The sequence below is a fragment of the Neolamprologus brichardi genome, chromosome 5, assembly GCF_056152115.1.
Source record: "Neolamprologus brichardi isolate AB-2024 chromosome 5, ASM5615211v1, whole genome shotgun sequence".
Taxonomy (NCBI): domain Eukaryota; kingdom Metazoa; phylum Chordata; class Actinopteri; order Cichliformes; family Cichlidae; genus Neolamprologus; species Neolamprologus brichardi.
The window spans coordinates 23,048,156-23,613,912 of NC_142108.1; the positions used below are offsets into that span (position 1 = coordinate 23,048,156).

The window sequence follows — 565,757 nt, forward strand, 5'->3', positions numbered from 1 at the left end:
CAGGAAGATGGCCACAACCGATCATGTGCTCAGCGAATAGCTCAGGCACCAGAAACCTGAGAAGGAAGAGCAGTAAGGAGGGGAACCATCAGAGTCAGGAGCCAAATTCTACTAGTGGCTGAGGCTGGACAAAGCTAGATTGCAAGACAGCACAGAGACACTAATCATGGCAGCACAGGAATAAGCTTGATTGTTACTGTAGACTGCACCGCATAGCTTATGGTCTTTTTCCTGGGAGTAACAGCAAGTAAATTTGTAATGTTTTACAACTGTAATTAGAATTAAAATCTTAAAATATATTAAAAACATGTTTGTTCTTGCAACATGCCTCAACAGTCTCGCTATGGATGAACACCTATCTCAGTCTCTTTGAAACAGCATGTGCTATAAAACTTCAAGGTAAACGACTGACTCAGCCTTGTGACCATGTCTGAAGGGAAATGTGTGTATCTCCATTAGTGTATATGTGTGTACCTTTTTGATGGACCTGAATGTAGTATGGCAGGTGTTCCTGCCAGAGGTGCTGGAAAAGAAGGACAGATCAGAACAGCTTTCACAGAAACACCCTGAAACTTGCTTGGATATTGCAAGGCTTTGTAAGGTTTCGGGCATTTGTGTGTCTGTTGTGTCATTCATGTGCGTTATCTACGGTTAGGTGTGACAAGGACACATTCTCTGTTTCACATTCTTTCAGAGAAGCTTAATTCTACAGGGTGGGCCATTTATATGGATACACTGTAATAAAATGGGAATGGTTGGTGATATTAAAGTCCTGTTTGTGGCACATTAGTATATGTCAGGGGGCAAACTCCTCAAGATGGGTGGTGACCATGGTGGTCATTTAGAAGTCGGACATCTTGGATACAACTTTTGTTTTTTTCAATAGGAAGAGGGACATGTGACACATCAAACTTATTGCCCACCCTGTATTTAGACAAGAGAATAACTAAAGTTGTTTTTTTGTTCTATAAATACATTTTTGGCTCCCATCAGCTTTGTTTTTAAATGTGAAGTAAATGCAAATAATATTTATTCTGGGGACTGAACCCAAATGTGATATTGTATAACCCTTTAATAATCTCAAAGGGTGATGTAGGTGTACCAAAAGGAATTATGTTACACCAAATATGAATGAGTAGGAGGTTAATTGTATATATCCTCTTCTGTGTGTCACAGTGTTAGAAATGACAGAGTTAGAGAATGAAACACACAAGGAGGTCCAGATTATGCTGGCTCCTGTAAGAGTGTACTGAAAAGAAAATGCATCTAGCACAAAATATGTAAAGCAAAGGAGCTGAGCTGGAATCTTTCAAGAGCTGTGGGGAGCTTGTAGGCAGCCACCTATTTAGATTAAAAGAGGAAATGTAATTAGCACAAAAAAAGTAAGAAAGATAAGGAAATTTATGTTTGGTCAATTATCTATTTGTTGTAACGATGCATCTTGGCAATAAATCTTATACTGTGGGAGAGACTGTTCATTTCTTCTTAAGTGGTGCCACATTTGTAATGAAAATGTATTTGTTAGTTGAGTAGCAAAGTTGAGCATGTAGGTTGCACTAATCTCCTCTGCCAAGGCCAAACAGCTTCTGCTGTTGACTCTTATTTTCAGCTTCTGCAGCTGATTACCAGCACCTGCACTGACATAGACAGACAATCTGGAACAGACTGGACTGAAAGGATGCCTATCATATCTGCCCTTCACTGGCAGGCCCACTTGCATTGGTGTTGGCAACATGTGCACTGGGACCTGAACATGTGGACGAATGTTATGGGTTATACTTGTGTACTGAAAAGCCATGCGACAGGCAGGATTAGGACCCAGAATTCAGGACTTGAGAAGCAAAGCTGGCCTTAAAATGAAGCTTTTGTCGCTGGCAACTTACAGGTTAAGGAAAATAAACATACCAAATCCCACCGGGTGGGGTGAGAGGGAGATTTTTTTTTTTAGCAAGCTGTATGCCAGGAGTGAGCTAGACATTGACTCACTGATCCACCAGGATCTACATTGAGGACACTGAGACACTGTCATTCGGACTAGATATGTGCGGTCAGATGATTACATTTTGTGTGTAAAAGCAAATCAAAATTTAAGCCATCAATACATATGCTCAACCAGCTGAAATAATGAGCTGATTTTTGTAAAACAAAACTTGTTGTTAGTGCTTGTGTAATGTGTGTCTGATGGAGTGACCACTGGAGATTATATATGTTAATTAAATAAATAGTCCCCTAACACCATTATACAATTGCTCTCATGTGACAAAAAAGTTAATGCATTAATAATGCATGATGTCCGACGATGTAGCAATAAGGCCAAACAGGCTCTTGCATGTGACTGTGTTTGTTGTGCTGCCCATCTGCTGCTCCATTTGAAATTCTGCTTGTTCTGAACCAAAGTCTTTCCATTGTCATGCAGACTGGTGTCACAATACACAAATGCATTGATTTAGTCCAGGGACACACATGCTTAAACCACATTTGCCATTTATTTTGATACAAATTCACTCACTTTGTCACTATTTTGAGTCATCTCATGTCAGGACACAGAGAGACAGAAGTAAATGTTTTTACAGAACTTACTAAGAATTTTTTTTTTTTTTTTAATTTACTGTAAAGTACACGACACACACGGTGATTGTGCTCACGAGTATTGTGTTTTATTGACCGTTCTGCATTCAAGGGAAACAGTCCGTTCCAGTCCAGCTCTTTCTCTTCCCGCTCGACTCGGCCTTCACTATATAAAGAAACGGAAAGAGACACTGTCATCAGTCAGTCGCCACCACCTGTGGCTCACTTGCCTCCCGGTACCGCCCCCTTGAGCTCACTACATCACTCGTCCCCTGCAGCTGAGCCAGGGACCACACCTCTGCCACATTTACCTTTACATGTGTCCCCAAGTTCAATATAACAACAACAAACACAATGGAAGCCCATTTTACAGAAGCCACTTCAGCTGCAGCCCAGAGGCTCATGTACAAAGGCCAAACCTGACGCACAGCCCATTTAAAATTTATTTTGTAGAATTAAAGTATTAGAGTGAGACTTTTCGAGAGGAACATGTGTACTTTTAAACAACCTTAATGATAATACTTTGTAATAATCAAGAAAAGAAAAGAAAAAGCAAAGGCAAATCACCGTCCTTCAAAAAACCCTTCTTTTGAGTAATCACATATTATGATGTCATCATATTGCTTGGTAACCACCTAATAACTGGCCAAAATCACCAAGTGGTGTATTTACCTATAATACTTTAGAAAATCATTGTAACATTTTATTTTATGACAGTAACATTTAATTTATAGTCACAAAATGTCCAAATATTATTTGAATTAATATGCTAAATGCAAAATAAAACTGGCTTTCAAAATTTATGTAACAATATCTTGTAATTGACAGTATAAGAGGGCTTTCTCAGGTCTAAAAATACTCCTCCTACTACTTTAATACGATCTAGATATCCCTTAATAATTTCTGTAAGATAATATGTTGCCATTTATGTTTAGTCATATAAATAGCCTAAACATTGCTTATTAAGCCAAATTGTTTTGGCTTAATAAGCAATGCACAAGGCTGTCTGAAAGCTGATGAGGAGGTGACTTTAGTTTGACTGTTCTGTCTGGATCTGGAAGGACATACTGTCATACGCAATGATACCAAAATAAGTTTGGTCTTTTCACTTTTAGAAAAATGGACTGACCATGAGCTCTTCAATAACATTACAAAATGCAGGAAGAACTGAAGTCAGTCAGTAAATACAAATTTCTAGTGAAACAGTGTAAATATATGTTCCTTACAACACCTATTTATCAAAAACAAACAGTGCTGTGGTTTGCACAACCAAAAATTTGGTGTTGAGGTTTCTTTCATTAAAATGGGAAAAGTGAATAACCAGTGCATAATAATTATGTAGTGCTGTTAGGTAGTACTACCTAGAATGCTTTTGTTATCCAGTGACTGACTAGGCATATTTCATATGCATGTAAAAGAAATATGTATACAAAAAACACATTGTATTGATTGAGGGACTCAGCCAATAACACAGTGTTTCTTTAATTTCCTTCTTCTGTCATCATCCACCCCTCTTCCAACCCAACATGTAAATGTGTCCATAATGTCTGTTTAAACGCTTTTCTGTGATTATTTTCCTGCTGGCTTAAAATAAAATGTCTCCCTCTCCTGTAACTGCTACTTACTGCAACTTCTGCATGTTTGGAGCGACATGTCCAATGCACACTTTGCCGTGATATCGGGTTGCCTCCTCGGCTACTATAAACTGTCTTCAGTTATGCAATCATTCACCCCATTATATACTGTTTATACTACCCTGCCTCCCTTTATTGCCTGCCACATTGTCTGTTTTATTTTCTCGGTTTTCCATTGTTTCCTCATTACATTCCTTCTCTGTGGCTTTTTGTCTGTTTTGAGATTTTTGCCTCCAGCTTCATTTCATTTTATTCTTTCTTTTTCACAAAGACAGACTTCCAGCAAATAACCTCTCATCTTATGCTATAGTTTAGGGTTTTGAATTTTTACTGTCTCTATCCCATGTTCTTCCACGTAAACCCCTGTACATGTTGGTAGATATGTTGTTACTTATATCTCTGTAGACTGTAGTAATTGTTTGTCTATAACCATACACACATACACACACACATGCATGTAAACTTTCACCAATAACACCTGTTAGAGCAGTTTAAGCTTTCCATCTGTGCCTTTTTCCTTCTTTCCCTCTTGTACCTGATTCTTGCAGTGTAGACATCATCCAGGCAGCCTGGAGGATGCAAAGGTTGGTGCCCACCTGGCTCGGTGCCTTGTGACTATTGAATACATACATTGTCTGACAGAACTTTGGCTGGCAATGTGCATGTGTTTTTACGTCCATGAAAGCCTAACAGGCAGGATGGAGAAAGACCTCTGACAGTGATCGGACACTTCTCAACAATTTGTACAATACACACACACTCATATGGCCTTGTGGGTTTCATGTTTTTGTTACTCCTACAAACACTTGTAGATTGTGTCAAATTTTCCCACAAAGTCTAAGCTTATGTGGGTATTTGCAGGGTAGAAAGACAAATTTATGTCTATTATGTTTGTGAGGCCTATGACCAGTGTACACGTGTGGTGGTGCACATCCACTAACAATGGTGGATACAGGGCATAAAGCTGTGTTTCTGTTGAGAACTCAGCAAAAGTAATTAATTATCATTTAGGGTCTGAGGGCCCAGAAATTTCTAATTAAAAACAAACAAACATAGAATAATTACAATTTACAATATCTAGTTTAATGGAAACTGTCATTTTACAAGCCCATTAACAATACAATGAGCACCATCTAATTTTCTCCTTGAGTCTTTTTTTGTAATTTTCCCTTTCCAACTTGCTTTTATCTCTCAGCCCCTTTCAGCCCAAGGCTACAGCAGTATGTAAGCAACCCTGGCTGAAAAACCAAAGGGTGGAAACTTTTACAAAATGCTATTTTTCATGAAAAATGTGTTGTGTGTATGGCTGAACATTAATGACCTATATCTGTAGACCTAATATGTTTGTCACTCAAACCCTGTGATGAGTCAAGAAACAAGCTGTAAAAATAAAGTTTATAGTTGGTTAATTTCCTTAGAGTCTTGAATATAATAATAAATAAATTCCAATGACAAACTCTTCCGTTGGATTGTTCAGCAACATGTTTAAACCCTAAAGCAATAATGGACAGTGGTGCTTGTCTGTATATCTGTGTGTTTTAACAGTGGTTGTCGTTATGCTTACCAGCTATAATGTGTATGCTCAGTATCTTATTTTAGCATGTTTAGAGGTAAATACTTGCAATTTAATTATATATTTTCTTAAGGACAAAGTGCAGTTTTGGCTTAAAAGTTAGAGTATTTCAAAAATGACAGTGCATCCTTAGGACACTGAAACTCACATTTATTCCATCTGATCTAAACTAGAAGCTGATCATCAAGTTCAGCATGACTCATTCTCTTGAGCTCATGACCCGAAATACCTTTGCAATCCCACCTAATACTGAATGTTTAACAAATCATGGGAGTTCTATTTATGGTTATGATAGCACCACAAAAATCATATGGAGTTTAAACCCAGATCCAACAATAGGTTGTCCCATTCTTCATCCTGGAGTGTGCTTACATGGAAAACCAGACAGAGACAGAACAGCAAAACAAAGAAAGTAGCTATCAGTGATAACAAATGCAATGTGACACTCATAAGGAACTGGGGTGGGCGTGGATTGCAAATCAGCTTGCAAATGTGGAGCAATTTCAGTCAATCTAAACAAGTTAAAGTGCATATCCTATGTTACATTTGCCATATGTTGGCAGTGATACCAGCTCAGGATTTTAGGATTAGAGACTGAGGTCAGTTTTTGCTAGGAAAACATGGAAATAGGTAAATTCCAAAAATTGGAATTGTAATAACCTTGAATATCTGTATTTAGTATGACTGCCTTTATTCTTCAACAGCCTGAACTCTCTCAGGGAAGCTTTCTTCTTTCAATTTATTTAAGTAATCAGTGATGTTGAGACCATGACTAATAGTGTTCCATTTTATGTTTTTCTATTCAGACATACACTGGAAGTTTGTATAATCTGACTGTACTTTTCTGTTTTCATTAATTAGTTCATCAATTTAGACATAATCCCGAACACTGGTAAAACTAGCCCCCAGGCATGACAGACTCTGCACTGTGTTTTAGAGATGGTGCTGATAATGAAAAGATAGAATTTACTTTTTTTTGATAAATTGCTTTACTCAAATATCCTGCATTTAAAAGTTATTTGTGGAGATTCCCCTTTTAACCCTTTATAAAACCATGTGCATTATTATAAGATCATAGGTTACTCACAGGTTACTCTCAAAAGTAACAGATCCTTCGGGCCTAGACAGACAGCAATACAAACTTAAAACCTAAATTATAAGCAGGCTTTGAAATGTTTTCCAGAGAAAACATCATGCAACCTGGGACTTTGCCCCTCAAATTAATAATAATATAATCACCTTGTCAACATAAACATAAACATACAGATAATGCAAATATCAACATAGTTGAATTTTACAGGAACGCACACAAACACATGCACACACATTGTGAGTGGTAGGGTGCCTCATTATTCCTGGTTATTAAAGTGTAAAAGATTTTCATTAGTGCTGACAAGCCAGCTGGCTGAGGAAATAGCTGACTGACAAGAGGTCAGACAGGAAGAGGAGAATAGATGATACAGGGATTAGGGGAGTAGAGGGAGAAGAACAAACACAAAGAGGTAAGTTTGTTTATGAAGCACTTATAGAAGAATGGCAATGAGTATAAAAGTAAAAAGCAGGAAATTAGGAGAAAAAAACTTACTATGTTGTTAAGCAGACAAGGTGGAGAGGGGGTGGGGTGGATGAACTATAAAGAAATATAGTTTAAAGAGAGAGAGAATGTGGAGAAAGAGATTGTATTGGAAGGCATGTAATTTTGAAAAGGATGGGGTTGCAGAGAAGGATACATCCATAAAAAGTCATGAGATTGAGTGAATGATGAAAAGAGAGAGAAAAGGTGATAAAAGTGAGACAGAACAGAAAAAAATTCAAGCTTGCTTAACCCTTTAAGACCTACCATAGAACCAAGTCCGCCAGAGCTTATATTATATTTTTACATGCTGTGGAGCCATCTTTGGGAGCATTTCAAGTTGATATACATCAATACAACCATTACAGCCTAAATTTTAATAATATGTATGCATTAAGTGCATAGTAATTACATAAATTGCAAGAAAGTGCAATAAACTACAAAAAAATTGAAAATCGTTTTTGTTTTTTTAACATATATTTCTAGTTAGAGAAATTTAAGAGGCTTATCCCTCAAAACTGTAAATACAAAAAAGTTGCACAAAATAGTTTCCCACCACAGGAAATTTATTTTGAGTGTCTTCATAGTTTTATTTTTGAAATACACCAATTTTTATATACTGCAGGAAAAACGAAAATAAATATTATAGTGCAAATTTGCAAAAAAGCAGCATATGCATCAAAATTTCCTATTTCCTAACTATTTCCAGCAGTGCAACATGAGTCCTAAGCATCCCAGAAACGACACAGAAAGTCATAAAGTCAAACATAACTTTTAAAAACACCAGTATAGGCTCATGAGGCCTTGATGGTAAAAAACTACATTTCCGCAAAATGACATCACTTCCGGTTTCGGGCAGGTCATGGAGGACATGCAATAGATCGCACTGATGGATGTAGGAAGTGTTACGAACCACTGATCGGATCCGCAAAGCGTGTTTCTGGAATATTATGTTTTTGTTGCTGCAAGTGCTTTTTATGCAGTTTTTGCAAAGCTATATGTGGAAGGAAACTGTGACCGAGGACAAGCTGATGGCATAAGATGTAAGTACAACTCCTCCGGTTTCATATGCAAAAAAAAATTATTGCGCTAGCTTACGTGGTTGCAGAGCTACCGGGATTTAAAAATAGTTACGCAAAACGGAGCGTGGCCGCTCTGACCGGTTTTAAAGGGTTAAACTATAAGTTACAGAAGAGTCTTTTAAAGTCTTTGAATAAGCCAGACTCCAAAAGTCATCACAAATTGAACACCATAGAAGACTGAAAGATTCAGTCGAACCACTTTTTGTTTTTTTAAAACCAATCTTTTTAAAAATATAATAATAATAATAATAATAATAATAACCAAACAAACAAACAAAAACAAACAACAATACAACATTAACAATATGAAATGACCCACTGCACTAAGTGAGAGACAAGGTATAAAACATTACATTAACACATAGAATGATTGAATGAATGGTTGGACAGACTGATGAAAGCACAGTATGTGTTTTTAAAACTCATTATTATATTGAGAATGAATAAAAGAATTTTAAACCTTTTCTGTTATTGTCATTTTTCTCCATTTGTGGCACTTTGGATATAGTGTGATGACGGCTCAATACATACCATGAGCTGTTCCTCATTTCTTCTTATTTATTTAAATTATTTAAATAATTTCTAATCCCAATGCTTTTATCTAACAATCACTATCCAAAAAAGTGACATGGCAGTGCTTTATCGCATTCTATTCAGTATTTTCAATACTTTCCATGCTGCACCACACAATGAATGTAATGAATTTAATGAGTTTATAAGAAATATATCAGTCCCAAAGTATTCAGAGATTACATTAATTATAATGGATGTAATTTGACTTGCAACAAATAAGTTATGCCTTGTCTAAAATTAATATTAACTCTGAGTTTTTCTTTCTGGTCGTCTAACATTAATGTATTGAGTATAGTACATTTAAAAATGAGATGAACAACATGCATCTTTGTTATTGGCATTCAGGGTTGACACTTTTCAGTTTGCCAAGGCACACTAAGAGACAGTGTGTGTGTACACATGTGTATCATTGGGAATGACAGTATGTCCTTCCAGATCCAGACAGAACAGTCAAACTAAAGTCACCTCCTCATCAGCTTTCAGACAGCCTTGTGCATGTGTATGTGTGTGTGTGTTTGCTTGAATATTTGTAAAAGGTTTTGTGTAAGTTTATGTGAGTATGTGTTTCCCACATCATATACAGAATGACATTATGTGCACTGCGGTGCACAAGCTCATACATCTGAGGTTGCAGTGGGAGTTGCAAAAAGCTGCAATCAATGTTAAAGTGGAAAACATAATCAAGAAACGGGAAAATTAAAGCAAATATTATAAACCCAGTTTGCAGCTGCTGTGGCATCCACACAAATATTGACTTGCAGAAATCTTTTCTGGGACTTTGAATCCAGGCAGAAGAGGACATACCGTAATGTGAATTTAACCACGCAAGTTTTCAAGAGATTTGTCTCTCTCTCGTCTCCAATACAGTTTTTGGCCTAAGCTTGTTTCTCTGTTTTGATCTGTGGAATTACTTTATCTATATTTAATGGCCAGTGTTCCTCTGCTATTTTCTGGGTGCTCCAGCTTCCTCCTACAGTTCAAAGACATTTAGGTTAGGTTAACTGGTGTGAATATGAGTCTGAATGGTTATGCATGTTAGTTCTGTGAAAGACTGGTGACATATCCAGGGTGTAGGACAGCTGGGCTCCCACCATGACCATGTGTTATGTCTGATAAATTTTGTTGGTTTTCTGGTTAGTTTGCTTTTCACAGTTTTTATAGTGGTCTAGTTGTAATTACTATTGTTAGACTAAGTTTTCTTTTTGTTTGTTTCTAATTATGCTAACATTCCGAGTTCTGTTTTCTGTTGAATTATAATTATGGGTTAGTTTTGGAGTTTGATTAAAACCAGCATTGAAAGTCCACAATCCAGTGAACTCCTTGTAGTGCTCCTGGTGCCAGTTCCAAACCCTGATAAATGGGGAGGGGTTGCATCAGGGAGGGCATATTGCATTGAAAATTTTCCAAATCAAACATGCAGATAACCAGTAAGATTTCTCTAATAACTGGGTGAGGGCTCAGGTTACAACATTGTCCAACAGGGTTGTAGTGGAAACTGTGCTACTGTTAGCCAAAGACAAAGGAAGAGGAGAGGGGGAATTCGTGGACTTTTAGTGTAGGAACTATGACTGGTAAATTAAGAAAGCTGACTGAAATGATTGAGAGAAGGAAAGTGGAAGACCAGGTGGAAGAGAAGCAAGTATGGCAGCATCAAAGGTGGATTTGAAGTTTGGAGCTGGAAATTGAATGGGGTGATGTTTAATGTTGTCACTGCTTATACACCAGATGTTGGGTGACAGAAGACACAGATGTATTATGGAGTAAGTTGGATGAAGTAGAGAATGGTGGAAGTTACAGATGTTAGAAGGCTAGGGCAGGGAAGGTAGGGAAGTTACTAGATGACTGCACGGGAGATAAAGACAGTAGATAGGACTACTGGAAAGTTAGGTGTACTACAAAGGAAGAGGAAAGAAAAGGGTTATGACGAGTTGAATTTGAGGCACTAAGGACTGACAAAAAGACTGTCTTTAATTGGCTAGACAGAGAGGTCAAGCTTGAAAGGATGTGCAGCAGGTTATGGTGATTGTGGAGAAAGTGAACTATTAATAGAGAAAAATATAAACACAAGTGAAAACATGTTGAGAAGGTGGAAGCAGTACTTTGAAGAGCAGGTGAATAACAAAAATATGAGAGATCAGAATCAGAATACTTTATAATACTTTATAATTAAACATACTAGAATCCCCCACCCCCCCCCCCCCCACCCCACCCCCACACACACGTACTTCACTTGTGCTCATCCATTATTTAAAACAAATATCTCCCATTCAGCAGTGTAGAGATATGGGGTAGAGACACTGAGACTGAACACTCTAATTAGCACAGTGAATGGTAAGCTTGTTTTTGGAAGAAGAAGGCAGTGTAACACTGAGAGTTTTGACATATTCAGCTGGGAGACGAAACAAAGACAGAAACATTGCTTGGAAGAAAAAAACGCAAGGAGAAACCAAAGTTCAGTTTATAGTCTTTGGATGTTTTTCAATAATTGCTTCCAATATATTACAGACATTAGAGCATGGAATAGGCATTGAAGGTACTGTGCTGCAGTGGTTAAAATCATATCTATCTACATGACAACAATTTATTCATACTGTGTAAATGTGGAGTATTCCTCATATTCTCATGTTAATTATGGAGTTCCACAGGGTTCTTTGCTAGAACTTATTCTGTTTACATTATGCTTCTCTTACCAACCAGATTGGATTCGGGAGATAGACACCCACTCTACTTTTAATATTATACATGGGGTGTTTCTTCTTCACTAATCTTTTTTCCCTCACTATGTTATCATACACTACTTTGCATTTAGTCATTTGTTATTTTTATTCTCCGTCTCTCTTCCACAGTGTGCTTTTTGTCCTGTCTTCCTCCCTTCACCCCCAACCAGTTGGGCAGAAGGCTGCCCCTCTCTGAGTTTGGTTCTGCTGGAGGTTTCATCCTGTCACCAAGTCCTTGCTTATAGGGGCTAGTTTGATTGCCGGGGTTTTCTGTATTATCCTAGGATCTATATGTTACATATAAATATAAAGAACCTTGAAGTGACTTTTGTTGTGTTTTGGCACTACATAAATAAACTGTACTAAAATTGGATTGAATTGAAATCCTGTACTGTCAGATAGAAAAATCAGATATTTGTTTAAATTGAAACTTGGAAAAAAAGTAAATAAACAACAAAAAAAGTCAAAATTCACAAAACTTAGATTTCTGAGGTGGACTGTACAATTTATGTGAGTACGTGCTTCTCTGTGTGTAATTGTACAGCTTGTGGGAATCACATATAATGAATAGGGTCAGCTGTAAATGTGTGTGCATGTAGTTCTCATTGTATGGTGGCTGAGAGCTGCTATGATTTACAGAGAGACAGAGAGGTTAGAGGTCACAGTATACTGCTGCTCTGACCCTGAGAAACACTGCCAGCAAGAAGTGCTGTTTGCACACACAGACACACACAGATGAAGATGTGTGTTGCGTGAGTAACATCTGTAAAAACACGAGTAAAAAAAAAACATCTCCACAAGATTTGTTTCTCTAACTCTGGAATGACATGCCGGTTGGAAAAGATGTTAGGCTTCTGTGCACAAGTGTGTATGAGTATGTGTAACTTGCTTACTGTGTATTTGTGCTACATGAACATTATTAGCTTAGTAAAAAGGCAGAAGACAACAGAGGTTGGTCCCCTCACCTTTACCACTTTCAGTAATATAATTAACTCAGGATGAGGAGAGTTATTCCTATGTTTACTTGTGTTGCTGATGTTGTACGGGCATAATCGCATTATGGCAACTTTTTTCCCTTTAAAGTAAATTTTGTTGTTTAGGGAAGGCATATGAAGCAATTTAATGTTGCATTTTAATTTAAACTAAGGTCATTTTTCTCCAGAAGTATTTGCTAAGATGCTAAGGTACATTTTCTTTGTCCTCCTCTACTTGCCTGAGAATCTTTTTAACCCTTTTTGAGACTCCATGATTAAGTGTTTGCAGTTGCCTCACCCACCAGTGAAAGCAATGGCTTTCTTTAATATTCCACACTGCAACAGCAGTGTGGAATATTAAAGAAATACTGTTTCTATACTGTTGTCTCAGTGTTAAAAGATGTAACACGGTTGTATGATGATGTTTTTTATATAACAGTTTAGGGACATAGAATAGTCTCTTGAGGTTAGTAGAGATTAAAACACTGGGTTTGGCCTGCTCCGCATGAGACGTTTGCATGCTGTGTTTTAATTGGCTATTATATATTTTTGTCATTTATTTTTAACTTATCAAAACCAATAAGCATTATTTTTTATATTCTTTGTATAGTTTCAGCACTTGTATGGAAGTGTTTTTCCAATAAAAGTTGTGTTTTGGTGTGTTTTACTCATTTTTGTTGTGATCTTACTAATGTATACACACAGAAACATGTCATTACGTTCTCTTTATTAGCTTGCATGGTTGCATGGTTACTCTTCTACCCCAATTTTTTTCTTTTCTATCAATTTTTCATTCCTCTTGCTGGGTTTTCAGCATGATTTTATATTGATTTATCCCAGCTGTCTTATTTTAGCACTGCTGCTGCACAGCAAGAAGGTCCTGAGTTCAATTCCGCAGTCAGGCCGGGGTCTTTCTGTGTGGAGTTTGCATGTTCTCTCTGTTTGCGTGGGTTCCCTCCGGGTACTCCGGCTTCCTCCCACTGTCCAAAGACATGCAGTTTGTGGGTATAGGTTAATTGATTAATCCAAATTGCCCATAGGTGTGAATGCGGGAGTGAATGTGAGCGCGAATGGTTGTCTGTCTCTGTGTGCTAGCGACAGACTGGCGACCTGTCCAGGGTGTACCCCGCCTCTCGCCCTATGACAGCTGGGATAGGCTCCAGCACCCCCCGCGACCCTGAAAAGGATAAGCGGAAGCGAATGGATTGGATGGATGGATGACTGATTTATTGATTCACAGTTTTCACATTCCTTTGATTTACAAAAAATAAAAAAATAAAATAAAATAGTCATCACGCCAGTCCACTAGTCTGCCAGCTGTGTCAGAACCTTTTTTTTTTCCCTCAGCCGATCACATCACCACCAACTCAGCTCAACGCATAATATTTCTTTGTTGTTGGAATGAGCATTTATAGATAGTGTTATCAATCTTAAAACAAGGCTTTTGTTTAAAGAACAATTGCTACAGTGTTCTGTTAATATCATAGAACTGCCTATCTCACATTCTGGAAGACATGTCTATGCAGTTTCATATTTAATAATTTTTGCATCATATTTTATATTGTTATATCACACACCGGGTCGGGGACGAGTTCCTGCCCCAAGTGGAGGAGTTTAAGTATCTCGGGGTCTTGTTCGCGAGTAATAGGAGAAGGGAAACGGAGATCGACAGACGGATTGGTGCTGCGGCCGCAGTGATGCGCACCCTGCAATGGTCCGTCATGATGAAGAGAGAGCTGAGTGTAAAAGCGAAGCTCTCAATTTACCGGTCAATCTACGTCCCTACCCTCACCTATGGCCACGGGCTGTAGGTATAGTGACCGAAAGAACGAGATCGCGAATACAAGCGGCAGAAATGAGCTTCCTTTGAAGGGTGGCTGGCTTCTCCCTTAGAGATAGGGTGAGAAGTTCAGCCATCCGGGAGGGGCTCAGAGTAGAGCCGCTGCTCCTCCATATCAAAAGGAGCCAGCTGAGGTGGTTCGGGCATCTGACAAGGATGCCTCCTGGGTGAGGTGTTCTGGGTGTGTCCCACCGGGAGGAGATCCCGGGGCAGACCCGGGACACGCTGGAGAGATTATATCTCTTGGCTGGCCCGGATAAGCTACAGGAGGTGGCTGAGGAGAGGGAGGTCTGGGCTTCTCTGCTCAGGCTGCTGCCCCTGCGACCCAGTCCCGGATAAAGCAGAAGATAGATGGATGGATGGATGGATGGATATCACACACGGCTACTCAAATAGGGAATGCGTGATTAGATGATGGAGGCCAGCTTTGTGGGTCAGCCTCACCTAACACCACACCCTGAACCCACTGCTCCCCTGCAGCTGAGCCGCAAATCACACCCCTGGCACCCGAGGAGAGGAAATCAGCCACAACCATCTGCGCATTGGGCCTATGGAACACCTTGATGCAACACCTTGACCTTAAAAGGCTGGAGAGTCAGATAGCAATGGGTGATCTGGGTGTTGGCATCCTTCATATGTTGGAGTTACTGCAGTGGGGCATGACCTGAGAGTGAAAGAGTGGCCCTTGAGGTAATGGTTGGCCAGGCATTACTTTTTCACAGTACTTCCACTGCAAGATATTGTCTGAAAACCTGTTACTAGTGTTGATGTAAACCCTACCAGAAAAAAGGATGATGGGTGCCGACCCATCAAAACACCAAGACATGTAGAAATTAGGCATTAGGTCATCTTAAGGATTGTACTCCTCTCTTACTGTTCTCTGTCTGCTGTTGTTGTTTTCTCTCCCTCACTCTCTTTGCATGCACACATGCATCTCTGTATGTACTGCTACCAGTTAGTTGTTTCTGCACTCTGGGGGATCAGAATGAGACATGGGCATAAGGAGCTAACATTTTCCCACAGGGCTTCTCATGCCAAAACTCCTTCATATGTATGAGATTTGCTGTAAGCCAAGTGTGTATTAGTGAGTGTTCATGCATGTGTATATCTGTGTAGAGCATTAACATATTTCCACCTCTAGATTGCACTTTTTTTAAAGTATGACTTTATAAGTAATGTGTACATGTCTCTTGATTAAAAATCTTATGCTAATTTATATGCATACTTATATAGATCTATCTATATGTCTAGGCTGGTGTTTTCAGTTGCTCTTACTGATTAATCCTCCTTCAAGTTGCAGCTGGGATAGGCTTAGCTTGAATCAGCTGACACCAATAATATAACGAAAAATATAACATCTTGGTAAGTTAGCATTACAATTAACCCACTTTACCATGTCATTGTGTTTACAATCTGAATTCCCAAATGGTAGGTAACCCTACAATAAAATATAGGAAGCATATCAAGTTTTTACATTAAGGGTATAATCCATCCATCGGACTATCCTGTTTCCATATCCAAGTGGCAGGGGTACACTCTGGACAGCTAGCCAGCCTGTTGCAGGGTTAACACAGAGATAAAGAAAAACCATTTAGACTCACACTTACGGGAAATTTAGAATCATTAATTGATCCAGTGTTCCCAAAGTGGGGGGCACAGAGCCATTGCAGCAGTGGGGGGTGGGGGGGTGCATGAATATAAAAAAAATTTAAAAAACATGCTTGGACACTGCTAGCATAATGGACAGGTTATTTCACGGGCTCCCACACAAATGGAAAGCAGCGGTTGAAGCATCACCAGATATGCTTCCAAGCCAAAGACTAGAACATATGATGAAGCATATGTTGGCTTTGTTCTTCACCTGCACAACAGCTGTCATGCCAATTTTCCGTTGTAACCCTCAAACTGAATGGAAATATAACAACACTTGTTTTTCACTTTTTCACAAAACTAAAACATCACTACTTCCACGTCTAATTATCTGTAATGGAGGTGGAGTAAACTGGATCTGCACTCTGTGCCCAGCGAATGCTTGCAACACAGGGAGAACAAATTTTGTCAGGGATACCTATCTTGGTACAACACTGATCCTGCCACAGTATCCCACAGTTTTTTATGTTTTTACACCCATTTTGCACAGAGAGACATTTTTTGAAAAATGTACTGATAGCAGTGTTGAATTAAATAGGAGTGAAGAAGTTAAAGAATTTAAAACAAGGAGGGAGGGAGGGTGGGGCACGTAAACGAGAATGAACAGCTTGAAGAACTGGGGGAACCTATATAGATGACAACAAGGAGCGTGTTTGGAGGCGTGGTCGCTCCTGAAATTCCAATACATAATCTCCAAAATATAATTAAAGATGGTTTGTTTTTCTGTGTTTTTGTTTTTGTTTTTTTTTTAAAGAGAGTGGTTTTTTTAATTGCAACCTGTAATTTGTTGCAGTTTTATTTGTTTACAAAAGGTTTGAGGTGTGGAATAAACTCCAATGGAGTTTGAAAACAAAATATGTGTGTATGTGGTTGGAGGATGTGTTTGTGCGGCAGGGGGTGCACGCAACGATTTTCTTGTAAAGCAAAGGGGGGCCTAGCAAAAAAAGTTTGGGAACCACTGAATTAATCTAACCCCACTAACTGCATGTCTTTGGACTGAAGAAGCCAGAGTTCATGAAGAGAACCCACGCAGACTTGGGGAGAACATGTAAACACCACACAGAAAATTGTGTGGATTCAAATCCGTTCTTGCTACTACCTTTTTGCTCTAAGGCAACAGCACTAACCACCATATCACCGTGTTGGTCTGAATGTATTAAGAAAAAAACAAAAAAAGGTCATTTTGAATTTGATGGCAGCAGAAAAAAGTATCAAATAAAGTTGAGACAGGGCCATGTTTACCATTACTTTTAGCATCCATTCTTTTTAACAACAGCTCAATAAGGAAATGAAGGAGAGTAACATGGGAGAGGTGGAGATGGGGAGGAGGTGGGTTGCACAAAGGTGTCTGCAAGGGAGAATAACAGATGTGCTGTGAGATTTGAAGCGCACAAAGTTGAGGCAGAAAAGCAGGGAGAAAGATGACTGGACTAGACAAGTGATGTCAGCAATGAGCTTGACAGTGTGGGAAAGTGGAAGTGATGTAAAGCCTGCTGCAATGGCCCTTGTGATTACAGATTTTCCTTATTGAGCTTACACATAAACTTCATTTTATAAATGTTTTGGGAATTGAGACGATCGGTTGTTTTATATAGGGTTCTAGCTCCACAACAGTCTTGGTTCTTTGTCATATTTTTAGTTTTATGATATGCCGAGTGTTTTCAATTAGTGAAAGGCTATACCATGGGCAAGCCAGTTCAGCAACCACATTCATCTACTCTGAAGCCATGCTGTTGTAATAGATGCAATATGTAGGTTAGCATTGTCTTGATGACATGTGTGTATGAATGTTTTTTCTACTTTTTTTTTTTTTTACAAATTTAAACAACAAGAAAATGCAATATATGTAGCTTTCAATTAATAGACTGTTTCACACAAGTGAAAGTGTTCCTGCTGTCACTGTTGTCTACAGTGAGAATTAAAAATCTGCCTCAGAGAGGGGGAAAATAGATGTCAGAGATGGGGGACTGATTCCAGCTGTGTAATTACAACAAATGAATTTGTAACAGTATCAACATGGGTATCAAGTGAGAGTGTTGCAGCTCAACAAAATCAGGTGAATAAAAAAATAATGTCTGCCAAAGATAAGCTGTGAAACAATAAGACTGAGAAAAACATTTAGAGATTTTAGTACCTGTGTACAACTAGCAAGAGGGATCTGTCTGCATCTTGGAAATGCTGCAACATGGAGGCATTTTATTTTTACATGACATGCACTATCCATAGAGCTACATGTAAAGAGTATGCAGGCTGACCTTAATATAACAAAAACGCTCTTTGCAGTCCATTGTGAACATTTCTAAAACAATACATTAAATACATTTTGTGAAGCTTCTGCTGCTTGCATATGTTGTTTTAGGGGGGTCCTTTTATTTATATTTGAATTAGTAAGTGCAAAGCACAACCCACATTGACACAGTAGCCACGCTTATGTGTTGTGCCAGACTGAAATAAACCAAAATTATCCTTAAGCTCATAATAACATTGAATTATAAGCTGAAATATACTCAATGTGTTTGTCTTCTTGGATTTCACAAGCAGTAATGGAAATGAGCTCTGCAAAAATCTGTTTTGCAGCTTTACAACATGAGGCAATTTGGCATTTTGAAATAAGTACCCGCCTGTACAACGTGCAACAGTTCCTGCTCCCAATTTAACTCTTATAATTACATGCCTTTGGAATTTGGATTGCACAGTGGCTGCATGGTGTGTGCTTTTGGAAGCAATATTGGATATGTTGTTGGTTTGGGGGCCAGAAGAGTGCAGAAAATGTAGGCTGGTTCTGGCTGCGAGTGGAATCCACTGTGGTTTACCTCTATCTCCCCTCATGCAGGGCTCTGTCTTTCTCAGCCTCACTGTGTTTTGTTTTCTTTAGGGGATTTGGAGGTCTCTAACTCTGCCATCCAAATCCATTGTATTTGCCATACACTCTCCTTCAGTCCCCCTGTATCTCCTCTGCTTCTTCTCATGCCTCCCTACTCTTCATTTCTCCTCAGACTTTCTCTACTTGCTTCTTCTTTTCTTCTCCCCACATAATAATAATAATAATAATAATAATAATAATCACATTAATAAAGTGCTTTTTGGGGCCCTCAAAGCACTGTACAATTCCACTATTCATTCACACACACTGGTGGAGGCAAACTACAGTTGTAGCCACAGCTGCCCTGGGGCAGACTGACAGAGGCTGCCATATCGCGCCACCGGCCCTATTTCTACTTTTTTCCCCCCTCATCATTACTTCTTCTACCTGATCTTAACTTTTATTATCATCTCCTTATTTATTTAATTATATTTATTTATTGTCCCTCCTCATCCTACTAATATTTGCTTAATTTCTTGTTTCCTGTATCTTTCACACCCTCCCAATTTCATTATTTTCGTGTGCCAGGGAATAAAATGCTGGTCTGTCAGATCAGAGGGATCAGAATTGATAAGCGTCTAATGATTCAGATTCCATAACCAGCATCACTTATCAATTCAGTTAGTTGTCAAACAGCTAACAGATCATCTAACAGATCATCTGCAGAGGAATGGTTTATTTGAAGAGTTTCAGTCAGGTTTCAGAGCTCATCACAGCACAGAAACAGCTTTAGTGAAGGTTACAAATGATCTTCTTATGGCCTCTGACAGTGGACTCATCTCTGTGCTTGTCCTTCTTGACCTTAGTGCAGCATTCGATACTGTTGACCATAATATTCTATTAGAGCGATTAGAACATGCTGTAGGTATTACAGGTATTGCACTGCAGTGGTTTGTATCATATCTATCTAATAGACTCCAATTTGTGCATGTAAATGGAGAGTCCTCTTCACACACTGAGGTTAATTATGGAGTTCCACAGGGTTCAGTGCTAGGACCAATTCTGTTTACATTATACATGCTTCCCCTAGGCAGCATCATTAGAAGACATAGCATACATTTTCACTGCTATGCAGATGACACCCAGCTCTATCTGTCCATGAAGCCAGATAACACACACCAATTAGTTAAACTGCAGGAATGTCTTAAAGACATAAAGACTTGGATGGCCACTAACTTTCTGCTTCTCAACTCAGATAAAACTGAGGTCATTGTACTCGGCGCTGAAAAGCTTAGAAATTTGGTATCTAACCAGATTCTTACTCTGGATGGCATTACCTTGGCCTCCAGTAACACTGTGAGGAACCTTGGAGTCATTTTTGACCAGGATATGTCCTTCAACGCACATATTAAACAAATATGTAAGACTGCGTTCTTCCATTTGCGCAACATCTCTAAAATTAGAAATATCCTGTCTCAGAGTGACGCTGAAAAACTAGTTCATGCATTTATTACTTCCAGGCTGGACTACTGCAATTCATTATTATCAGGATGTCCAAAAAACTCACTGAAAAGCCTTCAGTTAATCCAAAATGCTGCAGCAAGAGTACTGACAGGGACTAGAAAGAGAGAGCATATTTCTCCTGTTTTGGCTTCCCTTCATTGGCTTCCTGTTAAATCCAGAATTGAATTCAAAATCCTGCTCCTCACATACAAGGTCTTAAATAATCAGGCCCCATCTTATCTTAATGACCTTGTAGTACCATATCACCCTATTAGAGCACTTCGCTCTCGCTCTGCAGGCCTACTTGTTGTTCCTAGAGTATTTAAAAGTAGAATGGGAGGGAGAGCCTTCAGTTTTCAGGCCCCTCTTCTGTGGAACCAGCTTCCAGTTTGGATTCGGGAGACAGACACTATCTCTACTTTTAAGATTAGGCTTAAAACTTTCCTTTTTGCTAAAGCATATAGTTAGGGCTGGACCAGGTGACCCTGAATCCTCCCTTAGTTATGCTGCAATAGATGTAGGCTGCCGGGGGATTCCCATGATGCATTGAGTTTTTCCTTTCCAGTCACCTTTCTCACTCACTATGTATTAACAGACCTCTCTGTATTGAATCGTATCTGTTATTAATCTCTGTCTCTCTTCCACAGCATGTCTTTATCCTGTCTTCCTTCTCTCACCCCAACCGGTCGCAGCAGATGGCCGCCCCTCCCTGAGCCTGGTTCTGCCGGAGGTTTCTTCCTGTTAAAAGGGAGTTTTTCCTTCCCACTGTCGCCAAAGTGCTTGCTCATAGGGGGTCATATGATTGTTGGGCTTTTCTCTGTATCTATGAAGCGCCTTGAGGCGACATTTGTTGTGATTTGGCGCTATATAAATAAAATTGAATTGAATTGAATTGAAAATTCAGTTTCTTGTTAATTCTCATTGGGTCCGCTTTGAGAGCCACCACCATCATTAAGCAGCATATCAAAGACAACATGCGTTTAAATGAATTTACTCCGCTTTAACACCACTCTGGGTTCTTCGCTAACTTAGTGTTAGAATGTGTCATGGTTAAGTTAGCATGCATCACTATTACACAGATTTTATTTACGTTATCTCACAAAAAAAATGATAACAATATCCACAAGAATGAAAGCACTATAATTTATAAGCAACACACATCTCATATCACCTGGTTTTGTTCAAAAGAGTTAGAAGGTAAAGATTCTGAGGCATATTCACCACAGAGAGGGTGCGATATTTTAGTGAGAAGTGCTTGCCCTTTTCTTACTGCTCAGGGCTCAGAAAGATGTATCAAGGTATGTTGCTGTTGATCTTCAATGTATCCCACTGTCATATTTACAATCGTTGTTTAAACTCTCTAGAAAAGTGTGTCTCTCCATGTCAAAGTGTTATTATGACAGTCAGTAGAGGAAGAGAATTCGAACACAAGATACACATAAAAGACCATAATTCAGCCTTTCCTACTAAAAACCGGTGATAGTCATACACGGAGAACAGTGATGATAAACAGTTCCAATGAGAAGTAGGCCAAAGTCAAGGTCCATAAAACACCCTGATGGTCACATACAAAGAAATAAACACGCAAGGGATAAAAACAAGAAAAACATGAGCAAAACAAAGAAGACTATATAAGAAAGGCCTGGGTGACTTTACTGTCGGAGGAACAGTGCAATATGACAAGTAGAAGTGAACAAGTGGAGTCATTTTCACTGAGAGTGATGGTTGAAATGGAAACAAGTGACACTAATATTGGTTGAGCAATCATGAAGGAGAGAAAACTAATAAAGAAAATAAGTAAAAATGGCAACAGTGTAAACTGACTAAAAAAATAAAGCAGGAAGAAATATCTTGAATAATCAGGCCCCATCTTATCTTAAAGACCTCACAGTACTATAAGACCCTAATAGAGTACTTCACTCTCAGGCTTCCTTGTGGTCTCTAGAGTAGTTAAAATAGAATGGCCTTAAATAGAAAAGCCTTCAGCTTTCAGGGCCCTCTTCTGTGGAACCAGCTCCCAGTTTGGAGCCATCTCTAATTGGGTGTAAAACGTTCCTTTTTGACAACACTTATAGTTAGGACTGGGTCAGGTGACCCTGAACCCTCCCTTAGTCACACTGCAATAGGCCTTGGCTGCTGGACGCTTCCCATGAGGATTCCCATGAGTGTTTCTTCTGCACTCTCTCTTTAATCATTAGTTAATATTAATCTCTGACTCTGTGTCTTTTGTTCTGTCTTCTTCCCCTCTCCCCCAACCAGTAGCAGCAGATGGCTGCCCCTCCCTGACCCTGGTTCTGCTGGAGTTTTCTTCCTGTTAAAGTAGAGTTTTTCCTTCCCACTGTCACCAAGTGCCTGCTCACAAAGGTGGTGTAATTGTTGGGTTAGTTTTTGTAATGTTTTAGAGGCTTTACGTTACAACATAAGGCACTTTGAGTTGATTGTTGTTGTGATTTGGTGCTATATGGGGGCAGGGATAGCTCAGTAGGTAGAGTGGTGGCCCCATGATCGGAACGTCGGTGGTTTGAATCCACTGAATGGCTACCCTGAGGTATCCCTGAGTAAGGTCCCGTCCCTACACACTGCTCCTCAGGCGCCCAATGGCTGCCCACTGAGTGAATGGGTTAAACGTAGAGAGGAATTTCCCCATAGGGATCAGCAAAGTTTTCTTTCTTCTTCTTTTATATATACCGAATTGAATTAAATTGAATTGACTTACTAGAAGCCTAACATCTTGGCAGTCTTGGCTTCTCCATGAAGTAAAATTGTTGCAACCCTTTCTCATAAATGCTAATTCTTTATATTCTATGACAATTTTTCATCAGTCACTTTTGCTGGGCACAAATGTTCTGCTGTGATACAATGATTAGGTTTAGAAACCAGAAAATTACTTGGTTAGCTTTTGGGTTAATTGTTAAATGGTTAGCCTATGGAAAATAGAGCACTTTTGGTTTGAATATGCCGCTTGACAACATTAAATCAGCATGAGGAAAAGTATCCAGCAAATTTCACTGTGACACCAAAGAGTTTTCCACAAGCCATCATACATAATAATTAATCTCTTCTGGCAGCATTTCTTTTTATTTCCATCTCCAGAATCAGAGGCAGGTTTGGTCTCTTTAAGTAAACTCTTAATATTTCATTTTAAGAGTTTATTAATCCATCAAATTTAAGATAATCCAAAAATTGGATTTTGCTTTCTTTTGTCTGCTGCTGATAATTTTGTAAAGAAAATGGGCAAATTTGCAACTGGGCTGTTGCAGTTAAAATAGAAAAAGGGATCCTTAGAGAATTGAGAAGAATAGGCAGCTAGAACTGGAAAGCATTATCTATTTATTATAAGTGCCCATTATAGCTCTTGGCTTGAGTTTTCTTCTCCAACAACTCGTTCCTATATGCTTGACATCGCAAGGAGTGGCTCTATTAAAATCAGTGGTCAACACTAAAACAGCTCTTCAAAAATTTAAAGCATTTAAAGAATTTGTGTGTTTTTTATTTGTGCATTTAATGAGAAAGAAGCATGTAATCAAACAGTAGTGAAGAAAAAAGAAGAGATCCTGTGAGGTTGGTGGTTGTGTGTTGGTTTTGAGGAGGCCTGCTGCTTCTTTCCTGCAATGCAAAACAGCTTTTTGGGATTAGCTTCTATGGTCCCCCGTGGCAGAAAATCTGTGGAGGAAAGGGGATGGATTGGGATAAGAAGAAATGAGGAAGTGTGGGAGGAAAAAATTAAGCTAGAAAAGAGAACTAAACAAAATCAGCAAGGAAATGAAAAGGCAGTGTCAGTGGGAGATGATGGGGTTGAGAAGAGAAACGTTTAAAGAAATGGAAGGAAAGGAACTGAAGGGTTGGAGAAGAAACTGAAAGGAAAGTTGATCCAGGATAGTTGAAGAAACCTCTTTAAACATCTCTGGACCTCTTTACAGATGTTAATAAAAACATTGCAATGATTGGGAAATTATTTAAATCCTATACATCAAAAAAAAAGTTTTACTTTGGTATCAGTTTGTCTTTTGTGCTTTGTATGTAGTTTTACTTTCCTTGTCCTGTTTTCTGTGATTAGTTTCAGCTGTGTTCCCCTGGTATTGTTCTTTTCTGTGCTGTACCATCTGAAGTTGTCCCATTGCCCTCCCATCATGTTCCTATTAAAGTCCCTGTCATATATTCAGTTTAGATACTTGGACTTTGTGATCTGCTGCTGTTGGGGCAACTGCTGCGCCTAAATAAAGTTTAACTTTTTCTACATCAATCCTGTACTCTGAGTCTGTGTTTGAGTATGCATCCACACACATTACGACAACATTGTTGGATTATTTGTCCACCCCATTATTCACAAAGTAAATAGCTTTGTGAATGACTATGTTTGTTTATAGACTTCAGCATCTACAGTAGATTATATATCATTAAAATAATTATTGCAAAATCTCTGCAGGGCAGGGACAAGATTGAAAAATAAGATTGAATGGATGTCATCCTTGGGCCATTTCAACTAGGGGTATGCAATAATAACGGACATCTAGTAAAAATCACTGCATGGGCTCAGGGACACTATTTAACATCTGGAAATATGAGTGAACGCTCGGCAACAAGAAACAAAACAACAAAGACTAAAGTCCAGATATTTCATCCATTGAAAATCCTGTACTTTATGAAACAAAAACTACAATAAAGAAGACATCATATTTTTGCACAGCTGAAAATGATCTCAAGTAATGAGTAATCTCTGCTTTCTGAGCTATAGAAGTTGGGATTATCACTTATTAACCAACCCTCTATAAGTGGGATTAACACTTATAGAGGGTTGGAAACTGCTATGTTATATCAGTATCTCCTTCATGTAATCGTTTTATTATATTATTCATTTTAAGTCCCTATATGTATTGACCAATGGGGACAGGACTCAAGCTGCCACTGGTTATTTAAGTAGAAATGTAAACCTGCATGGGTATTCATTGTACTGTACACTGACAGCTTTTCACAGGAACTTGTGGTTTCAAAAATTAGTTAGCAATGCGCTCCAAGATTGCAACCCTAGAGTTAGTCTACTAGTTTTCACATCACATCATTAAATGTGCTGTTTCTCACTGCTTTTCTTGTGCGTGGGAACATAATTCAAATTCAAAGTATGTCTGCTACTACATACAGGGACAAATTATTTTTTGCTCAAAGTCCTGCCCATAATTGAATTCTTAGGGATTATAACATAAATCATATTTCACTGCTTGAAAAAGCAACTGCATGTGTGCTAAAGGTTTGGACATTCATAACTGAATCAAAATTAAAACATTTTCTAACTACAGTACACATTTCAAAAAGTCTCTTCATATGCCAGTTTCTCCTTTGTTTTCTGATGGCAGCAGTCTCAAAATCCTAATCATTTTGGATAGAATGCAGATACGTGGGAAAGGAAGTGTAAGAGCATTTCATTGCAAGGTGTATTTTTTTTAATCTCTATTTCACATACCTACCGTCCTTACATGTCCCACTCTATCCAGTTCTGCATGCAGCTCTGCGATATGCTTCTGCCATCAGGTTTCTGATGAGATTAGGCACCGATTTCTAGTGAGGATGGAATCTTTGCAGATGACAAGTCTCCTGAGCAGAGGTACTCTTCACATCCTGAAAGACTTGCTAATGAGTTTGTGCATAAAGAGACCACTGCGATGGCTGGCAGTGACACTGGATCAGATTCCAGCCATGGTATGTCTTAAAGACTCGTATAACTTGTATAATTCATTTAGCATTCCACGTATGTTATGAATGGAGTATAATAATAAACAGATAAAATTATATGGTAATAATAAGAAGAAGAAGAAGAAGAAGAAGGAGGAATGGATACTTTTTAATAAATAGTAGTGGCTATATTATTGTAAACTAGGAATAGCTTAAAACTGTATAACAGCTGCGACTGATCCAGCCATCTTTAGCAGCATAAACATTGTTAGGTGTAATTTACAGCTGAATCTCGATGATTTCAGCACATCTCTTCTCTGGTGTTAGTAATATGACCTGAATCATTTGAATTATTTTGTGTGGTTTCTTCAAAAAATTCAGCTATAAGGAAGAATTAGGTCTATAACCCTGAAAATGTGGAGCATATGCATTAGAAGAAAGTGTACGGGTGCCTGTGTCTGTGAGTGTGTGTGTATGAAGCTTTTCTGATTTTCACCATTAAATATTAAATATCACCGTTAATATTTGATAGTGAGACCTACCTCTGGAGTTTCTGGATGAGTTCACAGTTGAAGTTCCCTTTTATTTCTTACATTTCCACATCTGTTCTTGTTTTCTTGTGATTGATACTATTACAGTGTTCTTCTTAATCAGCTTATTACATCTTGCTTTTTTGTGCTTTCCCTTTTTCTAATATTTTCTCCATATTTTAAAAACTTTGTCTGAGCTATCTCAGTCTGAGATTGAAGCATGTCTTCAAAATTCAGATTCAAGTTTGGAATAAAATTTGGTAAAGACATCACTGGTTCTTAGACAATAATGACTGATTTAACCTAGCATTCCTACAGGGTTTATCTTTATCTAACTATTTAATGTGCTGCCATCCATCCATCTATCCTACACAGACTGGAAAAGTCAGGGATCAAACCACAAACCTTCTGATTAGTAAATGGCCTGTTCTACCTCCTGAGCTACAGCCACCCCACTGACAAAGCAAAGTATGCCTAGAAAGGGACCCAGGATCCTTTTGCTGTAATGCAACATTGCTAACCAGTGCAATTCCATACAACCCTGGATGCAATTCCATTAATACAAACATTCATGACTCCCTTAGGAAGATTTAGAACTCTGGTGCTTGTGGTACTGTTAACAGGCCAAAACATTTTCTTTTTTCTCTTACTCGTCCACTTTTGCTATTTTTCTTTTTTTTCTTTTATACCTTGCTTCTGTTATCTGATTTGCTTTTGTTTTTCCCTTTAATATTTAATCTTTATCTCCTCTTTCATACATTTGTGCCTTTTCCAATTTTCTCCTTTTCTTTCATCATTATGCCACTGTTTCCCTTTCTTTTTTGCTCCGTTTTTTGCAGGCAATTTCTATTATTCCCTTGCTTCTTTATTACATCCCCTTCATTTGTCAAATGTATTTCCTTCTTTATTTTATTCCATTCTTCAATGTATGTTTGTAATTTAGTCCATCTTGCATGAATGTGCGCACTTTTTATTGGCTGTTGGTTTTCAGTGTAACAGTAACAATTTTCTTATTTCTTATGTTGCTGTGTATTAGCATTTAGTGATTCTGCTTTTATTTCCAATTATATGGTCAACATGTCACTTATCTTCGAATGTGGTATCTGTTGTTGTTTCTAAGGAGGTCGAGCTATGTATGATCTAAGTATGATCTGTGATAAATTCAAATGTGAGGCTTTATATCCACTTCAGGATTGTAACAGTGCAGGATGCAGAATGGAATAAGAAAATGATCATGAACATGAATAGATGTTCTTGGCTACAACTGCCACTTACAGTTGATGCTAATATTTCTTTTCTAATCACCTATGATAACCAGAATGCCAAAACTCCATTGGCATACTCAAAACAATAGTCAAGGCACATTCCAACTTTCTTTCTCTCCTCAACTTGATTCATGAAAATAGATTGCAAACACATGTACAGGGACAGGTACACAGACAACTGCCTCTGCCCTTCTTCTCAGTTCTGCTTGTGTTCTGTTTATGAGTGGTAATAAGATGCATCAAGCTTCTGTGTCAGATGAGAGACATGACAGCCGACATGAGCAAGCTCGCATGACACAAAGGCAACAAGAGTTGCAGAAAGAAACATGCTACCTCTCCTCTATACTTCCCGATCCCCTCTCTCATATGTGACCCAGTTGGAACTGATGTGTAAGGGCTTCACAACAATAAAAACCAAAGACACAAAAGGAGAAGTACGTGGAGGAGGCAGGGTTATCAAAGTAGGGAACAGGGGCATGTAGGTGGGGGTCACCAAAGTAATCAAAAGTCTAATCTTGCACTGTCTTGCTCTAGATTTTGATCTTTAATTCTGAGTTTTCTGTTCTTTTCATAACAGAAAACTTAAACCTCAGGCTGCTTACTGCTTTTCCTTCTGTATCCGTATTGTTGTTTGTGCGGTAGTGGTGTTTTTTCTTCTTCTTTCAAAGCACACAAAGTGAGAAAGAATTTAAAAAGAAACCCTTGCAGAAGCGGCTTGTAATATTCGTCTCTGCCTCCTGGATTTCTACTCTCCTCTCTCTGTTGTTTTATTGCAGTTTATTGCTTGTCTAATTTGTCTCCATATTTAGATGAAGTTAAAACATTTCACACAAAAACCTGCGCTGACAACCCATTATATTAAAGCACCCCACTCCATTTGTAAATTGGTATGAACACCATCATCCAGGCTCAAAATTGTTGGACTCTTGGATTGAAATTTTTTTAATAAGATACCAAAATAGCTTGAATAAATTCCCTAAGGGGTGGACTGCAAAGCAAAACTAATGGGTTTCGGAGGTATATCCAGGAGAAGGTCAAAGTTTTCAATGTCATAAAGGTACATCTCTTTTAGCAACTTATACAACATAGCAGCTTGTGATGAATATACAACCAGAATTGGACCTGTAGTTTTGGTTCAAAATAAGATGTTCAATATAGATCATCTGCTTAAGCAATACATATTGATCAATACCACCAATTGATGCTCCATGTAAAGTTACAGCCACACAAATGGTATAATCCATTGTACAGACAATTTATATTTATACACTTGGTGCAGAATTGTAGAAAATGTTTTAATGTTTTTTAAAGGTCCTAATCGGATACTAAACTGTGATCTAAACAGATGTGTTCCTCAGAGAACATTTCAAACTGGACAAGGCTGGCTTAACCATTTTATGCCGAAAAAGAATCAAGTGATGTATAAAATTCACCTTTTTAAGCAGAAAGCCTTGGTTAACAAATAAATGTCATAACCACCCATTATCTCTGAATGGGGTTTTAGGTTTTGCAAAACCAGCTGAAGCAAATGTATATTTTAAAAATTGTTTAAAATCATCACATATCACATCAGAGCGACAATTTCTATTAAAAAAAGAAAAAAGAATTAACAACGCTACAAACTGCTGAAAATGATTCAGAGATTGTCAAAGCCAGGACACTGGTAAGTGGGAGTGGTACCAAGTGCAGACACAATACAGAGCTGCAATAAGATCTCACAAGTTTTTACAGAATAAACAATGGCAAGGCATGAATACATGGTGGGGGAATCTCTGACATGGGACACTGAAAACCGAGGGAAAGGATGGTTAGAATCTGGTCGGGGAAGTGGGAGTGACACTGGTTTTAAGTACCATCCTGGTGATTGCCAGAGATGAAAAACAGGTGATGAGGTCTAGGTGTGGCACCAGGACTCTGCTCCAGTTGGGTGGATGCAGAGAAGCAGAGCCAGCATGAAAAAACACTGGAAACTCACCCAAATCATGACAGAGATGCTTTTCTGCATACCTTCAGCCATCCCAACAATGGACTGTTCTCTCTGTTGAGGTCAGGAAAACCATTCCGCTCCCTGAAGACCAACACAGAGAGACTGAGGAGGAGCTTCTTCCCGCTGGCGATACGGTCTCTCAATCACACCACCACATAGTACTGACCCACACATATGGTTTTTACACACACACACTGGACATTCTGGACATTTGTTTACACTAGTGGCCACTGCACAACTACACTGCGTGGTCATCAAATCGAATCACTTTATCACAAGTCACTTAAATAAATCACTTTAAGCATATTTGCACTGCACAAGACAAAACACATGTGGATTGCACAACCCTGGACATTATATTTCTTCGTTACCATTTAGTACTTGTACAGCTGCTGTTATTGTTCTACATTTCTTCATATATTCTTATATATTTCTATATTGTGTATTGTGTATTTTGTTGTACAGTTATTGTATTTTTAACTTTAATTTTTTATATTTTATTTTATTCCTTCCTAGTTAAACTTACCCTTCATTTTAATTTGTTGTTGTACAGTTATTTTATTTTTAACTTTAAATTTTATATTTTATTTTATTCCTTCCTAGTTAAATTTACCCTTCATTTTAATTTTTATATTTATTTCCTATCCTATTCATAGTCTTTTTTCTTTAGGTCACGAGCCGTTGTCTAAGCATTTCACTGCATATCGTACTGTGTATGACTGTGTATGTGACAAATAAAATTTGAATTTGACATTGGTTGTAAAAAGTGTTTTTTTGAGTTACACTATACTAGCTTTAAGCAGTCTGGCCATTCTCATCTGACCTTTGGCATCATCAAGGTATGTTCATGAGAGAACTGCTGCCCTTTCTATTTTTTCCTTTGGTGTTGGAAAATCTCAGTAGATCTTTAGTAGATTCTCGATTATTCAGACCAGTCAGTCCAGCAACCATGACACATTCAAGGTCACTTAAATGACCCTTCTTCCACGACAAGTATGTTTATTTTCACCCTTGGTTAACTAAAGGGAAATGTGAATTAGCCCTTTTTTTCTTTGTCATTTTTTCATTTGTTTAGTGTTCAGGTGAAATACGCCAAAGGCAATGATTATGTTTGGATTTTGGAATGAACTGTTAATTAGGTAAGTAGAAGTACGTATATTATTCAAAGAAGAAACAGCTTTCTAAACCTTCCTTTTTTCTTTTACTCTGGAAGCTGAAGCCAATGATTCTAGCAAGAGATGATCGTATGAAAGATCAAATCCCAGAAAAGTAAAGCTCAATTAACTTACTTTTTATTTTATTTGTTTATTTATTTATTTATTTTATGTATAATTATTTTGATAAAAGTCAAAACAAGTAGAAATGATTTGTCAAGGAGACCAAATTCCTAAAAAATTAAAAATCATTATTATAGTGCATCAGATTTACAGTACTCTTCTTTGATTCAAAACCCATCACAGAATTTTTTTTTCTCAGGCTGATTTCCCTTTCACTTTATTCTGTGTGCATAAAGGTTGCTGTGTTTACCATTACCAATAGGTGCCAGCATTGTTACATCAAGCTGTAAGTTTTCTGCGCTGGCATCTGCTAAGTGTTGAAAGCCAGCACAGAGCGGCTGGATGGCACACACTCAGCTACAGCTCAGACTGATAAGGGAATACACCAGACTCCGTCCGGTACTTTCTGTTGGAATACACACAAACTGGTTTTGACTGGAGTGGATGGAGGAGGAGGTTGGGTGAAAGGAGGAAAGACAGAGGGATTTGCATCTAATAGGGAAGAAAACTAGAGAGGGGGGAGGAAAAACATCGGGAAGTGATGCTAAAGTGGAAATGGTGAGAGGAATGACATATATACATAGGGTAGGTGAAATTAAGAAATGGGGGAATACAATAAGTAGGATAATGTTGGAGATGTAAGACAAAATAGGGATTCAGAGAAAGAGAAGCACTTAAAAACAAACTTTGAGAAATTAGAGATCATAAATCTTTAAAGATGATGAGGTTAACCTTTTCTCCTTGTTTCTCTCCTCCCTCCTTTGTTTTCAGCTCCATTTCTTTGCTTGCTTTCTCTTTTCCCACATTCCCTTTATCTCATCCTCTCCTCTTCCCCTTTTCTTCACACATTTTCATTGACTTTCTTCCTCTTTTTTCATGCCTTTTCAATCGTCCTCTTTTCGCCTTCCTGCAAACCCACTCTTTCAGAGCGCTGGAGGTAGACAGTAATGAGAGGAGTGACAGATTGCAGCAAGTTATCTGCTTCCTAATGCTACTTACATGGGGACAGCTTGCCATGTTCCCTCGATGAAGAGATGGAAAAATAGGGAGACGGAGAGGAGGGAGAAGGAGAGCTTACCATTCTTCCTCCAGCTTCCTTGGATTTTGTTCTTTCTTTTCTGTTTGCATGTCTTTTTCCAAACTTTCTTCCTGGTCATTCTTCTTTGTACCAGGACATTAAATGATTGATAGGTATCATTTTGAGGAACCTAGAAAGTGTCATACAAGTTGTATAGATTTAATTAATGCTGCTGTTCCATCATTCCTCTTACATAGTGGCACATAGAAATTGGTCAGTTTAAAACTTTGTTTGTTGTATATTTGCTACTATGACAATTCAATTTCCCGCTGGGATTGCTGCTGCTGAACTATTCCTTCTGTACTAAAGAAATAGTTTTAATATATTATATTTATGTTTGGTATTTCAGCTGGACAGTAGCTAATCAGAAAACTCTACCGTGGGTTGTGTCAAGAGTCCAGAAGATCACTAGGTTGCAACTTTGAACCCTACAAGATGTTTACAGCAGTCACTGCCTCAGGAAAGTCTCCAACTACAAGGACACTACACACCCATGCCACAATCTATTTGAACTTCTGCCATCCAGCAAATTCTACAGAGCTTTTCATGCACTGACTAAATCACTGGCTCAGGGATAGTTTCATCCCAAAACCCATAAACACATTTGATCTGTCCATCAAGCAGAACTTTTCAGACTCACAATTATCTCAAGACAAATTTAAACTACGACTGTAATTGGCTAACTTGAACTATTTTCTTGATGCACATCATGTATTTATATTTTCCTCAGTGACTGTAGAATGAATAAGACAGCACAGATGTCTGTATGGGATGTTAGCATAGACCAAGGACTGAGAGTCAGACTTTATGGTAACTAGGCAACTCAAAATATGAGTTCAACCCTTGAATTAAAGCAAAGAGCAGGCACTTCTGTTGTATTAAAAGGGTTTCATTTCCAATTTGTTGTGATTTGACATCAGTCCATTTAATTACGCTTATCCATTTCAGGGTCACAGGGGAGCTGGATCCTATCCCAGCTATGGCACTGTTTGGACAAGTTGCCAGTCTGTCACAGGGTTGACACTGAAACAGACAACCATGCTCACATTAACACCTACAGACAATTTAGAATCACCACTTAACCTATGTTCCCTGTGGGATCAAGCCAGAGTACCCAGAATGAACCCATGCAGGCATGGGGAGAACATCCAAATTTCTTATAATGACATAATGAGAAAAAATTGGAAAAAATTATGCTACCCAAACATGGGTACTGGACTATCTCTATTTAAATATAGAGGAAAGGAAGGAAAATCACAATGATTTATCAAGCAAAATGTACATTAAGGTGTAACCTTTTATGGTGTGGATTTTCTGTAATGTGGAAATAAAAAATGATGACTTAGAGGCAGTGATTTTTCTTTCAAATCCAAAATGAATATATGGAACATTTTAAGTAAATATCTTGTCGGTTCTGTGAAGATCAGCTTATGCCTTAATGTGCTGAATGTGTTATCTTTTAATTCCACAACAGTTCATTCATTTCACATTTGAGAACTTATTTCCACTGCCTGAATCTGTTGCAGATGTAACAGAGTGTGGTGAATGTAGATTTACTCAGCTTACTATAAACATGCACTATATGATAATGCATGCAGAAACTCCTGGTGGACTTTCTGCATCCCAAGAAGAACATCAGTAGAGAAGGAGGAAATTGTGGCGGTTTTTTTTTTTGTGTGTGTGTGTATTTGTTTTTTTCATTGTTGAATGGATACATATAGAAAAGTCTTAATCTTTGAATTTTTTATATATATACAGTGGGGCAAAAAAGTATTTAGTCAGCCACCGATTGTGCAAGTTCCCCCACTTAAAATGATGACAGAGGTCAGTAATTTGCACCAGAGGTACACTTCAACTGTGAGAGACAGAATGTGAAAAAAAAAATCCATGAATTCACATGGTAGGATTTGTAAAGAATTTATTCGTAAATCAGGGTGGAAAATAAGTATTTGGTCACCTCAAACAAGGAAAATCCCTGGCTCTCACAGACCTGTAACGTCTTCTGTAAGAAGCTTTTCTGTCCCCCACTCGTTACCTGTATGAATGGCATCTGTTTGACCTCATCATCTGTATAAAAGACACCTGTCCACAGCCTCAACCAGTCAGACTCCAAACTCCGCCATGGCCAAGACCAAAGAGCTTTCGAAGGACACCAGGAAAAGAATTGTAGACCTGCACCAGACTGGGAAGAGTGAATCTACAATAGGCAAGCAGCTTGGTGTGAAAAAATCAACTGTGGGAGCAATCATCAGAAAATGGAAGACATACAAGACCATTGATAATCTCCCTCGATCTGGGGCTCCACGCAAGATCTCATCCCGTGGGGTCAAAATGATCATGAGAACGGTGAGCAAAGATCCCAGAACCACATGGGGGGACCTGGTGAATGACCTGCAGAGAGCTGGGACCAAAGTAACAAAGGTCACCATCAGTAACACACTACAACGGCAGGGAATCAAATCCCGCAGTGCCAGACGTGTTCCGCTGCTGAAGCCAGTGCATGTCCAGGCCCGTCTGAAGTTTGCCAGAGAGCACATGGATGATACAGCAGAGGATTGGGAGAATGTCATGTGGTCAGATGAAACCAAAGTAGAACTTTTTGGTATAAACTCAACTCGTCGTGTTTGGAGGAAGAAGAATACTGAGTTGCATCCCAAGAACACCATACCTACTGTGAAGCATGGGGGTGGAAACATCATGCTATGGGGCTGTTTTTCTGCCAAGGGGACAGGACGACTGATCCGTGTTAAGGACAGAATGAATGGGGCCAAGTATCGTGAGATTTTGAGCCAAAACCTCCTTCCATCAGTGAGAACTTTGAAGATGAAACGAGGCTGGGTCTTCCAACATGACAATGATCCAAAACACACCGCCCGGGCAACAAAGGAGTGGCTCCGTAAGAAGCATTTGAAAGTCCTGGAGTGGCCTAGCCAGTCTCCAGACCTCAACCCCATAGAAAATCTGTGGCGGGAGTTGAAAGTCCGTGTTGCTCGGCGACAGCCCCAAAACATCACTGCTCTTGAGAAGATCTGCATGGAGGAATGGGCCAAAATACCAGCTACTGTGTGTGCAAACCTGGTAAAGACCTATAGTAAACATTTGACCTCTGTTATTGCCAACAAAGGTTATGTTACAAAGTATTGAGTTGTATTTTTGTTATTGACCAAATACTTATTTTCCACCCTGATTTACGAATAAATTCTTTACAAATCCTACCATGTGAATTCATGGATTTTTTTTTCACATTCTGTCTCTCACAGTTGAAGTGTACCTCTGGTGCAAATTACTGACCTCTGTCATCATTTTAAGTGGGGGAACTTGCACAATCGGTGGCTGACTAAATACTTTTTTGCCCCACTGTATATATATATATATATATATATATATGTATATATAAAATCAACTGATACTCTACGCTATTTAAGGTGCTTCAGCCTGCATACAGTGGCTGCGGCCTTTGCAAGCTGTTTTGCAAACCCACCTCCAACCAAGCTCTTCAATTCCAATTTTTCTGACTTAGTCAATGTCATGTTCATTGTCAGTGGTGCCTACTCTGTTCTATGAGGTGCCTACTCTGTTTTGCAAGGAGGTCCTGCTTCTGCACTTAGTGATTTCTGTCTTTCCACATACTGTATGTACATGTCAGCTCATACCTCCATACAAAGGATTGTTGGTTACTTAAGAATCCTGTAGTGATTTCAAGCAAACTGTTAGCCCATCCACTTTGTGTTCCTATGCTACATGACCACAATACTTCTCGCTTCTTTAGTTTTCATTGTTATAATTTATTAATGTCGTGGACGTAAAATCAAATAGTCAAAAACTCAACGTACATGTAATGTAAAGACCATTCGTTCAAAAAGCAAATAATTGGGACTGAAGCATACTAGATATTAGCTGTTTTTATGTTATCTTATTACACAAGAATTGGACTGATATAAAAATAGAAAAGAAAGAAAAACAGCAAGAGCCATAATTCAAAGTAAAGTTATAGGTTAACTGTACTACATGCAATCTTTGATTGACAGATGATTTCTGATAAATATACTGCAATGAAACCAGAGTAAAACAGTAATGAGCACTTAGCAGCACACGTGGAAGCCAGAAAAAAAAACGCCTGCCCAGCCCCCCCCCCCAAAAGAGAAAGAAAGACAGGAATAAAAAGGATCATGAGGATTATCACTTTGAGGTTACCAGTGCAGGATCCAGATTTAGTCTCTCTCTGGAGCCAGGTTCATTAAAACATGCCAGTATTGCTGTCATATGAGAAAATACCTGATATAAAGCTCAGCCTGTGACCCATTTTGTTATATAGCAGGAATGTACACTAATGGACACAGTGTTTGACATTTTACACACTGGCAGTTCTGCAATATTTTGTTTTTGCATTAATGCAAACACTGCCACTGGAAAACAACTTAATCTCACATGCTGTTTATAAGCGCAAACACAAAACATGTATTGTCACACAATTATTCTCATGCTCAGCCTTTCAGATGATGCACAGCATTTCTCAGTCTCACACACACACACACGCTTCCACTAACCCCTTGCAGTCACCCTGCCTGTTTGGTACGGCACTGCACTGTGGTGGAAGCTGTCACCAACTAGTCTCACTGGACAATTCATTGTCACACAAAAGTTTGACTGGTTGACAGATCGACAGACAGACTTATGAAAAGCCTGCAAGACATGCTGCAAGAAAGAGAAGGAGTGGCAGAGAGAGAGTGAGGCAGAGAGAGGAGAGGGAGAGAGTGGGAGGCAGGGAGAGAAAAAGGAGAGAGACAGAAATGGAGACAGAAATGATTTAAAGTTATTAATAGAGAGGACAAAACAAAGGCAAGTAAAGAAGAAGAAAAAAGTTCAAATCAGCATCGTTTGAGTAAAATTGCGCTATTTCTTCAGAAATACACCTGCTTGTGTTAATTACAGAAGTCATTAAAATCAGCCATTAAAAATACTCATTTTTGAGTGCATTGAAGAAGTAATTACATCAAATGGATGTTGACAACACTGGGACATTCATTAAGGTCTTCAAATGAATGATCCATAAAAATTAAAAATGATACCAGTAACTGTCACTATTAGCTTGACACACTCTCCTTTCTCTTGTGCTTCAATCTTTTTTTCTCCCAGAAAGCTTCTACATTTAAATGCTTTTTTGAATCCATTAGGCAGTGAAAACATACAGAGGACACGGGGTTATGGACACTTTGATTGCATACTGCTGCATATATTGACAAAAATATTAATAATTACACAATTTCAAAACGTGTTTAACCATGTGTTAATAACGAAATGCTAATTAGGAATCATGCAGCCAAAATAAGGCACCCCAACTATCCAATAGAGGTCTTTCTGAGTCCAGAAAGTTTATTCTTTGAATGAAAAAATATCTAAATATCCCATTAAAGTTTTTGTAACATATCTAATATCAGTGATTGAAATAAAAATAAATGCCATTAAGTAGAAAACATGCCATGCCCAATTTAGGTCCTGGCTTGGTTCACTGTCCAGAAAAACTTGCAGACAAGATTCAATAACCAACTCCATTTGGTCATATTATTTAATTTTAGAAACTCGACTGCTGAATAAAATGAAAACAAACAAACAGACAAAAAAAACAAAAACAAAACATCATCAGAAGCATAAGAAGGACAGCGTGTTTAAAGTTCATGCTGGTCTCAAAACATTTACACGCAAAATGTTACATGGACCTACATCCAAGAGAAAATAAAAGCTAAGGTCTGCACACACATAAAAGACTGCTGTAACAAGCCTTACCACAGTGGATGCTGCTGTTAAATCCATTTGTTTGGCAAGAGTACATAACTTGAAAGGTGTTTGAAACTGGTTTTGTTTGGGGGGGGTTTTGGTTTTTTTGCAAAAACATATTTTAAAATATTCTCATGTAAATTTACCAGCAACTGGTTGTGTATCTCTAAGCGTCTGTTATATGTGTTTGGTGGGGTGTAAATATACCCACAACATCAAAACTATTAATGAAACCCATACACACATGTTCCACAGCTTCTCTTTCTCTCTCTCTCTTTTACACATAGACACACACACATACACACATAAGATAGGCAGCCACAGGGCATGAGTGGGTGTCTGGTTTAAATAAGCTGTCATAAATTTATCTGATTGAGCGACTGCCTGTCATACATGGCTGTGATTAGCTGACAGGTACTAGTTAGATATTCCTTGCTGTCCAGAGGGGGTAGTCCATACCAGAATCATTACATGAATTCCAATCTGCTCAGCATACTGCTTATATATGAAAGCCTGTGTATATTCCTTAAATGGAACTGGGGAATTTCACCAGTCAGTGGAAACAATAAATTTATAGCTTACACTGCATGCAGTAATAGCCAGTTGACCATCAGTGAGGTATCACAATGTTGACTCATCTATCATTAAGTTCAAATTGATCAGGAGAGACACAATCAGTCACTGCCTAATCAGTTTAACCTTTAGCACTGCAATATGACAGGGTCAAATACCACCCCACATGGACGTGTGCGCTCATACATGCATGCACTTAGCATAAAACGGTCATCTGGGCATAGCTGAGTGACACATTACAGCTGAGACCATAGCAGTAGTAATATATTGGATGCCAGTGACTGTGTGTGTGTGTGTATCTGAATTATGATTAGTTGGTGCATGTGGTGAGAGCAAAATAGAGGTATGTGTGTGTGTTGGTCTGTCTCTGCATATTATAGATTGCTGTAGAGAGCAGGGAACTAAAATGTGCGTGTGTGTGTAATTACTAATGTGAATTTCTGACTTATGGTTCTCATGTGTGAGCACGTAATAACTAATGCTTGCAGGCTAGATGGGTGCAGAGCAGAGCAATGATTATGGAGTCATTCCTCAGCTCAAGGTTGGCAGAGTGGACACACACAAACACACATACACCAGAAGAGATAAATGATTACTCGGCTGTGATTGTCCTGCCACACCCAAAAAATTCTCATCGCTTACTACAACTGAAAAACGTTGCAAATACATATTTGTATTCCTGAACTTGTGAAGTGGTTCAAAACAGTTTACTCATTGCTTTTGTTGTTGTCTTCATCTAAAAGAAAAACTGATTCATCTGCACAGTAGTGATATCTGTGCTGGATGTTCTTGTCAGTTTTATGTGGGTATGTGGTTACAGTAAAGCAGGAGCTTCATTAGCGAACAGAATTTGGGGAATTTCTTGGGTTTTCGGAAAAACAGATTGATCTGTTTTTCATACATTATAGGGAAAAAATGTATATATACTATGTATTGAAAACTAGGTTGTCATATGAAGCATGTAGCCTGAAACTAGCTACTAGCATTAATAGCTGCTAGCTTTAGCAGCTAGGTCTTAAAGTCTTTAAAAAAACACGTTTCTTAGTTTGACCCTTTTGATATAGTGAAACGTATATTTACCGGTCCAAAAGGATGTGTCACTGCATGTACATTGCATGTGTACCTATAATACACTACTAAGTTCTAAACAAAAATAGTTACTTTCTTATTTGTTCTTCCTGTTCTTCTTTATTATTTCCCATATGCTGTTTTGTGACATTTTATGTTTCACAGACACACACACACACAGCTCTGTTAAGTTAGTAAAGGTCATCAGGATCCTCTGAGGATTGTGGTTAAGTCTGTGTTTATCCTATTTGTACCCAAGCATAGAGGACAGTGGAGAAATAGTTTTTCTTCTAGTTCTCATTACCACGGGTGTCTGTATGTGTGAGTGTGCATGTGAGTGCGGAATTAAAAATAAATTATAAAAAACAAAATTTGACACTCAAAAAAAAAAAATCTGTACTTTCTTACTATTTTACTTCATAATGAGCCTTTTAAAATCTACTGCATAATCTGAAAAAAGTAATTGTTAAGGAAAGTGGTAAATATATTACTCATCCAAAGTTATGTTTGTAATTTACTCCATATTTAAATTTGTGTCAGAAATTCCATCATCTGATTGTCCTGTGTATTTATTTTCCAGCATAATACCCATTAAATGAACATACGGTGATCCCGGTAAAATGAATTGGATCATGAAATGTCTTGAACTTTGTTGATTTTCTTGAATAGTTTGTTGAATTCTGCACAATGACTATTTGTGGGAATTCTGTGAGTTGTTCTTTTGTCAGCGGTTCCAGTTCATGTTCATCAAATATTAAGTACAACTGTGTGTTTGTATTTTTCTTGTCATCTTTTAATGATAAAAAGATGACAGTGTAAGGCTTGATTTTCTGTGTCTGTGTTTGTAGGTGTGTGTGTGTGTGTGTGTTATGGATATAGGCAATGAATTACTGCATATATCAAATCGTGTGCAGTGACCTTAGCTGTCACCTGTTCTCACACAGAAACAGACACAGACATGCATGAGCACAGACACACATGCATGCATTATAAATTACTCACTATATTCGGGTTCTTGTTAGTGTAATGACCTAAGTCAGTATCGATGTACCCTATCATTTGTGGGTGTGAGTAAGCAAGCGTAAATTATATTAGATGTTTAAATATTCATTGGTCTTTCCTCAAAGACTCACAGTTGGAAGGGAGCTGGTCATCAAACTATAGCACACTGGGTCACACAAACAGTCTATGTGCATTCTAATCCACAAAATAATTTTAAACTATTCATGGAAAAATTCTGTGTGTTCCAGCACATTTTGTTCTACTAACTGTTGTATGTGTGAATGTCGTAACTGCAGCTTATTGGAAGAAATACTGCACTAGAAATTAACAGGACATATACTAGTGATGTGCGGATCGATCCTGAAATATCGATTCCTCCGATACCAATCACTTATATTCTAGAATCGATTCTCACATTAAAATATCGATATTTTAGTAATTTAGGGTAAATTTGTAGTTTATCATTAACAGGAACACAGTGGAAAGAAACTATAACATTCAGATTGTCTACAATCAAAGGAACTACTTCTTCTTCCGCCTTTCATAGTCATTTGCGAAATAGGCTGTCTGTCTCGCAGCCCCTTGGCGTGCGCACTCACAACAATAGCGTAATTGGAGTCATATGCGAACCTATTTTACCTCCACAAAAACTGAGACGTGGTTTGCGATACATGTGGCAAAAACATGAGGTGTTGTGGGCACACTAGGGAGACATTAAAAAAGGCTGTTGGGGGGATTAATACATTTTACAGTGTTTATTTATTGGATAAAATACATTAAATGTCCGGATACAGCGGGGGTGTCCAAATTCAGAGGCTGCTTCCACCTGAGGACCCAGGCCTTCGCGGTCTAAAGAAAGCCGGGTATACAGCACGAGCTCCCTCAGTGGAGTGAAACTGCCGTCTGCTCCTTGCTATCTAAAATATAACTGGGCGCTGGCGTAAACTCTCGACCGTCTCACACTTCTGTTTAATTAGTTTTCTGTTTGACGTTTATTCAGCTGTGTGAAAACCCCGAGGAACCCTCCTGATGGATTAATAAAGTTACATTTTATTTAATCGAATCTAATAACTTTAATCTCAGCCAAACTGATTTACTCACGAACAAATAAAACACCGAAAAAGCCAAACAATAACATTTTTAAGTTATCTAAGTGACTTATATATCATGTTTAACCCGGGTAGCGAAAGACCGCGGGGGTTTGAAAACGACGTGTTGGTCGGCTCAGATATTTGAAGTTTACACAGCTACATTCTCACCTGAAAATATGTTAAAAGTTTTTTTGCGACCCAGAAAGAGAAATAAGAGTAATATTAAAACTAAGCAGCTGCCGTCATTGTTGGAAACAAGTACTCTGATGTCTTGTAATCATTCTGATGCTATAATTTGAGATACAATAAATAAAATATGTTTTTGTACAAAGTATCGGTATCGGATCAGTATCGTCGATACCACCCTGAATATTACTTGGTATCAGATCGGAAAGGAAATCAGTGGTGTCGCACATCACTAACATATACATGATCATCATGTTGATCACAACAGCTGTTGTGAATAGAATAGTGGGGGTGGCTGTAGCTCAGGAGGTAGATCTACTAATTGATAGGTTTGTGGTTTGATCCCTGTCTGCAACCCTAAATTGCTCTGTGATGCCTCCGTTCTGACATCGCTTATACAGGAAAAGTGTTTGGTGAATGAGGGCTCGGGTTGAGTTGAAAAGTGTTATATAAGAACCAGTCCATTTAGCATTGCTAAATGGACTGGTTGCAGCAATTTGAAAATTTCAAGCTTAATGGTTTCCTGTAGCATTTTTTCTTGTCTTATTTGCAGCTATGTTGCATATTAATGTTTGTTTTTTAATGTCTTTTATAGATTTTGTGATGATCATCACCTGATAACAATTCTGATGGAGTAGGCTGCACTCATTTTGTGTGGAAGTAGACTCATCTGATGAAAGCCTGAAGTAGAAAGCCCGTCTGAACAGAGAAACCTGCTAACTGCCGTCATGCTTCAGTGATGTTATTTTTTCGGTCACTACCCACAGCTTGTGACCATAGGTGAGAATAGTAATGTAGATCAACCAGTAAATCGACAGCTATGCTTTCATGCTCAAATCTCTCTTCACCACAGCAGATCAATCAGCATCTGCATCACTGCCAATGCTGCACCAATAAGTCTGTCAATCTCTCACTTCAGTGGTGAACAAAACTCCAAGATACTTGAATTCCTCCGCTTGGGGCAGTAACTCTTGCCCAAGCTGAAGTGTGCACTCTACCCCTTTATGGCCACAAAGTTTGGAGACTTGGAGATGCTCTAATCCCAGTGTGATATGGTTTCTTCTGTCCTTCAAAGCTGACCATTTTTATCTTTTTGTGCCCTGCTCATCTCTCTTTTTTACTCTTTCTGAATCCCCCTGTGTTTGTAAGTCGTTGGTGGCACACATACAGCCAATTAATTGATTACTCAACAGCTATTATAATATGATCGGCTTTTGTCTCATTAATCACCAGATCATCCCATCAATATTGTAGTAAGGTTGCTAGTGATTTTCAGGTATGATATTATCAGTGTTTTTGAAACATAATGTGCCATTTCACTCTCGGTTTTATCCTGCCTCTCCAAGCTGTTGGCTTTAGCCAACAGAACTGAACTGAACCCAGACCCCACTATCTCTTGGCCTCGGTGCCCAAACCTAGAAATTCTGTCCATAACCAGATTGATGGGGTAGATTAACGGAGAAAGGGCAGCCCTTGTAGATTCTGATTATCTGACTAGGAATTAATTTGACTTAAAATGAACCAAGCCCTCGCTAGAGTTGGACAAGTACTAGAACAAAGCACTATCTCAGGCTCAGAGAAGTGATACTCCATCTACATTAACCAGTTGACTGCCCCTAGAGCCCATCATGCAGATTCTGCGCTCGTAGGAAAATTGACACATGAACTTTTTTAGGCTTGGCCCAGTTTTTTAAGGCCCTGTCCTGGGCAGATTAACTTCCTAAATCTTGTGCTGAAGATTCATCTGAATCATTCTTAGTCTGGAACATTTCCCAGGACCAACTGCCCTTGTGACACCCTGTCAGGGGGTGAATTGCCCAGATACACTGGGTCACAAAACCCTTTCACCACTTTGAGGTGGTGATCCAAAAAGGGTTTTTTTTCCCTGAGTGCCCCATATATGCATGTAGTGTCTTTAAAATGAAAACAAGAGATGCTTTTAATCCCATTCTTTTTAAAATATGCATGAATAACTTTTCTCTTCAAACCTAATTGATTGCTCGAATCTGCCGAAAGCTTGTTTAAGGTCACATCTGTTTGCATGTTTCAGATGCACCGTTTGTCAAAATAAACCCAACCAAAGAGAAAAACGATAGTTATTAAGCGACAGCTATTATCACATCCAAGGCCCTAGAGAGATGCAGCATGCCACTTAAAGGACAAAACAGAATAATTCTCCACAAATTATAGGCTGTAAGGCAGCACAATTACAACGTCTCCTGGAAGAAATGTGGTGTATTTACGTCTAGATAATGTTTGTGAAAGGAGCAGGTTTGGGTTTTTTCCTTAACCTTCTAGGACCTGGCGTCCACACACGTGGACATCATATTTTGGGTTATTTAGACCAAAATACTCAATTTTGCTCTACAAGGGCCTGATATCCACTTAAGAGGACATTATACTGCTACTGTTCTATCAAAATTTTAAACGAATATCCTCATATGTGACTCTTATTTTTCTTAATAACAAAAATAAGGTAAAAAAAAGAAATTCTGGTAATTCTTTGTTTTTACGTTCATCGTGCCCCAATATGCCCAAATATCAAAGAGAAATTAAAAATGCATGCCGTGGAAGAGTTTGGGTCTTAGAAAGTTAACTCTACAGAGTATCATATGAGAAAGAAAGGAGACAAGTTTAAACTTACTCAGATTTAAGAATTAAAACAAAGAGAAGTTGCTTGTGACTAGGGTTGGGTATCATTTAGGTTTTATCCGATACCAGTACCAAACCGGTACTTTTGAAATGGTGTCGGTGCTTAAACGGTGCTCGAACCGGTGCTCGAACCGGTGCTTAAAGAATGGAGAACACAAAATTGGTCCAAAAACCTCTCATGTTCAGCTGTTTTTTTGTAAAAAGATAACAATGTTAGCCTTTTCTGCAGCTATAGGGCATATATGGTATCACTCTTGGCTGGAAGCAGTGTTTAATCAATGGAAAAAACACCAACTTTGTCCAAAAACCTCTCATGGTTAGCTGTTTTCCACTTTTTCTTTGGTCATTTTAGCCTTTTTGGACAGGGTGAAGGGAGTATCTGCCATCAAACAAGAAGACAGACGCATGTAACTACGATGGTGTTTGCTAGTTCACCTTAAATGCATTAATTTAATAACGTGGTTAGCCTACTCAACGTAAATTACACACGAACAACATTAAGCTACTCACGCAGAGAAGAACGGCTGCTGCCATCATCATCCGTCATCATTTCTGCTACACTGGCAGAGCTAGGGGCCAGGACTCTACTCTTGGGGGATGTGTGGGGATGTTGCTAACTCCGGGTCCGATAACAGGCAACCCACCCGCAGTAGATGTGCATGGTGTGAGGTCTCGCAACAAGTTATCAAATACGGCGCATTTCTCGGCTTTTAACAAAATGCTATGTGTCGCCAGGTGTTTCATCAGATTCGAGGAGTTACCTCCTTTGCACAGTATCACCTTAAAGCACTTGTTGCAGGCTGCTGAGTTTGCATCTTTTGCTGTGAAGTACAGCCAGATTTTTGACCGCTTCGCCTTGGGCATTTTTAATCTGTAGCTCTGCTCTAAAAGAACCTACCTACTTACCTGGGCCCGCCTACTATCCTCGGAAAGGTAAAATGATTGGCTAGAATCCAAAGTGTATGACCTCAGGAAAAAAAAGCACCGAAATAAAGCACCGAAATAAAGCACCGAAATAAAGCACCGAAATGTGCGCTGCTTTTCGGTCTGGTTACTACCATTTATGTCAGAACCGCTACTTGTAACATAGTGATGTAAAAATGAGATGACAAGAGATGAAGGAGAAACTAGAATGTAAACTGGGGTAATTCTTTTTTCCCTACTTAGGAATTAAGTTAAAACTTTCAGGGAGGTGTGTGAAGAACACTAACCACTGGACGCTAAGTTGATAATATGGAGATGTGGAATATTTGTGATTACATTCCCAGCCGGGGGATCTGGCTGTGCTAATCAGCATAAAGTTTTAAACAGGGAGCAGGTATACAAGGCAGATGAAAACAGTTTCATTAGTTTAGCTGCATCACTCCATATAGACATGACTGATCATCTTAACAAGAGGTGAGATGACATAGCCTAAAGTAAGTATTTCTAAGTATCTCCTTCATGCATGCACTTTTTACTGATTTGGATTTATACATTAAAGTATCTAAATCTCCCAGGCATTTATATATCTGTATTAGGGGTGCAATGATACACAAAATTCGGTTCGGGTCACGGTTCAATATTTTTTCAATACAAAAAAATGTTCATGCCTTTTTAATTTGTCATTTATTAAAATTATAAATAGATATTTTAACTCAAAAGTACAGTTTTTAAATAATTTAAAGAAAAACAAATCTATCTGATTGAGAAATCACTCATCTTTGGAAAAGAGAGTTTATTAAAGAGAAATGGCTCTTTCCAAAATAAAAGCTATACTATACGCTTCTTCTGGGCTATATTCTCAGCAGCATATTAAACATATCAGGTCCCCATAAGGAGAATCATGTGCTAACAGCTGTCTAAATGACTCGGGTAAAGTTTGTAGCATGCGTGCTTGTTGTTTTTGTCTGCTTCCACTTGTCTTTGCACTAGGATAATGTCAGAATAAATGTGCAGTCATATTCGTTGTGTTCCCACTAGTGCTGTCAGCGTTAATCTCGTTAAAATTACATTAATGCCATATTGCGGCAAATCTCCGCTAACGAGTTACCGTGGATCGCCCTGTGCCTGGGGCTGGATGGCGTAAACACGTTAACGACCTAACTGCGCTAACGCACTAGTTCCCACCAATGTAATTGAGCATTGCGTGGCACATCCGGCATACCGTTTTACTTTTGCCCATGATGCGCTTACCATCAGGGTCATACTTCACATGAAAACCAAAATAGCGAACCGTACCGAACCGAAAGCACTGTATCAAACGGTTCAATACCGATACGAGTATTGTTGCACCCCTAATATATATATATATATACATATATATATATATATATATATACACATATATATATTTCACCCCAAGTCCAGCACCCTGAGGCTGTACGCTAAGCGGAAGGAAGGGGGCTGGGGACATCCAAGAATACATCACGAAGATGGCCCCAACTGACAGCGTGCTCAGTGAATACCTCAGGCAGCAGAAACCCAAGAAAGAGGAGGGAGACGAGGAACCATCATGGAAGGACAGGCCCCTGCACGGTATGTACCACCGGCAGATAGAGGAGGTGGCTGATATCCAGAAATCCTACCAGTGGCTGGACAAAGCTGGACTGAAAGATAGCACAGAGCCACTAATCATGGCAGCACAAGAACAAGCTCTGAGTACAAGATCCATAGAGGCTGGGGTCTATCACACCAGGCAAGACCCCAGGTGCAGGCTGTGTAAAGATGCCCCAGAGACAATCCAGCACATAACAGCAGGGTGCAAGATGCTAGCAGGCAAGGCATACATGGAACGCAATAACATAGTGGACATAGTGGTGGTAGACAAACAGAAGAAGACGGTCGTAGTGATCGATGTAGCGGTTCCGAATGACAGCAATATCAGGAAGAAGGAACACGAGAAGCTGGAGAAATACCAAAGGCTCAGAGAAGAGCTCGAGAGAATGTGGAGGGTGATCCCCGTGGTAATCGGAGCACTAGGTGCGGTGACTCCCAAGCTAGGCGAGTGGCTCCAGCAGATCCCGGGAATAACATCGGAGATCTCTGTCCAGAAGAGCGCAGTCCTGGGAACAGCTAAGATACTCCGCAGGACCCTCAAGCTCCCAGGCCTCTGGTAGAGGACCTGAGCTTGAAGGATAAAACCGCCCGCAGGGGCGTGCTGGGTGGTGTTTTTATATATATATATATATATATATATATATATATACACACACATATACAATCCAAATCTAAGTCCAAAATATGAGATATAACATACTGCTGTTTGAATAGACAGCTTACACTGCCACACTTATGCCAAGCTGTTAAAGCCTTTGTCAGTATGTTACATCCTTTGACGGCGCACACTGAGGATCCAGGGGGTTCGTCAGTGCGTTGTGCCACACCCCAGTGGCTTTCTTTAACAAAGTTTTTATTTCCATTTATTTACTTCAATTTATTTATTTATATTTTAGCAAGGATTTTAGGAATTCTATTAACCTTTTGGAGCTTTGTACTTTCTTAAATGTGTTCTTAGAGCTGTTGACCAAAGTTTTGATAAGCTATTTTCACAGCCTTTTGAGCATTTATCAATATGTCAAGCCATTTTGAAGAATTTGCATGTTGATGAGGTCTTTGTGTTTTGATTTAAAAATCTTTGGGCTACTATTTGCATGAGACTTTGCCTTTTCTAAAGTGAACATCTCGAAATGTCACCTTAAATAGACATAAACACGGGGACCAAGATATGTCCTTCAGTGTGCATATTTAACAAATGTAGTACTGCTATCTTGCTTTTCAACATATCTCTAGAATTAGAATGTCCTGCACCCAAGAATGTCCTGACTTAGATGAGATGCTGAAAAACTAGTTCATGCATTTAAAACTTCTAGACTGACTGACTATTGTAATTAATCATTATCGGGCTGTCCTAAAAACACTCCCTGAAAAGCCTTCAGTTGATCTAAGCTACCACAGCAAAAGTATTGACAGGGACTAGAAAGAGAGAGTTTTATATTGACTTCTCCTCTTTGGTTCCCTTTTAAATCAAGAATTAAATTTAAAATCCTTCTCCTCACATACAAACTCTTGAATAATGAGGACCCATCTTGTCTTAAAGATTACCGCAATGGAGTACTTCACTATGTGCAGCCACTAAACAGGACAGGAGCAGACTGCAGCGGACTGTACGGGCAGCAGAAAGGATCATCGGCGCCCCCCTGCCCTCCATCCAGGATCTGTACCTCTCAAGAACCAGGAAACGGGCAAGGAAAATCATCACAGACCCCTCACACCCTGGACACAGACTTTTTGATCTGCTGCCCTCTGGCAGACGGTACATAAGCCTGCAGACCAGGACCACCCGACATAGGAACAGTTTCTTTCCCCTCGCCATCTCCCTTCTAAACAGTTGACCTGTCACACTGCTCCCACTGCCAGACTGCAACTGCACCTTATGTACATTCTGTAGTAGAGCTGGGCGATAGAACAATAACGATATGTATTGCGAAATAACTTTTTCTCGATAGAAAAGTTAAACTATTGCGATAGGCCTCATCTCTCTTGTCTTCTTAAAAAAAAATAAAAAAAGAAGAAGAGCCAATCCAAATTAACTAGCGCAGAGCCGAACCAATCACAGCCGCAGTGTCACGTCACGTGACTTGTTACGTATAGCACAAGTGCCAAGCCGCACATGTGTATTTGTTTGGGAAGCAGCCAGCCGCCGTGCCGCCCGGGTAATGGAGGAAATGAGTTTGCTGACTAGAGAAAAATCAACCGAGCGTGACCCAAGGTTACCAAAGAGAAAACACATGATGGTTCCAATGCCGGAGAGATTGTCGAACGGAAGAGCCATAGAAGTTCCGTAGTGTGAAGGTATTTCGGCTATTTCAAGTCTGACAAAAAACAGAGTAGCGCGCACTGTAAATTGTGCCGAAAGCAAGTCTGGAAATACAATAAAGTGGTGCATGCTCAATCTCTGACTGAAAGCGCTAATTCGTCATTCGGCTTTTGTCAGATTAAAGTAACTGTTAAAACGGTTTGAAAAGCTAAGATATACAACAAGGGGAGATTGAGAATTTCCTTTTAGTTCTCAGTTTATTTGATATTGACAAAAGTTAGTCAATTTTGTCTGTTCTTCTGTAAAACAAACTAAGATTTATTTTTAGAATTAATATTTTGTTTCTAAGTGGAATTGACAATTTAGTAGTCTGTTTCATTTGTTCTATTTTGAAACCTAAATGCTTTAGCGGCTGCCTTTTGTGTAGTTTGCAATATTTGCCTTTATTTATCTGAAAAAGTCTCATGTTCCTTCAGTACATCTACCCTGTTGAACTTATTATGGGAAATAAATATTTAAATCAAAACAAGCTGCTGATTATTTCACATTTTACTTGTGAGCAATGGCACATTTAAATCTTACAAACATAGTTATTTGGCTTATATCGTGATATATATCATTATCGCCTGAAATGAAAAAAACATATCGTGATATGAAAAAAATCTTATATTGCCCAGCTCTATTCTGTAGTATTCATTCCACCTCATTTCATTTCTGTATTTTATGTATACAGAAATGTTTATGTTTAGATTAGTTATTTATAGTTGGTTTACACAGCTTGTGTATGTATGTGTATGCATGTGTAATGTATATATAGACACGTGTGTGTGTGTGTGTGTGTGTGTGTGTGTGTGTGTGTGTGATTTACATTGCTGTGCTTGAGAGCCACCATCTACCGGAACCAAATTCCTTGTATGTGTCTGCACATATACTTGGCCAATAAACACGATTCTGATTCTGATATCACACTGCAGGGTTATTTGTGGTTCCTAGGGTATTTAAAAGTAGAATGGGAGACAAAGTCTTCAGCTTTCAGGCCCCTCTGCAGCTCCCAATTTGGATTTGGGAGACAGACACACTCACTACTTTTAAGATTTGGCTTAAAGCGTCTTTTTTTTTTTTTTTGATAAAGTGTATAGTTAGGGCTAGATCAACCTTCAATCCTGCCTTAGTTACTCTCCAATAGACTTTGACTGTTGGGAGGTTTCTATGAGTATTTCAAGAGCATTTCTTTTTCACTCACCTCCTTTCACTCTCTGTGTGCTCATACACCACTCTGGATTTAATCAGTTATTTTTAATCTCTACAGTGTGTCTTTTGTTATAAGATATTGCAGGGTAGTTTGGGATTTATACTGATTTTGACCCTTTTAGTCTTTTGTTCCTGAAGATTATGTCAGTTTGTGACAAAAGGCTTGAGCAAACTCAACTAACCAGTACCTCTAACTCACCATGTTATTGTCTACTGTTTTTGTATGTGCTGGCTTGCATGTTTTAGAAGTAACTGACCTGGTTTACCATAGTAAAAATGTTCACCATCGTCTCATAGCTACTTGTCATCACCGGCACAGCACGAGCTCTCCCTGGTATACTTTGTTTCCTCCAATCCCATTGGAGCATTACAGCTGAATGCCTCCTGCTTTGCCTGTGTGGTTTTCAAGCAAAAGCCATATTGACAGGGCAAATATCAAACAATGTTTTTCTCTTGGCCTATTTACTCACTGGCAACAATAGGGGGCTCTTTCAAAACTTTTTATCCTTGTGTCAAGTCCATCTGTCTTCCAAAGTTTATCTGTCAACACAGTGTAAATGTAAGCAACATCTCATCTTTCTTTTACATTTTGGAACGCTTTAAATTTGACTGATATTGATATTGAAGATTGTGATTGATGGTTGACTGGCATACATATGTAATGTAGCAGAGATACAATAATGATACACATTTGAGCTATTTAGGAGCACATTTTCCTGTAATAACTGAAAATTATTTCATGAACAGTACAAACTTTAAATAGTGGAGGGGTCAACCATCAATAGTTGCAGATGTCTGATAACTTTTACTTATCATTTATGGTAAAAAGCAAAGTATATAAATACATTGAATAACATGGATTCTGCAGTACTCGGAAGTAGAGTACAAAGAGGTTCAAATTTATTGTGCTCACCTTACTTATTTAAAAGTATATTTAATTCAAGTAAATGCCATACCTTATGGCTTTTGCCTACTTCTCCTTTAATTTAGTAGTGCTATTCTAGCTTCTGATTGGTTAAGTTAATCACATGTCTGATTAAATCCAGGAAATGGTATTGGAATGGAACTCATGAAATATGAACATCCATGTCTGTTCATGATCATCCTGTTCTTCTCCTTCTTCTTCAGAAAGACCCAGCAATCTTACATGTTTCTACATAAAGTCTTTCCACCACTAGAGAAGCATCAGAGAGTCACTGAAAGCAACAAAAGAGGTCAGCTCGGTAGCAGGTAGGTCAAAGTAAGAAAATTGTTTGGGGCTTGAAGGTAATACACTAAAGTAGAGTTAGTTTCCGACCTGCAAGCAAGGCTTGAATTAACCTCTTGTTTCAAAATGAAATTACTGCTTTCTGGTTTTCAAACTTTATACCTAAAGACTGCTCTACGTTTTTGTAGCATATCAGTAGTAAATCTGACCTTCGTTATGTTTTGATAAATGAGTTTTAGGCAAAACAGAATCCAAATGAATTATTTCACTGTTAAGACATGTCATGTTCACACTGGTGAATTTGGATGATTTAGGAAAAGGATTCCAAATGAATCTAACTGGCTAGGACTGAATATTTGTTTATTGGTATCAATACTGTTTCCTATTAAATGATCAATTCAAATAAGTGAGGTGGATAGGCAGGTGTTAATTTCTTTATCTCTCATCCTCTTTTAAATACACTGAGGGCTGTACTGAACAAATGCATATTTCCTACTTTAAGAGAAAGTTGCTTGTGTCAGATTTTGTTGTTGTTGTCATTTACAGGTTTTATGTTATCTGTGTTGTTGTACAGTTTAAGGGGAAAAAGAAGCCGGTTATATTGCCCATTATTGCTAATTGCAGTAGTATATAAAGTCATTTATTTCAGTTATAGTTCAAGTTTAGATGTTCCGTGGGGGCTAGATTTTAACGTTAACTTGAGGAAAGCTTTAATTGGTCATCTCTTAATACTTGTTAATAATGTTTTGTTACTTATTTATCCTAGTAAAATAATATTGAGCCCCCCCCCCTAATGTCACTTTTAAATCTTCTGAAGTCCAAGAGCTCCCCCCACCTTGTTTGAAAACTGGTCTTTTTGTTTAGTAGGTTTTCCTCAGTCACTTTTTCCAGTGTGCACCATTTCAGTTACCTCCATTAATTTCCCAGGAGATTTATCACGCAAGTGGCAGACAAAATTGCCCAGTAAACAGTGAGCCATATAGTGGAACAATTTAAACACAATTTTTGTGCAATTAAGATTTTGTAAGGCATATGTTTAAGTTAATGTTCCAGTTTTACTGCCTTATAATATTTCAAGTTGACTTAGTAAAGGAGTTGTTCCGGTAATTGTGACTTCTTTTATTCATCAGGGTTAAATGGTTTGACCGTGGAGATTATAACTTTGTGCAGTTGCCTAAACTTGTTTAAAAGGAATTGTAACACTAACAGTGATCTCCTGCATTACTTTTAGTAAATGTATTATTCTTCTTATAATTATTATTGTTACATGCAATCAGATCATTTGCATTCTGAAGTGTCAGAAGATGGTTTCTATGTCATATATATAAAGCAAACATAGATGATCCACTTCATTCCTTATACTGAAGAGTGCATTTAGCAATAAACGTACATTTTATGACTTGTATTTAACAAGTAGGGTCAGGACCACTGCCATATTGCTAATGTGCTTGTGTAGCCTCAGCAGTGCCCCGTAAAGAGAGAGCTGATCTGTTACTGTTGACTGATAGAGAAGACAGATGCTATTTGCCAGTCTATCACTCAATCAGTTACACTCTCTTAAATACACACATACACACTAGGAAAGATTTAACCATAGACAGAGATATCTGTTGTTGACACAAGCAGAATTAAAGCCTCTGCAGCACTCATCAACTTTGGAGAATTTGGGCCTGATGCCAGTGCGCCATCCTACCATCACTAGAAAATCAAAGATAAATATTTGATGTCTGAAAGACTTTTGTGTGTGTGTGTGGGAAACAAAACTCTGTATTGATCCACTCATCATTTTATGCAGCTTGGCTTTTTGGAATGACATATACAGCAGTGTGTTACTGTACTGACAGTCTCCAAGGGTATGGCAGTGACAACTTCACAGTGTCACCTTGGTGATGGTTGCTTAATGATGAAGGAGGGTGGTAAGTGGAGTGGACGTGTGATACTGACACAGCAGGGAATAAAGCACAGGATGCCAGTGTCCTGCCAGCTGTTTTCCAACCTTCTAATGCCAGGTGAAAAACTCCTATTGCTTATAATTACATCCTGCAGAAGTCAAAAGTATTTTTGCACAAGTTAAAAAAAATACATTTTTAAACTTAGCCATAAGCCACTGAACTGTTCTTAAATAATTGTTAGTAAGCATCTGAGAGTTTCTTTTTTTCTTCTTTATGGGCTTGCTATACCAAATATTACCCATCTTTTTTTTTTCAATAAAATATGTGTTTTACAGTGCAACCAGTATTTTAACACATCCTTCAGTCTTCAGTAGTCATTCAGAAGTTTTTATCAGCCCAATTGCTTGGATAAGTCCCTCTGTCTGCCTTTCCAACTATATTTTTCTTTCATCCATCCATCTCCTACCTGCAGTGACTTTTCTGTTGCAGTGCGCCGACTGTGTTGCTGCTAATCACTCTCTTTCAGCTTTGCCTCCAGCAACGATTAATGGGTTTCATTTTCACTCATTTGGAGCCAACACCTGTGACCAATGAGAGAAAAGCAAGGAGTAATTATACCCATATTTGAAATGAATATGCGTGTTGTGTGTATGTGTACGAGAGGGGAAGAGCAAACACAGCAAAGTCATAATAAATCTAACTTTACTTGATCTCTGTTTGTGTGTGTGTTGTTTGTGTACGACTCCCACCTGAGGTTAAAGTCATTACACTGTTGCAGCAAGTGAACTTGGTGTGTGTGAAATACAGAGAGATGGCAAGCAAGGGATGTGGGATGAGATGGGGGGGGAAAAGAATCATCCTCCAGTGCCCGGTGGTACACCTCATCACTCAGATGTATCATATGAGCTCTGCGTGTGTGTGTGTGTAATTACTCTGATACATCACCTGAACTAGATGTGAACTCTGTCAGGAGCTACCTCTCAGCCCCAGCAGAACCTTTAGGCTCTGCATGTGTATGTCCCCATTTGTGCACATGCAGGTTGACTAACTTATGCAGGAGAGATATGCACATGCGTGTGCAAGACTGGGCCTGCCCCAAACTATGGAGCATTTTGTGCATTTGTGTAAGCAGTATGCATAAATCCTCTCATGTAAGCTGTGTATTTGCTTTGTGAAGCACTTTGTGTCTCTCGTTTGTAAAAACCACTATACAATAACATTTTGGTTGTCCGTTTGTATATTTTTCTGAATTTGTATTAACTTCTGGTTCATGCCAATCCAAAATTCTATTTTGGCATTTAAAAAAAAAATACTTTCGGGGTTTACTAAAAGGGTCAATTCTGAAAGATATCTACTAAAAACTAAAAGATATTTACAACGGTTCTGTACTTTTTTTGTTTTATGAGAATTGCTTTTAAAGCTTGAAATTTTGGGAGGAGATTATTAAAGTGAATCCTACAAATATCATGCACTGAAGTTTGCAGCAGACAAATGACTGCAAATTGTGTCAAATTTAACACTGGAAAAAATATGATTTTTTTTTTCAGCGTTTCTGCTAGGAGCTTTTATTTATGTGGAATGCCAGTGGAAGATGTTATCAGAACTGGTGTGAAACTGGCATAGCCGGACGGCTCAAAGTTGTAAGCTTAACACAAACTTCTAATGGCAAGGTCATCACATTTCTGGCTATCAGTAATACTAGTATTTAGTTGACTCTCAACTAAGAACATACTAACACATTTTTTATGTATGATTGATATAACAGGCATATGGCATTGTCTCAATAAATCTGTCCCATATCTGTCTCTGTAAGTACTCTTTCAACTCCAGCAATTACACTGGATTTACTCTATGTCAGTGCTACATTTGTCTTTAACACTGTATTTGCTCCCACACCTTTAATTCCTTTGTGATGACCCACCATGTTATTTCTCTTCCCCCTTTCCTGTTTTTTTTTTATTGCTTTGGTGCTCTTTTTTTCCTTTCTGGTTTTGCTCCATCTTTTCTGAACTGGTTTCTTTTGTGAAAAATATCTACATTATTAAAAAAAATATTTTCTTTTTTTTAACCTTTATCTGCCCTCTTTCTTTCTTGGCCTGTCTTCCTCTAGCTCTTTGATCATTTGATTTTCTGGGCTTGGCTCTCAGTTCAGCCTCTTTTTTTGTACAACCTTGTAATAAATATTTCATTCATGTTCTTTGATCAGACTGGGCAGAATCTAATTGGCAGGTGGAATTTGGGCATCTTGTACGGAGGCTGTATTTACACTACTGCTGTTTCCAAACAATTACATTTAACAGGAACATGCTGATGTAAATTAAGTTCAGGATTTTATAGACCTAGAATCAATTCACTCGCTTTACAGTATCCAATTTACGGCTCTATCCAAGCCTCAATCTTCAATTTTACCACTTTCATCTTAAACCCTAACACCACTAGGATTCTGTTCTGCCATGACGGGTCATCAGAGTCTAATCACCAAATGCAGTGATTAATATATTGATCAATATATCAAAAAATCGTGTTCATTTCTTCCAAATCTTTTTGAAATAAAGTAAGGACAACATGCTCATTTAAAAGTTAGGGGAAAAAAATAATGTCAACTTCAATTATATTGTCTTGTTGAGATGTTGTGGCTCACTTTGGAATCAGGTATTAGTTAAGTAAGCAGCAAACCATCAAATACTCTCTGCCCTTACTATCTCAGGAATGATGTGCTAAAGTTTTCCGCAAAGTGAAAATACACCCTTTAGAAAATTTAGGTAAAATGTTGGGTTTTTTTGCAAAGTATGGCATCTTGGCCATCATAATAATGATGTAAACAAATGTAACATGGAAATATATAATATATAGAAATATAGATAGATATATATATAGATATATGCATCCACAGCATACTACATATTGGATTATTCGCTCTAGTTCTTCCACAAGCTCTTTGCAGTGAAGTCTTTGTAGTGAAGACGAAGCCTTTCTGTTTCCAGCAGAGATGCAGGTAAGAATCTCTGAGGATTTAAATAAAGAGGAGTTGAATCAAAATCAGCTGTTGCCTCTGGGTTGTATAGCCGCAGGCTCAGTCCTGGGGGGATTTGGAGTGTGTGTTTCCTTCTGGAACCCGTCATGTTGGATGATTGAACTTGTATATGTGTGCTGTGTTGCTCTCATGAGACTGAATGTGCAAGTGCACAGCTCCACAGGTAAAGGTGTGCAAGTTAGTGAGGCTGAGGAAATGACCAGGAAATTCACTTTAAAATAAAGGCTGATGTTGTTTTAGTTGTGTTTTTTTTTTTCAGTGAAACCAGTAAATGATAAACATCTGGTTAACATTTGACAATATTCAATTCACAGATCTTTGGGGGGTTTTTGTTTTGTTTTGTTTAACAAAGAAAGAAAACCTTAGGGACTTGCTGAGGAAACATAGGAGGAAACATTGGCCTGATTACTTGAACATTCTGGAGTGTAGCCCAGGATTTACATATATAAATATCAGAAAAAATGTGACTTGCTTCATTCCATGTTGTTAGAAATATTTTTTTAAATGGGAAAAAAAGACAATTTTTAGTACACTGTTTTTGTTGAGGACCTTACAGGAGGTGACAGTAGGAAGTTACGCCTCTTTTAAAAAAAATTCTTTTTAACAACAGTAATTATTCCATAAATTTTGTGGGCAAATATGTATTTGTATCTTTTTTTAAATTGATGTATACAGTGAACTAAAGAAATGGCCTGTGTCTTCAGTGTTGTATGTCATGTGTCATCTGTGTCATTTTGGGTCTCACAGATTATCTCAGGATGAAGTAATGTTTCACTTGAAAAATGCCAAAATAACATTAATTCATTTAAAAACATTATGAAATTCAATACAACTTTCTGATTTAAAAACTTTACCTGGAAAGTTTTAAAGTCCAGGGCGAAGTTTCAGTCTGTCAGCAAAGACTATGAAAGTTTAAAAGGAGTGCATGTTGGTGTGTGGGGGGAGTGGGGTTTTTGTGTGTGTAGAGACTTGAAAAGGATTTAAAGATAGATACTGAAGTTACGGATTGTCCCCTGCAGTGCAATATTCTATACCACACACACACACACACACACACACACACACACACACATTAGGTAGCAGCTATCCCCCACCGAGCTATATCTTCTTCTGTATCTGACATTCTATGGCTGGATGGGCAGAAAGCTACACACCCACCCACACACACACAGTTGACTTGGGTCTTTCGCAGTGTCATCATCTTCACTGTGAAAACGTGTGATCCTTCTCTCTCTCTTCTGTGTATCACACATTCGCCCCCAAAGATCAATTTCTGGAAATAAATGGTAAAGCTAAATGGAAGGATGGCAATCTGGCAGAGAATCTGGACCAAATGCTGTAGTCAGAGAAAAAAGGTTCCCGGAAACTTTTGAAAACAGCACTTTCTTGCCCCTTTCCTTTGTGAGGAAATAGGTTGACTGCCACCATAGGGCCAATCTAATCCTAAGTGCTCTCTAAAATAGCTTTTTACAGGACCTGCTGTCTTGAATTTCCAAGTAGATGTGGAACAAATCCTCCAGCTTTGCCTGAAGGGCCTTTTCAGGGCTTTCACTGAAGGCAAAGATGACACTTTGTTCATTAAGTTTCACCTCAGCACGATTCATATGAACCTTGCAGACATGCAGTTGTTGTTGTATTTGTACTATGTCATTGTAAAGTGAGTGATATTTTTGCTTAGGTTCTGTTTTGAACTGTCAGTAGGAGTTTAAAGTAGTTTCATTTCTTTTGTTATTTGTTTCATAATAAATTAATTCAAACCTTATACATACCAGATCCCATGCACATAGTTTCTAAAATGACAGAATTTTCTGCTGGGGTCATAACCTTTTTTGTTTGTTCTCCCTCTTTCTTTTTCACCTTGTGCCTCTTCTTCTTAGTGTTCCTTGTCTTCTCATTTTATAGAAAGCTTGGTAGCTAGTTTTATGAACTGAATTCCCTAAAACTGCATTTTTCTGAGACCAGTTAACAAGACCTAACTGGCTGACAACATGTCATGACTTTAAAAACTATTTAATATATTTAATAAATGCTCACAAAAATGAAGTATTGTCTTGTGAAAATTTCTAGCTATGTGTAAAGCTGACGTATATTACCTGGCCCTGCAGTCGGAAAACCAAGTAGTCACATTTCTTTCTAGAGTTCTTTCTATTACAGTTTTAATATACAATGCTGTCCTTGCCCATTAGCTATGATGAATGTCTTGGATTCCTAGTTATGGCAGAGAAAGAGAAGAAACGAGAGCATTCACCTCAAATTACTGTCATCCAGATAAATCGCTTACGGCACGCCAACGAAACTGGCGCAGTGCCCTTTTAACAAGCTTAAATCAATTAAGACAAAATGATCAATTTACCTCAGTAATTAGCCCATGCATTAGTGGTTATTACCAAGAAACACATTTATTCATCAGTTTTTCTGCTCTCCTTCTCAACCTCCATCACTTTCCTTATCAAGACCATACGTGACGCTAAACGGGAAGTGTGCAATCAGCTAAATTGAATTTAATTGATTAAATAATTAGACAGCTTTAAATGAGTCAATTAATGAGTCAATTATAGAAGAACAGGCAGGTGGGGGGGTTGGAGATATCCCATGGGTTTCGGGGGTTTATTAATAATAACTAGGATTTTAACATCTTGGCACCAGGGAAACGTAATCCCTCATTGTCTGTAACCCAGAAAAGCTTCACTCCAAGGAGACTCAGTCACTCAGAAAACTCAAACACACTTCAAAACTTCAAATACAGCAGTACAGTGGAAAAGTGTGAATGGCTTTATTTCTGACTTTGCAAACATGCACAGTTTTGTGGAATATTTCTCATATTGACATATTACCAGCATAAACCTTTATAACCACTGCTCAGGGTTGTCTAACTTTTTTGGTGCCCTTTGGGGAGAGCCCTCAGATGTACGGGTAATTCGGCCATCAGAGATTTTGATAAACTGTCAATTTTGAGTAAGTGGATTCAGGTGAGTTGTAATTGACCTAGTTACAGCAGTTTTAAGAAAATCAAATGTGTTTTTTGTGTCTAGGATGAAGATCTAAACAGACAAGACTTTTAGTAATATTAGAAGAAAAGAAAAATGTCTTCACCTGTGATGGAGTTCAGGACTCAAACATCAAGTCTTTGTCCAAGAGACACCATGGTCATTTCAAGAACTGACATGACCTTTCATGTTAGAAGTCTCTCATCCATCTTCTTTACTGTCTCAAATATTGGCAATAAATGTTCTTGCTTTTTTACTTTAACTTTAAACCTAACTTTATTTAAAAAAAAAACTTACTGCAATAGAAAAAGGTTAATAATACACTGACAAGAAATATTTAGGGGTCCTTGAAGCTTTATTTCTGCCTTAGATACCATGAGCTATGGTATGAATAAAAAGAAAACCACAAGATGTTCATAATATGAATATAGTGTCCACTTAATACTACACCATATAACTTTACAACACTTATTGTTAATAAAAAGCATAGCATTATTGAGGCACTGCAAATGATTTAATTCCAACAAGATGATTTATATATCTACCACTGATCTGACATGACACAATGTATTCATCCCACAGTGTTATACCTTGACTTGTTCCAAAATTTTACAATTCAGGGCAGTAAAAGGGAACACGGGTAGATAAGAATCTATGCAGCTGTATTTAGCAACGCTGACTGGATGAAACTGTTCTTTTAAAAACAAAACACAGACAAAAAAACATGAACAACATGAAAAATTGGTTTCAAAACTTGTTTCCATCCCATTGATTCTTTGACTTTTTTTCTCAGAAAACTCATACTCTTTCTGCTCTCAGATTGATTACAGTCTCCAGTAATGAGACAGCCGGGTTTAGAGATTTTCTCTTCACAAAATGACAAGGTAAAAAATATGAAGGACACCCTCAATCAGTCACTCATATGGACTGTGTCAGTTTGAATAACTGCAGAGCAATTGGGTAAATATGAGTGCCTGGCTATGGTAATGGTAACTGATTGATGTTTGAAGTAGCAATGAAACAGTCCTGGTGCCATGCAAACTAATGTGTACAACTTGAGCCAAGTAAACAAAATAAAAAAATACTTTGTTATACAAAGGCTTTATCAGTGTGAATTACAGTTGGAGAACATAGTGAGTAATATATATATGGCTCACATTAAAAGCCATATCAAATCCTAACGTGGCATTCTACTGGGACCCCATTATTTCAGTTTGAAAAAACTGCTGCTTGAAAGCGTGGCTAAAAATGTTATAGCATGCAAGCAATTCACATTTAGTCTTATTGGTTATATCCTCGTAAGGATATGACCTTACAATAGAATAGAGGGAAACCCAACAAATGTTATAAGAAACTTCAGAAACCAGTTGTTTTATCTGCCATCCAGTGATTGTTTTTTCTCTCATTCTTATTAACCTGATCTCTCCTCCCCGATTAATTCCCGGTGCTGATGAATTGTAGAGGCTAACCTGCATGCAAATAAAGCTAGAGAAGGTGGAGTATGGTTCCTCATTCTCAGCGTCAGCATTCTCCTCCATCACCAGCTTTTATTGTATCCTATTGTTGCATCAGTGAATGGCTACCCATATGGAAAAGAAATAGAAAAAACTTATAAAAGACTTGCATCAAATGTGGCCTACTTCATATACATTCACATACATACATGGACTCTTCACCCTCCTGCCCTCTAGGAGGCGCTACAGGAGCCTCCGGACTAAGACCACCAGGTACCAGAACAGCTTCTTCCCCACAGCTGTCAGACTCCTGAACTCTGCCTCCTGACATCAGATCCACGTTAAACTCATGGACTGAACATACACACACCCAAACCACCTACACACACAATGGACAACTGTACCCTCAAACACACAATAATAACATGGACTGAACCACCACTCACAACCACTAGCACTTTATATAGCCTCTGTAGAAATTATCCACATATATCACTTATCTTAACTGCACTACTGTATAGTTCACTGTAAATAATCATTCTGTACATACAATAATTTTTAATCCTACAACTGTTTATAACCTGCGTAGTTCACATTTCTGTATAACTGTATATCTCAGATTTCTGTATAGTTTTTTTTTTCATATTTATATCCTGTTCATAGCCTGTACATAGCTTGTACTCACTACAGCCTGTACATACTTATAGTTATAGAATATTCATAACATACTTCTTACCGTGTACATTATAACATACCATAATAGACCCATTTCAGTAATATACTTACATATCTATATTATTGTTAATATATATTGTAATATATCTATATCATGGCTAAAGCACTTCTGGATGGATGCAAACTGCATTTCGTTGCCCTGTACCTGTGACATGTGCAATGTGCAATGACAATAAAGTTGAATTCTATTCTATTCTATATAGTGAATCATATAAGACTTATATGATTTACTCATGAAAGTGGCCACTTTCATATATTGTTTTTGTAAGTATCCAAAACATACAAGTTTCATTTATATATTTTTTCTAGGGATCTTATATCTGTTTTCACTCTTTTATACTTTTCATACAAGTTTCACACAAGACAGATACAAACTTTATAAGATTTATATATATCTTTTCCATATGGGTAGATTTCTTATTTCATGTCTATTTGTAATCATTTTGGTTTGGCTGTTTGGAGACCTTATTAAAAACGTTTTTGTTTTAATAAGGTCCCTTTGTTCCTGTTAGGCAATTTTATCTTCCCACTCTCATTAAGTGCTCACTCAATAGGAGAGCGAGCACTCTCCTATGATTGTTGGGGTTTTCTCTGTGTTATTGTACGGTTTTTAACTGACCGTATAAAGTGTCTTGAAGTTCTTATTCTTAATTAAAATAAAAGTGTGGTCAGTATTTTACCACTTTGTGATTATCATGAGGCTACCATAAAAAAAGTCTCTTAAATAAAAAATATCTTAGGAACAAAGATTAACGGTAATAATTTTACATTAAAATGGTTTACGTGAACTGATCACAGCTAGCTACAGAATGCAAAAAACACAACCATTATGATTTTATGTCCAAAAAATATTTCTAGCATTATATTAAATTGTCTTAATGCAAAATAAATTAATGAAATATACATATACATAAATCCCTAAATGTGCAGGAGGGAATATGATGCAATATCAATTTGTACTAGAAGATAAAAAATGTGGTATCTCCTCTGCCCTTAGTCCAGTAGAAGAAAATGTTCCCCACTTGCTAATATCCAGTGTTACCACGATCAATATAAATTCTATTTTATATTTTATTGACACAGTTTTAAGGCAAATATGTTCACTTAAAAGTAGTTCAGTCCATTTAAAAAACAAACATGACATTATTTTCACCCACAGATAGTCTATCTTTTTCAACTAAAACAGCTTCTGATGAGCTTGTGCCATTTACATAATGTATTTAAAATGAAATGGAAAGCTTCTGGATCAGCAGTCAGACATCTATCTTAAAGACTGACTTGGGGAATAAATTATCTTTGTAATGCTTTCCCCATTTACAGTCATGTCATGCTTTCTTCTCTAATGGAAAAGTTGAATGGGGAAAATAGCATTGAGAGTGTTAAGTGAGACTTTTTGAAACCTTTTTCTATTATTAATAGAAAAAACATTGGAAATGAATTTATCAAAGGCAATGAGAGTAAAAATGGTGTAGAAAAGTTCTATGTCCAGTTATTTTAAAGTTCTGACAAACACAGGAAACGGCTTTGTCAGACAGTAAAGTGCAATTTGGAGTAAAAGTAAGCCTACGACATACATTACAATGGCTTTTAGGCTGCAAAGATACAAAGGGAGACGCAGATATTGACCTACAGATACATAGAGAAATTAAAAATCCATGTCATCAAAGACTTTTGACATTGTTTAGGGTTAATATATAGAGAATATATCTAAATTAGCAATAAAACAGATCTTTTGAAGTGTAATCATCAATCTACAAAATGATCTATTCATTTCTGACTGTGCAGCGTCTGCTATGCTATGTGATTTTGTTAAGTTTCAGTGTATCAGTCAGTCAGTGTCGAGTTACCTGATTCAGATGAGACAAGGTATACTTATTTATCCGTTATTTGAGAAATTAATTTGTTATATCAGTTAATATAATTTTATTAAAAAACATTATCAACATTTTTGGTAATAATCATTTTGAAATCAACAAACCAATTTTAAAATGGCAAAAAAATAAGAGATGGCAATCTGTGGTGTTGCCCTTGATGTATTGTAGATTGATATCGTATGAGATGTCAAAGATTTCCTGTATTTGTCCAAATGACATATAGTCATTTGGACAAATACAGGAAAAGCAAAAACAAAATTTTAATTAATCTTTAAGTCTTTAAGTTTTTAAGTGTAATCCCAAAGTGAAAGCACACTGGTTGAACAGATGTTTGCATTTGGATGTTCTCACTAGGTGGGAATAATACACCACTTCACTGTCCATCTCCTTCTCAAGATACGGACAAATATACCGGACGTCCTCCACCGTGGGATACCCTGTCTTTTACTCTCCCATCCCCTCAGCCACTCTCCCTCAAATGAAATTTGCTAGTTTATTTGGTCACAAACCCAGAGTATCCTGCATCTCATGCTTAAGGGTGTGTGTGTCTGTGTGTGTATTTATGTGCGTACGCACAATTCTCATAACCTTGAACCTGCCCGTTGCCACAAGCACCTCTTGGGAAGTTCAAATTCTTGGCCCAGTCTAATGCAGACTGTCATTGGTTCAGCCAAGATTGCTGTGCAAATGAACAAACTCTGATTGGTTTACACGGTGTTGAGGGACACTGGAGGTGCCAGAGGAAATAAGAGGACAAGGAGAATGAAGGAGAAATAAAAAGAAAACATTACAAAAACAGAAGGGAAGATGGAGAGAAAAGGGCATGTGATTTAGAAAGTAATAAGCTTGAAAAAGGTCTGAAGAGACAGGGAGCAGAACTGTAGAAAAGAGGGGAGCCAGAAATGAGAGGGATAAATGTGGACACTTAAAAAGGTTGTAAGATGAAGTATAACTCTTCAGTCGAGATTAGAAGTCACCCATAGGAAAGTAGTTGTCTTTTTTTTGGTTTTCTTTTTTGTTTACCAAACAGCAAGGCCATTACACACCACTGGTTTGCTTTACCAACTTTTTCTTTTATGGGATCAGAGCGATGCCACCTTGAAATGAAAGCAAAAAAAATATTGAACCCAAAAAAAAAAGTTTTTTTCAGTTTCAATTTTTTTTCCACCCGTTTTTTTTCTCCTGTCCTGTGTAGCTGCTTTTGCAATCAGAACTATGATCTGAATGCACTGTTGTGCCAAACACTTTTTGCTTTTCCAAGATCAGCTCTATAAATTCTGTATAGGTTCCACTTGTTCATGTGTTTTATCTGTTTATTCATTCATTTCTATTTGTGTTTTATTTTTCAGTTACACACTGCAGACATTATATGCAGTATAGTATGACAATGTCTAAGCTGTCAGGCAGGTGAAAAGGGAATAGCAGAAAATATAATAAAAGGATAGAGCATAAATAGAAATGTGCAGTGTATCACCAACTACTGCACCTGCAAGAAAAACCAAACATACAGCACCTGGAACAATCTTACTGTGTGTGTGTGTGTGTGTGTGTGTGTGCGTGTGCGTGTGCGAGTGTGTGTGAGAGAGAGAGAGAGAGAAAGAGAGAGAGAGACTGTCTGTGTATGTGTCTTTGTCACAACATGTACTTGATGATGGTGGGAAGCGCAATAACACCCCCCGGAGCCAAAGGCAGGCCCAGGTGATTCGGGCCATCTGCAGATACCCAAGAGTACCGAAGACCTAAGGCCACACATCTGAGTAACATCTGTGCATCCATCCCAGGAGGAGAAGAAGGAAGGCCTCAGATGGGACACCCAAGGCCACAGGGCAAGAGTCCTAGAGAACCAGAGGCAATGGGCAAGCATTCCAACTTCCACATTTTCTTTTTTTTGAAAATTTGTCCTCAAATAAACATCCTCTGAGGAAAAAATTAAGTTGATGTCAAGCAATGATGAGCTGGTTCTGATGGTTCCAAACAAGAAAAGGAAACAAATTGAGATTTTAGGTTCATCCAATTCTCAAGAGAAGGCAGCAACAGGGAAAATTTTGTGGCTTGATCCAGACGTTTTAAGCTGTATATCAACATATTTCAGGATATGAGTGGTACAGTTTGAGCTCTTGTTGGCAGAGTTGGCAGCACATCTGAAGAGACAGAGAAATCATTTCAGAAAGCTGAATGACCTGGAGGAGTGTCTAGCTATGTGTCTGGGGTACTATTATTTTACTTTTACCATATCCATGTATATTCAGTATGGGTGCCTATTTTGAGCTACGAGCACACTTGTTGCCAAATGCAGTACTGTGATTGGCCATATCTGTTTATTTTGATCAGAAAAATCAAACTCGTTTATAAATAATAAATGCTGCAAATTTGTCCAGAGAAATTATGTGGTCGGCATGAATGACTGCATTAAAAATAGGTGAATCGTAAAAATATTTTTAACACAGAAAATATTTGCATGGATTTTATGTGTCTGGTGTGTAAAGGGCTTTACTGTTAACTATCTGAATCAACTTTATTGACTAAGTATGTGTACAGAAACAAGGAATTAGGCTTCAGCTAAGATCATATGTATTGTTGGAGGTCCCAAAACATAATTTAACCATATCCACAATGTTTGCCCAACTTCTTATTTTCCTAAACAATAACAAAACATTCTAATTAATTTTCATTAATATTTGTTAATGACAAAGTGGCAGTCTTGGGAAATAAGAGTTTCTTAGATAATTGTTTTGTTTTCAAGTATAGTGAATCTAGTAATTTTGTGACTGTCCACAAGAACAAACCTAGAGTTGACTCCTGGAACCCAACATGTGTGGCATAAACATGGATTTATTGGAAGAACGAGATAGTGTTCCAATATCCAGCTCATTTATTGAAGGCTGCTCACTAGCTGCATATTGGCAAGACAGAAAGATGACATGGGGAAAAGTGTAGTTTAGGGTAGATGACAAGGACTGAGAAATGAAGTGAAGCACAGGTAAGAAAAGAGTTTAATTAGCCCTTACAATCCAACTCTCTTTCCTGACATTCTCCTCTCTTTCATTTTTAGTTCTTGCTTGTCTTTGAGTTTTGATCTATTTCATTTTCCTCCTTTGTGACTCCTGTTCACATTTATCCTACTATTTTGGTATTTCTCTGTCTCTTAACATCTCTTCTGTTCTATGAAAGTGAGTTGATGGGTCTGTCTACCACAAACACCTCGCTGGAACAATCAGAGACAATTCTACTACAGTGGCAAAAAGCATTGGACACCAGGCAGAACTCTTTGTGTGATCTCGTGCACGAGGGAGATGCCTGAGACGAGCGCTGTTCCTGCCGCTTGAACCCCAGTCACTCTCCATTAGCCCGATACCCCAAACACCCTCCGCACACACTCCTCGACCTTCACAGACATACATACACCACATACAGAGAAAAAGCACATTTTTCCTATATTGGCTCCTCTTCATTTGAACCCTGTTAAATCCACAATGAAATCTGAAATTGTTCTCATATACAAGGTCTTGAATAATTTGACATCATAATACCATATCACCCCAACAGAGCACTTCACTCTCAACTTGTAGTTCGTAGGATATTTAAAAGTACAATGGAAGGCAAGGCCTTCAGCTTTTAGGCTTAAAAACTTATAGTTAGGGCTGGATTAGGAGGCTCTGAATCCTCCCCTAGTTAGACATAAAAAAGGTTCTGAGAGCTTCCCATGATGCACTCAGTGACATTTCTTTACACTGACTATGTATGTATTGTCCCGCTCTCTTCCACAGTGTGTATTTGTCCTGTCTTCCTCCCTTCACCCCCAGTCTATTGTGGCAGATAGCTATCCCTCCCTGAGCCTGGTTCTGCTGAAGATTTCTTCTTGTTGTCTGCTTCCACTTTTGCCAAGTACTTGTTTATAGAGGGTCGTCTGAATGTTGGGGTTTTCTCTGTTTTATTGTAGGGTCTTTACCTTACAGTACAAAGCGCCATGAGACATGTGTTCTTGTGTTCTCATGAATTAAACAGAATCTGTGGTCAGTATTTTACCACTTTGTGAGACAGTATAAAATGCCTCGAGCTGACTGTTGTGATATAAATAAAACTGAATTGATTTAAATATTCATTAAAAAAAAAAACAAAAAAAAAAAAATCACAGAACCCACCACTTTTCAGCTGGCACATACAAAAAAATGCTAAAAGTAATAACCTCAGTCAGTCATTTCAAATTGAGCTTTGAGAATGGAGAAAATACAAGGCACAATGAGACTGACAGAAAAAGAAAGCTAGGAGCTGATGGAGAAGAAACTGGAAAGGCAAATGCCAAGGTAAGGATATGGAGTATGTCCCTGTGATCGTATCCAAATGTAACACCCATCCCACATTCTATTGAGAGGGGCCCTGGGTTCCTGTTGTTACTTTCCTATTGATACTCCCTTTTTAATGCTTATGGTATTAAATATGCAATAAAACTACACTATATGGAAACAAACCACACACAAGCAGGTCAATTATAAAGTTAACTCCACTTTAGTGAATGCTTAATTAACAACACAGAAGAAAATAAGTAAAACCAATAAAGTTTGTTAAACAATGGTAAGGTATCTACCTCAACAGAAACAAAATAATCAAATAATATTGTGGGCCCACACCATTGACTGTAGAAAACATGGACGACACGACAGCTCCCCAAAAATGAAGCCAAAACGTCTCTATCGCCCCCTGGTGTCTGGCTGCAGTATAGGTCATAAACCCCGCCTCCTCCATGTTAGCGGATGGGACTGGGGTCAGACTAAAATAGATTAATTCTCCTTAGATAATTTTTTTCCAAAGATTCTCTCTTTTGTTTTCAATAGTTCTCATCACGCTGATTGATGTTCAAGGGGTCTCCTTTCCCATAAGTTTGATTCTAATTCCTATCGCGGTGATGTTAAATTGGGGTGAAACGTCACCATAAGAGCTTTGACTGACAGCTGCAGTCATGGAGAAACTTGCGTATCTCGTTCGCGAATAGAATAGAGCGTAGGCTCTGAGAGGACGCCCAGTGTTTACGCTACGAAAACACGACAGAGTGTTTTAACCTGACAGCCTGAGGTGTTCTTCAGTAAACTGGACTACCCGACAGAAGGACCCGAGGCCCTGCTGCACTTTTTCGGTAAGTTAAACGTGTTTGCAAGCTAATCCGTAGCTACCGTCCTTAGCTAGCTCCTGAGACCTAACTAGCTAAAATGAGCACCCAGCTGTCAGGGTTCATTTAGCTAACCCGTGCAGGTGAATGAATTTACTAAAGAAATCAAGAGAAACGCCCCGGGCTGCTCAGTCACTACTTACTGTACTTTTAAGTATTATACTGTAAAAACAACAGGCTGCACCCTGCTTCAGCTCCTGTGCAGAGCTGAATATTAAATATGTGCAAAAAACAGCATGTTTTCAGTCTCTTGCCACATCTGTAAAGACAGTAACATTTTTTTAAAGGCTTGTACTTTAGTAACTCCTCATTAATCAGGAACTATGGATTAAAGTACTGTAGCGTACTGTAATACTGAAAAAAATGTAAGAGAAGAACTTCAGATCCTGAGTGTGTTAGGACAGAAGAATCAGCTTTATTTCAATATTGAGGGATAAAATTTATATCTGAGTTTGTGATGGTTCTGTTGTCTTTGTGATTACAGGAGCTGCCCTCAGATTCAGACCTCAGCCCCATCGAGTGACAGCAGACAGATCATCCAACATGTTCACATGTTAACTGCAAAATGAACTGATGAAAACAGTACAAAGGTTAAAGTACCACACGTGCTGTAGTGAAAGCTGCAGCTGTTTTATTGATGAAGTTGAAGACAAAAAAACAAAAGGATTAATCACTCATGTAACTGTGTCACTATATATCAGCATTAACAGGACCTCAGTTTGGTGTTTCACAAAGCTGCTGATCTCAGACCTGCACAGCTTCCGTTTTAAACACTTGATGTACTCAGCTGCATGAAGAGCATATGAGATTTTCTCTAACACAATTAAATAAAACCTGATGAAGGTCAAAGGTCGTCACTTGTATGTTGAACTACAAACTTGTCATCTGGAATTTTTTTCAGGTTTTTTTTTTTTTTTTTTTTACACATAGTGTGTTATTTACCATCAAGTGATTCAGAGTTATTCATACCAGAGTAACCAGAGAGGATCACATATTTTTCAATATATAACTTTCTACAGGACTGAATATAATATCTTTATGTAAAAGTCCGGAGCCTCTGGGGAGTATCTGAGTATTTATAACATTACACAAACCAAAGGTCTCATCACAGCGTTGATGAAATGCTGGGTTTATCCATCTCCTGGGGCGGGCCTACGGAGGAGTGCTGAAGATTTCCCTGTGAGGGAGCTGCTGGTGAAGATCATGAGTCCTGCTTGATCAATGCCATGAGCTTCAGTCTTCCTGGTGTTTCTTAAATGATGCCTCTTACAGCGGGTCAACAGAACTTATGGCACAGGACAGCTGTGATGAAAGAAAGGGAGGAAGTTTCTCCAAACCTCTGGACCCAGGAAACCCAGCTTGGTCCTGATGGTCTTCCTCACTAGTTTCTCTCCAGGGTGAATGTAGCTGTTGATATAATATGGACTCTATTATTAAATGAAAAGAACAAATTAGACTACACTACTGAAACATTCTGCTGATGTTTTTAAAAGTCTCCATGTTACCAGGCTGTAGAGGGCTCTGAAGATTTAAACAGTTTTAGATCCATTACACTCAGTCTTATGTTAAAATCTCACAGGACAGCATTATATTTTTGATATTAACAGTAACTCTGGGCCTCTGTAGAGTGTGCAGCTGATCTCATCGCTGTCTAAAAATGGATAAAAAAAAACATAAGTGTTGAAGACTATTAAGAGTAGCAGGTGTGTAGCATCGCTAACTAGCTAGCAACAAGCCTCCAACACAGTGCGTATGCTAGCGGCTAATCTAACTAATAAATTAACAACAGAGTGATTTTAGAACTATAAGATGATAAGCTGTGTGTCTTTTTTTTAATAACAGCGACATGGTTGTATTTACCTTAATTAAACGAGTTGTCAGTCGCGGCAAACCAGCAAAAAAACTCGAGCAGCCGGGCTACGTAAAAAGTGTAGGGGGGCGTGTTTGCGGTCACGTCCAGCAGGTGTGTGGGCGGTAGCGTTACACAGTCGCTCCACCTCAAGTCAATACTGCGCAGACTCTGGCTCCAAATTTGCAAGATGGCAGCCTCCACAAGCGGGGTATTTTGGCTTCATTTTTGCACAATGGTAGGAGGCGGGGTCGCGTCGTCCATGTTTTCTACAGTCAATGGCCCACACGCACTCTCACCAAACACACACACACCTCAAGTGCTACAGTCTTTCTGCTAGGAAACCCCTCGTTGCAGGCCTGAGTCGTGGCTCGGGTGCGTTGGGACACCTCCAGGCAGTTCAAGGGGATAGCGGGGAAACTGGGTCACGGCTACCAGCAGGCCGCGGCAGCAGCACTCACAGTCGTCCTTTCCACGTGCTCCCACGTGAACACGTAACTTCAGCACACCAGCAGAAGGGACCTCTCTGACACGCCAGCAAGACGTCCGTCTCCTCCTACTGAATCACACAACCCCGCTAAATGCCAGTTCACATGCGATAACATTCAATCTTAGCATTAGCTTAATAAATAAAAACAGAGCAGAACAAGAGCTTAGCGAATATGCTAGGCTACGCTAGCGGCTATGTTAGCAGTTGTGCTAGCGGCTAATCGCGGTTAGCAGTTAGCCCGTTTTACACAATAACATTGGGTACAAGTGTCAGCCAAAATTCACATTTACCTCACAGTAGGGTACAACAGTTCTCGACTCCAGTTAACTATCGGTCAACCCGAAAATACGTCTGTCGCCCTTCTATGAACTCTGCGTTCACTCGACACTGTTCAGCTCTCGTCTCTCTCGCTTCCTGCAGAGTGCACACGGCTCCCCACTTACTCCCACCCCTCTACCTGAGACTACTTCAGGGTTTACTGGACCTGTAGTACATATCAATACCATATCAAAAATAATGACATAAACCTCAAAATACAAATAAAAAGGTTGTGCATTTAACTGACACACATCACATACTTTGCAGGCATTTGTATACATTATTGAACACATTAAACATTTGCAATTAACTATCAATATTAATGAACAAATTTAAATAATGAGCTACTTATATAGCCAGGGCTACACAAATAATGTAAGTCTAATTGCAACAGACAGATATGTTCTTTACTGTTGATCCTATGAGCTCAGTTTTTAGGAACAACACTAGCAACTGTAGCATATTTATAGTGTCAAAACAGGTCTCGGATGAGTCAACTAATGGGGAGCATGAAATGAACAGGAAAAAATGCAGTGTTAAAAGTTGAGAAATAAGAGGGGAGGGGAAACAGGCTACAGAAAGTATGAACAGAAAAATGATGGTTGTTGAAAAAGAGAGAAGAATCCAATAAATCCTGAAATGTTTTTAGTCTCCGAAATGCAAAAATATTGAGGAAAAATGGAAAATAGAACAGATCTGATGTCTGTATTAACTTTGTTTTTAATCCCTGATCTCTTTCTCTCTCTCTCTCTCTCTCTCTCTCTCTCTCTCTATCTGTCTGTCTGTCTATCTATCTATCTATCTGTCTCCCTCCACTGTTACCTCTTTCTACCTCTGTCTAATTGCAAACAGTCCATTTAGGCCACTGATTGTCCTTTCAGTGCCATGTGCCACAAGATAGTTTCTTAACATTGTTGTGTCCATTATTATCTACCCACAAGGCAACACTCCAGTGTGAGCAAAAGCCATTTAGCACCTTTTAATGCAAAGTGTTTACCAATGTGTAGGAATGAGCCTAGATCGATAGCACATTGCTGTTTCTCTAAACATCTTTTAACACCAGACTCCCTGCGTTGCTTTCAGGCCCATAATTGTTTCTCTCTGTTTTGTAAAAAAGAAAAAGAAAAAAAAGAAAATCAATCCAGCAATGATTGGATTCCCTTACCCACCTCACCCCAACTCTGTCCTTCCTTAAAGTCCCATTATTCTTTGGCTGATACATATTTTTTCATTTTAGTTAGTATTTTTTTTAATTCACTTGTTCCTGAATTTGTCAATCAATCAGTTAAGGTCACCAGTCAAAGGAAAGTTAACTCAGTCACTCAAGTTTACAAGGTATACAAGGTCAATACAAGATACTTTTTTTTTTAACTTACTAAATGGGGACTAAAAATAAGGATATCTTTAAGGTCCCAAATTGTTTCTGCAACTCCAGAATTATCTTACCAATTCAATATAAAACTACTTTTAATTTCAAATGTATCTGACAATAAATTACAATAAAAACAAATTTTAGTATGACTTTCTAGTAGGCTATGTTTAGCCTTGTGAAATATTGTCACCCTTTTTCAGCTCAACAGTCACAGTATTATGGATATGCCAAAACATAGAAGTCCAAATATATAGTAAAACACAGAATCACTGTGAGAAAAATAAATCAATTAAATTATGGTGAGGGATCTTAGAATAAAACCAATTTATGTTTTTTTTTTCTTAGTAAATCATGACCATGAAGTGATGAGCACTTATTATTAAGTAAGGCCATAGTGCTAAATTAATACATCATTAGAAGTCCTCTACTTGGCAAATTGCAAACAAACAAACAAGTAAAAACTTTTAATCACTGATGATTCTTACTGGCTTACTTTTTGTATGTAGATGTATTTGACCAGATGTATATGCATTTGACCATATTGGTCAAATGCATATACATCTGAGCATTTCCCTGCACAGCCACTGTAAGAGCTTGGTCCACCCTGCTGGCAATAAGTCCCACTTATTCTTGGTGGGTGTTGGACTCTGCCAGGGCTGCACTTTGTCATAAAGTCTTTATATATATTTATAGACAGAATTCCATACTACGTTCACCTACTGGCTTTGGATACTGACCAAAAGAATGGGATACAAGCAGTGGAAAGTAGCTTTCTCTGTAGGGAGGCTGACCTGTCCTTCATATTGAAAGAATCCATATTTAAAGAAGCCTGTTGAGGTGGTTTGACCATCTGACAAGGACGCCACTTGGGTGAGGTTTTCTGGGCATTTCACACTGGGAAGAGGCTCTAGGGAAGATTCATGACACAATGGAGCGATTCCATCTCACAGCTGGCCTAGGAATACCTCGGTGTTCCCCTGGATAAGCTGGAGGAGGTGGCTGAGGAGAGGGATGTCTGGGCTCCTCTGTGAGACTACTACTGCTGCAAATCAGAATAAAAGGATGGTTGGGTGGATTTTATGAAAAAGGTCTTTGTTTTATATTATTTGTATTGCTGTGCTGTTGCAACCTTTCTTGTATTTGTATGCTTAAGTATCGCTAATGTTTTCTCATGCCAAGTGAACATGCACACACAGCCATACTTCCTGAGTTTCTGTCCTCTGCTTATGCTGCCTCTTCTATAGTCTTCATTTCTCACTTCACACTTCTCAGCATTGTCCTCCAAGACTTCTCTTTGAATTCCTTACATCAAATAAAGTCTTTGTAACATCTATCTAGCTCTGTATCTGTTTTTTTGCTGCCTTTCTTCCAGCATCTAAGTAAGGGTCTTAGGATGTGTAAGGGGGTCATGATTTAGAGGAGTTGAAAGAATCTGGCAGAAATCTAATGAATACAGAAACTGAATGTCTCTTCTCTTGTGATTATTAGGTCATTTTGGGTGTGAGAGGGGGAAGGTATAAAATCTTCAAATAAGTTTTGCTATGACTGAAACATGTATTTACTATCCTAATTCTAAAATGGTTCCCAAGGCAAGAAAAAACATAATAAGTACAACAACACTCTTGAAACACATTAAGAATAATCCTTCATTATCTCACCAATTTCCTCTGTTTTTGGTTAAAAATTTAAAAAATACTTCCTCCCAGACTGTTGAATTATAGATACCAATATAATTTAACTGCAACTCCTTCATTTGTCATTTTGCATGTGTGTGTGTGTTTTAACTCATTACTTCCTTTCTGAAGACAAAAAAATGATTGACAATATGCTCAGTTTCCCTTTTCTCCCCTCAACCCCAACTTGAGATTTCATTCTATGAGTCAGAAAACCAATTATTTATTTCCTCTCTCTAGTGTGGAGAATGTAGAGGATTTTCTGTCTTCCTACCAACATGACCTTCTTTCACTCCACGATTGCCACTGCAAGCTCTGAACACAGCCATTGTAGGCCTTTCAAGGGAGTTTTAATACAAAGCTCTGGAATAATGCTTGTAAAATAAGTATTTTCTGTATGAATCATTTCTGAGGATGGAAGACCTAGGAGTGGACCAAGTACTGCAGTGTAATTGAAGGATACCCTTGAGGACTTTTATAAAAAATGAAAACCAAGGCTCCTGTGGCTGGTGGAATTGTGATTTCTCAGGACTTGAAGTATGTCCTTTAAAAAATGAGCATGTAATTTCTAGTTAATGCCGTAAGCACAGGGCTTACAAGGGTACAGGTCTGAATTTCCATATTGCATGCTTTAATTGATTCATTAGTGTAAAAAAAAAAAAAGTTTACTCTTACATAGACAAAAAAGGAAGTTTATGTGTTACGTAAACATGTTAACTTGAAGTTTACAATGAATACATGAACTTTGGACTTTGATGCCAAAATTAGTAGGCTTTAAGGTTTCCCCATTATTTCAGTTTGCTGTGGATCCAAACACTCCAAATTGTGCTGGATTTGACCTAATTTATGCAAGAATATATTAGATTATATTAAGAAAATATTTATCAATTTTAATATGCTTTTAAGGTTGTTATCTTTCATTTAAAAATGACAGCTATCAAAGCTAAAAGAGAAATATTATGATTGTTTATTGTTTGCATATGTGAGAATTGTCTAGCCTCTCTAGCGATAACAAGCTTGTGCAACATAATTATGTCTGTGTAAGTTCTTGGTCATCCAGGTTATGGTGGTTTAAGGAGCTTGAAAAGAAAGTGACTGGAGTGACTTTAAGTTTTTTGAAGACGTCTCCCTATGACTGCTATGCTTTTTGGGGGTTTATTTCTTTTGTTTTGATTGTTGTTTTTTGTGGGGTGGGTTTATGATATATGCTAGCCAAAACACCCAACCTTGACAGAAGTGGTATATCTGGATGTAGACTAAACAGAATGATTGGTACATAGGTGTGAATTAGGCTGGTCACCGTGGTGCTCAAAATTTTCTCAGTTGTGAAGCTGTAAAGTCCCGATTGGGAAGATTGTGTTTTGCATGTTGTTTCCTTTTTTTTTCACTTGCTCATTAATTTCACTTTCACTTGGTTTTTACCTTTGATTGAAGTTTGTAATTTTGATCGTAGATTGTGGTTTAGATTAAATTATACCCTCTCATAACATTATGACATAAAACTACCAAAAATGTTCTGGAGTCTTTGATATGAGAAAGATGAAGGCTCATATGCTGATGTGAGTGCAATGCACAATTTAACTTTGTTTCCTTTTTCCCCCTCAGACGTAAAAGGCTGATCGGGTATTGTCGTCACTCCAAAAAGCAGGCAGGTGGTGTAGAGATCCAAGTTTATGAATGCAATAGCTTGTCTAGCAGTTGCCAGAATTTTTTTTCTTGTTGTTGTTGATGTTTTTATTTTTACTAAAAGTATGAGGAAATATGTCTGTCAAGGTTTTCAGTCATCCAGGTCATCGTGGTTCCAAGCTCCCTAGACCAGCGGTCCCCAACCTTTTTTGCGCCACGGACCGGTTTATGCCCGACAATATTTTCGCGGACCGGCCTTTAAGGTGTTGCGGATAAATGCAACAAAATAAAACTAGTACCAGTACCGAAAAAAAGAAGATTTATTCATAACACACGTGAAAAGACCCAGGAAAACCGAGTTAACAATAAAAACGATAACAAAATAACGCTGAAAACCGATAAAAACCCTGAAAACCATACATTTCACACCTGAGCCTCTACTGTCGCAGCCCGGTACCAAACAACTCACGGACCGGTACCGGTCCGAGGCCCGGGGGTTGGGGACCGCTGCCCTAGACTATGAGGAAATAATAGTTTTGTACCACGTATGCAATATAAAAAATTCCTGTAAATAGTTTTCTTGCTGATCAGTTTTTTCCCCAATAGAACACGTGTCTATCCCTTCCTTCCTCTCATTATTTGTTCACCCTCCCACTCTACTCCTCCTTCTGGCTGATTGCTGGGCATTAACAATTTAAATTGTTTGCCTTTTTAGTCACACCAATTGTAATATTGCTCTCGGAGAGGGAGAGTAGTTAATGAGTTTCTACTTTGGGGTCCTCCCGCTGAGACAACACAGGAATAGATCTTTTCCCTTTTCCCTTTTACTTTCTCTTCCTTCCTCACTTGCTGCATGACAATTGCCCTTTTGTTCTTTTTATGTGCAAAAAACATATCACAATGTCAATTTTCAGCATGTATGTATATGCCTTTGTCTGAATTTCATTGTGGATGTTTGCCTTTGAATCCCCCTGTGAGCATGTGTAAAACCATTTTTCCCATTGTGTGCGTGTACGTATGTGTGCGTTTATATGTGTGTGTGCGTGTGTACATGCACGTGTGTGTGTGTGTGTGTGTGTGTGTGTGTGTGTGTGTGTGTGTGTGTGTGTGTGTGTGTGTGTAAGTGTGTGTGTAGGTGTGTATGTCTACCCTGAGGACTTTGCAAGTGTGGAATGGGTTCTTAATGCTTAATGAGAAAGCAGTGAGGTAGAAAACTACATATGCTTACTAATATCTCTCTTTCTATCTCTCTCTGTTTCTGTCTCTCAAAGTCAAATATAAAGGTGCTTTACTGGCATAATAATTTCTAAAAACAATATTGCCAAAGTAAGAGTTAAGAAAAATCAGTAAAGCTATTACAATAAATGCACAGAACTTTTTGAAATCAGTTGACTCACAGCCTTGTAGAGTATTAATAAATATTTCCATCAATCATCAGGCACGTTGTAATAAAGTTTTTAGCAAACTGACAAACACTAAAAATAAGACTACGTCCTCTGTTTTCTAAAATCATTTTAATTAATTAATTTTATTTTTATTTTACTTAACTAAAATATTTTTTCATATCTAGTTTTAGTATAATAACCTTGCCTAGGACTCATTTTAATTTTGAGATCATTTTTAGACCACTGAAATTTGGTATTGCAGAGCTGATACTTTCAAAATAAATGCATCTCCATTTCAGCTTCACCTGTCAACACTGATAACATATTCTGCTGTCTCTCTCTCTTTGTTGCTCCCTCTCCCTCTCTCTCTCTCTCACACACACACACACGCACACAGACACTTTTATTTTATATCAAGGTTGTACTTACTGTGACTAAACCACATACCACAACTACTTATCTCTTTTTTAATATTTCTCACTGAAAACTCAAAACATGGCTTTGTAATCATCAGCATAACAACAACAACAGCTTTTGTGCCAACTCCTGAAGCATTCTATCAATATGCCCTCTGTCTCCATCTGCTTCTTCTAGTATTATTAAAAGGTCTAGCATTACAAGCTTTAAAAATTTCTCTTAAGTGCAATTTGAAATGTGCATTTAAGTTCATCTAATATAAAGTAGTTGAACTTTAAAAAAAGATGATTTACAGAAAATAACACAGATAGTTGGAAATAGCACAGGTAAAGAAAAATGCAAGAATTATATTGATCATGATAACTATATAAAGGTAGGGTCCTTGGCTCAGCTGCAGTGTTTTCAAGGTGCAGTGCCAGGGAGGTTGGTGGGACAGGTGCACAGAATTAACTAATGAGGTTTCTCCCTTATACATTGTGAAGCTATAGGCGGTGTGTGTGCTGGAGTCCAGCTGAAAAGCTGCGGGATGCACGTGCCTTACCTTAAAGAACAGCAAACAGTGTTTTCACCAAATAATAACTGACAAATAAACACGGAACGGTGTGTCGGATCGTCTTACTTGTCTACAACACCATGGTTTTTTATTGCTAGGACAACTATACTTGAAATAGTTGCCATTTCTCTTTTCTGTATGTAAATAAGACAACAATAATGTTACAAAATATTATGTAGTTTAAAGAAAAAGGAAGTGAAATTGACCGAATAGTGGAATGCGAACAAGAGACAAAAAGATGAAGAGATATGAGGGTTTAAAAATGGTGAGAAAGTAGCAGGGAGAAAGCAGAGATTAAAAGAGACAGCCGAAAGAACAGCACAGATAATACAGGGAATATATCACTCATAAAAGAACAGAGAGGATAAAAGACAAGATGAACATGTCTCACTCGTCTTGTCAGTGATTTGCACTGTCAGTCAAAGTCGACTCAAAACCCAGGCCTTTGAAAACATTACAAACAGATCAAGGTTCCTAACTAGCTAACACTCAACGCTTTTTATCCTGGGTGTAATAGAATGTCCTTTTCAATTGTGTGTTGTGTTTTTTTTTTTTCCTATTTCTCTGTCAACTATAGTTATAGTTATATTTAAGGTGACTGTCTGCAGAAAACAGCTTTAAAAAAGGAGGCATCCATATTGCAAACAAGGGCCTCATAAATATTTGGTTATCATTAGTCATAAGAGTTATGTTTTAACCTTTTTGATTCTAATTTCACATTTCTAATTAAAATTCCACTAGCTTTTAACAGTTACAAATGTGCTTCGAGTCATATTTCCTATGTATCATCAAATGATTGTAATTTTAATTTAATTAATAAGGGAAGTTACATTTTTTATTATATATGCAACATTAATTTTGTGTAATAATACCTAATTTATTCAAGATATGCAGTGCCACAAAAAAAGCTTAAGTCCTCTTCCTGATTTCTTAGGGGATTTATTTTGTTTTATTTTTTACATACAGTACCTGTCACATTCACATGCATCCTTGTCATAGACAAAGATAGGGGATGTAATCATTTAAAAACTACATTTGACATGTTCACAAATTATCTTTACACTTTACACTTCTTCTCCTATTGATCTTTCTGAGTTAACTAATAATTACTTCTTCTAAACCATCAACATTTTTTAGGCCTCCTTCCTATAAGACTTCTCAAAGAAGTCCTACCATTAATGAATGACTCATTCTTAAATGTGACCAACCTATCTCCATTAATGGGTTGCCTACCACATGCAGCACTTAAGCTGTTACTTAAATAGCCATTCCTTGACCCAGGTTGTCTTGGCTAATTATAAGCCAATCTCCAACCTTCCTTTTATCTCAGAAATTTTTTGATAGAGTAGTTGTACTCCAAATATCTTCTCATCACAGTAAAGAAACGGTTTTAGTAACAGTTATAAATGATCTTCTTATGGCCTCTGACAGTGGACTCATCTCTGTGCTTGTCTTGCTAGACCTCAGTGCAGCGTTCGATACTGTTGACCACAGTATTTTATTACAGCAATTAGAGCATACCATAGGAATTGAAGGCACTTTGCTGTATTGGTTTGAATCATACCTATATAGCAGAGTATAATTTGTTCATGTAAATGGAGAGTCCTCTTCACACACTAACGTTAATTGTGGAGTTCCACAGGGTTCAGTGCTAGGACCAATTCTGTTTACATTATACATGCTCCCACTAGGCAGTATCATTAGAAGGAATAGCACACAGCTTTATCTATCCATGAAGCCAATAACACACACCAATTAGATAAACTGCAGGAATGTCTTAAAGACTTATTTTCGGCGTCTAAATTCAGATAAAACTGAAACTATTTTTTCTGGCCCTAAAAATCTTAGAAATATGGTATCTAACCAGATGCTTCAGTAACACTTTGAGGAAATTTGAAGTCGTTTTTGACTAGGATATGTCCTTCAGTCTGCAAATTAAACAAATATCTAGGGCTTCTTTTTTTTCCATTTGCACAATATCTCTTAAATTAGAAACATCCCATCTCAGAGTGATGCTGAAAAACTACTTCATGCATTTATTACATCTATGCTACTGTAATTCACTATTATCAGGATGTCCTGAAAAAGTCCCTGAAAAGCCTTCAGTTGAGCCACAATGCTGCAGCAAGTATACTGACAGGGACTAAAAAGAGAAAGCATATTTCTCTTATATTGGCTTCTCTTCATTGCCCTCATTTCCTGCTCAATCTAGAATCAAATTTAAAATCTTTTCCATTACATACAAGTTCTTGACTAATCAGGCTCCATCCAATCTTAAAGACCTCATAGTAGCTTATGAGCCCGGACTGCAGGCTAACTTTTAGTTTCTAGGGTATTTAAAATTAGAATTAGAGGCAGAGCCTTCAGCTTTCAGGCCTCTCTTCTGTGGAACCAGCTTCCAGTTTGGAAACAGCTTCCCGTATTTCTTCTTCTCTCGCTTTTTTCACTCATTATGTGTTTATACACCTCTCTCCATTTAATCATTAGTTATTTTGAATCTCTGGCTCTCTGCTGCATTGTGCTTTTGTCCTGTCTATCTCCCCTCATCCCCAACTGGTTGCAGCTGATGGCTCCCTGAGCCTGCTTGTCCCAGAGGTTTCTCCCTGTTAAAAGGGAGTTTTTTTCTTCCCATCTTCGCCAAAGCACTGGTTTGAAAGTGTCATGATGCTAGGGTTTTCTTTGTTTTCTTTGTATTATTGTAGGGTTACTTTACAATATAAAGCGCTTTTAGGCAACTGTTGTTGTGATTTGTGAGTTGTGATTTATTTTGGTGTAAATAAATCTAAATTTAAATGAAGTAAACAATTAAAGGTAAGAATAAGCAAAAATAATAATAATGAAAGGAGCATTTATTTTCAAACCACTATATTTTCACAGCAGGTTACAAAATTTAAGTTTGATCACTTTTCTGTAAGAGTCACTAAAGCCATGTTTCTACATCAAAACCTAATAATTTACATTTTGCTCTCCAAATGGACCAAATCTCAACTGTATGTAACCTAATTAACACCAGTAACATCTCTGTAAAATTTTATTTCACCATTTACACATTTAATTGCGTTACTACTTCCCCTTACTAATTCCATCCCAATTACAAGGCATGTGTGTGCGAATGGCAAGGGTAATTCTCATGGCATGAGCTCTTTCCGTCTTATTGGAAGTGGAGCACAACTACAAACTTTATTAGGAAGAAGAGGTACATATAGATATGTGTATTTTGCTTTTTCATATGTGGTTTTGGTATATATATCTAGGAACAAATGGGAACAGAGCAGTTAAACTTTGAGTTTATGCTATTATAGTCTCCAAACCACCTAAATGAAGCAAAACGAAGAGATTCTGTGACTAAGAGAAATCGAGGTAAATATAAAGATAAATGGAGTTTGTGTATGAATTAAATAGTTAGAGAGAGATAAAGTGTGTGTGTGTGTGTGTGTGTGTGTGTGTGTGTGTGTGTGTGTGTGTGTGTGTGTGTGTGTGTGTGTGTGTGAAAGATAGCTCACAGGGCAGATTTTCTGTGATTCGTCTCAGTGATTGTTCACATCTGTCTGCATCTAATTGGTGGAACGTACATTTTTATCCTGACAAGAGAAGCTCGCCATTTTCTCTTTTCTTCCCTACATTCTGCGTTAGTCACACTATATTGAGTGGTTGTGTTCAACCTGAATGAAGGGGAGGCCTATTGGTAGATATGATCACACCTTCATACATATAAAGACTCTTAGATCACACACAAAAAATAATTTGAAATGGATGTTCAGGTTTCTTCTAATTAATGCATTTCTTGTTTACACTGTATCCATTTCATACAGATGCATCACAGCACACGCTGGTTTTGTTTTAAGAGGTAACAAAGCAAATAGGATTCTGTCACTTTATGTCTTTGAGATTTCTGTAACAGAAAAAAAAAGGATTGATTGATCAGCTGTGAAGTCTCAAAGAGCTCTTTTCCATAGCTCTGCCAATCCATATTCTTGTCATCTCTCTTTTTAATATTATTTATAATAATTTTAACATTAGTCCCAGTTGGCTAAAGAAACTTAAGTAACAATTTTTTGGCAGCTGAGAGACAAAATCTCTCCAGTGAGTGCTTGGTCTACCCTGGGTAGGACAGTAGTACAGATCTGGAACACCTTACAGGAGGCACCCAGGAGCCATCCTTGTCGGATGGATGAACCACCTGTCAGTGTGGAGTAACCGCTCTACTCTGAGCCCCTCTTGAATGACTGATCTCCTAACAATACCTCTAAGCCTGGAACCCTTCAAAGACAGCTGTTTTCTTTTGCTTTTATCCACAGTCCCATCCTTTTGGTCACTACCTAAAGCTGACCATTGGTGAGGTAAATTAATACTCCACTCTTTCTTCAGCACATCAGATCGATACAATGTCCACATCACTGCAGTTGTGGGTCCAATCTGTCTATCTCCCACTTCCCTCTCTCCTCACTTATGAGCAAGACCTCGAGATACTTAAACCCCTCCACTCAGGGTAGCAGAGTGGGAACTCCATATACTCTGGCTGAGGCCCATGACGTCAAAATTGGAGATGCTAATTCTCACAATGCACCCTCAACAGGCTCAGTGTCCCCAGCTGATAGGTTCGTAACATAAACCTATTCGCTGGAACGTTCAAGACAATTCTACTACACAGCAAGAGCATTGAACATCAAGCAGGCGAAGTTCTTTGTGTTACCCATATATGAGGGAGAGAACCACGACAAGCGCCGTTCCTTCACTTGACCCCAGTCACTCTCGTCTGCTCCCTCGTAACACTGCTCTTTTATTGAAGTTACATGAATATGCATAGGCTCATTAACACATGACGTCTTACATAGGTATACACGTGAAACAAAGAGTACCATCTGTGTGTGTGTGTAGGTATGTGTGTGTGTGTGCGTGTATGTGACCCCATAAACGACTTCCCTAAACCTGCTGGTCTGGAAGTCCTGCAGTTCATCTAAACAAAAGGCACTTATACTAAAACAGATATACTTGTTTTTGCTATACCATAAAACAATAAAAGAAGGTACGACCTCTCCTCGTGACCCCAGGATGTGAGTGTGTATGCCAGAACACTCTGGAAGGCACACAGAGTCTTTATAGACTGCTAAGGATCAAACCTCTATCAACATGCGATTGATTATAAAACTCTAAGCATATATGAGTAAATATTTCTAAGCATAAATGACAATCAACCATATAAACCTAACACCAGCCTCTCTGGGAATGCTGTAGATGTTCTGCCAGAAATGAGAGTCGAAGATCTCACCTACTGGGGCCTCTGCTAGGTATTCCGAGCACAGGATCACAATACATTTTGTATTGGTATATAGGCATGCCAGGCCAGTCCAGCATCTCACCACACACCACCTGATCCAAGTAACAACCAGGTGGTAATCAGTTAACAGCTTAGCTCCTCTCTTCAGCCCTAATGTCTAAGACAAATGGCCTCAGAATGATGAACTGATCATCAACCTGCGACTGAGAGTGTGCTAGTGCCACATGCACTTATGAACAAACTTTTGCTCAAACATGGTGTCCATTATGGACAAACTGTGATTTGTAAAGAAGTCCAATAACTAACACCTCTCAGGTTCAAATCAGGCAGGCCATTCCTCCCAATTGTGCCATTACAGATCTCACTGTTATTGACCATGTGAGCACTGAAGCTCCCAGTAGGACAAAGGAGTTGCACAATTAAGCATCATACCCAGTGAATCCAAGAAGGCCGAGTACTGTGCAGAGGCACAGCAATGGCCAGGACCCATTCCCTGATGCAGGGAGGTAACGCTCTCATCCGCTGGGGAAACCCCCAACGTGCAGGGTTAGGGTTAGCCAGCCACCTCTGACTGAGGGGCAACTCCAGATTGGAGCAGAGTCCAGCTCCTCTCCAGGACAAAAATAAAGGAGCCAGAGATTAAAAATGTCTAATAATAATAATAATAATAATAATAATAATAATTCGATGTGAAGTGGTCTATAAACTCACAGAGTATGGAAAAAGATGAATGAATGAATGAAGAGAGCTGAGTTGAAATTTCTCTACGCATTGAAATTTGGTTATTAGAAAATTTGCGTTGAATTAAAAAAAAAAAAAAAATTCTGCAGATTGTGACCCCTGGAGTAAAATTATAGATTCGTTGCATTTTTGTGCATCTCTAACACGCAGAGATCCTTTATCTGTCCCCTATCCGTTATTCTGTGATCTTCTCCCATCCATCTTCTTATCTTCTAATTCTTTTTTCAATTCAACTCCCAAGTTCTTCTTTTCTTTTTTCTTCCTAAACTGTCTCTAATAGCATGCCCTTCACTGCCTGACCACAATGGTCTCAGCATTTGGATTACTGTAATGGGGGTTTGCCTCACCCTTATATGATCAGCCATCTGGGGCTTTCTGCCTTTTAGCATTGAGTTAGTATCTTCCCAATAGGATTGACTGAGAAAGCTAAGCTGCAAAAGCACTAATCTCCCAGCACTTGCTATTGTTAGTGTCCCCGATGGCATCTGCACTAAAAGGGGGCTAATTGATGTTGCCGCCTGCTTATTGTAGGCCTTGAGAGAAAGTGGGTGATTATTGACCACTCATATGTAGAGGGAAGTGGGGTGAAGTGAAACTGCTCTGAGCTGGAGGTCATTATTTTGGGCCTTCAAATCACTGGCACATGGTAGAAAGTACAGAATTGAGACTGCTTTGATTTAGACATTTGTTTCAGTGTGGTTTTAAAAGATTTTCTGCATTATTCACCTGAATTTGTGAAGCCATTTTGGAAGGTCCAAACCATTATTGTACCAGACTTTTACATTATGCTTTGCTGGAGTGATGGAAACTGCAGTTATGTTAATGATATTGGCATTAGTTGACTTTTTTTTAATCCCTTCCGTGGGTCATTCCTCATAGTGTAAACATTTAAGTTACATGCTTTGGTGTCTGGTTATTAATGTGTGATTATTATATTCCAATTTTAATTTCAGTAATGATTTGTATTTGTAACAATTGTGAAAATTTAATTTGTATTTTATTTATTTAGATTAGACATTCAGAACAGGAGCTTAAACCCAACAGAGCCCTCATCAACCCAGCCACTCCAACAATAATGTTCAATCTGAGAGAGCCAAGCCTGAAAGAAACAGAGGACGTAATTAAGGCAACACGCTCAACCTCTGCTCTGCTCTGCTGGCACCTCTGGAAAAGATGACAGGGAGAAGGGGGGAAATTGCTGACCAGTGGAGGTGTGATAAGGGATTGTGGATCCCAAAAGAAGAAAATTCAAAGATAACTTACCAATCAAAGAAAAAAAACAAATGGATCATTACCTCATGAAAACAGCTAAAATATGTTTGCCATTTTTATGACATGTTGTTATTATAGTTCAACTATTTTTCAAGCAGGTTATCACCTACAAAATCCATTTTCACACCTATACAGGGGTAACAGCAGTGTGGAACAGTGAGTTTAAAAGCAAAGAGAATGAAGGAATGCTTTCTTATCTGTTAGCCTGCAGCACTGCCAGGCCAACTGATAACTCAACATGGACTCGCAAATAAACACATACCCACTGATATTTTTGTACTTACAAACGCAAACCCATGACTCAATACCGACTGCAGATCAGTTGCTTTGAAACAGGCAATCTGATGGTACAATTATCAAGAAACAAAATAATTATTTTCACCCAGCATCAGCCAATAATATGTGTGAATCTTTACTCTGTGTGAGTGTCTGCATTAGCCCGAGCCAAATTAACGAGTTTTTTTTTTTTTTTTTTTTAAATTATGACTTGTATGTGGTAATTTTTAAAGCAGTTGAAAACCCAGGACTTAAACCAACAAATATAACAATATATTAACAACAAAAACTAGATAAATAACAAGGCTTGGGCACTGTGTGGTATGAATACCTCTGAAAATATCAATGGGAACTAAATAATTTGTAGGATCTGCACCTGTTTGTTTGTTGGTACTATTTTTGTTAATCATAAACCAAAGATTCTGACTTTATTACGTACTATATATATTATACAGAAAGCGAGATCACTGATATATATATATGTATATATATATATATATATGTATATATATATATATATATATATATATATATATATATATATATATATGTATATATATATATATATATATATATATATATATATATATATATATATATATATATATACATGTGTATATATGTATGTATATATATATATATATGTATATATGTATATATATGTATGTGTATATATATATATATATATATATATATATATATATATATATATATATATATATATATATATATGTATATATATATGTATATATATGTATGTATATATACATATATATATATATATATATATATATATATATATATATATATATATATATATATATAGGCAACATTGCAGACATAGAGGACAGTTAAAAGTACCTGGGGATCCCGCAGGCGAATGGGAACCATGAAGAGGCCGCTAGAAAAGCTGCAACCACCAAGTACCTGCAGAGGGTCAAGTCCTGAGGAGTCAGCTGAACGGTAAGAACAAGATCCGGGCCATCAACACCTACACCCTGCCCGTGATCAGGTACCCTGCTGGGGTAATAGGCTTGCCAAAGGAGGAGATAGAAGCCACTGACATAAAGACAAGAAAGCTCCTTTCCATGCATGGAGGGTTTCACCCCAAGTCCAGCACCCTGAGGCTGTACGCTAAGCAGAAGGAAGGGGGCCGGGGACTGGTGAGTGTCAGCACCACAGTCCAGGATGAGACAACGAATATCTAAGAATACATTGGGAAGATGGCCCCAACTGACCGAGTGCTCAGTGAATACCTCAGGCAGCAGAAACCCAAGAAAGAGGAGGGAGACGAGGAACCATCATGGAAGGACAGGCCCCTGCACGGTATGTACCACCGGCAGATAGAGGAGGTGGCTGATATCCAGAAATCCTACCAGTGGCTGGACAAAGCTGGACTGAAAGATAGCACAGAGCCACTAATCATGGCAGCACAAGAACAAGCTCTGAGTACAAGATCCATAGAGGCTGGGGTCTATCACACCAGGCAAGACCCCAGGTGCAGGCTGTGTAAAGATGCTCCAGAGACAATCCAGCACATAACAGCAAAACAGCAGGGTGCAAGATGCTAGCAGGCAAGGCATACATGGAACGCCATAACCAAGTGGCCGGCATAGTGTACAGGAACATCTGTGCCGAGTATAACCTGGAAGTCCCGAGGTCAAAATGGGAGATGCCCCCAAGGGTGATGGAGAATGACCGAGCTAAGATCCTGTGGGACTTCCAGATACAGACGGACAAAATGGTGGTGGCTAACCAACCGGAGATAGTGGTGGTAGACAAACAGAAGAAGACGGCCGTAGTGATCGATGTAGCGGTTCTGAATGACAGCAATATCAGGAAGAAGGAACACGAGAAGCTGGAGAAATACCAAGGGCTCAGAGAAGAGCTCGAGAGGATGTGGAGGGTGAAGGTAACGGTGGTCCCCGTGGTAATCGAAGCACTAGGTGCGGTGACTCCCAAGCTAGGGGAGTGGCTCCAGCAGATCCCGGGAACAACATCGGAGATCTCTGTCCAGAAGAGCGCAGTCCTGGGAACAGCTAAGATACTGCGCAGGACCCTCAAGCTCCCAGACCTCTGGTAGAGGACCCGAGCTTGAAGGATAAAAAACCGCCCGCAGGGGCGTGCTGGGTGTATATATATATATATATATATATATATAGATATATATATATATATATATATATATATATATATACACATATGAGAGAGAGAGAGAGCAAGTTGTTCCTGTCACATTATAGCATTGTGAAAATACCACTGAGATGATCAGGAGCAACCAACAGTCACCTGAGCAATACATTTTGCATGTGCATCTCTTGGTAAAAAGCAAAGACTGTGACTAATGCTTTTGAGTTTGGGATTAACTTTTCCACCCAGAATATCATTCTCTTTAAACCTCCTGACACAATATGCTTTCTAGCACACAAACGCATACTCACATACATGCAACCAGTATGCAAATAGCTGACTTCTAAAATAGCAAATGTTGACTGAGATGAAAGGTTTGGCTTTTCTCCCTCTAAGAGGATCCAAGCCAAAATGAATAAATGCCAACAATTTCTGTTTGAGTGTGCACGTATGTGTGTGAATGAAAATTGGGCTTCTTTGTACCTTCACTATTCCTTGGCACGTCTTCAAACATTAGTGTGTAATCTAGGTCTATGTCATTGGCATAACAAAGAAAAATGTGCACTGGTAACATGTATTATTCTTTAAATCTGCTTCTTTTTACTTGTTAATGAAGTGCACAGAAAATATACTTTTTACAGATATTTGTCATCAGTTGTTCTCATTTCTGTCTTTTTGCAACCTAAGCCTTAATTTGTTTTCTTGCCTGGTGTTGAGTTTTAAGAATTAAGACTAGTTTTTAAAGGGTTTGGCAAGATTTGGTTCTTTTTTTCTCGATTAACAACCATTTACTAATTATTCATTTACTAAAATTTTATCCTTCTGGGCATATTCAAACTCATTAGAATTCCCAAGATTAACATTAATATGGTCGGATATGGTATTTAAAGAAAAAAATTCACACTGTGTGAAATCTTAGTCATCAGGTATGGCCGTCAGTCATTAAGGGACTACTTATTACATTCACTTGAGCATTGCACATATATTGCATCATGTCTGATGGAACCATTAAAATAGAAAGGAAATGCTCAGTGGTTTATGCATAGATCCCTCCTCAATCTGCTCAGAGTGTGTCTTTGTTGTACGCTTGTGCCTTACTTCTTAAAAGGTAAACCTCTGCGGTTTCTGAGTGACAAGATCACTTTCTTACGTCAGGTCTATAGGTTCTGTATAACACTTATCAGTTCACTTTTCTAACCATCTTTATAGTTTTGGATAAACAACAAGCAGAGTTCCTGGTTTTATGTCACAACATCAGAAAATCTGGTGTCCACTTTATGATAATACCACTTACAGTTAATTGTGGAATATCTACAGTGAAGATTTTTCAAGAACTCACGTGTTGCAATGGTGGCAATGTGTTAGAGTAGTACGCTCAAATTCAGTGATCTCTTTAGAATGACACTTTCCTTCACAAATGTTTGTAGAGGCAGACTGCATGACTAGGTGGTTGATTTTATATACCTGTGGCCGTGGGAGTGAAAACACCAAAATTTAACAGCTATTGCCCAACGCTTATGTCAATATGGTGTAAAAAATGTGGTTCTGGGAGCAACAATCACTGGGGAATTGCATAAAAGCATCTTTAACAATGCTTGTTGGAGAGGCGAGACCAAAATTTCTAGTCATAATGCACAGTGCCACAAGTGAAAAACAAATACAAGAAATCTACACAAACAACTCGTATCAACTATGAAACATGATAGTGGAGTGTTGATTATTTGGGTTCGATTTGAATAGTCTTCACAGGTTAGGTGCCACCACTTTATAACCCTATGCCCTTAGGTGGTTGCGTGTAGGGTTAAAACTTGTGCATTCTGCATATATTTTTATCCATTGCTGAATACAGTAAAATAATTATACTGTTAATGCCATGCTAGTGCTGTTGCTTTTCTCCACCAACTTATTGACAACTTAAGTTGCTCCAATATTCAAAAACACTCACTACTGCAAGTCCTCCCTCTCTTTCTGTCAGTCTCCTTTATGTGTCTTTATCTTACCCAGCCCCCTCACTTGTTTTTCTTCCCTGATATCCCTCCTGTCTCACTAGAATAAAATGAGTAGAACCGAGGTGAAGACAAAGAGCAATGGCATAATAAAATCAAAGGACACTCATTACTGAAGGTCTCCTGAAGGGGTGAGATAGGTATGTGTTTTTTCTACAAGTTATCCATTTCACTCAGGGTGTGATGTATTATGCTAAATTACAGCAAACCAGTAGTGTTTGCTAATGTCCCGCCTTGCCCAAGAGATTAGGCCTATTTATTTTGGCAGACTTTCAAAGGCAGTTTTGCCCTGTCACTGGTGAACAAATTTGTTACTAAAGAGTAATAATCATTATTGTATGTGGAGGACAGTATTTAAATATTTAGTTTAATTGAGGGCCATTTGGACTATACAGAATAATTAAGGGCCCTTAATGTCACATAGGTTCATTATAATATCTTTTTATTTATTTGTATGTATGTGCAGCATTGTTGCAGACCCCTCATAACTCTCCTATGGATTGTTTATTCCTCTCCTGCTCAGCACAGCAAGGCAATTTACATTCTTATAATGATGTATGCTACATACATTTTACATTTACATTGGGTTAGTTATCATTCTGTCTACTGTTTGACAGCTACTGGTACTATTAAAGTATTTTTGTACTACTGTAAAGTTTGTTTATACTATATTGTGTTATGTCTATTTTAACCCTCTCAGGCTCAAATTAAACTTTTTGTTGCTAATGCACAACCAAGTCCTGCAGTGGTACTTCTGAGTAAAAAAAAAATCATAAAATATGTATGTGGGGTAATCAGGTTGTTAGTTTCTAACTGTTGCAAATCTGCATCACCTGACTTGAGAGGGTTAAATACAAACACTGAGTCTGTTTCTTTGCACTTTATACTGTTAATTTTGCACTAAGGGTGTAACACTACGACAACCTGACTGCATGCTGCATCTCTGAATTTTGAATCTTCTGATATATGCCATAATGCTTGTTACAAAACAAATGAGATGGTTTTAGTACTAAGCTACTCGCATACATATGCAGATAAACTGACATGATATACTTTTTCTGCTTATTTTTAAAGTAGATAAATAAATGAAACTAAATCTTTCAGAGTAGCTTAAAGACAACCGTACAGTCCTGCTCATACATACACACACACACATACACACACACGCACACACACACACACACACACACACACACACACACACACACACACACACACACACACACACAAACCCAACAGTACATAAATAATGATGCTTACTCCCACCAGCCCCAACAGATGACTTTAAATACAGCTTAACACAAAAGGAATGTTTTTGGGTCAGATGTCCCTTAGAGTGGTGGACGGAGGCTTCAGTGACACAATATCCCTCTAACGACATCACAGAATGGATACTAGAAACACACTTTACAGCTTAGAGCGGCCTTTTTAACTGCTTAGACTAAGCTCCTTTGTGGCATTCCAAAGGAACAGTATGGAGTAAAAAAGGAGGGGGAGATTACACCATCCTCTTTAGATGATAGCCAGACAATAGCCACACGCTTAAAAGATTAGATGGTCATAAGGTTTTTGACGCACTTTAAACAATGCTAAGTGGAGGATTTTCACTTTCTCTATCTCTCTTTGCCCCCTTTTCTCTCCTCAGTTTACTCTTTCTTTGTTTGTATATTTATCCACTTTGCAGTTTACTTTGTCTTTCTCTTAATACTCAGTTGATCCCATGCCTGGGTTTTAAAGTGAATTCCAGTGCAATGAGCTCAGCTAAAATTATTCAGGAGGTTGTGGTTGTAAATGTCACTGCATACCCTTATGGGGATTCTGCTGGTGTTTTTTTTGTTTGTTTGTTTGTTTTTTTTCAAATGACACACGAGACAATCCCTGCTATTGTTTACCCCACCCCCACCTACTCCCACATGTTGTGCTGAAAAGGCTTGAATACAAACTGTGCATAAGGAGATGAAGGTCAAGATTGAAGTGATGAGTCATCATGTTTTTAAGATACTTATTGTTGTTGACAGAGATGCCTCATGGCTCTTGTTTGTACATCATTTAAATGGAGATCATTGGACAGATGATTTGTTTTTGCCTTGAGTGTCATTTATTAAATATTAAATATTACACACACAGTATTTAAACAGCAAGCTAACGGTACTGTGAAATTCAATATACTGGGCTTGGTCATATCTGCATTTCTTGACTGCGTCAGCATGGAATGTAATTATGAGTGAAAATTATGATACCTGTATAGTAAATATATGTTATTCACTGAGAGAGTAGAATCAAAACAAAATGAATTACCAACAGAATGCATCAACTTCTTCTAGTTTTCCGACTGGACATACTTTAAGGTTTTGTCCATCTCTACTTGTTGTAATGTCTGTGAAGGTTCTCAGTCATCCAGGTCATCGTAGTCTAAGGAGCTTGGAAAGAAAAAATGTCTGGACTTCTTTAAGTTGCTTGATGACCTTTCACCTCTCATCCGAGAAGCTTCTTCAGTTCTAGAGTCAAATGGTGGAGAGTCCCAGATTCAAGCATTTTGGGAGTAACACACCAAGAGGGACAATGGACCACCTAATGAAGGTGTGAAGACAGGTGTAGGTCACAATCAGCCAAGATTTCGGGTGAGCTCAGACACCAACTAGGGAGGATCAGAAAGACAAACGCAAAAACATTGTCATCTCAATGTAGTGTATGCTGTACAGTGTAGCGAGGAATGCCCAGACCTCTACATTAGAGAGACCATACAGCCACTTCATAAACGCATGGCACAACATAGAAGAGCCACCTCCACGGGACAAGACTCAGCAGTCCATCTGCATCTCAAGGACAAAGGTCACTCTTTCAAGGATGCTAATGTTCACATTTTGGACAGAGAGGACAGATGGTTTGAAAGAGGAGTGAAAGAAGCCATTGATGTCCACTGTGAATGACCATCTTTGAACAGAGGCGGTGGCTTACAACACTAACTGTCTGCCATCTATAATCCAGGACTGAGACCGCTTCCCAGGCGTCTTAACGCCCACTCACATCCTGGGCCATCTGACCTCAGGAAATCACATGATAGGGTGGAGTTAGGTTTCACAATGAGCTCACCCAAAACCTTGGCTGATTGTGACCTACACCTGTCTTCACACCTTGGTTCGTGTGATTAGGTAGAGGATTATTAGGGGCTCCATTGTCCCTCTTGGGGGGACACTTCCATAGGTCTTAAATCTGGGCCTCTCCACCATTTGACCTTAGAACTGAAGAAGCTTCTCGGATGAGAGGTGAAACGTCTTCAAACAACTTAAAGAAGTCCAGAAGCTTTTCTTTCCAAGCTCCTTAGACTACTTGTTGTAATGGCAATTCAGTATGAGAACACATAGTCACTGGATGTGCAGAAATTCTGCAGGTAAAACACAGATTGAGGATCATTGAACACATCGTGTTGTCAGTGCTGTGCAGGTTGCTGCTTTTCTGCTAGTTTTTCTGTGTCCTTGTTTGGCTTTTTAAAAGTGGTCGTTTGGGAAATGGTGTTTGTTGGTCTCATGTTACCTAGTAGTGCACTACACTTCAAGTAAATGTTTTTCACTTAAACTCTGCCTGGCTTTTGGAAAAGAGCCACAAATTCAAATTTTCATTGAAAAGAAGAAAACCAGACCAGTGCTTTGAAGACAGGCTCCCAGTGGGCCTGTACCAACAAACATTTTGGTTAGCTGCCATGTTTATTTATGGCCATTTGCAAAGTAAATAGAGAGAGAGAGGGGGGGGGGGGGTTCTCAGATCTTTATTTTTATTAATCTTCTTAATTCTTTAACACCTGCAATGTCATGCCCTAAAAATCTACTGTGCCTTTACTCGTGATAGTATAAAGTGACTTTATGTAACACCAAACACTATACACTTTAGATTATTTAAATTCCCCCTAGAACTTAAATCAGAATTAATTTTAGGTTTTGCCATCTTTAAATTTTGTGCTGTCAATAAGCAAGACTTGCCTTCGTAGGCGCATCTTAGTGTTACAGTTCACATATAGTACATGAAAATGAAGCCCAGCCATTACTAGTGCCAGTCCCAAGCCCATAAAAATTGGGAGGGTTGTTTCAGGAAGAGTATCCAGTGTAAAACGGTAAAGTCTTGGTCAAATCAAACATAGGGATCATAAAGAATGGGATTTTCGTGTGGGAAGTCAAGTAATAACAACTACCTCCAGTGTTGCTGGCCAACAGGGTGCTAGTGGAAATTGTGCAACTGCTGCAACTTGCTGCCTATAGCATATATATAGATTGCTAGAGATAGAGATAAATCATATTTATCTAGAGATACAAGTGAAGGTAATAACTGGACCTGGATTAATGGCATGTCAAATGGGCACATTGAGGGAGCTCGGCTGACTATGTTCTAATGGTGTCAATAGAGTAATGAAAGAAAACTAATAGAGCTTTTTCTTTGAAGATGAACCAGTGTCCCAAAGGATAGCTCCACTGAGGTATTAATATGGCTAGTGACTATAATTCTTTATGAAACATCTATAGATATCCATCATTCCATCATTTAATTTTTCATGAATAGGCAGTGTTGGGAAGGTTACTTTTAAAATGTATTCCACTACAGATTACACAATACATGCCCCTAAATGTATTTTGTAACGTATCCAGTAACGTAACAGAATACTTTGGATTACTTAATATATTATCATGCTTTTTACAACTGCATAAATATTCTATTGCTGTGTGATTTATTACTATTACTGAAGGCTACTCATATTACCAATACCAAGTAGACTGCCATACCATAATGGGTATGGCAGTCCATTCTTCCTGCAGCACAGACTACACCGCCCATGAGTGTACATTCTTTAGGGCTGTGCCTGTAACACTCTGCCTATTACCTTCATATTAAATAATTAAAAAAAAAAAATTATTTTTAAAGATATTTCTTCACATTATGCGGGCTGCAAGTAGAGGTGACATGGGCCGTGAGATTGAGACACAGGCATTAGAGCCTCTTCATGCATGTTTTGTTTGGGTTGCCACTGATGTGGAATTACCAATAAAGGAGAGGTCATAGCCTAATATGTGGAACAGGAAAGGACCGGCGTGTAATCCATTTATTTCAACAAAGTAACTGTATTCTGAATATCACCCTTTTAAATGGTAACTGTAACGGAATACAGTTACTCATATTTTGTATTTTAAATACGTAATGCCGGTACATGTTTTCCGTTACTCCCCAACACTATGAATAGGTTACAGTAAAAAAAAAAAAGTTAAAAATAATTTAATCACTATGAAGAAGAATGTAAATTATTAAAAGAAAAGAAAATGCTATGAACATTACTAGGTTCTTGCTTTAAAATACCAAGCAGTGGTATATGCACTCTTTCATTTAAACAACTGAAAATGTAATGAAATCTTGTTTGCTAAAAAGCTAGCAAATGCTTTTATCTAAAGTTGAAGCAACTCAATTCTATCTCAGAAAAATCTGTTAAAAGACCCACCCAGGCTTAAACAGTCTTACAGATTGTCAGTACAGAGTTTGTGACTCAACAGTGACTAAACGAAAACAAAAATACCAAAACTATACAAAAGCATTCTGAAGTAGTGAAAGAAGATTAAACTTCTACTTTTGTTTTCCTTTGTCTGCATTTGTATTTCAGTGCTTTCTGTGGTAACAAAAAAAGGAAAATTCTCATTATGATATTGAATGTGTTTTTAATAAAGCAGATATTATTACAAAAGTTTTCAAGAGGAAAAAAATTATATAAACAAACAGATCATTGGTGTTGCATCTTTAAAGAAAAAATAAAAATGAAATCACTGAGCCTCATAAAAGCTGAATGGCATTTTATCCAAACATTCAAATTTTTTCGACTAATTTGCTGTTTAAAACCTCATTCTTTTCGTAGTTAAACCTCAAACATTTTCTGTTTTATTTATTCTGACAGTCATATACATTTCAAAAATGCTATTTGTTCCACTTAAGTCTTTACTGACTTTGAGGCTGTACATGTATAAATATTTACTTTGTTGTTGTCAGTAGACAATATGTTGACTGTGATTGGTTCTAGATTCTTCTCTTGTGGCAGGGATTATTGGGTTATTGTAACAGATACATTATAACAATTATCTGCGAAGTGTAATGTTAACCTCACAGATGTTTACAAACACAGGATATTTGCTAATGTTGTCACACATTTGACATACTGCAGAAAATTAATTTTCTGTATTGCATTAATCAAACAAGATAAGTAGAAATGTGGAAATGTAGTTAAGTGGAGCAAGAATTGATGGAATGAAGGAGAGATTAACGGAATACCATAATTTAAGGGTAAGAAGTGAAATGTAAAATAGTTTGATATAAACCAAAAAAGTAAATGAAACATAAGGCTGTCGAAATGGAAGGACAAGATGAGGTATATTACACATCAGTAATTAATCATTACTGATGTGTAATGTAGACACAATAGATGGTAAAAGATTTCATTCATTTATTTCTGAAAATAGCAGTTTTAGAAATAAAATTATGGAATCTAAATACACGTAGATAAAAGTCATTTGCTTCATGAAAGTCTCGTTTAATACAAACAGCTGTCCAAAATGCCTTTAGCGTTGTTAGCACTTTCTTGTCACAAATACTCTTTTACTTCTAATATCTTTTTATTTCTTAATTTGTTTCTGGGTTTTTTGTGCTTTTGTCTACTTTCTGTTGTTTGCCCCAGAATTACTTTTTTCAGTACATTAAATACATATTTTATTTAAAATATTTTTTTCAGATTGCTGACAAATAATTTCACTAAAGAATTTTAGTAGAACTTGGACTTGTGGGTGTAGAATGTTTTATTCTTTTTTTCTTTTTTTATTGTTTTTATGTTAAAAACAAGCTTAAATTTATTACATTTGATTATATAGTACATTTGAGGTTTGCCAGGTGGTGCTGCATCTCACAATTCCCTCTGTAAATGCAGCAGATCTCATTCTGATTTCTCGAGCTCTGATCAATGGCAATAATGCTGACATACTCTGTAAGACAAAGAAATGAAGGATCTGATGATAAATGTGAAGAAATGTGTTTTAGTAGATGATAAGCCAGGTGGGGATCGCAGAGAATGAATACAATTTAGAGTGAGAAATTAGGGAGGAAAGAGAAGAAAAGAAGTAATAACAAATCTGTAATTTCAAACAGCTGGTGAATGCTTGGTTCAAACACTGGGAACATTCATGTATAAGATGCACTCTGCATTCTCATACATGCACACAAAGAATAAACTGTATACATACTGCATATTGTAAAGAACACTGAACAATTATTTAAAAGATAAACCAATAATTTAAAGAAAATAGAAACTACAAACATACACACCCGCACAAAACGTGCTGTATGGATGCATATACACATTCCTACTAATGCACATACACACTCACTTGCCAGTGCATCCCTGCAGACTTCCTCTTCTCCTTTTCAGTTGAGTTGACAGCCTTTAGATAAATCACTCTTTAGAGCAGCGTGCGAGCGAGTTGGCTGTTCTACCAATTATTTTAATGAGAACATAAGCTCGCCCAATTCATCTGAGCTCTGTTCAAAGTACCCCCCTCAGGGAAGACAAAATCCTGCTGCTTAAAGAGTTTTGTTGGCTCTTTTGTTTTGCCTCCGAAAATCAGTTATGAAAAAAAAAAAACGGTTTTGTTTACATGTCTGATTTACTGGGATGAAATTTGTGGTGTTGCTGCTTAAAGAAAAAGACATTCTGCATACGCGAGCTGCTGCCAAGCAGCTTGTTTGGTATATTAAGGAGCTATCATGAACACTGTTATAGATGTTACATAAAGATTCATGACTGAAATTTACTGTAAAATTTTAGGGAGCCTGGAATTTAAAAAGAAGACGACACTGGACCTCATTTACTAACAGTGTGTATAAATGTTTGACACACAAATCAGCGTTTGATTAATATTTTACCTGATACCTGATTTTATTTGTTCTACTTTAAAACTGAATCTCAGACTATGAAGATCAAGTTGAATACTACGACTACTATTACTACTACTATGACTAATACTACTAATAATACATTATTATTAGGTTAAAGCTAAAGTCTTTAACCCTTTTTATTTAAGCATATTGCTGACCTTATCTGAACTGATATTGTCTTGTCTTATTTTTATCATTCATGCTAAAAGGGCTTCCATGCTTGCTGGATTTTGTCACTGCTATTTTCTCTGTCTTCTTTCACATGAACTTTGATATCCTAACTACTCCAAACATTTTTAAGGTTACCAAAGTAGCTGGGAACACAATATTCAGGAAACCAGTAGTTTAGGCTCTAGCATTGCTTTCTCTACTTAACCTTGAGGTAAATGTTTTTCCTCTTTTAGAGAAATTGGGATATTGTATGCAAATTGCAGGCAGCAAACACAAGCTTGTGTAGTCTGATTCAATAACATGTAAACTGCAGTAAAAACAAAATTAGCTAGTGTGCGCGTATCATTAATCTGACTTGTGATTTTATTTGCAAGCTGTTTTTTGTGCAGGGTAAGAACATTTCTACGGACATGTTAGTGAATGAGGCCCTGTGACTGTCTGTCCTTTGAAGATTTTTGGATCAAGATATAATGCGGTTTAAATACTAGATTTCTCAGTTATCTGTCACTAGCTGTGGCTGCACTCAATGCTAATGCTCCAATCAAAGCTAGACAGATTATATCTGGTGACACACCTTAGAAGATGAAAATATGGTTGCATGCATGCTGTATTATATGTAAAACAGAGACATAACTTCACAGTTGGAGCAGTGCTGCCCAGAAATCAATGCAAGAAAACAAAGCTACTTGTGCTAGCACTGCTTACATTGCCCTCTTGTGATTCGTTAATAGTATAAAAGTACATAAACATTTATGACTGAAATTTAATTAATAATAAGGGTTAAGAAGCAGATACTGGATGTGTGTTTAAATAAACCTTATTTTTACATTTTGTAAATTTTACATTTGTTACTGATAGACAGTGTTAAAAAAGAAATATCTATTTAATTTCAAGGTAACATGGCCCAGTTCTAACACTGACATCTTAATATGAAATAAGCTTTTTATTTTGAGGTTATTAAAAATAAATAAATATTTGTATGGTATGCCAAAAACTTGACACTATTAAAGGAATACACCAATAAGCAACTTATTACCATTTTATTTAAGTTTTTTTGTTTGTTTGTTTGTTTTTTATGTTTCAACATAATATATTTGAAATTCTTCCTTTTCAGTCAAAAGATCCTACATAATTGATTTTTACAAGCACTGACAACCCTAAAAAATCACCCTCACATGGGAAACAGACAGACACAAAAAGTCCTGCCTGTCTCCAAGTATCTTGAGGAGAAGCAAAGATCAAACCAAAGCAGAAGGGGGAAAGGCTTACTATAAAACAGAGAAATAATGGATTCCTTGAATACCTCCTGCTTTCTGCTCCTCCCAGAAAGGAAATGAAGCAACATGAAAAGAGGAAAAACAGAAGGGCCACAAAAGAAAGCATGGAAGCAATGATAGTGATACTCAGAAACATAATTACAAAGGAACTCATGCAGGAAAGATAAGATATGAAAAAAGACAGAAAAGAGCTGCCAAACAAGCAAGATGAGAAAATTGAGAATGTTAGAAAAGAAAAGGAGCCTACCTTGAGAGAGGTAAAGACAAAGAAAGGGTGGAATAAAGTTTAGAAGGAGTTTTCTGTCCTGCTACTCATGAAGAGAGAATTAAGAACAGGGAAACTAGTATCAGATGGTTCATTAAATTCAAGATATTTTAAAGAATATTAAGTCTTTGACCTTCACAGGAAGAGCAACAAAGGGAAGACATAGAGGACCAAGAGAGCAAATCTGCTAACTCCTCTCATTATCTTTTCTCTGTTTATCTCCTTCCTTATGTCCCTTTTAGCTCTATCTTTTGTTCTGTTTTTTCTCTTCACTTCTCCCAACCTGTATAAATGTGTCTGCACCCTTGCCTCATCCTCATCTTCTCCCTACGTTGTCTTTTTCTATTCCTCCGTTCTATTTTTCTTTGTTCCCTTCTTTCTTCATCTTCACCCTTTTGATCTCTTTTGTTATCCTTTGTTGTCATCCTTTGCCTCCCTCTTCTCTCCTCATTTCCTTTTCACCCTTTTGCTATGACACTAACCTTCTTTATCATGTTCCCTTTTCATCTGCTTCTTTCCTTCCTCTTTCCCTCACACTCCTCCTCATTTGTCTCCTCTTTTTACTTCAGTCTTTCTTGTCTACCTCTACTCTATTTATCCCCACCTTGCTTCACATTCTCTTTAGCTTTTATAATCTGGACTCTTACAATGACAGTATGCAGATTCCCAAGGCCTTGCAGGCTTCATGCTGAATTAGCCAGCTAACTACACACAAAGAAGCATGTATAAATTAATGAACACACGGACACACACACACACACATACACACTCGTGCACTCAGATGTGTTGCCAGCTAACTAGGGAAATGCATCTGCTGCTAACGAGGAGCAAAGCGCTGACAACACCTTGTAGCTTAATGAAGTCTGCTAATCGTAAATGAAGGCTGGAAATACTCATGCGCAGGTTTGGTTTTATTATGAATTCTTTTGATTAGTGATTGTAATTGAAGGATCATGGTGGGTAACACTCAGTTAGTGTGATGGAGTGGGTGAGACAGAAAGAGAGGCAGAAGAGAATAAATATATATATACTAGGGGTGCAACAATACACAAAATTCATGGTTCGGTTCGGTTCGATACTTTGGTGTCACGGTTCAATATTTTTTTCGATACAAAAAAAGTTTATGCTTTTTTAATTTGTCATTTATTAAAATTATAAATATATATTTAAACTCAAAAGTACAGTTTTTATATTTAATGTTGCTGAAACAACAAAGTAATAAAAAAATAAATCTATCTGGTCGAGGAATCACTCATCTTTGGAAAAGAGAGTTTATTACAGAGAAATGGCTCTTTCCAAAATAAAAGCTATACTATACGCTTCTTCTGAGCTATATTTTCAGCAGCATATTAAACATATCAGGTCCCCATAAGGAGACTCATGTGCTAACGGCTGTCTAAATGACTCGGGTAAAGTTTGTAGCATGCATGCTTGTTGTTTTTGTCTGCTTCCACTTGTCTTTGCACTAGGATGATGTCAGCGTAAATGTGCAGTCATATTCGTTGTGTTCCCACTAGTGCTGTCAGCGTTAATCTGAAATGATGTTAACGCCACAACACGGCAAATCTCCGTTAACGAGCTACCGCGGATCGCCCCGTGTGTGGGGCTGGACGGCGTCAACACGTTAACGGGCTAACTGCGCTAACGCAGTAGTTCCCACCCATGTAACTGAGCATTGCGTGGCACATCCGACATACTGTTTTACTTTTGTCCATGACGTGCTTACCTTGAGGGTCATACTTCACATGAAGACCAAAATAGTTCCAAAGGCCAGATCTGAACGAGGGTGGGGGAGGTTCAATTTGCCATGTTGCAACGAACTTAGCTTCTGTCTTGCTAGCTTGCGCTGCCCTTAGTGGATCTGCGCTCGACAGTGCAGCTTAGGCGGAGTAGTCGAACGCAGATCCACTGAGCGCTCAACACAGACAGTATCGTCAGAAGAAAAGTTGATAAAATAAATTAAAAATTTTGTATTGTTCGATACATATGCATACCGAATACGGATACGAGTATCGTTGCACCCCTAATATATACATATATATACATATATATCAGTGAACCCTTGCAGTTTTCCTTTTCCTAGAGAGAACCCAGTGTGGTCTTCTGCATTCAGATGTGCTTTCTTTATACCTTGGTTGATTTTTTTTTTAAACATTTTTTATTACTATCAGTGGCAGTTGTTACATTACATTGCTTTTCAGGAATCTGTTTCTATTGAAATTCTATCAGATTCTATCAGAACATCTGAACATTTTTCTTTGTATACACAGGTGTGTGTGTGTGTGTGTGTGTGTGTGTGTGTGTGTGTGTGTGTGTGTGTCCACATGTTTGAGAAAGAGACAGATGCTATAGGTGGTTTAAAACCACTATCTCTTTACTGCAGCTGGATAGAACACAGATTGGACCAGACCTATAAATACTCTCTCTGAGACAGGCGTTCACACACACACACCATAAATACACTTTGTCGCTGAGCTTAAGCTCAGTCTGCTCTGCCAAACGTGATTAAACAGGAAATAAATCACAGCACCACACACTCACACACACTTTATAGTGCATGCATGTAAATATACAGATTTGTGTACCTGAAAGCATACACACAAATAGAAAATGATCACAGGAGCCAGACCTTTGCCTGGCTGTTAGATATTTAGTGGAAATAATTTAAACATTGGCAGCTGAAGTTGACATATGAACTTATAGATCAAACTTATTTTTAAGTAAATGTCAGTGCTATTTAGAAAGCATGTGCATCAATAATTCAGTAACTGAAAATTGACATAATGATAGTAAATTGATATCAATGTGGCAAAAATGCTGTAATGATATATGAGTGAGATAGCAATGTTTATAGAATTAATTTTCATTTATGCCAAAAATTTAACAAACAAGTGCAAAATCCACAGTTTTTAGGTAAATTAACAGCAGCACTAATTGTTTCCTTACTATTTTGAATCCTAATGCACAGAAAACTGTGTAATAGGGATGCATGTTACCATCAGTTATGCTAGAATAGTACTCATTTAATGCAATTTTAAGGTAGTAAGAAGGATTTATTTATTTAGACTAATGCATTGGAAAATATGAGAGGTCTAGTACAGGAGTGCTAAAAGAATGAGTACTGAAAGTACTGGAGTTGTATTTTCATTGAGTAAATATGAGATAAAATGAATAGACACTGTGAGACTTTGTGAGAGAAAAATGTGTCGTGAAAAGTTTCTCAGTCATAAATAACAATGTATTTAGAGATAATTTTAATCACTTCCAGTTTGTTTCCATGAGTGACCTTTTTAACTTTCCAACTTACGAGAAATAAACAATGGGACTGAACTTAGATGACTCAGTTGTGGTTTGGGGTGTATGTTCTCTTAAATCAACACATTGTTTACTGGTGGGACTGTCTTAGCCTCATTAGCCGCTGCCTGGCTGATTAGCATTAGGCTCTAGGGTACAAGGAAACAGCAATTACTGATCATTATCACTATTTATTTAAATAATGGAACAACAAGGGCTTTGTATTGGCAAACAAAAGGTCAGAAATTAGCAGAGAAGTGGCTGTATGTTTTGCTCTCTTTCTCCTGGGTGAGCACTGTTATATGTTTCCACTGAATCAAATATTTTATTGGTTACCCTCACAGTAAGAAATTGCTGTTGGAGATGTAATTTAATGGGAAGCCAAGAGAGATGGAATATAATTTATAATAATATTAATATTATTAATAATAATTATAATATTAATCTTTATTTGTACATGTGTACACATTTTTTCTTTCTGCTCCTGCTATTCCAGCTGGCATGAAAACAGTATAATTTGATATGTTAAATTCAGTTTTATTTATATATTACCAATTCGCAACAACAGTCACCTTACCAGTCTCCTTAGCAAGAACCTAGGCAGTGATGGAAATGAAGAACTTTCTTTAAATGGCAAGAGACCTCTGACATAATCAGGCTCAAACTACTGTGTCCAGTTGGAGAATGAGGAGAAGGGAAGATAAAAACAGCAAACATGGAGAGATGAAGGACAAAATGCAAACTATGCAAGACAGAAAACAAAAATACTGACATATAGCGGTATATGAACAGACAGGGGTAGAAAAGAAGCGCTCAGTGCATCATGTGAAGTCCCTCAGCAGTCTTCTTATCTAGCCTGAACTATAAGCTTTATAAAAAAAAGGACAATTTTAGGCCTCATTATAAAAGAGGGTGCCTGTTTTTCTGAACCCACACTGGGAAATGGTTCTACAGGAAAGAAGCCTGATAGCTGAAGGCTATAAGGAGGCTCGTGTTCTACACTCTAGGAACAACAAGTAAGCCTGGCAACTGAGACTGAAGTGCTCTATTGAGATAATACAGTTAGTTCCACTGACAAATTTGGACAGTTACACCTTTTTTGTGGTAATTCTGCCTCTGTATATCAGTGGTGTATTTGAAATCAAACAAGATGCTATTGAAGTGCTGTTTCAGCTTTAATTTAAGGGGGTTAACAAAAGTACTGCATTGACAGTTTTGGAATTTCAGACATTTTTAGATATGATACCTCATCTTCAGAGACTCAAAAGTAATTGTATAAAGTAACCATTCTAAATATGAGGGCAATTTTTAATACAATGAAAAGGGTTTTAGTGAAAATCATTTGTCTGATGTCTTCATTCTCTATTGGGTTGAGACCAAAAAAATATAATAAAGAATATCCTATTTTCCTTTTCTTGAGAAAGTCATGGGTTGCTTCAGCACAATGGGTCATTTCGCCCTTAAGGTGTATTGTGAATTACAGCAGGTGATATGGTATCCTTTGGATAATCAACTGTTCCTTTCCTGCTCTATACGTTTCTGTTCTCATCATTCTGATAAAGGTTAATCTTAGTTCATATGTCTATTTTGTTTCTAAAACTGGGAAGACTTCTCACTGCCAAAGTCCACAATCAAAAGACGCCATGGGGGTTGTACTGAACAAAAAGATTAAACAATTATATATTTATCTCTTTAAGAGTGATTTGAGTAGGTCAGATGTTATAAAGGTGCTTTTCTTAAAAAGGGAATGAATTCTGTAGTCAACCACCTTGGTGTTGCTGGAGTAACCTATGCACTTATCCTATGTAAGAATGGGACAGATTGTTAACTTCGTGACTCCTAAAGTTCCCGTTATTTCTTGCTCTGGTCTTTTGGATTAGATGAAAGGTTTTCAGCTTTCAGACTGAAAGAAAATGTAAAATATTATTACTTCTATAGTTAAATATATCTACTATATTATCAAAATGTATTTGCTATAAATTGAAAATGACAAGTGGTGGAGGAATTTTTCAAACCATTACTTTAGGAAAAGAAGCAATAAAATACCATGAAATCATCTCATTAGACATAAAGCTGTACAGGAATGACTATTCTGCAGAAAAAATATTGTCCATCAGTGTCAAATGGATTGTTATTACTGCAGCCCATTTTAAATACTTTATATCTTTTTTAATGTCAAGCATCATATTCGATAAACCCTATGTTTGCATTTGCTGAGGACCACATATCTCTTTTCTCATGTCCTCTTGTTTCTAATATGAAAGCTAACATTTTAATCTATGTGTAGTTTTAGATTTGACAGGGCAAGAACTGCTTGCTTTGCTTGTCCTAATGGAAAGCCACTATTGTATATGCAATCCAGCACTGCAAGGACTGCACAGATCTGTATGTAATGGACAAAAAAGAACAATTTCACTGGTACAAGGTCTTAAGAGAGTCAGCTCCTCAGGTCAAGAATCAACTATACAGCTACATCTAAGGGACAAGAGACACTCCTTTGTGTGCATCAATATGATCCGATTTTGGACAGAGATGGCACTATAATGTTAAACAGTGTTGTCCATCTTTAAAACAGGAGAGATGGCCTAATAACGTACCACCTAATATACATGCAAAATTAATTCTTGGCATTTATCCTGTATTACTACTATTATATCATAATTCCTTGACAGAATAGGTGCACCAGATGTGTTCTTTTGCATATTGGATTATCACAAAAGTACTCTAACAAGTAACTTTTTACAGTAAACTTTATGTTGAGAACGAGACTACTGTCACTGTATTATGTATTATCTCTTTATCGGAAAAATATACTCAGACTCCCAGAAAAGGATAATGACTATATATGATATATGTTTTGATAGTAAACGCTATAAGAAAACAGTGGTTGGAGAATTAATCCTCAGAAAAACAAAGTGAGCTCTAGACAAAATAATTGTAAAAAAAATAAATAAATAATAAATAAATATAACAAACTAAATACACACATAAAACCCACTATTAGGAGCAGTAATTTCCATTAAAAAAATAAAACATGCTAACTGTAAATTTGTCAGAATTAGTCCTGTAAACACATTAAACACGTGCCAAATCCTCAGCTTAACTCATTTAGAATGGAGACATCTCTCTAATATTTTTCAGAGATGAAGCTTTATTTTTGTTTGCATGTGTCACTGACTGGTGCTTTAGTATACGATTGCTTCTGCTGGTGGTGTTGTGGGGAATCACAGTGTTTCGGTGTGATAAGGGAACAGCAGCAGCTGAATACTGAAAACAGAATGATTGAAAATGGTGCTAATTACTGTCTTGTCTTTGGCTTGAAAATATATCTGTTATTTGTCACACACGTTTTTCTTTATGTTATGTGTTAGTGTGAGAGCATCAGTGTAAAGCCACAAGGTATGTTTGTCTCCATGTGTTCATGTAGATGAGTTCATCTGATGAGAATGAGTTTGCATACAGTATATGTGTATTTTTGTTGTGTGTTTAAAGCATATATGTACTGTGCACTCACATGAGATGGAAATTCAATGTTTGACATGCAGATCTTTCTGTTTCTGTTTCATCTCAGACACAAACACTAATCTCTTTTAAAATTTAAACCCAGATCATACACTTAGATATGTCAAGCAACTTATTGCTGTTGTGTACCAGTATTTAAATTAAGTTCTGAATTTTGGTCTGTGCAGTCGTGTGATTTTATTTTTTATGTTTGAATTCATTAATGACTTCAATTCCTGTTCATGGTGACAGGAATGATGAACACACATCAACAAACAAGATGAGAATTACCTAAAAACAGAATTGTTTGTAGCCATTAGGAAGAGGAACAATACTAAAAACAATTTATATACAGAAAACACTTTTGTTAAATTAAAGGAACAATAAACTGATGAGAAATATTTAGAATTCCATTTCATGATGACATTCATTATAAATATTAACAATTTCAGTTAAATATCTGTGTTCATATACAGACACACTAACGGTTACAACAAAGGTAGTATGGTCGATAGTTAAGCATAGAGTCCTGGAAGCTGACCTGGATGAGAAGAAGAAAAATATCTGTGACTGAGAAAGCGAAGCATAAGAAAAGACACACTGGACAGAGAAAGACTGAAAAATTGAATCACGGACAGATTAATATAAACGTAGAATAAATTGAAAAGATGCCAACTGCTTTTAGCATCGTATGGTCATGGTTTGGGAGTACTTTGGTGGGAGATCTAGACAAAAGAGACTTTTGAAAAAGGAATGTTATAGCTGCTTTTGTCAATGGCACCCCAGAGGTACTAAGTCAAGTGTAAGTACCATTAGTGTATTTGTTCCACTGGAACCTGTTTTTGTTCCTATTTGGTTTGTTGTATTGCCATCCAATATTGTACTGTCCATTTTGTGGAAAAATACAGTTTTTCATTTCAAAAAAGTCTGCTTGTTATACATGTTTAATCTTTCTCATCATATATTAGCATGTTTTTAACTATGGTAAAATCAAATGTAGTGTGTGCTGTATAACTGGTCACCTACTCATAGCCCAAACTTTCCATATCCTGATCTTTCATACTTATAAAATTGAAATTAAAATCCAAAACCTTTTACTAAAGGTTAAAAAGAAAATCTGCAAAAGCAAATGTTTTAGATAATTAAAGATAGCGATTTTTGTGACTATTAACATAATTCTGTCAGCAGTTTTTTGTCCACTAATTAACACAGTATTTTAAATGGTCATTGAAATCCCAATAATTTTCCATTACCTATTGAATTTGAAAACCTCTGACCTCAGCTATTACTGGCCTAACTTGGTTTGCACACAGGTGACATTATTTAACTACTTACATGTCCCTGAAAACAACTGGCTCAGATGTACCTTAATTCTACCTTCATTCTTTAAAATATCTTTATAAATAAACCTAAAAAAATATTATTTCTTTCTGTTCTTTGGGGGAAAGAAAAAGGGAAAAAAATCCAATAGATTGGCGCAATTTAAGCCCATCTAGTATGAACAAAATATGTTCATTAATAAAATCATTTAGTTACAATTACATGGACTTTATTAAATTATGTATGTAATCTAAGTATATATGTCCATTTGTTTCAAAAATATATGTATGTTTCAAGAATGCATAAGTTAGCTTGTTTGGGTGCAAGTTCATATTATATCGAGGTTTTACAGTTACTGATTAATTTCTAGGATGTATTTATTTATTTATTGAGGAATGTTGATAAAAACTCCCTTTCTCCAGCGATTATAGCTTCTGATAATTATCCATCTGCCAAAGGCCATACCTCATTTTGATCATACAGCTACTGTTTCACTTAATTATTTTTGTATATTGATCACTGCAGTGTTTTGCCTTCCCAACACTGAGTGCCAGGAAAAACCTTACATTATTTAAGCAATCAAGCAAATTACATGTTATGTTATTTAAAACAAACAAACAAAGTCATTAGAAAATAAAAACATTAGAAGCTTCATCATTAAGTAAGATGCCTAAAGTGCAATGGCGGACTCTTTGGCTTAGTTAAAGATTATCAGATAAGACCTTTGCGCATACTGAGAGCAAATGTCACATGCTAAGTGTTCTCAAGAAAAAATAACAATACACAGTCTTTATTTTGTGAGATGACAATAACTATATTTAAATGCACAAAATACAGTCCGGATCAAAAGTTGAAGACCCCTTGAAAAATGGCAAAAAAAAACCCCAATTTTGCATGGTTGGATCTTAGCAAGGTTTCAAGTAGAGCTTTAGCATACAACAAGAAGAAATGTGAGTGAGACAAAACATTTCTTTGAGCTTGCAATTTATTGAAAACAGTGCTTACATTGAAACAGGCTGCTTTATAGCTGATCAAAAGTTTAGGACCAAACCTGTTTTTGTTGTTGTTTCTAAGAAAAATGAGAGCCACATATGAGGATATTCGTTTAAATTTTCAATAGAACGGTAGCAGTATAATGTCCTCATACGTGGATATCAGGCCCTTGTAGAGCAAAATTGAGTATTTGGTCTAAATAACCCAAAATGTGATGTCCACATATGTGGACCCCAGGTCCCAGGAGGTTAAGTCTGACGTCATTAGCTGTGCCTGGGCCCAAACTCCGCTGCAAGTCACACGATCACTGCGGCATCACTGAGAGTTAAAAACTGTCTAAATCCTTTCATCTGTAATAAAATGATCAGCGTTGCTGCTCTACCAGGTGTAACAATTAAGTTTAACATCCAGGCATCCACGAAAACCGAATTTATGAAATTTAACGGAGTTAGAAGTTAGCAGGAAGTTAGCTCGCTAGTTTCCATCTAAATATTATAGTTAACGTGAGGGTTCCCGAAGGTTCGGGAGAAATGCAATCACATGGCAGGCTGCTGTAAAAGGACCAAACCTCAGTTGGGAGAACAACTGAGATAGTCCATCCACAATATGAGGTTAGTTATTAATATACTGCTGCATGGGCTGAGCTGTAGTTACATTGTAAGGTTTTAAATACTGAGCATTAAAATGATTAGCGGTAACAAAAACTGAGAGAGGCTGACAGTGATCACTGGCTGTTTTTAGGGGCTTGTTGAGATTAAATAGAACAAGATACAAAGCATTAACACGTAAAAAACACAAAAGCCTTATTAAACGTGGAGTCGTTTGGGCCTGGAAGCAGAATTCTTTGGGAAGCAGAATTTATCACGTCATCACTTAAAGACCGGATTGGATTTAGATCAGGGTGAATCGCCGGATGGTCCAGAAGAGTGATGTTATTCTCCTGGAAGAAGTCCCTTTCCCTGTGGGTATTGTGTACTGTAGCATTGTCCTGTTGAAAAACCCAGTCACACAGACGAGTCATGAGGGATGCGCTCTGCAACATCTGGACATAGCTAGCGGTCATTTGACGGCTCTGAAGCTCCATTGTTCAACTGAAGGAAAAAACACCCCAGACCATTATGGCACCCCCTCCACTTTGGTGGGTAGAAAACATCTCAGGTGGGATCTGCTTGTCATGGCAGTAATGTTGGAAACCATCAGGACCATCAATTTTAATTTTTTTTTCATCAGAGAATAAAACTTTCTTCCATCTTTTAGTGTCCCATGTTTGGTGCTCTCTTGCAAAGTCCAAACGGTCAGTTCTGTGGCGTTCAAGGAGACGAGGCCTTTGAAGACGTTTTTTGTTTTTGAAGCCCTTCAATCTCAGATGTTGTCTGATGGTTATGGGGCTTCAGTCGGCACCAATAACGGCCTTAATTTGGGTCGGGGATCGTCCAGTGTCTTGACGGACAGCCAACTGGATCCTCTGGCTCAGTGCTGGTGAAATTTCTGGGAGTCTTCCACTTGACTGTTTTGTTCCATAACCCTCAGGATCACTTAAGAAATTCCAAATGACTGTCTTACTGCGCCCCACCTCAGCAGCGATGGTGCGCTGCGAGGCACCCTGCTTATGCAGTTCAGCAACCTGACCACGTTCAAAAAAGGGAAAGTTTTTTGCCTTTGTTATCAGAATGTCATGACAATGTGACTACCTGATGGAAAATGACAATGAATCCACATTTTTGCACAGATTTGGCCTTTTAAAGGCATGTGGTCCTAATCTGTTGATCAGCTGTAAAACAGCCTGCGTTGATTTCAATAAATTGCATGCTCGAAAAGATGTTTTGTCTCACTCCCATTTCTTTTTTGTTTCATGTTGAAGATCTACTTGAAACCTTGTTAAGATCCAACCATGGGTTAGGGTGTTGTTTTTTGGGTTTTTTGCCATTTTTCAAGTGGTCTTAAACTTTTGATTGGGACTGTATATTGTTTCTTATTTTAAAAATTACAATTATCCTAACAAGCTTTAAGTTTTATAATATTACACTTTACGTGTATTTTTTCATCTTCCTACTTTTGACAAGGTTTGCACTGCTGTGCCATTTTGTTTCTTTTAATCAAAGATGGGGTTTGGGTTTTTTTGTTTTTTCAGTTTCCACTCGTGGTGGGCCTGTAAAAAATCTGTCCCTTCCATTCCTTCAAGTCCTTTCTTGAAATATTTATATTTTGAGATTTACTCATCATACATGTGTTTTTACTCATAATAATAAAAACTGGTCATTTTTAGGCTCAAGTCCATGGGGCCTTAAACCAGGGTCTTTCAAACCAAGTTCACAAGTGTTCTATCAAAGACATTTTGAACTCATTCCACTATGCATTTGAAGTCATGCAGATCATGCCCATATTGGGTCCGTCGGTCCATGACCAATTCTGGACATCAATATATTGTCAACATTGTTGTTATCAACATGATACATATCAATACAGGTTATTTAAAAGCGGTTATTATGTGCTTGCCTATTCATTTATTGAGTACATGTGGTTTCTTTTTTTATTTTACATTTTCCAGTTTTTCTCTAACTAGTTTATTTATTTCAATTAATCAACTTATTTGTTTGCAACCAGGGTAAAACTGTCATTTATTAAAATATGTTAACATATTAAAGACACTGACATCAATGTTAAAATGTAAAATAATAATGGTTAAAGTATTTTAAAAAATTGAATTTCTTTAAAGGTAGTAAAGTTAAAAAAGTAGGAAGTTTAAAAAGCATTTGCATTCATTTTTACAAGTATCCTGTTTTATTGTGAAGAGCTTTTTAAGAGGAAGTGAATGTGGTTGTGATCGTTAGCCTTCTGTGAGAGACGTTCTCGGAAAGGCAAAGAGGGTTGTGAAAGTGTGTATGTATGAACTGGACTATCTCAGCCAGAGATGCATACAAAAGTGTAAATAAAGCTACAGAAAAATTATCTATTGGCTTATAGAAAACATGTCCTCCATTCTCTGGAAACATGTGACTACAGAGCATATAAAATCAATTGTACCATATTCTGACAAATCTGTAAGTGTGAATGTAAATCATTCAATGGGAAAACATTGAAACACCCTGGTTAGCAGGGAGCATTAACACCTAGATAAAATCTCATTGTGGTCTGGGATGTTTTTCTTGGTCTGAACATGGAGTCTTAGTTCTAGTGGGGGAAAGGGGAATCTTAAAGTGCAATGGGATACTTCTAATAATCACATGCTTCAAAACTGTGAGGTGGCAGGTCATCACCAGATAAGGGACTGTTTTTAATGTCATTTTTTGTGTCATTTTTAGTGCTTTAGATACTGAAATATATTGTTTAATTTAGTCTCTCAGCCTATCCTTCTTAGCACTCACACAGGAGAGCTGAAGCTATAGAGTAGGAGCAAATTAAAAAATATTTTTGAGCCTCAATACAATTGAAATGTGTGTACAGAAGTGGAGTAGCCCCATATGAGAGTGGTGTTTCTACATTGACTGTAAGTCTCCAGTGAGTGTAGTCTGCCCACATCAGAGCACAGAGTTTGGTTATGTGTTTACTCTGAAAATCTCATCTCCTCTGAATCAATACTCCATTTACCACAAGCTCACACTGTGCTCCTCTGTCCTTTCGCTCTCCCATTTCTCTACATTCCTTCTCACCTGCTTGAAAGTGCTGTTGTTTTTGTGTCTCTTCTTCCTCTTTTGCATCTGTTCACAGTTCTTCGTTTTCCTATTTTCTTTTACCCCTCTTTTTTTTTCTTTTGCCCCCTATCTCCCTTTCCATCTATTCTACAGAGTGGGCCAGGGCCGTGCAGAGAGGTTTAAAGGGGCAGGTGCTCAAAGTTAAAAAGGGGCACATTGAACCAGGCTGAATAACAACAACACACATTCATCAAGAATCTAATATGGGAAGGGCAGGGCTGTGTTGATCTGAGACTGTAGACATTAAAAAGTCCATAGGAGAGATGGTAGCTGATTAAACAAGTGTCATGAGATAATAACAAAATGCAAAGATTGGTGACAGCGCTTGGAACCATAAGGCAACAAAAAACTGTGAGAAATAAATTAGGCTCTGCCTGTGAATCACTCTTTGCTTCTTCCTTCCATCCCATCATTTCATATATCACTCTCCACTTGCTGTCTATGTGAGAACAAGGCACAACTTGCTATTGCAATAAACTATAATCTAATTATCCACACCTAACAACTGTTGCACTTAATCTATAATAAAATGATGCCCTGCCTTTAGTAGCCTCACACAGCTCCTACTGTTTCCTCCTCATGTCCTTACCAGGCATGTCTGGACAATGTTATATCATGAGTAATAATTTTTAAAAATCCATATACATAAAACACACACATGCACGCACGCACAGTGACATTTTAGACCTTCTTCAGAATACTGTATATACTATGGGCATCGTGGTGCTGATCCAGAATCCTTACATTATTATTTATTACTAGAGCTACAATAATAAAGCAATGAGGAGGGGGAAGTAATAAATATGAAATTATGTATTTATGATGATTCCATTTGTTTCACTATCCACTCTGTGCATGGGCAAAGCTTATTACATTTTTAAACTGTAGAGATACAATAATTTTACTGCAGTAAAATCCAAATTTTGTCTTATTTAAAATATAAATCTAATATAATCTGCTTCTTAATGTATGTTCTTTAAAATACAGCGTGTGTTTTTTTTTAATATATTATAATTATAATACTGCATAATTATGTGGACATGCATATTAGATCGTTTTTTAGTGAAATATAATCCCCCCAGAAAGGCAGGAAAAGCCCGGAAACTTATTTTAAAACTAAATATGTTCTAAATACTTTAAAACTAAATATGTTCCCTAAAACGGTGGACAGAGCTACAGACCCATGACAGCCAGGTAGCCAGCAGCTATGACCAGCACTACTTGTACAGTTAATAAAAGGACAGGTAATGTTTGTCGCGCTGTTGCAAACACAGCACGCTCGTTTGTTTCAGTTCGTCAGTTGCCACAAGACAGCTTACCAACGTGTACATAATAAGCTAATACTCCTGGGTGCTATACACTACAGTGTACGCTGTACACCTACTTACTGGTTTTGTCATATCATTCTGTGTCTCTGAGTTAATTTGTGTTTCTCCTACAGGTCCGGACCGCTAAAAATGCGCGTGCTCTTTGTGAGCTCGTTCCCGGCTCGTAACCAGCGCGTTCTGCCGTCAAGGGCGATCATTGGTTAAATGTGATCATGTGACTGATGCAAGCCAGATCCTTTTATTTAGCAAAACTGTGATTAATAGTTAAATATTATTGTTGAGGGGCACAGACAGGACTCCGCACGCCCACACACATAAAAAAAATAGTGATAATTTTTTTTTTTAAAAAGTTGCCTCAACAAAAGGGCACTTTGGGCACCCATCAGGAAAGGGGCGGGTGCTCAAGCCCCTCTAGCTCCCCCCTCTGCACGTGCCTGGAGTGGGCAATTTATATGGATACACCGTAATAACATTGGAATGGTTGGTGATATTAAAGTCCTGTTTGTGGCACATTAGTATATGTGAGGGGGCAAACTCCTCAAGATGGGTGGTGGCCATTTAGAAGTCGCCATCTTGGATACAACTTTTGTTTTTTCAGTAGGAAGAGGGCCATGTGACACATCAAACTTATTGGTAATGTCACAAGAAAAACAATGGTGTGCTTGGTTTCAGCGTAACTTTATTCTTTCATGAGTTATTTACAAGTTTCTGACCACTTATAAAATGTGTTCAATGTGCTGCCCATTGTGTTGGATTGTCAATGCAACCCTCTTCTCCCACTCTTCACACACTGATAGCAACACCGCAGGAGAAATGCCAGCACAGGCATCCAGTATCCATAGTTTCAGGTGCTGCACATCTCGTATCTTCACACCATAGACAATTGCCTTCAGATGACCCCAAAGATAAAAGTCTAAGAGGGTCAGATCGGGAGATCTTGGGGGCCATTCAACTGGCCCACGACGACCAATCCACTTTCCGGGAAACTGTTCATCTAGGAATGCTCGGACCTGGCACCCATAATGTGCTGGAAAAACTCAGGGGACGTGCCAGCTTCAGTGCATAAAGAGGGAAACACATCATCATGTAGCAATTTCAAATATCCAGTGGCCTTGAGGTTTCCATTGATGAAGAATGGACCTACTATCGTTGTACCCCATATACCACACCAAACCATCACTTTTGTTGTTCCAACAGTCTTGGAGGGATCCATCCAATGTGGGTTAGTGTCAGACCAATAGCGGTGGTTTTGTTTGTTAACTTCACCATTCACATAAAAGTTTGCCTCATTACTGAACAAAATCTTCTGCGTGAACTGAGGGTCCTGTTCCAATGTTTTGCCCATTCTGCAAATTCTGTGCGCCAATCTGGGTCATCCTCGTTGAGATGCTGCAGTAGCTGGAGTTTGTAAGGGTGCCATTTGTGAGTAGCTAATATCCGCCGAAGGGATGTTCGACTAATGCCACTCTCCAGTGACATGCGGCGAGTGCTACGCTGTGGGCTCCTATGCTACAGTTAGCAGTTTGCAAACTGTAGCATGAGAGATGGGTGGTCTCGTAGGGTGAAATCTGCTACAATGACCCGGTTACTGCATTCACCAGATATCAACACAATTTCGATCCGCTCCTCACGTGTTAACCTCTTCAACATGTCAATGGCTGTGAACAAAGAGAAACTTGTAAATAAGTCATGAAAGAATACAGTTACGTTGAAACCCAGCACACCATTGTTTTTCTTGTGACATTACCAATAAGTTTGATGTGTCACATGGCCCTCTTCCTATTGAAAAAACAAAAGTTGTATCCAAGATGGCGACTTCTAAATGGCCGCCATACTCACCACCCATCTTGAGGAGTTTGCCCCCTCAAATATACCAATGTGCCACAAACAGGACTTTAATATCACCAACCATTCCCCTTTTATTACGGTGTATCCATATAAATGGCCCACCCTGTATTTCTTTAAATCATTAGTCCTTAGTTCCTCTTCTACAGTGCTGGGTGATGTTACTTTTAAAAGTAACGTGAACCATTACAGTGATAACTACCATAAAAAGTTACTTGTTAGAGTACTTTCCTTGTCCAGATGGCATGTGGCCTACTGTAGCATCTCTTGGACTGCATAAGGAGCAACAATATTGTAAAACTCTATGTTAACTTTCTATCCCATCCATTCCTTTTCTTTCACTTATCCCATTCAGGGTCACAGTTGGGCTAGAGCCAATCCCATCTGTCACAAGGGGAGAGGTGTGGTATGCCATGAACAGGCCAGCAATCTTTTGCAGGGCTAACACAGAGAGATAGACAACCATTCCAACTCATAGCAAATTTAGAATCGCTAATAAACTGAAGGTGCCTGTCTTTGGGAGGAAGTCAAAGTACATGGAGAGAACCCACACAGACATGGGGAAAAGATGCAAACTCCAGACAGATTGACCCCCAGCCAGCAGATTTAAGCCATTGACCTTTCTGCTGTGACACAATGGTGCTGACTACAACACCACCATGCTGCCATTAATGACTTTAACAGAACTAAAGGCTAACTGTTGTGCTAGCAGTAGCACCAAAGTCACTTACCTTAGCTTGACCAAAATCAGCGTAACAAAATTCATTGCAACAGTATCTCAGGAATGTTCATTCAAATGGTAAACACCTTACTGAGATCATAGGGAATTGCTGAATTTCCTCTTTTTATTTATTTTGACAGTCCAGAAGGAAAAGAAAACCTCTGTTAACTGTAAATTTAAAAAAAAGAAAGAAAACGAAAAAGAAAACTTCGAGCAGGACTGGGGAGGATGATCAGTCGACAGAACATAATGGGTGAGAGAGAAGTAAAAGTTAATGATATGCATTATTGGCAAAAAAAAAAGGATTAAGAGTCAAAAGTATCTACTTTACACACCAATTAAATGCTTAAGCCAGAACCTGGTTTCTCAGGCCAGGAGTCTGATAGCTGAAGCCTCTGGTTAGCATTCTACTTTTGGAAACTCCAGAAACCACAAGTAAGCCAGGAGTCTGAAAGCAAAGTGCCTCTTACATTTCAAGATTACTGCCATTCTACTCCTCAATGGGCCTCATTGTCATTGTTGTGGAGTTGTTCATAGCTTGCAGGTACTTCTTCAAATCTGAAATAGCTCTCTTTGCAGCTGAAAGACAATGATAATTACTATGATTATGATGTTATTCTTGTCCTTTTCAGCCACAATTTCAACATAATGTGAATACTTCCAGCATGTAAACTGTTAAGAAATCAGTTTCCCCCCGGTTCTTTTTTATTCCTCGAGGCATCCAGAGACGGCACCGGACTCAGTAGTCATTTTCACAAAACCTTTATTCATCTTCATTCATCTTCATTTAAGTATGCATCTTCTAGAAGGGGAGATGTGCAAGGCCGGTGCCCCTCTGCAAATCTTCCACTCCTTTGTTTGTTACAGTCAGCTTTATAGAAGCGACCCCATCATAAAACCCCCATGGTGTGCTGCAAACTCTGTATCTGTGTGTGTATGCACGAACACGTGAGTGCCTGTGTGTGCGCGTACCCATGTGTCTATGTGAGTGCATGTAGGTGTGGGTGCGTCGTAACAGTCAAAGCACTGTGTGTGTGTCTCTGTGTACGTGACTTCCTGCCGGTTTATAAAAGTAATCTCCTCACTCAAGCTATACCAAATTCCTCTAGACAACATACAAAACAGAGTTAACATATTACAAACACTGAGACCCCCACTCTGCATCCACTGGGCCATTGGCCTCTTATTGTCTTACATTTACATTTACATTTAAGGTGGAGAGGCTCCTGCAAACCTACTTCTAAGTTTATAACAATTATGAGTTTTTATTAAAGGTACCAGCATCAGCATCAGCAACCCCCAACTGTAGCTTCCTGTCTCCTTTTATGACAGGCAGACCCCCAGTGTCAATAAATTCCTTTCCCTCTAAACAATTACACACACTCGCAAGCCTACAGCTAAGCCAAACTGAAACACAGACAAATCCATCCCTATTCCTCTGATCTAAGCAAATTTAAAACATTATACTGTAATAATTATTTTCTTGTACTCACAAAAGGCTGCCCTCTTTTGATTCTCTCTATGTGATCGGTACTTCTTAAAAAGATTTTTATTTCTTCCCATTCTGCTTTTCTCTTTTCATTTTCATTCTCTTCTATTGATCTTTTATTTGCTACTTTTTCCTTTTTATTTAACTGATTATTCAATTTGTTATCAAATCAAATTAAAATTATTTTTATCTTGTTAAATTCAACACCCTTTTTCATCCCTTTTTTCTCTTCATTTTTCATCTGCATTTCTCTTTCTCTACTCTACTCTCCTTTCCTTTTCTCTCCTTTCCTTTCCTTTCCTTTCCTCTCCTCTCCTCTCCTCTCCTCTCCTCTCTAAAACCAATTTCCCAATAGGTCACATGGGGTCTCTTTGTGTGTGTGCACATGTTTATGCAAGTAAAGCCGCAGCTGTATTAAACACTTAGCCCTTTTCCACTCCTAAGCTGAGACAATTTATCCATCGCTCAGGGCGAGAGGAGTGAAATGGCTAAATCACATTGTGCCATTAATTTAATTAGCTTGTAATTGACATTTTAAATGCTTCACATTTAAATTAGCTGGCCTGGCATCGCATGGAAGTCACAGCAACTGAGGAATTGATTAAATCTCTGCAAAGCAGCGGAAAAGAAAATCCCAGCTCTAGCAGGAAAAGAGATGACATACTATAAGAGAGAATCATACTGGAGTATGGGCTATAAGTAAGAAAAAAGACATCAAGGGAAAAAATACACTTAGAAAATGAGATTATGAGGAGTAATGTGCAGAAGAGCTGTGACTGTAAGAGGTATTGGAAGGTAGGATTAAAAAAAAGAGAAGTCAGTGTATTAGATGAAGAAAAGCCCTTACCTGCCAGAAATGACACTGGCCAAAGGTCTGTCCACAACTCATTCATCACAGTGACATCTGCCATATGCTACTCTTTTAACTGTTGTTGGTGTGTACACCAGCACATCAAAAACCAACTGGTTCTTAAGAAAGAAATTAACCTAACAATGTTTCTAAGATGAAACATTGACTGAGAGAGTAATTTCCAGCAAGTGTTAAACATTAATATATTGCATCCGCTGGGTTAACTGGTTACTCTTTAGATAATAAAAGTCCTCTTTTCTAACAGTAATGACAAGCAATTTATCAAGCTTATAACACATCCAAATACCTATCATCTTGTGTTATTCAGCACATTCCATACTCGGTGACTGTCTAGATACTTTGTCTTGTGCATGGTATGTGTTATGCACATCAAACAATGAATGTGTTGCTATTCCCAGTAAATATTGTGTCTGAAGCTTTTTGTGTGTGTGCTTGCATTAAAAAGGAAAATGAAATTTATCAGTTATAAAAGCGTAGCATTAGTTGTTTATTGTCTGTGCACATGATCAGCCTGCTGCAGCTGATCCCTGTAGATGGTGAATATAGGCATACTTGTATAGCCTGTATAACTGTAAATTGCTGCTGTTGTTACATTTCTTGTCTGAGCTGACTGCCTGGAGTTGCTGATATGACAATATTGGTGATGTAACTCTGTTTTTGAATAATATATGGCTTAGCAAGTGCTGTGCAACAAAGCTGAGCTATATTGAACTGTATCCATGACAGCTGCAAGTAATCAGAATAGAACAATTCCACACTTAAATCACTGTAACCAACACTATTCATTGCATTTTACACATTTACATGTTGTTAACAATGATGCAATTTATAAGTATAATCTTTTAGTTGGAAGAGTACAAACAAAGCTTTGTTAGCATGCTAAAATATTAGGCTAACTTTGAGCTTGTTTTTTGATATGTTTGCAATATGTTATGACATTGGCTCCTGTGCTTTGTTACCATTAGCAGTGTTCCCATGGTAATTATGTGTAATAGTAAATAGCTTTTTTATTTTCTTTCTAATGTTCTAATTCCACCAGGATACATATGAATCAGATCTATTCTATCAAGTCAACAATTTTATCCGTAAGGCTAATTCATTACCAGCCTTTGTTTGCCCTTTGTGTACAAAAACAGGTGTATGTGTTGTAATTATGAAATTTAATGTTCAATAATAGTTAACATTAGTAGCATTAGTACCTTTTACCAAGTTTAAATGAGTACATTAATAATAAATAAATAACTGACACTTGTCTAATGCCCAGTAGTGAATACTGTGACTAAATAAGCTTTGGTGGCATAAGATGATAAGCTCCTCTCTGTCTGTACCTCCTCACAATATATTCAGTAAACCAGAAAAATGATTAGCACAGCTCTGATCAGATTCTAATCAATGTGTATTTTTGTGTGTGAGAGAGAGAAAGAGGAAAATATGCAAAAGTGTTGCATTAACAACATTCTCACCAGTGTTTGTAATATTTGTGGGTGAGAACAAAAGTGTATAAAGTATGTGAATGATAGACAGGATTAGACAGGACACAGTGAGAGTCATGAACTGATATGACTGGACATCAAGCAACAACAGCTAGAAGATGGAGAGAGCAGTCTATGTGACTGTGTGTCTGCATTGCATATTTAAGTATGTGTAGAAGAGTGCAGAAAGCCAGAATGACTGGCAATGTCAGCACTTTTCATCTATTTTTTAAAGGAGCTCTTCACATCCCAGCACACACTCACACATACACACTCACACTTACAGGCAGGTATCTGGCTGGTGCCTGATATCTCTTCCATGGTCTTTTAATATTCTTTCAGCTGCAGTTTTTCAAAGGGGTCCATCACAAAGACAATCTGTTTGATCTGCACACTGTCATCTGCAGACAGTAGAGGGACAGAGATCTAGACCAATCAGCCACAAGACTAAAACCAACTGCTTTGAGCCATCGTGACTTGGTGTTGGCGTCATTACTACAGAAAAGTACTGTATTACACATTACTCATTAATTTTCTTAAAAGTAATGCAAAATGTTGCATTACTTTTTCACAACTCTGCAAAATTACCTGAAACATACTGTCTCATAATTACCAGGTAATATAGACTAATAGGGTACAGCTGCGCACAACACAAATCTTTATCCTGATTAGGACAGACATAGAATCTTTCTTTTAGTGTTTATGTACGGACACAAACCTAACAGCAAAATGCAAAGATGAAAACCAGCGGAAAGAGATTTCAAAGCAATCACCACAGTCATAGAAACATGAACATTTAGAATTCACCTACAGGTAGATTTGTAAGTTGGTTCAACACTTGGGCTCTTCCTTTTCCTCAAGCTGTTTTTCATATATGTGAAGATATTTAAAATAATTTCTGAACTACAATAAAACATAACAGAAGAAGATAGGATAATATGTGATGTTATTTCATGTCATTATAAAGAGCAAGAAAGAAAAAGTCTTTTAACCAGTTATGTTACATGTCTTCAACAGTTATATATACACTGGTCATTTTGGTCCACCCGTTGCTCCCAAAACAGCCATGACCCATCAAGGCATGTACTCCCATAGACCCCTCAAGCTGAGCACGAAGCTGTTACCAACAGATCTTTTAAGTCCTGTAAGCTGTGAGGTGAGGCTTCCATTTTTCTCCAACACATTCCACAAATGCTCGATTGGATTGAGATCTGGGAAGTTTGGAGGCCAAGTTAACACCTCAAATTTATTGTTGTCCTCTTTAAACCATTCCCGAATTAGTTTTGCTTTGTGGCAGGACACATTATCCTGAAGAAAGAAGCCACAGGCATCAGAATACAGTTTCCATGAAATTGTGTACATAGTCTGCAACAATGCTAATGAGATGTTACATGTCAAAGTAACATCCACATGGATGTTACTTTGGCAGGACCCAAGGTTTCCCAGCAGAACATTGCCCAAATCATTACACTGCCTATATTGGTGTGGCTTCTTCCCATAGTGCATACTGATGTCTGATGTTCCCCAGATAACCGAGTAGTCATCCATGTAGTGTAACATAAAATGTGACTCATCAGGCCACAGTACCTCCGTCCATTGCTCCATGGAACATAGTCTCACCTGCGTATGTTGGCGCTTTCGTTTATCGACACGGGTCAGCATTGGCAGTCTGACTGGTACAGCTATGCATCCCTATATGCAACAAACTGATGCAATGTGTATACTGACACCTTTCTATCAAAACCAATATCAACTTCTTCGGCGGTTTGAGCACCATAGGGCAAGAGCTGGAGTACACCCTGGGCAGGTCACCGGTCTGTCACAGACGTAATGCAACCAATGACAGATTATTACACATACATACACACACACAGACACACACACACACACACACACACACATATATGTATACATATTTAATAGAGGGAGAGGCAATCTATCTTTTACCTTCTTAAACTTTTGTTTTTACTCTAGAATTCATTTTATTTCTTTTTTCACATTCCCCCCTCTTGCTGTGTTCATTTCCCCTTTGCCTCAGTGAAGATTTGAAAGGCCACTGACCCTCATCATCAAATGCATTACGATCGCGAACATGTGTGTGTGTGTGTGTGTATTGCTAACTCTTGCCCCTGAATCCATAGGCATCCATAGGATACTCCCTCAGGGTTTCCAGCTCCTTACCTGTTCTTTCCTCTGTGCAAAAGTCTGATTTTTTTTCTGGTGTGAAAGATTCTATTTTGGACCCTTGAGTGATTGGAGCTGGGGTCTCTTGGATTCACTAATGACATTTCCCAGCCTCAAAATTTTGTAAATAGCTCCTTGTCTTACTTGCACTGTGAATAAACTCACATTTGAGTTTGGCCTGTACTATTGGTTATGACACTGAGCCTTCAACCCAAAATCTGAAGCATATGCATTTCTTAGTAAAAACTTGTATATAAGATCAAATAAGATTAATAACAGTAATAATGTGGGGAAAACAGTGGTTAGGATTGTCCATGATGGATAACAGTTTTTTTCAGTGACGACCTCTAAATCCCACCTTCAAATTTGTCCAGTTTGCAGCCAATCACAGAGCCTCTCTTCCTGTTCAGTTTATTCATTCTGGTGTCACCAGAAACAGAGCCTACTCATCCCCTATATCTGTTATTCTTCCCTTTCAGCCTGTTATCAATCCACCTGCAACATCCTGTCCTAGGATCAATATGGGCACTGACTGTAGGTTGATTAATATTATTTAATATTATTGCTATATATGCAGAACCACATATGACCAGTAAATAAATAGTACACAAAATAAAAAGAGCATGATAATCAAAGTTATCAGAGACTGTTGCCTGTGGAAGTATTCTACATACTAGGGTGTTTTTGGTGAGGTCTCTCTGTATCTGAGAGACCTCAGTGTGTTCTCCTTGTAATGCTCTCTTGCAAATCACATATTTTTCCAGAAAACTTACATTGTTATCTTATTTGTTACTTTTGCTTAGTTTTTGTGAGCAAGATTCTGATTTCTCCTACAATACAGCTCAAGACGTCATCCAACAAAAGGATAAAAAAAAGTGTGTAATAATCTTGGTTATAATAACATATTTTTAAATTTCCTTTTTAATGGAAAAGACAGATATCCCTGGATGAAGAATAACCTCACGTCTCTAGTGTCCTTCACCATGTCAGTAAGTATTTAGACTTTCATCTGGTTTTAACAGCTAGATTCACCAAATTGCTCGGTCATTTTCATAGTAGTCACACTGTCAAAAATATAGGCAATCACATAATCCATTAGTGCTGGTAAGGTGGCAGCATTTTTAGTCATGGTCACAGTAAATATGGAGTCAATAATCCCCAACTGTCTCTAGAGACAAGGCTATTAAAGAGGCAACACATATAAATATGCTAAGTTTGCATTGCACACAATCTTCTGGAACTTATACCAAAATTAGTGTTATTGTTTGGAAAACTGTTGAATGGGAATTTATGGATTAGGATAATTGCTGTTTCAATCATTCTGAAGTTAAAAAAATATATTCTAGGAAGCTAAAACAAATCGGTGTTTATTAGTTTATATAACTGTATTTCCAAAATTATGTTGTTGGTTTTTTTTTTGGGGGGGGGGGGGGGGGGGGGGGGGGGCTTTTAACAAGTCACAGTTAAATTTAAAGCCTGTACCAATCAATGCTGGAGCAGAAAACGGCTGTTGTTAAAAACTGAAAATATAATCATTTTTATATTAATTTAAATAACAACAGCTGAAATTAAACAAGTTCCTGAGAAAATGAGGTTATATTTTGCTACTACTGAGTCAGTTCATTGAGCTACAAGTTCTTGCCAGTGCACCAGTATGTGCAAAAGATCTTTATGGGTGGATATTTATACCTTACTTTAAAATATCACAGTTTGTGTTTTGTAAAGTAACACAGAGCGTTACTTTATAAATAAATATTTTGTCCATGCAATTCATATCACTATAAGTCAGTTACATAGAGCAAACACTGCATGCTTAAGTTAAAATATGAAGATGTCCATATAGACATTGGATGAACTGTGTAAAAAGTCTAGTTCTGTAAAAACAAACTCAGAACAAATAGGTACACATCCTGCATTTTTAATAATATTTTTGTTTTGGGAGCTTATCAGACTCCAGTAAACCTTTAAAAAAACAACCTCAGAATAATAAAAATGTGGGTTGCAAGTGTTCTGCTTGCTTGTACTTTTTCAAGAAATTGATTATATGATGACGCTGTGTTGCAAAAAGAAAGATCTTTTGGGTCCGAAAACTTATGGACCTAACTATACATGTTTGTGTATTTGCAATTTACCTTTCCAGTGCATGCAGGCACAGGCTAGTGTACGTGCATCAAGTTTTGTATCTTGTTATATTTGTTGTTTCAGTTAAAACCTGGATCTGTGTGTGTATATGTGAATTTGTGTGGGTGCAAACTTGTCTGAGTGTTGGTTGATTGCAGTCAGATGGAAAAACAACTGGAAAGGCCTCCTTAACAGACTGAGCCATATAATCAGAGGTTACAAAGTAAGCTGTGTTCAGAATATCAATGTTTTTTTCAACACTGCTCGTTACCATATAGATAAGACTGACACATAATGCCTCCATCACTATATTTTTGTCCAACATTAAAATGCAATCAGCAGCCCACCCCCTCTTGACAGAAAGCTCTTCAGCTGAGCAGTTCCAGATTATTGACTGGAAGCAGCATTTAAGACGTTAAAAGTGTAATCAAAAGGCAAACAATTCTCAAAACATCACTTACACCAAGCAATACATTTCCTGCATGGGGCAGAGCTTCAACGAAAAGTGTTCCATCTCTGCAAAACCCAACTTACCAAGCAGTGACAGTTGTAATGGCAGAAAATTGTTAAAATGCATAATTCTTAAGACTATCATCTATATTATTTTACAAAACTGAACAGTACTGAGCTGTGCTGGGTCTGGTTTTGACACATGACTTCTGTTATCCTGGTTGTTAGGTTATCTACAAAAAAGGCTTTCCCACGGGGTTTTTCACTTCGCCAACTCAGGGATCCAATATGCTTCTAGTGAGTCTTTACAGATGCAAATGCAATGTGTTTTTTGCACTTATGAACTTTTTTCTCTTTTTTTTATCCTGTGTAAGAATGCATCTTGTGCAAACATAAACTTTAAAAACATGAGACAACTGAGACAAAACAAATCGTGAACTGTCCTACTATCCTATCATTTCTTTCTGATTGGACTGGTATGTTTGAACTTCCCATTTGTTCATCCTTATGTAGAAGTCAATTTTCAAAAACTCAGGCTTCCAAATAAAGTGGACAATCTGGGTGATATCAGAAGTGTGATAAAATGTCAGCACAACAGTGTGCTGCTGAATTAAACCTTCCACACTTTGGAAATACCTGAGAACTTGCTAATCCTACTGGGTATTCAGCAGTCTATTCAGTGGTCTTATTTTTCTTTCAATGAGAGCTGTATAGACGAACCTCACCAAGGACAGCAGAGGTCTACCATATTGTCATTCCCCAGACATGTGTCTGAGAGTACTCACATCAGTATATGGAGGAACTAATGTGTGTAGTTTCATGTTGCAGGAAGAGAAAGTGTTGCACAAAAGAGCCAAATGTGAGTAAAAGACGATAACACTGCATCTGTGTATGGGCATGTGTGACCTACCACCAAGCAACCAGAGGGTGGCCAGCATCCGGAAATCAGCACAAAGTCAAAAGTAAATTCTCTCTCTGTGTGTGTGTGTGTGTGTGTGTGTGTGTGTGTGTGTGTGTGTGTGTGTGTGTGTGTGTGTGTGTGTGTGTGCGTGCGTGCGTGCATGCGCGCGAGAGAGAGACAGAGCTCACCATTGTAGAACTGAGTTATCATTGGTGTAGTGACATATGTGCATATGTGCAGGGTTATACATATATTAGCATATTTGTGTACTCCTTGTGTGTTGTGATTCATGCAGTAGGATCAGGGGTCATGTTCCCACCCAGTGTGATGCTGCTGAGGAAATGTGTGTGGGTGTGTGTGCATTAGTATGGGCCACAAAGCACAAGGCAGGGGACCAGAAGGTGATAAGTCAGCCATATACCTAGAATTATAATGATGCTGCTCTGCTCCAGTTCCCTGCCGGACACCCTCCATCCTTCTACAGCTGCATCTTTACTGTAAAACACAGAACCTAAATACACACACCAATAGAACTATTGTAGTTGGCCCATCGTGTTACTGAAGTTGTTGTTTTTTCTGGACTTCTACTAAATCTTTCATAGGAGGGATTTTATTCAAAAAGTTTTGCCAGGTCAGCATTGACCACTTTCAAAAGGTAGTCAGTGCTGACTGACACTGCAATGGTCACCTGGAAAACCACTCAATAAAAGTGAAACAGTGGTATGCCACTCCTGGATTGTAGTATTTGGCCAGCACTTTGTTTGTACAGAGGATCCATTCTGCATGCCTGCTAATCTAATGGAGGGGTACTGAAAAATCAGCTTTTTAATAAGTGTCAGTCATGGCCAGTAAAAGTTAACCTTGTGTTAGCCAAAACATGTATTTAAAGTTATGATTGCAACATTCTATTTTACTGAATGTTAATAATGTTTTTCAATAACTTTAGTTTTCTTTTTTAAAGTAAATTTAAATTTTAACAGACACCGGTTTCAATCAGCATCTGTATCTTTGTGCACTGGTTGATTGGATCCCCATTAGCCGCTTTCTGAATAGACACTATTCTTAAATTCTTAAATTTGTAATTATTTCTTTAATAAAATAGATGATTTAGATTAATGGTGTTATTGGCCTGTGCTTATCTATCTAAAGGTTAGCTGACTACTTAGATGGCAATAACAATAAATAAAAAGCAAAGGAACTATTTCATAGCTTTGTGAGTCTGTGTATGTTAAAGTAGTTGATGTCACATACAGCAGTTTTCCAGTGTTTTCCACCACTCCACTTTACAAACACACATTCCTCACACAGGCCTAATGAAAGGTGCAGTTAAATTAGATCATGAGAGTTATACAATTAGGGCCATCTTTAACACTTGCAGGGCCCTAACTTCAAGGAAGTGCAATAAAGGCAGTCACCTTAGGTGGATTTATACTAAAAAGACTCCAATATTAGAAGGGAATCCCCAACAATCAGACGATCCTCTACGAGCAAGTGGTGACAGTGGTGAGGAAGAACTTTATTTTAACAAAGAGAAATCTCCAGCAGAACCAGCCTCAGGGAAGAACAGACATCTATCAATCAAGTTGGGGCTGAGGGAAAAGAGGAAAGATCAAAAAAAGGAAAGCGTAGGGAGACAAATAGTCCAGGAGTATGGATGGGTAGACAGCAGAAGGAATATTGAAGATCAGACTAAAACCGTATTCCTGCAAATTACACCTGTTTGGTAAAGACTTATTTCTTCTTTCTGCTACCACACCCCAAGCATCCACCATGTCTCTTTTCTCTCTTTCCTTTGTCTTATCTGTGCTTAAGTTTCTAATTCTGACTCTTGTCCTCTCATGCTCACTTGTCTCATCCACTAAGGTCTACCCGGTTTTGTACCTCATGTTTACTTCTGACTTTTTTTGCTTTTTTTTTTTTTTTTTTTATCATTTAACTGTTTCTTATCTTATTTCCACAACCTTTCTCTTTTCCTGCTTTTGCCACCTCTTTTCTCTTTTTTTCACCTCATACTAACAACTTCTTTTATATCTCTCCTGGCCGTCTACTTAAAAAAGAGAAATAATCTCCTTGGCATTTTGGTGAACTGATGCTTTCTGATGACCTAGCTGTGGCACCATGTTCCTCCCCAGGCAAAGAGCTAAATTACAGCAACCTTCACATGGAGCAAAGAGCATTGGAGAGAAAATTGTCTCTCCTTGAAAATTGTATCTCTATTTAGTCCTACAATAACACAGCAAGAAAGCCCAAGGGAAGAATCCCTCTATTCCACCTAAACATGGTTTTATAAAAGGGGGTCTTTTTGTGGTCCTATTGTTCCTCCTTGTGTACCTCCTCTACCCTCTTTCTTGTATTCATTTTCCTCTCCTTTGCTCTTGATTTTGTATAACTCTCTCTGCTCATTCTGTGAATATTCCATTTTTTTCTCACCTTGTTCATCACATCTATCATGCTATCTTTGACTGATGATGTCTCATTTGGTTGACTTTTTCTTTCCTCATCTAATCTCTGATGGATTTATTTATTTATTTATTTATTTATTTATTTATTTTTACAAATGCTGTCTTGTCCTCCTTTCCTTCTCCTACCCTTATGTACCATGAAATGTGTTGCACTTTCTTTTTCTCCCAACATTTTGACTTTGGCAAACAAAAATAAACTCCTGTTATTTAATACAGCTATTATAACAGCTATAATAGATCCAACCCATGGCTTCTCAAAAAGAAGCTGTAGGGCACCTGAAAAAATGGGATAATTATTCTGAAGCCAGATTGCTGTAGTCCTGGTATGCTTACACAGAGTACATTCCCTTTATCACTTACATGTAAAACATAATACTTCACAAGTACACAACAAATGAAATCATTACACTGACTAAAAGTTGCATGACTTCAAAAATGAAATGCATCCACATACAAACTCATTTACGAGCATACAAGAAACATACATTGTGGATAATGCGACATAGAGAAAGACAGAATGAGGGCAGGCTGATCTGACTGGAGAGGGAATGATTTCACCATACACTCATCTCAGTCTTCATGATTACGGCCATCGGTAGAAATGGCAAATAATGGCGGCAATGTGCTGTGAAATGAACACCATTATGTGCGCGTATGTGCTTGTGTGAATGTGAGAAAGTGGTAGAGCAGGAGTGAGAGACACAGGGTTGCACTGGTCTGGGCAATAAAGAGTAAGACAGTCCACAGAAGTTAGAGAGAGAGAAACAAGAGATAGAAGATGATGAGCCCACTGAGACAGAACAGCATGTGTGAAAGCATTCACGTTTGTGTGAGGGGGGCACAGAGGGAGAAAGTAAGCAGAGATATGATTGCTGGCAATCAGCCTCAACAATTTGATCAGGTCTTCCAAGTGTCAAGCTAACACATTACAGCCAGGAGACCCACATGTCGATTGATGCACACACACTCATAGTGTTTTCATCACTTTCAGTGGACATATCCTAACCTTAAACCAGCTCTCGGTGATATCATTTAAGGTTTTAAGGGTTTATATCATGGAGACTTAGTTGCTACCACACACACGTGCAGATTACACAGTCTACTTTAGTAAATGGACACACAGTGCAATTAGAAAACAAAAGGGCTTTTGCGTTTTACAAATTCAGTAGCAGGTTTGGGTACAGGAAGAGTGGTGTTTTTACAATATTACGGGGATATTGAAAAACATTAATTTTCTCTTGGGAATGCAGTTTTTAAATGTGTTTATAAATCACAGACAAAATTAATTGCATTGCATGTTGTTTTTCACATTGCTTAGCTTGTTTTTATTTTACTGGCTACCTATAAATGACCAAGGATATTTATTAGCTGAAGCTCAGGGTTTATAAAGTGCACTTATAATACCAAAAGTCAGCAAGAGACAAGAGACCCCAAGATACAGTGTGCTGTTCCCAAATTATGGTATGTGCTGAAGATGCAGTGGTTAACCTCTTGGGAAAAGTAACATCAAGGTGTTTGCTTGGTAAAAGTGGTCAGTGCTGATGCTGTAATGGTCAGCCTGTCAGTAAACCAATCCATCGCTGCTCCAGAGCTCCAGAGCAGTCTACTATTTTTTTCAGACAGTAAACCTGTGCAGTTTGGGAGTGGGCTTCGTTAGAAGGTACCTCTCTGTTAAAACTTTGTTTGTACTGACGGCATAAGGTTATCTGACTGTTTGTGTTATTTTGAATGCACGCAAGTCTGCAGAAGAAGGCAATAAAAAAATAGTTTTTGCAAACTGCATGTGATAAATTGGGTCAGAAAAAGTTAAAGTTACATTAAGTTAAATAATAATTACATAGTTACTTTTGTAACATTTTGTTTTACTGAATGAGTTTCTTGACCAGTTATGACCATCATGACCAGTTAAGTCACATAAAGTTTATTTCTATAGCACACAAACAACAGCGGTTGACCAAAATTTTGTATAGCTAACTGTTATGGCCCGGCTAGGCGCAGCCAGGCCAAAACATAAAGGGTGATCCATCCCCGTCCAACCCCAAGCAGCACGTCCACACACTTGATATTTTTGTGACAGTGATTTATTTACAAAGTGTGTTTAAACCAAGGAAGAGAGCACATCTTAACATCAGGGTGAACCCAAAGCCAAAACAACAAACAAAAGGGTAACCTATCTCAAAAATAAACAACTTACCTACCCAAAAGAACTAAACCAAATGACACTCAGTTCCCTCCCTGCCTAACAAAAACAGGAGAAAACTGGTCAAAAGAAAAGGCGGTCCACCCCTACGTGCTCTTACATCAAGTAACATAACACGGTGATGCAGTGAATGGTCTGCCAGTCGGGTTGGGCCGAGGATGAATCACGTAGAAGTCGCCGGCGGTCTCCTTTTGTCTGCTGCCTCCCGGTCCGCAGCCAATCGGTGCCAGCTATCCACCCGGACGCACCAATCCCGGAGGAGCACCTGGACACTTAGATTTGCATGTGATTAGGAGCAGGCCGTAACACCCCCTATCCCAAGAATTAACATTACCCCCAGAATGTTTAATTCAAGGAGAAAGTGCTCTAGACAGAGCATCAGCCAACACATTCTCTTTCCCTTTCTTGTAATGAATCTCCAAGTTAAAGTCTTGCAATAACAAGGACCAGCGCATAAGTCTTTGATTGGAGTTGCGCATTTGGGAAAGAAACACTAGTGGGTTGTGATCAGTAAACACCTGCACAGGCAGCACACTTGACCCGACATAGACCTCAAAATGCTGTAACGCAAGGAGTAGGGCAAGAGCCTCTTTTTCGATCGTACTATAATGGGTCTGGTGTCTGTTAAACTTTTTTGAAAAGTAGCAGACGGGATGATCTACACCGTGACCATCTTCCTGTAACAGAACAGCGCCCGCGCCACACGAGCTGGCATCAACTTCTAATTTAAAAGGGCGCTCAAAATTCGGCGCTGCTAGCACTGGTGCACTGCACAACAATGCTTTGGCGGACTCGAATGCCACCTGACACGCTGGAGACCAAATAAAAGGCTTTAAAGGGCTAACAAGATCAGTCAGGGGACTAACCACATCAGAAAAATTTCTGCAAAACCCTCGATAAAAACCGGCCATTCCTAAAAAACGACGCAGAGCTCTTTTTGTCTGCGGGACAGGAAAATCTACAATGGCCTGTACTTTCGCAGCCACAGGGCGCACTTGCCCCTGTCCGACCTGTTTCCCCAAATAAGTAATGGTGGCTTTACCAAACTCACACTTAGAGAGGTTTAATGTGAGAGAAGATTCACAAAACCGTCTGAACACCTCAGAAAGCGTTTCCAGATGTTCTGACCACGTTGGAGAATAAATGACAATGTCATCCAAGTAGGCCTCACAGTTTTTCACTCCAAACAATACCTTCTGCATCAGACGTTGAAACGTTGCAGGTGCATTTCGCAACCCGAAGGGCATTACAGTGTATTGGAGGAAATGATCTGGAGTTACAAAAGCAGAGACTTCAGAAGCTCTGGGGGTTAACGGAACTTGCCAATACCCTTTTAACAGGTCTAATTTAGTAACGAATGTAGCTGAGCCGACACGATCAATGCAGTCCTCCATTCTGGGGAGAGGAAAAGAATCAGGTTTTGTGACTGCATTAACCTTTCTGAAATCGGTACAGAAACGTGGGGTGTTATCTGGTTTAGGCACCAAAATACAGGGTGAACTCCACGCACTGTTACTGGGCTCAGCTAACCCATGTTTAACCAGGTATTCAACTTCCTGTTGCATTAAAATCCGCTTGGTTGGATTTAGTCTATAAGCATGTTGTTTTATTGGCTTATCAACTTCCACAACGATATCATGAAACAGCACAGACGTCTGCCGCGGATGGTCAGAGAAGAGTAGCAAATTAGCTTCAATCAGATCAAGGACATTTTTGCGGGCGGAATCTGACAAATGCGACAGAAAGGAATCCACGTCCTCTAACGCTTCTGAGTTTCGCAAACGGGCCACAGGCATACAACCGCTCTTGTCAATCAAGTCATCATCTTGCAAAACATACAATGGTGGTGCCGAACACACAGAGACAGGCGCTATGGGAGAGGTTTTTTCAGCTGCCGCGTCCTCTCTGGAAACATAGCGTTTAAGCATGTTAACGTGGCAAACCCTCAGTTTTCTCCTTCGATCAGGAGTTTTTACTACATAGCTAGTGTCACTTATCTTTTTGTCCACCTCATAGGGTCCGGAAAACTGAGCATGGAGGCTAGACCCAACTAAAGGAAGCAACACCAGAACTTTATCACCAGGAGCAAAATGTCGGACCACCGTCTTTTTGTCATACCGGGCTTTCATGTTGCCTTGAGTTTGTTCCAAATTTTCCACGGGCCAGCTGACATGCACGGAAAAGACGCTCTCTAAAACTGCAAACATAATCTAACACATTGTGTTCGGCTTGATGCGACTCAGACAACCACTTTTCTTTAAGTAGTCGCAGGGGACCGCGCACAGTGTGTCCAAAAACTAAGTCAGCCGGACTAAATCCAAGGGATTCCTGAGTGGTTTCTCTAACAGCAAAAAGCAAAAGCGGAAGTCCCTCATCCCAGTCTTTACCTGATTCAAGGCAGTATTTGCGCAACATGGTTTTTAGGGTTTGATGAAATCGTTCCAGTGCACCTTGACTCTCTGGGTGATAAGGGCTGGACGTTTGATGTTTAATTTTTAACTCCTTCAAAACCTGGGCAAACACCTTTGACATAAAGTTTGTTCCCTGATCAGTTTGAACAACTCTGGGTAACCCAAAAGTTGAAAAGAATTTTGTGAGGGCTTTCACAACGGCCTTTGCCTTTAATGTACGTAATGGAATTGCCTCTGGAAAACGAGTGGCAGCGCACATTACTGTTAACATGTACTGGTGGCCTGACTTTGTTTTTGGCAACGGGCCCACACAGTCCAACAGAACTCTCTCAAACGGCTCACCCAGCGCTGGAATCGGGTGAAGAGGCGCTGGCGGAATCGGTTTATTTGGCTTTCCCACTACCTGGCATGTATGACATGAGCGACAATATTTCACCACATCTGATTTTAGTCCAGGCCAAAAGAAGTTACGGAGTACACGGTGATACGTCTTTTTGACCCCAAGATGTCCAGCTAAGCTGGCATCATGCGCCAGACTGAGAATCTGGCGTCTATATTCCTTTGGCACCAGAACCTGATTTACTCTATGTAAATCAGTTGAGTCAGGAGACCAAGATCGCAACAGCACACCGTTCTCAAGGAAATATTTTACTGGAGCGTTAGATCCCTCTCTGTCCACAACAGAGGTAAAACAAGGCACCAGTGAAGGATCACCCTGCTGTGCTGTGATCAACATTTCTCTGGTCATTTTCAAGCTCTGATTAATGTCCTCAGGAATCATTTCAGGAACGTCACATGTGGAGATTCTTACAGAATCAATGGGTGACACGAAAGAGTCGTTTTCATCAAGCGTAGCCATAAACGACCCCGACAAATCCACAATCTCACCCATTTTACGAGCCTGCGCGCGAGTAATTGCGCACGCAGGAAACACCTCTGAAGCAGGGGAGCCTGAGTCAGCAGCAAGGGCAGGAACATCAACAACTTCTGGCGGGGGAAAAACATGCCCACCAGCTAGATCATTACCAAGAATGAAGGAAACTCCTTCGATGGGTAATCGCTGGCGCACAGCGACTTTAACGTAGCCCGACACTAACGGCGAATGCAGGTGTACCATATGCAGAGGGGCTTTGGTGACACTCATTTTTATTCCCCACACTAGTATGTCGGAACCACAGGCTGTTTTTTCAGACAAAGGCAGCACAGACTCTAGTAAGAATGAGTGGTACGCACCCGTATCTATCTAGGCGCAGCCAGGCCAAAACATAAAGGGTGATCCATCCCCGTCCAACCCCAAGCAGCACGTCCACACACTTGATATTTTTGTGACAGTGATTTATTTACAAAGTGTGTTTAAACCAAGGAAGGGAGCACATCTTAACATCAGGGTGAACCCAAAGCCAAAACAACAAACAAAAGGGTAACCTATCTCAAAAATAAACAACTTACCTACCCAAAAGAACTAAACCAAATGACACTCAGTTCCCTCCCTGCCTAACAAAAACAGGAGAAAACTGGTCAAAAGAAAAGGCGGTCCACCCCTACGTGCTCTTACATCAAGTAACATAACACGGTGATGCAGTGAATGGTCTGCCAGTCGGGTTGGGCCGAGGATGAATCACGTAGAAGTCGCCGGCGGTCTCCTTTTGTCTGCTGCCTCCCGGTCCGCAGCCAATCGGTGCCAGCTATCCACCCGGACGCACCAATCCCGGAGGAGCACCTGGACACTTAGATTTGCATGTGATTAGGAGCAGGCCGTAACACTAACCAAATAACATAAAACATAGGATAAAATGACAGTTTAAGAATGGAAGCACACATTGGGATAACCTGAGTAAAAACAACACAAACAATGAGTGCTCTGAACTCATTCCGATTTAAAGGTCATAGAGAAAGAAAATGGGTTTTCAAATGGGTTTTAAAAGTGTCTCTGTTGGGGAGGTCCTGATGTGAAGTGACAGTTTGTTCCACAGTTTCAAAGCAGCAATTGCAAAGGCCCAATCCCCTCTCTGCTTTAATCTGGACTTTGGGACAGCTAGGACCATTTGCTCAACAGACCTCAGTAATCTATAGGGAACGATCAAACTTAAAATATCAGAGAGGTAAGAAGGTCCCAACCCACACAATACCTTAAAAACAAATAACGTTCACATTTTAAAGTCAATTCAAAAACTGAGTGGCAACCAGTATAGAGTTGCTAATATGGGGGATATGTGGTTTTGTTTGCATTTGCCAGTTAATAATTACACTTGAGCATTTTGGACCAGTTGCAGGATAGGGAATGAACAAGGCGTGATCAAATGAAGCTTTCTCAACGTATCAACAGAGCAATGGCTTCACTTTTGCAGGCAGCTACAGATAAACAAAGCTAGTTTTAATGACAGCATTACATTGTTAAAGTTTAACTTCTTATGCATTAAAATCTAAAATAATGTATTTATATTAATTCATTAATATATTTTGTTTTAGTCAGTGTTAACAAAGAACACATTATGTGCTTTATTTTTCTTAACATTAAAAATGCCACAGTGTCCTTCAGTAGTCAAGAAAAAACCCTAAAAATTACCAAATGGGAAAGTCAACATTATTGTTATGTGAGTGTTATGATGTGATGTTAAAGCGTATTTTCTCTTCTCTTTTTTATTCTTCCTCCAAAACTGGTCACTCGGGGTTCTCAGTGGCATTCCACATGTATTTTAAGGCCACGTTTCCGAAGTTAATATTAGTATCAGTTGCACATATTTTGGCCTTGATCCCTTATTATATATAATCTGGATGTTATGTTCACTTAATAAGCCCTATCTGAATTTGTGTTTATCTCAACTGAATGAAGAATGTCTGCTGTCTTGCCCATGTCAGTCTTGAAAATATCATTTTTAGTTGTTTTTAGGCCTACTCTGTTATTGAATCAGTAGCTAATAGCTAGGTTAGCTTTTGCTAACATAGTTAGCCCAAAAGCCTACCAAGCCTGATTGATCAGATACTACAATTCAGAAGTAACATACCATTAGCCACTTTTACCAAGCAGTTTACCAACTGCAGCATCTGCACTGACCACTTTTACCAAGTGGTTGACCGATGCAACACTGGCAAATACCACTATTTACAAATGGCTTACCACTGGTCACTTTGACTGAGGGGGTTACCAAGCGGTTTCCAGCACTGGCAATAGCAACAATTCTGGGAGCGGCTTATTATTGGCCACTTATGGATCTTGGCAGTGCTCCAAAAGTATTGATCCATCTCTCGTGGCTTTACATGTTACTTCCAAGGAGTCAGTTTTGTTTTGTAATTTTTTTTTAAAGTCGCCTTGAACAGTACTCCTCTAGGCTTCCTGAAGTCTTTCCAAGTTTTATTGGCTGTTGTTTCATTCATCTTTAGCATAGTACTTGTACCTGAACAGTTTCAAAAGAATTTTGTCAGTTTGTTGGCTGATATTAAATTATAAAAAGGCACCTAATTCAAGGGATGAACCAGTGTTGTTTCCACACATAACAGACAAGTTAGCAAAGAACCCATTTTAAATTGTATCTTTAAGTGCTTTGTTATTAGCAGCCTGTTGCAAAAACATAAAAGTATTTTTGCACCAAGATGATTCCCAAACAGCTATTAATCAAAAATAGGAATTGCTTCCTTTTATCTTCTATTATCTTCTTAATAAATAAACAAACAAAACTGTTTAAATAAAACCAAAACACAAAAAAAATGAAAACAAAAGGAACAAAAAGGTAGGGACATCTACATATTAAAAATTTAAATTTCATTGATGCATTCTGGATAAACTGATGTGAATTTGGAGATAAATATTGCAAAACTTCCTCCAGTCTCACCCATCTCCACCAGGAATTGCAAACTTTTTCAGAATATTGAGCTTCTCACTACTCCCTCCCCTTGATACATATTGACAGGTGGTTTATTGTGTTTTATTAAACTGACATGTCTCCCAATCAGTTTGTCTATTTACGGAAGTAGACAAACTTGTTCTGTTCTGACAGTGAGAGACCCTTTTTTCTTTGCCTTTCTGCATTGGTCCAGTCTCTAGTTTATTTTGTAATTGCCCCTCTGTCTGTTATTTGAAGAAGGGAGGTTGTTACACTGCAACCACTCAGTGTTTTCTCCTTGTTTTCTGTCTTTTTTCATATCTTTGTCCCCAGCTAGCCTTCTGTGAAGTAAACTGTTTTTGATGTTGTCAAATTGGCATCACTGCTCACACTTTTATCTCTTTCTTTTTGTCTATAACATCTTCGGTCCTTACGATTTATTCATATTTTTTGTCCGGAGAAATTTGTTGATTTTGGAAGCAAAATTAGCATCACCTGTTTTGATCAAGAAGGCTTGTTACAGGCTATCAATACATGTATCTGTGTCTCCTATAAACTACATCAAACAACTATGTTTGGTATTTGATTTTTCAATATCCTACAATTTATTAACATGACAACAATGACATTTGTTGCTGATTGTTTTGAATTGGAAACCAAAAGATTATTGGCTTAAAGGCCTGCACACCAACTGTCTCTCCAGATGAACTGGAGATTTTATATTTTTTAGAACTGAACAAGAACAACATAGTTCAAAAGTATGCTGGGATCCAGGAAGGTATTCATTAAGGGTGCAGCTTTGATGTAGGCAAAGTAGTTGCAGCTTGTGCTATGTGTAGTCAAGGGCCAGAGGCAAAAAACCTCTGTTCAAAACTGTGCATCCAAAAATATCCATAGAAATTTTTTTTCTCAAAACTGTATGGATATATGGTCCTATGTTCGAAATCTCAGTTATTTTGAAATCATATGTACATGCATGTGCATTATTTCAACTCCTGGCTTCAGTGATGAGTAAAGCGATAAGATCAAACTATATGTAAAATGTTGGTGCATTATTCAACAAGCAATAAAAACAAAGAAAAAAGTTTGAAAAAGCTTAAATCTAAATGCACAGTTAGCTATTGCATATCCAAATTAACTCTTGATATGTTAATCATGTCAGAATCTACCTGTCTTGCAGCTTGTCATCCTGCCACGTATTCATTATTTTTACACACAGATCTCCATTAAATATGGAGGCACTCAGCCAAAGAAAATAAGCTTCTGCAAAATTCTTTTCTTTATTGTCTGTCTCATTCCCATGCCTCTCTCAAATCCAGCTTCATCAGAAAGAGTTGCTGTCTAGAGTGAAGATTTCAAACAAGTGCAGAGCATTAGATTAGGATTGTCTGATAAAAAATTCTCTCTAAAGTGATAGCAGCGCTGTGCATCTTTTCTCTTGCTGCTTTTGAAGCAAGTCAGTGTCATTTTGTCTGGCATTCTTCAAGTCGTTTAAGGAGACAAAATGCTCCGTGGTGCATTAACAGGCCCTCTGATGTTTGGTTCCCTATAAGGCATTCATTGCTCTACAGTCAGTATACACTTTCTGCCTTCTTTTCTTTTCTTTTCTGTTGTGTGTGTGTGTTTATATGAGTGAGTGAAGTCATTGTTAATGAATAGCGATAGAACTAGTGTCCAAAATTTATGGCTGCAGGTCTGGTGAAGCAATTACAAAACTGATCATCGACCTGCAGCCTAGAGCGTCCTGTTGCCACATGCACTTATGGACACTCTTATGTTCAAACGTGGTGTTCGTTATGGCCAGACTGTGGTTTGAACAGAAGTCCAACAACAAAACACCTCTCATGTTCAGATCCAGGAGGCCGTACTCTGAACCGCCACTTGGCACATAAGCGCAGACGACAGTCAGGGCCCGTTCCCCAACCCACAGGCGCAGGGAACAAACCCTCTCATCCACTGGGAGAAACCCCAACGTACAGGCAGCAAACCAAGGGGATTCTAGGATCTTAGTATCCTGGTATAATTAAAACCATTGGTCTCCTATATCTCTTAAGTGAATGATAAGTGACTAATGACATTCCGATCACTTTATGCAAACCTCGTTACACTATCAAACTGAAAACACACTGTATGTCTATTAATGAAGAGATAGAGAAATGAGACATGGAAATAAGCAACTGAGCTTTTGAAGGATCTTGAAGGACAGTTCTGTTCCCCTGAGCGAACTCCTGACAACAGTGCAGCAAATGAATAATTTGAAAGCTGTACTGTAAAAAAAATCTTTCATATAAGGGAATGATTCTGTTGTCCAGAAATATAGACAATTTTGCTGGTTAAGTCGGCATATTGTAGTGACAAAGAGTTTTGCTGCAAAACCATATTTTCAGCCAGGTTGTATTTTTCTTATCATATACATGTTGTTAGAATGCAGTTTCTTTCTTTCCAATTTCTTTCCAATTGTTCTCTTTCTTTCATAACTTCTACCTACTCACAGATCCGTTCTGATGCTTGAAAACACACACAGATAGACACACATAGTCTTCCAAAGCCACAATTACCACAGAAAGAATCCTCTATAGGCTAATATGCTCTGTTAAGCTTGGCAAGCCTAAGTAAGCACTCTGAAATTAGTGTTCAAGTCAGTCACACACATATACACCACACAATGGCTTCACTGTCAGTTCTCTGACACTGAATAACTCTGGCTCTATGTGCTCTGTGATACTGAGCGCCTTAATAGGAGTCAATGAACTCTGCCCAAAGCCCTGTCACGGAACTCCATTTTCAGATGTTTTGCCTGAATAATAATCATTATTGCTGTCAGACTCTAACAATGCAGATAACTAGAGAGTAGATACAATTTGACTGATGATAGCACAACCACTATTCACTACACCCGCAGTTACACTACAACTCAATTAGTGCTAGTATACTTACTATAGTTAGTTCCTCAAACTCTATGACTCACATAAACTATGTTTATGTCTTTGTCAGCTTTGCTCATATTACACATATTAAGGATTTGGGCTGAACCCTATTAAGTTTAATGTGATTCTTGAGGTGTCAAATAAAATCTACAAATTCAATTTATTAATTAAACACCATGTTGATATAGTATATCATGATTGAATGGAAAGTTAAAACTAAGAAAGAAAAACTGTCATTGTATTATTTTTTTCTTGTTTAAAAGTGCCATAAAAGAGAGATGCTAAAATTTGCAATCAAAATTGAGACAGGGATTCTGTGTGGTCTCCTGAAAAGAACTGCGTTTTGCATGGTGAATAACGAAAATTTAGCATGCAGCGCAGTCAGTCTGACATGTGTTTTCATACTGAATCAAAATCTGCACTGTTTTTTTTAATGCAAAACAGGATTAGGAGTTATCTTGCAGCTAAAGTGTTTTTTTTACCAGGAGAAATATTCGAGATAAAGTATTATCACTAGAGCTACGCTATATGAACAGTTTTGTACATGCACAGCTCTCCTTAGCAGGGTTTCAAGAACTTTTAATGCATTTCAACACTTTCAATAAGAGCTCTCACGTAGCCTGAGAGCAGAGTCGGGAAGTCAAAATCTACATAATGCGACTTTCAAAAAAGCAAAAGATCAAATACAAAAAAAAAAAAGTTGAAATCTGGTAAAAAAAATGCATTTGAGAGCCCCTGTATTAATAGCATTACCATGTTACTACACTAGTTGACGAATACTACAAATGAGTGAAACCCTGTTGATTAGCCTGTACTAGCCATTGTGCCTTAGGGCAACTATTGCTATGAACTGGCCCTATAGAAATTGAATTTAATCTTTACCCAAACCGAAAGCTATAGGCCAATTGTATTTTATTTTCAGCTACTTCTACAATCCCTCTAAAAAAATATGTAACCTGTGCAAAATATTTTTGTACTTCTTTTCTTGTGCAAGGAAATATTTCTGTGGGCATGGTTTGACCTATGATTTCAGGATAATGCTTAAAGATACAAATAACATAAATAACGTGAACATGGCAGTTCGTTGGAACTACTACTAAGAGTAGCCCCTGCATAGAGCATGCAGGACACAGGACACATGACACCCACTTGCTTGCTGTCCGTTTTCTATAAACAGTAATAGGAAATTGGTAGGGCGAAGACTGTCATATCATAATCATGTGAATGTTTGCATTTTCCTATGCAGTTTCCCCAGGTAATGTGTAAATCAGTTGTGCAGTCAATTTGTGAAAACTGCTTATGTCTCCTTTTTCTATAGAAGCAACAATGAAAAAAGACAATTGTATTACCCTGGATACTTGTCCATCTCCCCTCCTTTTGCACTGTCTTTGTTTGTTCATTATAGAAAGTTTTCTTGCTTTTCTCCTATTCTGTTGTTTTAATTGTGCTATATAAAAAATCACTTTGACTTTGACCTTTAGACTTGTCAACAGATACATTTTTCTATGAATTTACATTACAAAATATATGGTCTTTCAACTACTGACCTTTAAACCAATGTGCCATTGGCTTGAATTAGAACTAGGACCGTCCTTGTGTATTCAAGATGAAAGTATGTGAAAGTATTAGTTGATGCATGCATGCACATTCATTGCACACAATTTTAAAGTGATGCATTCTGACAGATAAGAAAATGAAGAAAGAGTCTTAAGAAAATAATTGCAAAGTGGACCCTCTGGACCCTCAGTCTCAAAGCAAGGATGGAGGAGGGCAATGAACCTAATGGTTTGCCCTCCTCCTTGAGATTAGAAAATGATCACATTTAATTGATTATTTGCAGACTCACCTGCTGGCTCTTATTATATTTATGAAACTAGCTGAACTGGGTGGCAGCAGTTATCCTCTTCTTTGTAAATGGCACTGGCACCTCATGGCTGATGCTCAAAAACTTGTTCAAGCATTTATTACTTCTAGGTTGAACTAATGTAATTCATTATTATCGGGTTATCCTAAAAACTCTTGGAAAGTTTTCATTTGATCCAGAATGCTGCAGGAAGAATACTAAAACATGATACACAACCTGAATACCTAATAAAGCAATAGACCTTTCAGCCCATGCCATGGGGGGTCCGGGGGTTTCTCTGTGAATTTCACATTCCTGTGGCAGCGTGCCAGGTGCTTGCTAAGATTTGAAATGAAATTTTTCACTGTCAAAAGAAGTCTTCTTCCCACGCAGAGTTCATTTTTTCCACTTTTTGCGAAATCAAACTCAACGTAATGTCAGTACTTCCAAGCTTTAAATGCTGCATGGTCGCACTTTCTCTTGCACTCCATATTATACGTTGTTGATTTACACACATGTGTTGCTGCCACGGATGTCACACGCTCATGAGACACTCTCACAAGCAAAATCACAATTTAGTAACTAAACGTGCTTAAGGAAAAGTAACAGTTATCCAATTACTTCTTTTGCAAAAGTTAACCCTAACTTTACTCGTTGCTTGAAAAAAGTAATCGGATTACAGTAACGCGTTAACGTTACTGTAATCCATACATGTAATTGATTTTCATCTTGATTTTGATTGATGGCAAATAACATAGAAATGCAACAGTCCCTTCTCCAGACAGCTGACAATGAGCCAGCTAAACAACATCAGGCGATTTTAAGCTAACATTATACCAGTGTCCTAAAAGTCACGCTGTTCTCTGATAAACTGCATCACATTCTCACATTGTAAGATCCCAAGTTCAACAATCCGCTTTTTAAAGAATCAAGTGGGGAGGTTTTACACACTGTAAGTCTTAATTACAGCCTGCATAAACATATGTTGTTTTACGGGGGAGAACCTTTTTGCACACGTGTGAAGTACTTGAACATATATCATGACGTTGTAAGTAAAAAATTCTCTGCAATGTTATTTTTTTCAGCAGGTTAATCAAAGAGAATAATAGCATCTGCTTAAAAAAATCTTTAAGGAACACTTTGTAGATATTATCGACATATCGATATTATTGTCTTGTGTTGTCTTACCAAAGAGAGACTACAGCATTTCAGAAATGTGCATGCACACACACACACACACACACACACACACACACACACACACACACACAAAGCAAACCTTAAGGTCATTTTGAGTTCATTTCTGTTTTAATTAATTGGCATGATGTAGGGTACAAAAATAGATCCCCTTGACCACTATGTCCTTTTTTTTATTTTGTTCTTTTTTCAGTTCCAGTGTCATTAGAGTGTGTAGTCAAAGCATCAGATGCTGGTTTGCTATTTAATTATTGTTATTCCATTAACAAGCTCATGTTTTTTTCTGGATGGCTAGTGGCAGCAAAAAGGCAAAGCAAATTTAAAGTCAGATAAAAATGATTCACAAAGTACCTAAAACAGTCAGGTGCACTTTGCAAAAGAATATTAATAAACCCAATTTTATATCAAAATGTAAAAAGGAAGCTTTGTGTGTGTGTGTGTGTGTGTGTGTGTGTGTGTGTGTGTGAGAGAGAGAGAGAGAGTATGTGTGAGTGTGTGTGTGTGTGTGTGTGTACATGTTTACACAACTTTGTGAGGACAGAAAATTGGAATGCAACTATGACCAACAGTCACTTAAGCGGCTAGGGGAACACATTATGTCACATGAATGTGCGTGTGTGTGTGTGCTTGCGTGTGTTTAAACATATAATTACTGTTATTTACATATGATCATGATAAACAAAGCATTTTTGCTTTAAAAAAGAAAAGAAATGAAATGACATTAGTATTTATATCATGGTCCCAGTATTTAGAGTTTTATTCTGGACTTTTTTACTCTGTAGCTTGCCTCCACCAGTGTGTGAATGTGTGTGTGAATGGGTGGATGACTGGGTGTGTAAAGCACTTTGGGGTCCCTAGGGGGGACTAGTAAAGGCACTATACAAATACAGGCCATTTACCATTACCATTTACTTGTGTACATCTTGGAAAGCTATTAGATAATTTAGGTTCTAGTTTCCGAAGATGTTATGTTCTAGTACCTCTGAGTTTCTTATTTATTGGTCTTGATTTCTTGTTTTATTTTAGTTCTTCTTTCGTGTCCAGTGTGTCCTCATCTCATCTCTTTGTTTCTGTCTTCAGTGCCTTTGTGTGTTTATCTTAGTTTCATTTCTGTGTGTCATCCTTTTCTCTCCCTGTCTCCATGTCTGTTGTTCCCCAGTCCCAGTGTCGAGTTCACATGTCTTATTCTGTGTTGCAGTGTGTGTTACTTCCTGCTTTATTTTGTTATGATCAGTTTTGTTTTATCTGTCTCGTTAGTAAGATTTAGGTCACCTGTATTTTGTACTGTGTTCCATCTCCCTGGTTACCTCATGTGTGTGCTTAAGCCCTTAGTTTCATTCTTCCCTTGTTGTGATCTCCCCTCATGTTCTGTCAATGTTAACTTTTAGTCAGTTTGTTCCAGCTCTGCTCTGCCTTATATTTTGTTAAAATCTGCCATTTGCCAGCCAATAAAACTGTGCTTTGCATTCATGTTTGTCTGTGGAGTCCCACATTTGGATCCACTCCCTGCCTGCTACACAACTTTCCCATGACAATTTAAAAAAACGTTAGAATTTATTATTTTTTTTAATGTGTTTGTTTTTTTCACTCAAGTTCAGTTAATTTCCTTTCACAATCAGTGTTATGGTAAACATGACTGAATAGCATCTTATCTTAGTGAAGTAGTAATTTCCTGTATAATTTTACTATGTCTCTGTTCAATAATCAAGTACAGGGCTCTACTACTCTACTACATAATCCTCTCTAATCCCCCATTACTCTCTTTTCCATAGCTGCCCTTACCTCCTTTCTTTTTAACTGCCTTTGTAATTTTTAGAGGCTAGTCAGCAGAAACGTTGCCTCCACTTGAAATTCATTACATCCAATTATGTGCTGTGTCCTTCATTAAATTTCAGAGGAGAGTGGAACTCAATTGCTGTCTTGAGTAGCAAATAATTCTATTGTATTATATTATATTTCATTTTATTTGATCTTCTTCATAGATCATTTTTATTGACCCTTGTTAATGTCTTGTTTTGGTAAATTTAAGTTTTGTTTGTTTGTTTTTTATTTGTCAAACATTAAAAATTGAAATGCATAAATTCAAACTATTATTATTATTATTCTTGTTGTTGTTGCTGCTGTTAATGACAGCAGATATAAAATAGACTATTCAGAATGACATCCATTCTCTACTATTTGCTCCTGTCCAAGCAAAACTGACAGCTAAGCAGAGCTGTTCAAATGTCCCTCTTCGCTGAAATATCTTCTAGCTCATCTTCCGAGGTCATTCACAAGCCAGATATCACACATGATCTCTGCAGGGTGTGCTAAGTCCAGTGTTGGGAAGGTTACTTTTAAAATGTATTCCATTACAGATTACAGAATACATGCCCCAAAATGTATTCTGTAACATATTCCGTTATGTTACTCAATGACAGTAACGTATTCTGAATACTTTGGATTACTTAATATATTATTATGCTGTTTACAACTACGTGAATGTACTATTGCTGTGATTTATTACTGTTACTGAAGGTCCGCGGCTCCGAGCCGTAGTAAACGGACCTCTGGCTAATACGGTGGGTTCTGTGTCGGGCTCGTAGCCGAAAAATAGCTTTACTTTGTTATCTGGGTCAACTTTGCTTGCGAGAGACAGAGAGAGGCGTTGAAAGGCTGCCCCAACGGAACTTATTGTTTCGGAGGAAAAGACGAACACAGTGTACAGTCGAGTCTTAATAGCTTACTTACAACTGGGCTCGTCAGGCACTCTTCTTGGCTGCAGTGGTAATTATTATATTTATATGCTTCCAGCTCCCGTTTTTGCTCAACTCGTACTTTGCCTTTTTCTCCCTCCCTCGCTCACAGACACATAACGGCTATGGCAGTCCATTCTTCCTGCAGCACGGACTACACTGCCTATGATGCTACATTCTTTAGAGCTATACCGGTAGCATTCTGCCTATTAGCTTAGCACAACAACAACAAAAAGGCCTCTCTCACCCAGGAAACACGCAGAGAGAGAGCGTCACCCTGTAACCATGGCAACCGTAACGCTGCCGCCTGGAACAAAGGAACGTAGCTGTCAAACAAAACCCAAACAGGCCTGACCCGCCACAACATGAAACAGGGAAGTACCGCCGTGTAATCCATTTATTTCAACAAAGTAACTGTATTCTAAATACCACCTTTTTAAACGGTAACTGTAAGGGAATACAGTTACTCATATTTTGTATTTTAAATACGTAACGGAGGTACATGTATTCCGTTACTCCTCAACACTGGCTAAGTCTGATTTAGTTATGCTCTGGACATAAGTAGCTGGTAATTCCTAGAACACGTCACCTGGTAGCTGACCAGAAGGCATCTCAGATAAATAAAACTTACTTTGTTTTCCTAAAAATCTAAACCTAAAATTTGAAAGTGAGTTCATATATCCATCAAAGGAAGCTCATGGAATATACCCTAGATCTTATTCTTTTGATCACAACCCACAGCTCATGACCTGAGGTGACAGTAGAAATACAGCGAGACCAGTAAATTGACAGTTTTGCCTTTAGGCTCAACTCCCTGTTCTTCATAACAGACCGGACTTCGACTACTGCAGATGCAGCGTTGAACTCCATGTCAGTCTACTGCGTCTGCCTCCCCCTAGTCATGATAAGACCCCGGAGGCTTCATGCCCATTTTTGAGGTAAGAACGATGGTTGCAAAGTTTTAGTTGCTAATCCACTTCCAATTTGTTGTGGCTTCAAACCATCCCAGTATATGAAGACAATTACAAGGTTAAGGCGTTAGGATCATACACAACAGCAAAGACATGATCCCGAACCCACTGACCTAGATTGTGTTAGGCACCCAAAAAGTTCAGTCAAATTACCTGTCATCATTCACTGTAGCTGTCTTCTATGGTCTTTATGGTCTTTTAACATTACTGAGCGGGTCAGTGCATTCTTTCTTTATAAAGAATCAGATTGTGAACATGGACACTGTTAAAGTTTTTTGCTGTTGCTCTGATAAGGTTATCATTTATTTATTTATTCATTCATTTTTTTCAGCCTAATAATGGCATATTTGGGCAGCGTATTTAAAATAACAAAGAAAACAAAACACTTTACTTAAGCTTTGGTTATTGTGTATGCCTCATTTGGCATGAAATAGCGTGGGTACAGAACTCACATTGCCATGAAAGTGCTTGCCAATGTATTCTCTGTTTAGTTTTGAGTCTCTGAAAATGGTATAATGTATAAAGATGGCTCTAATTCATAAACACATATTTAACAATTTTTATAAAGTCCTCGAATTCAAGATGAAAGTCAACTCATCAATCACATATTGACAGCATTACAATGTTGTAGGTACATAGTAACAATCCATGTCAGTTCAGTCAACAGCCTCGAAAATAAGAGGATGTCTGTGAGGAGCATAAGATGAGAGGAGCTCAGTTTTAAATTTAAGATTAGTCGGTACGTTGTGCTTTAAAATTCCATAAAAATATTGTTAAATGATGTATGAAAATAACACTCCCTGCAGCAAGCAACGTAGGAGGATACAGCGTGAGGAAAAGACATAAAATTTAACCAATAGGTAATACACTAAGTAAACAGCATTACCCCTAAATATTTACCATAATTTGCATTTGTGTGATGATCATTTAAAAAAATTATTAGTCTATTTGTAAATCTTGGGGCTGCATTAAAAGAAAACTTACAAGCTTTTGTAACATGAGCCTACAGTTAAATCAGTGTTTCATCTTAACCCTTTCCTTTCATTTCTAAGCATACTCTGTCCGTCAAATATAGTGATCAGCAGCATAATATAAATCTACAAATGAAAACCAGCATTTTAAAGGTTGAACCTTTACAGACGTATTGTGACAGTCTCAGAATTGACCTATTTTGTTTCACAGAAAAAAAGATTTCCCAAACGTCTTCATTTTGGGTTGGGTTTCACAGAAATCCAGCAGAAGTGAACGAGTGTGGAGCTGATAGATTGCACCTTAAGTAATGCATGACTTAGCATCTCGTTAGCTTCCCACTAGCAAAGAGAATGGAACAATGGCTCACTTTATACAGAAGAAAAAAAATGGTAAATGAGCCAACTGTTTGTGCTGGGATCACAGCTTTTGTGGAAAATGACACTCATACAAAAAAATACTAACACAGAGTAGCTACCCCACGTTTTTTACAACAGTATGCCATATTGATAAGGTCACATGTTGTAGTGGAGAGAAGTATGGTATGTGTGGTGCTGGAGATGTACGAAAAGCATACATCATGAATGTATAAGTTGAAGAATTTTGGACCCAAAACTGACCACAAGCAATGTCCATACATAAGGAGCAACCACCATTTAATTTCACAAACTGCTTCCTGTCACTTAAATAACTCCGGACCCAATTTAAAACTACCCCTCTGACACCATAATGTTCTCTTATTAATATATCATGATCTATAGTGTCAAATGCCTCAAGTCTATGTATAACCCAGCTACATATTGCTTTTGGTCTATGGAATTTGTGATGTATTCTATTGAATCTAATAGTGCCAATGATGTCGATCTGCTTGATCTTTATCCGTACTGACTCTCGGTGAGTAGTTTATGTTTATCTATAAATTTTTCCAGTCGGCGATATATTTTGTTCATTCAGCACACCACTGGCAAGTCCGACAGAACCAGGCTCAAACGTGTGTTTTATACACATGACAAGTTAAGATCAGGAGTATCTAAAACTAACTGATTATAATCTGTGTGCCACACAGTCACAATTCTGGGTAGGTTGTAGAAGATCAATACTTATTTCACTCAGTGACGTAAATCAATTTATAATATTTATGTAATGTGTTTTTCAGGATTTTTGGTATGCCCTGGGGAAAAAGGCCCCAGGACAAACCTAGGAATCACTGGAGAGATTATATTTCTTGGCTGGCTTAGGAATGTCTTTTTGACCCCCAGGATGAGCTGAAGGACGTGGCTGGGGAGAGGGAAGTCTGGGCTTCTCTGCTAAGACTGCTGTCCCCGCGACCTGTACCCGGATAAGGATGGATGGATGGAGGGATGGATAGATGGAGATGCGAGTGTCATTTTCCCAATTGGCTGTTCAGTCATGTAGTGTCTCTCATTCACCAGTACACTTACTGGAGTGGAAAGACACATGTTTTGCATTTGTGCTTGAGCATAATGAGAAAAGGGAGGGAGCAGTATGCTACTTTGGAGTTTGTTGAGACATTTTACAAACTTTTTATTGGATGAGCTCCTGCCAGCATAGTTTTTGTGTCATTGCACTGTTAAAAAAAGAACAAAAGTTATGTTCAGAAAAATCGTCAAAGTGCTTGCCATGTGCCAAACAAGTCTAAACCTATCGAGGAAAGAAATATTTGCACTGAAATTTATGTTGGAATGAATAAGACTCTAGCATTCAGCACAGAGAAATAATTTAAGCATGTTAAAAGCCTAAAGGGTATCTTACCACAGCTGTCACTAGTTGTATTACATACACAGAATAAATACAGCAGTGTTGACCATGGTAAACAAAGGGGATACATGCACGCGCACACACACACAGAATGGAAGAACAGTATATTACTGTACCAACATACTGTGCCAACAAGACCCCTCCTTCTTCCCGCAGATAATGACATTTCTGTGAGAGCAAATGAAATGGGCCAATTTTCAACCTCATTATGAAGTCTGTTCTGAAAAGTAGTTTAAAAAATATGAATCAGAAGAGAGACTAAGGGTGTAAGGAACATCAGATTAATAATAGACATTAACACTGATTATGTATCCATGTTTGTGTGTTTGTGAGAGACTGTGTGTGCATTTTGTGCTTTGCTTCTCCCTTTAGGTGTGCATATGCTTTGTGTTTGTTTCTGTTTGTGTTTCTCTTCCTGGGTGTGTGTAGATGCATGCAGACTTATGTGTGCGTTATGTATGCTTTGAGCGTACCTTTTTTATGTGTGTGTGCATACATCACCTCAGCCCAAAGCCAAGCTGACAGACAGCTTCCCTCTGAGGAGCCCCTTAGTGTTTCTGATTGATCGTCATAATGCCAAGGTACAGGCCCTGTCCTTGGTGCCTATGCTAATCTCAAGCTCATGCATATTTATGAGCTCCTTGGGAATCAACTAGCTAAATAAAGGATGAGGCTGTTGGCTTGGAGCTCCGTTCATCACTGAATCTGATTGATTAGAAAGAGTGGGGGAAAAAACAGCCTGTAAAGACCTGTGGTTTTTCTTACTTTTCCCTCAGCCTCAGTTCTGGGGTCACAGTGAGAGCTTGTGGCATGTATGAGACGAAACAGTGGAGACCTCAAGGTCAGATCCTTTATAGATGTTATAGGGTGACTTTTACATTTAATCATATATTTTATTTCCTGTTTTTTGCTCTTTCGTTCTGTTTTGTCAATCACTCATAGGCATAGGCAGGTTTTTGTTTTTATGCCAAACAGAGATTTAAACAAAAATTTCTAACCTCAAAGTCTGCTTTTGATTATGCACAAGGTTTTATGCATCTAGTCCCTGTTTGTGGATATTGGCTGTGTTTTATAATTTATCAGAAATAAGCATCACAATATGGACTTTAAAGGCGGGAATTTAAAAATTGGTAGGTTTAATATCCTTAATTCTTTTGACAGTTAAAAACGGTTAGTTCCTACTTGCCAAATTGACTGATCACCTAGGAAGAGAGAGAAAATGATCTAGTGAAGTGAAGTCCCTCAAACATGAAGAATGTCTCTGAAAGCTTTAGCGTAATTATTTCATACATCAAAATTAGAGGCTGTGAAGACAGAGACGACATCACATTCAACATTTTGGTCCCTTTATTTCATGTTAACCACATTTCAAACAACTAAACAACCAATGGTAATGGCATCACCAGATCTAAACAGCACTTTGCTAGACAAATAATCATCAGAATAATAATTATACAAAAGAAATGTACAAATTCAAGACAAAAATAATCTAAAAGAACGTTAAAAAATATATAATACATATGAAGGGCCATGATTCAAGTCAATAAAATAAAGCATCAGTGAACAAAAGGATCAAGATATCCAGCATTCACATTGTCTTCAATACAGCACTCTCACTATTTTGATAGGTCCATTAACGAGCCTGACTGGACTCCAGCGAAAAATAAGAATAAAAATAAATCAACGCAAGCACAGATCGAATAGTTTGCTACAACATTTAACTACAAGTATGTCAGCTCTTGCCATAAGCACTGAAATGTTTCCTAACAAAAGAAAAGTTCATCAGAAGCTGAACTTTATATGAAATCATTCTAAAAAATCTAATGCATCTAAAAATGTTCGTACTTTCTCGCATGGGAAAAAAGTAAATCAGGTAATTGGCGACAATTATGTATTTTTAATGCATTGGGATTTAAGATAATTCACTTCAGTAGTCTGATTTTTTGAGTGTTTGAAAATTAAGCCATCAGTCTGGTCCTTTTTATTAGAATGACAGTGTTTTAGAGAGAGGTAACAACAGATCTGAAAATAGTATCACCTTTAGATTCAACACATTTCAGAGGCTGTTCATATAAATACAGGTGGTGTATCTATAACATGAGATTCTGGTTTAGTCTTTTGGGATAAGGGGAAAATGGGATAGCATAGAAGAGTCTGACCAGATGAGTAGGAGATAATGAGAAGCTGAGGTCAATGCCATGCATAATTCTCATTAATTCCCATACTCCCACACGTTCTTTAAGGTGCAGAGGCATCTAAACTATTAGCCATGTTAACTGCCTTTCAACGTGGGGTCAAACACTAACTGAAATCATTTCCTGTTAGTGATTTTCTCAAATGTATTTTTAATATCTGTATATTTCAGCGGGCTTGACGTAAAACATTTGTTAATTATAACAGAAATGTAAATGTGGCCTGTCTCTTTGTTTTGTGATGTTCTTTTTAAATCATAGGTTATAGGGGAAACATGGGCCCAATCCCTTAGCTTGGATATTTATTATAGATAGAATTATACATAGAATTACTGAACTGTTTACCAGTCTGCTCTAAGTATCAAGGATTCTTAATTCCTTTCTTAATCTCAGCAGGTTTAACTCATTTCTTATCATTTGAATGATTATTTTTTAGATCCAAATAGTGGCCCAATATCAATGACTACTCGCAACACTGTTAAAATCAAATCATCAACACTAAAGTAGATTAATTTGTCTGTAAGCCACACTCAGTTATTGAACAATTTCACATTAAAGCAAATTGCTATAAAATGACCAAACACTGATTTCAGTTAAGAATTTACCCCAGGCTGTTCAATGTCAGTCTAAATGTTCCAAAATGGACAAACGTGCAAAAGTGCAAGTTATAGTTTATGTAGTTTTTAGAAGGGAACATTTTTTACTTCTTTTGGGGGAATTTGGGGATTCATTTTCAATAAATTATAGTAGTGCTGTTATCATATTAGAGACAAAGTATTATCTGGTTGTTTCATATTCTGTACCAAAAGTGTCACAATAAATAAATAATAAAAAAGTCAAATTTTATAAAAGTTATTCTGAATGCGGCGGCATTAGCTTAATGTGCAATATGCGAACAATATGTCGGCTTTTTTGACATTTCTGCAGAGACGGTCTGTGGTATGGTAACACAGTGACATTAACTTAGCTTTTTAGAGTTATAGTGTTTTGAAATCACATTAATTTGTAATGTACCAGTTGCTGATGTTTGCCTGTTTGTTTGTTTGTTTGATTGTGGTTGTCTTATCCTATTTACAGCAAGGGTGGATGCACACAATAAGATTTTAATTTTGTCTTTTTTAAAGCCTTCCAAAAGCATTTATGAAACCACCACTGTCCCAGTGAAAAAAAAAAAAAACTAGAACAGAGACATGACTTGACCTTAAATCTAAGGCAGGTTTCTTTTTTTTCCTTTTTTTCTACTGTTATTTTTTTTCACACTGTCCCTGACTCCACTTATTGTAGGTTATTTTTTTTTTCTTGTGTTTTTCTGACATTTGAACTCAGTGAAAGTAAAACTATAAAAAAGATACAACCATGCTAACATATTTTCTTTTCAGGCCAATTACAGAATTACGAGTATAATTAAAACAAACTTTTAAATTGGTAAAAGGGAATCAGCATGTAATTTGAAGAAAGAAAAAGTTAACTAAGCCGATTGAGTCATGGTCAAAAAAACGTACATTTCCGTTCCCTTTGAGAGTTACCAAAAAAAATCTTCCAGTGGGCATCCAGCCTTCAGAGGGAGACAACATTCAAGGCGTAGAATATATCTAAAAAGGAAATACTGTACAATAGTCACATCACAGCCCAGCAGAGAGGACAGAGAAATAGAGGAGTAAAAGTGGTGCGTCTTTTAAACATTTGTTTTTTGTTTGTTTACCATATTTTTTTTCTTTGTACAAGCATATAAAGTCCCCAGTCTTGCTGAAGCAAACAGACATTAAAATCACCAGTGTGCATGTTTGTTGCCTTTTCCCTCTTCTGTACAGGTTTGTTGTGTGTGTTGTTGCAGGCACGCATATAGATAAAGACTTCCTCAAATATGCAAGCATGCCCTCTCTTCACACACAGCCACGTGCATATGCACTCAAATACAAACACACACACGTGCGCGCACACACCCACACACAGGCACGCTCAGTCAGTCGGATTCAGGTCAACACAAAGCAGTATTGCCCTCCGTGTTTCCCAGTGTTGCGTTGAGAATGACAGGCATCGATAAATGGCCGATTGGGAATAGAGATGTTTAGCCCAAACCCAATCAGAAGGAGTTGAGCGCTTCCAGAGCCACTTCATAGCAGAATTTATACTGTTCCTGTGTAGAAATAAAACAACAAGCAAAGCTAAGTCAGAAAATTCTTGAAATTTTATAAATGTATAAATGTATAGCTGCACTCTCAGCTTGGCTTTAAACTTCAAACATGTATAATAAAACCAAACTCTACGCTCATAACTATTTACTAAATATTGACTTATTCATATAAAAAAAATGTACTGGAGCACTGTAATAAAAAACAAAAAATGAAATTTCGTGACATATAATTCACAACATAATATGCAACCGACGATGACGAGTATAGAACACAGTAACACAATTTCCATATATTTACCAATGAAAATGAGTCATAATTCATGAACTGAGAATCATAACATTATCAGCATAGCAGGTAATATTGGCCTCAGCCAGACAGCAAAGGATTGGATTGGCTGGCCTGCAGTATGTGGGTGAACTAATCCAATGCCACATCTTTATGAACAATTCTGTCATCATTCTCTAGCTGTGATGATGCGTGATGACAACTTTCAAATGTCCAGATGGTTTCATGGTTTGGGATGTTTGGCAAAGAATTAAGAACAATGAAACACTTTTAATCTTTGTTTGGGAATCGATGGGGTAATTGGGCAATAAAAAAAGAAAGAAATCATAAAAACATTGCAAATTTCATAGCTCTAAACAAGACTTCTGTACAACTAAAGAAATGTTTTTTTCTTCCTGCTCAAGTTGACCGACTGGTTCATTCTTCTCATACATTATATATGTTTTGGGTAATCACATGATTGGAGGAGCTAGATCATGTGGGTGCCATAGGCAACTCTCTGACATATCTCTGAATATTATGCCACTCCAGAACACTATGACAATGGTATCACCTCAAAGACATCTCAGTTTTACTTTTTTCTCCTTTAGGAATTTAAAGCCAGTTTTTAAAAAGTTTAGGGTCACCAGCACTTTTTACCCACATCTTTGCTTTATGGTGACAAAAACAAAACAAAACAAATAAAACCCCAAAAAACATATTCAATCACAATTAAATCTTCACTTATACCACTAAAGGACTAAAGCTTTGGCAAATACTGAACATTGCCTGTTATAATCCATTTACCTTGCATCTGTGAGCAGGTGTGCTTTAGTTCATGGGTGTGAGTAACAAATTGAGAAATTCTTTACAAAGGAGATGAGAAAAGCACTGAAACAGCTGTGACCTGTCTGTATGTGAATACAAATTTTTGGTAGTGTGGGAATACTTGCATGTTTGCTACCACAGAGACAAAAACAGAGTAAAGCTTTGATTCTATATTAATTTATGTAAATCTGTTCATACTATTTACTCACTGCTACCTTTTAATAACCTGTGTTTTTACCTTAGTTGAATTCCACTCTAAACTAAAAATGACAAGAAACTACCTTTTGATCCAATATCATAAAAGCAAAACATTTCAGTGGCACCATCACCCCATAAAATATACAAAAAAATATGTATGTATTGTGATTTCTTACCATAGTCTCCACCATGTTGGTCTTGTTGTTCCTCAGGGTTTTAACAGTGTGGAAAACATCTACAATATTCTGCTGCTGGATCATCTCATTGATGCTGCAGATGGCACAGAAAGTTCCAGAACGTCCACCACCAGTTCTGTAAAGGAGGAGGAACAAAGGAGTAGGACCAAGAAATGAGGAAAGAAAGGGAGACAGAGGCTCTTCAGTATTAAACATCATCACCATTTTGGAAACATAGCTGGAGGGCAAGAAAATCATAGTGAGGTCAAAAAGAAAGCAGGATGGAATGAGATGAAGGAAAGATACAGGTGTAGAGAGAATATTAGAAAAGTTTTGTGGGGTTTTTAGATGAATCTGTCTATTCTCCTAACTGCTTATCCAACCAAGTTGCAGGACAGCAATTGGATAATGTCCTGCAATTGTATGGGCCCTAAACACTAGTTGGAAATTTAATAAAGCTTATAAAACAGGCTATAGAGGTTAAATTAGTTTGCTTGTTGTGATGTATTTAACGAATGGTTTGTGTTTAGTACCCTGTAACATTTTAAGGGGATACAAGGAAAAATTATTAGGTTTGGTGTTATATGGTGTTATATTCCTTCTTGTAGCCTGTATAGATGACAGAATGTGGAAAAAAATTTACAAAGCTAAACAATGTTTTAATTAGCTCTCAAAAAAACAAGTCACTGCAGAGAGTAAATAGGATCCTGAAAGCCAAGTTGGAGATATTAGATGTCATTTTTAATGCTAAAGAAACAAGTATGACAATGCGAGTTGAGAAAAAAGGCTTTAAGGGACAGAGAGTGACAGCAAGTGACAGAGCGAGAATTCAGTACAAAGAAACCTGCCACTGTATGCAGAAAGAGGCCTACTAATGGATTTTAGAAATTTGAATAAATGTGTTTGACTTAAATCAAAATAATAATAAAAGCCTTTATGAACATTTTATACAGATGACAAAGTGCCATCTGTATAAAGTGATCCAGCAACACAAACATATTTATGTATACTATATATATATTGTGTGTTTACTGGCTATATGCCCCAATCAGCAGTCAGTGCTCTGCCAGTGAAAAGTCAGACCACCCACCATGAAAACAGCTCCAGACTTTCCCATCTCACTTGGTTCCAGCTGAATTCCTTCAGTATTGAGACTGAATAAAACATTTAGGTACTGCGAGGTGGAGTGACAGCCATCAGAAAAATCATCCACTGTCTACCTATTCTGCATTAGGAATGCCAAGGCTGCTACAGCTTGCAGTCTACTCGGAATACCTTTGCTAGTGATAGTGACTGAATTTTTTATAGAAAGTCTATAATCTAAGCTTTTTGGAAGCGCTTCAGAAGGTTAAAAATAAATATGGAAAGTTTTTGTTGCTGTCTCAGAACCACTTATACAATAATATCAGACTGCAAGCTTGCAATTCTTGCTTTTCATACATACACCCATTGGTTTGAATTTCATTAGTTATTAGGTAACTAAAAATTTAAAAGCAAAAGTATTGCTCATGCACTTCTTGATTTCATGTTAGATTAAAATTTCAAACAGTTGCTTCAGTGTCAGAAACTAATTTCTAGGGTAATGGTAAAAAAAATTAAAGCAAATACATTTTACATCAGTCCTGTCAAATACATCTTAGGGCTAAAATACATGAACATTATGAAGTACTGAACAACAACCAGAAAATGAAACTTTTCAGACTTGTCAGGACTCAAGTAGCAGTAACAGTCAAGGAAAGTGAGTAACCTTTACATCTTCATAGAAACATACCAGATATGAAAAGTGGTTCATCTCTGACTTCAAACAAAATTAAAAATTCAATTTAAAAGCCACTTCAACTGCAGTCACCTTATGTTGTGTTAGCTAGACTACAGGAGCCTTGTGTGAATATGGCCGATTTAAAAGGAATATTTGCTGTAATTTGTTACTAGACCCATGCTGGTGTTCGGATCAGTAAATGAATAAAACACTATTATGGCTCATCCCTCTTGGTTAATATGACACTGCACTAAATTTAATATGATAGATGAGAAGAGGGGTGTCATAATAATAATGATGATGATAATAATAATAATAATAATAATAATAATAATAATAATAATAATAATAATAGTATTGACTATAACTGTGATGGTCCAACTCCCTAAGGTGATAAGCCATCATCAGTGATGACCCTAACCACAACTGAACACTGTATATATTGTTTTTTACCTTTATGCTTTGTGTGAACAACTAAAGTGTGTTGCTTAAATCCATGAAGTGCTACAGAGAAAATTACATTTTATTTATGTAATTAACACGTTTTGAACTCTTAAAGAAATATAACAAAAGGAAAGACACCCAGCTGAACTAAAATGATCCAGCAAACAAAAACTGCTGTGAGCCGCCACCCTTATGTCGCCTTTGGGATTTTGGAGGCTTGACCTGACTTTTAAAAAATAATTGGAAAAAAAGCACTATGCTGCTAAAAAAATGAAAAATAGATATTTGCAAAATTCTGCCTAAATATGTATTTTACCTGGTTAATGTGTGTGGCGGGGCGTGGTCTGCGGCACCGCTGCAGGGGAGGCGTCGCACCTGAGCGGGACCCGACAGCACAGACGCCTTTACGTCTGTGCTGTCTGTGCTGTTGTGTTGGTGTGTGTCGGGCTGTGGGCTGCAAGGCTGCAGCCGGCTGTATGCGTACAGCAACCGTGTGTGAAAAGTGGTCAATAAAGAGATGCTGAAAAGCGTGTTCATGCGGACATCATCGGGTCTGCCGTGGTATGTTTACAGTGGGACTTCTGCTCCTGGGCCTCTGCGCGCGGCGTCTGGGGATCGGGGCTGTGCGAGGTCACTTTCATCTTTGCGCGGGACTGTGAGCTGTCATCTGTGAGGCGTGAGCGGTGTTTGTTTTTAACATAGTTCACAGTGGAGAATGGCTGCTGACATAATGTGGATCCGAAGATCCATAATTGGCCTACCTGGGGTTGAAAGTCTCGATAAATGCACGGTGTTTCGGCGGGTACACCGGTTTCCGCGAGTGTGACGCTTATTTTGAGAGATGAAAAAATAATAGAATATAATTTTATTTTTATATTTAACCCTAACCCCAAGACCACAATAATCTTCCAATTTAGAACTACAAGTTAAAAAAGACCTAACATAAATAAAATACACTTCAGCTAAATACTTCTAATTTATTTTCCCAAACCATGCGGAGCTGCACTATAAGGACTAAAGAGCCGCATTCGGCTCCGGAGCCGCAGGTTGCCGACCCCTGTCCTAGGCAATTAGAAAATTTTACTTTTGTTTTAATTGAATTGCCCAAAGTCTGGCCAATCAGGGGGCAAGGAAAATACTCATTTTGACTAACAAACATCAACAAGCATTCATTTTTCCTATAGATGTTCTAATTTTTCATTTTTCCAAACTATAAGTTTGAAATTGTAGCGTCACTCTTTGGCAACAGGCAAACTACATCTTCATAAAGTTTAAAACAAACTGAATTGATGAAAATATTAGGAAGAAAGTGACCTAGCTGTGCATCCAGTTTCTCTGAAGCGATGGGTTACTATAGTGGGTGGGTTAGCACTTCTTTTAAAGGTATTTAAAAATGGTTGATATTTGCTTGTTCGCCTTTGTGTATGGTATGTGATTTGAGCTTTGAAAAAATCATTTTAATATACTGGAGTTCAATTTCAAATTGTTTGGATGCCATCCCCTGTTTATCAGTTACTTTTAGTGTTTACTTCATCCACAGTTTCAGGTGAAATATTTAAAGCGGCCAAAACCAAAATCCAAAACATTACAACTAAATCTACTGCGAAAAGGATCTGACAGTCAGTGGTTGGTGGTTAAGTGGTTTGTAGGAGATACATTCCTATGTGATTTAAATGAATTGTGACATACTTGAAACCACATTAGTCTAGATATGAACTGCAGCATGCTGAATATAACTAATTTGTTAGAAAGAGGCACCTTATCTTTATTACTTCGCTTTATCTAAAAAATATATCTATATAACTCGAGATAAATACAGCAAACGCAGATTGCTGAATTAAGTGTGCTACTCCTCACTATTTTTCTAAAAGTTCCTCCCAGTGTGACTTGTTGAAAGTAAGACATGTGCTCAGTATTAAAGACGCATCAAATTCCAACCTTCAGGACAAGTGAAGAGCAGAAAAATAATCAATTTTCACCATCTACTGATGGAACCATCATGTTTCTACTTATCGCTAGTATTACTGAGTCTGTGAAATCAATAGCTGGGGTTGATTAGCCAGTGTAGCTGTCTTCAGCCAGAAGCAGAGACAGCTTACATCTCTGTCACTCACATTTACTGGATTTGAGCATAACTAAAGAATTTAGCCCCCAAATGGTCTTGCTATCTTAATTTATCTGCTAGTGTTTTAATTTCACAGAAATTAAACGGATTTCAGATTTAAATAGGATGTGTTTTAAAATACCAGTTTGAACATTTAATTTATAGTGATTGACAGAGTTTACTCAAATTAATATCATATCTATATCTATAGGTGACAGGTTTATTTGAAATGAAGGTCAAAGCATGTGATTACTAACATATATGACACCAGTTATTAAACTTTTATTCTCCATATAAGGGCTAATAGCTGAATTGCACATTGTTCTCTAGCAGTGTAGACTGTTACAAGCTTCAGCCTTAAACCATTTAGGCTTTCAGGCAGATAAAACATGACATTCATAGCCATGTACTGAGAGCTTTACAAAGTATTTGACAGTGACAGATTATTTTACAATGGACATTTATTTTTAAATGTTCAAAAATAACTTACAATCTGTAAATTTAGTTCAGAACTAGGATATGAATGTTATTCTTTTTTACGTCTGCCTCTTTTTATGTTACGTGAAGAAAGAAAAGGCTAATAAGCAAAAAACTGTTAAAAAAAAACCCCAAAACCCCCCAAATCAATACCTTATTGGTCCAATGAGCTGTTACACAGAGAGCTGATTGGATGAGCACCACAGATATGCAGTGTTTGGACTGTGTGTACACACGTTACTGTTAGCAGTTCTCTCTTCTATAGATTTTACAGCTTCTGTTTCCTTCCCTCATTATCAGCTTCATTTGCTCTGCTCAAATAGGGTGAATTCGTATCGAGCTGAGCTATGTTTTTATACTTCTACACCAACACACATTCATCTATGTAGTATAATAAACATTGTGTAGTGTTGTTTAAAATATATTTGGTAAAAACAGAAGTAGTAGTAGCACCGTACCAAACACTGAATAAACCTGGACATCTGAACGTAGCATGCACAAGCAGGCGTGTGGGCGATCCATAATGCATCAGCACAGCCAAACATAACAATAGAGATGAATGATGACCTCTTTAAAACTTGACACATTCCAGGCTTTTTAAGCCATGAGCCTCATTTATATTTAACGAAAATAATTCATAACAAGTCTCACAGCATTTATGAACCGACATTTCAGACGTTTTGACATCTATAGTGAAAGTATATGGCTTTCAAGCACAAGGTTAATGCTGAGTCTGAGGCATGTGTATATTTGACAGATAAGTGGAACAACATAAAGCATGAAATGGTACTCAACATGTACAAAAACTACAAAAAGTGTGTTTTTGTGTGTGAATACCTGTCTTAAAAGTGTGTATGTGTTCTTTTATAGAAGTGCACAGCTTACTTTATAATCATCTTCCCTCTCTGTCTGTCACAAACATACACTCTAAAGGAAGATTTGTCTTGCCATTTATGTTGAACTGTTATCTCACTGAGCAGTGACTGTTCCAGTCTACTATTTCATCACGTTTTCTATTATTTGTGTCTGCATGTGTCTGTGTGACTATACTTACAGGCAGTGTACCACAGTCCTCCCGTCTCCTCCGTCATATTGTTCCTGCCACTTAGCCAATCTCCTGACCAACTGCAGGATGGAGCGCTTGGAGAGAGGTGTGTCCCTGTAGGCTGGCCAGCCAATAAACTGGAAGTGCTGCACCAGGCGGTAACCATCTTGTGGCTAAGAAGAGAAATGTGAAGATTAGGGTTTTGATCACTGCTGACATAGCTGTTATCACAACAATCAACATCACGCTGTAATTCCATGGAACCATTTCAATTTCATGCACAGCGATATAGCTAAAGCTACCGTTTTTCAGAATTAAGACCAAAGTTGACCAATGAAACCCACTGGCTCACTTTAGAAAATATATCTGCATCTAACAGGTCTGTTTGTGCTTAAATGATATGGAAAGTTGGATGAAAAGCTGGTCAACTATAACAAATACAGAGTTGGTTTTTCAGTTGTGGTCTTATTTGGTAATATTATCCATCCATTCATTTTCTTAGCCACTTTTTTGGTTACAGACTATGAGGAAGCTAAAGCCTATCCCACTGGGCAAAGGGCAAAAAGCAGCATACCCTGCACAGCTTGCTAGTCATAATACCAATACAGAGAGATGGACACAAAATGAGTCGTTGGATCCAAACCCAGGACCTTCTTCCAGTGAGACACTGCCATCATCATGCCACCCAAGTAAGTATTTTGTTAAACTGATACATAAAACACATTTTGTATGTAATCAGGCTTTTGTGCTCCAATTAGTTTCTGGTTTTGAACAAATGTATTTTCAAAAGAAATAGGCTTGGATTCAACAAATACCTTAGCTTGTTATGTTTAATTCAATTTCATGGCAGACATGGCATATTTTCAGTCGTCTAGCCCAAGGCAAGTGGCATGCACCAAGTAAAATACCAAAACCCACCATCACTGTCAGACTGATTTACTGATGTTTGTCACAAATGCATATGCACATTGACATTTACACACAAACCAAACAAATTCAGCAGTATCATTTTTTATACCACTTTTCCTTCCTTGTCTTTTCAGTACACCTGCCATGTACTTTCTCCCCGTCCATCTCTCCTTTACTCTACGTCCATATTTCTCTAAATTACCCAGTCTCTTATACCAATTAACACTAATCTAAAATATTTTCTGTACCCTGCATTTATGTGTCTTCATTCTACTTTTCTGTTCCCCCTATTTCTTTGTATTGTCACGTATTTCTTGCAAACATTTTCTCCCTTCCACTTTTTCACTGTTCTCTGCTCATTTGATGGCTAAGCGATTGGCGATAGAGACTCGGCTAGGCTGGAGCTGCTCTCGCAGTGTGAGATGTGCTGTTATGGCAATGATATGAGCCATTTCACACTAGACCGCTGATGTGTTTGAGAGAAAGAGAGAGAGAATATAGATAGCAGGGTAGCGGGGAGTTCTCCAAGTGCTATACATAGGAACATGCAGATGATAAGGCACCACTAGAGTTGAGCGGTCATGGATGAGTTAGAAAATGAGATGAAAAGAGGGTAACAAGAAGAGGCAGGAAGATAGGAAGGAAAAGAAAAGGGAACAGAGGTGCATAGAGGTTGGAGAAGACAAGAAAAGGAAGAGGAGGATAAAAAGGTAGAGTTAAAAAAAACAATTGTCATTATTGTACCACATTCAACATCACTATCATTTTTTCTATGTAGTCACCAAACCAGGACTCAGGTAGCCTTGCTGCAAAAGAGAAGCCATAAATTGGTTTTCCAACATATCCTTTTGCCAACTGCCTACTGCGTAGTAAAGGTCGCATGCAATGAAAAAATGCCTTTGCTGTATTGTTATGGTGTGTTCCACGGTATACTGTTTCACTATCTATTGCTTTTATCTGAACTTTAAACACATTTTGTATTCCTAGTAAGTGTCAGGAAAGTAGTGCTTCATTTGTCAAACAACAGAGTCCCTTGAAATCCACAACACATATTTTATTAAGAAGAGGCCTTAAAACACAAAGGCGCTCCATGACTTTGAATTTAGCAATGCACCACAAAATCTAGCCATGAACTTGTAATTTGAAAACTGTCGAGGGGGGGAAGAAAAGACAAAAAAAGAGAAATTATCAAAGTGTGTTCCAGGACACCGACTAAAGACAAACTGAAGCTGTTTAGATGTTCTACATGCAAAACATCTAATCTTATCATTTTTTTCAACTTAACTATAAAATAAAAGAAGTACTGTATTAAATATGTAAACGTTTAGTACCCTAGCCATGTTGCAGATCCTGAAGATTCGGTTGATGATATCCTCGTCGATGTCTGCAGATATGAACTCCACTTGAATAGGGCCGTAGCAACATGAATTTTTTTCTGGCCAGTACTGCATACATAACTTTAGATAACAAACACAAAGGTTGGAAGAAAAAGACAAAATGCAGAAAATAAGAATGGGTTGGAGAAAATGAAGTCCACCAGTTAGAACAAGTACATTCACATGACATTTCTTTCCAGTAAGTGGGACAGGTTTTACTTCTTGGCCAGATCCATGAGCTAAGAATCCTTGCTATAGCCCATGTTACAAATCAGTTACAAATGGCAATAAATAGAAATAAATGGGAGAGACAAGTAATAGAGTAAATATGATACATTCATCAGGCTATCTGATAGTACAGTCAGTTTCAGGTGCTGATGTCTAGTGTCTTTTTGTTAGTTAGACAAAAATAAGTACAGAACATGTTTGTAGATTTGTGTGTGTGTGTACCTGTACCTGTGCTGCATCCATTTCATTGAGCATTACAATGGAGGAGCAGTTGTAGTCAAACACCAACCTCCAGAAGTCACCCATGGTGTTGGGCAAAGGATGCTGAGTAACTATGAAGGCCGCTGGCTGTTTGTGGCTCTAGAATGGTGAAACGAATAACAATCAAAAAGCACAATACAAACTATGATAAGCTTACACATACATAATCAGACATTTAAACAAAAACTTACATCCATTAATGCTGCATTAATGTAATTGGAGCTCTCTCCATCCACAGAAATCAGAAAAGGAAGGCATCGGTCTGCTGGTAGAACATCCATACTGCGGTTCTTGTCGTGGTTTCTGGGTAGCAAACCCACACTGCAGTCCTCTGGACGAACTCTAGGGGTCACTATGTTTAGAGTCTGATGGGCAGAAAAGCAATGATTTGAACCTTCAACCTAACTTGAACCCACACATTCACATTATCAGCTAGGGTGTTGTTCAAATGCACGTGTGGCGAGTGTTCCCAAAAATGACAAAAGACAAACGGGTGTGAATGTGCGTGCTCACCTGGAACTCATCTTTGATCTGGCTGGAGTTGGTCTGTGGGTCCAACCTGCTGATGTTGTAGTAAATGGCTCTGAACTCACACACTGGTATGGCTGTGTTTCCACACAGACAAGCTTCCAAGATGGCATCGTGAACAAACACATACTGCTCCTGCACCAAAGCAAAATGAGTTTTGGAGTCAAAATTTCTTTCACTGAAATACAAAACTCTGGCTTATGCAAGCAAACAGTGCTGAACCTGCCTGTAGCCCTTGGAATGGACCAAGGACCAGCCTCACAGTAGCTGTAAGCAATGACAGCTCTGGAATAGATGATGCAGTCGGGCAAAGCTGCATTAAGTCTTTTCAAGCTGACAACAAACTCAAACATTCCAGTGTGAACACAACTTTTGTTTGCTTTATGTATAAACATTATTTGCATGCTTGTGCTTTTGTGGGAGCCTGAAAGTGATTTAAAAGGGCACAGTGCTTTGCTAGTGGTGCCTCTGTGGTCTGGCTCAAGTATGTTCTTTGTCTTCCAAATCACTAGCTTGCGCTAAATGCATCAGCTACCATGAGCTACAGCAGCCACCGCGCATGCTAATTCACCTCTATCTCTCTTTCTGTCCCCCTATCGGAGCATTTTTATCTGGGGTTGGCTCCGTTTTTATTTCTCTGTTGCTCGTTTCCTCTCACACTTGTGTGTCTGCTGCCTCTCGCTTTTTCAATTTGCTTCTCGCTTTATCTCTCGGTCTCTCTCTGTTGAATGTTAATTGTTGCCCTTGGAGCAGAGAAGAGGCTTTAAAAGCATCACTGAAATGACCTCTCCTGGCCATTACCTATGCCAGTGACATGCACAGACACATTTGCGCGCAAAAACACATGTATACACACATGCACGTCACATACTCACTGAAACATTTACGCACACTCTTCTTTCCCCTGTGCCTTTTAAAAGATTAATTGCTTTGTGTTGTGTGGAGCAGGATTATAATAGCATCAAGCAGCTTCAACACTGACACAAATTGCTCCCACACATATTCAAAAGACAGGGCAGGATGCATTTAACTTGGTATCAAGAGGCATAAAAACACACGTGAATGTGCACAGGCAGACACACATACACAAAACTAGCTTTTATACCACTGCTGTCATTTGAAAACACTCAATGTGATGCCCTAGGTAACTTTTCTGAACCTGGCACTTCTAAAACCCATTCAAAAGTCAATTTCATACTCTGAGCTTGAGCTGTCAGTCTGAAAATGAGGCTGTTTTTCTTTATTCCTGGAAAAGTTGACTTTTTGGATATGCAAGGTTTTCATCAGTAACACAAATGGAATGCAGAGGCGGAACGGATTAGGTCGGCTTAAGGTAGCTTTAGAAAAGAAATGAACGCTGCTGTTCCAAAATGGAATACCCAACATTTGAAAATGCAGACTCTTTAAAACGTTTGATAGCACTAAATTAGAACAAATTACGACACCATGTAAAGGATAGTAACCCAAGTACTCAGCTAGCAAAGACAGAACGTTTTAGGAAACATCATCCGTATTTTGGGAATACTGAACAGTGCTGATTTATGCTTGGCCACTTCAAATCTTAACTTGTTGTATAGTTGTGACTACACCAGTACCAGACAATATACCAAATCTCTCCCGTGTCATCTGTTATAGAAATAATAAATTAATACAATCCATTTGACTGGGGTTTCACATCTCACCTCTGATATTCCTTACCAGCTACTGCATACACATATTGACACAAAACTCTCCTAAAATTGTCTATGTCTGAATTTGTGTTGAGTTTGGGTGCATACCATATCTGTTTGAGTTTTTGTAGTAGTTTTCATCTGATATTCAGGGAATGTTTAATGTTCAATATATAATAATCTAACTGTATTAAATCATAGATGACTGCTAGAAGTCCTGGGATACTCCATACTGTCTTACTTTTTGCGATGCTACATCTCAAACTTACAACTGCAGGCAACATGACATATGGTACTGGAAGGGAATAAACCTTAATGTTGTTTTTTTCTTAAGTGCAATGTATCTACATGCTTTGTTAATGTAGAAAATGTATCCAGTATGTGCTAATCAAAATTTGATGGAAAGCCTCTGTAGAACTCAAGTCAGTAATAATTACAATAGGTGCTGGTGATTTATTTTAACATGAACCAAAAATCTCCACACTTTATTTGAGAAATTGAAAATCCATAATGCATAAGTTTTCATGATTGTCTAAGCCAGCAGCCTGCCGTACCTGAACACCCACTTGTTTTGACCAACTAGACTCAACATCATCTGTGTTTAGTTATTATTTTGCCAATGCCCCAAAAGGTTGATTCTGTTCATGTGGACGTAGCATCTTCAATGTTTCGTCACTCATCCAAGTGACTTCTTCACTCTCAGCTGACTGCAGGTTTCTCCAATCTTATAAACGGTACATTTGCACAATAACTGAAACCAGCGCACTGAATGAACAATGGGCTGTGAGGTCAGTTGCTTGATCATTAATATGCAAATTGTCATGGTCATTGATATTTTGCCTATGATTTATATCTATTTTCCATGATTACACTTACCTCTGTCTGAACCATGTTGACTCGTTGTGACCTTAGTTCTCGGATGCAGTTGAAAATGTCCACCACGCCTTCATTCTCCGCCATGTCTAACATGATGTCCACTGCAATGAAACAGCCTGTTCTCCCTGCACCGGCACTGGAGACAATCATAAACAAACATGATACTCTCAATCTAACAAAATTGTAAAAATGAACAACTTAATTGTTTTATTCTTAACCTTTATTTATACAGATAGTCCCACTGAGACACAATATCTCATTTACAACAGAGACCTGTTCATATCCTTCAGTAAGACCAATCACTTTTAAGCCTTCAACACTGACATTTTGGGTAATGCAACTAATATACAGACTTATTTCTAATAATTTTTAGTGTCTTTCTTTTGTTTTTTTAAACGATGCAGTCAGATCTCTGGGTAGCCATATTGCATATGTATTTGTAGGAGCTTCCCTTTCACGGCACAAAAACTGGCAAAGGGCTGTTACACACAGATTTATGCAGTGGAAAAGATGAATCCCGCATCCAGAGAACGGCTTCTCAATTTTACTGAGCACTCCCTGAGTGAGGTCAGAATCTGACTGAAGATTTTGCCCTTGTATCAGAGCATATCATTTTGTCTTCCTGCGTCTCTCCCTGGTCTGAATATCTCTTTTGTTTTGGCAGCGAAATGTATGCTAAAACCTAAAGTTTTCCTATACTGTTAAAGTTATAAAGTGTTTCTGTGCTGTACGTTTGTGAAGTTAGCAGTCTCCCAGGCATCTCATTAGGATTAGTCTTGATAGGTTGCTTTGATCATTTTTTTAAAGAAACGAGTGCATCTGTGTTTATAAATTGCTGCACTAATTTTAATTCACCCGCACAACTTTCCACTCCGCGTCAAAGTTTTTTTAATTTTTTTTAATTGCAGCATCATGCTAATTTTCTTTTCTCAGTAAATCTGTCCATAAGAAGACTGACAAACTGGGGGGGGTGAAAAGTAAAAACAAAATCTTCTGTCTACAAGTATCTTGCAGTTTAGTAAATACAACTGTTATCGAGTCAATTATAAAGACAAATGAAAAAAATATGGCATGGTGGATTCATTTCTTTGCTAGATACAGTGACTTCACAGAGTCTAAGCTAAGCCACACTTGGGGTCTGTTCCAGCAGGTATAACACACTCAGAACCTCACCTTAAATTCTGAGTTTTCTCACCTCAAGATGGAAATTAGCATCAGCCAGGTAAAAAAACATATTTACATGTAGTAGTACAGGATGATATTAGTATGAGAAAGATCCATCTTCTTCCACTAATCCAATAGCGGAATAGGCTGGAGCCTATGCCTATATATAATTGTATAATTGCCTGTAATTGTAATAAATTGTTGATTTAAACTCTTTTCAGAAGAAAAGTAAAATAAATAGTAAAATAAATATAAAATACTAGTCTTTCCAATGAATGAGTACTCTGGGCTATTGTGTTCTTATCAGATCAGTAAATACTCACTTAAATGGCTGATAAAATTAAAATTAGGTATCCTATATCTTATTACTATATTTTAGAAATGCACTGTGAAACCTCTGAGTTTTGTAACTTAGAAAAACCTATTAACTTTGCAATCTCAGCAATGTTAATGGAGTTTAGTATGAAGGCAGAGTCTTTCTCTATTGCTCTCTTTTACTTTCTAACAGACAAGCATAAGTATGTGGAGACTTTAGTAGCACATGTCAGGTGTTGAGGCGACACATTCTGAACAGGAATGCCTGGAGGGAAGATATGGACAGACAAGCAAACCAACAGATGGATGGACTGAAAGAGCGAGGGGAAGAGGGATGGAAAGGGAATGGTTGGAAGAGTTTAGCGACTGGGAGTGATAGAAGTGGCCGTCACGGGGGAGATATCAAGGGAGGAAAGGAGGCACGGATGGAGGGATGTAGCGGAAACTGAGAGAATGAGGTGTAGAGGGAGGGGAAAAACCCATCTTTCAATTTACAATTCCGCTGACAGTTTTCAGAGACAGCTAAAAGAGAGAGAGCGAGAGAGCGTGCAAGAGAAGAAACAGAAAAGAAAGAAAGAGAGAGAGAGAGAGAGAGAGAGAGAGAGAGAGAGATAAGATGTGAGGGACGGAAAGATAGAAAGTTGAAGAGAGAAGAGGAGGGGGCGCCTCGGCAGATTACCTGTCAACCTCTGTGATTAATGTTGAGACCAGAATACTGCTGGGCCTCTATGTGTGTGTGCTTGTGCGTGTTTGAAAGCCTCATGACACAGGCCAATAGCATCAGAGTGCCCCCGGAAATTGGAAGTGACTGCCATAACTTCCTGCCTGTCTGTCCACATACTTTTACTGGCTGTCTTTTTATGTGTCTGCTCGCCTCATTTGTCCATCCAGTTTTTTTTTTTCATTCTCTATTTGTGTGTCCAATTTTGTTCTTTGAGTGTGTGTCTCTTTTGACTTTTCCATTATTAATAATCCCAAGTGGTTTTTTTTATTTGTAACACATCTTTCCCAAACCTTAGACAAGCTGATTTATAGTATTTGCTAAAAAGATGGCAAGTTGAGAATATACAGATAAAACAATATTCATGCATCATTTTACTGTCTAATGGCTAGTTTGGCAAGGGACTGCCAAGCAACCAGGTTTGCTGTTTGTTAGTGGGAAGCTCCAAAGACTTATCCAAATGGTTAGTTTTAGTTGACTGAACAAAAGCATCTTTCATGCTTTGCAAAAAAAAAAAAAAAAAATCTGTATTGTGCTCCACATACAATTTCTGGTTAAATTGTACCCATTCATCTCTGAATCACAATGGTGACTGTATAGGACTTTCTGTGTGGAGTCTGCATCTTCTGAGTTTCCTCCTGGTACTCCAGCTTCCTCCCACAGTCCAAAGACATGCATGTTTAGGTTAACTGGTCATTCTAAACTGGCCAGCTATGTGTGATAGCTAAAGTGCATAGAATAAAGGATGCATGATTAAATGTGGCTTGTAGTCTAAAGCACTCTGTGAGGTCTGTGAGATTAGAAAAAGTGCTATATAGTATGATGGTCCTTTGATTCCATTAAGCACTAACCATGGCAAGGTTAGTCATTTTATTCCCTTTGTGGGAATAAAACTCTAAAGCTATGTGTTGTATCAAGGTGGGCCATGAAATGAATAATTAAATTTCAATGCTTGAGACAAGATGAGGAATCTACTCAAAACCTTTTTTTCATAGCTTGTCAGAATGCTGACCTTTTAATGCCCGTGCCAGCTGAGCACCTGGCTCCAGAAGTGAACTGTTACATCCCATAAAGAACAGAACATTGAGGTTAAATATAGTATCACCATGGGGATCCTAATACTATCACTTTTTCCCCCTCCTACTTTTCATGGCGGTGTATGGGTGAAAGAAGATAGGAGATGAAATTCTTTTTTAACTTAAAACTTTTTATTCACTTTCTAAAAGTTAGCACTATTGATCTAAGCTACGGAAAAGAAAGGGTAACGTGTTTGAGAGATTACAGTAATCATACCTTGCCCTATTGTCTTAATTGACAAGGAAAAGGGGAACCTATAAAAAAGTTTTAAAAAAAGAGTACTGGAAGAAAAGCCTGTGGAAAGAACTGCTTCTTAGATTTAGGTTGAGATAAAGTCTTATATTTTGGGGCTTCTGACGAACTATCCAAACTGATTGTTTAGTCAGAAGCCTTTTAAAATGACTCATAAGACCACAAAAATAACACGTGGATATTTTCAGATCTGCCAAATCACAATCAGGCCAATGCTGTAAAACAATCCAAGGTTTATAAAGATGATTTTGTAACAGAAATACCAGTAGTCATGTGATCATTACTGTTTACCCAGAGCCTTTCCCTGTGATAAGCAAGAAATGTGAGCTATACATCTGAATGGCTGTTTGTTTGTCCTTGTCTTGCCCGTGCAGCCACTGACCAGCAGCGCCAGGGAATTAAGTTTATCTTCAGTACAAAACCTCTGTGTCCTCTATGTAAGTAGACCTACCTGCAGTGTACCACTATGGGTCCGGCATCTGGAGGGTTGAGGAACTTGACCTGTCGTATGAAGCCAAGCAGTCCTGTGGCGTAACACGGAACGCCGTGGTCGGGCCAGCTGGTGAAATGAAACTGACGGAGTTCACGGATCTCATGATGGCCCTTCTGAAAAACATGCACAGAGGGAGATGTTATGCTAAGTAGCATATTTCATAATGGCAGTTTCACGAAAAGAGTCTGTCTCTTCATGAAAAGTGTTGGCCATTTTGCCTCTTGATGATGACAAATGGCTGAATCTTACAAACTGTTTCATTGCTCTTTTGGGGAAGACTGACAAGAAGACATATCATGGTTCAGGACCCTAATTTACAGCAGGGATTTCAGGAATATGGGGGCCTTGATGCCTCTTCAGATGAAAAATAAATCAATCTCATCGTGGATGTCAAGATGGTACTTTGGGCCACTTCGGGGAATGAGAGGCAGGAAGACTTATTGTGGCTCATTTGCCTAATTTACAGGGGAGATTTGAGGAAACTGAAGGCCATCTCGCTCTACAAAAAGATTAATTGATTTCACAAATCTCATGATGGCCCTTTTGGGAAAGACTTGCAGGAAGAAATGCCACGGTTCAGTTCAGCTGCCCAATTTAGAAGGAGATTTTTGAATATCTAGCAATTATCTGACTGCTTGTTATTGTATGACGTGCTCAGCGATAACAGAAAACATTTAAATATGGAATGTGTTTTAATTAAACAACATTTGTTTCTGAGAAAAGTTTTGCTGCATGACAGACCAAATAAGTTTCAAATGTATAAACAAGATACCGTTGGTTATAAAAAGGATTAAGATAAAACATAATTTGGAAAATCTACTTCTTAGATATAAAGAGAAACAGTCTGCTATATAAAAGTGTAGATTACAAAATAACAAAATGACAAAACATGTGTGTGACAGGATCTTGACATTTTCATGATGTGCTTTCCAGAATATCTCCTCATCTTACAATTGGAGTATTAGGATGCTAACAATGACATATGATACTTAATAGATAGCAGTGAAGTCTCACATAACATTGCTTCCTTGAAACATGGACACACAGTCTCAGGACTGTGGTGTGCAGTAGGTTCATGCTTATCAGATAAAGAAACAGAATTACTTTAAGTCTGGATCCCCAGACAGGCTGCATTTGAGGGCTGGAAGTCAAAAAAATCTGTTATGACTCTATATATTGTCTCCAATATTGAGTTACGAAAGAAAACTGCCTATTAAGCAAAAAGTAAGGCCACAGACACCAATCCTACCCGAACAATTCAGAATAGCATTATACATTTTTCTCTTTTCCGCCCATTTCTTTTGAAATGTTATCATCTGATGACAACTCGAGCAAAGAACACATTGGAATTCTACAGTCAGGGGTTATTGGAAATGAAACCTTTGTGTCATTGTTACAGTGCCAACACGGCAATTCTTTCATCAATATGAATTCAAGTGAAAAGATTTTTTTTTTGTTTTTTTTTTAAATTTAGGAATATGATTCCAGGGAATCACACACCTTATACTAAAGCTTCAGGACTCCCCTGAAGGCATAATGTATTCTGACAGTGTATAACTTTGAAAGTTTATGCCACCTGCACGAGGCAATCAGAAGGCTAAGAGGGATCTTGCCTCAAGTTTCCTATTTTGAGTTCTGACCTGCATATCCTGGTGTTTAAACTGAATCTCTCCTCACTGGATATAGAAATGTATTTTTTAAATCCTTTCTTCAGCTTCGATCAGTTCAGTTTTCTATAATACTGCACTCCTCTGCTCTAATAATTCAAACCGATCAATTCTATTATAATATTCTAAACTAAACGGGGCTCAGTCACGTCCTCCCCAGTTCAGTTACTCTCTAAGAATAGAGTTGAAATGAAACTGCGTCTTCCATTCTGGCTCTGTAATATACAAGGTTGTATTGAATTATTTGTTGTGACAGACTATCTGATAATAACCCGAGAAGCACGGGTAACATAGGAAGTGGGGTTGGTGTTCAGATCCTGAGACTGAGTGGGAAAGAGCAGAGGTTAAGGAAGAGAGTAGGAAGTGGTGGGCTGAGGAAGGAGTGAGGACAAATATAATGAAAAAAGGACGAAGGAAAAGATCAAGGAGAGAAACATGGACACACGACATATGTGACAGAGACTTGAAGTGAAAAAGAAGGAAAAAAACTGAAGACCGCAAGGCGATTTGATAACTCGACTTTCCATTGATTTGCACTCCTGTGATGTTAAAATTACTTCTCTAAATCAATAGACAACAGTCCAACAGAGCTAGAGACACAGAGATGGGGAAAAGAAAAAAAATAAAAATAAAACACTGGTATTGACATGTTGGAAATTGGTGATGAGGATCACTTTAAAAGCTCTCCCTATTCCTCTAACCCTAACTTGCAATAGATACATAACATAAATGTTTTAATGGATTGAAATTATCCCTCATTTTCAAATGCATTTAAATCCAGTCTCCATTTTAGAAAGGTTTATTTGACATCAACAATCCTTACATATCTTTGTTTGTTAGGATTTGTTTTGGTGTCTGGAACAGCCTGTAATCACCGTAAGGGGAAGTTCATCCTGACACTGGAATTTGTTGTCCACAACAATCCCTTATGCTGTCATGTCCTCCTTATAATCACTTAAATATGAGTCCAGCACTTCAAACCCTCCATAGAAAATAAAAAATAGACTGTATGTTTAGCCTCAAAAGTTGAGGTTAAATGTCATGACGACATACCAGCACTGTGGAAATGTCTTGATTCACCCATCATTTCTTTATATTTTGCTAGTATATAAGGAAAAACAGATTTAATATAATTCTAACAAGTTTGAAAGTCAGTATTTGGCATGTCCACCGTTTTCTGAACTCGTTTAGGCATGCTTCTAATAATTTCTTGACGTAGTGTTCAGGAATAGTTTTCCAGTCTTCTTAAAGAACATTCCAAAGCTCTTCTTTGGCTGCTGTTTGTTCCATTCTCTGTCAAGATTATTCTGCACTGATTCAATAATGTTGAGGTCTGGGAAGGCTAGTCTATGACTGATAATGTTTCATTATCTTTTCTTCTGTCCTGGTAAGCATTGACTGCATTGACTGTGTATTTGGGATGGTTATCATGCTGAAATATGAAGCTGGTGCCAATCAGATGCTTTCCATATACTCTACTGTATAGAGTGATAGTATTGTATTCTAAATTAAAATCGGATCAGATAACTCAATTTTGATAAAATCTCCAACACAACTGGCTAAAACGCACTCCCAAACTCTGACAGAGCCTCCACTGTGTTTTACAGACGGTCGTAGACATTTACTGCAAACTGAAAGTGAAACTTTCAAAGTTAAATTGATCCCTTCACCACTGATTTTTAGTTCAGTTCTTGTGTAATACCCCTTTCTCCCCTGAATGGCTTTTGTCTCTGGCGAACAGAAAATGAATCAACTAAAAGCTTCTGTATTTCTCCTATTTTGCTATTTCTTAAGGACATGACTTTCAAATGCTTTTCATCTACTGAAGATTGTTTTTAGGCCTTCCGGTTTGTCCTACGCTTGTACAGTTTCCTCAAATTTTCAGCTAACAGGTCTTTGGAAATCACCTTGTTGGTGCAAAATACCTGCCAAATGCCTGTCAAGTTGTGTCTTCCTTGGAATTTTTCAACTCAAGAAATGCTGTTGTAACAGGCTTGTAGTAAGAACAATATGTGTAGAAACAGCACTGGCCTGAGAAAAGTCTAGAGAACTATTGCTCAAGACACTTTAAAAATGACAAGGTCTGATCCCTTGAAAGCAAAATTCAAGAAATAAGGAGCGACTTTTCTACAGTACTGTAACAACAAAATATCAGTGAGAAAAAAGTTCGAATTAAATTAATTACAAATACTGGGTTATTTTTCATGAAAAAAACTGATTAATGTTATACAGGATGGCAAATGATCAAAAAGTACCATAACTGATAGGGAAGAAATAAGAATGTATTTAATTTATTTGGCAGATTTGAAGTGCCGATCCTAAACTGTTTTTCTCAGCTAAGCTACGCAGAAGCTGGAAAAAAACATTCTGGGCAAAATATTGATTGTCGGGAGCCACTTGAGAAGCATCTTCTTGTTCATTTGAGGAGGAACACTTTGTTGTACTACTCCAACTGTGTTTAATCTCACAGACCAGTACAAGCCCTTACTACCCTTGTTTTTTTTTTTTTCAAACTGCTGTTTTCACTCTGAACGGCTGCTACAATTCATTACACTGGACTATAGTTTCAGTTGAAAAATGACTCATATGTCCTGTCTGATATGTGTATGCTGGTCTTCAAAGCAATTTTTTGTTAGACTTTAGTCTTGTGAGTCTTGAGTCCTGTTGAGTTTGGCCTTCAGTTTACTGCGGTCTCCTGACATGAGTGTCATTAATCTTATTTTGGGTGTTAGCACATTGGCGAACAAGCCCTTGTTGGCTTGAAAAAATTGATAAAATAAATAAATAAATAAAATAAAAAACCCACGTGTGTACATACAGTACTGTCTGTAGTACTCTTTCATTCCAGCTGCAGCTGTGACTACCTCTGGAAACTTTCTTGCTAACGTCAAGGCTGCACAGTTAAGAACAGAGACAGTAAAACTACTTTACAGTCCGCTTCACTTATAGCAAAATTTTCAACTTCACATAAAACATCAACACATGAAATGAATGCTGCTTAAGCTGCTGAGAAGAAAGTTTTATACTCACATATGCTGCTTCTTTCTTTCACAGCTGCTATCATCCTGACATTCAAAGATGAGCTACCTTTTGTCATCCTGCATCTTTAGCTCTTTTTCTCTCCCACTCACACGCACACATTTGCACACATTTTCTTTTAGTCTTACTTAGTCACCCTCTATTCCTCAGTGCTCAGTTAATCTCTTTGGATGTGCCATTAATAAACCTTTTCATTAAGCCCTTATTCTCATTATTCACTGCAACCGAGGCTATTTAGTTGTTACACAGACCCACATACCCTCTGTCTTGCTTTTTCTTTGTTTTTCACACTCACACACAGTGGAAAAAACCCCCTGAATTTTAAAGATGGAGAATTTGAATTAGCGAGTGTCTGATGTGTGTTTGTAAGTATTTATGCATACTGTCAAACGACAGGCGTTTAGAGATCAGCTTTCCTTTGAATTTTAACGCGCACGCGCACGCACTCAGAGGTGGTATGGATTAATGGCTTGCTAAATGAGCTGACAGCAAACACTTCAAGACTTGTCTTTATAAGCTGATTTTGCACGACTGAGGGGGGAAGGAAATAGAGGATAGAGGAAAAATGACACTGAGGTATAAAAAGAAGAAAAACGAATGGAAAACACACAGAGTAGTCAGGAACATGTATTATAATGTGTAATAACTGTAGAAGATAGGTATCTATTCTAAAAAATAAATAGTATTAAAATGGTAAAGGACCTAAAGATCAACCTCTGTCCCTTGACTCCCAAGTAAAATATTTATATAAGCAAGATTTGAGTGTTGTAAATACTTTCTATACTCAAATAAACAAAAAGAGGTAGAAAGTAAAATGAAGGAGAAAAGGAAAAACAATGGAACAGGCAAACAGAGACTGAGAATAAAAAAACAAGACTGAAAGTCGCTCGAAAGATAAAGGATTTTGGATCCCAGCCTCTGTCTTGTTGTAATGTGCATTTCTGCAGTTTTTGCGTTCAGTGTGCAGAGCCCTGGAGAACAACATCACAACAATGAAACTACATTCGTCGATCATCTATTCTCCTCTCAAATCCCTCCTGCCTGATTACAAGTGCCAAGATTATGCTTTCAAGATTCCTCTTAAACAGTGAGAAGCAAACAAGTAACAGAGCTCACTCGCCTTAAATCCCCCAAACACATATTGGCTGTAATGGTAATCTAGGTCTGGGCTTTACAAAATATGGAAGCAATACAAGCTACGATGGGGTGTAAATACGCTGCTAGAGAGCATGAGTGGGTTCAAATCCCATCACAGGCCTTGTGGGGCAGAGAAAATTGGTGTGACATCATGACTCAATGTTAAAATGCAGGATAAATACTATGACAAAGACATCAACAGCTTTATCCCTTTTTCAGAGCAGGAAAGTTAAATCTTTATATTTCCAATTAAAGCTGCTGGTAGAACTGGTATGTGAAGTCCTGAATGTGGAATAATTCTCACTTTTTAACAACTATTGTTTTCATTTTCATTACATTCTCAGTGGAATTGACCATGGCATACTTGATTCCTGGATTATAGAATAAAGAATTAAAAATATACTCTTGCCATTAAATATAAAGTTTACTTGTTTACCTTTTGAACAGTGAACGTCCGTATGACATATTCCGCCAGTGGTTCAGTCTCTATGAGGGTCACCTTGATGTCTCCGTACACCTCTGTCTCATCAGGCCAGTAACGAACACACTTCACCTGGAAAAGATCGTTTTTATTGTCATTGTGTTTTAAAATATGCCTTACATGGTGTTGATTATCTCCCCATGAGCATCAAGAGGCAGAGATGATACTGATTAGAAATCACTAGACGGCATCGCAAAGTAATTCAGTAGTGTGACTGGAGACAACCTAGAGCTCCAGGTAAAACAACAGTACATATAACTAGATCATACATATAGACACACACACACACACAGATATACATATACTTTATTTACTTCTAATACACACATTTTTGGAGCTGCTTGGATGATAAACTCACCCTTCCCACTTCCACAAGGTTTGTAACCATGACGATTGAGGCCGAATTCTCCTGCCACACCATTCTCCAGAAATCCCTCACAGTCTCTTGCATGGGCCCTGACAGACAAACACACACACACAGTGTAAACATTTTGATACACATAAACAAGCATACAGACATAGGTGTGTAAATAAGCATATGTTCATTCCAATGCCACGTAAAAATGTCAGCACTGGTAGCACAGACTTGCACAAACACACCCATACAGACACACACATGTATTTGAACACCATCAATCCCAGATAGTAGTTTGGGGGTTTGAGGTAATGGGGTCTTAAATTTGTCAGGGGGGTTTTATACGGCAGTTTAGATTTAGGAGGTTGTGGTAATAGCCTTCCAGTCCGAGAGGACGACATTTACCAGGTGGGTCCTACACGCATACACACACACGCACACAAATAGGATCACATGCACACATTCGTATCTACACAAATGTGGAAGCCCGCATTAGTGCTTCTCACACACACTTATCACGTCAGTTTAATTACCTTGTGTGGCGATGTAATGTCTGGGTCTATGGTACCCCTGCGAGACAGAAAAAAGGAAGCAATAAAAAAATATGTATCTCCACACTTTTGTCATATCCATTTTTCTCTTTATATTCTTTATTTTTCCTATCCAACACCCAAATTTCCTCTATTTTTAGCACATTGTTTTCCAAGAATTCTCATTCCTACTCACTATTTTTTCCAGGGAATCAGTCTTCACCCATCTCCTGCTATTTTGGCTGTTTTCCTTTTCACTCCCCAAAGTTAGATAAAGTGTTACATTTTGCATTTTTAAGCAAAATATACTAAAAAATTCCTGCCCTATTCTTTCATTCAGTTTTTCCCAATTGAGTTGCCTTTTCTCCACTTCATTTCTCCTCGTTGTTAGTCATCTTCTCATTCATTCATCATCTCTCACTCTCCTTCTTTGTCTTGTCTTCATGTTCAGTTTTTTTTCCATGTTTTATCCTTCATTTTTTTCCAGTCACTAAATTTTTCCTCTGTTGGATAAAAAGACACTGGCCTCCAACCAGCGATTATTTCTCTCTCTTGTCCTATCACGATTCCCTATAAGATGGATAACCTTGCTGAGATAAAAGCATTTATCATTTTCACTTTGCCATTAGAATCACTTTGTGAGCATGACGTTATCTTCACGGGGGGATGTGTTTTACTTTTTCAATTCTTTTCTTTTCTTCTTAAGAAACAATCTAGTCTGTGAGACTGATTTTGTACCAGATTTATTAAGACTACCATTACAACAGTAAGCTGTGAGCAGGAGATTAAATCAATAAGTGAAGCACAATACCTGCAGGGGAGAGAGGAAGGGAGTAAAAACGAACGATGGATGGATGGATAAGGAAAGGTAATAAGAGGGACACACAGTGGGAGGTGATGGAATGACTGATGTAATTAAAGGAGGAAAGGGTAAACAAGGAGGGGGGTATGTTTTCCCCCTTTTAATTTTTTTTATGTGCCCGTTGGTGAAGGAATGGAGTCCAAAGGGGGGGAAAAAACAACACTGATGGTTTTATCTGGTGTGGTAACCTTAACTAAGGACCTGATTCACTGGTACAAATTTAAAGCAATATTGTTTGTGTGCAGAGGCAGGTGTCTGCATCTGATTTAAAACTGAGAATATGACATCATCCATACTATTGATTGACTGACTGACTGACATCAATACTATTTGATATCCAGGGCATCCACGCAGAAAGAGACTATTACAACCTGTGAGGACATGTCAGTGAAACTCACATAAAAATACTATTTGTTAGGCAAAGGGTGTGGTTTCCATGTTAGATGTCTCTCAAGTTTCAACCAAGTGATAGAAGCAGCTACCAACAGGAGCAAATACTACAGCTGGCATATGATGAAGTTGTAAATACATTAGAGGGTTTCCTACACAAGACTCACTGTTTGGATCATCACTACAGTGTATGTGTGCATGTGTGTGTGTGTTCGAGTGTAGTTGTGTAAACACTCACGTCAATATAATTGGCATTGATGTAGTCAGAGTGGGGGTCTCCATCCAGCAACTGCAGTCGGACTCTGGTGTGATCGTCTGTGGGATCAGATAGCACAAAAATACAACAGGCCTAAAGTTACATTTACCCACAGATCGGAAAAACTAACTGACTGGAGGGGGAACTAACTAACCAGGCCCAAGGTTATGAGTCCAAACAACAAATGTAAGTGCACTTTTCCTGCTGCTGTTGCCTGTTCTTTGTAATTGTTGATGGATCAAGTCCTGTCTCCTGTTAATAGTCAGCATTGGCGTCTTTTACCTGAGTAGATAACCTTTAGTTAATCTTGACTAAGCAAGATAGTTAAAGTTAAAAAGTTAAATTGTGTCATCCAGAAACACCAAACATCCTCAGTTCCCTTGGTATAGTTTTATTTCAACACTTCATTTCAAATGTTTTTTTTTTCCCCACTTTAGTTCATTTGGTCTCAGAGCAGTTCCATTCAGATGATCTGAATGGGTATGACAGAAGCAAACACATAAAAGTATTAAAGTAACATTTTGTGCATAACTCCCCAGTGCAGATTTATGACAAATATCATTTGCATAAGTCAGGATGATGGGACAAATTCTGTTTCCATTACTTGCTGCTTCTGTCAGCAAATGCTATTGCATTTACTACCAAATGACAAGCAACACAGATTTATTTGTCTCACAGGCCTTTTCGGGTACTATGCAATGATTCCTTTTAGCTGTAAAAGCTGTTGAACAAATTGTTCAAATGAAATGTCTACTGTACCATTTGCAAACAGTGACATGTGATCACAAATGAGAAAAAAAGATGGCTTTGGACTTCTCTTCTGCTTTGAAATAGTTGCTGGAATAGCAAAATCAACAGAAATTGTGGACATAATCCAGAGCTAATAGTTCAAAGTGCAAGCAGCAACAGTCATAATAACTTAGTAATAGCAACTTCATAGTAATGTGACCCAGCAGGCACCATTTGTCAATAAAAGCCGCAATCTGTCCTCTTTTTCTATACCCGCTTGGATTTTATCCACGACTGTCTGAAGATCGCTAATGGTAACAGTGGGATCCAGAGTCATTTCTTTGGCAATTTCTCACATGTAATGTGTGTAAGATACATCTTAGTTGCTCTCGCTGGGATGCATCTCCAGTGATGTTTCTGAAGTCATGAGATGTTTTGGGTTTTTCAACATCAGACGCCCTCGCACAGATCAATTTCCAACTTTCATCCCATCAGCAGCCACCCATGGATTAGTCCATGGGTGGCTGCTGATAGGACATTTTTATTTCCAATTCCTTACTATTAGCGTATCTGTTTTTGTGTCCCATGAGACTTATATCTCCTCTTCTCTCTCAGTCACGGTTGTTAGAATGGAACTCCTTGTCTTTGTTGTTTGTTCTTCCTGCTTCTTTAGCATGTCAGCATCTCCTGTTTTCTGCAGGTATGTCCATTTTTTTGGACAATGACAGTAAGTGTCCAGAGATGGCACAGTTTTAAAAAGAGTTAAAAGAAATCCAGGTAGAGAAGTATCACATATTCAAATAGCACAAGCACATATACAAACACAAGTTGTTACATCTCAAGGAGTTTATGAAGTTAGAGTTAAGGTTCAACACACCAGACCCATAAGTCCCCAAAAACTAATAGTAATAAATAAAATTATAAATAAATAAATTGATAATCACAAGACTATTTTTACAATCTATAAGAATTTTAATATATCTTTGAATCTCAGAAATTATCTGTAATAATCATAACAGCAGAACCTCTCACCTCACTCACTGTTCACCCTCATTATCCAAGTCCATGTCACCATGATGAAATTGTTTTTTTTTTTTCTTTTTGAGTGTCAATTATTTTGTTCTTGGCTGAATATTAGCTATCTATAGCATAGGGACACATATGAGTTATTAAGTGTAATGGGAGGCACTGATTTTTTTTCTTTTTAAACTTAGTTGTAACATAGCAACAGCAGGTAATTGCAGATGATGGGGACAAATAAGAATGATTGCACTGCTTGAAAGTTTTTAATTTTTTGAAAAAAAGAAGAAAGCGAATACAGACTAAATGGAAAAGAGCCGGTTGGTAAATGTGAGATATTACAAAGAAAACAAGAAGACAAGAGCAGAAGAGAGGTAAAAATTATGTCACGTGTAGTTGGCAAGTATAAGATAAAGATAAATAACATAAGAGGTTAGGAGAAATGTGAAATGTTGTTACCTTTCAGTCTCTGAAATGGCATCTCATAAATATTTCTGTCTTCCTGGTCATCATCCTAGTATAAAATGACGCACATGTTTGGTTGTTGACCAGCCTAGACGTCTGAACTGTGGTAGCAATTGAGAATGCTTGGGATGGAACAACGTAACAACGTAACAACGCAACAACGTAACAACTGAAACCATGAATTAAACTTCTAGTATTTCTGAAGGATTTATCTTTTACTCATTTTGAATTGAGTTGTTAATTCAAATTGTAAATTGTTAAACAGCTTTCATGTTAGCAGATCTACTGTGTGGTTGATGACTCATGCATTCATGGAAACCATTTTCTCTGTGTTTATAGAGTTGCATGGGAGCGATCATTATGTTAAAAAGGCGTTAACATTTTTTTTGTTTTGATGACTATCTTAGAATTGATGTGTGAATTCATTTCCATTCATAGCTGGCACAAAATGAGGCCTGCAGCGGAGTAAACATACTCAGAAGTAGGATAAAATTGCAGAGACCGTTAACATTTTTTAACAAGCAAAATCATTTAGAACATACAGCATGTATTTGGATTTTCTATAATAAGGATGTTGCCAAGCAGCTGAACAATATCCTGGAAAGTATAAGAGTGTACTATTTATTTAGATGACGTTAAAGGTGATGTGACTTTTTTTAACTACTTTTTAAATTAAGAAGGTAACAAACACCATTTGTTGATAAAGATCATAAAATGGGTCCAAATCTTCAGTGAGAGCTAGGACATTTCTGGTGGTTCTGACAAAAGAAAAAAATAGGAAAATAAAGATCCGTACATTTTTCTTAAATTCCTATTCAATTACAATTCGAATGAGCCAAACCCATCTCTGATTCAGCAAGTGGCCAATCTATTGCAGGTCTAACAGAGAGAGACAAGATCTCAGAAACACTGTTTAACATACGTGTCCATGTCCAGCAGGTTTGAGCCTACACCATCAAAGTTTTTAATATTTTATTGTTTCATTAATCATTGCTGTAAATAATTCTCTACAGTCTCCAAAATGTAAATATGCAGTCTGTATGCTGAATTTGAGAAAAACGTTAATATTTCAGCAACTAAAATGTGTCATAGCTCACATCTATCACCTAACACCTTATTCTGTTAATTTTGTCACAGAGTAGAATAGAAAATTTGACATCACATGGACAGTCATTTTATATAATTTTTAAATGGAACAAAAACATTCGATAATTTTAATGGTGATTCAAGGTTCAAGTACCAAAAAAACATCACAAATAGCCCATTGCAGAATGGTCACACAGCCTATTAAGTATGTGATTCATACTTAATAGGCTTTATTATAAGGCTCAAATGTGCAGATGAGCTATGTTGCTCCAAGCACATTTTTTTCGTAAAAAATTTCTCAAAAATGGTGCTTTTAATAGCCAGACCATGGTGTAGATGTATTTAGCTCAAGTTCTTAGCTCTCAAATGGAATCAGTTGCTGGCCAACCTTTACATCTGTGATAAGCTGTTTATCTATGAGCTTAGTGCAGTCTCAGTAATGTTGAGAAGCTGAAACTTTGGAGTTTAAACCTTTCATGTAGACTCTTGCAGACATTTGTTTCAGTGCAGAAGAGTAAAAATGAAAATAAATGTAAGTATGAAAGCAAAGACATCTTTGACTGTACATGCTTTTGTTGATTTGTTATTTATTTTGTATTTTTTTCCAGAAATTAGGGACGCTTTAACGAGAAGAATGTGGGCTCGGCGTACGTAAACATTGCTTTAGACTGAGCCTATTCACTGATTATATCGTACATTAGACTGTGAAGTTTATATGTACTATTTAGCCTGTGTGTATAACATGTGGTGACTGAACAACATAAACTTAATAAACTAAGTGACATCTTGTGTAAAGATCTACAAAATGCTGCACTCGGGGTTATCCCTGAATTCTGTTGCATCCCTTGGCCAAATTACGATTACAGAACCAAGGGTTTCATGATCACTTAATATGAAAAGACGACCGCGTAGAAAGGTCATGACCGTCAGTAGGGATTACCCCAGGACTGCATTAAAACAGCCACTGCAAGTATGGCAAGCCTCAACTGCAGACTATTCATCCACACGGTCAGGTGAGTTAAAGCACAGAATACATTACAAATTCTTAGAATAACAACATATAACACCTTGATTATCACTTTTAGGATAACCTTGAGGAGAATTATTTGTATAACTGCTATCAGAGTAATATTGCAGCTCTGGCTGGACAGCAACAATGATGGCAGCATGACGCCACTCTGCTGGTACAAGATTCTGTCATCAGCTATCAGCGCACTCACACTCACACTCACACTCTCAACTCTCTCAGTCACTCAGTCAAACACACACACACACACACACACACACACACACACACACACACACACACAAATACACAGCATGTAAAAACAAACACAACAGGAGGTAGTCTGCCAGCCGTCTGCTCGTTCCCTCTCTGTCTTTTTCTTACTTCTCTTCTCCCTCTTTTACTCCGTTTCTCATCTGCCTGTTCGATTTCTATTCCTCCTTTTCTCTGCTGATCCTGTCCATTTCTGTCTACCTCCTCCTCTCCTCACTTCTCCCCCTCCACGGTCTTCTTTCAGCTACCTGTCTCTCCTCCTCCCCCCTCTCTCTCATTCCCCATGCCATCTTGCTCCTTCAGACAGCAGTAATTACGCAGGGCTAGTGTCAGAGGCTGTCATAACACACAAGCCACTGATATGAGGCTGGAGGAAAGAAGGGAGGGGCCCTTCCCACTAGCCTGCACGGGGAGGGGAACTTCTAATTGGGCTCAAATAGCAGGAGGTACTGGCTTGAAAACACTACAGATGTGGACATGGGGCACAGGCTTGAAAAGGCTGATGGGGTGTGTATCATTGAGTGTATGAGTGAGTGAGTGGGAGAAAAAGAATTGTAGACATCTTTTTGTTAGTATGATATACACTGTGTGCGCATACATGCAGGAGCAACTGATTCTGAAAGCAAAAGAAAGTCTTTTGTTAGAACCAAGACAATCTCAAATACACACTTCAATGATTACATTTGCAGGCACAGATATTACAGATATTTGTAGTTATTTCTCTTTTCATTCACGTAAAAGGTTTGCACAATTATAAAACCCAACAACTAGGTGAAGGAAGTCATTTTCACCCAACAACAACACATTTTATTAGATGAAATGCCCTGTTTGTAATTTAGGCTTCACTTCTTTACCAAATCTACATTAATTTCTGTTACGCTAGCATAATAACCAACTAGTGGCTAATTTGCTATTGTTCTCAAATAAGAATGCCTCTTGCACATGGCGAAACTTTTGTGGGTGAACTCCAGATTTTGTAAGCAATTGACATCTCTAAGGCAGCACTTCTAGCATCAGACCAGACTGTGCTTTTCTGAAGAAGGAGGCAAAAGTTTTTCAGACAGAAGGATGATGGTGTTAATGTACACTACGAGAATGACAGAAGCTTTCGATGCGCAAAATAAAATAATGAAATTGTGAAAAATATGTGAACTTTAACTGTAAAACTAAAACCTCACGCTCAGGCAACTCAGGCAATAAGAACCTAATACTAAATCCAGTATTATACAAAGTCTTAACCCCAATATAAAAATGTGTAGTTGATCAAGTCTTTGTAACTTACATCTAGATATGGATGGAGACATAAAATATAGAGAAGATATGTGCACTCAGCCTGATGTTGGTGTCTGTAGCATTGGAGTAACAACAAAGTCATCAGACGCTGTGGTGTCCAAGGGCAAAGTGTCACGAACCCATTACTCATTAATGAGCTCCACTCTTCTGCTGAGTCGCCCGATCTTCATAACCTTGCAACTCCCCTCTCTACTTTCCTCTCTTCTCATCTTCTCTCTACTCTCTGCTTTTAGTTTGGTTCCATTCTCTGTCTCATTTCTGTCTTCTATCTTCAAAATCATGCCATTATTCCAGCAGCCACTGCCAAAGTTTTGTTGGGGAGGACTTGTTAACTTGAGGGGGTAAGGAAAAGGCCAAACAATATAGACTTCTTGTTTTTTATCTCTAGCAAATTTACCAGGGCAGGAGAGAGCTGTAATTTGGAGACATCAGATCAGATGGTATGCACTGCACATGGGGGCTGTACACAAATAAAATGAGCAGGAGCCACCAGCCCTAATGACTGCTATTGTACCACAGCAAACACAAGCAGCTGTTTTTTGCTCTCTTCTATAAATCAAAGGTCAAGATACATTTTTTATTACTTACCACCAAAAGTAAGACCCATGAAATATACTGCAAATATCAGCAGGGGATAATCTATGAAGTCATTATTTTCCAGTTTCATGAATATATTGCCCTTTTATTGCTTTAAAAGGCCAGTGACCACCCTAAATTGTTCAGGCTTGATGAGGCAAAAAAATTATTCAGGTTATATAAGGCCACCCACCACTGAAAACAGTACCTCTGCTTTGCATGGTCTAACCTGGGGCACATTTGGAAACTAGAATAAACACATATCAAGATCACACATAAGATATTTTATTTAAACTTTCAAAGCCCTTTTGTCTTTTAAAACAGCAGCTCTCACAGATAACCCTGAGAATATTGCATTGTACAAAAGAATGGAACATTTTCTTCTGGTATTTGTATCCAGTAAGTGAGTTTTTTATGTTTTTTGTTTTACCTTCACTAACTCTGAAACAAGGCATCACACATAATTTGACCATGATATAATTTGGTTCAAAATTACAATTTAATTAAATGCCAATCAAAACGCACAATCTTGGACTGAATTGCTGTGTGATTAATTTGGGAAAATTAATTCAGTTAAAACAGATAAGACTCTTCTTTCTTGTGGGTTTGTTTTTGTTTTAAAGACAGGACGACAAAGTAATTACTGAGTTATTTATATTGAACAAAACTTTATTCACCTCCGGCAGATATTACATTACGGTCATTTGAGCACATGAGTTAGTAAAAACCTCTATACTGGCTCTTTAATATTCCAGTGTCTCTCCAGCTGCCTGAAGACAACTAAAAAATATAAAAGATCTTGCTGTTTGAGAATAAAGAGCGTTACGCTTCAGTATGCCCATTAGGTTATATTTTTCAATGCTGGAGAGATAAAGTGGCACTATTACAGACAAGAAGCATGAAAGCATGGAAACTTATGCTACATTCCATAACCTCTTTATAAAAAATATCCCCTTTTCCCTTTGATTCTTCTACTTCCTGTAATTGCTTTACCTGTTTGACACTCAAATACTTAAAAGAGAATTAAAGAGAAGCCTTAAGGTTATTTAGTGATATTACATTTTCATAAAAGGCAAAAGCAAATCAAACAAATGGTTTAAAACAAAGTCTAACACTTTAATACAACAAGTTACTTGTTAATTACACAGTTGAAAACAGGGAAACCTGTTAGGAATTATGGCCTCTTTAACAGATTGAACTGAGAAAAATACAAACATGCTCACAGTAGCAAGTTGAAACTGCTGAACAAGATGTTTTACTCTTCTGTCCTCTCCTTCCTTCCTTCCCTTCCCTTTCCTCTCTTCTCTTCCTCCTGCTCTTTTCAGTAGCTACTAAGCAGGGATTGTGTCTGTCACAGATATACTTAATCAGTTAACTCCCTATGGAGCTCAACTCACTCACGGAATACACTCCGCTGTCAGACCGGCTCAAGGCATTAGGGAATTTAATAGCATGTGTGATTGAGTGTAAGTGTGTATATGGGTTAGAGAGAGACTGAGCAGCTTCTAAGTGTGTGAACATCCGTCTCCCCTTTCTTCCTTAAATGTTCTATGTTCTGGTAAATTTTTTTGGGATGTATCCTGACAGGTTTGTGCATGAGCATTTTTAAAAGCAAATTTCGATAGGCTTTTTTGTGCTTAAATGATGTATTTGTTCCACTGTCAGCAACTTATGCATGTGTGTACCTCAGCATGGATGGAAAAGTGTGTGAGTGTGTTGGGGGGTATTATAGTGTGTAATAGCCTATTAAGACCAGAGCTCCCTGCAGCTGATGTGTCAAACAACACAGAATGCTGTCGACTTACACAAATACACACAAACACAAGCCTCGAGATGCTGTTTCCAGCTGTTTGAAGGCTGTCAGGTGCAAAAAAGATAGAGGAGAGAAAGATGGTGGAAGGAAAATCAGCTTTAAGTTGGACATGGTTCAATAAAGAGTGATACAAGAGATGATACATCAGATGTGGAAGAAATATATCTTGCAACCATGTTGTCCATGGGAAACATAAAAATTGCACCAGTCAATAACGGTTTAGCTAGTTCAGTAAATAAGCTAGCAAGAAATCAAACACTGTATATTTTAATTTAGAGAATTCAGTATTTGGCAATTTCTTAAGTTCTGCATCTCTGCTATTAAAAATAAATAAATTAAAATTTAAGAACCATACCTGAAGATTTGATTCTTCAACTTCCCTTCAAGGCTGCTTTAAGATTGGCTGGTATGTTTAAACTGCTCCCTGAGAGTCATGTTTTCTGCAATGCATGCTGGATGTGTATACACACAAACACAGACACACTCTTTTGCAAGTCTTCCTTCACTACATGCATGAATCTTCTCTGCGGTCGCCCTTTTTCCTCATGCCTGGCATAGCTCTATGTCCAGTATATTCACGCTCTCTCCTCTGCATATACGCAAACAAGTCTCTCAAACATCATCTTGAAACCATTGAAACTGAATGGTGCTAATGATCCTGTTCATCCTGGTCACTCCCAATGAAAATCTTAACTTCTGCAACTTTTCCGTCTCAAGCTCAGCCTACCATCTTTTTTGTCAGTGGCACCATCTCCAAGCCGTCCATCACGTCTCACTACCATCTTCTAAACCTTCCCTTTTACTCTCATTGCTATCTTTCCATCACAAATCACCCCTGACACTCATTTCCACCCACTCCACCACCCCTGGCTCTTTTCATCACCTCTCTTTGTGTACTGTTCATCCCTTTGGACAATTGACCTAATTTAAACTCACCTTCACTACCTCTGCTCCTTGCATTTCCACCTTTCTCCTTCTCATTCCCACCCATTTATTCCACGTTGCTTATACTTTCATTCCTCTTCTCTCCAATGCATACCTCCATCTTCTTCAGACTTCCACCTGCTCCTTACTCTCGTTATAGATTACAGTGTCATCTGCAAATATTGTCGTCCACAGAGACTTCCAGCCTGACCTCATCTGTCACCTTGCCCATCATCATGGCAAACAAGAGGGGGATCTGATCAGAGCTGGTCCCTAATGTAATCCCATTCACACCTTAACCCATCTGTCATTCTGATCGATACCTGTAGTGCTTTCTCACTTTCTCAAGCCGTACTGCTGCTCACTAACTGTCACCTCTACCTTCCTACAACTCTTTCCCATAGCTTCATGGTATGGCTAATCAACTACATCCCACCATAGTTACTGCAGCTCTGCACATGAGCCTTGTTCTTGAAAATTGCCACCAGTACATCATTTTTCCATTCCTCAGGCATCCTCTCTCGAGTAAGAGATTGTGTTAAACAATCTGGTCAAAAAGCCAAATGCAGTCCCCCCCTAGACATCTCTATACCTCCACAGCAATGTCATCTGGATCAACCACCGTTCCAGTCTTCATTCTTTTCTCAACTGCTCTCACGTTCTCCCTACTAATGCACCGCACTCACTGAATCACTAACTTTCCTCCATCTGTCCTCTCTTATTTTCTTCATTCATCAGATGCTCAAAGTACTCCATCCATCTTCTCAGCATGCTCTCTTCACTTGTTAGCACATTCCCATCTCTGTCCTTAATCACTCTTATCTAGTGCACATCTCTCTGCCTTGCCAACTTTACAAGTCTGTTTCTCCTTCCTTGATATCTAGCCTTACAAGACACTGTAAGTCTTTTCCTTTGTGACCTCTCTCTTTCCTGAAAGCCTAGTTTCCATTTACTCAGTCTACTTTTTTAATCTCCCCGACTATCCTGCGTTTTCTTTTCTAACATGTTCCTTTGAATACTTTCCTATATGGCCTCATTCCAACACCAAGTCTCTTCTCCTCTTCCCTCTGTCCAGATGATAACCAACCTTTTACTCAGCAGTACAGCTGTACTTTCCCAGTCATCTGGTAACCAACTCTTCCCTACCACCCAGAGCCTGTCTCAACTCCTCCCTGAATCACCCTTTTTCACCCAATGTTGTTCCCTCCTCTTCTGGTAGTAGCTTTGGCACTAATCAACAGCTACATAAAGCTTGTCAGCAGATTGAGACATGCCTGGTAGATGGCTCCACTTTGGGCTTAATAAAAGCAGGTGGACCAACTGCCACCAGCACCAGCACATGACATGGCACCCCAAATCATCACAAAGTGTAAAACTGTAACCTCACAGTAGATTTAAACACCTTGGATTCTGTGCCACTTCAAAAGAAATGCAAATTTTACCTTAATCTGAAAAGAGGACTTTGGACAACTGAATATGGTAAATGGCCTGTATTTGTATAGCGCTTTTCTAGTCCCTAAGGACCCCAAAGCGCTTTACACAACCTGTCATCCACCCATTCACACACACATTCACACACTGGTGATGGCAAGCTACATTGTAGCCACAGCCACCCTGGGGCGCACTGACAGAGGCGAGGCTGCCGGACACTGGCGCCACCGGGCCCTCTGACCACCACCAGTAGGCAACGGGTGAAGTGTCTTGTCCAAGGACACAACGACCGAGACTGTCCAAGCCAGGGCTCGAACCGGCAACTCTGATTACAAGGCGAACTCCCAACTCTTGAGCCATGATCGCCCCATATTTACATACAATATTTCATTTTCTCCTTTGCCCAGGAAAGACACTTCTGATGTAGTCTCTGGTTCAGGTGTGACTTGATATTAGGAATGCAGCAGTTGTAGATTAATCCCTGAAGACATCAGTGTATCGTGGCTCTTGATGCACTGACACCAGCCTCTGTCCTTGTTTAATTCTCTCAAGTTCTTTAAAAAACAACTTTTCCTATACTCCTCTCAAGGCAGTGATCATCCCTGATGCTTGTACAGTTTTTCCTGCCACACTTTTCCATTCCAGTTCCAGTTCATTCCAGTTTAATATGCTTTTATACAACACTCACGCCACCCATTTAAACAATGACCCTCTGTGGAGGGTGCCAATGATCATCATCTGAACAGCTGTGAAGTCAGCAGTCTTCCCCATGATTATGGTTATGTGTGCTGAAGGAAACCAAGAGATAAATGGTATTTACAATTTTTGCTTAGCAAATTTACTAAAATTTGAAATGAAATGTTTGATCATTTGTGGAACTGTTTTTATGATTTTCTATACACTATAAACGATCAACAATAAAGGTTTGAAATATTTCACTTTACAAGTAGTAAATGTAGAATATATGAAAGTTTACCAAGTTTAACAATTTTGTGAGATGCACTTGTATGGCTGTCTAGACAGCAGCACATCTCATTAAATCTGATTCATTCATCAACAATCAATTATCACACACTGTCAATGATCACAGCTCATCGTTGTTAGCTATCAACGAGTATCAAACTGCCAGCCCCCTGACGTTTTGGAATGATGAAATATAATCACTCATAATCCTCCACCTTCTAATTAAAAATACAATCATTGGTGAAACCATTACTTCAGCATCTCTTTCCACTACCTGATGATTTTGGGGGATAAACAGCAATCATTAAAAATCAGCATCACATTTGTACATGTTTTGTGATTACCATGTGATTCTTACCCCCCACTGCGTCTGAAGAGGAACAATGATTAACAGCAATCACCTTCAACAGTGTCAATAATACTGCCACTGGCATTAAAAATCAGACTAATTATTAACGTTATTTGTGCGCATCCCTCCTGGTGGGAGCTGCAAACGAAACCATTTCATTCTTTGGTAGCTCTGGGTTAAGCTGAAGCTGGTTTTAAGTAGCACATTAACACCAGTGGTTAACACTGGCTACTGTAAAGAACTTTGTAAAGGACCGCACTCGTGGCTCAAAGAGTTGGCAGTTCGTCTTGTAACCGGAAGGTTGCTGGTTCGAGCAACCTTCCCGGCTCAGACAGTCTCGGTCCTTGGGCAAGACACTTGCCCAATACCTACCGCCTACTGGTGTTGGCCAGAGGGGCCGATGGCGCAATATGGCAGCCTCACTTCTGTCAGTCTGCCCCAGGGCAGCTGTGGCTACAACTGTAGCGGCCTCCACCAGTGTGTGAATGTGAGAGTGAATGAATAGTGGAATTGTAAAGCGCTTTTGAGGGCCCTGAAAAGCGCTATATAAATACAATCCATTATTATTAGTGAATTTATCTAAAGTTGTTTAGGTCTATTCCATCATATATTCTAACATCTGTTTCTAAATATGACTTTTTTTAAAAAACATCACAGGTTATTTTTGAAATAAGAATGCATTTGCAAAATGCTCATCGTGAGAAAAGAAAGTGTTTCTGGAAAACACAAATCAAATTCATCTTACTGTACGTCTGTGGGTGGAATAATACTGCAGCAGTACTGCACTGCTACAAGCAATCAAGCACAAACCAGACTGCTGTGATCTGTACAAACCTGAGTAATATATATGTGTGCGTGCATGCGTGTGCGTGTGTATAGACTGCAGGTGTGGGACTCTCTCTCATTTGTTCAGAGCGTGTGTTTATTTGTATAACTGTGTGTGTGTGTGAGTATTTGTGACAGCTTGGAGGATGCTAATATTTGTTGTGGTTCTTTGGTCAAACACTTCAGAGGAGTTGTTGGCGTTCTGAGTTCAGAGCAGCTCAACAGACGTGTTGCGAATCTGAGCCAGAGAGGATAGGAAGAGGGGAGACACACTGTGTACAGCTGCATATAAAACTAACACGCACACAGTCACTCTCTCTCACACACATACACAGTTGTGCTTGTTTTTAAAACCTTCTTTGCCTGTTCACTTTGTTTTTTTTTCTCCGCGCAGAACCCCATACACACAATGCCCTTATCTTCTCTTGCATTCATTTTTCCCTTTCATACACACACACACACACACACGCACACATACACACTTACGTCACCTCTGCTGTAATGAGAAGCAACATGATGCAGGAGGGGATCCTGATTATGCCAGTGATGCTTGGAGGTGTAAAACCAGGTGAAGGGTGCCTGTGTATAGTAACAGTGTCTTGCAAAAGACTACCAGCCTGTGAAATGATTCTTATTCACTTTACGGACAATACATCAGTGAACAGAAGGAGTCAGAAAGAGATTCAAAAGATAAGAACAAGAAGTAGTGAGGTTAGGTTAAACGAAATGAAAGAAAATGTGAGAAAGGCTGAGGTACGATAGAATGACTGATGCAACACGGATAGATTAAGTTTAGACAAGTTAGTTAGCGACAGAGGGGAGATTCAGTTACATTTCAGAAAGAAAGGGAAGACAGAAAGAGGAAAAAAAAAGACCAAAATGTGGGGAAAAAATAGAAAAAGGAAGCCAGATGAAGGAAGATAAAAGGAAAAGCAAGAAAAGAAAATGACAGACTATGGAGCGGCACATTCTTACTTTGGCAATTTAAAATATTTAAGCATTTTGTCTACAGTGAGGAAACAGAGTCACGAAGCTTTTAGATGTAACTTGAGTCAGTTTTCGAAGTTAAGGAGCTAAACTATGCCTTTTTGTCTTTTTCACAATAAACATAAAATGGAAATAATGAGATTCAGGAAAAAAACATGAATGTAGTTGAGAAGAGAAAGTTTCCTGGTACAAAAAAATGAGACCGATACAACACAGAAATCTGCTTCCAACAGAACACATATCACTAATGAGTTACCTAAAAAAGTAAATGTTTTATTTTCAGCGTCCCTCTTGGGGAAAATGAAGTGCAGAAGGAGCTGAACAAAGAGAGTATAGATGTGTGTGTACGTCTATATTTGTATATTACAAACTGTTAGAGAGTTCTTACTCAGCATTACACACCGAGTAAACTCTCTATATAGTTAAATTACTTATTACAGCAACAGGTCTTTGTTTTGTTCAGTTTTGTTTTTTGCGTCAAACTTGTTTTCATTTTTGAGGTTTATAATACAGAATTCCCAGTGATGCAAAAAGCAATATAAAGAAATCAATAAGCAAATCAATGATCATTGATGTGTAGGTTAGACAGATGGTTTCTGAAATATATAAAGAAACACCACACTGACTTCTGACTTCGTTATTGATTCGATGCAGTTGGTGAGAAAATACATTTTCTCAGCAGTCAGGTAAAATACTGAGAGGCTGTCTTGCAAAATATAAACTGAATCCACAGATACCTGACTCTATATTTCTCTGAGTTTATAGCAATGGTGTCTGTGAAGGTTCTCAGTCATCCAGGTCATCGTAGTCAAAGGAGCTTGCAAAGAAAAGCGTCTGGACTTCTTTAAGTTACTTGAAGACGTTTCACCTCTCATCCGAGAAGCTTCTTCAGTTCTAAGGTCAAATGGTGGAGAGTCCCAGGTATAAACCTAGTGGGAGTATCCCCCCACAGAGGGACAAAAGGACCCCCTGATGATCCTCTAATCGCCTGAGCCAAGGTGTGAAACTGGGTGTGGGTCCCAATCAGCCAGAGTTTCGGCCCCACCTTATCATGTGAATTCCTGAGGTCAGATGGCCATCTGACCTCAGGTGGGGCCAGGTTTCACAATGAACTCACCCGAAACTCTGGCTGATTGGGATCCACACCCAGTTTCACACCTTGGCTCAGGCGATTAGAGGATCATCAGGGGGTCCTTTTGTCCCTCTGTGGGGGGATACTCCCACTAGGTTTATATCTGGGACTCTCCACTATTTGACCTTAGAACTGAAGAAGCTTCTCGGATGAGAGGTGAAACATCTTCAAGTAACTTAAAGAAGTCCAGACGCTTTTCTTTGCAAGCTCCTTTGACTATAGCAATGGTGGCATTTCTAATGCTCGAACTCAACTCTTGTGGAAACACCAATACATTTCCCTCCTGGGACTGCCTAACTTAACTAATAAGTTAAGTTAGGCAGTGTGTTGTACATTAAGTTTTTAATGTACAACACTATTTATTTTTTTTAGTTAGGCAGTGAGATTACTTTTAAATTATGAAGCAGTGTGAAAACAGACAGACCACAATTTATAAACAGTAACATTTGTAGCAAAATCAATTCATTAAAATCTACTAAAATTACCTTTAAATGTAATCCAGGGAATACACAAGCACAAACTGCCTGGCAAAATGCCATACAGAGGAGAAATAAACACTCCAAATATGATACAGGAGTGTGCATGAAGACTAATACTAGCAGTCAAAAGGAAATCTATCACGGCCTTTGCCGTACAACAGACTTGAGAATGCATCACCTCCTGCTTTCCTTTTTTTTCTCTTAGAGAACACAAAGACCTCAAAACGAAGGAAGGATGCTCAATGATATTATGCATTCCTTAGACTTTTACCATAAGCTCCACTATCACAGCTAAATGCCTAATCCTAACTGTAAACTAACCTTAACCCTAAAACCACATTCTGATCATCAAATAGCCTCTAAAGGTTTGTCTGAAAGTTAAGGCCATACAAAAAGCTTAAAAAATATAACTCTTTATTTTAAGGTCTGTTAATGAAGCTGTGCAAGGCTACACGGCATAATGCACAAGTACACACAACTCCTTTTTGCACATATGCATTTTAGTTTAAAGAAACGCCTCTGTTGAATTATGAATGACCATATGGGTAGAACTGAGAGCTAAGAGGGAAAAGAAAGGAAAAAGAAGCAAAGCGGAAGAGAAGGATGCAAAGGAGGGAGGAGGAAATAGAAGCAGACAGATGCCTATAATGAGGAAACACTACTGCGCCTTGCCTCAACCCATAAACTGTCAATGTTGATCAGAGAGGGTGAACAGATGGATAGAATCACGGGGAAAGAGAGGAAGAAAGGAAAGGTGAAAAAAGATGAAATGAGAAAAACATGACTGGATTAAAGAGAGAAGGCAGAGAAAAAGGGAAGTGAATTTAAATTGGAGATAAAAATATGGTTAAAATTTCCAAAAAAGAGAGAAAGGGTGAGGTGAAAGGAGACGACATGTCGAGAAAAGTGCAGTGGGAGGTGATAGATGGAGGGAAAGGAGTAAAGAAAAAGTAAAATGAAGAACAAGGAGGTGAAAAGAGGTTGATTGGTGAGAAAAGGGAAGAAAGGAAAAAATGAGATTGTAGAAGACAGATGAAAAGTGATTGGGAAGAGAGAAAAAGGAATTGCAAAAACCGAGTGTTGAGGAAAGGAAGTTATGAGAACAAGTGGGGAGAGGAGGGAAAGTGTTGAGTAGATGGGAGGACAGGAGGCTGGTAGATTAACATTTATTTAGTGTGCTGAAGGGATTTCAAACATGGCATCAACCGTTTGTGTTGGCAGATGGCCGGAGGAAGAGTGTGTTAACACTTCAACTCGAATCAGCCCTTTCCAAACTGTTCCAGAGAGAGAACGAGAGAGGAAAAAAGAGGTGGTAAAAGTACGCATTAGTGTGTGTATGTGGAAAGGAGAGAAAGTGCTGCTGAGAAGTCACACATAGGGAAACGTCCTCACAAGGATGGAACAATTATCACAGCTGCCTCAGAAGAGATTTAAAGGCTTAGAACTAGAATGTTGGCTTAAATCTCACAAAGCCAGACCGCAAACTTAGGCTCCATTCACAGTGATCTGTGAAGGTTCAATGGGCATTTGTTTGGGTTAGAGATGCTGTCACCGTGGTGACACCGAAACGACCTCTGAGACAATGAGATCAGATGTTAACCGATAAACATAGATGTCACTTGAACTCCTAATTTGGTGAGTCTTAACATAAACCCCTTCCTGCTGCCACTTATAGGGCTTCACTGAAAACTGATTGCTGATTGAGTTTGGAGTGGTGAATGCAGCGCTGCACAACTGTGCTAAAAAGCTGTCTTGTGGTCTCAGCATTATGTGTAATATAAACTATGTTTAGGTTTGAATGGATTCAAATTCAATCGAAGTCCAACAAGCAGAACTATATGTGTTTATGAACTTTGTTAAACTTGTGAGCTTCAAAGCAAAATGCAAATAATTGGTTTCAGAAGGCAAGTCAAAGTTTAAAATGACGGAAGAACCTTTTACTCGTTTTTAAAGTTTGATTGTTAGCCAGTTATTCTGTCTCTCAACACATTCCTTGTTCTCATAAAGATACAGAAAAAAGTCATTTCCCCTACGGCCTTTTGAAACATTTTCCCAAGAAAATGAGCCTTTGTATAATCACAGAAAGCAAGATGGACAGTTTCCATTACTAGGTCCTTGTAATTAAAGGATTTATACTAATAGCAAATTTATCATAATTCCTGTTGGCTATCAAGTCCTTGACAGGCTATTTCATTTCAGCACAGTGTTTCATTTTAAAGCCTTCAGGTTACAACAGTGTCTTTGCCTTGACATCTAAACCCCTGTAATGAGATATGTACGTGCACACTGATCTGAGTGGCCAACACACACACACGCGCACACACACACACACACGCGCGCACACACACGCGCACGCACACACACACACACACACACACACACATATGTGTGATCTTCTGGATCATACTGGCCATGTGGGTCAGGCAAAGCCACACATGCTAAAACATGTAGATACACACCCATAAGGAGCTTATTAAAACTTTAGCCAAACAATATGCTTCTCTTGTTCAAACCTAATAGAGGTCTGAGGTTGCCATGTACAATTTAACCAGCAAGCACACAAACACTCCTCTACAGAACATCCAATCAGACAAACATCATTCATGCACACACATTCACATGCTAACTCTAATGACCAAACACAATCACATTTACGTTACATATCGTATGGTCCCCAATCTGAATATCATTACAGCACTCTGTCTACGCTCCAAAATGAATGTTAAGAAAAAAAAACCTTCTCTCTGAATAAAATAGGGGCTGGTGGCTTTGATCATCAAGGATTGAAATAAATCCCTCTGCAAAGACTTATTTTTTACATGTGTATCAGACTTACCAAAGACGGGGATATGTTTTAGTCGACTTTGATATTGTGTTATTAAAAAAGGGGGGGCTGGCGATACGCCAAAAGATGGTTTTCTTTCTGCATAAACTTAAAATCAAAATTCTAAATTAATTTTTTTCTTTTAAAGATTATAAGCCTTTCCCCAATAATTTAGCATACATGAGCAAGAGCATCCAACAAAAGAAAAGCACCAATAGTGAGTTTATTATCCTTTCGCTTTATTATTGCAATGATAACAAGATAGCAGCACTTGCAATGGTTTCATGTTGTGTTATTTGGAAATTCTGAACAAAACAAAATGACACAAGTAAAATAAGGGACATGCTTACAATATCATATATTTTAAAATGGTGAAAGTGCCAGTGCAACACTGCCTTCTTCCAAGAGATTGATGTTAATAGTGTTAGAAAGGCATAAATGTTGCAAGGCTAGCAAGTGTTTTCATTTATAATCAAGCTATGTCGCATCCAGACACTGACAAAGATGACCAAAAAATATAATAAAAAATAAAAAAGCTATCATAAATGTTGAGTTTAAAAAAGACATGCTAAGAATCCAAGAAGATTGTTCTGCCTGACCAGAGAAACTGTAAGTATGTGACTGATAAATCTGATATTGGTTTACACAAAAAAAGCATCTTTTTTTTCCAAGTCTTTTTTTTTTTTTGGCGAAGCAGATGTTGAAAAAAAATAATAAAAAAAATTAAGTTGAAGTCCTATATTAACATGCAGTCTTGAGTTTCTTGTTTTTGTCTTAATTCCCTCATTAATTTAAATGGTTCTGCTGTCAGAGATCAATGTTTCAGTATAATTACAGTAGCGTATCATAAGTAGCATTTCTTAAAAGTGGTCTGGTCAGTGTGTTGACCCAAGTGGACATCTTTCAAAGCCCAGTTCAAAACCAAGTCACCAGATAATTCCATCCATTATCATCTACGGGTATGTCATCGATTCCATCGATGACATACCCAAAGTTTGGTGGAGTGAGGAATACTTGTTCATAGGTTTGATTGTTGAGGTTTCTTTATATTATTGTAGCGTCTTTACTTTACAATATAAAGCTCCGTGAGATGACTGTTGTTGTGAGTTGGCGCAATGAAAATAAAACTGAATTTAATTGCAAAAAAGGTAAAGGACACTTTAGGGGTGTATGTAGCCCCATAAATATGGACTTGAGTTCTGCAGCTAAAGGAGGGTGTCCTCCTTCATACTGCAGCATATTTTTGTACCTGTTTGTCTTCCTAATAATTTTAAAGATAATGAAAACTTGCTATTGATGTTATTCAAACAGTTTAGATGATGATGCATTTCAGCTACAAACAGAACCTCACAGCAGCCATAGAGGGAAGAGAATTTTCTGGCAATGCTTTAATACATCAAGCACACTCAATGCAATTAGTTTCACAGAGACAACTATTTGTTCAGATGTTTTGTTTCTATTTTTGTTTAATGCATGCATATGAGCCAATCCAAAAGCGATCACAGGAGACCACTTCCCAAAGTGGGAACTACAGGGGACCCATAGAAACCTGGCTCCTCTGCAAGTTACCCCTGAAAATATGACTTATGAAGTTATGGGAAATATAAATATTAACAATAGTCTCCTTCATCACCATGTATTTATATTTACTGTAATTGTAATTGGTATTGTAAAACTCTCTGCCACAAGTCACTGTGGTGCTGTGTGTACAGCAGTGTGTACTTTTTATCTGATTTCATAGAATTCATATTATTACTCAGGGCTTAATTTATAAATCAGGTGCTCTTATACCACAGAGAGGGTTCTGGTGGGCGAGCAGAGAGAAAAATTGATGGAATGCAAAAAAAAACAAAGCAAGACATATGCTTACTTATTAAACAAATCGAAACCAAAATGCCATCATGCAGAATTTATTATGATCATTATTATTATTATTATTATACACTTTACAAGTGCGCAAGTAGCAGAGATTTGCTCTGAAATGCACTGGAGGACACGTGTATGAGTGTGAGCAAGGTGTGTGAGGTGGAGCCGCAAGGTTGAATGCTTGATATTAGTATTTTACCAAATGGTTCATAAATGAAATCCTGTGGTTACAAATGAAACACAGCACACCAAACTAATGTGAAGCTTCAGGCTGGACAGTTAACGGAGAAACGTATTTGTACTGTAGAAAAATCCAACTGAAGAGACGGTTACATATTTAAGCCAATATTCAAACCAAATTAGTCAGTCAAAACAAACACCATGGTAAAAATGGCTAAAATAAATAAATTAAAATAAGCAGTATCAAATAAAGACTAAAATAACCACACTAAACCTCACAAGGCCAGATTACAGTTCAAACTTTACTAAATGCGTAACACAGCCACATTCAGCAAAAAGTACTGCAGGAGTATTCATTCCTGTCATTGCAGTACTCACAAGCGATGATGTTGCCATAGCGATTCTTGTTGCGGTTCTCATCCTTCTTGGCTGTTTCCCAGGGTGCTGTCTGTCCCTCTGCCAGGGCCTAAACATACACATGTCCACATGCATGTGCAGACAGACAGACAGACAGACACACACACACACACACACACACACACACAAATAGTTTCATATTCGAGTATGAACACACAGAAATATGCAAGCACATATGGTCTGATGCCTAGAGCTTGTATACTGACACATGGGCTGGCAGAAGTTGAAACAGTAAAATGAATATGAATATGAATGAAAAGACAATCAACAGTCCGTGGCTTAAACATAACTACACTCTCACAGAAACAAAGGATAAAGGCAGTGATTATTATTTGTCAACCTGGATATACAAAAGTTAGACTTTCCAGTCAGTAAACACACCACAGAACTTCTGGTTAGATATTTTCTAATGGCATAATACCAGATTTATCTGTCCCAACTGGATCACTACTTTAGCCAGGTAACTGTTCTGCCAAATTTCAGCTAAATATGAGATATCTAATCAACAGACCAACAGACAGGATTGAAAACATAACCTCATTCCAGCTTTACTGGCAGAGGTAATCTGCTTAAATTCCTACACTGAATTTAAAAAAGCAACTGCCAGCAAGCTGCAACTTTACAGAAGCGGGAAGATGTTCTTTTTTTATTTTTCTTTTTTTTCTTTTTTTAATATTTGAAACCAAAATGCACAGGTAAATAGACGAAAAGCTGAAAAAAAGACAAAAACTTTGAGTTCATTGTTCTGCTGCTTTGGTCTGAAAGACAATATCCTTTCAGCCCTTTGCTGGAGGAGAGAAGACAGATTGTTCTTACTCCCTGCTGTGATACTGGCCTATGTGACAAACCTTACAAACATGGCAAGGACAAAATCTGTATGTGTGTGTGGGTGTGCTTGTCATTGCATTTGTGCATTCTCATAACTGATTTGTCTATGCACACATTTGTTGAAATATTTGTATGTGTGAATGTGTACTATGATTTATTGAAAATGTGTGTGTGTGTGCCTGTGTCGGCGTGTGCACATGTATAAGATCACTCTCAAGCTTGCATTAAGCAACCAAACCCCAACTCCCAAAGGCTGCCATATGGACACTGAACTATTTTAGTACTGCTCATTCATATGGGCACACAAACACACATTCTCACTACAGGGACAAAAGGACAGTCCTTTTTTAGTCCAGTAACAGCTTAAGAACAGACAACAGCATTCACTTTTGAACAGCGTTATGACCTATATACACAGACATGCACATACACACACACACACACAAACTAGACAATACAAACACATTGTGACAGAAAGACAAACACCTAAACTTGTTGCTCAGTCAAGCAGAAAATGGATTGTTTCAAGTGGCATATGCGTCTGAGTCCAATATGTGTGTCTGTGCATGTGTGTGAGAATGTGTGTGTGTGTGGACTGTAAGTAGGACTTTCCACTGTTGCATAGTTCATGTTTATTTACCAAAAAGACAGAAAATTGTGTCGTCCTCTAATGTTAGTTAGAAGCTCCATGTGTGATACCATGTGAGAGCAAGAGAGTGAGATTGTGCGTGTGTGCATGTGTAAGAGAGAGAGAACATTTGCATGAGGTGTGGGTTGGCTGTATTTTCTTGACCTGAAAACATAACACAGTTTTAATCAGACTCTTCTTATTTGAATTCTATTGCTGATTGGGATTATTAGCATTTTGTATAAAATCACTGAGTGGGTGGACCACACACACAGTCTCTGTTGCACTGCTGAGTGGGTGTTTTAGGTTTTTCTGCAGTAAGAGTTCAATTAAATAAAATATTCTATTTACAATATAATTACGGTGGAATTAATTATTTACACTTTTGATCTGCATCATCCAAAAACTCTCCACCGAAATAGGTTCACTATATATTTTTGGACTGCATCACATGAAGGGTAAAGATATAATAGCTAGTTAACTCGTCCACCCTATGAGGTGTCAAACAATGTGGAATATTACTTTAGAAGTAAAAGGTGTAATCCCAGTGAGGAGCTAAATGTTGACAGTGTGGCTTCTGTTGGTGTTAGTGGGGTTAATGGGTTTCAACAATGGAGGTCACATCGCATGCAGAGACAAGGACAGGAAAGCTCCATATGGGTTGCGGTGACAGATGAAGACACACGCGTACACGGACACACACACAAACACACGCACACCCAAAATACTGGAGACAGCTGGAGAGAAATTGTCTGGGTTTAGTAGCTTCCTCTAGAAAACTCAATTTGCTATAGACGGTTATACGGTTGCGGGTGAAAGGACAAGGAATGATAGAAGAGGATGTTGGAGTTACTTATATATAAGTTTTGATTAACCGTAGGATTGACAGGACTAAAGTTGTTGTTACATTTAAATAACAAGAAACATACATTAAATGGGACATTGTCTTTTAAAACTACCTCAAAAGTAAATCAAACATCTGATGAAATGACTGAAAAAGTTAGAAGTGGGGCCCTCTATACTGTCTAGTGTCTCCTTTTAATCTCTGAGATTAAATAGATAGACCTGGTAGCTACCAGCTCTTTTTCTCTCTCTCCCTCTCTCTCTCGCTCTAATGCACACACACAGAGGCATACACACATTCAACAATAAATCACATTTGCTCTCCCCTGAAACGTATCAGTGGGTTTAAACCAAAATGACAGGAAGCAAATGAAAATATAACGTACGGTATCACGGAGGGACAATTTTCAACACGCAAGCAGAGTCAGTAATAGAAAATATTCATTCTTATGAGAGTGGGAGGTTGAAGGAGATAGAGGAAAAACAGAGTCTCTCTCATGCCTTTTCAAAGATTTATTTCTAGTGACAGAGATGAGGCAAATGAAGAGAAAATAAAATAAAGACAGTAAGGAAGAATAGATTGGTAGTGGAATAAATGAATGAAATCTGGAAATCTGGATTTGGGAGTAAAATGAGGGTATGGCAGAGCGCCAGTGACAAAGAATGATTATGAAAATGTCTATATGTGATAAACTGTGCTCTAAACAAACAGTCGGCAGAGACAGACAGATAATGCACCACTCGTGTATGAAGAGACCGCACAACAGAATGTCATTAAAAGAGAATTGATGGCAAAAAGTGAGGAACAGAAGTGAAAGAAAATGCTAAAAATTAAAGCATGGATGGTATTTCAAAGCAGAGCAATAAAGGAAAGACTGACAGTTTGAGTAAAAGAAAACTAAAGAAAAACTTGCTGAAAATGTAAGAGAAAAGATTAGGCATTGGTTTTCGCTAAGTAAAAAAAACAGAAAAAACTAATTAAAAAGAAAAGCAGCAGCAAATGCAAAGAAAAAAGTTTACTACAGCGTCTGCTTGTTTAATTTTCAAATATTGATGAGATGAAGAGTTAATAATTGATAGCTTGCCTTTGCATTAAACTAAATTCAATCTCACACTCTTATTCAGGAACAATAAAAGACCAACACACAGTTGTCGCACAACTTGGCAGCAACAACAGTGAGAGAACATTTAAGGCTACTTTTGCAAAAGAGGCCACTCATATTCCCAACTTACTGCTAAACTGCTACTGCTAAGCTACAGCTATGACCTTTGACATTATCACTACTAGAAGCATTACTGTCACTCTCAGTAAGTTCCTGTGTGTGTGTGTGTGTGTGTGTGTGTGTGTGTGTTCACCTCATATTCCTCCTTAAAACCATAGCCTTGGCCACATTTCATCTGGGTGATGTGTTGGAGGAGGTCTGCTACTCGAATAGCTGGTTGAAACTGGCCTGCTTGGAACTGACCTGCAGGAACAGAAACGTTTTACAGAGAGAGAGAAAAATGAGTGCATAAACACAAAGATGAATAACAAGTACGTGGGAAGGTGAGTGGGTGGGTGGATGAATGCATTAATGCAAGGATCCTGAAACTTGTTCTACCAAATTGCATTTCACTCTTTAGGAAGTTCATTCATTCTGATTCTGAGAAATTCCAATCCATTCTCTAAATTACCCTAAATTTGCTCAATGAACAAAAAATTACTCAAAAATACTAAACAGAACACACAGAACCAGAGCTACTGGCTAACTCCTTAACTCCTAGACGACTACATGGCTGAATGACTGCAATGTTTTTTCCTTCTTTTTTCTTTTTCAAATCTGAGATATATAGAATGTTCTACAAATTGTCAAATATATATATATATATATATATATATATATATATATATATATATATATTACCTGATATGTCAATGTTACACCTCCAAACAAAGAAAGGGACCACCTAACTGAGGGACTATTTAAAACAGTCCACATACCACTCTGGTAGGAGATCTCCACCGACTCGCATCCTCCATAGGGAAAACTCTGCAGGGTCAAAGAGGGCTGGGAAAGGGAAGGCTGGCTACTATCTGTTAGAGGGAGAGAGAGCCATAGATGGAAGTGAGACAGGCAGAGATATTAGCAACATTTACACCAAGTGCAGACATTCTGCCCTGTACCATATTGTAGACACTTAAAAAACAATCATTCCTCATTTAAGTGACAAGTTATGAAGTAAAGGTGTTAAAACTTATCCCTAATTGGTGAACAAAATGCTAGGACACTTAAATTAAACATCTGTCCTCATTAGGGGTAATGACAGAGTTCATTGGATGAATGTGTGGTGTCTAATAGTGAGCACAGGTGGAGGGATAAATGAGAGTTCAGGGGACTGAGCTGTGACTGGAACAAAAAAACAAACAATTTATATTTTCAGGTCGGGCATAATACATCTGCAAGGATGTGGGAACCTAAAACATAGCTGTTGTATTCATTTTTCACTAGAATAAACAAGCAGAATGCTCCGGTGTGACTACTTAATAGAACCTTTATTTGTTTTCAGCAGTTACTTCCTCATTTTAGAGCTGTACAAGTCACCTTTTGCACCTCAGCCAACCAAGTAAAATGTGATATTTTCTCTAAGGGAAAATTTACAAATGGACAAAACAGAAAGACACCAAAAGAGGGAGCAAAGAGAGAAGACTATCTGCAAACCCAACTCAGGAAATGTTGGGATAGTTGAATAAAAACAGAACGTAAAAATCTGCAAATTTCATAAATTCACAAAACGTATCAGATGTTTCAACTGTGGCATTTTACTATTTCGTGAAAAGTGCTTGCTCATTGTAAATTTGATGGTAACAACACATCTCGATTGATGTTTCCCACTGTCCCGACTCTTTTGGAATTGGGGTTGCATGTATACTGAGTGAAAAGCAATCGTGAGAGGAGTAAAGGACAGTATGAAAAAAAGCGAAGAAAGAAACTGAATTGGTTGTGTGACGTCTGTGTCAGATTATCTGAGCTGTGGTATCTTCTCACCATAGCTTTAATAAATAAACATTTTGTTGAGTGATGGGGTAACATGGCTTATATGCCGATACTTTCAGTCTCAACTGTTCTGTCTCACTTTTGTGGGTTGTAATGTGAAACAGCATGACTCTTCTTTTTCTGGCTGCTCCCTTTAGGGGTCACCACAGCAGCTCATCTTCCTCCATCATCCTATCCCTACCATCCTCTCTGTCACACCAGCCCTCTGCATATCCTCTACAACCAGGAGCCTGCTTTGAAGCCTTGCTCTTCTTCTCCCAGCTGGCAGCTCCATATGTAACATTTTTGTTCAATATATCCACTTTCCCTTCTCTGCACATGTTCAACCCATCTCGGTCTGATATACTAAGTTTTTAAGTTAGTGCCACTGTCTCAAAACCATAAATGATTACATGTCTCTCTACCATCTTGTAAAACTTCACTTTCACTCTTATCCTTCTGTCACAAATAACCCCAAATAACCTCTCTACCCACTCCATCCTGCCTAGCACCCTTCTTCACCTCTCTTGTCAGTTGCTTTGGACGGTTGACCCAAGTATTGACACTCATTTGCCTTGACTCTATTCTTTGCATGTGCACATTTCCACTCGTCTCTTTCCCATTCACACACACATATATTCTTTCTTGCTTCTACTGACTTTCATTCTAGGGCTGGGACCACGTGTCAACGTAATCGATTACATCGACACGTAAAATACGTCGACGTAAAAAAATGTGCACCGATGCGTCGTCACTTTCAAAACAGACATGGCGGCAGCGAGTAGCGGCAACACGAAACAGAAACGTGAAAAACGGCAACAAAATGGATTTTGTTTGTGAATGAAGAGCGCTTTTTTGCAGAAAGCAAAGTGAATGTTACATTTTGTTTGTTTAAAGACACCATTGCTGCTATTTATTTTAAATGTTTTGCTTTTAATTTTTCTAATTTTATATATGTTTGCATTTCATTTCTTGTTAAATGCTATCTCTAATATAAGATTGTACTACTACTACAACTTTATTTTGCAATGTTTTTATTAAAAGGTATTCAAATGAAGAAATTTGTGTTTTTCATTGAGATACATAAATTAGTAAATGTGAAATTACTATACAAGTCAAATAATGGGGAAATAATCGATAATCGATCAAATCAAAATAGAATCGGACTGAAAAATTAATCACTAGATTCATCAATTAGGAAAAGTCCTATTTCATTCCTCTTCGTAGGTGCATACCTTCACCCTTTTCCACCTGTTCCCTACTCAAATTACAGATCACAATGTCATCTGCAAACATCAAAGTCCATGGAGACTCTTTCCTAACCTCATCTGTCAACTTGTCCATCACCGTAGCAAACGAGAAGGGACTCAGAGCAGAGCCATGTTATCCCACCCCCACCTTACACCTATCTGTTACTCCAATCACACACCTCACCACTGTTTTGCTGTCCTCATCCATGTCCTGCACAACCCTCACATACTCTGCCATTCCTCACTTCCTCACAGTTCCTCTCTTGGCACCCTATCATATACTTTCTCTAGATCCTCAAAGACACAGTGCAACTCCATCTGACTTTCTCTGTATTTCTCTATCAACACTATCAAATAAAATGCCACATCTCTATTTCAGACAGGCAAAACAGTCACTGCCTTCTTTCCTAGACATCTCTGTGCCTCCACGGGTATGTCACCTATACCAACTGCCTTTCCCCTCTTCATAGCTGTCTTCACTCCCACCTTACGAATCCTTTCCACTTAATGATTTGTCGGCTGTGTTCCGTTATGTTTTTTATGGCCATGTTTTGAATATGTTTTCTTGAAATAACTATGTGCATGTTAATGTTTCACTTTAAATTTAATAATAGTTTTAAGGTTTTCCAGAAACTAAATAATGAAGACTGAACCTGCTGAGCAGGTCTTTCACAAGGTCGTATTTGGGTATGCGTGCTCAGGACAAAATAAAAGGTGGTGAAACAAGAAGTCTGCAAAGTGTTTCAAAATAGCTGAGAAATTCTGTTGCTTGAAATAAAAGACTACAAGGCACAATAAGAAGGTGACAAAATTATGGGGAATGAAAGAAGAGCTGTTGACTTGAGAAAAACACAGTGGTGGAGAAAATGGGAAAGGAAGCAGATAAGCGGGGGAGGGTGAAAGAAAGACAGGCGTAAGGAGAGGAGGGAACAAGGAGAAAGGTCAGGACAGACAGACTGTCTGCTCGCAGAAACAGAACTGGGGTGCACTACGTTTGCCTACTTTACACAATCATGTCAGAAAAGTCCAGTTGAGACTTTAGCACTTAAGTTAAAAGCTAAATCTGACTTACGCCTCTTTTAATTTTACACATTTAAGAATAAAATAATTAAGTTACTGTAACTCTGTGGTTGAAATAATTCCCAAATTTTCATAAATAGCTCTAAAAAGAAGATTTTTGGTAGCCAGGAGTAAATAATTTCAGTAATCTCTAAATTCAGAGATCATTTCATCAGTTTGACACAATGACTTAACTTCAATATAATTGCATGTGAAAATATGAATGATAGTTTTGGTACACTGAATTTTGTCCTGTCATGCGCCCCGGGCATGATGTTCCTCTACATAAAGAGAAATAGCTCATAGAGTGTAGTCCATCAATGCAGCTGAAATGAAACACACAGTTGTTCAAGCTCATACTTTCAAGCACAACATATTTTCAAATACAATCGGTGTGCTTTCGTTTGCCTCTCTTTTTCCCCCTCTCATCATTTTTTTTCGTAGCCACTATCCTGCTCTCTCATTTGTGTCTCTACAAGACACAAGAATATGTTTGTACGTTTTCTTAGTCTAGTCAGTTTAGTTTCTGACAGCCAAACGTAGCAATTTCATCCATCAGTTCGCCTCTTAATCACCATACTAACAGACACACGCAGTATGTTGCCAGTGAGTTAGTAAAAATACAACCAACGCAGGGGCCACATAAGTGTAAGTATCCGCACAGAATACTTTTTTTTGGCTAAATAACTCCCAAGCATGAAGGTCATACATGTGTTGTTGATGTGTATTATTTGTATGCAAATATTAATGTTTTTATATACTGTAAATGGATGTGTATGTACCTTTCAGTACTTGCTGTTTTGCATATGTGTGTGTGTGTCTGCAGGCGCATGCACGTGTGCGTACATGTTAAACTCACCAAGGTCAAATATGCATTAAGCCAGGCATGAAATAGAGTCATAGCAGTAGCTCCACAACACTGACTATGATGAAGACATCTCAATGCTAATGGGGAGATTTATTGACCCCACAGGCACAAGGTTGCATGTGTGTGACAGACAGATATAAGGACGGAGCTGGGTGTGCACAGCTAGTGTGTGTTGACAGTGTGAGAGAGAGGGATTGATTTGAGTGAGGTGTGTGTGAGTGCGTGTGTGTGAAGGCCGTTTATGCTGCCGGTGAGTGTGTATGTTAATGCAGTCCTTCATGCTTGGCAGTGTGCTATATAAAGTTCCCTCCTCCCACCCTGTGACTTTATTAAGACTCAGTTATGGATGACTTCGAGTCAAAGTATCACTGTGTTAGCACTTAACTCCATCTTCAAAACTAGTGTGCCCATCTTTCTGCCTTTAAATCTATATTGTATACCCTTTTTCAAAGGGAGGCAAAAGGTTCCCATTTAGCTCTGTAGTCTTCCAGGATTAAAAGCTTAGCCTTTTTGTTACAGTATATGCAATTAAATATCACAGGCATGACCACCACTATGTTCATTATATACTCCATATTATAAATTTAGATTGCTTTAAATTATATCTCACAGTCAGTTATGATTTTTTGTATGGCCGTGGTTTGGCCTCACAAAAATGCCTGACATCCACAATATTTTTTTCCAAGTAATATGAAAGAAGTGGCTTTATTAGCAGCAACCGAATATCTATATTTACAGAGAAATAACAAATCTAATTCTGCTTTTATTCATTCGGCATCCATCGGCCAACACAGGCACAGTCACTGTAATTAGAGTAGGCAAACTATTATTCAAACGGAAATTGAAATTATGCTAAACAATACACACTATAAAATATAACCATTATTTTCTACTTGGACATTTGTAGTTGGAAATAAGTGGCAGACATGCCATTCTTGCTTTATTCTATCCCTATCTTAGTCCACTGTTCCGCATTACAACGTAATAATGCAACTCATTTTACATTCATTAAATACAGCATTTCATTTTAAATATGCCTACCATCATTCAATCGCTTTCTTCTAGCTACACATCCTAGCATGAAGAAACATCTGTTATATCAGGCATGTCTTTGTAAATGCACAGTTTCTTAAAATGCAAATAACACATTCTGCAAATATTACAGCACTAAAGTTCAAGAGCTGGAAACACTCTCATGCAGCTTGGAGACAGAAATCTTAGCAGCGAGCATTTTAAAAAAGTGAGAAAGCTGTGGCTGGTAAGTTTATCTCTTTAGTTCTCTTCCTCTTTATGTCTTTCAATGAAGCACAAGGTCAAGTTCAACTCTATTTCACTGCTGCACAGCCTGGCCAGTGAAATTCTCTTCGGTATGGATGAAAAATTGCTCAGATATTTGAAACACATTATAGCCGGTAGAAGAACAGTAAGCCGTTAACATAAAAGATGGAAAATACAAGTGCAACTGAGCTGTCCAGGGGAGAAGGGATGAAATGGAAAGCAAAAAAAAAATGATAGAAATGCAGACAGCAATCAGAGGATGAAAGAGTGGAAAATGAAAAGAAATAAAGAGATCCCTTGAGCCCTAATATGTCTGCCAGTCAACAAACGATGTATAGTAAAATTGGCCTTCAAGAGAAGAGGGTACACATACAGTGGCTTGCTAAAGTATTCGGCCCCCTTGACCTTTTCCACATTTTGTCATATTAAAGCCACAAACATGAATCAATTTTATTGGAATTCCACATGAAAGACCAGTTATTTATTTGTAAAAAATGTTTGGAATTATGTATGATTTTCGTTCCAATTCTCACGTGTACACCACTTTGTGTTGGTCTTTCACGTGGAATTCCAATAAAATTAATTCATGTTTGTGGCTGTAATGTGACAAAATGTGGAAAAGTTCAAGGGGGCCGAATACTTTTGCAAGCCACTGTATGTTTGCCCAAAGGAGTCAGGTCTTTTACCATTACCTGCTGTTAAATGGTGCTAATATTTTCAAAAGAACAGAACACTTAATAGGTCTGGTCTTCACCTATTAAAAAGCATAAATAACACGTGAGATAATTATAGGCAACTTAATGCATCAATTGTGCTAGACTTGACCCATCTTATGATCTTGTTTACCACCTTAAAAAAATAAAAAATAAAAAAAGACTTTACAGTATTTTTTCTCTTTTGGTTGACACAATGGCAGAGTGGTTAGCACTGTTGTTATGTAGTTTACATGTGTCCCTGTGCAGGTTTCCTCCTGCCACAGTCCTCCTTCCAAACTGGCTCTTGGCATGCATGCGAGAGTCTGTGGTTGCCTGCCTCTCTATGTTAGCCCTGTGATGGACTGGCAGTATTTCCATGCCTTTCACCTTATGACATGCCAAGTGCGTGGATGCATACTTTTTTAAAGCCTTAGTGGGTCTGAGTGATGAACGACAAAGGATAAAAATGACAGGGGAGAAAAAAATTTAATATATTTCTTATATAAGCATCATGTCATTAATTAAAGTGCAGTTCGCTAATTGTGATTACAAAATCAGCTTAGAAGACTTTGAAATCCAGAAGAGAAGAGATGAAAAGAATGACAAAAAAACAAAAATGGAGAAGAAAAGGGAAATAAAGGGCGATAAATGACGGAAGAGAAAGAGCACCAGCAGAATGTATATCTACTGAGGGTCACAGAGATCAACTGGTCTAGACAGTATCCCAGCGGTTTACCTCATTTCACCTCCCTTCTCATGACACAAGGCCAGAAATCACTTATTCACAAACTCCTCATAACTGTGTGTGTATGTGCACGAAAGCCTGCCTCTTTGTAACATAGAGACACCATAGTCGAACAGAGATAACTGTGTGTGGGTGGGTGTTTGTTTGTACATGAGTTACTTAAACTGTGATCTGTGAAGTCAGCACACAGAATAGTCTGCTTCATGATAATTTCTTATTTAACAAAAATTGAGTCTTATCTTATCAAGTTAGCAACTGAGAGAGAAAGAAACAGGTGGCCAGAAAGCTTCTCCTACTTCTCTTTCCAGAAAAAGGAGCGTCAACTTCAGATTCTTGTTTGCCACAGTTTGCTGTGTACTGTTATTCAGTTTGTTAGTATTGATGACTTTTGCCTGATGCATTGAAATAAAAATTAAAGCTAATAATACGTGAGTACTATACTAGTTAAATGTCTCCATTTCAAAGCTGTCAAAAATCACATGTTTGTCAGTTACTCCTGATATAAGAAACCACTACTACTAATAATATTATTACTAAAAATAATAAGCCAACACATTCTTGAATTCAACCTACGAATCTGAAAATGCAATATGGCAGCAAAGAGGTTTGTTGGGGGGTTTTAGTATAAAAAAAAAATCAGATTTAATCTCACTGAGCCCTTTCTCTGTGGAGTTTGCATGTTCTCCACATGTTTGCGTGGGTTCTCTCCAGGTACTCCAGTTTCCTCCCACAGTCCAGACATGCAATTAGTGGGGTTAGGTTAATTGGTGACTATAAATTGCCCATAGCTGTGAATGTGAGTGCGAATGGTTGTCTGTATCTGTGTTAGACATGTACCATCATTGGTGACCTGTCCAGGATGTACCCCCTGATCCTGATAAGGATAAGGGCTCCAGACACCTCAACCTAGTTTACATGTCCCTATTTTTATCCGCACACTTTGATCGTCAGAATGCCAAGAAAAATAAATAAAATAAAATAAATCCTGGAGATATTCCTACTATGCATTTTCATTTGCTCATTGCATTTTCATCTGAAACCATTTTTTTTATATTGGTATTTTTAGTATGTTCCTATACCCTTTCACACTAAGCCTTACTGAACGAAGAAAAATAAACTGAAAAGGATCCCAGTCATTAAAGCAAAATGAGCCAACTAACTGCCAAAAAGGTCTGGTATGCTGGGTTTAGCTGTGGCTCCCCAGTCAAAAGGAAGTATGTCTGAGAGACCAGTAGACTTGAATATAAGCTGTGTAAGCAGGCAGTCAAGATGTGGCTGAAAAAGAGCACAGAGGTTCAATCTGCCTTAAGAGCATAAGGTTTAGAAAAGCCTTCTCTCAACCCTGCACTCACCTTCAATTACCCAGCAGTGCCACATTATGGCCAAACAAAATGACTACCATTAGCCATAATCACCTTACATGCAGCCTGATGCTATGCTGAACTGGACTGGGAAAATAATTGGCCCTCAGTAATATGGTTGGGAAAAAAAAGAAGAGATATTTCCAATACGAGCACGGCTGTGGATAGAAAATATGTGCTCTTTGCACAGGTGGTAACTCTGGACGATCATCAACTTTCATTGTGCCAGCAGCACAGTTGCTGTTAAGTGTTCTACTTACTTGCACTGCAAAATATTTTTTTGGAAAATGTCACATCAACAAGGTCTTTGGACTGAATCGTTTCTTTCAGTAAAACATGCACTGAAAAAAAAAATCAAGGATTCTCATCTTTTCATTATGTTAGTTTGCTCAAAATCTTTTCATCACTTTTCCTGCGTATCATTTTTTTGAACAAATGCACTTACATGCATGTAAAACCTTTTAACCAATAATGGTTGTCATAGGACACTGGCACTTGGATCGCCTGCAACTTATATCTTGTCCTTATTAGCAAATGTTTTAGCAGTAGTATATATATATATATATATATATAGTAAGAGTATAAAAGGTACTGATAAAAAATGCCCCAAAACCTGACATATTTACAGTTACCTATAGTAATGTGCTACTTCTACCAGGGCCCTGATCATGATTTAGGGGAGCAAATTAATATACTGAACAAATGATCCCTTTTAATGCACTTCTGCCTTCAGTCAAATTTAGTCAAACCCTTGAAAGTTTGAAGCTGTAACCTTCTGTTGATTTGAGTTTTCCCAACTTTAAGGTTTTTAAAGGCAAGCAGGAATATGCAGAGGGGAATTTAAAATACAGATTTTTATTGTCTTTTTCTTGAGCTCCTATGCGTCTGTGTTTTTCATAGTATTTGTGCAACTGTGTGTACCTAATTAACCGCAGAAAGCTCCTGATCCATAGAAAAACATGACTTCTGTGTTAACAGCAGCAAAGGATTGTCCTTGGCAGGGTATAAAAGGCTGACACTTCCTTTGTGAACTGACAGAGAACAGTGTTGCGTAACCTCTTAACATACATCAGTGTCTGACAAATTGATTTTTAGACAGAAACGTGTTTGCACATAAAATGCACACTATGCCGCTGTGGCTTTGTACTGATCCACAGGATTTATGTCGCATCAGTGTTAACACTGTGCTGGGTGTATGTGCATATGGATATTTGTGAGTGTGTACTCTGTGTATTTGTAACTTTGTGATGTGTTCTTGATTCTTAATCTATATATTTGCATTTTTGTCTATATTCTGCAACAAAAACTTAAGGAGAAAAACAACAAGGTTGTATGTGCATTTCTATGGAATACCTTTTGCGGAGCCAAAAAAAACGCCTGAGTCTAAACACACATGCCCTCCTGCTGCCCCAGAAAAAAACAAAACACAGCAAAAAAAAAAGGAAAAGAAAGAAAAAAAGCTTTTCTTTGCATAGTGGATTTATTCAAGCTCCTTTTACTTCCCTTTGATCTTTCAATCTGTATGTCTCTTTTACTGTCTTCTTAACTTTCTCTCTCTCTATCTCTCTCTGCACCTATCTCAGCTCTTCCTGAAAGCTATTGAAAAATGATCCTCACTAGCATCATTGAGGCTCCTGCTACTATTATCCATTTTGAAAAGCCAGAATGGCATTGAATGTATTTAAATGTAGGAATCTTACTTTTAAAGTAATATGATTTTTATCCATTTATTATAGATTGAAGTTCAGCTGCCTTTAGAAGTCACCTAGAAAAAAAGAACTCTTGAACTCATTAGAAATTAAAGTGTTAACATGATAATGTATGACTAGAAGAAAATTATTAAAAGGGTATTTTAACATTCAGGCTTGCAGTGATTGATATGTACTATTTGCTGTCTGCTTGGTCAAGTTGGTTCAAGCGTACATTTCACATTGTTTTCCTGTCTTGCAACAGAGGCTGTTTGGTTTGTATGGTCAATAGAAGACATCAAAAGTATGTGGATTTTTTTAAGTTAAGTTAGGGGTATTACAGACTGAAAATAATGAAAACACTGCCATTTTAAATATATTTAAAACGATCTTAGAAAGTTAGTAAAAGGATGGAAGTCTTCTGACCACTATGCTTACAATGTATAAATACATTGAGGTTATTATTATTGCATATTGTCTGGTTTATTTCCATTTTTAACATCTGTATTTCCTGTTCCTCTCTCTTTCCTCTTTTTTCTCTTCTACACTCTGCCTTGTTACCTTGGATAATGATGTTGATGATAATAACCTAAACTGTTATGCTTAGGATGATGTGCAACCAACACCTAGACTGCTGCTATATGATGACTACAGATGACATTTATGCAGGAAGAGATAAAACTTTATCAAATCCAGGAAACTTTTTTTTTCATTTCTTAGACCTTAAAAATATGTAAGCTCTGCTATTTATTTTTTCACTGGATGAAATCTATTTTTTTCTATATTTTGTGTATTAATTGTAGCGGATTTTTCTTTGAGTAATGATCCAAGTTTCATTTTGCATCCCTTGATTTTCGAACTGTAGTAAGAACAGATGGTTCCATAAAACACTAATGTCATAACATGAAGATGTATGACAGCAAATTTGTGCACAAATCGCTCAAGCATTTGTTTGCATTCTGCTTCATCATGCCTTGATGTTCATCGGCAAATGGCACAGAAACCTCTGTACCAACTGCATGAACTGCAGAAAAGAAGCTCAAATACATTAAAGTTGGATCACTGCTATAGAATAAAAGTTGTATTTTTCTACAATTGTCTACTTTGGTGAGTTTTTTTAGGGAAGGAACAACTCAAAAATGGGTGTTTATGACAGTGATTTTCCGACAGGCATAAAAACTGTCTACACAGATGTATCTGAAACTCATGTCCTTAAGAAATGAGGGTGGGGTGGACGGCTATCAAAGAACTGACATCATCCTTGATCAATCTACAGTTTGCTGAAACCTCATCAGAAATGGTCTCAATGGAATGGTGGGTGTAAATGGCAAATTACACAAAAACTGGGCTCAAAAGTGGCAAAAGGTTTAGGAGTGATAGAAAGGCATATAATGGAACAACATCAGTCATAGATTGGCCTCCCCAGAACTCAGACTTCAACAATATGGAAGAATTGTGGGACCATCTTGACATAGATTGGATCACGAGGCAGACAAAAAAAACACAAAACAAAACAAAAACCTTCAAGAAGTCTACTCTTTAAGACTACTTTGCGAAATTAGAAGAAGGCTTGAGGTGGAATAAAGGTGCTTATGCCAAATACTGACTTTTAAGCTTTTAAGCAACTTTTTTATTAAAAATTGTACAGAATTGGTTTTGGCTTGTATATGTTTATCTTTGGACATTTCGATAAATCACTGCACCCATTTGCAATCTTCCTAGCAAACCATAAAGAAATGGGAGAGGCTTTTGGACAGCACTGTGAAAAATGAAAAAATAGAAACAGTGAAAAGGAACGGAGAAACTCCACAATCAAAAGAAAGAGCGGAAAGTGGAAGTAGAACATTTGGAGAAAAACGAGAACACTGGCGAGAGGAGGTGTGGCAAGAAGAGGATGAGCTAGGAGCTGACTGATAACTATAATCACATAAAACAAACTTTCCTGTAAAATCCTTTGCATGTGCAGAATGTGTGAGACTGTGTGAAGTGGTTCACTTATGCAAAGACAAGCTATACACAGACGTCACACTTTGGCAGTGGCTTGAGCCAACCTTCTTGGCAAAGAATGTGTCAATCTGGCCAACAGAAGGGAAGAGAGGGAGGAAATGAAGAGAAAAAAACAGAAAGAAGGTACAGGAAAATGGTTTTGCAATTTCATTCTGTCCTTGTGTAAATGATGTGATTGTGTGTGGACACATTTCTCCTAGCGTTTGAGTACGAGCGGACTCAAGTTCATTTCAAGATCAAGCAGAAAAAATAAGACTTTAAGCTTCATGTATCAGTGCAATTAGCAATAAATTGCGTATTGCAAACATTAGTACATCCGATTTATGCCTTGAGAAAGGAAACTCATAGAAATCCAAATTCTTACCTATAGAAGTTGTGGCTGGAACTGGCTCTTTGGACACTGCAAAGATATTCACAGTCATAAATAAAAAAAAAAGGGTTCAGTTATGAATAGCATTCAATTCAATGTAAAATTACAAGACAGATAGACAGATAGTGTGTGAGGATGTGTGTGTACCTGAGTAGTAGGAATTCAGCAGGGATTTGCTCTGCAGCATCTTGCTTCCTTGCACTGAGAAGGAGCAGGGAGAAGGAGAAGCTGGGAAGGAGACAGAAAGGTGAAAAGAAGGTGAAAAAAAGAATTCAAAACAATAAAAACGGAGGAAGATGAAAAAGGAGGATGTGAGAGAGAGAGACAAAGAGAGAAGGAGGTTAGGGTGGACAAGGAGAAGTAAATGTAGACAGGAAAGAGCAAAAAAAATATATAAAATGAAAAGTTAAAGTTGTACAGTGAAAGTTTTACATGAAACAAGCATAAGAGTAAGAAAGTGAAACATGCAACACGAGAAGGAGAAGAGGTACAGGAATCAGGAGGTTGAAAAATAAGAGGGTCAGGTTTGATAAGAAAAGAAAAGGAAAAACAAAATATCATAGGACATGAAATTTAAAAAAAAATCCACATAAAGACAGATCAGTATGCTATATTCAGCAGTTCAGGGGGCAACTCAATAAAACTAATGGCACCATTATAGTTAACAATACTGAATTTTGAGGATAACAGGGCTTATATTCCAATAATTGTGCACTAAAATCTGGTGTAAAAACAAAACCGAAAAAGACCAATGGATAGGAAGATCACAATTTGTTTTAGAAAACACAATATAAGCATTCTGTAGGATTTATAATACCATACCAATGATATGTCAGTTTTGATTAAAACAACATTTTTAAAGAAGTCATTGATAAGAAGTCAGGGAAATTGTAAACACAGTACTTGCATGTGCTAATTTGACCCTTCCTGCCTTAGGTGCCACCCTTTTTGTAGAGCTGACTCTAATCAGCAATTAAGAGAGTACTTAAGGTGAGAGAGAAAGGTAAGGTCTAGAGCAGGGGTGGGAAGCTCCAGGCCTTAAGGGCCAGTGTCCTGCAGCTTTTAGATATCAACCTGGGTCAACACACCTGAATCAACCGATTAGTTCATTACCAGGTCTCTGAAGAACTTCAACAGATGCTGAGGACATCATTTAGCCATATAAATCAGCTGTGTAGGACACATCTAAAACCTGCGGGACACCGGCCCTTGAGGCCTCGAGTTTCCCCACCCCTGGTCTAGATCCTTGTTGGTTTTACAGATTGTGAGCTCTATCTGCGGTGGCTGTGTATTCCTGCTTTGTTGAAAGCAGTGTGTTTTGGTCATTTAGCTTTTTGCCTTTCTTTTCAGTTTAGTGAGCAACTCCTGGGTTTTGTTTTTTCTTCTTCTTTTTTTTAGTTTAATTAGTAATAGAAATTAATAAAAGCCTTTAATTTAACAATTTTGCCTCCCTGTCTCATTTTGTTTCAACCTGGACACGTTTTGTTACTTTCACACATCCCTTGGAAAGTAACAATATTATTCATGTAATTTGTCACTTATTAGTTGACAATTACATATGTCTCCTAGAAATACACAGAAATATGAACGGTGAGCTCGGGACACACAGTTTAACTCCAAATGAGAGTGACAGATCTGTCTCAGTATACCCTTAAATCCAGTGCATAACAGCCCAGTGCCAAACATTTTATGCCTTTATGTGAGATGCCAGCAGCACTGACAAAACTTCAGTATTTAATGCCCTTGAAATGATAAATTGGCTGAAAGTAGGACTCCAGAACAAAACAAGAACCATGAGCATTTGTTGAAGTGACTTAAGCTTGCATCTATTGTCACTTTTATGGTTATCGGAGATACAGATGGAACAAAAGCATTACAGTGTACTTTTTTAGTTTACTGAGTTTTATTTTACTGAAATTCTGTAACATTCTGTCTCATCAAGGTGGTTAGTCAAACTTGCTATTGCCAGTTCAAATTGGCCACCATGGAAATAAGATCAATGTACCAAAGCTGAAAGTAGTTTAGGAGATATGTCATTGGTAATAAATGTGACTGACGGACTTCGTTTATTAAACAGTGACTAAAAGCTATAAGTCCTTGCACATAAACTTTACCTCTCACATATACACATACCTCTAGGGGTCTATAAATAAATGATATCTGGGATAGACAGAGGCCCACATATAAACAAATACAATAAGACAAAACCTAAGGGGAGTGCTGGGAAACTGACAGTTTCATATTATATGCTACCTAGCCTGTTCAATAATCCACATTATATGACATAGCTAACCTACACATATTTATCTCTTAAGACCTGTATGCATATGGATGCACATGTTTACGCCCACTTAAAGGTAACTGTTCTTTGTCTGTAGCAACTTGGCTCATTTACATGTTAGCATAGACATCACTTATCAATGTGTTTGTTTTTTACTATCTGTGAATTTTGATGGTCTAAAGTAAAAAGGTTCCTTTTATGTTCACTGAGCAGATCACAAGATAATGTGCATTTGTTTTCCATCTTTTTCTCTCTCATGCCGGTTTTTTTTTTTCATCTCTACTTTGTTGCAGTTTCTCTTATTTTGATTTGGTTTCCCACATACATTCCATTTGTATTGTTTACTTAAGCATATAGTAGTTATATATTATATTTGTAATTAGTGCTAGTGTCAGACTCCATCCATCTTCCAGGGGGCTGGAGTGAGTAGAGCGAGAGGCAGGGTCTGGGCTCACACAAAGAGACAGACAAACATTCACACTCACATACACACCTAAAGGATATTTAGAATCACCTGAGTCCACTAATGGCATGTCTTTGGACTATGGAAGAAACCTGGGATAGCAAACCCACGGAGACACGAAAAGAACTCCACAACGTTTTTTTTTTTTTTTTTAACACAACAACAACAACAACAAAAAACCTCTGCTGTCATTTTGCGGTTTCAAATGGGTAAGGTGGTTTCAGGAATCGTCTCTTACTTTAGGAATATTGCTGATAACCAGATTACTATGTAATAATGAAAGTCCTCGTGAAACACCAAGAACAGATTCTATAACCAATGTGTGATATTCTCTCTTCCCAAATAAAAAGGAATAGTGTTTATTTAGAAAAAGCGGCAGTAGACTAATGTCCTAAAAAATGGATGGATGATGAATGCCCATTAAGCACACATGAGCGCGCACACACACACACACACACACACCACCAAACATCCATTCACCCGTCCCGCCTAATTGTTATTCAAACTATGATACTCTGTTTGTGTAACGTTTTCTGATACAATGGCCCAATTTCTCTACTGCTGATTATTTAAGTTTCGTCTTCTCTCTCCATTGTCCTCTTTCCTCTGCCTATTCTCTAGTCTCTTCCCTCTGCTCTCCTCTCCTAATACCCCCACACAACATATTTTCTCCTCTTCTATGATAAAATCCCTCACGTCTCATGTGTACCGGCACTGTATGCTAATGTGCCGGAGAAAGAAGCTCAACTTTAATACAGCGAGGAGTGTACCTGCATACAAAAAGAAATCTGCTTTGGCAGCAATGTCCTGTGAAGTAAGCTGGTGACTGGGTGAAAACACAATAACACAGAAAGGTTATTTGCCCTGTGAGGGTCCATTTCCGCAAATATTATTGGGTCCCCTATCTTGTGTCAGCATTTTTCTCTGTCTCATTAAGACTGAGCTTGAATTGGTGACTATGGTGTGTGTGTGTGTGTGTGTTTCCAATTTCTTTATTTCTTTTTCAAATATTCACAAGACACTGTAAGCACAGAACAAAAAAAGAGAATGAGTCATATTTTTATACGTGTAACCTTGACAAAGTTTTGTACCATTTTTCCAAAGCTCACAATGGGCAAAGTCAAGTCTCTTTTACATATCCAAATCTTCATTTCACATTTACTGAAAAATTGCATAAAGAAATTCAGTTTCAATGCTTTTGTTTGGCTACAGGGAAGGTCTAGTAAGTTCTAAAGAAGCACAGGATGTCAAGCTTCTGTCTTATACATTCAAAAAACATAAACATATTCATAGACCTGGGGTAGTTGTTTCTAATTGAAGAAAGGGAATTACAGTTTGGTCCATAAGTTTTTGTTTAACAACAAATTTCTTTGTATTTATTGACTCTGTGCAATGACTGCCAGATAGACATCACCAAATGCTATTTCTGCCTTTGAGATACTCTAACTGGTCTTTAGTGCATCCACCATCAGATGCTGCTTTTTTATGGGTCTTTCTGCCTTCAGTTTCCAGCTTCCAGATCAGGCCACTCACTTGGCCATTTAAAAGTATCCCATTTCTCTTCCTTGAGAAAATCTTTGGTTGTATTTGCATTGTGGTTTAGGTCATTATCTGTTTACACTGAGGTGCTCTCCGATCAGTTTTTCAGCATTTGGTTGAATCTGAGCAGAGTATAGCCATGTACGTAGACTTTAGAATTCATCGTGCTACTTTCATCACCAGTTAGATTATCAATGCCACAGCATGCCTCCACCCACCAGATAATGTGCTATGCATTGGGTTGGTATGATTCCACTCTGTTATTGGGTTTTTCACTCTAATGATGGGCTTCTTCATTTGCATCAACATCTCTTTGGACATTATACTGAAACAGCTACTAAATGCAAGTTAAAAAGTTGGAATCAACTGTAGAAGGTTTTTTCTCTTTCTCTTATATATTATATATCTTAACTTGTTATAAAGTAATGAGGGAACAAGCCTCACCTGGCCATAAAAACATTTAAGTCAATTGTCAAATTACTTTTGAGCTTTTGAAAAAGTGAGACTGTGTACGAATGGCTGCAATTCTTAAACAATTAATCCAAAGCATGTGTTTAATCCCTTGAATTAAAGCTGCCCTTCAATGTAATCTGATGAATTGTTTTAAGGTGTCAGTAAACTGGCAAAATTACAAAAAAATCCTTGTCATTGTCCAAAGACCTGTGGACTTATGGCTGATAAAACATTAAATGTCAAGATGAAGGTTAGCTCCTTTTTCTATATGTTGCAAATGCAAAAACGAATTGTAAGCTCTATTTGAAGGTAAGTAACCTGTCAAAATTAAAACATCACCTGCTAATTTTACAGTATATATAGGTCCTACACTCCAGATAAAAGTGGTCTGCTTTAAGTACTTTCAGTTCAAAAACATTATTTTACGTCACAACTGCAGCACGGACAGTTAGAAAAAGAGTGCAGGCAATTACGTCCAGCATTAGCTTGGTACTTAGTCCCTCTTCACCATCCCTGGCTTTCAGTGGTCAAGCACTCCCAAAAGGCCAGCATGACATTTTCAAGTGAAAATGCCCTCCTGAGAGGTCTTGTCTAATTACATCAGAATCACACACAGTTTTACAAAAAGCTGGGACTACTCCCCAACAAATCAAGACCTAGTTGAAATGTGTGGAATATGCTGTGAAAGAGGATATGCACACTTATATTGTACTTGTATAAAGCACCACATAAAGGGAAAAAATAGAGAGCTCAGCTGAAAATTGTTAAAACAGCACTAAGTACGATGGAGGCTAGTGAAGCAGCACAACACACTATGGGTGAAAGACGGCCATATGGAGAGTTTTATTATAAAAATGAAATGTCCACTATTTAAATAAATGAATGTGACAAAATGATTAATGGTACAGAGTCCTGGCATATGCATATTTTAGGGAGTGACAAGGGGAAAAGAAACTTTATAATGTGAAAGTTAACTTTAAGAGAAACAGCAAATGATTTCAATCTGTGGGGTTTTTGTTATTTTTTTTAACACTTTACAGAAAGAATACAATGTGGAAAGGACAATATAGTTTTATATTTTCTTGTAAAAAAACCCCCCATTATGGTGCCATTTACAGCTGATATCTTCTGGATGCACGTTAGGGCTAGAACTGCAGAGCATTTTGACTTACTGAACCCATTGAGGTCCTGGTTGGAGGTGGAAAAGGGGTCATCTTTGTGTAAGGTGCTGACTTTAGTGGTGCTCTTATCAGCTGTGGTAACCGGACCCATCTCCCTCTGCTGAGTGGAGCTGCTAGCAGTTTCCTTCTGCTTTTTTGCCAACTTTCTATAGAGGTTCAAAAACATAAAAACAAGGATACACAACGATGAATTATTCACATACAGAAATGCATGCAATTCCTTACATCCACATGCAGTGCGTAAACACAAAGGCACATATGCAAAGAAATATTCTTCACGGAACAACAATACTCTTTGGAAGATGAGTTATGGTGAGAACACTAAGAAAAGAGAACATTTTCTTTATTGTATGCAGTGACTTGAAACAAAAGAGAATAAATGGCAATATAAGAATGAACAGTGAGTTCTGTGCACAATAGTGTAGGCAGAGACACATTTCACAGCAAATATTATATAAAACATATATTTTTTTCTTTATGTCAAAATGACAAGGAATATGATTTTGATGATGTATAATGAGTAGTTAAACCCAATCAGGAAGTAAACATGTGCATCTGCAACATCTTTTTAAAAGGTGTGTTTTACCAACAATAAAAAAAGTTTCTCCATATCATCATTCTAAGGGGCTGTTTCCTGTTGAAAAATGAGCAAACTGCATAAAAAAGTATTTTTTTAAAAAAATGGCCTATGTATGTATAGAAAAGCCTTAGAAATTACAGGGTAAGCTGTTATTTTGTCCCCTCTTATATTACTACAGCAAGGGGGGGAAATACAGGTGATATGATTCAATGTGGAGAGGCTGATATTCAGTACTTCCAGAACATGTGGGGCTTCTAAACTGACTATATATAATGGTAAGGGTAGTTATGCAGTGACTGCTGATGAGATGCCCCTTGAGTGTGAATGTATCCTTTGATATTTTTTCCACTTATCTGCCACAACGCCCATCTGTTGGCCATTTTGCATAGACTATTTTGAGTTTTGCCTGAACCTTCAGTTTTGGGTCCGCTGAGAGACCAGATGGTAGAAGAGACAGAAAACCATTACAATCTGACATTGTCCAATAGATTCACCAGAACTAACAGAAATATCAAGATAAAGCATATTTTTACTATCATATTCTATACAAGGAGGCGGGCACGATAATATAGTGGTTAGTACTGTAACCTCAAAGCAAGAAGGTTTCTGGTTTGAACCCAAGCTTGGACCTTGTTGCGTGGAGTTTGCTGTGTGGGTTTCCTCCTGTTATGCCGGCTTACTGCCACAGTCCAAAAACTGCTTAAATTCATAGAATTTAGCACTATATAATATTTAATACAAAACTAAATACAGAATTAAATACAAAATTTTGTTGATGACTTATAAATTGCAGAACGGTCAGGCTCCAGAATATCTGTCTGGCTTACTGCAGCCTTATATGCACCCTAGAACTCTAAGATCAAGTGACCTCTTGCTCTTGGCCACTTCTAAGTCGAGGCTGGTTCACAGAGGTGACCGGGCATTTTTGGTTGTGGCGCCGAAAATGTGGAATTATTTACCTCTCCACATTAGCAAGGCCCCAACCGTCAGTCTTTTCAAATCCCATCTTAAAACACATTTTCACTCATTAGCTTTCAACATCGCATGAGAGTTACCTATCTACCCACGTGGTCATCTGTTACCAGATATCTGTTATTGATGATATTTGTTACCGTGTAATTGTTTTTATTATCTTTGTACAGCACTTTGGCCAACATTTTGTTGTTATTAAATTTGCTATATAAATCAAGTAAAGTAAAAGTAAAGTATATAACTGTACGGTTAAATGTGGCTTATTGCCTAAATGTTTTGACTAGTCAGTAAGACAAGAAAAGTGATAAGAGTGCCAGTCCATTCTAAACCTGCTCTCAAAAAATGACCGACGAACACAGAAGTGATAATTAACGTGCTACTTTTAAATATCAGTGTGACATATTGTTCTCTAGATACAGAACAGTTCGGCAGTGTGACTTAAATAAGCTCTGCAGTTTGACTCATCTCTATATGAGGAAACTCTGGGCTTGGACAACACCTTGACTAGACAGATGTGTCCAAATCCTGACCACTCGCCAGACGTTGTGTGTCATTAGGGGCCCACAAGGCTTGTCAAATTTTAAAGTGTGAAAAAGGCTAAAAACATGTAGTCTCATTTTGCCTGGATTTAAAAGACAAGAGCTTCACTATCGGAATAATTGGATACCAAAGGCTGCAGAACATAAGAAAATATATATTTCGCAGTATATGTTGCATTTTGCATGCATTTGCCTTTAAATGACCATGAACAATCGGTTCACATGAAGTAAAACAATAATACCGTTATTTAAAACAAAAAACAAACAAGTGCATTATGTTGATGTTAAATGCTCATTGTGCATTTCAATTAATGCACTGTATATTACTGGAAGTACTTATGATTAAAATTGAATAACTAAATGGTACATGGGTCAATCTGTATAAACTGAGAACAGTCTATTCATGGGAGAGTAGCCAGGTCTTCATTACCTGCTTGATTTGGATGATAATAGACCTTGGATGCCAATAGGCTCAGCAGAATAGCAGCCCTTTAATGTAGAAGTATACCTTTTTATATTCTTTTGATATACAAAATAACCTTGTGGATGCACTTTAAACCACAATTTAATGGAATTTACTTTGAAATCATAGGCCCAAGTGATCTACTGAGGGAAACCTGTAAATTGTCTGCACTCGTAAAAGAACCATTTAATCTTGCAAAACACTTACAGAGTGTGATATTTATTAAACTACTCACGTCAAATACTTACTGAAGAAGCTGCTACATGAGGTGTTCACCTGCAGTCAGGAGTCATATCCAAGGACACTTTGCCATGAAGAGGGACCAGGGATCATACACCCCACCCTGTAATTACTGGACAACCAAGTCTACCACCTGAACCACAGACTTACCACACTGTTTGCTTTTAGATCCTAAAAAGGATACTTTTTTTTTTTTTTAGCATATTCTTTTTTCCAATAGTGTCTTACAAAGACAGCAGAAATGACTCCATGCCATGTCATTGCTTCCACCATGGCTGACAGATGATATTGTATGCTTCAGATCATGAGTCATTACTTTCCTTCTTCATACAGTTCTCCTCATATATTTCTCAGTGTTTTCTAATCGGCACCTTAGTTTGCAAATGATCAACAAACTCTATCATTAATATGTATTTCAAAATAGAGTAAATATAAATACATTTTGCAGATTTGTCCTATAAAATTCGTCATACTTCTTTCTCTGAGTTTTTGAGGAGAAAAACCTCCTCCAGAATCCACCAACACAACTTTCTGCTTACTTTAAGTATCTGACATCTAGTCACGAATGGTATACAGTGAGCTGTGTACAAGAAATGGTTATAATAGTTGGATGTGTATGTGTGTTGTTGTTTCTATGAGTAAACACTTGATCTCCTTGATATCTGTGTATGCACTGCAGGTGCTGGACATTCAGTGTTTTTGGCTGTGTCTGAGTGTTACATGTGTCTGTTGTATTGGACTGTTGGTGTACACTGGGCAGTGAGTGGGTGTGTTCCTAAGTGACTTATCACGAATCCGCCTAATACGCCTGCTTACACGTGTCTCTGGAAAACCTGCAGTGTCTTGCACAGTCACTCTAAAAGGCAAATAGAGAAAACACAATGTCACTCATACCTATATCGAATAATCGTGAGTCTCTTAACACTTACTTGCTACAGGATTGTTTCACTACTATATGTTGTTAGTGAGACATGAAATTAAAACTATGTACTCCACAAAATATGTCAATAAACATCCAAAGGACACACTGAATCTGTTTCTTGGCTAAACAGCATCTAGAAAACATGAATTTAAAAAAAAATGTTGTTTGTGTGTGTGTGTGTTGCATTTGTTAAGCCCACTAAGGGTCAGGAAGCAATAAGTGTGAGGTCAAAAGCGAAAGCAAGATCCCTTTTCATCCCCATGATTCCATTGGCTGACAGAATAATACTAACAATAATGTTTGTTTGTGACTGAGAGAGATATGTAGAGATATGAAATTAAAGCAGTAAACACATTATAGTGTGCGTGTGTGTGTGTGTGTGTGTGTGTCCACATAGCAGGCAGGTCTGGCCCGGATCTGGTATCAAGCCAGCACTGCTGGCTGACTTCTGGCATGATAAGACGTATGTCATCCAGATATGGGCCGGGCCAGGCCTGGCATAGATGCTACTGTTTATGCGATGGCATGCCATATCTGGCTCGATTGTGGTTTGGTTCATGTGGCCCAGGTCCATAGAAAATAGGTCTGGCCCGGATCTGGCATCAAGCTGGCACTTCTGAATGACTGGTGTCATGGAAGAGTGTATGTCAGCCAGATGTGGGCCAGGTCTGGCAATGATGGCACTATTTATGTTCCTATTTTCCCATTTTAGTTAGAAGACCCAAATGCCATGTTGCAATACTATACTGCTATGGTAGCCAATGTTTCAAATGCAGGTTTGACAGGTTTGTGAGTGTACACTTTATCCAAAACCTAGTGACGGTTTACTTATCTTTGCCAGTGGGTGGCTATAGCTCAGGAGGTAGAGCAGGTCAACTACTGATCAGAAGGTTAGTGGTTTGATCCCTGGCTCCTCCAGTCCGCATGTCAAGAGTGTGAATGTGTATGAATGTAGTTAGGAAGCACTCAATTTAGAGAAAGTGTGTGAATGTGGCATGTTGTATAGAGCACTTTGAGTAATCTGGGAGACTAGAAAAGCGCTATAAAAGAGTCAGTCCATTCACTGAGTTTCGTCATGTTACTTTTGCATGTTCTGGCACATGTTGTTATTACATGGCTTGATTAAAGTACACATTAGGCTGACATCTGGGGCCAGAGTTGAAACTGTTCTGGCCCAGTACAGGGGAAGCAGTGTGTCTATAACTGGCCTTGTGCTGGCCCATGTATGGGCCATATCTGGCAAACCAGATCTGGGCCACCAAAGGGCCGTCATTCTTTGCGGTATGTGGGCCGTGTGTAAGCACATTGTGTGGGCAAGATCCAGGCCACACCAATTTTGCTATGTGTGTGTGTGTTTTTAAAAGCCTGGGATCAGATGATGAGCTGTAGTTGCCCTTAAGCACTTAAGCCAGGGAGAGAAAAGACAGATAAGTAAAAATCAAAGACAGATGATAAGACAGAGACAGAGCAGATGTGAAAAGTGAACATGAGAAAGGAGGAAGACGAATGAAACAGCGCATCAATAAAGAGGCAATAAATAAAAAACAACAACATAAAAACAAAGAGAGAGTGAGATGAATGATGTTAGAAAGAACATTTTCAGGAGAACTACAAGAGAAAAGAAGGAATGACCTTACAAAGTTTCTCCCATAATCATTTCCTTCCATCAACCCCAGGTTCAACCTTGCTATGCTCCACACCAATTTATAGGCGACAGAACCTCAAAACCTCCTGTGTGATTGGAGCTTAGAGTGGCCTATTCCTGACTATCTGACTGCACTTTGACAGAAAAGTGGGCAGAGATGAAGAGGAAGAGGAAGAGGAGAGCAAAGAAAGGAAAGCCAAATAAAAAAAAACTGAAGAGAAGGAGAAAAAAATAAGACACGGGAAGTTGAGGAGAAAAATGAAAGGAAAATAAAACCGGGATAGAGGCGGAAGATGAAGAAAGCGACAGAAGTAGAAACAATGCAGCAAAAGCAGGCATAGAGTGGAAGGAGAAGTAAAAGCAAAAGACAAAAACCTGTAACTTGTAGTGTGTGAAAGGCTTCCCCACTCTCCTCCCCGCTCTTTCACCAAACCTCGACCTAGCACACATTCATACCAATAATGGACTCATTTAAATGACAAATTCCTTGCATATTCTAAGTGGCACTGAGCACGACATAATCCTTCTTTAATGAATGTCACGGCGGCAGTTCATTAAGTACTAAGGTTACCCTGCTGGGTGCAACCACGGCAAAAATCATGGACTTCTTTGTGGCCAGAGCGACATTAATTGTAGGCTGTTTGATAGGTTGATAATGAGAGATTTTTGGCAGAAATGTCTTTTTTTTGTGTGTGAGTGTGAGAAAGGATACATTATAATAGAGAGACATGAGATGAGATGAAATGAGGTGAATCAATGCATCAGTAGATATGGTCAGGAAAAAATGTAATTCTTTCTAATTTGATGTATTAACCTGAGCACTTGATGGGTCCATTTCCAAAATGGTTTATATGTAAAATTCATTATCAAATATCATTACCAAAACTCCTTGCTAATTATATAATAAAATACAAAAGTTGCTATCCAGGGAGTTAAAGTTTATCTGAAGCTCAGGAGGTAGAGCAGGTCATCTACTGATAGGAAGGTGTGTGGTTTGAGCCCTGGCTCCACCACTGTGCATGCCAAATATCCTTGGGCAAGATACTAGCCCCAAGTTGCTCTTCGATGCATCCATCGGAGTAATAATGCGCGTAAAATGCTTGTGTAAATGGGTGAATGTGGCATTTTGTATAAAGCACTTTGAGTGCTCCAGGACAGTAGTAATGCTCTAAGATCTAAGAATCAGTCCATTTACCAGTATATTGTTTTCAAGATAAGTAGGACCATTAATTTGAAATCAAAATGGTAATGCAGTACAGCTGTTTCCTTCCTTCACCTTTTAGACATCCATGTCTATATTTCAGTAGCAGAGTTAATGTTTTGACTCCATGGAGGAGATTGCTGACACATAGAAAGATAATGGCCAAATTTTTTTAAAATCACCTTGTCCATTCTTATTCAAGTTTTTGTGGAAATGATTGATTCTTCAATTTTCAGAAAGCAAACTCTGAACTGAATTTATTTCATGGCAGCAAGTATGGCTTGTTGATACAAACTCATGCCAAGAGAACTGCATTCATTTTAGTTGAAGCTTGGCAAGTGATCACGGCAACCTCAAGGCGTCCAGTCAAACATGGGAGACGCCATTTGTTTCTTTTGTTGAGTGAGAACTTCTGTATTATGGCTAGAATGGCGTCAGCCATTTGGTTGGCAACTAGATAGCTCAAATATCCTTGAGCCATCCCCAGCCAGTGCTGAAGTCAGACAGGCAGTCAGTCACTTCAGGATGACAGCAGTAGCTCCAGAGGAGGCTGCAGGCGAAGCCCAAACAAACTTTCATCTGCGTATCACAGGATTTAGAGACAGACCCAACAAGGGAGGGAGAGATTGAGGGATATAAAGAGAGGTGAAGAGAGAGATAGAGGTTGAAAAGACAGAGTGAACCAAAACACACAAACACACACTACAGGATTGCAGGAGTCTTGTGCAAATTTAAATCCCCTTCTCATCTAACAGTAAACCTCCTTGGGCTATAACTGTGCATCTATGTATATATGGGTGAGACTGGCTGTGCATTACAACCAATTTTTAAAAGTGGGAAAAAATGTATGTGTATTTTCAGCTTCTTAATTATTAATTACACATTTTCTACATATTTAGTTTTCATATGTTATGTTTATTTGTATGTTTCCATTAGGGCTGGGGTATATGGCCTCAAATCCATATCGTGGTATAATTCGAAGCATGTGTCGTAACAATATATATCGCGTTATATTCTTTTCTTCTATATACCGTATTTTACACACTATAAGGCACATTTAAAATCCTTTAATTTTCTCAAAAATTGACAGTGCGCCTTATAATCCGGTGCGCCTTATGTATGCATTCTGGTTGTTCTTACTGACCTGACCCCAATTTTATGTGGTACATGGGGCTCAAAATCTGTCAAAAAATGGTTTAGTACAACTTTGGTAAGCTACGAAGCTGCACCACTTGATGGATTGTCGGAGCATTACGGCTATCATAGTCAGGAGCCTCGGGAAGTAATCTAGGTCCAAAACTCTGTCTGCTTCAGGTCCCAAAGTCAAACGAACACTGCAGCATCACTGAGAGTTAAAAACTGTCTAAATTCTTTCATCTTTAATAAAATCATCAGCGTTGCTCCTTTACCAGGTGTAACAATTAAGTTTAACATCCAGGCATCCATGAAAACAGATTTTATTGAATCTAACGGAGTTGAAAGTTAGCTTACTAGTTTCCACCTAAACATGAGAGAGATTTCTGAAAAAAATAAAACATACAGCTCTGCTGTCACTTCCAACATAAATGAAGACAGAAAACTAAACAGCAGTGACTTTTTTAGGGTTACTGAAGTTGGGCTAGCTGATATATAATGATGTGCTACGTGATGTTAGCATAACATAAACAGTGAAGCTGGAGGATGAATGCTAACTTTTTTCCACTCGATCAAACTTTACGGGAGGGTTCCTGATGGTTAGGGACAAATGCAATCGCATGACAGGATGCTGTAAACGGACCAAACTTCAGTCAGGAGAACAACTGAGATAATCCATCCACAATAGAGGTTAGTCATTAATATACTGCAACAACATGGGAATAGAGCAGCTGCGACAGAATTCAACATTAATGAATCAATGGTACGGAAGTGGATGAAGCGCAGTTTTTGGCTTTCCTCATATTCCAAAACATGCTTTGTCTCTTTGCTATTACTGTCATCTGGCATAATTTGCATATGATATTTCTTGCAGCTGCTGCGATGCTTTTGACCAAAAGAGGCGCAGCTTGATGACACCATCAACACAAGCTATCGCAGTAGAGCAGTATAGTCAAAATGTCTACCGTTGGCCAAATTCATATAGTTTCTACCGTATACCGTTTATACTGCCCACCCCTAGTTTCCATCATATCTTTTCTGCTTGTAATTGTATTTAAATTATGGAATTTTGGTCTTTAGAGGTACTGATAGTTATAGTCAAAAGAAAAATGCCAAGAACTATATTAGGTTGGTTTGAGAGAGACTTTTATCAAATTCAAATATTTCATATAAATCAAGGTCTTCATGCATTTGTGTCTATGTGTAATAATCCAAACAGTCATCTAAGGACATTCCTTGAGTTCATGCTTACTCTGTCAGTCTGTGTGTGAGCTGTACATTTGTCCAAGGCTGTTATTGTGGTGTGTTGGTGTATGATTTTGACTATTGTTACAAGGATTATTCTTAAGATGTCTGCTTGTGTCTCCACTGACATATTTATATGAGATTCAGCATGGCAGGTCATGCTCATTTTTTCTATGCCGAGACAAATTAAACACTGTCACGAGTGTGCAAAAGCAGAGAAACCACAGTGACGGCTGCTGTCTTTCTAATTGTGCCAGTTTCATATTATAAAAAAGCAATTTCCAGTGGGTCAACAAGCCTCAGGGGGGCTGTTTTAAAAAGAAGTGTTGGTATATGATGACTTTTCTACTCAGTAAGGAGCCTGCTGGAGATCTGGAGGAAATTTTCAAATGCTTTGAAGACAGCTGCAGAAGTGAAGAGTTGAAATTCTCAGCAAGGATTTGTGCAGGAGCTCGGGGCAACAGCGCGCATGTGACTGTGCAGGTATACTGGTGTGTGTGCGCGTGTGTGCGCGCCTGTACGTGTTTCTGCATGTATGAACAGAGAGCTATAATAGTGCCTCATTAGAACTAGTTAATAAGGAAATAGCCACTTGGTAGAGAAGATAATAGTGAATTACATTGACCTTTTAGGATGAAAACACTTTAAGAGACGGGCCGTGCAAACAATACAGATGAAGTCTGGCTGAAATTTACCCTCACTGCCAAACTCACACTGTAGTTAGTTAAGCCACCCAAAAATATATAATCAACAATGAGAAGAAGTCTTTTGATAAGGAGTACATATTTTGTATAGTGTTACTATTACATTAATTACACTATTACATTTGGTTAGTCAGTATAGCAGGTGAATATAACTTGAATGTAAAGCAAAATGGTCAGAAGTATTAGACTTCCTACATTCCAAATATTTAATAGCAAAGCTATTTGAGGGCAGTTACTATGCAAAATGTACATACACAGTAAACTGAGGTTAAAATGCATATATCTCCTTTAAGTGAACTTAATATTGATATTACACACTTTCCCCAATCTTTTTCTAATATGTCACATGCAGTTTATGTCACATGTAGTAAAGATTAAATGAATGAATACATTTTACCTAACATTTGTTTTTCCTAGCAGCTAAAGAGGGTCAGTATTTCTAATATGGCAGCGTAACACTGTAAATAATGTTGTATCTCTCCTGTGTTGCTGCAATTTTATTGGCAAGCTACCAAGTGCCTGCTTTTATCTTGCTCTAGACTTATGTTCAAGCCAAATAACATTATTGTGACTGCACGCTGCAGTGTTTGTGTACCAACCATCAAATAAGAATTTGTCTTTGGCAGGTAATAAAGTAGACATTTTATCATGCAGTGCAAATGACAAGCTGGCTCTTAAAAATAAATAAATAAGAAAGATTGATTCTACGATAACCATTTTTCTGAAAGCTGTGATGGCTTAGAGGATTTAAATGATTTGATAATTAAATACTTTATACTTAAATTTAGATACAGGTTTAACAGTATACATGAAAAAGGACAAAAATGTAACAACTCAAAAGGTAGCTATAAAAAAAAGAGTAATGGACTGAGAAAGGAATTTTTCTGATGTGAAATCTCTACTTACAGGTAATAAGAGTAGGAATAAGCATGTCTTCTGAAGCATGGTGAGGTGAGGCCGATGATGACAACAGAGCAAAACCCAGAAGAAGGACAAACACATTGGATTAGTTCATGAGTTAAATGAAAATGTAATTCTGACTGTATTTATTTTAAATTGATAAACGACCTGTTTTTCTTTCAACTGTTTTCCCCAACCTACCTGTACAACCTGCCTGTCTGAATCCTAAATTGGCTTTTCTATGTGTCCTCATCTGAAAACATTTGCTGTCATTTAACTTTGTTTTTACAGATGCTGAATGGGTTATTTTTTTGCTATGAAGTATGTATTAGTACATCTAGTTGCTGACGCATATAATATATAATTTTTCTCTACTGCATGTTGGATTAATATATTTTGCCATCGCAAAATCTCAAGAAAAAAGTTCATGCTGAGGCATAACAGAACATCCAAGCAATATTCTAGAGTGATGTCCAAAGATATATTTGGTAAAAAAAAAAAAAGCTTCATTGTAAGTCAGCTGTGAACCGGCCAGCAGTCAATCAAATAAATTGGATAAGAAGATCTATGACTTGTGAAATGATTACTTCACTCACCCAAAAAATTATACTTTTTTCATAAGAGCTTTACCAGGTCATTAACTTTAGAAGATAAAAACACATTTATTAATCCATCATTCAGTCTTGTACCCTGATGTTAAAACTTTAACTTTCACCCACACTATCAAATTATTAACTGAATGACTTTATAAAATTTGAAAATTAGATAAAAGAAATAAAACAAAACAGTTTCAATATACAAATCATTCTATTAATAGGATTTGAAATAATCGCATTGGACTTTTGACAACTCCAGTTAAGGAATTACTGAGCAATATTAGAATCTGACCAAGGTGTATGATTTGTGGGTAGTTGAAAGAAGAAGCATGGTACTTCAGAAAGAAGTACATTCATTTTGTGTTGTAGTTCACATTCTACAGTAAACAAAGACAAATGTAAGTCCAGTACTTAATTAGATGTATTTTTAAATGTTAAAAAAATAGTTCAAATTCCATTTAGATCTAGTCTTCAACACAGGTCTTACTTTGCTGACAGCATTAATGACCTACAACTTTTATTCAATGTAACATATGCTAATGTGCTAGCAATGGGCTCTGGTCTCCATTAATTTAACAGGGACTCAGGGGTATTTCATGGTCTATGCTGTCATTATGTTATATATAACTGAATGGCGTGCCCTGAAATATATTTTTAAACCTGTAGGCATGAATACTTAATTTTGGTTTACAGGTGAAAAAAAAGTAAATATAAATACATCACTGATGCCTCCATCACCATTTGGCAGGTAAGTAAATGAGATAGATCGAATGAGAAGTGACAAAACAAACCCAAAGGGAGAGGATGGAAGCTGGAAGAGTAACACACAGAAGCAAGGAGGTAAAGGTTGAATGAGTGTGGTTTGTAGCAATAATATCTGTACAAGGCCATAATTTTACTGTGGATTGTGTTTAAAATTGTTAATCACAGAAAACGTACTAATTATGTCTGAAATTTAATAAATTGTGAGACTAGTGAAAGTAATATTAAAAATCTAATTAATATTATAAGGACCAACATGTTAAAGCTAAGCCAAGAAAATCTTTAACCTTTTTTCTTCTCCTTTATCCTGTTTTCGATAATAAAGCCACAGGTTTATTCCACTTCACTGTACTTGACTAATATGACATATCCGTATGTGTATCAGTGTGTGTGTGTGTGTGTGTGTGTGTGTGTGTGTGTGTGTGTGCTCGTTCTGCTACTTCCTCAATGGTTTGTTGGTAACTTTGCCCCCCAGCATACATCCTTCATCTATGAGTGGCCAGAGATTGGGATCTCATAATATGTTTGGACACACAACACACACACACAAACATACACACTCATACTTCATCAGACTGAGTTGTTATAGCACGGGAAAGTCAAGCACAGTTCAGAAGGATCAATACTTCCATTCCACTTCACAGAGGTGCACATCTTACACAACTACTGCAGACTGCTTCAATCAGTCAATCTATCTGATATGCCATCTTAATTACTTACATAATATGAATTTTGTAAATGCTGACAAAATACTTACTATAGCTTTTCATGTGACAGAGAAGTTACTGGCCGTTAGTAGGGCTGATATACATGTGGAAAGCAAAATGTTATTAACTGTATTAACTTTTTACAGGCTTGATGTTTTTAATAAATGACTTCTATACTTTATACTCCTTCACTTTTTTCATCCACACCCTTTTTTTTGTTCTCATTCTGTCTGTTTTATTGTTCTATTCTTCTCCTTCTGCTCCTGTTTTTCATCTTCTGATAATAATGTGAATGATAAAATGAATAAATAAATAAGACAAAAAAAAAAGACTAACAAGAGAAGCATAGAGACTCTATAGTACTTCCTACCCCTCCCCCAAAAAAACATATTTCTAACACTAATAACACACTTATAAAATGGCATGGTTGGATAAAATGGGTTAGCTAGCCAGATATAATAACAGTTACCAGCCTGGAGGGGCTACTTTGCTATATTTAAGGGCAGTAGAAAAGTATAGAAGATATAGCAAAGGCAGCACAGATGGAATGAAAAATCATTTGTAATCAATAGAAGAGTTATTTTTGAGCTCTGGGTGCACACAGCAACACTACTGTAAGGCAACGAGGTGAGGCAAAATAATGTTTTACTCAATGCTTACACATATTTTTACATTAAGATAGAATAAATCTGCCACAACCTTTGAAAGCAAATGTAGTTTGTTTTAAACCAGCGCTTCATAGCTTTGTTGTGGAAACATTAGTGCAACTGAGAAAAGTGTTGATGAAACTTGGTATTACATCAAACCACAAATCAATATCTACACCTAATTCTAATGTCAATCCCCAAACAAAGAACTGCCCTTAAGCAGAGCTTTGCAAAAATGTGGAAAAAGGTCCTCACTTTTCCAAATGTCCTCACTGAAATGGCCATAAACAAATACTGGTCCTCATTAAGATGGCTGAACAAGTGACTATGTGCACATATATACACACAGCCACACCCAAAACCCTCTTTAAGAGCTCTGCTGACATTGTCCTTATGATATTAATAAAATGCAGAGCACTGGGAGCCCAGCTGTAAAAGTTACAGTCGTTAAAACTGGTCATAAATATTAATATAGTGTAGAAAAAACACTCAACCAAGTTATTCAGGGTACCGTGTTTGAGACTGATTAAATGGGGCAGAGAGAGAATGAGAAGAGACCAGGTTGAATGAGAAATGGGGAAAAATCTGAACTTTTTGTTAACAAGTTACGCCTAAGGTCTCCGTGTGTAGCAGTAAAAGCATGTTAGTTAAACCTTTTAATATGAGACTATGAGAGTAAATTCCGTGTTTGAAGGACAGAAAGTTAAGAAACACAGGGCATCAATGAAAGGGAAATCTCTTCAGAGTGCTCACCTCTACAGCCAAGTTAATTTGAGGTTTGACAGAACACCGCTTACTTGACATGTACGGAAGGAGGACGCTACGATGGAATACGCATATGGACACACAGCAACACTGAGACATAGTGAAAAAAATGACAAGAGAAAAGTACTTACATATGTATGCATAAATGTCAAAATAAATAAGTTCTTTGACAAATGAGGGGTGGAAAAGGAAGCCTTTTAAAGACTGCATCTCCACACACAAGTTCTGTAGTTTTTATCTATAGATTTGATCATTATGGCTTTGGTTGCATAAAACAGTATGAGACCACACAAACATAGAAACACTGCTCATATCACCCACACTCGAAAACTAAACCGAAATTCTTTCTGTGCAATGCTATGCCAACTACGATTTGATTATCGAGAAATGCAATTAACTGTTTCATATGTCAGTAGAATACACACACAGTATTTGCATGGCCTATGTTTAACCTTGTCTATTAGATTATGTATTTTCAGCTTTTAGGCTAGTTGACTACTCTGATTCTTTTTCTCTTATTTAAACAACTAGTAAATTAGCCACCCAGAATATCCATGGTAATCACACAGTATGAGTTTGTACATTTGTGTGAGTGTGTAAATGGTTTGCCATCACCAATTTTAAATGTGCTGTAAGTGGACCATCAAGCATTTATCTCAGCAAGCTGCAGAGTCCATTATTCAACCATGTGTCACATCTGCAGAATAGGGGTCAAGTCCAGCTCTGTTGTGAGTGCATGTGTGTGTAAGTGTGTCTGTGTTAACACCTCCAATTTATCTACGGATACGTCCAAGTTTAGCATGGAAGAATTCGGTACTTTCAAATTTGTGTGCTTCTTAATGTTTGTCTGGGTGTTTGTGTACATCTTCTAGTTTAGAGACAGAGTTTCAGTCCACCAATGTGTTGCATGTGTGTACGCACTTGCATACTGGCACAGACACAAACACACACACACACACCACTTGGCTTCACAAGAGCCTGCCATTTGCAGTGGATTCAGCCTGAGTCCATTCCCTTGGCTGACACCAGTTTCTAATCGCCTCATTCCTCTTGTTATAGATGAGAACCCCAGGGTGTCGTATACAATCTAGAAAGAAGATGTGTCCTTTTGTTGTCTCAAAGTTGAGAGTCATCATTTATATTGTGTGTGTTTTTTTGCGTTTTTTTTTTTTTTTTAACCAAAAAACTGTTAATCTTGGCATCCTCACAATCCACACTAAAGGAATTAATACAAAAGCTCTTTTCCTCACACACATTCATATAGCACTTTATCTATCTCACATCCACACCTAAGGCCAATTCGGACATACCGCTTAACTTAATATCTATGTTTTGAATGTCAGAGAAAACCAGAAAACATGGGGGGAAAAAACCTGTACAGCTATGCATAAAGGTCAAGCAAACGCCCGGAAAGGAGATTTCAAATCAAAGAACTCTTTGCTGTAGGTCAACAGTACTAATCACAAAATTAATTAATTTCAGAATTTTTTTAATAAACAAATGAACTGCTGCTCTTTGCGGCAATGATTACAACTGCTAAATCAGGATTATGATTAATCTAAAAGTTTCAAGAAAATAAACCAACAGTTTTGGCAAAGTTCCTACTTTCTCTGAGCGACTGTGCACCATCCACAAGGACTGCCACAACCTTTAACATCTAGCACTGCATCAATGTCAATAAACTTCCTAAAGTTATCAGATTTGGGTCGGCTTTAAATATATGAAGAAGAACTATGTTATAGAATTCCAAGTTCAAGCCACTGGCAATTTAATCTTTATATGCTACTACTTGTCTTTGGCCAAAAAATCTTTGGTAAGTAATTTTTGACTCTAAATACTTTACAATCCCCCAGAATACTAAATGAAATATTTAATCTAAGGTAAAAGGAAGAAACTGTACTTTATTGCAAAGTCATTGTAGCACTGCACTAAATATAACCCAAGTTGTCTGGTCAATAGTTTAATTTTATGTTATATGTATATAGGGTTATCCATATATAACCTTAAGATGCAGGAAGGGGATTTATTTGAGAAAAAGATAACTACCATGACAGTAACAGAATGGATTGTCTTTGAGCCCAGAACAGTGTAGGTGGAGATATTTGTGAAGCATCGCATTTCATCCGGCAAGACATACCACAAATCCTAATCACCCACCTATGTTTTTGTTGAAGCCAAAAACATAATTTCTCTCCAAAAGTTTGATTAATTATTTAACTTTTTTAGCTAATTTTAGGGCAGGCTGGCTTGATTCCTGCATAACTGCATTATACCTACCTATAATTAATTACACCGACCTGCTATCAATGTAGAAAGCACCATAATGTGGGAAGATTTTTTTTTTCTCTGTCTGAAATTCTGTTGATGGAAAATTAACTGCAGATATCTTGCAAATAATGAAACAGTTTACAATGTTTATCAGTTTGTCAAAGCAAATGACTGGTAGAGCGTTGGGCAGATAAATCTCATATCAGAGGAAATGATAAGTATACTTTGATGCATTGAACGTCCTCAGAAATTATAATAGTTTTAGATGTGCACTTTTGACAGGACAATAAAGTAGCAAAAAGCACAGATGGTGTGCAACAATGTGTAAATGTTCACATTAAATAAATTAAAGTACTGACAAAGTGACAAAATATGTTAGAAAGTTTTCCAAAAGCATCTTAGATTAACTTAACTTTTCTACCTAGCTAATAGTAACAGCCAAAGCAGCCATTAAAAAATTCCATTCACACTTCAGTTTGCTACTAAAACTTTGCTAAAACGTATTCCCCAAGTTAGACTTTCAGTCAGCAAGGAAGAGAGATAAGTATACAGACTAATGATACTATTACAGGTAGGGTGCCAACAACTGCCTAAATGACTTCTAATGTCTAACAATGGAACTTGCAAAGTAACATTAAAATCTAAATTTCATCTATTTAGTGGCATAAATCGGGCAGTAAAAAGGCAATCAGAGGCACTTTAAGTCTCAGTGGTAAAACTGCTGAGAGGAAATTGCATACCACAGTGATTAAAATATTAGGCATTACAGTAAAATGCCTTTACATGTTGCTTAGGCCAGAACATTCTATGGTCCTTTTCACCAATACTAAGATTCATATCCAAGGTGATTACACACTGTCTGCACATTTATTATATTGAAAGGTACACACCATGTATCCCAAGCTTTTTTGTTTGTTTTGTTTGTTTGTTTTCCCCCAAAAGGTACATCTGATTTTTAGGTTATCCCAATTCAAGGTGAAAGATGGACAACTGGAAAGTCTTTCAAGAAATATATGGAGAAATGTTCAATTATATCATTAATGACATTTTTTGTAGGTGTTATAGCTAATGAGTTTGTCAAATATGAGAAGAAAAATTCTCAGCAATTTAATATTCAATGACAGTGACAAGATGTATTTGGAAACTACTAAATGCTGAGGTGAAAATCACATTGAAGAACAGTGCGGAGTGGATGTGGTCATGTCTAGAAGCAAACATACAATACCCCACGCTCAGAGTTCTCCATGTGTGAATCTCTCTATCGGAGCAAGGGCAAGGCAGGTACAGGACGGGACAGGAAGGGGTGGAGCCAAAGACAGGAAGCAGGAAGATAGAGAGAAACATAAAAGGGCGTGAGACTTGATTCAAAGAGGACGAGTTGAGAAAGACATCTGTTTGTTTGTTTTTTTTAATCGTTTGTAATGCATTCCTTTCATTCCCTCACATTCATTACTTTTCCAATTTATGATAAGCATTTGACACCAAAGTTCAGAACTAACATAATAGGGCTGGGACTCTTTGAAGCACCTTATTTGTCTTGTATATATATGGTCAAAGAGGAGGCAAATATGTGAACTGTGTCTAGCTTACATTCCTGTGACTCACTGTATTTTTTATTAAGGAACTACCAAATATTATTAAATTGTTAATATTGTATAGTGCATAGTAACAAGCAAAGTTACATTAACTCTTTCAGAAGATACATTTTGTGATATTACAAGAAGTGAGAAGTTCATTGAATATATGAAGCATAGTATATGAAGTTTATTTTTGCTAAGAAGATCTAGTTTAACCATTTGCTTTTTGGACCATTTTGGACCATCATCACCATTGGTGAAAATCTAAAATGTCAAACTTCACTGAATACAATATAAAAAAGTCACTTTTCACAAGCCCAAATTCAATGATCCTTTTTTATTAATTCCTCTATGAGAAAGTAAAAAGCTCCAGCCTGCAGATGTGATTCTTCAAATTGTTTGGTAGCAATTAATCTTGAGAACTTTTCAAGACCCCTACACTTCGAGAGATGAGTACTGCACTGCTAGCCATTTAGATAGTTGTGCAGTAAACCCAGACTAGGTTTACGATCTCTCTCAAGAGTGAGTCACCACCAGACTAAGAGTGTGAGTCAATAACTTCATTAAGGCAAATGTGAATAAGGTTGCAGGTGCAATACATTGTTGTTAAGCATAAGATATGGCTCCGATACAAGCCTAGAACAGATAAAAGCTTCAGTCTGAAAGCAGCGCAGCTTTCAGTCTACCCCATTTAAATTTCAAGGTCGCGTCCCTGTGAACTCTGTGCCAATTCCTGTGTACCTACTACTTTTACACTCCTTAAACTCCTGGGAAGTTCTATCCTTCCTACTGAAATTATGTGTTTGGTCTTAAAAGACTTGTTTGTCAAATTGACACAGCTTTTATGTTTATGTTATGTTTATTCACAGGATTCAACAATCATTGGGCTGTAAATTGTGATTTTATTTTATTTTATTTTTTTACATCTTGAAGTGTACCATTGTGCTAGCCTTCACCAGTGCACATAACACTGAAAAGTTGAAAGACTTTTGGCCAAACTATTTATTTATATCATAACAATTCACAGCATTGCTTCAGCCCTATTAAAGTGGATTCAGATAACCTTGTTTTTTTAAGTACCAAAAAAGTATTAGCCTTTTTTTAAGGGGAATAAAAAACTCTGTAAGGACACTTCATGGACTTTGTAAAAAGATCTGTATTTAACATAAACTTGATCAAAACTATTGTTTGTAGTTGTTGTTTTGGTGCTTTTTTTAAACTAACAAAACAAATGATTATCGTTATCCCCATCATCACAATTACAGCAAAATCGTGCAACACTGGTATTTTGCATTCAGATATATAGAAGCAACAGTATATACAGATATAGGCACAATAAAGGTTTGCAAAGGTTTCCACAATGTACAGACTAATAGAAAACTAAACTTAATCACTTATGATTATGTAGAAGTGAGTAGTAAGTTTATTGTGTGTAGATACCCCATCAAACACCTATTGTGTGTCATTTTTTATGTCAGTTTGCTGTGTTTGGGCAGTGGGTGTGTAGTCAAATCTATAAAAACATCTCATCTCTAGGATTTCCTTCCATTACTTTCTGTGTAATGGATACATAAAAGTTCCAGTAGTAGTTTTTTTAGACAAACAGACAGAAACAATTGCATATATGACTTTAACTTTGAGTTTGTGCACTTCTACATATGTGTATAGTATTTACTTAAAGTTATACACCGTTTTAAAACCATGAAACAGACAAGGGTTAATAACTTCAGTAAATTTGCTTGTTTGCCTGACTAAACTCACTTCTGTGTTCTTTCTTTTTAGATGTTTATATAATTAGTTTTTATTTAGAATGATAATTTAATTCACACCTCCTTTTAAAGTTGTTGTGGGCATGAAAGGCGTATGAAAGCTTCAGATAAAATACAATCACAAAAGGCAGTTATTGAGCCAGAATTTGAAATAGCTTGGATAAAAGGAAAAAAGGGGTGAAATAAGTTTAACATATTTTCCATCAATTTGCAGTTCCAAAGATGTCACCTTTTCTCAATTACTTGGTTTAGGTCTGCTTCCCTGGCATTACAAACAGAAATCAGCCGGTGTACAGGGAGCTTCTGGAACATTAATTATGCATTGATTCTCCTCTTAACCTTTCTATGAAAAGTGTGTCTTCTGGTGCTGGTTCTTTGAGCCCTCAGGGCTACCTGGCTGTAGAAACACTGAATCCCCATTAAGCCTTCAGCCTTGTTCAGTGTTATTCACTTTCACATACATTATCAGCAACATGTCCTGGCTTTCTTCAGAAAATAAAGTCCATTTGGAACACATGTAAAAGTGGTCTAAAAGATTAATTGGACAGCTATGCGCGTACTTCCCAACAAAGTTTTGGTGCAGAGTAATTTATGAGGTTTAAAAGGCATGTAAAACACTTTCTGTTTAAAAAAATCTGCCACTGGGACTGGCTGAAGTATGCAGTGTAAAATATAGATGATCCCAGATATATGGTAAAACCGTCACTGTCTGAATCCATTCAGTTGGACTCATATTATCGATTGTTTCTCTTTCTTGTGTCTCCATGACTCCCCACTATGTCTTGGTACAATTTAATAATTTCCCTTTTCTTACATTTTTCCTATCTTGATATGTACATATATGTGCACTTTAATTCTGACTGATGGCCTCAGTCAGCTCTGGTTCATGAGAAGCATCCCAACTGCTCCTTCTTTTCTCTATTTTTTCTCTCTACAGTGTCATTGCTTTTTTTGTCTATATCTACTGTTGCAATGTTTGCCCTCTAATTGGCTTTTTATGTATATTATGCCCCCCCCTAGTCTGGTTAGCATCTCATTAGCATATCCACTTGACCCCAGGGTTAACCAGTGCTGCCTGGTTTTCAATTACCATATTCCTTCCAATCTTATACATTTGTCCCTTCCTTCTGTTACTCTGATCCTTTCCCACTTTTATTTTGTTTAACTTCTATATTCCCTATTTGTGCCTTCGTCTGATTTCTCCACCTTTACCTTTTTTGTTATATAATGTATTATCCTCCTTTGGCTCTACTGGATTTTTAATCCTCTTATTTGGTATATTTTCTGTTAGCCTGGGTTAGCCTCTAATTAGCATTTCAAACTGACCCAGTGCCCTGCCTGACTTTATATTTTTTCCTGAGTACTCTTTTGCTTGCTTAAAATGGTTACAATGTTATATTTGATTAGCAATAAGGTATCTGCCAGTTTTCCCTCAGGGCATTTTTATCTGTTCATCAAGCTTAATGTTCAAAATTCAACAGCTGTTCAATAGTAACAGGTTATGAACAATTCTTTAATTTAGCAAGTGCAAGTTGAGAACATCCTTGTTGCATTTAGACAATATTATGTCCTTTTTCTCTCTCTCTCTGTGGTACAGTATGATTTTACATGACATTGTGCTTGATTCAAGCTTTTTGCTAACTAATGATTTCAGTCTAAGGAGCTTTGAAAGAAAAACACCTGGACTTCTTTAAGTTTCCTTGAAGATGTTTCACCTTTCATCCGAGAAGCTTCTTCAGTTCTAAGCGTAATTGGTGGAGAATCCCAGATTTTAAGCCCTATGGGAGTGTCCCCAAGTGGGTCATGGACCCCCTATTGATCCTCTACCTAATCACACAAGCCAAAGTGTGAAAATGGGTGTGGGTCACTATCAGCCAAGGTTTTAGGTGAACTCATTTTGAGACCATGCCCCACCATATCATGTGACTTTTTTAGATCAAATGACCCTAGATGTGAGTGAGCACTGAGGCATCTGGGACGGGATCTCAAAACTGGATTATAGATTGCAGACAGCTGGTGTTGTAAGACAGCCCCTCTGTTCAAAGATGGTCTTCCACGACCCTCTTAGGAACATTCCCAATAGGGCTTAAAAATCTGGGACTCTCCACCGATTGCTCTTAGAACTGAAGAAGCTAGAGGTGAAATGTCTTCAAGAAAGTCAAAGAAGTCCAGGCTCTTTTAATTCCAAGCTCCTTACACTACTATGACCTGGATGGCTGAGAAGCTTCACAGACAACAAATAATTTTAGTTTTACGCAAGCAAATAATCTACCTGAGAACCTGACCTTGTTCGGTGCTATGGTATTTCATTTTAGTGGATGTTCGGTCGATATTAAAACACAACTTTTTATTTTAGGAATGGAGACAGTACAGATTTGTAAAGCATCAAACAATCTCCAGTAGCTATATAGTCCTTCCAAAAACAGTATTACGTTTTGTAAAAAAATAAATAAAATCTCAGTTTTTAATGTCTAAACACAGAAGGACCAAGTGAACATATTGTCTAAATGTATTCCATCACACTCCCGTGCAGCGTTTAGTTTTGAAGTGTATGCAGTTTATAATAAATAAACTGATAATTACTGATCTCTTAACGCACAATAGAGTGGTTACTGGAATGCATTTCCAAGTGTGTCATTATTTTCTAATTTGACTGGTAACAGAAAATAATCCTCACACTATTTAGTTTTTTCTCTAATTTTGCTGCCAAGTTAATGTATGTTTTAAACCAAAACCAACTTTTTGGGGAAAAAAAAACAACCTGTGACACAAAAATCACAAATGTAAAAGCAATATGAAGGATATGATGGTTAGAGAGGAATGGGAGAATTGATGGAAGAGTATAGAAAACTAGAGGAAGTAACAGAAAGAAAGGCTGGTGATGGTGCAAGCCAGTGTGCAAGTAAACAAAGATACAGAAAGCTTTTTATAGCTGCTAAATGGGTTATATAATATAATTCCTATGAGTTTTAAATATATATATGTCTCTTGGGAATAGTATAATTTTAATTTATTTGTCTTTAAGGATTATAGGATTAAATATGTCACCAGGTTTAATACAAAATTTTGACCTTTTATATCGCCAGAAGAAATGAATATAAATCTGTAGGTTTTGCAATATGTTTTTAACCTGAAATGTTTGTTAAAAATTTTAAATCTTAGACTTTTTTTGTTGTTGTTGCAAGAAACAAAACCTAAAGGGAAAAAAAACATTGTAAATTCTGATTCAGTTTTATTGCTAAATGTGGTCAAATCTCTTTAACTGAACATTTTTTTTTTCTTGATAGATCATTAGGGTCAAATTAATCTGTCACTCCCTGTACACTTAAAACTATCCACCTGCGTATATATGCTAATGAGGACACTTGAAACTTTAAGAATACAGCCTATGCATTAACCTCGCTTTCTTTTAGTTTACTAATTTGCATTAAAGGTGCATTATTATAAACATAAAACTGCAGTGCTACTTACTGGTATAAAACAAACTACACACTGCCTTGTCTAAGGGTTAAGATAATGGCACTGAAGTTACAAAAAAATGTGTTAATAATGACTCCTTGTGAAAATGCTACATTTAATACCTTTAAGCTGCTACTCTGTCCTGTTGGTTAGTTCAATACCTACCTGCGTTTGAAGGTGAGAACAACTCCAAGAAGGATGATGATGAACATAAGAATCCCAGCAATAACGCCAGCCATTTTAACTGTGCTGTCCACCTGTTTCTCTGGCTCCATAGCATCAGAGTCCTGCGTTGATGCGCCTAAAAGCACACAATACACACACAAACAAACAGGTATGCAGATAGTCACATTGGTAGGGAACCTCAAACATATTTGCTTGGCATATACATTCACAAAGAAATGCTAATGTGTGGATGGACATATTCATTTGCATACAGCATTGGAAGTTCAATACGGTGAGCAGGTCTTGCAGACACACACATTCACTGACACCATTGTGGTCAGAAGTTTACACAAACTCATCATGAGTCATCAGTTAATCATTTGGGGCTATTATTCTTTGAACTGTTCATTTTTTACGGGTGTCATGTTTGTACAGCTTTAATGTTTTCTTTAAGGTCCCTTGCAGCAATTTCTAAATAACTGCAGATAATAAGTTCACCAGTTTAAACAACTATATGGAAGAAAAAGTTATTTAGATGTGCCACTACTTTGCCAAGGTGCGGAAAAAGACACAGCTGTCTTGGAAATCAGTTAGGATGTTCAGAAACAACACAGGAATCAAGGTTCAAACCAGCTATGAAAAACTGCTCAGATGTCAACACCTACAGTGAAGCTAGTCACTCTGTTGGATGGACTGAGAGACTGTTGACCAAGAAATAAGCCCCTGTTCAAAAATTGAAACATCCAAGCTCAATTGAAATTTGTAGCCAACACAAACAAGCCAATTGTCTTCTGGAGAAACATTTTTTGTCAGATAAGATTGTACTGTTGGCAATAATGAAAGAGGTATTTTTGGAGGCTTTCAACCCCAATAACACTTTACCAGTTGTCATGCACGGTGGTGGTAGCATTATGCTCTTGAGTGGTTTTGCTGCTAATGGTACTGGGACATTACACAAAGTGGATGGAATTCTGGAGGGGGAGGATTGCAATCCTAATAAAATCAGACTTGTGCACCTAGTTTTAGTTTTTTTAAAGTAATTAAAGATGCATGCTGTACAATCATTTGACCCTGGAATAAAGAACACCTCAAAGAAATAATTAAAAGCCCCAAATTACCATGACATTCATCCTCATGATGAGTGTATGTAAACTTCTGACCACTACTAGATTTATATGTATACAAAGACATCTTTATTGATGGACCCATAGATGTAGATATAAAATGTGTACACAGTCGTACATATGCTCAAAGACAAAACATATATATATTAGCAATGAAGGAATACTGGAAACACTGTATCCCAAGGTGAAGATAAATTCTTAACACTGCATCCACATAAAAAGAGGCAAATATAACCCATAAAATCATGGTAACAAAACACAAAAACAAAAACATAATAGGCATTAGATGAAATGTGATCATTTTTGTTCAAAAATGAAAATTTAAAGGAAAAATTTGAAATTTAGCATTATTTGACAATATTAGACAAGAATTTGTAATGACAAAGCTCACACTAAAATGTGTTAATTTTAAGTATGTCATTTTACAAGCAAACGTATTATTTTCACAAATGTTTATATTTCATTTTAGAACAAAATGATTAGACATACTATGAGTGATAGCTTTGTGTTCTTAAAATGTAATAATTACAGCTTGTTAAATATGTAAAAAAAAATCATAAACAATGGCATACAACCATACACAGTGCAATGAAGATGACAAACAGTGAATGAAGAAAGCATTTCATTGGCAAAAAAAGGTGGTGCTTCATGAACTGTTAATAATCAATAACTAATTACTCTCAAATTTACTACCCTTTCTGAGGGTTTGACACAGTCTCTTTCAAATGTAATGCAGTTTTAAATTTAGTAATGCCTCTTACAGGTAAATATATAAAGCCAAAAAATAAAGGAAAATATAGGTGAAGAATAGTGGAATAACGTTTTAAAGAAAATTGTTTTTCTTAAACCATTACTGACTTCATTTCAAAGGACAAAAACAGTCAAAGGACAATGCACAAATGTGTAAGTCAGTAAAAGACATCCGGGTTCATGGTCCAGAAATGTACATAGAAAACACAGTACAGACAGGATTTGCATCACTTTGAGTTACGTAAGGATTAAATAGTGAAACTTGGGGAAGGGGGATAAAAGGTTTGTGTATATTGTTGATTTTACTAAACAAGAAAACATATTCAATTATATAAAGCACTGCTCTCATTGTGTGAAGCCAAATAAAATATATTATTTTTATAATAAAAAAATGGTATGAAATATGAGTTACAGCTTAACTTAACTTACAGTTTCCATTAATGATAATACCACTGAATGTGATCAACACTGATGTCACAGAAGGTCACAGAGAGGCCAATGAAGTGTGTTAAAGGCATATATAGAAAATTTCTTCTGATGTTTCATTCATATATATGAAATTCATATCTAGAATTTATTTTGTAAAATGTTTTCAAATACCGTTTGTGCTGAACCACAGAAATATCTAAAAAAACAAAACAAAAAAAACAGCATAGTGTTTTTGGTCTGTCCTTTAAGACAATGACACAAATTGTCAGTGCTTTTCTCAACTGGTAACTGGTTGCTAAAAATGATAATAGTCAAAGATAAGTTCCTATGATATTTTGTATAGAAACCAAAAGGTAACTGTCAATAACTTTCAACAGACTGAATGTCAAAAGGTAAAATCTGACATAAGACAAAGGACTGGTAAAATGTATTACTTAAAAACTGACAGTTCATAATAAAAAATACACTGGAAAGACAAAGACAAGAATCCCCAAGCTTGTGATCGTGCACATGAATGCCCCTGTCCTCGTGGAGACATATGCCAAACAGATTCTTGTTATAACCTTGATAGACAAAGACAGCCGATTAATAAAGTAATACTGCTGCGTAGGAGTTCAGTTTAATCCCCCGTCTCTCTCATCTTCGCCCCCTCTGCAATAACAACACAAGGTTGGCAGTGGAATGCACTGAGCTAACGGCTTAAGCACCTAACCTTGGCACACTCAGTAATAGCTGCTGCAGTCCTCAATTGCCGTGGTGAGGAGATGTTCTTTTAAAAACCCCGAATGCCTTCAATGGCAAAATATTGTCAGTCTTTATAGCTCAATCATTGACAGTCTACCTGTCGTGTAGCTGTATCATCTTTGAAGAAAAAAAAGAAGAATGCATCAGTTATTCTCTGACAATTTATTGCTAAAAAGATTTCTTTGTGTAAGTTTAATAACACATTATTATGTTCTACTTTTTGAACAGTTTGAGTTCTCAAAACTTGTACCCCATATCGGCAGATCTGTTTTATGAAGAAAAAAATGAAAGGATTTTGAAGGTCTTATAAATACAACATTTTAAGACTGGATTGTGTTAGCTCTACACCAGTGTTAGCATGCTAACCCCTAGTACATCATGTGTAATACCGCCTCCACTTCAAGATGCAACACTGAGTTACAATACTGACGGGGTGGTTTACACAACAAGCTAATACTGCTGACATAAACAACAGTTATTTAGGAAATTAAAGCATCTTGGGCAGAGAATAACATGCCCTTCCAGAGACAATAGTGTCCCCCTAAAAAGAAACACAATTTTTTTTATGTTCCTTTCTTTTTGTTTTTGCTTCCTCTTAACATTTTTAATCTTATATACTAGATTTTGACTTTTTTCTTCCTAGAGAAACAGAAAAATCATAAAGGCACAAAATGCAAAGTGTAAAAAATGGCTAGTATAAATATTTTAAAAGGCGTGGACCTGTGATTATTTTTACACTTGTGCCACCCCAAGCAATCACTGTAGAGAGGATAGTGGTAAAAAGAAAAGGTGCCTTTCCAGATATTGGAAAGGTGCTTTTAAGAACTAAGGGACTTTGCAAGGACGTTTTACTTGAAATTGCTTTTAGTAATAATACAATAGTAGTAATTTTTTAATGTTTTTAAATCTTTGTTGAGATTGTTCAATATTTTGGAAGTGTTTGTTATATTTACTATGTTGCATATGGCAATAATAATGAAGACATTAAAAACATAATGTTGGGGATTTCAGCACATTCATTGTACTCTTAATGAAAGAACTGTGAAATCTTACTTAATACTCTTTTATATCAAATGAACAACATTGGAAAATAGTGTTCATGGTACACTATCGAATAGCTTATAGCCCTGTAAACAGCAAAGGCTTAAGAGTTCAAGGTTCAACTTTTCTGTGTCTGTCAAGCACGTTATAGTTACACGAAAGTCTTGAGCGATCATGCAAGAGACGAGTTCACACATTTCCCTGTAGTCTGTGCCCTGGTAATCACCCCACAGGTGTATTAAACCTCAATTTCCCCCCCGAGTGATCCACAATATGTATCACCTGACACATTTCAGTGTGACCCCATTTGTTCACACTTCACCAGCCCATGTGATGATTGGGTTCAACAGTTCATGATGTAACAGGAGAGGACCCCATCTGGTGATGAGTTCAGCTCCATTTAACATTGTGATTGGCCAGTTTGGGAGCCAATCAGGCACACTTAAACAGAGTTCTGACCAGGGCATAGAAGAAGTGATCTAATGTGACTTTGTCCATTACATGAGGGTAAAAGTTGAGATGAAGCAAATTGGAAAAGCAAAATAAGACTAATTTCCAGCTGGTGCAAATACAATATGGAGCAGACTATGGTCTCATTTATTTTTGTATTGTCAGTTTAAGGTAACAGGTGGCCTGTAAGTACATAAAATAGATGCATCCATCTTGCTTTCTTGCCACAGGTACTGGCAGGTGGTGTAGGTATTATTTTCTTGGCAGATACCAGGTTGCTAAAAAAGAGCTTTGCATCATGTCATAGTGTGTGAATGTCCTCATCTTTTCACAAACTGTAACTTTCTATTAATGAGCATCCTAAAATGTGCACTACCTCAAAAAAGAAAGAAAGAAAGAAAGAAAGAAAGAAAGAAAGAAAGAAAGAAATCCGGAAATTCTCACATATACGTATGTCTGCAACCTGAATGTTTACAACATTAAATCACTCATCTGTGGTCTCATAGAGAATGGACTGAATTGAGCCTACATGGCAATGGCCACAGTAATTTTTTGTTATTATTATGTAATGTTAACTCAACAGAAAACATGGAATATCAGAAAGAAAGATCCAACTGTTCTACCAGTACCTGATGGCTGTCTAGGTGCCTGAATTCACACCACCTAGTTTTCACAATAATAGGTTGTCAGGGCTATACTGTAAGGTTTGGAAAAGGGTTACTGTGGTAACACTAACACAAAGCATAAATACTTTAGATTGTGTATATAGGGTAAATTGCTGCAAAAGTGATATATCTTAAAAGCTATTGGAAACAACAAACCTTTTAATTGGAAGAACATTCAATTAGAAAAGAAGAATGAACTGAACATTTTGGTGCACAGTTATTGAAGTACTGGAAAAATATGGTTCAATGTTTTCCTCAACAGAAGCCATGCTAAAATATATAATGTATATAGTGCAGAACTAAATATACGCACCTATACTGTCAAATACTGTCAGAAATTCCTAAAAATATCTACAGGGTGAGAATTACTTCACAAAAACTTTAAATATGAACTTGAGCGAAAATAAATAATTGGCTCGGGATAAAATATAAAAAATAAAAGGATGTCATGGAATATTTTAATTTATAAAAGTTGACTTCTGTATTAACGCAGAATAGAGTAAAGACAGAAAACATTAAAGGGGACCGCTTCAATGTTTGCCACTGTAATTGTGACAACACTGGGTTGGTGACGATACTGATTACTTCCAAAAGGCATTAATCCCTTGAATATCCTGTGTTCCTGAATGCACATAGGATGTGTAAGTGTGCACACGTGCAACTGGGTATGATGTTTTTTGAGGGTGTTCCCCTTCCCCCCCCCCTTTTTATTTCCCCTACTTGGAGAACATGATAAAAATTATCGGGGAGGAATTACGAGTAAAACCTCAGATATTAAAAACATAATCTCATCCAAATGGAGAGAAGATTGATTCTCCTAGCTTCCAACGCACTCCTGCACCCCTGAATGGCATATTAAATGGTTCTTTTCAGCGTGGATGTGTGTATGTGTGTCAGGTGCAGATCACTGTTTGAAGGTGGGTGTATTTTGCGTGTCTTCACAAATGTACTTTTCTTTGTGTGTTTGAGTGTCATGGATCACTGTGCATGTGCACTGAGTTTGACTTACTTGTTCACGTTATAGGATATCGGTTGTCTAACACACTTAAATGGAAAGTTGAACAGAGTATAATGGGAATTTGCTGCAATATTTTTGTTTGATTTAAAAAAAAAATAGGTGATGCAGGGTGTTACAGTATGTAGGCTTTACTGGTGCATGTATACATGCAAAAATATCTTAAATGACCTGAAGGTTTAGTTTTCCGGTACTGTTTTGTCAGCAGCTGCAGGGCTTATCCTCTGTGGATTAGTGTTACCATGGCTGAGTATGTTTAACAGGATTACTAATCTGAACTATGCTACCACAGCGCTCCATGTCAGTGTTTGCATGTATACTTTTAAATCTGCCTTTTGCTGCGTTTCTGAACATTTAGGTCCATGTTCGTGTATATGTAACTATATCTGCATATGTAACAAGTTACCTCTGCGTGAATGTATCTACCTGCATTACTTTGGAAATGTGTCTCTGTCCAGTTTTGTGTATGTATATACTGAATGTATCTGTGGCCCAATGGTACCTCGGTTAAGATAGCTGCCTCTGTGAACATTACCAATGGTAGTGATTGGCCGTTAGCTCTGTCTTACAGACACACACACATATGCCAGTTTCCACTGATGTTAAATAAAGCAGGATACTGTTTACTAAATACTTAAATCACATTCTGAGTGATTGTATGCATGTGTGTATTTCTGGACTTATGATTTATGACATCTTTATGAGACAGGTCATGTGCTCTATGTACGATTTATTGTGATTCTATATTGTAACGGTTTACACATTCGATTGACAAGTGAAAGGTTGCAAGTTTGATTCCAGCTCTAGATAAGCGTACAACTGAAAAATCAAACATGTGGTGCTACTTGTTGTGGTGGCCAGCTGAAGTATCACCACGTGTTTGATTTGGCAGAATAGAAGATAATACATCTTCTAGTAATAGAAGACATTAGATCTGCTACTGGATCTAACATGTATTCCCTCCCGAACCCAGTGCTGATAGCTCTATGCCAATTTATAGATTCTCAGTGTATATTTTTGGGGGATAACAATCCTAAAGCAAAGCTCTTATGATCATCAAATTAGTTACTTGAAGAATTTTATGTGTGCCAAGGTAAAGGCTGAAGTGATTTTCATGTCAGATGCAGTTGCTGAAATCTTACAGGTACAAAGAAAAAAAAAGGCTTTCAAGAACCTGATCCTTCAAGCTTGTTAAAAGAAAGCAAATTAAACTAGAATTTTAAAAAAAAGTGATAAATCACGTAACACTAGCTCATTCTCAGTGACTTGCAAAGCGATAAAGCAAAAATTGAGAAAAAACATATTCGATTTTTTTTAATTGATCTACGTGTCACAGAGTGAAATAACCATTTCATCCCCTATGACCCAGTCAGAAATGTCACACAGATAGCAAATCAGTCAATCTGTCACTCTTACTCCTGATCTCAACTCCTTATTTGTATAAATCACACCAATATTTTTCTTCCATTCCAACCTCACCTGACCGCCATGGGCAAGAACAAAGACCTGTTTAAGGACATCAGGGGCAAGATTGTAGACATACACGATTATTAATCATATATTTATCCAGGAAAAAACCTCACTGAGATTAAAAATCTAATTTCCAAAAGAGACCTGGCACAAGGCTAGAATGGCCAACAAGACCATCAGCAAGAAGCTTGGTGAGAAGACTGGTCTTGGTGTAACTGTTCGGAAATGGAAGAACTATAAAAGGACCATCAGTTGCCCTTGGTCTGCAGCTCTATGGAAGATCTTGCAGTTCTCAGCATTGCGTATTTTGTTCTCCCTTCCTTTCCACTCTGTTCCTCTCTCTCCTTTTACTGTCTCCCTCCCCAGATGCTGATGACATCTTTCCAAAGTGCCTTCTAAGATTTATGCAGGGGCAGGTGAAAACTCACTGGAGCAGGTGGAAAATTCAAGCCAGAGACAGAAGGGCGGATTTAGCATAATACAACAATTCACAACAATGTCTTTCTGGTGAAGAGGTAAGCAAGTACGCCTGTCTGCATGCACAATGCTACAGTAAGAAGAGGGAAAAAAAATCTTTAGAGTCAGTCTCTGACTTTTCTCATGTCTCCTTCTCTGTGTTTCATGTTCCTCCTGGCCTTTTTTTTTTCTAGACAAAAAAAAAGTCCACTATTCACCAACCCCATTTTTTGTTTCTGTCAGGTCTAAATGCAGTTGAAGCCTGCACGCTCACTGTGCAGCCTGAAAAGAACTTCATCCATTCCTTATGGTATTGTGCCATAAATGTCACATCATCCCTAGATACTTACCTACAAATGCTCCTTATGAGAGTTTTTTTTAAACATTCTGACTCAATGTGTTGCAAATTCAGACAGAAAACTGACTGACGAAGCAGCAACAAGTAAGCACTTGGCAATGATGGAAAAACAGCAGCAGTTACAAAGAAAAGTATGTTTGTTTGTCTGAGGTAGTTGGGTTCAACGACAAGTATAATTCAGACACGACTCCCTCAAAATGTTACTTTTACAGTGTTCTCATGCACACCCATATCACACAAACACATGCACACACATACTCAGATAGCAAGCCACATGTTGCGTCAGTATTGCACAGTGTCTGTGTGAGTTACAACATGACTCTGAACACCACCAATTATAATCGACCTCAGGACTAATGGGAATGGGAATTAAAACTGACATATAATACCAATGTGTGAATGACAAGGTGTGGGTTTGATGCTCCTATGAGCCATGGTAGCTGAGAACATGCTGGGCATTCAAACCTTGCCAGTGTAAAAGTCCCACCTATCAATGTATACATTCTGGTTTATTTTGCCCTCGGTAAGCAAAAACGTATGATTTAGAAATTTCTATTTTACAAAAAATAAATAAATAAATAAAAACAACAGTGTTTTGGCTAAGAGCTACAAAAGCTTTTTTTCAAATTGCAGGCTGTCTTTTAGTTCTGCATTACTAATATGTGACTTGAATGATGCAATCCACAACCATGGCTAAGAGACATGCATGCACAGAGTAGCAATGGTATTTATCTGCTTCACGTGGTGGGCTGCATATGAAGTCGCTGTCAGTAAATTATTTATTTTATTTATTTAACTGATTTGTTCTCAGCCATATTGCCAGTTTATCACAGTGGTCTCTTATGTATTTGCCACAGCAACTGAACAAATACAGCTTTAAGTGAGAGTTTATTTGTACACATGAAGAGAGACTGCAGAGTATTCTTTCTGGAAGACGCAAGTAAATAATTGCAAGTATGTTATATTATTACTACTTAAAAAAGGTTTGTGAGTATAAGGATTATAATAAGTGGACAAATTTTATGTTCCATGTAGACTCAGCTTTAGATAAATAAGTCGAGTCGTTTAGCATTTCTCAAGCAGGATAGATTAATAAAGTGTGACTTCTACTAAGTGGAGTACAAAGAAAGAGAAAAAGCTGCATTTTATGCATCACTTTTTCAATTTAGGATGTCTGCCTAAATGGTCCTCTGAATATGATATTAAATATAATACATGAATTGCTACATTGCGAAAGTGAGTTCAGTTTTAAAACGATGTGGTTTTTAATGTACCCAGAGATCTTCTGCAATCATATAAATATAATCTGTTTTTATTCAACTGAGAATTTTATTTGTTTATAGTTTCAGACTTGTGCATGATATGCATAATTCTTTCTGCGAGAGCTTGCAAACTGAATTTCCCCCAGGACAATAAGTGTTATGGTATTCTTGTGCAATAAACTCATAGTCTTGACAAATAACTGTGACAGCAGTTTATAATAATGCTTTTTGCTGACTGCTTCCCTGTTGTGTCCACATTGTTAAAGTCAACATTTTGACTGTTGTATCACTCAATGACATTCATATTCTTCTGTCACATCTCTGAATTGGAAAAACAAATACTAAGAGGATTAGAATTGCTATGGTTTTGACATAATTTAATAAACAATGTTTAGCTGCTGTGTATTTATTACAGATGGATGATTGGATTTCAAAGAACTGTGCTGGTATTATTATTATTATTATTATTATTATTTTGTGTTTGCCATTGAAAATTTACTTAAATATTCCACAGTAACCAGCTCTGTTGATTTAAGGTTGTTCACTGCACTAAATACACTAATAGCAGTAAACAGCTGACAAAACACATTACTGAACTATAATTCTTCCAGTGTCTAATAATAACTAACTAATAGGAGATATCTTCTTTTTCAGAAGTTAATATACAGTAATTGTGTCACATTCAAAGGCTGGATCTCTCACTAAAGAATTACACAAATTTATTCAGCCTTGGTGGCAAAGCTCCAAAACTTGACATGGTTGACAAATTCAGAAATGAATTTCTTTTCTTTCCAAAATACAAGGATACAAATCATATGAGACATAAATTAACATAATGGTTCTGCTGAAACCACACCATGCTCTGTTTGATGGCTTTTGCATATTAATTGATGTTTTGACCACTTAGTTGTTATTATTCAACATTTTTAGTACTCTGCTAGGTGTTTGAGCATGTAGTACAACTGAATTAAGCATCTTCACTGGTTTGATATTATACAACAAATGTCATGGACCTATATACAAAGGCTTTAGAATAAGCAAAGAGGTGAATATTGTGGATGAGAGAACTGTCAAAGATTATCAAATGAAAATTGTTACCATCCCTTTTTTCAATCATACTTAATAATAATCATACTTGCAAAAATGGAAACTATACTTTCAGAATAGTATATGCATTGTTAATAAAGTTGGGAGAACAGGGGAAAAAACTTGTATTTATTTATAGTCTTTTTAATATTAAACTATACTTTATTAAAGAATAAAAGATAAAAAAAAAAAAAAACAAAGTCTACAATCAGCTTAATGGTGCAACAGCTGCGCTACTGACCATGCACAAAAGCAGCATGGTTTCACTTAAGTGTGTGTGTGAAAAATGTGTGTGTATGTGTGCATGCAAGACAGAGAGGAGGTTCAAGCACAGCCAGCAACGCTTGAAGCAGAGCAGACATGCAAACAAATGTATTAAGATGGTGATGAGAAGGAAACGCCAAAAAATTAACAAAGGGAAGAAAAAAGGGAGGGTGTAGGGCAGGGGACAACCAAAATGAAACAGTGTTTGCGTCGTGTTTATGGTTGTACTGTGACATAACATTGGGAAGAAAATATTCTGCCTATAAAGCAATAATCACCTTCGCTTGGGATGACTAGAATGTACGGCGTTGTTATTTGTCCCCTACCTATTACCACTAAGGCCAAGGGTCGCACGTCCCCGCCGGAAAGCATGAGAAAGAAAGGGAAGAGAGAAAACAAACAACAACAAAAAAGGAAAAGAAAGAAGAAAAAGTCTAAGAAAAAAAGATGTATAGTTGTCTTTCTTCAATTCATCAAGTTTTAGATCTCCCTGGTTTTCAATTGCACAATCTGTCTTGGAGGAGAGAAACTGCAGTGGTGAGAGATAGCACTAGAACCATGAGATCAATACCTCTCAGCTGGGATATGACTGGTCTTATTTCTAGGAAATAACCCTCAATGAGCATCTTGACTGGCCCATTACCAGGAAAAGGCCAGAAAGAGGTGATGCTGGTGAGGATGTTTATTACAAAGTAGTTGTCAGTGAATGCAGATATGGTGTTGGCGGTTATCACTGGAGCTTGTTATGTCTGTTAGCCTGGTTTGAAGGGTTAATAAAAACAGGGGAGTGGGAAATGTAAGATGGAAGAAACAAAGTGATGGTTAAAAGAAAATAAATTATGAACTTTGTGGCATAGGAAAGTTGGTGGAGAGACCAATTTTGGCATCTAACTCTAGTTAATACTTTCCTTTATACAGCATTCTAATACAAATACTGTAAAACTACTAAAAGTTTAATGGTAGAATATTTGTTTTGGAAGAGTAAAACTGAGGCAGATATGTGGCTCTAGTTGTCCCTCCTTTTGTTCTCAAAAGTCACTTGAGCTATTAATGCTTTGTTACCTTTAAATGTTTAATAGCTCACAATGTGGTAGATTAAGGCCTTACAATTTCATTTTTTGCAGTTCAGAAACAACAGAAAGAAAGCAAGTGATGTCATGTACTTATTGTAAATATGCAATAGTGCATGATAAGTGCACATATATTGGATATTAGGTAATGCAGCAAACATAATCATAATTATTTGCAAAATCAGCCATCTGCATTGCCTCAGAACACCAAATAACATCATATTAATGATACTTCATGTATAAAAATCTTTTATTTTTGGATTACATATAATTTCACATATTCAAAATAGATTTGTATTATTTTTAAATATATGAAAGACGGCCACAAAGTTAAAAGCATGTCTTTTTCCAAGCACACATACATGCAGACAGACAGAGAGCAGTGTTTAGACACTGTAGACATCCTACCAGAGTACATCTCACTCAAAAAAGAAAAGAAAAAAATGGAAATGGATAAAAAAAAAGAATGGTAAAAAAGATAAGAATGTTCATAAATGAGCAATAAATGTTTTATGTAGACAAAAAAAGAATAAGAGAGTTAGAGATACAGAAACAGACAAAGGAGATGTGGAAAAATCAAATCAATGCTTGATGCAGATGAAAAACTAAAACAGATAAAGGAGACGAGGTGAGAGAAAAAATCAATAGCAAGCTGAAAAGCTTTTAAAGCATATTGCCTGGCACATAAATGGGTGTATTTGCCAGAGATGAGCAGCAAATAAAAATGGGAGACATGGGGAAAGCAAAACAGAAGAAGATGAAATGGGTTTTGGAGGTAACACTTTAGCCTTCATTCACTGGGTTTAATGAAGGTGGTCAATTGGTATTATAATGGGCCCAATGTTCCACTTTATACCCTTTATACCACGAATAAAATTTGAACATTGAACATTGATGACCAACATGGATGTGGTGTGAGATGCAAAAAGAATAGCATGATGGAGGAAAGTCACAGAAAAGGTGAGCGTGAAAAGGGCTATAAGGATAGAAGAGATGGAGAGAGAATGCTATGCGACAAAATCATGCAAGATAACATGGCTGTGGTATAGGTTTGCCCGGGCTGATGGTTGTGAGTTCACCTTTTCCAGAATAGTGTGCAATCTTCTCATCTTGGCTGATACACTTGTAGCACAACACAATTCTAGGGGATCGTGTATTCACACCATTTTTTCTTTAAAATGAACTACTAACAAATTTCAAATCAAAATTACAAATATCATAATTAATGTGCATGTTGACTATCAATGGAAGGGTGCTCATACCTTTGTTAGCCAAGCGGACACAGTTGATTTTGGTTTCCTGTGGAGAGAGACAGACAGGTTAACTAATTAACTTGTGGTAAAATATACAGTTAATTTTTCAGATATTTCAGTTTTGAATCATGAGGGTAAGGTTTTGTTGAACACATAGGAAAATGGTGCCTGTTTTTGGTCTACTCTGACCCTTTGAAATCTGACTTTTTTCTGAGTATTCTCCAAGGCATAAGTCAAGTTTCGTTTGTTGCAGTATTGAAAAATCATTGGCACTAGCTCTATTCTGTACAGAATGATCAATGGACTGGTTCTTATTTAGCACTTTTATACTATACACCTGAGCACTCAAAGTGCTTTATACAACATGCCTCATTCACCCATTTTTACAAGCACTTTTTCTGAGGAGCCAAGGATCAAACCACCCACCTTCCAATTAGTGGACAACCTACTCTACCTCCTGAGCTACACCCACCCCAAAAAACAGAGCAGACAACAATGATTGCAGAGACAGAGACATTAAGTCAGACAAAGCTTGAAAAAGAAAAGCTGAGCTATAGTTGGGCTGTAAACTGGCCACCAGATACACAGCAACTGTGGTCAAGCTAAAACAACATAAATGCCACATGTATCAGCCATCCGATGACATTGGCAGTCATTGAGATTAGCTGATGTCCAGAGGCTGCAGTATATCTTGAATTGCAAGCTCAGCACCATGTTTTAGAAAACTTTTAGAAAACGTAGAAACAAATGACAAAGAAAAGTGTTAAATCTGAAACAGGAGCCAGAAAATCAATCAGGAATCATGCTTTGGAAATTTGTCCACAACAGTTTGAAAAAATATATTTAAATCATAGTTAACAGGCTAAAACAAGGTACCCTCTTTAATATATGGGTTGACTGCATACAGTAACCACTTGCCTGACAGTGCATGCATTGCATACCCCACGTAATCAGTGAGATCACAAAACCATGCCACTGGCTTCTCATTTTGTCCAAACACACATGATTGACACATCAATCATACCAGGATCAATATGCTGTACAATTGTTGGCGTTGATTCGAATGATTTTCCACACATCATATATAAATAAGTGAAAAAAGTACAAAAGTACCTTCATTGTTATTAAACACACACACATTTTTCTAAGCATTGTGATGGCCCTAAGCTTTGGCCAGGGCCTACTGTATTTTCCCCTTTGCCCCTCTATGTTGTCTTCTAGGTTCCTAGTAGGTGGAGTTAATTAGTGTAACTGGGAGCACCTGGCTAGTCTTGCTTGAGCATTTAAGAGTTGTCTGTCTCAGGATTGGCTTTCTTACATCAGTCCTCGGGTTACAGAAGCCTATTGTTGTTGAATATTAAGAACTGGAATAAAGCTGCAGATTAATATTTTGATCTCACAAATGGGTCAACCGACTCACAGAGTCATCAGGGGCCGTCATCATTCCCATATGATGGGCATAAGTAGAAGAACATCAATTATTTAAGTCTATATGCAGCGGAACTGTGTGCAGTAGTGCTTGCACTGGAGTGGGCAGAGGGTTTGAGGGATAGTAAGATGCTTATATTCAGTGTTTGATACAGGGACAGCCAGTAAGGACTTGGATATGATCTGTGAAATTCTATCAGTTAATTCATGCTTAAATGAACAGGGCAAAAGTACAACATTGGGTACCAGCACATGAATTAATAGCAATAAAAATGAAGACAAACAAGGTAGATATTCAAATCAAACCATCCAAGTCAGGGAAAAACAGAGCGGGGAAATAAACTGGCAAAAAAATTGGGATGGTGGAAGTAAAGGGAGTCAGTCATACATGATACAAAGAAAAGTAGGATAGATAAGGAGCTAGGGCACAAACGAGAAACGTGTGCACTAACGAGAAACGTGTGATAATCAGCAGACTTTCAGTTGTACGCAGTAGTTTAAATGGGACACTTTTTATTATGGGGAAAAATCCAACTAACTATAGTAACGTGTGTGAAGAAAGAAACAGAACAACATGTCTTGATATTTGTTTGTTTGGCTTGGGCTTGGCCATTTTGGTTTGTTAGGTTTTACACTACAAAACAACACATTAATTAATTAATTAATTAATTAATTAATTGCATTTGGTAAACTTTTGTCCAAATTATGTCTCTCCCATTATTTGTCATGGCTCTTGAGCCAGATGACAACAGAATGTACTGAAGGAATACTCTTATATGATTCTCCAATGAGTCTAAATGTGACCCTATAAAAAATACATACATAGTACAATATAAAACTATACGTCTTGATATTTACAGCAAATAGGGTAGAAGATTTCTCTCAGCCTCTGTCTTTTAAACCAGCACTTTTCATTCCTTTGCTGCCTGTGCCTTTTCCTCTTTTCTTTCTTTTATGATGTGCTGTCATCAGCGCGTGCACCTATCTCACCCACTTGGCCTCTTTCATGTATTGGCCCATTTGTCTTCATCAAATACAAAGACTACCAACACGGAAAGGTGTTACCTCAGCATTAAAATCAGTCCTAATGTACAGGCTTCTGTACACTCATTTTCATTTTAATTGTGCCATTTTGGGTCTTACTTAGATTACTGTAAACGGTCTTCCAATAGGAAGAAACAAAATAATTTAAGAAGAAGAGATGCTTTGCAAGGCCTAAAGTTAAGCTAATTTCTGTGCTAAAATACAGAAGAAAAACTCTTTCTTCAAGGTTGCTCTTAGCAGTGGAGTTTAAAAGCAAACAAAAAGCCCACTGCACTGAATGTGACAAGTTTTAATTCAGAAACACTTCAAAACATAACTAACAAAGTTAAACATAAGAGAACAGCAGCCTGCACCTCATCTGACCCCTACTCAAAAACATCATTTATATATTCCACTAAATTGGCTTTTTAGATTTAATTAGGGGCCAAAAGTAAGTCCAGCTCTATTCAAACTACAGTTTGGTATTTGAGGATTTAACACCATTAACTTATATTGTTCATTTTATTGTCATGTTAACAAAGATTTATGAAAGGATACATACAAGCAAATGATAGATCCTATGAGCATCTTCAAACACACCTGCTTCTACTAAATCTCTGTCTGCTTTCCATCTGTCCATCTGTCTGTCTGAATAATGACTCTCTCAATCCCTGGCTGTTCAACTGCTTTATTGTCTTATTTATCCGTTTCCCTCATTTGTCTCTGTGCATAATTTGATTGAAGGAACCTGTAGAAAACTGAGAGTGAATGTATGATAAGAGTCATATGTACACACATGGCTTTCAAGAGCAATTAATGTACTCTTCAGTTAATATGTAAAATAGAGGGCAAGAAAAACTGATTCGTAAGACTAAAAAAGGGATTTCACCAGGCCAATATGTGTGTGCTAATGACAAATGCCACTTGCTATTTTTTAAAAAATGGATGCTGTATCTACTAGAGACTGAACAAATTCCTCAGTGGGGGAAAACAAAATGAGACTTGTTTTTGAAGATATTTTGATTCATGATATGGGACACTAAACTTGTCAAAACATAATTTCATTTATATAGAATATAATGAATACTGAATTTACAGCTGCATCGCAGCAATGCTCAACATAAAATATTCACAAAGGTAACATAACTTTGTACTTGTAACACATTAGCATGGCTCCTCAAAACATGAGCTCAATGCTGCTCATTTCTATGATACTGTAATTACACCACAAAAATATATTAGTAGTACTGCTACTGACTACCAAGATTCTAGTATTGTGTGACCCCTTTATTTGCTTGGCATATGAGTTATTATGTTTTTGAAGGTTTGCAACTTACAAGGACATATGTGAGAACCTACACATACCTATTTCCTTGCACTTTAGAAGGATGTATATGTAAGGGAACTAACAGGCTATAGGAACCACTTCTGCTTTAACCTGAGGTACACACAGTCCAGACTGGTTCCCAAGAGTTTGCACCTTGGGTCCGCAGACAAGGGACAGAGAGCAAAGCTCCTGAGTAAAAGCATAAGACGAAGCATAAGAAATAACTATACAAAAACGCTACTTCTAAGGCTTCAAAATTCAATGGGTGACATCCTGGTGGTTTCAAACATTTTTTTTAACTGTCTGATTAGGCCTAAAAAGTAACAAATACTTTCTTTCATATGCCTATTCCTCTAAGAGTGAAATGTATCATATGAATGGACACAGTTGGAATACGATCAGTTTCATGAGGACCAATGAAATGTGTTTCTTTAAAAACTGACCCTATTGTACCCATTTATGGTCCATTTAGAGGCGTGGTTGTTCTGGATTCACAGTCACTGTGAACAGAAACACGGCCTCCACTTGGCTCATGCTAATGGCCTAAGCCTCAGGGGGTTATAAGAAGCGAAGCTAATAAATATAAGGATTTATTGCCCTGACTCTATACAGAGCATTTGGAGACCAGAAGGGGGTTGAGGTGTTTACAATGGAGACACAGCATTCATTTCTGTGTGTGTAGTAGTTAACGTTGTAGAGCCTGACAGGAATACTAAAAGTGTAAGAGAGATGCAGCTGCTGTGTGGGTGAGCTCTCTCTCCATCCATCTATCGTTCCATCTTTGCCAGTCTTTTCCTCTCTTTTTTTCCCCCCATTCAATCACAGTTGGTTGGCTCAGTGTTCTAACCGACTGGTAGGATTTTCAATCATGTATGTTTTTTGTGTGACTTCTGGATACTGTGATTAGCTGTTGGAGTTCCCAGGCAACCCCATGTAGCCAGGGTAACAACTTTAAAAAAAAAAAAAAAATGTTACCCTGTCTTTGACACTTTGTTTCTTTTTTTGTTTTTTTCCTGAAGCTCATTCTTTTACCAAAAACTCTTGATACTCAGACGAGCAGGCAAACACATGGGCATGAACTGCTCATGCACAGTATATACTTCCATTGTTTAATTTGAAAAATGGCTGTTTAATGAATAGAATCTTAATAAGTCTATCACAAATGCAAACCTAGACAAATGTACGTCACTGCATACAGTACAAAAATTCCTACACACTTACCCACAAGCCAAACGCACGAAAGTGTGTGAGTCTTAGTCATACACCAGCACACAAAAAAAAATGCATTTAGGGATTTTTGAGTCATCTGAGTGCATCTTGATTGACACTGACTGTCAGTTGGTAAAATCTTCCTCTGTCTTTCTCCTACACTCTCCAAAAACTGCACTCTGAGGCTTGCTTGGTGCGTGTGCGTGTGTGACGTTGATTGTCAGAGCATCTTGGCCAACCCCTGAGGCTTTTTACTTGTCAAGAAAGGTGTCTGGCTGCATTTCTCACACTGCGGAAGGGCATGTTTTTCCATGTTTGTCACACTTTCCTTTTGTTTTGCGCCATTTCCCACCCCATTTCTCCTTGCATTCTACTTCCTCCTCCTTTACCATTTTCTTCAAATACTTCCACCTTCCCTGACTCCAGAATCTCCAAAATCCTTCACCTCCTTTTGTCCTCCCATGAATTTTTTTTCCAAATTTCCCATCCTGTTTTTTATCCATTTTATCCACAGATCATTTTATGTAAGTTGACAAGTAAATCTTGGTTAGACCTTTCTCAGTCGCCCTTCTTTAAACCTATTACTTCAGGTAGCTCTGTGTATATTATCTTTCAGACACATTTAATCTTTTTTCAGACTTTTGTCCTGCTTGTATATTAAAAAATTAACAACACTAGGCGTGATCTTTCAACCTTTCTAAACCTCTCCTTAATCTCTTTAGTTACTTTTCATTTGCAACTAGAAACTTTAATATATTGTTGGCTGGTATTTGCTCAGAGGCAACGTGCATACTCAATTAATAAAATACCCCATTTAAGGATTGCATTTGGGTCACAGGGAGGTGATCAAAATGAATAACCGTGCTCACATTCTCATTTCTGCTTGTGTACATCTTTAAAAAGAAAACTTGGTTAAGTATAGATTGCGGTTTTCGTTAAATGCTAATGAACACACTGGGTCAAAAGTATTTTTTTTCAGTAACCAAACTCATGACAGTTCCGCTCATATCAGTTTTTATCTTTATTGACTTCCATCTTTGCCTCCAGTATTATATCTTGTTTAATGTCTCTTTTACTCTTTTTAGATTGCTATTACCCCTCCCACAATTCTCTCTCTTTCACTACTCCCAAACCACTCTTGCTCTTACTTCTCTTACTTATTGCCCTAGGCATTTATTCTTGTGTGTGTATGGGTGGGTGGGCGACGCGTGTGCTTGTGTGGCATCGCACAACATCGAGACGTCGAAATTGCCTAGTAGCTTTAGTGTGCAGAGCTAACTGGCACAGTGACAGGAGATGAGAGACTGGCATCAGAGTGATGTTACCTCTGGGAGAATCAAGCCCAAAAGAAAGCAGGGAAACAGGTGGTTGCTGAAGAGAAGGAGGAAAAGCAGTGGGGATAAGGGGGTGAGCAACAGATGAGCATGAAGGGTTAAATCAGAGAAAACATTTGTCATAAGCATAGAGGAAGTCAGAGCAGAAACTGACGGATGGGACACAGAAACATGGAGAGAATTTAGGAAAGGGAGGTAGAAGATTAAAAAAAGAATTTGATTGTTTTTTATTAGATGAAAGAGAAAAAAACAGCAGTGAGCAATGAAGAGATGGAGAGTGGGTGGATTGAGAGAACAATTTCTTCTAAATGTCCTCAAGAGACATGGTAGAAAAAAAAAGAAGGAAAACGATTGCGGATAGACATTCTCCTTGATAGACAGGTGGAGCTCAGAGGGGGAGAAAAAAGTAGTAGGATTATCCAAGGCAGGCAGAGAATGAGAAACAGACTTTCATCCATGGGATCAAACTACGACAAATGAGCCAAGTCCTCTAAAATGTAAATGAGGAGTTTCTTTCCAATATGAGACATCTACTGCTGCAGAAAAAAAGTGACACCTACACTACGAAATGACTGACAGCAAAGAAATTAAACAAATCACAGGACTTTGTGAGGACTACAGATAACTTAAATCCTTGATTGACAAACTATCACTTTCACATATTATTACTAAACGCAATTTACAGAATACATTATATAAATACTGACTGTCTTCTTTCTGCACCAATGTGGCTCTGCAGTCATTTCAGAGCGGATGAAAATGTCCATAGTGAATCTGCTGGCTAGTTTAATCTCTGAGTAGCAAGCATGGCTCCAAAAAAAATAACAACTGACTCAAGACCTGGATTTTTGTGTGTGTGTCTGATGTCTGTCTGCACATGACCCTGTGTGCGTGGGTGTGTGAGAAAGGTGATGTTCCCTTCAAAAAGTCCAGTTCAGTTCAACCTATTTTCATTCACCATGTTCAGGAGTCCTGTGTCCTATATGTAATGTATGTTGTGGAACAATATGATTACTCTTGCCACTTTAGGATTTCACTATTATCCACATTAATAATTATCTTTGGAGGTTTTGACTCCTTGATTTTACTCACCTCAGATCCCTGAAATATACTGTATGTAACCCTGGTTAGTTAAAAAGAGACTGTTGCACAGCAATGCAGTCACAAAACATCAAAGATTTGTGCCTGAAATTAAAATGTTTTAATTCAATTCATTTTTAATTGTATGATGCCAAATCACAACAAAAGTCGACTCATGTATTATATAGTGTATGTAGTAATGTAGTAATAATGACTGACTTTTCCTTTTGACATGTAACTCAAGTGGTTTGATCAGATTGCAGTAAAGTCCATCATTTTAAATCTTACTTATTTAACATTTATCTGACATTTTTTCTGTCTGGGAAAGTAAAATCGATAGACCACTCTGGTTGTTGCAATCACTTGAAATTTAAAAGAGAAGTATGATCAGGTAAAAAACAAAAAATCATGCTTTATGAACACGTGTCTATTTCTATGCCTGATTTCCTTATCAAATCATCTTGTTTACGGCGACTACACAGGTGCGCTTGCATTTTTATTTCCGTTTTAACCACTAAGCACCCACACAATGCCCCAATTCATCATCTAAACAAACCTGAAACTGATTGGATTGACTGAAATCCAATCAAATAAGGAACTCTGAATTGTCTGGATTTGGGGTCTGTACATACAGGTGTGCAAAGCACACACAATACACAAACGTGGGGCACACGAGCGAGTATTCACACTTTTTAATGAATACTCATCTGCTCACAGTCACACTTGTTCAGTCATGCAAGAATTACCCCCCTACACACACCCACTTGCACACAGTCTTTCTCCATATGACTGCATTGTGGGAAATCTGCTTTCTGGAGGAGGACATTACATCACGACAGTCAGCCAGCTCACCCGGCTTTGCTCTCCAAACCGAGTTACCGTGGTTACGGTGTTGGAAAATTAAAATAACCCCCGCAGGAGTTCAGAGTATTATGGAAATTCAAAAGCCAAGTTGAAGTTGTGAATGAGTTATGAGAAGGACACGGGTGGCGGGAGGTGGGCGAGGTGTTGTTGTATTTGCAGACAGTATAATTACCAGACAAAAAGGGCAGCAAACAGACATCAACAGCTGAATGCTAGGAGTGGGGATTCCCAGAGGGAGTTGTAATTGTGTTCTTTTATATTAATTATTTATTTATTCTGATAAGCAAACACATAACCTTCAGTATATTAAACTACAGGCTTGAGAAGTCACACAAAACGCCCTTGCATAACTCTGTCTCCAAATGTATTCTAACTTCAATCACTTGCTGTCACATTAATGACTTAGGAACAGAATTGTTGGCCCTTTTTTAAAATAATCTGCTGAGATTGAAAAATAATATTTTTGTTTTTATTTTTGGTTTTAAAGTTGCTGTTTTTCAAAATTATTTTTATGGCAAATAAAAATAAGATAATCCTGGTAAAGCTTCATATCAAATTCGTTACACCATGTGTTGTGCGCCTCAAAAGTCACTATTATTCCCATTATTAATGACATGACAATAAACCCAAAATGTAAATTAATCTAATTTGCAATTATTTTTAAATTAAATCTAATTTGGCCAAATGGGAAATATGAACATGCTACTTGTTGTTACAATTGGTACTTCTGGAGAGTTGAGACTCACCCCATTGGCTCTGCTCATTGCCTGGTAGTAGATGCTGTAGCTCTTGGCAGGTGACAGCGGAGGGTTCCAGAAACCACCATAGCTCTTGTTGTCCCCCACAGTGAAGGGCTGTACCACCGTGAGGCTGGACGGTGGTAATTCAGCAGCAATGTAATAGGGTGAGTCCAAGATGGAGGCATTGCGGAAGCTCACTGGGACAGAAAAACACTCGGGGGCTTCAGAAGCGGCACGGCGGGTCTTGGACTTGCGCACCTCCTTCACAACAAGCTGGTAGGAGCTGGAAAAATAAATGATGTCTTTAAAAGTAGTGTCTTGTGTTGTTTACTGAAACAGGAACAAATCTACTTATCACTACCTAAAGCAATACTTATCAGGAGATGGTTTACGTGGCAACGATGACAGCCAGAGTTTTTGAAAAGAATAAAAAAATAATCACAATAAACTGACAATATTTCAACTGTTATTTGTCCAGTTAGTACAGTAGAGACAGACTTTGTTTTGAAATAAGGACATAACACATAAAACTGACAACTCTACTTCAACTTTACTATCCCCAGTAGCTCCCAGAGTGCTTTAAATTCATTATTACAATAAAAGCATTAGCAGAAGAGGCCCGAGGTCTGCTATGAGGGGGAAAAAAATTCACAAAATCCCAAACTAACCATTAAAAAGGCGTATAATTTGTTATAAGGGTCACTTATTTCTGAACGACAGATATACGCTAAACTTCAAACAAAGTTCCTGGCAAATCATTTCCTGTGCTGATTCAGCACCCCAGTACAGCTTAAAGGAAGAAAATACATGTGTGTGTGTTTGTGTGTGTATATGTGTGTGTATATATAAGAGAACAGTGAGGGTAGAAATAAATGGATCTTTTTCAAAGTCCAAAAGTGTCTCCTCTTGCCTTATATTCTTTATGTGTACATCAAGTGCACGTGTGTGTGCATGCTCTCTAACAGGTGCGCATTTACCTGTATGTGCTTTGGCAGGTGTGCTTGTGCTTGTGTGTATTTTAACACGTGTAGTGGGGTGTTTATATACTTGAATGAACATCTATCTTTGTGCAGTGGAGTTGCTTTCATGTGTATGTGTGTTTCCATTACACTCTGAGAGGCTTCATGAATGGCTGAGGGCTCCTTTAGCGGTCAGGACAAACGCAGCGGCCCTCCGCAATTACCTCCGTCCTCCACGCCAAGAACTCACTTCACAATTATACGCAATTAGGGAAATGTATGTTTCTGTGAAGGGGGCCGCGGCCAATTATCCCCTGTTCCCGTTTGGCAGCTTTCATAAAAGATAATTGCTGATGACCAAAGATGAGTCCCTCTCTCTCTCCCTTACTGTCACTCTCTTTGCTGCTTCTGCCTTTCTGGTAAAATATCCATTTCAAACTAATGGCTTTCAGAGGCTGCACAAGGGATGAAGCAGGGGCCTAGCACAAGGAGCGGATAGGGAATTGTGTATGTGCGGGTCTGTGTCGAGCGCTTGGGAGCCCTTATATGTGTGTGTGTGCTTCTGTTGTAACTATCCATGTCTTTGAATACATATCCATAAGTGTGTGTTATTGTACCTTTACTCTGTTTGTGAGATGTTACACCCTTACAGCTTGAACATTTAGAGTAAGGGGATTTTCTTAGACTGGTGGATGGCTGTGTGATTATTAGGCAACATAAAGGGAGTGACTTCGAAAAGTGAAGAAATCACTGCGTGTGTGTGTGTTCTTTGGGGGGGGTTTGTTTGTTTTGTTCCTCAAATAGACAGCTGTTACTGTTACTGTTAAAACTTGGTTTTAAGCTTTAAAGTTGAAGTTTACAGTTAAGGCTTGAAATAAATATATCTCATCAGTACCAGTGAAAAGTTTGTTCAGACCTTCCACTGGTACTGTATACTTCTAGAAAGTGCTCTGCTAAGGCTTGCGGACATTTTTTTTTGTCATGCACTCTGATCAATGGAGCATGTATGTATGAATATATTTGCAAGTAAAACAGAGATTTTTGAGATTTATTTTCTTCGTGTTCCTGTTTTGGAGCAACTATATTATGTGGATGTCATTTTGTGTCACACTGAAGTAATATTCCTTCCAGCCAAGCCACTCTATCGTGGCAACACCACCCACCAATGTCAGTGGTTTTGCACAGCAGGACAATGCACTGTTCACTTTGCAAAATCTCATCAAGACATGTTGAAGAAATGTAACAGAATCCATGGTGCTTAGCCAACCTCGAGACTCAGGATGCCCGAGAACAAGCCAGGTCCATAGAAGTCTAAATCTTAACCCACTGGGCTCAAATAATCTGTAATGTGCTACTGTCATATACCACAGGACAACCTCAGAGATTCCATGACAGGCCCAGCAGCTGTTTTAGCAGCATGAAGGAGACCTACACAATATTAAGCACTGGATTTTAATCAACTGGTGCATATCTGCACTGACAGTCACTGTAAACATTTACAATGGTTTCCGCTTGTGTGCATTTATGTGAAAGTGAACGTGTAGGCACCTGAGCATGCAGCCTGATGTGTGTGTCAGAGTGCATCTTATGAGTGTGTGTCTCAACAGCTGCTTCTCTTTACAGAGCCTTTTCGAGAAAAAAAAATCTTATCTAACCTCCTAAATTTCTGATGCTCTGATCTGCAGGATGAATAAGAAAACAATTGCAGCAAAAACATTTGTGTGCACATTAACAAACGGATGCCTTTTTTTCCTGCTTCCACACGTACATCTGTTGGCACTTAAAACATGTAATACTTGCACCAAACACACATAATAAGCAAACACATTAATGGGCTTTTCTCTAGTTGATAAACACATAAAGATGGTAGTGATGAGGGTGCGGCCTAATTCAACATGAGATATATTTGCCATCTGCGGGTGATTAATGATGAGATATGATAAGGGATTTACAAAAATTAATGCTAAACCACTGACCTACACTCACATTTCACAAATCCATTTCCCAAAGTCTAAATTGAAGTGATATATATTCTCCACACAGCATTGTCGAAGCTGTATTTCCCTAAAGGCGAGCGAGAATAATGTTCTCCCCTGCACCAATTAAATGGATGAGATCACATGTTCAAAGTGAACTTTTAATTAAAAACATGCTGGCTGAAAAAATGAGAAAAGGAAAAGAAATAAATTAGCTGGGTGCCTTCACTCGCTGCTTTGTTTTGAAGTGAATACAGTGGACTGGTGACTGGGAAAATAAAACCTGTGTGTGCTGTGTGTGTGCCTGATAAAAGCATTAATAAGGGATTTTGCAGAGCATGCAAACACAATCTATTTATTGGAGAAGTCATTTGCAAAGATGTTCTTGCACCACAAACGTTGTGATTTCTCTGGTTGCTAGACAAGCTGCACAATCTGCTGCTGACCATGGCAACCTGCTAGAGACCAAAGCAATCAAAAGATTTTTGATTGGATACCTCTTTGCAACCAATGACCAGTGACCGTCAGCAACCTCCAGCAACCACTGCAGCATTCACTCTTCCTTGGTGATCAGCAGGTGCCACTGGCCTGTCTGAATGAGGCTCATATAGTCAATTGCACTGACAGTTAGCAACTTGCAGCCACCAGATTACACACTTTTTCCCTTGTGACTCATGGTTGCCACTGACTGGTCACAAGGCCTGTTTATCCGGGGCCTTAAGAGACAGGTGGGTGCTGTTTGTCCTGTTTGACTTTTTGTTGAATGTTGATAAAACTAAGAATTACCATTAATTAAATTTTGTGTTAAATGTGTCTTTTAGTTAACCAAAACTGGTAGTGTCAGCAAATTACAGACACACTTTGTGAGCCGAGCTAAAAACCCACTCCAAGTGTTAGTTTATGCTAAGGCTTTTTTCTTTTATACTGTTTAGTCTTTGTTTTCGCATGTATGGTACAAATTAATAACACCATCAATATCTATGTATAAGACTATGAATACGGTGTTTTCTGTACAATATGCTCAATAAAATCCAAATTTCCACTTCCTTATGTTAAGAATTTGATGGCTGAAACCTTAAATTAAAGCAGACTTTCAAGTGACCAGCTAAAGTATCAGACACTTGGGCCTGCAATGTCCAGTAGAAGTTGCAATTCCACTAGTGAATAGCCAAAAAGTTACAAAAAGCAAAATGAGTAATGGCAAAATGTTTCACTGACAAATTAAAAAAAAATAAAAAATCATTCTCTGAATTCCTTTGCATACAAATTAGACTTATATGTGTGAGTAACTGCAATGGCTCTAAAAGGGCCCTGAAGGAAGACCAAAAGAACATGGATGGAAAAAAGTAGGGGGGTAATGAAAAGGAGGTAGATGGGATGCTGGGAGGAAAAATGTGAGTAGGACAGCAGAGGATAGTAAAAGAAACTCTATGAAAAAGAAGCTAGAATTTTGTTAAGGAACGTTAAGAAATTACCTGATAGGTGCTCCGCGGGACTGGGCAGGTTTCAGCAGGATAGTGATGGTTGTCTCGGTCTCATTAAGTGGAGACTCTGACTCATACTCTGGCATCATGGGGGCTGAAAAGGTTTAACAAATTTAAATTTTAAAACAGGTTACCTTACACGGACGATTTTATTGGCCAACATAATTTAAAAAAGCTCTGGGTTGTGGTCAGTCATTTGGTAGAGCACATTTTGAGTCCCTATACCTTTCTTAAAAATACACTGAAATTAAGTTAACCTGTTTGAGCCATGTCATAGTTTTGTGATTCTCAGAAAAAAAACCCACCAGATGTTAATCTGTCTTTAAATGAAAGACCTTTTTAGTTAGCTGCCATCCAGGAAGCCTTTAATGAAAATAATTAAGTAACATGACAAGTTCAAAATAAGACAGTTTAAATAATTTTCTAAAAACATATGGCTGATTTGTCCCTTCATGGTAAAAGTTGTGACCTGAAGCTAATGCAACTCAAAATGTTTCGTTACAAAACAAATTAAAACTTTTCTGATCATTGGTGTTTATATAACACATTTATCTATGAGATGAAATTAAGGCTAAAATAATTTCATAAGTATAAATATAGTAAATGTCTAGAACAAAATATGCAGATTTATTAGCATTGTACGTGAATTCTGATAACTTTAGTATACTATACATTAGTATACTGACATTTTACATGAATTGTAACAGTACATGGTTTTTGTTTTGGACTGTAAAACTTTATGTGACAAGGCCAAAGCAATCATGCAATCTGATGCCTGTGGGATCATCCCTCTTTGGACTGTCAAACAGTGGAGCAAAGAGGTCCACACAAAGGCTACGTTCACACTGCAGGCGAAAGCACATCAAATCCGATTTTTTTGACCCTATGCAATCCATATCTGATCATGGTATGACAGTGTGAACGGCACAAATCCGATATTTTCAAATCCGATCTGGGTCACTTTCGTATGTGGTACTGAATCCAATACATATCCGATGTTTTAGAAAGCGACTGCTGTGTGAATAGTCAAGTCGTATTAAATCCATCTTTTACGTCACTGACACAAGACAGACGCCAATTATCAGCGCCAGAGAAGCGCCCGATAAGACATCGCGAACGCTTCCTGGCCATCCGGTGAAACTGCTGGGAAGACAACGTTGGAGAAACGTTAACATTTTATTTGTACTGCATAATCTGCAGATTCTGACAGAAATCTGCAACTATCCTTTGAAGCACCGCTCCTCTCTAAAACAGCAATAAGGATAATTATTAGGTTATCTACATTATTATGTAAATAACAAAATAACTTAAAGCAAAAATTCGGAAACGTGAAGTCCGAAGTCTTTATATTAAGGGCCATCAGTCAAACAATATTGTTTGCTCTGGGTATAAACAGAGCGCGTTGTGTGTGACATCTTCTTTTGCGCATCCGGGCCGCTCTGAGCGTTCACACTAGAGCGCGTTTGCTGTCGCATTTTATTTGTAGTGTGAACGAGCAGACAAAAAAATCGGATTTGATCAAAAAATCGGAGTTGAGCATTAAGACCTGCAGTGTGAACGTAGCCAAAGATACATGTGCTTTGCCCATCACCGATTCATGCCCAGAGCCAGCACATAGGAGGTACAGTTCTTACACATGATGAATAAAATATGAGATCTTTTAAAAACTGTAAATATGATAAATGTCAAGAAAAAAGTACAAGCATGTGTAATTCTACTATACTGACATATATTTGTATACCGAGATGTTACAAGCATTGTGACAGCGCATGATTTTTCTTCCTGTGTAATAAATAATAGACGGAGCATCTAACTTTATGGGGCAAGGCCATGCAATCTGATGCCTGTGGGATCATTCCTCTTTCGACTATCGAACATTGGAACAATGATGCCCACACAAAGACAGATGACCTTTGCCAAAAACTCACTCATGCCTGCAGTGAACATATTGGAGACACTGATCTTTGTAGCATGCTCATACACATGTACAAGACCCTAGCAAAGAAGATATATCCCTGTTTCGATATATCTTTGACCTATGCATCTCAGACTGATGGATTGTCTGTACGAGAGACTGTGCCCTATTGAACAAGAAACCAATATCTCAAAAGGGTTTGACTGCAATTTGAAACAAGTGAACATGCTAGCTGACCAACAATCATCCTCCTCCTAATGACACATGTTTTAGAAATAGCGATACATCCCAAAACCAATCCCAAAAGTAACTCCGTACAAAGGGTTTGTAAAGGTATAAAATCACAGAAATACAATATGTTTCTTGACTTATATGCACACCAACAGTGCTTTGCAAGATACTACCATTCATTCTAGTACCTTTGTGGTAGTATACAAATACTATTTTTTTTTTTATTATTATTTATGGTCTCGCCTTTAAAGGGTTAATGTAACTATTAAATGTAACTTGAATAAAAAAAGAAGTCTAAAAGAAAAACCCAACCTTTGAGGTCTACTTCTTCGTCACTGACAAAGACGGACGTGCATATGGCAAAGCCAGCTATATTTCCTCTGAGTCAACAACGGAAGAAAAAAAGCGCGCTCCCATGTGTATGTCGAATCCCTGATTTAAAACATGTAAATGCTAAATTGCTATGAAATGTTTTGTTTTTTTAACATTACAGTATATCTCAACCAGAATGACATTATCAGGATGTATAACGATAAAGAAAAAGTAGACGTAAGCTTCACCGCCGAGGGCTTCACAGCTATTCTATTACACTCAAATTTTAATTTCACATCTGTCATGCCCTCATACTGGAGGTGCAGCATATAAATATCTGAGTAGAACATCAACACTTTTTTCCCTGATTGGTATGGCATTCAGGTTATTAGCATGAATCCTACCCCCGCCACTCTGTCCATCCATCTCTATGTGTCTGCAGCATTTAATTTAAATCTCTTCATCCTGTAGCTCCTGAACAAGATAATAAAGATTGGTGATGGCGTGACATTTGAAAGAAGACACATCTGTTATGTGTGGAGGCACCACATTTCCTTTTTGTTCCTCTTGGCAATGTGTTGTTAAGTTTTGAAAGGATGATGGAAGGACAGAGGCTCGGTGGAAAGGTCACACTAAAAATCACTGTAGGTGTTGACAGATAGGACAACACTTGAAACATACTGTTAACACATTACACATTCATCTTCTAGATCAGTCAGGACTTCATCGTGTACAGCAGCACTGGGACAAGTCTGGATTCAGTGGTATATTCGCACTTGACTTTAAGCCACAAACCCACATTTTTTTTTTTTTTTTATATATATTATAGGGAATAGAAGTGACGTGTATACTGTCAACACACGTTAGTGTATATTGTAGTTTACTGTATTATTGTTGGGTTGTATTATTGTAGGGTCTTTACTGTACAATATAAAGAGCTTAAAGCAACTGCTGTTGTGATTTGGCGCCATATCAATAAAACCGAATGGAATTGAACTAACTAATAGTGTCATTAACAGAAAACAATTTCAGGCCATATTTTTTATAAACCACACTGCTTTTTTTAGTAAAAGAGTGGACACTAGTTGTGGCACTTAACAGACTCCAGGATTGAATACAGATAAGTGAATGAATATGAAGTGGAAAGCACAGTGAAAGCACAAGATCTATGTATGCTAGTCAACTATGTAATGAGACTGACAAATGTGGAAGTGACAAGCTTTCAGTGAAACACCGAGTGGTTTATATTCCTAAATGTTCATATTTTACTCTGCAGCTTTTGTATTCATTCCTAAATTAAAATTATTCTCAGTAATGTGATACTTATTCAGAGTTCCTCTCTGTATAAAGTTGACTTGAAACCATAAGAGTTTATCGGTTTAGCACAAACTTACAGGGAGTGTCTCCTCAGAGCTTTCTGTTTTCTTTTGTTTTTTCAAAGGTCACAACTGCCTCAATGAGGTCTAATTAGCTAAACAAACAAACCACAAAGGAGAGACAAACCAGTAAAAGATTTGTAAAGGGCTTACAGGAGAATTGTTGAAAAAAAGGCAAAATGTGAAATCAGAAAGGCACACAGAGAGATTTAGATAACAAAGAATGAGCTGAGAGGTTTTATTTAGCATCAGTCATTCTGTCATTTGGGCATCACAGCATAGCCTTCTCTAAACAGTTGAAATGATAATGTTCTCTCATTCAAGAATAAAGAGCTGTATTAACATATGAGGGCACTTCACAATTCTTGCCACAAAAGTTGATTGGTTTTTTTTTGTGCGGCGACTGACATTTTCTGTGGACCAAGGCTGGTGACACAAACAGGGGGATACAAAGCCAGATGGGAGAACAACCAAATGGTCATTCAGACAAAGAGAGACACAAATTAAAACGCTTATTTATAGTGCAACTGTCTGACATGTCAGCACACAGGCTGTCTAATAAACACGTTTTTACTGTCTGTATATGCTATTAATGTTTTAAGAAGCAAATAACACCTAACAGTAATGTTTACCTGCAATCTTGGTGGTTATGCGGGTAGTGACAGGCGGACCAAAGCCCTTGTTGGTAGATGCTTTAAGGGTGAAGAAGTAGGTGGTTCCCGGGTACAGCCCAACAAACAGATGGTGGGTCTCATTCCTCTGCTTGAAAACTTGTCCCCGCTGGGTTGTCAGATCAGCACTGGGGTCCAAGGAGCTCAGTGCCTTATAGGTAATCTAGAGGTAGATGGGAAAATTTTACATTTAAATGCACTTACATAATTCAGCTTTATTTATTCATCTGTTTACATTTGTTTCACTCACGCAATTTCAAATAAACAAGTGATAGCTCATTTAATTTTAACATAACTGAAATATCTTTTATTTATTTATTTTTTAAAGGAAGGAATAAGCAGGTTTGGTTTAACGTTGCACTTGGGGTTTTAGATATTAATTTGTTTAAACTCATTTTTGTAATGCTTGATTTCAATCAATAATATCTGTTTTTGTTTTTTTATCCATAAGTAGTTTGGTTTGAATAATGCTTCAAAATCTATTTAATCTAATCTAATCAAAATCTAATTGTACGCGCAGACATGCAACAGCATCCTTTGGATTCACTGATGTACAACTGGTGTACAGTTGGCTGTACAACCAACCAATAAAATGAAAAATGCTATAAATGCTACATGGCCTGAGGGGAATGGCAATCAGTGACCATTCTTTTGTCAACATGAATGTTCAATTTTCCCATTAGACATTTGATTTGATTTGATTTAATTTCAAAAATGCCAGCTTAAGTACAGTCTTAGAGTGTAAAATATGTTATGGTATAAACAGTAATTTTAACCTGTAAAGAATATCAAAATAGACTGATTTTCTTTCTTCTATTTTTTAATCTTCAAATCACAAAAAAACAAAAAACAAAACAAAAGAAAGTAAGCTTTAAATTCAGAGTCACCGTCTTCCACTGACACATCAAAAAAATCCAGTAAATCAATCATCAGTTATTAAATTGTCTGCTAAACGCAGTACAAATCAATATTTAGAGTTCAAGAGATGGTGGCTCTTTACAATAGGTCTGTGTGTCTCTCCACGATCTCCACTTTGAGACTGGAACAAATTGAGCAAATTGACCTGTAACCATTAAACTGGCAGAAACACTAAAATAGTTCTTCTGTTAAAAGAACTGTCAATGTCTGTCGTGGTGTTGCTACTGGCAAGTTTCCACACTGTGAAACCATCAATGACTGCACACATGGGCACACACAAACACGCACGATAAAACACAGGAGGACAGCTGTCATTGTGAATGACAGTCAGTACAAAAGATTATTGAGTGGTGGGAAAAAACACATTAAAAGCAAATCAACTCCAAACACATTTCAGCACTTTGTGGTTGTGTGTAAGTGCTTGTCCGAGTACATATCTGTTTGTCCTTTAGCCACAAAGTGTGAAAAAAATGTACTGGATAAAGTGTGAAAGTGAAAACAAAGAGGCAGGTAGAGCAGGAGACTGAACCAGAGAGACAGAAACAACAAAACGAGTGAGTCATAAGGCACTTGGTGAGGTGGAAACCGCAACCAATGCAAAATCTTTTGCCAACTTGCAGAGCTACCTCACCTAGAAAGGCTCCTGTTTCCTTTTAGTTGTCTTCTAATTTTTCAATTTCATCACTAAATGATCTGTAAAGGCAAACACGGTCAACCCCAAATTCTCAAAGGAAAACTTTCCCACCACCATTAGTGCATCACAGCATCATAGCATCATAGCTATGGGCTGAGGGCGATCGTGGCTCAAGAGTTGGGAGTTCGCCTTGTAATCGGAAGGTTGCCTTGGACAGTCTCGGTCGTTGTGTCCTTGGGCAAGACACTTCACCCGTTGCCTACTGGTGGTGGTCAGAGGGCCCGGTGGCGCCAGTGTCCAGCAGCCTCGCCTCTGTCAGTGCGCCCCAGAGTGGCTGTGGCTACAATGTAGCTTGCCATCACCAGAGTGTGAATATGTGCATGAATGGGTGGATGACTGGATATGTAAAGCGCTTTGGGGTCCTTAGGGACTAGTAAAGCGCTGTACAAATACAGGCCATTTACCATAGCTATGGCTACAAAAACAGAAAAAGATCACATCACTAAATGTCTAAATGACTCACATCAACTGAAAAGTTACCAAATACATTAACTAGCAAGGAGAAAGATCCTTAAGAGATGCATAATACACCGAAATAACTGAGTAAGAATAAAAACATTTTGAGGGAGACAGGGGGAAAAAAACAACAGAGAACTGTTCTGGAGGAACAACATGACTGTAACCTCTGCAGTTTGCATTCAGGACTAAAGACAATATGTCATATTTCAGAATGAACAGCACAGAATGACACAAAGGGGTATAGTGAAAAGGTGGTAAAGAAAGAAAAAGGTGGACAAACAAACTGAAAACAGCATAAAGCTTTGGAACACAGAAATGCAATGAATAGATGATAGGCTAATTTAGACACAAACACATTTGCGCAATCAAACAGTGATGATTATGGATTCCAGGAAGGGTTTTAATTTAATGTATTGATCATCTTTAACACCATTAATCTCAATTTAAAATGAGAATACTGAATTGATATACACTCAAAGCAGATTAGTGGGAGTGAGTAAAAAAGAAGACAACGATGAAAATAATAATGGTGATAAAGAGGAAGATAGAAACAAGACTGAACAAGAATGAATAAGGAAAAGAAAGCAAGGACATGAAAAGAAACAAGTGATGTGGATAGACAAAAAGGGAAAATGGGTAGCTTCGAGTGTGCATGGGAGTCTGTTAGAGTGAAATAGCACATTTGTTGGAGGACGAATTCAGGAATTCAAAATCATGGACGTTGGGTGGTCCACGTCAGCCCATTAACAGTCAAATCAAAGGCATTGACAGCTGGGTGCATCACTTCAACTAGGCCCCAGGCTGTAGTACTGATGTGTGAATACGTGACTTTGGATGGATGTGCTGGAGCAAATACAAATGCAAAGAGTGAGGACATACGACAGGACAGAGCAGAAGAAAGGAAAGACGCAAAGTAAGGGAGACCATGTAAATATGTGAGAAAATAGAATGGCTGCCCCAGACTCGGACATATGATGGTGCAGAAGCTACAGTACATTCATGTTATTCATAAACAGAAAAAAGATTCATAGTTAGTTTAAGCTCATTTGTCTGCGTTATTTGATGCATTGGGATTGCCACTGTCCCCTAATGAAAAGCTCTTCCTATGGATAGCAAAAGTTAGAAAAGAGAAGGTCTGACATGAATGAATGTCCCCATTATGTTCAGTAGCTCTTTGCTTCTATTGTGAATTTAATGCGAGACTGAAACTCTACCTTGTCTAGATATTTGGAGGCTAAAATCGAACTACCTCAAAACCCTCCAAAGTTGAAATTAGAGCCTAAAGCCACAAACAATGCTTCTACTAGTCTTCCTTCTTTTTTTGTTTTTTTGTCAGTTTTATTGCCAGTGACCTGAGATGGTAAAATGATAAGAAGTTTTCTCCTCCACTTTCCCGACACATTACTCCCCTGCTACAAACCAGACAGATGACTAAAGTGCCTCTCAGATTGAGGAACCTGGGACAAAACCTTTAGCCAATAGAAGATAACAGTCTAAAACGCAGCAGAAAAAGCCTAGACAGAGCAGCAGCTTTGCCTTCAACAACCGGCTGACGTCTCCCAGGCCTGAAAGTTCGCCTGGCTGGCTGAATAAAACATGGTGAATCAATAGCTATTTATACAGGCTGGGACTTGGGGGCTGGAACAATAAAATATCATCTCTTTCATCTACGCTGCAGTTTTGGTTTGCACATCGATGGCTGTTATTTTATAAGTCATGAATGGCTCTCTATATTTTTATAGGCTTTATGCTCTCTCCGTCTCTCTTTTTTTCTCATCTTACCCACTCACATTTCTTTCCATATTGAGCAGTAGACTCTTGCTTTCTCTCTGTCTTCTACCCTTTACAGGGTATTTCCTCTTTCTAGCCACTCTTTTCTTTTTCTCTTCCTCCCTTTTCTTCACAATTTCCTTGCTTTTCCTCATCTTTCTTCACTCTCTCTCTTTCTCCCTTTATAGTTGATGTACTTGGAATTGGTAGAGCTATAAAGCTCAGGTTGTTTTATTGGCCAATGAAAAGGCAGGCGCGCAGCGGGGCAGTGCATCTTGGGTAATAGAGTGTGTGTCTTTGAGGGATAACTTACCAGAAGGAAGGCAGGCATATGTGTGAGTTAGTGCGTGATTGAATTAGTGGGTAGGAAAGGAGAAAGTGGGAATGGTAAATAGATGATAAAGTAGAAATGGAAGGAAATGATCAAATGAACAGGAGAAGGGAAAAGTGAAAGGTGAGGAAAATAGAACAGGAACACATAAATAGGGGTGGGTTTTACATTGGTATCAGTTCCAGACTGATCAACATGGAAATATTGATAAATATAGTTCAAGATTTTTGAAAGATTTATTCTTTGTGACCATTTCAAATTCCCAACCTCAACCCAAATACTGATGAAGCTACCAGTGTAAGCAGATTAACATTGAAATTACTGTGCATCTACATTCTGTGCTATACAGTCAGAGCAGAATGTTCGAAGCTGTGGGCTTACTATGCTACATTTACCAAAACGCAGTGCATTGTATGCAAGAGAATTGTGAATTAATCGTAGCACAGCAAGCTCTGGTAAACTTGAATGGCTCCGATGCAAATGGGATTGGCTGGTAATATAACTGCCTCAATTTAGTCAGTTCAAGGCAATGCTTGTTATCATTATTCCACTAAGTCAGATGCTCAGGTTAGAAATCCCAATCAAGCTCATACACTTTATACCCACTCCTTAAAGTTGGTCATTTTAACTGAGCTGTTTTAGGTTGCTAGCTAATCACTTACATAGCAACAACTGGCAATTGTTAGCCAAAGTTTGAACTCATCTAGATCTATGTGCTCGTGTTTACAACTTGTAAGAGATTACCACAGCTCTTTACCCAAGCGGCACATTAGCAAATGTCCCTCTGGGTGCTAATAATTTGAGAATAACATTCTAATCTGTAGTCATAAGGAGCAGTATGGCTTTTTATTTATAAATACCCATCTTAATACTCTAAAGTGGGAAACACTCTTTTTAAACTGCTTATTAATTGTAGCTAAAGATTGTATGAATTAAATATTTATTTATGAGTTTTTAACATTTGATATTACGTTTATATCACAAAGTAAAAAGTATTATTTTACAACTTGTCACCAACTTGTCTAAAACCATTTAAAAGAGCATCTTATATTGAAATCACTCCCTGTAATTTTAGATTTGTGCAGGTGTTTGTCTGTCTGTGCACTGCATGGTAACATAATACTGTATTTATTTTGTCCAAACAAACACAGAAGACAAATGCTTGTGAATACTAAAAGTCATAATTTCCACTCAGAAGTCAAGCCTACTACAAACACACTGTGGGTGTATGATGCCTCGCTGCAGCTTTTGGAATCACGGCCAAGGTTTATGAAAATAAAGGACGTTTATTGAAGAGCCTTTGTGCAATCTAGAATGCTATTTCTATTGAGTTTTGCTATTTTCCATTCTTGTTCTCTGTGCTCCTGTTTTTTTTTTTATTAGAGAACATGCAGTGTCTTCATTCTTCACCATCTTAGCGTCAGTGTTCTCTGTCCTGTTGGATTAAGAACAGACTATGTGAGGTATTTGCTCTTTCTGCTCCGTTTTATTTACTTTAATGGATTTTCACATCATTTACCTCTCTGCTACAAGCATTTTGCATACATAAATAAACCTTGTATCCTGTAAGTATTTCTTTGCTTTTTTCCCCTTTTTGATATAGTCATGAACAATTCACTTGAACATGACTGGTTTCTTCTAAACTGGCAAGCCTAGATCTAACCCCCCTTCCCCCCTCCACTGCTTTGTTAGGACTTATTTATACAGATCCATGGATTGCAGCAGTAAGACTCTGTTTTATCTACACTGCAGCTTTACACATTAACAAACATTTTGATGGCACGCAATGCACCTGTTCTTGCCATTGGCTGATTCTTTTACGTCGCTCGTAGGAGCTATGACGAAGGCAATGGCTCCATTCATTTGTGTGCTATAAATACTACCTTGTGGACTTAGGAGGTGAAAGGCCACCTCCTGCATCTGTAAAGTGACACCTTTTACCAGCTAGACAAAATCACAGCTGGCCATTGTTCCGGGTTTCTTTTCCACTCTCACTTCTGAGGTGAGAAGACTGCTCTTTACTGCTCTGACTTTACTGGCAGAGGCCGGATCTGACCTCTCCAAGCTCTCTGCCGTTTGCTCTGCAAATAGACACACCAAAATAAATTCTGATCGCAACAAGGCGACATCCCGCAGAAGATCCACTAGCTGGTACCTACCACTAACCAAGTTAAAAGGTTGAAGTTAGTCACAGCAGAGCATGTTAGTGCAGAGTGCTAACTCAGATAACAAAGAGAACAAAGGCAATACAGCTTTCTGTGGGCTTGGACCTTAATGGACAATGACTGAAGTGAATCACAACTCTTCCTTGCTTGGACCCAATCTATGAAGCCCTACCGATCAACGACTGAACCATAATTTTGACTTTTAAGAAAACTTAACATACATGCAACAAACAGTTTTCATTCACTTAATTATAATCTGAAACATTAATTTCCAAGATATTATCTAAAACCTTAGTCAGTGACCTTTTTATCTAGTTATGTGACTGCATAACTACGGTGGCCCCTAGAGACAAAGCACGTACAAACTCCAAAACACTTGCAAACTCCAAAACACTTGCAAACTCCAAAACGCTTGCAAAGTCCAAAACGCTTGCAAAGTCCAAAACGCTTGCAAACTCCAAAACACATGCAAACTCCAAAGCACATGCAAATTCCAAAACACAACGGAAGTGCTCCAGGACGCTAGGGGCAGTGTTGAGCTTTTGTTACCTAGTAACTACACAAGCCAGGAAGTACCAATGACCGGATTTGGGGTCTGCAGCCTTAAAGGCCGCATTTTAAGGCCGATTACGTCACAGCGACATGACGAAGGCTGTCCCAATTCAAAGGCGGCCCTCAAATGCGTCCTTAATTTCCCTGAATTTTAAGGATGGGTCGGTGTAGCCTTCATGGCCCAACATATCCCAGATTTCATAGCGGCTGTGGTGTGGATAATTTTGCCGAAAATAACGGCGGAAGCGGAGCCGCTGAAGAGTAAACTTTCAGAAGTAAGTACTGAATATTATGTCACTTATTTATGCGCAAATGTTTTTTATAATGAAGAACATTAAAACATTACTGTTGGCCACATGTCGGGAAAGTTATGTGACATTAGCGATGTTTGTACTAACTTGGTTTTAAAGCCTTTACTTCAAAATATACGCTGTTCAATAGTTGACTTTAATCTTACAGAGAATGTGATGATTTTACGGATAATTAAAGTCAATCATATATCCACAAACACAACAAGCTGAAAGTCAGTGATGCTGCTCGGTTTGCAGTCCTGAATATCACAGCACAAGCAGGATTCACTGCACTGTTAATGTTAGCTATGTTATATTGCTGCCTTTGTTCGGTGGTGTCTAGCCACTCTTTAACGTGTGTTTGAACGAGCTGACGGTTCACTCGTTAAGCTGAAAGAAAGATGCTTTAATCACAGCAGTCACACATGTGTCCACTGTACCATCTGGGAACTCTTCTCGTTTCGTAATAACACAATCCTCCTTCTTTTGTGCTGTTTTGTAGCAGTGTATACACCTGAGACTGTCACCTGTCTGTCTGTCCTGCACTCTCTCTCTTTTTCTTTCTCTCTGATTGTGGAATAAAAGTATGAACATGTATTTATAAGTTACACGTGTGTTTGAATCCTGCAGCTTATCACACATTTGATTTCCATGTGTGACAACTGCAAGTGTCCAGAGTGAGGACAGACTGAGGGACTCACTGCTGCACATCATCTGTGAGGCTTTGCACCCCTGATGATCCACCAGGACTCAGCAGTGTGTGAGGAAGAGGAGGAGGAAGAGCCAGCAGCAGCTGACAGATGGAGAGAATAGACAGACTGTTCCCTGTTTGTGAAGGACTGCTAGAAAAGTTTAAAATAACTAATTGTCTGTCCTGAATCAGTCTTATTAGGTAATGTTCAAATAATTTTATCATTCCAGTGTTTTCAGTGTGGGAGAAAGTACTCAGGGCCTTCAAGTTACACACTGTGAAAGGAAGAAACAAGTTTAATGTTCAGAAACCTAAAGTATGTATCAGCAGCAGAATGGACCTAAAAATAAATGTTTGTTTCAGTTCTATGAAGCTTTGAGTATTTTGGATTAGTAGCACTGCTGTGTTTGTTGCATCATATTGCTGTAATTGTTTATATGCTTTATATATTCTGAGGTAAGTTGATCTATAGTGTTACATCATATTCTATAAGGATGTTATGTGTTTGTATACTTTCTGCCCAGTTTGACCCATTTAGCAGAAGTCAGCCTGTGTAAGGCTTTGATATCTATTCTGTATGACTTAAAGCAGTTATGACATGGTCTGATTTTCTCACCCAATAAAGGAATATTCAATATATCAGTCTACTCTTCATTTTATCAGAAACAGTTATCACAGCTTGTACATTTTCTTTTTATAAATATATGTAAGCAATGAGCCAAATTTAGTAATGCCAACATACTGAAGGAACAACATTTGTCTCTTATATATGATACACCTATATATGCACTGTCAAAGATACTTGTCTTTGAGTGAAGATTTAAGGTGATAAGACATATAAATAACTGCAACTTGAATCTGTACTGAGGCTCAGTATTTGACACAGAGTTGTTCACTGCTGTAATAGCTCATAATGATTAATATAATAACTATAATATTGGCCATATTATAGTTACATTACCAAAGTGATATGACTTTAGTCTCATGAACAACATTAGCTAATTGTTATTTACTAACTAATCTTAAATGACTGTTCAGTACAGAAATGAAGCCCAAAAATCATGTTTTACTGTCCTGTGGTCTCAGCCTCAGATACTTATCAAATCACACAAAGCTCTTGTAGAAACAAACAAACAAATGAACAAAATATGTTTTCCTTCATTTCTGTCAAACAAAGTTGTATGACACGTTTCCAGCGGTTAGTATCATGGTTGCTAGGCAACCTGGGAAGCGCGACGGAGACTAGACCGTCCCATACAGACAAACTTGCCGTTTATTTTGCAAATTGAGCTCAACACTGCCCCTAGCGTCCTGGAGCACTTCCGTTGTGTTTTGGAATTTGCATGTGCTTTGGGGTTTGCATGTGTTTTGGAGTTTGCAAGTGTTTTGGAGTTTGCATGTGTTTTGGAGTTTGCAAGTGTTTTGGAGTTTGCATGTGTTTTGGAGTTTGCAAGTGTTTTGGAGTTTGCAAGTGTTTTGGAGTTTGCAAGTGTTTTGGAGTTTGCATGTGTTTTGGAGTTTGCAAGTGTTTTGGAGTTTGCAAGTGTTTTGGAGTTTGTACGTGCTTTGTCTCTAGGGGCCACCGTACATAACAGCTCTTTACTCCTGCAGTTCATGCAGGTCACAAAAAAAAGCGTAATCAGGTGCCTCATTCTGTTAGCTGATGCTTGAAAGTTAAGTAACAGTGTCTAATGGTTTGCGTGGAAATTCAGTATAATTTTTAAAATCTGTTAAGAATGAATAAAGAAAGGAAAAAATATGTTTTAGTTTAAAAACAAATCTATCCCATACTTGGCGTTTGATCTCTAAAATTCAAAGAGGTTTGCCGAAATAGTAAAGCCTTCAAAAAAAAATTCTTTACGTCGTCTCCTTAGTGTGTAACTTGACACACCCTGCGTCAGTCTGAGAGTTAGACTGCACCTTTTGTTTTAAGATTCAGCATCTCTGCTTTTTGAAGTTTTCATTTGGGACCTTCATCGCCAGCTCATGACTTTATATTGTCAAGACATTCTGGGTCACTACACACACAGAAGCAATACAAATGCTAATACAAAGATAGACACACTACACACACACACACACACACACACACACAAAGATGTACAAATTCAAAGACTTATATAATCCACAAATGAATGCCTGCACACAGAGAGATGAACACATCCTAATATGTATGCATAAATAAAAAACACAAATGGGAATGAGATGTTTGCTGTTTTCCTTGTCCTATTTTTCAATTGTGCCCAAATAGATAAGCTAACTGGAGATAGAAATAGCTACAGACAATAGTCCGATAATATTTCCTAGCTGTGTTATCTCTATTTTTGTCACTGGCTCTTGATAACACAAGTGAGAGAGAGAAAGATAAGCGGAATAGACCAAGCTGAGGGCAAAATATAGCTTGATAAATCCTCCATCTAGCAGGTCTTACCGAGAACTATATGAGAGATAAACAGTAGACAAATAATACATTAAATGAACTGAACTGTTAATCACTAAAAAGCTCTGGATGGCTTAATCGGGTTGCTCAATCAGTCAAGAGGCAGAAGGCAAGAGTGAAAGGTTCTGGGAGTATATCATTTAACACATAACAGGATACAAGAGCCTTGAAATGTTCTTTTATCCTCTCATTTGTCGACCAAAAGTTCACATGAAAATCAATACTACCAGCTCCACAAAAGTATCAAAGAGCAGAATTCTGTTCACTCTAGAAGAAGCAATCAGAGATGGAGCATTAAAATCAGCCAGTGGTGACAGTTTGACAGGAAACGGCCTGAATCGGCATCCCACTAATGCCTGTTTGACAGCCACACAGCAACTTCCCGCCAGCCGAGATAAGATAAGTGACAGAGCGAGCACTCTCCCTCTAGATGTTAATGTAGACAACAAACGCTTTTTCTGCTCTCATTCCTACATTAAAAATCATTTGCTGACACGATATTCACCACAGATTGACAGTGATTTATGACTGAAGTGTGAAACGTGTTGTGTGCTGTGCTATTTTTTTTAAACACCAAGAAGTTATAACTGTGAAAAACAGACTAGTGATAAGCTCGTCATTTTTTTTTCAAGTTTGGTTTTTCTTCTTTTGGATCGAAGGAGGGCAATTAATTTCCCCAAGGGGTCACATGAGAAACTAAGTGTGTGGATAAACTGAACTAAAATCATGTTTTTGACACATTGGGTTGCTCCAAGCTGACCTCAAATCTGTTCAGTTTTAATTTTGTCTCTTTATAAAATGCTACTCGTCATTACAATTAGGTAATGAAATGTACATTAGACATGATTATCACTGAGAGAGAATCTGTGTCTGGATTTGGCATGTTACATCACTGAGAATGTTTGTTTATATATCAATTTAGATCCAAAGAGAACTAACATATTCAGTGTTGGCAGGTCAGTAAAAATGTGACCTCACATTTAGTTTGGGATGTTGTTCATTCATTAATGCAGTCACATTAACAGCAAATGCAAAGATCTTCCATCCATTCTGCATCTGAGAGCGTCACAAAAAGCGTCCTGCTTTTAGCCCAAACTCAAAGGTGTAAGTCCTCTGCCCACCTGATAGCTGTGTGGTAGCCTATGTCACCATATTCAGTCTACAAAAGTACAAACTGTCTGTTAAAATTAACAAATTTATTTACATCAACAACATGGCAAATTTTTGTACACTGACTTACACAACACTGTCTGGTATAATATAACACAAAAATACCAATTTCAGTTCTGGATTCATTTATCAGTCACTTTATCTTGCATCTGCTTCTAAAGTCTCGCATTTTCCCCATCAGGTTTCCCTATTAGATTTGGACAGCTATTGGTTGTTACACCTCGCAGTTCAGGTCCATCCAAATATGAACTTCATTTAAAAATACAGACTGTCTTTGTTAAAATAATTAAATGTGATCACTGTGAATTTTTAGTAAACACTGCCTACAGTAACATTCATAAAAAATTACATTTATAGCAAAGGTGTGCACAGCTGAGCTAATATGTGAGAAAAAATCAGTAAAATATTAAAAAGTGAGAATAAAATTTTCATAAGTAAGGGAGCCAAAACACTTGTAATTGCCAACTGAGGAGCTGGTTTGAGTTGACCTGTGGGGTTCTTGAGGAGCATGTGATTGGGTAGAGAAATGGGACTGTGGCCCTGATTGGCTGCACATCAGGAAGTCGTAATGCTTGAGAGATTAGAAGGTTGCACCTAATCCTGCGTAGCGATGGGGGATGGATAATCCTCTCTGACTATTACCCCCTTGTGCAAGGCCTGTGTGTGTGTATGAGACAGTATGCCTGTGTGTGTTTGTGTTACTGCGACTAAATATATAATCCTCTTCTTTTTGACTACAGGGAGACAGATTAAAGTGATCTTACTTCACAGTTTCAGTACATTTTTATAGATCTACATTTACTGATACTCCTTTATTTCACATTTATTTTTGTGATGTATTTCTTTTATTGTTTATAATCGTAAGATGTTAGACTGTAGCATCTCATTGTGATAACATGCAAAATACAAACATAGAGAATACAAGATCCCAAAGAACCACTGTTATCAATTGGAAGAACAAAGAGTTTGGCAGCAGATGGTATGGATGCAAATGCCCTGAGGTCAACATTGTGGAGCGAGTCTGACACAAATAATTTGAGACAGCTTAAAAGTGCAAAAAAAGAATTGTGTTGTAGCAACTAATTTATATTTTTTAATAAAAGGTTCAATTATACTTTACTTAATTTACTTTTTTCAACTTTTTAATTAAGTTAGTGTGACATAACTGAATTAATTAAAATATATACAGAATTAGTTTTGGAATCACACCTATTTCTGTTGTAAAACATTTTTTCTGAATCTTTTTGTTATATAGTCGAAACAATCAAAATGGTTTTTTGCTCATTTAAAATTATCCTTAATAATACAAAATTATTTTTAACACAGAACACAGTAGTTTAGTATTATGGGTTTTCATGTTAAATTCTTGGAAAGGAGACAAAAAGGGGAGGAGTGGCAGCAAATAACAGAAAGAAAAAAGTAATAAAATGAACAGTCCATAGTGCTTAACTTCATTCGTGTCAGTGACTCTGTCTAACTTGGGTGGGCTATTGTGGGACAACAACCCATCCAACCTATCCAATCCATCCATCTCCCAATGTATGACAGAAGTTACAGCAGCAACAGATAATTGATGCCATTTAGGTGGCCATAAAATGTGTTTATAAGCTGAGGCTGAAGTGGAGTTGCTGGAAAAAAGAGAGCCATGATAAACTGTCTGTGCTGTTGGTGGATTGTTTACAGTATTTTAACATTGAATGCAATATAAATTTATTGGTTATCAAAAGTCCTGGTATATCATGACACCCCTAATTATTGTAATTACACGTTATCACCAATACCTGTAATTGTATTATTTAGGGGCATATAAACATGAAAAAAAAATCCCCCAAAGTTGAAAATAGCAGACAACATTGCTTCATTGCTTTGCCAATAACCTCACTCAAAGCCTGACAAGATTTTTTTTTTCTTGGCAGTTGTTTTATCTAAAGTTTTTCTCTACTTCCAACAAAGTTTACTGTTTTACTTATAATTACTTAGACTTTGGTTTTGGGACATTTACTTTCATTTATCTTGGAAGTGTGCAAGTATTAAAGGAGTAGCTGTGTAGCAACAAGGCCTGCATGGTACGCTTACATAGGCTTACTGTGTTGCCTGACGTTAATGTGTTTTTTGCTCAGTTAGTTTTAATGTTAAAGTTTCTTGGTTCATTTTTTACTAGACATATTGTTTTGACACGATGATAAAATTATTCCACTGGCTTTGGAGCTCAATGACCCCTACATTTTTAATGTAGCACTTTTTTAGAACAGTGCAGTTCAAACTGATGCTGACTATCCTGAATAGATAGATTTAAATAAAAAAAAACAACAACATTTTTCTAAAAGTGAAAACCCAAGTCTTTCAATAAACAAAACATGGATTTTTAGTTACTAAAAAAAAAGAAACTGGAAAACTCTCCTATACTGCTGTTATATACGAATTAGTTATCAGTGCAAAAGTTCAAGTTGATTATTTCCATGGATTTAGAGGGTATGGAAGATACTGAACACTATGGATGGGAAAAAAATAGTACAAGATAATATTGCAATATTTTGAATGGGGATATTGTATTGATACAGGGACATGAAATATCATAATAACAAAATAATTTAAATGCTTTGAGAATACTATCAATTATTGGGCTCATTTCATGTAACACCATCTTGAGATAACATTAGCCAAACAAACACACATTAACTCAGTTCAACCAAAAAACAATCCAACACCGAACACACACCTAGTGTAAAAATACTCACATGAGTAATTATAGGACAATAACCTTCATGTATCAACCAAAAAATAAATAAATAAAATAAAATCAGTGGCTTTCTAGTGATTGTGGGGGTTCTGTTTCATATTCTTGTATTTTGTGGTGACTAAAGGTTTGCTCAGAGCCTGAGGGTGTTGCATGCTCACAACCACTTTTGATCACAAAGTAATTGCATAGGTTTCACAACAGAATGCAAACTGATGCAAACAGTCAGAGTCTGATTTGGGCAAACTGCAATCACTCCCAGACAGAGTGAGGTTTGCGAATAATTGCTATCTAATCTATAAATACAAAGACCTGCCAATATGTTGACATCAGTCAGAATGAGTCTTAACTCAAGGGCATTCGACTCAAGTGGCTACAAGCTGGTTGTGTTCTGGTTAGTGCAGGAAGGTTGCTGGACAGAAAAACAATGGTTAAATGTCCATTTCTGTCTATGTAGACAGCACATTTATCTGATAACACAGTAAATTGCTCTATTATCATAAATAGATTGCATTTAATTGGAAAGATGACCCCATTCAGTTGCAGACCGATATGTCTGATTCCATCATTGCAACATTTATGGCAGCTTTTAGTGAGATAACTTTATCTTACTGGATAAATCAGATACCGACAAAGTTAAAGTTTGAGGACATAAATATGCAGTTGAAAAACTGTGACAAATTGGGATATATGTTCTCGTAGCATATTGTAAAATGTTAAAAATCAAAAAGAGATTCTATTGTTAGTGAATTGTTTTTATAATATAGTGTTATGGTGTGAATATCACCATGATAAAGTAAAATCATAAAAATAATAAATATTTCAAATACACACACATGCAAAAGAAAAGAGGCTGCATGCAGTGTAGTGAAGGGCACATAAACTGACAAAGGTGTAAGTGATACTAGGCCATACCCCTACAGGCCAGACAGGCAGTGTGACAGAGTAAATGGGGTCATCAGCTTAAGGACTTTCAACCTACACTAAATATAGCCCATTATTGACAAAAAAGAAAAACAATACAGAGAGAGAGAAAAGAGAAGGGTAAAACACAAGAAGGATAGAAGTTAATGGCTTAGATGAGATTGCTTCTTTAGCATTTATGTCTTGATTCTGGCTCTGTTTACACGGTGAAAGTGTGTGTGTGTGTGTGTGTGTGTGTGTGGTGGGTGGGTGGGGGGGGGGGGGGGGGAATTCAAGATCTGCATGCTTGTTCAATTTATTTGTCATTTTTCTTTCTCCCCTCCTTCCCATACTTCTCGCCTTCTGAAATACTTCAGATCGTGTGGGAAAAAAGAAGAATGCAAGGCAGCCCTGGGGCATTTATGTGTGTGAACAGTTTCCCTTAACCTGTCTTTTCATCTCCTATATTAAATGCTCTATGGCATAAGTCATAACTCAAAGTCTAGAATTACTAGGTGACTATGACTTCAATGAATTTTGCTGCAAAATGAACAGATTGTTCCTTTACTGTTGTTGTATTTCTTCTACAAAATCTGTAATTTTTTATATGATTTTCAGAATTTAGTAATTTGAGTGTTATGTCAGAACACTCATTTCTTTCTTGAATTCATTTATAGGCTGCTTTGAATATTATTAATATTAAGCAGAAATAGCTGTTATAACTCATTAGATACTCCAGGTACATACCCTCTATGAAGACTTTGGTGGGTCAGTGGGAGGCCACTCTTGCTTCAATAACTGAGGGTGGTGGCTTCAACAATACGCATGAAAGTTTGCTGAATTAATATAAAACCCCATATTTAAAGGTCATGGGGTTTGTTGCACTTTTACAGGAGACTTGGGTCTTTGCCATGTGTTTAATTGTTAAGTATATTACATCCATTGTTTGTATTACGTCCATTTTTTAAAACTTATTTGAAGAAAAAACACAACACTGACATCGTAGTGGAGTGGCAGATCTGTCACATGCTTTGGTGCGATACTGGGGAGGATAACACCAATGGAGAATTTACATGCACTTATTGATATGGCATCAACTGGTCAGTAATCAGTTTATTAATTATCTGAAAGGAATTATAGGCCTCTTTTAGAAGCTAGTTTTCCCAACCTGTAGCATGACTATAGCATGACTAAAGTATTAGTTTTCAATTTCAATCATGGGATAATAACCTTGCTTGCACCATTAGAATTTTGAGGTTATGTAGGTGAGGTGAGCCACTTCTGTTCCTCAGTAAATAGTAGAGAGAACGAATACCAAGATCATGCTATGCAACTGATGTTCTCCTAATGAGAAGGAATCATTTCTTTGTTCAAAAAACAGCAATATGGGGGGAGAATGTTACTGTACTACATGGTCAGCTGTATCTAGAGAAATCCACAGCTTGGAACAGAGTAACTAACTGAATTAAATGCCAGACTGGTTGCCAGTATTTATTTTTGTGATTGATTAAAACCTCTATCCGCAGAGAGTTGGAAGGTAAAGTTATTTGCACACAGGACCAGACAAGAATAACTACATACCATACTAGTCACCAATTTCTTCGGTGTGTTGGATTAAACAACTCAGAGGTTTGTCAGGAAACACTCATATTCTTACCCCAATCTTGCAGCTGGATTTTGAGAATGTGGGTCAGACCTGAAATGCATCATTGGATGGAGTTGGGCAGTTATGATACATTTATTGTTGCCTTTAAAAGAATGCATAATGACTGATTTCTGATATACAGTTTCTACTGTTAAGGACTAATTAAATGTATTAATTAGTAGCTTTTCAATTAATGCTTGACATTAATTTTAAGAAAATGAAATGGAACCATATTAACTTTTATTATCCATATACCTGAAGCATTTTCTAGGAGGTTTTAATTCTGAAACACAAACTGTTTCTTCACTACTGATGGAATTTATATATATTACATTTCATATTAGACCTAAATATAAAATGCTCTCACTTGCTAGTTGGTCAAACCGTGATTTGCTACTCTGCTTGATTCTAATCAATGTTAGCACCAGCATCTGTTTAACAAGCAGGGGTTCAGAAATAACTCTGCAGAGACCAGCAGGGAGGTGAGGACTAGCAGAGAGGACCAGTGATGCTTGAATGGTCTGATGAGGCAATCAAAGAAGGGATTGACAGGGCCATGATCTGTGTGTGTGCAAGTGTGTTTTTGAGTGCACCTCTGCTCAGTTCAGTAACCATCAATAACTGTGTATTATCTGAGGTCTCACAGAGGCCTGGTAAAGTTGCAGGAAAAATATAGATTCATATAAACCACTGGAAGCCTTCAGTTGTTCACTGGCTTTCTTTTTCAAAGGTATTTAGGTTGGCCTTTTTCCATGCCCAGCAGAACATTAAAAATAAAAATCCATCAAGAGTTCTCAAATTAACAGTTTTAAGCCAATATTCACGACTCCAACATTTAACCTAATTGCAGAAAAAAATCTAACTGCCTGACATCTACCGACCAAACTGAGTACCAATTAAAATTTACCATGCAAATTTTAGAATATCAATGTTAAAAAATAAAATAAAATAAATATTTCAGCATTGAACTCACTGTAAACTTCCAGGGAGGAGAAGAAAAGACCTTAAATAAACGACTTGCTCAAAAATTGCTTATTGATTTTTTTATTTTAGAAAAAAGGAGGTTACATATAAGCAATTAACTGGATTTTTCTTGTGTTTAGTGCATGGTTGGAAAGACTGATGAAAATTTGTACTCTTACTGGGGATAAATATCAGCTAATACAAGAAGATTAGAATAATACCTTGTATTAAGTTAGTCTGATGTTATTATGTATTTCAATATCTGCAAAGAGATGTGGATCTCTTAGATGTGGATCTAAGAGTTGATGTCCAAAACCGGAAATGAAACATTTTAACAAATGAATCACTATTATTAGTCATGTTTTTGTTTTTTTGTTTTTTTTTCCACAGGACTTTTTGTAGTCCTGTGAAAAACTATGTACATCTTTACTGCTTCCATAGGAACTAACAGGATGATTGCAGCCAATTGCTGGTAATCAAATGCATTTGATGAAATGATTACCAACAACAACAACCTTTATTAAAAAGTACCTCACACCAACTACTTCTTAGTTGGTTATTGGTGCTAAATATGAAGATGGTTCTATAAGCTACTGAATCACAGGGTGTACATAGTTTTTTAAGGGTTTTTGCATTAATCCTGTAAAAACTTTCTTTTTCACTTGATTGTATGTCATGTTCTCTTTTTTTGAGCAATATATATTAATAAGTTATGTGCTGTTTCATTTTTGCCTTTCCTACCTCACCTGCAACCAAACATTACACTTCTTTTAGCATCCCTTTTTCTCCAGACATTATTCTCATTTTCTCAAATGAATGGAGCACCAGAGGGAGTGGGGGGGTGGGGGTGGGGGGGATCCCTTTAGATCTTACCCAGATGTGTCCTTTAATCCTGTAATTAGCTGCAATTACGGTAATAGATACAAGAGATGGAGTGATCATATTTGCACATTGATTAATTTCTGTAATCTTGCTGTATGGTAAGAACTATGTCTTCTGGTCAGATTTCTACTTGCTCACTGAATGCTTTATCTCTCTCTCTCACTTCTGCCTTCCTTCTTCCCATTCTCCTTATCTCTCTGCACCATTTCCCACCTCCACAAATCTACCCTGAGCCCACCCCCCAGTTTTTCTCTATGCTCCTCAATCCCCTCTTTGTCCTAGGTGTAATTCATCTGGTTTCTATCCTGAAAAGGACGCAGAGGGGGAAAAAGGAACACACAAGAGACAACAGAACAGAATAGGACACAACAAGAGGCCCTTTAGATGTTGCAGATGATGCCTTTAATCCTGTCAATAGCTGCAATTATAGTAATTATCTCTAATAGCAGCGCATTATGTTGAGGCTCTGATATGTTTAACAGATGATGCTGAGTCGTGCCGCCTCTACCAGGCAGAGAGGGCAGAGAGCTTAGATTGGTGTTGATTTCATTAATATCAAACAAGGTGAAACTGATGATGGTCCCAAGGAGGTTCATAGACTGAGGACATTTTTTTTTTGTTTTATTTTTTCAGGCTCTGGGTTGAGGTCTAATGGAAGTGTCAGACATGGTACTAAGGGGTCTTTTAGAGGTGTAGAATGAGAGAAGAGACTGGAGATTGATGGTAGTAAATATAAGGGGTTTGAGAGAAAATAGGGACAATTATATCTTTGGAAGATGCTCCCAAAATAAGATTTGCCTTCTGTGTTACAAGATGCGTAAATCTGCAAGACAAGTGGAATAATCTACAGCTAAAATATACAATACGTTAGTTACTAATTTAAACTACAGCAACCTAGCTTATAACTGTAACATCTGTTTAGTGTGTGGTTAATATTTACAGATTTTACAACTAACTACAAAAATTAAGCTGTTCTGGATGTGGCTTGAAAGATGACTTTCTAACTTGCACAGCAAATATTCTACCTTTTTTTGGTGGAAAAAAAATTGTAACTATCTGTGAAAATAAATTCTGTATAGGTTATAAAGACAAAAGCCAGTGTTGTTGTCTGTGGCAGAACAAAGCTCCTGTTTACTAGATTTATGGATGAAATAACTACCTTTTCTGATGGATTTATAGTCTTTATTAATTATAGTTAAGGAGACAATAAGTCAGGGTATACTTTTCTCAGTTTCTCAGTCAGTATCATCCCACATATCTTATAAATATATATTTTTAAAAGACTGGCGGTCTGAACACTCGTGGATCAGTCATTTAAATGTGGACCTTCACTAATTGGTGGGCTATGTAACAGTTGTTACATCGATCCTTTATTCACAGTTTATGGATTACACACTTTAAAGTCCTCATACACTTAATACACACATTTGGAGACTAGTTGGTCTTTTTTAGAGCAACATCTCTTTCCTTGGTAGCTCACTCTCTCTCTCTTCCAGATGCGCACACAATAATGGCCCTTCCAGGTCTTGATGTGAGGTAGCTCCTTGATGCAGTGATATAAGAGGCAGACAATAGACCAAGAACGGGTCAATAATTCATTAGATGGAGGACTCAACTTCAACCCAAATAAACGCACACACACACACGCACACGCACACACACACACACACACACACACACACGCACGCACACACACCTATCTCACTCAGTTCCAACCACTCTATAAAAGACTGTCAAAGAATAAGTCTTTCTCCCACTTTGTCTTGCGACTTAGACTTTCTACTTTCCCTTTATGATAATTTACATTTAATCCTGAATTTATGGTCATATATGTCAATTGTTCGTGGATAAAACTATATTTGATACTAATATGAACTGTCAGTGGTTAGAGAGAACAGACTGTTCTTGTGTTTCCCTGTTTCACCTAGTTTTAAAAATAAGACCATATGAATGAAAAACAAACAAGACATCCGGCTAAAAAGTTTTTTTTTAATTATTGCATTTTTTTTCTCCTATATGGCACTTGGGAGCAGAAGAATGCACAAGGCACAGGGGTGTGATGGTTAGTACCATTGCCTTGTAGCAATAAAGTCCTGGTTTTGAATCAATTTGCGGAGTTAGAACTTTCCAGGTACACCAGCTTCCTCCCACAGTCAAAAGACATTAATATTAGTTAAACTGGTGATTTGAAATTGGCTACAAAAGTCCAGAAGCCAAAATGTGTGAATGTGGGTTGTGAATGGTTGTTTGTGTTAGCCCTGTGATGAGTAACCTATCTAGCGTATATCCCTTTTCTCGCCCCATCTTAGCTGGTATATACTCCAGCCCAATCCAGCTGAAGACAGCGGTTTAATGGATAATATACATTCTTATGTACAGTACATACAGTATACACTGTATGTACGTAGGTCCAAAAGCATAATGACAGCCTCCTTTGGGGTGGTGTTCCTTGGTTTGGGATAGCCCCTTAGTACAAATGAAGAGAATCGTAATGCTACTATTTTCTAGACTGGTTTCAAGCCCTCGTTTAGGGACTTCAGCCCCATCCACAAACTCTGAGATGCAGTATGAGATGGGCTTATTGCCCAAGTGTTTATACTTTCCTTTTGGTGGAATTAGTATATACAACACAGCACAAAACAAGCACTGAAATAAACACATCACAACAAGCCAGTCTCAGACAGATAGAAATGGGATGCCAGATCTGAATCTGAACAGCTGTAGCTGCATTGTGAAGAGTGCCTCAGTTAAACACCACATTAATCTGAACATCATTTTTTTAAATTATATGTTTCATTCTCAGTTCATCTTAATTTGTCTTATTTCATATCGTTAAACATGACGCATCTAATTAGTTTTAGTTTTCTGTAGCTATAGTAAGAGAGAAAGCTGCAAAAAAGGTCAGCCAAGGTGAAATGAGACACAAGATCAGACTCAAACTGGGATCATGCTTGCAACCCTCTGCTTTACAGTAGTCACAACTCAGTGGTTTAATTCCAGAAAGATATCCATTTAGGGAGTAAAAGCTCTTGAATGGTGTGCCTGTTAGCAAGCGTCGATGTGCTACAGGCTGAATTTGGCAAATTTAACAAACATCTTAGAAAGTATAATGAGGATTGATTTTTCTTTATATGTAAATAATTTAGGAATCTTACATTTAAGTCATTTCATTTGTCAGTATCCTGACATTTAAGGCTCCAGCGTGTTTATAAAACAATAACAGGCACCTAGGCTTTAGACGCTTGATTTTCAAAACTACACAAACTGCTGGGATTACGACAAAGTGGAACTAAATGCCAGGAGAATGGTAGTTGTTTGACTGTATTGTGACAAGTATAAAATTTGGTGGAGAGGGGACTGCATAGAGTCCTGACCTCAACCCAACAGAGCAGAGACTGTGAGCCAGGCCATCTTGTCCGACATCAATGTCTGACCTCACAAATGCACTTCTGGAAGAATGGTCAAAAATTTCCATAAACATACTCCTTAACTTTGTGGAAAGCCTCCCCAGAAAAGTTGAAGCTTCTATAGCTGCAAAAGGTGGGCTGATATCACATTAAACCCTATGTATTTAGACTGGGATGTCACTGAAGTTCATATAAGTTTAAAGGCAAATGAACAAATACGTACTGACAAGTTTGCCTAATGCACAATCATGTACCCCTCTGTCACTATAAAACACAAAAACACAACCACAGACTCAGAACTTGCCTGCATGATTTTTGTAAAGATCCGATACTTGAGAAAATGTTGTTATGCATTAAAAAAAATTGTTTTTTTACTAATTGCTGTGTTTCATACGATCATTAAAGCATCTTAATATAGGAGACAGGGAAAGACATATAGTGGTATTTCAGCAGGACTCTGCAAACCAGCACTGAGCCACTGATCCCTACACATTTACACTTCTTTTGGGGTACTTTTGTGCAGTACCTTGTACTTCAGTATACACTATGCACAGTGGTTAGAATAATTTGAAACTGTTACATCACTACAAGTTTTTCACCTTTCCATAATTCTGTTACAATATTACTGTGGTGTGCCCAATTACATCTGCATTTGTTATTTTTTGTGTTTGATGTTTTGCAAGCAACTGCATGTTTACATTTCATTTTCCTTCCTCCCTCCCTTGCTTTCGTCCTTCCTTCAATCTATCTACCCGTGCATCTGCTCATTTTTAAAACTCCCATTGATGTTCTTTGAACTCTTTCACTGACCTCATACGATTTGATGATTCCATTGGTCTCGTTGGGAGCTTTCCACTGCATGAAGATCTTTTCTTCATATGGCGTATTCTGCAGAGATTCCATAGGCACTGATCCAGGAACTGAAAAGACACCAAGTACACAAAGTGTAATAATACATTACAACACAAATATGTACTCATATTTGAAGAATGTACATACAATTATATTCAAATAACTGGTTCGCAAACATATGTATGTGGCAAAAGTATTAATAAAGTATAGGTATTACAGCAGAGATTATAAACTATTTTAGAAGCATGAAATGTATTTATAGTAATTATATTACAATATTACAATAAAATAAAAATGTTCATTGTTTTCTGACATTACCATCTAATTGTCAATCTCACTGAAAAGTCAACTTTCCAGAAAATAAATCCACACAATCATTGAGTCCATTTCTAATAACCCCCAAAAGAGCAGTTGGCATTCGAATACAGAGTACCAGTTCAAAAATACAAATTGAGATAGATATAAGCAATAAGGCCGATGTGCAATGTAGTGACTAAATAGTACATCTCAGGTTCAGTGAATCTAAATATTAAAGGGAGGGAGTAAAACGAACTATGGCATCAGAATCAGAAGTAAAGAGAGGTATATTAAATTACACTAAATTACAGTTCAGCTTCTCATGATTTAATTAAATTTCTTGAGTCCAAAAGTTTCAAATGTCTCAGAAGGTAGAAATATTCAATTACCTGAAATTTAATTATAGGCTTTTTTCTCCCTTTGAGGCAGTGTGAGAAACACTGTTTGATCTGGAAAACTTGATAAATGGAGGACATTTGCAACTATTAGCTATGATAGGATATTTCATAATATTTCTTATAGTGTGAAAGAATGAAAGATTTTGCTGACATGCAGCAATACCAGTCTATATTAAAATAATTCTTCTTTTAAAAGAATTCTTCTTTTAACATAGATATAGTCTCGGCCAGCCCATATTGATCAACTGTTTTATCACATGAAAATGAGGACATAACGTCATACGTAATGTGATTTCCTGAGAAATGTGTAAGTAAAACAGAGCCTCTGTCTTAATTAGCAGTTCAACATCAACTACGCATATTGAAAGTTTAACGGCAACCTACGACTTTTAGGTATTGCCATATTATTGTGCAGCTCAGTTGTAATTTGTCAAATGAAACCAGTGTCATCCTAAGATGAATGGGAGACAGACAAGCTGTAATAATGTCATGTAGAGATACATCTTGAAGCACCCTGTAGTCAGTGAATAATGGAACAACTGCTGAGATTAAAAAAAAAGACAGCAGCCACTGTGATTTTCTTGGGCTATGGGCAGATTTTCTGACTCACTGCTGGGAACGCTACATCCAAATCAAACTCACTGGAATGAAAAGCCTCAAACATAAAATTGTATTAGCTTACAAAGTCAATTACCAATTCAATGTCAATGGACCAACTGTCTCTAGTAAGGGAGAAACTTTGATCTGTGTTAATGATTTGATTCAAAGTTCAGCAAGACTCGCATTCTTTGTATTTATTATTTAAGGATATTTTACAGTAAATTATGTCTTCTTCAAGACATTTGGTATCCATCCTGTTCTTTGATTGTAATGAACACATCTTTACTTTCAACCCTTAAGTTCAACTAAGATCAGTTGACTGTATTGACACTTGCTCAGAAGATGTGATTTCTTCTGGATTTATTAGTCTCAAGGTGGATTACTTTACTAACTATTAGTCTATTATAGAGATGGCACGATACCACTTTTTTATGTCCGATACCGATATCATAAATTTGGATATCTGCCGATACCGATATGAATCCGATATAGTGTGTTTTTTAATCAATAAAACTGTTTTCTTAATATATTGCAGCATTTTGTATAAGTTCAAACTCAAGTTTAAATAAACAACAACACTAAAGCTATTCTGTTACACCTGTATGTAAAGAATACACTGCACCCAAAATATTTCATAGTTCAGCAACACTGATCAATCTAATAAACTTAAACCTGCTCCATCCTCCCTATTCTGGTATTTTAAAGAGTACTTAGCAGAAATATTAAGCAACCTAACTAATAGGGTTGCAAACTCCCAGCAAAAAAAAAGAAAAAAATAGGGAAACACCCCCCACCCTCCACCTCATGATGCTTAATCGACGTAATCAACTTTAATTTGATGCAGTGTGAAAAAAAATGCACAGAAATCAATTATTTTTCAAGAATAATTAAATAGATTCAACATCTTTCTTCAACAGAATTGCAGACTGCACAGATTGTACCTTCCCAAAGGAAAACGTACTATAGCTTACTAGGGTATATTAGACTTAACAGTTACTATATACAGTAATGGACTTTTATACATTTTACATCATATTAAAACTTTGGGTGTAATATTCGAATAATTATTTATTAAAAGCTCGACATTTTAAATGAGAATAAGAAAGAAAAGTATGTCTTTGTGCCCCCTTTTCCCTGTTCATGCCCTATCGGCCCCCCTGGCTAAACTTTGCTGGATCCGCCCCTGCACAGTTACCAGCCGTCAGCTGCGTAGAAAAAGATCCTGGTGCAGAAAGAAATATTAAATAAATTCTAACAACAGATTATCAAGCTTAAACGTGCTGCTGTTGTTCAGCCGCTGGTTTCCTCTTTCTGGTGCAAAGTGGGCGATAAACAAAGAAGAGAGACTCGCGACAGAAAAGCCGATCAGCTGATCATTGATCAGTTTCACATTGAAGTAGGAGCAGGAGAGGGAGGGAGAGAGAAGAGGCAGTCGCTCCATAAATCGGTTGTTAAGCTCAACGTGGGAATGCTTTACAAACATTCAGAGATGAACTTACACACTTGCTTTACTTCTCTCTGGGGTAACTTCCTCGGAGATGAAATGCTGGTTTGGTAGTGAGGCTACAAATACACACAGCCGCTCTATCACGTGACCACACTGCTCCAACGCGCTACGGTTATGAGCCGAGTTACGCCATGTCGCATATTCTGTCCCTCCTGTTATTTCTAAGGTATGTTTTTTATAAGTTTGTTATATGGCGGGTCATAATCATTCGTTTTGTAATTAACTGTTGCAACGTGTCAGAAAATATGTTTATTCCTAATCTTGTCTGGGCAAAGCCTGCCATCTAGTGGGTTGACAGGGTAGTGCCATGTTAGAGCGCAAGCAGTGGTTTTCTCCCAGCGCTTGACAGGGAAGGTCCATTTCTCTGTGTCTCTGTAATTTCCTGCATCTGACACCCTTGAAAAGGCATAATCTGTAAGTGTGGCAAAACGGTTTATTTTTCCCACTTATTAGTACCTTGTTCAGCAAAGTAATGAGTTTCCTGTGTGTTTAGCGAGTTTGTTACATTACTAGCACAAGCTAGCTGTTAGCCCTTTGTTTAGCCTGCTAACATGAAGCATACCAGCATGTGGTGTTAGCTGTATCTCTTGACATGTGTTGATACTGAGATTGTGTAGTGACTGTTTACATAAGTCAACAATATTTAATGTAATCTTTGTGTATTTGTATGGAGAGTGAATACACTGTATTCTGTTTCTGTTATTACAGTTTTACAAAAAGAAAAATAAGGATCAGTAAAGCTCTGAAGAATGCCACGCGGTCTCCTGAGTGTTTACTGAAGCCATTTAATGTTTAGCTCTCTGCATAAGCTGGATAGAGACGTTCAGCTGAGGGCAGAAGATCGCAAGTTTTGTAAGGTGCTTTTTTGACATTTAATGGATCGGATTACATTTTTTATTTCTCTCCATATCCGATCCAGTAATTTACGTCAGTATCGGACCAATACGTAATATCGGATCGGTCCATCTCTAGTCTATTATAAAGCAATGTCCTCAATGCTCCAGTTTTTAATTAATCAAAACTGTTTAATGATTGTGTTGTGAATTAAGAAATTCTGCCAGTGAAATATTTGAATAACTGATAGACTAAATCTGATTACTGATCACAAATATTTTATTATGGAATGCAGTTTTTTTGAAAAATAAAAACTGTGTTTACGAACAGCTTGAGTACACTGCATTTCAAATCCAATGAGTTGGAGTGAAGTGAATGGTTATTAGTGTAAAAGGTTGTTAATCAAATTATAAACTGTGGGGTCAAAAAATACTGAGCAATGAGGATCCTGTCTGTACAGGAAAGCGCAGACAGGACTACTTGTGTGCAAAGACAGTTGACTCATTAAAATCTACCTAGTAACAAGAGTGTGAGTGTATCAGTGGGGTTTTCAGGATGAGGCAGTCTTTCACATGTCTTCATGGAGGTGTACAGACAGAGAAGAGGTGTCAGACATCTCATCTGGGAGTGAAGCTGTCAAACAGTCGAACTCACCAATTCACACAATGCGTTACACATAAAAGCAGAAACACGCAGTTACACACAGACACATGCACTAGACCATTGAACACAATACTTACACACAGTTGCACGTACATACACTGAGGGTTGTGAATTGTTCTAAATGATAAGAAGAAAGAGACAGAGTGTGCCAGAAGGGACAACCAACTGCAATGTGCAAGAATTCATGTGTGCTTCTATGTGTGCATTTGTGTCTGTGTGCATACTTGTTACTCTTGGTTTGGAGACTTTAATCTCTTTCTCTAGTCTCATTTTAAGAAGCTAGTTCCCAAAACATAAATCAGTAAGCTTTGCTGCCAAGTCCTACTTTTGTTTAGGTCAAGGGCAGGATAAGGTTAACTTCAGATTTTTCTTTCCACCTTTCATTTTTACTTCATGGCTACTTACTATTTACGTACATATATGAGTAGAGTTTTACAGTTTAGAGTGAAATATCATATATATTTGTAATATTCTGGATATTTATAATTGAGCTATTTGTATATATTTGAGTCATTTCTTAAATTTTGTAACTTTATTTAATAATATGTAATATTATTTATTTTAGTCCTGTCTGTTACTGTTCTTATGGTCTTGGAGCAACTGCACACTACAAAGTTTTCTTAGGGATTATTAAAGTATTCTGAATCTGATTCTGATCATTTATTGTATGTTGACCTTAATTCTGATTGTTCTTGGATGAACATAATGTTGGTTTACATAAAAGTTGGACTCACTGTAAGTCATTGTGAATGGCAGTGTTGGGTAAATGCCTGTCAGGTAAGGAAGAAATGAGTCTGACAACTGCAGGAAGCTTTTACAGTTGCTATAGTCTGATGCCCCTCAACTGAAAAAAAGCATTTTGGAAAAGAAAATTCTGTAAAGTTCCACCATTTACAGCCACAAATTGAATCTAACAAAGATGGATGTGCCACAGCTAGTTCTTTTACACTTGAGAATTAGCCGCCATTATCCATCTCTCTCTATAACATCCAACAGTTTTAGGAAAACCTAAAACAGTATGGGAAGTTTCCAACCTTTTCTGCTATTTTTAAAGCCATAAAACAGTGACATGACAAACACAACAAAGACCAGTCCTTCTGAGTTTGAAAGGTTTATATTTAAAAGTTCCACATTTATCCACATTTCAATGCCCAATATTTAAAAATATTAAAGTTATTTTGTTGTTTTGGCCACTTTTTGGCTGTTAGAAGGTAAAAAGAATTTCCTACATTTCCTACAAAACATTTCCTAAAAATATACTTAAATGAAAGGGTGGCATGAAAGAAAGTAACATTTATTGCAATACAGCTGCTCACACCTATAGGTTATTAAATACAGATATTTGTGTTATTATTTCTTATATGAGAAAATAACAGGTTAGAGGATAATGTAACAACAGTATGACCATTTATTGGTTACATTAAAAATTATGGCCCATGACTCCAAACCTCAGAGTTAATGTTTTATACCTTAAAACCCCAAAGATCAGAGCACAACAATGGCACATGGAAAAATAACAAAGATTATTGGAAACTATTTTTTGACTAAAATTCATTCACAAACTATTCTGACTCACAGCTACTGAGATGCACAACAGAAAGCACACAGACTAGTAAACTATCAGACAAGTCTGACAGGAATATTTTGATAGTAATTCTGAGGTGTTGATTAAGGGCCCAGCCTGTGGAGCATATCAAATTACCCTAACAAAGAAATGCAATTAATTGCTGCCATTTTTATTCAACACCTTATCACTCACTTCTGTGTCTGTGTGTGCACTCTCATCTTTTATGATGCACAGTGTCTAGCTGAAAATCGGTGGATTTTTGTATGGTACATATGTGTGTCTCTGCTGTCGGTGTATGTGCACGTGTGTATACCAGGTTTGCATATCTGTGTGGGGACTAGGGCTGTTTGATATAACGATATATATCGGATGACGATATAAAAACGTCTATCGTTTCATTTTACGCTATCGTTTGTTTTGTGGTGTTGCAAAATAAACTGTTTACGGCAATATTTTTCATCGTTTTGATGGTCACTGTAGTGGCTATATTAATTTCTTAAAGTTCTCTCTTTCTCTTATATTTAATATAACCACACTATGGACGGACAAGCGCCTGTTTTTATGCGTTGTGGTTAGCAACAGCGACGGTAACACCATCGCGTGTCCGCTTGTTTATCTTCCACATAAACCTTTCACAATAAAGCTCAAGATCCTGTTGAGACTTTTCAAAATAAACTGAATCACGTGAAAGAGCAGATTATTTACGGATGAGAAGTAAAAAAGAGCCGCCAGGTGCTAAAAAATAAACCTTAGACTCAAACGTTAGAACAGGCTTTTTCCTGCAGCACGCCGTGTAATAAATACTCACGGTGGCCGTTACAACTTATGTCTAAAAATGTATAGTTTCATGCATCGGTTAAAACACTCGACTCCAGCTACATGACACGCAGCTGGAAACATTTCCCGCAAGACAAGCTGCCCGAGATTCACAGAATTTACAGAAAATGTTACATTTGTGTGATTTATATCGTCATCGGGACGATAGAATTCTTATACCGGGATTTTGGTCATATCGCACAGCCCTAGTGGGGACCAAAATTGAAAGTTCACTATACTTGTGGGGACCAACAGCCTTTATGAAGACAAAATCCCCATCCCCACAGGTTTGAAGGAATTTTTGAAAACTCAAAATGTAGTTTTAGTGTCAAAGTTACAGTTAGGTTTTGGTCAGGGTCAGGCATTCATTTTTGATGGTTTTTGTTAGGGGTAAGCGACTATGGAAAGCGTTATGTCAATTAGATGTCCCCACAAAGATATGAAAACACAACTGTGTGTGTGAATGCACGTGAGGAGCCTTCTGTTACTCACAGTGTGTACCATGACATCTGTGTATGCTGCTTTCCAGTGTGTGCATGACTCACATGACAAACCCCCGTATCTGCTGTGGTTTGCATGTGTTTGTGTGTTCCTGTGTACCTCGGGGGCTTGGACAGAAGAATACAGACTTCATTGAAAAGATAATGGCAGCTGTAACACATTAATCATAACTTGATTAAGTCCCATCATGCTGCAAGATGAATGGCCTGCTTTATTACGCCAGCAGCTCTCTCTTCTGTGTGTGCCCCTGTCTTGCCATCTCGCTCAATCTTTCTTTTGTATTCACATTTTTTGTCTCTTAACCCTCTCTTGCTTTCTAAGTTTGGCTCAAATTATCTTTATTGGCATGAAATAAATCTCTAAATTTTATCCGCGGCTTTCATTTGTCTTGCGGCCTTTATTATGCAACAGACCTGATTGTTTATATGAAAATTTTGACTTTTAATCTTTGTTAGTGTTTCATCTTGTAGCAGCTGTTTGCAGAAAAAATTGTCAACTATAACTATGTAAAAGTGAAGTAAATTCTCTTGTAGTAACTATTCACTTTGAGCTATTTTTTCCATAACAGTGCTTTATTTTGTTTTGTTTTTTTAACATAAACAACTACAATTTTTGTTTCTTGCGGGGGGGGGGGGGGGGGGGGTATTATTTAGTGTCATTTAGTGTGTTTTTTTTACATGTTGTTCAACACAGATGCTTAGCTTCCAGGGGAACAAATAAACTCATCTTGACAAAACTCATCTTACTAGCAGTAGTGCTGGATTCAGTTTTCATTGTGATACAAAGATTTAGGACAGATACATTTTTGCAGTTATAATTAGAAACCCCTCAGAAAGTACAAGGGCAAGATTTGAATCATTTGAAAAACTTCTTTTTGGCAATCAGACCACAAATAATTCCCTTCATTAAAGCCAATGTTTTAGCAATGTGAAAATTCCTATTCCAATGTATACAGTGGGAAAAATAATTATTTGATTCCATCCTGAAGTTTTCTCACTTACAAAGAAATTAACTCTCTATTTAACTCTCTGTTTTTATGGTAGTTTCATTTGAATGGAAAGAAGCAGAATATTGACCGATTTTTTTTTTTTTATTTGCTCTTACTTCAAAATAGCAGCTACAAACCCAGACACTAACAATGACTAAAAGTCATTATTGCCATATGAACAATCAGGTCTGTTATGTAATAAAAAGCTTAAAACAAATGAGAGCCAGGGATGAAATGCAGAGATCTATTTCATGCATGATAATCTGAACTGAATTAATACATTTCTATTAAGAACAAACCAGCATAAAATTAAAATCAGTTCAATCCTTTGGAGGTAAACAAACTTACAATTTTAGCAGGGAATCAAATCAATATTTCCTCCACTGTATATATCTAATATATGGAATATTAAATGTTAAATGTTAAATGAAACCTTTAACATTTTATATACACAGTAACGTCTCGTTAATTTTTTAACCTGATCACAAGTTGTCAATAATGGTAAATACGATTATGCCAAAATACAATTCTCGTCTATTGTCATGTAAAGATTTTGTCCTGTAGGATTAGAAAATTTGACTTTTACATCAAATAAAAGTATAAGAATGATTAAAAGCACATTAATGTAAATGCACTTCTACAACTTTAAACGTGCTCTGATAAACTGCCTTCCTGAAAAGTGAAGCTCTGAAGAAAACAAACAAAAAACAGAGCTGCTATCTTTTTTTCCTTCTACTCTAATCTGTGATAATAACAGGATTATGTCATCTCAGTTGCTGTCATTACAGTCTGTGTGAGGAGATCATCTTTCTCTTTAACAGTGGTTTGGATATTTGTGCACATATAAACAAAGGGATTTAAGGTTACCATATTTCTTACCCGTTTGTCGTGTAGTCATTGGCACAATACCCGAATAGATGGAACTGTAGTACTATAGAATTAGTACCCATACACTCTTCCTCACTCTAAAAACAAGATATTGTTTCTGTGCATCTCTCTTTCATTCAGATCCAGTTCACAGCCCTCAAACTGTAAATGTGGTGGATGTCAGAGCCGCCATAATATGATGCCCAAACGCCTTCTATGATCTCCTATGCATTACTGAGCTGAGGATGAAAATTATGGCTATACTCAAGACAACCACACACCCACGAATACACTTACAAACAAAGTCCATAAGAGATGCTTAGAGATATTAACAGAGCTGTACTTACAAGCCCTTCTACTAATATTACAGAAATCAATGAGTAATAACTACCACTGTCACAGTAATCCTAGAAACACCGGAATGTGTGCACAAATAGCTCCCCATATAGAAAACATCTGGACACTGAAATCAAGGAATCCTGCAAAGACATTAGAACATTAAGAGAGGAGCCGAGGAGCATTATGACAGCATTATGTCACTGGGACCCATGGGGGACCCATGCAGACTCACAGATACTTAACAAGAACAACAAGATTTCCATAAGTGATGCTATAGAGAGTGCCAAACAAAGGCTCACATCTCTGGCCACCAGGCCAAAGAGATATACCAGAAAGGCGAGAGTCAAGAATTCTTCCCTCTTTACAACATGTTTTTTTTTCTCCTGGGCATCACAGTAACCAGTAGGCAAGCACAGCTAAGAAAGAAACTGGAAACAGCACCAGAGGGTCAAAGTACCAGCTACTAGTTGATACAGTAATATACCTCTCTTAAGACCAGGGAGTCAATCTGAGGACCACCTGAATTGACTACAAGACAAGCTACAACTTAGCCAGTTGAGTCCTTCATCTGTAGGTCATTAGGTTTCCAGAGGGCAGGTTAGTGGACATGTTACAAGTACCTAAGAAAGTAACGGACATTAAGAAAACTAACCAGGAACTAGGACAAGCAAAAGCAAAAAGACACAGAAACTCTGATCATGGAAACACGTGAACACTCCCTAAACACCAGATTGATAGAGGCCACAGCCAACAGGACTCAGGTTGGGTTGGCCTGGAGACAATCCAGCACATAGTAATGGCATATAAGATACAAGCTGGGATAGCATACACTGAGAGGCAGAACCAGGTGGCTGAGATAAAGCAGCATTTATGCTGTATATGGATTAGAAGTCCCGATGGGAGGTGGTCAAAAACAACAGGCACTTTAGGAACCAAGCTTGAGGAACACAAACATAGTAGTGATTAAGTTAATGTCCTGGCATGATATGATGTAGTGGGAACCTGCCTCTGTTTGACAGTGAAAGGCAAGTTCCTAATTTTTGTCTGCTTTAGTCTTGTGTAGCTTTTAATAGTTTTATCTATATAGAGAATTTTAAGAAGTGATTTACATCTTGTGTATAGTGGCTGTAGTTATAGGCGTCATTCTTGTTAATTGAGATGTTGGAAAACATTAGTATTACTTCATTACTCCGGTCATTGTACAGAACATCTTTTTGCCGATCCTTTTATCAAGGAGCAATGGCTTTGATAAGCAATGCTTATCAATAGCTACTACTAGATTGCAAATCTCTTTGAAAGGTAGCAATGTCATATTAGCTATTTTTAAAGAAAGTTTCACAAGTTGCCTCAGCAGTCTTGTTGTTGCTTCTTCTGTAATTGTCATTATAATTTGTAGACAACTTTAGGTTAGAAAGGCACATTTTGCAAAGTGCTTATAAATGGTGGTCCAGTCAGTTTATGAGAAAATCAGTATTCAAGCCAAATATAATAAAGAGAGTAAACATGAAAAACCTTTATCTTCTTAGCAGCATGGCAGTAAGAAACTGGTTTTCTTTTTTTACACTAATAGGTGTGTCAGTCTAATGGTGGCGGTCTCCTCACAGTGAGCAAAAGCTAAAACGTTCATGACTTAATATGATTTGATAGACTGTGTGTATGTGCATGTTAATATGCTTTAATCTGAAAGGTAAAACAATTAAAGAGGGCATTATTAAAATTGCTCTTATCCTGAGATTACTTTTACAAACTAGGAGAGCATGGTCCTTGTGAGTAAGCGAAAAGTAATTTCATGTCTTAATTGCAAATCCCCAAACACAGGCTCAAGTTTATTTCCATTTTATAGTTTGAGCACAATAACAAAAAATGGAAAACCATATATGTTTATGCATGTGCATGTGAGAGAGCAAAAGCTTCACTCGCAGGAGCCCCAGCTCTATAAAGCTATTACCATACAAACAGTAATTAGCCTCCATGTGAACAATTGCTGTTCTGTTCCCTAATTACTGAATTACAACCAGGAGATTAACGATGGTTAAATAAAAAACAATTAAGAACAAAACAATTAAGCCTTTTTTCCCCTACCCCCTCGAAGCCATTGGTACTCCCCAGTCATGTTAGTTTTTTTTATTTTAAGGGTTCAGGCAACTTATATTATCCGTGTGCTCGTCTAGCAAAGGTAGGAATTTCAGACTGAGATGTGATGTTCCCCAGAAGCTAAATTCAGAGAATATTAGTTAGGAGATCAGGAGAAGAACAGTGAGCCCTGAGGAGGGCAGGAAAGAGATAAGAGATTTGGGATCATTAGAACAATGTTTTTATCCTGCTTATCAGGCACTGCTCTAATGCTATTCCACTTTATCGCAGGCATGTTGTTGAGAGAAATGTGAAGCATCAATGAATTATTACTAGCTGTGGCGAGGGTATACACTATGTTCTGAATTAGTAGAACATAAGGGTGGGGGAAAAAATCGATACTGTGTAGTATCGTGATATTTTGTTTGCTAATAATGTATCGATACAGGGACAGCAGAAATCGATATTTTGTTACAAAAAGGTTTTTGTGCTCTGACTTCAGAGCATGTTGATCCTTTTTCTGAGCAAGAATCCTGACATTCCTTCACTGTCCAAATGTGTTTAACTTGTTTTATGGCAGCAATAAACATGACAGTTTACTTATTTTAATTTAAGACATGTTTTATTTTAATTAAGTGTAAAACTTTTTTATTTAATGTAAAATTATATTTTGTTTTAATTTACTTTCAAATTCTTCAGTTGCTGAAGGGGCTGCATAGTTTTCATAAATTGCATAGTTCAGAATAGCTATAATTGTACCAGATGGTTGCATTCAGTTAAGTTGGACTAGACTGTAATACAAACCGTTCAGTTTGTCAACAATAAAACTGAAATGAGAGAAAGACTGAGTGTGAGACTTTGATATTAGATAAAATGAATATTGATAAAGTTTACCTTTATGTACAGAATCTGAATATCGCAAAATATTTTTAAAAATTGCAATAATATCGTATCGTGCGTTAAGTATCGTGATAATATCGTATCGTGGGATGTATGGTGATTCCCACCTCTAGTAGAACATGGAGCCCTCTAGAAAGAAAAGGAAGGAACAAGTTTAAAATGTGGTTGTTTAGAAATAACTCCTACCTAATAATGCATGCTTTTAGGCTCCATAGTATGTACTATAAAAAAATCCTGTTTAAAAGTCTGCTGCTAAGACAACCATGTTTATTGTGTAATTTGAACGTGGCAAAGATCAAACCTGTGTGAGTGTATTTTTACTTTATTTGTAATTGTTGTTCTGTTTCCTTAATGCAGTCTCATGGATTACTTCACTTTCTGATTATAGCTGATATAAAAATTCTGTGTGACGTTTGTGAGTCTTATTATAAGCAAAAAAAAAAGCATTGTTTTGTTTGAAACAACTGTTTTACATTTGCAATTTATAACCCAGGAAACAAACAATCTGGGATCATGTTTTATTTGTCTTTACAGAATGCACCTGGTCTCTTCCTGTTAATAGGCTGTCCTATTAACAGACCTATTGTCAACCATTTATCTAACTTAAGGTTCAAATTTTCCTTGAAATAAAATCATGCTTTTTTCTCCCAGGACAAAGTCAGAGGATTTGTCCCAGGAATAGCTGACTTCAGGCCTGGACTGGTAATCTAGCACACCGAACACTTTCCCGGCGGGCTAACGCACTTTTGGGCCAATAGGCCAGCTTGAGGGCTGCTTCGTACTGGCTGTACAAGAACTGACAGCAGCCCATTTGTTCATTTTCATTACTGACACTGGATTGTCTAATCTCTTAATGCGACAGGCCACTCCCCTACATTTGCTGTGCACTCATGCACCATGTAGAAAACATTTTGTCAGGAAGAAGGGGCGAGAAGGTGGAGCTGGAAAGCTGAGAGAAAACAATAAAAAGAAACTACAATGAATGCAGCAAAATGTGTCAAATTGGCCCATGACCAGTAGTACCAACAACAAGAAGTAAGCAGGCCTCACAGACACAGGAGGTTGCTGCTGCTAGCACCATTCAGGTAAAATGAATGGCTACGACCATGAGCCGTTGCTAATTTCTAACTTTTATTTATGCTGCTTTTCATTAATGTCACACGCTGCAGTGCAACTAAGAAATAACCCAACAACAACTGTGCCAACCTGATTAAATGCCAGTGCCCATTTCTTGTCCCAGTCCATCCCTGCTGTCTGGTAATATGTTGGCTCAATATTACATTATAAAGTATGCTAATAAACATGCTTATACATTTTTCCAATTGGGGCTTTCACTCACCATCCTCCTCCGTCTGTTTGACTATCTCTTCACTCTCCTTGCTGCCCTCAGGGTTGGCCAGGACAAGCCGCAGCCTAACGGTCACAAATGGCCTCAGTCCCCTCAAAGTGTAATGTGATGATGTTTGGATTAATTCTTCAGCTACAAACTCCTGCTGGTTGAACACGTACTGGTACTGCACCTGGAAAGCACAAGAGGAAACATGGGAGATTTTGCTTTTTGGTTAACAATAATAGTGACAAATCCAGAGCTGCCCTCATGTAATATGCTTGGGAAATATTAATAAAATAATAACAATATAATAAAAAAAAGTCAGGTGTCTGATGTCTGTGAAGGTTCTCAGTCATCCAGGTCATCCAGGTCATCGTAGCCATCGTGTTCACATTGGCAAATGTTAAGCTCACCTGAAACCTTGGCTGATTGTGACCTACACCCGTTTTCACACCTTGGCTCATGTGATTAGGTAGAGGATCATTAGGGGGTCCATTAGGAGGTACCCTCACAGGGCTTAAATCTGGGACTCTCCACCATTTGACCCTAGAACTGTGGAAGCATCTCGGATGAGAGGTGAAACGTCTTCAAGCAACTTCAAGAAGTCCAGACGCTTTTCTTCCCAAGCTCCTTAGACTCAGGGGTCTGATCTTTGTAGCATACAATAAGAGGATCTGGAGACTCACTGTTTGAGTCTACTAGAGGAAGGGTCAATGTAAATCAATGTCAATGTAAATGTTTCAATGGTAAAACATTTATTTCTATGTGGTCTCTATCAGGAGGGCTATCCATAGGGGAAAAGGAGTTACTGAGTGATTCCGTGAGTAATGTGTGAATCGCCTCTGGGACGTCCTGTGTTTGACACCACTCTCCACCGCAATCATCAAAACATTAGATAAGGTCATATCTCTTGAACGAATGGTGTTTATCCAAAGCATGGACAAAAACTGTGACAAGTCCTCAGGTCAGCTTTTGGCCAGTTACAACATGTATTCCCCTGCTCTCTTTACCACATTTCCCATCTATCATCAAACTATCATAAATAACAGAAAGATATAAAAAATATAATAAAGTTAACTGGCAGTTGATTTTTTTTCCCATAAACTCTGCTCCCGGTCCTTATTAATTCCATATAATACCCTAAAGGTGGAGAATAATTAATGGTTGTGCTTACCGTCAGATTGTAGCTGTGGCAGCGTGTCACAGCGTACCCAAAAGTCTCCCATTGTACTGTCAGCTGGCGGGCTCTGACATCCACCACATTGACATTTTGAGGACCGTGAACTGGATCTGAATGAAACAGAGATGGACAGAAACAATAGCTTGTTCTTAGAGTGAGCTGGAGGAACAGCAGCCTCAAGCAAGGAAAGAGTGTATGGGTACTAATTCCATAGTACTACAGTTCCATCTATTTGACTTAAAAAGGGGGTAAGCTACACTCCCTGGAAGATTTTGTTGGCTTCTAAACTACAGTTTGCAGGTCAACTCAATGCTGCTGATGTCAACCAAGTATTTTTTTTTTTAAATCAAGCTTGCAAGCTCTGGCATTTACCAGATTCTGTTAGTCAATTTATTCACAGACAATAATGGCAAGGAAATTATGACAGGCCATAAAAGGCTTTTAAAAGGTTCACAGGTCCCCACTTCTCATCTGTTAAATAACAGACAGTCTGCCTCACCACTAGGCAGTGCTACGGCATTACAAAGTTCAGATTCAGGGTATAATGACACAAGTCTTAATCTGCAGACATTAGCAGTTGTATTACTTCCTTTGCCATATGTGATACTCAGTCTCTCGCTCTCTCTCACTCACACACACATCCAGAGTGTCACTATAAAGGGCATTTAATTGATTACTTTTGCATTAATTACTTGTAGACCTTTCATAAGCACAACTTAGCAAACCTTCAAAATGTGAAAGAAATATTCAAACAAGCACGTGTAAAACCACAAGCTTACATGAGGTTACACGAACAACAAGCAACAAGCTCAAATTGGCCCACCTACACCCATGCAGCAAAACAGCTACACACAACAACACATCCCCTCACAGTTTTGTTCTAGCCATATGTTGGGCTCTCATCCCCAGGTTTGTCTTTCACAACTGACTGCACACTAACAAGCGTGTTCAAACCAATCTTTCTTTCTGCCTAATTAGTTTCTATCAGCTAACGATGGCATCCAAAACAGGTCACTGTATAATTAGTGAAGCTATTAAGCATATTTCTCCAATCAAAATGAAAACCATTATTCTAGGTGAAGTTATCTCTAAAAATACACATATTGGATAAATAATGAATAATGAATTTGATTATTTCAGATACTTGTCAGAAGAAAGAAACACAGCTAATGAATTTTGGGTATTTGAGAATATCCTTAACTATTATAACCAAGGATTTTACCCTCAGATTTTAAAGATGTAAGGTCAAAACATTTTACTTTTTGAAAATTAGCATGGATACTTAAGTTTAATTGAGTCAGACTTAAAAAAGAAGAAAAAAAAATATTTTTTTTGACTTTTCAGGTTTTTCCACAAAACATCTTATTAAAACTTGTTTAATTTAGAAAAGCCTATCAAAGTGAAGGCTAAGGTAATAACCTTTGGTCTGATACCAAAAGACTGCATGAATGCATCTGAGCGCATTAGAAGATTGTTCAAACAAGCTTCTTAGTATAATGGGACAAGATTAGACCACAGCAGCATGGATAAGCCATCTTAAAGACCATCTTAGACATGAAACATATGTTATAGGACTTCTTATTGATGACGTTTTATTACTGTTGTGTTTGTGACTTTGGGTGAGACTTTGGGCTCCCTGGGATGCTTTATGGTTTAAAGAGTCTCTGTTTCTACTTAAAAGTCCAAAGCCTATGAAGTAATCTACTATTCCTGGATAAAACTGTGGCAGACTGACATTTGGCAGCCAAGAAAGCAGCAGGGGGAAGTAATATAACCAACTTATAGCCCAATCTTCAGGTCAGCACAGCAGGCAATATGCTTTCACACAGCCCACATACTGTCTGCAGAAAATGGGACTTTACTACATCTGACTGAGACTAATGCAGATGGGCTGATGGGCTACTCTTGCTGTATTTTTATTTTATTCAAGAAAAAAAAAATTGCAGGTCAACGTGCAGCATTTGGGATACAAGGACCGCCCACTTAAAGATAACTTGCTTTTTACCCAACAGGTGATAATCACTTGTCTATTTGTCAGCAGCAGGACATTTGGCAAAATTTCATTTGAATTTTCTTCAATGTATTTTGAAATGTAGTGTGATGACAAAGTCAGATCAAAAGTTAACAGTGATGCTCACCTTATTTCCCTATTTTCCACTGGATTAAATCAATATTATCTTTATTATGAGGTTGATGATAAGTTGAATCTGCCTCCTCATAGTTTCACGTCACAAGCTGTCTGAGAATGATTTTTAAACGAAAGCACAATGACTGTCCACTTAGAGACACACATGTTTATCCCATCTCCATCCTTTTTTCCCCCAAACTGATCTGTGAAGAACTCTGTATGTAGGGCATGGTGGGGAGCAGAATAGACACAGGTGAGCCAGTAGTAGCCAAACTATAGCTCTAAGATAAAAATGTGCAGAGCTGTGTAAATGTAATGACTTAAAAGTATTTTAATTGTTCAGCTGATCTGTCCACCTGTGTTGCTCTCTCACCCACATGCTATTGTGTGCTATATTTGTTTTGGTTTTTTGTGTTTCGGCCAGATATTGTGCATTATCATCAATGCCACAGAGCGCCAATATGATCATGAGCTATGGAGTAAATCGCTCAACCCCTGTGGGAAGATTAAAGTTTTTATTATAGTCTGTTACAGACATGGACAGCTGGAGGCGTGATGGCCGAGTAGTCCTTCCTGTTCTACTTCTTTGATGTCCATCACCTGGGGTGCGTGCATGGTTTATAATGTAAAGTCTCCACAAACAAGTTTGCACAGTCACAAAAAATTGTCAGACACACAAATGTCCATACTGACTGTGATGACGAATTTACATATATTTACTTGGACCTGGCAGACTCGCAGATGCAAAAAGTATAATTAATCCTTGGGCTTCATCTCTATCATTAGGTGAAGTTTCTCATTCTATGGTCAAATAAGCCTAAATTTAAAATAGAACACATTTAAGTGACAAATATACTACATAATTAGCTTTTGTTTGCGGAACGGGTTGATCAAAATCCTGGATAGTTGTTCATTCAAACAGCCACTCAGGTTGCTGACATCTGCTAGAAGCATACAGGACTGCAAACACACTTTTCCTAAGTCTGCTCCACAGTGCAGTGACCACATCACTGGTCGAATGATCCGCCATTTAAAATGAAGGTATGTTTAATTGCCCTGAAATTAAGTTTTGATCGGATTCATGCTTAAGATATTTTTCCAAGAAAGGTAATATTGCCCTGTTTCTATGTAGCTAGCCGATATTAGATAATTAAATGTCTTCTTGTCCCTCACATTTTAATGAGATTGCCCCAAACAAGTAGTTTTTTGCGCCATAGAATAGAATAGCCCTTTATTGTCATTGTAGGTGTACAATTAAATACAATTAAGCAGTGCAAAGACTTGAGTGGGAAAGACTGAGTGGCCTGAGTGATTGGGGTAACTCAGACAATGGCTCAGATAGGTAGGGTGGGGTGGGCAGGGGTGTGGGTTGATAGTGTTTGTTAACAGTGTGAATGCCCCAGGGGAAGAACCTGTTTATGATCCTGGAGGTGTTGGACCTGATTGACCAGAGGCCCGATCAGAGATCCAGGATATTCTTCCCCAGGACACAGAGGAAGTGCAGCTGCTGTTGGGCCTGCTTTACCAGGGCGTTGGTTTTGGGGGTCCAGGTGAGATCAGTGGAGATGTGGGTGCCGGGAAACCTGAACTTACTGAATTACACGAGTGGTTTCAGAAGATGGAAAGAAACAAAGGACTTAATTGTATGACTTGCTGTTTTCAAACAACAGTCTTATGATCCATTCAGACCGAGAATGCCTAAAACCGTCTGTAATTTTCTCCTCTCTTTTTACTTTTCATTCAATATCAAGTAACTACACAATATCAAACTGGTGCTCTGGCAAGGACATCACTGTTTTTAGTTACTAAAATGCTGCTGTGGGTGCCGTTTATAAATCACAGGTGCCCATTACTTTACTTTTATTTTATTTTTTTCAAAGTTTTCTTCTCATGCAGTGTAATTTAAATATTCATTTCCACTGTTGAATTGTTCTCTATGCCATATAACCATATACGACTGCAACAATGTAAACAGTAACAACAGACAAAATTTCCTCGAAATGATTAGGTAGTAAAATCTTTTCTGAAAAGTATCCTCCAGTTGGAGACAAAACAAAGAAAGATGCTGTTTTAGATTTAAACTTGTCTATAGAGAACACATTTGAACTAACCTTTAAATATGCATGCTTAAGCAGATCAAGTAGCGTACCTACAGGAAACGCACAATGTAATTCCTCAATTTCAAAGGCATAATCACTCACTCATTCAGAGAGAATTAAGTAATCGGGTTTCCCCAAGAAAAGCAATACATCAAAGCTTCCCTTACTGCAACGCCTATTGTTTCTAAACACACTAAGAATACAGCACAGAAACAGCTAAAAAACAAACCAAAAACAGCTCCACAAATCCCCCCTCACCAACTATCAGCCCTGACCACTTAATCCAGCAGTCTTTCAGTTTGGTATGATCTGAACTAATCTTTCAGATTATCCGTCTCATTCCTAGTTGGACCCGGATAAACAGATTCTTAACTTCTATTTATAAAAGAGAGCGAATTAGATTGTAATAGAATGGAAACCGAAAAGATTCCACCAGTGACCACATCACTGCTTTATGAAATGTTACATTGTATTATATTATTATTATATATTTTGTTTTTTCTTTACTGCTGTATACAGTAATTATGCTCAAATTTTAGTTTAGATTATCATGCAGCTCTATTTCTTCTCTTTATAAGCCAAAGTAAAGACGTGTGCTGTAAAGTTGTGGAGAAGGAATGCAGGGAAGACTGGGAGGAAAAAAGTAGGAGAGCTTATTTGAATTATTACTTTGTTTACATCGTTAAGTTGATGATGGTGTCTCCCAGGCTGCCCTTGGTCATGACAAATGCCAGATTTGCCACATCATCCATCTGATTTATTCTCTCCTCCTGCCCTCTTCTCCACTCTTTCCTTACAATCACACTACTTCTATATTCTTCTCTTTAACATCGGCTTTGCGTCTCTTGTCGATGTTTCTGAAATCACCTCTGTGTCAAAGGATGATAGTGATGCAGGATGAAAAGAATCAGTAAGAATCCAAAGTATAAACAAAAAAATAAAGACAAAAAAGGAGATGTGTAGAGTAACCGCTGAAAGAGGAAAATAAAGCACAAATTGACATATGGGATAAAAATAGAGGTCAGTTACACGCAAGAAGAACAATTGTATCACTCCACGGGGAGACAAACCCTGCACTGGGCAATGTTTCCACCCTCATTAATCAGGGCTGGTCAAGGGTTGGCATGTTAGCCATCACACACTGTGGAAGGGCATTGTAGATGGCACAGCTGGCACACAATGTGACAAGGCCAAACAGTGGGCCATGTTGCAGCCAGACATGGAGCCTCTTTCCCTATGGTGGACCAGAGAAGTAGTTCTTAATATTAAAAGGACTACAGAAGCTACCTTTAGCATTTTTCTTTTAGCTTAGCACTACAAAAAAATACATCTACTTTAAAAAGAAAATTTGACTCCCATATCATAACACATCTACTATATGATTGCATAATGAAGAGTTTAAATACATTGAATACAACAACTATCAAAAAGTCCTCTGATGCTGATATTGAGTAAACTGTATTTCAAGGTTTTGACTGTCCCAAAATGAGACAATTCAGCTGTAATTCGTTTTTTTTAGCTGTGCTGGAAACTGGATAGTGTGGAAACTTGGAATATGTGAAATGCAAATAGAAGCTTGTCCCCATGACAATTCTAGCGTACAATAATGCCAGAGGTTAAATGCAGGATCACCAAACTCAAGCTGTTTAGCACTTTTACTTTTCTTTGACTTTTCTACAACCCCAGCCTGAACTGTCTGTGATCATCTACACAAGAAGGACTAACAAGCACACAAGCCAATGGATAATGCTAATTCCCAGCTGACTTAACTGGAGGTAGAGATAAAGTTGTTTTGCCTGTCTTTGAAAGTACTTAAGGGCCCATTGGATGTTTTGGCAGGTAGATATCTAGTTCAGGCAAGAGCCTAGTGAGGCATTGTGTTTTGGAGTGCCTTTCTGAATCTGATGAATGAGCAGCAGAAATAGAGCCATTAATCCAAAGACTTTAGGGAGCCGTTCCAGGGAGAAGAGGAGAGAAAAAGAAGAGAAGGAATGGAAATCAATCTTACTGCCCCCCATGCTTCCTGTCCTCCTCTCTTGTTCTCCTTTTCCTTTTGTTTTTGTATCATTCCTTTTCCACCTTTTGAGGATTTTTCTTTAATTAACTGTTTACTCCTCGTTGTACCTCGACCAGTTATTCTTTCTGCATAGAATTTATAATCAATCAATAATAACTTTTTTCATCTTTTCTCCAAGATTTTCTTCCATTTGCCACTTCTGCTTTTCATTCTGTATAATTTTTAATAGTCACTTCCCTGTTTGTTCGACCAGTTTTGCACTTGGTTATAAAAATTCTTATTCAGAAATCTGCTGTCTTCAAGGTCCTGGGGAAATACGCGTAGTGAAAAATGCAAAACTATGCATCACCTATGACAAAGGTTAGGGAAAGATCATGGTGCTGAACAAACTTTAGTCAAGTTATAGGTAGGGTGAGGACTAGGGAAATGCTGAACAGGTACTTCAGCTGATCTTAAACTTAAACTTGGCATACCATTCAGGTACCATGATATGCTCGATTCAAGATAAATATAGTTCCTTCTATATCTGAAGTTTGTGTGCCTCTATTAAATACATTTAGTTAGACACTTACGTTCTTGTCCATGCCAACTTCTATGATTCTAGTAACTTTTATGTGATAAGGTGTAACAATTTTAATTTAACATATCAACATTGGCATTGAAAAAACTGGCAAGTATACATTCCTCCAGTACAAAGTCTCTGGATAGTGAGTTGAGGAAGACTGCTTGAAGTTTAGCACAGCTCACTACAAAAAAGTGTATAATTCTGAGCTTCTAAAGGAGCGTGTTCTTGTTGCAGCTCTACTGTACTTTCTTCTAATCAGTCTTCCTACATTAATTTGTTCCCCAAAGTCAAAAATCAGGCATCAGAAGAAATGAATATGGGGCAGTGCAGACTAAGAAAACCATACACATCTTTTATTTTCATCACATATGGGATACACACATTTCCTTAAAAGTACAAACAGGCAGTAAACAGCAACTGTGTCATGCTAGATGATACTGTACTGTAGTTGAAATGGGTACTGCAATTAATTTTGTAAATTCCATAAAGAAAAGCTTTTACTAATTGGCTTTGCTGGAACGACCTAAAGATTTGTGCTGGTATTCGTATATGTGCTGTTAGAAAGGACCTGTATGTCTATGTCTCTCTCTGTGGCCTCTTATGCCTTCGTTTGAATTTTTACTTCATTTTGTGTTTTTGATCTTCTTCTATATTCACACCTAAAAGATAAAAAATGACAAATAAGAGTGAAAGAAGAGTCAGTGTGAAAGTAAAATCATAGAGAGCTTCCCACTGAGAGAAGCATGGAAGGGACACTTTTCTGTGCCATGCTTCACATGCATGTGTTCTATGTGCAGTCAAAGTGTGGGTGAAGCAAAATGACATATCATGATGAGCACACTAGCCAAAGGCTAGAAAATCAATCAATACAGCTGATTCTAAACACCTCAAACCACTACAAACTCACACGTGCATGCACACACTCGCACACATGCACGCGCACACAGTGGAGCACCCCTGAGGCTCTTATAGCTTCAGCATTATTTGTGACCAGTGATATGTTGCAGAGGCTGCACCTTTAATCTGCATCCTCACACCAAAGAAATAAGAACCTAACCTCCACGTAAACACACACACAGTGAGAGAACCAAGCTTTACTATGACCCCTGAAGGCAAACAAGCAAGATCAGAAGAAAACACGGAGGCTTTCAGCCTCCTCAAATTTAACATGCGCGCGCGTGTGTGTGTGTGTGTCTGTTTGTGTGTGTCGGTATGTACTGTGTAATCATGTGTATGAAAATAATGCTGTTTATTATACTACATATTGTAGTATATAGCAAAAGCCCACCTCTTTTTGTGTGCGTTTGTGTGAAGTGTTTACTGAGCTGTCAAAAATGAAGTACCTATTCATATAAATAGCATATATAGCCACTCATACGGACACACACACACACACACACACACACACACACACACACACACACAGAGAAACATCTTTACCCAAGCACTTAAGGACATACTTTGATTCACCTCATTAATAAAAAGCAAAAATGAAGTATGCAATATTTCATCTGTGAAGTACCTCAATAGCACATCATAAAATTATCAACCTCTTAATCATGCCAGCTTTAGGAATGTCATTAAACTGGCTCATTGCCTCAACACACACACACGCACACATTTGTACGACCATCTTTGTGAGGCCATTTAATCCCACATACCTTTGAACCCTTAAATTTTAAGTTTAACCATTATGTCTTAAGCCATAAACTGCTCTTTTACATGGATCTGCCAAAATTTCTGTAATCTGATGATCTTAAACTCAGTCTGGTGCTCAAAAAACATCTGACACATGCACTGTCTTAAGCAGACCCTCTAATCAGTGAAGGAAATTACTCTACACAGGTACAATTAATGTACAATTTAGATGCTGGGGAAACTCAAGCATATATAAAGACAGATCCGACTCAACCCGAGCACACACAATAGCAGCAGCAGACAACATGACACCCTGTAGCTCTTTGTCTTTGATAAATTGGATTAAATTCACTAGTAGCAGATGCCTTTTAGTGGATTTTAATTACGCCTCCCTGCATGAAACCAACTACTGAAATTTAAACCATAACTCATAATATCTGAATTAAACTTGCAGCACAGCGAATTCACAAAGATTTTATTTTTAAAAGATATAAAGAAACTTTTCATGTCTCAAAAGTCATCTGCAACTATTACAAGTCAAAAAGAACTCAGCGCAATTAATTTTAAAGATGGGTTCGGGTGCACATTGTTATATAAGAGGTTAAAGTTAAGTTTAAGATAATATCATTTCAGTTTTATGCTGAAAATCAATAACTGTTTGTGTTCTCATCGTTGCTGCCAAGTCTTCTTTTCTGTGCTTCCTACTACTTCTGAAAAATTAGCAGACAATCATAAATGACTGATACAGGATTGTTGCACACTTCTACCAAGGAACCAGTGCAATCCCCCATTTTATCCCATTCTCCGCTGAGCAAAAGAAAGACTTTTTTCAAGTCTTTAAAGTCTTTAACCTTTAAAAATGTACAACAAATGTGACCTCATCTCCTATCTTAAGTGAAGTAAAATACTGTTCAAAAAGTCTTGAGCCACCACTCATGTCTACACATATTGCTGCTACAGATGAAGACTTACTGGAGGTCTTGGTGTGATGTGTGTCCTTAAAAAAATCTGAAACTGGAAAAGTGGAGGACAAAAGAAGAAGTGTCCTGAAAGTCATTTAAATCAGTGGCGCCAAGTCTTATAGAATGAATGAATCCTAATCATGAACACAGAACAGTACTGTCAGATTTTGATTCACCATGCAATAGCATGAAACACAAACACACGGTCAAAGAAAAGAACACGCAGGGGAACCCAGTCAGTCATGGACTGGTCTCCCCAGAGTCCAGACCTCAACATTATTGAAGCAGTGTGGGATCATCTTAAAAGAGAATGCTAAAGGTAGCCAGCATTCAAAGAAGGGTTTTAAGATGCCTGGTGAACTATTCCTGAAGAACAAGTTGAAAGAAAGGATGTCTAAGAGAGTTCAGGCTGTGTTGAAAAATAAAGGTGCTCATACAAATTATTGACTTTTAAAATTGGACAAAACCTGCCTTTGTCTTATATATTGCATTTCCATTTATGTTTACAGATGTTCCAATAAATCACTCCCATTTTCTTAACAAATATAAAGACGTTTAAGACTTTTGCACAGTACTGCAAATGAGAACAAAATGTTCTTGAAGTCAAAAAGCATCACATGATACTGTAGCCGTGAAATGAGCACTACTGCGGCATCTTTCACTGTAAGCGTTGTAATCCTTCAGCGGGACAGATACAGGATGAATGTATATTATTATGATATCAAAAGCCACAAGAAGAAGAATGCTCGGAGCCAACACTACGCAGTAATGTAATTCAAAATGGAGCAGAAAGAAAATCTATTTCGAATCCCGCTTTATTAATACCATTGCTGCCTACAGCCAGGAAAGGGACAATTGAGTTGTAGCAATTTGCAGAATGAGGGGGCCAGAGAGCGGAGGGAGAAAGAGAAGAATAAGAAGGAGGGGTGCTGAGACTGAGAAAGAGACCAAAAAAAGAGACTGTGAACAAATGGAAAGAGCAAGAAAAAAACTGAAAATTTAATAGGAAGACACTAAATAAACAAAATGAAATAAGTCGAGTTAAATGGGAGAAATGCGACGTCAAAAAATAAAGGGACTGAAAAAGGAAAAACCAAAAACAAAGAAAGTGATACAGAGGAAAAGACAGAATGAGCTAGAGGGGACGAGAAAGAGATTTAAAGCAGCGACATAATGAGCCAGTTGATAGTGAGGCCTGAGGTTAAGCACCTGAAGCCAGCAAGTAATTGGCTGAGAATGACAGAGTGACAAGCAGAGAGATATAGGCTGTGACCTGGAAGGAGAGAGAAAGATGGAAGCAGAGAGATGGGGGTAGCTGTTGAATGTAAGATGAATACGTTCAACAGCTCCTCCCATCATTTTTTTTTTTTTAATTTGATTTTGGCTGGAAAAAGAGGAGGAAAGGATGGGAAACCCTCGGGAGCTTATAATAAAAGCATGAATACAGCTACTCGTTACAATAATGTCACTCAGCCAATTATATCAGATTAAATTATAAAAGAAAATGTCTTTTACTTCAACTCCTCAGGAGAGTTTGAGATGCTGTGGTGATACCTCCAGTGGCTCGTGTGTTGTAACTTCCCTTTGAAGATGGATCTTCTTTTTATTATTATTTTAAAAAAATCTTTCCCTTGATCACTAAAGAAAGATCCCCTGCAGGCTTTTAGAGCTGTGTTTTAAAGGACGACTAGAGAGGTGGGACATTTGATTGTAAAATGGGGGGGGGGGGGGGGGGGGGGTATAATTTAAAAAGTTTATCATGTGCTATTTTACAATGACAAAAATACACACAGCTAATGATAGGAGTATCTGAATGACCTTTCTCAGGAAGCTGTCTAGACTGCTGGAGTAAAAGCCAAACCCCTTTCCAAGTTATCCAATATATAGTCAGGACAGCTTGTGACAGCCCTGGAAACCTGTGTGTGTGTGGCTGGGGGTAGAAACCGAGAAAAATATTCAATTACATGTCAGGATATACAGTGAACTACATTACAAACAGTCCCATGCCATGCTAACCACATCTGGTATTGCAGATCTCGATCCCTGATCACCACCTGTACACCTGTATCATATAAACTGTGACATCTAGGGCTGTGCGATATGACCAAAATCTCATATCCCGATATAAGACATGTATCGCCCTGATAACGATATAAATCACAAAAATGCAACATTTTCTGTAAATTCTGTGAATCTCGGGCAGCTCGACTTGCGTGAAGTGTTTCCAGCTGGGCGTCGTGTACCTGGAGTCGAGTGTTTTAACCGATGCATGAAATTATACATTTTTAGACATAAGTTGTAACAGCCACCGTTTTCTTTGTGAGTATTTATTACACGGCGTGCTGCGGGGAAAAGCCTGTTCTAACGTTTGAGTCTAAGGTTTATTTTTTTTTAGCACTTGGCGGCTCTTTTTTGCTTCTCATCCATAAACACACACTCTTTCACGTGACTCAGTTTATTTTGAAAAGTCTCAACAGGACCTTGAGCTTTATTGTGAAAGGTTTACGTGGAGTTTGTTGTTGCTAATGACAACACATGAAAACAGGCGCTTGTCTGTTTGTAGTGTGGTTATATTAAATATAGGAGAAAGAGATAACTTTAAGAAATTAATATAGCCACTACAGTGACCATCAAAACGATTAAAAAATATTGCCGTAAACAGTTCATTTTGCGACACCACAAAACAAACAATAGCGTAAACGTTTTTATATCGTCATCCGATATATATCATTATATGAACAGCCCTAGTGACATCACTCACGTGTTTTGGACTCGTCATTTTGAAGCTTCTTTTTTAGTATTTTGGCCAGTGGATCCAGAAGTGACCGTGATTAGCCCAGAGGATGGGGTGTTAAGATATTTGCTAATTCTTGCATTTGTTCGGTAGCAAGACGCTCTCCTAAACTGAAACGCCACAAACACCCATTTACCGCTAACAGACTAATAAAAGAACACAATTTCACTCACCGAACTGAAGCAAAATCTGCTGGATGACCTTTGCTACACAACAACGCCATTTGTAATATCATTTCACTAAAAGTAGTGCTCCAAATTTTAAGCAAAATGGTAGAGAGATCCAATTCAATGACTCAAATTTGCAGAAATGAAGTCTTCAGCAGCTGGTTTTAGCACATCTGTCAATCAAGGAAGCCCCTATCCAAACGTTAAAGCTTACAGGTAACAATTCCAAGAAGAATGACAAAAATCCAGTGGCCTGTGGGGAAGTCATTTGCTTTTGAAGGCAGAACAAGTGGTCATTAGAGGAACTGCATTTACTGGCACTTCATTTTTCAGCCTCCGGGGCTGCCACTGCGATTGAGCTGTAATTTGTTGTCATTATTTCAAACACATTTTAGTCTGACCTGATTTACATTATTGGCAAGTACCAATACAGCACACGCTATGTGAGAGTTTTGTAGACTATTGCGTGCAGTGACCATTTCAGTCCCAAACAAACACTGATGAGTGTACAAAGTAGGTATTACGCATAAGGCCAGAATGGAGTCCTTATTTGCTCAGATCATTGTAGTCTCAGGACTGCACAGACTTGAACTTGAAAGCAAATAGTTAATACAGCAAACCATTTAAGTAAGCGCAGTAAAAGGCAGGTAGAAAATTTGATATGGGGAATGGTTTAAACCGAGAACTGAAAAGGTGATGAGTTTAAATTGAACCAGTGAGGTCATGTCAGGAAAAAGAGAGGTCACAGGCAAAGATCTGGATGTGAAGCTTTAGATTTTTTCCTTTTTATTAAAGAAAATGAAAAAAAAACTCATATTATTTTAATAAAAGGTTCAGAGTTGGGAATGGGAAAGGAGGTGAACACTGAAATATTTACTTTACGTTAGATTTTATTTAAGACTGTGGTCTAAAATATGTTTTAACAAAAGCTCAAAGTCTATCTCACGTGTTAATTAATAACGTCTTGTCACATGACAGGACAGTGTCAGGGGAAGGGCCCCTTGCAGGACTCAAAACACAGCAGAAAAAATAACAGAACTTATCAGCTGGTCAGTGTAATGAAGGCTGCAAAAGGCTTCTTAAATCGCAACTTCTGATTATTGAAGTAAAGTGCAGCAGCAGCCTTTAATGATAACTACCAAAAAAATGCTAATGTGATTGGACTTTCCTTCCTGAAGATGACATTTGATACTTACACACAAACCAAAACCCGACAAATTGTTGTGGTAGAGCGGTAATGCGTATCTTTTAATCTCTGACTATAGTTTGGAAGAAAAAAAGACGGAAAAGTATCATCAAAGTTAAAGTTACGGGGTTGTTTTCATCTTTCTTTTAATGAGTTATTCAGTTTTTGTTTTGTCCGTCCTCACATTGACGAGACAAGAGGGTGTGCCAAGACGGCCCTTTCTAAATGCCACGACGCTGAAAGCACATCGAGCGAGCATCTCACCATGCACCCACTGTGTTTTTGTGTCAATGACTCTCTTGCAGCAGTGCAGTTGTCAATGTACACCTGTGTATATGTGTGTGTGTAGGTTTTAAAACCAAAGCTACACAAATCATTAAATTCTTTGTCCCTTTCTGGGTGTTTGTCTTTGTTTGCGCATATGAGTGCTAAGTGTCAATGATTTTTGTCTTGTCTGTGAGCGTAATGGGGGGGTATTGACCGGTGTCCCATTAAAATGGAGCCCTCTATTGGGAACGCAGACAGGAGTGTAACATTTATTGAATCCAATTTGTGTTTAAGAAAGACATGGAGAAGTTAAGGGACAGAATGTAACAAATATTATGTTAATACTTTTGGGAGAAATACCCAGTAGTATCTGTGCGATCACATTTACTGCTGATGTGTCACGGTATGTACAAGCAGGAGGTAGAAGGTGGGGGAAAATAATGAGGCGTGAAACTTTGCACAAACACATGCTTGTCATTCTGACATGCAGAAAACGTTGGCTTGATGAAGGTTTTCTTGAGATTATATCTCAATCGGAAAGACTGGCAACTTTGAAGGCGGTCTATGCTAAATGCAAATTTTGAACCCTGTTGTGAGGGCTGATAAATGAATGTGGCGTGTTTATATGATTGAACGCCTTCGTGAAGCAGCAGGCCAGCTTTCATAAAGGCTCAACAAAGCTCTCATCAGCATGGCTTTTATCCCAGCCGAAATGTCGGGCCCCCATCCATCGCCATGCCGCAGAAAGAAAAGGACAAACTCAATTTATCATTCACAAATCAGAAATAGGAGCAGAAACACAAGATTGACTTTGGGACAGGCAAAGAACTCTGTGGGCAGATACTACAACACACTGGCTTCTTTCAGTTCATTTGAAAAGGTGCTTTACCGAAGACGAATAAAGAAGCACTTATAGTCAAAGCAAACACAATATGAGCAGATACAGAGAGCAGCAATAGCAATGAGGCAATAATAATGTCAGTCTTTCCCTGTGTATCCAGCTTTATCCTCATTGTTTCTCTGGCTCTTTCCACCTGAGTCTCTCTTTTTTTCCTCACCCTTCCTCAGTTCCTGTGTCATTTTCATGCTTTATACCGCAATATTATTATCATGCTTTTGTATCCCACCATCCGCCACTGTTTTCTCGCATCTATTTTTATCTTTTATGTTTTCTTATTATATCAATTTCTACCCGGTCTTCCTCTCTATTCTTTATCTTTGTCTCTAATCATCTTCTTGTTTCTTTTCCCCCCTAATTTGCATGCGCCTCTACTGCCTTCCTCCTTCCCCTCCAGCTCTCATCAGTAGTTAGAAACTGGACAAAGAACAGAGAGGTCAGTGAAGTCTGCTGGGTACTCTTAATGAGCTCAACATATACACCCAAACCTACAAGCACACAGACAGATAGACATTTGTGGGATGACATCCTACACATTTTTACACAACAAGATGTTCACTGGCACGCACACACACACAAACAATCTGTCCTCTATTGGCTCTTGTTATTCGCTCTGGTGAGTGAGCTCCGTTCACTTTGACTTGATTGGAGAACGGGAGAGAGAGCATGTGTGTGTGCGTTTGTGTTCAACTACAAGCTCAGAGTAATTAAAAAAGATAGACAGAGGCAGTCAAGCATGAAGTGCATTAACGAAACTGGTTAGTATCACCTAGCAAAGATGCATCTTTGCCTAACTGCCAATATGTTTATGTGTGTCTGTGTGTGTCCATTTAAAGCTTGAAACAAAAACACTGGCCTGTTTGCAAACCACAGGTCAGTGTTCTATGCAGACTACTCAAGTTCTTCCACACTATCCAGTCTCTCAACCAGGACTCTCAGCACTACTACAAGTAAGTGCTGCAACATTCACTAACTTCTAACCTCCACACAAGAGCAGCTGCCCTCAGTGGCGACTTTATGACCATTATTACTTGTCCTTTTCATGGGAAAAAGGAAGCTGAGAATGCAATCAGCATTCTGCCGCTGAACGCACCAACTACGTAAGCGTGTATAAATATTAGCGTTTTGAGTGTAATTGGAATTTTTGTTGGTTTACAAGCTTCAACGAGAAAGCAAATGGTTGTGTGTCTTCTGCTGAAAACTGTCATGCAGTAATGACTGCTCTCACAGGGGATCAGACAGCATGAATTCCTGCCTGCCACCTCCACCTTAATGTGGTTGTGGGTGGTGTGTGTGTGTGCCGGCAAACCCCATGCGAGCACATTTATTAGCCCAGATATTGAAGCAGCGGGCTTTCGAGAAAGGAAGAATGCGCAGCCAAATCATTTTTCTCTATTATTTTGATGTGCTTCTCAGTTTATTGTAATATACTGCAAACCACTTTGGCAATATTGTTAATTTGTTTGACACTGATAGAGATAAATCACACTGTAAAAAAAGTAAACTTGGTGGAGTGAGAGAAAGCAAGAACAAGACAAAGCGAGGGAGAGGCAGAGAGACACAGGAGGGGTAAGAAAGAGAAAAAAAATATGAAGCAAAAAAGAAGATGTATAAAAATCTGACATCTTAGAGCTTATTATTTCAGACTCAGAGGTTTAGACATCCTAATTCTTTTCATTACAGCAAAATTAATCTTAGAAACACCTGTCAGTATAACAGTTCAATTTCATCACAAACGACGGCTTTGAAAATTACCATAAAATCATCACCTTGTCTAAACAGCTTCAGAAAACTCCTGTGTGCGCAGAATACTTGAATATATATAAATAATTAATCATAAATGAGTGTATATAAACCTTTATTCAGCTGGGAGTATTGACTCTGCATATTGCTTGAGTTTCTTTCAGCATTTCCAACTGTGGAAAGAAAAAGAGCCCACAGTTTGTTTTCCCTTTTTCTATTACTTTTTTCTCTCTTCTTTGGCTCTGTTCACCGACCTACCTGCACCCCCGCTGGGACTCCCCAGCGTGACCTTGGCCACAGCTGCTGCGATAGATAGAGGTTCAAAGATAGCTGTCTGCATCATGTAGACTGCCTAGCATGTGGGAACCACAAAATTAAAGGAACTTGAAATTTTCCAGTAATACTTTAACCCTTTACCAGAGCTCATGTACTCTAAATTCCTTTCTTTCCTTTTTCATTAAAGTTGTGGCCCAAGGGAGAACTTATAATGGGAAATGAGAGCGAGCGAGAGAAAGAGAAAGAGCGAGAGAGAAACTGATACTGGCACGCAGGGCTGTGCGATATGACCAAAATCTCATATCCCGATATAAGACATCTATCGTCCCGATAACGATATAAATCACAAAATTTTTACATTTTCTCAAAGTTCTGTGAATCTTGGGCAGCTTGACTTGTGTGAAGTGTTTCCAGCTGCGCGTCATGTAGCTGGAGTCGAGTGTTTTAACCGATGCATGAAACTATACATTTTTAGACATAAGTTGTAACGGCCACCGTTTTCTTTGTGAGTATTTATTACACGGCGTGCTGCGGGGAAAAGCCTGTTCTAACGTTTGAGTCTGAAGTTTATTTTTTAGAACCTGACGGCTCTTTTTTGCTTCTCATCCGTAAACACTCTGCATATTATTTCACGTGATTCCATTTATTTTGAAAAGTCTCAACAGAATCTTGAGCTTTATTCCGAAAGGTTTATGTGGAACATAAACAAGCGGACACGCGATGGTTTTACCGTCGTTGCTAACGATGCATAAAAACAGGCGCTTGTCCGTCCATAGTGTGGTTATATTAAATATAAGAGAAAGAGAGAACTTTAAGAAATTAATATAGCCACTACAGTGACCACCAAAACGGTGAAAAAATATTGCCGTGAACAGTTTATTTTGAGACACCACAAAACAAACGATAGCGTAAAATGAAACGATAGATGTTTTTATATCGTCATCCGATATATATTGTTATATCGAACAACCCTACTGCCACGCTACATGTACAAAAGTTTTGCCACGTTACTTAATATTTTAATTGAGGTGTTTTCAGTCCTCTTGCCATATATGTAAAAAACAATGAATAAATAAAACTGGTCATTCTGACCTCCTTCAGAACTCACTGAATTTAAACGTGGTTCTCTGATAGGATACCAAGAAGTCAGTTCATGAAATTTCTCTTCTTCCCTCTACTGTAAGTAGTATTATTGCAAAATGCAAGTGTTTAGGAACCACAGTAACTCAAAGTTACAGAGCGGGGTCACCAAGAACTGATGAGCATAGAGCATGAACGTCTCCAACACTCTGCTGAGTGCACTCTCTCTGAGTTCCAGAGTTCCTCATTGGCACAAAAACTGTGTGCTGAGAGCTTCATGGCATGGGTCTCCATGGCAAGCAGGTCCTGTAAGTGCAATGTGTAGGTGGACGTATACAGTAGTGTTCTTATTAGAGTACGTTGTCCACATAGTATACCTTTGATTGTGAATAGATCAATTAGCGGTTTGTCCTCTAGAGAAGAGAAGAGAAGAGAAGAGAAAAATGAACACAACTAACTTTATCCAGTCCAAACCTATCTCAAAGGGTTTTCAATAGGAAAATGTAGGGCAAGAACTGCTAATATTGAGCAGTGAAGTTTCTTTCATATCACTTTTTTTTTGCATTTCAACCACATGAACATCAGCATGTGTTCCCAAACTGTCTCCAAACTCAGAACTGAAGGTCTTGACTATGGAGAAGAGAGGCCATAAAGGACAACTGTGCGTATGTGAAGTATGGCTCGAAGGCCACGTCTATAAACTGCATGATTTAATCCCAACAGCTCCACTGGATGATTTCTGATGTCACACCTCTAATACATCACATCATGTTGCCGGGCGCATCATTTCCCACCACTGATCAGAGGGAATGCCATGCATCAAATCAGGTGAGAGGGAGTGTTTCGAGTAGAAGGTGCAATATACCACCCTATAGCTAAGTCATACGGCAAGGTATGCTATGTTTTTCTAAATACTCAGGTCTTGGCGAGGTAAATGAGTATAAACCCTAACCATTGTTTAACTGACAAATTAATAAAACACTGCAAAGTTAATGAGTTGTTTGGGTTTTTTTTTTAATTTGGCACTACAAACCAAGTGGCCTCTCTCTTCATCTGTTCCTCCTCTACCCTCATTTGTTCATCTAATCGTCTCTTTATTTGCCTCACCTTTCTGTTATCTATCTAAATCACTCTTGTTTCAGTTTTTTTTGTTGCACACTCTTTTTATTGCTCCCCTTCTCTTCGCTCTCTGCACACCCTCCTCAGATTCCTCTCACTCAATGAGATGATCAAGTAGGGCATCATTAAGCACCAATCAACAAGCCGGCAAACTCCCAATCACCATAGCAACTCATTACCACCTTGACCTGCCGCTGCAAGAAACAAATGTTCAAGCCTCTGCCAATCTCATTATTGTTAGCGTCATTGTTTGATTGTATCTTTTCTTCTTTTTTTCAAAACCTCTCCAGCAGTTATTTGTGGTGTAGCGGTGCTAATGAGTGTGATGTGCCGATGTCAGGATGGCTGCAATCAGCTTGTTTTTGATAAAGGTCACGTCTCAGGAACATGGGGGGGGGGGGGGGGGGTTATTAATGACCAATGCTGCTGCTTTTTGTTCCCATTTCCATTAAATAGGTGTCGGTGTGTGCTCACTTGTCATCTTTGTAGCTGTTGCTACTCTTGAGAACGGAGAGAAAAGACTAAATATAGTGTTCAGATTTAAGCAAAATAGAAATGTTTGCTGTAAGCTGTTACATTCGGTGTGTCTTTATGCTCGGACATTAAGAAAAAAAAACTAATAAGAATAAACAGCAGATGCATATATACACAGACCTTTACCCACTTCCTCTATGGTCATCAAAGTATCAAAGTACAGCCTGGCACAGCTGATCAAAGATGTAAAGGGTCAAAGACAGCACATACTGCCCTTTTATCTCCTGGTGAGGCTTCGCCCCTGTCAGATGATCTTTAAGATCTTCTGAAGTGGACCCTCTTCTCTGTCACAACAGTTCTGCTTCTGTAGTTTGAAAGGAGATTGTTTCTTTCACGTTCAATTCACTCAAACAGCAAAGAGCCCGTAACCCTGCTTTAAAAACTGCCAAAGATCTTTCACTGAAGAGCCTCCAGACCATCGGACAGTCTTTGATTCAATTCCCCACGGAGGCCAGGAAATGACTGAAGAAATTATAACAACTGCTGCGGCGCAATAACGAAAAGAAGACTGGGCCGTTGTTGCAATTTGAATATAAAGTTAAACTGGTGAATGCAAGCACATTTTCTCATTTGACTATACTACAGGAAACTTTTAGGTAAAATAAGCCCATCTCTGAGCTTTATAACAACGCTGCCCTTAAAACACCAAACTTGAAAAATGCAACTAATTAGTACTAAAGTGAAGCCTAACACAAATAATCTAGTTGTTTGTCAAACGTTAGCTTATGTAAATAAGAGAAACCAACCAGTTAAAATTAGCAACAGTGAATAAATCACATTAATAATCACAATAATTAGTATTTGTGTTGGTTTTTTTACTTAAACTATTTTCTATAGGTTGCTTTTAAACTGAACAAATATGAAGACCTATTTTAATTTTAAATATGGTTGCATTAGAAGTCCAAATCTGGACTGTTGCAAATAAACACATAACTAATAAAAATAGCTGATGGAATGAAGATTTTTTTCAGCTAATGATCTTGGCTTGCAAAAACTGATTTTCTGAAGTCTCTTTTTGTTTTATAATCACTGGGCTGTTTTATATCAGCATCTGAAGAACATCACTGATTGCTTTGTAATGTATTTTGAGGCAATCTGTCCGAGAAAGTTTTTCAAAGAAATTTGACTTTAGTTACTCGACCACACACAGTCAGTCACACACACAGAAAATTAAACAGCCTCACTGAGTGAGGTGATGAAAATTGGCCCACTTTTCATCACTTGTCCAATTCAGAGTGTGGAGCTGTTGACTTCCTGTGTCAGAAAATGCAGCTTTCAGCTCTAATCCACTCTGTTCACCTCCACTGCTTCTACAAGAAACCATAAAGAGAGCCACAGAAAATCGAAGCTGCTGCCAGCATCCCTGGTCACTAAACGAGTAAAATTGTCCTCAATTTATCTGTCCTTTTATCTGTCCTGCACTATCATGCCTTCTTTGCCCTGTCATCTGTTCCACAGTTGCATGCCTTTCCACTTCTATTCCACTCTTTATGCTCACTCTAGACTTCCCTTTATCTGCTTTACCCCATTTACTCTTCTGCTGTGGAAAATTACCTTATTGGATCTAATAAATAATGTAATAGTGTGTTAATGCTGTGTATCTTTGAAGGATTGAATGTTTAGTTACAAAGAGAAACACTGAGAAACTCGACGTTTTTGCACAGGAATCCAGTAGCAGACTTTCTGTCTATATATCTGTGCTGAATAACATTTTTAACTTGAAGTAAGTACAAAAGAACTGTATCACTATTCTCAACAAACAATTGTAAAGCTATGTGCTCAAAAAGTCCTCTCTAGAAAAAAAAAAGCTACTGCTGCTGTGTCCTTTTAATTCTGTGGAAATTCCTCAGAGAAAAAGCAATTTCCACAAAACTTCTTTCCTCCCTCCTTCTCTCTGACCCCTCTCTCTCTCTGCACCACCTCTCAACATCTCTATTCTTCCCTCGGTTTCCCCGACCCTCCTGCTGTGCTTAGATATAGAGAAACAAGCTTGTTGCCCTGGAAACAATGCAAATCAGCCCCAGCAGGCCAATTACCAAAGAGCACCAATTAAAGCCAGACCTGTTCCGTTTAATGCATTTTATCTAGGCTGCCCTTTGGACACACCAGGCGCAGACACACACGCACACACACGTAGCCACCTCTTCCTCACCAACGAGCAATTGTTAACGTAGTAAAAGTAAGAGTTGCTTTGTGTCATAAATGTATGCAGTGTTCGAGTTCTTTTATTATTTTGCACGAGTTGTGCTTGTGTCTATTATATCATGCTTAAAACTAAACCAGAGTTCATCATCCATCACCCGCTGAACTGTAACACACCAAAATGGTTGTTTATGTTCCCTGCAACCAAAATCTAGTACAATCTGACCCCGTGGAGAAAGAAGGACCAGCAGTAAGTGCTTACAAAAGGAAGGAGTGTGTACCGGTGTGCCCATTTGGTAATTGCTCAGGACAATTAAAGCTACAAAGGATGACTCTCTTTCACTCAGCTGAGACCTTGTTATTTCTCTTCCAAGCGAACCAGAGATTTTATTACTGAACTCTTGTTCGTGTGTGTATTTTGCAACCACGTGTGTGCTTGTAGTGGCCTTCTCATCTTGCTCTAAAAAAAATTATTCTCGCACGAGCATTCGGTTCTGTTTATGTGTGCCGGCTTTGTTGTTACAAGCCTTTATTGATATTTTTGGTTTGGAGGAAGATAAGGGCATTTATACTCTCTATATGTGTGTTGTGTGTACGTGGAGCGAGGAGGCTAGTGTGTGGTAGCGGAGAGAAGGCTAGCTACCTAGTGGCTGTATACTGCCTCCTACCAAGAATTAATGAAGGAGAAATTGGATCCTGATGGCTTCACAACAAAGGACAGCCCTGCGGCATTGTGTGTGTGGGTGTGTGTGTGTAAGGGCGCATCTATGTGTGTGAGCAACTTATTTGCGGGCAAAATGGGAAACATTTTCTTCTAATAAAGAGCCTCTATTTCTTTTGCGCTTGCCTGGCTTCCTCCTCAAACTCTGCTGGACTGGCCTTATATGTTAGTGTGCGTGTATGTGTGTGTCTAACACTAGTGCTGAAAGCTCGTGTGTGCGCACACCTGTGTAGAACTGCGTCTATGATTATAAGAAGTTTTTTGTGTTTGTTTTTGTATGTACATCTCAGCCTTGGATGGTTACTTATTACTCAGAAATCATGGTGCTTTGTTATAAGAGATCTTGTAATCACAGAAAAGAGCTGAAACACAGTAAACATGAATGCATGACCCGACTGAAGGACCCAACAGAATTATGGGAAAAGAGAGTACTTGCATTGTGGGTATTCATAAGTCTGTTTTGTATTTTGTATTTGTAATTTTTCTGTCATTCAAGAAAGTGTTGTGGTAACTTCTTTGTTCCCCTGCATTCAGCACACATCTCTCTCACTTACAGCTTTCTCTCCAACACACACACACACACACACACACACACACACACACACACACACTCTCTCTCACCCCTGGTGTTACTCATCCTGCTTGCTTGCAGCTTTCTCAAGTGTTGATTACAATCACTACACTGCTGTGAGAGCAAAAAAAAGAAAAAAGAAAAAAAAGTGTTGTACATTAATGTTTGTGTGTCTCGCGCACTGCATCACCTGCAGACCTGTGTGCGAGTGCACGTGTCCACACGTTCACATCATTAGGAGGTATAAATGAAGTTTGCAGGTTTGTTTTTGTGTGTTCATTCGAATGCCGCGTGCACGCCTGTATCTTGTACTTAATATAATGACTTTTGCTTCGTGTTCTCACGTCTGACACCGGTTTTTAAGCAGTTCTCGCTTCATCTGTCAGACAGACAAACTTCACACCCCTCTACTCCCTTCTGCTCCACCATGACAAGCATGTAACACACCCTCAGAATAGAGGCCTGTTACTAGGAAGATTTAAAGTGTTGTGAGAGTATCTAGGTAGATTTCTCTGCGTTTCTGTTATTTTTGGAACCAATTATGCCACTTAGATCAGTGAATAATGGACCCTTTCACTGTTCCTGATTGAATAAGAACAGCTAGCTGGTGAACCTCATCTGTATGATTTTTAGTGTTTTCTTATGTGTTTGTTTGTTGTAAATCAGTGTTAGGTGCTCTGTTTTTAAATGTTTTTAAAAGTTGACGTCATAGATAATCAACTCCAGCTCCAATACGATGAAACCAAATAGTGTCCATTGTTTCCATAGACTGCTTGTAGACTAATAAACACCCGCTGGGGAAAGTGCAAGAAGAGCAGAAGAGCATTGTCCGCAGTTTGATGATGATTAATAGTCTGTCCCGTGTGCTATTACTCTTACTAATTAGAAGAAGAAATTACTGAGGCACAGAAAGAGTCACACAAACTGATACTCTTATATTCCAGTAGGAAGAGTACAATGAACACAACATTAACATTTTAAATATAAAAGACATTTCTCCTTTTAGGCTCAGCTATTTGGGTGTAGATTCATTTCTGGTTAATAAGATTTTAAATAAGATATAAAATGTTTTATATCCTGACACATTTTCACAGCACCCATATTACCATGTGATTTTATTCCCTTATCAGCCTGTGTGACTGCAAACAGCCAGAAGTGAGAAAAGATTGTCTTGGGCACATATGTTTTTAAAACAAATATCGAAACACTGCACAACGTGTCTTAGTATTCCCCATTTCCTTAAAAATGTCGTTGGTATAAAAAGGATGTATATGCAATACTCAGAGGCATCTCAGTGAGTTGAAAGCAAGTGATCAAGATGTTGAACCTCGATTGCTTCCTCCTAGGATTTTCTTAAGACTCAATTACAACCCCTTCAGAAACCAAGAGAAACAGCAAATTTAAGGGAATTAGGAAACGACTATCTATCTATGTAGTGCATTAACACAGTAAGTGGATAATTTCTGAAATTTCTCAGCCATTATCAAATTAGATGTGGCAGATGAGGCAGATGGAGTAGTCGAGGGAGTCTAAACCCAACAATAGAAGTCTTTTCTATCTTAAATAGAGAGTCTGGCAAGTTATGAAGATGCAGCTGTGCCTTCATAATGTCCTCATGGGATTATGTTATATGTACCTCAGGACATAATTTGCCTGTGTGAGTGTGTGTATGTGCGCTAAAAACGACACGAAGATATGCATGTACATGAACATAAAAAACAAAAATCCTTTCAAAGAATAAAGAAATGCAGTTCACGTGCTTGTGGGAAATACAATAGATAGGCATCATCTGCTTGAGCAGCATTAAAATTTAACAAACTATCTCTTTCCAATCTCTTGAGTGCTCTGAGACACACATGCTAAAAACACACGTGGATACAAAAAAACCCCAAAATCCAGAGTATGAAACAATGTTAGTTTTCTAAAACGTTTTCAGATTGGATGTAAACTGAGAAGTACTTAAGGAGTACATTTAATATAGCCACTGATTTAAATTTAATATCCTTATGCCTTATTATTTCTTAATTGAAATGTGGGGTAAATGAAAGGCAGCATCCCCACTCAAGGGACATTCCTGATATGTGCAGCAATTTACCCTGCAGAGTGCGCTTATCAGGTCATTTAACGTCTAATGATTTTTAAGAAAAAATTTAATTTTGATTTTAATTTAGTAGAGTTGTTCTTCGTGGTATTTTATACTGGAAATGATTTTATGGAGAGTTGGTGTCAAAAGCTTCCATTTGGATTTAACCAATGCTATCAAAGCTAAATCCAGCATAAGAAATAGCCATGCTATGTGTTTCAGTGAGAGAGAATGCTACAAAAGTGGTACATGTCATTCTAACTGACGTGGTTAAGTTAGCTTAAAAGAGCACTCAAGGAAGCAGGATTTCAACTTAGTGCATTAAAAGAGTAACACCAGTGACAAAGAGACTATGCTGAAAGGGTGACAAGACATCAGAGGAAATTCAAAAGAGGAATTCACAAGAAAGTATAAGGCACTCTGTGGGTGGTTATCGGCCTCAGCGCATGAATGAGGAAACGTCAGATTGCAGAGAGCCAACACACATGTGTGCTGACCTTAAATGACAGGAGGGGAGAACTGACAAGGACATGACAGGCGTTCAAAGATTAAGTAATAAAGAAATAAGCCATTATGGAAACCTAAAGGGCCTGAAAAAAAAAAACACAGACGAACAGGGAATTTTACATAAAGTAGGATGATAAGAAAAGGAAAAACTACAAAAGCGAAGAGATCCAGAGAACGAGGCTCTGGTCTGAGTTGGTTAAATGGTTAACTTCTTCCCTGAGGTAACAACATAGTCATGCCTCGAGCGATGACAATATTGACAATCTTCATGAAATATAACAGAAATGTGCTTCTGTGTTCACTTCTATTTTTAACAGCCTCATCTTTATATTATATTATATTATGTCTAAAAGTAGCAGGAGGCAAATTATGATTTACTTCCTACTGAGCAAGCACTGTAAGAAAGAACTGGCTCATTTGTACAATACTTAATAAAAAAGGAGGCTTCCATCTGTGCTGCAACACAGGAAACCCTTCATTTGACTACCAGACTGAGGCCACTGCCAGTGGAACAGTCACTTTGTACTACCATGCTTACTATTTTCTCATAGCATGGTGGAGACAAGTTCCTTGACATATGAAAGGCTCCTTCATATCAAGTAGCACTGTGATGAAAAAATCCTGTTCTGGTTCAAGTTTGTCTTGTTTTATCGTTTCGCCAGAGAGCATTTACGAAGTCTGGAATCGGCCAAATAAAGACAGAGCAATGAGAATAAAGGCAAGGGGAAAACCGGTTTCATTAAAATGGCAGTTACATTTTTAAAACTTGGAATATATGTCGACTGTCTGCTTTCAAAAGCACCTGCCGTCCACTGTAAATACATTCAACTGCATCAAACTCTAAAATCAACATGTCAGTATTACTGTGATAAGTTTATATGGCAACAGAGACTTTATAGAGCACTTAAACACACTTGGAAAACCAGTCTAATAAATTAGTCTTCAATGTGGCATAAGAATAGCAGATTTCTAAACAGCAAAACTAACTTGTTTCACTGCAGCAGTTTCAGAAATCAAATATTAAAGTTCAAATGCCAGTGTCATACTAATTCTCTACATAAGCATGTTTTAAAAATGTCACCTACAAACTCATTTACACTTGGTAATGAGGCATTGTGGCTTACAAAGTGTTAAAGCACACGGGATGGATGTGTTTGTTGAAAATAATTTTTTAGCAATAAACAGCCTTGTATTTATCAATATAATTTTAATGATACATCTATACACTGACACAGTGGCAAATACACCACTTTACACATAGTAATACTTGTAGAACATCTCTTTTTGTAAAGATATTATTGCTTATTAAAATACACTTGTGTGATACCATCATATTAACAACTAAGGGAAATGCTAGAACGTTGAGTGGTTGAGAAATAATAATGTTATTATTATAAATCAAGGACTTAGTTAAATTAATTCCAATGGTTAGCTCCATTGCCTCAGAGAAGGAAGGTCCTACGAACCAACCTCCACCATCTGACCAGGAGTTTGGATGTTCTGCCCGTAGGTGTGAATGTGTATGGTTGTCTGTCTCATTGTGTTAGCCCTAAATGCTGGTCCTCACCATGTAAGATCTGCAAAAGGCTCCAGCACCCCAAGAACCTGAATTGGCTGGCTGGCTGCATACTATACATGTTGTTCTTGATGGCTTTAGAAGTAAAATTAAAGGGGAAGCCATGGATAAATTGCCAATAAAAAGGATGTCATTGTCTTAATTAGAAGCAAAACAAGTCAGGGATGGCACACAGAACTAAACATTGGAGGTGAGAGTCAACGCTACAGAAAAACTATAAGCCACATCTTCAACATCACTGTGGCTTTTCTGAATAATAATACATAAGAGTATTATCTGTCATTAGAGGAACACTGCTAAAAAGTTGAAAATATCAGCTTTTATAGCTGTATTGCAGAGGCTGATTTGGCAACATCTGAATGCTTTGGGTAATAAGAGAAGAAAGACTGGGCTCAGCAAATGGAGCCGGAAGCATAAAGTGCTCAATTTGTAGGTGAGAGGAGACTAGCTGAAAGTTCCATGCAGATGTCCAGTGATTTGGCAGCCACTAGGAACCTTCTGATGACATCCACTCTTGACTAAGGGCTACAGCTCATCAACCGGTAGCTGGAAAGAGCAGCGTACATTTGTGACATTCCATTTCCTTTTCAGCACAATGTGCTTATTTCACAAAAAATATGGATCCAGGCTTTGATTTGATACCAGTGCACCTGCAAAAATCTGAGCTCTGAACTGTTTCATTCTGGTAATGTTTGATGTAAAACGGATGCACTCCCTTAACTGCATCTATACTGCTTGGCTCGGCAAAACGATAGAGCAGTGGTGTCAGCCAAATCAGTATATACCCAGCAGGTGAATTAAAAATCCATTTTTATGGAGTAACACATTAGCCAACACTCACATTACCATCCTTCACATAAAGATCTACTTTATAAGAAACGGCCAAGAGAGGGAAAGGAAAGAAGATGCTCAGATGCAGTATATAACCTCAGATGAATTGAGTCTTTATAGAGTGCTGCATATTAGCCAACATTCACATTAGCACCTGCCTTCTATAAAGAAGAGACGCGGAAAGGAAATTGTATGGGAGTAAAAGGCAAATAAAATATACTAAGGGAAGATTTAAAGACCGTAGGTGAATAAAAAGTCTTTATTGGGTAACAAATTAGCCAACACTTACATTATCGCCGCACATAAAAAATATTAATTTATAAGTAAGGGACTACAGGAGGATACACTTACACTTGAAGAGGTAATGTTTAAGTTAAAAGCTGATATTTATAGAGACAAGGATCACAGCCAATATTCACATTTTATGCTTGGGAATTTCAAGCAAGAGTAGAGGCAAGAAGACAGAGTAACAGGGAAGGATAAAGGAGAGGGAAAAGGACAGAGATACAAAGATGAACGACAAGTAAGGGGAAGAGAAAATGTCAGGAGTGTGTTTGTGTGTGTTGACAGGCTCTCTGCAGCTAAGCAGTGTCACTGACTTAAGTAAGAAAGATCAACAGGGATGAAATGAAATGATAGAGGCTCATTTCGAAATCAGATCAAGAGCACAAAACTATGAAGGTCATACACACTTATAGAGAGCATTGCAGGAGTGAGGAAACATCTTTTTCTGAGTTTGGTTTATTGAAAAAGGTATATATTTATAGGCAGAAAAAAAATTATTCAAATGGAAAAAAGTTGAGGAACCATTTGAAAGCCCTGAAATGTATAAAGAATGATGATAAAGAAGATGGGAAATAGGACCAAGAAAAAAAGAGGAAAGAGAGGAGAAGTTGTAGAGGAGAGTGCACAGTGAAATCAATCATGATCAAGGCCATGTCCTCACTGAACCCAGCCGGTTCTCCTTCCCAGGGTATCAAACGCTGCAGTTTTGTCAAAGTCGCTAGCATGTCAGCAGTCACAGTGCTCTTTGCTGTTGGTCCCATGATGCACAAGTTCAAGCAATACTAGTTGGACAAAGGAAATGCTTTTGCTGGAAAGAGCCATAAGTGTGCATAAAAAGGAGCTTCGTCTTTGTATTTGGTCTACTTTTTTGTAACTCGCTCATTATTTTTACTTTCACTTGCTGTTCACTTTTAATTAGTTATGGTTTCACATGCTTTCTGTTTTCATTTTCACTTGCTGTTTTATTAGGTTTAGACCCTGAAACTATGAAGACTGGTGAAATGGTAAAGGGTACCCATCGGGCTAAAATGTGATGCCAGTTGGTCCAAATTATATGTATGTATATATATTTGTGTGTGCGTGTGTGTTATTGCCTTGTCATTTTATTTCTGAATTATTTAAGGTTTCTGGTCTGACAGTCTTTTGTTTTCCACTGACATCGCCTATATATGGCTTAACTTAACAGGCATAACCTGTCAGATTGTCAGTTAATAGTGAGTCACTTTACTGAGTCATGTTTGGGTAGTTTTTGCAGGAACTTTGACATAATTTTATGAGTCTATGACAGTTTTTCAAGTTGCCCTCCAGTTTTTTCTCCCTTCTGCTCCTTTTCCTACTTGCTTATGTGGGAAATATTGGTAGTTTTCATTGTTAGCAGTTTTCTTTATCTGCACTGGTATAACTGTTATAGAATAGTCCATCTGTGTAGCAACATCTGTGCAATAAATAGCCTCACCCTATTTGATTCTAATAATTCCCATTTGGTATTTTACTGAAAATTGAAACAGAATAACATTATCTACTGCACTTATGGAGTGATTAGTTGCTTCAGGGATTAAATCTCTTTGTTTTTAACTATCCCGGCTTTTAAAGGGGAAGAGGCAAGATACACAACAAACAGGTCACCAAGCAATCCCAGGGCTATAATGTTCATAGAATTGCAACATACTCTCCAAACATCCTTAAACAACTCATCTCCTATAGCACCTCTTTTTTGTAATCCACATCTACTTCTTCTTAACTAAACCCTTTCCTATTGCCCTCTGATTTACCAGTTAAATACCTGGGTTGCGTGGACCAGCACTGTGTCTCCATTTAGAGATGCAGAGGAAGAGTGAGGGGCAGGCTGCAGGTAGAGAGGTTGCACAAATAATACAAACATGTAATTACCCATAAGCCATTTGAAACCATGAAGGAAGAATTTTAATGGTGATGGGAAAATCTAAAATATATCATTTTGAGGAAAAGACATGATTTTGAAGGTGTGTAATAAATGCCAGGAGAATGACTTTAAAGTGATTATTAGGTCTGTTGGTGAATCCTAATTTGAATGGCTGTAGATGATAACAAGAAGAGAAAGGTGAACACAGGAGGTGTGGCGACAAACACACACATGCATTCCAGCAGCCAGCAGGTTCTTGAACATCTGTCCTGCCTGCCTGTTTCAATCCTGTCACGCACAACACACACAAATGAGCACACATGGAGCACCCCATGAATGGTTGTGACAGCTAAACATTGCGCCACTAGCCCAGAAACACATGTTCCTTTCCACTATGCTTTCCACACAAACACAAAAAGAGTGACCACCGGCTCTGTTCCATTTCACTTCACGTCACTGGCTTCTCTTTCCCTTACACTGCATCCTTCTTCTGTCTCTTTCTTCTCCACCACTCCATTTCTTCTGTGCTCCATATTTTTTTATTATCCTTTTCTTCTTGTTTTCTTTCTTTAACTCTTTTTTTCTCTCACCCTCTCTTCTCATCCTTTAGCACATTTTCTCTCGTTTCTGTTGTGTGTCTCCCCCCCGCTTTGTTGATTTCCCACTGTCTCACTGCAGCTATTTTTATTTCACACGCAACATTTTTCCACCTAATCCTATCTCACTGTCTCCAATTCCTCTTGTGCCTCATCTTATTCCTACGTGAGAAATAGTTATCCCTTTTCACCTCGCAACTGTACACCTGCTGAAAACAAGTGGCTACTTCTAAATGCACTGCAAGTACACACAGACAAACTGTTCTGAGATTTGAGCCTCTGTTCAATCTGAAGTTTTGTCTGAGCAAAATAAAAATTTGAAGAGTGTGTATGTGCATGTCTGCGAAAGGGCAGAGAGCTTCAGATGTGCATACCAGGAAGTATGTGTGTGTATGTAGACGATAGGTGGGCTGAGGGTGTCTCTTTATGGGAACAAGAATAAACACAGTAGAGACCAGGAAATTCAGATACCCTGTGTGATACTGTACTCCAAGGCAAAGAAAGAATACAGATCTATTAGAGGTGTAGAGTTGGAATTGTAAAGGATGCTAAAAGGGAAAGAGAAGCAAAATAATCAAGTTCTTATTGTCAACAAAAGTCAATAAAACAAACACTCACTTCAAAGTCCATATATTATATCCCTCTGTGCCAAAGAACCTCATTATTGTCCAAATAATTACACCCGCAAGCAACTCTTACTACTGAGTGATATGTTCCTTCATTATAATAAACAGACAGACCATTATCAAAAATACTCACTGCCTCACAAAATTTGTATTGATCCACAGGAGAAAAAAATAGTAACATGTACTTCTTTTTATGATTAATGTTCTAAAATAACTAGTGTGTCCGCTGGGCACTACAATGAAATAAGGAACTATAACATAACCTAATGCATTCATTTTTTTCTTTTCAAAGATATTTCAAAGAGCCAGATAATAGCTGGATTTAAACATCGTAAACATTCACTCCTTTGCCCCCTGGTCCCTCAGGGAGATTTATTTCTCCCATATTTAGAGCAGCTATGTGAACTAATTTTATAGCCATGTGACATAAGAATCTATAAACAGCTAGAAAAAAAGAACAAAACAGGGTGTACCAAAAAGAATAATCCGAATTCAAAAGGCCATACACTGTAAAATGTAATATTGTGTTTGATTAAAAATATTAAATAGGCTGAACTCAGTTTTTATCAATTTGTTATTAGAACTCAATTTAAATAAGTTACAAGTACTTTTTATGCAAAAACGCTGATAAACTCAGTTTATTTGAGTTGTCTTAACTTAGAAAAACTAAGTAAGCTGGAAGTTTTGCTTCTCAGTGCGGAAGGATGAAAGATGTGTTTTGAAAATGCCACGTCACTACCGTCCTCCTCCCTCTCGGATTAGTCTGCATGTTCATGGTGCCAGCATTTGTTATGCAATATGTTGAGCAAACCTGGAAAAGCGTCAGCTCAAGATATTATTGTTGTCATTGCTGTGAATCTTTACCTGGTACACTGACTTGGTGAGTAAATGTTTACTTTTATTCAAACTGATTTTGTAGCTTGTCTTAGTTTAGCACCAGGTTTATAATCTTGCTAGCTAGTTAGTGTTAGCCTAGCGTTGCTGCTGCCGCTGGGCTCATGTTACTTAAAAATTAACACCACAGCCTTAAAAACATTACATAAAAATATGTCTGTGAAATTTTCTGGTGATTGTTTGAAATAAAAAAGTGAGATCAGAGCCCAGACAAAATTCTTCGGGAGGTGTAGCTGTTAGGGGTGGGGCATGGGGGGTATTTTCAATTCACAGTCATAACTAACTAACTAACTAATTATATATATCATGTTTAACCTGAGTAGCAAAATACTGAAAGGGGGGGGGGGTAGAAAACAATATGCCAGGAGTTAGCTGTGCTCGGGACTCTATCGAGCCTTGACCTCCCGGTCAGCTATCCTGCTGGTGGATAACAGAGCTCTCTGAAAACGTGGAAGCATTTTTGCAAATATGTGATATTTTGATAAATTAAGTAGATATTTGAGCATTACATAGCTACATTCTCGGCTGAAAATATCTTAAAAGGTTATTTTGTGACCCAGAAAGGGCAGTCTGGGAAAAAGGAGGATCGCATTTGTCAGCCGGTTGTCGGAGCCTGTGCGTACTTGTAAACGCAGCAATGGCGGAGGAGCGTGGCTAAAAAACGTATTACTTTTTCTGAGTCACAAAATAAACTTTTAAGATATTTTCAGGCGAGAATATAGCTGTGTAAAGTTCAAACATCTGTTCGATTTATCAAGACATCACATATTTGCAAAAATGGTCAGATGTTTTCTGAGATGTCCATTTTTTTTTCATGCTTTGTGGCAGCTTTTCAACATCTGTGGCATCTATTAATGTCAAATCTAGAGTTTATTTAACAACATAAGCAAACTCTATGTTACAATGATTGCTCAGCCATTAAGGATCAAATCAGTTTCTGAAAAATGTTCTGCTTTTTCTCCCTCTGCTTGCTTCTTACTGTCTTTGAGGTTCGGGACCAGCACTCCTGTTGTTGGACAGAAATACATCAACTCAGTGGTAAGTATTTTGGTTTTCCAATATATTAACAATTAGTCAGTTATATTTATATTAATCAGGCTGAACTTTAATCATACTTTAGATCAGCCTGTTTTATTTGTGCTTTGGTTTGGGGAAGTTGTTTCTGTACTGATCTTTTCCTGTCTTCTGTTATTAGACCTGAGATATGACTGCACGATGCTGTTGCTGGTGACTCCAGTTAATTCTACAAGACATGCTGTGTAAGTAAACAAACAACAACAGTTTGGTCTGCATTTCTTGAAAGATCACATCCCCCAAACTTAGTTTAGAGGGTCTACACTGTAAATAGTGAAGTCTGCAAGTTTTCTAACAGCAAAATTTGTTTTGTTCCCAAATCATTTTGCACATCATTAGAATGAAAGTTATTGGCCATGTTTGCATAGCCCTTTTTAAAATGATGCTTTCATGACATTATTGTGTGTTGAGTGGTGGTCACGGCTATCCAGACTGGCAATTGGGACATCGAATGTCACCTCTCTGGTGAGGAGGGAGCCTGAGATTGTCTAAATTGGAGTCTGTTTTATACCAAATGAAAAAAAAAAGTTTTAAGAAAGCAATTAAGTTCATGTTCCAAAAAATATGATTGTTTGCTCGCAGGACAACAGGAGAGATGAGTCCTCCGTCACAGATGGTGTGGTCAGTGAAGATGGTCGCCTGCAGATTCAAGCTCATTGCATCTCCAACCCACATCCACTGCCACTGTACTTAAGGGAAGTTAAAGACTTTCTTCTGCACCTACATTTGGATCACCTCGATCCACGATTGTCCTTCAGGCAGTAATGTCTGGACTGGAAACAAGCCATCCTTAAAATAATACAACATTGCAGCTCCTGTGTTGGAATGCAAAACAAATGTGTTGTTTAAATCAGAGACTGCACTTGTGACAGAACAACAAATATTTTATTTTGATTATATAAGTAATGTAAGTACAAAACAAACTTGTGGTAGGCCTAAACTTATTTTCAGAATAATTACATCTGAGACTTTGTTTCATTGTAAGATCATAACAGTGATGGCAATATAATTGTTTGTTGTTCAGAAGAACAGTGTCCAGTATGTTGGCTATTATACTTTGTTGTGTTTGAAAATAAAAGTTGGGCTGATTTTAACATCATTACACAAAGTGTTGTTAATTATTTTTAATCATATTCAGGTTACCACAAATTGTTTTTTCATTTAGATGAACTTGAAATGTTTGTCAGTAAGTAAACAATTAGTATTGTACAGTCATAAATATCAAGTTATTCTTAATACTGCAGACTTGCAATGTGTAAGTTGTCCTAACAGTCACCTTAAGTAAGCTTTACTTAGTTTTTTTGAGGCAACGAGTTTCCTTAATTTTTTTTGGGTTCTGGGAACTAACAAGGCTGTACAGTGTACTCAAAATGAGTAAGTTGCCCTAACTTGGTCATCTTAAGTAAACTTGATCCAATTTTTTTGAGTTCTGGGAACAAATGAGCTTGTACAGAGTACTCAAAATAAATAAGTTGTCCTAATTTCGTCATTTTTAGCTAAGCTTTACTCAATTTTTTTGAGGCAACGAGTTTCCTCAATTTTTTTGAGTTCTGGGAACTAATTAGATTTTACAGTGTAGTTTTTTGATTTTTTTAAGTAATAGACATAGAAGCTTGTGGTAAATTTTAAAATATCTTCTGAAAATAAAATTTTACACAAAACTTGTGTCCCCCTCCATACAATAGTCAAATTTGTCCCATACTATTGGGAGCATGTCTGGAGCCACTGCAGCCATGCTGTTGTTATGCCGCTACTTCAACCATGTGAAACTCACTTTAAAATTAGAAGATTCATTTTGGTGTATTTCATTGCAACTTATGCTGTTTCTAATTGTTATTTCACTAGATGAGTAAATTTCACTCTGGCTGTGTAAAAATGTGCATAAAAATTATCTGTTGTGCATTTTCTAACTGGTATAGGTAGGGAATTTTATTTATTACAACATCCAAAAGCAAAAGAAAGAGTTAACATTTTTACTAGTAATTGTGCAAACTGGCATCTGCTGTATATATCAATTTGTAAAAGCACTCTTCAAATTGTAATTTAATATTAGCAAAGTCATCTCACTGCATCATCTCTGAGTATTGTAGCTGTGGATTCACAAACCTGAAAAAATCTGGATGCTACGTTGAATAAGCATTTTCTCTGTAGATAGAAGGATAGAAGGTAAGGTCTATGCCTCGTTTAAAAACTTGGTTAGGCTCATATTCCACAAGCTAGTAAGCTATTTAGCTACCAGGTTTGCACAATGAGTTCTTTATGAGAAAACATTTATGCGTAGGGGCCATAAGACCCCAGCGCCTCACCAGCTACTTGTGTTTCAATATGGGAGACAGAAAGTAAGAGTGAGAGATTGAAAGTGAGAGATAGATAAAGCAAGGAAGCAGGGAGAGAGACCAAAACAGAGACTGTAGTGTTAACACATCATTTTCACCTGCTGATTACCACGGAGTTAAGAAAAAAAGAAAAAACATGGGGTGGACCGAAGACCACAAATGCACAAACACAAACACATTGTGGTAGACACACAAGCATGTACACAACACAGACATACTCACACACACACAAACACAGAAAGATATGCACACAGTAGAGTTCACACGTTCTCACTCACACATAACACAGCAACCGCAAATACACGAAATTCCCATTCCAATTAAATTTAAGCATCTGCCAAGTTAATGCTCCAAAGTTTTGACAGAACTTGTAGCATAAACAACGAATGCCCCAAGGCACACACACTAGCTATGTACATTCCATCAAAAAAAAGTAAAAGCATTATTAAAGCATTTTCTCTTTCTCTCTCTCTCCCCTCTTTGAATGCAAGGTTAGATCCAGATCGAACCCACTGTCTTTACAGAATAACACCTTCATCTTTTTGATCTCCTCTCACTCTTCATCATCATTTTGTCTTGTTCTCTCTAATTCTCATAAAATGAAGCCCTTGAGAAAAACAACTGAGACAGAATGGCAGAAGGAAGGAGGACATGGCAGAGAAGAAAGGGGGAGGCGTGAATAAAAGGGGAAAGTGTCAAAAACAAAAGAAGTAAACATTAAAGGACAGACGGGAAGAAGAGTTCAAAAAACGACACCATAAAGTAAAACCCAAGTGATGAAAAAGGAGAAAGGGTGAAAAAAACTCTAAAATGGGAGAAAGGAAGACAAGAAGGAAATGAAGTCAGGACAAAAGAGTGGAAAACATTGCAGAGAAAAGGAAATGAAAAGGACAGAAAAAAGTTAGAAGTGGGAAAATGAATTTAAGAACGAAAGAGAGTGGGAAGCAAGAATAGCGTCAGAAAATCAGAAGACTAAAGTAGTACAGTGAAAGCAAAAAAAGGTCAAAAGGCCAAGATAGAACAAAGACAATTAGTTGCATGGCAAAATGCAAACACAGAGAAGTCCATAGAGAATGCTGGAATGGAGAATTATGGCTTCCTACTTGTTAAGTGAGAACACACTTAACACATACACACAGACACACACCTACACACACATAAGAGGCCATCAGAGATCTGATGGGCTGTCATTTTATCAAATGAACTGCCACTTATTGCGTCCTTACACCCCCGCTGGGATACTCATTATTGGCCATGATTGCCCCCACCTAACCTCTCCTACCTTCTTCCCTGCAAACTATGCACTCCAACATTTCTTCATCTCTGGGGCTTCTTCTTAACATGTCAATTATCATCAGCTTTGATTTGTGTTCTCTTCCCAAGAAGACGTAGTTAGAAGACTTAGAAGACCTCATTTTTTTCCTTCTTTGTTATCTTTCTCATCAGCCTTTTTTTTTTACCTCTCTGGCTCCAAGTCATGCTGTCACCATATTCAGACCATAGTAAATCATTCTTATTATATTAGTGCTACCCAAGGATTCTACTTAATGAATGAGATGAGTATAGCAGTGGATCACAGTACAGTTGTCCAACAGAAATAAGACAAAAGAGAATCAAGCAACTGCAAAGAGAGATTTCTAAATGAAATCTAAATTTTTAAAAAATAATTGAGAAATAGGTAAAAAGGCAACATAAATGGGAAAATAATTAAACAAATAATTAAAGCAATAACAAAAAAAAAACAAGTGCTTACTTACCCGCACATTTGGTCCTGGTTACCAGTGGTGGACCTGGGGGTCCTGTTCCTCCCTCTCCAGGTCTGGAAAGCAGGACTTTGATCTCATATTCGACATCTGGGTCCAGATGCCACAGTTTATATGTAGGGGAGTCAACCACATGGGTCTCTACCCAGTTCCCTGAAGTGGTCCGGTACTCCACTTCCTTCAGGATTATTGGCCCATCACCAATGATGCTGTTGGCATTGGGTTTGATCCAAAGGTAAGTGGCACCAACAGAAAGAAGCTCAGGAGGTGCAATGGGAGTGGGTGGAGCTGTGAAATAAAGACAAAAATGTTTATTTAAGTGTAAAATATTTCTCTTTTTTAAATAAAATAATCAATAAATATTCTTCTGAATACATCAATAAAAGGTTTTGTCCCTGAAAAATTACACAGTCCCTGATAAGTCACACAGCAAACAGGAAAAAAAAATACATCCCTTTCTTTTCACTTTAATTATATCTGCAGCTGGCCTTATCATTGATAATGCAGAATTTACTGCTGCCAAAAACTGAAAAAAATCCTTTTACAGACACATGTTGTACCTTTAAGTGTACAAATCCATCAACTTTTAATGTAATATTTAAGAATTACTCTGTCGCTAACGTGCACTTTACCTTTTGCAGTGAAAATAGATACCATTAAAGCTAAAGGAGACATTTGAGATGTCAAATTCTTTACCTGTAGCATTAATCCATCACTTTGTTGACACACTGCTGACAGCTACTTTGAAATAATGGCATCTGTCAAGCCTAAAAGCATGAAGTTTTATTGCTCTTTCCTTTTTTTTTCTTCTTGTCCAAACCAAGTTCACATTTTATAGGTAATATCCTTTCAAAATGAAAGTAACCTCTGAAATGACACAGACAAGAAAAGTTCTAACCCATATGAAAAGAAGTGTAACTAAAAGCAGACCATTTGCTATACTTGGGAAATACTATATATAATGGGGAAATTTAAATATTTGACACAACGACTTTCACTAAAAGCATATAATGTGCCTAAGTGCTGCTAAACACCAATGCCACAAGGGACTTTTCATACTCCCCACTATCACATATGAATGTGCAATACATGGTGAGTATGAGACCACGTAAATGATCTTCTGTTTTCAGGAAGAAGACATTAGGTATATGCAATCTACTGGAAATGTAATTATTTTAGAAAGACAAATTACATAGTAATATTAACTTTCAAAACAAAATGTGAAGGCACAGTAGTGTGACTCAACAACTGGCTCAGTTAAAGAGCAACAGGAGCAGATGGAAACAATGGCATGGAAATTAAATGGAGTATTTTTTACTGGCCCTCAGACAGTGCCGGTGAGAATTTTGTTCATCATTATGAACTATGGTAATTAGTATGGGCAGCTCCCACTTCTTGGGAGACCACTATATCAGCACCTTGAACAGCGGTCATGACCCACTTTTTAACAGAAGGATATGATGTGCCTGAGCTGCACTAGAAACAAGAGAATGCTGTCCAAGTGTGGATTAACTTCTTGTGTCCTTAAAATGTGAGTCATAATCACACTGTAATATTCTTTTAGGTAAAACAATAAAAATAAAAATCAGTTTCCTGGAGCTTTGTTGTGATACAGAATCTTTGAGGCATCTACACATGGATCAGCTTGAAAATTGATCAATGATTATTAAGATAGAGGCAATGATGCTCAGAAACACACACGTGCAAATTGAGGACCAACCAATTAAAGGTCTTTTCAAAATGAAGCTTCCTTACGCTACACAGTAATCTTCTGAAAACACTTGCAACTAAAAGAGTCATTTAAAGATTGAAGTTTGTGGTCTCTGAGAATGGATCTCTTTGCCATGGCAGGTGCTTCGTCAGTTGACAGCTCTGTTATGCTGGGTAAGAATAATGGTCCCTTTACTCCTGCAGTCTAAAAGCAAAAGTCCTGATTTCCCTCTCCAAGTTTTTTACTTTCCTCAAGGCTGCATTAGAATATGTATGGTGGCTGCGGGGCCGATGAATCAACTGTCAGTTACTGCATACTCATCCATCTCAACTATATGGAGGCTAAGTGTGTGTGTCTGAGTCTATGTGCATTTGTGAGTGTAGGAGAGAGTGACAGACAATAAGCATCTCTGTGTATGCCTAAGAGAGGTTTAGTGTGCTTTGCATGTATTTGAATGCATGTGCTTCTGTCAAAATATTTCCCTTCTTAGCAAACAGAAACTTTGATTCTTGGGATAAAAAAATGTATTATTTTCCATCACAAAATAGTGATACAGTGAAATAAAACCAATCATCACTACTGTATTAATCCCAAAAAATACATAAGAGTTTTGTTACAGTCTTTTGTCCAATGAGCACAGTTTAAATGTCATTTCCCCCACTCAAAGCTGGTCTCAATATGAAGGGAAAAATGTGCCATTGATGATGTTTCTGCGAACAACAGAGGTCCTTTTGCAAAGTAAGAAATAGTCATCACATCTCAATGAAGTAACCAAATGCACGTTTCCTTTTCTCATCCAGTGTCATTTGACTGCCTGAATTTTGGTTACCAAATGGTCTGAAACAGCCACCCAACATTTTTTTCAAGAAAAACACTATCTGTGTCTAAAGTCTGTCTGATTTTTGTCTGATCACAACCATTATCTCTCTGCCCCTTGATGTCAGCATTATAACATGTGGTGCAGTGAAAATTGGTTTCTAGGTTAGTTAGTTCAGTACGATAAAAAATGGGCTCCAGAATGAGAAGTCATCAGTCAGTTTAAGCTGCCCTTGCTGGCTAGTTAGTTTTATTTCCTCTTGGCTTTCTTACTAATCTATCAGTTCTGTTTTTAGGATATTGCCTTTTTATCAACAGATAGGTCATGTTAAACTTTTTCTAGTTAGAAAATATAGTGAGGAAGTATAGGTAACGTTCAAGGTACTACAGCTGTGTCCAGTTGCAGTAGTCATACAAAACTGGATGTTACTTTTCCCAGAACATTTTTAAGCGTAACTCACAGTAGGAAAATGGTCTCATCTACTTGAAAGGCTAGACAAATATTGCAAAAATTGTTGGGTTTTTTTAGTATTGCACTAAATGAGGTAAACACGCCAAATCACTGACAACTACCTCTAAAAGAAGCTTGTCAACCTTTGCTACAAGTGCTTTAACACAGACTTAACTGTTCATTAACATCATTTATATTCAACAACTTCTCCTGATGTTACTCCACTGGAAGAAAAGCTAAATCAATCAATCACTCCCCGCTCCTTCTGTTTTCTCCCACCATCTCTCCATTTCTCCCTCTGCCAGCTCATTTGCAGCAGAGAGTTACAGAGGCCACCCGGTGACATGCAACCTGGTACCCACGATGATATGGAGTGAACACACATTTTCAGAAACTCAGACACAGACGTTTGCTGATAAAAAATTGACTCTAATACCTCTTGTACATATGCATGCAAATGCACCCACACAAAACGAAGCATGGGCCTGCATGTAAATACAAACAAATACATGACTATACTTACACATACCGCAACTGGAACTGAATGATAAACCGGAGATACAAACACAATAACTTGTAAGAAGCACACACAAGCATTTCAGTACATGTAGACTATGTATTGCAAGCATATGCGGGGATCTCTAATGAATAAGAAAAACTACAAACATATTCTGATCGCTAATCAACAGCTTTAGCCTTCAAACTTGACTTCAAACAGTGATGTTAATGAACTGTGATAGGAGGGCGAGTGGAGGGCAGAAGAAAGCAGAAAGGTCTTTTGAGAGTAAGGGAGACAGGGAGCATATAGGTAGAACCGCAAACCACGACTGGTGAGATTTTATCATATATTTAAATGAAAAGTAAAAAAGAGAGAAAGTGAGGAAAGAAACACAATGAAGGAATGTTGCCAAAATGGTGAGAGTGAACAATGCTTAAAAAAGTAGCAGGACAAATGCTGCACCAGCGAGCTGAATATGACCCTTGTGCAATCAGTCCTCTGAAAAATTTTTTGACATTGAGGTTTTTTTTTCTGATTGGCAGACAGGCCCTTGTTAAAATTGTGTTACAAGAGACTTCAAATGTAGCTCTTGTTAGTTAAATGACTTCTCTAAACCTGCACAAATTATATTTGCATATCTGCTTTGCTTTTCACATTCATCGTTTTAGACTTTTAAAAAACTCCCAAGACATAAAACATTGCATTACAAAGTAAAAAAATGCAGCAGCCAACAATAATTCTGTCATTCATACGGGAAACAGAACGTGTCTAAGGCACTCTGAATGCCTACAAGACTCAAGAATTCATAGAGAAACTAACAGCATATGTAACCTGATGGAATCTTTTTATTATTATTATTATTTCCTGCAGGTTAAGTTACCAAAAAGTTAATCTTATATCTTGATATTTGAAAAATGCAGAAAACTCACTGAAACTGATTTGTAAACAAATAATTGTGATAACATCTTTTCAGGTGTTTTTATGAGTCAGATTCTCTCGTGATGTTGGTGTGTCAGGACACTTCAGGGTGCTACACGTTTCACAAACACCACAAACTGTATGCTGAATGGTTAAAAATGCTTTTCATCTACTGAAAGTTAGATACGAATATAAACAAGAGGAGAGAATAGGCCGTTTCCACTGAGCTCTTCCTGCAGAGCTCTGTTATGCCTCCGCAAAAGCCACATACCTACTGTAGTAAAAACAAGCAGAAATTAGGATACAGCGGGCAAACAGCGCCGTAACTCTGGGCCCATAAAGACCACTGTGTAAGTATTTATGTCTATGTTTTTGCAGCAGTCGCAGCCCCAAAAGGTTTTATCTTTTGTATTCTGGAGTCTTGTTGTCTGAAGACTCATCGTGCCTCGTGTTACTACACCCTGCGGGAACAAAGTATATGGATCTACTTTTTACTACACTGTATTATATTCCCAGTATGGTGTTTAAAGAAGGCTCATGATGTGTCCGTGTCAAGACAAATAAGCTAAAAACAAAAGAACTTAAGTAATGTTTTTTGTACAGTGGAAAAAAAATGTCCTTGCGTGTGCTAAGTTTGCTTTACTTATTGTAGTTTTTATTAGTGTGCACACCAAAAAGCATTGGCTGTTTCTCTGTGTGTGTTTGCATTGTAGAGATTTTTCTGTCTATAGTAGTTTCTCTCCATTATTAAGACCTCAACGTCATTTAGACTAGACTTTCTCAAAATGTCCAACGGGTATTCAGAAAATCAAAAGCCTACATAGTTTCTATTTTCTAATTTTAAGAGAGAGATTAAAAGATTACACATATATACTAGCCCTACTTGTCTTTTAACTAATGGATATTTAGAAAATTATCTCAAAATTGAATTTTTCAGTAGATGAATTTTTGACACACCAGCTGGTAGCAAAAAAAACAAACAACAACAATCTTTGAGAAACTTTAAGTGAACATTTTATAAAAGGAGAAAACTGTAGACATTTTTTCATGTCCGTAGTGGTCTTGACCCTTTTAACTAGGTAGGAAAAAAAAGACACATTAAGTTTCCATTTGTATGCACCACAGTCATGAAACAGCATATGCACCTGCACGACAATGAAGTGCTCACTTTCTGCCCTCCCATTTCAACACGTGTATATATAATGAACCTATCTGGCAGCCAAAACGAAGCATATACAATCTTTACCTGTAGAGGTTTGATACAACAGGTAATTACCACATATATGTTTTTTACATAAGTATTAACCAGCCTTCCTACAAAACCAAAAAACTGTGACTTCACACATTTTACAGATTAAGTGGACCTCTTGAATGTAATCACAGGTTGTTTAAAGTGTCAGTGGACAAACCAATGTTTTTTAAGTGTTACACATAAATAAAGATTGAACGAAGAACACAGATTATCTTTTGACTGTTTGCATCGTGTTATTTTCTTTACTCTTACAGTAACCAACCAATCAAAACTAAGCTATATGTTAATTAGAGTTAAAAATAGTTTTGGATTTTTTATTTTATTTACTTTGTAGCTATCATTATTCCATCTTAAACACTACTGTTTTTGCAATTTTATTATGTCTGCTACTGTCTAGATACAACATACATATGGGTATTAAAATTTTTATAACGTTGGGGAGACAATCCCTACTTTTTTTACTATTAGTTATTCTTTTTAAATCATTTTTGACATGAGTGATAATAAAAGCAGGAACATTTCATTACCAGTTTAACCAGAGTGCAGCAACAAAGCACCCCCAGCCATCATGACATTTTGACCTGTCTCAGTTAGAGGTTATACTTGTGATGCTGTTAATATTAGTTTTTCTGAGTGTGTATTTTCTTTTAGATTTACCGTTTGTGGCAAATCTAAAAGTACTTTTGACTGCAACTCAGCCATGTTCTTGGAAAGTGAAGGATTATAAGATTGCAAACGCGTGTGTGTGTGTGTGTGTGTGTGTGTGTGTGCAGTGGGTGAAAGACTGAGTGATATTAGGCTTCAGCCCACCAGAGGAGAGAAAATATATCACCCCAGTGGCGGAGAAGATGGAAAAATCTGTTGCACCAAAAATGACAGTCACTCTGCCAAAATCTGTTTTTCTCCCATTTCAACAGTGGAGCAAGAAGGAGTAATGACAGTCAAGATGATAACAGACTTTTCTTTTCTTTTGTCCATGAACTGCTTCCTCTCCCTCTATCTGGCCCGTTTACATGGGTTTTCTTTCCTTTTAATAATCCAGGCAGAATAAAATCCTCAAAAATGAACTTTATCAAGTAGCTATTAAATAAGCTGGAGTTGCCTTTTATTTACAAAAATCTGAATATGTTGTTAAAGGATATGTTTTGAACAATATGAAAGTTTGAAAAGACAATTTTCTTTTCTGTCTTTCCCCATATTAGTTTTTTTTTTCTCTTTTTGCTTAATCTCCTTGTAAATTGTTGTCTTATCAGTAATACACTGCAGGTCCATTTCGCAGCTCCTTGAACTTCATCTCAGTTCCTCTCACATAGCAAAGATAAGACACACGTACACACTCACATGCGCACAGATTAGCATAATTCAGATATGATAAGATCAACAGAATTTGCCAAGTGTTAATGATAACTGCCACATGGCAGCTTTTTGAGTGGAACAAATTTATATTGGATAGTTTTTTAGTATTTCAAACTTCTCTATCTCTGATTTCCAGGTTCACCGTTCAGTGTTTCTAGAACACTGAGCACCAGTCTGTAAAGTGATGTAATTTTGTCAACCAACACTTTTTTTTCTTTGAAACAGCACTGTAATTATGCAAATTGCAGAGATATTTCACAAGAGCCGGTGTCACTTCTAACCTCTAATTTAAGCGAGCTGAAGAACACTGCAAAGACACCAATTCATTTTCCTTATCATTTAAAGATCAACAGGCAGGGGTTTACTGATGACAGTTATCAGACTATGCAGCTGAAATATCAAGGGACTCTGTTTGTTGCTCCTGTCATGTGAACTAAGATATCAGATAATTCATTGTTATAAAAGGCAGCAATCCAAAAAGAAGAAAGTTCATAAGGATGTCACATTTTTAAATGGTGCTGTCTTAAATCTTTCAACAAGCAAGATAAACAAACCTGTTAGACCGAGGCATACCTAAAAGCATCTAATTCATAACTATGATGTTTTCTTTCTGCTTTTGGTCAGTTTTATTGTTTTTGTTCATCATTTAAGTTGGACAACATTTAAGAGACAAAGATTTTATTTATTTAGAATACAAGCCTGTATTCTGATGGCCCAGCCCTGTGTGCTTCAAATTTAATATGGGTATTCACTATTGTGAATGTATTCTACCTGAAGGGAAAATTTCTGACTCACTCATCAACTTGGTGCAAACTCGGTCCACTGACTTGTCCTCCCATTGTCTTCAGTATCTCCTGGTTTTAGCATTATTTCCACTGCCTGGCACAGCCCCACTCGCTTTCACTACTTTTGATAAAAGCTGTTTTCCCCTGCAGATAGCAGCTCCTGTAGCTAAAGTAGTCAGCAATGATTGTCATAGCAGTGCAGTGTAAAACTACTGTGAAATTATAGTAAATGACTTAGTATTGGCCAAACTTATTTGGAATTATTTCACCAAATACCAAGACATTACCTGGTACAAATAAGCTAATAAAATCAAATAGAGAAATGCAATTTTACATCATAACATGCATATCAAATTAAGTTGTAGTCATGTAATGTGCAGCAGGTCCAGGAGGAAAGCTTGGAGGTGTTCGGGGAACAGAACAGTGTTTCCATCTTTAAGGTAGTTTAATGTTGCCATTACCGATACTATGTAAACATGTTAGATTAGTTGTTTTGAACATTCATTTCAATGTAAAATCCTGCACTCAGTCTTACAAATGTATCAAATGTGGCTGTTTTTCTAAGAATATAAGCTAATTTTGAAATTGATGCCCCCAACTGGAGAAGTCCCAGAGAGGGATTAGTCTCTTAGAACATAAGATGGCGAGGTTAAAAGCTCTATCGTGCAAACAATAAAACATTTATAAACAAGATCCAGAAAGGCTGCCAGCCTTTATATGCTCATGCTTACTTGAGACTGACTGATGTAAAAGTTAGTGTTAGTGCCATGGATGACATACTGGTGATAACCACATTGATGCTGCTGGTATATACGGGTTTAGGAGTGACAAGGTGCCATCCAGAAGTCTATTTCAGCAAGAAAAATCCAAACCCCGTCTTGCAGACCTGTATAAACGTCTGTTTTCACCCACTGCAAACATTTGGAGCATTATGAAACACACAGAGGAACATGCCCTATGCAAATGTTTTTATGCCTTTCTTAAATTTCAACAGAAGTAATAATTGCGCAGTTTCGACATTTGCATACGCTGTCTTTATGCTGTTGAAACTTTTTTGCAGAAAAATATTAAACTATGGAAATGGAATAAATAAGGATAGATTGTGTTATCAGTACCTCTCAGACCACAGCGGTTGGTCTGACAGACTATGATGGGTCTTCGTGTCGTATGGAGTGTATCTGACAAGGTTTCACATAATGCTGTCACCGGGGAAACAATTCAGTGGTATGTGTTATTTTTCATAGTAATTATGACCATGAGTGCAGACACAGCCTCTGATTTGAATCTTTTTTCACTAGAATTTGTGAGATTGCGACACATTACGTCCCGTCAAAGTGTCCATAAAGATGACAGTCAACTTCTACCTGCTTGCTTAACATGAGCTGCTGGAGAGATAAGCTGGGAAAAGGTGAAACGAACTGAGAAACAGCAATGAGGAGACGATCTGATCTTCTTAGTTTCACAGAAATATTTTCCAGTGGTTTTTAATGAAATGAGAATTAATCCAAAATCTGTCAGGTTAGCAAAGATAAAACAGCAGGACAACTTTAGTGGACATGTTTCTCCACACTAAGTAAGTAAGTAAGTAAAACTTTATTTATATAGCACCTTTCAAGATAAAAATCAAAAAGTGCTTCACAGAAGCTAAAACCTAAAAATAAAAATCAACCAAAAGCAAGTTTAAAAAGATGAATTTTTAGCTGTTTTTTTAAAAGCAACCACTGAGTCCACAGATCTCAGGCTCAAAGGGAGAGAGTTCCACAATCTGGGGGCCACAGTTCCAAAAGCTTTGTCGCCTTTTGTTTTCAGGATCGTGTGTTGGACAGCAAGCAAGCCCTGGTCACATGACCTCAGGGACCTGCTGGGAATGTATGGATGTAAAAGTTCACTTATATATGTTGGTCCTTGTCCATCCAGAGCCCTGAAAGTCAAGGTCAAAACCTTAAACTGGATTCTGAATTTAACCAGTCTAACCAGTTGCTTGACTTCCATACTCCTCCAGTTGCTTCTCACTTCTGTTTTTTGTTTGTTTGTTTTTTTCAGTTATCGTTACAGTGAAAAATTAAATCTACTTGCTTTTAATTCGCCCAAACTTTCTTCTTACTTTTTCCCCATTTCACCTCATTTTCTGTGGTCCTCTCCCTTGTTCTTTTGAACTCTGCTGTAAACACATTTTTCTTTTACTCATTCATCTGTGCTGTCCTGTTTCTGATTTCAACTTTTCACCTTTACTGCATCCTCTCCTGCCTGCTTCCCTCACTTCTTGCTGACCCTCTTCTTACTTCCTCTCTCTGTCCAATTCGTTCCTTTTCTCACCCGCAGTCCTTCTCGTCCGTTATTCACCGTACCTGTTCATGCATTACTTATATTTCTCTTCAGAAATTCTGTGTGAAGTGTCCACTCTCTTGTACTAACACACACACACACACACACACACACACACACACACACACACACACACACACACACACACACACACACACACACACACACACACACACACAAGGAGAGAAGGAGATGCACATGAAAGAGAAATGGACATGGAATACCAATTACATGACAAACTGCTCAGTGTACACAACACAACGCATGCACAGACACATAGACACACGCACACTTAAAGACACACATACCCTAAGGCAAGCCCTAAGAACCTGGTTAAAGAGGCAGGCGGAGTGTACACTGGCTTAAGCTTCCCTTCTTATTCCATGCACACACACACACAGAAACTTACACACTCCCCGATGTAGCCAAACAAACAACATTGCACACTTTTTTACACTTTCTTTCTCCTTGGGGAGCTCATCTTTACAAAACTTATGAAAGTATGATAAACTAATAAACATTTTATTTATTTGTTATCCATTTTTTATTTTTTTGAGCTGCAGCACTGCAGTGCAGCTCTTCTGCAATCCAAGTTCTAGTAATCTATCAGTTTTTATGCCGAAAAAAGATCAAATTACACGAGTAAAGGTTTTGCAGGTAATGACTAATTTGGCCACATCACCATGACAGCTGGTGAGATAACTATTACATTTTGATTTCCCTTTTCCAGAATTACTGGATACACTCCCTCTCATGCTTGCTTAAAGGTAATTTGACTAAATAATAAGACCTTCATAAATCCCAGTGATTGGGTTTTATTTCTATTAAGTTTTTCATCATTTTATTTAGCTGGGCAAAAAACTAATAATATCTTTCACTTTCTTGATGTGTTTTTATTTCATGTTGATGTACATTTAATGCACATTTTCACAAACTATCAGTGGAAAAACACAGTCATGACATTCACATTACCTTGTTGTATTTTTCACAGAAATGCTGTTTTGATAAGTATTTACAGCTGGTTGTTCTGACACTTGTGTTCTATGTCAAACTATGAAAGCCTCCCTAATATCTTGAGGGCATAAACCATCTAAAAATGAATGTCAGGTTTGTTTACAGAATGAACTGTGCCCGTAGATAAGTTAAGGCTTTAAGAATATGGCATCATTTGTGCAAATATTATTGCAAACAACTGCTTGGAAAACTTGGAAATTGATTTTGGTGTGAATGTTTGACATTGCATTTGTCTGCCTTTTAAATGTTTGACATCTCATTTTGGAATAAAACTCCTCATTTGGAAGTCTAACATAGTTTCCAACAGTTATTTTTATAAATTGAAGGTTGTGTTGTCCCACACCCAGTGGGAGTTCAGAGCGTCAGTGAGTTTCTAGAGATCTGACACATACAGCTGAGCTGTCCACTCTCCTATTGATTTCCTTATCAGGGAACAGACACACAGAAGATGCTGGGAATGTGCTTTGGGCAACTGAAAGCTCTATGGACAAACACACATATACAGTATGCAGACACACACATACACACTCAGAGACCCTTACACATTGCAGTGGCACTGCTAGGTCTAATTCTTGGACTACAATCAGCTTTATGACCACCGAGGGAGACTTAGAAAAATGTGGCCATATTCCTGGGGAACTCGCACACATAACCAATACACACACTCTGCATGGTGTCCACAGGGCACTGGCTGTCAGTGGCTCTCCTGGATCTCTGCTACGCCCCACTGAGTCTTATCTATGACAGACAGAACAGGACACACATACACACTGATGCCCATGCCCATGCACAATACACCACATTCACAACTCAAATACAGCCTAAATTCATACTCCCTGAGACATGTCAGCATGTAGGCTTGCTCACTCTTTAACACACACACACACACACCCAAACACAAGCACAGCCGGGGGTATGGTTGAGACCTTGTTGCCCTGGGGCTTTGACTGCATCTGTTCTACAAGAGCCATACAAATGAGAAACGCACAGGAGCATTGAAAAACATCTGTGTGCGTGTGTGTGTGTGTGTGGGTGTAGATGTGTGTATGTGTTTTGCTAAACTTTCTATAGCCGTGAGTGTCTGTTTGGGAAACTTTGTGCCTGGCTTGTGTGGAAGCGTTGCAGGCTTTCAGTCATTTTGTTGACATGCTCTTTTAACTTCAACTGGATTTTTTCTTAGTGTATTGGAGACAGTGCATTCATTTTACATTTACAGTTTCCAGTTATTCTTCCAATCCCATCTAGTCCCCTTTGTCTTCTAGAGGAGTATAAGTTAGTGACTTTATCACCATTTCCACTTACATATACTTATTTTTAGCATTAATATGAGCAAGCACCATTATAACCACATATACATGACACAAAAGAACAACCACACCAGGTTATCTTTAATGCAAAGATGTAATGCTTTTAAAGAGGCGAGGAGGTGGAGGAGGAGGAGGTGCTGTTGACAACTAACGGCTGTCACTGCATGTTTTCCTTGCCGTATATTAACTTCAAGAGAGGTGTGAAGTCAGGCAGAGGCATGAATAAGAAAGAAGTAAGGTGAAACAATAATATGGACACTGAATGATGGAAAGATGAAAGAAGAGGTGTAAAGCTGTGCATTATACTTAAAAAGCCTGACTTCCATCTGCTTTTGCTCCACGTTCTGCAGATGAATGTTAAAATCTGAAGACCAGTGGGTAAAATGTCTTTCTTTGGCTCTGGCAGTATTATAGAACCCAAATCTTCCCCAGTATTGTCTGATTTTTTTGCAAACAAAACACCGCAAAAAGAGTTACTTGAAAGTTGCTACACATGCCAATTTTTTGCTCAGTTCAGTCATTTTTATCCTGGAATAGGTTTATCTGTAATGAGTTTAACTGTACTGAGTAATAAAGAAATTTACCTCCACCAGGCGGTAGCTCGGCTGATTCAGAACATTTCATTTCAGCTGTCTTTTCTAATTTAGTCAACAAGGAAGAAATCATCTGCTCAGCTGGTCAGCATTATTGTGTCACAAAATGAATATTCATGCATGAGCATGTATGGGAGACAGACATACAGTCACACAGGGTGCTGTCAGATTAGAAGAGTCTCTCTCTCCAGATTCCTGTCGTCACACCTGGCTGAACAACACACTAATTAACCCTGATTTCACTTAGAAAGCCTGGAAGAAGACACAAACACACACATACCCGCACAAATTAATTTGAAAACCTTACGATACCTTACATGTGAAAACACAAATGAAAAGGCATGATGATACACACGCCCAGAGAGAAATTAAGCCACACAGGATGATTCTACAGCACATGAATGAATAGATTAGAAAACTCACAAGTACACTAACGTGTGAATCAAGGACAATGCCACATTTACACACATTTAGCAGCACACACTGTGCACACAGGGCTTCGGGGAGGTGTGTTCATGCATGTGCATGTGTTTAATTTTTCCGTTCCCGCTCGTTCACTGTGTTGGCATGGGCTATTCCCCTGGCACAATGCATGGCTGACAGCACCTGAGCTACAAACACAAACACATACACACAGGAGTAAGACACAGAAACACACGCATGCACACAGACACATTCAGTAAGGTAAGCAATACACACGCACGCACACATTTGGATGTTCTCAGGAGTACAGTCTGTGCGTTCTGCTAACAGATGGTAATGACAATTTCAGTCCCTGGACTATCATCTAATCAAAACAGCACACTCACACACACACACAGGCTACACATTCCAGCCTCCCTTCAGATTAAAACATCCTTCACACCAAATAAGGTTAACAGCATAATTCAAACCAAATATGCATTGAGAACATAATTTAGGCCAGAGCGCCTCTGCACTGAAACGGATTTCAGTGATGCAATTCAAATTCCATTAAAAACAAACACTGTTCAATCCCCCTTGCGCCGCACGATTATATATTTAATACATATAAAAATATATATATTTCACACTAAATATTTTAGGGCAGAGAGGTGTGTTTGTGGGAAATGCATCCTAGACATCTACTTTAAACTTCACTGGGAGCACTCTATTCTTAAATAAACATAAGATATATATTGTTTATATATGATAAATAGTCTAACCCATAGACTGAAGGGTATGTTACACTATAACTGCAGAAAACCATTCCTTTGTGTTTGGACCCCTTTTCCCTGGTTATAAACTTTGGTCAGGATGCAACACAAGATGCTGTCAAAAGGCAGCCCCGGAGAATGTCAAGCGATCAAGCATAAACTCAGCTCTACAGTGACTGAACACATAGGGCTTCAGTGTCTTGGTCAAGGACACTTAAAAAGAGAATAAAAGATTGTGAGCTTGGGGTCTTATACTTTATTTCTTAAAGGATAAATGCCAGGAAAAAATACCTGTTACTATTGTTGTGTGCCATGCTGCAAGAAAGGTAGCTTAAGAGAATCGTAGAGTGCTAATAGGCTAACATATTAACATACATTGCTTGGTGTTCGCATCTTTTTCCGTGTTGCTTCACATATATTTAAGTATCAGTGCTAAAATACAAGTATTCACTATGTTGAGCAAAAACTAACTGAACCCTTTTATACACTTCATGAGAGACAGAAGGCCCTTTAGCAGGCACTACGTCGATCAGGTCAACATTGAGAAAAAGTAACGATTATTTCCTATTTATTCAGAACTTCATGAAGTCCACAACTTGGAGGTGGAGACAATGATCGTTATAAAAAAGAATTAAAAACACAGTGCAACAGAAGGAGATGGGGAGAGGTAAAAGAATGTAATTATGTCTGACAACAACAGATAGCTGCAATGCTATAATTCTATCAAAGTCCTTACAACAATATTATCCAGCCTACTCAGTACATCAATATCCTTCTCAGCAGGACAGGACCATATTTCCTGTTGTTCACAAGAACCATGGGAAAGGGAATAACTTGCTAAATGGCAGATTTTCCTTCATATTTTTACCCTGTCACAGAGTTGATAGATTGCATTAGAGTATTTGAATGTCCTCAGTGAGAGGATTTGTCGAACAGCACAGAACAGTACACTACGGGGGCAGAGGAAACAGGAGGTGAGAAGAGATGAAAGCAAAACACTGAAGAAGAAAAGAAGAAGCAGGCAGGAGACAGAAAAAAGAATCAGTTTTGTAAGCAAATCATTGCTACTTTCTTTAGCATTAGTCAGATTAATGATTACCTTCTATTATTGCTTTATAAACATAGTTTCAGCTTATCTGAGACAATTGGGTTTTTTTTTATGTTTGGCAGCATGATGTATTCTCTGCATGTTCTTGCATTTCATTTATATTGTTGATGAGCTAGTGTTTATCAACAATATAAACACTAGCTTAACAGAGCTAGTGTTTATATTGTTAGCATTGCAGCTTAGCTTGTTGATAAGCTAGTGTTTAAATTGTCTCTATTTTACATTGCATGTTTAGCTACCCCATTACATCACACCTGTGTGCATATCACACATTTCTTATAGGTTTGAAATATTTCGATATCTCTGTCTTGATGCCTGCTTAATCATCCAGGTAAGGAAATCCCCAAAAGTTGATTCTGTTCATCTGAACATAGCGTTTTCAGTTGGAGAAACGTTTTGTCATCAAACAACCTCTTCTTAAGTGGATGGCACAACACAGAAGAGCTAACTCGTCAGGCCACGACTCCGCAGTCTATTTACACCTACAGGCCAGTGGACACATCACACAGTGGATGTACACATCCTTGACAGGGAGGAACGCTGGTTTGACCAGGGAATCAAGAAGGCAGTTTATGTGTACTGTTCTGTGCATCTCTGTATCGAGGAGGGGGCCAAAGGGTACATCTTTCACCATCTCACAATGCTGTGATTGCACCCATTCCCCAACTCTCTGTGAATAGTACTCATGGAGTCGTTGTTGATCGATCGGCATGACAATTTGCATACTAATGATCAAGAAACTGACCTCTCAGACCATTGTTTATTCAGTGGGCTGGTTTCAGTCATTGTGCAAATGTGCTGTTTAAAAGATTGGGGAAACCTGCAGTCAGCTGGGACTGAAGAAGTCACTTGGATGAGTGACGAAATGTTTCTCCCACTGAAAACGCTACGTCCAGATGAACAGAATCAACTTTTTGGGATTTGGATATCTTGAGTAGTTCTGTGAGTTGTATATGATAACAGATGACCCAAAAGGTTTTCTATCCAACATTTATCTGTAGTCCTGCTGAAGTACTGCTGTACTCTTCCTTTGACCTAATGAAGAAGAAACTATTATAAACTATTACAAAATCATCTTTTAATTAGGTGACTATGAACATTCAGAGGATAAAAAAATCTTTTTTCATATATATTTAAAATAACTAAACAAAATACCAGTATGAGTTTTGAAGATTGTGGGAAAGGGAGGGAAAAAGAATCAACATACTGGGAAGAAAGTGAACTAAAAGATGGACAAAGACGGGCAGAAACTGAGTGAATGAGGGCTCATTGTGAGTTCTAGGCACTATTCTCAAGTCTATTCAGTATTCTATCCTCAGCATTCTCACATCCCTAATGAGCAACAGCCAAACGCACATGCAACTACACAACCACAACCCAGGCTTGTTTCTCACTTTCTAAAGAAACTGTCCCACTTTACTGCATCCTTTCTGATCTGATTTGTTGAACAATGCTCTACTTATATCCATCAAAATTGCTTTCTGATGCTCTGGTTTTAAAAGAAAGATAAATCATCTTGTTTTTGTAGTTTAAAGAAGTTAAACAGATGAACGTACCTTTAACAATGAGGTCAGCATAGTTGGACACCCCAGATCCACCGTCTGATCGGATGACACACCGGTAGCGGCTTGTGCTGCGTTGAGATGTGTCGCCAACGCTAACGGTCGCAGAAAAACGTCTGTGGTTCACCACCCTGGTCACCATCAGGGCTGTGTCTTTACCATTCCATTGCTGCATGGCGGAAAAGACCAGAGAGTTTTTAACAAAGACTCCAAGTGTTTGCTGTCATTTTCTTTGCTTTGCGTATGATTGTGGTATCATAATCTCCCATATAGACCCCCTGGGTGAGGAGGGTCATTGCTCTCCTTTGGAGCATTCTCAGCAGTACATACTCATTTAGTGAAAACATGTAAGCTTGCCAATGCACATGGATGTAAAGCAGAATGAGTACATAGGCATGGCTGCACACAGCATATACACTCAGGCGCATAAACAAATCACACGTGCAAGGATGGAATCACTGGTGCAAAGCAGAACAAGGAGTTTTAATCAATTCTGAAATAGAGCTGGTAATACTGAGGATGTTCGCCAAACAATACTATAAAATAAAATTAAGAATAATATATGAATAATAACTTTATCTGTTATGTTGGCCTTTCAATGGTTTAAATTTGTTTTTAGTTTATTGAAAAATATATACCTGTTTATCCTATATGTCCATTAAAATTAAAGTCTAGGAAGAAGTTCCAGGTGTGTACAGCAGTACATCCTGTAGGTACTGATGTCTATAAATGTGCAGTGTTGTTGACATTAGTAATACTGTTAGTACACTTTTTTTATATATTCATATTTGTGTCACCAAGTTGGGTAAATTGGGTAAATATGGTTTGGTTTGTGGTATTGTGTCCCTCCTTTTAACAAACATATATGTGTATATATCCATTTATGCACAGTTTTACTAACGTGAACATACTCACCTGTAGCCAGAGTTTATCATGCTGAGACCACTTCCCTCCAGCAGTACACTGAAAAGTAGCATTCTGGCCCACATTTACCTCCACATTCTGCAGGCGTAGAAAGTGTGGGGCTTTACCTGCAACACAGACAGCAATGTGCTGATGATACAGATGTGTAAAAGTCAGGATAAATATAAATCCATTCTTCTTGGTCTTTTTTTATACATGTTGAATTAAATGTTTTTGAAGTCATCAAATGCATATATAGTCTGCATAAACAAATAAATTATTTAAATGATAAACAATATCCCAATTACCCAAAATAAACATGCTAATAAAAAATAAACTGCATGCTGCTCAAAGTGTTACTGTTATGCTAGCAACAAGAAACAGCACTTTCAGGGAAACCATGAACGATACTAATTCAGCTCTAGGAGAGCTTAACGTTGTCTGGACTACGGCAGAGAAATTCTGTGGCCATGAGACAGATGCGAAGGTCTGTCAGTGAGACAGACAGCTAGACACTGGGTGACTTTGGTCTGCCATTGAGACCAGCCTGCGACTGGTTAATTTCATTTTGACTGTCTGCAGACATAGATAAGACTAACAGAGTATGCATCGATCACTCAACAATGATAATTTGTCCTGACATTAATGGTCAGCTTGTTGCAAATGACAAGGGCAAAAACTTAGATTTGCTTTTTTTGAAAATCTTTCATTATTTTTTATAGTCATCTTTTTCCTCAGTCTTTTTAAAATTAAATTGGATTTTAGTTTTTTGAATTTGTAGTATTTATTTCCCTTACGCTGTAAATATGTTTGCTCTCTTTTTGAATAATACGATTAGTGGCTTGCAAAGGTGAACTGATTGTTTTGCGTCGGCTGTTCAAAGGAAAGATACAAGGCAGACAGAAAGAAGGGCTGAGGAGAGGATCAGCAAGAGAACCATGGTGGACAGACCGAACATAGATAAAATACAAAGATAATACTGGTGGAGTGATTAAAAATAAAATACTTTTCATTTTCATTCATAATCCTTTCAAAATGAATGCAATATCATTTATCAGTGAACTTAGCTATACTGCTCTAATATGATGGCTAAGTATGTTTTGATTCCTATCTATAAAATAGACGTAAAACTGAGTGTAAAACTTTGATTCCTGAAACAAAATAGACAGTTAATAGGAGCAGAATGAGAATGTCAGGAGTTGCAGAATACTGAGAAGGCAGGGCACAGTAAGTAGACCTCAGACTGTGGCAATAAGCAGTCCAGAGTTTTGTGAAGCAAAGTGTTTTTGTCACATTTGAGTGATGAAGACCCTGGGTCTGGACCTTCTTCCTTGCTCTCTACAATCTGTCTGCGACCCTCACAATCTGTCCTTTATGCTGTGTTTGTGTGTGTAAGTGTGCGACATCTATAAAACAGATGATGCTCAGCAGGGCTACAGTTGTGCAGGGTCAACCATCACAACACATTCACAATCTCTCCCACTTACGGCATGGGTGAGCCAGAACTCGTATGTCATCAATGGCGATGAAACCTGGGTGGCCTTGGACTGAAACAGCTTCAAATATTACCTTAGACCAGACAGAAGAAAGGAAGAAAGAGATAAAAAGAAAGGAAGAAAGAATGAAAGAAATGCAAGCATTATAATGAAATTCAAAAATAAGAACTTTCTTTCACAAACTGGAACATCTTGACATCCCTATGAAGCTCATATGGGAACCCCAGGGGAGTTTTCCACTAAAAGTCAGCAACTATTCCTCTTTTCACTTCATCCCTTCTGTCTCCATCCTTATGCCAACCACATATGCTGCCTCTCCTCTGCCTTCTTCCTCTCTTCTTCATTTAAACCTCTACTTTTCCTCATTTTCTTCCTCCCATCTATGTTGTACTTTTCAGACATCTATCCCCATATTTTCTCTATATTTTCGCATTTTCCTCTATTTTTTGTGTCTTTCTCATTTTACTCTCCCAACAGGACAGTCCCTTATATTTTCCAACAGAGTTTATGCAAACTCTCAGGATGACAACAGGGTGTCAGCAGGGCTGTCAAGGGGCCATGCACTCCTGACCCACACATATATAGACTCATACACACTACGCACGCTACACACACACACACACACACACCTCTGTGCTGTACTTGTCAGGATTCTCAGCAGTATCAGCTGCGACTCCCTCTGAATACTTAAGACTTCTGGGAAGTCTTTACTCTCCTCTGTTACTTCAAAAATAAATCCCTTTTGGCATACATATCAAGTTTCTAAAAGTCACAGTCACTTCTAAAGCTTTGCTGTATTAGCAACAGTTTGACAATGTTGTTTACAGTGTTGGTAAACTGAATTTAATTTGAAATTATAAGCATTTACAACATTATTTTGATTTGTGTAATAGCATGTCACTGTGTGAAATTGAGATTTCTATTCCCAACTTGTGATTGCACATATTTGTTTCGCTGTATAAACAAAGCTGGTGCTGATTTGACCCTGATAAGCATACATGTTGTTCACAATTTACAGTTTTGTGTCTCTAATATTTTTCTAGTGAGATTTTGTCAGAATTTTTTTTTTCCGATGCATTCCCACTGGGGAGTATCTGAATATTCAAATATCTAGAACTCTATGTTAATATTCCAATAACAAACAAATTATTGATCTAGAACAGTTAAACAATTCAAAAGAGGAACTAAATTGTCTTTAAAATTTGTTTCTGCCCTCAGTGGCCTCCAGTACTCTGTACTGTACTGAGTGCTATTTCCCCCCAGGTGGTGACTCTTTATTAGGGAAGGAAACATGCACAGAGACACACTGACATTTAATTCACTTTGATTACCATTGTGCTTTGTATCTGTGTGAGACACAGGGGTGCCCGCATTTACTGAGCACAGCTCAGTCATTAGGTACAACAGAGTTGCTTTTGTGGAGCCTCATAAAATAACACAGCAGGGTATGTCTCTGTACCTTAAACCGACCAATACACACACACACACACACACGTACACAACAGAGAAAGTCATTAAAGAATGTCAAGAAATGTACCTTTTGTGCTCAACCTACAGTTAGATCCATGTGTTTTTGGACGATGACATATTTGTTGTTATTTATGTGCATCTAAGCAGTACAGTACCTAAACAATGTCTGTGAGAGTATGTCCAGAGGACGTGTGTGCATTTGTAGTACCTGATAGGAGTTGGGCCAGAATGTAGAAATGGCCAATTCAGCTTTCACCCAACCTTCAGTGACAGTATCAGAGGCATTCCACACTGGGTTACCCTGAGCACCTCCATTCACCTGCAGGCAGGGAGAGAAAAAGAGGCACGGTTTAATTAAAGCAGAGTTAGTGGATGAAACGAAGAAAAGGGTAAAACTAACAAACTGCAGTAAGAAAACTACTAATTCCAACAGTAACATGCTGTTTCCCATTATAACCTGACATATTGCATTTTACTGTGAATAGTTTTGCATTTTAAGCCGTGACTGAATCAATTGCACAAAGATCTGCAGTCATAGAATTATAGAAGTTATAGAAGTCATCGTATGGAGACAGCTGAACATGTAGAGCTGTATAAAGGAAAATACATAATTTCCAGGATTACTAACTTTATCAGCTGTATCTACCATTATTGACAATGATGGTTCCATTTTTTTTTCACATTTAGACACATTACTCATAAAGTCGTTTCACTCATAAACTGTTTTCAAAGCCAAATCCTCAAAATTTTTTGATGGGTTTTTCACCATACGTCTGTATAATAAAGCTGTAGCATTTCACCTTCCTTACTCGTTTCCATACCTTCATCAGTGTCTTCATGCCATTTCTTCACAGCTCTATATTTCTCCAGTTTCCCTCTTTACTCTGTCTTTTCATATCTCCATTCACCATCCACAGCTTCTTCTTAATTCTACTCAGGTGCCCATGAGTGCATTCGTACTTTAACATAAAAAATTCATTCTTGCAAGTTCATACCTACTACTGTTCTATCCCATGGCAGCTACTCCTAATGTTTACTGTTAGCCTACTTTAATGGTTGGTATTCGTAATCAGCTTTTGAGTCCATTGATAGAAGCAAGCCACAAATAATTCCTTCTTTCTAAAAGTCCACAAACTACATAAAAATCAAGAGCTCTACTATCTAGCAGCATATACTACAGCTAACTTGATCCCTGCTAAAAGGGAATAGATGATGGCTTTCTGTTTACCTACCTATCACTTATTCTCTTTCTCTCTCTCGGACACACACACAGACAGACAGACACAGCCACACACACACACACACACACACACACACACACACACACACACACACACACATAGATATTTAGTGCCGGAGGGCTAACTTCATCCCTCCTAACAGAGAACAGAGGTGTGTTTGTTTGTGTACTTGTTCAAGTTTCATCAGGCCCTTCATATGTCAATCTACCCGCTCCCCCCTGTCATTCACACACGCACTGAACACACACCTTGACATAGACATTGAGTGTGCCTGGGCTGGCTCCATCCCGGCTGGATAGAGAGTAAAGAAAGTCGATGCAGTGGGTGTCATTCTCCTTCAGGGTGGGCATGTACAAGTGAGCCTTCTGACCTGATGCCCGGCCTGAAGCGTTCACCACCATGAACGAACCTAGAGAAACAAAAATACAAAAATGACACTAATGAAATAGCTGTTGTTCCATTATCAATAATGAGTCTTTCACTGAACCTAACAAAGTTGGTCAATATTAGGGCTGTGCGATATGACCAAAATCTCATATCATATAAGAATTCTATCGTCCTGATAACGATATAAATCACAAAAATGTAACATTTTCTGTAAATTCTGTGAATCTCGGGCAGCTCGTCTTGTGGGAAGTGTTTCCAGCTGCGCGTCATGTAGCTGGAGTCAAGTGTTTTAACCGATGCATGAAACTATACATTTTTAGACATAAGTTGCAACAGCCGCCGTTTTCTTTGTGAGTATTTATTACACGGCGTGCTGCGGGGAAAAGCCTGTTCTAACGTTTGAGTCTTAGGTTTATTTTTTAGCACCTGGCGGCTCTTTTTTACTTCTCATCCGTAAATAATCTGCTCTTTCACGTGATTCAGTTTATTTTGAAAAGTCTCAACAGGATCTTGAGCTTTATTGTGAAAGGTTTATGTGGAACATAAACTAGCCTACACACGATGCTGTTACTGTTGTTGTTGCTAACCACAACTCATTAAAACAGGCGCTTGTCCGTCCGTAGTGTGGTTATATTAAATATAAGAGAAAGAGAGAACTTTAAGAAATTAATATAGCCACTACAGTGACCATCAAAACGATGAAAAAATATTGCCGTAAACAGTTTATTTTGCGACACCACGAAACAAACGATAGCGTAAAATGAAACGATACACGTTTTTATATCGTCATCCGATATATGTCGTTATATCGAACAGCCCTAGTCAATATTGTGTGAAAAACATTTTCCAGGGTATGCGGAATTCAGATTTAATCTTCCACTTCTGATAACTGGCTCTTTTGGCTGCTTTGCTCCATACCATTCAAATAATTTTCAAGGTGTCATTAACATCTTATTATGTGTACCACTGCATTTAGGCTGCAGCACAAATATCCACAAAGTAAACCAGCTGTAACCCTGAGAATTACTTGGTTATTCATTTAGACTTGTTTTGTTTTTGTTTAAGCACATAAAAAAGGTCAACCCAGTTGTCGTACCACTATTACTTTTGCTGCACAAATAAACATCTTCTTGATGGATTTATCCTGTAAATGTAGCAATGACAGAAACGTGCAGCAACATGACTTTGTAGCCTAATTACTGTTGAACACACAATTAATTTCTAAATACTAAAACGTTGGAACACAGTTGACTAGCTTTGTGTGACATTTGCCAGATGCTTGATGAAGCAAAAAAAAAAAAAAGACCTCAGGCTCTTTAATTCACCAGAACTGTATATCAATGTCTTAATGTATCCACACCCTGGGGTTCTGCACTAAGACGTAAAACACATTTTCTCTGTCGGCTCGTTGTTTAAGTGTGTTTTAGTCAGTGCTTTATGGAGCAGGATGGAGCTTTTATGGGTTGGCCTCCTCCATTTGGCTGACTGCCATCAGGTGGACTGAGAGTTTAAAGTGACTAGGATACTGGCAAGAAAAAGGAAAGAAGAGATACTGAATCAAGCAGATGTGACTCTGCACTTCTAACGTGAGTTCTTGCGCATGTATGAAAATGTTCTGAATCAAAGTACAAAGAAATATAATGTGTGTAGGGGGCAGGAGCTTAAAAATACAGTGAGTCATTTCTTTAGGTTATTTAGTAGAAAAAAACAATATTGTACTCATAAATATGCATCAATTAGTGTTAAATTATGTATTCCAACAAGTTGATGCCTGAATCAATGAATTTAAAGTAGTTTGAGGAAATTAATATGTTGCCCCTCCATCTTTACTATAGTGGCCAGAGTTGACGTTGTCACTTCACCTAATCATTTTTATGTATACTGCTAAAGACCGGTCACATACATTTGCATCCCAAATGTGGGGGAAAAGAAAACTCATGCAGACTCAAGATATGAAGATGATATCTATGTTTTATCTAAAAAGCAAGAAAAGAAACAGTAATGTGAAGGAAAGAGGCAAGTGTGATGGTGTCTGCACAAAATGAAAGTAAGTACTGGCACAGCAGTGCTTCCCAGATTGAAGAAGCTGCAAAGAAAGAATTATTTTAAAAGCGATTGCCCACTTTCTGCTCGGTGTGTAATTTGACCTAACAGTCTAAATTGAAAGGCTTTGCTATCTCTTGGCTGACTAAAGTACAGTCACAATGTGAGAGCTAGTTCTAGCAGCCTAACAGAACCATTAGAAAGTTTTGTTTGCTCAATTTCACCTCCTAAGATTCCAATTCGCAAATATCATTTTCATGAGAGAAATTCATACTTTATAACTCAAATACTTGATTTTAAAGGCAGTGAAATGATGTGAAGACAATAGATTATAATGGCAGGGCAAACCCATACACAAAGTGACACATTTATAAGGACACTGACTTTTACTGTCACTGACTTTAATTCCTTGAAGATTACCATAACCTTAATCTTATCTGAATTCTGATCTTGAATAACACAAATACACATACACAGGTGCCTGAAAACGACTGATGCCTCAAAACATTTCATCCATTTTAACTCAATGGAACTAATCCACTCCGGCACTGTGGAAGTCTGAGAGTATGATGGTTAATGTGATGGTTTATGTGTGCCTGTGTGTATTGATATTGTTGAAGTTACGGTAATTTGATGTGGGCCTGCCTGACAGCTGAGGAGTGTGTCTCACTGCTGAAGTTAAATGGCGGTTTGTGTGTGTACGCTGCCTGCGTGCATGTAAAATTAATCTAGCCTGGGTTTCTAAACAGGTCTTTCTGCAGCGAACTGGCTCTGATTACATTTCTTATTCACACAAACTCACACACAAACACACTCTCTCTATACTCCTTTTTTTGTCCTTTGATGCTCTGTAAAGCTCCTTCCACAGGTACTTTTGTTTATCTGCTTTTTTTGTTGTTTGTTTTTTTTTTAAAGCAGACTTGAGTCAGTCTGACACTCAAACAATACGTGTGATGTCTGTTACCCAGAAACGTCTCTCACTATGACTCTCTGTGTGAAGGAAGCAGAAGTGTTATAATGTATCCACAAACACAAAAGGCACAATATTAAAGACCTTCACAGGTTAAACGAATTTATTATTTTACTACATTTTGCTGGGAAACCTTGTGTCCTAACTTTCTTGTGGATATTAGTTAGAAACGTGACGCACCAGTGTGTCCCACAACACTGAAAAAACTGCTCACGAAGCACTAGACGCAAAGAGTTGACCTGGCTTCCAAACTCACTTTATCTCAATCTAATTGAGCACCCGAGGAATGAAGTAGAACCCCTGAGGCCCCACTCCAGAGAGTTGGGTCGGCATCCACCTATCATTGTATATTCACACATATGGAACAATGTCATCCAAACAAAACACACAAACAAAATGGATGCCCCAGACGCCTATAAAAAGCTATTTTGATACAATGAAATATCGCTAAGACACCGACAATCATGTTTTCATTCGGTCACAAATGTCATAGCAAACACAGACACACTATGACACACAAAAACAAGTGCACACCGCCATCATTTCACACATTGTTTCCCAGGTGTGAGGTCAATCTGTTAACGTGACAAAAACTGATGAATCGGTCTACCGTGTCAACACGCACACACAAGCACACTCGAACGCTTACACGTACATCAAAATAACTGGGTCAACTCAGTGCAACAAACGTTCCAGCACATATTGCCGCATGAGACCAGCTGTTTTCACAAATACTGCTGAGAGTTTGAGATTTCACTTTTACTTTTCAAAAGCAGTCTACATCAAAGGGCAGCAGACGCTGCGACTGTGTCTGTCAGCGGCTGAAGTGCCTTTGAGCAAAGTATTTAACCCCTGGTGCTGCTATGCATCTGCACTGTAATGTGATCACGTTCAAAATATTGTAAATAATGATACTTAACACTAAGAGAAGTATTATATTATTTTAATATAGTGGTAAATTGTTATTTGTACTAAATTACTCTAAAAAATGATATTATTAACTCTGATTGGTTAGCCATTTCAAGTCTATGAATTAATGACAGGTATAAAAAAAATAATCAAAACAATTTGTATTTAATGTATGAAAATATCATAGAAGATCATTTTAAGGATATATTCTGATTTAACAGGAGCTTAACTTAAGATTTGATTGACTCAAATTATATTTGACATATTTAACATCATATTTGTTTAATTATTTATGTTACTTTTTTGTAGTTCAGCCTGTCATGGCATAAAATAAAAGATTATGATTTACCTGTGTAGGGAAACGACAGTTCCAGAACAATGTACAATCAAAAGCTGCCAAAATGTTAAGATTGTGGGGTCTAAAAATTTGGCAGCTCCTATATGGTGATCTATATGTGCATGAGTGTGAGAGAGAAAACCTGGGGCACAAGGAGGTTCTTAGATAAATATCAAAGGTGAGTCATACAGCTCAGCAGTAATAAAATCTGGCTAGTTAACATGCAGATTGCTGCACTCTCACAGAGATACACTACAGTGACAAGTGTACAGTAGAAGATTCTTTAATGGTTTTTTTAGTACTTCAGTATTTTTGTGCATAAAATGGCTACAGTTTTGTAATTGTCAAAGGTTTTATTATAGTTTATGTTTAAGAGAAGTAGAGCACTTTCCTTCGATGATATTATTGGGCAACTCTTATTTAACAAGAAACTGGCTTGTGTAAAAAGAGGACAATGTTTCACTGTGCACCAAACTGCATATGTGTAAAAGAAAAAATTCAAATGTGTGAGAGAATATGCTTTCTATGTGTCACTGACTTTCCACTGTTTGCAAGGGGTGACAAGAGAGTCACTCCTTTAAAAGGGCATAAAAATGGTTGTGAAGCGTGTAGGCTGCTGGCTAAAAATAAGAAACTATCTCACATGTAGAATGACACATTGCGACCTCTGTTGTCTGTGCGGCCCAAAGGAAAATAGTCAGAACACAAGCCTCCCACACTCTTACTTGTTATCATTTACTAGAGACTTGTTAGATGCCATTTCCATATCATTAAAAGCAGCTTTAAACTGAGAGAAACCCTTTATTCATCGCGATCATTGTAGTTTCCTCTTTCTCCTTTCAACTAAGTAAGGAGGGAGATAAAGGAGTATTTTTAATATGTGAGTTAAGAGTTAAGTAAGACTGTGTGGAGAGTGCGAGACATTGGAAAGAAGAAAAGAAATGAGGAAAGAAACAATAAAAAAACATAATCTTAGATTTAGACAGGGTTTATAGTGATGACAAAATATGCTACAATATAAAATAGCATAATTTTCATTATTGTTGAGTTTTTCACTTAAAGAAAACACTATGAACACACATACAAAGAGGCACACCCATATGTTTCAATGTCCCAATTGGGCCCTGCCATTTGCCTTTGCGTCACCATCATCTCTTTTAGGTTAAGCCTCATTTGCCCTCCATATCCTCCGGTTCTTCATGCTTATTTGCTTCTTAAAAGGCTGATATATATTTAATTATTTTAACAACTTAAAATAGGCATATAAGTTTAAATTTCTTGTCAACTGCAAACACAGAATTATGATACTGCATGGAAATAACTGAGTCCAAACTCACTCCCACCTACGCTCGGGTGGAAACCTTGGCATCATATGCACTGGACAGATTTTAGCATTATCTTTCAACATGCCAGGTTAACTTTTTAAATTATTCTAAGCCAAGCCATATTCTGTTCCTAAACCCAGCCAAGTTTTTATGTCCAAACCTAACTAAACAGCAAGTAAAAACAAAAAGAATAAACGAGGAAAACAAAAGTAAGCACGTCATGAAAACAAGCCAGACTATGAGCAAAAATAAAGTTCCACAAAGGACTTGAATCTTGTCTTCTTCTTGATGGTTTTGTGATTTACTGGTCTTTAAGTTGAAAGTGGTTGCAAATATCTCCTTAAGGCTTTTCTGTGTTTTTGCATTGGTTCAATGCAGGGCTAATGGACAGTTTTTGCGGACCATTGTCCATATGTTGTGGTAGTGTACTGTCACCAGTGTTGGGAAGGTTACTTTTAAAATGTATTCCATTACAGAATACAGAATACATGCCCCAAAATGTATTCTGTAACGTATTCAGTTACGTTACTAAATGAGAGTAACGTATTCTGAATACTTTGGATTACTTAATATATTATCATGCTGTTTACAACTACATGAATGTATTATTGCTGTGATTTATTACTGTTACTGAAGGTCCACGACTCCGAACCGTAGTAAAGGGACCTCTGGCTAATACGGTGGGTTCTGTGTCGGGCTCGTAGCTGAAAACTAGCTTTACTTTGTTGTGTGGGTCAACTTTGCTTGCGAGAGACAGAGAGAGGCGTTGAAAGGCTGCTCCAACGGAACTTATTGTTTTTGGAGGAAAACACGAACACGGTGTACAGTCGAGTCTTAATAGCTTACTTACAACTGGGCTCGTCAGGCACTCTTCTTGGCTGCAGTGGTTATTATTATATTTACATGCTTCCAGCTCCCGTTTTTGCTCGATGACAGCTCGTACTTTTCCTTTTTCTCCCTCCCTCGCTCACAGACACATAACGGGTATGGCAGTCCATTCTCCCTGCAGCACGGACTACACTGCCTATGATGCTACATTCTTTAGAGCTATACCGGTAGCATTCTGCCTATTAGCTTAGCACAACAACAACAAAAAGGCCTCTCTCACCCAGGAAACACGCAGAGAGAGAGCGTCACCCTGTAACCATGGCAACCGTAACGCTGCCACCTGGAACAACAAAACGTAGCTGTCAAACAAAACCCAAACAGGCCTGACCCGCCACAATATGAAACAGGGAAGTACCGCCGTGTAATCCATTTATTTCAACAAAGTAACTGTTCCAAATACCACCTTTTTAAACGGTAATTTTAACGGAATACAGTTACTCATATTTTGTATTTTAAATACGTAACGGCGGTACATGTATTCCGTTACTCCCCGACACTGACTGTCACTAGGGGGCAGTGTCACAAAAAACTGTCTGTGGGCAGGCTCCTCCTTGTGCTATCGTTTGTCCTTCTGCTAGCTATAGAGACGTGGCAACATAGAAAAGCTGTGTCCCAAAACGTAGGCTGCATCGTTTGGGGGCCGCATTTGAAGGCCGATTACGTCACAGCCAGGCGACGAATGCTGTCCCAATTCATCAACTCCTTCAAATGCTGTACATTTTGTAATTGTGTGAAGGAAGATATTTCTCATTTATTTTGGTCATGCTTATACACGAATCTTTTCTGGCAAGAATTTTGTGTTTTTGTTGTTTCCTTTATCTTTTCTGAGTTCTCTCTTTGTTACGAGAAAATATTGTTTGGTTTCCCCATGTACCCCATGCACAGGGCAAATGAATTTTATTTGATTAATTTATTGATATTATTGGCTAAATTTCATATACATAAGTCGAAATTTTCTAACGCAAAACCATCTTTTCGGTGCTTTTTAAATGAAACCAAACAATATGTTAAAACCATACAACATTCTCAAAGTCAAAAAGCTGTCAAAACCATAAACTTATGTTCCCTGTTCAATATCATGTGATTCTTTAATAGACTGTGTCTATTTTGTTTTTTTTATATGAACCCCCTGACATTGTGTTTGCTATTTTGTATTTGTATATCTGTATTTTGTGTTTTGTCAATAAAACAAAAAAAAAAACAAAAAAAAAAAACTCCTTCAAATGCGCCGACAAATGTGCCTTAAAGCACGCAGCCTTAAAGGTCCACAAGGGCCGCATACTCAAAGACCGCTAAGGCCTGAAGTGCGAGGCTTGTAAAATGGGATGGTCTAGCCTCCGTTGCGCTGCCCAGGTTGCCTAGCAACTATCATACTAACAGCTGGAAACGTTTCATACAGCATTGTCCAACATGTGGCCAACAGTAATGTTTTAATGTTCTTCAGTATTAAACATTTGCACATAAATAAGTGACATAATATTCAGTACTTACTTAAAGTTTACTCTTCAGGCGCCCCTCATCCGCCGTTTTTTTCCGGCAAAATTATCCACACCCACTGCCGCGCTACGCATTCTGGGATATGTTGGGCCACGAAGTCTACAACACCACATCCTTAAAATTCAGGGAAATGAAGGACGCATTTGAGGGCGCCATTTCGAGCAGCCCTTGAATTGGGACAACCTTCGTCGCGTCGCTGTGACATAATCGGCCTTAAAATGCGCCCCATAAGGCTGCAGACCCTGAATTGGGATACAGCCTGTGTCTGTCTGTCACTACCCGATCCGTACCGGAAACCCGATCGGTACCCCGCATGCGCGAAAGGTGTCTACTTCCGGTCGTAGCGTTTTACGATAGTTATGGGTCAGAGTATCTGTTAAGATGTTAAGAATAATAAGTATATCTTAAAATGTTTGCAATAATAAAGCATTTCAGTACAATGTAGACAAAAACGAAAAATAAAAAGATAGTTACGGATCGGGACTCCCCGATCCGTACCACGCATGTGCAGATGTTTACTTCTTCTTCTGTTCGTTTAATAGCAGTTTACTCCCCAGTGTACGAGGATACTGCCACCTGCTGACCGAGCGAATGAACCCTATTGTAAACTGAATTGGCGTCATTACAAACGTGTGTTAAATTTGATTTAGTGATAGTCGAGTGTGTTTATGCTTGTCTGTGAGGAGAGGATTGACTGGAATAGTGATGATGATGTCCGCTATCACTGTCAATTGTCAGTAAACACTTAATCTGGCTGATGAATCTTCACGTGACACATTGCTAAGTCAATATTATTAAGTCTGTAATTAGGCGCCATTCTTCTTATTTTACGGCGCTGTTGTTCAATAGGGGGACGCTCTCTGTTGAGGAGAAAAGCATGAAATTGTTTGTATACGGATTATCCATTGTTTAAATGTCCCGGGCAGTCGAAAAGGAGGCAGAGCTGTTGAGAAATGCTAGGAGCTAACTGGGCGCTAACCGTATCATTCAAATATATTGAATGTCGCAATGTTGGCAAAGAGAGGAAGTGACGTAAGATTTGCGCATGTGTCCTTCATTTCCCCGAATTTGAAGGATGGGTCGGGTGTGTCCTTCGTGGCCCACCATATCCCAGAATTCATAGCGCGGCCCAGCCAATTTCAAGCTGTGTCCCAAAATGTAGGCTGCATCCTTCGGAGGCCGCATTTGAAGGCCGATTACTTCACAGCCAGGCGACAAAGGCTGTCCCAATGCGTCGACTCCTTCAAATGCGGCCGACAAATGTGTCCTTCATTTCCACGAATTTGAAGGACACATTTGTCACATTTGTGGGTCGGGTGTGTCCTTCGTGGCCCACCATATCCCAGAATTCATAGCGCGGCCCAGCCAATTTCAGTTTCCAACACTGTCGGCCACTACTAAGTTTTAATATTACTCTTATCAATCTTTCTGGGTCACAAAATAAACTTTTAACATATTTTCAGGCGAGAAAGTAGCTGTGTAAACTTCAAATATCTGCTTGGTTTATCAAGACATCGCATATTTGCAAAAGTGCTCCGAAGATTTTGGAGACGTCTGTTACCCACCCACTTGAGATCTAGCCGGGGGTTCAATGGTCACTCGAGCCGGCGAGAGCAGCGGACTCCCGGTTTCATTGTTTTCAGACCCCCCTGTCTGTCGCTACTCAGGTTAAACATGATATATAAGTCACTCGGATAACTTAAAAATGTAATTGTTTGACTTTTTTCGGTGTTTTATTGCTTCCGGAGTAAATCGGTTTGGCTGAGATCAAAGTTATTAGATTATTAGATTAAATAAAACTTTATTAATCCATCGGGTGAGTTCCTCCGGGATTTTCACACAGCTGAATAAACGTCAAACAGAAAACTGATTAAACTGACAGTCAAGAATTTATGCCAGTGTCCTGTTATATTTTAGATAGCAATGAGCAGACGGCCGAGTTTATTAAACTCCACCGACACAGCGGTGACGCAAATCTGAAGGTTAGACTGTCCCATTTCACAGCCTCGCACCTCCGGCCTTCTCGGTCTTCGAAGGACCCGGCCCACGTAGGCAAAGGCCGGGTCATCCGAAGGATGCAGCCTACGTTTTGGGACACAGCTAAAGAGCAGAAGTGGCCACTCTCCATGCTTTTCATATTGTTTTTGATACTTTAAGCTTTGCTCCTGTTTGCTGATGTTGTCCCTTTCCATGTCCAGCTCACTTTTTAGCATATGCACCATCTGTGCATCTATGGTACACAGATGCAGCATCATAAAATAAGCTTTATGCAGACTTCATTGATCTTTCAAACAGGATAACTTAACAGCTATATCCCCTCAGCTTTATACAAATCTTAAGTGTATTTTTTTATTCAGTTATTTTCTTATAAAATGATGCCTCTGCTTTCCTCATTTGTTACTGTTCCCTTTTGTCTTTCTAACATTGTTTACTCATATATCCTCATATTTGTCACTGTCTTCATATTTATTGATCTTTCAATCACATGTCTTTAAAAGGCTGCAAGGGGTTGTTCTGTTGTCTATGTTCATAAATATTGACGTGGATATTCACTGCAAGTTGAAGCATACTTTAGATTGCATAGTGTAGATTCTATGCAATTTTTAGAAATCTTTGTGTCCTTGCTGGAGAATGAGCGATGGCTCTGTCCCCACCCTTACATCTCTCCTCACTGTCTCTTATCCTTGCAGTAATCTGGTAAGTGGCAAATCAATAATTGAAGTGCCATTATTGGGGCAATGGGCTAAGCCATAAATGCAAACAAGTCATTTATCCATCTAATAGTGAATATGTGCTCCTACCATTTTATCCTCTATACCTTTTTCACTCCATCCTTGTCTGTAACCTTCTTTGAAATCCACTTATAATCCATTCGCCTTTCTTCTAGCTCCCAACTTCAGTCTTTCTGTCTCTCTCTATCATCAGTGGCTTGTACACACAGACGCCTCACCATTAGAGTGACATTTACTTTCAACACCAGGCCGAAAGAAGCTTTTAAAGCATCAAAATCTAATTCATTTACACCTATTATAGCAAATGGAGCAGGTGGTGTGTCTGAATGTGTGTGTATTTGTGCAATTGTTTGTATGTGCCTAGGGAATTTTGTCACTCTTCACAGACCTCACAAATAGCTTCCATAATGCTTTTACATTGGTTTACATTGCGGCTGGCTAGCTCTCTTCATTTGCACAAAACACAAAAGTTCAATGTTGACACTTTACCAATACGTAGAAGCAAAAGGTGCAGGAAAAATCCTGATGACAAAGCAAATGCCGGCAACTTTGTCTCAAAAAGAAAACAAAAGCTTGCTGATATTGTGTGCCTTTCTAAAACCTGGGAGTGTAACTGTACGATTCCCAGGGCAGCCAGTTCTATCAGTCTTGGTAAAATAGCACAGATAGGATCACACATGTCCTTTAGATGCAATAACATGTCATTTTCATGTCGTCTACACCTCAACAAGAAGGGCAAAAAGTAGTCTCAGTACCGTAAAGAAAGATAAGAACCTTCAATCTACATAATCTCCATGACAAACTTTTTTTTCACAAAACAATGGGGTTTTGAGGTTGAGACATAAAAGTCGCAACAAAGCAGAGAGAGGCGCAGACTAAATCGCTTTTTAATAGATCAGTTACATTCCCCGATTTCCTGTTGAAACATGACGTTGATGCAAGATGTTCACAGTACGATGTGCTCAAATGGCTCCCTGGGGTCTCTGCTCAAAGCATGCTGTGTAGCTCTTAAATCTCTCTTTCATTCTTCTTATCGGGTGTTTTGTGTCTGTCATCTTTTGGATTAAGACGAGCTCTGAGCTCTGAGCAAGATATCTCTTGCTGTTCTTTTAATATCTAAGAGTGTGGTATACATTTGTAATTTTGACTGGGTTTTTGAAATCCAGCAATAGAGATTTGATTTGATGGTGTAGTGAGACAGCGTATGACCACATGTGGCCTCGAAATGTCTGTCAGGAAGCTACTGTGGCTGTTTTTGTACTTTATCTTAACATTCTGCCAACTTTTTTTATACACTTACTGTGCTCTTCTGTATCTTTACAAGACTTGTTATTATATTGTCACTGAATATACTGATCAGAACTTAAACAATGGAAGTCCATTTTCAGCTGCAGAATTATTTTCTTTCCTTTATGTGTGTTTAAGAAAACACTACAAAACTATCAAATTCAGCGGATATAGCTGGTATAGTACAATCACAAAAGATGAGAAAACAAAGATACTGGTCTCTAACTTACAACCTCAAATCCCCCAAACGTTGGGGCGCTACATAAAATATAAAGAAAAGTGTATATTTTATTCTAAACAGAACATAGAGAACACATCCAGAATTTAAACTTTGTTCAAATGTACCATTTAAAGAAAAAAACAAATGTCATGTTGAATTTGATGGCCACAATACATCTTAGATGAGTTAGGACAGGGCCATGTTTACCACAAACATCTGGAAACTGAAGATACCAAATGGTGTATTTGTTGTCCCACTCTTGTATGATAAAGGATTGTATGCGCTTAACAGTCTTTGAAATAATGTTCATTTCATGATGTGCCATTGGTGCAAACTCTGCAAGCAGGCCAGTTTAGCACTCGGGCTCTTTTATTACAAAGCCATGCTTTTGTAATAAATGCAGTATTTTAGCATTGTCTTGCTGAAACGTGCAAGGCCTTCCTTAAAAGCATTTATTGCTCTACAACCTTTATATAACTTATAGTAATGATGATGTTTTTTTCCAGTTGTGCAATATTGCAGTTCCTTAGGCAATTCCCTCTCTTTATAGTCTGACGTCTATGTTTTCCAAAAAGAAGTTCAAATTTCAACATAGAACAGTTTTCCATTTTGTCTAGCTGCATTTGTAATTACCTTTCAGATAGTGTTCATATATAGCTTCTTGTTTGCACGATAGAGCTTTAACCTGCATTTGTGAATGAGACAGCGAACTTTGTTCACAGATAATGATTTTTGGAAGTTCCTCCTCAGCCAATCCAGTGATGTCCATGACAGAATCTCACCTGTTTTTACTGCAGTGGCTCCTGAGGGTCTTACGAACACAGACATCCAATACTGATTTTTAGCCCGGTCCTTTGCACACAGAGATTTCGCCAGATTCTCTGAATCTTTTAATGACATTATGTACTGTAGATGTTGAGATATTCACAATATTCACAGTTTTATGTTGAGGAACATTATTCTGAAATTGCTCCACAGTTTGTACAGTTTGTAGTTTTTTGCAAACTGGTGGACCTCTGTCCATCCATGAGAAACTCTGTACTTCTAAGATGTTCTTTTAATACCTATTTGTGCTACTGATGTTCTGCCAAAACGCTCCAGTTCCAATATATTTCTCTAGCCGTTTCTTTTTTTTTTCCAGAATCACTTACTTTTGCAATATCCAGACAAATTCTCAGTTCAAATGTAATGTTTCCTATGTTCTATAGTGAATAAAAGATGACTTTATGAGATTCGCAAATACAGCATCCCAACGTTTTTTGGAACTGGGTTTGTGCCTTATTCCACAATATGTGAATAGCTTGAGGTATACCACGTTAATGACTTAATTTGATTGGATTGAAATACAGCTTGCTTTCTATATAAGGTGTTGTGTGTAAGTTCCCTTGTTTTATTCTTGTATTAGGTAAAGTGAAGTTTATTTGCATTTGAAGTTAATTTCCCTGCATATTTTATTGTTATTTACGCTTGCCAGCTGGATAACAGTGAGGAGGAATGTTGTGGTGTAACTACACAGGTGTATAATGAGATAAAGAAGCATGAAGTGAAACTATCTGGATCACAATGTGTTGTTAGCAGCTGCGTCTCTGAAGCATCTTTGAATTTTTACACAGTCTCACATCAACATATTCACGTGTTGACATCAATCCATGTCTGTGTGTCAGGTGAGGTGTGTGCATCTATACAGTCCTTTTTTTATTGCCCTAATAATCAGGAAGACTTTACTTCTTAATTAAGCACCTGCCAATCATAGAAATAATGATTCAGAAGAAACTGCGCGTTACAAAACATATTTTAGTTAATTTATTTATTTAATGCAAAAAGGCTGTCCCTTATAAATTAAAGTTGGACAAATGTAGAAATATGCATACCCACACATGTATATTCAGAATGTGGAGGCACAGAGTTTTTAGCTATTAAGAAGAAAATTAATAAGGCATCTCATATACATATACATGTGCCTGCAGGCCAATGAGAAGGTGCTTTAATCTTTTCCTGATTAAGTGGTAAAGACAGGAGATTGGCATTATTGATCAGGTCTTTTGGAGCAATCTCTCTATTTAGGTAATCAATGCAGTCTCTCGCTCTCTCTCACACTTGCTCACAAACGCACACACACGCACACACAAAAGTAGCTATGGTAAAACCTTGTGCAAGGATTTAGAGTTGACCTGAGGGAACTCTAAATCCCAAAAGCCCTTGCTGAACAGGTCATGGGAGTGTTGACCTATAGGAGATCGAAAACTGAACATGTGACTACTAACACTACAGACAATGGATGGGGAAGCTGGCTTATGTGCTTCTGTTTTGCTCTTATCCCATGTATCCATCCATGTGTAGCTGCGTATGCGTGTGAGCTCTCAAGGCAAAGTACAGCAAAAACTCATGTGTGCCACCATGAGGTGTTTTTACAAATCAAGAAGAAAAGAAAAAAAAGGATGCAATTTATGAAAAATACTGAAAACTGAAGCTTCAGTGAAGGACATAATGGATGAAAATGATAGCTTAAAAAAAAAGGCTGACCACTAGAAAGAAATGAAAACCATCTATTCCTGTTAAAGTATTTTTCTCACTCACTGAAATTAGACCTGCACTAAATTCTTGTGTACATTAATTCACATAAGCCTGTCATCTGTTTTAAAACAGCACAATCCCAATGATACTTTAACACTGTTAACTCATCAAAGGTAGTACCACTAATGAAGTCCAGTTCTTTTACATGTTTAGTCTTTCTATACATTATAGGTTGTCAGCTATCAAATGTATTTATTGGGGTTTTACCTGGGCCCACTGTGGTTTGATAGATAAAGGTGTCTATTTTAGCAACAAATGGTCCAAAATCCAAATCAAGCAAATCTGAGATCATTTGTTGAATCCAAATTAATTTCCTTTCAAACCTGAATAAGCGGCAGATTTATATTCATTCAAGTAATTTCACTCATCTCCAAGTCAAAACTCAGTCTGGCCTTTTTATTCAAGTTTAATGAAATTATTGAAGTTTAGTGTTATTTTACTGTTATCCAGTGTATATATGACAAGCATAATTTTATGATTATTCTCTGTGTCTAAGTTTGACTACAGGAGGAAGGAGTTAGCATCTCAGCATATCCATTTTATCGTGCTAAAACATGCTGCACTAAAATACTTAATTTATGCTCCTGTCTGAAATCTACATTGTATTTTAAAACATGACTGGAAACCCCTCTTTACTCTAACCCACTGATTGTGGGCTGTGCTGACCCGACATGTAGTTACGTTTCTTGGGTGGAAATTGTCTGGCTATGTAGAAGGTTACAGCATAGGGCTACGATGCATTTCCCGCTATGTTGTAAGTGATGACGAAGATTTCCTGCTGAAGCATAAGTCTTTAAGATGTAATGCATTTAGTGTGTGTGGTATGGTACAATCACAAAAGATGAGAGAACAAAGATACTGGTCTCTAACTTACAACCTCAAGTCCCCCAAAAGTGTGTGTGTGTGTGTGTGTGTGTGTGTGTGTGTGTGTGTGTGTGTGTGTGTGAGTAGGTGTGTGTGTCTGTGTGTGTCTCTGTGTGTGTGTGTGTGTGTACTTTTCATTGCACAAGTATGTGTGTGTGCTTTATTTCAAAAATACAGCCCTGCGCATATGAGTGTGTGATACATGACTCTCAGACTGTTAAGTGAATGTGAAAAATGATAATAAAGTTTCATATTGTTCCCTGCGATACTGATGTATGACAGTGTAATAAACACCTGCATCACACAGGGACATTGATTTGCAAACAAAAATACATGCAATACACACAAGCCCGCACACACATTTACTTTTTGGAGCATGCATACTTAAGTACTGATCAACAAGAAGAAACAGTGAAATGTAAAGACGCATAAAGTGCCTCTGCATATTAGCAGACTTTTATAACAAGCTTACATGTGCACAAATGAGAACCCTTCAACAAACACACACACACACACACACACACGCACACACACACACTCACAGCTATTTGGTTTCCATATATCACTGGGTTTACGATTGCTCTCTGCTATTCCCCACTTTCCTCTCTGTAGCACTGAACCTGTGGGTAATTGGCTTTTTAATGACCTCTGCATTTCCACACATTTCCCATATTGGTTATTTGCCTTCTCAAGCCTAATCTGAGAAGTCACACAGCGAGGGTGATGGTGTGGGTGGGGTGGGGGCAGGTAAGAGAGTAGACATCACAAGACAAGAGCAGAAGACAAGGTGGAATTTTCATCCATGTATTATGATACATACTGAAAAATTGCAAAGGCAAAGGAACACAAAATTGAGTAGGAATTTTTTTTAAATGACACAGAGAGTAGCAAAGTAAGTGCATTTAAAAAAAAACAAGGATTTCAGTTCTGGGTAATCATCCTGAAGAATGAGACAATTTCCTTGCAAAGCTATTCCAAGAAATGTCTGGATAATGTCTGCCCACCATGACCTTCAGAAATGTCACGACTACTATTTCTATCCCTACAAGATTCCATTACGACAACTACATGGACCATTTATGTCTCTGTTGAATATTTAGTTGTTTTTTGTTTGTTTTTTTACTTATGCTTATGCAGTGTAAGACGTGGTTGGTATGTCACATTAATATATTACCATTATTGTCTTCATATGGACTTATCTAATCCATATACATTGGACTCTCTATGCAGTATGTGATGTATACATAAGTGATTACATATTTGAATTTATTTAGTGTAAGTCTGTAGATCTTTGTTTTTCTTTGAGCTGCAGTGCATTTTGATTTATATGTACGACTGTGAGCAGCATAGCTAAGATGTATGACTGAAAATTTTGTTTCAGAGGGATAAAGAGGGAAGAAACGGGCACCAGAAAAAAAAAGAATCGAAAGCGAGATATTCCCTTCACAGGAAGCAGAAAAGGGCTTTGAAGTAACTTTGCTGCAGGTGTGTCAGCCAGTCAGTAGTCAACAGACAGAAGGGTCAGGCTTTCAAACTAAAAATAAGGTCTTTTATTCAGTCCTGCAAGTTAATTGCAAGTAGTCCCAATGAAGCACCATTTAAGCACCATTTAATCGTAAGAACCATTTCCAAAATAGAAACGGCTTGTGTTTGCAGTTCAGTGACTTATCTTGTTGGTTTGATCGTTTTAGCCAAAGCTGTTCACATTGAATGAATAAAACACGTTATAACAGGAGCAAGATGGCATTTAATCTGACAAATCTTTAAAATAAACCGCTAAAGTCATATCCAATGTAAGCATTTGATAAACAATGTTATAAAGGTCACTGATGAAGGAAATCAGTGTTGTTTTTGTTCATATTTTTTAACAAAAACATTAGCAAAATATGCAAAATCTGGAAAAAGGGTTAGACAAATGATCACTAAAATGATCAGGTAAGTAGTATTAGTTCTGACTGTAGTTATTATGGTCAGGTTTTTTTCTGTAGGTATTAGTAGGTAGAATTTAAAACCCATCATATCAACAACAAGGTTGTGACAGTATTAATGTCACATGTTTTATTCTTGCCAGGTTTACTGCCACTGCCCCACATATGTCAATAAAAAACAACATTGCATTTGCATGTATATGTGAGATTGTTTCTGCAATTCAATGTGAATAAGTGTCACTTTCACACTTTCCTGCTTAAATGTTTGCTTGTACTCACATATGTGTCCAAATGCACATGAGTCAGTCTGTGTTTGTCACATATGTAAAATTATTTCTGAAGCTTTTAGTGTGCATGAAATTCACAAGAAAACAACCTTAAGAAACTTAAACCGTCTCAAAGTACTTGACTGCAGAGAACACACTTGTACTGTAATTGATGTGGTTACATTTGAATTATTGACAAGAATTTCATGCACCAGTTGTCTCTCATAATCAATGCATTCTGCAATTCAGCTGTTGACACGAGTTTAAAAAAAAAATCTATTTTATGTTTGAAGACCGTGTTATTGAAATGCATCATTAAAGTTCAGAGAATGAACACAGTCTGCAAAATACAGCCCGGAATACCTGAATAAACAGAACTGCATATTTCATTATTGAAATGCAGTGTTACATAGCACAGTGTTGTTTAGGCCAGATCCAATTTCTTTGAAACTGATGAGAAGAAAAATAGCCATACTTGTTTATCTACCACAGCAGCTTTTCAAAAACAAATGCATACTTGTCTTCAAGTAAAACCTCCTGTAATCATTTAGATCTTTTCTACAACCATCACAAATGTGGCTTAGTTTCATCTTTGATTTGTTTCTAAGACTTTTACAAAAGCAACTGCACAAATAACACACTGGAAAGACGGGTGAACTGGAGAAGAAGGCAGTGTAGAAAAAAACAGTTGTCTGAATGAACAGTAAATTCAGTTCAGTTCAATTTGGTTTTATTTATATTGCATCAAATCACAACAGCAGTTGCCTCAAGGTACTTTATATTGTAAGGTATAGACCCATAAATAATACAGATGAAACCCTAACAATCAAACGACCTCCTATGGGCGAGCACTTGGCAACAGTGGGAAGGAAAATCTCTCTACAGGAAAAGGAAAAAAAAAAAGGCCCAAAACATGATAAAAGACACCTCACATCCTGGCCACTCCCTGTTTGAACTGTTGCCCTCAGGCAGACGGTACAGGGCAATCAGCATAAGGACTCAAACACAGCTGTTACCCAACTGCAATAACACATCTGAATGCTACAAAAAAATGTCCATCACGCCACTCTTGTGTTAATCTATGCACGGTCTGAAGCATGTATGTGGGAATATATGTGAATGTTTTACTGTTACGTCTTATTAGTATTTTAAGTATTCTATCTATTTTATTTATTGAATTTTATTGTTTTATATTTTGATATTGCTAGGGATGATGCAATGATCGGGGAACATTCTTAATTTCGTTGTACCTGTGACAATGACAATAAAGTTTCTGATTCTGATTCTGAGGAAGAAACCAAGCTCATAGAGGGGCAGCCCTCTCGCCCTGCGGGCGGTCTATCCTTTCAAGCTCGGGTCCTCTACCAGAGGCCTGGGAGCTTGAGGGTCCTGTGCAGTATCTTAGCTGTTGCTAGGACTGCGCTCTTCTGGACAGAGACCTCGATTACACTGGGACCACCGTTACCTTCACCCTCCACATCTTCTCGAGCTCTCCTCTGAGAGTTTCTCAAGTTTGTCGTGTTCCTGTTATGCTCTCTCTCTCTCTCTCCCTCTCATAGCATAACATGGCCTATGCATACAGTAAGCATAATTTGTACTATCATCAATTGCTTCTTTCGACAAAATACAGAGTGCAGGTGGCACAAATTCACTTTGAGCTGAATAACTCTAGAAAACACTTGTGATATGTTTTATTAATTATTATGTCAAGAGTCTGTTTTAATTTGTTTTTTAAACAGTAAGCACCTCTGAGGGTCTAGGACGTGGTAGAAAAAGACCCTATTCTCATAGTAGCAATATCTGGCAAACAGTGACTTTTAAAACAATGATCAGACCATGCAAAGAATTTATTAAAGCAAAGAAAATATATTGATGGATATAAGCAAAAATGATGGACAGAACAAAAAGCACTTGCATTACAGTGGGCATATTTTACTTTTAACACTTTAGCAAGCGGGAAATAGTGCCATCCGGCAACTGCTGCTCCAGATGAAGTTGTTGTACCATCAGGAGGTGTATTGGGGTTGCTGCCGTGAAGTTACAGTTGGCTGGAGTTATTTCAGGGGTTTTTTCAGACTCCACGACTACTGAGGACGAAAATGAGGTTCAAAGAAAGATAATAATTTTCTCTCTATGTACACTGCATGGGACATGTACACCTATTTCCCTATAAGAGCTTATTTCCTCTTCATTCGCCTAAAGGAGAAAATCACTCAGCGAATATTATGGATATTTTTATAACCCCACATGAGTGCTGCCTTGTAAAGACACACACACACACAGGTAGGCACACGCAAACACACACTATCAGTGTGCTCAAAGGCACATTTGACTCACATGCACAGTAATATAGAGCCCACAGCTGGGTGTAGGGTATATAATTTAACCACTAACTGCAAATGAAGAAACACATCAGGGGCTCAGATTAGATGGAGCTGGCAGAGATGGAAAATGAAACAGTGGCCATCGATGATGTCTTTGTGCTTTGTGCTTTCTCCCCCCCCCCCCCCCCCCCCCCCCTCTCTCCTTCTGGTTATCACCTTCTTTTCCTTCCTTGTCTGTCATTTTTAGACATTATTGCCTTTCTTTTAGTGTTTGTCCCATTCAGTCTGCCCCACTCTCTCTTGCTACCCCTTCCACACACAGTCACCCCCACACACTCACATATAAACACAGAGTTATCACTGGCCTACAGGGACTCATTACTTCTGTGATCCAAGGCTTTTATATGGTGGCTTGGTCTTAAAAATGGGCATTTATTGCTCCCCCTGATAAATAGTGCATGTGTGTGTGAGTGTGTTTGCTACTGAATCTGCTGTTTACTGGGTTTCTTTGGAAAATTATATACAGAAAATGCATACTGTGTTGCAGAATGAGTGTGTTTAAGTGTGTATTGAAAAGACAGATAGTCAAAGCAAGAAAAATGAAAAACAGCAAAGGTCATGTGTGACTGTTGAAGCAGTGACTATCACTTGAACAGATGATGGACAAGATTCTCTGACACCCCAGCATGAATGGACTGCAAACAAAAATTATTATTTCTATCTTCCCAGGCATCTCATTCTTGAACCAAAGAAAGGTCAAACATAGTGCTTATAACGTTTGAATAAAAGAGAAGAAGCCAATTGTGTTTTCTTTCAGGAGGAATAAGGGTGTAAAGAAGTCATCACAAACACTCAAACTTGCCTAAAGGAAAAGTAAGACAGAGGTTCAGTCACTGTAGGTGAATACACTCTCATCTTATCTGTGTGTGTAATATGCCAAGGCTACAGAAGGACAGTTGAGGAGTGGATTGAACTGCAGAGGTAGTTTGAGAAGTTTCTATGGACATCTTGATACTTTCATTTCGCTGTAAGGCTGGGTCACTGTTTACTTGCCCTTTGCTGTAGTGTGATTGCATGAGCACTGACTCTCCATAGTGAAAGGTTAGTGGGAAGTATAAGTTTGGGAAAGGGTCAAAGAAAGTGCCAATGAGGTCAATAGTAAACCACTGGAAAGAAAGAGCAAAGAACTATTAGACTTTCTCAACACAGAAAGTGAAGAGTAATAAAACACAGAATTGGCACGGCACCTGGGGGTCCTGGCCTGGCTTCACCGTCTTTCACAGTCTACCTCGCTGTCTCTCATGGCTGGCATTCCCTCACCTTGGGGGATTTCCTCGGGCGTGTTGCTACAGCTGGCACGGGATTGGCAGCAGCACCTATTTATTCTCACCTCATCATCCAGCCCATAAAACCACCGTGTCGGGTTTGAATCTTTGGCTGTCTCAGCTGTCTCATGGACAACTAGTTAGACTTTCTCTTGATTATTTCCGAGTGAACACCTCTTGTGCTCATCACGTTTTCTTCTCCACTTTCAGATTTCGCACAGTTGGTCATCTTCACGTTCAGCACTTCGGGCTCTAGAGAGCTGTTGACCTCCCTCACCTGCCTGCCCACTTTCCCTCTGTCTTCCATTCAGAGAGATTCATAAATATTATTACTGGAGACTGCTTCAAAGTTTATTGACAGTCTGAGCAATTGTGGCACCTGTTTCCTGTAAGTCAATCGGTGAACTGCGTTTGTGTTTGAGTTTGCTTCAAAGTGCAATTCTTATGAATCATGACATAAATTACATATACATTTACATAGACATCACTCATTATTATTATTGTTATTATGATTATTATTATTATTGGTTCTGTTTTTTCTTATGTATAGGTAATATCAGTTCAGACAGATTTTCATTTAGTACCCTCTGTTGGTCTCCCTATTGCTCACTCATCATCCAATCCTTCTCCTTCCCTTCATCTTATTCTCTTATCTCATGGTTCAATGTCTGTCACTGACTGCTCTATCTGCTCTGGGTTACAAAGGGATTTTACCAGTCAGATAATCCATCTATCTTCATCTTCCATGCTCTCTGTGAATATACATCACTGCTTTAATGGCATTACTCTGAAAGATACCAACAGCTCCAAAAAGCTCTCAGAGCGACATTTCACTGGAAGCCACGATTCCCTTGCTCATTTTAAAGTGAAGGAGACTTTTCTATTTCTCTGTATTTAGCCAGGAAAAAGCTTGCCGAAGAGCGTAGTTTTATAAAAAGGTGTTCCTTTTAGTTATGTGATAACAATCTACTCACTGGTTATGCTGAAGGTCTAAATCTGAAGGTGGAGACCAAATCTGCCAAATGCCATAAAATGGGCAATTATCTTCTATAGTTTTCATTTTTTTAGATGACTTAAGGAATATAATGACTGCCAGAATCAGATGTAAATAATCACTTTTAATGACAGTCACATTCCTGTTTCTTATCCAAAAACATGACAATGTATATATGGTATAAAATCTTTATTAAGTACATTGCTAGTACTCAGTTGCACCCCAAATTGCCTTTTTTATTGCTTTCATTTTTTGTGGCAAAAATTTAGCTAGTCTCTAGAAATTTTGTTCCATGTTGACATGAAAGCGTCAAGCAGTTGCTGCACATTAGGAAGCTAAACATCCTCGATACAAATCTTCAGTTCCCAAGGTGCTTACTGAATTTAATTCTGGAAGTCTTTGGTGTACAGTGAACTCATTGCTATGGTCAAAAATAAAGATGGTTGTGCATGAAAGTGTTAGTAGATTCAGAACTACTCAGACCAGTCCACAGGGCACCAACAACCATGCTACGTTCAAAGTTACTTTAAAAACCATTCATCCCAATTCTCAGGCTCAGTTTGAACTTCAGCAGGTCGCCGTGACCATGTCTTCATGGCTAAATGCATTGAGTTGATACCTTGTGATTGGCTAACTAACCAGCAGAGGAAAAGGTGTACCTAACAAAGTGACTTGTGAGTGTAAATGTCTGCTACACTCTCCTCTTGTTTTGCTGCCCTGAAGTGTTTGAGTGTGTTTCTGACCCAGGAATGTGTATGTGTATGTTAGCTGTGCATAACCCATAGATCATTACATATAATATTATTTATAAGGTCAGACTTCATTGCAATCAAATTAACGGTGAATAAAATTCCTTTATATTGACTTGTTTTCTCATCTAATCTATTTTCCACTCACAGAAGCAAGTGCTGTACGTGGGCAATACTTGCAACATTATGTATTCGATTTGAAGCTTTCTTTGCTTAGGGCAGTTGCTTTTTAATAAAATATTTTAATTTGTTGTTGGTCACTAATTGGAACATTTGTCATCCAGATTTATGTGTGGACATTTATGTGTGGCCCGCCATGACTGTGTAGTGAATAAAACATTATCTGCATGTAACACACGAGTACTTTTCTGATCTTGTTGCGAGTACAACAATCATGACTGCAAGGGAATTCAGCTGTATAATAACAACAACAATCAATAACACTAGAAAATACTGTAACACAATCGCACTACCCACTTGCTGCCATCTGTAATAATTGTATATAATTCCTCACATACAAGGTCTTAAATAATCAGGCCCCATCTTATCTTAATGACCTTGTAGTACCATAGCACTTCGCTCTCACACTGCAGGCCTACTTGTTGTTCCTAGAGTATTTAAAAGTAGAATGGGAGGGAGAGCCTTCAGTTTTCAGGCCCCTCTTCTGTGGAACCAGCTTCCAGTTTGGATTCGGGAGACAGACACTATCTCTACTTTCAAGATTAGGCTTAAAACTTTCCTTTTTGCTAAAGCATATAGTTAGGGCTAGACCAGGTGACCATGAATCCTCTCTTAGTTATGCTCCAATAGACGTAGGCTGCTAGGGATTCCCATGATGCATTGAGTTTTTCCTTTCCAGTCACCTTTCTCACTCACTATGTGTTAATAGACCTCTCTGCATCGAATCATATCTGTTATTAACCTCTGTCTCTCTTCCACAGCATGTCTTTATCCTGTTTTCCTTCTCTCACCCCAACCGGTCGCAGCAGATGGCCGCCCCTCCCTGAGCCTGGTTCTGCTGGAGGTTTCTTCCTGTTAAAAGGGAGTTTTTCCTTCCCACTGTCGCCAAAGTGCTTGCTCATAGGGGGTCATATGATTGTTGGGTTGTTCTCTGTATCTATTATTGTACGATCTACTGTACAATATAAAGCGCCTTGAGGCGACTGTTGTTGTGATTTGGCACTGTATAAATAAAACTGAATTGAATTCATTCTTAAATTAATCCTTTAGCAGCCCTTTTATTTCCACAACAAGAGTCTGTTTGATGTAAAATTCTGTGTAGCAGTTAAAATGACATGGGACAAAGTGGCCCACCTATATAACAACTGTTTAAACCTAACTGTCCATGTAATTCTAGAGGTGCCAGTTTGGTGTTTGTCTTCTTTATACTAAAGTTCAAAGCAAATGAACAGTGGCAACAGCTTTTTCTCAGGTAACAGAAAAAATTGGGGGCTTTGCACAGTGTCTGTCAGTTTGCTTGAGTCGCTTTTGCGCCATCTGTCCTTTTCTCAACTCTACTTTGCTTCTTCCTTCCCACCCACAAATCAGAAATGCAATCAAGCTGGCTCCAACAAGGACCCTCGAATCACCACTAGCGGCTAAAAAAGCTCACGGTATATTTAACCTCTGTACCCATCAGCAGCCACTTGAAAAACACTCCCTTGCCTGCCTGTGCACGCACACACACAGTTTTACTATGCTCTCATTACTATACTCAAGCACACTATACCATGTAAGTGTCTTTGTTTGTGGACTGTACTTGTTTTAGTTTTTAACTAAATTCGCGTATGTGTGTGTGTTTGTGTGTGTTCAGTTTTTGTCACTACTGAGTGGTGAGGCACTCTCTGATTAGCACCCATTTGTTTTCAGATGCTCTTAGAACAAAATAAGAGGCAGCGCTGACAAGAGGACAGACACGGCAGGATTAAAATACACATGCATGTCAAAATACAGTTTGAGACAGTTCAAACATACTTTTCTGTCAAGCTGTCAAATTGTAAATAAAAGAAAAACGATTGAGAGAAACCGAGAGGCACATTTAGGACAAAGACGCCTCAGGAGGAATGAATGCATTGCAGAGAAAGGAATAGAGGAAGAAAAACGAAAGAAGAAAAAAAAGAGCAAAGACAGGCAGAGCTGTAAGGCTTTGTGAAACACGGTTTGGGCCCTGGATTGACAGTCATTGCAAACATCAACACTGCAAATGACAGGGTACACCAGCAAAAAGGCACCCATTCAAACACTCGCACAAACCTCTGGCACTGTTAGCAGAACTCTGGATAGCCTTTGTTAAAATCACCTAAACCCTCAAGAAGGAATAAAAAAGGCAGCATATTTCATTTGGCTGTCAAACTTTTTGGAACCCTGTAAAGCACCAAAAAAAAAAAAAAATTAGCAGTGTGTAAAACCAAAAACATAAAAGACTTAGTAAAGACTGGGCTATGTGAAAGTCAAACACTTGCATGCAGAAAATAGAACGGGTAGCTCACGTCAAATGACTATGATCACTTTGCTGGCATGTAGATGAAGTTGAATTTTGGCAATTTTGGCCATTTTTGACTCTATAATATAGTTAGAAAATACAATTTCAATCTTGCAGCTTGTTGTCATTTATAGTCCTCGTGCAGCATGGGTTGCCCCACACAGGTGTTTTCACTTGTGCCTGATTAGACCACTTCTCAGGACTGTGGGGGCGTGTATATATTGACTGACATCTCCCTCGAGCTGCAGCTGTCTGGACAACTTACTGTACATCTTTGTTTGCTGCAACTGGTCAGACTATTTTTGGTGATATAATTAACGGGGTAGCTGTGCTTCAACCAGAGCAGAGGTTTAATTAGCTGGAATGATTGACTGCATCTATTTAGCATTCAGAACTGTGCAACTGTGTGAGTCTGTCCAATACAGGTTTTTCATTTTCTTGGGTGCAGGTACACATATTGCACTAGAACTGAAAAATCGTGGCGTTATAATATAACAGGAACTTGCAGGAAAATTTAATTAACTAACCATTAGCCAGTGTATTCAAAGTGTTTATGACTGGTTAGTTAGGTGTGCATCATAGGTCTTGTAAGACCATGCTAAACAACCATAAACATTGGTAAACCTTGTTCAATTGCACAACAAACATTCCTGTACATGCAACCAGTATCCAACACCCCTAACAATATTTATATGAGCATATATGAAACTATAATAGTAACTGTTAGAGTTATCTATCCAGATTTTCACAGGTGACTATCCTGTTTTTTCCATGTTGCAACTTCATTATATTATTTTGACATACTATTTTTTTTTCCCTATGGACCTCCAGCACTGTGTAGAGTAAGCCACATACTGTTTCATACTTATTAACTGTACACCTGTCTTAAAGAGATTTTTTATTATCTTTCTGATAATGCTAATCGTGCTCTGTTCTCTTTTAATCTCTGTATTATCTTGCACTTGCTTTAATATTCGTATCTGTATCCTCTGTATTTCAGCTGCAACAACAACCCAATTTCCCTTCAGGGCTCATTAAATCTTCATCTACTTTGTCTCATTCACAGAAAGGCTAGAAAGACATTGTCTGTCAATGCTGAAATCATTAATGAACATGTTTCTGTTGTTATCTGGGTTCAAAAACACAGAGCACACACACACACACACACACACACACACACACACAACAACAACAGCCAATTGGGTGCTATTATGAACACTGTCTCTTTCCAGAGTTAAGAAATAAAGGTTTCAGAAACAATATCAGCCATAAACACATGATACATACCAGATGCATGACAACTGTAAAAGTGTAACACACACACTGGCTGAGGGTTTCTGTAAGTGCTGAACAGAGACTCAAAGAGGAAACAAGAGCAAAGGATATCTACTCTTCTTTGAATGGTCCTCCTCTGTGACAGAATTACATCTCTTTCCATTTCCACCTGAACCCCTCGGCCCCTTAAATCTCTTGTTTCTGTGTGTCTGACAGTAAGAAATATGTCAAGTCTACTTCACACTATTTTACAGCACAGAAAGGTCCAAATTATAACAATAGGTGGTTTTATGGTAACCTACTGAAAGTTCTCCATGCTCCCCAATTTGCCTTTTTGTGCAGATAAGTCAGTAAGTAAAGTAAGACTCAGTGGAGTAAGAGTCATTAAGGAAGTCTCAACTCTTTGTGTCATTTTTTTTTTGGTTTTCTTTACTTTCTGTCACTGTCATATATTTTTCTAGATGCCTGTCTGCCCTCATCACTCTCTTTTGTGTGTTTTTGCATCATTATGTGGAGTTCTTTTGAGCCTCCTGTCAGTCGTTATCTCACATTCACTCCGTCCTCACTCTCCAAAATCACTTGATTTCCATTTTAGTTTTATTATTTCATTCATTTTGCCACATTTAACTTTTCCTTCTATCCTTATGAATGAAATGCTGCCATCTGGATTTATGTATTTTTGTTTCTTCACACATACCATACCATAATGCAGAAATAAATTTAAATGTTTTTTTATTAGGTTTGTATATGTTGATAATGAAGGTGGTAATTTTTCTCTGTCTTTATTTATCAATACATTGCTGCCCACCATCTAAAATCTCTCACCTTTTGTTGTATTTTTCTGTCTCCGTATCTTTACTCTTCCACTTCCTTACTTTAACTCCCCCCTTCATGCTCTCCCTCTGATCATTTTTCACATTTCAGATTGTGGCCGTGTTGACGGGTGCTGAAAACATCGACTTGCTTTGATGTTTGATGTTTGGTGCTTGTGTTAGTTTGTCTGGCTGAGCCTAGGGTTTGAAGGTAATAAGAGGTATGAGATATGAGTGTGAGTGGGGAGCTAGGCAGCGGGTACAGAAAAAAAGCAGAAAAAAAATGTTTTCCTTCGGCGATTTGCAGGTTTGCAAAACTTGGACAATGAAAAAAATTGCTGCAATGGCATTTTTAAAAAATTATTATCCTATATGTATTATTATTATTATTATTATGAAAAATGCTAGCCAGAGCTCAACTAATACTTCCAAAGTGTAGTCTACTGGCCAAAACTTCCATCTGAATAAAACAATAAGTCAAGCAAATAAACATTAAATAGCATAATAGTAAATAAATGAATGAGTTTTATGCTTCTAAAGAGTCATTAAAAATAAAAAGTGCAAAGTACAGAAAAAAATCAAAGACTGGAATCTGAGTATGTTTTTGATATTTGTTGGATCTATTTTGTTTTGTAGTGATATACATAAACAAGTCATATGCATTGTACCATTTACTTCATGAACTCTCAGGATTAGATCATTGGGTCTTTATATATGTTATCAGGGATGGAAAAACAGTCATGCCATCTAATCTCATCACATCTCTAAGTTGGCAGAGGTGTGGATTATATCATCACCAAGTCAGTACAGATGATGAAAGAAGACGTTAAAGCGCTGATTCAAATCCAATCGTGCAATACCACGAGATCTATGAGCTGTCAGGGTTATGGACTATATGACAAAGATGTCTAAATGGCGGTGGAGACAGAGAAATGGAGAGAGCGATGGTGCCAATCCAATCTTGTCATATCTACAAACTGTCAAGTGTGGGTTATGCTCTATGACAACCATATCAGTCACATCAATATTATGGAGGTGAGGCGAGAAAGAGGATTATATGACTTATATGTATAACTTTGTTGATAATGGAGTTGAAGAGACAAAAGCAAGGGTTTTCTGTTTGCTTCTGCATTCATGCAGGCTACATGCTGTCCCCAAACTGGCAGAAAACATCTAACACATTAGACACTCACCTTTGGGGAAACACAGCTTGATAATCAGCGCGTGTTACATAGAAAATGAATGTACAGTAGATACACATTTGTAGGTGTTACGGCCCTAGCTGGGCCTCCTGAAACTGCCCTTGTGTGGGCGTGGTGTTTTTCTCCGCCTCCTCCTCTCTTGCCACTCCTACCCCCTCTGTTTCTCTCACTTTCCTCTCTCCCCAGGACACAGCTGCTCTTGGTTAGCCTCGTTTGCCACCTGAATCCAGTCAGCAATCACGTCTGAGGCTATTTAAGCTGGGGATGTTTTCTTCTGGTGTTCTCTGGTGTCGAAGTTGTCGAGAAAGAGCCTATAGTGTGGAAGCAGTGTAACTGCTTCACGTGAGTAGTGTGGGCTTGTGGGCCTCGGCAGCAGTAAAGCTAGCTGCTACTAGTGACAGGGTGAACTTGTGGGCCCCTGGAAGTGCCTCCTCATGGTGTGGAGTTTTTGTTCGTTTGGGGTGGCTGTAGCTCAGGTGGCAGAGCAGGTCAGCCACTAATCAGAAGGTCGGTGGTTCGATCCCAGGCTGCCTCCTGGCTGCATACCAAATATCCTTGGACCACCTACTGGTGGTGGTCAGAGGGCACGGTGGCGCCTGTGTCTGGCAGCCTCGCCTCTGTCAGTGCGCCCCAGGGCAGCTGTGGCTACAATGTAGCTTGCCATCCCCAGTGTGTGAATGCGTGTGTGAATGGGTGAATGACTGAATGTAGTGTAAAGCGCTTTGGGGACTAGAAAAGCGCTATACAAATGCAGGCCATTTACCATTTGTTTGGTTGTTGTGTTCTTTGTTGTTGCAACCTCTTTTCCTTTTTCCAAGTGTTATTGGTAAAACGGCGTTGCCGGCTCTTTATGTTAAGATTATCTATAATAAAGACTATTTTATTTACTAAAAACACCTGTCTGTTCTCCTTTCATTCTGTTCTGGACTCATTTGTTACTGGTCCCCTCACTCGCATGCCTCGGGGGGGACGTAACAGTAGGTTTACAATATTTTAAACATTTAAACTTATTTTTGAGGTTTAAATGGTTAAATGCGGTTCGAGGTTAATTCAAATATTCTTAAAAACATTTGATAGTTTTAAGAACGTCTTTTTTCATATCTTAGCTCAGTGAAACCAACCATTTTTCAACATTTCAGACTAAATTATTGACACTACTGACTCATTGCAAAGAGACCCAGCACACAGAATGCACTTGCCTTGACACAGCCCTGTAGTTGGTGGAGTTTTCAGCTTTTTTATGGGCTAAATAAAACACAGTGGTAATATCCTTATGACATTTTTTTCACTTTTATTGCCCATTTTCCTTTCATGTTTTTTTTTCACAGTCAGATCTATTGCCACTGCTCAATGGAGATTACAAAAATACTTCAGAACATCTAAGTGAGTTGCTGTAATAGTTTTATGCTGCATCAGGGCCTGCAACTAACATCCCAGCTAGCCTGCTTTGATCTAATAACCTACTGATGAAATTCATGTGAAGATGTTTTGGTAGCATCTTCTTCACATGCTTTTAGATCTGATATTACTCTTACAGATGTAGTTCAATATGATGTCAAGTTTGATGACATTTTTAGGACAATCCTAAATGATGATCCAGATATTTCCACATAAAGTAATCGTCCATCCATGTTTAACTGAGGTATAACCACAGGTGTTTAACAAATGTAAAGAAAAAAAAGATCTTCACAGACCTACACTTGACAAATGCTTGGAAACAGTGATATTTTTAAAGTGTGAACATTAATGTGCAAAGGTTTTGAGCAACCCCTCATTTTTTTTACATTTTGTTTCCATTTTGCTTCAATGGAGTCAGACTTCCTTGTCAGACTTCCTGAGGGCTTTTTTCTTTGGACATTGACTGCTCGTTCACATATTTTTAGTTGAGTCATCATACCTGACCCTTATCAGAGGAATGTTTTGTTGGTAGTTTGTTTGTTAAACCAATTGTTTAAGCATAAAAAAGCACCTAAATCAATTGATGAGCTAGCACTACGTCTAAAAATAACAAAAATCTGAGCACAGATTTTAAATGGTATCTTTTAAGAACTTTGTTTGTGGCAGCTTGGTGCACAAACACATAATCTGTCCCCATCTCTTTAGTTGAATCTATGAAAAATACCAAAGAAAACACATTTTCACAGATATAAAATACCCTAAGAGCTATTAGCTAAGAAACTTGTTGTATTGTGGAATGGTTTGAAGTGTGTCCATAGAAAATTTAGGAAACCCAAATAGAAGCACAATAAAAGGACAAAAATGTAAGGCCTAAAAAACTATCTACAGCAGATGACCAGCATCTTTAGACCTGACACAGGATGTATTTATACACCTCATCTATTTTATATTCACCCAATGTTTAAGAAGTCCCATTTACCACTAATAAAAGTAGTTTAGCAGGGATAACTTTGCCCTGAAAGAGCAAGATGCTGATATTGTATTATAGTCATCTGGGCAGAAGCATTAAAAGACTTAACAAAATGAAAAAAAACAATGAGACACAGACAAAGAGCTTGACAGACAATTTGTTCTTGTCCTGGCTTATCAGATCTGTAGCTATCAGGGCAAAGTGTGCAGCTGATAAGTCTATGATGAGGATGACTTAGAGGCCATGATGGATATCACCAGTGACAACCACCACCCACAAGGATAGATGAGACAGATAACTGACATAAGACATACATACTAAGAGCCAGATGTCTGGCATAGCCTTCATGCCCATTCACTCGTATCAGATCTTCAGTACAAGATCTTACTGTGGTGAGCAGAGGCAATGGCTGACAGACCTATTATTGCACCAAACTGACATGTCAGAGGCAGAGAATTATTGGAGGGAGACATGATGATGATATATTGGGGCAATAATTGACATGACTATAAGATAATAAATGATGGTGAGAGAAATAAGACCATTGGTTACGATATGATAATTATATAGTAATTAATTACAGAGGGGAAATGGCAAGGAGCAAAACAGAGAGATGTACTTTCCTGTAATAATATTAATCGCTGTTACAGTAAGTCATTATTTTTTATTGGCTAGCAGGGACACAAAAACATATTCTGCTTTGTCAAACCTGGTTTCCATTTCAAATCCTCACTATCTGACAGCATTATTTCTCCACAGTAATATTAGAATCTACATCAAAGTGACACGGAATAAAGTGAATATAAGTAAAATTCTGTCACTGTTGTATATTTTTTCAATAAAAGACCATGATTTATAAGTTTCCAGCTCTACAACATAGTCCCAGAACAGAAAATGTGTTTCAGTCTGTGTTGGATATTAACATATTAAGGATTAAGGATTAAGGTTTGAAAGAGAAAAATAATGCCCTTACTGGCTTTTAAAATAATTTGAATAGCTTTGAATTTTAATGCTGCATTGCTAATAGATTTTTTGATAAACAGTCTTGTCAGTCAAAGAAGTAAATTTGGCAACAAGAAGAAGGTGACTCAAGTTATACACAGAGAAATGTAAGAGAGAGTGTGTGAAAAAGAGCATGTGGGAAAGCAGGCGTGTTAGAAAGTGAGACAGTGGGCGAGATAAAGAGAGCATAAGGGCAGAACTGTGTGAGAGAACGAGATGGATAGACATGCAGTCCGATTGCCATTTGGCGTTTGATAAGTAGAAAATGACCCAGCTGAGGTCACGTCACGATATGTCTACTGACTCTGCCAACTCAGAAGGACAGAAGGAGAGATGAAGATATATAGAGAAAAAAATTACCATAAATTCATATGCAAATAGGAGACTAATAAAGTGTTTATCCTACAACTTTAAAAGTAATGTCTGTACAATTAAACGCTGTAGTTCTTGGTAACCCAAGACCTCCAAATCCCTGTAAAAACAATTACTTAATCAGGTAATAAACCACTACAACATCTACAGAATTCTACAGAAGTATCTACCATTGATCTTTTTGTTTGTTTGTTTTTGAGTTGTTTTTTTAACTATATAAAACAATGACTTAATGTTAGAGATATGTGAAATTGATTTATTCTTAAAATGAAAAACTGTCCTTTAAGATGACTGATAGTGGGCTCCTTACAAAAATAAGTATTGCTACATTTGTGTAATTCTGAAACGTCATAGGAACACTAACTTTTTTTGTTTCTTTACAACAATAAGACACAAATAAAAGAGAGCCATTTCCTGTTCTAATGAATGCAGAAATATGAAAATTAATTATAATCCAGAAAAAGTATATTTTTTCTGCTAAATACATGATGCTTTCAGTCCTGTTATGAAAAATGTAGCAAATTGTAATCATTCCTTATCTATTATAAAATCACGTAATATTGTACATGATTTTTATGTTTGATTTTATCAACCTAATGTTAACTACAACTGACCAAGACTAGAAAGAATTTGATTTAATTTAATTTGGTTGTGATACAAAAATCAAAACCATAACCATGACAATAATTATAATGGGTCTCATTATAGAGACACCATACAAAAACTTGAACTACAATACAGAAAGACATATGTAGAATCTTACCAGTAGGTAGGGCAGGATCCATGGTGGGTTTTTCCCAGGAGTTGACTTGTTCCCAGGTAAAACCATTGGTTCCCAGAGAAACACTGTATCCACAGCTGCTATATGACTCCTCAAATGTACAGCCACCTACAAAGAAATAGAAAAAGATGCATGCATTTATAAATGACGTTAATATTGGAATTGGGAATTTATACTGTATTTTACAAACCAATTCACTGAAGCAGTGGTTGAACCTCAGAATTGCAAATGATAGTCAAAGATGGAAATGTAATGTGTAAGAAAAGAAAATGACCAAAATTACACAAAACAACTTTAATTGTTATAATTGTTACAGTTTTAGCCTTGAGTTGGTAACAGCTGATAGTTGTAGCAAGTCAATTTGCCCAAAATTAAAAGTCTTTCAACTGTAGGAAGCAGCAAGCCTTAAGCAATTACTGTCACAAATGCAAAAAAGTAAGATCCAGCACTGCATCCGTTTACTAAAAAAGGCATGAGATGAATCGTTATTTTTGCATTACTTTAACAAAGAAGGCTTTAAAATGAATGCAATTTGAATCCCATATTGTGGGAAGTCGTACTGAGATAGTTGAAGAGTAGAAAGAGGTTATAAAACAATCATGTAATAGCTAATGGTGACCATAAACAGAATTAACAGTAGGGTCTGATCTAATGAAATTCTTAATAATCGAAACTTCTTCCTATTTATGTGACAACAAATACGGTCTTTATAAGCTCCCTTGGTACTGTTAACAATATAATACCAATTAAGTTAACAGCGTGAATTGAAAGTGCCAGTGCAGACAGACACTGTCACAGTTTATCAGGGAAGTGAAGAGAACAGGGGGAGTGAGAAAGAAAGAAAACAGACTTCATGAGAGAGGATGCCTTTGCAAGAGAGAGTGAGAGAGTGAGTGAGGGGCACATGAAGAGAAAGCTCTGTGTGTCAACATGATTAAGTCACAGTGTCTCATCATTATTTCATGGCCCAGCTAAGACACATTTTCCACTGCATTAGCCTTCTCTTTTAGCCTCAAGCACTGCATACACACACATCTGCAACAGAGTCCCTTAATTAGACATATGCTTTGACGCACAACCGTTTTAATTTGTTTTGAAGTATTTGAAATTGGAGAACGTCATTGCTTTATTCACGAAATCATTTAATGCTTACTTTTTTTGTCTGCCTTTTTGTCCCAGTCATCCACCGAGGAAATAAATGCCAGTTTAAACTTCATCAAACATGTTTTTAGATTCCAACAAGGCCAAATCAAGATGGCTCATGATGCTTTGTAGAATATTGGCAGCATTTAACTGCAAAATCCTTCTGTAGTGTTGTAGCATAGCTGTTGTGATGAGAGCTTAAACTGTACATCGCCCACTGGCTTGTGAAGTCTTATCTTGAAGCTAGCTTTGAAGTGAGCATTTTGGTCCAGACATGACAAATAAGGGGACATCTGACTAGGAAACTGCATGTTTATGTTGTAGGTAGACCTGGCCTAAAGCTTGCACTGTTTTAAATGTTAAAAAATGACCTTAAACTACAACATAAACTCATCTGCACAGTGTTTACTGAGGCTACAGATCAAGTAAGCTAGGCTGTTCTCCTTTAGATGTCTATGCATTCTTACCTTTTTATTGTAACCTAATGATTTGGTTACAAATCATCACGGAATTGCCGCAAATCATCGCCTGTTATATATTGCAAATAATTCAGGTTTAAAGGGCTTTGCATTGGCTTCATTTTTCAGACCTGGATGCCATGTTTTACATACAGTCTGTGGATAATGCTGACGTGTCAAGCAAGTGCCCATTTTCTTAAAAAGACTAAGAAACAATGGCTGAGTCACACCTCGTGACTGTGGCTCTGCCTTTTCTCGTCACTACAGAGTTGGTGTGGAGAATTAAGGCTAGTTCCAAGCTATGAGGCAGGTGAGACTTCCACAATCCTATTATTGAGGATATAGGATACAGAGAGCTGGAGCATTGTTGACTCTTAAAACATGCACAGGTTTAAAATGCACAGCAGAATGCATATCCATGTATCCATATATTGATATCTTTAATACACACCCTCTGAATAGTGTCTAAAATATATGATATGGTTTTGATTATGCTTCTTCGAGCAAGCCTTACATCAACTGGGAAATGAATTTGAAAAACATGGGGAAAAAATTCATCCATCTGCATTCCGTTTGAAAAAAATAACCTCCAGCAAAGGGTGAAAACTAGGAAAACACTATTTTTCTCACAGATATGAAAATAACTGTTATAAATTAATCAATACAGAGATAATTAGCCTTTATCGCCCCCTCGTTGTTCAGTGATCTCATTAGAAATGAAATGAAATCAAAGTGAACTCATTAGAACAGAGGGATAAACAGGCAAAGGGGGGCTGTGGGGTATCTATCAATATTCAATATCAGAACTGCAATTTTAAGGACCACAATCAGGGCACGAGAGAGAGAGAGAGAGAATTGGCTCACAGCAGTAGCCAAACATTCAGTATGTGTGTGTCAATGCCCCTGATCTAGTTTTGAAATTCAGCACGACTCCTCCCCTCTCTGCACACAAACATAATCACATGTTCTCAGTCATAAAATGCATTTCCATAATGAAAACATAACACTGCTACTCGAGTGTGATCTGAAGCATAGGCGTGTGTGTGTTCTTGTGTGAAAGTGAATGCCATGGTGAGAATGTGTTGCGGCGGGATGGTACGTGTATGGGCTCATGTATGTGTCATTGCTTTTATGCATCAGCCATTATTGTTGGGTCTGTGCATATGGTAACGTGTGAATTAGTGTGACACCAAAACAAGCATAATCTCTTTGTGTATGAAGTTTAGCATTAATGTATGGGATATATAAGGATATATAATCAATTAATAATACTGCAGCCTATGCATACATACACAGATAGAGATACACATGCACAGAGAACAATCACCCCATGTGATGCCTGTTATATGATTATTAATCAAAATTCCTTAAAAATGGGTTTGTGATTCCCTTATTGTTTAAATTTGGCAGCACTGGTTTGCTCTGCTCTTTGGCACTCTGCAATTTTCTGTTAGTCAGCAAACGTGTTTCCCTAAAGTTGTCAACTTCTATGTCATAGCATAATGGAAAACAACTTAGCTTCCATCATCTCGATTAAATAAACCACTTTTCTGAATTACAATAAAATGCAGGAAACAGGAAAAGCATTCATGTTACACTTACACCCTCATGAATGGTATAGCCTATACATGAAAGGTGGCTCATGTTGAAAACTGAGCTACATGTATCCAACAATCTGCAGCTCTCTAAATGTAGCTGTAAAAGCACAAGACTCCTCCTGTGGGTTTCCAGTAAACGCTGATATAAAGTCATTGTTCTATCAAAGAGGTTTTTACAGTATTATAGCGCTATTACAGTATCATTTATTGTACCCAGACTCTACTCAGTATCTTATCTCATGCATTTTTGTTAGTGAGTCATAATAGTTCCCTTTCTCTGTGCTGTGCTGTTTACTTCACTGACATTTTGTTCCTAAAAATAAAAATTAAAAAATGCATTTGGAAAAACAACAACATTTCCTTCAGTGAAAAGCTCCAGGATAGAAAGAAGTTTTCCAGGTAGCTAGGGTTGTGCCGATGGATGATGATGTCAGGGACTGACGATAGCGAACTTTTAATGTAATTTCCCCATTGATAGACTAAATTAATGTCATTATTATGAAATGGGCATGCGATGGCTGTGTACGGAGGAGTTACAGTGACCCATCATCATCAAATCTGAGAAAACCGGAGATAACTAACTAACTGCTGGATGGATGTTTTAAGCTAGAGCATAATATGACAGTAAATTTGCAAGTTCAGCTTTGTGTAAGAACAGAATGTAAACAGCGAGGAGAGTGATGTGAACATTTTTGCACAGATAAAGACAAACAAACTGGACAATAACTAAACAAAGAAGCAGCAAACATTACAACTTTTAAAAATGTTGTCTACCGTCCCTCAAAGGTGAGCACTGTAACGTAAAGTTCATAACTGCAACTTTGCATATCGCTAGCTCCTGTGACAGAATTTACCGATGCCAATGACTCTGAGAAAACTATTTAATTGCAAAGTTTTCTGATTTTAAATGCTGATGCGACCGATTGGTCTTTAAGCAGATGGTTTGGTGTCTTCAGTGCCAGAGCATCATTTGTCTTTCAGTCTGCTGTGGTTTAACCACAAAGAATGATCTCAGTCTTACTTTAGCCACTTAATTCCTCCCTTCTAAGTGTTCTCTCATTTTTGGATGGTGTTACATTTATTTGCATGCTATACCTTGCTGGCAGCCAGTGAAAAATATTTAACCAAGATTAAAAAAAATGAAGATCAACTCCAGCTCCTTGCAGTCAAACCTATGATTTTCTGGCAACAGAATTTGGAAACTGTTTTGCAAACTTGTTTTTCAGTTGAGTAATTCCAGTTTTGCATTTAACAACTCCAATATCCCAATGAAAGCTTTAATTTTTTTAAATTTTTAAATTTTTTTACAACTCACCAGCGGCAATTATTGTCAACAAATTAATAGGCAACAGAGAAATTACAAGGACTTATTGTTGTCACTGCAGTTGAGATGTAATTTGTTTGGCTGTCAACAAAACAGTCTCACCAAAGCATAATAATCAAAATGATAATTACTTTTACACAATGCTAAAGGTTTGCACAAATGAGGTTTAAAGAGACAAGTGTGAACACATTTCAAAAGGTAAAAGCAAATTGTGGAAACTCATAAATTTAGAACCAATTGAGAGATGGAATCCAGGTAACAGAACTACAGCATTACTTCCTCCCCAAAGGTTTCAGTCTATTTCTAATGGGATTGTATTTTTAGGCCACAATTTATCAAAGAGTGAATATGGCCTGATTCATTTAAAATGTATTATCAACACAAGTGCACGATAGCATGTAATTACCCAAATGTAATATGTGCCGTCTAAGTATGCTGTAAAATGATACAATGTCACTTAACTATATTAATGAATATTTATGTTTTATAAGGAAGTAGGTTATTGAGGAAACATGCATGCAGAAGTGATTTCTCTGCTTGAGCTCATTTAGCCTTTTGGTTAGATTACATAGATCAAATCAACTCTATATCAACATAATAGATGCACACGCACACACACACACACACACACACACACAGTCATTACGCAAGCAACCTAGCTTTCATCCACAAATGCTCGTAAACATGAGGATATAGCAAAGCAAATCCCCATAAGAGCAGCAAGAATAAGTTGGTGCCCTGAAAATATCCACTTACGGACACAGAAACATATCTTCTAATGATAACACTTATTTAGACAGAATTCCCTGTCTTTCCTATGTTGAAATTTTCATTCCCCAGAGGCACCAATAGCAGCCATTAAAGCCTTTCATGTCAGCAAAAGCTAACGCAGTTGGACAGGACCCATGAAGCCACAAACCAAAGGAGGGCACCCAGAGGCGTCAGACTCTAAAGAGTCTGTTTACTGCTCACTTAGATAACATCAACTGATCCTGAGCATCACTGTATGTTCAAGTGTGTGTGCTGGAGCAAACCCAGGTCATGTTACTCTGTGTTCATATGTGAGTGGCTGTGTGCGGAGCAAAACATTTAGTAAACCAAACGTGGATAGTGGAAACGTGGAACTACTATATGAAGCTGAACTTGATTATTTCCATTTCTCAGTACTTCTACACCATATCACTGGGAGATGTTGTATGCAAATTAAAATCTCAACAGTAACCTGAGGTGGCTACAGAAACTGAATGTAGTTTTGATCTAGCTAAAAACTGTAAATGAATCATAAACATAACCGAGGAACAAGAAATCAAAGGACGTACTGTATAAACTGTACACACATATATTTAATATGGTTTTTATTTTCCCTTTCTATTTCCAGTTTGGTGTACTTGGTGTGTTTAGAGCTCAGTTCATGTTTCCAGGCATACAAGTATGCAACAGGAATGTCTGAAAAACACAGGTATGGCTTAATATATGAGTGTGTATGCCTGTGCATGTGTAGGCTTTCACTGAATAAAAGTGAGTGTACTTTACTCACGCACGCCCATCTCTTAGTTAGCTTGAATTAAATCCACTGTCAGCTAACATGCCAGGAGCTTTAAATATTCCCATTAAGTCATTTAAAACATATGCTATTATATGCTATTTGCTCCCATGGTCTCCTTTCACATACACACAAAGACACACACACACCCCAAGGCAAACAAACTCACTGGCTATCTAAATGCCATTACTACCACCCGAATACGCTTGGATAATAAGAGAAAGGAGGAAGAGATTTGTTAGAGTAACACACAACTGGAACAGATGGATATGAAGTCTGTGTGTGTTCCACTTTATAAGTGTGAGTGTGAGACAAAGTGTTTGGTGGTGGCAGAGGTGAAATAATTCTGTTCATGCAACCAAAACTTGATTTGAAGAAAAAAGCCAAAGTTGCAAAGTGAAACGTTTTGGGATTTTGCCCGAGTCACATCAGCGGTTTTTGTCTGGAGACACGAGGGAATGGTAAGAGAGAAAGGATGTTTACTATAAACACGGGTGCTACTTTTACAAGTACTTTATTAAAAAGGGGTCAAGTAATTTAAAACACGGAGGATACAGGTATGTTTATATACAGTAGCTCTGTGAATTGAAAAGCTTGGAGTTTCGAAAGTCAGCCCAGTGAAAGAAGCAGTGAACCTAGTGAACCTATGCTAAATCCAATTTATTTGTAAAGAAGAAAAAAATTGAAACTTGTACCAAAATACTGGTAGTCCAAAGGTCACAAGTTGTAGTTGATTCTGAAAGGTCTTTAGGAGGGATCTCCAGTGTTTGTATGAGAGCAGAATGTAAGTGAAAAGGAAACGAGCATAGAACCCTAAAACAGATGGAGTGCAGGTGTTAAAGATATGATCTGGTAACATGCAAATGATAATGATAACAGGTACTGGTTTATGCAAAGAATTTCATGTAATTGTTTTGGTATTTTCATGTTTTGCATTCTTGAGTTCAGTGAAAGACCAAAAAAAATAAGAGGTAAACAAATGAGCGAGTGAAATTTTTGTCAGTGTCTGCAACATAGGGGCTACGGAGATGCGCTTGGATGCAGTCCTCCAAAAAGTCGACAGCGTGTAGCCTGACGGCAGTGTCAGTGTCTGTAGCTACAATACTGACTGGTTGGAAATTGGCTTAAACTGGAAAGAGACAGACAGCTGAGCTAACAACATGAGCACAAGCAGTGCTGTGGTGAATTTTTCCACCTTCTGTCTCCTCTGGGGCAGCGGCTAAGCTGAAGGACTGACAACAACAGAAATACAAACAAGCGTAACCCACAGACTGGTTGTTCTACATATTCTTGACACTGGCGCCAGATAATAATAGCATTTAAACATGGATCTGGAAACCTCTGCATAGCACAGATGCAGTACCTTGCCAGGTGCTTAAGCCAATTATTGAATACTCAAACCACTCTGAGGGAGCAGGAGACTCAGTGAATGACAGCAAATGATCGAGATCATGAGCAACACATAAAAGAGTCAGGAAATGAATGAGGTACTTACAAACAGGCAAGTTAATAATTGAGGGGAAAGTAAATACGTGAATGAGCATGTTAACTGAGTAACCATAAATAATTAAATGAGGGAGTAAACATATGAGTGTGTGAAGCTGTTTTCACAAATTAATTCTGGATGATATTGGGAGAATCAGTCTGAGACAATCAAACATCACACTAAGATCCGCTAACTGTCCAATCAAACTTTTCAGACATTTGCGTTCTCACATGCACATCAGTTGCATAATGGCTGCTGGGCAAGTGAGCCAATGAGCAAGCAGGCAACAGAGTAACTAAGTATCATATTACACAAATGTGAGAGGGAGGGATTGAATTGGTGAAAGGGTGAGGACATGAGTGAGGAAGCAAATGTTTGAGTGAGTAAAACAACGGTGAATGATGAAGTAGGCAACGAAGGACGAATGATAAATTTAGTAACTGAGAGAAGTTAACGAGTAGATGACTTAGCAAACTAGTGAAAAGCAGATAAGTGAGAGGATTATCAACGGTTGCTGCTTTCAATCATACTTTCTTTCCAGTGTGTATGCGCATGTGTGTGCGTGTGTGTTAAAGTCTTAAGAGAAAGGAAGTGTTTTCCTGACGGGCCTATAGTGACTTTAATTGTCTGCAACATGAACCAATAAGACACCTGCCTCATAACCTTAAGTTCTGCATGAAAGAACACAGAAAGCAACATCGCCACCAATCTGTTTCACTGGCTATCACACACAACCACAGACACACACTTCAAGCTTTATGACCACACACGACACGTGAAAAAAGGCCCTCACATAAAAGCCAGCGTCTGCATGTACTGTGTGTCAGTATTGAATTTGACTGGACAGAAGGGAAACTCCAAAGTCAAAGTGGAAGCATCAGAGCATATAGGAGACCAACCATATCCGCATTGTCCACCCATACCCATCATTCCCATTTCATGACAGCTTGAAACAAGCAATCTAAGTCTGATAACAAGAAGTTACTAAAATAAGTAGTTATTTGTCTCACACAAAGACATAAATTGTCTGATTTATGTTCTTTGTGAAGCTGCAGTAATTTTCTTCCATTTAACCTCACCTAAGTCAAGTAAACACAACACACACAGAGACATGTTTACAGCACAAACAAAATGGATATACACACTTGGAAATTGAGTTAACCCTGTTTGGCTCTTGACTGGCAACCAAAGTAGCCAGGTCTGTTCTCAGTTTAACATGGTTTGACCCAACAGATTAACAAGGCCTGTTTATTAGAAAGGAGGCCATCTGAGTCACCCAGGAGCTGAATTCTCTTAATCCCATTTGAGACAGAGCCATGGTGGTTTGTAGAAACTAGGTAACCTTATTTTGGCATGGAATGAAAAGCAAGGTATCTCTGTTTTGGGTTTAAAAATGGTCTAGGCTATTTAAGATCAAGCTAAAATAGGTGCTGTGAATACTCAAATGTGTGGAATAGGGTTTGACTATCTTTGTCAAAGCCTCTGCGATTTCACAGACATGCTCAATGGTTCTTTTGATGCACCCGCTTGATGCAATAATCAGTTATGTATTGATACTTTTAAAGGACTCCTAGCCATCAAATTTAAAAGTACTAGCGTAAGCATGATTTTTTTTTTCAATATGCAGGGTTAGTATTATGAAAGAACCTATTTTAACCCCTTTTTCCTAAAGGTAACCAAGTACAAGACACTCACCCAAAGCTCTCTCTGCATCCACTTTCTTACATGAATGTTGTCAGATACAGGGATTCTGGGCAGAACTACCAACCACAAGCCTCAACACACCTCTGACATCTGACCAACATTTATTCTGAAGGGAAACGCTGATTCCCCTTAAAGTTAGAGTATGAAATGTAAATTTATTTTAAAAAAATGTCAACAATCCTTCCATTTTTTTTAATTGACGCTCACTTGTGTACCACAAAATCAGCTTCACAGGAATTATGTACAGAACAAGCTAATTCATTTGTTAAAAGAAATGTAGTTTTCTGTTTAGTTAGTTGCACATGTCAGACGTTGTTAACCAACAAATATTTACTATTTTAATAAGAAAAAATATTCTTCCGTTTAATAGCTAGTAAAAGATTAAATTGTATTTTAATCCTAGAATGTACATATATGTGTGTGAATTGCTTTTGTAAAGCATTTTATGTTACAGCAGTCCCAGTCTATATGTCAGGGACTTTTACTGTGAAAGGAAGGAACAGGAAGAAACCCTTTTGGTACATGCCTAGAACAAGTTGGATATCTGGTATTAGTCAGGGAGTGACAGGTCTAATGTTCTCTTTAGACTACTGATTTGAAAAGGATTTCAGTGGGACTTTAATGTATTTGTTGCTGCTAGGAAACAAGATTGTGTGGAATTACATAAAGTACTGTAATACCTACAGTATTTTTAGATCAAAGAAAAGAGCTTTAAAAAAAAAGCAATGTTTATCCATATAAATGAGAAACATACCTGATCTTGACTCATAACCCTCTCAGTAACCTTGGTGTAAAGAGGATCTGACTGTGCCAGATATTAGCAGCCTTGTGAGTCACAGTCATAAATATAATGATGAGCTTTCCACCACTTTCCAATTGGTTGAATCACCATAACCAAAGCAGTGCATCATTATTGTTAAACATCCAGTTGGTTTTGTGTCAGCAGACATATGTGGGTTACTCAGCCACTTATGTCATGCATGTGACACTGACATAACAGATTGCCAGAAACCTCTAAACTTTTAAAATTGTTAGACAATCTGAGTCACAGTTGAGTTATTTGGAGAAAAGACACACATACAGGAGATAATGGTACCCAGTGATAGTCACACTCACTCTCAGTGGAACCCAAAGCCTCTCAAAACCCCTCTATCCTCTCTCTCTGTCACACACACCTCCACAAGGATAGTGTAGAGTTTGTGAAATTCCTGATGTGGTCCTGTTACTATTAGCATGCTAATCCTGCTCTGGATTACAGTGCTGTCAGAGCGCTGCATTAATAAACCACTTCCACCTCCACCCTGTTCACTCTTAAACTCACTTTCATGGTTGCACAGGCACAAACGCGTATTCCTCTGCTTTTTGACACTTACTGTAAGCAAAAAAGTGCACACATGTGCACGATGTCTTTGTCGCAAACATGCACTCGCAGCACAGAGGAATTTTAATCCTAATACTCTCATTTACACTCTGTCATGTTTTTGGAGAGTTCTGATTCCACAGAGGAATTTAGAGCCACAGAGAGGAAGAGATTCTGAGTCATCACAATAAGCAGCACTTTGACAGGAGATATGAGAGTGCTGTAGGCAGTTTGTGAATACCCTGAAATCCTTATGGAGCATCAGAGTAGTAACTTTCAGATGTTTCTTTTTATTAAATAACAAGGTTTCAGAGTGAGGTTCACAAGTCATTTGACCAAGGGTCAGCGGTCATACTGCTTGTCATCAGTGCACCTCCATCTGCGATTAGCTGTGTGCCTTTAGTAATGTCAATAGTTCAACAGCTTGGGGGCAAAATCTGTCATGCAGAATGGGTACTAATGCAGTTTTGATCATTTAAAAGTCTGCACTTGCCTTTACCCAAACTTTAAAGTTAACGAGACTGTACGGCTCCAACTGGCCCTTTCAAGGGCACACACAAACACAGGGCCATGAGGATAAGCCCTCATACACACACACTCATCTCTAACACATACAGAGAAAGAAGCAGGCCAACAGAAAGACTGATATCTGTGCACACACAAACACACACTCCTGAATCCAGCTCTGGAGACTCTCTCACACACTCTCTGTGGTGCTCATTAGGAGAGGTAGCAGGTCCAGCCCTCCTCCTGGCAAAACTACAGGGTGGACTAACTCCCTCCCTGTCCTCCTCTCTTCTTCCTCTCCTCTTCTCCTGTCAACTTCAGCGTTCCTCTGCTACTCTTTCACTACTCTGTCACTTTCTTTTTCTCTCTCTGCATGTGTTTTTTTACTCTTCTTTTTACTCTCCTGTCATTTTTTTTACTTTTATATTATATTTTGCCCACATTTTCTTTGATTTTTCTTCTTACTACTACACTCGCTTACTGTTTCATCATTCTCGTGGTTTCTCGACTGCCCCACTTACCCCTGTCCTACACCTCTCTTTTTTTAATGCCAACTCACCTCATCCCTTAATTCCCTCGAGCAAGTTGTTTCTCTTATCTCATATTCTTATTTTTCTTTTATCCTGGACCTTAGTTTCACTGCCAACATTAGGGCTATCACTAAATCAGCTTTTTTGGCATCTCATAAATATAGTTTAACTGAGAGAATACATGCCCCAGCAAAATCTACAGAAGCTCATTCATGCTGTATTTCTTAAGTTGACTACTGCAATGCTCTTTTTATTTGCTTCCATAAAAAGATCTTGATGCTGCAAGAATTTTAACAAAATCCAGGAAGACAAAGCCTATCAGCTGCCAGCAGTGGCTTCTAATAAAATACAGGATTCAATTTAAAATATTATTTACTCATTATAATTCGCTAAATGGCTTGTACCCAAGATATATATTGGATTCTTGATGAATTAAGGTCTGATCTGAAATCTGATCAGTTAATACTGTAGTAGAGAAATGTGAATCTAAAAAGAGGCATTTAGCTGCTATGCTGACAATCGTTGGACTAACCGCTAACTAACTGCTGAGGACAGATCGTCTCCAACCTTAGCTGCTTTTAAAAAAGCTCATTTAACTGAGTAGCTGTACAATCATTTTTATTACTGTTGTTTTCATTTTTATTGTTGTTTATATTGTTGTTGTTACTGTTATTATTACTATTTCTGTCTTTTTTCTTTGTTTACTCTTTTATTTTTGATTTTAATTTTATCTTTAAAGCATTTACAATGACTATAGTGTTTGAAAGGTGCTATTAATAAACTTTAGTTTAGCAGTCAATTTCACAGCGGCTCCTGGTTACCTCACAACCACTTACTAACTGGTTGAGAAATAGACATTTTTCTCTAGCGACCACTAGTTGACAGGTGATCACCTGGATATATGTGCTTGGAAATTTAGATCTCACAAAAGCAATGTCTTACTATGTTCATTCAATATTTTTGACACTTCTCAATGTGTTTTGTTACATCTTGGTTAATTACTGAACTGTGAGCCTAAGCAGTCAGTAAATATTCATAATTCAGTGGATTTCCTCCTTATATTAGTAAAGCGTTAGAGGGAGACTTGCCATATTTTGCTATGAACTTTTGTCGATGTTGGACACCAAAGCTATGAATGCGTCAGTTCAAGTAATATTAGCAGACTGAGATTTGGAAATATATGTCTTCCTAAACAGGAAGCAGACATTTTATACCCAACATGAAAGGATCTGACAAACTGTGACACATGTCTCTGACACAGTGAAAGACGTGTAAACAAAATAAATATGAAAAAAGCAATACTTGTATAACTAACTTGCTCTGATCACTCATTTTCAATGCAAATGCAGCCAGTCACACAGCGCTCATGCTGCCACATATTTGAACTCGTGTTTGTGCCGAAGAACGAGTTTAACTGCAAGCATATTCTCATTGAAGTTTGTCAGCTACAATTTTCTTTGGGAAACATGTAACATTTATGAGCCACAATCAAGTCACTTTTTCAGAATATCTAATGTAGAGTCGCCAATACAGAAACGGAAAAATGTCTTGATGACAACTAAATTGTGGCTGCAATTACAGTATTCAGAAACACATTGTAAAGAGCCATAGACCATGAGTCTGCACCACTTCTTAGCAGAACATTTTGTTGTTTGTCAAATCAAACAGTAGAAAGGGGAAGTGATGGTGACATTGTTTTTCCAGCTTTTCTTTCTTTTTGGAAATATAGATTGTGACTGTCTGAAAACAAGCTTTGCTTTAAACTGTAAAATGTCTGTGAAGGTTCTCAGTCATCCAGATCATCGTAGTCAAAGGAGCTTGCAAAGAAAAGCGTCTGGACTTCTTTAAGTTGCATGAAGACGTTTCACCTCTCATCTGAGAAGCTTCTTCAGTTCTAAGGTCAAATGGTGGAGAGTCCCAGATTTAAACCTAGTGGGAGTATCCCCCCACAGAGGGACAAAAGGACCCGCTGATGATCCTCTAATCGCCTGAGCCAAGGTGTGAAAATGGGTGTGGGTCCCAATCAGCCAGGGTTTCAGGTGAGCTCCTTGTGAAACAATGAGCTCCCTCTTTGGGGGGATACTCCCACTAGGTTTAAATCTGGGACTCCCCACCATTTGACCTTAGAACTGAAGAAGCTTCTCGGATGAGAGGTGAAACGTCTTCAAGCAACTTAAAGAAGTCCAGATGCTTTTCTTTGCAAGCTCCTTTGACTTTAAACTGTAAACAGAACTTTCTTATTGTTGCTGTGTGTTGCGTTTCTGCCTTTTTTTTTTTTTCATTTTATTTTGAAGCATCTCTTTCTATTCTATTTTGAATTCAGTTCAATTCATTTTTTTAACTGGCACCAATTAACAATAAAAATAACCTTAAGGCGCTTTATATTGTAGAGTAGAGAATCCACAACATCAAAGAGGAAAAACCCAAAAATCAGATGAACCCCTGTAAGTAAGCACTTTGCGATATTGGGATGGAAAAACTGTTGAAATGTTGAAGATACATTGCTCACACACAGTGACTTATTTACCTGTAGACATCCTAAATTCCTAAATTCGAAAACAGGCATAACCCACACCGGATTTGAGTGTGCTTGTGTGTGGAATATCTGCACAGATTTTATAAACTTGAGCGTCATGAGCAGCAAAAATGCAGTCAATGCATTCTAGAGTAGCTAATCATTTTGTTTGGCCAAGTAAGTAAGTAAGTATTCTTTATGATGGGGGGGTGTACCGGATGTATTTATCAATTTACTGCAGCCCAGGATAAAAATGGTCTCGCTCTGTTTTGTTTTATTTATTGAACATATAAGGCAGAAAAGCTGTGACAGACGGAAAGGTGGAGACGAAAGAGCTGAGCTAATCAGTCAGTTTATCAACATCCCATCCAAGAATTTGAAAATAACGGCAACATTCATATTATCACTGAGACAAGGACATCTGCTCCGTCGTGGTCTGCCTCCAATTTCTTGATGTGTTTACCAAATGATTTCAGTCTTTTTTAGACCCTGCCATTCCTCTCTGGCCCACTACTCATGATGAGCTTGCTTTCTAGCACTTGGCACATAATCCCTCCAACTTCCAGTCGTATAACACTGAGTCAGTCAGATTCATCTTACTGTGTATGACTCTATGTTCAAACTGGAAGTCACTTTTGAATACTGCTAAACCAATTTCAGGGTTTTCAAAGAAAGCATGTGACCCTCAGGTCTTAAGATTCACAATAATTTAAGAACTACATTTATTATGGAAATATTGCTTATGCATGATTAAAGACATATAGTGTGACTGACCTTGACATTTCAAACTAAAATTAAGTTTGTGATTCATGATCATATCTATTTTTAAGCCAGCTGTTTTGACTGCTTGCAGACACTGGAGCTCGGCAAAGGATGTCTGATCACCATTAAGATTAGTATACACAAAAATACATTCTAGTTAACACTTTTGTGCTTGACCTTTGATGCATCACTGCCAGTTGGTGAAATTTAACAGAAGACAGAACAGTATGGTACAAATATCCACTGTATTTTAATTGTTATGAGCCTATAATTAAAATTACATGAATGTCAATGCCAACTCAAACGCATCCCTTTGAAAAAGTATTAAAGGTTTCCATTAATGCAACTGCCCTGTACTTATTAAAATAACCGCTCTAATGCTTACACATAGACACAAAAGATACAGTTTTAATGTCTTATGAGTTCGAGGTTTTCACTTCACAGTAACACTCACCACACACACACACACACCACATGGCTGGCAAATACAAAGCACATCTACTCCACATGATTTACCCTTGAGCAAAAGCCAGTTTAATCCCTGTAAATATTCATAACAGGAATGTGTAGGTTGAAGTGGCCCTTCACTCACACCTCTGGCAGGCTTAATACTTAATTTAAATTAGCTGGAATGCTGAAAGCTCCTCTTAGCAATGCTTTAAGCCATGAACATCACTGAGCATTTAGTCCACTTCAAATTGTGAAACTCACATAATGGCAGATAGAGGCTGTGTAGGTCCTCTTTATCTAAGTCAGTAGCTTTTTTCCTGTCTTGGACAAAATCTAGAGTAACTGATGGTAGATTCAGACCAATTTCCACAAGAAAGTTACCTACTGTTCCCAATTTTTTCTTTCTATTAAATTCTGCATACATTTGTTTTTGGTGCCCACTGATCCCTTCTGATTTCCATGAAGCATGTGCACACATCTGTTTTATGCAAAACAGAACAGTTAAGTTTGAAAAGTGTTGGGAAAAATCAGACACTTTATTTCATATTAGCTTCTCTTCAGTGGCTCACTATTAAATCATCATTAAAGTCATTTTTGGGGTAATTTAACAGAAAAAAACGATAGGATCATAAACATATATTGATCATAAACATATATTGATTAGTGTCTTCCAACAAATTAATGCATTTCAAATTGCATTTCAAATTCAGAATGAATCCATGAAAAGAAATTGGAGTGGGCGCCAGTTTGTGAAAGCCATCACACCATCCTGAATACACTGGCCGAGACTGACAATGCCGTTCCACCTACTTGCATTTTATGTGTGACTAGAGACCAGCCACATACGTAGTAAGTTACTTTAAATTTAAAGAACTAACTCTTAAAAATGACTTCTGGAGATAAGCCTTATGGCCGGACAAGATGTGAACTTTTATATCTTGAGAAAAGTTCTCGTCATGGCTGACCATAAAACTTGTCTCCAAAATACATTTGGCTTATCCATGTGGGCAGCTGCAAATTCCAGTTGAGCTTGAAGGTGTTGATTTTGGAGCAGGAGCTGCTTTCTTGATCAGCATCCTCTCAGGCAATGAGGATGGAAAACTCATTTCATTGCGGACAGTAATGCTGGTATTCCAGCAGTTTCCAGTTCACGGCATGCTGGAGCCTTGTTGGTTCTTGGGGGTTTTTTTTCTGAACATCCTACATTTTATTTTATCTGAGGGTGACAGTTTGGGTCTTCTTTGGTACCCTGGCAAAGTGGGGATACATTTAATAACTTGTACTTAGAGTTGTTTTAACTGATGATCCTGGAATCTGCAGTTGGTTAAAAATGATCTGTTAAACTTTTATAATGGACTTCCAAATGCCCTGTCATCAAGCCTGTTCAAAATTTGTGGACTATGCTTAAAAGCTGAGTTTATGCCAAGTCTACCAATTCTGCCAAGAAGAGCAATATCCAGCCAGAACTATGCCAGAAGCTTGTTGATGACTACTAAAAGCATCTGGTCGAGGTCAAACTTGCTAAAGGACATTTACCAAATATTAGTGGGGGTGTATGTACCCTTTTGACCCTGTATGCACACTTTTGAGTGTATGATGATGTGTTTGTAAAATAATCTCACCACAACTGTATACAATTGTAGTAAGTAAGAAAAATATACAGAATATGAATCTTTGACTACAGGATCTCCACCTATTTTCATCTGTGTCAACCTACAAAACATCGATCCGTTAATATAGTTATAGCAGTTCTGATTGTAGAAATGATAAACACACACACACACACACATATGCACACTTGTCCAGTTTTTCATCAGGTAACCTGGGATTTAACCTGTTTAAACTGAGGCCTGTTCTTTCATCAAAAGCAGATTAGCTCCACACACACATGCTCACACACACATTGACCTGCAAGACTGGTCATGGTAAAATATTGACACACACATATTGAGTACCTATCTTGCTTACTCAATCTCTCTGCAGACTAACGTAAAACAGTTATATACAGAATGTATTCCTTCTCTCTCCATGACAAAGATTGATTACAATCAGGGGATGTATGGGAAAAATTAGCCAAGCTTGCTCCTCTCAAGTACACAAACACACACTTACACCCATTTTGTTTTACTCATTTTATAGGGACATATATCTGATATCTGTTTACAGACTGACACTCTGGGGAGACCCTATAATTTGAATAAAATGAAAACGACAATCTGTATTCCAACAAAAAGGGGGGGGGAAGCTACATTGTGCATGAAAGCACATATAAATACAAATGTCTGTGAGGTCATCATTTGTGGTTATGCACCTGCATAAATCAGTGTTCGTTGTCTGAATGTCACTGTGTGTTTTTGTTTTTGTGTGAGTCTTTACTACCTGGGGTCATGTTTTTGAAACCAGGTCAGCCTTTCACCCCAACAAGAGAGCAAGGACAGGCATACCCATGGGCTCCTATGTGTGTTGTTATGTGTGTGTGTATTTATAGTAATGCACAGGTGCACAACTCTCTGACATCTCCCCTCTGCTTTTTCATCATTGTCCTGATTTTATATGTGGATGCATTGCTGTGTCTCTAAAAGTGTGTACTGTCCTGTGTGTTTATTCTCCCCAGAGCCTGCCATTGGCCTATTTCAGACTGAAATGTTACATAGTGATGTTTTTTTTTAACTCGATCAGAGTCCAGCTAACCTGTAAATGACCTTGGTCCAACAAAACTAGCTGGACCTTCCACTCAAAAATAGTTTTTCATAGCAGGTGCACAAACATTGAACTGATGTGGATGTAGTGGGCCTCTTTTTCTACAAGAATGAAAATGTGTTTCCCTGTCACAGGAAAATTAAGATTCAGATTTAGATATTACATGAGTACAAAATATTAATGTCACATTGCTCCGTGTAAATTACAGTCTATCAATGTGATACAAAGCAGTTTGAAATCTCGAAGTCTTTTGATCTTGCATCACACCGATTTAAAAACAAATACCAAAACCTGGGATTGGGAAATGCTTAAAGATGGGTCAGAATGACTACTGTCTTGGTTTTAGGTATAGACTGAAAAATGACCTTGTCTCTCTGAGGGTACTGTAGCTGTTTTTCCTCTGACCCTGCCAATCATTATCCCAAGGGCTTTCTGACTTAAATGTAAACATATGTCAATTGGCTTCTGAAGAAATAACTGATGCATTTCAATAACAATGACTGCCTCAACTGGGATGGTCCTCGCAGGCTTTCTGCTGTGTGGATTTCAGCAGTGGCTGAATACAAAACCAGCATGTCAGTCTCCTGCTGGGAAACTCTCATCCCCGGAGTTTTTCAAAGAGCCAATCCCTTCCAACTGCTGTTTTTGCCTTGAGAGTGCTGGTGCTTGAATTTGTCAGAAAAGAAGTTTTGCTCTCTTCCTTCATTCCTTTCATTATGCCCCTGTGTGTAGATATAAAGTTGGGTCTAAGAAATACAAGCCAAGATGGGGCCATAATATTGACAAGCTTGTGTGCGCACCTTTATCTAAAATGCAGGCCAGTGGCCAGAATGAAGACTGTGATTAATGAGTCTCTCCGTCAGAGATGCTAATCACTTGCAGCTACACACTCAAAACAAGACCTGTATGTGACCTGACTTCTTAGTTAAAGCATTCAGAAATGTCTTATCACTTTTCCTCCTTCTAGACATACAGTCACAAAGGCAACTTCTGTAAATAGGAAACTAGCTGGTAACAAATGTTGCAAATTATAGGCAAACATTTTAAGAAAACCTAGTGTGTGTATACACCTTCCTATGCGTGGATGATACTGAGATGCAACTAGTTTTAGTTTTGTGTGTGTGTGTGTGTGGGGGGGTCTTCATGTTTGTGCATGTGTGGCAAGGTGGTAGAGGGTTAAGCAGGGGTGGGGGGGCAAGATGATTGGCAGTTGGTCTGGACCAGGGTGGTCGGCTGGAACAGGGCTTCAGCACAGCCCAGTAGACATGGCCTCACACACACACATTCACACACAAAAACACCCATAACAGGCCTAAACACATGAGCATGGAATCACTTTCCCTTCAGTACAAATACACACACACAAACACCACCGGGACCTCTCCTCACCTCAACTTGTCTCCCTTTGACAGCTTTCAACAGTGGTCAACACATTCACACATACACACATATACAGAACACACAAGAACAACACACTGAACTCTTGACAGATACATCCTCCCACTCTCCTCCCTGTCACAGTGCTGGCTGCCTCACTACCTATGCGTGGACATACACATACACACATACTGAAGGACAGCTTGGCTCTTGGTCAGGTCAATGGTTCGTGCTACAGAAACACCTCAACTTGTAAAAGCCAGAGGATACTTTCAGTCTCTCTTCACACTCTGTTCATTTGTCTCCTGCTGTAGTATCTCTCTTTTTCTCCTGCTGCTCATTCTACGGCACAAAAACTAGCCTTAACCTCTTTTTTCTTTCCAAATATTTGTAAAATTCATTCATCATTATCATTTTTATAGTAACAAAAAAGCTTGAACTTCATAAGACGCCAAATGGAGGATGTGCAATGTGTAACCTATAGAAGCTTTGTCATTTGTTCAAACTGCGTGTGAGCAAAGTTATCTGCTATGTGTAGACACAACCCTGGTCCATAGGTTAGGTGCCTGGTGCTTAAATGACTAATAGGTCAGTGTTAAGTGGCTTAATAAAAAAAATGGTCAACTGCAAGGGTTGGACTGAAAATCAGTACAAAGCTGCCAATGTGTGAAGAAAAACTTTAAAAACGGGAAGTCCTTGGAAGGAAAATATGAAGAATAGAGGGATGTCTTAAGACTTCTGTACAGTAGATTAAGTATATACACAAAGTAAATATGGAAGAAAAAAAGGGGTCCAGGGGAGGAGGAAGAGGTGGTGGTAGAAGAAGTAGAGGAGGAGGTGGAAGTATGGAAGCTTATTTTTGGCACTGAAAAGAAAGCCAACATTAACTCAAAATTTCCAACTAATAAGTCAAAATTTCAAGTTAATAATCTGACATTTTGAGTTAGTTCAGGAGTTACATGACACACCTTTACAAAGCTTCCTGACTGGCAGAACTAACTTGAACTTTCAAAATTTCAGATTATTAACTTGAAATTTTAAAATGCCTACTCCAAAATTTCATGTTATTTTCTTGAAATTGTATCTTATAAACTCAAAATTTTGAGATACATAACTGAAAATTTCAAGTTATAGCTCCATCTAGTAGCCTATTTTCATTCATTCTCCTAAACAATCTCCTGTTCCAGTTCCTCATTGCACCCCACAAACATTTACATCACAGAGCCTAACATGGTCATGGTATATTCAATTCTCTCGCCAGGTTTTGTGGGTTTTGAAAAGAGGCTTTAAATAATCTAAACATGACTGATTTAGATGAGGTTATGCTCTTTTTGGAACAAAGAAAAGTGCCACAATTCCCAGTCTAGTGGAAGAACATGAAATAGAAATGAAAAATGAGGCCTTGTGGAAAAAAAGAAGAAGAAGAGCAAACAAAATGACCTTGTGTCATTCTGTGATTTTTAAAGTTCCAGTTTCTTTATCAAAGAAAACTATGTTTGTCTCTCAAGGGAGGTGCTTGAAATGCATAAATTAAGAACAAATGATCAAAAAGGGGATAAATGGGCAGCTGTAACATGATTGGGCTGCTAATCAAAGCCAGCATTTTCCACTATCCATCAATGATAGAAAGGCACCAAAGCCTTGAGAAGCTTTTGCAAAGTAACCCTTCCTTTGAGTTTGAAAAGGGGTAGGAGGACAAGAACAGGGCTTTCAACTCACTGAAACCACCCCCACATGTAAACACAGGCATTACATTTTTTCAAAGCAAGTGTGGAAAAAAGTTGAACCGCAAATACAATTTGAAGGTGTAATTCCTTCAAGCAATAAACTAATCAATATGATTTTGATTTATTATGTGAATGCGAGCAATCAACCTTTGACTTCTTTGAAAACAGGATGCAGATTTTAGAAAAAAAAAAGCCCTAACTCCTTCCACCATACATCCACAAACAAACAGACACATACAGATTTCGACTTCCAATTTTAGAGCCTTATGGTCACTGAGTTGGAATAAGAAAGGGGACGAGTGCATGCATGTGTATTTGTACAGACGTGTGTGTTGATGTGACTGCACATTTGTGTGTGTGTGCACGTGCTTGACAGCTGATCTTTAGCCCCATTAAACTATCACCTTTCAAGGCTATGGACTAACATGGCCTCCCTCTAGCAGATGTCTTCACAGTCATTAACGTTTAGCATCCAACCATGCTAACAAGCTAACAAGATGTTATGAATAGCATTGTGTCTTCCACTGTTTTTTTTTTTTCATTTAGCTTAAATCTTTTTTTTGGACATAACATGTTTCTAACTATAAAATGACGAAATGACTTTATTATTTCAAAGTTGTTACAGTATTGTGTCATTCAAGTGTGTTGAAAAGAGATTTGTGGTTCTCTGTGTAGCATTATAACCTCAGAATTTTATCAGCTGTGATTCAGTAGCATCATTTTTATTAGCTTAACTATTAACTGTTGTTTTAGTGTTATGCTAGAACGAGTAATATTATACTACTATTGTACTAGTTAAATCTTTGTGCACTCAAAATAAAATTAAGCAAAAAATAGCTTTCCTGATACATTTCTTTAAAGAGAATCATGCAAGAAAAGTAGTCACCTTGTCGTTACTTTTATTTTCCTGGATTTTTTTAATTGCTCGTTTGTGCTTTGTTTCCCATGAACATGTAGATATAATTTCATTGTGTTACTTTAACCAAATACAATGAACAAACTACATAATGTCTATTTGGCTTTTATTTAATTTATGGATTATTTTTGTGTTTGGAAGTTTCTAATGACATGTGGGGTTAGTGGTATTATACAATGCAGTAGAAAAACTTTAATCTCTGAACCAAGCCTCCAAGGTTTGTTGATTTGTTATCCTTTTAATATTTAACTTGTTAAATTGATCTTGTTCCTCATACATCAATTATCTACTCTGTCTGTTCTATTAATTATGCTTCTATAATGTGGGAATAAATCAGAAAGGTATCTCATTTCTTGCCTCCATATCTTTCTCTATGTCCTTCCATTTCCCTGTTGTGTTGACAAAAATTCAATAAACCTCTATAATGTATTTGGCAGAAAAGCAAACCGCTCTTACGTTTTTCTATATACTGCACATTTAGGTATTAAAAATTTCACAAAAACCTTGCTTTGCCCTTCAAGGAGAAAAAAAAATCTATGTGACTTGGAATGAATTATCTACTTACAAACCACAGCTGACTGAATCACTCAACATATTCTGTCTAGAATGCCAAATATTCTCTACATTTATTATTTTAGCTTTTGGGTCTAGCTTTTGTTTCGGTAAATATATTGGCAGATCAGGTGGAGTGTGACAGAAATAGAGCTTGATTACATAGTACCACATTACATCAAAGAAGTATCTAAATTTCTATGTCACAAAAAAAAAATCACATCAAAATTCTAATTAGTTCAATTTTCATTAAAACACACAATACTACGCATTTATTTAAAGTAAACTAACAAGTAGAGGCATTGCTTTGACCACAGGCTTCTTGAAGAAAAACAACCCACAATGTCAAAAAGTCACATTTTACACAGTGTAGAAAAAAATACAATCATAAATAAATAAAATTAAGCAGCCAAATTGTGATAAGCACTTGTACTAAATAGGTATTTAACAAGAGCAGAAAAGAATTGACCACGCATTTTCATAATTCATTCCATTAACCTTTGCTCATTTGATACAATATGACAAACACACACACAGGCACACACAAACCTAAGAACCCCCTACCAACATAATTGGGCTCAACGATCAGGGCTGTTAAATCTATCATCTCTGAACTGGGCACAGCAGTCATCCATCAACACACTGCCAGCTGCAAATACTGTAGGCAGCATTACATCTATCTTTCCGTCACACAGAGATACACATTAAAGTATCTAAAGGAATGCAAAAAAGTTCCTGCATGTACAAACAATATTTTTTGCTGAAAACATGAAAGCACATGAATGTATCACTATACATTTTTGCTAACTATAATCACATTGAATCCCGGCCAACATAGGGCATTAGGCAGAGTACAACCCAGACTAGTCCATTAGTAAAGTACAAATAAAAAACAAACAACCATTCACACTCACATTTAATTTACAGCCTATGTAACTGAAGGGAGAGCTGTACACAGAAAGGTTCAGCCATCCAGTCAACTTAAAACAAAAACCTTCTTACTGGGAGATGACAGCCACCTATCTCTATCTAAAATCCAGGCCTATAACATCTCTTTCTCCCAGCCCAACTTCCATCAACCGATAGTCTGTTACATCCATGCTATTTCTCTTTAAATTTTCATTGTTCTCATTTTCCTTTTCTCTTAATAACATAATTTTTTGTTTCTTTCCTACAAAGGAAAGATACAAAGGATACAAAGGAGAAGGAGTATTGTGAGGTGTTGAGAGAAACGCAGAAAGAGAGAAGCAGAACAGGTAGAAGCCAGAAGCAAAGAGAGAGCGATCAATAAGTCAGGTCTAGTTTATCAGCCTGTATTAATGAGAATTAACCTTTAACCTGCACTCTCACTGACATGCTCGCAAATACAAACGTGCAGCAAATCCCCTAATTGCAAATGTCATGTAGCTGCAAGGTGTTATTGACACCACCTTATTATCAACTATTTGTGGATCTGTGTGTGTGTGTGTGTGTGTGTGTTTCCTATTTGTGCAATCATTCCAATAGTCAGATTTTGTTACACTTTTGTTGTACCATTTCTTTTTATTTTTAATGTCACACCTGTATGGCATAAGTTGATACAGTCCGGTAGTATTCACAGAGTATCAAATACTGTTTTTCTGCCACACCATTAGTGTCTGTATCTAAGTATACTTTAGTGTCGACACAGGGTTAACACTGAGACACACCAAACCACAAACCTTTTTTAAACCTAACTAAGTAGTTTTGGCACCTAAACCAAACCAGTGTGAGAATCTGGTGACTGAAGGCACCAAAGCCAGAGAATACCGGCTCTCCTTTACTAGTATATGTGTGTGAAAATTCTTTTTCTGTGGAAAAAACACAACATGTTTTCAAAGCTTTCACTGGATTAACAAAACTATTTAGTTGTAACTATTGCACACATGTACATTACTAAATCAAGATGATTCGGGATCAGAAGTATTGTGTAATTTGTCATTTGCATACATCTAAATGCTCCCATTCCTCGATATTACATAACATGTTTATCTCCAAGTGAAGTGGAAAATATGGTTCACCAGAACGATGGTCAAAAACCAAAAAGCGACACTGAGGCTGAAAACTGTAAACAATAACCAGTAGTAGTAGTACTAGTGATATTAGGAGTAGTAAAAGTAGTAGTAGTAATTTACCGCCCCATTATAACAATTTGTTCATGCACATGGTAAGAGGCGTATGAAGAAGAAATATGAACAAATCCACATTCAGAAATATTGATAAAGTAAAGATTTCTGCATGAGAAGCTTGTGCATACAATTTACACACTCTGAGTAAATGAAGGCCATTGTATTCACATCTCTGCTACTCCTGCAATTCAAAGAAACTGCAGAATTTGACAGCCTGTAGTGAGAGTGCATATGCTGATGCATATGTTTTTTATAGTTTCCTATGTGGATAATTATAGTTCAACAACAAAAATAAAAAAAAATGTCTGTAATCAGCAATACTTTATTAATAATGGTAGAGTTACTTGATGTTACTAATTAATACAGAGAGAAATGGATGCTCACAAACACACAAGCACATACACGTGTGCACAGGTGAGCAATGTTCCATAGCACATAAAGAAATTACAAGCAGGTATGTGTGAAAATTAATTATCATATTTCTACACACACACACACACACACACACACACATACACTTTCCACCAATCACTTAAATGAACCACAGAGCGAGGTATAATTACTATCTATCCTTTCCTCCCTTGCTGTCTTTTTTCAGAGTCTCTCACTCATCTAAATGCTAATGCAGTATCTAACCTTTATGCAGCCTAGCTAAGCTAACAATTGGCTTTGGCTGTTGCATGCTCTTTGCCGCCAAACTACATTGCAATTAAGAGAGAGAGAGAGAGGGCAAGAGAGATGACTGATGACAAGTCTTCAGAAAATACCAGCTTTAACAAACAAAAAAGGGGATAATGTGTGAATGATCTCTGAAATGTTTGATACAATGACTTTGCAGGGATGAGTATAGTCCTACTGTGCTTTTTTCCCCTTTTCAGACAGGCTAAACATGAGGTCCACATAAAAATTGTACATGTTCAGCGTGCACAATGCTGAGATTTTCATCTCAAAGCAATTCCACTACCTGAATTTAGAAATGTAATTCTGTCCCTCACATAACTTCAATGTAATGTAGCTTTTATTTGTATGTGGATTGTGAATGTTTCTAAATGTTCTGCATGTTGTATATCCTAAATTTTGCTTTGTGTTTTCTTAGCTCAATTACAGTAAGTAGGAAAAATATACTTCTTTAAAATCTAACATTGATTAAAACGTTTATGTGAAGTGTAATAAGTAGGAAAGGTAAGCATCTCTAATATAGCTCTGTGTACCCTGTGTGTGTACAAGCGCTGTTCAATCTAAACTACAAAGGTATGTTAAACTGTTTTGAAAAGCAGTTCAACTTGGCTTGACTTAAAAATGACCAGAGCTTTACCGTTTCCACCACGTTCGGGTATCCCGGACAAACCCCCATTTACTTTAGAGAATCAAAAAGAAAGGAAAAGAAAATCACTTAATGATATTGCGTGCAACACAGAGAAAGGAGAACAAAGAAAAAGCACATATAGAGCACATAAAACATATATATAAATCAATGTTATTGGCTGACTCTTTGGTATAAGGGTTCAGTGTTTATATTTTTGTGTGTGCATTTTGATATTCAGTCCAGAGAGCATCTATCAGTATTCCATGACTGTATGCATTCACTGTTTTCCTCTCCCAACCAGACACCAATTACTGCTGCCAATCACACACACACACACACACACACACACACACACCTACACACACACACACAGACCTACAGCTTTAAGTAAAAAGCGTGCACAAACACACACATACACTCAATCACTCCCAGTGTGTGAAACTGTGAACAAAAGCCATTTATCACCCACCACCACCACCACCCAACCCCCTCTTTACATAAACATTCACAGATGAGCACTGTTATGCTGCCATCCTGCTTCTCTGTTTTCACCCAAAATCTGAGATCAAACCTTATTTAATTTATTTATTCATTAACAAGCCAAAATATAACCTTAGCACATGTCAGTACACAAAATGAAAATCAAAAATGTGTTTTAATAAAAACCATTGGGGTTTCAAAGCAAATTGCTGGAAAGGACAAGTACACACCAAATTTTAAAATTTGATTTTGTAGAGGATGTCTAACACACATCCATGACTTCAGGGGGAAATAGTTTTTGAACTTGTGTTCCTACACACTGCCTGGAGGTCATGGAATGAACACACACAGGCAGGCGCTGGTACACCCTCTAGACTTGGTGTCAGCTTTATTCATCACTACACACTCTGATCTTTTTTCTTTTTCCAGAGGGAAAGCGCACACACACACACACACACACACACACACACACACACACACAGTCACCTGTAGGATTTTATATATAAAAACACACACTCACATGTGAAAGGCACATTAAAGTAGACACATGAATCTACATACATACAGCCATCCACACATTCACTGCTGTCCTTGCCTGTAACCTTGCCAAAGACCACAGTACAGTAGTTTATTTGAGGCCCTGTTGAATTCAATATTTCCACACTCAACATAGCGAGAAACAAAGAGAGTGGGTTAGTGAGGGAAATTCTTCAAGTTAATTGTTATAAGGTTTAACAAAGATAGAGAAAAGCAAAAAAACAGGAAATTAAAAATGTCTTCACAAATATTCATTGTATGCAGATGTTATCACGGTAACTATTCCTTTGTCACCTCGGTGCTTTGCTCTCTTGTGAGTTCTGTCTGTCAGAAGCCGCCTGATAATAGCCACAATCAAATCTTCAAAAAAATTCAATTAACTTTAGTCTCCACTTTAGCACATCAGTCTGATTACTTCATTAGCACAAACAATAGTCAAAACATTCAGTCCAGTCTTTCGCTAAGAGTATATCTCATTTGCATGTCATTTTTATTGCATTTGCATTTTTGCATGGCTTACCTCCATCTGATTAACAACGTTCTGCATTTCCCCATTACATAAGATACTTATTCCGTACTAAAAGGACATCAGGGTCTGCATGTGCACTTCAAAGACATCTGTCTTTGCAAGGTGAAACTACAACCATTAAAGTCCAGTCCAGAGATGGTATGGAATGAATATCTCTTAGTAATTCTTTCATCCTTATACTTCTACCACATTTACCTGTTTTGAAGAAACAGTGGTGGGTAGCTTATGGGTCAGCATTGTGATTTGTTGCAAAAAAAAAAAAATAGCATTTTTAAAACCTATTTGAAGGAAGACAATGGGATGGATGGATGCACATGCCATAATTCAGTTTGTCCCCACTGACTATTTCTTCTGGATGCTACAACAGGAAGGCGCACTATCACTGGGACAAACACAACCTGATGAATGTTGGAAAAAATTATCTGTTTCATGGCATTTTGGCTTCAAAAGTGTGGATTCTTCAACTTAAACTGATGAGTTATATCTGGAACAATGGGGAACTTATTGAAAGACTTTCTGTTCAGTCTTTAATTATATTCTGTTCTGTGTGTGTATGTGTGTGTGCGCTGTACATGACTGCTGACCTTTTGCTCTGAATCCCAAAGCTGTAGTTCTGTTTCCGGATGATGCCAGCAACACATACAGTATCCAAGCCTCGCAAAATTTCAAAATCTCTGGTAGCCCTTTGGGCAGGCATTCTTCAGTTTTTGGTAGCCCGAAATAAATTTTAGTAGCCCGAATAAAAAAGAAAGCTATTTTTTTTCTGTTTTGTTTCCTTTACAATATTATACATTAAAGTATAATATTGTAACGGAAACAAAAATTAATTAAAAAAATTGTTAAAATACAAATCACAGCAACTGTATAAAAATTACAACCATCAACTCAAATACTTGGTTCAAATTGAACAGAAATTTCTATGAACTTGTAAGAACTGTGTAGAACATGAATCAGTCTGTGTCAGATCCTGAATCTGAAATTTCCACTGAAGTCACGGGTAAGAGGTAAGTGGAACCAAGATCTAGGCCATTTGCTTTTTGAAGTTTGCAAAGACTGCTAAATTTTGCCAATATAGTTCACTCTTTGCAACATAGTAGCTGTTCTAAACAGCTTTTTCAGGAGTTCTTGTTGTGCTTGGTTTATTTTTAGTATGTTTTTTTGCAATTGCTGTTTGTTCTGGGAAAGATACTGCAGACTGGGCAATAATGCATTTCTGATGGGGTCTTTCTTAAAATTACTGGTCCCAGTAACAAAGGCGCTTGTCGACTCAGAAATCAAATGAAACTCACAACACACCCGGCAGACATTATGTTATTTAGCTTGTCATATTCCAGCCACAGAAATTCTTTTGTCCATGAAACCAAAAAACCTGCGCTTTCTTTTTGCCTCATAGTCTGATTTGTCATAACTTTTCCGTTTTGTGGTAAGCTTTTCTTTGGCTGCCCCTTCTTAACCCTGACCTGTCTTATTTGGCTGAGCAGAACTAAAATACCAGCGTAAATCCTGCTGCTTTAACACAGGCACTTACAGAACGGTCAGCGATTCTTTGCGCACTCAACCTCTCACATGTCTAAGCTTGCAGCGAGAGATTTCACTTGTCACGTTTGAATAGTAAGCCAATGAGTGATAAGACGATGTCAGAGGAATTGGTGCGCAATTAATCGTCACTTACCAATCGGTACTGCTGCTCTCTACACAGCGTTCGCGCGATCGCAAAATGAAAGTGAAAGCAAAAAGCAAGCGCAAATTCAAACGCGATTTCAATATGTCACATATTGACAGTGGCTCATCGATGCCAATGACATAATTACTCAGCTACATTGGCGAAAGAATGCAAAAGCATAGACATATATTTTCCTTCCTACGATAGCCCGACGGGCAGGGTTGAGTTAGATTTTGGTAGCCCGACTGGAAAAATCGCTAGCCCCGGGACGTCAGGGCTAGCGATTTTGCGAGCCCTGGTATCACATAGCTGTTTTCCTACTGTTGTACATGAAGTACCATTCTGAAACTGATGCCAAAGCTCCCTGATTGAGGGAAGCACTATATCACTGTAGTTAACGTTGCCTCACTGCGAGAAAGTCCTGGGTTTGATTCTACTATCTGGCCAGAGCTTTTCTGACGTTTTTGTTTCCTCCTTGTGTTGGGACATAATCTCCCTGGTAAGAGTTGAAAGGAGTTGGTAGAATAAAAATCAAATGTAAATTTTCAACACATTGGACAGGCTTGACCTTAATTACAGTTGAAAGTAGTGGTAATGGTTCAGTTTTATCTAATTCTGTTTACTGAAAATGTAGATGTTGCAGCCTCAGCCTTTTGATTGAACTTAGTCTAGTTTTATTTCACTTTTTTGCATGTAGTCTTCCAATGAGGAGCTCTGAGTGTCCACCCATAGGTCTTCTTGGCTTGATTCATGGGTTTAATGGGTTGGTAGTGGTTGGTTCATCTGTAACACTGTGCCTTTTAAAATGCCTGACTTTTCAGTACTCTGGTAACAGAACCAAGACGCTGCTGTTACATTTCTGTCATCTGACAAAAGCATCTTGGTTCTCTCATCTGCCTCCAAACTTATTTTTGTACATTGTTCTGCTGTACTGTTGTGTATTTGCCAGTGCCTCGTGGTTAACTGAGAGTGTATGTTTTTTTTAAAAAGATGAATCTATATTTGTAAAATATCCCCAAAGCCGTCTTCTGACCCAAGTAGAAGTCTTCTTGATATTTTCATGTTACTCTCCTACAACACTTAGTAGGGACATTGGTGGCAATCGTGGCTCAACAGTTGGGAGTTCGTCTTGTAACCGGAAGGTTGCCGGTTGGATCCCCGGCTGGGACAGTCTTCGTCGTTGTGTGCTTGGCAGTGTTGGGGAGTAACGGAATACATGTACCGCCGTTACGTATTTAAAATACAAAATATGAGTAACTGTATTCCGTTACAGTTACCGTTTAAAAAGGTGGTATTTAGAATACAGTTACTTTGTTGAAATAAATGGATTACGCTGCGGTACTTTCCTGTTTCATATTGTGGTGGGTCAGGACTGTTTGGGTTTTGTTTGACAGCTATGTTCTGTTGTTCCAGGCGGCAGCGTTACGGTTGCCATGGTTACAGGGTGACGCTCTCTCTCTCTGCAACTGTGTGTTTCCTGGGTGAGAGAGCGCATTTTTGTTGTTGTTGTTGTTGTGCTAAGCTAACAGGCAGAATGCTACAAGCATAGCTCTAAAGAATGTAGCCTCATGGGCAGTGTAGTCCGTGTTGCAGGGAGAATGGACTGCCATACACATTATGTGTCTGTGAGCAAGAGGAGGGAGAAAAAGGATAGTGGAAAAGTACGAGCAGTCATCAAGCAAAAACGGGAGCTGGAAGCATGTAAATATAATAATAACCACTGCAGCCAAGAAGAGTGCCTGACAAGCCCAGTTGTAAGTAAGCTATTAAGACTCGACTGTACACCGTGTTCGTGTTTTCCTCCGAAAACAATAAGTTCCGTTGGAGCAGCCTTTCAACGCCTCTCTCTGTCTCTTGCAAGAAAAGTTGACCCACACAACAAGTAACCTTCCAAACACTGGTCCTTGGGCAAGACACTTCACCTACCGCCTACTGGTGGTGCTCAGAGGGGCCAATGGCGCGATATGGCAGCCTCGCTTCTGTCAGTCTGCCCCAGGGCAGCTGTGGCTACAACTGTAGCTTGCCTCCACCAGTGTGTGAATGAATAGTGGAATTGTAAAGTGCTTTGAGGGCCTCGAAAAGTGCTATATAAATGCAATCCATTATTGTTATTATTATAACACTTAGTAGGGACATTTCTCCTCTTGCTGTCATTTCATAGGATCATCTCCTTTCTTTGATATTTTTTTCTTTATGTGAAGAGGTACAGAATGACAGTTGATATGGATGAGTTTGATCCCACATCTGATACACTGAGCTGATCCGCAAAAACAATTTTTTTTTTTCGTTTTTGTTTTTTGTTTCCAATTTGACAAAAATGTTAAAACACCATGAAAGGAAGAGGAAGTGGAATTATGGGAGCCCACTGTCACAGAAATCTTCAGTGAACTGGTGAAAGTTGAGGCAGGGGGCACAATACACAATAAATTTTGTACAGGCTGCAGTGGATATGGAGGATTTTAAACTTGGAAAAAAACAGCAGGTTGAGCTTAATGCATTTCCAAATAAAGTCTTTGGCACTAGACCCTTTGCGTCAGACTAATATTACATCCACCCCAGTAAATATACGCCTCCCTACTGCTTCCTCTGAGCAATGTAAGTGGAAACATTACTTTTGTCCAACCACTTAGTGCAACAACAACTTTTTGTTTGGGAACTCGATAGGAGCTGATAAGAGTTTATATGCCAGTTAGCAACCCTTGTGGAGGACACAACTAAAAAAATACAGTCACATAATATACAAGCACAAACACACATACACACAAAGCCAGCCAAGTCGGACTCTCTCCACAGGGAGCCATGCATGACGGTGGCATTAACTTTCAGCAGAAAATTAGCCTCAGCCAACCAATTAACCAGCTCTTAAATCTCCTTAGTAAGGACATGATGCGTGTGTATGTGTGTGAGACAGAGGGAAACAAAAGAGAACATGAGGGTGTGTGTCTGAGTGGGATAGTCAAGAAGAGAGAGAGAGAGAGTGTGTGTGTGTGTGTGTGTGTGTGTGTGTGTGTGTGTGTGTGTGTGTGTGCTTGCGAATGTTGAGTAAAGGTTAATAGGACCTCAAGAGGAATAAGACAAGGGGGTTGTTACTATCCCAGAGCTGTCTCCTCCTCCTACCAATGACACACACACACACACACACACACACACACACACACACACACACACACACACACACACACACACACACACACACACACACACACACACACACAGGCTCAGTGCCAAGATTGGTGGTCTATTGAGCAACAGGGTAGTTCATTACCATCCATGGCTTACACTTGCACTACTATTTCTTAATATCCAACACTTTCCTCTTATCATATACTCTCTTTATCTCTATCGTTCCCTCCTTACTTTGCTGCTCTTTTGAGTTTCCTCTTCTCTCTTTTTATCTTCTCCCATAGCCTACCCTGCTCTTGCTCTCTTTGCCTCACAGCAGTCAACACTAGACATGAAGAGATCCTCTGAGAAACAAATGGGCATGTGTGCTTGGTATTACAGTTTTGACAGGCGAGCTAAGATCATGCTTTTGGACTGTAGTGAAAGTGAAACAAGTTGAATGAGCAAATAAATAGGAATGCATCGCTGGTACAAGGCAGATTTGGGAAAACTGCATTAATTAATCAAAAACTAGTTATAGTTTCTTTTTTCTTTTTTTTACTAAAAACAAAAACATATCTATCTGTCACTCCAAATACTCTCCATCACTCCACTTCTTTAGCCTCTTACCCTGTCATCTTCATTCATTTAATCCTGTCATTGCTCTCATTTTACATCTTACACTGTCATTTGATTTTTTTTTTACCTGCCACCCCAACTCAATGTATCTATAAAGCTCTCTTTTTAATCACCTTCTTTTCTTCTTTCTCTTGTTATCTCTTCCCTCTCTAATCTGTAGAAAGGGAAAAAGGCTGCTCCTATGGCACAGTTAATATCTGCTCTAAAGTACAGACACGGTCGACACAGTTGGCTGCTGCTGCTGCTGGTATTGCATTTCTTTGGGTTTTGTTGCTCCTTTGTGAGTCATGCTATTCTGGGCTACAGACTGACAGCCTGATAGAATAAGACTGTGGTGCTCAGATAGCTACAGCCTCTACTGCTTTTCAGCAGTGTAACAAAAGTTATGGAAGTCATTTATAATGTTCATACAGTGGTGGTTTTATTAGTGTACGCAGTAAGTTGACCATTGCACACAAATTCACACAAAGTAATGTTTATGAAACAGCAGATTAGGAAATAATACACATGTGCATTTACTATTTGCATGAAAAGAAAATGTTACATGAACATAATTAAAAATGACAAAGTGCTAAAATCACAAGTAATGGGGGCATGACATGTCTCCATCACCTTGGGTTCATCATACCATGCCACTGACTATTACTCCACTGACAAACCACTTAGTTGTGGGTAGGCTGCAAAATAGACAGCTATGCCATGCTGAGCAATAAAAGTATACATGGTATTATCCTAGAAAATTACTATTTGAAATATTTTCAAATTTCATACCCAAACTGGCAAGACTGAATTATTCTTGCTTGCTCGTTAGTCTCTGATTAGATTTGTTTTCTTTTTTAACATACAGATCTTTCTTTTATTTTTCTGGAAAATTTGTCATTAACACTTATTTTAATGTCTGCTGTTAAATATACCCCAAGTATTGTGCACAATTAAGGGGATAATTCAAAGTCTGAGAATGACATATTTTACAAATAGGAGTCACAATCTGTTGATGGCGCTATAGACGGGGAGTTGAGTGCGGGCTTTAATATGATGAGACTGTTTTAAACTACACTTGTGAAGCTGAAATGGGTCATGCACCTGTTTCATGCAGGTCCATGCATGTTAAGAGTGTTTTAATGGGCCATTATCTCATTGCATACAACCATGGAGGACTTAAAGTATATTCATAATTAGTCATGACTCATAACTCAGCAGTAGTCATCAACAAAGTCTCATCCAACATCTGCTCCGCAATTATCCTCAACTAGTAGTAAAACCCGCTGCAGCCTATTCCTGTCTCAAAGTCTGTAGTGGGAAGCAGAGAAAGCAGTTTGTAATACAAACCTCTATTCTTACTTTTCACCACTTCATCACAATTCAAAATTCTGCGATTCATTTAATGGGCTGCACAGTTCCTTTCCAGCTTGTAGTACAACATGACAAATAGCTGTCATCTCCTTTGCTTGCAATAAACACATATTGTATTGCTGAAGGTTTTTGTCTTTGTTCAGAATCTACAATAAAAACTACATGGAAGGAAGGAAGAAGCTCTAGTTTGTTGTTCTAGTTTAACACTGAAGAACTAGAGCGTTTATTAAGTCAAGAATTTATTAGTGTGTTTGTCTGTTTGCTTCTTTTTCTCAGTTTTTTCTGCATCTATCTATTGGGAAAAACTTTACTGCTTTAATCTAAAAATATGCAAGAAAAGCTCTATGTTCTTTACAGTTAAAATGCCTTTTGCTCTCTAACTGTCCACCGGGCAGAGTAGATGTGAATTTATTTATAGCATGTTTAGAAACAAAGACGTACTTCATGAACTGCCTCACATAGTACAAAGAACAAAGGCGCAGATCAAATATAGATCATCACTCTGTTTGTGTTGTGTCTTCCTATATATCAGCCCCCTTTTTCCTGCTTGTTTTTCTGTGCCACTATAGCTTTTCACAAGCAATCAAATTTCCATCTGTTAGAAAAACAGGTTATTTATGTTTCAAACAAAGTCTTCTATTTCATAATTGTTGTATAATGGCTCTGTTCATACAAAATATGACCACTGGGATTTGTGGGTGTTCTAGATAAGAGAAGAATGGGAAGAACAACATCCTGAAAGAAAATTCTTTCCAGTTCTATTTAAAGGTGCACAGATGACCCTATAAAGAACTTACAACTTCCTGAATTGTCTCCTTGGAGTTAAATAAACAACAAGATTATGATTGACTGATTAACTTGATATCTTAATTATCAGTGATTTCAAACATTAATTGATGCACCTCGGTATATTTCTATATTAAGCTTTCTTTGGTCAGTTACATTGGCATTAGGCTACATTCCCAGTGTAGAAATGTAGCCTAATAGAAATGTGATTTAAAGAGTAGCAAATTATTTTCTTCATGAAATACATTTTTTTTTAAAGTAGCAGTTTGTAATAAATTACTTTTTGAGTAATGACCACATTGCTCGTACTTACGTGACTTTACAAAAAGCAGAAAACATATGCACTTACATGTATTCAGCAGTGGCAGCTTAGAGACAGGCTGACATGGTATAAAAATGCACTAAGTTTAGATTTAGACTCTATCCTGATGGAAAAGGTCACTCTGCAATTTACGCAACAAGCAACAATTCAGTTTCCTTCACAGTATATAGTGCCAAATCACAGCAGCAGTCGCCTCAAAGTGCTTTATATTGTTAAGCAGATACCCTACAATGATCTTTGAGCAATTATTTGGCAACAGTGGGAAAGAAAAGCTCCCTTTTAACAGGAAAGAACCTCTGGCAGAACCAGACCTCAGGGATGGTCAGCCATCTGCTGTGCTGTGTTGGGGGTGAGGGGAGCAAGAAAGGATAAAAACAACACACTGGAAGAGAGCCAGAGATTAATAACTAATGATTAAATCGGAGTGGTGTGTAAACACACAGTGATAGAAAAAGGTGCGTGAAAAAGAGACATGCATCATGGGAAACTACCTGCAGCCCAAGGCTATTGTGGGGTCACCTGATCCAGCCTTAACTATATGCTTTATCAAGAAGGAAAGACTTAAGCCCAATCTTAAAAGTAGAGAGGGTGTCTGTCTCCTGAAACCAAACTGGGAGCTGGTTCCACAGAAGAGGGGCCTAAAAGCTGAAGGCTCTTCTTCCCATTTTACCACAAGTAAGCCAACAGTCTGAGTACGAGGTGTTCACTTATTCAGCTTATTCAAACATGAGGGTGGCATGTAAAAACACTAGCACATTTATGTATTAAAGTGTTTATCAATGAGGCGTTTTCTCACTGTCCATGTTAAACTTTTTAATCTCTTCCTTTTCCCTCCTCCTGCACCTCCTCCTCAGCAATCTACAATCTTTATTTCTCCTTCTTTTCTCCCATTCATTCTCCCATTTGTCATTTCTGCTTTTTATCCTCCAGAGTCAATGGTTTTCTCTCATCTCAAATCTCTTTCTCTCACAGCTTCCTCCACTTCCTCCTCATTGGTTTCACTTTTAGCCTCTCTTCCTCTCGATCTCCCCCACTTATGTATTTATCTCTTTCTTTCCATCGCCCCTACTTCTCTAACCTCAATCTGTGAGTGACAGGTAAAGCAGTGGCTGCCATGCTTCTTGGCTGAGGAAATGGTTTTCTGTCTATCTGTCCATTCTCCTGTCTGTCTTCCTCTCTGTGCGTCTGTATCACTTATCCAAGCAGCATTTTCTGTAGCTACCCATGACAGAAGCAATTATCTATTAATCAGCATTTCATCTGAGCGCACACTCACCTTTGGACGCGTACGCTCACACTGAACTCATGAACACTTACACCGCTGTGTTTTGCCTTTCGCTTCACGTGCACCGCTTTGGTTTGGTTTGACTGACAGTTAGATGGATGATTGCTGAAATGATGTAATCATAAGTGGATAGACTGACAGGCAGATGGACTGCCGAATCAGTGGAAGCGAGGCTAAAATGAATGAATGAATGGGAGGATGCTTATATAGAGTGAGAAAAATAAGAAAGAGGCTGAATTGTTAAAAAAAGAAAGAAAGAAAATCACACATCAAGAATGCAGTATGAAGAGAAAGATTAAAAGTAAGTGATAAATAAAGGAGAGCAGATGCTGGATTACAGTTGTGTATACTTGGCAGTATTTTAGCCAAGTGTGTGCATTTGTGTGTACTATACATGTGTATCTGTTTGTGTGAAAGAGTGTGTACAGATGAAAGTCTGTAAACAACTAGAAGATGGTTGGCACCTTCAGACTGTTCTGTCAAAAAAACAACGTGTGTATATTGGGCAGCCTGTGTATTTCGTCTGTGTGTGTGTGTGTGTGTATTTCGTCTGTGTGTGTGTGTGTGTGTATTTCGTCTGTGTGTGTGTGTGTGTGTATTTCGTCTGTGTGTGTGTGTGTGTGTATTTCGTCTGTGTCTGTGTGTGTGTGTGTGTGTGTGTGTGTGTGTGTGTGTGTGTGTGTGTGTGTATTTCGTCTGTGTGTGTGTGTGTGTGTATTTCGTCTGTGTGTGTGTGTGTGTGTGTATTTCGTCTGTGTGTGTGTGTGTGTGTTTCTGTGTGTAAATAATGAGAGGGGAAATCAAACTGCCAGGCAAATATTATGATGTTTGCTCTTATCTGTCTCTAGCGCTCTCTCCATTCCTCTCTATCCAAACCTTTGTCAATCTTCATTTATTCCTTCTTTGCCAACTTTATATTCCCTTATAATTAGTTTTCTTCTGTCTTTCTACCGTTAGTTCTGTGCAGTTTCTCCCCATGAGAAAGATACTTTTCGACTTTTGAATTGCAGTCTCAGTTTCTTTGCATCTCATGTGCTCTGTTCATTTTTTATCATCTCTGACCACTTCTTCTGAAATATCTCTTTTTATTTCTGCCTTTCCTCACTCTATGTACATTGCAGTCCAGTCCAGTCACATAACAAAATTTTAAATAATCACAAAAAAGCAGTCTATTTTTCTTGCTCAAGGACACCAGTTTTTGCATTTTTTGTGACAATGACTCATGAATTTGTGTCAGAAGCATCTATATTTTCTTGAGAAAGCAGCAAGATGTCACCATGAGAACCAAGAAAACTAAGCTTTAAAAGACATAGCAGTATTTTAGCCCATAAAATGGGGTGGCAGAGCAGGTCAGCTACTAATCAGAAGGTCGGTGGTTCGATCCCAGGCTGCCTCCTGGCTGCATGCCAAATATCCTTGGGCAAGATACTAACCCCATGTTTGCCCACCATGTTTGTTGGTGGTCAGAGGGCCCGGTGGCGCCAGTGTCCGACAGCCTCGCCTCTGTCAGTGCGCCCTAGGGCAGCTGTGGCTACAATGTAGCTTGCCATTACCAGTGTGTGAATGAAGGGGTGAATGACTGAATGTAGTGTAAAGCGCTTTGGGGTCCTTAGGGACTGAGTAAAGCGCTATACAAATACAGGCCATTTACCATAAAGGTCTTTTCCTCACCCTGACCCTGTAGTTTTTTTTTAAATACATAACCTTAACCAAATCATTTTTTATTGCTTAACCTGAAACAATAAGATGGGAAAATCTTTGGAAATCTTTGGGAAACAATAAGATGGGAAATGTTTTGCTTCACCTCCGACCACTCTCAAAAGTGGAAAACATTCATTTTGTGTACATGGGCACAAATCAATACAAATGAGAGCGCACTGATAAAGAGTTGTGTTCAGGAGCATAAAATAATGTTAGGAATTCATGTTAAAGAACACGTATGTAATGTAGCATTATTTTCCAGAAATATGTGCCAATTGATTAAGCATTGTGACTCTATAACAAGTTGCCCATAGACTAGGTTGGACAATCATATTGTCCTGTTACTAAGCTGTTATTAAAGCACAGTAAGGTGTTTTCTGAATCTAGTAGTGTCCCCTGTGAGCCTGTGTTTAAGCACAGTGGTCCTTTGACCAGAAGTCTCCACATTAGTATTATGAAAGAGAGAATATTAGCTGCAAATTTGTAGCAAATGTGTTTTGCCATGCTCACCATTTTAGTTTAAGTGACATGCCATTCACCCCTAAACCAAACACAAAACTGCAGCTAAAGCTGATTTGCCAGAGTTCTTTTTGGTCTTCAATAAAGTATTCAACAACAAGGTTAGAGACAGGTATCATGAAAGTGTGAATAAATAGCATGTAAAGGCATATCATGATTCCACATTTTGAACATTGCTTTAACCTTGACTTTATACCTAATAACTAATAACATTATTGCATGGCATAAAAAAGTGGTAGAAGTGGAATTCAGTTATTTATATGCATTCTTATAAAGACACTGACTCAAGAGCAAAAGTCAAAAGAGCTCCACAGCCTGTCGGAGTCATTGGCTAGGAATCAGTTTATGGTGACTCAAACCATGAATACACTATACGGGTAATACTTTTATTGAATGCCATTATCTATTCTTTCTAATATGTTTTTTTCTATTTCTACCGCTTGTGTTTCCTGCCCTGCTTCCTTTTTTATACAGTTAAGGATGATGATAGAAAAGCTGGCCATAACTACTAATAGAGACCAAGACCCGAGTTGTAATAAACAGGAATTATTCTACAAAGGCTCTTTTATCCTGAACTTTAAAGTTTGATTTGGTTATTTAGATTTTTATACGGAATGTTTTATAGACTAGTTGAGAGTGCCTCTGACTACATCTGTGTATCTATCTTCTGAGTAAAACCTCCCACACAGTCTGACATAAATTAAATTTAGTCACTCTGAGAATACAGTGAGATGCTGAGATGTCATCTAATATCTTTTCTTTCTCTTCTCTCTCCTTCAGCTAAATTGAATAACTGTCTTTATAACTGCTACCCACACTTACTTGACTCATTTCCTCCTTTATTTCCCTTTTGCCATCCACACCCCCAAGCTTGTTGATTCAGCCGACGAAGCAGTCTCTCTCGCCTAACATCTTCTATTAAATATGGATTAATTACCGCAAAACCTTGTTAAGCATCGTTAAGACCTCTTGCATTAATCAGCAGTTATTTTAATTAGAGGGAAGGAAGTTTTTAAATGCGCTGCACCGCGTATGTTTTACACCTCCAACATTCTAATCAGCTCAATCACGACTTGATTTGTCTCCAAGTTTGTTTTGCCATTTTAGACTTGTGCCCTCATCTTCAGCAGTTACTCCAGTTGGAGTACCATGGCAGGAAAAGGGCCACTCTAGCCTTTTCATAAAAGCTTAACTAATCTGGAGGAAACATCACGCCAATTAAGAAAAATTGGTGAGAATATCACACAAGAATCAGTTACTTTGGCAAAACCTCAAAAGCAGTGTCCTCACATTAAAGAGACAAAATCCTCGGTTGGTTGTAGTTAAGGACAACTTTTATCTGTTGGAAGCAAAGAAGGAAGTCATTCTAGAGCAGGGGTCTAGTCCCTGTTGCAGCACACCTGAATAAAATTAATAGGTCATTAGCAAGAGTAAAGAACTTGACTGCATGCTGAGGTGGCAAATCAGCCATTTGATTCATGTTACAGCAGCTCATGAGTGAATAAACATGGTGCAATAAAAGTACTGTTAGAAGTACATTTTTCCAAACACTTACATTTACTTACATTTACTTGAGTAGGGTTAGGGGTTGCCACTTCAGCATGCAGTCAAGTTCTATACTCTTGTTAATGACCGACTAATTTTATTCAGGTGTGTTGCAACAGGGACACATGGAAAAGTTTCAGGACACCGGCCCTGAAGGACTGGCATTCGAGACCCCTGTTCTAGAGTTATGAAGTCCTCAGAGAACCAGTTTAATTGAATGCTCAGTATTGCTCTTATTTTAGTTGGGCAGTTGCTTTAAATCAGACCAAAATTATTCCTTGTAAACAGTTTTGGTTCGTCAGATTAAACCAATCTTAACTCCAAGAGAGCAAAATCAGGAAAGAACTTTTATTTTGAAATATTTCACATCACATTCTTTCTATACAAGAACTTTTGAAACCTAATGAATATTTAAATACAGGTTAGTTTGTTATATCTTTGCATACAAAAAGCTTGAAGCGTAATTATCAATAAAGACAGCAATTATATGAAACTGTTGAAATAGAGATATGTTCATCCAAGGTTATTCTATTTTATACATAATTTTTCTTATTTTGTGAGGTATTTCCTGCTCTGGTACAACAGACGATGTTTCAGTAGAAATAAAAACTGTGTATTTAGTAGTTGCTCATTAAACTTTGTGTGCTGTGCATACCAATAATTTCAAAGTAAGAGGTTATTATATTATTAGCCCTGTCAAAGATATTTCAGCAAGCTACTGACTTTCAACCAGAAGACTGAGGTCCAGTTCTCATGTCAGACAACGTTTCAGTTTTGTCTTCATTCATGGTTTAATTTCAACCAAAACCTGTTGGTTAGGTGCAGGCCTAACCAACATCTTTTCCTAACTTCTCGAGTTAGGAAAAGATGATTGTTTGGATGAAAAAGTAACCTTTTACAGCAATAAACATGTGTTCTAAAGCGTAATTCTTTAAATTATCAGTCATTTAAATCTGACCCATCAAAAAGGTGACAAAACCAAAGTTTTTTTTTCATGACATGTGTGTCACAGTGTCTAAAAAAATGCTTAATTATTAAAACTAATTAACATGCCATAAACTGCTTTCACAAATGAACAGTGGAGGCGACTTTGGCAGGGGGCCAGCTTTCTGAAAATTTAAAGAACCACTCATACTCAATTTTATTAAGAGTTGCATTTTCATTTCGCCTAACTTCCGAAAGCTTAAAAGTGCCACAAAGCTATGTTTACTGATGCATTCCCTTCTGAAACTGAAGTCAAAGTGCAATAAGACATGGAAGATGAACATCTGCACCATCCTGCCCTGAAGCCGAAGTTAACAGCCTCTAAAGGATAAAAACAAAAACATTTTCCAGCTCATTTATGTCTGCTAGCATCCAGCTGCTGAATTCTATCAGGAATGCCATTATGCCCTTCTAAGGTTGAGGTTTTTGAATGCACTGTTGTATCACTTATGACTGATGTATAATTTATAGGCTGCTATAAACGTAACCTTGTATAATTTATGTAATGCATGAATTAACTGTAATTAATGGTTTAATTTGTTATAATGAAAGTTCAATGTCCACCAGTCATATATTTTATTTAGGCTATTACTGCTTGAAAGACGGCTGTATGGTAAGTGTTAGTGGTATCTTCTGCTGCTTTGAGGTGACTAATGAACACAGAAATGAATGCTCTTTTCTTCTCTTTTCAAAGCTCACAGTCATGATCAGAAATGGGCAGTAACATTACTTTTTTCAAGTAACGAGTAAAGTAAGGGATTACTATTGCAAAAAAGGTAATTAGATTACCGTTATTTTCCCGCAGGAACTCTGCTTTACTGCGTTACTAAAACCGTGATTTTTTGCGAGAATGTCTCATGACAGTGACCTAAGCAAGTGCGAAGTTGGTGACAACAGCTGTGTGCAGATCAACGGACAATGGTCGTGTCCAAATTCATGGGCTAAATAAAGTTTTATTTTATCTAATCTAATAACTTTAATCTCAGCCAAACCGATTTACTCACGAACAAACAAAACACTGAAAAAGGCCCAACAATAACATTTTTAGGTTGTCTAAGTGACTTATATATTACGTTTAACCCGAGCAGCGAAAGTCCGCGGTGATCTGAAAATGATGTGCCGGGAGTTGTGCCCTTCTCAGCCGCATCAGTAACCCTCGAGCTCCCGGCTAGCTGTCGTGCTGGTGGGTAGCGGACGTCTCCGAAAACGTCGAAGCACTTTTGCAAATATGCGATATCTTGATAAACCAAGCAGATATTTGAAGTTTACACAGCTACTTTCTCGCCTGAAAATATGTTAAAAGTTTATTTTGTGACCCAGAAAGATTAGTATGAGTAATTTTAAAACTTAGTGCCGGCCGCCATTGTTGGAAACTTGAGTTTGGGTGGGCCGCGCTATGAATTCTGGGATATGGTAGGCCACGAAGGACACACCCGACCCATCCTTCAAATTCGGGGAAAAGGAAGCCGCATTTGTCGGCTGCATTCGGAGGAGTCTACGAATTTGGACAGCCTTCGGCGCGTCGCTGTGACATAATCGGTCTACAAATGCGGCCTCAGGAGGATGCAGCCCATGAATTTGGACACGACCAATATATCGAGTGCGGAGAGAGTATGAGTGTGCAGCGTTTAAAGCGTGGAAGTACTGACCTTACTTTGAGTTTGATTCCATAAAAAGTGACAAAAACATTAGTGTCCGTTGTGCGTGGGAAGAAAACTTCTTTTTACAGCGAAAAAAACCCCTAAACTTCCAAGCAAGCACCGAGCGCGCAACCACGTAATGGGAAACTCACACAGAAACTCACAGATTCTTCCACTGACCGCCGCGGCACAACTGCACCAAGGTAAACCTCCGCCTGCCATAGTCCTGCTTTACAGGTGAAAATAGAGCAACAGGACCGCTAGTCTTTGACTTTATTTATTTTCTGCTGTGTTTTACTTGCATCTATTTGAAAGAGTGAGTGTAAACACACACAAAAAAAATTATTTTATGTGCTGGAATGTGCAGAAAATAGGTTTAAATATTAAACAAATTTCTTCCAGTCAGAGAATGTTGCATATAATTAAATTTTTGCTTGATGCATAAAGTTAAAAGATTAAAACTAATAAAACAAGTTTTAAAAAGGGACTTTTCCATTTGATTACATTTTGTATGATGGATTATGCAGAAAAAGTAGAATTGGGCTGAAAGATCTATCACTTTATCACCTATTCGTGTTTTTAAAAAGTAACTAAGTAACTAAGTAATTAGTTACTTTTGAAAATAAGTAATCAGTAAAGTAACTGGATTACATTTTGGGGGAAGTAATCAGTAATTAGTTACTGATTACTTTTTTCAAGTAACTTGACCAACACTGGTCATGATATTTTCTACTGTACTCACGTAGGAAAAGAAAATCATTCCAGTGTAACTGGCATGTACCCAAAAAGTAATTATAATTATGAGAGTATCTTTGTGAGATTTCTTAATCATGATTTATGTTATACTTAGTCAACATGACTGCATATCTCACCCTACACTTGTCCCAAACAGATAAAATTAATGTAAACTTCTTTTTTTTCCACTGTATCCAAATTTGTTTATTGTTTATAATGTGGGTTTAAAATGTTGGCACCATATTAATAAGAATACCTTTTTGCTATCCAACTTTTAAGTTCTGGATTTGAGATCTTAACAGCACATTTAAACAGAAATGGTGGGAACACCGGGGCATTTTGGCCTGAAGATCATTTTAGCTTGCTCTGAGCAGCAAACTTTACCAGAACTATTGTAGCAAGTAGTAATGAGCTGACATACTGCAGAAATACCATGTATTATGACTCTTTTGCCTAAAAACTGTATACTCTTTCCACATTCTACAGGGCCTGTGGGTGGCACACAAAGATGTACAGCAAGGCAAGCAAATTCAAACTATTTTTCTACAAATAAATTTGGACAAGTTGCCTGGTGAACTGGTCAGTCAGCAAAAGTGTTAAGTTAGAGCTGCAAGAATACGATCATTATATAGCTATAACCTGTTTTAATTTACAAATTACACTGTTGTTCCTTATTATATTTTTTTTCTATAGATACAACAATATCATCAATCTGAATTCCTTTGGCTGTGATAAAAGTGTAGCCTGGTTTTGCCAAAGGTTTCTTCCTGTTGAAAGGGAGTTCTTCCTTCCCACTGTCACCAAGTACTTGCTCAAAAGGGGTCATTTGATTGTTGGAGTTATCTTGCCAACTGTTGTTGTTCTTGTTGATGTTGTTTTAGCGCTATTTAAAGTGAATTGAATTGAATTGAATTGAATTGAATTGAATTGAATTGAACTGAATTGAACTGAATTGAATTGAATTAAATGGCATATGTTTAAACTACAGATTTAACAATGCAGTACTTTACAATAACACAATGTCCTGGGATGATATTAACTTGTCAGCTTGTATTGCTATCTCACTTTTGTACTCAAAAAGTACTGCACAAAAATACACTGAAATATACACCATATCTTCTTAGTTTAGTTAAATGAGGGATGCATTAACTGTTTGTGTTTATGCTCAACTATAAAGGGAATTCTTTGTTTTAAAATGTTTATACATGCTTTCTACTTTTCTCTGAGAGTAAGTGAGAGATGTTTCTCCCTCTGAGTCATGCTCTAAATCCTCTGCAGGTGGGAAAAATAATTTTTCTCCGTTTTATGCTCAGCTTGTGCATATTATAAAACATCTTGGTTTCACTACACCAAATATCTTCAGCCCATTTAATAAAGCTATCTGTAGTTCTAATGGAAAACTGGCCACATCTCTGATGGCTAAATCTGTACATTTGTTACGAATGAGTTTTATGTGCACTGATGGCTCCGTGGACACACCAGGCAATTCGCCCTCAGGCCCATTAAACACCCATTTTTCTTGTCCTTACATTAGAGTTGCATTTGACAGCTATGTCATCGTTGAGTGCTCATAGTGTCTCATTCAGCTTTGAACTGTCAAATATCCCCATCGCAGATAACTGTCAGCCTGGCTACCATCTTCCAGAACAGGGAACTCATGGTTGTTTGCCTCCTACAAGGGAGTAACTTTGTTAATGTTTTCAGGCAATAATTTTGATAATTGGCCATGAGCTTACAGAAAAATTGCATTTCAGTAAAAACATGCAGAGGAAGGGAATATAATCTGCATTTTTGTGACTAGGGATATAATGGTGCTGAAGATGCTTTGTGATTATTGCCTCAAATGTTTAAAGAGCTTTCAGACAAATGGTGAACTTGAAAGACATCCTCATAATGAAATTTATTGGAGAATCATAAAAGACAGACCACATCTGTGGTGAAAAATCACTCTGTATGTACTCCTCGCTAGACTTTAAAAAATGGAAGATGTACGAGAATTTTACGCGACGTTAATGAGAACTGTGGAAATGATTTTGTCTTTCCACCTCTGAACTTGTCTGCAGCTGAGATTATAATCAGCTGAAATTTCACAAAATGTATTTGCATTAACCAAAGCTTATGTTAGCACTTAGAATAGGTCTTCCAGCTAATTGGGGCCTGGCAATTATGCTATTGCCAGCATTGGTGGTATGCCATCTAAGGGTGGTGAGTGGTCCCTGCATCAGCAGGCATTCAGCACCAAGGGTATAAAATTAATTTCTGATGTAACTGCGCGCTAATACTGCACCTCATGCAAATTTGCATTAACACCTTCTTTTTTCTAAGTGCACATTAGTGAATGGAGAGGCTGGCTGCTCTCACTCTTTATACCTTTGGTCTCTTTCAGCTCCACTATGCACTACCATTCATTCAATACCAAACTGTCCGTCTCTTTCTATTTCCGACACACACACACACACACACATGCACGATGCTCCAGCACTCAACATGCCCTGCTATTAGGCTGTCAGTTAGTCGGGCCAATAGAATAAGTGCTGTGGATTAGGCAGAGACACACACGCACACAGAGGATGGACAGCATACTAAACAGAGTGGGGCATGAGGTGACAGATATCCTGTCATAAATCCCTCTCTCTCTCTCTCCGTCGTTCTTTAAGACACATAGACACACACAGCAAAGGAAACAATTATAGCCACTCAGACAGTCGATAACAGTGAGACATAATCAACTTAGTGCAGTTTTTTTTTCTTGAAGTCTTGTGATACTTTGTCATTTCCTCCGACCACTTGTCCTTACTCCTTTGCCTCTCTTCATCTCAGCTAGACAGCTCCTCTCTTTTTTTGTTCTTGTCCTCTCTTGTGCTCTCACAGTCTCTTCCTTCTCCAGTCCTGTTCTTGGCATCTGCGCTTCTCTCCCCTCTATAAGTTCAGTTTCTCTACCTTTTGTTTTACATGTCCAGAATGTTACTCTACTTTTTACTCTTTCTGTCTTTTCTTTCATTTCCACCATTTTCTTCCTCTCTACTTCCTTTCAAAATAGAAGGGGAGATGGAGAAGATTCATAGAGAGCAGCTTGAAGACAAAGGCAAAAGGATGAGATTGCAAGAAGGGATGGTCATATCATCTGCTGCCTCATTCATCACCCCATCTAGATGAGTACTCTCCTTCTTACTCCTCCTCATCATATTTCCCTTGCATCTCTCTTTCTCCCCCTTTCTTCTTTCCTCACTCCCACCCCTTCGTTTTGCTCTCTTAACCCTGAATTTCTCTCTCTTACCCCTCCCCCTCCTAAGTTCACCCTTTCCGCACATATCCTCCATTCTCTTCCCAAATTGTTCTTTGACCTTCTCATTTCACCGCACCTTCTCGTGTTCTTTACTCCTAAGTTCATCATTGTTCATTCTACACGTCCTTCCTCTGCTCATGTAAATCTCTTTTTCCCCTCACCTCTGCACATTTTTACTCCACTTCACTTATATGAGAGGTCTTCATGTGTCATTCATTTACAAAACACACAGAGCAGTCTCTACACTAATCTTACAAATGGCTCTTTAATTGGGGGATTGAGAGATGTTTATTTGATCAGAGCCAAAGACTTCTCTATATCCCTTTATCATGTCAACACAACAGGCAAACAAGTCAAGGAGAAAGAGTAAGTAAGTACATGGTCGCTCCCTTTCTCCTTTCATTCTTTTTCTCACTTTCACCCCTTTTGTCCTTGCTGCCAAAGAAATCTAATTAAGTGGAATATAAATTGTAAATTGGTTTCCATGAAAACACACACACCTCAGTGCCCATCACCTCCAGATTCAACCGGATATTCAACAATTAGTGGGCACTGGAGCTCAAAGACATGTATCAGGAGCACAGCTGCACCCAACACACACACACCAAATGAAAGGACGGCCTTGAGTAACACATGCCTCTGCTTTCTTGAACATAATGTTGTTGCAAAACACAAGAACAAATGAACCTCTTTTTAAAGGATCAGTTCACCCAAATCACAAAAGCAAAGGTAAGAAGAAAGCAGGTAAGTTATTAAGGCTTTATCAATAAGTCATACACTGACTTTGCCATTTCATTGGTTTAAGCAAAATGCCAACTAGAACAGCTGAATGTTTTAAAAAAAATAAAAGTAAGAAATAAATAAACACAGAAAAACTAAGTCCCCAAACAGACAAATACAAATGCAGCTTCCATATGAGGATGGATTAGAGGGTTATTACAACCTCTACAAGATGTCATTAAGAGTGACTGACAGCTGTGGGGTGAAATTGTTTTCTTCATCATTGGATTTCAGTCTATTATCATTATAGCTGAATATGTTTCACATATTTTGTAAGAGGAATAAAAAAAAACAATCGCTTTAAAAAGTCTGGTCCAACGTGTGTGTGTGTGTGTGTGTGTGTGTGTGTGTGTGTGTGTGTGTGTGTGTGTGTGTGTGTGTGTGTGTGTGTGTGTGTGTGTGTGAGAGAGAGAGGGAGAGAGGGAGAGGGAGAGAGGGGAATCTGTCCGACAGATAGCAAGGATGTATCAATATCGCCCCCCAACGGCACGTATCAAACAACAAGCAAGAAAAACTGTTCCTTTGCTCTCTTCTGTTACATATACACGAACACACACTAATAAAATAAATTGCAAATAAAGTGAAAAAATGTGAGTGAAACAATTCAGAATGATGATGCATTCTTATAGTATAAAGACTCCAAATCGTTCTTTAGAAAAAACATACAAACAAACAAAAATCTAAAAATATTTTCAGCCTATGCAACATTTTGAGCCTTTTGTCCATTTATCACAGCCTGATGATCAGATCACCTGTGTTTCATTAGTTGCTTTAAAACTGTATGAAGGATCGGCTTTCCTTTGTTTATGTGGCTTTAAAACTGTTTTCTTTTGTTCTCCTCATGTCTGTTAATGTTAGCCTGTCGAAATGAAGACTCCTATCTTACAAAGCTTTAAGTTTTTAGTTGAATTCAGACATAAACACACACATTTGACGAGTTATGTACTTCTTTTATCGTAACGTACAAAGTACAGGTTACCTCCGCTGCACCATTACGCACGGAGAGAGGCTACTCGCGGCTCTGCACCTCTGCAACACAGAAGGCAAGATAAAGCGAGGAAGGACTCAGTGTTTAGAGCCAGTCTTTCCTTCAAAGTAGCCTCTTTTTGCAGTCGTACAAGTCATGAATACCAAGCAGAAGATGCTTGGAGAGAGCAGAACACAGAGTAGACAGGTTGCTGCTGCAGTCCGCTGAAACATCGCTGACTTTAACGGATTTTTTTTTCATCTCACGTCTACCTTCAGTTTTCTGAGTTTGAGCAGAGGACACAAGCGGACGTTTTTGAAAGTCTCATATTGTATCATGACCATTAAAAAGTGAGATTCAACGATCAAAGAGCATACAAAACAGGGGATACAGCCCTAGGCAAAGGGCATAAAGTGCTTGCATTATAATTTTAAATATTGACTATATATTTTTTTTTTTTTTTGAAGAATCATTAAATGTTTCCATTACTGAATCGCATGTTGATCTCTTCTAAACGGCTTCTTGGTTTTCGTTCGGGATGTGTTTTATCAAGAAATTATATATATCCGATGTTTGGGAGTAATAACGATGCTGTTGTAATTCGACTCTCGTGTCTAACTGTGGAGCTTCCACTTCTGAAAAAAGACAATCGTAATTACCACTGACTCGATTATATCCCTAAAAACAAAAGGATTCCGAAAACTCTCCATACCTCGCCTGTGCGTAACAAGTGCCAGAGCGATGCTGAGTATGGGCTGCGGAGGGGAGATGTTGCGGACAGCAAGAGGATTCCGTAGCTTTAAACTCCGAGAGATTAAACTGTGTATCTGTATGTTTACTGTAATATACTGTCAGGTATATTTGCCGTTTGAGAAGCGGAGTATTACTCGGCTATCTGAACTGCTGTTAGAATTAGTCCATTGCCCAAAGATTAAAAAGGAAACTTCAGTTATTCTTCACTTTGTTTCTAAATAACACTTGCACTTTTTTTCATATGGTACTGCTGTACAGGTACACGTTTATATGCATGCCGGAGTACATGTCAAAATATCTGTGATCATTAGGTTATGTAAAGAAGTGTGGGGACGCTGTAAGTTGACTGTTTTGCGCACAGACCGAGTCAAGCGCGCACTGTTCAGCCCGTCTCTAAAACCAAGTGATTTCAGCAAAGTAGTCTATAATTTGAACTGGAAATGAGACACATTTCTAACCGTCAACAACATGTAGCCCGTCCTCACAGTAAGCTTCGTAAAGCAAAGCCTCCTAAAGCTCCAAAACTTTGACTTATGATGGACACTCGTCTGAGTTTGCGTCAGCATATACAGTTCAGCTTCACATGGCTCATCGGAGGTTTTGACAAACTGCCACTATTATTTAAAAAAAAAAAAACCATCTCAATAATTACTTAAACAAGGGATTTATTGCAGTTTCCTTTTTTCGGACATTCTTACTCATATGCAAAGATTTCTGTGTGGATACAGAACAGTGGTTTAGATTCCGCGACTAACGTGCTGAGTTTAAAGTTGCTTTACTATCACATTATCCAGCAGTACCACATATGCATCTGTAATGCCCTGGAAATCACAAAGCGCTCAGATCACCCTGCATGTCCTCCCTATGTGAGCAACTTCAGCGCTGTGACATTCAACTCAAACTGAATCAAAGCCGACCAATGCACAAAGAATCTGAAAATATTTAAAACACACACGCGCGCGCGAATAAATTGCTTCACTACCTGGAAAGAATTGTCCATCAGTGTGTCCCCAAAGTACAAAGTAGAAGAAAGCTGCCAGCCAAACGCCAGAATTACTCCGTTTATCCATCTCTTCCTTCTTTTTCTTCTTGTTTTGTTCAGCAGTAAGAATTATTTTACATACTCCCGTCTGGTCCTTAAAGTTGTTTCCCTTAGTTCGGGACAGCAGTGGCAGTAATAAGAGTAATAAAATCCTTGCATTGGTGGATAAGAAGAATCAGAAAGACACAAGTAGATGCAAAGAGGGAAGTTGGGGGCAAATAAATGGGAGCTCTCCGCTTCCCTTTCCTCTCCTGTCTTCTATGTTCCGACAGAGCGAGCCAACGTGTCTGTGCGCGTCAGTGCGCGCGTGTGCCCCAGAGAGTGTATGAAGGGCTCTGTGTATGTGTGCGCGCTCAGACGGTCTCTGACAGACTGACTTAGAGTTGGTGAGGAATGGAGAGGAGTGCACATTACACCGGGTGCCAGACACCCGCGTAAAGAGGAGTGGATTAACGCGTGCTGAATGTCCGGTGACACGTTTCAAAATAAAACATGGTGGCGTTTGAATGGAAACTAAAACAGGACATGGCCATTTACCATCAAGACTGAGTTTTGAAAGAAGTAAGAGCTGAAAATTAACCAATAACTGGCCAAACTGGGAAAAACATGAACAAGAGGAGCAGAGTTCACTAAAGGTGCAAAAAAACTGTGTTTTCCTCAGGTGTAATCTTGGGTATCATCATTGGGGAAATATTTTTAAAAAAGCATTTATGATCATTCTAAACCTAAAGAACCTCTGAAATGGAAACATCTAGTCTACTGTCTCACTGGCAACAAACGTCTCCGTGGTCATTCTATAGAGAACAGTTTGGGACGTTTTGGAATTGATTATTTTAGTTTGGAAGAATGATTAAATGTGGAGTCCTTTAACGTTATAGTATCCGCGTGGTTAATTTGCTTGTATTTACTTTGGAATAAAATAACCACTAAGCAAAAACGTTGCAGGCATACACGCACACTACTGCTTATTGTTCTATCGCCGTCATTAAACACATGCTTTTAACTTTAAGGTTTAGATGTCAAAGTTCCTTTAATGGCTTCGTTTTATTCCCGCTAGCTTCACTACAATAAAGCAGTTTTAAGTTCCTAGGTTCCCCCTGGGTCCTATCGCCTGCATCCTCCGCAAAGGATAGGATTCGCATTCAGTCTCATTTCTCCCTCCCTCGCATTCTCTTTCTCTGCGTGTCTTTTTCTGTCATGAGATCCTGTTCAGTCCACTTATTCTGCTGTCACAGGATTTCTGTTTCAAGGGCTGTCTGTCTTACCTCTCTACCCACAAACACTGAAACACAATCTGACTTTAACACGCGAGTGAGTGTTTTTAAGAGTAAGATTTTTGTTTAAAGGATTTTTAAGAGATGCAGTGCCACCAAGGACTTTGGTAGAAACGATAAAGTTCAGATGAGCTGCTATGTGTTTTTGTTAACGGGCGAAACACTGATACCAAGTGTATGTCGAAAATATGAACTTGTACTGTAATATGTGTGTGATATACTGTATCTAGGTGCTATAATAATGTGTTATTTTTATATTATTATATCATCCCGTCTCTGAGGACCTTCTGAGGAACGAGCTTCTCGTTTTTGTTCCACGCTAATAGACATAAGATTATATCAAGGTTATTTTCTGTTTTGTTGTAGCCTGCTTGAAGAAACCAGTGTGAGTTTATAGAGTAAGTTTAAATAAATGTGTCAGTTCTCACTTCTGGCTGTGGTTGTTGTCCATGATACTGACCAAAGCTGGGATGGTGTCATTGATATTAATGCTTATGCTTGTATGACATTATTTTTGCACTTACAGTGTGCGCAGACATGCATCTGTGTCAGAGAGACAGAGAGGGAAACACATGCAGAGAAAATATATGTGACAGCAATCTCTGTGATGTGTTCAAGTGCAACTGCATCTGATTAACCATAGCAGTTCTTTTTTTTGTTGGTGTAGTCTCTTTAAGGATATCAGGGTGCTTTAAGGCTCTTGTATCTAATTAAACTAAATTTCAAATCAATCATAAGTCAAACGTTCACACAGAAGTTTTGTAGATTTTCTGAGGGAAAAAAAAACTGTGAACATTACTGACATCAGGAGTGAAGACTAAGAATGTTTGAGAAGATGTTTTTGATTGTGGTCTGACCACTGAAGCTGTCACTATCAAGCCATTTATAGAATCATGTTTTGATGGCTTTCCTGGGCTGAGACAGACAGACACCATAAAGAAGATAAGCATTTCTATTGTGCACAGTCCAGACTATTCTTCTGTTAGCCATCTTTTTGTGTGTGTGTGTTTTTTGTTTTTTTGTTTTTTTTAAGAAAACTGTTCAGGTAGCAGCTCTTTACAATAAAAACACATTTGTGGATGCAGAGACATACAGACAAGCACACAATCAATCTGCCCTCATTTCTTGGAGTCTGTATTGTCACTTTGTCCGCTGAGTTTACCCATCCCATGGCTGAATTGTCTGTTTGGTAGTAAGCAGGGTTGGACTGGGACAAAAAAAAAAAAATTACCCCTGGCATATATACATATATATATATATATACACACATGTGTGTGTATGTGTGTGTGTGTAGATAGATTTACATTGAAGCAAGTTTTAATCATTTTGGTACAGTTGTTGTTGGATTAGGACATGTTAGTGGCATTGCGGTGATGCTTGTGACAATTAAAAGCTAATCTTAGCTATTAGCAGGCTATGGGCCATTTGGTTTCCTTGAATTTCTTCCTTCCCAATTTCATCCCTCCTATTTTTTTACAATGTTAATTGCTCCTTCTTCTATCTCTTCCACACTCTCTTGCTCGGACTGCTGTTCCTCCTCTCGCTTTTCTTCATGGTTAATGCAAGGAACTGCAGGATCCTGTGACTTCAAGGGCTTTATTTTACTTGTTGCTGGTACTTCTGTTGACTAGTTTCGTTTTCTTTTTATCTCTTAGCTTTTCAGCTCCACCTTTCATCAACCACTTCAACAGTACACTCTGTTCTACAAGGTGCATGAGTACAGAGGAAAGTGTGTGTCTGTGTGTGTGCGTGTGTGTGTGTGTGTGTGTGGGTGGGGGTGGTTGTGGTAGTGTGTGTGTGTTATGTTGAGAGATTTGATTGAACCAATGTGTTGCTGTCAGTGCTTTTAGGGTCAGTGCGCAGTGACTCTTCAAGCTCACCTGTAGCCTCTTTAATTATATTGACAAAGAAAGAATAACATTGACCCATTAGCCCACAAGTGCGAGATTGCCAGTTCACCCCTGGTACTAAGTGACCTTTCAGTAACACTGGATACGCCTTACAGTGTGTGCCATGTGTTGTGTGTATCTATATGGCCTTGAGCCAGGTGTAGCTTTTAGAGTACCCACAGCACCAATTGGGAAAGCAGTCAGTGCCTGTAGGGAAATAGAAAAATATAAGGATAACTAAACTTCCAATAGTGGATTGCTAAGTCATAGTTCCCTCACGAATAGTGGGAAATTTTTAAATGGACATTTGTCACAGAGAGTACTTGAGTGGTAAACTGACCTAGTTCTTGTGTGGGTTTGAACTAGGGCTCTGCAATCTATCATCTGTGATAATACAAGCATACATTTTTACATGATATAAAAAAAAAAAGTCATATCATTATATCAGTGATACAGTAACATGCATTTATTTTCCCCAGTGCTCAACAACATGACAAGCCCAGGCTGAACGCCAGCTTAAAACAATGATTTAGTAAAAAGGGAGCTACTTTAACAGCCTTCGACAAAACACACTACAGCATTATTGGAAAATATGCAAAAGAAAAAGAAAAAAGGTAACAGTTCCTGTTAAAGACGGAAACAGAAAACTTGTTTCACCACAAAAACATAATGTTGAGAACAACCAAGCAGTTTCACAGTGTAACTTTTAACTCAAAATTTTAACTTAAATGTTACAAAGTAACTAAGTTTGAGTTTACATTTGTTTTATGCTGTGTCAATACTTTTGAGCTACAGGGCAGGTGCTGCCAGCACCTTGTAGCAATAGATTAACACTTTGAATTAGATGTCATCAGTGACCGTAGCTAGTTGGAAAAGAAGGCTAGAAAATGATCTTCATTTTAGTTAAACTGTAAATTAACATTATTATTATTATTATTATTATTATTATTGGAGAAGAAATCTCATATGTCAGATGGGAAGCATGGTGGTGAGGTGGTTAGCACTGTTGCCTCCCACAAGGTGTATACCACCTTTCACCCTATGGTAGCTGGGATAGGCTCCAGCTCCCTCCATGACCCTGATATGAATAAGCGAAAGAGAATGGATGGGTGGACATTATAGAAGACAGTTGTTGTGGTGAATATGGATGTTTTACTCTTGATTGCATTCTGTCTCTCCCATAAACTTGAGGCAGCATGATATATAAGTTTAATCGCACTGTCCATGTCTGTTTTCTAAATATGTTTTATGTATCAGCTTACCAAATTGTCGCAGTCCTCTTCATGTAGCAAATTAGTTACTGTGGTATGCTTGTTTATGTATCAATGACAATGATCATTTCAGACAACAAAACAAAACATGTATGAAGTAAACCATTAAGCAATGAAAAAGGAAAGGTTTTCTTGTTTTCAGGCAACTTTAAAATGTCTGCACAATATCAAATGGTGCACCCGAACTGCCATTTATAAGACCATGTCAAATCTTTTTCGGCCTACTGCCCTTCAGAGGTCCCCACTGACTGTGTGGTATTTGATCCCCTCCATTTCCAGGTGAGCGTGACAGGATGCATTAAATTTTGTAAATTCCACACAGTCATTTGGGAAGGTCTAGACACTATTTGCCCTTGCACGGTCCTCAGGCCAACATATAGGCTACCACAAAACAGCCTGTTGCACTACAGTTTTGGCTTTTTAAAGTGTTGATCAATATTTGAAAAATATGATATAATTTGTGATTTGACAAATACATATTAACTGCAGTTTGAATGCCCTTTATTCCAGTTTTTCTTGTCAAGCAAATAGCAAGTTATAACACTAAAAGCAGCACATCATCTCCACTGTATTCAGTATGAATTAGGAACTGCTTTTTCTTCTTGAGTCACCTGATGGTTTGCCAGAATTGCCTTGAGGCAGACCAAAAGGCTCCATGGCCTCACCCACCTCCTCCCATACCCAAGTTTTGGTTTAGTTACTCCTAAGGCCACGTTCCATTTAGCCTTTTGATATCTCTAAGCTGCCTCATGCCAGCCAAGCTTGAAAGCTTGAACGCTTTTTCAGTTTGGTGACTGGAATGGACTTATAGATAGCATTGAATGCACTTTATACAACATGCCACATTCATACTCCAATGGATGCATTGGAGAGCAACTTAGGGTTAGTATCTTGCCCAAGGATATTTGAGGGAGAAGGATAGAACCAACCAACCTTCCAATCAGTGCATGACCTGTTCTACTTCCTGAGCTATAGCCACCCACAGCCATCTCTGGTGCCCACCATTTGGTTTGTTGGTTCTGGCCACAAGAGGCACCAACCTTCATTTTCAACAGACCACTGCTGAGCTGCTGTCCACTCAGACTCAATGCCCTCTGCCTTCCTCAGAAGTTCTGCCAGCGGTAGAAAGTGAGGATCTTGCAGACCGGGGCTTCTGTCAGATGCTCCCAATGCAGCGTCGCTACATGTTTCACTAAGCCAGATCTGTCAGGTATGCATTTTCTCTCTCTCTCATTTTAGTCTTAAATTCTCCTTGGCCTTACTAATATATTCACTTTTTAATTTCCTCTTCCATTTTGAATTTGTGTGCTGATAATGACTATAAATAATGAATCATTTCCATTGTTTGGAATCAATGTCTAATTAACAAGTATATTGTGTCTATCCAGGCCATATATTCCTCACCTCAGCATCATCATTTATTTATTAAAAATCAATTATGCAAAATTAATAGGGTTGCTCATGTCATTACTATTTTTTAATAACACTAAAATATCATATTTTAAAATTGGAAATTGGACACCCCCCAAAAGGTAACCACACTAGCATTTAACTCATTTTTAGAGAGAAATCTATCATCTGGACACTCAAATTTTTAACAATGGTTTCTTGTTGTGAAGTAGCATAGCATTTATAGTTAAGCGTCTATTGAAAAAAACATAAAATTAATTAGCTCAGTGAGTATGTACTGACATGCCAGGGGAGTGTGAGCAGTAAAGGATTTGTTTTAGATTTGCAGGTTAAAAAAAAAACACCACTGAGATGCACTCAACACATAAGCAGGGAAGAACAGCATGCATGCAAATGGATCACCATACACACCCACATACAGCCATCTACATGTATATGAAGCCACATAATACTGAGGTGCAGAGTTCCATTTTGCATTTAGTGAGATATAAATCAGGGCAGCATAGCGGTGGGATGGTTAGCACTGTTGCCTCACAATAACGTCCCAGGTTCAAATCTACCAGTCTGCATGTTGTCCCCATGTCTATGTGGGTTTTTTCCAGGTGCTCTGGTGTCCTCCCACAGTCAAAAGGCATGAAGTTAGTGGGGTTAGGTTAACTGGTGTTTCTGAATGGTTGTCTGTTTCTCTGTGTTATCCCTGTGACAGACTGGCAGTCTGTCAAGGGTGTATGGCAGCTGGGATATGCTCCAGCCCCCCGTAACCCAGCACTGAATAAATGGAAGAAAATGGAAGGAAGGAGATAGAAATCAGAGGATGTTAGCCACAGCACGGCATATATAACAGCATTATTAAGTACGGATGGAAATTGGAATGCATAGTGTGAAGATGAAGTGACTGGGTGTGTAATTGTGTGTATTTGGAAGAGTGTTAATTCCTGCCCACTTACTGAACCAGAATATTGGGTGATTCTGCTTTCTGGATTTAGTTTTTTGTTGTTTTGCTTGAGTTAACTCCAATATTTTTCCTCAGTACAGAGGTTCGAATCCTTAATTTAATCTCTTATCATTGGATAAAACTATAAATAAATTATAAAGCCATAATGTAAGAATATAAAATTGTAGCTAGAAAGTGTACACTTTATTTAAATAACATAAATCAAAATGCACAACAGCTAATGTTCTATTTAAAAAAAAAACCTCAGCTCTTTACACTGTGTATTTTTCCACAGGTTTTATTAAGTGTGTGTTTAAATGCCTGTCATAAAATAAGTAGAAGTAGAAATATTTTGTGCTATGGTTCACTTTTGATTGTGCTGACATAGTGCACAATTTCCACTTTTATCAGCACCTAGAAAGGTATTCTTGGGAATGCTGAGCACTGAACAGTTCTGTTTATTTTAGACTACTCAGTAAACTGTTTTGGCAGAAAATCCACAACAGCCAGAACAGTGCTGCAGGAAAATAGTGTGTTGAGCTCCTCGGGTGCTTGTTCACAAGATAAAACAAAATCTGTGCGGGGATTGATGTGGGGTCAGGAGTGATATGCCACTGTACTGGACTTACAAGAAAGCTAAGCCTCAAATTCTCAATTTGCCAATTCACATACATTTCTATCCTTGTCTATGATCACCAGCTTTGGATAAGAGAAGCACAAATATCAAAAGGCATTTCAGTATGGTACCACTTTGAAACAAGCCAGCAGATAACAGTTCAAGTATTCTTTATCCTACCAAACATCAGTATTCTTTCTGCTTATTTAAGCTATTCCTGGGATAGTTTCTTACATGATTACCTTTCATTTTCAATCTTGTCAATGGTTTCTGCATTTGCTGGAATGTAGTGCTCACAATCACTGAATTTAAAATGAAAACAAATTTAGGTAAACTGATACCAGATATGTACCAATTATCTTTTCATCATAAATGCCCTCCAATCTTATTAGCTGTCTCCCAGTCACCACAGAGCCGCTCCAGTTCGCCTACCGACCCAACAGATCCACAGAGGACGCCATCGCCTGCGTCCTGCACACCACCCTCAGCCACGTGGACAAGAAACAGGGTAACTATGTGAGAATGCTGATTACAGTTCAGCGTTTAACACAATAGTGCCCAGCAGACGGTTCACAAAGCTGAGGGATCTGGGACTCTCACATCATCCATAAGTGACTGAGACAGGACTCTCTTCTAGACACTCTAAACCCACCGGCACAATGTACATTTCAAATTCCTTTAATTTTAAATATGTTCATATTGTTTATTTTGTAAAATGTTCAGATTGTCTATTCTTATTTAATTCACTTAATGTACAGAATTCACCTGCTTGCTGCATACATGCTACTACTGCACATTCACCTAATGTATATATTATATATATTGCCCCCCCCCCCGTTTCATTTCACTGTGTGTTATACTTTTATAACTATGCATGTGGCGAATAGAGAACCTTGAACCTTGTAGAATATTTAAGTATAGAGATCATGGTTGGCTCAATGCCTGAATGAACCTCATAGTTTTGAAACATAAATTAATTAAATTCCTCCACAAGTAATTACATAGCTGCTGCAGGATGGTGATTCAACTGTAAAATGACCCAGGGGCTGGACAACTTTGATTTTATATAGAAAAATAACCAAACTACAGTCAGTTGGCAACAAGCTGACCAGAGTCCCCTATTGTAAAAAGAAGACATGTTGCAGACAAGTTGCTCTTGTTGCAAAATGATTCTAATTGATTGCAGTGTGTTGGCAATCTGTCTGCATGTATAAATTAAATAGTGATTATTTGTAAACCTTGGCCAGTCTCTGTAAAAGTGACTGCAGTCAGTCAGACTGCAGTTATTCCAAGATGGGTTGCCTCCCACCAAGTGACATGTGCAGTTGCTTTGCATGCTCAATTGCTGTGCAACTGGCATTGGTCACAGCAACTACTTGCATTTAGTCACCAAAAGTGAAAAAATTGAATGCAGATAATGTTGTGACTGAAACAAAAAGTGCAAACAAATTAAGGGAAAGATCAAGATTTGGCATAAAATTGGATAAAATATTTGTATATATTTTTACTTTCATATACCAATTAAAACAAAGAAAACAAAAATCACATTATAAAGGTTGTGCCATTGTCATCTAGTAAAAAAACCTCAAAGCCCTCCATTAGATTGGTGAATTGTCCACGGTGTACCTCGCCCCTGGCCCTATGATAGCCCCCTCCTCACTGTAAGGGGTCCCCTGCAAAAATATTGAATAGTACATTTTCAAAAATTATTTGGAAGGATAGATATTTAGAGTAAAAACATAAATGCCATAATGTTATAAAGCAAAAATAAGATTTTGTGCAAATCTGTGAGCTTGCTGAAATTCACTGGTTTCAAAACAAACTAATACAATTCTGATATTTGTTGATTGTTTCTTCTTTTTGTCTGTGGTTAAAAAATTTAATAACAAAGGCCTGCCCTGTTATGCCTGCTCAGCATCCCCATAGCACAAAGATGCAACTTAAACCACACTGAGCAATAGCGGCAGGCAGCAAGCAATACCAAGATTAAATTATTAATAGTGGTTTTTACTGAGCACCAATAGCCTCCACTAAGGATGGCATAAATCAAACTGACAAAAATGTAAGTGATAGTTATACAGAGAATTGTAAGAAAAGCATAACTGGATTTATGAAGCAAAAAGAAATAATAATGTGTGTGTGTATACTGTGTGTGTATACTGTGTGTGTGTGTGTCTGCGTGTGTGTGTGCGCGCACGCACGCGCACTGGGATAATAGCACTCACAATATATATTGATATAATGTCTGCCAGTTCTGAGTGCAGCAACTGTATCTACTGCTATTTTGATTTTAATCCATAATGTATGAGCTCATTTCATCCACGGGTGTTTGACTTACTAAAGTTCAGATTTTTATACTTAAAAATAGGAAAATATTTCTCTTGGTTATCTCCAGCCTCATTTTTATATATCATTATGATTTGATTTGACTGGGTTTAAACTAACTGAAGTAAGTCCCTGTAACACTGAGTACAGCTGCACAGGTAGTAAGACAAAAACACTGTAGAGGTTAGCTCATGCTGAGCATTTGTGGCTATAACTAAATATATACACTCACTTTGTACACTTACACGGTACACTAAATATACATGGCATATTTATCTATTATTATTTACACTTGCTTATGCTGAGCTGGATTCCCAGAACTGCCTTTATTCTTTATGGCATAGATTCAACATGGTGGTGGAAACCTTCCCCAGAGATGATTAGTCCTTATTGACATCTCTTGTTCCACAACATCCCAAAGCTGCTCTATTAATAGTATTGAGATCTGGTGTATTTGGAGAGTATAGTGAACTCACTGTCATGTTGCTGTGTGCAGCCATCAGAAGATGGGTTCCCTATGGACATGAAGGGATGGAGATGGTCAGCACTTATACTTAAGTAAGCTGTGGTGACTAAATGCTCAATTGAGGTTCCAACAATGCAATGAAGATATCCCCCACATCCTCAACATCCTAAACCACTGATACAAGACAGGATGGGTCTGGATCCATGCTTTCATGTTATTTATGTCAAAGTTGACCCTAACACCTGTTGCAATAGAAATCGAGACTCATCAGATTGCACAATGTTTTTCAAAGAGTGAACTCACGTGAAATGTGGTTTAGTTTTCTGCTCTTAGCTCACAGAGAGTGGATCCTGGTACAGACTTCTGCACTTGTAGCCCATCTGCTTCAAGGTTCCTCATGTGTGTTCAGAGATGCTCTTCTGCACATCTTGGATATAAGGACATAGTGTAGTGGTCATTGGAGTTGCTGTTGCCTTCCTTTGAGTGTGATGCAGTCCGCCATTCTCCTCTGACCTCTGACATCAACAAGGCATTTACACCCAGAGAACTGTGACTTATGGGACAGTTTCTCTTTTTCAAGTTATTGTCTGTAAACGTCAGAGATGGTTGTGTAGCAAAATCCCACTGAATCAACTGAAATACTCCAACAAACATTTCCGATTAAAGGTCACTTAAATCACCTTTCCTCCCTCTGATGTTTGCTTTTAACTTCAGCAGGTCTTCTTGTTATTTCCTTTCACATGAATGCCTGGTTATCTGTATTAACAAGCAGTTGAGCAGGTGTGGCTGGTGAGTGTATCCAATGTACTCACCAGAAATCAAGTTTCTTTACAATAAATGATTATTTTTTAATTAGGCCTGCCTTGGTACCATGAAAAATAAATGTGGGTAGAAATAATAAAATAAGAACAGAGGGTAAGAAGAAGATTTTGTACCAAGCCCAGGGAATGCAAAGAAGCCATGGCAGATCTGCAAATTAGTGTGGCGGGGAGTTGTTTGCAAGTCTAGAGGTCTTTTGTTTGCGTTCACTTTAGGCTGGTGCTTTCAGGCTGTGCATCACTCTGCCCGCAGCACTTGTTAAACTCTTTTGCTTTTGGTAGGTAGCTAGATGTTTACTCTCTGATATGCTCAGCAGCTGTGACACTTAAGATTTTGTTGCACATAATGGTAGTCTGATTAGTAAATGCTAAATGCAGAACAACTGTTTCATGTTGGAATTTGTTTTAAGGCATTTGTGCGTTTTCCAGACTTTAACACACAAAATTACTTTCCCTAGGTAATGTCCAGTCAATTCATTTCCACACTTGTTTCCCATTCAACCTTACACCATTCATTCTGAAAAAACACACTTTACAAAGAAATGCAAAAACAGTGAGGGAAAACAGATTAACAACAGAAATACCTGTAATTAAAGACATCTAATATGCAATTCACTGTGAGAGTCAGAGCCTGAGGAGATGGTAGGTAATTCAAAATCAAAGCCAGCACTTCAGGTGTGCTTGAAAACACCAGCTCTCCCTGGAGACATGCATGGCATTCTAGTATAATACTTTGTAAATTGCTTTAAAAATCTCATTTGCCATGTCTTTTATTTCAGGTACTACTTGTGGCAGGATTAAATGATAGCTTTTATGTTTCAACAAAGTAATGTTCAGACAATATTCAGTGACGTAACGTGGAAAGAACATTTTATTCTTTGAATCTGTTAACTTCATACACAATAGATGGGAACCTCCAGTACAAACTCAGTGTCCCAATTAAGGGCACTTTAACCACAGCCTATACTGACTGAGGTTTGAGTTCAGGGTTTTAAAAACCTCTGAGATCACCTTGTATACAAAGCAGTATTTCTGACTGAGTTCACTGGCATGGATTTAAAAATCTAAATATTGAAGAAAAGTGCTGCTTTTAGAGGTGTACAGAGAAAACTCAAGCAACTTTCTCTGCACTTAAATATATCCAAATGAGGTTTGTAAATGCTGCTAATCTGAAATATGTTGTCTTTGTTCTTGTTCCATTTATTCCTATCAAAATCGTCTTTCTTGACTACAGGTTGTCGAAGATGTGACAGTAAAGACTGTTTTTAAGAGCTACTACATTCTGATTTATTTTTAACTTAAAAGGATTTGAATGAAAAAAAGTGAGAATTCAGTACTATTGTGTGTCTGATCAGAAAATGTGGCGCTCTGGCAAGTCTCTTGGAAGCTGTGCCAGTGCCTGGGAATCTGCAGATTTACATTTGGACAGTCTAACTTTTCCTATATGATAAACAATTTTTGATCATTAATATACATTTTTGACAGTTACAACTAATGAAGTGCCGTCAAATCAGAATGCACCTACTAGACAATGAGAAACAGCAAACAGACGCATGAAGAAGAAAAAAGAGAAAGATGAAAAGAGGACATAGTGACGTGTGCTAGAGTGAAGTCATTACAGCAGGGAGCCCCATTTTCAGGATATGAAAACTGAGACTCTCCATTTACCAGTCAGATATTACTTCCACCATCAAAGAAGATAGCCTGAAATTCCTATGCAGGTGGTCTCTGTGTGTGTTTGTGCATGCATGATGTGTGTGTATGTATGAATGGGTTAGAATATGTAGAAATGTAAATTCACCAGTGTTGTTTCACAGAAAACAGAGACAGGATTTTTATGTGATTGACAGTGATTTGCAGCTGTGCTCACTACAGGAGAGACGGCATCCATCTATACACACAGACTTTCTCTGCAGGAGTGATAGATTGTTATGCTTCTCCATTTGGGAAATCAGAAGAATGGAAGTCACTCGCTTCCTAGCACTCACTCAGTCTTAAGATCTCTCTCTTCGTGCGTCTCTCTGCACAAAGAACCTGATCCATTTGTGTTTCACTTGCTATTTGCATTGAAATCACATCAAGGCAGCATGCAGAGTAAATGAACTAGCACAGCCTGGGAGGAGGTAGGAGGCAAAACAGGCAGATAGAAGGCAGACAGACAGGTAGATACATGGGTCGGGTTCTGGCATGAAAAGGAAAAGTGAGAAGATGCTCTGCCAGGTAGAAAAAGAATAAGCAAAGAAAATAAAGAATAAAAGCTGGAAAGAGACAAATGAGAAAGAAGACAAGTTAAAAAAAAGAGACCAAACGAATACAAAGACAGACAAAGAAGCAATGAAAAAAGATCAAGTTAAAAAGAGACAAAGTGACTAATAGGCAGAGGCAAAGATAGGAAGAAAACTGAAAGAAGTCAACAAGACAAAGAGAGGACAGCGCACAAAAAAGATACAAAAGGAAGTTAAGTAGACTGACATTAAGGAAGGCACAGAAAAAAGCAAGGCAGAGGGCAAAAAAGTAAATACAGAGCAGGCCAAACAAAGCAGGAAAAAGAAACTGAAGGAAGATCGTTAATAAATTAAAATAGAGAGAAAGAAGAAGTGAACAAAAATAAAGTGCCATCTGAACAAATATGTTAAGAAGGAAAGAAGCGAGCATAGGAAAATTACAACAAAAGAAAAAAGGAAACGAAAGACATGTAGAAAGAAAAGAGCAAAACTATAGAAAACAAAGACCTTACCACAGTGTGAAAAAACAACTAGACTGTGTGAGTGAACGTTTTAAAGAATCAGAGGAAGATGATGAAACCACCTGTGTAGTATTAGATGAGTGCAAGTGATATAACTGGTAATGTGGGAGGAGGATGTGGAAAGGACATCCTCACAGCACCAGCAGGGCGTTTTCAGTGCCTCAGCACTTAATGAAACAGGATGCAGACTATGACCTCCAGTTGGCTCCCAATGTAATGTAAAACTGTACATGTAAACAAATTCATTTAATTCACTTATTTCTGAAAACAACAATTCACCTGTAACCCTGTATGCATGTAATTATGTACACCCACATTTCTGTAGTTTTATACTTTGTTATAATACTTCTTCTTTGCTGCTGGCATAGGGAGGATGAAGAAGTACATATAATGGAAAAAAATGTGTCCCACTCACAAATAGTCAAGACACCAGTGTAACTACAGGGGTCCAACAAAGAATGGCCACGAATCATACTGATGTCTTCGGAAATTTATTTCTCTCTCTCTCTCTCTCTTATTGTCTTCAGACACCGTGAAAACTGAAGAAACACAAAGTTTACAACATAAATGTTTGAGCTTATCAGTCTCTCATATCAGTGTCCATAAACAGTCTTGTGCAAGCAGAACAGAAAAAATGCACAATAATGGATATAACAAAAATGTCCTCTCATTACCAGTGTAGAACACGTATGCAACATTATACAAACAATATACATTAAACCATACCGTGTGCACCTCTTGGACCACATGCAGAATGACATTAACGCTGAGGCTGTAGATGCATATGTAGCCATGTATCCATGCTAGCTCCACGATACCATGGTTGCGCTCTCAACCAAACTCTGGTCATGTGACAATTACAACTTGACCTCATACAAACTTTACAGCACTTTACATATTAAACGAATCCATTTTTGTAATCACATATTTTAGACATGTTTTTTAATTAATGTTAAACTTTTATCCTCTTATCTTATAAATAAATTAACTGAATTAAGCATGAATCTATCACAGAAACATGAAATAACCAACTTTATTTTAACTGTCTCAGGGACAGTTACACTCCCACCAAATTACTATAATTTATGAAATCTGTAAATAATTTGAATAAATCTAGGAATTTACAGAACCAAACAGTACTTAATTGTGACAAACTTGCAAGTCAATCCTAATACTTTAACCACCCCATACACATTTACAGAAGTTCCACTGGAACATTCTAGTTACTTTCTATTAGGACCACTAATTTATGTATAGGGCGTTCAAGAGTGGATGGTTTATTGAGCCTTTCACCCTCTTTTGATAGTTTTCTATTTCCTAGTTGTATTTTGGCTTTCCGAACCAGACCATCTTCATCTTTGCAAACATCCAGTACTCTCCCAAGCTTCCATTCACTGCGAGGGATTCCTTCGTCTTTCACAATGACAATGTCGCCTATTCTAACATTTCGTCTTGGAGAGTGCCAGCGTTGTCTTAGTGTGATGTTTGAGAGGTACTCATTCCTCCATCTACTCCAGAATTGCTCTGCCAAGTATTGAACTCTGCGCCACCTTTTCCTGGCATACAGATCTTCTGGCACAAATTTTCCAGGTGGAGGCAGTGGTACAGAGGTTTTCATAGTGAGTAAATGGTTTGGGGTGAGTGGCTCTAAGCCTTTGGGATCACTGATGCTGTCGGTAGTCAGAGGACGGCTATTAACAATTGCCATGGCTTCATAGAAGAATGTTCTCAAAGAAGCATCATCTAATCTTCCAGCACTCTGTGAAAGGACCTTGGTTAAGACACCCCTGACTGTCCTTATCTGCCGTTCCCAAACACCTCCCATGTGACTGGCGTCAGGCACATTCATGACAAAGTCACACTGTTTCCTGGCCAGGTAAGCAGACAGTCTGTCCTTATCTACTTCCTTTAAGGCCTCTGTCAGTTCATTTTTTGCCCCAACAAAGTTTGTTCCTTGATCAGATCTGATTTGTCTGATGGCTCCACGAATAGCTATAAAACACCGCAAAGCATTTATGAAGGCATCTGTCGTGAGATCTTCCAACATTTCTATGTGGACTGATCTAGAGGACAAACAAGAGAATATAAGACCGTACCTCTTATAGTCCTTGCGGTTTTGCTTAGTATGGAAAGGTCCAAAGCAATCCATCCCACAATAGGAAAATGGTGGTGAGGGGTCAACACGAGCAGCCGGTAAATCAGCCATCCTTTGTGTTTCTGTTGGCCTGCGAGCTCTCCTGCATGTAACACATTGCTTAATGTGATTAGCCACAACTTTGCTCCCACCAACAACCCAGAAACCATTTGCTCTCAGCTCATTAAGTGTCTGTCCTCTGCCTTGATGTTGGGTTTTCTCATGGCACTGATCTAAGATCAGGTGTGTAATTATGCCATGTTTGGGTAGGATTATTGGATGCCTCATGTCAAGCGGTAGGGAAGCCTTCCTTAACCGCCCTCCTACCCTGAGAACACCGTCTTGCAATATTGGGTCAAGTTGGAACAAAGGATGGCTCTGTGATAATTTACCATGGTTCAGTGCTTGGATTTCCTCCTTGAAAGCATCTTCTTGTGCTAATTTTATAAGCACATGACTTGCTTCTCTCCTGTCTTCCACATTTATAACCTTTGTTGCATTGGTTCTTTTGGCTAGTTGCTGGATCCTGGCAACTACATTTACTGCTGTATGCCATTTTGAGAACCTTTTGAGTCTCTCCAAGAAGTTCCTGTCCTCTACTACCTTTGTTTGTAGTATTTGTGTCGTTTTGACCTCTGGATCACCTACCAGAAGGTCTGGAGTTGAGTCTGGTGTGACAAACTCTCTTTCCCACAGAAAATGAGGTCCACTGAGCCAATTTGAACTGATCAGTTCCGCTACTGTGAGGCCTCTGGAAGCATGATCCGCTGGATTTTGATTGGTGTCAACATAGTGCCACTGTGCAGGATCAGTTGCTTCTCTGATTCTTTGCACTCTATTAGCAACAAAAACGTGAAATCTGCGGGCTTCGTTGTTAATGTAGCCCAAAACCACCTGTGAATCAGTCCAGAAATACTCTTGGTCAATTTTGAGCTCCAGTTCCTCTTTTAGCATTCTGCTGACTGCTGAGGACACCACTGCTGCTGTTAATTCCAGCCTTGGTATGGTTACAACTTTTGTGGGTGCAACTCTTGCTTTGCCCATGACTAAGGAGCAATGCACTCGGTCTTCACTCATCACCCGAACATATGAGCACTGACCATACCCACAATTGCTCGCATCTGAAAAGTGGTGGAGTTCTATTCTCTGGACTTTCCCAAGGCTTTCAGGTACAAAGCATCTTGGGATTTGGAGTCTCTGCAGGTTCTTCAGATCAGTGACCCAACTCTCCCATTGTGGCTTCAATTCACCAGGCAGTGGCTCATCCCATCCAATGCTCTTTAGACACATTTCCTGTAGAATTTTCTTTCCTATTAGAAGGAAAGGAGCCAAGAAGCCTAATGGGTCAAACACAGAGGCTATAATGGACAGAATTCCACGTCGTGTTACTGGTTTCTCCTCCAGGGCAACTTTAAAGGAGAAGGTGTCACTGCTTACACTCCACCTTACTCCCAACACAGTCTGAACTGGGAGTTCATGATGACTGATGTCCACATCCTGGGCTCCACTAGCTCGTTCACTATGTGGAATTGACTCCAGGACTTCTCTGTTGTTGGATATGAACTTGTGGAGCCGTAGTCTTGCCTTTGCACACACCTTCCGCACATCTCTCACTAGTTCAATGGCTGCATTCACAGTTTTTACACTGATTAGCCCATCATCAACATAGAAACTACTTCTGATGAAGTTGGCTGCTGTGGGATGTTCCCTTTCATTTTGGCTCGCAAGATACTTCATTGCATAATTTGCGCAGCCTGGTGAGGATGCGGCCCCGAAAAGATGGACTTTCATGCGATATTCTTTTGGCTCTGTATTTGTTTCACCATTTTCCCACCACAGGAATCGCAAGTAATTTCTGTCCTCTCTGTTTACATGAAATCTGTGAAACATCTTCTCTACATCACAGATGATTGCAATTGGGTGTTGGCGAAATCGGCAGAGTACTCCAGTCAAACTGTTAATGAGATCAGGTCCAGTCAAGAGGTGATCATTCAGAGCTGTGCCACTGTACTTTGCAGAGCAGTCAAACACAACCCTGATTTTTTCCGGTTTTCTCGGGTGATAGACGCCTTGATGTGGAATATACCACATATTTCCTTCTCTGGGATCATCTTCAGCTCTTTCAGCATCACCTTCCTTGAAGACATTGTCCATGAACCTTACATAATCTTCCTTAAATTTGGGAGTTTTCTCAAACTTCCCTTTCAGGTGCTTAAGTCGCACCAGAGCCAGACGCTTATTTTCTGGCAGCTGAGGGCGTGCCTTAAAGGGAAGTGGCATCTCTAGGTGCCCATCAGCATTCTGGTGTATTTTCTCATTTAGCAGTTGCATGAACTGTATGTCATCTTGTGATATGCTCTTTTCTCCAGGAGCTGTGTCTTTGAAGTCTGACTCAAGTACTCAGATGATGGTGGCTGGTGTCAAGGGTGGAAGTTCCTTAACAGATAAGCGATGGCACAGGCCTGTCACTTCTGCTGATGTTGCCATTTTTTGTGAACTGCCAACAATGCTCCAGCCCAGGTCTGTCTTGATTGCATATGGCTCTTCGTCACCTCCCGCGATTACTTGCCGTGGTGCCAGTGCTCTAGGACAGTCGTAGCCTATTAACAGCCCGACCTTGCAATCCATTAACTCAGGCATCTCCTGTGCTATTCTGATTAGATGTTCCCATCTTTTGGCAGTTTCAGAGGTGGGAATGTGTGAACGTTCAAGTGGGATGAAGTCTCTGGTATAGGCAAGTGGCAAGTTGATAAAGCTTTTGGAGGAAAACCCTCTAACTCTGAGCCCACTAACTCTTTCGCTCTGAACAATGGAATCTCTTCCCATCATAGTGGTTAGCTTTAACTTCACTGGCTCTAAACTCATCCCCATCTCCTCACATACCCCTTGATCTACAAAAGTGTTGCTACTCTGTGTATCTAATAGAGCATACACTAAGGTCTCTCTCTCTGGAGTGGTGGTTGAAGAAACCCACACAGGCACTATCATGGATGTGCTCCCACCATCTCCTCTGTCCATGCAACAAGAAAGTGCAGATATGTTTTCTTCTGTCTGCATTCTATGTGATGATGTGTTCACTGCAGTCTTTGGACGGTCTTCGTGAAGAGCTGTTGGATGATGTTTTTTACAAACCCCACAAGTCGCCTTGCGCTTACAGTCTTTTGAATTGTGTCCTCTTCTGAGACAGCCAAAGCACAGGTTTTTGTCAAGTATGAACTTTCTCTTGTTCTCCACGGACATTTTAGCAAAGGTCTGGCATTTGTGAATAGAATGGCTTTCTCCACTCCGCTGTATCCTGTGGTTGTTCTGTCTGATGCTTTCACCTTTGTGATGTATGCATTAGCCTTTGGACGCTTTATGTCTCTAGCTGACCTTTCCTCAGTGTGTTTCAAGGCATGAAATGATGTTACAGGATTGCATGCAACTTCCGCTTCTTGTGCAACAAAATCAGCAAATTGTTTGAAGCTTGGATATTCTTCTTTTTGCCGTAACTGCACTGTGACACGACGATTCCAACGAGAAGTCACCCAGTCAGGAAGTTTTTGGAGCAATTTTTGATTCTCTTCACAGTCATTTAACACCTGCAGTTCTTTGATGTATGGCATAGCATTGCTGCAGGCTGTCAGAAAATCACTGAATTGTCTCAGTTTAAGCGACTCTCTTGAACCAATCTTTGGCCAGTTGTTCAGTTTTTCCCTAAATGCACGCTGAATTGCAAAGGGGTGGCCATACCGAGCATTCAAAGCTTCCCAAGCTTGGTCATATGCTTCGTCATCTTTTCTGTAAAAGCTTCCCTCCAATACAGACCGTGCTTCTCCACTGATGTATTTGCGTAGGTAGAACAACCTGTCAGCTGGATTTGTGCATCGCCGTTCTATCAAAGCTTTGAAACTAGTGCTCCACTCTAAGAACTTAAGTGGGTCCCCTGAGAAGACTGGGGGCTCAGGTGCAGGAAGTCGGGTGAGGACCATTGTGTCATGCAAGGCTTGGATTAACAATGACTCATTGTTATTATTGTTTGGTTGTTCATTGTTATCATTCTTGTAGGTTTGCTCTGGTATGATTTCTTCAGGAGCTAATGGAGGACAACTGACTACCACACTGTGTGCGCCTTTCTCTTCTCCACAGGCTTCACTTGAATCTGCTTGAGAATAAGCCTTTAGCTTTGCAGTTATTACCTGAAGATCTCGCTGATTTTCTAGTCTTTTAAGCTCTTGCCTTTGTGTAGCAATAGCCTCCTCCATCTCTATCTCGGCCTGCTTCGCGGCAAGCTGTGCAGCACACTCTGCCTTTTTTACATTGATGCTTTGCTGCTCCGATAAACAGCTTGAGCGGCAGCTACGTACAGAAGGTCGGGAGATTGTAGTCCCAAATATTGACTGAGCATATTCTCTGTCTAGCACCATGTGAAGTCTCGCATTTTCTGCCTTAGCATCAAACTCTTCTTGCCCCACTTCACTCATACGTACTTTAAGTATTCTCATCAAGTCTGCTGTTACTGCTGTGCAGGAATCAATTTTTCTTCTAGTCTCAGTAGAAGGGGCTGACTGCGATCTCATATCTTCATATGTATTTTTCACTTGTGACTCCAGCCCTTCGACAGTATCCATCATGTCAGCTAATTCTTGGTCAGAGCACTCATCTTTAAGTTTGGAACGTGTAGCTTTAACTTGTTCTTTCCAGCTTTCATATAGTTTGATAAATTTACTCTCCTTCTGAGAGATCTCTTGTTGCTTAAGTTCTAGCATTTTGGGCGTTAACTTTCGCTCCCTTGAGGATTTCCTAGGCTCTAGTCTTGAAGTGTTAGAGGCAGGCTTCTTCAACATTATCTGCTTGATTTCTATTTTAGCATGAATATCACCTATGAGTAACTCCAATTTCTCCCTTTCAACATCATCAGTCTGTAATTTCAATTGTTCATTCAATCTACTTAGCTCTTCCTTAAGGGAATCAATTTGTTCTCTGCATTCTTCAATATGTGAATTTTCTGTGTTTACTGACATTGTACATGTTTCAGCAAACCTGCTGCATAAACAAGTTGTTGCTATATGTACATGCGATCCTGGCAAATATATAATTCTCAATACAATCTGATTCTTGCAACAATTTGCTTAACTACACCCTTTGTTATTCTTCTTTTAAGTTGAACTCTTAAACATTATTAGAACACTTTAAACAACACCACTTGTAAAATAAAAGGGAACACTTTGACTATAATGACAGGTTGGTTACCTTTAACTCAGTACGTTTCTCATACAAAATTAATTATTATTTTAATAGACCTCTCCAAACTTTACTAACATCCGTGAAGTTGTGGATATATCACAGCCCAACCTGGCGCTGACTGAAGAGCCGTTATCTTTTCCTTGAAGACCGCCAGGGATTTTACAGTCCTTGCTGTGTGCAGCGGCAGAGATTTGCAGAGCTGTAGTTTATGGTGGTCAATGTCGCCCTCTATTGGTGAAGTTGTGGTCGTTGCCGTCCAAAGCGCCAATAATGGTGTTTCCTCTTTTTAAGTTTCCAAGCCTCTTTTCCGCTGTGTTCTCGAACCACACACTCTGCGCTGTCAAGAACGTTTCTTCTTCTCTTATTCTGGAACATGCATTGCTTCTAACGTCGAACTTCCAGCCACGTTGGCGGTACGTTTTCACTGTAACTACAGGGGTCCAACAAAGAATGGCCACGAATCATACTGATGTCTTCGGAAATTTATTTCTCTCTCTCTCTCTCTCTTATTGTCTTCAGACACCGTGAAAACTGAAGAAACACAAAGTTTACAACATAAATGTTTGAGCTTATCAGTCTCTCATATCAGTGTCCATAAACAGTCTTGTGCAAGCAGAACAGAAAAAATGCACAATAATGGATATAACAAAAATGTCCTCTCATTACCAGTGTAGAACACGTATGCAACATTATACAAACAATATACATTAAACCATACCGTGTGCACCTCTTGGACCACATGCAGAATGACATTAACGCTGAGGCTGTAGATGCATATGTAGCCATGTATCCATGCTAGCTCCACGATACCATGGTTGCGCTCTCAACCAAACTCTGGTCATGTGACAATTACAACTTGACCTCATACAAACTTTACAGCACTTTACATATTAAACGAATCCATTTTTGTAATCACATATTTTAGACATGTTTTTTAATTAATGTTAAACTTTTATCCTCTTATCTTATAAATAAATTAACTGAATTAAGCATGAATCTATCACAGAAACATGAAATAACCAACTTTATTTTAACTGTCTCAGGGACAGTTACAACCAGTGTTTTTACTGGGCTATTATCATCCATTTGTATGTGCTTAGATCACCCAGAAAATCAATTTTATGACTTGTTGGCTTAGCCAGGAACTCACATCTCTTTAAAATGCTGTGACAACTTCTGACATTTTCATGTATTCAGGCAGACCCACAAATATAAACTTACCACACTGCTTTTACACACATGAGAACATATAGGTAGTTCCTGAGGGAGTCTAGTCTTTCTATACTAACCATAAAGCACCAACACATGATTTCAGTGTACGTTATCTAAATTGATCATTTGTCAGAAGCAATCCAAGTAAAGATGTGACAGATCACAGTATCAATGAGCCAATCACTGCACGGTGAATATACACACTCAAACAAGTGCCCTGCTAATTCCCAGACACCCATTCAGTATGCTATAAAGCATGAAGGTCTACATCAGTACTCTGTCTGCAGCTGACTTTGTTATGTCCTGTGTGCGTGTGTGTGTGTGACACTGAAGGAGAAGAGAGGAGGCTGAGTGAGGACTCACTTCCCATCTCATATCACATATTTTGCTCTGCATGGTTAACCACTCACATAACAGACTTCCTGTATGGGAAGATCTAATGGTATCTCCATTAGATCAGTGTCTTTTGTGATTATGTTAATATATACTTTTATTTATATGATAATATATATTTTGCATTTCAATACAGAATGCATCTGCAGCAGTGGGCCTGGTTTTATGCAAAAATTCATGATGACACAAGTGATGAATAAAATTTTAGATTTCACCATCTGATCATGAATCCAGACCAACTTGATCGTCTGTTTTGTTTTTGTTTTTTAACCATTGTTGCATGAGTAAATGGTTGTTCTAAATTTGGCTTTGCTGGTGAGCGTTTAATGTAGAAGCGAGGGTGGAATAAACACCTTTAAGAGGTGCAAAGGAAGGTGAGAAGTAATGGATGGCTTTGAGTCTCAGATGATCAAACAACAGCAGGTGATATTAATGTTATGATCAACATTTATGACATGCTTTGCAGCTTGTATGAGATATTCCTGAATCCAAAAGTAGTGTAGTAACAACTTTGTGTGAAATATGTGTTTGTTGAATAACCTCTATATTATTATCAGTGCTGTTGGTTCCCATAGTATTTTGATAATTTGCTGTCTATTCCAGTTAAAACAACTCGTTTGGAAGTAAATGTCACCAGAATGCAGCAAAACATCTTGGAAAGATGCAAGATGCCAGTTTTAGCTATTCCCTCTATTTACTTTAGTATTGATTGACCTAAAGCTTACTTTGCAGTGACCCAACAAGCTGTTGATACAGGTTTGTCTCTCCCAGCTTCTCATAAATGAACACCTGTAAAGGAAGCCTTCTAAAACCATATTTAAACCCACTGGCTAAGCTTCATTTTTTGGTATGTAGATTTAATATTGTGATTAATATTGTGAAGGGGCATTTCATAAATTATTGCTTAAAAAGCACAATCTATCCCTGAACCTAACCAAGTAAGAAACACATTAAAATAAAGTGCAAAACTAACACATATGTCTTAACACACGAGTAAAATCCGTGTGAACATATGAATATGAATTTGCAGCACTCATACTTTCTTGTTTAGAAACGTCACCTTATTATCACTTGATGTTAACTTCATTGTTTTCACTGTGCTTTTATTGAGGACACAGTTGCAAAAGCGCAACATGTTCGATGTGTAAACACGTTCCACGGCAAATTCGGATCTGGAAAATTTTGAATTTCGTGTTGCTTTTTCGTATTGCGCCTTTGATCTGCTGCTCCATGTCTAATAGCATTGTTGCATGAGTAAATTAGCAGTCAAGGGATCTGACTGCTAATGCCAGCTGGGACTCTTGAGAAGAACGTGGTGTTTTTGATAAATAGATGCAAGGACTTGATGGGTCACATCATGAGGCAGTCTAAGAACATTAATTCCTACTGTTAGTTTCTTTTATGCAGCACAAGTGAGTTTCTTGTCAACATGTTTTAAACTACATCACAATGAATATTTGTAAAGTAATTATACAAAGAGTCACATATTAATATATAACATCCCACTTCATGAACTTCTCCCTCATCTAGGAGAGCGTCTTTGCAAATCATCATCGGTGTGTTTTTTAAACCCTGAGGATTTTGTACCTGGGTGTTCCAGGTTGTCTGTGCCTATGTGCCTGTGTTTTTGTGTGTCTTCTCCCAAGGGCATTGGTAGGTTGTGCTGCAGACAGAGATATGTGGCTGGAGGTGAACACACCGACATTTCAGCAGGAACAAGCCATTTTCCTAACGCAAAAATCCAGTGTTTGTCTCTGTGATTTATAGCTACCCGAATGTAGCCGCACACCCAGCATTGCTCATGTGGGCTACTAGAATGTTAAAGGACACACACACTCACACACACGCACAGGCAGGTACTTGATAAACACATGAGGATTTGAATACATACATGCACAAAGAAATACACAAATGACCCAATCACATTTATGGAGGTGAACACTCAAGACTTCATCTTCATACAAATGTTTAGAAATACACAAAATCCATACACACAGTCACACATACACAGCATTAATGGGGCCATGCAGCACCAAAACATTTTTCTGGGCAGTGTGTGTGTGTGTTTTCAAGTGATACTTATCTACACAGTGTTGTCTCTTACATCTGATGTCATGGGAGATACAAGAAAAAAGACATTAACATGAGATATGAGCAAGTTCACAAAGTGTGCATGTTTGTGTGTGTGTTCAGTGCTGAAGGGCACATCTGAATCCTTCAGACCCTCTTTGATATAGATCTGAAACACTCTAATGTTGGATCATTTTAATTCCCCACTGTGGCACACACATAAACACATACACACACACAAATACATGCTCAGTCTTACAAAATGTGTATAGTCAGATTTTTGATGCAAATGCGAGAGCACTTCGTTACATGTGCATTTCAAAATGAACAAGCACTCAAACAACATAAAACAAACCTCATTCACACACAGCAACGGAAATCTGCACAGATTCACAAACAAAATCGCCTTGAACTAGAGTTTATGTGGGTGCTTCAAATGAATAGTCAGAAATTATAAAATATCTTTTAGAAGATTGTGTTCATCATTTTTTCCCCTTTTTGCGCATGCAGCACCAGTCATTTTTCAAGAAGTAATAATATTAAAATATAGAAATCCAATTCTTAGCAATTCTTAATATAAAGATGACAAAAAGAAATGCGGCCAATTACACTTTTGAATGTCATTTACACTCTTTCTGATATCTGAGTATCTGAGAATCGAGAACCTGTTCTTGTAGAGAACCGGTTCACAGTAGCTACTTAGAATTGATCGCCTGCCTACCTATAGACTCCACTTGCTGGTTCCACTTCCACCTGCCCCACAATAAGCTGATTTCAGCTTGTGTGCAGGAAGAGGAAAATAGCGGTGCAGTCTGCAGCGTGGATATCGACATTACTTTTATTTTTATTGCACAAAAAGCAAGAGAGCACGATGGTAAAGTGCAAAGCAGGACAGAAACAGCTGCATTATGCTGCAAACAGACCTTCGTCTCGTTGCCAGCACCTGCACAGACAGCATGCTAACGCTAAGCTAGCCAAGAACCCAGAGCGATGTTAAAGCTGAGTGAATGCAGACCCCAGCCTAGCTGCCAGACCGTGACTTTCAACAGGCAGCTGCAGCCTCCATTTCTACCTGTTCATGCTCAAGGGTGCCATAGCAGAGAGAAAAATTATGACAAGTCTGTGAGGCCATGACTGCCAAGGGCCCTACAGAACAGGAGAACAATCAGTTTGTCTTGTTTTCTTATTTTTAAATTATTAACCTATCACCATAAAATACTGTTTGCTTATGAACGTGTTTGTTTTCTAGCATTAGTTTTGTTTTTGGCAACAAAGAATAAAATCCAGTCAGCCTCTGACCCCATCTCCCCCAAACTTATTTAATCATTTGGTTTGGTCCAGGTGCCAGCGCTAGCTCCTCTGAGTGCAAGAGGCGTAAGGATTATTTAAGGACATCTGGGCTTCAAAAAAAAAAAAAAGAGACATTAATCTCATAGCAAATTCCACATGAAAGAAACTACTTGCTTTCCAAGTATTAGTTAGATTACTTTATTTGTAACAGAAAATAATTCATTTGTGTTATTTTAGCCATGTAAATGGTGCAGGCAGACCCTTTATACATATGTATACTAAATCACTGATCTGACAATCTGGTGCCAGGCAAAACAGATCGAACCTCTGGCTGAGGTGTAGCTGCCCCACTCCCATCTCCCCATATCCACACTCCTGACACTGCACCAACCTCAGATGTATCTGAAGAAGCAGGTGAGTACTGTTATGTCAAAAAATGCGCCTAATTGCTGGAGGTACCTTGGTTAATAAAACACTGAAGAAGAAGAGTGAAGAGAAGTATGCATTGCTCTGCATATATTTTGCACGCTCGCTATGACTGTTGCAGGTGATAAGAGCTTTCAGTAAGTTAAATCTAATTGAAACCTATTTGAGTTCCACTAGGCCTCAGGACAGACACATATTTTAGTTGGCTATACTTTGAAAATTTATATCCAAAGGATTAAATATATAACAATAATATATCCAATATTGAAGTGGTTGAGACGGCGTCCCATATGCTTGGAGACACACCTGTTCATGTATCTACAGGAGAGTCAATGTGAGAATCCCTTTGAAGTTTCTTAATGCTGGTTTTCATCTTTGCTTTCTGCTGTGGCCTTTGTGCTCATACCTAAATACTAAAGGAAAGATCATATGTGTGTCCTCATTAGGGCAGATATTTGTGTCAGTGTGTAGGGGGCTGTAGCCTGAGGTTTGTATTGTTAAATGGTAATTGTGAGGCAATACATTTCAGGCTATTTTATGGAGAAATTACCTAAAAGTGATGTAATGAATTGTGTAATGAATTATATAATTATTTTTAAGAACAGCAACAAGTAATGTATAACACATTACCTTTTTTGAGCAATAAACCCAACACTAAGATTTGCCCACACACTATCCAATTAACCTGAATGAATGTAATGTATTTAATATGCTGCTTAACGATGATGATGAGTATGAAAGAGGAGCCAATGAGAATTGACAAGCGAATTCATAGGGAAAGGAATTAATACGTGATATTGATAATGAAACTGAAATCACTTAATTAATCACTGAATTGCCTTCTGCATTTTGCATTGAATTTTTTATTACTGTGCCCTAAAACAAGCATAATGGGACAAAAAGGACCAAAGTGATAACCAGCAGAAGAGCAACATTTTCTCTCCTGGTCCACATGTGGTTAGAAACATTAGATGCCACTGTACAGTAGACATACTGGGACAAGTCCCCCTTTGTGCGTTAATGGTGCATGGCAATAAATCAACAGTACATTAATGCAGATACATTAGTGTGATTGTCATGAACAAATTAGATCGAAGCAGAGAGGACAAATGGCCTCTACAGTGCATTTCGCATCAGGTGACTCCTTGAAACATCAGATTATGTTTGCAGCACAGCACAAAGTATGCTTGATGTAGAAATTTATAGTTTCAAAGTTCTTGCCTAGTTTAAACTTCTGGCTAAATGCTCAATGGTTCTTATATAGTTCTTTTCCTCTACTTGAGCACTCAAACATACCTCATTCACCCATTCACATTCATTCATACGAGCAGTTTTCTATGTTTAAGTGCTTTCTATCTAAGATTCACACTCCAATGCATGTACTGGAGAGCAACTTGGGTTTTAATATCTTGGAAAAAAAGATATTGGGGCATGCAAAGCTGTAGGCACTCCAAGCTTTTACTGGCTGAAACCAGATTTTGTAGATTTTTAAGGTGCAAATAATCAAAATTTCATTCATTAGGTCTTAAATGATTATCCCCTTCTATCTGTGTCATGTGATCCTCTGGAGAAACTCTTCATTTTATACCATTCAGTACCCACTGGAACAGTTTGCAGTTCAGTGTGTTCATCTCCCATGTGTTCCCTACTTGGAAACTTGCTGGTCTAAGTGAGCAAGACCTGAGTGTCAGCTACAACATGAGGTCAGCAGTTGGATCAGTGCTGCAGTTTCTTGTATTAGTAAAAAAACAATGTTTGCTGGAGTGAAGCTTTCAGTTTACCAGTATATTTTTGTTAGAACAGGCACTTACAATGAGATTTGTTTTGTTGCCGAACAATTCCGAAACGAGGATCCAAAATTCTTTAGGGGTGTATGTGGATCGTATATATAGAGAAGATAAATAATCTCATAGTAGAAGCATTGATGCATACCGCTGAAAGGATCCAGCTGAGGTGCTTCTGGAATGTTATGATGATGTTTCCTGGACTTTTCCTGGAGGACTTTCAGGAATATAGATATGCTGGAGAGATTTCTTATGTCATCTTATATTTCAGGTTAATCTTGTGATTCATAGAAGCTGCTGGAATGTGGCTGAATAGATGTATGTCTGGACTACCTTGTGAAGCCAGCAGCTTATTGCAAGCAGAAGATGATAAGAAACTGGAAATGGATGGAACAGGTGAAAATATGGAAATAATTGTTGTTGTTTTTTTTAACCTTTTTTTAAAGGTTAGTGTTACCCATAGTTTCTATGATTTTTGCCAGTGGAAAAAACTGTTACATTCAACAGCAGCATTTGACAAACGTTAAGTTGCTTTAGCCTACCAATACAGACACACAAACACACAATAAACTGGTATTGTCAGAAAACTAAGAAAAAAAAAGCCTTTCAGTCATTCATTAAATCCAGTAAAGTTCAGCAGGAGTTCAGGTTTTGAGAAGTACTTGTACATTGGCTGCATCTGTGTGCCACAGTCAAAAAACAGATGCCTTTTCCATTCCCTAATTTTAGATATTTAAGTACATGCTTGCCCTCGGTGTCTTGATGTCACAGATGATGTTTAGCTATTTAGAGAGCAGTGCCTGGGACCTCAAACAAGTGGAAAAGCTGCTTTCATGGTGATGGCTAAGAGGTTCTACACCCACTGCTCTCCATCATCCCCTCTATCGCTGGCTTTCGCACTTTATATCCATCTATACCAATGGCTCCGACATGTCTCTTACTTTTGTCTCTGCCTGTATCTCTCTGTTGGTATACACATTTATCTGCCACTCTCGTGTTGGCTATCTTTCTTCAAAATAGTATATAGTTATAACTTCGTGCCCAGCCACAATCCTTGCAATAGAACAATTTTCACTTTGTTGATACAAATATTTGACATTTGAAAAGGAAAAAAAAAAAAAAAAAAAAAAAAAAAAAACAGTAAAGGAAAAAAAAATACAAACCCACAAGAAGCCAAATTTTTTTCATTTGGCTTAAAACAAACTATATAGTTTGTTTGTTTGTTTTTTTTAAATTTGCCCTTGTCATTTAGCTCTAATATAGTAATTGCTATTTTTGATATTACCTATTCCCCTTACCACAATGAATTGGGGATGGAAATAATTGTCTTTGCAGTGAAAGGACTTCACTGACATGGCTTTTGACAAACATTACACCGTCACAATCCACAAACCTCATTACGACCACATTTTATACAGGCTATTCTTACTGCATGACCTCAGTGAAACGTTAACCCTGTGTAGTTAGAATCACCCAAATTAATGAGGACAGGGATAGTCTTCGGTGTAAGACTCATTAGATAGAATACATTATGTGTCCCCAAAAATAGTTTTTCCAACAAGTCTCCCATTCACATGTAGAACAAACATGTAGGTAATAAGACTGGCTTGTTAACAAACATGCCACATCCGAAATTAGCAGAAGCTCTTCTCCACTGCTGAACTGACATTATTACTGCTGCCTAAAGGAGTTATTCATATAACTAAATGTATACTGAATTCACATATACATACATCCATACAGATGTATACAGAAACAAATAAGGTGAACAAGCAGTTACATGCATCATGCATGCAAACACATACCAAGAGAAAAACACATACCTATCCAACATGAAGGTATCCAAATGCAACTTATGCAACAACAGATGCAAAACAAAGAATCTGATTAACTAACCGGGCAGAGAATGGATACGGAATAAGCAGCACACACACACACACACACACACACACACACACACACACACACACACACACAGAGTCTACTGCGCTAAGGACATAGTTTATGACACATGCACACAGGCACATTCACTAACAGCTAAAAGCGTGTTCCCCTAATAGAGGACAATCTTAATGACACAAACGTCCTGTCCTGACACTGACACAGTATACACACACGGACACTTGCTTCTTACTCCTCAGATTAAAAGTGGACAAGTGCACACACACACACACACACACACACACACACACACACACACACACACACACACACACACATCATGACGATGAGTCATGTAGTCTGTGTTTCCATCACAGCAAACAGGGTAATAAGACTGATGATGTCACAGGTGTCCTCTGACAACACTCTATTGAATGCACAACAATAGAATTTGTGGTTTGTCTGAATTAAATGTTTATAAATAGTGTAACCAGCATTTCTATCTCAGAGTTTTCTCATCATATTTTAGAAAGGCTGAGCTACGGATGAGCGTTTCTGGAAGGCGATAAAACTCTACTACCACAGAAACTTCAAGACAAAAAAGGGGTAATATAGAAATAAAATTATGATGTTTGTACTTTAATGTTATACAGTACTGTAATGTACTGTATAATTATTGAAATATAGAATCTTAACTTCTGAAAATAGATCTGCCATCATCCAGTATTAAGTACCAGGAAGACAAGTACTGAGTGCTGAAACATAACAGTATCCTGGCTTTTGTATGATAATTGAGTGTGTAAAAGGCCAGTGTAAATATCAGAAAATTGCTACCATGATGGAAAAACAACCCAAATTATTTCTTTGATAAAATTGTGTAAGTAGTTGTCATCCTGCGATGAAAAGCTCCAGACAGACACACTGCACAAATTGCATTATTAGACGCAGTACGAAAAGTAGTGTAATGAAAGTAAGTTTGTAGGTTGTTTTTTGTTTTTTTAATGTTGGTCTTTACAAGCTGGTGTCAAGTAAAAACTGGACACTGTGACATGATATTTAACCAGTCCTGGAAATCTCAGCAGAGAGGAAATTCTGGAAGAAGGAGCAATAGAAAGCTGAGAAGTACCAGGAACTGAAGGTACAACTGAAGGTGATTTGGAAGGAAAGTCCAAAGTGGTCCCAGTGGTAACAGGATCTATAAGAGCTGTAGCACCCAAACTGGAAGACTAGACTTCAGAGGATTTCAGGCACTATATCAAGGTCTCTATCCAGATGAGAGCACTCTTAAGGTGTAAACAAACAGGTACTTAGCGCCTTGGAAAATAAATGTGTAGCTAGTTTTGCCCAAGACGACTTATCACCTCAGCTAAAGATAAACACTATGGGCTGACGAATTATTTTGTTACATAATTTAGAAAGTGCAACCCACTGCTAACGAGTGGATTAACTTATTTTATGACTAATTTATTCTGTAAATGAACGGGGCATACGGTATTTAGGACTGTTAACATGTAAGATAAACCCTTGAGTAATGGTACTCTCCTTTGGTGAGCTGATGTTTGCATTGGCATTTTATCAATGAACCAAGACTACTTACATAAGTCATATCACCTGACTAGTAATTTATTGATTAGGATGTTTGTGTGCATGATTGAACATAAATAATGTAACACTTATCTAACCAAAAACATGGTTTAATAGGACAACTCCCTTAAACTTTCTGTTGTTTCTGAGAAAATCCCTGAACTTGGTCCCTTTTGTTTTCACACCACAAATTAACCACACCAGAGTGTTCTTGGAAAGGGACCAAGACCCAGTTTTTCAGGAGGACTTTGTGAGCCTGTCAACATTGGACCAGAATTTAATTATTAGGTGTATTCACAAGTTATGCTGCCTTAGAGCAAGTCTCACTCTTCATGTCTGGGGTTTGCGTTAGAGCCAGGGAAATTTTGAGTTGAATTCAAAACAAAGCTGTAACGGGCCACTGCCTCTGCAGTAAGCAACATAGTTAGCACATGTTTTCGGGCAATTACATATTTTGTTATTTTTCCTCTGAACAACACCACAGTGGATAAAATCATCAAAATGCGATTGAAGAGCAAAAACTGTTTTTGAAATAAAGCCCTTAAAAAATAAAAAATAAAAAATTCAGAGACTCCAAAGTACAAACAAAGTAACATAATTTTAAAGGATTCTTTTAATTGAACATTTTTCACAATCAATGACTGCCTGGAGTTTACATCACTTGAGATATTTTACTATGCATTTACTGCAGCCACCTCCTGTGGCTTGTTTGTGTGTCTTTCTGGATTAAGTTTTGTATGTATTAACAGAAAAGATTGCTCTATTGAAAACTGACTAAGTCAGTGTATCATATGAGCCAAAACCTTTTGCATAAGGTTTTGGCTCCATTTGTACTGTGAAGCCCTGTCCCATCAGTTTTGCAGCATTTGGCAGAATCTGAACAGGACAAGCCCTGCGCACTTTACAATTCCTCCTGCTGCTTTTATCAGTCACATCAATGAATACCAGGGACCCGGTTCTAAGGGTTGCAACTATATTTCTGTGGTCTTCCACATGTGTTACTATTGCTAAGCTGGCCCGTGGGTTCCTGTTTTCAAAAATGCTTGATGATTTGTTCACTTATCAAGTTTTTGCCTTTACTCTGATAACTTTTATTTGGTTTTTCAGTCACATAAAAAAAAACAACTTTGATCTAATTATGTTCAAGTACTGGAAAAAATTGGCACTATAAATTAAAAAAGGTCTACATTTTAAAAACCATTTCTGCAAAACTGTTGTTGAATCAAAGATTGAAAGTGTGCACTTCAATCACATCTTGATTATTTGATTTAAAACCTACTGTGTTGGTATACAGAGTCAAAATTTAAAAAAATGTGTCATTGTCCAAATACACATGGACCTAACTGTACACACTGCACTAAACAGGTGACTGTGGCCAACAGTGAGGAATCATTCTTGAGCGTTTCATTTTCACTAAAGTAATTATGCCCTTTACCAAGTATCTATAAGTATTCCCATTTAACATCATGATAAATTCAACTCCAAGAAACTATAAGGATTTCATTGGGCGAAATTGCTCACTTTTAGGAACTTTAAGTCTGTGGTACTTTCAATAGATCTGGCTTTAAGAATTTACATTTAATTGTCTGCCATTTAGCAACCACTGTGATGTAAATTGTTTTCACATTTGTTTTTTCTTAGCATAAAGCTGAAGTATACCACACCTTTTAGAAAGAGTTTTTGTCGTAGTATTTCTCATAAGAGAAGATAGCTTGCTAAAGGCATTATTGCTCTCACATAAGTAAATAATTCCAAAATGAGACTGGATTGCTAGTAAATGTTGTGTCCTGCTGATTAATGAAGTTCTCATGTCCCCTATAGCCATCTATAGGGGACATGAGGACCATGAGGATCATCATTTTACAACTGAATTAGGTTTGTGGAAATAATCCTCATTTGATAAATGAATGCTGACCACTTTTAGCATTACCTGGCCACATATCAGTAAATACAACCCACAGTACAGCAAGAAGCAGTCTACGCAGCAGATAAATTATTAAACCATGAAGTGAGTTCACTTTATTAAGTTTTTCTCCTCTATAAGCGGAAAAGAAAACACATATTGTATGTCTCACCTTTATAAAACCTCTTTCAATAGTGAACACACAGACACACACCTGCACAAATGCTTACTGTCAGAAACACATCCCCACACTCTCATACACAGAGAGCAACTGAATAACAGTTGTAGGGCCAAAAGTGATTACTTAGTGCCTCAATTTCCCTTTTCACTCGTCTTTAGCTTTTATTTTTTCAGGTCATACCACAAAAAGGGAGTGCTGCATTTATATGGCTCCTCCTTGCTTAAATGGATGTTTATCAGATTAAAATGTTTATTTCTCATCTCCACCACTTTGCTATTGCTTTCTCAAAGAGAGCAAAAAAAAAAGAGAGAGATAAATACAAATACCAACAACTTGTACTGTACATAAACACACAATATGACTGGACTTTATTACGTATGTGGGAACACATTAAGCAGTGTTTCTATCTAGAAAAAAAGACCAGACCATATGATGTATAGAAGTAAGCGATTACATGCAATATGATGCATTTATATGTAATTATGCATATGTTTTCATCATTTCATCAAGTTTCATCATTAAATTCAGGTGGTTTTGTGTCAGTAACAGAAGCAACGTGATTTAAGAACAAGTGTTTGGCCACTAAAACTCTCTTGGGCTCTTTGGTCAAGCTCTATTGGATCTGTTTGCTGACCAGTCTGACATGGCTGGAAAGGTCAATCCCTTTAAGTGGCCATCAACCAAGTGGCACGCATGTTGTTCTAAATGGGATCCTAACACCTGTCGACCTACTAAATCAAATCATCTAAAAAAATCTAAAAAAAACAGCAGAAAAAGCAGTGATAGTGAACATTTAATGTGGAAATTTGTAAACAAAACTGTCCAGCTTGTGTTTTTGCTTGTACTTTGACCCTGATGACATAGTTGGAGAAGCCAATCCATTAATAGTCCAGTAGCTTAGTGTCACCTGCGGTCCAGAGACCCGTTAGCCATGATTACTGTGGAAAGCAGGGATCACTACACCAGATGAATAACATATTGGTGGCTCCTTCTCTATTTAAAAGTGTGTTAATCTGGAGCATCAGCTGTTTCACCATACTCAAAGGGAAACCCTGTCTTGACCCTGCATAATTGCTACTGCCCTGGTTTAATTTTCAGTTCTTAATGTCATTCTCTTCCCACAAAGAAAGTTTTACAGATTATTTAGCTACTATTTTATAGAACATTCACAACATAAACTAGATTACAGAATGACAAGATGACTGACACTGATATAAACTATATTCTACTTCCAGCAGCAGCAACAGTAGATCATTACAGGGAAAATTAAAGTAAGGAAGAAATACCTGAATATGGACGTTATAGCGAAATGGACACCAGCATAAAATAAATAAATTAAAAGTTAAAATAAACTATGACACAAAGAAAAACATTATTCACTTGTGTGAAACTGGATTTACTATGTCCTTATTACACACTGTACAGCATTACATGTCTAAGGAGCTTGGAAAGAAAAGCGTCTGGACTTCTTTACTACATTACACCGGTTTTAGAATCGCTGCATTGGCTCCCCCGTGTGTTTCAGGATATATTTTAAAGTTCTTTTATTGGTTTTTAAATGTCTTAATGGTCTTGGTCCTTCTCATCTCTCACATTTGCTTTTACCATATGAACCCTCGCGGACCCTGAGGTCCTCTGGTACTGGCCTTTTGTTTGTTCCTAAAGTCAGGACACGTGCTCACGGAGAGGCAGCTATATTACCAGCTGATAAGGGAAGGTGCACCATGGTCCTAAACACAACAGATTACCACACAAAGATCACTACACTCCTTAGTGACAACAATACCTATGAAGCCTTAAAGCGAGACCCCACAAGCAGCTACAAAAAGAAAGTTATAGCTTGCCTTCAAGACCTTGAAAGGGACAAAATCATTGACCGCCTTACATATCACCGCCTTTACCCAGGGGATGCCATACCCTGCATTTACGTCAGTGGCATAAACTCAGTCACTTACAACATCTCGAAACACCTTGCTACCGTCCTAGCACGTCTTGTGGGTAACACCCCACATCACATCAAGAACTCCACCGACTTCACCGACAAGGTCCAGAAACTTACCCTGGATCCAGATGAAACCATGGTGTCCTTTGATGTAGTCTCCCTCTTCACTTGCATACCCACCATGGAGGCAGTGGAGACGGTCAGAAAACAACTGCAAGAAGACAGCTCCTTGGAAGACAGGACCAACTTCACACCCGATCAGATTTGCACACTGTTAAACCTCTGCCTCACCACTACATATTTCAAATACAACGAGGGTTTTTACAGACAAAAACATGGCTGTGCCATGTGCTCCCCTGTGTCACCTATTGTAGCCAACCTTTACATGGAGGAAGTGGAAAGGAAGGCTCTTGGCTCTTTCAAAGGAAGAGTACCCAGCCACTGGTACAGATATGTAGATGACACCTGGGTCAAAATCAAAATGCAAGAAGTGGAATCCTTCACTGCGCACATTAACGCCGTGGATAAAAACATCAAGTTCACCAGGGAAGACACAAAGGAGAACGGTTTGCCTTTCCTGGACTGCGCTGTGCACATTGAAGAGAATGGCAACCTCAACATCGAAGTTTACCGGAAGCCCACACACACGGACCAGTACCTCCTCTTTGACTCCCACCTCCCTCTGGAACAAAAACTTGGGGTAATCAGGACCCTACACCACCGGGCAGAACATGTTCCCTCTAAGCCTGAAGGGAAAAAGAAGGAACACACACATGTAAAGGAAGCACTTAAAACATGCGGTTATCCTAATTGGGCGTTCTTAAAGTCAGCAAAGATGCACAGAAAAGAAGATCAGACACCAGCGAGGGAGGATAAGAAGGACAGACGCAACAACATTGTCATCCCCTATGTAGCCGGTGTATCGGAGAAACTCAGGAGGGTTTTCTCCAAGCACGACATCCCGGTGCATTTCAGACCCACCAACACACTCAGATAAAAACTGGTTCACCCGAAAGACAAAACTCCTAAACACAAACTTAACAATGTGGTGTATGCTGTAAAGTGCAGCGAGGAATGCCCAGACCTCTACATCGGAGAGACCAAACAGCCACTTTACAAGCGCATGGCACAACATAGAAGAACCACCTCCACAGGACAAGACTCAGCAGTCCATCTGCATCTAAAGGACACTCTTTCGAGGATGCCAACGTTCACATTTTGGACAGAGAGGACAGATGGTTTGAAAGAGGAGTGAAAGAAGCCATTTACGTCCACTGTGAGCAACCATTTTTGAACAGAGGCGGTGGTTTACGACACCAACTGTCTGCTATCTATAATCCAGTTTTGAGATCCCTTGAGCTCACCCGAAACCCTGGCTAATTGTGACCCACACCCGCTTTCACACCTTGGCTCATGTGATTAGGTAGAGGATCATCAGGGGGTCCTTTGTCCCTCTTTGGGGGGAAACTCCCACTGGGTTTAAATCTGGGACTCTCCACCATTTGACCCTTAGAACTGAAGAAGCTTCTCGGATGAGCAGTGAAACGTCTTCAAGCAACTCAAAGAAGTCCAGACGCTTTTCTTTCCAAGCTCCTTACACTACAATAACCTGGATGACTGAAAACCTTCACAGCATTACATGTGTGTGTATGTATTTAACTCATTTTGGAACACAAAGATGAGCCAAAAGAAATTGTAGAAAAGGAGAGACATTCTCATTTATATTCCAACTCAGCGCAGAAGTACGGTTGACAATGTCAGCGAAACTAGAAAATGGAGATCCTGAATTATATGAAAAACACAATATGCCATTTAAAATCACAAAAATAATTCTTTGTGCTTACGCTGTACTTTTCTGTAACAACACCACACAGTTGCTTTAGATAAAAAGGCTTGTGTGAAATGTGACTTAGTTTGTCATAATAAGAGATCAGCAATGAGGTTTTATAAGCATTACATGGACATGAATACAACAATGTTTTTATTTCCTTTTTCAGAAGCAGTAGCCATCTAATTTGAAATATAAAAGAAGATGGATCTGCTCTTGCTTGACTTTCAAACAGCTAACTCAGAGTGAGGATGATATACATAGACGGAGGTTAATGGGGGTCAGGTGCTGCTTGTTGTGTCATTGAGCTATTCTTCATCTCTATCAGTGCTCAGTGCACTGCACAGATCCATTTCATTTTTAGTTTCACATGCAGTTCCAGTACAAGTCAACAATAATATACACAACCTCCGAGGATTGTTTTTAATATCATTTTATCCCAGCAAAGTGAAAACAGGAGAGAAGAGCATTTCTGCAGTCAGACAGACTTCATGAGAAACACTTCATGAGTACATTTTTTAGACCGGGATACAAATCATCTAACCACTTGTATTCTGAGAAGGATCTGTGCTCATTTGTCCCCAATAAATCATCAGATACCATAAACACACAGTTTCATATCATATTGTGTAAATGGTCATTTCAGTGTTCATTTTAACTATCTTAAAAGAAGCAAAGAAAAAAACCCAGTAAGTACTTATTTTCAACAGTGACTATCTGGATATTTTGTTCTGTTATCACCATAAGTCAATGCCATGCATCTCACCACTACCAGTATTGTAAACTGCATAGGAAAGTAAGAAGGCAGAACACCAAAATGATGCAAAGAAGTCCTCAAACAACAATAGGAAAATGAAAATCGTGGCATAATATCATTTTCAAAATGAGCACTGGAGCACTGTGCTGAATTTTCATTGAAACCCCTCTTATTGTTGTCCAATATGTAGTATCTGCATTCAGCCCTAATCCAGTGTAGCAAAACTTGCTGATAGCTCAATGTGAGCATTGCCTTTTAAACGCTGTTCCAAATGAGTGCTAACATACATGCAATCCAATCTTGAAGCTATAACATTGTACATCACTAAATGTTTGAATGTACCTTACAAAGTATTAATATTTGAATATTTAAAGTGATGTAAAAAAAAAAATCATTTGAAACAGTGCCATGAAACACAGAACACACCCCATGGGGCCTGTAGGCCTTACTTATAAGACCTACAGCCAGCATAAGTTCTAGCTGTCTATCTATCTATAGATAGAGGATTAATTACATTATAATTACACTATCCAATAATATAAAAATGATTATTAATTTTTATATTATTGGATGCTGTAATTATTTAAAAAACCTCAACAGTTAACATTTAATTCGTTCAATTCTTGTCAGATAGTTAGAGGGTTTTGTTAACTCAGCTCTGTCCTTTTATATTTTTCCTAAATCACCCCTAAGCTGGGACACAGTTATAATAGTTTATTGCTAAATTAAGAACTGTCTAAAAGGAAATCTAAGTCTACTAGAAAACAGACAGTAACAGTAGCAGATACTGAAAGAATCAGGGCCATATGATGAATCTTATTCATGTTTCATGTCCGGTGAATGTGGACTGACCTCTCATAACACTGTGGCTGGAGGTTAATGAGATTGACCTGCTGTGACATGGCCAGAGCAGGAAGGCCTTCTTTTAGAAGTAAAACGTCAATGCATTCTGCATAAAAATGGGTATAGTCAGCTGCCTTAAAAGGTGTGATCTCAAAAATGTTCATTCAAGTAATGGGATAGATTCTTTTCTATTATCTGTTCATGAATTTACTTAAACTGGCTAATCACGGCTGGCTGTTATTATTATAATCCCAGTACCAAACTACACACAGATAAAGTTAGCAACTGGTAGCATTTAGAAGCTAAAGAATGAACTATTATTATTATCTTCAGGAGTTGTGCAAACCAAAAGATATTACAGTGAGAGTTAATGTTGGAGTTTACTTCACCAGGTGGACAAACTAACTTACTGCAAGTTACAACTACATCTATAAGTAATAACAGCTGATTATGGGGATGTAAGTGAACCCAGTTTGTGTTTACTGTCTTATGAACCCTGATGTGATGTGACATTGGACATGACTATGTTAGCTTGTTCACAGTATAGAGTTTCTAATAACACTGTCCAGAAAAGAAAAAACTCATAGGCGACTATCCTTTCCCACAAAATGCAACCCCACATATTGCTTGTGCATGGGATGGCCTACAGTAAAGTGATGAATAAGTACTTTTATTATGTGTGCTGGTGTCATCAGCTTTAGAAATAGCTGCACTTGTTACCCTGATAACCTGGAATATTGTGGTGTTAAGTGTGTGTCTAACACTCTGTTTGACAATGTGTCTGTAACAGCCAGAAGTAAATGACCGCCCATTGCAAGTGAAAGTGAAAACTAAAAGTGGAAAGTTGGAACTAGTTTACTAGACAGTGTGTTTGTGTTGCTTCCATTTGACAGTATGAGAGTAAATAAATAAGCTCAACTCAGCCATACAGAAGCCTATAGCAGCAAGCCCATTAAGCCTATTTAGTCAATGCCACAGCCTCATGTGGCCAGTCAATCCCTTTGGTGATCTGTGACTTACTGTCAGTAAAAAGCTCTTACACAGAAGTGTAATTAAAGCAGAACACTCAGGAAACTCAGCTCCCTCCATTTAATTTGTACATATACATATACACATATATACATATACACACACACACACACACATATATATTAGGGGTGCAACAATACACAAAATTCACGGTTCGGTTCGGTTCGATACTTTGGTGTCATGGTTCGATATTTTTTCGATACGAAAAAAATGTTCATGCCTTTTTAATTTGTCCTTTATTAAAATTATAAATATATATTTTAACTCAAAAGTACAGTTTTTAAATTTAATGTTGCTGAAACAACAAAATAATAATAATAAAATAAATCTATCTGATTGAGAAATCACTCATCTTTGGAAAAGACAGTTTATTACAGAGAAATGGCTCTTTCCAAAATAAAAGCTATACTATACGCTTCTTCTGGGGTATATTCTCAGCAGCATATTAAACATATCAGGTCCCCATAAGGAGAATCATGTGCTAACGGCTGTCTAAATGACTCGGGTAAAGTTTGTAGCATGCGTGCTTGTTGTTTTTGTCTGCTTCCACTTGTCTTTGCACTAGGATGATGTCGGAGTAAATGTGCAGTCATATTTGTTGTGTTCCCACTAGTGCTGTAAGTGTTAATCTCGTTAAAATGACATCAACGCCATAACGCGGCAAATCTCCGTTAACGAGTTACCGCGGATCGCCCCGTGCGTGGGGCTGGACGGCGTCAACACGTTAACAAGCTAACTGCGCTAACGCACTAGTTCCCACCAATTGAGCATTGCGTGGCACATCCGACATACTGTTTTACTTTTGTCCATGACGCGCTTACTAATAAATAAATAAATATATATATATATATATATATATATATATATATATATATATATATATATACACACACACTTAGTGTCACTTGAATCTATATATTTTGAGGATATCAAACAGTTTATAAATAATTACTGCTTCCAAACATATTAATAATCAGCTGTATTGTTTTGAACTATGTTACTTTCTTTTCATCCTTGAAGTGGGTATTGAGAAGTAGTAATGAGAGCTCTGCTCTTCCATCCATGCCACAGAATTAGAGCTATAGTTGGTGGGTAGCACTATATAGTATAAGAGTGAGAATCAGAATATTTAAATAGTCCTTGAGGAAATTATATACACAGAATGGCACTGTGACCAAATCTCAAAAGCATGTTTTTTCTGCATTTTGGGGGTTGTGTATTTATAAATTCATCCCCCAAGATCAGCATGTTAACTTAGACTTCGACTGTAATGTTCTGAGGAAACTAACAGAGAACATTTGGCAAAGATGACCCTGAGCTGTCGTGTATGCCATTGTGTGCCTGCTAATTTAAAGCAAATTTAAAAGGAGTCTTTTTAGCTAGACCAAAACAGTTGTTGCTTAATGCCAACCCTAGATGCCAGATTTGGGTTACTGTGACTTTGTAGTTTTCCTGTAAATAAAATTCAAGTTGAATGATAGGCATTGTGACAAAAGAAAAAAGGTAATCAAAATTGTATCCCAGAAGGCATGTTCAAGTGGTTGGAGTGAGGCTTCAGGGTAGCGTGCATGGGTAAAGTCACAAAAACCTTTTATGATCACACTTTTGACACTGTCTCTAGTTATGCACTGAGGCATTTTAGGTATTCTGTTTTTGATTTGTCTTGAATAACATTTATAATTCTAACTGTGAAATAAACCATGAATAAATATTATCTTCACTTTTTAATTGGTACGAGTGACATCAAGGGACTCTGCTGTGCTGCAGCCTAAAATTAAAAATTAGACTGAATAACTTCTTAAACGGTGTTTCAGATCATGTTATTCAAGCTGCGTTAATGAATTAACCAATTACTCAAACAATGCCAACTATAATAAAAAGCCTAATAAAAAGTTTGTGTTCACACTTTCACAACATTACAAGTGTTTACATGTGCTGCAATTATGTCACTTATTAAGACAGTTGCTTAATCTGTAAAGCTATCTGTAACATATTATCAAGGTGCCCAACATAGGCCATCACATTGTAGGTTGATCTCTTTAGTTGGCAGACATTTACTGTCGGTTACTGTCATCTCTATTGCTACAACACCTTTCCCACCCTGAAGTTAAAAAGTTTAGGCTGAAGGTACGGCTAATTAATTTGCTAAATCTGTTCCTTGCAAGTTGTGCTGTAGGACTTTATAAACCTTATAAGAGGAAGGAACTTTTAAAAAATGATAATGAAACCTAGGATACAAGGTTTCTTGATGTTACCTATTTAAAACCAAAAAAAGGAATGAATGTCAGCAAGCTCATTATTGGACAGTATTGTCACCCTGCCAGAGAAGGGATTTGGCGGGGGGCAGTGAAAAACAAGACTAAATCCAGACTCTCTATCTTTAGAAGGCTTAATGAACTTGTCTGCAATCTTGTCGTGCCAGAGAATGAATGAATGAATGAATGACTCTTCAGTCAGTATCACTAAAAATATGCCTATTCAACTCCTTTGCTCCATTAGCTGAGATGTTTTTTTGTTGTTGTTGAAGGTTTCAAGGTGTATATATTTGGAGGTAACCAATTCAAATGGTATTGTCCAGAGCCTGAAACCACTTCAGATGTGTTTGGTGTGACCTGCCCTTTGCCAGCAATCTCTGGCTGCTGGGGAAAGTGTCAGCTTTCCATTCTAAAACAGTGTCTGTGACAGCTAGGTCAGTTTTGTCCATTACCATTTTGTTTGTTCATTTTGCTGTTCCATTTTGGCAAACAGGTCCCAGAAACAAACTGGCAATGCTTTCCTTTAACAGTGCACATAATCACACAGGCTGTTGTAGAGGTCAGATCACAAGGATGAAATGGACTCTGTTATCTTCAGCTAGTAAATGCTTTCAAATGGTAACCAAAACTCTGTGAAACCAACATAGAAACAGACAGGATTATATTCTCCTGTGGTTTTAATGGAAGCTCTACTCAATGTGCATTTGTTCCTGTATTTGTGTGTCACGGGAGGTGAATCCTTTTTAGTTGCCACTGAGAGCCCTTATGTAGAGAAGTACACAGTAAGTGTCAATGTCAGAAGTTAAGCCAGAGGAGGATCAGAAGGTGTCTAAACCTGTTAACCATGGAGGGACCTGTGCCAGCACTTTACATAAGCTATTTTGACAGCAAAGCACGGTACAGAGGGGGAGAATTAAGAATGGAATACAGCAAATTTTATTATCCTCACTATTTTTCAAAAGTGATTAGCTAAGCTGGTAGGTGCTTTAGCATAACACATAATGTATGGTATTTTTAATCATATTTTCTTGCTGATTTGTGGGAAAGAATGTTTTAGAAATCAAAAAAGAAGCGATGTGATGGATGCAAGAAAAACAACTGTTTAAAAGAAAGAGAGAAAGTACAGCAGAAGAGAAAAACAAGAGAAGAGAGAAATAGAAAAATAAATTTAGAAGGAAAGTGCAAAAAGCAAAGAATAGAACAATGAAGCTGGAAAATAGAACAGAGAAGAGTGGGTGAAAGTAGAAGAAGGCTGATGTTGAGAAGCAGCTGCAGTAAAGGATGAAGCAAAGATTTTGTGAAAGGAAGATAAATAGAAGAAGAGGGAGCAACCGGAGGAGCAACCGTGGTTGTTTTGGGAAGAGAAAAGGGTGAGAAAGAACCAAGTGAAGTTGGACAAATAGAAGAGAGGTGTTACAAAGAAGAAGAGAAGGAGACAAAATTAATACAGCAGAGGAGATTGGAAAAGGAAAGAAACACAAGAAGGTAAACAGGAGCAAGGAGGAAAATGAGGGAACGCTGCACAAAAGTGAAGTGCCAAGGTGAGGACACACACACACACAGATTGGAGAACAAGGTTCACAGAGTGTCTAAGCGAAAGAGACAGACAGACAGACAGACAGACAGACGCAGCGAGAGAGTAAAGCTACTACACAGGCAGGCACTGAGGCAGGCAGTCCTTCAACTGGATAATCCTCTCCACTAATACTAATCCCTGCTTCCCCACTCACACATACGGTCACACACACTTCATAGTTTTGCTACCTTACCATGCACGATTTTTTGTGTGGTGTACGTTGTGTGTGTGTGTGTGTGTGTGTGTGTGTGTGTGTGTGTGTGTGTGTGTGTGTGTGTGTGTGTGTGTAAATAACAAGAGAGCCTAGATGTGCTGTAAAACAGAACATTATGCCACTTAATTATATCATACAGGAGACATGTCAACAATGGGTATAGTTGTGTAATACAACTTAGAAATTTATGTAACTGGATAATAACAGACCACATATCAATAGTAATAGCATAGTAATACATAGTGGTTACAATATGACAGCTTGCTAGCAATAAAATGGTAATATCTGCACAGTAAAGTTTTTATACAAGTAATTGTGTTAAAAACCTCAAAATAATAGGGTAATATTAGTTGATGTGTGTTAATATATTAGGATACTATTAGCAAATTATATATGGTGAACATGTTATAGACACATGTAATCAAGGCTGCAAAATGCAAAACTACGTGTTTCAATTCTATATGAGTCCATATTGATAACCTACTAAGTTATACTTCACGAAGTGTAATTATTACCTGGAAATGTGGTGAAGTTTGTTGTAGCAGTCTATTATTAAGGAATATTATAGGAATAAGCTGCTTATTGAAGCTGTGAATCCTGGTTATTACACATAAACTGCCACATGTTTCGAAATCACAACATAACAACATGTTAAAGCAGCCGTCATTACTAACTTATCATTATAAGGTTATTAATAATTTAGAATATAAAAAGTCTAATGCATAGATATTAACTTTTTTTGTTAAGATGTTATCATATCATGACCACTATATTGCCATACCATTAGTAATTGGTTTTGCTTTGCATTCATATGTTTTTTTCTAAATGATTACCCAGTTTCTTGTCCATTATTACCCAATTACATGCATTTCAATGTAATATTAGTCAGTTATTATCACTGTCTATACAGAATACCCTAATGGATGTTCCTTGAATAATATTTTGATAATTAAGAGGTAATAACTAGTTGTTTTGATATTAAAACATTCTTTATTCCACCTAAATTCTCCACTATTAACACAATAATATCTATAATGAGCTATAATTAGCTAATAATAGCTATCATAGAAAGGGCTACCATTATGGTTTTTATTAGTTGTACATTACATAAAAAAGCCAGATGTTCTGGGCTAAATATATGAAACCAGTGAAGACAAATGTAAAATGTCAGATTTTTAGAGAGGCTCTATTCAAACTGTTATGAAGTTAAGTGCCTTGCTGACTGTAACTCTGGAAGAGAGAGAAGGGAGGCAACAGTGTGTTTATGTTTTTCAACTCCCTCCCTCTCTCTCTCTCTTTCCTTCTCTCTGAGCTCCCCATAGCCATTAATTATGATACGCACCCACACACATGCGCTTCAGTTCAATGCACATACATACACACTCACAGACAAAAATAGTGTGATGGCAGAATCTTTCAAGTAAACGCAAACACACACACATACATACACTGACACCTCCATGGCTAAGCAGATAAAGGATTAGTGGTTGATCCTGTTTGAGTCAGGCTGCTTGGATGACTTTACTTTCACACTGCCAACCTCACACACACACACACACACACACACACACACTTAACCTTGTGACATAGACACATGCAACTCACAATGAGAATCTGCACACATAGGCCTGCAGTCATAAGTAGAAAATATAGATAAACACATGCACACAGACAAGCACTCTCTGTCTCACACACACACACACACACACACACACACAGGTCAGCTGTCAGGAGAATGATAATCTCTGTTCTCACAGTGCACAAATGGGTTTGTGTGTAAAGGCGGAAAGGTAGATTGAAATAACACAGTGTAAGTAGCTGGGCCAACAAGTGATTGAGTGAGTCATGAAGTGAAAAAAGAGCAATGCTGGACACACCACATACTCAAAACCTTCTTGGCATTAATGCGTCTTGTAGAACTGGGACAGAGGTGAGGAGGCAGGTGGGAAGGCTGACAGACAATACTCCTAGACAGGCAAACCAATCATCCTCACTGACGGCCTCTCTTTTCATTGACTGAACTGCTTGCCTAGCACAAGTGGTAATTTACTTCATGGGGAAAAATAAGTGGGTAGCAGATATTGAATTGCTTATTCAGCTTAAAATCTACTTAAACTTTTCAATTTAATCATTCTTTTCTTTTCCCACTGCGCATCCGAGGGGTGAACTTTCCCACCACTTTACCATTATTTTTGGTAATGCCACAGATCTTTCTTAACACAAGAGGATATAAAAGCCCAGGGTCTAATTCCCACAATTTAATTTTACTTTTAAAGTACCAACCTTCTATTTTAGTTTTCAATTAAGTTTTTCAATAATTTACAGAGGATGAATTAAAGTTGGATTCCCTCTCTTTCCAATTTCCCTGCTTTATCATGTGGTTTCAAAAGACATGGAGTAAGTTTCAGGGCAACCCAAAAGAATTCATACAGAAAGACTTCTAAGTATAAAAAATAAAATACATAGTTATAGGACTTTCTGACCACAAGGTTTTTTGCATTTCCATTAAAATTGTTGGTTTTACCTTAAATATTGGTTCCAAGTGAGGAGCAAATGCCAAATGAATTCATCAGGTATTATAAGGACAACTGTCATGTATGAGCATTAGCTAGATTTATGAAAACTCATTTGAAACAAAGTCTGCCATGTTTGGTAGGTGTACACGGTACAAGAAGAATGCTAAGAACCATTGGCTGTAAGAGTTAGGTACATTTATGAAGTTCAAGGAGAACCAACACAACAGGCCAAAAAACATTTAAACTTGTTATCATAATATCGCATCAATTCTGAAGCTGTACTTCTACCAGGAGTATTTTATGCCAACTACAAATACTCTTATCTTTAACCTTCTTTCCAGATAAAGTACTACAAAAAAGTAAATGTACGACAGACTGATTCCAGTCAGTAAAAGTAGTAATCACATCGTATCTTTCCATAATAACGAAAGCATATGTGTGTATGTAACCTTTTTTCTCCTTAAAAGCCTTGGACAAACGTCATCACACTTAGAGCAATTATTAAGATCTATATGTTTTTAAAATGATTTATTACAATTCCCTGTTCTTTTGATTTTCATATTCATCATCACGCAGTGAATATGTTAGTTTCTCCATTTGCATTTGTTTCACGTGGCAAGTTCACCACTAAATACATAATAAATTTGAAGAAGCACTTTGTTCAGTGTTCATAGAAGAAGTGTTGCTAGTTTGCACAATAAAATCACTGCTGTGTGAAATGCCATCACAGTTTTCCGTGAAGCAGGTTTTAGCAGAGTTTTTTTTCAGTAATACCGAAATATTGAATAGAAAGATCTTTTGTTTGTCCTATGAGAATTTAAAAAAGTGGGTGGGTGTAATTGAAAAACATGGCAGTAAATAAAGGAAATTTTCGTGATGCTGCTTTCGAGCACGTGAAAGAAAACCAAACTGATTCTCAGTTGTTGAAAGATGAATTAGGGTGAATAGCAATTAGCAAATATCAACTAGCAAAGCTACATGAAGAAACCTCACTTTGTTACAAAAAGCTATAGCCGTCACAAAAAACTGTTTTTTTTTAAAGATTTATTAACATTTATTGACAAAATATGTCAAAACAGAGAAAAAGCACTGACAAAAGATTGACTTTGAGGCAGTCAGCGAGAACACACAATGAAGTCTACAGGATCACTGATCACCATGTTTGTCATACAAAAACATCAGTTTATGGTAAAAATAAATTTATATATATATATATATATATATATATATATTTATATTTTAGGGGTGCAACGATACTCATATCGATATTGAACCGTTCGATACAGTGCTTTCGGTTCAGTACGCATATGTATCGAACAATACAAAATTTTTTATTTATTTTATCAACTTTCCTTCTGACGGTGCTGTCTGTGTTGAGCGCTCAGTGGATCTGCGCTCGACAGTGCAGCCTAGGCGGAGTAGTCGAACGCAGATTCACTGAGCGCAGTACAAGCTAGCGAGATAGAAGTTAAGCTCTGTTGCAACATGGCAAATTGAACCTCCCCCACCCTCATTCAGATCTGCCGTTTGGAACCATTTTGGTTTTCATGTGACGTATAACCCTGAAGGTAAGCGCGTCATGGACAAAAGTAAAACAGTATGTCGGATGTGCCACGCAATGCTCAATTACATTGGTGGGAACTAGTGCGTTAGCGCAGTTAGCACAGGGCGATCCACGGTAGCTCGTTAACGGAGATTTGCCGTGTTGTGGCGTTAACGTCATATCAGATTAATGCACTAGTGGGAACACAACGAATATGACTGCACATTTACTCCGACATCACCCTAGTGCAAAGACAAGTGGAAGCAGACAAAAACAACAAGCACGCATGCTACAAACTTTACCTGAGTCATTTAGACAGCTGTTAGCACGTGATTCTCCTTATGGGGACCTGATATGTTTAATATGCTGCTGAGAATATAGCCCAGAAGAAGCGTATAGTATAGCTTTTATTTTGGAAAGAGCAATTTCTCTGTAATAAACTCTCTTTTCCAAAGATGAGTGATTTCTCGATCAGATAGATTTATCTTTTTTATTACTTTGTTGTTTCAGCAACATTAAATTTAAAAACTGTACTTTTGAGTTAAAATATATATTTATAATTTTAATAAATGACAAATTAAAAAGGCATGAACATTTTATTGTATCGAAAAAATATCGAACCACATATACATACATACACATATATATATACATATACATACATACACATATATATATACATATATACACATACACATATATACATATATATATACATATATATATACACATACATATATATACATATATATATACACATACATATATATACATATATATATACACATACATATATATACATATATATATACACATACATATATATACACACACATATATATATATACACACACATATATATATATACACACACATATATATATACACACACATATATACATACACACACATATATACATATATACACACACATATATACATATATACACACACATATATACATATATACACACACATATATACATATATACACACACATATATACATATATACACACACATATATACATATATACACACACATATATATATACATATATATATATATATATACATATATACATATATATATATATATATATATATATATACATATATATATATATACACACACACACACACACACACACACACACAGTACATCAAATGTAGAAGTAATAAAAAGGTTCTACATGGCGTTGTCATGTAAAGGGAAAGATTTCTGGAACCATCCAGAGATGCAATTCCTCACCTGTACTTTACCTCAAACTTTTAATCCACAGAGGAAAAAAACCACTGGATCCAATTTCCCAAGATGGTGTTTCTATTCCCTGCCCACTGAAAAATTGATTCTTTTTTCAGTAATCTTTCCCTTTGAACATTTTTCTAAGTAGAAATTCAAAGCATTATGAAGAGTAGGTGAGGTTAACTCACTTCCAAGAGAGAAAATTACAATATTAAAACTATGAAGAGGCTAAACACATAATAAATGCTGAAAGTCACACAGTGGTTTGGATGTCTGTAACAGGAAAAGTGCTGTACACTAGTATAGTATTAAAAGTGGTGTATGGATATATGTGTGATTTAAGGGCTTTAAGATTAGTCAGTAAGATTGGAAAAAGCTAACATATTAATAAATATATTAATAAAGGAGAAAGCTGGTAAATGTCTTAACTGTAATTTAACAGACTTATCAATATCATAGCTCTATCATTAAAACACCAGAGAGTCTGATGGATTTTAATTGTTATTCCTCTTAATTAACTCTTGAATGTGATATTTTTTGTTTATATTATTTCAACTGCAGCCCCAGTGGTGTTCACAGGTGTGACAGCAAGTAAAGAATACATTTAAAATACTTTAAGTGCAGGCTTAGACTACATTCAAATTTGATGTTGACCAAATAATATAATATCATATAACAGCACTTAGTTTAAGGTTTACAGAACAATAATATTTTAGTAAACTTGATTGCAGCAAACTAAAAGAACTAAAAGAATTTAAAAAAAAATCAAGGACTAAAGCTGTGTCTAAGAATCTGTAAACTCTCCCTCTGCATCAAGTCTTGGGGATCTTCTAGGAATAGTTTATAAATAGGAATATTTTATAAAATTATCTGTGGAAATACTGTCCTTGGTGTAAAGCAGCAATAAAAATGTCATACCAATTACTGGTACTTAATTAGGTCATCTTGCAAAGGCACTTAAAGCATACACGTATATAGCAGTTTGAAAAACATACGTAATTGCACAGTTTTTATGAAACAATGCTTCTAACTTTGGGAGTAATTTAATGGATAGTGACTACAGATTTACATAAGAGATTTGTATGCACATCAAAACTTAACAATAGAAGACAGATGACAGAATATATTAAAGCATGATTGATATTAGTGATGTCATTCACAGCTGCAGGTCTTTCTAATTCAGTTGATTAAATACCTGCAATCATCATACATCAGCAAGAATAATACATGTGCTCCATCTTCTGTCTTCAATTTGAAGAATGGACTGTGTGCAATTACAAACAGCATGGGTACTTTCATTAACTGGTGAATTCAGTTAGCAAAGCATCATGAACTAGCAAAGTAGACACCTGACCTTGAGTGGTTTTCGACACATCACACTGACAAAATGTTCCACAGGCAGAGATGGGATTGCTTTGTTTGTTTGTTTTTCAATAAGTAGCTTTTTGTAAGCCAACCTCAGAGCCCATAACACACAGTGCAGCATAGTTAGCCAGTTGTTAGCGCTGGTGCCTCACATCAAGAAGGTCCTGGGTTCAAATCAAGTTTGCGTGTTCTTCCTGGGTCGGCATAGGTTTTCTCCAACTATTCCAGACTCCTCCCCCAATCCAAAGACATTCAAGTAGGAATAAATGGTGATTCTAAATTGGCTGCAGGTGTGAATAATTGTATCTGCATTAGCCATGCATCAGACTGGTGACCTGTCCAGGTTGTACCCTGCTTCTTGCCCAGAAGCAGCTGGGAAAGGTTCCACCCTCACCTCCTTCCCAAACCAGAATTTGTTAAGCATAAAAAAAAATAAATGGATGGACACATACCGTAGAATTAGATTACTTGCTAATAAAGGACTGACAAGCAATGGAGAGTGTGACTAATAATTCAGTCCAAGTATGTTCATATAGCACCAAATCATAATATAAGTAATCTTGGGACACAAAGATAAATGTCATTTTTGAAAGGCATAGAAGTTTAAAATGAATGAATGTCATAACTAAAAAGAATATTAGTTATACACCCAAACACACACACACACACACACACACACACACACAGCAATGAGTATGATCTTGTGTGTGTGTGAGCTACTTTTTCAGCATCTCACTAAACCATCTATTTTTTTCAGCAAACAACTTTTCCAGAAATGAGATTTGTAGAAGCCAACATTTCTATAACAGCCTGCAATGGACATTAAAAAAAGGGTTTTATAATCATGCACTGAATCTTGTTTTTTTTTTTTTTTATTATTATGCATATGTTCTGTGCAGGTTCAGTCATCCAGTCCTGATAGTCTAAGGAGCTTGAAAAAGAGACTGGAATTCTGTTAGTTTTGAGCATATTAACCCACGAGCTAGCATTTGCCTAGGCAGGTTGTCCTTTGACAGAGCTAGAGAAATTTCTACAAGTGTTGTAACATAGTCTGCAGGCTCAATCTACAAAATCTATGAAATTCTCTTCTAAAACACATGATGAAAGTGATTGTAATTTTTGACCTGTCAACACTGGAAAAGAGGAAACTAAAATTTCTTTCTGAATTGTAGCATAAGTTCAAACTCACAGAAGTGCTGTGCCGTGCCAAAAAGTGGGTTTGCTTCAATAATTATCAAATCTAAGACAAAAACACATCTCGATTGTCTGTTATGTAGGTTAAGGAACTGAAAGGGTGAAAAAGTACTGCCACTTAAGATGTTTTCATTTGTTTTGTGCCATTCCTACATAAAAATCTAAATACAGAACTAACACCAATGTAAGCCTCATTACTGAGATATGTCAGAGTTCATTGAATAATTTGTTGGGAAGAAAGAAAAGAATGGAGATCCACAGTATCTTGGCCAATTTAGTGTAAAGCTTTAAAAATACAGTTTATTTGTGTTTTAATTTAATTTGTGAGACTGTTGGAAAAAACTACCGTTTATCAGTATCATGGTCCAGGTGAGCAGCTGGTAATTTTCTACAGAGTTCCATTTCCTCCTGTTTCTGCCCCTGGGCGGAGCGGTCATCCTCTCACCTGTCCAACTCATCTGGAAGTAATCCTTGGCAATCTATGGAGGGTACTTATCACCAGCGTCACGGTTTCTTTACTGCCATTTCATCTTTCCTTGCCTCATGACCAAGTTTGTGTACTTAACTAGTTCTCTTGTGGTACAGCTCTCACGTCACGCCACTATTTCACACCTCAATTCCACTCACCACCTGGACATGGGCCATGCTCACCATATTATTGTTAATCCGCTTCATGCTCCCTTTCCCTGGAAGGATCTGATCACCTGATACCTGCGTGCCCTCCTTACACGACCACCTCACTCAGTTCGCTCTCCTGACCTTCATCCTCCCCTTCAAGCTGGGGAGGACTGCCTGCTAAGTAAGCCAAATTCCTTCCTTAACATTCATTCTCTCCCAGAAAATGTTCACACCCCCACTAACGACCATCTCCTCTGTTCACAGTTTGCCACGCTAGACCATCCCGCCATGAGTCACACCTGGAGCTCACCACTGTTTCCTCTCTCCCTTTTAGATTGCCACGCCGGGAAGTCCTTGTTTAGTTGAACTCATTGTTTATGGTGAAATAATAAAGTGAAATTTACTCTGCCATGTCTGCATCTGGTTCTGCACTTGAATCCAGTCACATACAGGCCTCCTGGCCTTTTTGACAATAAGATTAAATTTTGCATATGTATTTTGTCACAATGCTGACCTTCATTTAGATTTCAGTAATTTTTAACCTTATTTCTGTCATTCATGACTGCATTTATTTCAGAACTGGTCACTGTCAGCTTCTCTCCTCTCTCTTCCCATCATCTCCATCACCTGACTCTTCCACTTACCTGCACACCTGATACTGATACAAGCTTTCTGCCCTTTGCCATTTTGTAGATTATTTTCTTTTTTGCCTATTAGATCTTTTCCCAGCACCTGCCTTTGCTTTGTACCCTTATTTTGGTTTCTTCTGCCCTATGTTTGGAATCGTTAGAGTTTCCATGAAAGCAAAACAGCATTCACTCCTCACTTCCCTTCTCTATGACATTCAATTGGAAGAAAGGGAAAACTGTGGTTTCCGGTCTTTGTTCCTTGAGGTTTAACACCAGCAGTTGCAGTGTTTCTCTCCCCATAGCACCACAGCTTTGACTATAGTATGTTTAACCAGGCAAGGACATCAGTGAGTGGGCAGTTTAGTTTTGTGGTTCCCCTTAATTTTTATATGTAAGATTTCAGTCCTTTTAAGCCAAGGAGAGGAAAGTAAAAATTTGCAGCAGTAGCCACTGACTCCCCTGTCATTAGCTCTAATTCTTACCTGTCACAAAATATAATTTGGTTACATCTTTTAATACAGTGTTCATCTGAAAGCAATACCTACAGCTCCACGGGGCAAGCTGACAGACAGAAAATGCATACAGTAGGTTTAAAGCAGAACACTAGAAATTTGGCATTTTTCAATGTATAGGCAGTGAAAGTATCAGCACATACTCATTAAATTATACATGTGGTGAAAATTACTTCCAAGTACTACCATCTGTGCGTGTCTGTGTCATTACCTGTTTCCAAGACACATTGAGTGAAGAATACAAACTGTTGTTTTGTTAAGATCTTCACCTCCCTGCAGTATTCTCAGTCCAAGTATGTGTGGACGTGCCTTCCTGTGATTCATATTGTGTTAACGTGTCCCTGCTGTCTTCACTAAAATGAAAAAGTAAAATCATGTGGCATCCAAATAAAGTAGGGTTTGATACACTGTGAAGCATCAAACAGACAAGATTTTCCCAAAAGAAAGTCCAAACTATTTTGGTTTTCTTGGAAACATTTTTTTCTCCTGCCACACGTCTGTGTGAAAATCTGTTCTCTCACTGCTGTTTCTTTTTCTTCAGTGTCATCTGTCTTATTCTCTTTGCCAGGTCTAACCTTCTGTAAGCAACTATTTGTCCAAAAACAGATCACAGACAGAAAAGTTATTTTTCGTATTTGTTATTTGCAGATTTTCCAACATCTTGCCTCAACATACGTCGATTTTCTTTATACATACATACACACTTTCGTATTCTGTATTTATCGGCACAGGCATATTCTAAGTATTGTGTGTGCGCCGATATTGCATTCTTGTGCTTCGTGTGTGAATTTTGTGTTTTGTGAAGCATGTGTAGTCATTCAGCGCGTGCTTAATGTGTATGTGTTTTGGCTCTGGCTGGTAGAGGCCCCTCTCTAGTACCCCCCAGTTCTTTCTCTCCTGCCAATAGCTAATTGATTTGGCTCCATCCTGCCTGTTCTACTTACTCAAGTAGTTAATTAACTTAACTTTTAATTTGTTTCCACACAGCGCCTGGGTAAAACATAAAGCTGACACCGGCTGTGCACGACCACTCACCCTGTTTTTGTGTAACGGAGCGCTCAAAGCAGGGAGTCCCACAGTTTGTAAACTGGCCCGGAGGGCTTAAGAAGTTGCTCCATTTACTGCACATGTCACAGACTGGCTAACTTCCTCTGGCTTCACTCCGTGATTCGCTCCTTCTCTTCATTGTGCTGTTTTTTAGTTAATGCTCACTTACGCTGCCTTCTTCGGTGTTGATCCGTTTTCTCTTTTCAACATTTCAACATTGCAGTGGTGTCACTGTTAAATGTACATTAATTATGATTTTAATTGGCACATTACACAGAATTACCATACTACATCTACAGGGGGTTGATGAGGTTCTTGATTAATAGCAATTACTCTGCAATTACTTAGCCAGGTGCTGAGATTTCTGGCTTTCAAAAGTCACTTTCCAATGCGTACACCTTTTGAACAAAGGCTCTTCTCACACCTACCCATATTTTTTTAGCAGCTTAACAATGAAGAATTGTGCTATTAAAAAAAACACAAGCAATTTGCAAGACAACATGTCAGGTACGAAGGCTAAAAAGCCTCATTCTCAAGACAAATAAAATCAAATGACAAAGCTGTATGATTGTTACACTGCACATGCTAATGTAGCTTATTATGCCTTTGCACTGCTTACTCATTTGTACTGAGGACTGTGACTATTGTCTTCACAGTCTAAGAGCTGGAACCAGTATGTGTACTTGTGAGGAATGAACATGAGGAATATTTTCCTGTATTACTGAAATTACAGAGTAACTCACCACGCTGGTTGATGTTTTATAGCGCAGATCAAATTATTTTTCTATTAAAATAATGATTTTTATTCCAAAGTCCAAAATATTGTACAAAACATCAGACGTGTATCTTAATACAACATATGCAGATGGATGCTTGGATAAGTTTTTTTTCCATTGTGTTCATTGTAGGGCTGCCACAAACGATTATTTTGATAGTCGACTAGTCACCGATTATTTTTGCGTTTAGTCGACTAATCAGATCATGCATCCACTGGACATAAGACGTACAGCTTATTGCATCAGCATGCATCTGCTCTTATATAACGATCATTAGCTTACAGCTTTAAGTGTTTAAGGTATGTGCTAACTAAAAATAAAGACAAGATGATAGTTTATTAAATTTTAATGAAATTTGCAGATTGTTTCAGTGAAGCAAAATAAACTCACCCGTCTGCTCCTTGCTATCTAAAATATAACAGGACACCTTGAGCATCTCACACTTCTAATAATCAGCTGTCTACTTGACGTTTATTCAGCTGTGTAAAAACTATAACTTCAATCTCAGCCAAACCGATTTACTCAGGAACAAATAAAATACTGAAAAAAGCCAAACAATAACATTTTTAAGTTATTTAAGTGACTTATATATCCTGTTTAACCTGAGTAGTGAAAGACGGTGGGTTTGAAAATGGTTTGCCCTGTGTTCTCACAGGCTCTAGTGAGCGTTAAACCCCAGCTAGCTATCAAGCTAGTGGGTAACAGACGTCTCCGAAAATGTCGGAGCGCTTTTGAAAATATGTGGTGTCTTGATAAACTGAGCAGATATTTGAGGTTTACACAGCTACATTCTCGCCTGAAAATATGTTAAACGTTTATTTTGTGACCCAGAAACAGTAATAAGAGAAATATTAAAACTAACTAGCTGCCGCCATTGTTGGAAACTGAGTAGGGCCGCGCTATGAATTCTGGGACACAGCTTCTTCTTCGGGGTTTAACGGCAGCTGGCATCCTTGTACATGCAGTGCTGCCATCTTCTGTTTCAGTCCATTATTACACTCTTAAATCCTACTACTTATTCCTGCGTCTTTTGGGATCTTACAAAGCTTCAAACGACGCGTCGACTATTAAATTAGTCGTCGACGATTTTGATAGTCGACGTAATCGTGACTAGTCGACTAATCGTGGCAGCCCTAGTTCATTGGGATCTGCCATAATAGGAAAAGCACAGGTGGACCACGTAGCCTTAATGATGGTCCCAGTCCAGCGAACCAGGGTGCATAATGCATGATGCCGGCTCACTGAGGCACACTAAGTAGAACACAGTGGGTAATTAGTGTTTCACTTTCACCTGTGTGTGTTTTTAATGCTTTAATGAAAATGCTTTATGGAAAAAGCCAGTCAGTAGAGCTAGTTCTGATTTTCATCCTTTACTCCTTATGTCAGTAGCCAGTCATGACACATACTATATGGCTATGAGGTGTCTATTTTTTAATATTAGTAAAAAATATTAATACAAGAATATATCTTGTTTTTTTTGGCTTTAATTTCTTAAAAACAGTAAAAAGCCTTTAAGTTATGCCACAATTATATTCTCGATGCTTCAGAATATATCCATCGGGTTCAATTACGCATTTTATTTCAGGCAATATTGTGATCATATTTTGTTCAGTGAGTTTGCTTCATCATTTTTCTATTAGCTGTTCAGCTGTTTCAATGACAGTGATCTAAAGTCCACAGTTACCTTGAAACTGACAACATCTTACGTGTCAGATGAAAACACATGCCTCTTTTTTTAATCGTCTTTTTGTGACAAACCAGCCTCACCCGGTGAAAGCCAAACGCTTATTTCATGTTTTCATAACATCTACGTTTGAACTTTAAAATCAAGTCCCTCATGGTGTAAGCAGGGCAAAAACAGCCTTCCTTTTAAGTAATTTCATGGCGCCTGTCTCATTCTGCTCTGCTCTTCACAGTACATCTCTTTCTTGTTGTCCTTGTGTCTGTTTCTTTCTCTTTTTCTCCTCTGGGCCTCCCTGTTCATTTGTCTCTCTTTGTCCTTGTTGGGCGCAAAACAATTTTGTCGTCCTTTTGGACAAGACTGTTTATCTGTCATATAAACATTCTCAAAAATATTTTTTTCACTTCTCTCAGCTGGTTTCATTATAGAAAGGTTCTGTCTGCCGCCACACTGGGGGGTCTGACACTTTCACAAAATCCTGGCAGTTGTTTTCTGTGGCCTTCATCAAATGAAGTTTGATTGTTGGTACAATGAAAACCACAGTCACAAAGTTCAGTGTTTCATGTGCAGCAGTTGGGATTTTTATTACAAAATGAGATCAAAATTTTTGCAAAACGAACAAATCGTATTTATGTCAACACTTTGTGGAAACACCTAGTTTAAGGCATACAAGTGGTGACAACTGGATGCAATTTTTTCTTGATGGCATATTACTACTATAGTTTCAGTTGCTAATATTAGCACATTCCAGTATTCATTCTGGTTTTATGCAGTATGTGCTTTTTCCCTCTACATCATCTCGGAAAATATCTGGCTTTTCACTGGCTCGATATCCAATGTTTTTCAAAAGTAATTGGTGGGTTGTTTGTTATTTGATGCTGCACCGTCTACTTTACTAACAGACTGTTAACATTACAGTTAAAATTGACTTTACATGCACTTTAAAAAATAAAGCAATGAACTACAGAAGCTAATGGTTTCTGAGATTTGCAGATTTGGGGTAATTCTTTGTTAGTCCATTACATTTGGCAACATTTTCACATTACATGTAATCATTTGGTTCATTTTCAAGATTTCTGGTATCTTTTAAATTCATCTGCCGAAATGAATCGATCCCTTATTCTCAGACAACACACACACACACACACACACACACACACACACACACACTCAAGTTTTTGTTCCAGGTTATCAGCTCATTAAGGATTACACTGAATTTACTGTATACAGTTATGTCCATACGTTTATGGACAATGACATGTTTGGTTTTTTTGGGGTTTTTTTTTTGTAGTTTTTCAACAATCAAGATGTGATTGAAGTTCAGACCTTTAGCTTTTATTAACTGTTAGGCATTTCTCCAATTTTCAAAGGCTCAAAAGTAATTGGACAATTGACCATTAAGCAGTTTCATGACCAGATGTAACCTGTGCCCTTTTTTCTAAAGCTGCACAGCTTGATGCTGCTTTTCACTGTTTATCTTTAGCAAAACATTAAAGCACAACAATGGTGTTTTTACACGCTCCATAAATAGAACTTGATGTTGGGACTATTTTGGGATAAATAGCATTTTTCCTATTACTCCAACAAGTGGAAGAAGACATTGGTGGACCTGTTCACCATCTGCTACTTCAGTTACAAAAACACTAAATTTTTAGATGGCGCAGAAATCCAGAGTAATGAGATTTTAATTAATGACAGTATCTGTTTTATTTGTGAGTGGTTATAGAGGAAAACCTCTTAGGCTTAGACTTAAGGACACCTGGGAGAAGCCCTGTTATACTTGCAGGTCCCTGAGCAGGAGCTCTTGGTTAAATGACTTGCTCACTGTCAGCATTTAGACAAAGAGGGATGTTTCTCATTTAATGTGTCCCTCCAGATTTTCACAGCCGGTCAGCGTAAACTAGATTTAACATAACAAGAGTCAATTCCACCATCAGGCTGAGACCTTTCTGTGTGGCGCTTGCATGTTCTCCCCATGTTTGCGTGGCTTCCCCCCCACAGTCCAAAGAGATTTTCCATAGGTATGAATGGTTGTCTGTCTCTGTGTGTTAGCTCTGTAACAGACTGGTGAGCCGACCAGGGTGTTCACTGCCTCTTGCTGTAAGACAGCTGGGACAGCCACCCACGACATTGAATTGGATAAGAGGATGGATGGATGTTACTGATGCAGTAAGGCACAGACACACAAGTGCCAACATGTTCCTGTTTTAAAGTTACCATTGCATTAGCTTCGTATTGCACTTTTGATTATGTGTTTTACCGACATACACAACCCTGCTCTTGTAAGAGGTTTTATGTTATTTAAATTAAATAACCTTGTTCCATCCTATATCAGATTTTGGGGCATATATATATATATATATATATATATATATATATATAAAAACGTTTCCATATGGAAAAGAAATAGTAAAAACTTGCATTAAAGACTTAAGCATAAGATGTGGCCTACTTCATATAGCGAATCATACAAGGCTTGTATGATTTACTCATGAAAGTTGCCACTTTCTCATTACTTTCATATATTGTTTTAGTAAGTATCCAAAACATACAAGTTTCATTTATAGAATTTTTCAAGGGATCTTATATCTGTTTTCACTCTTGTATGCTTTTCATACAAGTTTCACACAAGACAGATACAAACTTTATAAGATATATATCTTTTCCATATGGGTTTCTGCACACTGCATCTTTCATCTTGTATCATTTATACTGCAGAGAATCTTCTGTCACTAAATCAACAGACCAAAGATTTCACATCATCAGCACATATGGAGGGTTTTGTGCTGGTATTTGTGCTGATGCTCAATATAATGATACGTGTTTATGTGACTGGCATAAATTCATAAAATTAAAGGTCAAGGTTAAGTAGTTTTGGCTAATGACAAGTGCTGTGGGAAAATAACATGAAACTCCATGCTGGAATAAAACAAAATACAGACAACAGTGCCATCTTCTGGACACCATGATCTCCAATAAACTTACATTTTAGTTTTCTTTTAGTCTTTGTTGTTGTTTTATTTGTCTGCTCCTCTTGACATAGAGAAAGCAAATGTATTTATGATCAATTAAAATGCAGAAACACAGTAAACATTTGCTAAAGTGTGCTAAACTAAGTTGATGTTATATTATGTTTTATTATTGCTATAATTGTTATGTTCTTCAAAGAATGTTTAAGAGGTTAGCCTTCACTTCAGAAGTAAATCCAGAGTTTGATGTGTTGTTAAATATATTGTTTAAAGGTTTAAAGGCTCAGTTTAGATGCTACAGACAATTATGTCATTATGTCAAGAGCAACTTTTACAAGTTTATTTGTAATTTTTTTTTAAAAGTTATATATGTTTATATGCTAATTTTTTATAAAGAAAAGTTTAAGTAGTGTGGTATGGTGAGCTGGGTTGCTGTGGTTGTAAGAATGAAAATGCACCTTTTCGTATGGACCAGCAGATGGCAGCATACGCACTCAGCCTTTCTTTGTCTCTGCAATTCTGAAAACGAGTTAAGCATCATTTTGAAAAATGTTCACCTGCTCGGTTTTAATTTTACTTCCTGGATTACTGGTAAGGAGTAAGTGGTCAGTAACAGAGGTTTATGTGACACCTGTTAAATATTGATGATGCAATACACATTTTAACAACGTTTTACTGAACACACAATCACTCCTTCAAAACCCTTGCTTGTCTTTTGCAAATATTTTTTTTTAACTTCACAGCATTATCATTAAGTAATGAATATAAAAATTTAGTGGCTGCTAAAAATACTAAATTTTTCTTTTATAGTTACTGTTTGCACATGTACATCAAAAACTAATAGGTAGGGGTTAAAAGGAGCTTGCAGTAGCAAATTGTTCAACAGTACACTATGCACTGACCAGCTGGCTACATGAAAGATTATTTTAAAATCCATGTTTGCACAGAAGAGTTTTTATGCAGCACGCGTGTGTTTAAAAGACCTCAAATGATAAACATTAAACATGAGAGGTGACGTGGATGAAGGGGTACTTGTATCCATCTGACCTGGAGGTTGTGTCAGATGAAAGGAGGTTGGAAGCAACACATGTAAAGAACCTTTGCAGTGTATTTACCCATAAGTACACGTAGCTTTTTGTTGACATTTTATACACAATATAATATTTTTTAATGGATTTATGTTCATTTCCCAAGTAGCAGCTAATTCACTATTTCCATATGAAACTGGACGTTTATAGAAACTTGCAAGTGTTACCTTTGCTGTGTATCTTTAAATAAAGCAGCGTTGACAGAAACATGTTGCAGTGTTCACAGTGGCTAAAAGTAATCCCCTCATTATGCTAAGGGACAGTGTGTTTGACAGTATGGGTTTAAATGTATCTTCAATGAAGCATGGTGTTAGTGGGGCTCTAATATTAAACAAAATAGCATCCCCCTGTGGCTGTGCAGTGTATGGAGTGCAGGGATGTGTGCTGTAGAGACTCCTCAGCATAGTGCAGTACGTTTGTCTACATTCATGTCTGTCTATGCTCACCATCACTGATTATACTACAAAGAAAATTTCATTTTGCTCAGAAATTATTGTAAACAAAAAGATTCCTGAAACAGTGGAAACAGTGCATGAGTTATCAAGGCATTTGAGAAGAATGTTTTCCTCCCTTTGCGGCACCAGATAGAGATACTTTTCATATACTAAATGTTCTCTAACACAAATGTTGGATTGTGGTTTCCAAACTGGAAGCAACAGACACAGACACACACTAAACTCACTGCCACACATTCATACACAAACACCTAAATTCACAAATACTAAACACTGAGACACGAATGTACATGTTTTCATGGAAAACCTTTCTCGCCTGAAAAAACATCTGGATCCTTTTTATACACACTTGAGCGTGCATGGGTTTGAGTGCATGCCTTTGTGCGTAATCATGAATATGATGTGTGTGTTATCACCACCCTTTTGCCCAGTAGTTAACCTAGGTCTCCAGCTGTCTCTCTTCATCTCACTGTTGATCCTGTTTCCAATCTGCTTCTTTTATGAGAGCCCTTAAAACCAGTAATATCGCATGTGTGTCCATGTGTGCGAGTGCATGTGTGTGGGTGGGTGCTTTCTGTCCTGTTTGTTCATGATTCATTTATGAAGTATTACTAATAAAGAAATATCCATTTACTATCCATACTTTGAAAGACAACATGAAAATAGAGTTCATATGCAGTTTGTAAACACTCAGTTATACCCCAAATTTAAACTACTTACAGAATGACTCAGCACTGTTTTTTGTCAGACCTTCATCAAATTTAACAATTAAAGTGTAAAAGACCTGTCCACTCAAAACTCAATGAAGCAGTTTAGTCAGTATAACTAAATCATAGTGAATGTAGAATGTACAATATTAATGTAAAATATCAAAAGGTTTCTCTAAAAACAGACTCAGTCTGAGCATTATCGTGATTTCCAATAAAAATAGGTGGTTGAAATAAAAATGAAATAATATCAAAGATAAATGTAAACTTAGCACCATTTAAACAATCACCGTGATCGGGCATTGTTGATGGTCTCTTTTGATAAAGTATTCTTTGGGTTGAGTCAACAATATTATCACTTGTCACTGCTCTACTTCTGTAAGAAACCACAAATAGCTTCAGCTGTCAAACCACCAAATCACCATATGGTAAAACTGCCTTTAGGTTTTTAAGGTTATCAAGTTCAGTTTCCACATCAGGAATAGCGTTGCTCTCATATCCAATAATAGCAAACTTTAAGTTGAAAACTTTAGCATAACTTGATTTACCACTTCTTCTCTGAATTCAAAAGATCCGTCCACTTTTCGAATTTTGCTTAACCCAATCCTCCTCCTCTCTGACCCCTGCCGCCAACATTTTCAAGAAGATACCAAGACATTCCCAAGTCAACCGAGAGACATAATCTATAGTGTCCAGCATTTTTTCTATGTGGACAAGTGAGTCACCTGGAAAGCAACCCGGTCAAATACCGAAAACTCCTCCACACAAGAATACTGTATATCCTATGGCTTATTTAGATAAATATGTCAAAGAAAAGAGAAAAGCAGCACAAGAAATCACATAGTAGATCAAAACTAGAGAGAAAAAAAACAAGATATAACATGTAAAAAGGAAAAACAACGAAACAAGGGCACAAAGAAAGAAAATGAGGCAAAAATGGGCAGAGAGACCTGACCCAGGTGGCCCAGAAGTAAAATTAAGAAAACAACTGAGGAGGAGGAGACAGAGAGAAGTCAGTGATTCGTGGATGAATGCATGTTTTAAACCGTGTGCTTAAAGGAGATGACTCAAGCAGATTTACAACAGCTATTCAATTCAGCTATCCAGTCACATTTGATGCACCTGTGATCATCTGTGTCTACTCAATATGCTTTTTACAGGCGTGGTTCCAGCACTGAACACTCACAGGTAAAACCTCTTGTCCTAAAAAGTCAAAGTTTGACTGTGTATTGTATAAAAGCTACATGATATCAGTCGTTTAAAAGACACCTGAAACCACCATCTCCATGAAGAAGCTCCTACAACGCATGGATACCATCTTCTTTTAGTTTTTCCTTCAGCATAAAACATTTCTGGCTTTCTTTTCATGTCTTGCCTTTGAAGAGCCTGAAACCACGTTAAGCGGACAACTGTTTACATAGAGTAACAGGTAGTCTCTTCGTGACCCAGAGGTTAAAACGCTAACCATGAATATGGAAGTACACATCTGGCCCAGCATGTTTCTCTGCTCACTCTCATACTCTAACTGCTGGCTATAAAACAGAAGCAAAAACATGGTTCACCTCATTAGAGGTTCACCTCATTAGAGGTGGTGTCATGACGAAAGAAAGGATTCTAATTGAATTTTATATTATGTGCAATAATGCTGTAAAACTATAAAACCTAATAATTTCTTTAGAATTTCAGGTTGGGTATTCATGCATGATGGTGTAATCTCTGTAGCAGCTGCAACTGTTGAGCCTCTGTACCCTTAAGCAAAGGTAAATCTGCAGCAATCCTGCTGCTAAAATGATTACATCAAGCTTGTTTGTTTCTTCCGACCTCTGAACAGCATGCAGTTACTTTGTTCCTCTCTTGCTCTTGTCATGAAACCTGTGTGGAGACTGTTGCGTGATGCCCCTTTATTTCCTGCTGAGATGACTGAGTTAAGCTTGTTTTGCCGACACAAGAGGAATCAGGATCGGGAGACTCCATGGGAGCTCGGCTTGCCATTGAGCACAAACTGAGTCATCGCACCAAGAATCTAATTTGTTCCATATATTTTTAATTAGAAAACAACATGTTTTTATTGGTCCCTTTGGATAATGAATAGGTGACTGATACGCTGGTTTCCAGTTTGGTAGGCAGGTACTAATAGTGAATTTCAGTAGGCGCTGTTGTCTACCCTCCAGTGCCTTAACGGGCAAATATTCTAGTTTTGGTGCGTTTTTAGTTATTGTGTGATATGTTTGCCATTATCATAACACTACAGGTTATCGCAGTTATGATGATTGGATTTAGACTCCTATGTAAACAGTTTCATTTAACCCCTTAAAAACTATGTAATTTGCAACCTTGGTTAAATATGCATAAGACATACCAAAAAAAGTGAAAGACAACAACTAAACCACTGTGTCATCCTGGCAGGTAGGACAAAAAACAGTTGACTGTCCAAAGGCTCACAAAAATGAGCAACACACGATGAGACATACCCGGTTGTGTTGTGTTTTTTTTTATTAAAAAGGATAAATATTTGCTTGCATTTTTTGTAAAACAGCAGGGCATTATTGAGAAGTGTTTTTAACCATATTGTGTAAGCCAATATTTCCCAACCACTGTGCCACGGCACATAGGTGTTCCATGAGAAATGATCAGGTGTGCCATCGAAGATTATCTGGTTTCACCTATTTAGTACTCTAAGCGACCAGTGCGAGTAACCAGCAGAACAATTATATTCTCTTCCACAAGAGGGTAGTACAAATACCTGCTCTAATTCTTCTGGAAGACGAAGAAGAAATTATATAATAGTCATGCTGTGAGAAGAGGCAATATGTAATAGCAATAGATAAATATTTGAAAAGAAGTCAATCTGACCTGGGTCCTGGAGAAAGTTCAACCCAGGTGAAGGCCCTAGCATGAGTAGTAGACTTGTAGTCAAGACCGCCTAAACTAAGACCAAGACAATACCAAGACCAGAGGGTATCGAGACCAAGACAGACCGAGTCAAGACCAAGACAAAGTTCAGACAAGACCAAGACCGAGACAAAAAAGTCTTTAAACTGCAGCCAGATGCTGCTTTGTTTACGGGTGTCAGGCATATTTATGTGTTTTTGTGATGCACTCGCACAGCCCTCCTCACCGCTGTCTCACTCACTGAGAGGACAGACGCATGCTCCACTTGACTGTACCATCATTCACTCTTTCTGTTTTTCACATAATGATATTATCCTATATCCTTGCATGTGATTGGCCACAATATGGAGTGATTGGCACATAGCTGAGCCACTGTGTGAGGAGCCGGCTCTCACTCAATGGGAGTCGACTCTTCTGATTCACTACAAAGCACTCTCTAAGCACGACTCTTAGAGCTGATGCTTTTGCGCATGACACATTATCGAACGTTACGTTGTGTGTCATGGATACTGTTGACTCCGATCTGAGATAGCGAGACCAAGACAAGACCGAGGGATCCGAGACCAAGACAAGACTGAGACCAAAGTCCGTCTAGACGAAGACAAGTCCAAGACCACGTAAAAGAAGTCTTGAGACCAAGGCCGGTCTCGAGACATCCAACTCTAATGAGTAGTGGTCAAAAGCAACAAACCGAGCCACTTCCGCTCTGCCTGGTTCACAGGGAAAAATTATCAATACGCTTTTTGTGACATTTTTGTTTGGCGGTGTGCCGGATGATTTTTCTAATGTGAAATATGTGCCGTGGCTCCAAAAGTTTGGGAAACACTGGTGTAACCTATTGTGTACTTGAGATTTAGAGATTTTCTAGAGCTCTAATCTGCTCCGTGGTGATGGTGAGTCACTGAAATTAAATGAGTTAAAAATCATGAAACGGAAATGCAGGTGTTCAACTCAGCTTTCCAATTTACAATTATATAATTCACAGCTTTGTGTTGGCTTGAAAAACTATGAAAACCATAATCAGAGTTAATGTTGAGTTAATGTAAATCACGATTGTTTGCTTGTAAACTTTTCATTTGTTCATGCAGGCTTTCTCCTTCACACATTTCTTTTTCCCCTGCAAAACACAGACCGCCTATTTCAGTCAACATAAACAAGTCATGGAGAGTTATCTAGAATTTTTTACAATTGATGCAGTTTATTCTTCAAAATAGGGTTCTTAAATGAGTGTTTCAAGTCAGAAAATGCATCACTGAAACTAGACCGTAGTAAAGGATATGTGGAAACAGTTATTGGGTGAATTATGTAGTTTGTCCGTATTTCATCTTAACAGTGTCTGCAGCTGTGTTCAGAAATTATTCATCACAGAATATTTGGGGTTTTTAATGATTTCCCCCTTGGAATAATTGTACAACAAACAAATGATTTAATGAACTGGTTGCACAACTTTGGATAGTCTCTATTCCACCAAGGATCAAAAGCTTGTAGACATGTTAACGTATGTACACACTCACTTCCATCCTTTAACAAGTGGTGCTGAAGATTTTATATATTGTTTCAACTTGACAACGCCAAAGCCTATTAACTTCTCATTAGGGACTGTGATTGACTACAACTGCTAGTTTCTCTTTGCCAGCATTTGACACAAATAACCAAGGAACACAGTGAAGACCAGAGAAGGAGAATTGCAATATAATCAAATTCCACACTACTGAAAATAAGTTTTCCACAAGACAAAGCAAAGTTATAAATATGAATAAGATTAGCCCTTATTTTTTTATTGTTCCCATATTTATGATACTGCCTTTGAGATGCAGCTGACAGTTAGAAAAAGTAGACTTACATCTGCAAAGCTTTCTGTGGAACCAATGCAGCATCATGTTGGACAGACATGAGAAGCACACAGAAAATTTAACAAATGAGGGGGGGAATGTTTAGCAGAGTGGAGAGGACTGATTAGCAGAGTGGAAACAGGTGAGTAGGGTCCAGGTAGGTTGATGGTTCAGGCAGTAAGCAGGTGGCAGTAGCGGGAGTGCGAGTTCCAAACAGAGAGGAAAATGTGAAAAAAAACCCCAGACTAAATAAATAAAATCAAAAAGTCCATGAAACAAAATGCAAATCAAGACAGTTCCCATTTTAAAATAATAATGTATATTTCAAAACAGTAGCTCCCTGGTGTAGTAGTTTACACAGTCACCTAATAAAGTGAAAGATCCCTAGTTTAATCCTGGGAGAAGACACAAAACCCTTTGGGGTTGCTTCAGGACGGGCATCTGGTGTAAAAAATCTGCCAGATCAAACATGTGGATCTACCTGTTGTGGTGACCCCTGATGAATAAGGGAGCAGCCAAAAGCAATTTCTTTATTTTATGTAGTTTTCAATGTCAGACCAATTTATCTGAATGTAACTGGCCGGTTAAATAAAAAATACAACCCATACGAGCAATCTGTTGCACAGAAACATCTGACAGCTCATTCCAGCAGATGCGTAGCACTGACCCAAGTTTACCTCTTGGTGCTCAAAAGTCGGTGAAAAATGTAGAACAGCAACAACAGTCCACCATGTGGAGGTTTTTATCGCTGCCGCATGCCTCTCATATCTCCACAGAAAATGACCTTAATGTTCAAACCTTCCTTGGAGCTCCTGATAGGGAAAAGAAGAGGGTGGGAAGTACCCAGAACAGATATACAGTATTTTCGGGTGCTAATCTGATGCCAGTGAAAAAAATAAACAAAAACTCATGAAGATACGTTAAGCTATTTTAGCAGTTCTGTGTAAAAAAAAAAAACGGTGTTATTTATGTGTCTTTTTATAACAATTTATCATCTATTTAACCCTCATTTGTGTTTGACCAAAGATGTTGGTCTTCAGGAAAACGGTTGTGTGTCAGAGATACGATGTGCAAATAAACTCCTGTTGCCATGGCGTGCTAAGCAGAATATAAATTTGATATACAATTTTAGCATCTGTTGCATATTTACCCTGTGGTCATGGCCTTGCAGAGCCCCTTGGGTTCTTGTCTTTCTCTTTTGCAGGACTCATGTTTTCCAAAGACCAGCCTGTGTCTCAGTTTCTCATCCTCCCATCATCAGATGGCCTGTGTTTCCCTCTTTTATTTAATACTCAAATTATGAGAATTTGTATCTAAAACTAGGTGTAAGGAACGTTTGAGAAGCATTTATTCTCTGCTGGTGTTATCTGTAACTTATCTGAGCAATTTCATTTGTAAAAATCTCAAACGTAAACAGTAACGTGAACTATTTCCTATGCCTGAATCTTTTTTCCAGCAATAAAAATTTTAGACAATCATATCCTTCCAACTTTGGTACAATTATCTTTGATGTAATGTTATTCAAATATAGTTGTATACTGGTATATATTGTATACCTTAACAAATCATACTAAGCTAGAGTTGCTAAGATAAAGCAAGGGGACAACATCAGAGCCAAATGATTAGACTGTATAGCACACAGGCACAAATGATGTCAAGCAGTCAGCCCATATGGAAAAGATATATATAAATCTTATAAAGTTTTTATATGTCTTGTATGAAACTTGTATTAAAAGCATACAAGAGTGAAAACACATATAAGATCACTTGAAAAATTATATAATGAAACTTGTATGTTTTGTATACTTACTAAAAAAATATATGAAAGTAATGAGAAAGTGGCCACTTTCATGAGTAAATTATGTAAGCCTTATATGATTTATATATGATTTACTCATGAAAGTGGCCACTTTCATGAGTAAGTCATATATGTTTTTACTATTTCTTTTCCATATGGGAGTGGTTTGCCCCAGCCACTGCATGCTAGGACACTATGACTACACAAAGTACATTACTGCTAAAGAGTAAACGTGCCTGTAATCACAGTTAGATAATTCTTTGGGCTTGGTTTAGAAAAAAGGGATATCTGCCTATATGGATTAAACCATCCTGCCACTCCTTACCCATTCGGAGGTATAGAACTCCTATTTGTTTTTCCACTTACTTCCTGATTAAATAAAATATATCTTTTTAGTTTCCATTTTCAAACTTCTACAGAGAAACAGCTTCAAAGAACATCCAAAACAATGTGTCCACTTGTGGACACATTCCAAGCCTTCACAGCAGCTCTTTATCTGATTCGGGATTAAAGCCACAAAAACACATTTTCAATTGGTTTCACACATATACACCCCTACAAGTGAACTTCATGTGACCTTGCCTCAGAATTCCTCTTCTGTTGGTGGTTTCATTCATCTACCCGCTGTGAGGGAAATGGTTACAATCACAGAGAGGGCTTGGTTTTCTTCTTTTTTGCCACTTTTTTCCCCGGTCAGACCAACTCAAGTCAATGCACGCAATGCATACAGTCAGAAATCCCATTCTTTTTTTTCGGTGAGCGTGTGGGGTTATGAGGTTCGGGGGACTTGGAGGCCCATCTTTATATGGTATGCCAGCTGGAGAGATTTGGATCCTATTTAATTGATGAAAAGTTTAATTCTGATATTGAACATACCCGGTGTCTTAAAATGTTAGTTGAAAAAAAAGAATATTTTGGAGAATAGCTACTCCCATCAGTTTGTTTGATGCTGATTCCTGTGATTTGGTTGTTGATCCTTTTGTTTTTCAAATTCAGAAATAAAAAGTAAAACATGTATTTTAGAAACTACAAACTAGATTGCTGAGGAACTTTAATATGATGCTATTTGAAATCCATGATGCTATTTTAATCGTGTCATCTGACACAACAAAAATGCAGCAAGTAATAAACACCTAGTCACTACAAACAATATCCTTTTGCAGAACTGAGAAAACAATTTCAATAAGGAGAGATCATTAGAAAGAATGAACATGATTTTTTGATGAACAGAAATTAGATAGAGGTGTTTGGTGGTTAGACTGTTCGTCTCAATGGAATAAAACCCCAGCTGTGAAAGCGGGACCTCTGGGAGCCTAAGCCAAAGATTAAAAAAAGTAAAACCTTAACAATACCCATGATGGGTGTATGCAAATATCTGACCAACACTGTACATGCCTTCCTGCCTCGTGATTGGCTAATTTAATATTTATGAGCACTTCAGTCTACATGTAGGTGTAGTTTTTCCCAAGTGAATGGTGAGTAGGGATGGGAATTGAAAACTGGTTCCCTACAGAAACCGTTAACAGTATTTCAATTCCTTGGAATTGTTAGTCTGCTTGCTTATCAATTAGTTTCACTTGCACTCATGCTACTACAGCTGATTTCAGTGCGTGTTGCAGGAGGGATAGATTGGCACAGTCTATAGCATGGATATGGATGTTACTTTTATTATTATTGCACAGAATGACAAAAGTGCAATGTTAAAGTGGAAACTGCATCCAGGAAAGAAAAAACAGCATTATGCAACTAACACAACTTTGGCTCTTTGCAAGCATCTAGGCTGATAACACGAAAGTATTGTAACAAGTATTATAATGAATTACTTTTGCCTCTGAGTAATTAAGTAACATACTGCATTACTTTTAAGAAAAGTGTGTAATATGTGTCATACATTACTTGGGGTCATTACTGTTTGAGTGATGACCCCAACACTGATCGCAATAATATGGTGAAATACTGCAAATTAGTGCTGTCAGTGCTAATCTCGTTAAAATGGCGCTAACGCGTTGACGCCGGGCAGCCCCACGCACGGGGCAATCCGTGCTAACTCGCTAACGGAGATTTTCTGCGTTAATGCGGTTATGGCGTTAACATCATTTTAACGAGATTAACGCTGACAGCACTACCCCAAACATGTGTGAAAATGTGAAAACATTTAACCACACAGCATGTAATTAATTAACAATTAATTAACTGCAGCATTTAAATGTCTTTAAATGCTCCTTAGCTGCTTTACTCTCAAAGCAGATCCGGTGAGAATAAATAAGGAATCAAACTGATACCTGCTAATTGCTAAATTCTTATCATTTCACATCTCTACTGGTGAGTGTATTTTTCACATAATAACTATGAATGTAAGTATTCTAAATGTGCAAAGCACTCATTTACTCACTACATCACATTGTGGTAACTGACTGTTGGTGAAATACTACTACAGTGAAGAAAATATTTTCACCCTCCAACTCCCAATGCCCAAACCAGCGCTAACTGTGTGTATCTGTGTTGAGTGTGTGCTAACAATGTGTTTAGTGGCAGTCTGTCAGCAGCTGGTTACGTTTGTGTCTGTAGGATAAATAAAGGTTGGTCAGTCAATAAAAAACAGCAGTTTGACATTTTAATAACCTGCCTCAGTTACCATGATGGAAGACTCTGTGCAGTCAGTTGTGGTGATAAATTGGTCATGACTCATGACTGACTTTTAAGATCAAAGTATCATTTGCTTAAACACACACCACCTCACATTGACTGTTAAAAAAAAGATTTTCTAATGCATTTAGTTGTTTAGTTGTTGATGGTGACAGATTCATGATGTGCAGTTTACAAAGGAATTAAACCTATTTTCTTTGCACATTTCTGATAAAAGCAGCATCTGTGAGGAACAGCAAACTTTCCACTCTGTCATTTCTTTGATGGCCTTTCTTTTGAGTAAACGTTTACAGCGTTCCTTAGCTTTGATAGTCAGGAAATGCGTGCAATGAAGCGTTTCTGAAACAGATCAAAATACCATTTTTCTTTTTGCTAAACATGCAGACCCTTTTATGGTCGCTCACCTAATTGTTTTTTGGACTCTAATACCTGGTACTCTGCATACTTCAATGAGTTGTTTATATGTTTTTTGAGCTCGCTCCTCTATAAAACATATTTTCCCCATTATCAAATGACATTCCAGATTTTTTTTTCTTTTATAGATGATAGAGAGCTACACAGCACTGCCTACCAGGAGTAGGCATGAAGCAGGGAAACCTAATATCAGTGCATTTGTTTAGACAAATGTAATGTCATTTTAGTAACACAATTAAATATTTTAATGTAAATATAGCTAGCATACTTCCAGTATAGTAGTTTTTCCTTTCAAATTCTACTTAATAGGATCTTTTTCTGTAATCTTTTCTGGTTCTCATACTTTATTTTTCTTTTTGGGATCCATTCAGTCTTAGTATAATTATACTAATACATAATCTTAATGAATTGGATAAACGGAAGAGAATGTATGGTTGGCTATATGGCAACTAAAAAGAAATGCATGTAACTAAGGCGTCTACAAAATTCAGATCTAAAATAAACGGGACAGGGAAGTTTGGGGGAAATATTCTATACCCATCATATGCCTTATCCATTTTATTTTACAATAGCTTTTAAAACCTGTTTGTTTACTTTAACCCTAGCATTTTGGGTGTTTAAGTCCAATTTATTGCCAATGCTCATCCCACTTTGGAAAGCAGTAAACCAAGATCAACAACGGCACACCCTCACTCTCATCCTTTGTTACATTTGAACAATATCTCATTCAAGGTGTCTGTGCAGCAGAACTCCAAAGTACAAAGTAAAACTCAAAATCGGCTTTGTTGCAAACTCTAAAAAACAATACAAAGATAAGTAAGCCAGGAACAAAAATCAGAAACCTTCACTTTTTATAGAAAACACAGAACTAGGACAGACACAACTAAGAGGGAGAACTCAACAAAGGTCAAGGAAAGACTGAGACAATATATACATACACCAGATAATTAGAAAGATAGGAAACGCAAGAGAATACAGCTGAATCGAATTAAGCTAAGAGACAAGAGGAAGCAAAACAAGACAAGGGACTATCAGTATAAGTAACAAAGGACGTAACAAACACTTCCTTGTTACTTCCTTTGTTACTTACTTACTTCCTTTGTTACACTGAGACGAGGACTAAGACACGTGAACTTAATACAGAGACGGGAGATAAACATGAAGACATGATTGACTGGGGAGACAGAGAAAGGGAACACAAAAGATAATAACTAAAATTTACATAATTTAATGAAAATCACAGACTGGAAACAAAGGGAAACTAACAAAAAACTAGAACCTATGACCTGGAAATATAGTTAATAAAAATCAGAGATACTAGGAATATAGCACATAAACAGAATCAATCAAACACACACAAAAAGAGAACAAAACCAAAACTCAGTCACAATTAAAAGCTAGGGAGTCAAGATGTGTTTTCAGATGGGATTTTAAAATGTCAAGGGTTGGAGAGATCCTGATTTAAATGGGCAGACTGTTCCAGAGTATAGTCACAGCAATCGCAAAGGCCTGTTCTCCTCTGTGTTTTAGTCTGCCTCAGAAGACTATGGAGCTTAAAACCAAAACTCACCATAACCTAGAATGAATCTAAAGACCTGACAGCATCCTTGTTACATGTCATCAGCAGTTGTTCAACATATTAGTCCACTAGATGCATTAATACAACCTACAGGACAGGGGCAGCTTGTTATAGTGTCTCACTTCAAAATGATATGAAAAACTCAGGCTGTTATCATGAAAACGGAATATGAATAGCGTGCTAATTTCCTTAACTTAGTGTTTTTGCAGCAGAAAGTTAACACATGAAAAACTATCTGCTTTTTAGAGGCTACTCTGTTTCATCTTATTATGTTTCACATTTCATGTTTCATATTTTTATTAAATATTGTGCCCAACATTCTGAAATCACAATAAACAATCCAATAAACCTTTTGGCTCTTTTAAAAAAGTTCCTGGGACTAAGAGTTCTTTGGGTTGAAAAGCAGCTTTAGTCAGCAGATTTTCTCTTGACAGCAAAGGTTTACTAGTTGTTGTTGCAACACTGTGACAGCACCATCGTGCTTTGTGTGCCCTCAGGAACAGTTTTCTAACACATGTTGCCATCCGGGAGTTTTTTCAATAGTGATGTCAGAATTTAAATGGCACAGAGGACCCCTTCAGCAAACAGATGAAGCAGACAGTAGACAGTAAATTCTCTAAAACCAGTATATTTAAGGCGTATAATTTCATGTAATTTAATTAGAGGCTGTTTTACAGTTCACCATGTATGTGTACATAGTGTGACACTAACTAACACCCTGCTGAACATGTTTAGAACAAGTAAATCTCAAATCAAGACTAAACTTACCATCAGCAGTGCAAACACGGGCAGAGCTTCAGACACCAATTCTTCTTACTTGATGTCTGTCTTCTTCTAATTTTACCACAAGCCACAGTTTACTCTGTCCAACTCTGTAAAAAGGCTGTGGTCTGAAAACATCTTAATGTGGAAGCCTGACAGTCAATCGAGGGATTGGAGCATTGCTAAATGTGTGCAGAGGGAAACGAATTAAAACCTTGTATCTCGATAGAGTCATCTCTACTGGACCTCAAGAAAAACAAATTCTATTTTTACAGACTGAAAGCTTTTGTTTTTAACATTTCAGTGGTTTGTCTATTCCAAAGACTTGGGTTGACATTTCCCATCATAACACCATAAGGTTTTAATGAGAACCACGAAAACAGTCTGCTCTGTGCAGGACTAAAGCAGATTCTAGAACCCCAAGATTATTAGTTTTCATAGTTCGGTCACATCACCGATTTTATTTTGTCAAACTAACAGTCCAAGTCTAAATAATTTGTATGACTCTTGATTCATTGTAAACATTATATTGATTGGTTGACACCATTAGAGAAAATCTGTTATTAAATTAAAATTAAAAGCAGTGGCATAGAATAGGAGGAAGCTGAGGAGGTAGGGCTACTAATTGGAAGGTTGGTGGTTCAATCCCTGGTTGCTCTGGTCTGCATGTCAAATATCCTTGGGCAAGTTACTAACCACAGGTTGTTCTCCAGTGTGTTCACTGGAGCATAAACATGTGTGTGTTAGATAAAAGGTTTATGGAGGTAGGGATGTGTGAATGCAGCAGGTTGTATAAAGTGCTCAGGTGGAATAGAAAAGCTCTATATGAGAACCAAAATTCTAAAAAGGAAATTGTTTAAATACAGCTGAATCCTTGCAAACTATTTTACTATCATGGCTACTCGCATTCATTTTAAACATTTTCAATTCACTTTTTCATCAAATCACAATTACAGTTCTCTCGAGGCTATTTATATTATAAGATAAATAGCCTACAATAATACAGAGAAAATTCCAACAATTAGCTGACCCCCTTTGAGCGAGCACTTGGTGACAAAGGGATGGAAAAACCTTCTTTTAACGGGAAGAAGCCTCTTGTCGAACCAGGCTCAGGGAGAACCGGGTGAAGAGAGAGAGAGACGGGACAAATACACATCTGTGGTTTCAAGGAGGTTCTGAATTTAGTATCTTACTTGTCTTAAGATTTGGATCTGTTAGCTGCCAGTACATTTAAACATGTAACCTTTCACTGATGGGTTCTTAGATCATCCAAACTGCTGGAAAAAGCTCAGTTTCAGAGACATAAAGTTGTTTATCAGTGGTAGGCAGTATGAGAATTTAAAAATATTTTTAATATGTAGTTCTTTCCTGTAAGAAATTTGCCAGTGAGCAATGGGGTTCATCCACTGGTGCCAGCAACAAATCCAAATCACCATAACTGTTTTCTTTTCTAGACTGTAAAAAAACAAAAAGATTTTCTCTGCTACATAAATCTGTATCTTTGATCTAGTAATTAAATCTTTAAATTAGCTTCAGTTTAAAAGACAATTTGTCTAAATAGAGACACGACATGAAACATTAAGGTTGTTCTTAATAAACAGGATGAAAGAAAACAGAACAAACAAAAGGGAATAGCATGCAACATGTGAGTCAAAGCCACAACACTGCCAGCCATGCAGTGGGATTTGTTTGTTTCTTTTTTAGAAGGGCTTAATATTGTGTCTACATCTAGAAAACAAATGAATCATTTTTATGGTGACAGTGTCTCTTAATGCCATATTATTATAACATTTTACACCAATAATAAGAAAAAAGAAAGCATGTTTTGAAAGACTGGATAATGTTTTTTATTAGTATGATGTGTAAGTTGCAAAACATGTTGATGCCAAACATATTAGCAACTAGTGCAGTAATTTTGACTAGGACTGACTTGCTGTTAAAACATCCTAAAATCCAAATGGTGGATTATATATTTTATATTAAGTTAAAAACCTACCAAATCAGACAGACTTTGTCAATGTCAAAACAAAAATGGGTGTAGTGATGTATTTCATCATATATTTGTATAGTCAAAACAAATTCCCAGCGACTGAGGTTTGGGGTCCACCAAAGAGATGAATTTTCCTTGCCCTTGCCCACTTACCTGACTACTTACCCAAACAGGCACAACAAATCAATTGCCAAAACGTGGCAGGCTATAATCACATTTTAGAGTCTTAGCTCTGCTGTTTCCAGCTGCTTTTTTTCTTTCAAGGTGGTCAAATTAAGTTTACTGACTTTGCCATAGAAAACAAAGTTACCCAGTACTTGCACAAAAATAAATAAACAGGGATAATAAAAAGAAGAGACTGAACAACAATAGACTGAGCCAGGAGGAGGAGGCTAAAGATCAAGCTGGAAATATGGAACCACTTAGGGCTGAGAGTGCAGCCTTAAAGGGTTAAAGATGGTTGTGGGATAAGTGGAGCTCGTTTATCGCAAATTTGACAGTGGTAGTTAAATGTAGAGTTTTCCCTCCAATCTGCCAGTCTGAGGAAGCAGACAAGCCTCTCTGCTTTCTTCACCACCTATCCGTCCCTCTCCTGTGCTCTTCTTTGTTGTCTATGGCTGCCTGTCTCCTCATCTCAGCCCTAAATCATCTCTGCGAAACAGGACAAAGAGAAAAAGGATTTTTTTCCCCTTGTGTTTCCTCTCTTCTCTCACTTCAGCACTCATTCTTATTTCTGCTTTGGTCCCTCATGTTTATCTTCTTCCCTTCATCTCCATCCACCCCTACGTCTTTTAAACCCTGAGTCTTTGCCCCTTTCTATTCTCGTTTCTTTCTGTGCCTCACAGTGGAACTATATTTTCAACTGAAACCCTGGAGTCTTTGCAGATGTCCGCAACCCGGCGCTGAAACGGGTGCTTACCAGCAGCCCAGATGCATTTGCCACTCCTTGTGATGTCCTTGTTATGTGAAGTGATCAGGATGGGGTCCGGCATCATGCAGAAGCAAAGTGGTGAGTACACCATGAAAAGACCACAAAGAGGCTGTTAGCATGATAGCATTACAACAGCAATTACTGCAGTTTAAATTTTTTCCCACTTTCTTAACAAATGAACTTATGTTCCACACGTACAACAAAACAGGAACCAAATGGAGAGACTTGTGCATCATTTTATAAACGTAACGATACAGACAAACAATACAAATATATATTTATTCATCATCATCATCATCATCATTTAAGACATGCTTACACTAGAGAGCAGGTGTCATTAAAGAAGCTTAGGTTGATGCAGTTCTTTTTTACACAGCTCTCATATAACTTTATCATCATCATAATGATATTTATCTGGTCTAATTAAATCACCTAACACAGAAAGATCCATTTTTCTGTTAATTACTCCAGAAACCCACAAAACAAGTATTTCAGAAACATTCCACAGAACTTATTGTATATAGATTATTACTAATAAATCACTTTTTATTTCCACAAATTACTTTATTTCTTCAGTATTCAGTGTATAAACTAGCATGTCTTTTCTTGTTAAACTCTGTACCAGCATATAGTCACAGTGTTTGGGAATTATCTCCAGATCCAGATTTGTCTCTAATCACTTTCTTATCCAATCCCTCTGAAAACAGTCCAGACCACAGCCACACAGGTCTGTGGTAACCCTCGTGCTCACCGGTGTCTGGTATTTCCTAAGAAATCAGAGACTAATAGAGGGGGATCCGGTCTCAATTAGACCAACATTCTGGCTTGTAACATTTTTCTCTCTGCCCCCGTCACCCACCTAGAGGTCAAGTGTTAAGATAATAATTATAGGGGCTTCATAAAGCCATCAGTTGCCACTAACACTCACTCAGGTTTATGCGCTTCCAATTCAGGTTGTGAAAAGGCAAATTGAAAGAACGAGAGATACATTTTCAAAATCTTAATTCTGTCATGTGAGTATGATAAACGTGTGATGGTACTGGACGCACATAGATGGTAACATGACACATGAATAATTTATTATTTAGTCATCTTTATCATGTTTCACATTTAAAATTAAATCATTGCCACAAAATGGCTACTACTGTATAGCATGTGTAAACAACTTCATGCAAGTCCTAAAGTGGAATCTTTAATCCTTAATGTTTCCCAAATGAGGCAAGAGAACATTAACCAAACACATTAGAAGATAGCCTATAAAATATGCAAGTTATAATGACTTATAAAAACTCCTACTTAAAAATTAATACATTATACGAGCTGAACATATTGGATGACATTTGATGCTAATACCTTAGAACAGGTTAATGCTGGATTGCATTTATAGGTCTAAAGGGTTAAATGCTAGCTGTTGGAATGACTGCTTGACCTGCTGTCAGCATTCATCTCTTTTTACCACGGAGATTTATGCTGTCATTTGATTTTTCCTTCCCGGGAGGAGGCACAAATTCCTCAGGGGTTGTGTCAGGAAAGGGAGGGCATCCCACGTAAAACTCTGTCAAATCAAACATGAGGAGCTACCCGCTGGGACGACCACTTGTGAATTAGGGAGCAGCGGAAAGTAGCTTAATTTTAATCTGCCTTTTCTCTTCATTCCTTGTTTGCTCTTTTTTCTCCTGCAATTATCCCTCACTCTATCAGTATTCATGTTTATGACTGACTGTAGTAGTAAAAAAAAAAAACACTCAATGGGGGGAAAAACAACAGAAAATTGTAGAAAAATGCTTCCACCTACTCCTCTCACACACTCAAAAGACTTAATATGACAGCATAACAACTTGCAAAATAAGTAAGAACTGCACCATTATTATGAGACACATCGTCCAAGTATGTAATGTGTAATGAAGCAAAGTACCATTTTAGTTTGGATGACTTAAGCCTTTTTTGAGAGGCACACTGAGTTTTAGTCAAATCATTACCTGTCTGCATCAACCAGGTCTATCTGTATTACTCAAAATAAAGACTTTGTGGGCACAGGTGTTAGAGAAGTTGTTTACCCAATGTTTTATATTTTATACTGTAGCAATGGCACTGGGAACTTTGAAAGTAGTACATTTCTCACTGGCTACACATTTATGATTATACATTAAGGGGTGAGTCACGCATCTTAGTTTTTTAATTCTGGTGTTTCTGGTCCGATTGTTACAGGTGTATAAAAATGAGCACCAAGTCTGCCTTTACAAATTGTTGCTAAAAAATGAGTTTGGTATTCTGATAGGATGCCATCATTGCAACAAGTCAGTTTATGAAATTTCTTCTCTCAGACTCTAAGTGGCATTATGGGAAAGTGGAAGCGTTTAGGAACCACAGCAACTCAGCCGTAAAGTGGCATACCACGTAACGTTACAGAGCAGGCTTGCTGAAGGGCATGGTGCAGTAGCTGCAGAGGTCCCAACCTCTTCAAATGTGCATTAATAGCAGCACCAAAAAATATGCAAATACTATATAAAGCACAGACTTCTTTGATAGTTATTGGTCTGGTTTGCAACCCAATACTCAAAGTTGCCCCCCCCAGTAATGCATATCTTTAATCAATAATATTTGTCATGCTGTAAAGTTAAGCATTTTAACATGGGAGTCTAACATGTACCAGCAGTACAGTTGGTGGAGGTTCTGCAAAGGCTTTATGTTTCACTTTCTAAGACTGCCACTTGGATGCTACTAGTGATCCATGTCTGTTCACCAACAATTTTGGCTAAATGATTTTGCCTTTTGGGAAAACATAAGGTAAAGAATAAAGTCAAAGAATTGTAAAGAGTCAAAATCTTTAAAAACGAGCACTCGGAAATTGAAAAAAAAAACCCATTATGTTTTAGAAAACTACTGAATCAAGGCGCCTGTTTATCAAAGTGTGTGTAGCAGCATTAAACATGAAATCATCAGTCAATATTAAGCAATTGCTGCTACATCTGCAAGACAATTCTGACTAATTATTGAGCAACCTTCTCTGAAACAGCATAGAAGATGAAGAACATTGCATCATTGCACTGAAAACAGACAGTAATCAAAACAAGTATAACATATAAAGAGAAAAATCTAAAGAGTCTCCTTATATTTCCCATTTATTATAGTTAACATAAAAACAATTAAAAACAAAGTTGCTTTAGAATACAAACAGCCTATCAGGACCATCATGCAGAGCTCTAATGTCACATAAGGTAACAGTTTTATGCACTCAAATCAATAATGTTGTGCAAACACCTTATGAAACGCACAAGACAAAGGTTTTACAGATCTCCAGGGGCTCCATAACAACATTTGAAGCTAGTAGAAAGTAGATGAAAATGTAGCACAAGCTGGGAGATCAAGAGGTGGAAAAGATGTTAAATTGCAGCACATTTTTGACTCTGCTGCTGTCAAGTGTCTGGACATTGGGACATGACAGTAGCACCCCTACAGCTTGTGTTTTTTTAGTGTGCGACTCCACCTTTTTCTAGTTAATGTACACATTATGGAGCACTGTTGAAACATATCTGTTCCTGTTAAGAATATATTTTAAAATAGGTGTGATAATTTTAACTTAAATATGTAAACTTATAGCATAACCAGGATTTGTTTGTTTTGATTGATTGGGTTATTTAACTAGATTACATATACCATGTAAAGAAACACAACTTAGATTTTTATTATAGGGTTCATTGCATTCTTTAAAAGTTCTTAACTTACACACAAACAAACAGCATCAAATGTCAACTCAGCTGCAAGCTGAAATTTCAGACATCAGGAAGAAACTGCTCATATGGATATGACAAGTTGGAGAACTTAGCTTAGCTTCAAAACCATTATTGTTTCCTTATTTTTCCTATTTAAACTTAGTTCAGTGATCTTTATGCCTTCACTTTCCTTAAATACTCCAGTTTTGTGAATTATGTTTTAGGGTGTAAGCTCTTTCCAAAATGTTAACATCTTTCCCTGAAACCCCAACAGATCTTGTTACACCTGGTGCTTGTTAAAAACCCAGGGCAATCCGATACAAGGTCAAAGTTCAGCGTTTTACGCTACCTTAACCTGCCGCTCCTCTGTAAGTCCCTTAAGCCTGCAGATCGATAGCATATGTGTAGAGAACTGTTTTTCAGACAATGAGCTGAGAGCTCAGCGGGTCTCAAAACCGAAATGAATCACTGAGTTATTCTGGAGAAATCTGCTCTGTTCCACTCTGCACTGGAGTTGAAAACTCTGTCTTTGGAAGTTTTATAAAAAAAATTACCAAAGCACTATTGTCATGCAGGGCTAAAGATGTTTTCATAGGTAATATATATATATGAAAACAGAATATATATTATATACATTTTGCATTCTGCTCAAATTTTGGCTAATGAAATTCCATTATTTTATTTATGTGATGGTTAAGACAAGTTATCCTTATTTGCTAAATCCATGTAGCTTGTATATCTTTGCAATACAATTATATTCAGTTCACAACCAAAGTCACCTCGAGGCACTTGATACAATAATTAAGAGAAACACTAAAAATGAGTCCCCTGTGAACAAACATTAGGCGACTGTGGGAAGGAAAAACTCTTTTAGCAGGAACCTCATGCAGAACGTGTCATCTGCCACGACATGCTGAGGGTGATGGGAGGACCAAAGACACACAATGGAAGAGTGCCAGAGATTAATAATAGCTAACGATAATACTGTGAATGCATTAATTTAGCTTCACTATCTTATTCAGATATGGTGAGCTCTGTTTCTAAAAATTAAAGATGGTGACAGATACAATGATTAAATAGTGCCTTCAAAACAGCAGATTGCAAACAGGTGCTGGGTCACTCTTCTTATAAAGTCTATGGTCATAAACGGACTATTGACAGACGTGAGAGGAACAGCTTATGTTGGACTGGACGTATGCCATTAATAGACTGAATAACAGTCTATTAACAGAAACAGAAGCTCTAAAATGAAATCTTTGCCCTTTCTTGAAAGATGAAAGAGTTCACAGGACACGTTTTTCCAACTAGTTTCACTGCTTCTCATCTAAAATCACTGAGCTCTCCAACTTGTTATTGTTGAATTGTTGGTATTTTTTCTTCAGGATTCACTCTTGAGGAAAAAAGAAAGTATTTTCATCAGCAGCCATTAAAAATTAAAAAAAAACATTCCCATGTGATGCATTTGTGTCATGAAACAAGTTTTAAAACTTTTTGTTCAAGGAAAAGCAAGTTCAAAGTCCAACAGATAACAGGACACCTATTCAAGAAATCTGTTAATTCAGAAAAAAAAAACAAACGCAGGAAAGGAAAAGCAAAGGGGAACCCACACTAATGTGGATGACACTAAAAGACTGATATATACAGAAGAGGAAATAAGGAAAGAGGAAACAGCTGGGGACCAAAACACAACTAAAGACAATCAAAGCAGGGACAGGAAGAAAAGCTGCACATCCCATGATTTAGGAAAACTAAACCTCAAAGTAAACACAGGAAGTAACTAAAGAAAACAGACAGAAATATTGAGAGTGAGGCATGGGACAGTGATGAGGAAACAAATACAGATGAGACAGAAGGAGGAACAGAATGGAAACCGACAGGGGAACTAACTAAATACAACCCTCAAATCAGTAACTAAAGCTCAGAACTGAAAAGAAAGCTAGATTTCACCAATTTACAATCCAAAGAAAACCAAAAATTAAAAACTAAAGATAATTATGCACAAAACTTAAAACGCCAGCTCCAACCCTTGAGTGATTATAAGAAAAAACTGTTAAAAAGCTGTTCGTAACTCTTGATTTGACAGTCAAAAAAAGGTCAACATTTAATGAGAAACTAAACAAGACTATACATGATTAAATGTTTTCATAGTTGCCTTGAAGTTACATGATCTTCTGTGTCTTTATCTATGAACGAATAACATGATTTGGGTTTTTGAAAACTTTTTAAGACAGGTTTCACTTTTGCTTTTGCACACACACACATATCCTAAACCACAGCCACACATAACAAGGTGAATGCAGTGACCCACAAGGATCCAAGTGCGATTGCTCAGACTCACGCACACTTGCTGTCTGCTGCTCAATCCAAATTTCCATCCTACCTTGCTTGTCTTTCCATATCCCTCCTTATCCCTGATGGATTGAAAGCATTCTTTCTTTCTTTGTCGAGTCTTCTCTGTACCTGGAAGCAGATACAGCCACTTGCTTTTGTTATAATATAAGACTTACCTTGGCTTAGATCTAAGCTTGACTGTCATACTGTACCTCACTGTTACAGAACATATCACATTTTTGGGATAGAAATAGATTAAAATATCTATTTGTTGACATATATCATTTAATAATATGTGATAATAATATATTTATCAAAACGTTGTAGAGCTAAATTTTATTATTATGAAAGAAAAATCCAACTATTAGTCATAAGTTATAAGTTGAGTTACTGATCAGTGCTTCAGTCTGTAATCTCTGCAGTAGCAGGGAGTCGATGAACAGAAAGTGCTGTTTTCATGTCAAATAAAGAATATTTCTTACTAAACTTAATCCTACTAAGTGTTAGACTATCAAGTCATCAGGAGAGCATCGTCAGAGTGACATGTAAGCTTTGTCAGGACACGACTTCCTTTGTGCACCTGGTAATGTACATGTAAGGAGTTAGCTAAAAGGACATATAGACACAGCATCACACTCTGTGCTCTTCTCTGTTCAAGCTAACAAGGCAGCAAACTAAGAAATATCAAAGATGCTGAACCTCAAAAAGAAGTGTGTGCCATTACGAAGGAATTACTACAACTATTTGATGGAGTGAAATACTGTAACGCTTCGATGCATGATTTTTATAGAGTTCCTGGTAATGTGTTGATTTTCAGCAGTGGATCTTTCCCGAAATTCTCTTGATATCTTGAGGATTTGTGGTCTCTCCTTTCCTTCCTCATCCTCTCGCTTCCTGGCTTTTATTTGTTCCTTACTCTCTCCCTCCTCTACTTTTACTTTAATAACTCCTCTCCTGAATGCAGCTCTGGCTTAATCGTCTTCCTATTGTCTCCTGCAGCTCAGAGAGAAACATCAGAGGACTGTCGGAGCTGTTTGGAGTGTTCCCGGGACAACGGCTGCGTGCGTTGCCCAGAGCGACTCTTCCTGTTCCTGCAGAGGGAGGGGATATCTCACCATGGAACTTGTCTCCACGCCTGCCCTGCAGGACACTACGGACAGAGAGGAAAGGATGTCAACCGCTGCATGAGTGCGTTTTGTTTTTGTTTTTTTTTACAAAAATGGGTTCTTTCCCCTGCAGAGGTCTCTGACTGTGACTAAATATTTGCTGATAGTCTTACTCACATTAGCACGTATGACTTAACTGTCTTGAGGTCTGAAATAATGAATAACAACCGACAGTACTCATACACAGAGTCTGCAGTCCCAGACCACTTCTTCTTTCTCTTTCTTTTCAAGATGCACCTTGCTTAATTCTTTCCAGAAACATGCTGTCCTAATAAACGAAAAGAAAACTTTACCCAACAGCACATAGTTTCTGTCTCATTTACTGGGAAAATCAAAGATTCCACAATAGTTCACTTTATTTCTTTTCCAAACATATTTACTATCACTGACTCCCCTTAACCTTAACACAAAATATAATATTAAAATCCTTTCTGATTTGCCCTTACCTCGGAGAAACAGTGAAAGAGCAAAGACACAATCTTCCCTGACTGCTCTGTGAACCGTGACTTCTAATATTAATATATAAAGATTCTAGATACAACAAATCAGTTGCTTGGCATCTCAAAATGTCATCAGAACAAAGTTTGTTTTTGTTGGATGCACGTATTGCACAATCTGTATCTGTCAAGCACACAAAAGAACACGTTCTGTCTGCTTAAGGCAAACAAGACTAAAGCAAAATACAAATCACCTCTCTGAAAGTGAATTGGTTTTAACTGTTCCTGCGTTTCCTGACATAACAGCACGTTTCAGTAGGAAATATATGATATTCAGGAAGCAAAGATGCTACTCTCTTTTTTCACCTTTAGTTTTCAGCAGCTTTTCTCTCACTGGACAAATTCAGCTTTTTAATTATTGTGTTCACCCTCTCAGCTAAAATGAAAATATGTGTGACCAGGTGAAAAATTGACTTTTTCATGTAACAATGAATACCCAAGTACTCTACACTGTGTGTGATAATCTGTTTCCTCTCAGAGTGCCGTTCTTCAGACTGTGAGCAATGTTTCAGCCGGGACTTCTGCACCAAGTGTAAGCCTGGCTTCCAGCTTTACAAAGGCAAGTGTCTGACCCACTGCCCAGAGGGAACTCGTCCCCACCAGACAGACTGCCTTGGTAAGTTACACTTTTGATATCATTTGTAACTTAATAAGTCAAATCCCTTGTCCCTCTGTTTGTGATCCTGAGAAAAATGTATTTTGACATGATTATAGATAATGGCCTCTAGAAAACAGAATAAGCATTAATATAGTATAATAATATATAGTAATATAGCATTAACTAATAAGTGAATGAATGTTGAGAGTGAATGGTTGTCTTTCTCTTCATCAACTCTGAAATAGATTGGTGACCCATTCACCCTTCGGTTAGTCTCTCTCCCCACTGCACCCTGACTAAAACCCTATTAGCACCGTTATTGACATTAGGTAGGTAGTGTCCTTTAAAAAGCTATTGCTTCATGTAAAAAAATAAATTGTAGTAACAGCTTTGATCTCACCAATTTAGAGTGAGTTCTTTCACTCTCCAAGAGCTGTCTCCAGTGTACAAAGCTAGTTTAAAGGGTTGATTTGAAGGATTGCTTGGGACACGAGCCATTGTTTGCAGTCCCATTCACTATAATATCTGTCTTTCCACATTTGTATTAGGACTTCTTTTGCTTCTAGGCAGGCATTTCATCTTCTTCTCACACTGGATTCAGGGCAGAATACATCCATACATTGACTAGCTACTACTAGCTCCACTGCTTCTTGGACTCTGTGTGGTACAGACTATCCAAATGACTGTGTTTCATCTGTCGTTAGTAAAATTCTTGTATTTTATTACATTTACTAAGTGCTAGTTAGCAGGTATGTGTTTCTATTTCTATTTCTAACAAACATGAACAGTGATTTACTATTGTCTCCAAGCCTGCTTTTGAAATTACAAAAAAACAAATTGCAAATGAATTTCACTTTCACTACAACACTTTTGAGTGTGGCATGTTAACTTTTTGACTGAAAACCTCTTAAGCAGTACAAATAAAATAAACATATTGTTTCCTATCTTATTTCTTGTTCTAACTTACTGTATGAAGTGTATTAACTAAAGCTTTCCTGACTCCAGCTATAACAAATGAGGGTCTGCTGTGCAATGGACACATTAGTGAAACTAATCTGAAAGGTTTAATCAACGGCAGGCTTGTTCTCTCAAGCTCATCTCCTTTTATCTACCTCTCTGGCTCTGTGGCCACATCTCTACTGTGTTTCATGTGTGATTGATTGAGTATTTGATTATCTGTGGTTTGCGGGAGTTTTATCTCACTGAAATTTGCCTAATAATTTTGCTAAACTGAATTTGACCTGTAGCTTTTGTTTCTCATGCAAAGGATGTGGCATTAACAGAATTTCAAACTGTTTATCACATTAAATGAAGATGACAACGTGACTGCTACATTTAGTTTAAAGGGGGAAAAAAAAATCTACCTTCCTCTGGAACATGTCTTACACTCCTCTACTCCCTTTCTTTCTCATCCCATTCATTTCCCAGTGAAATACTTTTTGATGGAGTCAAACCAGAATTCAACACACGATTCATATTAAAGGTCTTCAAAGAGGTTTTAGAATTTATCTTCATATCTCATTGTGAATCATCTCTGCCTTCTGACTAAGTGAGATGTATTGTAGAGCTCACTCATCATTTGACACTGGTTGATATTCCTCTGCCTTCTACAGACACCATCTGCAGCTACTGTTGCTTCTTGGCATCGAGACCACATCTGTTTTTCATATCAGTGTTAGGGTTTCATGTCTGACTGTTAGTACACACCTCAAGCAACTGCAGAAAACAGTCTCTGGAAATCTCTTTATTTCAAATAAACAGTGATAATGGACAGTGATAATGATAATGATTTCCAATTGTTGCCCCGTTTTGGCGAAGGTTACCGATTTTCCTTTGTGGTCTGTCTGGAAAATTTTGCAGCAGCTGATTTTGAGGGTGACATCACTCACCATTCAGCCAGTTACTGCAAGTGTAATGACCACTGTAGTAACTCTTCATCTAGCATTCATCTACCTTTGATTATAACAACGTGTTTGTAAGGGGTCTGAAATAAAATGTTAGTATTAATATAAACTGCTCAAAAAAATTAAAGGAACACATTTTGATCAGAGTATAGCATCAAGTCAGTTAAACTTCTGTAATATTGATCAGGTCAGTTTAGTAGCACCTCATCTTTTCTGACTGTTTTTTTCACTAGTTTTGCATTTGGCTAAGTCAGTATCACTATTGGTAGCATAAAGTGATACCTGGGCCCCATCCATCCATCCATCCATCCTTCCGCGTTATCCAGGGCTGGGTCGCGGGGGCAGCAGCCTAAGCAGAGAAGCCCAGACCTCCCTCTCCCCAGCCACCGCCTCTAGCTTATCCGGGGGAACACCAAGGCGTTCCCAGGCCAGCCGAGAGATATAATCTCTCCAGTGTGTCCTGGGTCTGCCCTGGGGCCTCCTCTCGGTGGGACATGCCCGGAACACCTCACCCAGGAGGCGCCCAGGAGGAATCCTTGTCAGATGCCCAAACCACCTCAGCTGGCTCCTTTCGATGTGGAGGAGCAGCGGCTCTACTCTGAGCCCCTCCCGGATGGCTGAACTTTTCACCCTATCTCTAAGGGAGAGGCCAGCCACCCTTCAGAGGAAGCTCATTTCCGCCGCTTGTATCCGCGATCTCGTTCTTTCGGTCACTACCCACAGCTCGTGGCCATAGGTGAGGGTAGGGACGTAGATCGACCGGTAAATTGAGAGCCTGCGCCCCACGTACAGCTAATCATAGGTAATTCAGCTCATCCAGGAAGGTACTTCAGTAAGTACCATTGCCAGAAGGTTTGCTTTATCATCCAGCAAAGCCTGAAGAGAAAAGAGGAGATTCCAGGAGACAGGCAGTTACTCTAGGAGAGCTGGACTGGGCCGTAGAGGACGCTTAACCCATCAGAAGGGCCGGTATCTGCTCCTTTGTGCAAGGAAGAACAGGATAATTAGTGTCAAAGCTACAAAATGTCCTCAGCAGGCCATTAGTGTGAATGTCTATGACCAAAAAATTAGAAACAGACAGTTGCCAGACAGTTACTGTGGAACCCAAGTGGCAATTGCTATAGAATACAAGAATAGGCGGGTCCACCACTGGTGCACTGTGCTTTTCACATATGAGAGCAGGTTCACTCTCAACACATGTGACAAACACAAAAGCGCTATAGAAGCCATAACATTGTTACACTTTTGTAACAACATTCAGCATGACTGGTTTGATGGTGGGTCAGAGATCGGCTGAGGAAGAATATCTACGAAGAGACACACAGACCTCTACAGTTTAGGCCGCTGTTAGATATTGGGATGAAATCATTGTCAGACCCTTTACTGGTGCCATTATTTTTACTGTATTGGTACTGACAATTACAGTCTGTTTTGTGTTAAAACACTCTTTTTGATGAAGGTTTTCTATTTCCTCCATTAGAAAACTGTGTCCTAGCTCCACTAGGAGAGTGGAGTGAGTGGAGCATCTGTCTCCGGGATGGCGTCACCTGTGGTTTCAGGTGGGGTAAGCAGACGAGGACTCGGGTGGGTGGCCAGACCGGGAAAACGCCTGACGATAAAGCAACACCAATCTGCCCACCTCACAGCGAGACACAGAGATGCAGGATGAAAAAAAAGTGTACCACAGGTGAGAAAGGATACGAACCAGTAAGAAGCATGGCAATTACAGGTGCAAACAGTAGGTGCACTCTGGGCTGAAAGATTTAGCGGTTAATGGGTTTAAGAAACAACAGCAGATTCTATCATCTGCTTCTAATAAGTCGGATGCCACTAATCATTTAGCTGCTTTATTTATTATGTTGGACTGCCAACATGTGGAATTCCCTGTGGTGTTTGGTATTGTGTTCTGTTCTGTGTTGTTGACACACTTGTGCACTTTATAATGCCAAGTGGGGGAAAATGAACCCTATAAAATATTCCAACATGTGCTACTTCTAATTAACACTTGTAGGCAGACGTTACTAGTTTTCTTGTCCCTGCAGCATAATCTAGGGGTGTAGAATGAAAGGGACAGCTATGGGGCATATGTCGTGGGGCTGAATGGAAGCAAAAGTTAATTTAAAGATTCAGAGGTTTTTATTTGCATTGCTTAGAATAGTCTAAGTGGATACAATAAAGCCTTAATTTGTACAGGGCAGTCTTTGATTAATGCTGAAGTCAGTGTCGTGGTCAGGGTTTTGCAGGTTATTGCAGTGGTTCTTTAACTGGGCCCAGATATCAAGTTTTTAGAGGCTCTGCGGGACAGTTTACATTTAATTTCATGGTAAAATCAAATTTAATCAGAGTATGTTTGTCGGACATATTAGATTGTGACATAAAAAATGTTAAAAAGCTAAGTCATTGTGTAAAAAATTTACAGGCCACGATTCAATAGCTTGTAGGACCTGTGGCAGTAATAACTTGAAGAAAATACAAGTACCGTATTTGCTTACTGTATGACTTTCTCACATCATTCTGGTCTACCCTTGTTTACAAAGCTGCAGGCACTGGTTCAAGCACAACTCTCTTTAGGTCCCACTCCCAGTGCAGCATTTTGATTGAGTTGAGGTCTTGGCTAGGTCATCACGACACGTGAATTCTTTCTTTTGAGGTGTAGCTCTTTGGATTTTTGCTGTTTCTCTGAGCACTACAGTGTCATTGGAGTTAATTTTCTGGAACATCCACTCCTGGGAAGATTGGCACCTGTCCTGAATGTTTTCCACTTTATCAGTGCAGAATAATATCCTTCAGATTGTTTTGAAATGGACTTATAACCCTTCCTGCATTCATAAGCTAGCAACAGTTGCTTCTCTAAGATAACTGTTGGTGTCAAATAGCAAAAAATATTTTTTTAAAGAGGTGGCCACAGTTCAGTTAATCAAGGATCAGTTAATCAACTGCATTTGACTAGCAAAACCTGGCCCCTCCTTAACCTCTTAATTTATGGAAGCTGTAAAGAGTTTTTTCTTTTTGGACAAACTGCTTCTCCAATTAGTTTCTGTTAAATAAATATGTCATGTTTTTATTTATCTTGGGTTGTATTTACAAACCTACTAAGGACCAGATTATTTGTTCTGATACGTAAAACCTTAATTTTTAAATCGGGTGTACTTTTTTAAATATAAATATTTATTTATATTATAGTTACCTGTAGCTAGTTTTGGGGTTTCATGGCATTTCTGTTTAATGACTCCTGTCCTTTATTGCTTCTGTGCTGTGGGCTCACCCTCAATATTTGAACTCGTAACAATAGTCAAATTGCAGGATAAGCTAAAACTCAAGAACAAGCAGCCCACTGCCCCCCATTAACCATAAAACACGAAAGCATTCCTTCACAATGATTTTTCTTTAGAAGATCACCGATAATCCTTTTTTAATCTAATGTGTTTATCAGCACGACACCATAATTTGTCTCTAATGTGCACCCAATCTTACGAATGACAAAATATTGGTTTTCTGATTAAACATTGTCGTGGTTAGCTTTTTAAGAATATGATTAATTTTCAAGTGTCTGTAGGAAATGGAAAACAAATAGCGAACATCTTGAAAAATCGGATCATTTTGTGCCCAAGTTGCTGGACTAGCTCTGTTGCTTCTGATAGCTTCTAGTCAGTGACTAGAAGGGTTTGTTGCATTAATAGAAACCTACGTCAGTTTGGAGAATTGTTTTTCTTTTTTCTTTTTTTTGGGCTGGACAATCTTGAAGACAGATGAGATGAGTTTTATTCTATACGAAATACCCTGAAAGATGCATCTATGGCCTGTTATGGAGGATTTCCCTTTAACATAATAGATAAAATGATAGATAAAAGTGAGAACCTCTAGTATGTCCAGCTTGCTCTGCTCCCTGTGGCTAAAAATGTGCTTGTGTTTCTTTATCTTGGCCCCACCGCAGCAAGATTACATCTTAAAACATCACACATCCTCAGCTACATCAGAGGATTGTGCATTCAGGCTGCTTTCACCCAGTGAAATTGAACCTCTTGAATTTGGTGTGGAGATAGACCGATGATCACGCCCAGGGCTTAAAGCTCATCATGTGTTTTTGTTTATGAGAGTCCAAGGGAACCTGAAAATAGACTCCACTGCAAAGCTTAAAAAAAAAAAAAAAGATTTTGGAGCTCCCGCGTTGTGGAAATGCTGTCACTACTCGTTAAAACTGCATTTAGTCCCTTGTTCTTGGACCTTGATCAGAACTATTGTACTGGAGTCGGTCCCTGGCTCTTCTATTAATGGTTCATATCCAAAACATTATGAACCAAACTTGGCAACAGTTTCTGCCCTCCCGTAAAAAACAAGTTGTTGTTGTGACTTTTTTTCTTGTCGCATAATTTCTCCTTCGTGTACAATCAACACTTGTAGCTGTGAAAAAGTTAAATAAAGACAGCAAATCAAAAACAATGCACATGCATAGGGCTTAACTTTTCTAAGCCAACACTAATTTCTGTTTAGAGCTGCAAATCTTAGTGTGTCTGTGCACAATGCTGTGTATTTTCCATTTCTTCCACAATGGAAGGCATGTCATTTGAAGTAATTATCATTATCATTGTCAGATTGTATGTCTGGTGGCATTAGCAGAGGAAGAAATCTGATCCAGAAGAGTCTGGAGCAGGGATCAAGCTCCTGGACCTAATAGCACACATCTGGGATAAAAGAGTGCTGTGGCATCTCCCTAGCATTCCTCCGTTGTCCCAGATTAGACAGCTCTAGTCTTTTAATGCCCAGTTTCATGTTGTCTTATTGTTTTCAGATGATGGGGAAGGACGTGGGTCTCGTCTCCCAACCCTGCTCTCCCCTCTGTTTTCACCAAAGGCAGTAAACTGTCATGGGCTAACGAGGATATGTTACTCCTTTTCCTGGCAATTTAGAATCATCTGACATAGGCAGTTAGGATGTTACGTTGTCAGAAAATGTGTTGGCTAGACCATTCTGTCGCTTTTCATTCTTTTTCTTATTAACTTATCATATTAACTGTGGTGCCCAAGGTCTGAGACAGAACATGTTCAAACACAGAGTGACTGACACTGCCATGGCAAAGAAAAAAGCTCAAACAAAATAAAAGAACTATAGATATAACTTTGGCAGATCTCCCCCTTGTGAAGCACGGCTTCCAGTGCTGCTGTTATTTGACTTTTGTCTGAAAGCCCCTTAAGATCAGATATATTTGTGCTTTTGTGATTCCATGTGTGCAAAGAGCAAACATAAACTTGTATGACAAATTAATGCATCTTTAATGTTGAGGGTTTTTTACTTACTTAATGTAATAAGCTGACCATTAAAAACAGAAAGCAGTCATCCTTTCTTGCTTGGAATTTCTGTGGTTAATGTGAGGCTGTTAACTAAACTAATGCTCTAATATCCTCAGTCTTGTATTTATTGGCAGTGCTTTCAGTTATGAGAACATAATAAAAAATAATATAACTACATAATATATGCAGTTATATTATTTTTTTACAATCATTACATATTTGGACAACGACTCTTTTCTTGTAATTTTCTCTCTGTATACCATTACAGACTTAAAGTACAGCTATTTTTATTTTTTATTATTATTATTATTTATATAAGAATTGCACCATTTGTAAAGACAGTTCCTCATTTCCTTATGTCTGTCAGTGTTAGGACTGCCAGTGGATTCAGATCACTACTGTCCATTGTTCATGTGACTGTTGGATTTTGAAGTGTACAGGGCTATACTCTCTGCTCAGATTCATTCAAACAGAACTGCAATAGTGATCTGACTGTGCTTTACAGTGCAAATGGATAATGACCCAAAGCATATTCCAAAAGCAACCAAAGAGTTTCTCTAGGTAAGGAGTCAAAGGAGCTTCTAAAGAAAAGCGTCTGGACTTCTTTAAGTTGCTTGAAGACGTTTAACCTCTCATCCGAGAAGCTTCTTCAGTTCTAAGGTCAAATGGCAGAGAGTCCCAGATTTAAACACGGTGGGAGTTTCCCCCCAAAGAGGGACAAAAGGACCCCCTGATGATCCTCTAATCACATGAGCCAAGGTGTGAAACTGGGTGTGGGTCCCAATCAGCCAGGGTTTCGGGTGAGCTCATTGTAAAACCTGGCCCCACCTTATCAAGTGATTTCCTGAGGTCAGATGGCCCAGGATGTGAGTGGGCGTTAAAGCGTCTGGGGAGGGATCTCAAAACTGGATTATAGATAGCAGACAGTTGGTGTCGTAAACCACCACCTCTGTTCAAAGATGGTCGCTCACAGTGGACATAGATGGCTTCTTTCACTCCTCTTTCAAACCATCTGTCCTCTCTGTCCAAAATGTGAACGTTGGCATCCTCGATAGAGTGACCTTTGTCCTTTAGATGCAGATGGACTTCTGAGTTTTGTCCTGTGGAAGTGGCTCTTCTGTGTTGTGCCATGTGCTTGTGAAGTGGCTGTTTGGTCTCTCCAATGGAGAGGTCTGGGCATGCCTTGCTGCACTGTACAGCGTACACCACATTGTTAAGTCTGTGTTTTGGAGTTTTGTCTTTCGGGTGAACCAGTTCCTGTCTGAGTGTGTTGCTAGGTCTGAAGTACACTGGGATGTTGTTGTAAGTGAACTGAAGAAGCTTCTCAGATGAGAGGTGAAACGTCTTCAAGCAACTTAAAGAAGTCCAGACACTTTTCTTTGCAAGCTCCTTTGACTACGATGACCTGGATGACTGAAAACCTTCACAGACATCTAGGTAAGGAAATTGATTATTCTTGCATGGTCAAAAGCTGTGGTTCTATAGAGCATGCGTTCAGAATTCTTGTGGATTTGCAGAAGGCAGTTACACTAAAGGCCTGCAGAGCATATCAAGGACATGTACATAGTGATGTGCATAGGTTTTAGATGCCGTTCAGTCAGTAACTGCAAGAGATTCCAACCAAGTTTTTATCCAAATCAAGTATTAAAAACAGACCTTATATTATTATGTTAGTTTGTCCACTTACTTTTGAGCCTGTGAAACATCTTGATTGTCTGATTTCAAATCAGCTGTGGTAGTGTACAGAGGCAAAATTACAAAAAAGTGTTTTATTGTCCAAATATTCATGAACTTAAATGTATGTGACAAAAATGAGGCTAGATGATCCAAGTACTACATAGAGAAAATCATGTCAGTACTTCACAAACACCCAAGGCACTAAAAGTACACCTTGAGTTTTTACTTATCACTTAATTGTACACATTGCCCAGTCAAAGTGTGGATTATGTGTGGGTGCTTCAATTAACCAGGATTTAACCACTTCTGAGATTTAAGAAACCAAAAATAGTCGAGGTATTTTTGTGCATTTTTGCATCAACTTGTAAACTAAGCGACCGAAAATCAGCTGGTTGTAACCCTAACCTGCATGAGTGAGGGGGAAAAATCAATCTTTCCATAAGTTTTGGTCCGCATGTATGTATTTGTGAACTGGCTTTGTGGCTACAGACACATGTTTGCCATTAGCATGAAAACATTAAATTGTATTTATGGTGGTGATAATCTCCCAAAGTCAGACTGATTTACTCAGCTTGCATTTAAAAAAGGGAAAGCAGCAGTATAGCCCCTATTTAGGCCTTAATGTATTTCCTCTGCTGTAAAATTGAAAGTGGCTGCATAGCTAGTGTTTTATGATGCAGTGCAACGCAAATGTAAACTGGAAGGAAACATCTATGGTTGAAGTCCAGCAGCATGCATCTGTCTTGCATCTGTATTACAACAACTCAACAACTGTGGCTGAACTTCCCTGTCAAAGGTCCATTTCTCATTATTTTTCCATCAGTGCCGCAGTACTTTACATAATTATAAAACCAAAGTGGAAATGAATGGACTAAAGTCATAATGCAAAACTGTAGTCCCACATGGCTTTTTGATTGGTCATTACTTTTTCCTTCTAAATGGTAAAAAATAAACCAAACCTTGATTCACTCAAGGGATTCCTTTTAGTAAGAGAACTGCAGCTGTACTTCAGTTTTTAATGTACTTAAAGCAACACAAATCAAGTACAGGCTTGGTACAGTCCCACAGACCACTCTGCACGCTACAGCTACCTAGCCAAGTTCAAAACACAATGCAAAACACATTAAAACACAATATAATAAGATAATTCAGAGAACAGGGCTGGGATTAACTGGGATAAGCAAGTGTGTGTACTTTATCCGTATCCTACGGTACTAACAGTAAGAAACAGATTTGTGCTGACTTGATTTGTGAACACATGAGCAAGGACACTGGTGGGTTTTTTGGAGGACCACTGCCAGTTCTGGTTTTAGCTATAGATGATGATAATGTCACCAAAATTTGATGGATCACCAATGCATTTAACACAGACATTTCTCCAGAAGACTGCCAAAGTCCAAAAATCTGCCGTTTCTACAGATCCTTGTGGCTTTCCGTCTCTGTAGCTAATTTACCCTTTCACGACAACTGCACAGGAGTGACTTTTCATATTAGCCACTTATTAAAAATTTATTAAGGCTTAGCTTCATGAGTTTTAGAGGTTTGACCCCCACATTCTTTATTCACTGCACATTTTGCTCCTGCAACCACAGAAATATGTGACATTTTACTGCACTGGAGTTCATCCTACCGTTTGCTGACCTCATCTATAACTCGTTTGCTTGCTTACAGAATGAAACATTTTTTTCTACTCCATGATGTTGACAAGAGACATGTTCTGGACTGGGCCCACTGTCAATTAATAGGGACCATGTGTGACATTTATAAAGGGACCTTTGAGGCGACACGGGGATATTAGCCAGATCATTTTATATCAGGATGTGAGCTCATTTACTGGTCTGGCACAACAAGAGAATTTGGCTAATTGTGATGCAAGTAAGACAGCAAAAAGACCACAAACGTCCTGTCAGCCGCTGTCAAATGAAAAACAGAATCATTATATGGCTAATCCTTAGTTTCCGTTTGGTATTATTACACCTCTCAGATTAGATAATTATATTTGTTAAAATGGAAAGTATGGCTTGTTTATGTGATGTTTTTTTAGCAGCCTCATCGTGAAATTTCACACATGCCGATCATGTTTCTTTACACGTGTTTTGAAGTAATGTGTGATTTTACCTTCAACCAAACACACTTGAGAATATACTTCTGTAGGCTTTTATAAGTATTTAAATGGTCAGACTTTCAGTTTGTTTTTCTCTCATTTTTTGAGGATAAAAGGAAAATTCTAGCTATGATGCGTTGGATTGTATACCATCCTCACTCAGAGGGAGTTATTTTAGATTTCAATTTCAAACGCTGCTACTTTGATCTGTACAGTACAGAACTCAGTGTGGCCTCTCATGCCATAACATATGGATCTGGGTAAAGTTGCAGTGTAACCCAACACAGACAGTGAGCTTAAGTGCTTTTTTCCAAGTACCACATGTATTAAGTTACTGCACATTGAACACAGTGCAGAGGTAGCCTCGGGGCAACTAAACCCTGGACAACAGGTACTTTTTAAGGAGTAAGTTTGCTCCACAGTATCTCATTCTCTCACTTTAATTTCTTAGATGTCTTTAACCCCTGAACTCTTCCACGGCATGCATTTTTAATTTCTCTTTGATATTTGGGCTGATTGGGGCCTGATAAATGTAAAAACAAAGGATTAGCAAATTTTTTTTTTTAACCTAATTTTAGTTTCTAAGAAAAATGAGAGCCACATATGAGGATATTTATTCAAAATTTCGATAGAACAGCAGCAGTATAATGTCCTCGTAAGTGGATATCAGGCCCTTGTAGAGCAAAATTGAGTACTTTGGTCTAAATAACCCAAAATGTGATGTCCACATATGTGGATGCCAGGTTCTAGGAGGTTAAAGCATTTTTAAAGGCAGAAAGTGAAGAAAGCAAGTAATGAAATTTTTATGCATTCTTTCAGACTTCCCTTCAGTCTGTGGGCAGAGATGAAAAAAGTGTGTTCTTTGGTGGTTTCCAAACATTTTCATGAGGTTTTGTGTTAGTGTGACTGATTCAATTTGGCAGGATTCAACCAATTTCAATGTACTTTTCTAACATCTTTATAAGATTATTGAGATTTGGACATCTAGTGAGCCGCACAGGTGGTCCTTGTATACAGTGAATGTATCAAAGATGCCCCAATGTTCCGCTTCAGTACTAATTTTGCAACTAGCAGGCATCTTTTGTCCTTAAGGATCTACAGCAGCTTCCTGCACGACATCCTCCGCGATGTGCCTGAAAGTTAAAGCTACCTTCACATGCAATTGTTCTCACTGTACCTAATGTTCAACTTTTACTCAAGCTTCTTTTTTTTTTTAGCTTTCGGTGTACTTTTGACAGTAGCTGTATTTCCCTATTTTTGCTATAGGGTAGGGGATTTGTATGTGGAAGCTGTGGATTAGGCGACAGAGTGGTTTGTTTCTTTTCTCCAGCTCAGTATAGCTGTTTACGATATGGTTTAAGCAGTCATGGACCCCGAGATTGGTTCTGTGATTCATGATGGATGGATGGATGGATGTTCCTACTTGCACCACCCATTACCGTCTCATTTTGAGTTTATTCCTTTGTTTGCCGTGACTGCATTTGATTGGACCATGTTGACGTTCCACATACCACTTGTAGACTGAACTAACATTGGATAGTTATCCAACCCTCCATCTGGTGAGGAATTTAAAACTAAAGCATTCGTTTCACAATCATACAGTCATGCAGTAATACTGTCACCACTGGAATCTTCCTAACAGAATGGACACTCACCAGTCTCAGTGAAGCTCCAGTCAAAAATGTTCCTCATAGATATTTTTGACCATAATTCAAGCATGGAAACGTCTATTTTTTAAGTAACTTGTGTCATCGCTCAGCTGTACCGCTTGTACGTGTTAGTTGGTTTCACTATTCTGAGGATGTGTGCACACCCAAAAGGGCTGCATGCTGATTTGTCATCCATTATGCTGATGTATGTGCTTCTTTTTTCTTTCACAACATGTGGCTCTGATTATAACAGAGTTGTGCAAGGAGTCAGTTTAGGCTCAAAAGCATAAAACCATAAAATTTGATCTTTTTTATCCTTGTTTAGTAAATGCGAGCCCTTTGAGATATGGCCACATCTCACTGGGATATTATCTGGATTTAAATGGCCACTACACATTTTCCCTGCTGGTATATAGTCTTACAGACCCGAAGTAAACAAAGTCATTGTGCCTCACTCACACATGAGTGTTCATACCAAAATGGGAGAATAGATTGTCATCACTTCACAAAACTAAAATTCTAAAATGAACTGACATGTTGTTCTAGTGTTCCACATTGATGGTAAACATCTTGTGAATAAAATCGCTTCGTTTTAGTGGTTTGGCTAAAAAAGAATCTCAGCTCGGCGCTGCCACTTTCATCAAAATTAGGTTGTTTGATTAATGACCCAGGGCCCAACGCGGGAAGTTTAGACCAACTACAGTCATTTCAAGGCTACACATTCCAATAAATAAATGACAAAACATTTTTTATCCAACCTTTTAAAAATCTGTAATTATAAAAAAAAAAAAAAAGAAGAAGAATTAAGTATACTTTATTTTACACTAATGCAGGTAAACAATATCCATCAGTCTGTGTTCTGATTATATCATGACTAATAAATCCAATCTGGTATTTTTCATAGAGAAGTCTGTCAATTTGGGAAAACCGCCAAGAAACTGTGCCCAAAAACTGTAGTGTAAAAATTCCCATATGAAGCGGAGACATTCAGAAGTTTTGGCTTGGTGTGTTCAGGTCAGCAGTTTACTGGCGACACATGTAAGAGTTTGATGTCTGTTTTCATTGTTTAACATAAAAGTGGAGAAATTCTCCAAAAGAGTTTGTGATGTGGTCGCACATTTTAATGTCACAGTTCTAGTGCAAAGATGGAATTCAGTAGAATAATCACCAGGGCAACATTTGTATTTCTGTGTCTGCACACGCACTGTGAATGTGAATGTTTATGTTTGCGTGTGTGTTTGTAGTCTTCCTGTGGTCAGATTGTTATGGGATGAGCAGGGGAGTTTTCCAGCACTTGATTCAGTTAAGATGGCTGGGAGATATTCCACTCTCGTGACATACCAGCTTCAACACATGTGGTTCGCTGTCTCCATTTTTTATTTTGTGTGTGTGTGTGTGAGTGTGTGTGAGAGAGAGAGAGAGGGGGAGAGGGAGAGAGAGAGAGAAGAAACACCTAGAGCAGGAGAAAAAGGGTGAACATTGTTGCATATAAAGATTTTTTTTACTTGCAGGCAGAAACTGGTCTTCTCCAGCTCACATATGTGGTCAAGGTGTGTGTGGCTGAGGGTTCTGCGTTTACAGGAATCGGGTTATGATGCACACATCACAGGTTGCAGCTGATTCTGTACTTTACATTGCAACAAACAAGATAGCTTAAAACTAAGCAACCATTAAAATAATAGATCAAAAGTTCTGAGATACTCACACAGAAAGCACCTCGACTCAGCTCTGCGTGCTAAAAGCCCAGGGGGAGAGAAAACAAAGTGCAATTTTTGTTTGTAATATTGGAAGAATAAATAAATAATCCACAGTAATTATAGTCAAAGGTAAACACTTCACAGCAACAGAGATGATGTCCAAGCAGAGGAATAGTAATGGAGTGGTGCATTATCTGGGTACTTCCATACATAGAGTCTGGATAAATGTGGCGAGTAGTGATTTTTCTCACAGAGCTACAACCAAAAGGTCTTTCTTTAAGTGTGGGAGCACAGTGAGAAGACAAGAAGTGGGGTCCAGGAAAATGATAGTTACTCTGGACTAATCCTGTCGTGTAATCATGTATACTATAAGTTTACTCAGTGTAGAGTTGATGCATACTCTTATCCATAACATAAAACTATCCCAGATCCAAAAAGTAAATATGTTTTTCAGACTTTACTGTAATGCTCATAGTTTGAATTATTTTCTTCCATGAATTACATCGTTTCCTTGTTACCCAGAAACGGATGTAGAGGCAGACTCAAAATCGCATCAGTGAGCTAACAATGTATAGTAAACATGAACAAATTGCTGTTGTACTGATAACAACGCCACACGGTTCAGCTAGTAGCACAAGGATTTCATCATTTGTGGCACCACGCTGAAAGCACTCAGCAGTTGGTCCATTTGTGACTGATAGGCAGAGTGGAACGTGAAATTTGAAGTTATTATATCTCAACAAATTAGTTTATTAACTGGAAATTTTTATATACCTACAATAAAATTTTAAGTTATTTTCTCAAAATGTTGACGTCTTAACTTGAAATTTCGAGTTATGGGTGGAAAAAAAGAAAAACGTTTCAGCAGCAGAAACAAGCTCGCATGCAAACTATTCCAAGTCAGCTGATTCAGTCAATGCAGCCTTTAACCTCCTAGCTTACCAAGATTTATAGAATCTCTAATTATTAAAAGAAAAGTAATCAAGTCTGGATTGTGAACTTACACCATTATCACTCACACAAATTCAGATGTGACGCGTGCATGTTCATATGCACGTTTTAACAGTCACCACAGGGTTTCAGTTTTAAGAATTAGTGTGTATAATGTAGACACACAGATAGTACAGAGGCATATTGGGACAACCTGCCCTTATTCTCAATCATCAACACAGCTTCCAAATTAAAACACTTTGTGACAGCACTAATGAAGGACAGAAGAAGTGCATGGAGAGGGAAAAGAGGAATTGAGTTTTAAGAAGAATATAAGGAGAAGAGACCGTGTGGATTTAAAAAGCCCAATCTGTGAGGATACGCTCTTATTACTAATGAGGGGCAGATGACAGCTAAATATCAGTAAAAACAAAGTGTGAGCGTCAAAATGTAACTAACCTACGAAGACGAATTGTTTTCACTGCGACTGCCTCAAAAACACCACGCACACAGCTGACTTAGAGACTGCCAGTCTGAGATATCTGGATTGGTTTGTGGGAAGAAAGTAGAAACCCCAGGATTGCCCCAAAAATGCAAGGGATGTTCTGCGGAACAAGGCAGTGACAACACCACCGTGCCACTGTGGAGCTGCGCAAAGGCAACCAGCAGTTTGAATTGATGGATGTGATTTTGTGTGCATGACACAGTGAAAGCACCATCTGTATTTTCTTCATCTGTGCAATGTGCGCGGCGCACGTCCAAATGTTTTGGATGGAATGAGATGGAGCGAAAACAAAAGGAACGACGGCCAAAAGAAAAGAAAGGAATTGTAATTCTTTTTGAATTGTTTGTGTTTTTTCTGAGCATCGGTTTTCGAGTTCACTTTAGCCTTTTTCAACCGAGCGTGAAACCCAACTTACCAATGAAGTAATAAGAAGAGAAAAGAAAAACCTTTCAAATTTAAAAACAAAAGTCCTTACAAAGCCTTACGAAATACATTTATTAACCCACCAAAATACTTTTCTTTTGCATTAATTCTACTAAAAATCAATTGTTAATAATTGGAAATTTTAATTCTACCAGTTATTTGACATGTCAGATTTATACAGGAGCAAACAGCATTGCATCAAAAACAGTTGTTTAGAAGTGAGTGACAAACAGCCCATTTGTTTCACTGACTTTTAAGGAAGACTTTTATTATAACATAAAATTATAAACAGGTTTGTATGTTATATGGCTGACACCCAGTTTTCATGTCACTGCTTAATTTTACAGTTTTGCATCCTTGTAATGGCGTCTTTTCGTGGTCAGGTCTGTCTTTATAAATGTTGAGCTCAAGAGGTTAAATAAAGTGAATAAATTAAAAATGTCTCTTTGATGCAGGGTTTATACTGAGTTGTGCAGAATAATTACATTGCACATAAAAGAGAACATTTTCACACTGTTATATGCAGTCCCATAGAAATCAAACTAAAGCCTTAGTCCTTTTATTGCTTCTATTGTAGTCTTAGTTTCCTGTTCTTAGCTTGTGGCAGCCCGTATGTTCCTCCGTTTCAAGGCTCCACATGTTGTGTGTTCAGACACATTCTTCTACATAACTTGGTTTCAACAAGCGGTTTTTTGAGTTACTGTTGCCTTCTTATCAGTTTGAAGCAGTCTGGCCATTCTCCTCAACGAGGCAGACTTGATATCCTTTCAGATCCTTCTCTGTAAAGATGTTTGTGCGGGAAAATCCCAGCAGGTCAGCAACCCATCCGCCACCAAAAACAAGCCATGTTCTAAGTCACTTAAATCTATTTTCTTCCTCATTCTGATGATCAGGTCGAGTCGGGTCTTCTTGACCATGTGGCTCATTAGAGATTGTCTAGTGAGCACATATTAATACATATGAACTGGATTACTTGTTAAGTTAGAGATATATTTTTTATTTTTGGCAGGTGGGGCAGAAAGATTCTTTATGAATGCTAGTGTGACCACGAGAGTATGTTTCTTGGGGTTTGCTTCCTTTCTTCTTTTACTGCCTCTCTGCGTGCAGTTGTTTTTACTCTGATGTCCAACCAAGCTCTAAATCAACATCAGTGCTATATATTACAGAAAATGATTCCACCTTTAAGCTTATGCCAGAGATACTGAAGCTCCCCTCTCCTTTCCTGAACATTAAAACCACATTTTCTATCTAAGCTAAACCTTACCATAACAGCATGAGACAGCTATATGAGATCTATGGTTAAGTTTTAAACTGATATGTCATGATGTATTTTGAAATACCAAAACATTTGTTCGTTGTTATCAGACCCACTAAAGTTTCATTTAAAGTCCTCGGGTCTTTAAAAATAAATGACATTACACATGATGCATGTGTGTCCACAGCAGATAATGCATCAGATCAGTGCTGAAGAGCATTAAAAGCTTTCTCCTGTCTCTGTAAATATACGGCCGTTATCAAAGCAGCTAAACATCACTGAGAACATTTTACTGAAACCTGCCTGATGTGGACCATCAGCCAACAGAACCTCAGAGCATCAGGTCACAGAATACAGTAATTGTCCAAGACCAGAACATTTTACACACACATTAAGTAAATTATTAACAAAGCTGGAAGGGTTAGCCAGTGGAGACCAACTGGGCAGGTGAATCAAGCTGTTTAGGTTTAAGACAGCCTGATGGGTTTCTAAGGTAGAAGACAAACTACTGTCTGATGAGTCACACTACAACATAAAAGTGTTCTTTTTTACTGTAGTGATTTCCAAACCGATCGTGTTAAAGGACACCTCAAAAAGCCTTTTTTTTAATTTTCACTTTAACCTCCTAGGACCTGGTGTCCACATATATGGACATCACATTTTGGGTTATTTAGACCAAAATACTGGATTTTGCTCTACAAGGGCCTGATATCCACTTATGAGGACATTATACTACTACTGTTCTATCACAATTTTAAATGAATATCCTCATATGTGGCTCTTATTTTTATTAAAAACAAAAATATGGTAAAAAAAAAAAAATCTGGTAATTCTTTGTTTTTACTTTCATCGGGCCCCAATATGACCAAATATCAAAGAGAAATTTAAAATGCATGCCGTGGAAGAGTTTGGATCTTAGGAGGTTAAACCAAACACAATCTGAAAGATGGAAAACAGTTCTGAAACATTTAGGAGTGCAAAACGTTATTAGATGTAAAAGCTTTTAGGTTCTGCTCTTTTTCCAATCACCAAGCTCAGATTTCTTCAAGTTTTATTTCTTCTATTGCAGTATTGTTTAGACACTTTTCACTAAAACAATGCTGACGTTTAGTAAGTGTCCTATAATGGAAATATTAACCTTTGCTTTGGATTCAGGAGTTGCAAAAACTGTTATTGGTTATTTTAGTGTGTTTTAAGATAAAAACATGATGACAACATTTTTATCTAAATAAAGCATCAAAATAAGCTTGATAAAGATTTAAAAGTATTCTCATCACCTTCAACACAGACTATGACTGAATAACTGGATTTATTTATAAATGTATAAATTATGATGAACAGGAGACAAAAAAATCCTTCCATTTACTTTAGCTGTCTAGTGTGTTATTCACTAAATATACTCATAAATATGTATATACATGCATATTTGTTAATAAATAGTTTTTCTTTTAATTATGATAAAAAATATGCATGTAGACAACTGATCTGAAATGCAGATGTGCCATGTGTGATATTTAATGTTTCATGTTGACTTGTTTTATATTTTTTTATCTGTCAGAAAGAAGACAGAATAAAAAAGGAGGACTTGGAAAGAAGAAGGAGCGAAAACGGCTACGACTGCACACCAGCGACAGCGTTGGCAACTCAAGAAACAGAACAACCACAGGGGAGCAAAGACATCATGGAGATCCCTGAGGGGGAGACAGACACGATGTAACATGGAACATATATGAAAATATGTCATAAATCCGTATCGTTTCCAAGCACCCAACTACAGAGGTCAGAAGCATAAATCGAGACTGAACTAAAAGTTCCTAAGAGGTCGTGCTTTTCACTAATGTATTAAAACTGTCCAAAGTAGCAGCTTGGTGCGAGGAAAACTCTCCGTTCATCAAGTAAAGCAACCATTAACCTGCCTCCTTGGACTGAATCCTCACAATTTTTTTTTTGCTAATTTCAAGCTTCCCATGCAGGAGCAGCAACATATGAACCATCTCTCAATCAGATTTTCAAATAATTATCTTTTAGTGATTTTATAGCCACAGATTTTTATACAGCTACATTTTCTCTGGTCATTTCATCAGTTTAGCAGAAATTTCAAGTTACAGTTATATAATTAATATTGAGTGCAGATTTAATTTTAGAGGTTGAAGTAAAATACCATATTAACAGGTTAGGAATTACAGATGACCTATTTTATGTAGGTTTAAGTTTCATGTACAGTTTTGACTTTTCTTCAGTATTTATTAATAAATTAAGGGGCTTAAATATAAATCACACCCTACCCCAAACCCCTCCCCCCCCAACATAACTCAGAAGCTTAAAGTCCTGGTCATGCATAGAAAGGAGCAGTGGCTGGTGAGCAAAGGATTATTAAATAGTAAAGACAAACAGCATCCAGCTAAGTAAAGAACACCCTCCAGGAAGTGGGCAAATCATCATCCAAGCACAAAGAGAAGATTACATGAGAGAAATAACCAGAAACTACCCATCAGCCCCAAGAAGAGACAGACGACAAAAGCCAGAGCATCTCTAGTACAGACAGACCGGACAGAAACTTGGATTAAATTGTACTGCAAAAATATTCAGTTCAATTTTATTTATATGAAATTTGTGAAGAAAAGAGCACGTCAAACGCTTGGAATGGCTCATAAGTGTACCTGCTATATAATCTGCAAAACACTGTGGAGGAAAGAAAGGTGTGCTTTTGCTTCCCGTGGTCATCAGTATTTACTGAACTCTGGTGTGTGTAGAGCAGTACTTTCTACTCATATTTAGCCAAATGCAGCAGAAGCAACCCAGACGTTTCTGAAGCTCACAAAGTAAAAACTGAAGACAGATGTTATAAAAGCTAAAAGCATGACATAAATATCATAAAGAGGCTTTTTAAAAAAAGCGATGCCCATTATTTCCAGAGTTTAGGCTATCATTGCCTACAAATTATTTACTTTACATGCATTTGAGCTCCTGAAGACTGTGTATAAAGTGTCTGTTATTCATTATCATGATAAAACTAATATAACTGTAACTTGAATACGTTTAAGAAAATAGCTACGATAACCACAACAAAGCTGTCAGTATCCAACAGAAAATAATGTTAGCAAGAGCACAAATTGTTCTTTGCTTCTTCTTTTTCTTCTGCAGTTTCTAAAGTTGCTATTCCAGTGAACCTAAAAATGATAAGACTTGCTTTATTTATTCCAGCAGTTG

At 38.0% G+C, this 565,757-nt stretch overlaps 2 protein-coding genes across 12 annotated transcripts; one reads left to right on the forward strand and one right to left on the reverse strand.

The window, feature by feature from the left end:
- Window positions 1–152,258: 152,258 nt before the first annotated feature.
- On the reverse strand, window positions 152,259–459,720 carry ptprt (protein tyrosine phosphatase receptor type T). 11 transcript variants are annotated; one of them, XM_087840884.1, is made up of 37 exons: window positions 459,285–459,720; window positions 408,574–408,699; window positions 374,927–375,087; window positions 373,646–373,756; window positions 371,959–372,040; window positions 370,484–370,599; window positions 369,563–369,737; window positions 352,691–352,984; window positions 315,331–315,446; window positions 314,166–314,346; window positions 300,435–300,544; window positions 277,569–277,770; window positions 273,094–273,196; window positions 268,690–268,966; window positions 259,688–259,724; window positions 257,634–257,681; window positions 246,242–246,377; window positions 240,497–240,529; window positions 222,973–223,127; window positions 217,212–217,292; window positions 217,059–217,094; window positions 204,711–204,803; window positions 204,086–204,195; window positions 200,392–200,479; window positions 179,775–179,860; window positions 178,288–178,324; window positions 177,758–177,855; window positions 177,355–177,471; window positions 171,034–171,188; window positions 167,054–167,189; window positions 164,493–164,642; window positions 164,171–164,344; window positions 163,947–164,078; window positions 163,446–163,571; window positions 161,215–161,378; window positions 155,377–155,512; window positions 152,259–153,912 (listed from the first exon to the last, which is right to left on the reverse strand). In XM_087840884.1, exons 1-37 carry the CDS (start codon window positions 459,370–459,372, stop codon window positions 153,859–153,861), a joined length of 4,524 nt encoding a protein of 1,507 aa, XP_087697010.1. In that variant the 5' UTR covers window positions 459,373–459,720; the 3' UTR covers window positions 152,259–153,858. The 11 variants fall into 11 exon arrangements, with proteins under 11 accessions (XP_087697010.1, XP_035760404.1, XP_006783061.1 ...); XM_035904511.2 differs by lacking the exon at window positions 240,497–240,529 and adding an exon at window positions 233,533–233,559 and having other exon boundaries at window positions 257,634–257,690; XM_006782998.3 differs by lacking the exon at window positions 240,497–240,529 and adding an exon at window positions 233,533–233,562 and having other exon boundaries at window positions 257,634–257,690.
- Window positions 459,721–536,409: 76,689 nt separating this feature from the next.
- Window positions 536,410–564,242, forward strand: rspo4 (R-spondin 4). The gene is made up of 5 exons (XM_006782993.3): window positions 536,410–536,888; window positions 543,854–544,042; window positions 544,996–545,133; window positions 548,500–548,706; window positions 564,106–564,242. The coding sequence occupies exons 1-5, from the start codon at window positions 536,810–536,812 to the stop codon at window positions 564,240–564,242; spliced, it is 750 nt and encodes a 249-aa protein (XP_006783056.2). The 5' UTR covers window positions 536,410–536,809.
- Window positions 564,243–565,757: the final 1,515 nt, after the last annotated feature.

Coding starts and splice junctions, on each gene's coding strand:
- rspo4 (XM_006782993.3), top strand. CDS start 536,810: ATGCATTTGCCACTCCTTGTGATGTCCTTGTTATGTGAAGTGATCAGG. Junction 536,889..543,853: donor CATCATGCAGAAGCAAAGTG/GTGAGTACACCA, acceptor TGTCTCCTGCAG/CTCAGAGAGAAACATCAGAG. Junction 545,134..548,499: donor CCACCAGACAGACTGCCTTG/GTAAGTTACACT, acceptor TTCCTCCATTAG/AAAACTGTGTCCTAGCTCCA.
- ptprt (XM_006782997.3), bottom strand. CDS start 459,372: ATGGATAAACGGAGTAATTCTGGCGTTTGGCTGGCAGCTTTCTTCTAC. Junction 164,345..164,492: donor AGATCAAAGATGAGTTCCAG/GTGAGCACGCAC, acceptor TCTGCCCATCAG/ACTCTAAACATAGTGACCCC. Junction 153,913..155,376: donor CCAACATGGTGGAGACTATG/GTAAGAAATCAC, acceptor ATTTCTACACAG/GAACAGTATAAATTCTGCTA.